We start from the raw sequence: 576,716 nt of genomic DNA on the forward strand, positions 1-576,716 counted from the left end.
TCTGAAGACAAAAAAGTTTGTTACGTGCATTGAACCCCTGGCCTGAAAGGGACTGTGGTAGAAAGAGTTGGTCTGTCCACACAAAAACTTGTTATGTTAGAAGTGTTGGTAATGGTCCTGCTGAGCTATTCATAAGGTGAGGTAGGGCAGGGTGGGGTGGGGATATCTCAGAATAAGGCTAGATTCCAGCCAATGGAATCACACTCTCCCCACGGGCCGTGCCTCTGCTGCCCTTCTGGTTCCTTTGTGCAGAGCTCCCTTTTTGCCGTTGGCCCTCAGCAGCTCTGCTCTGTTCCTGTGCAGATGGTTCACCCCCGCCAGGCTCCACCAGGGAAGCCTTGCATTTGTGAGAGGACAGAAAGGGCAGTAAGTGGGTCTGAGAGATGCAGGCTGTAAAGCTCCGGGACACCGGGACACTGCAGGAGCCCGAGCAAGGCAAAGTTATTATTTTTCCTTTCTCAAACATCCAAACACGAAGCTACCTGTGCTATCTAAATTGCAAAGGCTAACTTAGAGTCTGTGCCGGACCCATTGGCTTTAGGTGATTGGGGAAAGAACAGGGATTATTATAGGTTGAATGCCACCTGCCGGGACCCAGGCCCACGTGAATGCAAGAGGCCTTACACGGAGGCTCATGGGACAGTGCCTATTACCTTCCCACATGATGCAGATTAGAGCACTTTGCTCTTTGCCATGGAGATGGCAAAAGACTAGAAACATTTCATGAACTGTAGCCTGAAAACCAGGGCTCTAATCTAACCGGCAGAGTGGCTGAGGAAGTTCCCGTAGATTGAAGGGAGCATGGGTTCAGACTGCAGGGGGAGAAGCTAGTGTGAGAGTGGCCCATGGTCTTTCCAGAAGCATCCATGTGGTTGACATGCATCCAGTCCCGGGATGTGGCTCTCTGTTTTTATGAGCCAACAGTCCCAGGTCAAGAAATTGGTAGGGAAAGCCGGGTTGGCCTCCTGGAAGGCTCCTGGAAGGCTCCTGGAAGGGGAGACAGCCTGCACTAACTTGGAGAGCACTCCCTTCAGGTCACAGTGCCTGACTGATCCTGACACTCTGGAGAAAACTAGGAAGGGAGAGAAAGGTTTGAATTAAAAATAGAAACCTGACCCACGTCTGACATTCACCTTCATGTGGAAAAGGAGAGGAAGATTTGGGCTTCTGTGTTTTTGTTTTGTTACTGGGAAGGGTGACTTAATCATAGGGAAGGGTGTATGCCTGTGTCTATATTTGGTTTCATTCTACCGCCCCTTCCACCAATCCTTACCAAGTTGTGTAGTGAAGCCTTCAATCCCCTTTCCAAACTCTCTTGAAAAGTTCTCTTCCCAAGCGAGTTGTTGCCTTTGCCTTTCCCCTCCCCTCAACTTTTTTTTGCAATCAGTCCTTTGAATCCTGCTTCTTTGATGGCCACCCTGGAAGGTAGAAGGCATCATGGCTCTGAGCCCACAGATGGGACGGATGGCAGGGCACCAGAGCGATGGGGCTGGGGGACACAGGGACCTTCATCTTCAGATAATGAGGGGCCGGGTGCTTGGCGCCCTTGACAGTATGGCATGAGAGCATCTCAATGGCCAAGGCTGGGTTTGGGGAGGGTGATAGAAATTCCTCCAGTGGCTATGTGGCAGCCTAGAATTTCCCTCATTCATCTGTCTTTCCTGCTAGATAAGAACAGCAGTGCGGAAAGATGTGGGAGACAGGGCATCGTCACCCTACAGACTCTACAGGCTGGGGCGGAAAGAGTGTAGGGTCTTGAAGTACCGGAGGTTACAGCAAGGCAGCGCCTCCGCAAGAACCCACACATCTTCCTGCCTGTAAGGAAGACATCTGTACTTGTTGACTGAGCGGGATGGCGAGGGAGCGACGCGGCAACCGGGGGCTCGGGTGCTGGCTCAGCGTTGTGGGAAATCAGATTGCAGACCAGCAGAAATGGTGCTAAAATGCAGCCCTCACTTTGGAAGTTCCTCAGGTGCATCTGCGCAATGAGATAGCAGCACGGTGACGCCATGGTAGGAAGAAGAGCCAAAGCACGTTCCATGGGTTTGTACAATTCAACTCGTGGTGGTAAATGTTTAGAAAGGACCTGCCAAGTTGTTTCCTTCACGTGAAGGTTTTGTAATAGTGACTAAATCAGAGTCGTAAGGAAGACTGCGCATCTGTCTCTGTATTTGGTTCCATTTTACCTTCCCTTCTGTCACAGTAGTCTCGTCAACTTATGCTACGTTTTTCTTTTCATAATGTTCTGCAATGATACGTGCCAATCATCACGAAAGTAGCATGGTGCCGTGGGGAGAGTGCTGGGCTTGGACAACCTGGGATCCAGTCTTTACTCACTTTGTGACCTTGGACAAGTCACTCCCCCCCCCCCCCCCCCCCCCCGGGCTCTCATGTGTAACAGGACAATACTACTATCAGCCTCCCTACCTGACAGGGGCGGGTGTGAGACTCAAAAAGACAACTGCATGGAAGCACTTTCTTTCCCGAGTCACTTACCTCTTTCTGTCCTCCTCTCCACCCCCCACCCCCAATTCCAGAGTTCTCTACACTCTTACATATGAGTCTATTTCTCATTTCAATTCAGGTACGGTTTCCATACTCTGTTGTGGAGGGATTCTTCAAAATGAGTCCGTCTGGAAGAGAACCCCTTCTCTGAAATTAAGGTATCTTCTGTGTGGGGCCAAATGCAGTGGGCACGAGTAGCATCCTGCCTGGAAGTCAATCCCCAAGTTCGTTGGGGCCATGGATGACTTCTCAAGACTCCACCCAATTAAGTACTAACACGGGAGTTCCTTGAGGGCAGGACCTTTTTTTTTTTTTTAAGATTTTATTTATTTATTTGAGAGAGGGTGAGAAACAGCATGAGAGCGGAGAGGGTCAGAGGGAGAAGCAGGCTCCCCGCTGAGCTGGGAGCCCAATGTGGCTGGGATCATGACCTGAGCTGAATGAAGGCAGTCACTTAACCAACTGAGCCACCCAGGCGCCCCGAGGGCAGGACCTTTTTTTCTGTTTTGCAAGCTTTGGTATCTTTAACTCCTAGAACAATGTCTGCCACATAGTAGACACTCAGTAAATGTTTGGATGAATGAATGAAAATAAGTCGAAGCAGCAGAAGCTCTGCTCTTCCCCTAGCATCTTCACATAGGACTTGCCCAGGGATCCTCTCCACAGCCACCACCCCATTTTTATAATCAGTGTTAACTTGGAGCAGACCAGCTTGACAAAAATTTGCCAGTAAGTTTACCCTAAAAAAAAAAAGAGTCTCAGACAAAATTATTAAGACTTCCTTATCTCTCCCCCTGCACCACCACGATCACCAGAATAAATATAATACATAAAAAGATATAAGCATCTACTTACATAAATTATATTATTATTAAATAAGTTACATAGAAAATTAATTATAAATTATATATTATGTAACTAATCTTATGTAAATATAATAATCTATGTAAGGTTGTCAGGAAATATGTCTCCTAATTATATGCAGTTTGCAAATCAATTAACTTGAATGCTCCTACCATTGTGATATAGCAATGAAAGCAAAGCAAAAGTCCAACATTGACTGTCAGAACAAATATGTCTAGCTCAGGGGGTCTTTTCTGAACTAAAATCATCAATTGAGATGGATCTCCATATTCCTACCACACCCATGAGATCTGTTTCCTGAAACATGACATCTGTTATTTGTATAACGCAGACATGCTTATCCAGGCTTCACGGGGGAGCCTGTGCAAAGCTTTTTTCCATCCCCACTTTGTGATCTGTCAGCTGGGCTATAACAAGGGTGATTGGTGCTGAAAACAAGTTTTTCGGGTAACCCAATGTGGTCATCAGGGTTCAGTAAGGAAACGGAAACCACAGCAATTAACCGAATAGGGAAAATGTCACTTGAAGAATTGTTTGCGGAGTAACTGTTTACTGGAAAGGTGAAAGACAACTCTGCAGAGAAGGTCTTCCACCCTTGTCGCCAGGGAAGAGTGCACAAGGAAGGGACTTCACAGACGAGAGCTATGCAAGGTTGAGAGTCAGCTGCTGTGGTGAGAACATGGCTGTTGCAGGAGCCCAAGCTGGCTGACTGGGAAGTAACTGGCTGAAGTCCTGGAATCCTGGGAACTGGCCACCAGGTGTGGGACAGATTAAGGGGCCAGCTGCAGGAGGAGAGGCTGATCCGCCAGCCTCCCGGTGCCCCTCCGGCGCCCTCTATTGGCAGAGCTTAACATCGAGTGGCTGGCAGAGGAGAACTGAAGCTTGCCGAGATCAACTCTAGTATCAAAGCAGGGCAAGCAAGGGTGCATGGGGAACTCGGGGGCCCGACTTAATAACTGGCACATCCCCAAAGGACATATGGGGCAAAAACCATTTCTGGGTTTTCTATATTCTGGCCACGAATCCTTTTTGCATTCACTGGGCCACAGAAGTTTTGTTCTAGCCTCTCCCTCATCTGATGGCCCTGATTTTATTTTATGGCCTTAAATGAAATCACTTGTTCCTAACCTTGGCTCCATATTAGCATCACCCAATAAGCTTTTACAAAATACTGAGAATTTAACAAGTGTATCTTAAAAGTCTCCTCAGGTAACTCTAATATGCAGCCAGAGTTGAAAACCTCTGGGCTAGGCATGGCAAGAAGGCAGGCTGCCACAAACATAATATGCCTTCGGGCAGTGTAGGCCTTTAAAGGCTCTCCAGTGGAAGGGTAAGAGGTATCTGTTTCACCTGTGCAACTCCAGGTAAGTTAAAGAACCTCACTAAACCCCAATTCCCTTCTCTGTAAAATGAGAGATGGGGAGGGAAATATGATTTGTCCCCAGCATTTCCATGAAGGGCAAATGAGATGATGTATGGGAAATATTTAGCACAGGGCTGGTAATTATTAAGTTTTCAATAGACAATATTTACAGTGGCAGAGGTGATGGCTATTTTCACTTGCAAATATCATTTGTCTGTGACTTTCTCTGATGGCTACCGACTGAGACACTTTGGACAAAGCAGAGTGTTACAGGGTCCAAAGGAACAAGATTTGCCAAGATTGATGCCTAAGAAAGTATAAGTAACTAATTGTTGGGTATCAGAAACAGGCAAGTGAATACCAAGCCATTATTAGACATAATAAGATGATGGTACCTTCATCCAGAGTACTCTATAGTTTCCAGGATCGCTTTTCATTTATTGTTTGCTCCTTTCAGTAGCTCTGTAAGGCTGTTTGACTTCATCGTTAGAGTGGGGTGTCTGGGATCAGCTTTGCTAGTTTTGAACTGCTAATATTTTACTTAATAGTGTTGATATAAATTTCTAAGCCCAAGAGGGAGCCACTCCTGCGTGGGATGCCGCATCAGCAAACTAAAACTCAGATAAAACTTTGCGTCCCTGTAAATGCTCTGCTTGATCAGAAACACAGCATATCCAGTCAGCCAATCCCCAAACACCAAGCCAACTCTGGGCTCTATTCTTACCCTGTTATTCCTTATTCTTTGTCCTGTACAAGCCTCCTGTCTTCTGCCCCATTTTGCATGTCTCTGGACCCTTGGGACTAGAGACTGCCCACTTCATGAAGTGTTAAGTAAAGTTTATATCACTTACATTGTCTTCTTTAATCATTTTAAACAATAGCTGTGTGGTTTTGGGCAAGTTGATTAATTTCCCAATAATATTTGTGAAATGGAGTTATTAAGAGGCTTACATGAGATCACAAATGAATAGGCCTGGAAGATAATACATGCACATCAAATGGTAGGTTATTTTAGGTGTAACTTGAAGGAAAAGTCCCCTCTCCCCTGATGTCTGAAGAGTTTCTTGGATAGGAGAAAACTTGTAATGCTCTGTGCTTTGGGACTAAGAAAGGATCTACCCAAATATTAAATTTAATCTCAGAAAGAAAAAAAAAAGCAAAAGAGAGAGAGAAAAACTTGACATTCAGAGGTTTTGTGGGTGTGTGTTCTTAAATGATATAGGTGGTCTACATATGTGGTGGACCATTTTATTAGTCATTGGTGGGACCTTGGTACATAGACTGAGAGCAGGAAGAAAAATAAAACATTGTCATTGCTTTGCTCTGAAACAAGACATGCTATTTACATGATGGAAATACAACTTTGTTGAGTATACTGCAGCAGTTAGGAGAAAGGATTGGTAAATGCGTGCGTGTCAAGGGGAGGTGGTGGGAAAGGGGGAGAATGCTGCAGACTGAACTAGCTTTTAAGGTATGACAAGTAATGAGAAATGATAGGAATTGTGCTAAACTCAGAAGCTAATACTATCTAGAGACATTCAAGTTTCAATATTCAAAAAACTGTGCCAATAAAAAAAATCGTTTCCTGCTGGAATCAGCTTGCAGGGTTCCAAGTTTTGACCTTTAATTTAGACTCCATTATCTGTGGGATGATACTCGGGGTGCCTACTGGTCAACCTGAAAAAACCTGCCACCTACTCTAGTGGGTGGAACCTTAAAGAAGATTGGATTTGGAGGACTGAAACCCACCTTTGGTTGTCCTGATGAAGCCCCCTGTGATGTCAGACTGGTTGAATTATTCAGATTATGGGCATGTTCTTGGGGGGATTACAATGCCCTAGGAATTGCCTGGCAGATGGGAGGGGGTTAATTCCTAGGCAAAGAACATCAGTTAGGATAAATTTCCCTGAGGGGGATGGAAAATCAGAACTCAAGGTATGAAAGGCTGAAAAAAGAGGTGCATCTTTAGAAGGTCATAGATCATTCTAATTGTGGAGTAAATCCAGGAATTATGGTATATCCATAACCTCTTATGATAGGTGTAAGTTTTTGTTTTTCCTCCTATGGTCATGGGAATAGTCATATTTAATGTCCATTTCAAATTTAAAATTTATATGTAGAATTTCCTTTAGATAGACTAACTTTACAGTATATCTATATTTAGCCATGTATTGTGGTGGTATGCAAAATTAAAGAACTGGATTGTGACAGTAAATTGAACATTTCCTATATTTATTCTGCAACTCAGGAAAGAGGTCCAGGCATTCCAGAGGGTGACCATCTGTGGAGTGGTGGTCTTTAATGAGGTTGAAAATGACCACAGAAAACAGCTGCAGCATTGAACTGAATGAGAAGTAAATACGAAACCTCCTTTCTCCGAAATACACAGATAATGATAGTGGTTCTTATTCTGGCTGCACATTAAAATCACCTGAGGGATCGTTTTAAAATGCCAATGCCCAAGCTGTCCCCCAGAATAATTGAATAGAATCTTAGGGAGGATGAGACCCAGGCATCAACATCTTAAAAGCATCCAGATTACTCCAGTATGCAACCAAAATTGAGAACTACTGTTGTAGTCAACCTCTGTCAGGTGAAAGGCAGGCTGGTTCACATCTGGGTTTAGAGTTAAGAAAACTTAAGTCTATTGAAGTTGAAAAATTTGTTAAAGACCACATACGATTTTTGGCAGGCTCCAAGACTCTGTATCAGAATTACCTTTCTGGTGGTGTTTCCCATTCTCTTGGTCATTCTAGGATTCTGCAAGAAGTTGCTTCCTGAAAATAATTTATATTTTTGAAAGAATTATTTGGGGTTTATATAAGGATGAGAATAGAAATATTTAAACCAAATGGTCAGGGTAAATATTTGAGCAACAAATGCAGAGAAATAGCAATTCTGGAGCAGCCTGGGAAGCCCATCTTTCAGGGACAGTAAGTTGGCTGAGGGGGACATGACTGGGTACCCCCTCAGCCTATCACTCCTCTTGCTGATACAGTTCCACTGTAATGGAACTCAGGGTGACATAGGGATGTGAAGAATACAGGTGCTCCGAGCTAACTAATTTGAGAGCCCCAGGTGGTGGGTGAGGCAGGTAGTATAAAGAACAGACACCTGCCACAGTCTCGAGTATTCCTACAGGGTGACCTGGTCAGTTGAGTCTCTGTTTTTTGTTTTGCTTTGTTTTGTTTTGTTTTGTTTTGTTTTGTTTTGTTTTGTTTTGTTTTGTTGAGATGCTCTGGTCATGATCAAAGCTTGAACTATGTCCTTAATGGGGGTTGCCACCAGAATTCAGATACCTACTCTTAAGCTTCCCTTATTTAAAACCAGAGCCAAGATTTGAGCAGAAGTCCTGTTTCTCCCAACTTTTTAAAAGAACAAGTCTCAGGTTTTTAACTTGAACCTACTGTGCAACTTCCAGATTCTTATTAAAGCAATCCTATGGCCCAAGGACAATTTGGGCTTTAAAGAAATATCTCCATAACTGAAGAGAATTCCTATATCTGAGAACTCTGGCTTTACATTAATGTTTGTCTACTTTCAGGTATGTTCAGAAAGAAAGGGAACTTTTTTTTTTTTTTTTGGTTTTAGTAGAGAGGAAAATACAGGAGGAACCCTCACAGAGAGTCCCTCTGAGACAATAACTCCAAAAAAACTATACATCCTCTTAGAAGATGCTCTGAACCAGGGATTAGAAGTGCTGACTTCCAGCTAGGACTTTGCCACACATATAGTTCATTGAGCCTCTTTAGCCATATGATGGGGTTCTCTATATAGTCCTTCCCAGTACTAGGATTACAGAAGGAGCCCATGACTCTTAATAAAGTGATGTTGGAATGTGCTTTATGATTTCCATTTGAAATGCTACACATATCTATGCTATTTTCTTTTATTATCAGAAATATCATTTAACTTGAATAATTTAGAAATCAAGTTATAGTAAGAGAAATTATCTGGTACCCATAAATACAGAGAATAACAGATTTGAGACTAGAGAAGAAAAGAAGGCAATTCAAGTAAATGTAATAGCTGAAAGAACAGGTTGGGAAGCTAGACCAAGTCTTTGTTTTTGTCTTGGCAGTGGGAAGAGCTGAGTCACCTTGTGACTAGACCCACATTGCTTTGTCCATCTGGAAGATAGTGAATTCTTTTAAACGAACTGCACATTGGCTACAATGAGGTCCAATTTGCTTTCTTGATACTTCTAAGCAATGGAAGAAGAATGCATTAAAGAGTAAGACAATTATCAATTTATAGGGCATACAGAGGACAGAGGAACATGTTAATTATTACCATGGGGATGCCACCACCAAAAACCAACTGTGGAAACCTCTATAGGATAAGACTCCCATTTCTTTAACAAATACATTTCAAGGTAAAAAAAGAGAGTTGAAGGGTGAACCTATAGATTTAAAATAAATTTGAGGAATAGCAACCAATTATTTGCACCTTATTTAGCTTATGATGAAAATAAAAACAGCTATAAAACAGTATTAAATTTGAGACAATTAGAAATTTGAACAGTAACTAATTTTTGCTATCAAGGAATTGTTGCTAAAATTTGATGTCATAATGGTATTGAGGTTACTCTAGAATCCTTAATTTTTAGGGATACACAGTGAAATATTTACAGATTAAATTATATCATTATGGAAATTGCTTCAAATTAATATAGATGGGGAAAGGGATAGGATATGATTGAAACAAGACTGATAACTTGGTAATTGTTGAAACTGGGCAATGGATACAGGGAGTTCATTATACCATTCTGTCTAGTTTTGAATATGTTTAAAATTTTCCATCCTGGGGGCACCTGGGTGGCTCAGTCGTTAAGCGTCTGCCTTCGGCTCAGGTCATGATCCCAGGGTCCTGGGATTGAGCCCCGCATCAGGCTCCTTGCCCAGCGGGAAGCCTGCTTCTCCCTCTCCCACTCCCCCTGCTTGTGTTCCCTCTCTCGCTCTGTCTCTCTCTGTCAAATAAATAAAATCTTTAAAAAAAAAAAAAATTTTCCATCCTGAAAAGACAAAGAAAAGTAGATGACAGTTATTATGGAGTAAAGAATCTTACAGAAACTAAAAAATGGCTTTAAGATCATAATCATTTAATTTCCCTCAACCCCTTACCAAGAGACCACATCATCAGCTAGCAGAAACAGATTCCTAACTCAACCAGAGTCATGAGTCCAGACTACCACTGGCAACCAGAAACAGACTGGGAAAGAGATTTTTCCCAAACAACATCTTGTTATAATACATTTTTCTAAGCCACAGTAAAGAAGGCACAAAGACCCCCCCCCGCCAAAAAAAAACTCTGATTCTGGATTTTTTTTACCCTGATAATTTGTGGTAGGTTTCTTTATTTTTTGAATATAAAGTGACAGAAATAATTTGCCATTAGAAAAGAGAAAGAATCTTTGACTATTTACAGCTTTTATACATCACAAAGTTTTTCTTGTTTTTATGTTGTGTCTTTTTTTAAATTCATTTTAATTTTTGTTCCTGCATCATTTGAACAAGTCCAAACTGGAAATCTATACAGCTCACAAAAAAGCCCTCCACCCAAAAGACCCCCCACCCCCACCCAACCCCAATGAGAAACAAGATAAATCAAAAGAATGAAATCAACTTATTTCTTTTTTTTAAGGTAAGTCATTTGCTTATATATATACTTGTAATTATTTTTTTTCAAGTTCAAACACCAAAATCCAAGAGAGAAAAGGAAAAAATAAAAAGACCCAGTCATCTGCCCCCTCCCCCCACTCCAGAATCTCAATTGATCCCTGCACGTCCAAAATAAGAAATATATATTTACAGAAAACAAAACAAAACAAACAAACAAAAAAAGAACTTGGAGGTGGATGGGCTGGGGATCTGAGAGTCAAGAGGAAGGAGAGCCGGCCCCAGGGAGGGTGGGAGGGATCTGGGCCTCACAGAGTCAAGCAAGCCTGAGTCTTCTGTGTTTTCCCTGGGGAGCCTACTACACTGGGAAAATTTCGAACGTTTCCCCCTCTGCCGTGTGACCTTGGGAGGGGGGCGGCTCTGAGTTTGCAACCCAACCGTACAGTGGATTTGTATTTTGTGGTTTCCATCATCATCACCCCCTCATACTCAAATACATTTGCGCACGCACACACTCACGGGCACACACACGCGCCAGTCATTGTGGCTAAGAGTAATTATGACACTGATGGAACATTGGCTCCTGTCAAGTGGAAGAAAAGAGATTTGCCCTTAGGGACGAGAGCTCATTGCCCTATCCTGTCCCTTCTCTGATCTCCACCGTAACACACTGCTTAGCTCCCTGAAATGTTTCCACAAGCATCAGGGCTACTCTGAAGTATTAACTCTGGAATGGTCATTGGGTAACAAAGCTCCTATGAAGATTTGCCCCTCACTTCCTGCAAATTCCCTTAACAAACAGGCGCGCCCAATTAACCAGGTGTGGCAGGCAACCTGAAATAGGGGAAATCTGAGGCAGAGGCAATGGAAGCCATGCTGTTTTCTGCTTACCTTTGAAAGGCTGCAAGCCCAGAGGTCAGAGAGCAAAGAGAAGACGTGACAAAATGATCCCTGGCTAGCTTGACTTGCTTCCTTCTTCCCTCCTAAATGCGGTCTATTAGTCTTCAATGCATAAAACACAGGATAACCCCTTGAGTTGGTTGCAATATCCTTCCAACACAAGAACCAAGACATGGCATTGGATGAGCCAGGATGAACACAGTTTACTCTTTTGGGGAAAATGCCGGGCAGGAACATGACTAAGTAAGCTAAGGGTCCCTTTCCTGATGGACAGAAAACAAGTAGCAGCCATGACTATAATGAAATTCCTGCCCTGTTCCAGAGTCTGTGGAGGCCTGGAGAACTAGTGCACTCGAAATGGTTGAACAGCTTCGGAATCTTTTCAAACTGTGAGAGGTTTCCCTCCCCCCCACCAAAGGGCACGGGAAATGAAATAGAAACAGCACACCATCTGTGTCAGAAGTATGTGGAATGTTCCTGGGGATAGACTCTAGGTTGCTCTTGTCCATCTCCAAAACCCAACACACTGGATTTTTATTCCTGAAAAAATTTTATTTCATGAAATTTCTGATTTTTTCAGGCCCTCCCTATAAGCCTTGTCCCCTTCATGCAGCCCCACTCAAAGTCCTTTTCCTAATTCTCTCTTGCTCTTCCAAACCTTTCTCCCAAATCTTTTAAAGACTTTTGATTATCTCCTATGCTACTGTCCCCCTGCTCCTGACAAAAGAAAATACTAAATAAAAATGATCAGCCAGAGAACACTTTCATTTAGCAAAACTGAGCAGAAGGAAAGCTGCTTTACAATCCTTTTACTTCTTTGATTTTTTTAAAAAGATAAATGAGGAGAAAGGTGAACAAAGAATTATGATTCCCTTAAGGAAACTAACTTAGTTGGGAGCCTTGAAAATAGAAAAGACAAGATTTACTGTGAAAATGTGCTCTTTCCAGGGCAAATAGTCAAAATGTGGCCTCAACCCACGATCACATTTGCTGACATCTATAAAAATATGCTATGGCCTACTAAAGAGGGCAACAGAGATTTTAGTAGAAGTAAAAAAAAAAAAAAAAAAGCCCAAATATCAGTATTTGAACAAGAGTCACCAGAATTCCATGCTGCCGGCAAGACCCTACCTCCAGCACTTACAACCTTACCATCTCAATCTGACAAAGAGACCCGAGACCCTCAGGATTGATCCAAAATTCCTTTAAGTCTTGCTTGGGATAGTCACCATGAGGAGGTCAGACTATCTCTTATCACTTAGACTTTCACTCCCAGATGCCCAGGCATCTCCCATCTGAGCTCATTTCCCACCTCTGATAAGCTCTCCAAATCCTTCCATGATTCAGTGGCTCATCATTGGCCACAACCCTGACAACTGCTTTCACCTTGTTCTCACAGAAATTTGGCTTTTCCTTGAGGACCTTGTAGCCCTCTCAAGCGGGCAGGCATTTCCTCTCCCACATTCCTCATGCTACTGGGCCTAGAGGTGGAGGTGGCACCTTCTTTATTCCTCATTGCCACGTCTGGACCACCATCCCTCTTTCTTCCTTAAAAATCAAAAGAAAACAAAAGCACAAACCAGCTTTGAGGCACATCAGACTACACTAGTTGCTTCCCTTACTTGAAGCAGCTGTTTAAATATTCTTGGATCACCCTTATTCCAGTCACTGGCTTCAGTACCATTCCTGACCTAATTTGTGTTGCCTTCCACAGCCACATAAACCATTATTCCCACATCCTGGCCTCTCAGTTCCTTGGCCTCTGCTCCTTCAATAACCTTTTCCTCCACCTAACCTCAGCTCAAAACCCCACCCCAGACCCAGACTGTGTCACTACCAATAACCACGACCTCTCTGTAGTGGAAGCCTCAAGCGTCCACTCTGACTTAGCTCCCAATTTTCAGATTAGTCTTTCTGGAACATGATTCAATAATTTGGTGACTCCAGCCTGCATCTCAGTCCCTGCCCTGACGACATGTCATTATTCCTGATTTCCTAAACCTCCTCACTTTTCTCCTCACCTAGCTTAGATTCCATGGCCAATCATAATCACTACTTCACAGTTTCCCTTAACTGTGTCCCTTGCTCACTCCATTGCATTTACCTGATTAAACCCCAGCCCTGTTTAAATCCAACTGTCCACTCTACCTAAGCTGGATGTAGCTGAAGAAAATTTTTTAAATTTCTTTTAAACTCATGATTTTAAGAACCTCAAGTGAGTCCCTTGTGCCACCTAGCATGTCTCCTACATTTTCTTTGTTGCTTTATTCTTCTGCTAGATGGCTATATAAGTAATTCATGCCTTCTCCTCTTCCAAAACCTGCAATACTTGCTTCTGATACTCACTCTTAGCTGATGAACTTCCTTTGTATTTGGCTAAAAAGCTATCAGTCAGAAAAGACGTACTCCCACCATCTCATTTACCAACCTGCTTGCATCTGTGCCCAAATTCAGTATTTCCCTCCTATTACTCTAACAACCTGGTTAGGCTCCTAAAGCCACTCCCTCCACTTGTACCCTTGATCCCCTCCCCTCTAACTTCATCAAAGACATCACTCCAGCAATTATCTTCTCCCTTTAAGCATCAATTTCCCCCCTCTACTGGGTCATTCTGGTCAGCATAAAACAGGCTGTTATTTCTCCCATCTTAAAAAAAAAAAAATCCTTCCTTGGACCTCACACCCTTTAGGACCTACTGCTCTTTCTATGTTCCCTTCACTCCTAAAAGAGTTGTTAATTCATCTTGTCACTACTTCCTTTCCTCCCAGTCTTTCATGAACCCACTGCCCTCAGGCCTGTGTTCCCACCAGTCCACTGATACAGCTCTTTCTCAGCTTATCAATGGAATGACCTCCATGTACCCAGATAATCTTATTCTACTCATTGATTTGACCCTGGCTGGTCCTCCCAGTGCTGCTTCCTCCTCATCTCTGGGGGCTCTGGCCCAGGGACTCTCTTCTGTCTACTCATTCCCTGGATTCAGTTTCAAGGCTTCAAATACTATTCAAATGCCTATGAATTCCAAATTCATATCTGCAGGCTCTACTTCTTCCCTAAACCCCAGACTCATATATCCAATAGCCTAACTAGCATTTCCACTTGGGTATCTGGTAGACATCTTAAACTTACTATAAGGCTCTTTTCCCCAATCTGCTTTATCTATAGGATTTCCATTTTATTGATGGTGACTCCAAACTTCCAGTAGCTGAGACTAAAACTTCTAGGGTCATTCTCGATTCTTTTTCTTACTTAATATCTAACACATCAGCAAACCCTTCAAAATATTTCCAAACCCAACCATTTTTTTACCACCTCTGCTAACACTACGGCCCAAGCCACTGTCATCTTTTACCTGGATTAATGCAATATCTTCTTAACTTGCCTTGCTGCTTCTCCTATTGCCTACACTCTCATTGTATATTCTCAACATAGCAGTCACAATGCTTCTTTTAATGTGGGAGTCGAGTCATATCATTCTCTACTCAGAACCTTCTAGTGATTTCTTATCTTGCTCTGGTAAAAGCCCTTAACATTGGCCTACAAGGCCTGTGGGTCAATGCCACCTCTCTGACCTCATCTTTCACATTCTCCTTACTCATTGGCATCCTGGCTCTTCCTCAAGAATGTCAAGCATGCAGTTTGACCCTCAGGATCTCTGAAATTGCTTTTTCTTTGCTTGAAAAAACGCTTCATATAGAAAGCCCCAAGGCTCACTCCCATTTTAGCCATTGCTCAAATGTTACCTTTTCATAGAAACTTTTCCTGTCTACCCTACAACAAGTAACAACCCACACCCAACCTATCATCCCCTATCCCCCTCAGTCTGCCTTGTTTTTCTCCTTGACACTTTGAAGTATCTGAAATTTATTTATTGTCTATTCCCTTTCATAAATACATAAGCTTCATGAAGGCATGGACTTCATGCTGTTCAATTTTGTATCCCTGGCACGGGCTTTTCATTCAATAGCAGTGCGTGAATAAACCATTTTTCTAAAACATGCTCCTACACTGCAGGCCAAATCTCCCAAAAAGAAGAGTTTCAGTTAAAAAAAAAAATCTGAATATTTACTTTAATCCTTAATCAAATTCCTAAATGACAAAAGTAGAGTTTACATTCTGATTTGAGAATTGTTCTTGGATTTATTCTTTTTTTTTAATAACCAAGAAATGACCTTGAGTCTCGATCAATGGCTCTCTGCCCCTCTCCTTTTGTTGCCTAATTCCTAAATCCAATGTGGACATAGTAGAATTTATAGAGATTCTGAATATTTGGGAAGATTACTTAACATTTTAGCATTTCTGGTTTGCTCAGAGCGTATGATCTACTGCCCTTTAGTAATATTTTATAGCTTAAAAGATCATGTCTGAGTCAGTAAATTCCATGTTAATATGTGTAAGACTCAGGATTAAATCAATCTATAAAATGCCTATTTGTAATCTAATCTACCAATTTCCTTCCTGAAGTAAATAGTAATCAGATTAGAAACCTGGTGTTTTCACTGGGGAAGAGAAGAAATAATTTTATTTAAAAGATTTTCTCTCTCAGAGGTGACCTAACATTGTGATCCAAAATCATTCTAAAATTGAAAAAAAGGTTCAGCTAACTCTATTCCCCTGATATATTTTGTTCTTCACAGTGCCCTTTGGCTTCCCAATTTAAGTAAATGTAATCATAATGGGTCTAAGACTTTTCTACTCAGAATATTCTTGACTGGAGAATAGAAATCGCTTGAGATAAGCTGCCCTAAAGGTCTGCAGACGAATTTTTGAAAAGTTAAGGTGCAATGCTTATCAATGTCTTCCTGAAAAGAAGTCTATGCTTCTGTCTAAAGTCATTCTGTTGCCATTTTTCTGAGCAATCAATAGCAGCAAAGTTTCTCCTTCTGCCAGAGCTCATAGGGAATAGCAAACAAATCTTTTATGGAATAGACCAGAGCACCTGGATGTTGGTGTCATCATCTTTTCACCCCCAAATTATTCTATCTTATTGCTTTTAAATTTTCCCTTCATTGCTTTTAAAATTTTCTCAGCTCAGTGAGGGGCATTTTCCAGAATAAAGCTTTTTGTCTATTTCTCACTGAATCTGTTTCCTATTTCACCTTCTCTCTCTCATTCCAAAGGAGACACAATATTAATGCCTAAAAAAATAATGTACAACAACTCATTGGGGGAGATGCAACTCTGTGGCCTTCGGGTAGTGTTATATCACCAGCACATTCAGACTGAAACTCAAGCATCCCCCATCACACAGGCTTGTGCTTTGAAACAATAAAAAGAGAGAAGACAGTAACAACCACAAAATGCCTCCGTGCACAAGACAGGCACCTTGATCAAAGCCCTGGTGCACATTCACAGAGATTGCTTAATATTCCAGAGCACACCCTTCTCCACTAGTAGAACTGCAGGCTATCACTAGAGGGCCCACACTTTCCCAGCACTTGACCTTGAATTGAAGCACCTGGTAATAAGTCCTTTCTTATTTGCTTATAATTGTCCTTTTTTTACCTTCTCCATCTCCTCAAGTTAAAAAATGAGAAAACCATGAGAAATTACCAAGAATTTCTTTAACAATCTAATAATTTAGATAATAATGCAGCTTAAGGAACACACCCCTCCTCCATAGGAAAGGAGAAGAGGAGGGAAACTAAAATCATGACAAGGAACCAGGAGAGCTGCCAAGAAGACTGAGAGGTGAGGAAGAGTTTCCATGTAAGGAACCTGGAAGGTTCAATGTTAAAACCTACTTTGCAATTGCTAAAAACATAGGTATTTTGGTCTATTTCCTATTACAGCCATCATTCTCTTTTTTCAGTGCCAACCACTAAAATTTGTTTTGGAATCATGGCTGCCAGGAAAGGAAAGAGGAGATAAAGTGCCTCAAAGAAGAGGTGGCTCTGGGGGGAGAGAACAGAACCCCCAAAATGGTCAGGATTAAATGAAATATGCTGATTCTATTTGTTCTTCACGAACTTCCATAGCAAACTTTGCCAGTAGGATATGTGATTGGTGATGACCAAGTCGATTTCTTTCTGATGTGACAAAGAAAATGAAAAAGCAACAAAGGATATCAGAAAACAATGATAACTGCCCCAGAAAATACCAGTTTTGTTCTTGGTCTAATTTATCTTTCTGTCTACCAGGCCTTACCCAAACGAGGTTATGCAGATTATTCTTTCATGTCAGACACAGAAAGCAAGAGGCCAAGGAGAGGTGTGAGCTGCCCAGGTGCCAGTGACCAAATGGACAAGCCTGGCCTGGGAAGAAATCAAAGCCACAATACCAGAGGAATCACATACATCCTTCTCCTCATCTCAGCGAGAAAGAATTTCATGCGGAGGCTGCTGCTCAGCAGGAATTGCTGGGCTCTGAAATCGACTTTACTGTGGTCTGCCTTTCCATAAAACACCTAGCCTCCAGGACCACTAAGATCTACCCCAAATGAGAAAGTATCCTCATTTTATGTATATTGTCATCTTAGCAGCTTCAGTCTTGTGCAGGTATGGATTTTCTTTGTCAAACTTTTCCTTCATAATGCTTCCCTGAGCTACCCTTTCAAGCTATGCTTGAGGTTGTCTTTTTCCTATTATAATCTTAATACTAAGCACAAGAGCTCAATTGAATAATTCCGTTATTTTATGCTTTTAGGGTCCCCATGAATCCTCTTATCTCCCCCCCGACCCACAAAAGGATATAGCTGTAGTATAACAGGGAATGGTCATCTCAGGGGACGAGGAGGCTCCAAATGCTCATTGGCTGTTGGCCCTGTTACTTCTCAGTGACAAGCGCCATGATCCACATATCTGTAACGGCACTCATGTGGAGGATGAAGTCACCATGGAGTCTCTTAACTATGATACCATCATGATTTCATGTGGCTCATTGGGAAGCAAAAAGTAGAGAAAGGATATTTGTAATTGGCTTAATTCTAAACTTTGAGCTTAAGGAGAGTTCTGATACTCTCTTCTACATCATCCCCCTACATTAAAACTTACCTCCTCTCTATGCCCATATTCTTTCCTGAAACCAGGTTCCTGAACCAGCATCTGGGAATGACTACACTGTGTAATTGATGATATGGAGGATTCCCCACTCACCCATTTAAGGACTTTTCCATCTTTCTACTTCCTGTCCTGTCTTCCCTCTAGGGACAGGATGATCTGATGAAATGAAAAAAAAAATTTTTTTTCTACATTAAGCTAAGACACTTAGAGCTCTTTTACTGCTCTTGGTATGAGCAGAATGCTCTCCATACATGAACTAGTATCTGTTCTGTGGAAAGATTAAATTAAAGACACTATCCTCTTTGGAAAGCCTGATGATTACTTCCTGAGCTCGATGCTATTCATCAGTGAACAGGTGGATTGCAGGAGAAGGTGGCTGCAGGATTCCCTGGGCCCTGGGTTCTTAAGTAATTCACCATTATAATCTTGGGGCAAAATCAAAGTTTCGTAAGAATTCTGAGGAGACCTTTATTAGTTTTTGCAATGCTCAAGCCTCCCCTCCTCATGTTTTAGGCAGGCAATAATGATTGTGGGTCAAGGGGATATAAAGCCTTCCTTCTGGATTCATTGTATATGTGAACTTCCTTATACTTCTACGTAAGTTTCCAGAACAAACGCATGCCTTAATATTGGAATCAGGTTTGCTGTGTTTGAACTTGACTAAATTATAGGGGTACCCAGAAGAAGAGTCTGGGGGGCTCTCCCTTGAGGTTCCCTCTTCACTGTGGGCTGACAGAAGTTTCTGATATCTTCAGAGTAGCTTGATTTCCTTGCACACATTCCTGAAAACTCCCTTCCCCATGTTAATACTCTGCAAGAAAGCCTCTGCCTCAGTTTTCCTTAAGCTTTTTATTTATGTGGGTTACATGCTACATAAAATTTTTTAATAAAAAAATTATTCACATTGTCTTACCCCACAAAATTCAAAAACGTTTATATCATTTGGCCTTCAACTCTTCATTACATAAACTTTTCTACCTTTCTCTCATTTTCAAAGAGTTTGCCTTATTCTTACCTCTTCTGACTTGTCTCTGTAGACTCATGAGGACTCTGTGCGTGTGTGTGTGTGTGTGTGTGTGTGTGTGTGTATGGGTCTGTGAATAAGACAAAATTCCATGGGACAGGTTTGGATAAATCAGCTTCCTGGCTTTAGTGATTTTTTTCCACTGTTAGATGCTTAACAAAGGGTGGGGATGGACAATTCAGGTAGCATTACTCAGTGAGCTAGGATGAGGGTTGGAAATTCAGACAAGGTTTGGTCCTGCTGAGAATTTCCTAAATAACCTTAGTTTTGGCTGATCATCAAATTTTGCTGTGCTTCAACTTTTTCATCTGTAAAATTAAAAAGTGGTATTTCCGTGCCAAAGGAGGCCATCTAGAGAAATGGTCATGGTAAATTATCCCATATTCACATACCAATGACTTTGATTTATACAGGCTAAATGTGGTGGGAGCCCAAAGGGGCTGCTGGTGACCCTTGAAACTCTCTCCTCCAAGGAAGGGTAGCAGGCTGGAAACTGCCATAGCTCAGGGCCTTTCTACGTAAGAATTAAGAATGCTCAAGGAACGGCTCCTCAAATTTCTATATGCTCCATTTCTTGTGCCTGCTACCAACCAAGAAATAACCAAGGTAATTGTCCTGATCTGTGGAAGTGCCTATGAGTCTCAGAAGCAGCCTAGTAACAAAGTTGTTCTTTGTTCTGGGATCCAAGGTCCCCAGTATGCGCAGCAGGCTCTGTCCTCAGTCATCAAAATACAGAGGGGCTGATGTTGCTAGGCTTATTGGACTCTGGCTTGGAAACATTAAATACTATGCACATATTCAAGCTCTGTGCGCTCTCAGCTTCTCATCTGAACAGAGTGTGTAGGGTGTGTGTGATTCAGGACATAGAATACCTCCAGATCCCCAGACTGAAAAGGAGCAGTAAGAGAATGCAAGAGATGGTAAGTGGGTGAGGGGAAACAAAGCTGTAAGTGCCCAAGTTGTCTTCCAATTACATTTGCGTCAAATAAAGGGTATTTTTACTGTTTATGTTTTCTCAGTAAGAATTCTACCTGGATGCTACTCTAGTCTCCTTGCTTCCTACTGACATGAAGTCTTGATATTTTCCCTGCTCCTGACCCTGGAAAAGGAAAAATGTTTGAATCTTTCAAGGCATGTATTGCCATCCCTGTCCCCAATGAGGACAGACCTCTCTTCTCCTGTTCATGGTGTTGTCAAGAAGAGATATGGGCACATACGGGTAAGTAATTATCTAAGCAACAGGACTGTCTATCCTTTTTTTGGGGGGGGGGAGGGCTGGCTTCTGCTTCTCCATCTTCTTAGCATCAATGGGACCCATCAAGGACACCAGAGTTCCACACAAATTCCATAGGGTAAAATAGGGACATACAACAAGACAACTAGGTTTTCCATTGTAAATAAAATGCTTCTTTCACATAAAGCCTAGATAGTCTGTCAAATCTTGAGCTGTCAGTGATCCACAGGCTAGGTAGAACAAAAGAGAAAACACTAGCTTGATAAAGTAGAGTTATGTCCATCCAGTTCTAAATGAGCACTTTCATCTACCAAGAATGTATCCCTGTTCCTCCATAAGGTGACTGAAATTGGCAATTTCGAATCCGTTAGGAGTGTGTGTATTGGGGAGGTGTACAAGCATAAAGGAGCTCGTGGCAAAGAGATCAAATTAGAGCCAGTTATGTTGTCCAGGTGAATAAGTGGAAGCAATGCCTAAGCTATTGAGAGCACAACTCAGGCAGAGGCAGCCTTATGGCCCAGACTGTGGTTTTCAAATGGTTCTTGTTGCAGCCAAAGGGAATATTAAATAGCCCTTGATTTCAAAAGAAAACGATCAATTATAATTAAAATGTGACAGTGACATTGGGAGTTAACTACACGGAGTGTTCTTTTGCATATGACTGAGGTTTCAGGTAGGCATGCTTTAGGTTTTTTTTTTTTTAATGTCCCCTTTGGAAATAAGTAATATCCTTATCTGAGGAGAAAAGGCAGCTCAGCACATTTCACATTCCTGTGGCCACATACCCTGAAGCTGAACTCCTGTCAGATCTCAGAGACTGAGTCTCTTAATGCAAGCAGGACAGACAGAATCATGGCCTGGTGGCTTAGATTCTGTGGGGAAGGGTGGTGTGAGGGGGTCACTTCCTCTCTGCCCAGGTGTCTCTGGGTGCTGTAGTCTGAGGGACACTGGCTCAGGGCTGACACATGGCCTGACTCCCTGTGGACACTCAGGACCTCATGGATGTGTTTTGATCCAGATTCCTCACTCATCACGGGTTGGGCACAGTTATAGCTGAGGGCAGGTGTGATGTGCTTCTTGCTTCCTAGCAGTGCTCTGGACAGCTGTTACCTTCCTTGGTATTTTTGGCATTGGAGCAAATAACCTCCAGTCCACACCTGAGCATGAAGGTGGTCCTCAGAAAGTGCTTCTTAATTTTTTTAAAATTATTTCCTTTTCTGCTATATCTCAGGTTACAAGTGAAAATAGAGAACAGTAGGTATACTTCTATCCTCAGTTCAATTATGCCCTGGAAATAAGCTCCAAGCTTGAGTGAGTGAGCTTTCACTCCAAGGAACTAAAGGAACAGACATCTGGAAGGTCATCAGCTTTGGGTCTTGCCCTTTTTCTGAAGCTATCATTAAAACCAGTAACCAAGGGGAATCCAAGAGACTCAGGTGCAGGCTCCTGGCTTTGTGACATGAAGGGAAACTCCACTGCAGACTTCCTATCCTTTTCCTCCCTCTTATCCGGCCTTAATATTTCAGGTATTTATAGGAAAAAAAAGTTGTTGAACACCCCATGAATAAAATTGCTTTTTGGATATATTATGACTTTCTGGATTTGTTTTCATTCCACTGGTCCAACAATGAATTATGAATGTCCTTCATTAGGATGGTGCCTTCTTACCCTTCCACCAGCTTTTATCAGAGTCTTTGTTTCATTGGTGTGTGTATTTCATCTCCCATCTAAAAAAGTTATACACACGCATACAATGAGCTACATTTTGCTCTAAAATATTAACTACCTCATTCCCAGAGTAGGACTATCTATACCTGATAGGACTTTGAAGAAGAAAAATTCTCCCTCTAGACTTATATTTTTTGTTAGGGTGCCTCCCATCTTGCCAATCACATTTCCTCTACCTCCCTCCTGTCTCAATAAAGAATGGACTTTGTTCACTTTTTTGAAGAAGAGACTTGTCACAGCCTATAACTTATTTGAGCTCAGTTCTCTATAGTACACTTTAAATTAGCACACAGTAGCAGAAGATGTCTCCCAACGGAGAATAATTCATGATCAATGACATAATGAGATTTATAGATGAAGCTGGCCAGGAGAATGGAACATTATCAGTTACCAGAGTGGCTTAAGTAAAAGGACAGTACCAGCTCCAAGAGTTTCATCAGGGGGACAAACAGGGACTGACACTGACTAGAAGGAACAGGACAGACTGCTTAGTGGAATACCATGGAGGCAGAGGGAGCTGAGTAGGGCTCCAGGAATAAAGGGACAGGAGAGCCATTAGGTCAGAGGTGATGTTGTCTCCTCTAATGTAATTAATCCCTTCACATTTAGAGAAAAATGTGCTTCAGAGACTAGAATTCTGAGTCAGCTCATTCAAATCCTAACCTACTTTCATTTGCAGTATATAGATCAGAATTGAAGTGCTTGACTATTTCAACTCTTGACTTCCCTTTGGGAGAAGTACTCCTATAGACAAAGCCTTAGATATGGTGAGAATCCAGAGAGACCAGGAAAGAGGAGATATCATCAAAACAAGGTTGTGAGCAGCACAGCTTCCCGAGGCTGGCTGAGCACAGATACAGGTGCAGAAAGTACCAGCGTGCAGCATAATACATCAGTCCTACTGAACCACCATTTGGGGTCCATTTGATTATGTGATTAGTGAGCCTGAACTGTGACAAGGTCCCTCTGGTACTGCAAGTCATTGCCACCCCCCCCCCCAAAAAAGGGGGGGGAAAAAGACTACAGACTGCATCAAAGCCGGATCAATCCCAGCATAGGTCAGGTTGTTAGACACTCAGTCCAGGAGTGAAGTGTCTGGAGACAAGCTCCACTCAAAGCATCTGAAAACTCTGGATACCTAACATTTGATCAATATCCTCCATGATCTTTCCCTCTGCCACTTATTTGGTTTGTGTACATATAGTATCCTAAGTACTACTAACCATAAAACAGTCACAGAATAATTCACAGAACAAAGCTTTGAAGAATGCAAATTCCCACTGGAAATAATAATTAACATGAGAATGTCTACATTCAGCATATTTCTGTGGTTATGGGTAGGCACAGAAATACAGAGATAAATGTGGAGGACTCATCCTTAGGTTTTACTGCAGATTCAAGTATCCTCTGGGCAGAATAAAGTGACTTCTTTTCAATTATAATTTATAATACCAAATATGTATAAGTGCTTTCCATATACAAGATGCATGGGTAGGTGCTACAAGAGATAGAAAAGATGAATAAATGTATGGCCCCAGACCACCACAGGGAGTTTATAATCTAGCAGGTGATACGAGATGTATAATTAAATAACCATAAAATAAGATGGTCTGTGATAGCTATCACTAGAAAGATTGCTATGGACATTCACAAAAGGCATATTTATAATTTTTTTTGGATGAAGGAAGGTGGACATGGTGGCCCATTTGTTCTGTTCTTGAAGATCTGTATAAAGGGAGATGGATATTATGCAAGAATGGAGATGGGAGAGATGGAGGAGAGAAATTTGGGCAAAGGAAGCAGTTGAAGGAAAGACACATGGGAAATCAAGTTGGTATAGGAAAGGTAAGACACAAATGTATGATTCAGCTTGTCCTGCTGCATGGGCTTACACAGGCAAATAACAAGAAGTTATTCTTACTGCTGGACTGTGGCAAATATAGCCCATTGGATTTTTTTTAAGTTGGAGAATAACATTTAATTTATATTTAGGAAGTGAATACTGAGAAGAGTAGAAAAATCTTGGAACAATGTTAAAAGATACTGAAATCATCCAGACTAGAGGGAAGGGCCTGAATGAAAGGGGAAGACTGGGAAACCTTTAGGATAAGAATTTACAGGCTTTCCAGATGATCAGATGCACAGGATGAGGGAAATGGAGGTGGCAAAGTCACTGGAAAGCTTTTGTTTGGTGACAGAAGGAATGGTTTAACCAGGAGGAGGAATTTGGTGATTATGTTGGTTTGCAGGGACTGTCTCAGATATTTGACTCAAAATGAAAATGTCCAGGAGGTGACTGGAAGTAAATGCATTAAGCTGAAGTGAAAAGGAGAGTCTAGGTACAAAGATTTGTAATTTATCCCCAGAGAGTTGTCAAAATGGTGGAAGGCAAAAATATTACTACAGAAGCATGGAGATAAGGAGGACAAGAGGGTCAAGCTCAGAACACCATGGCAAGTCAACGCTGAGAGGACAAGAGGAAGAGCAGGAACCAGCAGGAACCAGCAAGAGAACGCAGAGAGAGAACCAGAGGGCTAGGATTAGAACCAGAACATACTGCTTCCCAATGGTAAATTTAGATTAGCATTCATGAAGCCGAAGAGGAGGGGGGAGAAAGGGTTATTGGATTTTGTAAGAAGAAGTTCATTGGAATGCTGCTGCCCCAGAGTAGTTCAGTAGGGTGGCCGAGTGGCAGCCCACTTTGAAAGGTTAAGCCATGAGCATTAGGTGATGAGGTGAAGATAGGCTACCCTTTGGGGAAATTTGGAAAGTGAGAAGATAAACAGAGGACAGAAATTCAAGAGTCTAACTGGATTAAGAGATCTGCTTTTAGAGACTGTTGTAGGATTTGGTCTTAGAGATGGAGGCAGGACTGGAAGATGTGTTGTTAGAGGTGGCGGTAGGCAGATGTATGGAAGAGATGAAGGATGCGGAAAGGAAGTACTGCTGGCTGGAGTGGACCTCAGGACAGGTCAGAGGGTGGGTATCAGAGCACAGGGATGAGGAACACTGAGCTGGGAGGGAGGATGGAAAAGATGAATGAAGGACAGCAGGAATTTAGAGGTAGAGAGGAGAGGTTATACGAGAACTCAAAAAATCTTTTCTTAGCAAGACAGTAGGAAAGACTGCCTGTTGAAAGAGAGGGGATGAAAATGAAAGGAACATGGAAACCAAGTTTAACAGCCAGTTGGCAAACGTGATGTGGAGTTAACATTGGAGAAATAAAAAAGATGTCCAAGCTGGAAAGGGTTCAGGTGAGACTAAATGGATTGAATCTATGCTCTTAGCATAGGTAGAAGACCTTCTGTTCTTGGAGGTGGAATGGATGATGGCAGGATGAGATGCAGAGTTAGAAAAGCAATTTGGGGGGCGGTGCCTGGGTGGCTCAGTCGGTTAAGCATCTGACTCTTGGTTCTGGCTCAGGTCATGATCTCCAGATCGTGAGATCAAGCCCCATGTCAGGCTCTACACTCAGTGTGGAGTCTGCTTGTCCCTCTCCTTTTGCTCCTACCCTAGCTCATGCACGTGCTCTCTCTGTGTTTCTCTAAAATAAATAAAAATCTAAAAAAAAAAAAAAAAGCAATTAGTTGTGGTGAGAAGGCACGAGGAAGAAGAGAGTGCTGCTGAGAGTATTGCTGATGTGGTTGAACACAGAACTAGACCAAAGAGGCGAGTAACTGCAGTCAGAACAGTTGATGGACCAGAACAGCAGAGAGAGTGTAAAGGAAGGCAGGTAAGATACACAAAATGCAAGGTTGTGGTCAGAGAGGGAATTTCAGAGCTTTAGACCCTAGAGGTGGAATGATTCCAAAAACAAGAGGTCCAGGCCTGGCTGTGATGGGAAGAGCTGAATCTCTCCAGTGTTTTTTTTAAAAACAATGTAAAGGATAATACCTCTTACTCACACGCTGAAACCAGAAAAAATTAAAGCTTGCATGTATAAATATATTAATTTATGCACATCTATTTGTACAAACATAATACATACATTTAAATATTTGAGACTTTTGCATTCATATATTATACGTGACTATAATATGCTCCATTTGAAAATCTTTTATATTCTTCACAGTACCAGCCCGGGGGCATAGTATGTGCTCAATAGATATTGGCTTGATTGAACTAACGTACTTAATTAGAGCTTTTATTTTTGTCTCCCGAATAGTACTGGAATCTGCTTCACCCCCTACATCATAATGCTATTAAAATAATTAAAAATAAAGAGAGTTCAGGTTTGAAGTGTGGAAACCAAATCTTGAAAAATAAGTTTTAAATTGGGCTTAGTGTTGTGCTTTTACCCTTAATCCTGGCACTGAATTCTATTTGTTTCCTTTGCCAAAATACAGATTCTACACACCAGAGTCCCAAGGCTATGGGGAATTCTACTCATCCACTCTGCTTGCCACCCTTAGTTCTCATCAGGAGCCCTCACCCTTGTAATCACACCAGCAATTATGTTTTAAAGCACAGAACGTGCCAGCAACTCACTGTGATGAGCTCTGAAATGGATGCAAATGGACATTCTGGCAGAGAAACAGGGATGATTTCTAACTTTTCCCACTTAATTCCAGTACTGCTGTCCTAACCCATCACTCTTTGGATAAAATTCTTCTTCCTTGCTTCAATATCATAAATCAGAGTCTCCAAACTTCACTAATGTCTCCGAGGCAGGGCAATAGCATTGACTTCCCTTTAAGGTTTTTTTCTGGGGAGAGAGTTCTTTGTATTGAGAATAGATAGGCCTAGATACTTTAAGTGATAGAATCCACAAGGCTTCTCTGTGGTTGAGTCAATGTGGTTGGAATAGGATGGAGGTGGGATGTATTCAGATATCCCATGATTTTATGTAATGTTGGAACCCCCAAATTAGAATGGAATCCTAGATCTAGATTGGCATTAGAAGTTTTCAGACTGATGAATCTACATCTTATTCATGTCCCAAATATTTGGTAGGTGTAAGAAAGAATTGCCCACTGGTTAAGTAGCACCTGATAGTACGGTAGCTCCTTAACAGTTAGTGTGTGTTGAGATCACTGGGTACCCCCTACAGAAGTGGGGACATACAGAACATAGAAAAACAGCTAAATTGGAAGATTAATTGAACTGGGACAGAGAACAGATAAATACATTTTTTCATAACATTGATTCAGTTTGATCTCTCCAGCTCCCTACTCAGTCACCTATAAGGGAAGAGAAGCTCCAGTCTTCTATTTTCTATAGAAAGAGTCCTAATTCTTAACCTGCCCTACAAGGTACTGAATTTAGAAACTCACAAACTACACACTCATGTGACTGCTTATTAAAAGTAATTCCTACCTAGGAGTCCTATCTCTGCATCACATGAGCCTTAAATAAAAGCAGTTAGAGGATGAAATGGTTTAAATGTCTTTATACTCTGGGACCTGCATTTTTACTCCTTTCTGTTATGCTCAGTGTTCTTTGCTCTCTCCCTCTTCTGTATCATGACTATCTTCTCCTGTATTATTATTCCGAGGAAAAGAAATGAGAATCCTAATGTAAACTAGGTGTTTAAATGTATAAATCCCTAATATGGCTTGATATGTCACCTTTCCTGGGATTATTTGCATCTAGATGACAGATGAGCAGCTCAGTGCTAGAGGAATAAATGCGTGTAGGAAGCCAGTAGTTGGAAGTGGGGCAGGAAATGAAAAGGAAAGGTCCTCTCAGGACCTCTGACGTCACACCATGCATGGATCATATACCATTTGTAAGGTCAGACCCATTCCAGTGTAACTGTCCACTTTTAGCTGCTTGTCATCCATAATCAGTTCCTTAGACAGAAAGAAGAGTCTCTGACACTCAGGTGAAGAATGCAAATGCTCTACCACAAAGTGTCTGGCAGTCTACTGAGCACACATTTCTTATATGGCTTTGGGCTCAGAGAGCACAGCAGTTATGGCCACAAGAGCTGGAAATGCCCAATGCATTCATCAATAGCACTGCAGCTGCATTATGTATGCACACATGTGAACACTTCCTAACACACCAGACAGACACAAGCAACGACAGGGCTTTCTTACAAAGATGGGGATTAAAAGAATAAAGTGAGTTCTGGAATAGCATTTTTCCAAAGGCTATTGCCCAAACAATCTGGTTATTCTGTCCCTAAATCTTGAACTAACTAAAAGCCAAACAAAAAAGCAAAAACAAAGAAACCCTAGTTCTTAAGTGAGATGCGCAGGTGACCAGCACGCTGCAATTTTGGTAGTAGTTTCTTCACCTCCCACGTGGAGAATTCCACCTTGGGCAACTCCCCATGGCCACAGAAGACTGGGCAGGTGATAATCACTTAATTGTATAGAAGACTCCTATTTTATCACATTACACATGCGTTTTGGCACTACTGACACCACCAACACTTAATGGAATCATTTGGGATTTTTCCCCCCAGTCACAACATGGCTGTGGCCAGTACGGGAGACTCTACATCAATAATGTTTCCCACGTTCTGGCTGAGGATACACAGTGACATACTTTGAAATTACAAGATCCACTGTACATGCATCACTCTGAAGGGTGTGCACATTCTTGACTCAGGCAAATTTAAGGGGAACATCATCTGAGGTTGGTGGAAATGCTGAGATTTAAGCATTGCCACTGAAAGGATACAGGATCACACCCAGCAACCCACTTCCCGGTGGAAGGGAATGATAGAGGACACCAAAGATAGAAAGCATGGATTCTAAAGAAAATTGGAACAGTTGGTGCTCTCGAGGGTGTCTGTGGAATCTCACAGTTTTGGATAGATCGGGTCTTTGTCCAGACCCATCTGTGGAATAGAAGGGGCTTACTGCTGAATTCATCCTCATGCATTTTACTGGCTTGTTATTTTGGAATGAAGTAACATCTACAACTTGACAATGCTTGGCCGTCCTTTCTTTAAGTTTTCTTGAGCAGGCCATGAATACCTTATTTGGTCCCAATTCAAACATCCAGCTGAAGTGAAATGACCAAGGGGGCCAAAGAAAAGGTTTAGAAAAATGAAATTATCCAGCTAACAGCTTTTGACGAAGGGAAGATAGGACAAAATAGGATGTAACATCTTGCATAAATGGATTTGGACACATCATCCCATGGTAGATAGAGAGAGGCTGCCACCCTTCACAAAACAAATAATCCAGTGAAAGAAATTCTGTTTGTCTGGTTAATCCAAGGTCAGGTTATGAATCCCTGGCTCAAGGCAAATAGCACCTTCCTGAGGGCAGAAATGAGGACAGGGCAAGATAAAGTCACTATTGGCACCGTCCCTCACATACCCACCCTTCTACCTCTAAAACCAATTTCTGCAACCTTTCTAAGAGAATCATCTGGCCACTGAGTTTTGAGCAGATCTGGTAATCTTTTCTAGAAAAGCATGCATATTTGTAAGACATATATCCAGTGCTACCTCCTTGTAACCAGATATCACATGCTTCAAAGAGTAGACTTAGTGCGAATTTTCTGGGTGTGCTTGCAGTGCTGATACCTAGGGAGTGAGGGAGGGAGTCAGGAGGGGGCCAGTACTCAGGTACTAGGAAGAAAAGAGTTGGTTTGAGATGGTTGTTAAACATCACAAGGGGGTATTTGGGAGATTTCTCAGTACTGAGCTTCCTTAAGCCTCCCAGCCACATCAAGACTGAGGGTTGATTTGACCTCAATTCTGATTTAAGCCCTTTTGGGAATCTGTCCTACCCTAGGTGCTGACAGGGAAAATATGGTGCCACCAGCTTGACTTTGCATGGAATGCTGGTAATCTGCGGTCTGCCTAGGAGACAGGAGCGGGACCTGGGTCTTGCTTAGAGCCAAACTGGACCCAGCGCCAAGCCCAGGCGGACGGGCATGAACACGTCTCACGGACCAAGAAGACTGGTGAGGTGGGGAGGCATGGACACAAAGTATTTTTCCCTGGCTTTTTCACCACAGTGGCCTCCATTCGCATACACTTGTCCCCAGACACCCTGAAGCAAAAGCCATACAAAACAATTCCCCCAATGGAAAATGAAAACCCATAACAAAACACTTTTCCCCCTCTTCATTCCCATCCCCACCCCACTCCCTCCAGCCCACCACCCTGAATACTCACAAGAGAACACTTTATCTATACAAAATTAATTAGAAAACAAAATATTTACATATGAAATAAACACCATCTTGATTTCTGTCACCAGTGGAGACCGACAGAGCCCCCTTTGTTCTAGATTGCTGTTCGCTAGGTTTAGTTGGTTTGGTTTTTTTATTTGAAAGGGGTGAGGTAAGAGGAAGAGTGAGGGGAGGAGCCCCTGACATCGGACAGAGTCAGGGTGAAGCAATGTTTATATGGCCCTTCTCCTTCTTCCTCCTGGAGACGCCTCACGCCCTCTGTCCTCTCTCTCAAAGTCTTTCCTTGAATCTAAGGTAAAGCACTCCGCGCTCCTCTCTCCAAATCTGTGAGAGGTTCAGCCCCTTGCCCCCAGGTTCGTTTTAGAAAGAAAACATAGCTTTACAAGGCCTTCAGTTGGCTTTAAAATGGAAGATACTGAGGTAAAAATCAAGGAGGAGGACAGGGGACGACAGTCAAGGGTGGGGAATGAGGAAGGGTAGTGAGTCAGGGCAAACAGGAAGGCAAAGAGCAGCCCTGGAGGGTGTGACTTGAAGAGACATGGCAGCTTCCTTCCAGAGGAGGATGAGCACCTTTCTGGTTTATATGTCCTGTGTGCAACATGGAGATCCTGCAGTCAAGCTTCCAAACAGACCCGGGGCTCTTTGGCTGCCACCCTGGGTAAGGGGAGGAAGGCAGGACAGTGGAGCTGACCCACAGAACACCCCCTCCCCAAGTTTCAGGACCGGCAGTGACAAATATTCATTTCCTTTCGCAAGTGTCCAACTTAGTGAAGGGGGCATCGCATCTGCCAGTACCCTTACCCCTGGAGTTTTATATATATATATATATATATATATATATATATGTATACACATATATATATACATATATATGTGTATATATATATATATATTTTTTTATTCTTGAATGGTACACCTGGGAGGGAAAGAAGGTGTTGCAGGAAGGTGGCAGGGCCTCTAACGAGAGTGTCCACATTGGGCTCAATGTCACATTCTCAGGGAGCCAGACCCAGTGGGGTAGTGAGGGAGTCCCTCCCCTCCTACCCTCTGCACTTCCAAATCTCTTCCTTTCCCTCCATGTCTCCTGAGCTGTACTCATGGAGCAAGCTCATCCCCCTTAGCCGTCTGTTCCCTATCAGTTGTGATCAATTCTATGGCACAAGCTCTCCTAGCTCCAGGTTAAGTAAGAAGGGATCAAAGCATTGAAAACATCCCCCTCTCTCACTTACCCTACGACACACAACTTGTCTATTCTTCCAGTCTGACTTAGCCCCTCCCCAAACCCTGGCCAGCTGAAGGTGTGAAAAGCTCAGTAAAGCTTTAGAGGATCTTTTGCTCTTGAGTGTGTGCAGAAGAATTATGGCTGCTCCTATTTCCCTTTAGCCTTCCTGGAAGGTTCTTGGTCAAAGCGGGTTGAACCACAGAGGAGTTACTTTTGTACCTTGCTCTTGTAGGATTGTTCATCACCTTTTTGTGATAGACCACGTCATCTTCTCTGTCAAGAACTTCCATCCTCCTCATTCAGGAAGGGTGAAGGGGAGAGACAGCCAACATTCAGGTAACATACGACCATCTCTGTTTGTATATAAGCCAAACTGAGCACACCGTTTAGGGACGTTGAAAGAAACGGCATCATGAGTCAAGGTTGCCTTGTCTACACGTACAGGCCCTTGACTGCGTGCCTGTGTAGATGACAGGCACATGCAAGTGTATGCGGACACTCATGCACATGCAGTCCATCCTCTCTTGCCTCGAATGCACCATGGAGCACGGCTCTGACGTGCTCTCCGTCATCCACCCATGACCTCTCTGTCCCAGTTCACCACCAACGGGTCTCATGGAATGGAAACGAACTTTTTTTTTTTGGCTTATATAGAAACACACGTGGCCTCCTGCCCTCTGCGTGGCACACGATCCCTAAATAGACGCCACCAAAGTGACAAGAACTTAGCAAAAGCCTCTTTGCATTCACAGCCAGTATGCTAAATGGTCATATTTGGACGCTTTTGCTTTCTCACCTAAACCTAAAGGTCCATTTGGGAAGAGCTATCCTGTGCTCACGTGGCCTCCTTTTGCTTCTCCCTGCTTCACTCCAAGTGGGTGGCAAACAGTCCTTCGGTGCTGGGAGGAAGCCTGCACGCAGCCACTTCCCTTCTCCACTCTGCCCTCCCGGTGCTGTGCTGAGCGAGCCCACTGTATTCTTTCCCGGGACCAGGAACGCCTGACAGGTGGGGAGGGAGTGGAGAACTAGAAAGGGAGGAGAGACGGTGCTGGTCACCAGGGTTGCCCTCCGAAGGAATCAGAACTCCAGGATTCCGTAAATAAAAGAAAACGACAAGAAAGGAGCAAATGGGAACCAAGTTCACCCCCGTCACCCTCCGTGACATGCGCACCACACGCCCACAGCCCCACCCTCCCGTACCCACCTTAAAACCTCTCTCTTCCCTCACTCAGACATCAGACTCAATACTAGAAAGTTTCTCATAAACATGCCCATTGCTGGAGCCATTGAAAGCCCTGGGGTTTTTGTTGTTAGGCACACAGGGGTTGGACTGGTTCCCTATACAGATGTCTTTCTGGAAACGGCCTGGCACAGCCCCGTGAAGGGCCGAGACCACCGGCTTGTTGGTGACAAGGGCGCGGAAGTCTGGCCTGGCTTTCGGCGCCCCCGCCACCGTGGGCTGCCTGAAGAAGTAGGATTTGCTGCCATGGAGCAAGCACTGGTCGTCCCCAAAAGTGGGGATGAAAGGGTTTTGCGTGACCCGGTCAGGGTAGAGCGACTTGCTGAGCATGTAGCCGCTGCCGGGGTTGTTGTGGTGGTGGTGGCCGGCAGTGGGCACTGAGGACTTGTTGTTGGCAAAGGTGCTCTCGCCAGCTGGCATCTCAAACATGTGGGCGTAGGGACTCCCGTCCAGGAACCGGCCCTTGTCTTTCAGGCTCACGCTGCGCGGGGCCAAGGCGGCTTCTTCTTTCTGCAGGTCCACGAAGGTGTCGTAGGAGTGCTGCCGGCGCAGTTTGTTCCGGGTCTTCTTCTGGGCCTTGGAGTTGGTCGGGCTCTGGGGGTACTTGGCACTGGGGGCGTTTGACGGCACCGCCACGGGAGCAGCTGGCTGGTCCAGCTCCTGCAGGGAGTTGTCCTCGCTGATGTCGTACAGGTTGCCTGCTTTCTTGCAAGCCTCGCACCGGATGCACGCCTGCCTGCCCGAGTTCTGCCCGGTCACTGTCGTGGAGTAATTGTGCAGCTTGGAGGGGCAGCTGCGGCAGAAGTTGCCCCCGGAGCGGTCCTCCCAATCCACGTTGGTCAGGTTCTTCTCCCAGGGCGCCGGGACCCCGCTGACCACGCCGTGCTTGTCGCCTGCCCCGTGTTTGACGTGAGACCTGTTGGTACAGGGCCCGCCTCCGCTGACCGAGTCTCGCTTGAAGTCATCGCTCTGCTCCTTGTAGATATCCGTCAGGTCCACGTGCTCCCAGTGCGGGGAGTTCTCCTTCGGGCGGAACTGGTCCAGGTAGAAGTCCCGGAGCCCTTCCTTGTCCCTGAAGTAGCGCTTGTGGTCAGGTGAGCGGGGCGGCCGGCGGCGGTAGGCCAGCTCGATCTCGTCAAACTCCCGTCGGGACTTGGCCGAGGCCGGCCGCTTCTTCAGGCTGTCCTTGTATTGCTGCTTGCGCCTCTTGGCGGCGTTGCCCTCGATGTTTCCATAGGTGACCGTGTGCGTGGATATGTCGGACACGTCGGAGCGGATCAGGTCATCGTGGCCGCTGTAGCGGTCGCTCTTGAAGGAGAATTTGCCATACAGGTCGCTTAGCTGGCTGTGTTTGGAGGAGGGTAGGCCAATGTCCAGGGGCTTCTTGCTGATGGACCGTGGCTGGGTGGTGAAAGGCGGGTTGTCGCAGTCGTAGAGCCCGTCGATGGAGCTGGCGCTGCCGATGCTGTGGGGCCGGTGGTGGTGGTGATAGTGGTCTTGGTACACGTTGCTGTCCTTCAGCTGCAGGTTACCAAAAGTTCTCTCCACCTCACTGATGTAGTCGCTGAAGAGGTTCTCCTCGCATGGCGGGTTATTGTAGGATTTGCAGTCGGAATGCGTGAAGCTGCGGCGGTGCTCAGAGATGTCGTAGACGGATGACTCCCGTCGGATGAAGTCCAGGGCACTCTGGGGGGAGCCGTTCACACCAGACAGGTTGGCCATGTTCTTGGCCGTGCGGAGCAGGCGCAGGATGTTGGAGTGTGTGTTGTTCATGGTCGCGGTGGGGGAATTCATCACGGACTGGCGCTCCTCGATAGCCACTCCATGGATGCAGCTGTAGATACCCTGGAGCAGGAAGAGGAGGAGACGGGTCAGGTCTCCAGCAAGGCTGGAAATGACCACAGACTACGCTCGCCCTCCACCCGCCCCCCTCCACTACTAACTGTCTTGCTGGAGAAGAAAAGTCAGGGAAAGCCTGAAACAGCCTTAGTATACTCAGAGGATGATGTGGCTAGAAGCTTGCCTGATTTGTCTCTTGAATCAGGCAAGTTTCTTATCATGAGCTAAGCTTAGTGGCCAGGCTCTCTGAGAGGGGACAAGGCCACTCCAAGTGACTTGAGCAAATAGACTGGAATCATAAGACATGACATTCTATGCTGCCACTCCACCATCAACTTGCATTGATTTTCCTTCCTAGGCCTAGGTTTCCGCATCTTAAAAATGAGGCCGTGATATCAATGGATGGCAAAAATTATTGTCAGCTGCCTGGAAATCGACAGCCATGCACCACGGGTGTTGGGGCTGTTCTGCCCTGGACGGCCACCCTTGGCTGGTGGCACAGCACAGGGGAGCTCCGAGCTCACAAGAGCCACTCTTTCCCAGCTCTGACAAATTTTGAGTGGCTTTTAGGATTTTGGTCACCCAAAGAACGGCTGAGCAGTTCTCTTCCTGAGCCAAGCATGAACCAAATTCACAGAGAGAGTCCGAGAGCCCTGGGGTCAAAGAAGGATTTTTCTCCTGCTGTGCCCTACACCGTGGGAGGGCAGAGCTAGGACAGATATCAAGTACTAAATAGGAATAAATAATTCCCTTGTTGAACCTTTCATTTATTCTCCTTAGCTCCTGGTTTCCTTCTTATACTTTCTCACTTGCTTAGTCTTATCATACATAATTAATATCGTGACAAATTAGTATTGATTGAGAACTCCCTGGTGCAGCTCTGTGTACTGGGCCTTGAAGAACACCGTCCAGGAGAGGTAATGGGTTGGGGTCAAGTCCCAAGTTAAGCTAACCTGCTAATGTCTTGCTCCCTGCCTTGAAAAGTGGACACATTTGGAACTTTTCTCTCTGGCAAGGGAAATATGTGAAAGGGAGGTCATTTGAACTGGGTCTTTGAAAGAAAGGGGATTGATTTGGAAGGGAAATTATCCTGACAGATGGGGAAGAGAGCAGAGAAGATTAGAACGGAGAATTGCAGCTAAGTGGGAAAGAAGAGAGGTTTAGGGGAGGTGAGCCTCGCCATCTCAGAAGGCAGTCGGGAGACCCGAGATCTTCAAGGTAAGGTTACTCTCCTTGCTTTCTAACCCTTCTTGATTATGGCCAAGGGAAGGTGCCGAGTGCTTTTCCTCTGCAGAGGCCTTAACTGCACGGCAGTCCTATGAATGGGATTTCTATTACAGGCCACCAGCTCCCACTGTTCCTGCCAGCACCCTATCTGGGACCTTAGAAAGGACCACCAGTGGAGCAATGTGGCTCAGGGACCACACGTTCCTTCCTCCTGCTTACTTACTGAATCGCTTGAATCAGCTCACAGTCAGAGAGGAAACTGTTCTCTATCACTAAAATACTATAGGAAAATGATGAAAAGATAGAACTTAATGAGAAATCCATTTTCTTACATAACTCCATTAGAGCCGAAGTTAGTTATAGCTGAAATCTAGACCTCTATTCTAAAAGGACAACTGAGGTCACTTCTCATGACTGAATCCCATAACCATACTGACAAAATTAAAAGACACCTGCTTTTTTTCCCCCTCTTCCCTGTGATCCTCTGTTCATATTGAAAACTGAGTTCCAAATCCTCACTTTTGACTAGAAACTTAGCAAAGACCTAAATAAAGAACAACTTAAGAGTTATACTCTTGTTCCAATTAAGGAAGTTTCTGGAATGTGAATTTCTTATGGGTCAGTACTTACTTCAGCAGGTTCTGTAAAGCTCTTTAACCCCCCATAACTCACACATGTTTAAAGCAGTGAGGAACAGTGAACTACCAATAATATATCTTTGTATGTCAGAATAAGAGAGATACATTACATTTCACTATTTGAATAGAGATGTGATTTAAAAAAAAAAGATTAAATGATTAATACAGCCCATACAGAATTAACTAATGGTGATGGAAGGCATTTGGAAGAAGGCCAAATTTTTCATTTTGATAGATCTGCCAGTTCTTATTGAGAACCAAATGCCCAAACCCCACACACAAAGCTGTTTCTTGAATGAAAAATAGTATAACCCGTTTTTGTTTCTGAGCCACCTGAAATTATATCCCCCAACCCCCTGGGGAAACATACATGACGTAGTTTCTGGCTTTAGCTGCACAGGGCTGGAGTTAGTGCCCTCCTGGGTCTCTCTGCTTTGCACAGTGCTAGACTAAGCTATCCTTCACAAGCTCCCAGCACCTCAATCAAACCACTTACTCTGCTGATGGAGAAGACCATGCCAGGCTTGCCAGAACAGACACCCATAAAGCAGTGCCGGAACTGCCAATAGAAAAGGTGTTCGCAGATGAAGGTGATGAGACTGAGAGCCATGGCTGCGCCCAACATGTAGAAGACGCCCGCCATGTTGTCAATGTCCAGCTGGCTGCTCATGACCTCATTCTTTTCGTTGTGGCAAATGCCAGTGAGCCAGAGAGCTTCCAACTCCTCCATCTCCCCTGGAGACACGGCAGGAAGGAAAACAGGTAAAGACAGAAGACAGAAGAGCAGAGAAAGGGGACAAGAAGGGGTATTGGGGAAGACAGAGAAAAACATGAGAGACAAAGAGACAAGGAGACGGAAAGAAAATTAATAGGGAACGTTCCCAGTAATTTTATTAATACCACTATATATTAACTCATCAATATACTCAACACGTATTCAGTGACAGCTTAATGGGGATACCGCAGTGACACAAAGATATGAGGCATTACCCCCTACTCGCCATTATCTATCCAGTGCCAATTGGTATATAAATAATCAATATGACTAGCAATATGCAGGTAACAGGGGTTCAAATTCCTAAGAGTAATTTTGTGGATGGGGTGGCCAGTGGGTTTTCATGAGGAAGGTAGGACTTGCAGGTGGACATAGCGAATGGGTGAATTTTAATTTATCTTGCATAAAAAGGCACTCCAGGCAGCAAAAATGGCATGATCAAGGGGGAGAAGGTGGGAAAACACAAGGCTTGTTTGGAAAGACAGGCAGAACAGCTCACCCAGAGTAAAAGGAGGCAAAGGAAGCTGAACAAAAAAGGTGGAAGCAAGATTGCTAAGGGCTTGAGTATCAGACTAAGTAAGCACTTTGTATTTTATTTTGCAGAGAGTAAGAAAGAACATTAATCAAACACGAGATTCAGAAAATTGCTCTTGAAAATATGCAAATCAGATTGGGCTGGGGCAGGAGGGACAGAGAGAGATAAGCAGAGAGATTGATTGACTCCCCACGGACCCTCACACTTACTGATCTCTTATTGCAGAGGGAAATAGAAATATTAAGAGTAAGGGGGAGCGAGCTTGAATCAAACGAGACCACCAAATTCAGACCTGCCTCCTTGTAACACCACTTAGAGAAGCTTTGATTAATTCAATTGATGCTGGGGACAATAACCTTTATCCACTTCACTAGATATGAGGAATTAGCAAGGCAGAAACCTTAGACAAAAGGAAAATGAAGGAATCCACGTGCCCTAGAAGGCATCTAATTCTAGGCAAACAAAATTCTGAGAATCTCATGAAGGAAACTGCCCGTTCTAATTAATTCCAGTTTGGCTAAAACTTTGAACTTTGCATAAACCGACTGGAGCTTTGGCAAATTCTCCCAGTCATCTCTACTGCTGTCCTTCCTCATAGACAGAGGCTCTGTTATTGCCTTTGAGTGAGAGCTACATGAGAATTACAGAAGCCGTCATACCAACACGGCCTGTTAGCACTCCAGCTAGAACTCCCTCGTCTTTCCAATGTTAACCAAATCACTTTTCACTCATTTCTTTGATCAAACTATGATTTTCCTAACTAGTGGAACAGCCAACTTCACCCGGATCTGAAAATCCAGCTGTGTTCTTCTGCCTCTCATCTCATCCCTAACAGCAAAGGTTCTGTAGACATAATTTAGAGAACTGCCCGGCTAATGGCCTGTGGGGCCAAGCAGAGTCAGGCTGCTCATCCATAACTGGATTAGCTTCCTGATTAGCTAACAGGAAGAGTAGGTACTCTAGACACCCAAGTGAAGAGGGATGCAGAAGACATGAGTATAATGAGATTGGAGATGAGATTTTTTTTTCAAAGCAAGCTGGCTGCTCGGTCTCCTACCAGAATGACACTGGGGAGTCCCTTATGAGTGTCTGCCTCAGAGGACCTGGTCCCTGATTCCTACCTCTTCTAGCTGAAAGAGCAAGATGGGAGAGAGGGAAGAATGGATAGGTGGCCACAAGTATACTTCTCTGCCCTTTCTCTGGACCCAGAAAAAGCAGAGATCTTTCCGAAGTTCTACCTGCTGCTCTGGCCACATGTGAGAAGATTGTTTGGAACACCTAATACTAACTTCTCTTACTTTATCCCTGAAAGTTTGATCATACCCTGCAATCCTGAGACATATCTCCTTGACCAACTTCTCTAATCCTCCCTCCCAAATTTCACCCAGTTATGGGTTGAATTGTGTCTCCCCCGCCCCGGCCAAACCTCCTCCTCTCCTGCCAAATTCCTCTGTTGGAAGTCCTAAGCCCCAGTCCCTTGAAATGTGACTTTATTTGGAAATGAGGTAACTGCAGATGGAATTAGTTAAGAGGAGGTCATCCTGGAGTAGGGTGGGCCCCTAATCCACTATAATTGGCATTCTTAAAAATGGCGGAAATCAGACATACACATGTAGAGACAGACAGCAGGCACGTAGGGAAAATGCCATGTGAACATGAAGGCAGAGATGGGGTGATGTGTCTACAAGTGAAGGAATGCTCAAGGTTGCCAGCAAACCACCATGAGCTAGGGGAGAGGCATGGAACAGATTCTCCCTCAAGGCCCTCAGAAGGAACCAATGCTGACACTTTGATCTTAGACTTCTGGCCTCCAGAACTGTGAGCCAAATTTCTATTATTTAAGTCACTCAGCTGTGGTACTTTGTTATGGTAGTCCTAGGACTCTCATACCTACCGCCCAAGTTTCACAATATACTGTGAAATACTTTTCTGGAAAGGCAGGGGTTATAGGAGTGGAGAAGAAAGAAGGGCTGGTGTTTTGGACCGGCCATCAGAAGAGCCACCATCTTTGACTCACCATCTCCGAATAGCTGCAGGATAGCAAGGTCCACCTGGCGCTTCCACCCAGAATCTTTTTGGATGGCAATGCCATAACCAGTGGAAGCGAAGACCTTTCCACTGCCAATGGTCACCAGCTTGCAGCCTTCATCTCTGCCTGCCATGTAGTTCAGCACTGCTGCATCATAGATGAAGGCATCCAGTTTCCTGTGCAAAAAAGAAGCAAACAAACAATCCAGTGGAGGAATTTTAGTACAAAACTACCTATGGGGCCATTAATATGAAGCAGTAGCCTTCTAGCAAACGATGGGGAGAACTGGTTCAAAGTAAGGCTCGAGTTGGAACTCAGCCAGAATCTAAAGCCTAAATAAATCCCAGGCTGTTCTTTATGTGATTTCAGGTTGAAAGGAGGAGTTTTTCCCTCCCACTGGGAAGGATGAGAATGTAAGTCGGGCCTGAAGCCAACTCATAAGCTGTGTCTGAAAGGAGAAGGAGTAAAAAGGAATCAATAAAAATAATAACCAAAATAATGAAAAGTAACCACCATGATGATAACAACAAATAGCATGGGTTAGATTTATATAACATTTTTCATTTCTCAGTTCATTACAGTCCAGAGTGGGGATAAGTGTAGGTGTATATGTTTCAACAGCTGCACAATGCTATTTTTGTGGTCAGAAAGGTTTCAATATTCTGTTTTGCAGCACAAGGAAAGAAATGAGTAGTCGGGGTGGTAGCAGCACAGGCTTGTGTTAAGAGCAAATGTGCGCAACTACAGCAGAACCCGACATATAGAATTCAGGTCTCTCAAGTTCCGAAACTTCTAAGAACCTCATTTTATATATTGTGCTTTCCAAGGAAGGAATATGTAGGGAAGGGAGTAAGACTAGGGGTCAGGGCAGGAAGGCCTGGACCAATATTTCAAACCCACATTTAAACACATCAAAAGTAGAGAAAGAAATCCAGATACAGCCACATAGGTAGGTAATATAGAGAGGTCTGCAAGAAAGAAAGGCATGCATCCCTCTCTTCACTTTTACAAGGTAAGTTAGCTTTATCCCTCCTTGAGAAAAAATAAGCCCTTCCTTGTATAAGCTACAGAACATTTTCCAAAAAGCCCATGAGTACCCGATCGAAAAGTGGCACACCAAAAAACCCCAAACTCTGATATGATTGACAACCATGCTTGTACCAGGGGCCAGACGACCTACCGAGGTGGTCCTATGCCCAAGCTCAAATTCTGTCTCCCGATATCTGCTGTGACTTCATGGTGATAAGATAGACGCTAACAGTATTTAAGTAAACATGTATCTGGGTGGCTTTTCCAGAACTGGGGCCACTGGGAGGTCCAAGTGCTGCTAGTTATCATACAACACAGGAGATCAGTTACAAGACCCCTTCACTCCAAAGTCCCAACAGCTATAATGCTCAATTATCGGTCTTATTCCACAGCTGTGGCTTTGAGAGGCCAAATGAATAAAGGGACCAATGTGGCTGCGATTAGGCAAGCCAACATGTTTGCAGTTCATGGAGCTCCTTTCAACAAACAATACTTTCTAGAGTATAAAGCTGGATCAAAGACCACCAACAAAAGCTGGAACTGGAGATCAGTCAACACATTCTCACTCTTTGTTGTCTAAAAACCATCACCCCTTTCCTCTTTCATTTCTCCCTTGTCCACAAGACACCAGAATCATCATTTTCACCTTCTGGTCAACAGGGCTTCGTTTCATGCGTAATACATGAACCTTAGCCTTGACTCTTCCTTTCTACTTTTATGGCTATTTCATTCCTGTTTCATGGTTACATTAATGCAAGTAGAATATAATTTGTAAAACAAAAATACATAGAAGTATATAATAGCATAGGAATCTTTGTGCACTGGCCTGAATTATATTGTCAAATTCAACTTGGAAATCCATAGGAAGCAAATGCAGTCTTCTTTGCTTTAACTTTGTCTGGCACCCAAGCATGATATATCTGATTCAGTGTACATTTAATAAATGTGAGAAACATATCAAAGACTCTGAGCTTGGAAGCAGTTCTTACCCTGTTTTCAGGGAGAGCAATGCATCATCTACACCCCTCTGGTTGAACTTTCCCATGTAGGCATGCATTTCTGCGTAGTTATTGCGAATGTTCCTCTCTGTGCTGCCATTGGGCACAGTCCCAAAGCGAAAAGGGGGTGAGAAGTCATTAGGTCTCTGGAACTGGAGAGAGAGAAAGAGAGTGAGAGGGAGAGGGAGAGAGAGAGAGAGAGAGAGAGAGAAAGAAAGAAAATGCTTCAGAAAATGTGAAGAGATATTAAGTTAGCATTTGTGGATTTATATGGAAGGGACCCAACTACGGTTCACCAAACAATGGCCCTCACGCAGGAACAGCAGATGCTAACTGAAAGAAGACTTCATCTCGATTTCATACGTATTGTTGAGAGCTTTATGTTAGCCCAATCCTGGATTTAATCTATAACCTTTGCGTGTTCCATTTACACATACTGCACAAGACCAGTGATGATGGGAGTGTGCAGCTTAACTGCAGTGGCTTAGTCACCTTTATGCTTGAAAACTGTTAAAGTATGTTTCCCAGGCCTCTTAATTTAGGGGCCTAAATTCATTGTCATTGCACCATTTGAGGCTATAGGACTTTAGTGGGATGAGCTATAATGTAGTCCTAAACATAATTTATTGGGTATCAAATATATTTTGCTAAGAAATTTTCTCTTGACCTTCCTTGATGCATGGAAAGCCCATATTTATTCTATATGAGTTATAGAATAAATTGTAAAATCAAATACAGTTTTAATTATGTTCCTCCCCTTGCTTAAGAACTGGGAGTGGATCTCTAGTGCCCAGCATAACAAAGTGAAATCTCTTGGATTTTTCACACCTATGACATCAGCTTTATTTCTGGTATTGCCCTGCAATGAGTAAGTCTGTACTTTGCTTCCTGAACAAATAATTTATTCACTTGTATCTTCATGGCCTCGTATAGTCTGTCCCCTCAGCATGAACTCACTTTTCTCTTGAGGCCAATTCATGTCCTTCATCTCAAAATGTAACTCAAACAGTTTCTTCAAGACACCTTCTGTGAGTTCTTTCCTCCACCAAGTCTACCCAAAAGGACTTGATGTTCTTAGTTTCTATCACGCTACAAATGCAATTACACATTAAATGAGCTGGCTAAGTTCTGAGAGCTAGTCCCTGATATAGTCATTAAGAGTTTAAGCTCTAGAATGAGAGAGATATGGGTTGAAGATCAGCTCCGCCACATACTACTGTGCGATCTTGGGCAAATAACATGAACTCTCTGTGCACCATTTCCTCATTTGCAAGAGGGAGACAACAAAGTCTAATTCGCAAGACTGTTATGCGGATTAAAGGATTTAATGTATAAGAAGTGCCTGGCATAGCACCTTGCATGCAGTGAGTCCTCAATAAAGATTCTTTATATTATTTTTAACTCATGTCTACATTCTGCATTCCCCAGTAAACTTCACACTCTTCAACCTTCCCATTCTGTTAGTACAGAAATGATTGGATAGAATATGACCAGAGTAGCTCTGCTGTAGCTTGGCATAGGAAAGACAAGGTAGACATTTAAAGTCCTCTTTCAATACTATGCCATTGACTTTGGAAATATATTTGAAAATCTAACATGCCAACTCAGGAGTACTCTGGACCTCTGGACTTGTGTGGGCTTAGAGACATTCTCCTTTCTCCTTCCCTTGACCTGAAAAGCTCAAGAGCTTCCCAGAATATGGGGATTTCCTAAACCACAAAGTGTCATAGCACCAGGAACCATCATTGCTATCTTCAGTGCTCGGAGTGGGCCATAGTTAAAAGCAGAGTCATGCAGTTAGGCGATCTGGGATGCATCAAAAGACCACTACTCTTCTTGACTCAAAAGGCTCCCAGTCTGACTGACCACAGTGCTTTTTGCCATTAAGAGTTTTTGTTTAATTGGTTTTGAAAGGGCTGTGATTTTTTTTTTTAAAGATTTTATTTATTTATTTGACACAGAGAGAGAGAGAGGAATCACAAGCAGGCAGAGTGGCAGGGAGCGGCAGAGGGAGAAGCAGGCTTCCCGCGGAGCAGGGAGCCCGATGTGGGACTCGATCCCAGGACTCTGGGATCGTGACCTGAGCCGAAGGCAGACGCTTAACGACTGAGCCACCCAGGCGCCCCATAAAGGGCTGTGATTTTTAAGTGAATAAAAGAGTCACAAAGAATTTTAGAGTTGGGTAAGCCACTCAAGGTTAACTAGTCCAAACCTCTCGTTTCACAGATGAAGACTGAGGCAAAGAGGACAAGTAGTAATGGCTAACGTTATCTGGAATCAATGGGCTTAATTAATAGTATTCCTCACTGTCCCCAGCAGATAGCAAGCTTAAGTAAACAGGGATATGCTTTACTGGAAGAGACAGAATGCTATGCATATCACTGTCAATTATAACACTTCACTTGTTTGACAGAAGGTATCCCCAATCAACAGCAGAGTATGTACTATGGCAGGCAGCAATACAAACAAATGGACTCCCTTTAGTCAGTGATTCCCCACTTTGCGAGGACAATGACAACTGATGCTCACAATGACCAAGATATTCTAGGGCCCAAAGTATTTTCTGAAACATCAGTGAAAGTTGAAATCATGTCCATTTAAATTCCAGCATAAATTATTATATTTCTGGTTTGTTTTTTTTTTAATTGGCAATCCACATAAGGTATATGCAACAATTTTGATTAACCAAATGGAATCTGATGCCCCGAGTGCCTCATTTCCCGATGAAGCTAGATTATGGAAAGTTTCTGTACTACTCTTTCATAACCTTAAATTTTAAATTATCTTCAGATTTCCAGATGCTGTTTTATTAACTATGTCCTTGAATAAATAAAAACTAAAGAAACGATCAAGGACCTAAAATAGCCAAGATGACTGCAAAAAAGACAAAAAGTTGAAGGACTTACAAGACCTGACTTTTAGACTTGTCCTAAAGTGATAGTGATCATGACAGTGTGACATTAAGCATAGAGAGAATAAGGAAATCATCAGAAGAAAGTAGAGTGCCCATCCATAGACCAACACATATATGGTGCAAAGGCAGATAAAGTGGAGATAGGAGTGTCTTCAACAAATGGTACTGGAACAATTAGATATCCATATGCAAAAAAAAAAAAAAAAAAAGAACTTCATTCCACACCTCACTAGATACAGAGAAATTAACACACAGTGAATCATACACCTAAATATGAACTATAATATTTCTAGGAGAAAATACAGGAAAAAGTCCCCAAGTTACACACTACAGTTATAATATTTCTAGGAGAAAATACAGGAAAAAGTCCCAGAGTTACACAAAGATTTCTACACATGACACCAAAAGCACAACCCACCAAAAAAGAAAAAAGAAAAAAAAATTTAGACTTCATCAAAATTAAGAACTCTTTGAAAGACAGAGTTAAGATCATGAAGAGACAAGCCACCAATGGAGAGAAAATATTTGAAAATCGATTAAGCTATTAAAAATCTAAAGGAAGTAAATGATGATGACAGAGCAAGGCTCTGATGGAAAGCATCCTCCATAAGAAAACAATCAGAGGACAGCCAGCAGCACCGAAAGAATGGGAAAGCGCAGTCCTTGGGAAGCAGGGTCTTGGAGGCAGATCATTTGCATTTGGCTTCTAGCTCTTTCTCTGACCAGCTGTGTGAATATGGGCAAGTTAGTTAAATTCACAGAGCCCCATTTTTCTGGAAGCATTATTTTTGATCAATAATAAGATAATATATAGGAAACCACTCAACCCAATATCTGGCACGTGGTGGATTCCAAAAATTATTAACTGCTTCGGTGAGGATGAAACCTTAGTATCTAAAATTGTCTTGTGTTAGCCAGTGTTTCCTAAGATGGAAAACTCATTTGTTCCTTAAACTAGGCCAGCTCTGGGGACCAAGAATGTGAGTGCACTGTCCCAGAATTTGCCAAAGCAGAAGCAGAAGTGAGCTTGGCTTTTTCTTTGAAATTTCTTGTCCCAGCTTGTGAGGTTTAAATAAAACAGATTTTTTTTTTTTTTAACTGTCATTGGAACTTGAACTTGACTAAAATTCATGGCCACTGAGAACTGCATGTTCAGTGAGGCCTGTGGGGAAGAAGGAAAGAATAATCTTCCAAATACCTCGACGCTTCCACTAAATGCCCTGTAATAAAACGTTCCCCAAGCTGTGAGGCATTATATGGCACTTGTTTAACCTGAATGGTAATTGATGCTCTCTGGGGTTTGGGGAGGGAGTAACATTTTGTACTGTCAAGAACCAGGAGTCTTAAAATCCACAGAACAGGGAGGACCCCAAGAAACAATTAAAAAAAAAATTAAAAAACCCAAATACACTAAGGAGACCGGCATGGGACTAAAAAGCTCTGTCTGATTTTACAGTAGGGACTTTAACATAGTATTCCTTACTCGTCACCTTTGGCCATTACAGGGCTTCCTTGAACTTGGAATCTTTTTCCAGAGTTACCCGGATTGGAATTTTAACAACAGACTGAGATAGAGAAATAAAAGCGCAGAAAGAAAGGAGCCTTAAGGAGCAGCCCCGCTTCATAGGTGAGGAAATTGAAGCCCCGAAGAGACCAAGTAAGTTGTTCAAGGCCACGTGGGGAAGCAGGAGGACAAGCTGAGGCTTGGCCTCTGGGAGCCGAGCCTTCCCACTGCTGACTTAGACGCGGGCTGGCTAGCCATACGACTGCTCACTGGGAGGGAAGCCACACGCTCTAAGTGGGGCCCCATGGAAGGGTATCCTTCTCTCTCTGGCACATCAAATGCTGACTCACACTCACCCCGTGGAATCAACACATGGCTTCCAGCAATTACTGTAGGCACGTACTTGTGCAAGGGCAAAACCGTGCTGAATGTACCGAGAACTGTTTCTCACTTGATCCTCCTGGACAGCGGCAGGGAAACAGAATTCAGTCCTCTTAGGTATTCAGACCATCGTCTCAGCCCCCATCTTAATAACCTCAAAGTGAATTAGTCTTGGCAGCCTTGGCAGGAGAAAGGTGCTAGAAGGCCGGGAGTAAAGGTCCCTGCCCCACCCAAAGACGACGGGACTGGAGGGTCCTGGGTCTGCCATGGCTGCCACCTTCCCAATAGAGAGCCTCTCATACAGCCTGTTGCAGAGAGAAGGGGAAAGGGAAATGGGGGTCTGGTCTGTTTCGTTTTATTTATTAAATAAATATGTAAACTTATTTTCGTGTGTATAAGGCATTATTAATTCACTCACAGCGGTTACTCATATCCAACACCTATGTATTTGCTGGTAATAACTCACATTTTCTCCTTTAACTGTAATAATTAAAATGCATCAATTCATTTGGTAAATATTTGCCGAGCATCTATGAGTGTAGAGGACTGTATTAAGAACTAAGGATACAAAGATGAAAAAAAACCCAGCTCTGTTTTCAGAAGATTTAACTATTAGAGAGTCAGAGATGTAAACATTCATTCATTCCTTTATTCATCCCTTTATTCTCTCCTTCATACAGATATTCAGCAAGGATTTACTGGCATCCGCCATGTGTACATGCTCTTCTTGGGGCTGGGGACACAGTATGAAGAAGAGTAAGATCCTGCCTTCGGAAAGCTCACATTGTAAAGGGGGGAGGCAAAGACACAACCACACATTCTTTGCTACTCCTCCCCCAAAGGGGTGAGGTCTGTGTTTCCTCCCCTCGATTCTAGCCTGGCCTCGGTGACTTGCTTGGCCAGTAGAATGTGCGGAAGTAACACTCTGGGACTTTGGAGGCTAGGTCATAAGAAGCTTTGCAGTTTCCACCTGGGCCTCTTGGAACTTTGCTTCCGGGGAAGCAGTCCACTCTGCAGAAAGTCCAAGAACCCTGAGGCCATGGTGCTGGAGCCATCTCGGTCCCATGTGCAGTCCCAGCCTAGCCCAGGCTTCCAATCATTCTGGTCAGGGTGTCAGGTAGGAGACGAAAGCCATCGTGGACCCTACTGCAGCCCAGCCCATCTACCAGATGACTACCGTATCACCTCAGCTAATGCCACGAGGTGGATGAATCACCCAGTCGAGCCCTGCCCAAGTATATGACCCCCCAAACAGTCAAATGCCATGAAATGGTTCTTGCTCCAAGCCACTGAGGGTCGGGGTAGTTTGCTGTGCAGCAATAGATACAATAGATAACTGGAACACGGACGATTTCATGGAGTGCAAACGAAGTGCTAGGAAGAGGCTGAATCAGCCATTAGACAGGAAAAAGAGTGATGGGCAGAAGAACGAGTTCCGACCGGCTGTCCTGCCAAGGCCTCTCCGAGAAGGTGGCATCGGAATGAAGACCCACATGACGCGGAGGAGGCAGGCATGCAAGGACCAGGGGCAGGGGGAGTAGGGCCAGGGAACAGCAGACACAAAGGCCTGATGAGGTGTGGTGAGGGGGGCAGTGAACCACGTGCTGCGGGCTACGGCACCACGTGCCTCCACAGCAGTGGGAGCACAGAGCATGGGGCACGGTCCTCATCAGCAGTCTAGAAGCTGCAGCAGGGGGGTCAAGACTAGAAGGGAGAGCCTTCCCACTGGACACAAGGAGCAAAGGGGTTTTCTAGATGGTGAGAAGTGTGCCAAGACACAGGGTGGTGAGAGAGTCTGGGCATGACTGGAGATCAGGGGCAGCTTGTCATTGTCAGAGTCTAACAGATGTGGCCGTGATAACTGGAGGCCGACATGGCTGAAGACGGAGATGGGGCCTGGATCACTAAGGGACTTGAATTCTGTGCAAAAAAGTTTACAGTTCATGCTCTAAGGGATAAGAAACAGCAGAGCCTCTCGAGCCAAACTATCTGCATTCAAATCCCTGCTCTGCTGCTGGAGAGCTGGGTGACCTGGAGCACCTCACTTAACTTCTCTGTGCCCCAGTTTCCACATTTGTACCGTGGGGCTAATAACAGCACCTACCTCATCAGGCTTCTTAGTATTCAAGCAGTTAATCTGCGCAAAATGTTAGCACAGTGCCTGGCACATGATAAATGCACCATATTAGCTATTATTGCTATCATTACTATTATTGTTGGTGTCATCAGCATCATTATCAGAAGCAACTGAAGAACTCTGGCGGTGTGTCAAGAGTGGGTTTTTGTATTAGAAAGAGCCCAGGGGTGTCAGCATGAGCAACAGGTTGGAGGACGAAGATAGAGAGGAGCGGAGCAGGACTTGAGCTCCCACGACGGTCTGGACCCCAGGGGGAGTAAGGAGGAACGGAAGCATCACCAGACGCTGGCCCTCCCATCCAAGAATATGAAAGATGGCAGGTGCACAACGAGGTAAAACACAAGACCGCACAGTTACAGACCACTGCCGCCAGAGTTCCAAAAGAGAAAGGCTACAATCAGCCTGGAGGGCTTCTTGGAGGAGGCTGGATTTAAGCTGGTAGGGAGGATGGGCTGGATTTGGAAGGATGGAGATGGGAAGTTAACATCCGTTTACACTGCGAGAATCCCTCCGCTTTAAGACCCCTCCTCCAACACTGCTTTGTTTCCATGGTAAGTGAGGAAACATATTACCAGAGAAGTCTTTGAGGCCGTGACGCCAGGACAAAGAGCAGGTTCTGAAAACAAAACAAAAACCCTCCTCAATGTTGACTGTGTGCGGGCTTTTGTGCTGAGCACCAGACGAAGCCCAGCGAGGTTAATCAGACTTAGACCTTGTGAATGACAGCAGCTCTACTAACGTGGAGAAGGTGGCAAGAAAATGCCTTCTGGGGTAGTTGGCTGCCCCGAAAATGGTTCTTCTCATTCAGTGGGAGTCTGGTCAGCATGTGCAGATTAGGACAAACCAGCACCATGACCTTGCGGGGACGAATACTGTACGTCCTGTTTGCAGGGTCCATCCACATGGGACAGGGAATCTGGGGGCTTTTGTCTTCAAAGCTTGACAATCCTGCACATAAATATTCATCCCATTCTGCCTGCTTTTACATTTGAATCACAAAAGGAATCAATGCCCAAATGCCACTTCGCCTTCCAAGGCACCAGCAGGAAAAGGTAGGAAGGCTTCAGATACAAGGGTGGCATTTGGCCTGTGCTACTAATTATGAGGCTGTGGCAGAACATCAGAATCCTGAAGGGACCACTTTTTTACCTATCCAGCACCCCTCCCCCACCCCGGTTATCAGTTATCATTCTCATTACCATACATACCCTGTTTCACCACTTATCTTTTTACTGACTTTTACTATTTTTATGAAATTTGTTATTCTATTCATTCATTCATTTTACAGTATAAATAACGTAAAATTTAGTGTTAAATTTCTTTTCATTTTATTTTTTTAAAAGACTCTATTTATTTTAGAGAGAGACAGAGAGAGCATGAGCAGGGGGAGGGGCAAAGGGAGAGGGAGAGAATCTCAAACAGACTCCCCGCTGAGCGCAGAGTCCCACAAGGTGGCTCGATCCTAGGACCCTGAGATCATGACCTGAGCCGAAATCAGGACTCAGTGGCCTAAATGAGCCCCCCCAGGTGCCCCTTTTCATTTTAATTATCTGTAAGTGTACAGGACTGTGGCATGAAGCATGCTCACACTGTTGTGCAACCATCACCACCATCCATCTCCAGGGCTGTTTATCTTTCCCCAACTGGAACTACGTACCTGTGAAACACTAAATCCTCATTAGTCCTACGAATTTTAACCACATACAGAATTTTGCAACCACAAGCACAATCAGGACACAGAACAATTCCATCACCCCCCCAAAACTCCTTCGTGCTACTCCTTTACACGCCCTCCCCGCCCCGCATTTAACCTCTGGCGACCACTGATGTGTTCTCTATCTCCATAAATTTTGTCTTTTCCGAGATGTTATATAAATGGAATCATACAGGACGTAACCTTCTGAGATGGGCTTTTGTACTTCTAATAATGCCTTTGAGATGCATCCATGCGGTTTCATGTATCTGTAGGTCATTCCTTTTTATTGCTGAGTGGAATTGCATTGTATGGATGTGTCAGCTTGTTTATCCATTTACCCATGTAAGGACATTTAGGTTACTTTCAGTTTGGGGTAATTACAAAAAGAGCAGCTGTAACATTCATGTGCAGGTTTCTGTGTGAACATAAATTTTCATTTCTCTAAGGTAAACACCCAGGAGTGGGAGGGCTGGGTCATAGCTCCATCCCCTGCTCAAAGTGCAACTCTTTTTGCATCTTTTCTCTCTTTTGTTATTTTTTAATTAAAAATTTTTTAAATTTAAATTTTATTTTTTTAGAGAGGGAGAGGAGGGGGGCAAGGGCAGAGGGAGAGGGAGACTCTTAAGCAGGCTCCATGACCAGCACGGAGCCCGATGTGGGGCTCGATCTCACAACACTGAGATCATGACCTTAGCCGAAATCAAGAGTCAGACACTTAACCGACTAGGCCACCCAGGAGCCCCATCTCTTCTCTCTTTTGATCTTCCCAATTTCCCCATGAGCTACAAAGTAAGTACAGCAACTATTATTATTATTATTCTGTCTGCTATTCAATCTTCCCATAATAATATCCTACAGCCTAACTAGGATGAAGCATGTATGTGTGGGTGACTTCAGACTCTGAGCAATGTTTGAAGATGGAGGGGGTGGCTGGAGAAAGCAGCCTCCCCACCCTCACCCCCAACATGGTCCCTGTTCGCCCAAAGGGAGAAGAAGGTGAGATGGTTACATATACACTAGGCTTTCTGAAGGCATGATCTTCCTCACTATGCCACGGCCCATAAACGCTTGGGACAGACGGGACAAAGAGGCAGTCTGTGCTTAACGCTGACCGGACAATTTGATGATAAAACAGTGTAAGTGGACATGTGGGCTCTGAAGACCGAAGTTCATATCTGAGCTCCATCACTTATTAACTGAGACACTTAATAAACAAGCCAATTAGTTCTGAAACTGAATTTCAACTATATTCTGGGAAGAGGAATAAGGTATAACATCCCATTACAAATCCTCCATTTCAAAACTCAGGGCCCAGGATCTCCCTGTGGAATAAGCTCGCTGCGGATACAGTGATGGATTAGAACGTCAGATTCTTCACCTTCATGAAAGTTATACTCTGGGATGGATGTGGGAGGAAAAAACAATTATTCTACATTTCATTATAAATTATTCATTGGAGAGAATATTGTTCAAATTCACTCAGAGTAGGTGACTGAATTGCAGTAACAATAACATTACAGAATGTAGTTAGAAAACACAGGTATATAATAGAAGAGCCAAAAGTAATTCAATTCTCTTCCTGGGCCCCTGGAGAACCCAGTATCATTCTGCTACTACCAGAAAGTGAGTTAGCATATAGTAAGCACTCAATACCTTAGTCATTTCTGTTCTTTTTTTCTCTTATCATTAACATTAGCACTGTTAATATTAGGACCGGTTGTCCATAGCGGCAAACGCACGAAAATCTGCATATGAAGAAATCTGCAGTTGGATGGGAGAAGCCTGGTAAGTATGTCTTCCTAACTCTGGATGCTGTGCTGCTGGGGAAGGAGCCCCTTGCCTCTCTGGGCTCAGCATGGAGCTGAGGTGGGAGGAGTGGAGGGAGGGAATAGAATGCCCTCCATGGTCACTACTCTCCTGCGGTGCCCCCAGAAGAGCATCCAGAACATAAAATACACCAGTTCTTCAGATTCCTGGAATTTGGTTATTAGTTTTCCTCCTAGTACCTCTTCGGCATTTTACAAAATTTGGGTATATGAACCTTAATAAGTATTTCCTAAAATATGTCATAAAATCAGATAACAGTGTTAGAGTTTATGTGAGCTATCTGAGGTTTGGCCCTGAGCTAGGAGATCCGAGCAGATGAGTTTACTTCAATATTAGCTTTGCCACGCCATGTCCTCTGAAGTCTTAAGTGTTTGGCAGTCTGGCCATAAAATATCATCAACACACATTAATGGCTATAATCCATGCATAAGTCACTGAGCTCTGAAATGAGTATCTGAAATGAAATGAGGCCACAGATACAATCCCTCCGTTACCATGCATTTGGAAATTAAAATGGTAATATAATGAGAGAAACAGCTAAAACTTCCATGATAACGTACCATACAACTGACATACAGTAATTCATTAATCTTTCCATCAACTCTACAAGGTAGTATTGTTATCCCCATTTAACAGACAAGGAAATTGATGCACAGAGAGCTAAGTAATTTGAATACGGTTACACAGCTAGAAATGAGTGGAACAAGGATTCAAACCCAGGGTCCTCACAGAACCATAAAACACATCACAGAGTTCTATGCACGTAAAACAGATGCTCAGCAAATGCGTGTAGGATAGAAGAACCCAATGACGAGGTGAGTGGGCCAAGTTCCAAATGAGATGTAAGGCAAGTCAGGGCTCTGCAAGTTTAGAGGGAGCGGAGATCATCATGAGGGGATGGGTTAGGAGGCTAACGACAGGAGGCAGAGATGGAGCTCTTCCAGACTGGCCAAGACTTCTACTAGCAGAGGTGTGGGGAGGGCGCTCGGGGCAAGAGGCGTGGCATGAGCCAAGGTGTGGAGGGACCCAAGCACTGTGATTTAACTGAAGTTGGAAAGGATATTTGTACATGGGAACATGGAACACTGAGTTGGCTCGTGGCCAGAAGCTATACCATGGAGCACCCCAAACGGTCAGGCTGCACAAGGATGCTATGGGTACACCACGGCGTGTAGGTATCACTATGCAGCGACAGCAATATGGCCTGAAGAGCAGAGAGGCTGGAGCAGGGACATTTACTGGAAAATGACTAAGGGTCTGGACTATTTTCAGGTGCAATATAACGGGAAGAATACATGAAAAAGACATCAAACGTAAGCCCTGACAGGATCCAAGTCTGTATACTCAGGAGGACGAAGGAGGGAAGGCGGTAGGGTCAACATCATCTCACCCCCCATCTGCCACTATGCTCCTTCGCCCATCCCTCAGCAGTCACACTGGCCTCCTAGCACCGCCAGGAACATACCAGGCAAGCTCCTGCCTTAGCATGCTCTTCTCTCCACTCAGAAAGCCCCAGATATCCATCACTCCCTCACTAGCTTCAGATCAGACCTGATGGTCTTTTCACTGAGCCCTTCTCTGGCCACTCGATTTAAAATCGCAACTCCTTTGCCAACACTCACCATCTCCTTTCTCTGCTCTATGTTAGCAGCTAACACCTAATATTGTCAATAATTGCTCTTTAAATGTATTTTCTTCTCCCTCCTTTTAGAATGCAAGTGATGCGAGGGAAAAGATTTGTCTATGTTGATCACTGCTGTACTACTAGTGCCTAGAACTGTACCTGGCATTTAGGAGGCTCTTGATGTGAATGAACGAATGACTAAAGGAATGAAAGAATTATTTGAATAGCACAAATGGGAATCCACGTGCTATATATGAAAAAATCAATCAATGTATGCTCCTTACCGGTGAGTGCATCATCACGCAACACGAAGTTGAACGTCGGGATTTCTGAGAGCTAGAGCTATCCTGGCTTATCTGGTGAATAAGGAGTTAATTTGTCCTCATGCTAGCTGAGGACATCTTTCCTGGCACCTTCTCTATCTTCCCTTCAAAAAATATGTCAGATCTGAGATCCCACAAGAGCTTGTCAAATTTAGGACTTGACAATGCATATGAGTATTTCTTTGGCACCAAAAATGTGACAGAATTGGAGATGATTATGGTAACATGCAGATGAAGTGGAACAGAGGTGTAAGGACTTTGGCATTTGATTTTTATCCCTAAGTCAGCCCGTGTGTGACAGGTGGCCTCGGGTGTGCTTGCTTGACTACCCGTAGGTGAAACTTCAGAGGGCTGTTAACTGCCATCCACTCCACCTCTCACACCGACCTGGGAGAGTGCACGGAACGTTGCAGATATTTTGTAAGAGCTGTGGGTGCTAGCAAAGAGAAATGGCCTTTAAAGATTTTAAGTAAAGGGTACAAATGGATTCACCATGGAAACTGGGATTCTGGAGCCTCATGAACAGCCCTAGCAGCTCCTACAAAGTTTGGGGGAGAATACTGAAGGTTACTATCAGGATCTCCACATGCATGATACCCCGATAAATTTCGGGGTGCTCCAGTTGTTAAAATGATAACCTGAGGTTCCTATTATGAAGCCGGGGTGGGGGTAGGACTGCCAATGGACTGTGCCAGGCGGGGCCTAGGGCAAGTGAAGATCCAGGGAGAGGCATATCATGGGGGACAGGCACACTTCTGCTTTCCTGGCAAATCAATCAGATCAGTCAATTCCAAACCGAGAAATGGAAATGCCAGCATGAGCACACATGGTCACATTGTGACCCATTTACAGCACAGCAGAACTTCTTGCCTTGGTCAATAAAGCCAACCCTATGCTGAGGCACTCCAGCTTATAGAATGTCAGTGCTGGGAGGGAGCTTTCGTGATCCCACAGTGCATACTGCAGCCGTTCTGGGGTTCACAGTGGACCGTCTCAGGGGAGGGTTCTGACAAGTCCTCTGGTAAAGAAACTTATTTAACCCTGACACAGAATTTTCCCAAACCTATTTTGCCATGGATTTTTTTTTAAAGAAGACCCATTATATTTCCCAGATCACTAGTGGGCCGTGAAATACAGTTTGGGAAATGCCCACTGAGTGATTTCCTCACTGTACATAGCCGGAAGCAGAGCCCTGGGCATTTTATTAACTACCCAAGACCGAACAGCCATTCCCTGCTCCTGTCCCCTCCCCCCCGCTTACCACACATGAACTGAGAGCCCACTGGGCCCCTGTCCTGCACCAGAGCCCAGGCAAGCCCTAGTCCTCTAGGGATAATGGGAGTTCGGTGTGCCTAAGTCATCCTTAATGGGCCTCCAATTACAATGGTAACACAATTATTCTAAGGTGAGGACTACAAAAGTAAAAGATCAATAGCCATATGGGTAGAGGAGTGGAATTTAATTTTGCCAACTGACTGAAGGTTAAGCCAAAAAGCCCTTTTACTTCCAACCCTTTTGTTGAAAATCATTCTGAACTATGTTATAACTCACATTCCTCTTTAGGGTTACCCTCCAGGCAGATATATTCAGTGAGCACCTGCTCTGCGTCATGGTACTGGGATGTGGGTGCTATTCAGGGATTTAGACTCAGACGATCAAAGATGGTTTAAGAGGTTATGTTTAACATGTATTTTTCAGGAAAAACTTAGAAACCGTTTTTACTTTTAATAATTCCTTTATATAAGCTCGTTTTGTTATCATTTATCTCTTTTCCCCTATGAAAGTGGAAAGCAGCCCTGTTGCAGTATTTCAGGGTTGGCCACTTCTTGCTAAAGGAGTCATGGGAGAGCAGAAATGGCCAGCTGGCTGATGGAGAAGGCGAGGTCTCATCGTTCAGAGAACCGCGTAGGCCTGGCACATACACAGACAGACCACCACTCCTCTCACACAGGAGGCTGGGAGTGATCGGGGCTTCAAAGAAGTTAAATATCTAGCCAAATAAGTCCTGAAATCACTTTGTAATTTAAGATCTGACAAACCACAATAGCAGTACAGTGGGAGACCCCATTCATTCACTACTCTTCTTCAGTACTGCTTGTTCAATTTGGATGATTTGAGAGTAGAAACCACAAGATGAGCAAATTCTATCTGCTACTATAAATGTCAAATATTTCTGATCTACATTACCTACCCCCAAACCATTAGTTATGAAGCTACCTTCCACTGCTTCTCAAATCCAAATAGCTAATAAAGAAAGAAAGGTATTGGCTTATACTACGAACTCTATATGAATTAGATAACTATCTTAGTCATTCATTGGCTAAATGATTAATCTGTTCAACAAATATTTGAGCACCTCTATTTGCAAGGCTCTACATAGTTATGGTGGATATATCACTGAAGAGACAAAAATTCTTGTCCTCATGGAGGTTATAGTATAGTAGGGAGAGACAAATACGATAAACATGTTAAATATTATTGTATGTTACACACCATATAACATGTAATTCTATTAATGTAAAAAAAGCAAGCCTGAGACAGAAATAAACTTATTTTAGAGCCTCTTCCAGATTTTAGATCAGAAAATTCTTATCTGGTGGCCTACCTACAGGATATCTTGGGATCTGAGAACTCTAGCTTCCAACAATATACCACCTGTAAGTACCTTCCTCTTTGAATCTAGACTCAATAGCTTGGTCTGATGTGCATATTCAGAGGAACAACTTCAAGCTGGCATCAGATTAACATATTGAAATTTACTTTCCACTTAAAATAAAACCCAAGGTGTATTTCATTCCAGGCTTGGCAAAGAGACTTTTGGTAGAATAAGCAAATGGGTTGAAGGGATAGGATTACTGGCAGGACAGCCTGCCTATGAATTGCAACACCTTATTTGGGAAAATAATCTAGATGAGTCCATTCTACACTTAGATTTTTAAAATCCTGAGTGGACATTGTCAGAGGAAACATGCACTAATGGGGATGCTGCCTCAGCCACCCAGTAGGAAGCTATTCCAACGTTCCCTTACTGAGCTCCATGATGATTCATTTAAGACACCAGGTTTAAAATTATTTTATAAATTCCAAAACAGGAGCCAATTAACACAAAGGGAAAAAGGCTCTAGCCAATGCCAAAATAAGCTGTAAAGAAAGAAGTTTTTCTTTATCAAAAAAGAGGCCCCTGTGACTAGGCAGGTGGGATACTTAGTAAAATGGGAGACGTGATCAGCTTGAGTTGGGAGTGTGCGGTAACTTATTCCACAGGGAAAGGTCTCATTTTCCTTAATAAGTTCAATGATGGGATGGAAAACTTGCTCTTTAAGTCTGCTATGACACTAAATTGGATTGGATGGCTGGCCATTTGGGAAACAGAATTAAACATCAAAACAATAAGTCTGGCATGATGAAAGAGATTATTAAAAGGATGAAGTTCAATTAGGAAGCATACAAAGTAACTCTCACAGGATGTCAAACCAAACGAGTGGAAAGGGACGGGAACTGGCTTTGTCAAAAGCACGGTCAAAAAAGATTGTGGAGCCCTAGTGGACCACAAGCTGCATGAGTTGACAATGCAGTGCTGCTATTTAAATAGGGAGCCTGTAATAGGAAGTATGGTAGGTGGGAAGGAAAACGTCAGGCCCCTCATGTGCCACTGGGAGGGCTCTATGGTCACTGTGGGCTCTTTTCTGCAACTCACAAGAGAAATTTGAGAAGGTTCAGAAAGTGAGTGAAGGACAAGAGAGCAAGTTTTAAGGTAAAAGGCTAAAAGACTGGGTTTATTTAACCTTGAAATGAGCACCCAAGGAAATTCCACTGTACTTACTATCTTCTGTTTTAAGAACTGTTTGAGTGTCTGCCTTCCTCACTGGACTAAGAGACATGGGCTGTCTCAGCATGTTTCCAATACCTCACAGGTAGGGTTTCCATGAAATTTTGGGACATACTTATACTAAAATCACACTTGCCACTTATCAGAGATTCAAAGTTAACTGGTGCCCTGTATTTTTATTTGCTAAATCCGGCAATCCTACCCATAGAGTCACTGATAGCCATCCCATAAATATTTGCTTAATTAATTGCTATCATGTACTAGGTATTATGTTAACTGCAGAGAACAGAAAAACTTAAATAAAAAGCCAGACAGATGGTACAACACAGGCCTTCGTCAATCCAAAGAACTGTGAAAAGGGGCAGGATTCTGGTAGGAGGCAGAATCTGGTTGAACAAGGGGCTTACCACGGGGCAGAGGGGTTTCTGGAGAGACCCTCTGAGATGAAGAAGCACAACTCTTGGTCTTTCTTTCTCCAGGGCCTCTAGGCATTAGCCCTGAGCAGCATGGCACCTGCTAGGACTCCTAAGACCGACTGTGTGGTTGGACTCTGAGCTCAGGGCTGACAAAAAGATTAGCGATAGCATGCCTGCACAGAGCTGTTCAGATCTGCTTTTATTTTCCCTGTTCCAGTAAGACATTTAGGGTCTATCTGTTGAATAAATAAAGGTTAGGTGGTGAGACTGGAAAGCAAAGAAATTGATTAGAGAACACTTACATTATGGTTGCATTGTACACGTACGCAGGATCAGGTGCACTAAATAGCACGTGTTAAGTGTGAACTGGTTGGTAGAGACCTAAAGTAGTTTGGGGGATGGGAAGAGTTGGGAACTGAGAAGAGAAGCTTTAGGGACTGAAACCGTTGGGTCTCAGCTCTCCCAAACCCACATCGAATCTGACATTCTGGGATTTTCCAAATGGCAAAAGGGTCATTAGGGAGCATCAGTTTTTCCTCCCTTAGTGGACAAATGATAACATAGCAACTATTTATGACAGTAAGAACATAATTTCCATTACTAAATAAACTAGTCAATGTGGGTAATGACGGTAAAGTCAGGAATGTTATAAACTTTCTGGTTTCATCAATAATTTACAGAGGAGCTAAGGTTCTTTCCCAAGTCTCCAAGAGAGTTAGGTTTACTTTTCCTGAGAGTCTGAAAGGACAGATGATTCTTTGGCAATACAGACCACACGAGCAGGGAAGGCTTTAAGAGAAACCCAGTTTTATAATCTGTCCACTCCTGTAAGAAACCGTTTGGGGTGGGGGCCAGTAGTCAAATGGAATCCTATTGGAAGTAATTGTTTTCTATCACAGCGATGGGGGACAGATAGAGACTGGAAACATGCATGAGTTCTTAGTCTGCACCTAGGAGGATGCTAAGTGCTTTGTCTCGAAAGACCCAGAAGGCTGGCTGAAAGAGGTACGGGGCACCTCTGGCCCATGGCAGGTACCCTTTCCAGGCAGCCTTGGATCCAGAGCTATTTTCTGGGAATTTAAGCATGGAGGAGTGGCTTCTCCATTCTTCCCTGCACACCTGTCCAGCCTTGACATTACTTGCCCTTCACCGACACCCCCACCCCGAATCTCCCTGAAATAGGCAAGTGCAGGGAGCCAGGAGGCTAGAGGGAGGACCACACAGGGCTCTAGAGTGGATTAGCAGCAGTCTGTCTGTCAAGGCACATGTTAAATCGTCTACTGGAAACAGCATGGGCTTTGAGAGATGGGTTTAGACCCAAACCCTGGGTCTGCCATAGGATTTGAGTCCTAACATTGATTGAGGGATGAGTACGCGTGCGACACTGTTCTGAGCACTTTCCAGGTATAATAAGTCTTTAAGAGAATAACAGCTCTAATGTTGGCAACATTTTTATCCCCATTTTATAACTGGGAATCTGAAGCACCAAAGGGGTTTGGGAGCCCAGCCACATCCCATACTTTGTAGTGGCTGAGTCTTAATTTTTCTCTTCTCTAAAGCAGAGCTAGCATCTGCCTAAAAGGTTTGGGAGGATAAGCAAACGAGACCGAGAATGTAAAGCATCTAGCCCAGGGAACGCTACCCATGGCCACTAATGACCGGTCCATTCTCTGAGGCTGTAACTACAGATGTGGCTTTACAGAGTGATTACCACGGACGAGGCCCATGGTTTCTAATATTGCAAAGGAACACATAATACAAAGGTCAATTTATTTTTGGCTTCGGAAATGCAATTTTTAATAGGCCGGCTCCAACCTATGAACATGTTGTCCTCAACAGTTCATTTATAAATCAGCTGTTCAGAAACAGAAATATTATTTCCCTAGAGAAACAATACTGTAGATGGTTAGCTCATTAAAGACAATTTAATCCATAAGAGAACAGAATTTTAGCATTCATATTACTAGCTTATGTTCTGGGAACATTCACTCACTTAACGCACTTCTTTTTTTTTTTTTTTTTAAAGATTTTATTTATTTATTTGAGAGAGAGAGAATGAGAGAGAGCACATGAGAGGGGGGAGGGTCAGAGGGAGAAACAGACCCCCCGCCGAGCAGGGAGCCTGATGCGGGACTCGATCCTGGGACTCCAGGATCATGACCTGAGCCGAAGGCAGTCGCTTAACCAACTGAGCCACCCAGGCGCCCTCACTTAACACACTTCTAAGATGTAGCAGGCACAGTGCCAGGAGCTGAACAGAGTTATGGACAGTAGTGTCTGTTGCTTCAAGGATCTTCGAGTGCGGTGAAGGAAATAGGCATCTGATCACTGATTCCAGCAGACGGTAACAGACATGGCCTCTGGCTACTGTATGGGGATGGGGTAGGCTATCTGGGGATGTTGGGGGGCAGGAGATGGGTGATGAAGTACTTGAAGAAAGGAGACGGAACTTCCCTTGCTTGAGGCTTAGGGCTGGCCCTTGCACTACACTTTGTACACTCAAACCCCACTTCCTGGGCCTGGCACTTTCCTCAGCTCCCCTCCAGGGCGTCCAAACCTGACAGTCCCTATCTTCCTACCTGATCTGTGTCCACAAAATTAAAGCCCTTGCTTTTTTCAGTCCAAATAGATCACATCTAGGTGTTAAGAGGGAGATGGTCTTAAAAAAAAAAAAAAAAAGAGTCTCACTGATTTGTGATTATACCATCACTCAACGTCCCAAAGGTATTTGCATTTTAAGAAGCAGATAGTTTAGAACTTTTTTGTTTTCGATATAAATGTTGGAACTAGGGGTATAAGCACATGAAACCATCTCAAAAAAAGTGGTGGTCACTCAGACCGATTGGCCCAGCTTATGAACGGCCTTGGGAGCCATTTTTCTTTCAGGGATTCTGACTTCTTCACTGAACCGCACATGCTTAGATGCGCAAGGATGTCATGTTGGCTTGATGTGTACACAGCGGCTCACATGGAGCGCTGGGACCGCCAAAGAAGGGAGGGCTGGTGGCGGAATGGCCACTTGTCTGGGTCATCTGGAACCTGGAGGGCCTTGTCCTGGAACATGGGTGTACCGGATGATGTGTGAGTTCATGAAACTTCAAACCAAAAACTGAAATGGAGTTATGAAGACTATTTCCTGGAGCTTCCCAGCACCAGTCGCCTCCCAGCCCCACTCCACGTCACCGAGACCACAGCTACCAAGCAGAATGCCCCTCACGGCTGTGCGGTGTCTGGCTCTCCCAGCCCTGGCAGAGAGGACCAGAGTGACAATGACGTAATTTTGTTAAAAGCCTCTTTTCCATGACTTGGGGTTGAGGGGCGAGACTGTAATTCCAATTCAAGAGATTCTGAAGTGCAGAGACAAGGCAACCAGGTGAGGCAGCTATTAGAGATGTTCTGCCATTAGCAGGGAAGCAAAGATCTCTTTCTCTGCACACAGGAGTTCCTGAATGAACGACCGGCTGAATGGCATAGGCCTTTTCCCAATAGATTAGTCTCATGATGTGAGATCTCAGTGTTTGCTGATTTCCTCCTCGGTGCGTGGGTGTGGACTGTTTTTGCGTACTTTGCATGGTGGATCACACTTGACCTTGACCACAGGCATTGTGAGTACCGGTACACTGAGGACCACACCTGACCCCATGCTTCCAGACGCCCACCGTGTCCTGGGAAATGTATTTATGGTTATCAGACCACAGGGGTGATTAAGGAATCAAGCTGTTCTGTCTACACTAAGTGGATTCCTAATCACCCCGAACCTTGTGAGACCTAGCGGCGACCCTCCATGTGGGGGCCTGAGCTGCACCAGGGCAACGGGTGCTCTGGGAGCTGGTGCTGACTTTGACTCGGCCCCATCTCCACATGAAGCCTCCTCGGCCTCTCCCATCAGCTTCAGAGGATTAGAACAACTCCCCTGGCAGCAGCTTCTTCTCATTAGCAACCTGGAATCACTGCTGGGTTGAAGGCTGCATTGTTCTTCCACGTTTGAATATCAATTTGCATAATGAAGCAGGTGAGAGCGCCTCTTGCCCGTTCAGGCGGTCCTGATTGGCAGAGAGAGAGGGATTTGTACATAATTGGCCGCAATTAATTTGACGCGCTTTTATAAGGGGAAAAGGAAAAAGCAGAAAATTGCTCAGTGCTCCAAGTCAGAACAGCATCTGCACCCTGTGTGGTGTGTGTGTGTGTGTGTGTGTGTGTGTGTGTGTGTGTGTGTGTGTGTGTGTGTGTGTCTGCAGCAGTGGGTGGGTATGTCACATACAGGCCTGTGAGTGGTAGCCTTGTGTGTTCAAACGCAACTTTTTTTTTTTTTTTTCTGGGAGCAAAAAAAGGCTCACTCCCCAGAGGTTCCCGTGCCCAGGACGGCCGTGGCTGCAGCGTCCTTCATCACGCAATGCTGTCAGCCATCTTGTTCAGTTTGTATTCGAGGCCACTAGGAGACATTGTTAGACACCCTAGCATTCTTTCTTTAGTACCAGGATGACACCCAGCTCAACAGCTCTTTTGTACTCAGTCCAAAAAAGGCTGAGTCCCAGCTGTCTCGGGGTCTGTGGGCAATCAGTTCTTGCAAGAAACTGAACGGGCTTGCACTTCACTCAGAACACACTGTGGTGCTAGTGATAAGCTGAGAGATGTGTGAGCAAGTTTTCAGGAATTAAGCATTTAGCAATTTTAATATCAAGGTGGTTTATGGACTTGAGCTACTCATGGTCTCCTTGCAACGGGTACTTCAGAAACAGCCAATACTGTGCTTGCCTTATTTCTGTCCTAAGATGGAGACGGAGGGATGCAGTGGGGTATGTTTCCCTCCTCTCTAATTCTTTCCTCCCTGCTTTCCTTTCCTTTCCTCTAAAAGGAAGGTTCCCGAGAGTGGGATCTTTTCCTTTCTAGCTGGATTAAGCAAGTACATGGGTTCCTTCCAAGGAGAGAGAAAACTCAGCACCCAATGACATTCTGTGTCTGTTTAACTCATTTATCCAGTCAACCCTCATTAAGTCAGTGGCTTTTAGATGGGCAGGGGGCTGTGATTTCAGAAACAAAGACAACAGAGCCCAGATTTGAGTGAACAAAGTCTCTTCAAAGTTCCTGCGCACTTACAGCGGAGGAGAGAGTGGTCTATCCGCTCTCTGGGGGGGTCCACAAACACCCCCACCTCAAGAATCTGAGGAGCCAGGCCAGACAGGATCCCCATGAGAGGGGGCTAGACTGGATTCTGCTGCCTCAGGCCAACACCTCGAGGAGAACACAGAGAGGGCACACAGCTATGTTGGTGTGGTAAAATGGGGCAGCTCTCCCCAGACCAAATCCTGACACCCTCACTTGCTAGTTGTGTGACTTCAGTGAATCTGCTTGACACTTACAGGACTCTCCTCATCTGGAAAATGGTGTCAATAATCTTTACCTTAGGGTGGGTATGAGGACTAAAAGATGTGAAGAGTCTAAGAGCAGACACATAGCATCTGCCCATTAAATAGTTCAATACGTGTTCGATAAGAAAGGCAGAGAATATCAGGCAGATTTGGCCCCAGGAATCCCAGTGACTATCAGCTGGCCAAGATAAAAGTCAAAGTGAAGGCAGCCATTACGGATCCTGTATTCAAGCTGTTCTCTTCCCACTCGGGGCTGGGGAGAAAGGCAGTGGGGACAGGAAAGGTCCTTGGAGGCAGGAGAGCCCTCACTTGAGAGGCTTGGTGGTGATCTAGCTTTGATGGTCTCTCTGCATGGCCGGTGTTCAAAGCAGACTCTTCCCCGTGTCAGACAAGTTTGTGGGTTCTTCAGAGAGTCTCTCAAAGTGAGAACTCTGGTCTGCCACCCCCTGAAGGCAGCTGGTTGCTTACATCGGTCCCTTCGGCTTCTCCATCAGATGACACCCCTCCTGCCTATTTCTGTTTCGGCTGCCTCATCCTGAGCAGGAAGCCCTCTGAGCAGAGGATCTTTAAAAACACCTGCCTCCACTCCTGGCCCAGCCTGACTCCCTCTTGTCCTCATGGCCTAATCTCGACCGGAGGAACCAAGGCCCTCCCACCAGGTGACTGGCTTGAGCCAAGACCTGTCACCCTCGATCCTCTCAGGTCCAGGCCAAACGCCAGCCCCTTCTCCATTCTAACTGCAGGCGGTGAATACCAAGCTCTCCAAATGATCCCTGCAAAGCGCCTTCAGTAGGTTTGAGGGGACTGGGAGAAAAGGGGGGATGCCAGGGCCCTCTAATGACTTCCCCCAAAGTAGTTTGCTCTCATGATCCTTCTTATACTGTGGTTTCCCAGCCGCCTCCTGGCAGGTCCTGTTAGGTGGGAGCTTTCACACCTATACTTTAATTTCTACCTGCACGGACAGAGTCCTATGTATTTGAAAGGGTTCCCCAAGTGACTCTAATATTCATACTCTGCTCTACGCCACCCCTCCCTAGGCAGCCACTGCTCTTACGTCCCCATAACAAAAAGATCTACTCGAACGGACTGACCATCAAATTGTTAAAGTGAGGACCCGAGACTCTGCTCTTCTTCCTCCTGACTGCCCCCCAAAAGTCCAAGCTGCATGCAGGATCATATTGGCCTGGGGTTAACACCTTTGATAGTCTGAATCAAAGCCCCCCAGACAAGACTGGATAAAAATACCAGAGGAAATACAGGGCGTGGGCGGTCTCTTAATGGCTCTCTGCGAGCCATGCTGGAAATGGAAAACCCAGCATCGAATTGTGAATGACATGGTTGGACTTCCCCAGCCTCCGGCGCTCTCAGGCCCCCACTGGCCCCAGCACATGCCCTGCTGTGCAGAAATCTTCCAAAAATATAACAGGCCTCACACAGCCCACTGGGACCCTTGTCCACTCTTGTCGTCATTATGACAAGGGGGGTGGAGCACTGGAAGGGCAAAAGGCTGAAGCATCCACAAAGCCGGGAGCCTGCACAGGCCACCGTGTTTACTATGGATACAATTGTGACATCTCTAAAACCTGATTCATTTTAGGCCTGATGCCTTTGGCCACATATAAATTTTCACAGCTGCATTAATTTGTCTCCAAGGACTTGAACTTAGTTGCCCATCGTGAAGCACTAATTCTTAATAAATCCTCAACCCACAAGCCAAGATTCAGTGAGCATATAAAAGTTTAGCCCCCTTATACTGAAACACTTATTTCTAGTTTTTGTTTTTAATGAGAGGGGAAAAAAAAGATGTTGAGGACCTCTCTTGTTTGCTGTGTTCTCTTGGGACCAGAGACTCAGCTGTGAATAGATTCCATCCATCCCTGGGGTCCCCAGAGCCCCTGGCTCTTCTCAACCTGGGAGAGACGGCCTGACAGTGAGAGGCCTGAGACAGAAGCCACACAGATAAATTCGTATAATCTGACCAGTTCAAAGAAGTGCTCAAGCTTCTCCCACTCCCAGAGCACCTAAAACTTAAGTACAGCATGCCACGCTGTATGCTTTGATTTCTCTTAACTGAAATCATTTGTTGCCTATTGCTGGTTTTATTTGGGGCCCAGTTCAACTCAATTGAGGTGGGGAAATTATGAATTCACACTCATGCTAGTTTGTTTAGTTGCCTTTTTAAAAAATGTTATGGCTCCGGGAAGGCTTCTATTCTTCTAGTATCTTACTTAGGGACATCTTTCTAAGAAGAGTTACGCAGAGCCAAAGATTGGTTCTGATGCTTTTCTTTCCTTTCCTTTCTTCTTCCTTCCTTTGTTCCTTCCTTCCCTCCCTCCTTTATTTCTATTTCTTTCCTTTCTCCTTCCTTTCTGCCTTCATTTCATTTTCTCTTGTTTTGATTCATTTCACAGAAAGATGGTTCTGCTAATATCAACAGAATGAGACAAAACTTTCTTCTTTTTCCAGATAAGAAAACCTTCCTCAGATCCACATTATAAAGCTTATGTTCTATGCACAGGGGAAGCTCGTGTTCGTAGTGTAGCTTTGTGTCAAGTTCCTAGCTAACCAGTTATCTTGTTGTCTGTGTATACTTTTGGAGGATGGATATACAATTGACCTTTGAACAACACAGGTTTGAACTGCCCAGGTCCACTTAAATGCGGATTTTTTTTTTTTATATAGTACAGTACTATAAATGTATTTTCTCTTCCTTATGGTTTTCTTTTTTCTTTTTTGTTTTAGAGAGAGAGCTTGAGTGGAGGGGATAGGGACATAGAGAGAGGAGAGAAATCCTCAAGCAGACTCCTCACTGAGGGTGGAGTCTGATGCAGGGCTCAATCCCAGGACCCTGAGATTATGACCTAAGCCGAAGTCAACAGCCAGATGCTCAGCCCACTGAGCCACCCAGGTACCCCCATCTTCCTTATGATTTTCTTAATAACATTTTTTTCTCTAGCTTTATTGTAGGAATACAGTATATAATCCATATAAATATACAAAATATGTGTTAATCAACTATTTATGTAATAAGTAAGGCTTCCAGTCAACAGTAGGCTATTAGCAGTTCAGTTTCTGGGGAATCAAAACTTACACTCAGATTTTTTACTGTGCAGGGGATTGGCGCCCCTACCCCCACGCTATTCAAAGGTCAACTGCCTATATATGTACGTATATGTATTATACATATATATACACATATGAACATACATGTACATATATAAGTGTGCACTCCTGTGTAACAAAGAATCTAACAAGGAAGATATGTTCATCCACACGAAGAGAGGACACCTGTTTACCTTTACTGAGAAAGATGTCCCCTGTGCCTCATGATCAAATAAAGTCCCTTCCAGTTCTGTGATTTGAATAATGCAACACAATCCAGAATATGAGAGGGGTGCATTAATAATATTGTCCCTAGAAAAGAGTTGTGGAAATGATACAGCATACAAAAACAAGTCCTCCATCCCCCTTGACAATGATGTTACTATGAAGAGGTCTAGTAGAAGATTTCGTGGGAAGTGCGCACACATCTAACACGCTACATGCTGCGAGAAACTTAACAGTCCTCAGCCTCAAGGACAGAGCAAACGGGAGCCCTCAAGGACACTTGGGTTTTTGACTGTCTCCCTAAAATTCAAGAGCATGGAGAAGACCTCCGTGGTGTGTACAACATGTCTCTGCAAATCTTCAGTGTGATGGAGATCAATTCTTCGAAGCAAAGGAGATTCGTGAGAAGAGGAGCTGAACCGGATGCTGCTGTAAGAAATACCCACTTTGGAAGGGTGGGGCTGGGTGCTGACAGAGGAGATGGAGATGAATAGGAGACACCCCGAAGTCTAATGTCTGAGGGGAGCTCAGAGAGCAGGTCATAGGAGAGTCAGGAAGGCCCTGTATCCGTTTCCTGGGGCTGCCGTAGCAAACTACCATGGACATGGTGGCTTACAGCAACCCTAAGTTATTTTCACACAGTTCTGGAGGCCAGAGGTCCGAAATCAAAGTGCCAGTGCTGTGCTCCCTCCAGAGGCTCTAGGGGAGAGTCTGTTCCTTGCCTCTTCCAGCTTCCAGATGGTTCTTGTGGTTGCAACACTCCAATCTCTGCTTCTGCCTTCTCCTGATCTTCTCTTCTGAGTCAAATCTCTGCCTTTCTCTTATAAGGACACTTGTCATTGGATTTAGCACCAACCCCGATAATCCAGGATGATCTTATCTTGAGATCCTTAATTACATCTGCAAAGATCTTTTTTTTCCAAATAAAGGTAACACTCACAGGATCCAGGGGTTAGGACATGAATGTTATCTTTTGGGAGCGGGGGGGGGGTGAGGGGGGTGTCCATTCAACCCACGATAAGCCCCGACAGTACAGCAGAGGTCAGGGGTGAGGAATGCTGTGTGGGAAGCCATGGAACATCAGGAAGCAGGCGGTCACTCAAGGAGAGGAGGACACAGTGAAGCCTGATGCTGTGAAGGGGTACACAGAAAGGAGAGAAAGGAGACTCTGGACCCCCCTTGAGAGCCCCGTAGCCATCTGCATCCTGGGACTGGGAGGGTGACCACTGCAAAGCCCCACTAGATGCCTCAGTCAAGGCATCCAGGTAAGTCAAAAATGGACTCAGGAATTAGGAGTGGGCAGAAGTAGTCTCATTTTCAAACAACACTAGCAAAGTGGTGAGAGATGACCCTGAGCAAGAGCACTAGGCCTGGGCAAGCTCCAGGCTTTGCTCTGGATGCATCTGGGTGCAGTCCAGCCTGGAAGGAATGAGGGAGGCTCAGTACTTGGGGTAGTGGCCCATGTACAATGTCAGATTGGTTCTGGTAATTGAGAGACAAAGGGGCGGGTGTCCCTTCCCTTCCACATGCGTGCCCTGTGCCCTGTGTCCTCCCAGGCTCGGGGGAGTTTTCTTTTCTTATCACTTCCTCCAGAATTGCTCTTGGCCAGCTACTACAAGAGGACCAGTTGCTTGACAGCTCCACAGGACTCCCACGTAAGAAAGCACACCCTAGTTTGCGCAGCTACCTGAAGGTCCAGTCCAGGCGCCCATTTCTAGCTCCCTGGCTCATTAGTCACGCCTGCCACTTGCCCTAGTAAGCTATTTTTGCCTCAGTAGTCCATGATCTGACCAGGAAGGTCTGCGCCAGGACCAAGGTGTGACAGATCAAGCTTGAGGTCAGCTGTCTCTCACTGGCTTTCAGCCTGAAATGAATAGGGCAAGGAAGACACATCTGAACAGTGGAAAGAACAGGGCCCATTTCCTCACATGCTCAAATACCATCCAATCATTACATATCAGTGTACCGTGGTGTAAATATGCTTATCACCAGGCTGGTTCTCTTCCAGAATGCATACTGACTTGTTTGCATGTTGATTTAAAAGTCCTACATGGTCTCTTTTCCAAAAGGGTGCGAGGTGACTTCAAGATGCTACAGGACTTCACATAGAATAATCATTATCTAGAAAAGCCATGGGTCCTCATTTAGTTGTTAGAAGGCTGTCCTGATTGTACCTTCAGTGTTGCAGGCAAAGGTGGTTGCCCTCGTTAATTAGACAGGCACCTTTTGGACGTTTTAAAGTTAATAAAAATTCCTACAGTTCCTTGAGGGCAAGAACTGCAAACTACACTGTGGGTACATATGACATTGGGGGTAGGAATGTGTGAAGCAGGATGCCGCCAAGCACCCTGGGGAACCCAGTGGTCAGACGGCAACCTCTGCTTCCTTCACCCCACAACCCCATAACTGCCCCTTCTCTCTCCTGCTGCTGCTCCTCTCCCACCCTCCAACAGTGGCTTAAAGCTCAGGGTCACACTAGGCTCAGGCTAAAGTCAATGTGTGAGCCATTAGCCTGTACAAGTACTAGAAATCACCACCCTTCTCTTTTTAAAGGAATGCCTCTGAAAAACTTCTTAAAGAAAGTGCAAATGAGGGGCACCTGGGTTGCTCAGTCTGCCTTCGGCTCAGGTCATGATCCCGGGGTCCCGGGATTGAGCCCCGCGTCAGGTTCCTTGCTCAGCGGGGAGTCTGCTTCTCCCTCTGCCCCTTTACCCCACCCATGTTCTCTCTCAAATAAATAAATAAATAAATAAAATCTTTATTAAAAAGAGAAAGTGAAAATGTTGAAATACTATCTAATTATTGTGGATCAGTTCATCAAACAGCTGCTTTTTGGTAGATGAAAAGGATCTAACTTGTTCTGCTTTGACAAGGTGGATGGGAGGATAGGAAGAAAGATGATGAATGAAAATTAAGCCCTGGGACCTGAACAGGATGGCACACTGTTTAGGGGCTATAGGCAGCAAAGCACATCAGAAGGAAAATGACTTAACCCTTCCCAGGTTCAGCTTCCTCATGGACAAATGAAAACATTAATAGCACCATTACATAAGATCCTCTGTGTAATGCAGCTGGCCTTACGCCTGGCTTGTACGAGCTGAAAAAAAAATGTGAGCAGAGATAGCATTGTTGAAGTTATATTAATAATGATGATGACTGTTATTACCATTATCCGTAGTAACAGTAGTCCTGGTGGAGGCAGCGTATGGTGACCTCAGGGTTAAGTGAAACTGATAGAGAAACTCATTAAATCACAGAATCGAAAATTCAATGAAAAAGTGGGGGCAGGGGTGTCAATACCAATCCTTCAAGACATCCTAACTTTGTCTAAGATGAGCTAGAAGGGAGATACCCTGGAGAAGTGATTTTAGAGCCAAACACACAGGGACACAAACCTTTAGCTCTGTCACTTGAGAATGTGTGACTTTAGGGAAGTCCAGAAACTTCCCAGAGTCTCGGGGTCTTTATTTGTAAAATGGGAATAGTCATACCTATATGCAGAGGACACATATAAAATAGATGTAACATGCATAATGTACGTAGGGACCAGCAAATATGTCCCTTCCTTCACCTGGTGGCCAAGCTCTTTCTATGGCTGGCAGACTGCAAAATGAGAAATCCGTCTGGGGAGGTGAGACACGGGAGAATGAGCATGGGGAGCTCTTTGTTAAGAGCAGAAAGAGGTCACCAGCTTCCTTACATTGTCCTCCCACTGGGGGAACTGATGGAATGTACAGTAGGGCTGCTAAATGTTAGAACTTGCACCCATATTTAGATACAGCATGTAGTGGAATAATTCTGAACCCACTGATGTAATGCGCTACTGCAAGATGGAAGCCATCCAGTGAAAAGGAGCCCCAAAATAGGTTTTCATGGAAATTTAACTCTGAACATTCTGATTTTGTACCTTACCATAAATGAGATCTGGAAAACACTTTTCTGCCATAAAATTGAAGATAATTTCCTAAGGATATATAAATTTAATGGCTATAAATACCTTCCCGTCATCACTCCAAGATATTTATCACTTGATCTGAGTTGTACGGAAGATATGCCATCCGTGACAGTCAAAACAAGTTTAAGAACTCTTTCCTATTTTAAATGTTATTTTCCTTGATGAAAATTTAATTCCATTGAAAAAAGAATCTTCAAAATCACCTCATATCTATTCTCAATGTTCCTGTCTTGACGACTTCATTCTTTACCTTTTCTTTTTCTAAATTCACAGAATACACTTGCTGTTGTGCGAAGACAGGCCCAAGACTTTGTTTTCTTAAGGTGTTGTGAAGGGAAACTAATATCAATTTTGACATTTTAAGTGCACTTTCAGAAAACCCTCTTTCTGATTTATATTAGCATTCCTGACACTGATGTGCGTTGTATGTCATTAGTTACTTAAATGTTTTCTATAATTATGTAAATTATGTTGACACTGTCTGGTAGGATGCTTACGCTTTATGATTTGGTCATCTGCAAAGTTCTAAAATGTACCTGATATCCATTTTCAAGTATTTTCAAATTAGACCGTTGTTAAAGGGTTCTTGCTCTCTTGTTGCCTTCTTTGCCTATAATGCTTAGTCTGCTGCTTTGCATGAGAGGCTCTTACATAAATATGCCCTGTTTCCCTCTCCCCACAGACTTTAAAAAAAAACAAAACAAAACAAAACAGGATAACCAAGTTATGATCATGGTCCAACAGAGCTCATGGTCAGATGGGGGAGATCCAGTCAGGTCCAGGTGTCCAGATTATGACAGGACCATGTGGAAGACAGGTGTTATTAATAAAGGGGTGGAAGACTACCAGGTCAGAGGAGAGAATGGCTCACTGTCCAGATGAGCCAAGGAAAGCTCCACAAACGAAGTGACCTCTAATCTGGGCCATGAGGGTTCCACAGGAGTTTGGTGAGTGAAGAAGTCAGGAGAAGAACATCCCAGGCAGAGGCACAGATAGAGAGGCATGGCCCGAAGGATGAGAAGTCAAGGAAGCCTGGGCTGCAAGAGCCTAAGCCCTGGCTGACCACCCTGGACAGCCAGAGCCCAGTGGGAATCACATGTGAAGGCCCTCAGAGCAAATCAGGGAAAAGGTCTTTATTCTATACACAGTGGAGCCACTGAAGTTCTCTAAGCAAAGAACGGATGGGATCTAACTTTTCAGAACATAACCAACATGGTGTGGAGGACAGACAGGTGCACAACCTCTCTGTTTAAGCAGTCTTGAGCAATATATTCAAAACCACAAAAGGGAAAACAATCTCCTTGCATCTTAATTAGGCTTATCTCAAATAGAAGATCGTACAGTTGTCGCCGGGTGGCTCATGAATGTATGGGAACGATAAATACAGTGTCCTAAGCAATCCTCAGAGATACTTGAAGAAAACAAAATGATAAATGTGGATCCTTCACTTAGTAGCCCAGAGCTCCAAGAAGGACTGTGGTCCACAGTACCTCTGCCATATTACTGATGGCATGGCAGGATGGTCCCGCCATATTGTGTGTGGGGACATGACCTACCAAACCTCTGCAGAGCCTGATGTGAGGACATGGTCTGCCATACCTCTGACAAATCCATGTGTGAGGACATGGTCTACCATGCTGCTGCCACATCCCTGTTTTAGGATGGGCATGGTCTACCTCACCTACGCCACATTCAAGTGTAGAGCCCTAAGGAGGTAGTTGTTCTTAACCCCACTACTGCCCAGGCTGTAGAAACAGGCACAAAAATTGGTGTAACAGGAGGTGAAGGGAGGTATGTAATTCACCTTTTGTGAGCCAGGATCATAATGATGAAAGATGTTGACGAAGGAACAAAGAGAAATATTTAAAATGAATGAAGTATTAAATGCATGAATATATGAATAAATGAATAATAAATCATGCGTTAGAAGCGAGAAGTAAACAAAAACCTAAAAATAAGGGAGAAGGAAATACAAAGAGAGGTATTATTTTTAAAAATAAAGAAGAAAATAAAGGAAGATGAGTCAGAGAAAGAGATAACATGAAAAGGTAAACACAGTGATCCATATATGTACTTAGAGATTTTTTTTTTTCATTTCCTTAGAAGCTTGTTTACCTTCCTCACATGCTTTTGTGTGTTCTTGGTGAGTAGAGATGAATAGATGGAAAAATCAGAACCTGGGCCCTCAAAAAGACTAGCTCTTCCTTCATACTCTTCTCAAACCATCTGTTAAGGGTTTAAGGTTTTATCTGGGGGAAACCTACCCCACGTTAGAAATCACTAGCTCTCTGACCTATCTGTTCTAAACACACATCTGTCCATACCTCATAGCTTCAACCTGGGGAGAGGGGTGGCAAATCACATTTTCTAAATCTTAAGGAAACACAGTGTAGGAAATGTGTTGTGGGTGGAAGTTCCCAGAATTATGTGGGGTATCCATGAGTTCTACCGGACACCTCATGGAGGTAGGTCCTCTCACTCATCTTGGACCATGCTGGTGATCACTGTTTCGGGAGATAGACCGCCCACAGAAACCGTGATGCTTCTGGCAGGCCGAGAGAATATGGTATTTAGGACAGGCTTGGCACATCCTCGTCCAGAAAAGATGCAAACCAGTGGACACTTTCGTTCCTTTCGCAACTGCACAGCTCAGCAGGGAGGCCTCAATTGGTATGGGGGCTACCTATTCATCAGCACCACACAGGGCAGTCATCAGTTAAAGAGCAGTTAGTTCTCTTCGGGAACAATGTGAACTACCCTCCTGGAGGAAAACGGAGGCCACAATGGGCCAGGGCCCTCGGTGTGGGTGCAGGGGGCGGCCCTCTAATAACACACCAAATGGGCAGCCCTGTGCTGGCAGGCCACCCAAGCACATTCGGCAGGAGGTACCACATGCTCAGGAAGCCGCTAACACACCAAGCCCCTTATTTGCAGCCCGGGAGTGCTGGTGCCAACCTTTCGCAAATCAGAAAGTGAATGTGAAGTACTATTATTTCGGTAGGGAAACTGATGTTTGCTCCCAGGTCCCAATTTAAGGAGACATAAGAAAAAACTGCCGATTCTAAAGATGGAGAAAATTAACAGGTACAGGAGAACTTTGAGTATGGGCTCAGAATGGGACTGAGGGGGAGATGGGAGGCTTCCAATGGTCCTCTTACCTTTTTGTCACTCAGGCCAGAAACCTGGTCCACATACTCCTCCTGGATCATGAAGGCGGCTAAGTTGGCAGTGTAGCTGGCCAGGAAGATGACAGCAAAGAAGGCCCACACTGACACCATGATCTTGGAGGTGGTCCCCTTTGGGTTCTGCACAGGTACGGAGTTGTTAAACACGAGACCCCAGAGTAACCAAATAGCTTTGCCGATGGTGAAAGATGGGCCACCTGGCTCTGTGATGATGAAAAGACAAGGACAGAAAGTTAAGACAGAGTCACTGGTCCTATCTAAACAGAGAGACCAGCTCTGTGTAGACAAATACACAGAGCTGGTCAGTTCCTGCTCAAAGCAGGAAACCCTCCGACTAAGAGGCAGACATTTTTAAGTTGAGAGTTTGTGTCTCTCTTCTGGGACCCCCCAGGAAGGCAGAAGAGGGTTCTTTAGAAGAAAATCCAGGGGCGTGGGGTGTGTGTGGGATCCTGCTTCAACTAACGGTCATGACTAAGCTAGGGCACTGGAAAGGCCAGCTTCCTGCCCCCATGTAGACAAGACTCTCAAGACCACATGAAAACTGAATGACAAAGGCCACTACCCCATTACTGTCACACGCACATCCTCATTACTGTTGTTCCTAAAATTTCTATTTGTATCTACCAAGAAAGGATTTCAACTTCAAAAAAGGTCAACAAGAACCGTATGGAATGTTCTTCTACCTTCGGCATGGACCTCCTACAATTTTATTCACACGGATGCTAGATGGCTTTGAATGTCCTTTATCCTAATTTTTCTTTAGCTTCTAGCACTTAGCACCAAATGTTTCCAAGACAACCTCGACCCCACTCCAATGCCAACGCATCCCAACTGGGTTTCCGACCATGGTAGCTTCTTGTACAAGAATATCAGGAAGCCCAGGGAGGAAGCCACAGACCCCTGGCTTGGCCACGCTATCTGAGGGCAGAAAGGCAGACTGTCTCTGACCCTCCTCCACCCAACCTTTATATTCACAGTGCCAAGGCTTCTGCCCAGAGATTTATTGTTGCCTCGCCGCTTTCAACGCTTGGCGATGGCAAAATCTCGCCTGATGTCTGGGTCTGCATGTAGCCCCTCCGCTGCAGAAACGAACATCTGCCCGCACAGTTTCACCACACATTAGCACAGGTCTTACGATGTTATCTGTGATCCTGATAGCATCTGCTCTGACAACTAAATCAGTGACTACACATGTCAAGCCTCGTATCTAACCGTGCGCACACATCTGTGCATGTGGACCTGATTTCATGGAACAGATGTGTAACTCCAAAGTTGTTCATAAATCAAAGCTTTGTACATTGTAAAATGCTCCAAGGAGACTTGATATTTAAAGCAGTCCCATGTGGAATTCCTTCGTGAGGACAGGCGCCCCTTGGTTGGCTAAGTAATTGTAAGCCCTCGCTTTGAATTTTGTGGCTGGATTTTTTGCCTCCTTGATTTTCTTCAAGGTGAAGGGACAACATACACTCACTTCAGCTCTTGACGCTGTCAACATATGTACGTACTCAGGTGTTTCTCAGATGTTTTGCTTGTTACTAATGCCCCTCGGGATGGGGAGCAGGTCATGGCTTCTGGAAGACCCTTTGGCACAGGCACAAAGCCCCCTGATTGCACCATATTGTGGAGACATTCAAACTTCCAGGCTGAAGAAGGTAGGCTGGCCCCTGGAAATGCCTCAGGGCATCAGTGGTTCACAACCTGGACTGTTAGAAGTACCAGGGGAGTTTTCATACAACACTGCTGCCAAGCCCCCAGCCCCAAAGATTCTTATTCAATTGTGGTGGGTGGTTATTCTAACCTGCAACCAAGGTAGAGAACCACTATTTTGAAACATAGTAGTGGTCCAAGACCCACCCTGGAATTAGTGGGTCAGAATATTAGAAAATGAGGTCCAAGCACCTTTGTCTTTTAAGTGCCCCACAGATCATTCTTTGTGTAGCTGGGGTTAAAAAAGACTTCCGTCTTGGAGGCATAATTTCTGAATAAAACTCATTCTGGATGGGAGAAGACTCAGAAAAAAGTGTAGTAGTTCCTAATTCTGGGATTCTCAGAAAGTTTCGGATGAGTTATTTATAGGGGTCCCAAGTCCCCCTTCAAGAATCTAGTAAATGTTTTGTGAAGCCTCATAAATGCCTCAAACACACGGGCAGCCCTCATATCTCTGGACCCACTTAGCCAGAAAACTGGACTGCCCCCAACAGTAGCTATGGGTGCAAATCGCTATCTGCTGGCCATTTTATTTCAACCACCCAATGTCTATACTCCCTGGCAGGGGCAGCTGAGCCAGGGTCGTAGGCTTTGGAGATCTTGTACCTCAGAGGTGGAGAACTCCTTCAGCCACAACTATGCTGCATATATCCCGGGGCAGCCTAATTTTCTTTATTCTTAATATATGGAGTATAGCTGCCTTGTTTGTCCATCTGTTCAAACAGACTGCTCACAGCCTAAGGTTATCAAAATAGTTTCCTCTGACATGTTTATGCTACATGAATCTACGAGCAGCTTCCCTCTCATTTACCCTGGGGTAGAACTGGGCTCGCTGGGTGAGGCTTCTGCCAGCGAGGGACATAGAGATCCAGACTAACCTCTTAATTGGGGTATTTCGAATGAGTTGCCAAGCTGTTGACATAGAAGGCTGAAGGTTCATTTTCAGAAATGGGTAAGTCGGGGAGCGGGCAGACACTAAATGAGGAGTAGAGAGACTCAGAATGGAGAACAAGAGACGACAATGCAGAAATGTAATAGTCGTGGCTGGCCTTACCTCTGCCATCAGCGAGGCACCTGTTATAACCCACAGGGCTGAAGTACTCAAAGACGAAGACAGCCACGGCTGAGACGATGAGCAGCATCACGAACATCATAACCCATACGTCAGCACTGAATGGCTCTGGGGAGGGAAAAAAAAAAAATCAGTGCTCAGAATTAAAACAGAGAACAAACAGATTCTGATTAATTTGCGTATTCATTTGCTCAGGCAACGTGTATTTTGTTGGGGGGAAACAAACCACAGGTGTGTTGCGTCTCTCCCGAGAGCTAGGGCCTGGGTCGGGGAGGAGTGACAGGCTGCATCTGAGTGTCTCCATTGCCCTGATGGGCAGGTCAAGGTCTATTTTCTCTCAAACACATGAGAAGGAGAGCTTCTTGCCTATGAACTTTTTGAGTTAGTTTCTGCTATTGCCAGGAAATGTCCATCTGCAAGAAGTACTAGATTGGGGTAAGTGAATCATAGGGAACAGGTTCTTGGTTTATGTTGTCCCCTATATGGCCACACCGCATGATGGAGGCCTGGAAAAAGCTTTCACCAATGCTTCCTCCGAAGCTTGTGCACAAATTCATTCTCCACAGATGTTAGTTGCTATTTCAGGCTTGACTTGATTTGGTAATAACTACATCCAATCAGTAACTCTTTTGCCCCCTTGCCTCACCTCTCCTAAACTTCCTAGTCTACATTTACTTTACAACCCACTTGGATGTGGTGTATTTTATGGGGCATCATTAGGGCATGAGAATAGAAGTCAATGTCAAAAAAAAAAAAAAAATCCATCCACATTGATAATCGGTATCTGTAACAGTGGGAACGTAGCCCATGACAAGGGAACACGCCTCAGCTATAATTAACAGAACAACTACAAGCTATTCCCTCACGCCAAGTGAAAGCGTTGACAGGATAAGACCAGGCAAGAGAGCAAGAATGTTCTCCACGTGCTTTCTTTAATTTCTTTAATCATTCTTGCTGAATCCCTTACATGGATCTCAAGCTCTCTGGCTTGGAGGTGTCTAGAAATTGAACACTGTATTCCAAGAGCCACCTCTCTGAAGGCCTACAAAAAGGGACAATTGCTATGCATTCCCACGATACAATGTTCCCTCAATTGTGTCTCAAAATAGTTCTGGCCTTTTTAGCTGTCACATCACATTGTAAACTCATAACTAAGTGAATTAACATACTGTTTTTTCCATCTTCCAAATCATTAATAAAGATGAAGTTGAGAAAGGAGAAAAATTGGCTGGAAATTAGAAAACATTTTCTTTACTTGAAACCTACGTTTTACTTTTGCACTTTTGAAGGGAATGATAAAAACCTGGTCACTTGACAATTTAAAAAGGACCCTGATAAGGCACATACCGACCGTGAAATGCAAAACCTTTCAGTGGCAGCCAGAGATGTGAGGGCAGCAGGTTTAATTCAAAGCCACTCTATGGTGGAGCAGGGAAGGCCCCCGCCCCCTCGGTTCTCACTGATTGCAGTCCTACCCTGATTTCATTGCTGACTAAGATTAGGGAATAACTGAGTAAAAGCATCCTCTCCAGGCTTTCTTTTCCCCCATGGAGCCCAGGGCAGCCTTCTGTACACAAAATATCACAGACATTTGTATTGGTTTTTACGATTTAGAAAGTACTTTCACCATATGTTTTATATAATCCTTATAATGGCCCTTTCATTATGATACTACCGTATCTATTTTACAGAAGTCAAGGTCTTTTCCCAAGTTCCTACTCAGAAAGTGGCAGGGCCAGGTTATAATCTGAGGTCTTCTGGGGCAAAGTTTGTACTTTCTCATTGTATTATATCACTTCCTTGTCTCTGCCCATCACATCGGTGCCTGATTTAGGAGCTGCACTCTGAAATGTCCCCATGAGAACTGGAATGCAGGCTCTGAAGGCAGCCACATCTGGGCTTTAATCATAGGTCTGTCAGCTGTGAACTGACAGGTTGTTAGAAAATTGCTTACTGGGTCTAAGACTCAGTTTCCCGAGCCATAAAATGGGTATAATAATAGTATCGATGAGTATCAGTGAGATAATATAACAAAAGGATGTACAGTAATGCTTGGAACACCACCATAACAGGTGTTCAATAAATGTTGGCTTCTTTTACCCCTGCAAATAACTGCTTCTCCTCTGAACACACACACACACACACACACGCACACACGTGCGTGTGCACACACGCACCCTGCCTGGCCCCGCTATGTCATTCTAGGGCTATGCTGATATATCACTGGCTCTTCCAGTTCAGAAATTGAGGTTAGTGCTATACTGATGGGTAAGAATTAGAATGTAGTTTTGTCTGTATCTCTTAATGTTCCAATTATCCTTGCAAAGGAAAAAAGCAAATAAAATACATAAAGCTGCTATGAGGATTAATGCATATAATGTGTGTGCTCTCTAATAACATTTCACATAAAATTGGCAGGGCCAGAACCTGCCTCACTGTAAGAAGGCTAGCTGAGAAACTTGAGTAATTAATGGAAAAATTCTATGGGACCTATAACTCCACTTTATAGTACATTAATTAAAAGCTTTCCCCTCCCCCCTCTTGCCTGCTGGAATAGAGCTTAAAGAAACACTAGTCAAGATCTATTCCAATATCCTCAAGGAAAAAAAAAAAAAAGTTGATGTCCTTCAGAGAGTTTGTGATTCATCCAAGGGTTTCCGGTTTGTTTATGGCCAAGCCAGGCCTCCTGTCTCCTAGCCCAATGTCCTGTTCTCGAGGTGACATTTTATTTTCCCACGCCTTGCTCTCACGGCCCCTGCAAAAAAATATGGGGTATGAGCTCACAAAGGAGCTCATCTAATTGAAATCTTGGCCTTATCTCACCAGGTCTTATATCATATCTAAGGTTTTCGACACAAAAAGTGATGCTGGAGAGTAGGGAAGTACAGAATGGAACAAGGAAGGACGGGGTAGAGTGGGAGGAAGCATCGGATCAGCTGTACCTGACAAAGCTCAGAAAAATGTATGTAAAAACAGAAAACCTCTTTTGGGAGCCTGGAGTTCAATTCTTGAAGATAATTAAAAAAGTTTTTCAATGATAGCAAGAATTAGAGATTCTTAAAGCAGGAAGTAGCCTCAGAGATCAGCTGGTTGAAATGGCTTCTTCTATGGATGAGGGGAACTGAGTCCCAGGATGGAGCACATTTGCTCAGGGTCAAGTGATGAGTAAGTGGCAGGAATGGGACTAGAGTAGGAGCCCTGCCTGCCCAGCCAGCACTGTTTTCTTACAGGGTCATATGCTCTCCTATTGGTTTTGGGTATTTTTCAGTGTTCACATTTGAGAATAATCGATTTTGAAGTCCCCCAAATTAAATAAGCTCCTGCCAAACCAACTCTTGGCTGAGGCAGCCTGGCCACGTGCTCCTTCACTTGATCCTCACACCAAGTACCCATCCTCATGTCCACGTGCTTCCCGCAGGCAAGCGTAGCACTTACCTAAGAAGGCAGAAGGTGAGACAGTCCCGTTGCTACGCGACACCATGACACTGATACCGGTCTCTATGAAGGGCACAGAGAAGTCGACCACCTCAGACCGCTCCTCATTGATGGTGAGCGACCCCACCGCCATGTAGGCCCTCTTCATGACCACCTGGGAGAAAGGTACAGTGCTCCGTTAGGGGGCTCAGGAAGGCAAGGGGCTGCCGCATGGAGAACAGAGCCCAGCAGCGGTTTCCTTAGTAGAGTGGGAACGGGAAGTCTCTTCACTATTTTCTACTTTCTAAAATTTATAGAGGAGCGTTTTTTTTTTTATATTGGCGGGAAACAAAATACATGAAAAATGGAAATGGCCCTGACGTTCTGACACTCACCTCTCCAATCATACCATTCCAGGTTCCATTGATCTTCTTCCCATGCTTGCCATTGGTAACCAGGTAAAGATCATAAGTGAACTTCACAGATTTAGAAATTTTCTTAAGGATGTCAATACAGAACCCCTTGCAGCACTTTTTGATGTAACCTGGCTCCTCATCTGTTTTATTCCTAACCAGTTGAAGAAACAAACAAACAAACAAACAAACAAAAAAAACAAGGCTTTATACAAGAGGCAGGTATTACCCTTTACCAGGAAAACTCCAACCCAAAAGCAGGTCTTCCCCTTCACCGCTCAGCACAGTGTGTATCAGACCTGAGTGAGGAAATAAATGAGACCACGGAATCCTGATTCTTTCATTAGCTCATCATATTGAACCATGTTTTCTCACATTTTTTAGTGCTCCTTTGAAGTATAATGTACATCAGGAAGGTGCGCCTACCCCTAAGGGTTCAATTGGATAAATTTGCACACACTGAATGCACCCATTTAACCAGCACCAAATTGAGATACAGAAAAATTACCCTTTTATTTTCTCTTCCAGGCATTTCCCACCCTTATCAAAGAGGATCATTATCTGACTTGTAATGGGATAGCAGCTTATTTTTACCTATTTCCAAAAATGTTTCTAAATCTCAAAATTTCAGGGCACAACGGCTCAAGAAAACATGGTTCAACACCAATGCAAATTTGAATCTCTATAAATTTGAGGTCCTGGCTGTTGAGAACAGGCAAGGCCAGAGATATGTGAGCATAGTCAGCAGGAAGTCTCCCAGGTCAGGATCTGGACAGAACCACAGGGCTGCTCAGTAATTCCATTGCTCAGTAGCAACTGAAAATTGCACATGGTGCCCAATTCATTCTATGCCTCAGGTCCCCGCCCAGGCAGGTGCTGACAGCTGTAGTAAATCTGCCTATCCCACGCCACCCGGAGCACTGGGGAAGGGGCCATACTCAGAGACTATGCGTTTTTGGCAGGGGACTGTGTTCCTCATGCAGGTTCCACTCAGAGGGTCCACACTTTCCACAATGACAAAGGGGGCCTCCTCCAGGGTTACAATGCTCAGATGGTCATCCTCCTGTTCTTCTGTCTCAGGACACATTCGGGGCCACACGTAGTACTTCATCTGCAGGGACTTGTCTTTCCACTTGCCCACCTGCACAGGGGGTAAACAAAAGACTCAGAAACCACTGGCAAGAGACCTCAGCAGCCTCTCCTGGTATCACCCAGGAAGCTATTAAACAAAGGTAAACAGTCACAGGCATTGAACGTAATAGAGGGGAAATTCTTTTTAACCTGTATGCTCAAAAGGAGTCTACCATGTCCATATCTAAGAAAGGTAATATATTCATTTGCTCACTCACTTACCAAACACTAAAAGAGGATCTACCATGTGCTGGGCACCCTGCAAAACCTTGGGGCTCAACAAAGCATCATTCTGCCCTTCATCAAGCTCACATTGAGTGAAGGAGTCAGAAATGTAAACAAATGTTTACAGTGATAGATGGTAAGTGCTAACACAGAAGCTTGTACAAGTGTTGGGAGGATGCCGGAGCTTCCTGCTTTGAGTGGCTGGTGGTTTTTTTCCTACTTAACTGTAACAAGGAGCATGATAGTGAGAGCAGCAAATAGCTCTGGAAAGGTCAACAGAATGACTGGAGCAAATGAGCCAGAAGGATGTGTTTTGGCTTGTAACAGAGGTCCAGTGGGAAGCCATGTGGAGAACTGGGTAGATCTGAATTGGAATAAAATGGTAAGTCAGGATTAAAGAATACTGATGCAGCTTAGCTGGGGAAGGAAGCATGGCTGGGCTGGTGGTGAATGCCACGGGTCAAGGCAGATATGCACCTGCTGGGTTGGGTGGGAGCCCCGGGATGAATCGCATAGGTCTTTCTGTGTGCACAGGCTATGTACTCCGACTTCAGGGAGCACCATTCAAACATAGTCCGGTGGGATAAGTGGGTGCCCCCTGGAATCATTCACGTGGTGGCCCTGCGGCCAATCATCAGGAGAAATGTGTGGGTTCCATTATCTTTTCGAAGAACCATTCATTCCTATTTTTATAATAGAATCTGTAGGACTTTGTTGGTGGGTTCTTGTTCTCACTCTGCCCTTGAGTTTACTGAAGAGAGAACACCTTTTCATTTTCTATAACCAAACATCTTCAATTACCCCAGGAATTATGGATTGTAAGCTCCTGCATCTTCCCAATCTATAATTTCCTCCATGCAGCAATGCAAATTAGCAGCGTAAGTGTGGCACCAGGACTACAAAACTACTTAATTATTAACTACATAAATCAATAAGGAGCAACAAATGGGCAGCACTTCATAAGTTTTCAAGGAAAGAGGCTTAGATTTCCACATTCATACAAAACCAAAATTCCTTCCTTTGTGTCTGCTTTTGTCTCCAGTTAGGTTTCTACCTGGTAACTCCCCAGGTGTGGTTTGTATCTCCCTCCCACCTGCCTAGTAGGCACCGCCTACTTCTACCCCCATATTAGGTCTGTATAGCCGTGGCCCTTGTCTTACTGTATCACTATAACATGGACAGTGGCTTGGTGTCCTGGACCAACTTGTTGGGCATTAACCTTGGTGCTATTTTTCTTCCAAGTGTATAAGCCATATTTCACTTTTGTATTCAGAATTAGGCACTGAACCAAATGTTTGCTTTCCTTTTTGTGTATTGTCTTCTCTGAACTGAAGGTCCTATTTTGGTGCAAGTCTGTTTTTCTTCATACTGCTAAGAGTACTTATTTCTCAAGTAGAACTATCCAAATAGCTTCCCAGCCATATGTGGATATTTATGTCTTCGGCCAGTGGTTAGAAGAGAGGTAGAGCTTGGGGGAGGGGAGACCCCACCCTGGGGGCCCATGATGTTGGGTCACCTCCAACTCGCCCTATTTATCCCAGTGGCCAAACTGATACCATTTTCTGCATGTTCAGGGATGGGAAAAAGTTGGGAATCCCTCATGCAACTATTTTTACTTATTTATTTTTTTCATTCTTATCATTTTCTCCCAATAGTCTCTTTGGGGTCTTTTCTTTTAAATCCCAATTTCTTCTCTTCTATCCTTACTGCTATTAGCCTAGTCCAGTGGTGCAGCAGCCCATTCTGGGATTGCCGCAGGCAACTTCCAGCTTCACACAGGGTACCCACCCCCCAGAGAGCACTGTGGACACTGCTGCCAGATGGCTCTTCCTAAAACATCACTTGGTTATATAACCGCTATTTAAGAATTCCAACAGCCTCTCACTGCCCTCGGGATGTGTCCAAACTTCTCACCTACATGGTCAAGGTGTGTGCATTCAGCTTCGTCTACCTTGACAGAGTTAACTTCACTATTTTGAAATATGAATCCTTTGTTCATACTGGGAAAGGAAGTTATTGGTATTGAGAGCTAATATAGGTTAATCAGGAACAGGTTTCAACAAGCAAGCAGCCTTTTCTTTTCTAATAGACTTACTGTATCTGTAAGACAAAAATGCTGCAGACACAGCATTTTGGCAAAGTTTCTCATGACGCTCTTGTGAACAACATGGAATATAATATCGATTATTGTATACTTTGACAGATTTGAAAGGAGTATAAAATATTTATTAAACAAAAGATTGTTTAATGAATCAATGCCAACAAGGAAAGAGGTCTTTAGTGATATGTCAGGAGACTCTGTTCTTGCAAGTGGCCTGCATAGTGTTTCATAAAACCAAACAGAAGTAACGCTTACAAAACTGCAGATAACACAAAGCTAAATGGAATAGAAGATATACTGCATTGCAGAATCAAGGTTGGAAGTGATATGAATTAACTGGAATGGGCTAAACCAAATGGAATGAAATTTAATAATATTTATACATGAAGTCGAGCATTTAGATTTTTTAAAAAGCAACTGCATAGTATTTAAAAGGAGGTATTTCAACTAACAGCAGTTTATAAAAGCTATTGCAATAACAAATGGTATCTTTATGGATGTACAGTATCTAGCACATGGGGTGAGGGAAGGGCACAGATGATCCCACTCTGCTCTGTGTTCATCATACCACAGCTGGGAAACTAGCTGTTGATCCTATAATTCTATGAGAAATGATTTTTATTTACTAGATCATTCTCCTTTATCCAACAATAACCTGCATACGGAGTCCCCGCTAGCATACCTTTTCTCAACTTCCCAATAAGCTAGCCGGGTCATTCCTTGCTTCACTTTAGTTCAATTCAACCTACAGCAACTGCATGCTAAGCACTGGGCTATGTGTTACAGGTAACAATACCAGGTAGCATTTAGCAAGGGCTTCGGATACAGTAGGCACTGAACATTCTAAAAATCTCATTAATCATCGCAGCAAGCTTGTGAGATGGGGCTATTATTTAATGTCTCATTTTACAGAGGAGAACAGAGGGGTTTGATGACTTACCCACACCGTCATGGTGCGTGAGTGCAATGTCAGGATTTGAAGCTGAACGATCTGGCTCCCGAGCTTGGGCTGTACCCACTACCCAGCACTGGGGCTCTGCCCTTGACGGAGTAAATCACGATCCCTGTCCTCTGAGGACGGTCAAGAGAGGAAAGACACTATCTACTGATGATAACATCAAATTAGGCTTTGGTAATTACCTAATAAAAGGTATAAATAAAGTACTCTGGGATTCAGAATAGAAGTGATTATTTCTGAAAGTGTCGGGGAAAAGCTTGATGAAGACCCTTGTCTTTGAGCTGGGCCCTGAAATGTGATAGTGCATTAGGTGAAGAGTACTCTATCCACCAAGGCAATAGCAAGAGCAAAGGATCAAAGTCCTACTGTTGCTCAAAAGAGAGATCAAGGATAGTCCTTCACAGCTGAAAGGTATGATGTGTGGGGAGAAATGGTCTAACTCAGTTCTCCTCCTCCTTAAAGACCTGTTCATTCTAGCCGGACAATCTTCATTTTCTAGAGAACCAACTAGATAGCACTCCTCTCTTCACAACTCCTTGTTCAATGGCGTCATGCCGATAGCTTGAAATTAGCTGGGGGCACCCATGAAATTGGCAAACACCGCAATTCTGGGCTTCCCCTGCCCATCCCCCAGTTATTAAATATTTGCCAACCCACAAATGGCCCAGAGTAACCAAATCGTTCATTATTTCATGCTATTCACTACCTTATTTAGTGACTTTAACTTTTCAGGAGTCTTGTCTCCTACCCTAAATTCTGAATGTAACCCTAAGTATTTTTGTGACCATGGACAAATGTTTAAAACTCTGAGTCTCAGTTCCCATATCCATAAAATAAGGGAATGATTTCTAAGGTGCCTTGCATAAAATCTCATGATCCCAGGATCTTTTTAGGACTGAGGCTCTCTACCACACTTCCATCTGATTAGAATCCAGTGAAAAAGTGTTCTACATGGTTATTTCCTCAAGGGAGGGAAGTGTCTGATTTGTTTGCACAAAAAGATTAGCTTGTCTTAAAGTAATGATTCGTTTTGTTTTTTTTTTTTTTTTTTTTTAGTAATGATTCTTTTTTATTGTTTCTTCAAGGACGACTGCCGTGAAGAGGTTAACAAATTCCCGAGGACTGAAAAGAGAAACAATTTTAGGGAAAAAAAAAAAGCCCTCTGCTATGAATATTAGATTCATAGTGCCAATACACAGTGCTCATGTGAAAGAACATGTTTAATTACCTCAAATTAGCTACCTCAAGGCAAGGAGCAAGCACTTAGAAACAAGTGAACAACTAAGTATAATAGGAACTTTTTAGGTAGAAAAATAAGTTATGTTTCAACAATTTGTTTAATGGAAAGGAAGTATGGTGGAGATATGATAGATGGGAGAGTTTGTTTAGAGTCATGAAGAATGGCAAGAAGACAAAGAGAAGCCTGAGACACTAAAAGGGAAACTTCTGAATGCTTTCCTGGAATATCTGGACTGGTGTGAGTTTGTAATACCGGAAATGCAGATATTTCAGAGAAAATACAGTGAGAAAAACTAAATGAAGAATTTATAGCTAAGTTAAAATATGATCCGAAAAAGAAAAACGTTGAGGAAATAATGAAGAAAACATCTATAAAGTGCTCTGAATTCCTCAGAGATAGGCACTGAACAAACATCATTACCAGGCGCACGTTTAACAACATCTGTCTATAAAAAATGCAGTTCTCCGCCATACTAACATTTAAAAAGAGCTCTAGAGGACTGAAATCATCTTTCTCAAGAGAAAAAAAAAAAAATCTCTGATTAGTTTCCTCAGAAAAACACAGAGTCATTTTTAGGGGTTCTGGTTTGGTACTCTCGGTACAAGCCGAACACCTGTTCAGCTGGGGAGTTCTCCTCAAAAGGAAGTCTACACCTCACAAACCTGCCACATGTTATTCCATAAGCCTCTGCTCAGGAAAATTCTAGAGAACCGATCTGTGGTGATTTTAGACTTAGAGTCTTCCTTCTGCTCACGGATTTCCTCCATTACCACTAGTGAGACCGGCACCAATTAGAACCCTGAGAAGGCTACGCATAAAAAAGAAGGCCACAGGGACCACGTTCCTGCTGAAAGCCCCTGAGTTTGTCCCTTTGGTGCTTGTGTCACCACGGAGAAGGGAGAGGGGCCTGGGCAGGGCACGGCTGCTGTGAAGGCTGCTTCAGTCCTGGCACAGACAGCGAAGGACATCAGTCTCCCCGGGCTGCCTCTCTCACGTGCAAGAGAGTCATTTTTTAAGATCCTGGAACAAAAGCACTTATGAGAGCCTCTTAAGGTGTCAAAGGTTATTTTTCAAAAATCAAGGTGTTTTTGTTTCTTGTGTGAGATGGCATCTGGCTCTAACACTCAACACTTGCTGCTCATTGTATGTATTCCACTGACTTTAAAAATGCAAAATTAAAAAAAAATTTAAATACGTTTTTTAAAGATTTTATGTATTTATTTGACAGAGAGAGCGAGAGAGAGAGAGAGCACAAGCAGGGGGAGCAGCAGAGGGAGAGGGAGAAGCAGGCTCCCCGCTGAGCAGGGAGCCCGATGCGGGGCTCGATCCCAGGACCCTGGGATCATGACCTGAGCCGGAGGCAGACGCTTAACCAACTGAGCCACCCAGGTACCCTAAAAATGCAAAATTTAAAACTACGTGTGATTTCTCTGAGTAAGCTAAAAGAATAGGCACAGTGCCTGCAAGGCAGCCCAGACACGCATCCCATTCTGTCCCAAAGCCGCGTCACATCAGGTAGCTGGCCCGGCGTAGGCCTGAGACTCCTAACAGAGCAATAATCTGAGGATAGGAAGGCACTCCCATTTCTCTTCCCTGAAGCTACCCATCCTAGCTCCAAGGACTTTTAAAGGTTGAGTGTCTGCTAGTATTTCATTTTGCTCAATCTTTATTTCTCCATATCCGCCCCTCTTCCCCATCACTGGTAACCAAGTGGACATTCTGGCGTATGGCCATCCAGTCTCTATATTCATACAAAATACATATACATATATATGAAAAAGGGGACACGTGTGTGTATGCACATGTGTGTTTTCCAAAATCATATCATAATACACACATGTTTCTGCAACTTACTTTTTCCACTTCGTTATACATTCTGGGCTTACTCCCAGTTAGAGCTAACTCCTTTTAATAGCTGCAAGGTAGTCCATAATAACGGACATGTCTCCATGTATTTAGGTGTACCCCTATTAATAAATATTTAGGATATTTCCTAAAAAAATTTTTTTTAACCAAAATACACAATACATATCTTGGTATTTCCAAAGCATTCATCCCCAGTAATGTGAATAAGCAAAATAAAAGGATATTTATGTTTTTAAATGTTCTCGATGTTGCTGGAATACTTTCCCAAAGGTGTGTAGTGACTGAACTTCCTATCAGCAAAGCACACGAGCGCCCCTTGCACACGTTCTCACCGGCACTAGGTTTTTATCGCCATTAAAGTTTGCCAATCTAAGGAAAGAAAAACGGTATCTGATTGCTTGCATTTTCATCTCCTTGGCTCGCAGTGAGCGAGAGCACCTCTGCACATCTGTTAGCATTTAGGTTTTCCTCTTTTACCCTCTAGTCTTATCCTTCACCCATTTTCTGTTGAGCTGTTTGTCTTTCTTATTTGTAGGGAGCTCCTTGTGTAGCAGGATAGTAATCCCGTCAGATATGCTTGAAATATTGTTCTCCCTCTGAGATTTCTCTTCTGTTTTTGCTATATTTTTTTATGCATAGAATTTTACCTTCACCTTTCTTTCTTTCGTAGTATCACATCTCTTTATATAGAACATTTGGTTTTCCTACTTTACTTTAAAGAAAAGAAGATCTACCCCCCTCTCAAAGTGTTCCTTGCTCCTCCCTTTTGCACGGAGCTTGTCTGGCGGACAAGCTTTGCCTCTGTGTTGTTCAGTCTTCCCTTCGTCAGTCCTTCCATGCCTCTCAAATGCTCTGCATCCTTCTCAGCCCTTCTCAGGCCTCCTCACTTCCCAGACGCTGTCCCTGGTCACCCCTGCTCCAAGAAAAAGCTCTATTTGATCTTCCGGAATAATTTTGTGGGTCAACCACTCCCTTTTGCTGTTATATGAAAATGCTACCTATGGTTTGATACACAAATCTTTTCTCTGAATATGTCTTTAAGCACTCTAGGGCAGAGACTGTGTTATTTTACTTCTTTTTGTCCCTTGTCCTGGCTTGAACAAGTGTGTTCTTAGTAAATCACTGAGTGATGTCACCAGGGGAAAAAAATATATGGTACCCTCCAAAGGCTACACCAGGTTGAATTCCGGTGTTCTTCCACAAAAAGACCTTAGAAGGCAAGGCTGCCGCACATACTGTTTCCCTTCATTCTGCCTCTCTCCAGCATCCTGATTATAAAGCTGCCCTGGGCAGACTCAGCTCCGTGTGCATTGTTATAAGGATAACAGCGAAATGTGCTGCACTGAGAACCTAACAAGGCCACCGGCACAGCGTGACACTCCTTCTCCTAATCATTTGCATACTCAGTGATGTCTAGGTTCACAACTCCAGCATTTGAAAAATGCATTAGAAAGTAATTTCCATATTCAAATTTGATCCATGACCGCCTGGGCCCATTACGACTTCTGCACTCAGGAAGCTGGGGACTGGCAGCCCGGACACACGGGCCACGGGGAGGTCCAGCCAGCCACTCTTGCCTGGCGCTTGTGTGGGTCTCCCAGCGAAACTGAGCCAGTGGTTGTCATCCCAGGCCTCGCCTGCTCTCCCTGTCTGACGCCCGGGGCTCCCCGGGGACTGTGCATTCCCACCGCTGCTACCAGCCATCGCCCTCGGAGCGGTCCTTGCTCTCCACTCCTTCTGGCCTCCGTGTCTCCTGCTCTGGAGAGCGGAGGGATGGGGAAATGGCGAGCTAGAGTAGAAGCGGGTGCCAGGAGTGGAAGCTGCTAATTCCCCGGGCACCAGAGCACAGTTGTGGGCATTTCAGATAACTCCACAAACAGATGTGATGAGAAAACTGGCCTAGCGAGAGAGAAAGAAGGATGAGGCCAGTGATCACGAATGAAGCTGGCGATAATACTGGAGTCAGTGTAGCTCTTCTGGGCCGGACCGTGAGTGGGCCAGGCACCTCACATGGGGTCATGGCATTCCTCTGTCACAAATTCCCCAGAACAGGGATGTTGTGATGCCCATAATACAGACAAAACACAGACTCACTGAGGGTCCGGGGTTTTATCCCGGACCTCTTTGACTCTAGAAGTCCATGTTTCTTTCACTCTGCCGTGTTGTCAACAGAATATTCCTGACCTCTTTATTCCTCACCTTATTGTGATCTGAGAGGGAAGAGTCTGCTTCAGCCCCATAGCTTCCCGCCCTCAGCCCAGCCTCCCAGAAACGGTGAGCGGTGGTTGTGTCTAAAGGCTTTGCAGCAAGTCTGTGGTGTGGGCCTGGCAGGCAGGACGGTTAACAGGTGGCGGTGGGAGGCACAGTGCTGACGGGCTGTGTGACCTTTGGTGAGTTATTTCATCTCTCCGTGCCTCGTACATCTCAGCCTTGTGCAAGTATTTGCTATTTTCCTCTTCCTTCCCCGCCCTCCTCATTATCACTATTACTCCTACGATTGAAACATGGGTACAACTCTTTAACAGGCCTAACTTCCGCCCAGAAACATAGTTGTTGTTTTTGTTTTGTTTTGTTTTGCTTGCAAGTGGTAAGGGAGAAATACTGAACAAACTCTGACTTTTCAAACTTTAACTCAAGTCATTAAAACACGTCAGGGTAAATTCCACACAATTCTTTTCGTTTTGCGTGCTACTTTCATACAAATAAAAATAGAAATCACAAGGATTAAAAATGCTATGACCCTTCTAGATTTACCAAAGGCCTTGAACCTAAAGAGTCCCAAAGAGCCGGGTGTTCCCTCTTCATAAAACCTGCCCTGGCATGAGATGCAGATTTTAGAAAGGGCATTAATTCTTTTAGGTCAGACAATTTTGTTCATAGCTTGCCACAGAGGTTCAAATAGATTGAAAGGTTCAGCATGTTGTCCTGAAGGGTCTGAAAGTGTTTGAAATCTCCCAAAAAAGGCCCCTCCCCTGAAACTCCAAAACCGAGCCCTGCACCACCCTGTAGGACATGTGGGAGCCAGTCAGGGACATGCATGTCAAATTTCAGCAGCACCCAGGCTAGTCCCGCTTTCCCTGAATCAACGTCTTCCTACATCGCAGGGCTCCGTTTTAGTATATGTGCTGCCGAAGCGAGCACACATCGCAGGGCTCTGGATGTGTGTGCAACATGCCCAGAACATGGGCTTGCCCCAGAACACAGCTCAGCAGGGATGCTGACTGCTGGATGTGGGTGGACTCCAGCGGGGCTGCTATAACCTGCTTTTGGGGCCCGGGCCACAGGCTTCAGTCATGAACACGGCTCATCATCAGGTTAGCTTCTTTTTTTTTTTTTTTTTTTTAAGATTTTTTTTATTTTTTTTTATTTGAGAGAGAGAGTGAGAGAGAGAGAGAGCACAAGAGGGGGGAGTGGGAGAGGGAGAAGCAGACTCCCCGCCGAGCAGGGAGCCCGATGCGGGACTCGATCCCGGGACTCCAGAATCATGACCTGAGCCAAAGGCAGTCGCCTAACCAACTGAGCCACCCAGGCGCCCACATCAGGTTAGCTTCTTATTACTCTCCACCTTTATCTTCAGATGAGAAGCTGTGAGGGAAGAGAGCAGAGGTGCATAATGTCTGACCATTCTGAATGTGACTTCTGGGATTTGAGCACTGGATTGACAAGTATTTGTATATATATTCAATATACGTGCTGCACGCATGCGTGTATGTATTAATTAGTCCATTCATTCATTCACTCCACTACTTCATTCTGTTTCGTCATATTAGTTAAGTGCATAGGCTGTGAAGTCAGAAAGGCCTACTTCGAGTCCTGGCTTGGCTTGTGTGTGACTCTGGACAAGTTGCCTAACCTTTTAAATTCTGCGTTGTGGATGCTTGCAGCTCTACCAGCCTGCCACCTTCCACCTGACTCTTCTCGCTCACTCTCTCCCCCAGCCCCTTTTCTTAGTTCAGTCTCTCCTCCTTTTGTGCACTGGTCCTTCCGACGGCATGGTCCGTGGAAGCTGCCATGTTACTGCACTTCTCAGGCTATACCCTGGCCTGAGGCCCGGGGCACCTGCCTGCTGGGGGAAATCCCTGGGATTTGTAACCTTAGGACCGAAAGGAGTGCCAAGTCATTGTCATCCCAGGAGCATAAGCTGGAATGCATAAAATTCAGAAGCGGTGGGCAGCCATGTTCGGTACCCTATGAAGAAAACGGTTTTTTATGGAGAGAGAGAATGAAGCCAGTGGCCAGAGAAAGGTACATACAAGTGAGCGAGGGCAAGATATCTGAGAGCATCAGAGTCCTGGCTTGTAGCTATTCGAGAGGCCCCGCCACAGTTCTGTTGTGGGTTCTGGTGAGACAGTCTGGTATCCTTGTAATAAATTTGCCTTTTGCTTAGGCTAGTTCAAGTTGGGTGTCTGTTCTTTATAATCAAAGCAAGTCCTCATCATACACTGTTTATCTCACCTATCAAAGGCCATAGAGAGTAACTACAGCTATCTTCATGGGATTTTGATAAAAATAAAATAAAATAATGTACATACAATGCTTTGTGGAATGCCTGGAACACAGTGAGCTCTAAGTAAATACCAGTAGTTCTGGTGGTTGTGGTGGTATTTGTCATCAGCCTTTGGTGAACATCTCGGGAACCAAGAAGTGGGTTGGCTCACCAGTGACAGGCAGATCGCATCACCATTCCTAAGCAAGTGCTCCCCTGCCTGGGGCCAAGGAAAGGAGAAGCGGGAGGCCTACACTCAAGCTCAGAGTTCTGCATTTAGGCAGGGCCAATGAGCTAGAGTTTCTGTTGTTAAGTCTGACAGTGGCTTGTGACTGCATCCCCTACCTGGCCCCCAGGCCTCGAAGGGGTGACCTGGACAGTCACAGGGTCTCAGTGTCAGCCAATCACACTCAGCAGGTCATTTGGCATCTCCTCCCAACTGGCCTACGTGCCAAACCCTGAGGCTAGGCCCACTCATTTCCATGCCTTCTATCTCCCTTTTTATTTTCCATGCACCCCTTCCACAAATCCTTTTCCAGCATTAAGAGCTCATAAGCAGAAGGCTTCTGTAAGATCCCTGTCTCGGGGTTCCCCCATGCCAAGGAAGTGGTAGAAGCAAGACGTGAACCCAGGCAATCTGATGTCAGAACCTTGGCTTTTCCCCACTACTCCATATTGCCTCAAGTATTAGATAAGATGCATAAGAACAGTATCAGGCATGGAGTAATAATGATGCTCAGCAAATGGTACTGACTCAGAAGAGCCCACGCGTCCTGTTCTCCTTAGGCAGCCCCACGTGCCCCAGGCCGCCACAGCATTAGAGGACCTAGGAATGCAGAGTGGCTGGAGGATAAAATGCACAGAGCAGAAGCAGTGCCACCGTCCAGAAGGCACTGAGTTCTCATGGGAGACCCCTGGGAGCCAGCGATGATTATACTGCTCTTCAAACACTGCTTACTGGACTGATCCCAGCTTGTTCGGCCCTTTGCCTCCTGGTAAGTTTCATCACATCCTCCATCATGATCCTCCTCTGAATTACAAATGTGTTCAGGATGTTTAAAGAAAAGGTTATCTGAAACACACAGGAATCTACCATGGATCTTAGACATGCTGGGCTAGCACACCTCTGAAGAGTATCTCGGGATGCTAAGGAACATGACGCAAGTAGTTGCACATTCAGTGAAGCAACCCAACAAGGAAAACTGGGTTCTCATGCAAATATCCAGAGCTAGAAAAGGTGGCTGGACCTGGAGAAGGACCTCATCAGGTGAGACTGAAGAGAGCTGTTTTTAGTTCTGCAGGGTGTTCGTCCAGAAGGGCCAAAAGGAAAGTAACAGGAGGGATTGTGGAAAAGGAACATATTGTGTAAGTATAATGACAATGTTTTCCAGACCACAAATCTGAATGTAAACTCCAATAATTATGAATGTGTTTTCAGGGACAATGAAGCAGCATAGTTGAAAGTGTGATCATCCAGGAAATCCAAGGCATAAGGTTGTGAATATATATGAAAAGAAACAAGGCATGAACATTGAAAAGACACATAAAAATCACCGAGGTAATGAAGGAGCACAAATAGAAGAGGTCAAAGTCATTGAATATACATTATAATTTTAAAAGACTAGACCACAGAGAAAAGAGAAAAAAGTCATGAAAGATAGGCTTCTAAGAAGGTATCCTGTAGAATTCATAGAATGGCTTCCTCATACCTCACTGAGGCCACTGACAAGAGGACTAAATCCCTAGCAATACCGCTCCTTCTAAGATTGTCCCAGCTCTACCCCCCTCCTGAGGCGGAATCGTCCAACTTTGTGGACATACATCCCTGCTAAGTATGTGCAAAACAGTCTTTCTGGAATATTCTGGACTATGCTATCCAAAGTCATTCCTTTTCTCCCTGAGATGCCTTCCCCCAGCTTTGGAGGCTAGAAATGGCAGGATAGGACCTCACACTGGCTTTCATTCTCAGACATTCCACCTCTTACCGGGATTCCTCCGTTACTACCTACTGGTTTCCCCACCTCCAGTCCTATCTCGTCCAGTCCCTCCTCTGCGGGCACCTAGCATGATCTAACTTTCAGATCTGACCCCATCCTTACCCTTTTCAAAGCCTGTCAGTGCCTCCTCCATCTACAGAGTGATATCCACCCTCCTTGGACGAGTACGTAGTTATTCTGACCCTTTCCCTTCCTCTCTCCCCTTCCCTCTTTCTTTCCCTCCCTCCCTCCCTCTCTTCCTCTCTCTCTCCTTTCTGGCCTTTCTGCTTTCTTTTTAACTTATCTCTTCAGGGTTCCTAGCCTTTACCTTGATCTGATAATAACACACTCTGCTGTTTCTTATCGGAATGCCTTTACCCTTACTGGGATTCTCTAGTTTAAATCTCTTCTCTTCTGGATGACACCACTCAACCTTTAGGATTCAACGTGGGTAGTATCTACTCCAAGAAGCCTTTCCCCACTATGCCCCCAGGCGGGGCTGAGGGGTTAGGTAGCCTTCTTTTGTCCTCTCTAAATACCTTGGATGTATCTCAATCACTGAACTTGCTATAGCATACGTATTTGGTTGCTTATGTGTCTGGTCTCCTCTAGCAGACTATAATTTCCTCAATGGCAGCGAATGAATATTATTATTATTATTATATCTGCAATGCCTAGAGTAAGGAACAGTACCACAGTGGGCACTCAGTAAATGTTAGTTGAACAAATGAGTGAGTGGGATTTTAGAAGGAGAAATTGTTCTTGGCAGCTAATAATAAACGATGGTGATTCTGCTAATAATACTAGCTAATATTTATTGAGCATTCACTATATGTTAGGGACCATGCTAAGCAAGGCACATATGTTATTGAATTTAATTCTCAGAATAGTCTTATAAGGTGGATATTACTTTTTACAGCCATTCATGGTAGGTCATTGTATTAGTGGTACCCACAATGAATCATATATCCCAATATCCATACTTGCATAGTCCCCTCTCTCATTGACTCTAGATTTGGCCTGTGACTTGTTTTGACCAGTAGAATTGCAAAATATGTGATACATATAGAGGCTTGACGAGTAACAGTGCAATGGGCCTTGCCTTCTTGGAATGTTGCTAATAACTCTGAAGAAACTTGAGCCGGCCTCCTTGAGGATGGGCAAACATGCAGAATGAGGCACAGGTGATGGCCAGTAGCAACAGCTAGATATGAGAGTGAGGCTATTTTAGATTATCCAGGTTACCCTAGCAGATGAGTGGCGTCATGTGAGATGAAACCAAGAATCACTCCGCTCACCCCCAAATCAAACTGCTGCCCCAAAGAACAGTGAGTAATACAATGGTAGTTGTTTCAAACCACTAAGTTTTGGGGTGGTTGTTACATAGCAGAGATTAACTGAAATATATCCACCTTGGAAAAGGCTACACATATCAGGCAAAACCAAAGAAGAAGTTAGAAACAAGAGATGACAGAGGTAGAATTAAAAGACAAAATAGCACCAAGTTCTTTAGAGTTCTTTAATATAAATAAGTGCCTCGCTGACGTAAGTCCTTCTTAATTGTAGTACTGTTGGAAGAGTGCTGAACACAGAGTCGAGTTTCAGGCCCAGCCCTACCACTGACAAGTCCTGTGAATATGACAAATCATTGAGCCTCTGGGAATCTGAGTTTCTTTATCAGCAAAGTGTGGAGATTCAACAATATACAATGTACATATGTGTATTCTACTAATTTCACAGGGCTGGTAAGAGAATCAAATGTACATCAAACTGTCCAAATGGAAGTATTAATGCTATTGAAATTAGTTAATAACTTTGGATCACAACAATTACTAACAACTCCTCCACAAACCAGAAAAAGCTGGTGGGACAGAAGAGGATGCTAAAGAATGGGAAATTCAGAAACCAATATCCTTCCATGTACCGAATAATGTTTCTCTAGTAGGCATTTCAACACCTTTAGGATCAGTGGTATCTCATCATTTTCCTTACATGGTGCTCTTAAGATACTTTGTGTAACTCTTTTTTTTCCCCCCCTCAGTGCTTAAAATCTAGTGTCATACCATCTCTTAAAGGTCAGGAGAATCCCTGATCTCAAAGCAAAAGCACTGGCCAGGAGTGTGAGGACTTGGTCAGACTCTGCCTCCCACTAGCTATGGGACCTTGTCCCTTAACCTTGCTGAGTCTAATTCTCTGTTAAATATGAGGGTAACAACGTTTACCAAAACTCCCCCAGAGGGTTTTAAGAGCAACAAATGTGATAATATATGTGGAAGTGTCCTGAAATCAGCTACTCCCTGCACAAAGTCAAGGTACTATGAGTGCCCCATTGAGCAGAAAATACCTGATGTTTAGAGGTATTTATTTATTTAGAGGTATTTATACCAATAACATGCCAGACACTGGGCTAAGTGGTAGGTTTGGCAGGAGGAAAATGGGGGAACTGACATTTGAGGTACAAGGTAATTTACCTCTGGTCACATAATTAAGAAATGGCTGAATTGGATAGAAATCCTTATCTGCCTCCCTCCAAAGCGGGCTTCTTCTCTAGTTCTGGGCAGCCTCCAAATGGAACCTCCTCAGTCCGCAGGAGAGCAAAATTATTGGCCAGGTAGTTTACCATTCAATGGGGTCACCAGCTTGTGGCTAAAGAAACAGATGATGAAAAAAGTGCTAGGGGAGAAAATGCCTGTTTACAAACACAGCTTAATTAATTAGTCAACTCAGATGAGGCAGAAGAGGCGGGTTTCCAGATGCCTGACATGGAGAATTAATTAGCAGAAAGGCACCAGGCTTGGACTCCTGTGGATTTAAATTACTAAATTGCCTCAGTGTCCCTCACCTCAACTAAACTGCCCTTCAGCTTAGCTAAAGCCATTTGACTAGGAACGAAAAACAACAACAACAACAACAACAGAGCACCTCACTGAGAATGATAACCGAACCGGAAAGGGGCCACTAACTAAAGCTTCACGTGCAGTTCAGAAAAGAAAAGTAGTCTCTAGTGTTTCCAGTTCATGTCACAAAAGGTCAGAATAAAATTAAAGTGAAGTAACGTTACACCCCACTAGCACCTGGAAATTCCAAATCTGTACCTAAATAAAATGGAAAACTAACCCATAGCCCTCGAACTCCCACCAGGCGATGCCACCACCTTCACGTCTGCCATCTTTGTGGCTGCAAAAGAAGCGCGTCTGGGAAAAGCCAAAGTACCGAGGCCATTGTCTCCGTGTTCTGTGTCATTTTGCTTACTGAAAGGATGAAGGGTTATTTAGGAAAGAGAACTCCTTTCACCTGAGTTACTTGTTGTAAATATAAAGTAGGTGTGAAATCTGTAGAAATCACAACAAAATGGGGTTGGGCCAGCCCAGGAGAATAAATAATGTGGAGCTAATATTAAATGAAATGTGTACTGAACTCTGTGTGACTTTACAAATTGAAGTCGCTTTTTAGGAATGGGTCCCTTCCCTTCTCTGCTTCTATAGTTCACATTTCCTGGGGGTTCTGAAACTGCTCCTAATTTGTTGTTTATATTTTTATCAGTGAATTTCCATGTATTCTTCAGTTGTTTGGGACTTGTCCTCTGCCTAATTAAGCAGAGGAAGTTAATGAGGTATGAAGTGACTTTGTGCCACACAGTAAATAGAATATCATGTGCATAAAGAGAAGGAAGTGACAGGTCGGGGCAAAGAGTCAAGTGAGGCTTGAGGTTTGGGGGCCTGGGCAGAGGGTGGAGGGACAGACAGACATGGTGGGATTCCACAGGAGGGGGGCATAAATGATGCAGACTCTTGGATCTGGAGGTGATCTAGAGAGAATCGATAGTTTTCAACCAGGCTCTATACTAGAATCACCTGTAAAGCTATTAAAATGCTGACTCGTGGGGCTCCTGTGTATCTCAGTGGGCTGAACGTCAGACTCTTGGTTTCAGCTCAGGTCATGATCTCAGGGTTGTGCCCATGTCGAGCTCAGCACTCAGCGTGGAGTCTACTTAAGGATTCTCCCTCTCTGTCCCTCCCCACATTGATGCATGTGCTCTCTCGCTCTCTCATAAATAAATGTTGATTCCTGAGCCCTGTCCCAGGCCAGTTCTATTGGAATCTCTAAGCAGAATAAAATAATAAACTTAAATAAAGGAGACAACAGTATTATTTAAAAACTCCCCAGATGATTCTAATGGACAGCAGGATTGAGAGCCGCTCATCTATGATGACCCCTTCATTTTACTAATGGGGAAGTGAGGGAGCACATTTGGAGAGGCAAAAGAGACAGTGTGGGTCAATGGTGTTAGGTGACAGTTCACAGAGTTGTCCCGACAAGCTTCCCTCTTCACTCACAGCTTCATTTACAGCTTTAGTCTTGTTTTATGGGAAAGGGAGCTCTCCCTGCCAGGCTCCTTCCCCTCATCAGACTGTCACACTTGGGCATGTCTGTGTGAGGCTGAAGGGGGTGAGACTAGCGGTGCTCAAAGTGTGGTCCCCAGACCAGCAGCATCAGCATTACTTGGGAACTCGTTAGAAATGCAAATTCTCAGGCTTCCCTCCAGACCTACTGAATCAGCAGCTGTGGGGGCAGAACACAAAAATCTGGGTTTTAACAAGCCCGATGCATGCTGAAGTTTGAGAACCTCTGGTTTAGACTCCCATTTTTCAACGGATCTTTAGAGGGAGGGAGCAGAGTGGGAGGTAACGGTGGCAGAAAGCTCATGAGGACACTGGTCCCTGCAACTGAGGATGAAGGCTGGCAGGGTTTTCTCTGGATTAATCAAGGACCGCAGGATAAAATTTATCACCATATACAAAGAGGATTTTAATATTTACCATGTGTCACCTGCCTGACTACAGCTAGCTGGTGAAAATAAAATGCCTTTTGTTCCCTTGAACAGATCTGATGCCAAACTGATAAATTCCTGCTTTGAAAAATTTCTGTTTTTGCCTATGATGGGGGTTTATTCAATACCCTACCTGGTTTTAACTTAAATATTCCTATTTTCAACTCTTGATTATGTCTCACAATAGAGAATAAGAGAGAGGAATTTAATAGTAAAAAGATAATCAACATTTTATTTGCTTGAAGAATGTATTCACAACTCATAGCTCCGTCGGTGACATAGGCACCCACTCCCAAACCTACTCCGTCTCGTTTCTCATTCTTTCTTGGCTCAGGGCCCTTCTCAGTGCCTACCACACAGCTGTTGATATGAGGAATGTGCCAAAATGATGGAAGAGCTAGGTCACAGCAGATAATCCACTTATGGATAATAAAAAATGTGTGTCACACTTGGCTGACCATGTCAGTTCTGAGCTGCTCTACATACATACGAGATCCTTCATACCTAAGACAGATTCCAAAGCAAAATGAAAAACCCATATGATTTGGCCATGTTCTGACTCATGTTTTAATTCACCCTAGAATAACAGGTAAAAATAAACTCTCTGACCAATAGCTAGTTATCGATCACGTGTCTTATGCCAGGCTCTTTGTGAGATCTTGCGGGAGGTACAGAAGATAATGACAGATTCTGCTTTCAAGGAGCTCATAATCAAATGGGGAACAAAGAAATACACATATTAAAAAACAACTTATGATGTCCCCTGTATCAGCTATGGTAGGCTAACCAGTATACCGAATAGTTTATGAAATGGATTATAACACAATTTCATTTCATTTCTAGTTCATGTAAGTGTACTGAGGTTGGCAGGGAGGCCTCCTGCATGCAATTATTTGTGGACCCAGGCCAGCGGAGACTCTGGCATCTTCAGTATGAGGCTTTCAGGCCCCCATGGAGGGGTCTCCATCCCAGCTAGCCAGAGACAAAAGGAGCATAATTGAGCTTATGTGGGAGGATCTTATGGGCCAAGCCTGGAATGACACCCATCACTTCTGCTCACATTGCATTGGCTAGGCATCAGTCACATGGCCACACCTAACTAAAAGAAGCTGGGAAATAGAATCCAGCTGTACAGTCAGAAAGAAGAGCAAACAAAATTTATTTGGTAAATAGCTACAGTCTCTGCCATGCTAAGCAAGATTGGGGAGGGTGTGTGAGGCTGGGGGGAGGTTAGTAACAGTTTTCTTTATATACATTTGCCTTATTTCATTGTTTCCCACTATCATGTGTTACTTTTGTAATTTCTGAAGATTCCATACTCATGACACTCCCTTGATTTTTCCTAGAGCTCAATGGAATACTGTGCACTACAGTCCACTCCAAGAATGAGTGTTATTGGGAAGCTATGGAAAAACTCCACAAAAGAGGGGTAGCAAATGATGCTACCTTGACCTCTTTCTGTCCCTCCTTTTAGCCAACAACTCACTGCGTAATGCCAATGCGTGAAAACCACCTGACTATTGGCACTTACAGGAAGTGATGGATTTCATTCAGGTATCTGGGCCAAGAGAGGATCCAATAAGGCAGGACACCAACTGTTTACTCAGCATGAATGTTTGTTCTGGGGTCTGATGGGATGTCAATGCTAAAAGGAAGTCTTAAAATACGGAATGTAGAGGAGTAGGGGGAAAATCTCTTCACATTGAGAAGAACAGGATGGTCAAACAGGACACTAAACAGGGATTGGACATGGAAAGACGGGTATTTGCATTTTTCCCTGATTTCTACAAAGAAGGGAAATCAATAGACCCTCTTTAAGAGCTCCTTCTGGGTGAAGAGGATTACTTATCTCATTTTTCTCCCTCATACCCTGCTAGCCCTTTCCCAGAGAACCTTTAGTCCAAAGTCCTGAGAGGAGCAGTGGAGGATGGAAAAGCAGCACACATCTGGACTTATTCCTCCCCTCCTCTGTCCCACTGTTTTTCTGCAAAGATAATTTTCCAATTGGAATCAACAGACACTCTATGTCTGTTGGTAACAAAACACAGAAGTAGGAATGAAACGGTTGAGTGTGAGCACAGAAGATTTAGCAAATATGTGAACCTGTAACTCAGTGCCCTGAATCTAGCCACTTATTTGCTTTAGGCAAGACCTTCTGCTTCATTTAGGCCAATTAGCAACCATGAGGAAATGAGTATGTGTTTGAGTTTCTCCACATTATGCTGCACATTTTACACCTCTGGCATTTTATGACGGAATCATAAGCTCAGGAAGAACTTTCATGTACTGATACTTACAATGAGAATATACGTTTTTGTTCTTTAATTCATTAATTCCTTCATTCAACAAATATTATTATACACCTATCAGGAGACAGGCACTCATCTGGGTGCCAGAGATTGAGGCAAACATTCCAGTCCCTGCCCTCCAGAAGTTTACATTGTAGGGAGGAAGAAAGACAATAAGCAGATCTATACTAAAATGTCAGCTAGAGAAAACTGCTATTAAGAAAATAAAGCATGAAAAAGAGGATGGTGTGTGATGGGATTTAGGCAATGTGGTCAGGGAAGTCTTCTATAAAGAGGTGACAGGTGAGCAGAGACTTGAATGAAGCCAGTCACTTGACTATGTGAAGGAGGAAGATTTCAGGCAGAGAAAACTCTGTGAGGGCAAAGATCTAGCAATGGGATGTTCCTTGGAGTGTGTTAGAAACAGCAAGTCAGCCAGTTTGGCTGGAGCTGGGAATCCAAGGGAAGGGTGGCAGGAAATGAGTACGGCAGGTTTGGGAGGAGGCTGCCCACATAGGGACGCTTTGGATCATCAGTGTTTGATGATAAACCACTGCAGGGTTTTGAATAAGTAACTGACATGAACTGTTATGTTCTAAAAGGACCCCTTTGGCTGTGACCTAGAGAACTGACTATGGGGAGCAAGAGTAGATGCAGAAGGCGAGTGAGGAGACGAGGGTGACTCTGACCATGGTGGTGGTGGCAACAGAGGAAGTATGAATTGGTTAGTTACAGGTTATTTTAGAAGGCAGAGACAACCAGATTGCTGATGAATTGGATATTAGATGGAGATAAAGAGAGGAATCCAAGATGACTCTGAGCTTTTGGGCCTTAGGAATGGGTGATGCGGTCTACAGGGACCCTATGAGGAACAGTGATTAGGCTAGGGCCAGGATGGACATGGATGCCACATGGCCCGAGATTGACGTGGATCTGCGACTTACGAGCCCTAGGAACCTCAGGCAAGTTCTCTCTGTATCTGTCTCTGTATCTCAGTTTCATCTTCTGTAAAATGGGGATGTTAACAATACCTACCTCGTAGGGTTGTTATGTAGATGAAATAAGTTACTGCCTTCAGGTAAGGCACTTAGAACAGGGTCTGGAGTAGAAGAAGCTCTCAGTAAAATATTGGCTAAAGTGAATATGGAGGGTGGAAATTAGGCATGTAGAGAAAATCAAGAGTTTGATCTGCGACAGGGGGAATCTGAGTCATCCATCAGAGGTCCCAGCAGAAATGCCAGTAAGGTAAGCACAAGAATCTGAGTCCAGGTGAGAGTTCCAGACTGGAGATAAATCTGGGAGACATCCACATGCTCAAGACTTTGCAGGTCAAGGGACTGGTTAGTATAATCTTGCCCTCACCCAACAAACATAGGCAATGGAGAAGCAATGATTATATTCTGGAAGCTAACAGAAAAAGGCAGGGTGGTAGAGTAATGTACAAGAGGAGGAGCTAATTTAGACTTGGGGGACGGGCAAGATTTCCCTGAGCAAGTGAGGTTGATGTTGAACCCGGAGGAAGAACTTCCATTCATAATTATGCTCACTGCTCCTTTTTGTATATTTTTAGTCATAACACTCATGGCCTACACCAAGCAGTTCAAAAAATAAAAGTACAGAAAAGGACAATGAGAAAATTAGCTGTGTACCTATATACATTTCCTTAAGAAAAACATCAATTGGTCTTCTTAAATGAGATGTTCGGTCTTCAGTAAAGTGTTGGCATCTACCAGACAATGGAAATGTCAGAATTTCCATACATTTTGCATTAGCTGCAAGAAATAGTTCATGGCTTAGTCAGCATTTTCTCAAATTGAGAACAAGAATTAAGACACAGGGCTTTACCTAAGCTAACAAATCATTATCCTTCATAACCTATGTGTAAACAGGACCTGGATGAAACAGTTTACTAGTTTTCTTCCCTGTTCAAGACATTAGACAAGACATTAGCTATATATACAAAGAAGCCTGCTCCAGTAGCCCACCAAACATTTCCACGCTCTTTTTCCCTTTCCCTTCTGCCTGGTGTACCAAATAAGCAAAATCCATTCTGCATCAGTAAATTGTTTCACTAACTCCAACAGAGCTCTGTTAAGAGTCTAGGCCAAAGTGATGTCACCAGGCTGTAAATAAGTGTGCAGGTCTGACTGGCAAAGGGGATTTAAAAGACATGAGATTAGATTTCCCACTGAAGTGGAAAGAAAGGTTTCTACTCTTCAGAAAGACCTGCTGTCATCTTTCTACTGTCCCAGATGGTGAAAGTTATGCACTCCTTGACCTGAGCCAAAGCCGATGTACGAGAAAACAGACAAACAAGACCTGCTCAAAGAAACTGAGCAAGAGCCCATCTGCGATGACTTTAAGTACACAAGATACAACAAGGACACCTTCCCTGACCCTGTTTTCTACACTGTGGTTTACAAGGTAACTAAAAAAAGTCTCTTAAGAGACTAGTCCAAGGTGTCCCACAATTCCTGGAAATGGCAATAACAGATTTAAAGGACTCTGAACTCGTTGATTTTTTTTTTTGCAAGGAGTAAACCAAGGCCAAGATAGGTTCATATGCATGCATGAGTACATGCTGAATGAATGTGGATGGACATGGCACTCACAGGCAGAAGGAGGGTATTGGCAGAGTTAATCACAGGGCACTGATCACTGATCATTGAAAATAATATCTGGAAAAAGCCATGCTTTCTAAACAGAGTCGGAGCTAGGGTTTGTGGTTTTCATCCTGCCCCCCCCCACCCCGCCCCATTCCCCATCAAAAGAACGAGAAAGAGTCTTTTTAACTTGCAAGTTAAACATACCTCCAGGGGTGTAGGAGTCCCTCTCCACTTATGGGAGGGCACTTGAGCTCTCATTTCAAAATGGTTTGGCATTAAAAATGCAAGAATCAGAGCACAGATGCCAGCCTTTAAGAGTGAAGAATCACTTGGCAAATGGGGGTGGAGGGAGCTTCTAGTAAGTAATGTTACCCAGAGAACGTGTACTCCTGGTGACTTCAGTACAGCAAGCCCCATCCTGCCCCTATCTATGGAAATGAAATGGATCTGAATTTTCTAGACATAGGACATAACCCCTCCTCTTACCCCAATTACCCTATTTCTGGCTCCTCTATATAGGACAGCCCAGGATGAAGATGAGACCCTCTCTTCGTCTTTGTTGTACCCCATGGGAAGGGAAAAGGAAATGAAAGATAACATTTGTGGACTACGTCCCTTCCAAGCCCTGAGGAAGGTATATATATATATATCTATATATCTATATATATATACCTATATATATATAGATATATAGATAGATAGATAGATAGATAGATAGATAGATAGATATAGTGAGGTTAAGTTATATTTTCTCCATTTTATTGAGAAGGGAACTGATATTCAGGAAAATTGAGTAACTTGCCTAAAGTCATCAGGCCAATACATTTCAGTGCCAAGGATGTAAACCCAGTTGTCTCCCACAAAGCCATATTCATTCCAGAGGTCTGGTTCCAAGCATGCCCATCCTACTAAAGGCCCCAGTAAAATTTCAGGAACAGTGCTGCTTGATCCACACACTGTGACAACCAGTCAGTAGCAGACCCTAGTGCCAGACAGTGCCTTGGACAGATCATAAAAATAAAAAGATTCTGCAGTGGTAAAGGCAATAAAAGCTGTCACAGTGTTCAGAGACACCGAGGTCTGCTCTAAGACCAGATAAATTCTGCAGTTCTCAGCAGTCACAGTGTTAATAGCTTTTCATACCTGAAGACCGGTGATGGGTCACTTATCAACATTCAATGTCCCATTTCCTTTAAAGTTCCCACACGTGTTCCATTTACTGCCCTTTTAATCATTCTCCTGTTTTCCAATAGATTCACTAGGTTCTCTTTTAACTCCCATAAATTTTGCAGTTTTCAACAGGACCCAGTACTCGAGGAAGACTGGAAAATTACGGTGTGTCTTGGAAGAAAGATGTCTCGATCACCCCTCGGAAAGCTCTTTTCAGAAGGATACTGTCCTCTGCTGGACTTTCACACTCCACTTTCCTGCAGACATTCACTTCCTATCTCTTATCTATTTCTCCCTATCACTGCTCCTTTTTTTTTTTCTTCTCCTTTCTCTATTCCTTCTCTCTTCATTTTTTGCTCTCCCTTTCACTGCCTGAATTTTCCATGTTCTTTTCCTTCACATTCTCCACCTCTTATTCTTCACCTTCTCTTCCTCTATTTTTTGAGTCAATTTAGTAAAATTGAAAACCAAAAAACCAAAAACAACAGATGTTGGAGTCACACAAACATGAGTCAAATGCTACTTCTTCCACTTAGCATGTCCTTGGATGAATAACCATCTTGCCCCTTCCCTCCATCTTCCTACCTGTAACATGCAGATAGCAACTGCATGTATGCATAGGTCTGGATCACAAATGATGGGCCATGTGTAAATCCAGCTCAGGCCTTTGAGTGCAAGTAGGACATTTAAAAATTGTGGGCAAAACGTCTATTTCTGTCCTGTCTCCTGTCCCACTGTTGTTAATCTTACCTTCTCTCCCACAATCCCACCTTCTCTCTGTTCCTCCCCATAGCTGTTGCCCCAGGGTAGGGCTCAGCATCCAGCTCATTCCCCTTCACTATGTGACAGGTTCTCTTTGGCTGAATTCTCCTGATGGTCTATGTTCCTCTGGTCTGAGTCCACTTTCAAGTGGAAATAATGTTGCATGAAGACAAAACGTTCAGGCATCTCAGTGACATGCTGCTTTGAAGGAATGAGAGTAACAAAAATATTAAACACTCCTGGACCATTCTTAAGAATAAGGAGCTCAGGGCCAAGGAATGGTCAGGTTGCCTTGTACCTCCAGGAAGGAAATGTATGACTGCGAAGGAGCCTACCCAGTCAGTAGGTTGAATAGCTAATGACCATACTCATTACCTACCTGAGAGCCAGGAGATAACAAAGTTGTTTTTTTAATTGGAAGTTTTTCAAATTTGGGAGCAATATTAACCACTAGGTCTTATACTAGGTTACTTTTCAATGGACATAATTCTATCGCAAGAAGCAGCATTTAGGAGGTAAACCTTCCATCAAAACTTCAGAAACATATTTCTCCTCTCCACAAAATGGGGGACCCCAAACACATACACTTGACATGCATCCTGGTCACCCTGCTACATAACCCGCATATCTTTCGGTAGTTCTCAGCCTGACCTGCCATTTCCATGTCTTAGGCTTTTTTCCCCTTTATTTTGAATTCCCAGCTTCCTTTCGCCCTTGTCTTTACTGAGCCTCATCCTGTTAGTTTCTGATTACTTGTCCAATTTGTTGAGGTCATTTCCAATTCTAATCGCATCCCCCAAGGCTTTAGCCTCCACTTTAAATTCAGTCTCATCTGTGAACTTAATGAGTGTGCTGTTGCAGCATCCAAGTCACTGATGACAATCTTAACTAGAAGTGGATCCAGGACTGAGCCCTGTGCGACACCACATTTATGTGTTTACTTGTCAAAAGAAATGTATGTGCATGGGCTTTAACGAGTTCAGTTTAGAAAACAGAAGCTTCCCTCTTCAGATTCTGGGATCACTCAGGTAGAATTTGTGACATTTCTGGCAATTCAAGGCTACAGCTCCATGCCAGTGAAATTAAATAACCAAAGTCACTGCTCAAAATGTAACTTTCTTCCTTTTCAAAAAAAACTCATTGTTTTGAATATAAAAGTCACTACCTATTTTCACCATTCTTCCCTGCGAATCACTCATATGCATACTCTGCCCTCCTGAGGGGGGAGCTGGGCAGGGAGGGCAAGGCTTTGGCTTTTCATTCCATCTCTGCCATTCAGCATAGGACCCTGGGTGAACCACCCAACCTTGTAGCTTAGACCTTATCTTTATCAGTAAATGAGCGGTTCCAATCAGATGACCGCAAATGCGTGTTCCAGATCTGAGAGGCTGGGACTCTCTCTTGATTAAGGTCCTAATAATTCTCAGTGGCATATTACTATACACATTATTTGCTTTCCCATGACATTTATATATAATATTATAACTTCAAACACATTTAAGAAGGATTAGATGAACTCTTGCAAATAGTCTAGAATTTGCTAAAATACATATTTATTTGTTTATATATTCCTTCTCCATGTATTCTCAAATACCTGCATGCTAGCTGTGTGTGAGAGGCTCTGATGCTTGTCATTTCCTTGTGATAACCAATATTCTAACAACCAATATTCTAGTTCAGATTTCTCACTTGAAAAATGAGGAAACTGAGTTTAGTGACTGTGTGGAGTCACAGAGCTTGCTTGTGGGGTCGCGGAGTTAAGGCTTGAACTTGGGTTTCTGGACATGGAGTTCTATACCTTTTCTATATGTCATGCTCCCCTGGCCACTTAACTTATTGTTCACTCAGTATAATATATGCTATAAAAGAAATACTATCAATTATATCAGCAATCAACTAAAATGCCTCACCACACTGTGAAAGAGCATCTGTTTTTCAATGATGAATGACAATCAACTCAGCTCCTGGAGACAAAAGCCAATTTTCTTACACTGGGGATACGTAAATAATTCTCTTTAAGAAAAATATAAGGCTATTTTCTAAATATATTTGGCTCTAAGTCTGGAAAACAATCATAATTTTTAAAAAGTCAGACTGGAGGGAGAGGTTCTGCCACCGGCCTTGAAGAAGCAAACAGTCATGTTGTCAACTGCCTATGGAGAAGGGCCACATGGCCAGGAGCTCCATGTGGCTTCTAAAAGCTGAACGTAGCCTCTAGCCAATACTCAGTAAGAACTTCAGTTGAAAAGCCACAAGCAAGTGAACTCTGCCAACAAAGCAGAATAAGCTTGGAAGCAGAGTCATCCTCACTCGAGCCTCCAAATAAGAACAAAGCATGGCCAACCCTTTGACTGTAGTGTCCTAAGACCCTGAGTAGAAGACCTAAAGACATGCCTGGCCTTCTAACCCCCAGAAACCGGGATAATAAGTGTGCTGTTAAAGCCACCGGGTTTGTGGGAATTTGTTATACAGCAATAGAAAACCAATACAATTGTTACCTCTACGTCATGCAATAGGAAAACAAGTTTTGGAGAACGTAGGTGTGTGAGCTTTTGAGAACTTCAGTAACTTTGTTCAAGGTTACATAACCAGTAAGCAATAGAACTCATATTTAAACTTAAGTTTTCCTAAAGCTCAGAGGTCAAATACTTCTCAATACATCATGTTGCCTTTCTATGCTTTTCTTTTCATTAAGTGGCATTACTGATGGGATATTAACACATATAGGGTTATAATATGACTTCTGGCAGTTATAAACCAATAATGTATGTGGTCTTGAAGTTACAAATTAAAGAACTGAAATAGTTTATTCCTTTCCCCATGCCCCCCTCCCTGGCCATCATGCTGAGGAATGCTTCCGACTCTTCACTTCTGAGAGAGAGGAGAAGAGGAGACAAAAGAGGTAGAGTAGGATGGAGGGGGCTGCCTTACTAGCACTGGAGAGAGGTTCTCATCCACTCAAAGGGGGAATTAAAGGAATGTCTTCCAAAAAAGACTGTTCCAACTAGGAAAAAGCTCTGAGGGTCACAATAATGAGCCTCCCACCAGGAATACTCCAGAGGCAGGAGTCTAGAGCTGATGAATAAGGTTCCATACTTTGGGTTAATGCTGGGTAACAATGAAACCTGCAGCTTTGCTTCCATACAATTGGTTTGGGTTGGATGAAAGAAAGCTAACAGTGGGCTGACTGAGCTTGACAAGTCAAAGAGCACTGGTTCAGATATCTTAGGGGCTGTTTGTTTGATATAGATTATAAAGGCTGTAATTTCATTGGTTAGGCTTGGCTGGGCCTGTCTGCTGTTGGGCAGAGTTGGACTGTACCTTATACATGCCTTGGTTAAATTACTGGAACAGTAATAAAATAGGTGTATCAAAATTTTGACGTGCCAAATTACACGGGAGCATATAGGAAGTAGGATAAACCTTAGCTCTATCTAGTCCATCATAATGCTCAATTTCTAAAGCACAGCTTCAGAAAGAGCTCAGCAAACAGTTGAAAACCTATGCCAAGCCAGGCCCAGGGCCGAGGGATATGAGAAAAGCAGGGGGGAGAGAGAGATTGTTCTCACTCTCCCAGAATCTATAATCCGGTGAGACAGAGAAGCATGCACATCAATAACTAAACAACTTTCTAGACACTTGGAATTTGCCATCTTTAGAGCAAGCAATGGTGAAAGGCACAGCCCGATTTAATGCAGTCAATTAGATGACATTAAGTCATGGAAGACCAGGTGGCAGGTGTGAAAGGCCTAAGGGGACAGACTGTCATTTGCTATAAGAATTTCTAGAATTTCAAATTCCCTCCCACCCTCACAAAGAAAACAACTTCTCCTTTGATGAAAGAACTTATTGCAGTTACCTCCTATGATAACAGGAAGGATCTAGTTGAAAAGGGGTATGACATCAATGAATACTTCTGGACTTTAACATCTTCACCTTCCAGATAAAAGGCATGCATAGCAGTGTGGAATGAGGACTTTAGAATTTGTATAACAAATCCCTTCCCTGGAGGATCTTGTGATCTAGTTAAGGAAAACTAAATTACATGCTAAATTGAATACCTAAGAAGCATAACAGATATAGAAGCTTTATTGTTGAATCTTCTTGAGAGTCCAGTATCTCCTTTAACTTGTTAGGATATTGGTTTTAACATTTATGTGTGTGTAGTTGACATCAGAAGGGAGAGAAGAAACAAAGAGAGGGATGAGAAGTGACCAGGGAAGAATAGCATGATAGACAAAAATACTAGCTTTAATTAAACACTGGTTTGAATCTGGGCTCTGCCACTAATTTAAATTGCATGATGAGGGGCATATTACCTACTATCTTTGAGCTTGGTTTCCTCATTTGGAGAGGCTATTACTAACTTTGTAAGAGGGTTATTAGGAACAAGCAGGATAATATACGCATAGCTTAGTAGCATGATAGTTTGCAGATAGTAGACACTGAAAGGCAGGAAGATAGGCAGAGAAGACAGAAAACAGAAGGAGGAGCACTGGCTTTTCCTCAATTGTCTACTTTTCCTTGATTATTTTAAGGCTTTCCTCTTCTGGGATTTATATACCTTCCTCTTTTGCTATAGAGGCTAGCAAGATGCCAGCTGGTGCTGAGGACTGATTGCTCATGATTCCTAGGAGAGTTCCACAGGATTATAGGTACTTAGTGAAAAAAAAGCCAGTGAAAAAAATATGTTTGGAGAAATGCTACAGCAAAATTAAACAATATTCTTTATTATAGGAATCTTAAAGCCTATGTTTTTCCCATGTGCATTTTAATTTTTCAAGATGATGATATATAGTGGACAACCTCTCTCAAGTTAACTTAACAGGAACCAGTTTTTCATAGAGGATCGTGTGAGGCTAGGGTTCCATGGACTGTCCATTTGAGGAATACTGATTTAGATCAAGAGAGCATACTGTCTGGATGGGGGAGAGATAGAACTGTCTGTTTGGGGGGAAAAGTCCCCAGAAGAGGTGGTTGGAAAAATAATCCTGAAGAACCCCATTTTCCCCATCAACCAAGCTGAACTAATCATTCAGAGCTCTAGCCCTCTTTTTTCTCATTTGAAAAATGAGGGGCTGGAGAAGCATATTTTAAGTACTCTTTTAGCTCTAACAGTTTAGTATTTCCATGTGGATGTGAACTACATGATTAAGCATTCAAAAAGTATACACGTTATTTATAATGCCCCTTCTTAGATAACCAGCAATTCACTTCAACTAAGCCTTTACTGAGCACCTACCACCACATGCCATGCTCTGTGAGATGCTCTACACTCTTTGGTCCTCTCAGCTGAAGGTTAATGCAAGGACTCTCCTTATGAACAAAGTGAAAATGGAAAGAAATCACTTTGGCCTGGCAGTCAAAGCCCTCCAGAGTCTAGCCATTTGTATTCTTCATCTCTCAATAATCCCAGGGCAACCTCATGCTCTCACTCCTTCCACTGTTTTGTGTGGAAGCTCCCCTCCTATTCCATCGTTCTCCTTGTCTTCTCATTATGCTGTCCCTGTGCTTTTTTTCCTTCTTTCACAGCATTATCTTGCCTGCAAACCCCTTCTTCCTCCTCTGTCAACATAAATTCTGTTCTTCCTTTTGGACACCAGTCAGATCACAAGAAGTCTCCCTTGACCCCATAGGAGGGAATCTCTCTCTCTCTCTCTCTCTCTCTCACTTAAAATTCAACAGACCTTAATGTGTGCAGTCCTATGAAGATGATGGAAAATTCCCTTTACATGTATGTTGACTTGTCTTTCCAACAGAATCTTAAGGGTTGGAGATTCAGGCCTTCCCTCTGGAGTTCTGAACAAGGAAATATATCCCATTACCATCAATGGGCAAACAGGAAAAAAGTCCCCCTTCATTCAGTTCAGTAACTCCCAATCCATCCCCTCCGTACCTCAGGTATGCTTCAGTCCCTTTTCTCAATGAGGTCTTCTTTGGCTATTTACCTAAAATTGTAACACTTTCCCTGCTATATTTAATACTTCCTTCCTTGCTTTATCTCTCTATTGGACATACTGTATAATTTACTTAGTTCCAGCGTTTTCTGTTTCTCCAGTTAGAATGAATCCTCCATAAAAGCAGAGATTTTTGTCTTTTTTCTTACTGAATCTTCGTTCTAGAATACTAGATAAGTGCCTGGTGCACAGTAGATGCTCAATATATATATGAATGCAGGAAATGTCATTTAATGTAACAGGCTTAACATGGCCTCTTACACTCTGGTCTTTTATCTCCCAGATCTTTCCACTAAGAGCCAAGCATATAATGGTAGCTCAGTGAGTATCAGCTGATTGGCGTGGGTTGGTGTTGATTTTACTGGCATTACTAGAAATTCTGGGACTAAACCAGAGGCCAGCATAAAGTTTATCTGTTTCACTGGGCTTCAGAATCTATTGATGATTGTTCTCACTCAGCCTAACTCTGACATTAGATTCTTAGTATGAGCTCTTCCCTCCCCCTCTCCTAACCAAGCTAGAAACATTCTGCATTGAAAGCTGTTTCAGAGTGCTAGTAGACAGAAACCAGTCCATTGACCTATGCAAAATATCTACAAGGTCTGGACAGACTCACACTGCTCCATGACTTGGTATTTGTGTGATCCTGAAAAAGTGACCAACTTCCCGCAGATCTTGGTTTCCTCATCTATAAGCTTGGATAATATTTAGCTGGTGGGAAGTTGTGAGATTGAATGAAAGCATTTAGGATTTTATTTATTCTTTCATTTAACGTGTATTGAGCCTTTACTATGTTTGAGGCTGCATTATGCACTAAGGATATAGAGATTAAAGACTCCGTCTCTGCTCTTCAGAAACTTGCAGTCTGGAGAGAAGAGATATTTAAAAATGAGCAAGTACAATGCAGTGTGGTATGTGTATGGATGAAGGTATATGTCAGCTAATTCAAGAACGCACGTGCTCAGTTTTCTAATCAAGCCTATGGTGAGGTCAGGAAAAGCTCGCCAAGGGAGGCAACAACTGAACTGAGCCTTGAAGCGTCATTAAGAGTTAGTGAAATGGAAAAGGTCCGAGGTGGAAGAGGAAAAGCCCACCTTTCTCGATAAAGGGAAAAGCACGTGGAAGTGCAGGGAGATGAGAGAACGGAGGATTCAAAGAACCACAATCAGTTTCTTATGGATAGAACGTTGGGGGATTAAATTGAGGAATCATAGAAAATGAGAATGAAGCAGCCTGCAGGAGTCTGAAGCCAGCAAATGAAAGTTAAAACTCCCTAGCGTGGCTTTTGAGTTTTTATCTTGATGTCAGCAGAGAGCTGTTGCTAAGTTTTAGTCAGGGAACCGACATGAATAATTTTATGTTTTAGGAGGATCCTTCCAACACAGTGTGAAGGATACATTAGAATAGGACTAGATCACAGTCAGGGAAAGAGGCAACTGCAGTGATTCATGCAATAAGTGACAAAGGCAATAAGAGGAGAAATGAAGAGTAGCAGGTAGATATGAGACAGATAAATGAGAAAGAGGAATCACCTAGAATGACTCCCGGGTTTCTACCTTGGATAATTGGGTAGATTGTGGCACCAAGGTTAATATAAGAAGAGGAGCACATTGGAAAGAGTGAAACAAAATGGGGAATTTAGTTTTGAGTCTGGTGGACCTGGGGTCTCTGTGGGACATAAAAGTAAAGGTTTTAAGAATGTGGTTGAGGGCTCAGGAGAAAAATCTGAGTGTATAGATGTGGAAGTCATCACTTTTAGGTATGGGGTGTCTAGGAAGTCCATGGAGATAGGTCTGTGAGAAGATGAGAGGATCAAAAATGGAGCCCTGGGGTATACCAATAAATAAGGGTAGGCAAGGGAAGATTTAGGAGGAAAGGGGCAGAAGGAAAGCCAGTGAGGGAGGGAGACAAACCAGAGAAGAATTTGTAAGAAGGGAAGGGGGGTCACCAGTGTCAACTACCAAAGACAGGTCAGAAAGGTAGTAGGTCCATTTATTGGACTGAGTGCTAGGAAGCCTCAGTGGCGTGAGGAAGGACAATTACAATAGAAGCACGTAGTACAGTGTTAGCCCAGTAGACAACCTCCATTCTGTTCATCCAGTATATACAGTGCAAGAACACTGTGACTTTATATGAACCATGTGAAATGAATTTGTCTCAAATTTGCTTTAATTTTATTTTTAAACTTCTAACAATTTTATTTTACTGTGGTAAGAACACTTGACACGAGATCTACCCTTTTAATAATTTTTTACATGCACAGTATAGTACTGTTGACCACAGGTAGAAGGTCGTACAGCAGACTTCTAGGGCTTCTTTATCCAGCATAATGGAAATTTTATGCCCCTTGATTAACAACTCCCATTTCCCCCTACCCCCACTCCACTCTGTGATTCTCTGAATTTGACTATTTTATATGCCTCATATAAAAGGAATCAGGTAATGTTTGTCTTTCTGTGACTGGCTCATTTCACTTAGCATATGGCCTCAAGGTTCATCCATATCGTCAAATATTGCCGAATTTCCTTCCTTTTTCAACACTGAATAATATTCCACCATTTCAAATAAGTGTGTTACCATCCACTTTCAGTAGGCATATTTTGCCTATAATCATTAATGGGTCATATTAATGGTTCATCTTTCCTCTCTCCTGCAGTATAGGCCTATGGTTCCGATGTGGTTACACAATACGTCTAACTCTATGTTAAGCCAGACACTGAACTGAATATATGATTTTGTCAAAAACCACCAAAAAGGGGGTTGCACAACTCTGCTCCCACCTTCCTGCACTTCCCCCAACTCTCAAAAAAAAAAAAAAAAAAGCCGTACCTATGCTTCCAGTACTTTCCCTCCGTGACCCAAAAGCAGAGGAATGCCACAGCAGATGTAGGCTGCTGAAAACAGCCCTCGCTGCTAGAGTGGCTCAACGGGAACCCTTGGTTAAAAGGCATGACAGAAAAGGTAGAGGTTATTTCTGGAATTATCATGATAAGAGACGTAATGAGAAGCATCCTGCAGGGCTAGCTACAAGAAAAAGGGAAGAGGTGGCGAGGGAAAAGAAAAGCTTCCCTGGTGTCTTTGCAAAGGAGCTATAGGGAAATATCTGAAGATGTGGGAAAGTTGAGAAGCAGGAAACTGGAGAATGGGAACTCTCAGACGCGGTGAACTAATCCCATTTGCATGTTTGTGTAGGAAAGACCAAAGCGAGAATCCTGACATGAAGCCCATCTCAAGACATCTGCAGCCGATGTGCTGTATCTTGTGGTCTCTGCATAAACTGTCAGGTTAAGAGCCTTGCAGGGCAATGCCACACACAGATGCACCAGGTGCTCTCGGCACCAGCTCTCCTAACTGCTTGCTACCAATGAGTCCACTAGCTCTGTTGCTGACACTTGATTATCATTTTGGCTAAGTTGCTGTGCACAAGGGCTGACTCTGTTCTCTTTTGTAACTGAAAGTGCTGAAAGCTCTGGAGTCCAGTTCTGGCCATTTTGCCAGTGTGTTTTGCTCTTCTGGGCTGGTATTGACCAGATAACGAAGGTCCACGCATCCCTGCCCACCCAGTATAATGCCACTGACAAGGCAGTAAAGCCAGCCTGGCCTCCAGGTCCACAGAGCGCAGTCTGAAGCTTAAGAATAGCAATTAGGGGGCGCCTGGGTGGCTCAGTGGGTTAAGTGTCTGCCTTCGGCTCAGGTCATGATCTCAGGGTCCTGGGATCGAGCCCCGCATTGGGCTCCCTGCTTAGCGGGAAGCCTGCTTCTCCCTCTCCCACGCCCCTGCTTGTATTTCCTCTCTCTCTCTCTCCGTCAAATAAATAAATAAAATCTTTAAAAGAAATAGATCTTAGTTTGAGGATGACATCCTGCCCCAACTTCTGGCTGCCCCTCCACCCCCCAAGGTCTACAAAAAAGAGAAACAGAGGCTCCCAGGTGTCCAAGAGAGGGTAGGAACAAGAAACAACATTTCAATGGAAGAAACGGAACTGAAAATGCCAGGCTTCCACAGCTTTCTCCTTCCGAGTAGAACAACAACAAAAAAAATTAGCAATTACCTGAGTTGGGCCAGTTGTTTTACTTGCGTAGTTGAACTACACTTTTGAGAAACCCAGGGAGGCTAGAAATCAGTGAGGTGTTAGTTGTGTATCATCTTGAGGAAATCACCAAGCAAGAAAAACCATCAAGCACAAGATAAGACAAGACATTCACGGCAGTGAAAAGGCACATAACTTTCACGTCTCTGTGTACCAGCAAACCTGTGGGCCGAAATGTCATGTCTTTTCTCAGGCTTATTCTCCTAACCTGGCTCTGCCCAGAACAGAACCACACTGCCCGACCAGTGGTGATTATACTCAAGCCACGTCTGAGGCTACAGCACAAATGCTGGACACCTTTGGCAACCACTGAGCAAGAGGCTTGGATTTTAGAGCAGGAAGAATTGATGGGGAAGGGACACAGGCATCACGACGCTTAGAAGTTAGCGTGCATTGACCCATACTACACCCCCAACAGAATGCGAATGGGACCATATATTTTCCTTTGCTACATTCAGTGGTATGTGGTATTCGGTATAGTCTCTGGAGTCTAACTGCACAGTCCAAATCCTGGGGCCTCCACCCACTGGCTGTGTGACCTTCAGAAAGCCACTACACCTCTCTGGGCCCTCATGATTTTTTGGTGTTCTTTTCATCTTAAATACTGGCTCCATAGGGATGATGTGAGGATTAATATGAGCTAATAAGTAACCTGCTTAGCACAGTGCCTGGCTTGTAAATACTGATGTACTATAGAAGTGTTAGCTCTTACTGATAGTTTACTGTGTCAGCCAGGGTGCCTGTCACTTTAGAGAATCTTCTTTAGAAGAGATGGCACACACACTAGAATTTTGACTTGCTCAATCTTTTGACTCCTTTCCCTTCATTTCTCTGGCTTCCTGCCCTGGGTGGAGTCTACACTGTTCCTCCTTTTCTAGCTTCTCTTGCAATGCCTTCCCTTTTCCTCACTGTCTCTGGCTTTTCCCACCTACATGTCAATCTTCTCATCTTCCTCACACTCTTTTCTTGGAGGACAGCATTCAGCACATTGCAGGCATGTATTAAAAATCTGTTGAATGAACAGTAAACTCAAAGCATGAACATGCAATTTGGTCCCAGAATAGAATAATAACTTTAAAATATCAAAAGGGGAAAAAAAAGTACGACCCTGTCCTATAAATTATTTCGAATTTTGAAGAAAGGGATCACAGAGAGAGAGAGAGAGAGTCACTTACAAGACAATATCCAGAAACACAGAATAAAAAAAAGAAAAGAAGAAGAGGAAGAGCCTGTTTTCCAGGGGGGTCGAGAACTCTGGTGGTCTGTGTGTGCAACTGGGACACATGACGTGTAGGTGGCCCTGCTTGATTCTTAGCACCAATGTCTCTTTCATGAAGGAGACACGGATGGTTCTGCATAAGGCAAAGATGGTCAAAGGCTATTCAAAAAGCTATTCCCTGAGTGCTTGCTAGCAAGGTTCCAAAGAAAGCTGCTCTAGATTATTACCACTGCAGATTACTACAAAGGCAAGAGAAGCAGGATGATGGAAAAATTCAGCCTCCCTTCTTAGTCCCCTTCCCGGAAGGTAGCTGTTAACAAAGCTCATGAAGCTGAATGACTGGGCTGCCCAATGTAGGAAATGAAGCTTAAAAATTAAACAATTCTTATAACTGATGAACAAATAGCTGTCACTAAAAAATATGGCACAGTCAGAACTCTACAGAAAATCCAAATATGTGCTTGAAACCACGGACTGTATGAACTAGAAGGGACGTTAGGGATTTAACACGACCCTCTTGTTTTGAAGATGTGGAAAGGGAAGCCAGAAGCATCAAGTGACTTGCCCAAGGTCACCCACTAATTGATGGCAGAGCCAAGACTTGATAAGCCGAAGGGAATGGATGCACCTGTTTCTGGGATGCTAGGACCGAGTCAGTAGTAGACACCTGCTTGAGTCATGTAGCAGTGGAGAGAGAGCAGAGAAAGAAATCGGGGATGGGGATTGGGAACTTCCATGCCAAAACACTGCTTACAAAGATTCAGTGCAAGTTGAGTCTAGGATTGAAAAACTAATTCGAAGAACAAATAGAGCAACAAAACCCACCAGGCAAACCACTTGCTGTCCTGGAGCGAGTGGTTATTAAATGGTGTCCTGGGGAATTGGGGAAGTTCCAAGAATCTGCTCTAAAGGGCCAAATAGCTTTTTCATGTTCTAAAAACTGCCTGAGCTCTCCTTTGTGAAGAAGGGCCCAGGTGCTCATCTATTATTGAGCATGTTTAAAAAGGCATTTAGGGAAAAGCATCAAGAGACAGATTTGCAACTCCAACGTCAGTCCCAGGAGGGCTGTGCTTGCTTAGAGAAGGAGCAGGGTTCATGTTCAGCAATAAGGGAAGAGCCAACACAGGCAGGTGTTCTAGCGTTCTCCGAAACACCTGTTGGTGTTCTCTCCTCCAGCAATTCGCCAGGAAGTGAGTGATGCAGGGCAGACACCAACCATGAAGGGATCTCGCTACTGCCAGACCAATGAGCCATGGCCAAGATTTTGCCCCTTGTGTGTGTGTGTGGGGCCACACAGGGGTGCAAGGATTTTGTAACATAGGTCCAGAGTTTCTAAAGAATGGAATAATATACAGCACTAAAAATTACACGATAAATAGATGAACATAAATAGAAAATAGGTAAATGGATACTTAATGATATAGTTTATATCATATTTTTATATTTTAATAATATATATTTGACATACTATTCACAAAACATTCTTAACAATGTAAATTACAAAACAGGATATATATAATATTATCCCAATTTTATAAAAATATGCACTTATATTCTTTTTCTTTTTTTTTTTTAAGAGAAGGAGGGGGGAGGGGCAGAGGGAAAGGGAGAGCAAGAATCTTAAGCAGGCTCCATGCCCAGTGCGGAGTTTGAGGCAGGGCTTGATCTCATGACCCTGAGATCATGACCTGAGCTGAAATCTAGAGCTGGACACTTAACCGACTGAGCCAGTCAGGCGCCCCATGTGCACTTATATCTCTAAAGCACATTTATAATATATAAGAACATAGAAGAAAAAAGACTGAGCTGATCGAAACCAAAATGTAAAGAGAAATTATCTTTGGGTGGTAGAATTCGAGGTGAACTTTACTTTCTTTTCCAGGCTTTTCTCTATTTTTATTAGCTTTTCCTTAATGAACAATTATTATACTTTTGGAATCAGACACAAATTAATACCATTGCATAAAAGAGAGGTTCTCACTCAAGATGGAACAGGATTCCTCCAGTTGTGAAAAAGAAATCCCAGCTTTGTGTACAATAGGTTTATATCCACAGTTGAGGGCATTTTTCTCCTTTAGTCTTTAAGTGGCCAATGATTCATCTGGAGAATAAAAATATGGGTGGGGATCTTTGGGGGTTATCTTCGTGGCTGCCTATGACAATCATATTCTTCCCTGTATTATACCCGTGTAACATTCTTAAGAGTGTACATTTCTGGAGAACAGGGCGTCTTGTTTACCTTTCTCTCCTTTTAGTGTCTAAGCACAGGGTCCTTCATAGAGAAGCCCTGCAGTATGTTTGTTGAATTGAACTGAATCTGCCTGAGAAAAGAAGGGAGAACTCTAAATACAGGGAGGAAAAGCAATACCTTCTTCCAGTGGACTTTGAGATCCTGCTTTCACGTGGAAAGCAGAAATGCCAATGGAGATTAAAGAAGAAAGGTTTATCTGAACTTTTCAGAGTAGAAGAAAATGATCTATACTCACTGTAGCTCTTTGGATATTAGAAAGCTCCATGTGGAGACAGAGTGTTTCTAACTTTGGGGACGAGGTTGGGGGAATCTACAGTGTTTCCAAGACAGAAAGAGACCAAGCACTCCCCTTATATCCATATTCAGCATGTGTACGTAAAGATACATGTGCCATTACTTTCATGATTAACATTCTTTCCCTTCTATTCTGAATGCTCAAAATCTCATCTGAGTGGGGACCTTCTCCTGCCGGGACCATTTCAACCTCTTTTCTTGATTCTGCTTTTTTTTTTTTTTTCCTTTCTGTTCCTCCACTTTAGTTTCATCAGAATAGCATCACAGAAGCCCCCTGCTCTCTCACTACACTCAGACTCTGTCGCTCTCTCTTTCATCTCTATCAGTTTTCTGCTACTACTTTAAGTGTGACATTTGTCCCCCCTTCTAATTTCAGTTTTTCCTATCCCACATTTCTTTCATTTACCCACCCCCTTCCTTCATTCTCCTGGGCTCCTGGCTGAGATTTCCTCTGCCTGAAAACTTCGCTTCTCTGCCAGGAAATGCCCTTGGATCATTCAAATTCCCCTTGAAAGCTCACACCTATGAAGCCTTTCCAGGATATCTGTCCAGTTAGGATTACCTGTTACTTTGCCAAGAAAAAAAAGACAAATTCACAACCTTTCTATGCCTAAAACTTTTTAAGGCATCAACAGTTTGTATTTCTGTATTTCATTGTCTGATAAGTAGAAAGCCCTTTAGACAAGTAATGTCTTTTTCCTTCTACAATCCTAAGGTGAATTTGGAAAATCAGTACAATATAGAACTGTAATTGCCTTGGACACGGATGCATTTTTAAACTGTACTCAGAATTCTCAGCTCCCCCTAGAGACTCCAAGGTGAATTGCAGCAAGCAATCAAAAGATGGTGTCTGCTCCATAAATACCAGTTCTTAAACCCATTCTCAAGGAAGACATTCTAGATCTTAAGCAGGGACTGAATCTTTTCTGAATTCACTTCCGTTCTGTGAGTTTCAAACTTCTATAAGAACCAGGTAGATCATTAATAAAAGCGATAGGACATTGGGGGGTGGGGAAGGGGAGTGGCTGTATTGAACTGGAGAGCATGCGTTCCATCCAAAGGAGGCTACCCCCCTCAGCTCCAGCAGAATGTGAGCCCAGTGTTGCCACTCTCCTGATTTCTTCAGGAAATCCAAAAATCTGGAGTTCTAAGGGGAAATCTTTCAATTCTTAAGTGCCAAAACCAATTTAGTCTTAAATACACCTCTCTTAGGCCACATAGAACATGTCTATGATCCGAAAGCAGTCTGTGGACTGCTAGTTTATCACCTCTTCTAAACATCCTCACTAGGTCCTCCTACAGTATCACCCCATGACTTCCAGGGTCACATGGAAACAATGGAGAAGGTCATTACCACAATAGCCGCAAAATGGTGTCCTGCTCACCTGCAGCAGGTTAGGGCAGGCAACTTACTACACAGTAAGGCCTAATGCATCTCAATTCTTTGGAAAAATCAATCAATACTGGAATGTTTATAGGCTGATGTGTCAAGTTACAAAATTCTCTGAAACCTAGGAAAAAAAGGAAGATCAAATACTACCCATATTCCCCTGTGGCTCAGAAATGGGTCTATAGTCTCAACACAGTATCTATATAAAGTTTAAGCATAGGTCTTATAGGAATAATGTGGAAAGTTTTTACATTAAGTTGTCAGTTCATTTCAAACAATAGCCATTGGACATATTCCTTAGGAATTAAACTGGCAACTTACTTAAAATAATAAAGCCATTTCCAAAAGCCCCTCTGGGGGATGACATCATGCGGCTGAGAACCACTGCACCCTATCTCACCACCCTAATAGCACCTTGGTGCCCTCTGAAATTATCCTATTTATTTACTTGTTGATATGTTCATTGTCTGACCTTCCTTAACAAGACATAAACTCCTTGAGGGCAGGGAACTTATTACTGTTTACTCTACACCCAGAAGAGTGCCTGGCATTTGGTAGGGGTTCTGTAGATATTTGCTGAAGAAACCCAGACTACCAGCCTAATAATCAGGAAGTTTCTGTAGCAGCTACCCCATACGATAGGTAATTCAGAATGTCCTGGAGTCAGTGGGACAGGCCTTAACTCTTTCTTGCCAGGCTTCTGGATCTGTCCTCCACTTTATGGAGGGATAGATGTTCAGTTTTATTTCACAGTTAATGGTTGGAAAATAAAATGAGAACAAAGGACAATGACAGAGTGGCCGTCTTAAATATCCATTAAACAAATACTTCTCTTGTCCTTGTGAGAAGGAAATGTCTGTGATAAACTATCCCTGCATTTTATAGGTCAAAATCCAGATTGTTGGGCCTCACTTTTGGAGCTTCTGGGGTAGGAACTGAGAATATGCATTTCAGATAAGGTACTAGGCATGCTGATGCTATTGGTCCAGGCACCACACTGACGACCAGTGTGGTGCAAATTGTGAAACACTATTCAGGTGTCAATTGTTAACTATCATCCCCTTTATACTCGACCCTGACTAGGACTGTCTTTTGACATAAACCACTTTCCTTTATGGAAGGAATTCCTTTAATGGTTGTGGGCCAATCTACTCACCACACCATAGGGAGGCGAGGAAGGGGAGATTGGCAGTTCTTTATTATCAACCACAAAGTACAGGTTTATTACAATGAAACAAAACCCAAGGAGATCAAATAGCACAAGGACACACTACAAGGTTTCAGAAACTGTCATTATTGTTTAATGTGTTTTGGTTGTTATTCAATGGTTACCGACAACCCACAAATATGATAAATCAAAGCGAAGGAGGATTTTCATTCCCTGATGTCTGGGTAACGGGCCCATCATGGACTGCCATGCTAAGCCATGCACTTTGCCACTATTTTAAGTTTCAATTTCTTAAAAAATCCTTGTGCAAAAAGTTTAACAACAAACGAGGAACGCTTGCTCATTACGAATTTATCCCTGAGCATGTCAAGAATTCTGTTATTTCCTGGTGCCTTCCTTTCAGTGACTAAGCCCAAAATCCAAATTCGTTCTCTGTGTACGCATTGTCGTTTCTCTTCACGTTCTTGTTTTCTAGAACCCAATTTCAATTGTGTTATCATTGGTTTACAATACGTTCAGCAAAGCAACTGAACATTTGCAAAGCACTTGTTACACACCAGATATTGCACTAAGAATCTGACATGAATTAAAACTTATTTGATCCTCACAGCTATTCTTCCCATTTTATAGATGAAATTGAGGAAAAGAAAGGTGGAACAACATTTATGCTTCTGTAAATAAACCACTGTGCTGTGCCGAGGTAAGATATGATGCCTCTTGGCTTTTAAACTACGGCTGAAAGGACACGTTTAATGATCCAAGGTTAAGAGGATAACATAAGCAAAGGCATGTAGGCATAAAACTGCAGGGGGTGTTGAAGAAGGGTTAGTGGCAATTGTGTTGGCGTGGAGACTAAATGCAGGGAGGTAAAAGGCAAAGAAGATGGAAAGGTGGGTCAGGCTTGAGATGTGACTTGGGGGCTGGGATAGGGAGCACATTTTGCCCTGTGGAACTATTTCCCGAAATTTCACTCATTCAAGCACCACTGTAGCAATTTTGTCCACATCTGTGTATCACCTAGGCTATTTTTAATACATGCAATAGCCTTCCTTTTAAAAATGTATTTAAAAATTTCAAATTACTGTAAATGTGAGACAAGTGTCACTTGCCAAAGATAATTACATGATTATTTAAATAAAAAAAAATACTCATCCCTCTTAAATTAACTCATGTACCACAGTGAGACCCACAATCACATTTGGGGAACTATTTAAGCGGCAGTGATGAATCACAGAAGATCGGTGTTCTTATTCATTGAATTTGGCTCTTTGTCCTTCATCTATATATATGAAAAAAAAATATTTAATATAAGATATATGTAATCTTAATGAACATTCATCTCCTTTTACATGAGATTCCCCAAGCTCCTCTCTCTTAGTGAGTTGAGTTCATAAAATATTTGGTTGATTGTGTTTTATGGAAAGCTAAGTTAAAATTTCATTTCACTCTCCTAAGATTTAAGGGCTGTTTTGTAGGTCAGCTATTTTAGATTCCCCTTGGTGTTTTGACATTCCTCTACACCTCCAGCAGCTGTCTGATCAAGGGGGCTGCGTGGCCTCAGCACCACCGCAATGGGGGCCGAGTTTCAGAAGAGCTTGGCATGCGGAAGATAATGGTTTCTTAGAAAATCCCCTCGACGCGATCAGGACCTGGACAGCTGTGTCTGTAGGTGGCCATACCTTTATTAGTGAAAGATACATGTTCATCCTCACCATTTTGAGGAGATAGGTTCTTGCTCTCGACTGAGAAGAGGATATAAGCACGTGTGTGTGTGTGTGTGTGTGTGTGTAATAACAGGGAGGAGGTATAGGGATAGAGAAATTCAGAAAAGCTTTTTTTTTGTTGTTATTGTTCTTTTCTTTCTTGCCTCTGTCCTTCCCTCCCTCTCTTCCTTCTTCATTTTTGTTGATCTCAGGAAAATGTCACTCTGAAATAGCCAGTCACAGTCTGGGCTAACGACTAACTACTCCCCACCCCCTCCAGCATTTCCGTGGTGTGATTTGTTCTCTGGTCTACACAGCTGTTCCTACTGATGCTGCTACACTTTGGTCCTATCCAGTCTAGTTGTAGTCTTCTAGTCTTCTGCGTGTGAAGGCACAACATATACGGGACGTAAGTGGAGCTGGATATCAGTGTCTACACCCAGCTCTGCCACTCATCTGTGTGCCTTTGGGCAAATCATGTGACCTCTCTGAGTCTCAGTTTACTTATCTGTACAAATATTTGCCAAAGGTTTAGTAGGAATCAAAATGAGATCATATATGCTAAAGTTCTTGATAAACCACGCTGTTAATAAAGTGCTGTATCAACGTCAGATGTGTCAATGGCCAAACCTTAACTCTAGGCTAGACTGTTCTAGAATTGCACATCTTTCCCTTCTCCTAGAGGGAAAATAAAGGTCTTGTTTGTTTTACTACTCTATAAAGAGAATGCTGAGGTGGCTTAACTACCCACCAGAAATTCTACTTGCGAGGTACTATTCTGTTCCTTTGCCAGCAAGTTCCTTTCCCTAGGGGATGAATGAAGAAAAATGGTACATATTACAGGAATAGCCAAAGACAATGATTTTAGAAGATATCCTACACCAAACCCTTGAAATAGAAAAATGTGAAAGGATATCTAGAGGAGTTTGGTGTAAACACAGAATGTTGTGTCCGCTGGAATATATGACAAAGGAGAATGGTTTTCTTCCTCTGTATGCCCATCAGTCTCCCCATGACTCATCTACATGTGTTCTTCTCTTTATCTGCCTCTCCAAGCTCACACTTTTCCTCTCACCTATGCCCTAGCGCAGATTTGCTTTAAGTTTAAACCTTTAGAACACTTAACTGACAGAGCTAAGTCCTAGAATACCTGTCGAACCAGCAGTGGGTAGCCTTTATGACAGCAGAGAACACCTGGATTACACCAGGTGAGAGCTTCCAAGCCATCTTAAATCCTCCCTCTCTCCTCCCACTTCTCTGTCTCTGTATAGATATAGAATAGATAGATGTATACATACAGATAGATAGATATGCATACATGTACATATAACCAAATGTTCCACACACAATGAACTAAAATGTTCACTGAATTATGAACAGAGATAATTCTAATAGAGAAAATATTAAAATCATTCCAAATAATTGCAGTTCTACAGCTATTGTGGGAGATTCGTATCCAGGTTTTTTGTTAATAGCTTTCATTCTTAAAGACCATTTATTTTCTTCATTGGCCTATACTTCCTTTCAAAGCTTTGTATTGCAGGCTGATTAGCAGAGTTAACGTGCCAAGGTCAGAGCTCTTCTCCCTGTGTACATGGATTCTGTTTACCCTGTTCCAGGCCAGCTCTCATAAATAAGTATTACAGAGAGAGAGGTTGCGTACGGACTAGTACAAATCCATCATCACTGCAGGAAAGACTCAAAGCAGATGATCTTGTCATGCTAGGTCAATAGAGCTTGTTTGTGTATGAAGGACATCCAGATATTATAGTTTTAATGTCAAACTTCAGATCTCAGCTAAAGTCTACATGCCATGAATGTATGCACAAAGTATCTTCTTTGGTGGAAAATCCATAAAAGTATAAAAAGAATAGCACTCTGTTATAGAGGCCTGGTCCAATCTGAAGGCTCATCAGCCTGTAGATTACATGCGTTAGCCAAGTGCTGCCCCCACTGGTGCAAGAAGGGGACTGCTCTCCCTTCTTCCTTGACTCTTATGCCACAGAGAACAAAAATAGCACGAGAAAGGTTGACACACCAAGCATGAGGCCTATGAGTTCCTTGGGAAATGGGTCTGAATTTTACAAGCCTCCACCTCTCAAGAAAATGATCCCAATGACGAAAACTGCAGACAGACAGACAAACCACATGGCCAACCCCATTCTCTGTATGTTCCACCTATCAAAGATAAGAAATATTCTTATCAGCAAAGTTAGAGGGTAACACACTCACCAGAAGATCAAAAGAAAAAAAAAAACCCTCCAGGAGACCTGGAAGACCAGGAATCACAAAAGAGAGCCTTCCATTCCAACTGTATATATATGTCCATTTGCTGTTAGTGAATTAATATAACCCAAGCAATTCTCAGTTTAAGGGCTCTCATTTTTAGCTTTTAGGGACATTAGATAACAGGAAAAGTGGTCAAACTTGTTACTTTGAAAAGCAGTCTTGTGGCTTCAAAGTTGGACCATCAAAAACTCTGCAATTACTTTCGTGAGTATCAGTCTTTTTTTAATACACAAATGTCTAGTCACGAGGGACCAGTTTAAAGAAGTATGATACATCCTCACGATGGGATATTAGACGGTCATTAAGTTTCATGCTTTGGATAATATCAACAAAATAGAAAAACATCCACAATATCATATTAAGAGAGGAAAGTAGATTATAAACTGTTCATAAGTTGTAGTCTCAATTCTACTGTATTTCCCTGGGTTATATATAACATACACACAACATGCACAGAAAAAAAGCATCAGTAAGAAATAGAAGAAATGTAAATACTAAGTCTTTGTGTGTATATAGGGAAATTTTATCTCATCTCCCTAAAAGTCTTTAATAAGCATCAATGACCTTTACAATAAGAAAATCATAAATGTTTTTAACCTGCATGTAAACACAAGAGTCTTCTAACCTGTACACCACTATTTCTTCTTCAATACCACTACTGGAAGAAGTATTATAACCTGGAAATTAGAAACATAGTTCAGAGGACTCAGGAGCCAACCACTGATAACTGTCATGAAATAAAAATCTCAGTAAAACTTAAACAAGATGGATGACAGCTGTCTTTTAGTTTTGGGGACGCTTTCCTCTTTACTATGTTTTGTTAAGCTTCAGTCTCCAAGTTCAAGTCTGCTTTTCCTCCCCCATCAGCATGTACAGGTTTCAAAAGTAAAGTCAACCAAGGTTATCTTGTTCTTTTATCCCTTTCGTTCAGTGGCTGACGACCAACACGAAGACAACTAGCCTTTCTGAAATGACATTTCTGAAGTCTCTTCTCCCAATACATCCTGTTCTTCTCTTCAAATTATTTTAGAAACATAAATTAGGTTGCAATCTGACATTGTGGACTGAGTTTAATAACAGCAGTGTTGAGACACTGGGGGTTAAGAGTATACTCTCTCTTCCCAGGGCCCCCAGGGGAATCTTTCTGGAACCCCAAGAAAGGGGTTAATGAACAGGGTGCATCATGGCTCTGAGAGCTCAGGGAATAAGAAGGGAACACTTGGATGTGAGAGTCTGTGATAACCACAACTCAGAAAGGCAGCCAAAACCATGCCACTCTGTTTGTAAGCCACGGTCATAAATAAATATCAGCAGAGTCTTTACTAACCAAGCAACATGAAACATCCACCCATTAGACCATATCAAATAGTAAGATTGAAACATCATCTTAAGTTACAGAAATTTCAAGTGTCACAATAAGAACCTTTCCCCTTGCAATACCTTTTTTAAAAAGATTTTTATTTGAGAGAGAGACAGAGAGAGCATGAGGAAGGGGAGGGGGAGAGGGAGAAGCAGGCTCCCCACTGAGCAGGGAGCCCAATGCGGGGCTCGATCCCAGAACCCTGAGATCATGGCCTGAGCCGAAGGCAGATGCTTAACTGACTAAGCCACCCAGGTGCTCCTCTCTTTACAATACCTTTGTAGGAATGTGTACTGGTAAATTTTACCTTATCCCCCCCAAATGTCTTTAGTAAGCAAAATGTCTTTAATGAGTCTTTTAATAAATTATCTTTATAAGAAAATCATAAGTGTTGTTTCTCCTTTTTCCCCTGCCACCAGGAAAGCTACAATACTAATTTCGTGGGGGCAATGCTTGGTTCATGGTCGGTGCTCAAGAATTCTGTGTGGAAGGCAAGGGCAGGAAAGGACGGGGAAGAGGGGGGAAGGGAGGGAGAATGGAAGGAAAACTTAAAGCCATGTGTTTCGTGCATTGTTGTTTGGGCTGGGCTGTACATTGTAGAGAAAGGAGGACATATCCAATTTTTAGGACTTCCAAAGTCATCCCCTGGTGTTGTTAACAGTTCCACTACTCAAAACTTCTCTCTATTATGAAGTCCTCCCTATAGCTAATATAAATCCTCTCTGCTTGATCTTAAGCCCACTTACTCTGGTTCTGTCTCAGAGGAGAAAGGGAACAGCTGATCTCCACACTTGGCACAATAAGTCTTCATACATTTAAAGGGAGTAAGTCATCACTTCATTGCCTTTTCTTCTTCCCCTTAACAAACCCAATTCCCACAGCCTTCCTCCATGGATCCTGTTTTCTAATCCCTTAATCCAATGATGCACATTAGTACTCAGTTCAAAGTCGGTAAAAATAGCATGTTGTCAAATGGCAGTATCAGGGAGATCCAGAGCAAACACCCCCAACACGAGAAGCTTCTGTTTTACCTCCTCAGACAGCCTCTGTGGAGTCTGAGGAGAGCACGGATTCTGCCCTGGCCTCTGCTCCACAGATGGGAGGTGGAGCACAGCTTGTACAGGTATGTTCGGGCTGTCACAGCGTATCTACCGGCCTGCTCAGCAACGTCTCACACTGGGCTGGGCACAGACACACTGCGGATAACCAAACAGATGCGCTTCCTGTGTCGGGAGCAGTCTGTCAGTGTGGATGGCAGTGACTGAGTGAGTGTGTGTGTGTGCGCGTGCGCGAGCGCGCATGCATGCCAGGGAGGAGATGGAGTGGCTGGTTTATTTTGTCAGTCAACAGCTTTCAAGTGGCATCTGCCACAGCAGCAATCAACCTCTGTTGTATCATCACCAAATTGATCATTCTGCAATATGATCACCGTCGTCCTCAGGTGCTCGTATCACACAGCACCCGCCGCCTCCTGGCTACGAGGCTGTCGGAGGCACATAGCATCTCGTAACCTGTCTCATTCATCCCCGGCTCCAGATGCTGGTAGAGCATTTGGTCTTATTATGTTGTTGCTGTTGTCACTCTTGGGGATCTTCCTTCTACCAGTTTAGTGTCCTTCCTCTCTCCCCCTGATCTATCCGTTAATTCATAAATACTATTACGGGCCCAGCAGTGTGTGCTAAGTACTTTTATTTCTAGCCCTTCTTTCAGGACAGGATGTGGCTGTAATATCTCAGCATTGCAAGCCTAAGGTGGTAACTGGGATTTGGGGAGCGAAAACAATGACCCTGACAAACTGAGAATGTTTTAATCTGCATAAAGAAGGGCATTTTCTGATAGGTGGAGGCAGAGAAGAGGGAGTGGGCTTATAAGGTACCCCTCTTATCTTGAGGAAAAGGCAAGCAGAGATGCCACCCATACATACCCTCCTGCGATTCGGACCCAGACAGTCCCTCTAAAGCGTGTTTACATCTTACAGCCTGAAAATGCACCATCATCATTTCTTGAAGTCATTACTCAGAACACACCCCCACTGCATTTCATTTTTATTATCCCCATTTTAGGAACGATTAAATGGAAGCAGAGAGCAGCAGCAATGAAGCAAATCATGAGAGGCTCTGATAAAGACCGAAGCCTGAATGCTCGTTGGAACTGCTTCTCTGTGCCAGCCTATTTTTAATGCAAGTTTATGCAGCTGTCCCCCACTTAGAGAGAAGACTTACAAATGAACCCACTCTGCACACATTTTTCTACCATCCCCTGCCCTTTCCAACTTACCATGCTATCCCCGCACACATGTATGTGTGCATTCCCTGTGAAACATTCTTTTCCGCGTTCCTATATACCAAAGAGATTACTCGGCTTTCTGTGAATATAATTCTGATCCAAAGATCTCTGCTATTCTAGCTCCCACCCCATGCCTCTTTAGTAGCTACTTACATAGGATCCCGTTAAAGTTCACAAGAGCAGGTGCTGTTTATTTTTTTAAAAAAGGAGGTTGAAGTTAGAATGGCAAAAATGGACACGGAAAGAAACAACAAATGTTGGAAAGGTTGTGGAGAAAGGGGAACCCTTTTACACTGCTGGTGGGAATGCAAGTTGGTACAGCCACTTTGGAAAACAGTGTGGAGGTTCCTCAAAAATTTAAAAATAGAGCTACCCTATGACCCAGCAATTGCACTACTGGGTATTTACCCCAAAGACACAGATGTAGGGAAAAGAAGGGCCATATGCACCCCAATGTTCATAGCAACAATGTCCGCAATAGCCAAAGTGTGGAAAGAGCTGAGATGCCCTTCAACAGATGAATGGATAAAGAAGATGTGGTCCATATATACAATGGAATATTACTCAGCCATCAGAAAGGATGAATACCCAACTTTTACATCAACATGGATGGGACTGGAGGAGATTATGCTAAGTGAAATAAGTCAAGCATAGAAAGTCAATTATCATATGGTTTCACTTATTTGTGGAACATAAGAAATAGCATGGAGGATATCAGGAGAAGGAAGGGAAAAATGGGGGGGGGGTGGAATTGGAGGGAGAGATGAACCATGAGAGACTATGGACTCTGAGGAACAAACAGGGTTTTAGAGGGGAGGGGGGAGGGGGGATTGGTTAGCCCAGTGATGGGTATTAAGGAGGGCACGTACTGCATGGAGCACTGGGTGTTATATGAAAACAATGGATCGTGGATCACCACATCAAAAACCAATGATGTATTGTATGGTGACTAACATAACATAATAAAATTAAAAAAAAAAAGGAGGTTGAGCAAATATATAAAATTTTTATATGCTTGAAGTGTTTTCAGAGAAAATACATTAGACCCTGGAAACAATGATTTCTCAGGGGACGGGCCTGGGGGAACCGAGGATCACAGATAAGAGGATGTTCTTTTCACTGGATACCCTCTTGTACCATTTGACTTAGTACCGTGTGCAAATGTTACCTAAGAAAAGGAGGAGGGCACCAACTGACATTTGTTGAATACTGGCTATGTTTCAGTCACTATTAACTGGTGTTTTACTATAAAATCTCCTTTAATCTTTATAACAGCCTTACGTAAAACCCTATTTTTACAAAAGGGAAATAGAGTTGGGTAGTATCATCGCCTGGTTTACGCAGCTGATAAATGGCACTTGGGGCATTCATCTCAGCTCTTTTATCTTCTTATTATTATTTAAATTCAATTAGCCAACATGTAGTACATCATTAGTTTCATTTCAGCTCTTTCTGATTTCCAAAACCATGCTCAGTCCCAGATTATGCTGCCTGGACTTCAAGTCGTTCAAAAGAAACCAGATTTATAAGACAATGGCTGTGAGACTACTTTTTAAAACCTGAAAGGATATAGTGAAGACCCCTCACAATGGTTTACACCAGCATCTGAGTGAGTCTTCCTCAACCTGAGGCTCCTTGTTAGAAACTGTTGAGGCTCGCCAGCACTGGGAAGTTGGGCCTCACTGAAGATGGCCTCTGCCCCGCCCCGCAGAGCATCGCTGCTTGTGGCCTGCTCACACCCACGGTGGAGTATGCCCCTGCTCTCCTGCACTCTTCAGTAAACCAGTCTGTCTACCTGGGAGAGTTTCGGGCAGAAGTGAACTAACACTCCTAAGCATATGGACTCATTCATTTAATGGTTATCTTTTGAGTGGTCATTCTGAGCCAGGCACTCTCCTTAAGCGTTAGGATTACAGAGGTGAACAAGGTCCTTGCTCCCAGGAAGAATCTGCCCTGGTGTGAGGAGACAGGCAGTAAACAATCAGGCAAATAGGCAAAACATCAGGTAGAAAATACACTGAAGAAAATTAAAATCAGCTCTTCTGATAGAGTGGCTGGGTGAGTACTTTAGCTCGAGTCCCCAAGGAAGGCCTTCTGAGGAGATGATATTTATCTAAATGACAAGAATGACAAATATTCGCTGGGAGCTACTGTCCTTAGAAACAAACTCAGGTTCCTTTTGTATGCCTCAGCTCGCACCCCAAATCCATTCCAAGCCCTGACTTATTTACAACGTGAAATTTGCGATTCCAGAAGCTAGAGCCAGAAAGGACCCTAGATGTCTTCTTAATCTCATGCCAGTATTTTAGACACGAGAAGAGAAAGTTCCAGAGAAGTGAAAAGAGCAGGTCACGTAGTTAGTTAGGGGCATGACCAGAAGCTGTGGGTCCTGTCTTTTAGCCCTCATTTCCCCCACAAATCCAGATTCCTTCCCCATTTATCTTCCCAGTATCCATCTCCTCACTGTAGACTCTTTGCCCTGGTGCCTACATCTATGGAGTCCACAGACACTAAATCTTCCCTGGACTACATGGAACCTTCTAGAGTGGTATTAGAAATCCTGAGAACACAGAGGGTCCTGGGGGCCAGGGTAACGGGGAAAAAAAGTGTATAACTTCCCACGGTACAATTTCAGCACATCACAGACATGCTCTAGGTCTGCGCCCAGTTCCTGCCACCCCTCCCTGCCCATAAGTGAGCCCTAACAAGGGGTTCCACACTGGGGAACCTCCTGGCTCTGTGAACTCAATGAACAGTAAAGACCCCTCCCTTCAGCAATGTTCCCTGATTTAACCAAGTCAGTATGAAAATGTTCTATTCTGAGCCCACCACCTCCCAAAAAGCCTTATAAAAAGATAAACCACAGAATTTCTTTAAATAACAAGCTCCCCTAGTACATTTAAAGTATGATCTATGAAAACTCAATCTACGTAAAGATTTTATCTCCCCTCTGCCCCCAAAAAGAGGTATTACATCAAGGGCAATAGCACAAACTTGGATTCTTAATGATAGATTTTAGACTCTTGTATTATGTAATGGTTCTCATTCATTTGACACATACTTATTGAACCGCTCTATGCAATACACTCATCTAGGCTGCTGGGAGGACACAGTGATATAAAGACACAGTGTCTGCCGTCTGGAAGCACACATACACACAACTCTAACACCGACAGATGTGGTAGCGCTACAACAGAGGTAGGAACAAAAGCTGCAGGGGACAAGGGAATGTGAGAGATTATATCTCGGTCAAAGATGAGAGAAGAAGACAATAACATTTTAATTGGGTTTCAAACGATGGTTATGATTTATGTAATTGGACAACCCATTCCAGAAAAAGGAAACGTCACGACATGCTGTACAGGAAGCAAGATGTACCGAGACAGCCCAATGTAGCTTGATGGTGAGACAGGAAACAGCAAGGCAGAGAAGACAGGTCTTGAAAGGTAGACCAGAGCCCTGAATGCAAAAATAAAGTCTGGACCCGATGCATAAACCACAGAAACTCCGAGCAAGTTTTGGGCTGAGAAAGAACGTAATCAGAGTTGTGCCTTTCAATGAGTTGAAATTCATTCTAGCAGCCATGTCCAGGACTGATCTGAATGGATAAAGGTAGGCATCAAGGACACGGAGGCCCATTTTAAAAATTATCACATGGTTCCTGGATCATATTTATCCACAGAACCATTTCTCAGCAAAGCACCTCAAGGAACAAATGACCTGAAGGACATACATGAGAAACACCAGTGCTGACATTACTCTCGGGAACATCCGTATTTAAGTAGGAATCAGGGATAACAATAAAAGCAAATACCTATTAAGGGCTTACTATATGCCAGGCACATTTGTAAGTCTTTATATTAATATATTTAATCCTCATAACAACCCTGTTATCTTGGTACTATTATTTTTAAACCCATTTTATAGATGAGGAAACTTGAGGCACAGAGTAGTTAAGAGATTTGTCCAAGCTCCGACGTAGACAAGTTTGTGAGTAGAGGAGCTAGGAATTGAACCTAGGTAGTCTGGCACCCACAGAAATTAATTTCTGATTGATAGAGTTTCAGACACTGGGATCAGCTGGCAGGGGGCGAGATCCTGAGAGGAGCCTTGCATGGCAAGCCTCTAATCACAGTAAATTCAAACCTGTGTGTTTGTAAATCAGGTTTCATCGACTTCCCCAGTACACTGTGTAGGATACAACTTCTGAATTGTACCACTAATTTGATTTCTTCATGAAATTATGTTATATTATACATGTGTACTCTCTTCCATTAAGACAAAGTCATGATTCAGACAGCACCATAACCAATAAAAATGGTAATGCATTAAGAAACTAATCTCTTGATTAACCAAAGGAGCAAGAAAATGAAGATGCAAGTTTGAGAAATGACTTCTTCTATGTTCTTCAAAGTACTGCACTCTTACTTCCCAGCGCAGAGACCAAAACCAAGGTTTGGTTTGGTTTTCCTTGAACGTGTTGCAAAATTTTATATCCCTACCCCATCTACTTAGCTCAAGAATTGCCAAAAGATATGTCCTACCCTCTCCCACTTCCTCTCCTTGTTCAGAAGGATTATCACCAGTTTCGGGTGCATCTGGTAGCCATCTTCACTGAAGGACAGATTTCTTCCCTCAAAAGTGACATTGATCAGATACCTGTAAAGATAAAATAAAAGAAAGGTTAAAAGTATGAAGAAGGTATGCCAACAACAAGATAGCTGGGAAGACAGAGAGAAAGGTGAATGGAGACAGACACATAGATAGATATATAAATACCACCGTGAAACCTGGTATCCCTCCAGCTCCCATTTGGTTATGCATTGAGTTGTCCAAGTTTTCACATAATAGGAATAATATGAAAAGATAAGAAACCTACTTCATTAGGTTTGTAAGGCTTAAATGAGATAACTTACCATGAGGCCTGGTACATAGTAAACCTTCCTTAAGCGTTAACAATTATTATTCCCAAAAGGATGTCCATTAAAGGGTGAAGGTTGTAGAAGAAAAGAAAGTGGGAGTGTTATGGTAAGAAAGGTGGCATATTGAGCATAGGGTCTCTCTGCCTCCCAGAGATAGGTACATACTTTTGAACTCTTGTTAAGATCTGGCCCAGCCCATACTTCTAAGAGTTGTGAGATGAGTCAGGGATCTGGTTCCACAAGATGCATCTGGAAACCAGGGCTATTGCACTGTGTATAATGAACAGAAAATACCAGGGGGTTGTGGGGAAGGAGGGAGAGGTATTTCAGAAAGTATTCCAGGCACAGGCACATAAATTAGCGGAAACTCTGGAAGTAACTAGAGTCAGACCAATGAATTGTCTTCCTCCTCGACACCTGCACCTCCAGCCGACCCCGTTCCCCTGTTGGTTGCTCTGATCTGATGAAGAGTTCCCTCACCGGGAATTCCCACTGGCATGCTCATTACAACCACATTAGTGCAACTGTGGAGATGGTAATTAATGTCCCTTTACCATAATGGCCCGAGGAGTCAATAATGATTAGCTCAGTGTTCACAAGACATGCTACTCTAGAGCCTTGGGCCTGACGCTGCCGTGAGACATGTCTCTGCTGAGAAGCAAAAGATGTATTTTGTAATTGCCACAAGGTTTCCAAGGGGCTTCGAATTTGTGACCGACAACAGTTTCCCAACACATTGAAGGGAAGAAGAACGCATTAGGAGACAGCTTAAAGTTTCCTCTTTTAAGTCTTCTCATTCAATGAAACTGTGAGACTCTTCATTCTTCCAGGTAACCTTAGGTTAGGCAACAAGGTTGCTAAGATGCATATCCTTCAGGCAATTATAAAGATGACTAGAGATCATGAACCAAACCTTCATGGAACACTTCTTACTTCTAGAGCTGCTTGGGCTTTTTCAGCCTGTCATTCTCTGGTCTTATGGTCTTCACAAATGCAATCAAGACCTGATTCAGTGCACAAATGCACTGAAGACCTCAAAAGAAGAGAGATTCTTAGACTCTCAGAACTGAAAGAGCCCTTCATGATCAACTAGTCCACCACTTCTTACAGTCTATGCTTTCCCTCTACAACATAAGATGGGCTCTCTCAGCTCTTCTTAATATCATGGCACCCTCAACCCTCAAGGTAGTCATCTCACTGTTGGGCAGAGGTTTTTGGTTTTGTTTTTACTTAAAGTTGAAATCTGCTCCCCTGACACCCCTAGATCCTGGTCTCCTCCTTAGATATTATACAGTTTTAGTCTAATCCTTCTTCCACATGAAAGCTCTTCAAGTATTCAAAGACATTTATCACGGCTACCTTATAAATTTTAATCTTTGAAGAAAACTTAAGCTCATTTAGTTCTAGAATTTTAACTTGATAGGTGAAGGAAACCTAAGCACAGAAAAGTCAAATTATTTGCCCAATGTTCCACAGCTAATTGGGAGCAGAGATAACAGGTTAAGCCACACTCCCAGTCCCATGATCTCTTCACCCTCCCATCCTGACTGTCATATGCCACATCAGATTTAACATCTCCAGTTCCTTTACGTAGTTATCACATGCCATGACTTCAAGTCCCCTCCTCTTATCCCCTGGCTGCTATTTCTGGACACCTCCAACTGGTAAATGTGTAGCACTCCTAGTTCAACTCGACGCTCCACATGGCATCCTCCCCATTCCTTGCACTGCCCCTCATCTTTCAGCTCTATGCTGCTTGCTCAAGCCCATCACCAGTTAGAAAATAATATTCAGATCTCCTGTAGTTCACAGTTTCAACACTCCAGCCAAAGCCGTATATAATTCGTTCCAAGGAACAGAATCACAAAGCCACAAAACAAAAATATTTTAAACTAACAAACCAGAATTTAAGCACCCAATGTAATTAACTTGGAAAGTATGTTCTTACTACAATAATATTGCATTGCTTAGAATAATTTCTGGAACTCTTCAGAGAAGGTTAATGAGACATGCAAACAAATTTTAGTTTTCTCTCTTTTTTTGGAAGAAAGGAGGGAGGAGAAAGGAAGGAAGGGGAAGGGAGGAAGGGAAAGAGAGAGAAATAAGTCACCTGGCTTAAGTACCCATCTTTTGCCGGATATGGTTCAGAATAATTCTGACTTCATCTAAATTAAGATATGTTTTCTTTTTTAAGTGTCCATTTCAGAAGGCAATTATAAGAAAAGTTCCAAAAATAATTTAAGTAATAAGCAGCATGAATGGCTTCTCAAGATGACTTCTTTGAAGGAGACAGCATTGAATTGGGCGTACAAGTTTTAAAATTCAAACTTTCAGAAAATAAACCACACTCATGGGTAAGGTAGTTGCTCTACAGTTAAATTTTTCTAGTTACTCCACATCTTTCTGATTTTTCTTTTAAATTCTTTCTGGGATGTTCTCTCTCTTCCAGCTCTACAGGATCATTTTATTCTGCCTAGGCACTTCTCCCACATTTTACACTTACCAAAAATATTGATAAATTTTATGACAATATACAAAATATTCTTTCCCAAAGTATCCTATAATCACTCATATCCTTCAGCAGCATATAGATTAATCATTCACATTGTGTTTTTCTGAGTAATTCCCTCTGATGAGCCAACATTTAGCTATCAGTGAGGAGCTTGCAAATATACACCTGGCCTGAACAATGATGCCCTTTGAATAGCAAAACAAAGCAATCCACTCACTAGTAACAAAAAAGTGAAAAAATAATTGGGACTGTGGTCACTTCTAGGCATGGGACTTTGGCTCCTGAACCTGAGTTTTTCCTCTTTAAAATGGAAACACCACTCTACCTCCAGCTTATCAGGTAAGCCTGATGTGCTGATCAAATGAAATAATGGGTAGGAAGACTATAGAAAAGAGGAGGCAAATATAAGGTTATATATTAGCAAAAATTCAGAAAAAGAATATATTAGCAGGATTTGAATATCTAAAGGCAAGAAACTTGCCTCATTTTGGACCTCACCGAGTGAAGTATGATAACTACATTTTAACGAGACCCAATTATCAATGGAATACATTGGAGGAATGGAGATTGCATTCCTCATAGGAAGGATAAACTAGGTCAAATGGTCATATTAGTCAATTTAACTTTCCATAATGCCTGAAAATATCCAACTACCTCTGGATCTAGCTGCACTTTGCCAATTTTGAACATTAATTAAAACCTCAAAGCTTCCATGTGTAAATCCTTGGTAAAGGATTAAACTATAATTAAGAGATGCCACAGCTATTCTGTTTTTCTCTAAACATGCCATCCTTAAGTATACAGTCAGAAAGCCTGGCTCAAGTGGCAGCCAAATTCAGAAGACTCAAGTCTCCTGGAAGCCCCAGCAAGGCTTGGTATATAAATATATATATTGCTTGATTTGTCTCTAGGATGTAGATGGACCCGTAAGAAACCTTACTGTGTCTCATCAAGTTCTAGTATTACACAGAATCTCAAATTGTTAGAACCAGAAGAACATTTAGAAGCTATCCACATTGAGAACTCTCATTTTAGAAAAGGGAAAACAGGCTCCAAGATGCTACCCTCTTTTCCAAGTTGACCTCCCTATTCAAGACTGCAGTTCAAGTCTTCTGGTTTTCAGTTCAGTGTTCTTTTCATGATATCACCAAGTGAAGTGAAAGCAGTTTTACAAGTCCCAGATGTGCATTTTAGCACATTCTCATGTCACATGTCATGCCCTGGACTATGCAGATCCCTAATACAGACTGCATAAAATAAAAGGCATCTCATTTCCTGCTTGACTCCTCCTTGAGAAAGAGCCTCAGAACCCTGATGGGCTCAGAGCCAATACATTCACTTTATATGGCCAAAGTCATACTCCAGTGGGTTTAATGAGGTCAAGCTGAGGTAAAAAAGCCCTTGTGCCTCTTTGACTTTGACCATGCCACTCAGAGCTCATCCACTGCACCACAATGATACCTAAAGCAATGATTTAGCAGTATGTCCTGTGTGGGAGGCATCCAGAAGAGCTCTGCCAGAATTTTCCCAGCAAACCAAGAGCCTTGGCACTGCAATACTCACTCTGCCCTCCATATTTTTACAAGGCACTGGATTTTTTTTATTAATATCTGTTAATATGGTAGTAAGAAAGATAAGTCTCTTCATTTCATCCGATCCTTTCATTGCTAGATGAAGCAGATGAAGTCCAGAAGGATTTGTGGTTTACCATGATCAGATGACAGGGCTGGAAACAGCATGCAGGTGTCCTCACCCTGGGTCCAGCATCCTTCCTGCTCACCGCCATGCCTCAAAAACAGTGGCTTTTTTCATATTCTCTTTCCATTCTCCAGCTATTAAGAGCAAAGCAATAAAGGAAAAACAATTCCAGAGAGGAGACTGGAATCCTTGACTCCTTGTTTGCAACTTCTAACTCCAAAATTCTGTAACTCTGTAATTGAGTCTTTGGTGTGTCACTCACCTGTTAAGGCCTTCAAGTCCCTCATCTATAAAATGGACTGGTTCATACCATCTGACTCATCTGATGAGGGAAGTACAGGGATGCTCCTCTAACACGCTCTCTAGTTCATCTGCGGTTGTTACATTATTACACTTCATTGGCTGGATGGCAAAACCACACATCCTTCAGTCTTTCTCTTGTCTCTCTTAATCATTTTACTATTTCACTTAGCATTACTTTGTATACACATTTTCTCTTGAAATCATGGAAACAATTTCTCACAGGATTAGAAATAGTGGACTTGAAAACACTTAAAAGCTACCTAAGTAGAGGCCAGTACTGGGGGAAAGAGGGAAAGATATGTAAAAATTAGACAATTGGTGTTATGTTTTGGTAAACTAAATAGAAATTTCTGACTTTGGCCCAACTTAAAAATTCATGTTTATCACAGCGAATCCAAAATGACCCATCCAGTAGAATGCTGTCAATGTGGCAGGCCATGGCCAGGGAGCAATTCTCCACTGGACTTACCAATGGGTCGCTGTAGGATTAAACCCAGAAGAGATATCTCATTGGTAAGATATCCTACGTGCAAATGATGATCTAGACGATGCCCCAACATGCTGGTAGAAAAGACATAAAGAAGAACAGAAAAACAACTGAAGAGCAGAGGACTGCACTATGTATCACACACATACTCCATCACCACCATGACCACTACCCAGGCGGTGTAGCATGGTTTGAGCAAGGATGCTGCAGTCACACAACCTTCGTTCAAATCCTGGACCCATCAGTTCCTAAATTGTGTGGCAATCTTTTTAAGATATGTGAATTATTTTATTCTTGCCAACCATGGTTTTCTTTTCAAGGAAAAGGGATTTAAAGAAGTTTTAAAGGTCTCCTTCAACATATAATGTCATATATAAAAATCTTAAACCATGCTGTTGAACAAAAGAATTAGAAATACCAGTTTCCTAAGCTGTCGAATACAGTTCTTTTCCCTTATTTCTGTATAATGATACTTAATAGAGAACCTCAAGAAAAACTAAAGAGCACATTGTAATATTAATTTTTAATTACTTGAAAAAAGATTAAAAATAGTTTGTCTTCCGGTAAATTAAACATTTGCTCTGAAATGGTGTTTATATCATTAATTTATTTTGCAAACCATTCTTCACAACTCATAAAAGTTTCAAGTTTAGGCTAGTCCATATCCTAGTTATTTAAATTCTAAGTCCATGGTGTTAAATTAATGAGATAGTAAAGTATCTTGAGGACTGACTGATATAAATTTAATATGCTTCCTCTTGCCTGTTGGTGGTGAGGACTGTGCTTGGGGCCCTGAGCAGTCTGGGTTGAGCTGCATTCATGTGAGGGGTAAATGGTGATGTATCAATTTACCATCTATTGCAATGAAAAGACTTCTCAGGCCTCTAGGCCTAATAGAGAAAAAAAATTCTGCTTCATGACTGAATACCATGAATTATTTTCATGCGGAATGAAAGAAAACAGAAGAGCACTGTTGGAAGTTGCCCAACAATCCCTGCTTGAACATAAGAGGGCAGAGAACATTAACTTTCCTCCAGAAAGATGTTAAATCAATGAGCATTGGGAGTGGTTCTGCCACAAGCTGGAATGACCTCATGCCTGCCCACCTGCAGTAGCCTTTCGCCAAGTCGGGTCAATGTGGCAGGAAACAGTTCTCCTCTGGACTGATGGGTCCATCTGGATCAAACCCAGGAGCTGGTCCTCATTCATAAAATAGCCTACACCCAAATAAATGACAAAGCCTGGACAATGCTTAGTAGTGAGGAGTAGAAAGAAAATAAGAGGGAGAAAGAGAAGAGGTTAAGCAAAGAGGAAAGGAATGTGATTATGGACTGAACACACACACACACACACACACACACACACACACACACACACCACCCCCACCAACAGACCATGCAGTGTGGTGTGTAAGAGCAAGGACACTGGAGTCAGATGAGCTCTGCACAAGTCCTTGATCTACCAGTTCTGAAGTTGTATGATCTCACAAATTATTTGACTTCTGTCTCAGTTTCTTTGCCATAAAAAAATGGGCGTAAAAATAGTATCTACCTCATAAGACGGTTGTGAGGACATACAGGACTTAGAACTGCACCTATCACTTAGTGAACCTTACGTGTTAGCTGCTTCTGTTATAACTACCTTTTTTTTTTTTAGGTTCCTTGGATATCAGAGAATGCTAGTTTGCAGAGACTTTTGGATCAGTCTAACTTTTCATAGTTAGAACCAAACACCCTGGAGTTCGGGGAAATGCTGCTACTCTTTGGCATGTTAAATTCAGAGTCTGAGTCTCCCCATTCTTGGATCTCTTCTTTTCCATAGTAACACCAGTCCAGGACATTTCCTCTCATTCCCACAATATCCCAAACTCTGAAGGCTCGGGAACATTTGTCTTCGTACTAGGATTGGTTACCCCTATGAGGTTTTGTGTAGTGGGGAATTACCTAATCATACTTGAATATAAAGTTCACTTCCTAAGAAAGGCAAAAGATGAACTCATATCCCCATAATTTTAGCCTAGAGTAAATGACTCCTCAAAATGACCCCCATCCTGACCTCCCAGAGCCCTGCTTTGAACGCTGTGTAACTCTCTTTAAAGTTCCTTTGTAAGGGGCAAATTCTCGCTTGTGTATTCCTTAGGGAACTAGTGAGGCTGCCTTTAAAAAAAAATTTTTTTTTTATTACTACATCACTTCATTTAATGCTTATATTGGATACTTAGGGAATACAGATATACCTAATCACAACACTGAGGTTTACATAGTATTTTTAAAGTTTTTACTTAAATTCCAGTATAGTTAACATACAGCGTACTGTTAGCTTCAGGTGTACAATATAGTGATTCAATGCAGTGTGCTGAGCAGTCAAGCTGTTTCTCATTTAGGGAACTGTGCATAGAACTCAGTAATGGAGAAGGAATTCTTTCTTGTCGTCATGCCCACGACCTGTAGTCACCTCTGCTAGAGGTGAGACGTGCTAAGGTGCTACAGGAAATCCAGAGTTACTAGAGGCAGTAGGAAAGGTGAAACTCCCCAGTGGCAAGGAATCAAGAACTTCTGGATCATGTTATTGCCACTGGATATTTTTTTCCTTTTGAATTCGTATTTCCATGCTGTACATAAGTTAAACTCACTTTCATTTTAAAAAACACTGAACAAAAAATCCCTTTCCTCTTCCACGGATTAGGTGCTCTATCTGTTGGAATATAGACCTAGAAGCTATCAAAGCCAAGTGGTGGGACCTTCCCAGAGAAAACACCAAGACAGGTCAAAGGCTAGCTGATCCCTGAGCACGCTGATGTTTCTTCTTTATGCTTACTAATAATTTTAAGGTGAAGCTTTGCCTTTCTGACATCCATTTTAGCTCATGAGCTGGCAACACTACTCAGGGGCTATGCCAAGACCAGCCAAACAATGACTGGCAAAGATTTCTCTAGGACATTCCACTTTGACCAGGAGTCTTTTTCTTCTTGTGAACTTTCCGACTTAACTATAAGAATCCTTGGGCATATATACCCAAGAAACCCTTGGTCAAGAATCCAGAGTGACCTGGGAATGATATCAAGGGAGAAGAATAAGGAGGATTTTCTCCTCCTTTTTGATCTTTCTCTATTTCCTCCATTTGTTCTTCTCCGTTCTGGAGTCCTTCTCTATTCTCTCTTACATTTTAGGTGGTCAACAAAATCTACACACTGGCAGTACCTCCATTTACACAGTTCCTACTCCCTCTATAGCTACCATATGCTTACTTTCACAACTCCCTCCAACAGCTCTACTGAAGGGTAGCAAAATGGGTGAACAAATGAATTAGTGAGATGGCTTCAGTTACAGGGATTGGGAGTGGAGGTTATGAGGAGCTGTCACCCATGGACAAAGGAGCTGTAATTTAGTCTCCCAGTAATGATTGGCAGATGTCTTTAAATGGAGATTTCTAGAAGCAATTGTATTGAATGGGAGGGAAAGAGGGTCAAAAGAGTGAGGGTATTCCAGGGTCAGGCAACAGTTTCAAACAGACAGAGGAGTCAAGATGTCTGGGTGACGATTATGTCTTTAGGGGAGATAGGTGCTCCATAATCACATCATGCTACAGATGTGATAGGGAAACAGTAGTGGAGGCTGTTGACACATTCAAAAACACATCTCTGTCTTCAGAAAACCCAATTATGAACCACACCTGTCCCTTTCACATAGAAAATAAAGTGAGTTTTTGAGTCTAGGGTCCAGAGAAAGACCAGGGGGACAAAAGAGATGCAAAGTTCAATATAAAATGGGAGTGGAGAAAGTGAACTGTCAGGAAAGTTGGTTAGCAATTTTGTTAATGTGGCTCCCATAGCACAGTCTGGAAGAATGGCTTTCTGGGACTACAGTTTAGTGGGAAGACCCATCCCCAAAAGTATGGTTGAATTTGAAGGTGCAGGAAATGTATACCAGGCAGTAGTAAAAGGGACTTCATGGACTTGAAAACAGTGAGATGAAATGTATATATAATCAAGGAGAATATACCAAGATGGAAACCCCAATGCAAAGGTGCTGGTCAAAGGTTACTAGCCAAACACACATCCTATGTTTCTGGAGTTTTTTCAAGTGTTGCTCTAAATCACAGTACTTTATGGCACTGTTTCTAGACCAGGTTAGGATAGAGAGGTCAGGGAAAGATCAAAGTTACTTGTTTATTTAGTTTCAGTTAGTTACTTAAAGACACCCGTTGATCTTTTCCAATATTCTAAAATAAGCTTGATCCTTGAGTCACAATTTGAAGCAAGGTGAGGGCAAGGGTTTATTTAAAACAGACTCTATTTCCCTCTTTGCTTGTCCTCAAAAGGACAGCACCATGAACCCCAAATGCATCCTTCACAGGGAAGCTAAAAGAAACATGTAATCATTTCTCCCTGCTGTACTGTGTGGGGGCTAGAACTCTGCTGTTCCTTCTTTGTCAGGGGATCCTAGCTCTTTCTCTCCCTCTGTAGGTTGATGTTTCCATGGAAACATGCTCTTTAATGCTTCTGAAATTACTGTGCATTTATACCATTAACTCTTTGTTGACCAGGTCAGGTCACAAAATGATTTATTTTCCAACCTCTGAAAAGTAATTCCACTTTCTACCTCTTTTTTACTGCCAACTGTTTTAAAAAGTAACCTGATGTCCCTTTTTCCGCACCAGACCTCACTCCTTAACCCTTGCTATCTTGGCTTTTGCCTCTATCATTCTACTGGAACTATTCTTACAAGGTCATCAATAATCCAAGCAAGTTCAGCAAAAATAGAATTAGTAGGATTTGCTTCATCATCATTCTCCTTGACATTATACAGCTTTTAACAGTTGACACTCCCAAATTTTCAGCAACTCTCCTTTCCCTTCTTTATTTGTTGTTTAAAACAGAAAAATTTCTTGACTCTCCTTCTACTTCTCAGGCTAGTTCTCTCTCCTTTTCTATCCATTTTCACTTGAAACTCCCTAACTTGGGGGCACCTCAAGATTGTCTTTCACCTCTGCTCTCTCCCTCTGAGACTCAATTCATAGCCATCGTGTCAGCAAATCACTTCTATACCAAGGCTCCCAAAATCTCCATCAGAGGTCCCATCTCTTTCCTGACCTTCAGTTGATTGGACCATTCTACCTGAACGTTCTGATATCAGGTGAAACTTAACATAGCAAAGTCCAAGCTAAGTTCCTGTGTCTTTTGGCAATGAGACCACTATTCCTATAGTGTTAAAATTCTGGCACAGTTTTGACTTCTCTCTCTCTGTTATAATTTCATCTTTACAACATGAATGAAGAAAAGAATAAGCTGACTGGTCTTATTAACTGCATTCTCAGAACCAGTCAAATCAGTTAAAATGTCAGCTGTAGTTTAGCATTATGTACAAAATAAGCTGACTGATATTTTCCCCTTCTCAGAATTTTGTCTCCCCAAGATGAATGAATCTCATGGCTGTCTAGCCTATAAGTGAAATTGCTTGGAAGTTGTATTTTTGTTCTGGTCATTCAATTAAAAAAAAAAACAAAAACCTCTAACAATGCTACTATTTATTGAGTACATGCCAAGCTCTGTTCTGGATGCTTTGCATTATTTTCAATTCTCACAGCAATGCTATAAAATAAGAGATCACATTATAATGGAGGTCCAAGGTTGGTGGCATTCGCAGTTGATCCTACTTAATTCTGAGTGATTTTAAAACCCATATTCCTTCCACTGCCTCATACTAAGAATAATGTCAACAAAAGAAGCAATTGCCAGGAGAATGTAAACAAAGAAGTCCTAAACTTCTAACATGGTAGAACTAAAATCCCAACCCAGATATGAATGGCTCCACAGCCTGGGTCCTTAATCATTATTTATACCACCACCAAATCTCAGTTGCCTTTAATTCTCCCTTGTGCCAACCTTATAAGGGAGGTTCTACAGGGAAGAGAGTGAAACACGCTCTCTACAGCCCTAAGAAAGACTGGAGGCACGATTCTGGTCAGGACATACATTCATAGAATAACAAGAGAACTCCAGACTCCAGGGGCTGTCAATCTGTCATATTTCACAAGCACTAACCCCCCAAAAAGTGAAGAAATGGAATTAATTTGCCTTATAGGAAAACAGGAGACAAACCACAGAGCAGTGAGCTTGACTGGACTTCCAGAGGAATTAATTCTCAGATCACACTCTGGGAAGAAGTCAGTTATGAAAGTTTAGGACCATATTCTTGGAGTTCTTGTTAGAGACATACAACAAGAGTTAGAATATTTATTTGGCTTGGTTAAGACTGGAAAAAGTTTATTCTGGTTTGGCACAGAATATACAACCTCTCTCTGGACTTACAATATGAAAATACTTCTTTGGAGCTATAATCAACTCTCAATTATCTTCAGTAAGGGAGGCAGAACCATACTTATGATCTGAACAATCAAATACACAGAGTATTCTCATACTTTGTTCACTTGCTCCTTCTTTACCTTCTTTCCAGTATGTTTTTGTTTACCTTTTTCCTTATCGGAGGTTTTTTGGGAAATTCAGGAAGGGTCTCTGTTCATTTCAGCCATTCTCAGGACATGAACTCTTCCTCTAAGTGGATGAGTCCCGATTCTATGCCTGTGGTCCTGACCTCTTTCACATCTCCCACTTCTATCTCTTGTTGGCCATTTCCACTTAATTCTTCCTGTTACAAATTCTTAGTGCTAGAGATTGACTTGTTTTCTCTTTCCCCTCAGAACAGGGGACTTTCAAATTCCCTTCTCTCATTGGTATTTACCAAGCACTTGGAATGGTGCCTGACACATAGTAGGCACTCAGTAAATATTAACTATTAATATATAAATATTCCTTCAGTCTTGAAACCTCCCAGGTGTTCTTGATAGCTTCCTTTTCTTAGTTTCCCATGCCTGATTAGTACCTCAAAACATTCCTGTTTTTACAAAAATAATTCTTGCATTTGTCCCTTCCTTTCTATCCCCACAATTTTCATCCTAGACCAGGCCTTTGTCATATCACACCCAGTCCCCTTCTGGGCCCTCTGCCTTATATCAATCCCCCACCCCAAATACAACTTGAACTTAATCTTGCTAGACTTTTTAATTCTATGTCGCTACCTACTCAAAACTCTCCAATGGTTCCCCATTACCCAAAGCAAAAATCCACCTTCAGTCAAGGGTCTCTATGTCCTGGCCCCATCTATCTGTTCGGAGCTCTCTCATTCTCTATATGAATGCTTGCTGAAGCCAAGCAGCTCCTTCACTGTCCCCTGAACATTACATGCATTTTCCTACCCCTCTTATGTTTTCACTCAATTGAGTAATCCAAATCTTGCTCATGATTATGGACTCAGGTCAAATCTTACCCTCTCTCTAACACCTTCCTGACATTCAAGGTGCCTCTTTCCTCTTCTCTCCTCCTGCCCTTTCTAGCTGCCAGTTTACATTTCAGTATTTCATTCATTACCAAACTGACCTGTTTCATTCCTTTTTGTTATTTAACTTTTTATGTGTCTGTATCTTCTTTCCCATGATAGACAATACACTATTAGAAGGTAAGAATCAAATCTTGTCCTCTTAGTATCCTTTGCAGAATCCAAATTAGTGCCTTGCTTGTGTTAAGTATTCGATAAGTACTTATTGATTTGTTTTGAACTTCCAGAAGACTAGTTTTGGAAGTTTCCCCTGCTACGTTCTCACTTCCCAGCCGCCCAACATCTACACACACACACACACACACACACACACACACACACACACACACACACACAACATTTAGTACAAATTCATGTGGAAGAAAGTGACTCTCCAATTATTGATTTAAAAAAAAGGTTCTAAAGAAGGTATACCTATAATCTTTCTTTTCTGAAAACAATGAGACAAAAAGCAGAGTTGACCTCATTCTTGCATGGGCCCTTTAAAAATTTTCCCCCTTTGAATGTTCTCCCCATTATATTGTCCATGAAAACATCTGTCTGCCCATGAGAATCATATAACCCACCCAAATCTTATTCCATAAGAAAGAAAAAGAAATAATTTTTTTTTATTATTGTGGCTGTTGGCAATGATTTCTTTTAGTTTGGAAACTAAAACCATTAGGGAAACCTGAAACATATGTAAAAAATAATATTTGCAAGTTCTTTACTAATGTAAATTCATTTTGTTAGTTTAGGGACAGAGAAAAAATAAAACTCAGGCTCCTAGGTGGCTTAGTCGGTTAAGCATCTGACTCTTGATTTCGGCTCAGGTCATGATCTCGGGGTTGTGAGATCAAGCCCCGTGCTGTGCTTACACGCTGGGCATGGGGCCCACTTAAAATTCTCTCTCTCTCTCTCTCCCTCTGTCCCTCCCCCCCCAAAAAACAACTCATTTTGCTTATAACATTGAGAAGAGAAGTTCTTTAAAAAAGAAACCAGAAAAACAAAAGGGAAATGTGTTACTGTTTTCTAGTATTTTTCAATTTTTTTGAGAAAAATTATAATCTCCTCAGTGAGGGAAGGAGACTAAGTTTTTTCTCAATGTTCACATAACTACAAAATTCCTCCCTCACCTTTCCTTCCTCCCCCAATTAATCCATCACATCACATAAGAGCAGAAGAGAGGGGCAACTGGGTGGCAGTTGGTTAAGCTTCTGACTCTTGGTTTCAGCTCAGGTCATGATCTTGGGGTTGTGGGATCAAGCCCCATGCCAGGCTCTGCGCTCAGTGCAGAGTCTGCTGGAGATTATCTCCCTCTCCCCCTGCTCACTCTCTCTCTAAATAAATAAAATCTTTTTTAAAAAGTAGAAGAGAAAGTGAGGGTGAATATTCAAATATTCACACTAATACCTTCTCTATATTTGACTCAACTCTTGATAACCCAGGATGTCAGTATCTGCAGAGAGGTCTATGGGTCAGTGCAGATAATACACAAAGTGAATGTTTCACAGATGGGAAATTAAGAGCTGAGCATAGTTCAGACTTTCTCCTTTGTAGATAACACCAGGACACGAAGTAGTAGTCCAGGTGGAAATCAGAAAGTTGTTATTAATAAGTCTCTCTGAACCTCAGCAAAGGTTTAATCCCTGTGAAAGCAGAGGGAAGTTAATTTGATTAACACTTGCCTGAATTCCCTCATATTTGGGCATCCTAGCATAACCTAGAGGAATTTAGCATTTGAGTCAATTTCCTTCCATCTCTTCCAATCACTACCAGGTTGTTTTGATTATATAAAATTAAAACACATTCAGCGTGATTGGGGGAGAGGAGCAAAATAGCCTAAAGAATTGCAGTGTTTGATGTGTTCAATTACAAAGGGGGTTAGGGGTGGGTGTACAAGAGGGAGAGAATGTGAGGGCGCAAGCACACACTGGAGAGGAATGAAGAGATGGAGAGAAGATGAAGCAGCGTGCAGCATGCTGGATAACATTTCCATGGCAACCACATCACATCCACAGAGAACTGCCAAAATAAGTCAAGATCCAAGTAAGTAGGTGTTGGTGGAAAGAGGAGATTAGAACTCAGCAATGGACAAAAACCACTAGAGGAGATGAATGATCTTTGTGAGTTTAACCCTTCTTCCCATTTCTTTTTCTAACCATACCCAAAGCTCCAGTTTAAGTGAGAAGGCAACTGAAGTGTGGCTGTTGCCCAATCAAAATTTCATCCAGGAAGGCCTCAGGATGGTAGAAAAGAGGCTTAAGAATCTTCAATAAAGCCAAAAGTGAGGTAAATCATTTCCCTATAGCCATTAGCTTTCTTTCACAACTTTTTTTTCAGCCATTTGCACAGGAAAAGTAGATTTGTTTTCATTTTTCAGGTGGCTTAAGGAAGGCAAACAACATTAATGAAAATATTATTGGGCATGTAAAGATAGGTGCAAAGTTCCTACATCAGTGATCTAGGCTGCTTGCCCATTGGTGAAATCTACCCTATAACATAGGGAGAAGCCGTTCAAAAAATATAGTCAAGACAACCCTGTGGAAATTAGGTGCTTGGAAAGATTTTTTCCTGAGACATTTACAATTACCCAGCAAATAATGTATAGCCCTTCCTTTCTAACTTTAGGCCATCAGATATAAGAACCATCAAGGCTGCCAGGATTTTTGTGCTTTCCCACAGCATTCATGGAGAACCCCAAGATAGCATGCTACATAGTCCTCCTCTACACAGCTTTGTACTCAGAGGCCAAGCTGGGTCTCTGATGCTCACCTGGGGAGCCTGTTAAATATATGGATTTGGGGGGCAACCCCAGGGACAGGGATTCAATATGGCTGGAATAGAGCCCAAGAAAATGCATTTTAAAGCTCCCTGGTGGTTCTCTTGTGTAGCCAGGTATGGAAACCATTCAATGAAGCACACTTTCTTCCTCCCACTCCCTTGGGAACTGCCTTACTCTTTGCAAAGAGTACGGAAGCAAACCTTTCCTCACCCCCAGGAGTGGTAGATTCATCAAACCTAGCAGAATTGCCCCTCATGTACTCACCAGGCCAGAAAAACACCATTCTGCATTAAAAAATAAATCTGAGACTAGCACGAGATCTCCAACTACTCCTGTCTAGGACAGTTTGCTTTTGGAATCACTCTTGTATAAATGTTGGTGGGAGATGGGGAAGGGGTGAACCAGAGAGAAATAGAACATAGATAACACCAAAGGGCTTAGACAGTAAGCAATAGTTAGGTCTTAAAGTAAAATAAATAGCTAAATTTTGAATGAGAAATAAAAGCACTCTTTATTCTCCTATCAATCCACAGAAGTACTTACCTGCATCATATAGCCTTGCCATAAAAATCCCAAGAAATTCAAAGGCTCCCTTGATATCACTTATCTCAAAACTTAGTTCTTTTACCTCTTAATGACACCATCCTTCTGATTCAGATTTACACAACCCAACATTTAAGGAACCTCTTCCCAAGCTAAAGCCTACAAAAAAGGTGAAATTTACTAGGTGAAGCATCTGACAAGAGCAAAGTCAAGTTTATGCAACGAATGATCACTGAGCCCTAATATATGTCAGGCACTGTGAATACAGAGAAAAGTAAAAGACGTTAATTGCATCTCCCAAGCACTTACTCTGTTACAGGTATTTTGCATATGTTACTCATGTAATCCCACATCACAGATGAGGAAACTAAGGCTCAGAAATGTGACTTATTTTGTCAAAGTTATATAGCTATTTAATGACAAGAGGGAATTAAAATTGACATTTGTCTGATGCCCAAATTATACTTTTTTTAACCTACCACACTAGCTCTTTCCTACCATTGAGGGTACAAACAGAAATGCATATATAAAAATTAATATTGCTGACCACATGTCCACTTTCCCCCTCTATTTCCATCCCCAAACTGGTGCCAAGGACACATGGATTCATCATGGGAAAAAAAGAATGCCCTTTTCTGGGCACCTGGGTGGCTCAGTCAGTTAAGCATCTGACTCTTGGTTTTAGCTCAGGTCACAATCTCAGGGTCATGGGATCAAGCCCCGAGTCAGGCTCTGCACTCAGTGGGGAGTCTCCTAGAGATTCTCTCTCTCTCCCTCTCCCTCTGCCCCTCCCCCTGCACACACACTCTCTCTCTCAAATAAATAAATCTTAAAAAGAAAAAAAAGAATGCCGTCTTCTGAGAAAAGATGAGAAATTTTTTTTGTCCCTTTGTCCAGGGCTAGGGAAAGTGAAGATACCCTTTCCATGAGTGAGGTAAAGGATTTTATATATATATATATATATGTCTCTCTTTGCCTTTCTTCATTTTTCCCCTTTGATCAGGCTTGAGACTTTGCATTCCTTCTACTTGAGAGGTGATGGACTCTGAAGAATAATGAGGATTTGATGGGATGTCAAAGACAAGGAACAAGGAGCTTGGTGTTTTATGAAAAACTGCAATTAGATTCCTAAGGGATGCCCCAATCAATTCTCCAAAGAGAAAACAGACAAGAAGCATTTATCAAAGAAATAAAATAATTTGTATTTTGGGTGTGTCCAACACACACACACACACACATATATATTTCAGGATGGGAACCCATTGCATGAAATGTGCATCATCACCTCCACTCACCTGTCCTTTCCCTCCTCTCTGCCTTTCCAAATACTGGCCTGCCACTGTCCCCTCTCTCATGAACAGAGCATAGAAGTAAGTGACTTCTGGGTGTTATGCGCAACTAATGAATCATTGAACACTACATCTAAAACTGATGATGTACTATATGTTGGCTAACTGAACATAATAATAAAAACATTTTTTTAAATAAAAATTAAAACACATGAAATTAAAAAAAAAGAAATAAGTGACACTACAAGTACAACATGCCAAGTACAGTAACACCAGGAAGTGAGAGCATAGGGGAGGATACACGGAAGCTGTGTGGGGAAGGAGCTTATGGCTTCACAAGGAGGAGCTAGTTTAGCTGGGTCTTAAAGAATGAGTTCACCTGGAAGAGAAGAGAGGGATGGAAGCCTAGAGAATGTAGCATGTACAAAGGCAAATGTTTGCAGAAATGATGACTCTATGGCTTCAGGATAGGATGGAGGAAAGGGAATAAGGTCACTGTAGTCAGGAAAAGCAGTGGCAAGATTTAAGCCTAAAAAGAGAGACTGAGGTCATCTATGAAGGTCTTGAACATGATGCTGTATCTGTATAAATAAATATCCAAGAAAAGTTTTCAAACAAGGCAGATAAGTGGATCCAATTAGTTTTTCTAATTAAATTTTTTGTTAAGAAAAATAATGCTTGGCATGAAGACAAGTTAGGGGGCTCAGAGTCTAGATAAGAGAAACAATGCGAATTTGAAACATAGTAGTGGAAACGGTGATTGAATACCGAAAGACAATCTAAGAGACTATTGTGAACAGAGTAGATGGATGTGGAATGTGAAATGTAATGGATTTAACTGCATCCATTGTTCCTTCTCATTACAGGGAGAAAAAGCACAGCTCCGAGCTCTGCTGGCGACTCTTAAGGTACGACACCTTACATTTATGACCTTTCTTATTATAACTATCACCTCCTTAGGACTTCAAAGTCAGTGATGAACTGACTGGTTCTTACTCAAATTGGAAGAGGAAGGAGAAGGAAGGCTGGGAGAGTCAAGAAGGAAACGGAGCTTGGGGTATTAAATAAAGACCTAGGAGGGGGCAGCATAAGCATTTTCAGGTTGGAAGATCATGATGGTAGAAGTATGGAGAATGACCTGAGGGGCCAGCATCCCCCAAGGAAACTTTGATATGTCTGATAAAAGTTATTTAACTACTTTGGAAGTCCTCCTTTCCTCAGATTTGAAAATTCTGCTTTCTTTCACCTTTTTGGAGACCCTTTAACTATTAGCATTATTCTTGCTCAGGCCCTCTCAAAATCACCGGCATCTCTTTTACATGGTGAGACATAAGATTGTATGACCACCTCAGTAATTTTTCCAAAGTCTACACCCTGACCTCCTCTCAAATGTTAGCATGCAGAGACACCAGTGCAAACAATTTGAAAAAGTTGCCCTGGGTGATTCTAGAATCTGCCTCCACCACACAGCCTCATCCCCAACTGAAAACTTCTACTTTAATGTGTGCCTGACCTATGCTGAGTGAGAAGAAAGACTGCACACCAATTTGATACTTCAATGAACTCATATGGACTCAGGCTCCCTCTCATTACAGCATCATATTACAGGACCATGTTTAAGTCATGGCTCACTGCGATTCTGGCTGTATTTTGCAGTCCCCTTCCATTCTGTTTTTCTGCAAGTCAACTCTTCATTATCAGCACTAAAGGGAGGACAGGGAGGGCGTACGTAACCAAAATCAACAGATAACTCCAAACCTTATTGTAGGCAAAGGTTCAAAATTCTCTCCCACTGAGTCTTTTGCAGAGCTCCTATCATGAAGCAAAACTTAATAATACTTTAGCTGTTCTCTTTGCTCTTCCACACCTGCTGGTGGATGTCCTAACAAGCAGCAAAATGACCGAATCCCAGCAGGAGGGGTAAGGGTGAAAAGCAAAAAATCTAGAAACTTCACAAAGTTGATAGTAAGTGCCTGAATGATAGGCTCTTGGAAAATCAGGCCCTGGTTGATGAGGCTTATTTTTTCCCCTACATGCAATGAAGACAAATCATCAAGCAAGTTTGCTCCAAGATGTAAATTCTGAGTTGCCATGAATTACTCCCACAACTCAGGAGAGAGGCAAAGAATGGGAAAAGCCTCAATTTTCACTTTTTAAATGTGTAACCATAACCTTAAAATTCATCCAATTCAGGAAGCAGCTTGTCTCTGAATGTGATGAAAAAAAAAAAGTCTATTGAGTCTATCAGGGCTTCTGACACACTCACAGATGGTGCAATTAACATCTAGCTCTGCCTGCATCCTATCCTACCCCTTTCCCCCTTGTCACTGTACTAGATTTGAGCAACACCTGATTTCATCTTCCCTTTTGTTCTATCCCTTGTTTTCTCCTCTGTGGGTGCTGTTGTCACTGGGGGTGGGGAACTTCATTTCTTTTGGCAGTGACATTCTGAGAGCAGGGACTAGAGCGGAAAGGCTGGAATGATGGCCCGGCCTGCATGCTCCTCATCCCCGAAGGTTTTTTTGTTCTCCGAGGATTGTGCCTACGGAAGAAATACCCACCGATGAAGCATCATCGCCTTGTAAAGAGATCTGAAGCAAATATGGCCATGTGAACATTAAGTCTGTGCAGTGAAAGCAGGTATCTGAGATAGTATTTTCTGTACTTCCCTGTGCCTTTAAAGAATTTCATATTTTAAAAATGTTTCCTTGTATGGAACAAAGACAGCAAACCTGCACCGATTCTATTGTTCCACAGTTCATTAAAGCAGAGACTGTTGATCCTAAGAAATGCATTTTGCTGTTATATATGGTATTTACTCCTGCTGGAAACTAGGCTTCTGTACCCAATTCAACATGTGCCTCTGAAACACACACCAAAGTAACAGATAAGGTTCACTTTTCCATCTAACAAGTAGGATGATAAATAGATCACTCCCAACTAGGTAGGTAGCATTCCTAAGTGAGAGGCTGGGACCTTATTCAGATGTAACCACTGGTGCACAGAATAGGAAGGTGTCTTCCAGCTTCAGCATTTAGCCAGAGGTCACCTCTCCACATCATTATCAGCCTTGCTCCATGGTTTATGAGGCAATGAATGCATAACACACACTGCTAATGGAGGCACGTACATGCTGTCCTGTCCGGACGCAGGCTGATGCGGAAGGACATGATTTTACATTTAGGTATGTCTCCAATTCCCAACAAATCCCTGCCTGGTGAAAACAATGCAATCCCCTAAAGGAGAGTCCCTATAGAAAAAGCATCAGGAAAATAAATTCTTTTTGTGGAGGCATGCAAACAGTAACTGAAGTTGTTTTGATAGCATAATATCACTTTTGTATACAATAAAATGACATGTGTGTCTGGATAAACAAAATATATTTATAACATTTTTAAAGCCTGGAAGAAAACACCCCAAATATAACCACATTAGCTCTTTTGTGATTAAAAAATCTTCATATTCTCATACTTCTGTAAATTTTCAAGTGTGTGTGTGTGTGTGTGTGTGTGTGTGTATAAATTGTATTTTATAAACCAAAACAAGGATCTACTTCGGTCATCTGCACAGCATATTACATAGCAAATGAAAATTATTACTGTAATATGTAGAAACTTGGGAAAAAGTCCATCCATCACAACATCGTCTGAAAAGCATAGTGAAAAACTGGATGTACATTGTGATGGCAATTGTATAAAAATAGCTATTCATGAGGTGGTCAAAGGCTAGAATAAAATTAAAATACTTGTGTTACAGTGGTGGGAGTATAAGTGATTTTCTTTTGCCTCCAATTTCCCTATTGCTTCTAAAAAACTTTCAATCTATGCATCATCTTAAAAATATGCAATCATTGTCCATTAACAGATGAATGGATAAAGAAGACGTGGATTATATATATATATAATGGAATATTACTCAGCCATCAAAAAGAATGAAATCTTGCCATTTGCAACAATGTGGATGGAATTAGAGGGTATTATGCTAAATGAAATAAGTCAGAGAAAGACAAATACTGCATGATTTCACTCGTATGTAGAATTTAAGAAATAAAACAGATGAACATAGCAGAAGGGAGGGAAAAATAAGATGAAAATAGGGAGGCAAACCACAAGACAGCTCTAGGACACAAACTGAGGGTTGCTGGAGGGGAGGTGGGTGGGAGGATGGGGTAACTGGGAGATAGGCTTATTAAGGAGGGCATGTGATGTAATGAGCACTGGGTATTATATGCAACTGATGATTCACTAAATTTTACTCCTGAAACTAACAATAGAGTACATGTTTACTAAACATGTTTACTAAACTGAATTTAAATAAAGAATTTTAAAAATGCAATCACTACCATAGCTTAAGTCAGTTTATTATGGGTTAGGACCAAGTACCTCAAGAAATGGAGATAAGTTGGCTCTGAGAGTAAACTAATAAAATTCAACCTATCATGGCTGATATGGGTTTGCATACAACGTCACGAAGGTTGTGGAGTTAGGAAGACTTGAGCTCATGGCCCACCTGTGATGGCACTTACTATGCAGACCTTGGGTGAGTTGGTCTCTTGGAGGCCCCCTCTCCCCAAATACCCATGATGTGATCATGTTTACTTGGGGGTGAGGGTGGGGGGACACAGAGTAACACATCTATACTGCCGAGCACTAATAGGTAATTAACAAATTATTGCTGCTTGGGCGTCCTAAGTCAAAGTAGACCAAGCAGAGCCTGGAGCTCTTACCAAGGTCATTCTAAGGGTATAAGAAATCTGCAAAAGAAATAAATGAATTAACATATGCAACTTGTTTAACAGGAATCTCTAAAGAAAGATTGAATTAACAAAAGAAACTTGCCTGTTTGAAACCTATAAAAGAACCAGTCTTTTCTAGCACTGTAGAGGACTGCACCTGGAAAAACATAAAAATGTTTTTTTCTTGTCCAAATACATTTGGCAGGTAAGACTGGGATTGAAATAGGTACATGATAACTTTAGTGACACCAGCCCCTCAGACCAGGTAATTTGCTTCCCCTGTGGTCTAGACCAGGGAATCTGGTCTACCAGAGAATATTCTTATAACTCAGCAATGGCAACTCCAGTATTTCAATAGAAGAGGAGTTCTTTGAAGAGCAGCAGTATGCAGTCTGTGTATGGGGAGGATGGGGAGGGAGATGTTAGCACACTGGGACTTTTAAAACATCATCTGCATCATAAACATACAATCTAAGTAAAACCAGTGGATTTATTTGTCAGAGTTTAGGAGGGGGAATTGACAGGAATTTTAAGGAGGCCAAGTACTATCCCCCTCCTCTTGGCCTATGTAATTTAGCTAACTGTGGAAATTTCCTACAAGGAAAAGAGTATAATGAGCAATCAACCAGTAGAAAATCTTTCTAATAGATATTTTTAGTGAATATTGGAAGTTCATTAAAAATGGCTACAAATTCTTCATCACTTCCTCTTTCAAGAGGCAGTCTATTTCTCCTCTCCTCCCCCAAACTGGGTGGGGCCTGCTTTGACCAAGACAGTACAGAAGTAACACTGTGCCAGGTGGAACTAGCCACCATGCCTTGAGGAAGCCCAAGTAGCCAAATGGAGAGGCCTATGTGGAGGAGAACTGAGTCCCATCTGACAGCCATCAGTGGTTTGCTCACTATCGGAATGTGCCATCTTGAAATTAGATCCTCTGGCTCTGGTCACTCAATAACTAATGCCACTTGGAGCTAAAATAAGCTCTCCCTGTTATTCCTTCTCAGATTGCCAAATCATTAGCCAAATGATTTTTGTTATTTTAAACTAGTGAGTTTGAAGGTGATTGGTTATGGAACAATTGATAATGGAAACTATTACTAACTGGCATCTGGTTAATACCTCAGTCTGTTATGAGTTTGGTTAGGATGGATTATTGCCCTGATACTGACCAACTCAGAGAATAAAATTAAGATTGGGAGACTAAAAATTCAGTCAGTATAATTCTATCGAAGTAAAAACTTCTCTTTAGCTTCTGCTCAAGTACCCCACTAGCCTCCCTCTGCAATACTTTTTTATTAATTTATTATTCACTTAACTAATATTCATTTAACTAATATCAAACAACTATTACATGTTAGGCTCTGGGGATTCAGTGGCAAACAAAACAGCCACAGTCCCTGCCTTCACATGGTTCTTGTTCTACTAGACATCGAAGTTTATCTCACCAACTGCAGCAACAGTATCTGCTCTAAGTGAATTTACTACCACTGCATGAGGCCAGATCACAGTGGAGGGTGTGTTCTGCTGGTGAAGGCTGGCCTATACCACAGGAAGCCCAGAACGGCTCAGTCGAAATCTGCATGTTGAACTGCTGTTACCAGTTCCTATGGCTTCTCCTCCAGGTCAACACTCAAAGATCCAGGGGGAGAACTGTACCCGTCCTCCTGAACATAACCTCAGTTCAGGGTTCTCTGGATGAAAGACAAATGCAAAGTAAGGCAGAGGTTTAGATTTGCCATGAGAAGAATCCTTGAAGGCCTCTTGAGAATCAATATGCAACTCCTCTACCAAAGAAGGGTAGTGTCTTTGCTATACAAATCAATATTGGTCAATTCAAACTCTGAGAAGGATTTTTTTTTTTTTGAATAATTTCAGCAATACAGAACCTTAGCAATTTGCCAACTAATAATCACTTTAATTAAGATTTGTATAATGAATGTCTAATGACTCATGGATTTCTTTCATGTACCTCACAGTTCTTCCATTATCATTACCAGGAACTGTTTTCCATGGGGCCTTAGACAAACCCTCCTCAGCTTCTACCATCATTCCCACAGTCACAGAATTAGAATTGTTAAAAATGTCTAATTTAGGGGGCCTGGGTGGCTCAGTGGTTAAGTGTCTGCCTTTGGCTTAGGTCATGATCTCAGGGTCCTGGGATTGAGTCCCACATCAGGCTCCCTGCTCTGTGGGGAGCCTGCTTTTCCCTCTTATTCTGCCCGCCACTCCCCCTTCTTGTGCTCTCTCTACTCTATCAAGTAAATAAATTTTAAAAAATCTAAAAATAAATAAATAAATAACACAAAAATGTCTAATTTGACTAGTTCAAAAATATGCTTGCCAGGATCTTTCCCTTGAAGAGGGAATCTCAAGTATTTACTTTTTAGTTGATTAATTTATGTACCAATCAATCAAAACTGCTTAGATCCAAGGAGCACTTCATCATATGACAACACAACCAGAGCACCCACATGGCATCTGTTTGCTCAGAGATCTATTGGTTTCTTGGTCTGCTCTCGGGCTCCTGACTTCAGTGGATCAGGGACAGATGAAAACACCTAGAATGAAAATTGTCATAAGAGGCTATGCACTAAACCAAGAAGCACTGCTGTTAAATGAGCCTTAGGATTTGAACACAGGAATAGATCCCGTTAATCTGCCCTCCATGGAGGTCCACACACCGACAGCACAAGTCTCTCCATCCCTGGGAGGAAATTCTGGCAACAAACCAGGGATTCAGCTCACTTCCAAGGCCCCAAGAGGAGAGGCTCTGTGAGAATGAACAGATCACTTCCCATGCGCTCATGAACACAGGAGAGCACAGACCAGCACTAAGAAGCTGAAGTACAGTTTTAGATTCAATCTCTTTCCTTTCTTTTCTCTCAGGCCCTGGCCTTCCAGGTCCCTCTTCTTCCTTAGTTTGATGCCCCATGTTGTTTCAGGCTGTCCCAAGTTTCCAGATTCAGAGCTCTCTCAGGCATCTTTTGCAAGGTGCTCCACATTCACTGCTCCTCCATGTGTTCAACCCCCATTCCTTAGAGCTAGGGTGTCAGCCAGACTAGGAGGAAAGCAAACTACACATTACACTCACACTGCGGGGAAGGAATGCTGCTTACAAGTGGGCAGCAAAGTCCTGGCACAGACGCAGGAGGGCCATCAGGACATGAACACGGTCAATTCGGGTTTTCATCATGATGGTTTCCCAGCACATGGCAGGAAAGTGTTTTGAGGAATGAATACCTTTTCCTAATTTGCACCAATGTGACTTGTGGGCTAAACTGTTCTGTAAATCCCTGAAAAATGCTTGCCTTCCCAGGGGTACTGATGTACTCAAATAAATTTCTAATTGGGCAGAAGCATTAGGAAGAGATTTTGTGCAGTGGGTGGGCTTTGCTTGTGATTCCACTCATATCAGGTGAGCTGGAGGAGGGAAAGGAAGGCTAACGGGCCTTATTTGGCTTTAACAGTGGACCTCTTCCTGTGCACCCACTCTTCATGTTTCTGTTGCTCCTAAAATATTGCTGTTGTCTCGCAAGCTTATATTTTTTTATTTTTTCACTGTGACAAATCAGAAAATGCAGTTAAGAGAAATAATGTCACCTTCCAGAGGTAACCGCATTATTGTTAGCAATTTTCTCAAGACATTTTCCAAGAATATGTAAATGCAATAGAAATATATATCATATTATACACAACTGCTCTAACCTTGTGTTTTCACTTAATACTTTCATCTCTTCCCCTACACACACACATAAATACACGTAATATTTTTTAAAACTCGTATTTCGTTGAATGATTAACCAAAATTTGATCAATTTCATAATGGAAATTTAACATGTTTTCAATTTATAAAAACTAGATAATCACCCTCCTCTGTATACCTTTGTGCAGTTAACCTTTTCTTTAAGTAAGGTTGACCACAACCTCAATCAATTTACTCCCAGCTGCCTCTTGCCACCCAAAGAACACATATACACGTATAGGAAGGTACGCAAATACACCCTTAATTGTGTACATACCTCTGCACAGTCACTCCCATTCACAATCATATTCAGATTCAGATCTAAACTCACACAGAAACCCACCCAGGGTACACATTCAGGCATTTACTTGCCTCTGTCATCCAAAGTGAGGGAGAGGCTGCGGCAGGACTAGGAGTGAGCAAGAATGGAGACAGGGCGGGACAGGAGTTCTGAAGGTGTGGAAGAAATGAAGTCACGCAGGGACTTGTCAGAGACATAAGAAATAATGGGGTCACGCAGGTGGCATCTCCAGTTATGTGAAGAGAAGAAGGCATCGTGGATCCCAGCTAGGAAAGGTGTGATGGTGGACACTGGGAGGCCAACAGTGAGGTCTATGCTCCAAGGGCATGATGGAGTGAGGAAGGCCTCACCAGATAGGCAGCCACTGCACAGCCAAGCAGGGCGAGGGGAAAATGGCCCCTGAGGGGTCTCAGAGGAGAACAGAGAGCCATAGGTGAGAAAAGAGAAAGAATGGAGAAGGGCACGGGCTGACGAAGAGAGGAAGGATGTCATCCCTGTGAAACATACTGCTCAACTGCCAATCTCTCCACGCGCCGTTACCCAGCATCTCTCGACGACTCAAACCAAATCCTGACACAACCTACAGATATCCTCGTATTCTGCTTTTGTCTGTGTTCAGAAATATGCTGAAGTAACGCCTGCAGCATTACAGTCCTTCTTGGTCACCACACCATCCCTCGGTGCCATCCCGACCGGAGAAGCATCCACATAGCCACCTAATCTGGAGCCCCCCATCGCTAAATCCTATTGGCACCATCTCCAAGTAAACTCCTTACCTCACACTCAGACCCCTCAACTCCTTCTATTCCCATGAGATTTCTTCTCCCTATTCATTTCCTTGTCTGTCTCTATCAAATGGAGATAAAATAGTATGTGCGTCATAGCACCGCTTTGAGGGTTAAATGAATTATTACGTGTAGAGAGACTGAGAACTTTGCCTGGGATGTTGTAAAAGCTCAAAGAATTTAACTATTATTACTATCATATTATGTATTATTACTATTACATATATAGTAATAGTATATTATATATACTATTATATAATTATGTATTATATAAGGAATATATATTATATAACTAATATGTATATAAATAATATATATAATATGTAACTATATATTATATAAGTAAAATATATAATAAAATACATAAGTAATTCTCTATTATTACAATTATTTCCTTGTTTATAAATAAAATGCATGTCACTGATACTTGCCATTCCTCATCTTTTACTTAGCACCAAATTTCGAGGAGCCAGTTTCCTCTTATCTGACAAATCAGTGCCAAATACCTGAGTTCAGTGGAACATTCCCACAACCGATACTTCCTTAGATTCCCCTTCTCCAATGCCCAGGTGTCATCACACCAACATACCTGGACTGGACCATCCTATCCATTCTTTGCCTTTTCTTCTGATGGTAATATGCCATCTCTACCCATCTTTGATATCCACAGCACCTCACACAGTGCTTTATACGTAGGAAGTATCTAATGAATGTTGAATTTTATCCCCCTGCTCTCCCACATTGTCTAATCCCCATTGCCCACTATCTCCTTAGCTTTTCCATAAACCACAAAGCCATTTCATGAGCAAATAAATATCATACATTCCTACAGTTATTTGTAGTAATCATTACGTCTATTATTTCAGGTTCTTTGGACAAGGTACTCTAGAATACATGAGAGGAAACAGTCCCCAAACTGATCAGACAAAAAGGGAGTGGACAATATAAGGCACAGTGCCTTGTCTCCTCTAGGTTTATAATTTAGAAGTAATTTCATGACAGCAAGACACATGACCAGGTCCACAAGGATTCCAAAGAAACGTAGGTATACCACAGTGAGATTAAGTCTGTTAAAACAATAAAAAATAAATAAAAATGCATTGTGTTACCAATATCCCTACCTAAAACCTGGTCCTAGCACCAGTCATTTTTACTTCCACTGTAAATGGCCTGTGAACTTCTTCACATTGTAAGTCACAATGAGATCTCCCAAATAGTTATTTTGTGCTGAGTCTAAATTTCTGTTCACTGTAGGAATTATTTTCAAATAATGTAGAAAAACTCAATAGTTCAGAGAACTTCAGTAAAGATAGCTAAAGACATGGAAGTAAACCCTTTGATGAACAGTGTAAGAAACCGGAGTTGTTTAATATAGAAAGGAGGGGTAGAAAGGTGATGAGATTTTGTCTTCAATTTCATGAAGGGTTGTTACTAGCACTGTAGTAATCATTTGCTATCTATGCCCAGAGTGGACAAAACAGGAGAAAATAAATTAAGTTACATCAGGAAAGATTTCAATTAGACATAAGGAAGAAACTTCCAGCTGATTAATTACTAGAATGAACCCCTGGAGGAGGCTGTCAGTCTCCATCTCCAGAGTGCTCCAAAGACACAATAAAAAAATCTCCATCTTGGGAGGCTTTGGAAATCATCTACCTATAGGCACAATGACCTCTAGAGGTCCTCTCCAATTATTTGATTTGATGACTCTCACAGTGTTTACTGATCACAGAAATATACTGGAACTGGCAAAGGGCTGAGGATCAATAAGGCTGAGGAAAAGCGGGGATTAGCGGTAGAATTAAGTACTGATTAGACATCAGAAGTGCCATCCTCCAATACGATTATATTCTAGCCCTGTCAAGATCAAAAGAAAAACGCATAAACCCATACTTTCCCAGTGGGAGACTAAATGGTTACAAATGAAATAAAGTTTCTTCCAGTGACCTAAGCAGAACTCAATCAGTAGAGAGAATAAAAAAGCCAAGGTAAACTCATTATTTAACCATATTTTCCAGTATATCAACATGCCTCCTACAGATCTAAAGTCCATCAATGGACAGCAGGATTCCCCAAGTAAGTCTCACAGGTTTCCTCCTCTACCCTGATATTATAAATCCACCCCACCTCCCTCCAGCCATGTCTGACCAAAGTCCTAACGACCTTTAAAATCCCAACTCAGATGCCACCTTCTCTATAAAGATATTTACCAAGTCCTCCAAGCTGGAGTACACATCTCCTTCACCGTATCACTGCTTTTGGACCTGTGTCCTTGTACCCATCAGAGCTCTGTGATCCCTGGAGCAGACAACTGGCAGTCAACTACATCAGGAGTAATGTTGGCCTGCCTCATCCCAGGCCCAGACAGCTCCCACGGCTGTCTTCCCTCCCTTTGATATGGGCTCTAGGGACAGTCTCCTTTCCCCTCCACTCAGGAACTTGCACCACATTCATTATGCCTTGCCAAACCTCTTGTCGAGACTGGCTATGGAATAGAAATCAGTCTCTCCAACTCTTTGCTTCTTGCTGCCCATAAAGGCATCCATAAGTCCCTTCCTGTTCAAAAATATTTTTCTTAATCACAATGGGCTTGTAGATAAGTGGGAATGAATTTTTAAAACACAGATTATAATAAAAATGAAAATGTTCCTATGATTTTGGTTTGGCTCCTTAGCTGGTTTTCTGCCTGAGATGGTAAATGGAAGTCTCATTTTGCTTTCATTCCTGAAGAAACTACTAAGTATCAAGCTGGTCACCTCTCACCCTATTAATGAAGGCCTTAAAGTTCCTTTTACATCCTAAAGAGATTTATTCAAAGGAGAACAGCAGCTTTACCCTAGCATCAGGTGGCATCTTGGAAAATCTCCATACTGAATAATAGCCAGTTAAGCAGGCTTCCTCACACTCTGTGAAAGACATATTTTAAATGATGGTCTGTGACGCTGGAGAAGCTTCTGACCCCCTTTCCATATTCAATCCCTATATCTCCCTGAATTCAACAGCTATGACACCAAAGAATAATAAACAGAACTGAAGATACTCCAAGATGTCCACTGGCAATATATTTATATAGTTCCAAGACATTAACAGCATCTTCCCACAGTCTTTAGAATGTTGCAGTTATCTAAAAAAAAGTTAAATAGTGTTCTATCAGTGAATAATTAAATCAAGGCTTTTTTTTTGAACACTTACTAGATCTCTTGCATGAGTGTGTGGCAGTCTTAAAGTCTGAAATTTTCATTTAGCACCTATTTGGTGCAGGGCATGGGCTAGGTGGAGAATGTGAAAATACATAAAATATGGATGCTTGGTGGACAGTAGAGTGAAAAAATTTGACTGATTTAGGTTTTTGGAAATTTGTGTGTGTGTGTTTGGGGGGGTATTTCTATTCAATGCCTGAAAGAAAAGAAGGAATGAAAAGAATAAAACTCTTTGGTTGAGAAATGATGCACCGAGAATTAGTAACAAGTAAAATACTGAGCAAGGTTATTGGGTGAGAGGAACAGGCTTCTAGGTCTCCCACAGAGCTCTGGTAGAGAGTTTCTCTGGTGTGGATCCAAGCTGAGTTCCCAAGCAAAGCTGGAAGACCAATGGATGTGGTGTTTTGGTCTGCAGGCACCAAGGAAGACCCAGGCTTTCTACAGTAGAAGTAAGGTAGGGTAGGTGGAGATTCAGCAGGCAGAGAGTCATGTCAAACTTAGCCCAGCCATACTAGACCCAAAGGTCAACAGCAACAAAATGAATAAGGTTGCCAGTTTACCACTGCCCATCAGAATTGGTTTTGGAACTGAGCTGGCAATTATAAGATTCTCTTTGACAGGTTGGGGAATGAGGAAAATCCCCCATGATTTTTATCCTGCCACACTTAAAACAGCTCTGTGGGAGTCGTATTACTCCCACTTTACAGAGAGAACTGGGCTTAACCTGAGGGAACTTAAGAAAAGTCATCTGTGAAGCCCATCTAACTTCAAAGTCTATGATATTATCCTTTTCCATTTGAAGATCATTTTCCTTAATAGGGAAGATGGAAGGAAAATAGGAATGGAGTATTTCTGCTTTCATTTGTCATCCACTTAACACAAAAGCAACAGCCCTGTGAAATGATCCCATCTTTTGGTTATTCTTTTGTCTCCAAATCTTAAGTTATTTTTATAGTCTCTGCATCTGAAGAGGAGTGGAGAGAAAATATGGAATCTATGTTTTTGAGCACCTACAATGTGCTGAACACTTTCTACATTTTCCCCTATAAAATAAATATTATTTTCCCATTATATAAAAGAAGACACTGATACACAACAGAGGGTTAATCAACTTACATAAGATCACAAGTATTGGTCATTCAAATGATCTTCTTGCAATACTGCTATTATTCCTTGTTTATCAGCTTATTTTTCATTCATTCCAAAATATTTATTGAATGCCTTTGATACGTATTTGGTTCCAGACACTGTTCTGAGTACTTGGCATACACTGGTAACAAAGATCCTTGCTCTTGTGAAACTTAAATTCTAATGGTGGTAACCAGACAATAAATAATAAACCTAGATACATGAATGAATAAGTGGGTTTTCTTTTATCTTATGCATGTGTACTTTTGAAAATCAAGTTTACTGGTTCTGGTTCCAGGTAAAACAGAATAAATGCCAACTTTTCTCTCTCACTGAACACAACTATAAAACCTAGACAGAAGGCATGAAACAGCTACTTGAGGTTTCTGAAAATCAAATAGCAACATGCACATTGGGAAGAACACCGGGATTCAAAGTAACACCACACTTAATGGCTTTAAACAAGGCTCAGAATCTTATGATATTCCAAATACTTAAAATACAATCTAAAGTTACTCATAACACAAAAAACCATGAAGACCTCAACTTGTAAGGGAAAAGACAATCAACAGGCACCAACAACGTGACGACACAGATGTTGAAAGATTTTAGAGCAGCTGTTATAAAAATTCTCAAACAGGCAATCACAAACACTCTTGAAACAAAAGTTTAAAATGGAAGTCAAAGGGAAATTTTAGAACTGAACTGCCAAAAGAAAACACCCCCACCAACTGGAAGCAGTGACCAGAATATCAGTAGCAGAAGAAAGAGTCAGTGACTCAAAGGTAACAAGAACAGTTGAGCAGTACTTTCTCCTTGGAGCTCTAAGCACCATCTCAGACTTAGGTGGCACCATGAATATGTATATATATATCTTCCTCTAAGCTTCTAAGTTCTGATAACCACAATCCTTGCTCCAGGAATAAGAGCTGTTTCTAAAGGTATTACTTCCCACTATTCTCTTTCTGTTCCTTCAGCCCTCCAATATCCTGCATCATATTCCCTCTGTTGACTGAAATGCTCGTACGTTTATGGTGGGAATGTAAAATTATATAACCACCTTGAAAAACGGCTTGGCGATATCTTACAAAAGTTAAACATATACCTATCCTATGACCCAAAAATTCTACCCCTGGGTATTTACCCAAGAGAAATGAAAACCTATGCCCACAAAAGGATCGGAACAAAAATGTTGACAGCATTTTTATTCATGATAGCCAAAACTAGAAACAACTCAAATGTTCATCCACAGAAAACAACATACTCTAATATACTTATATAATGGAATATTAGCCTAAAAACAGAACTATTGATAAATGCAACAACATGGCTGAATCTCAAAACATTATGTTGAAAGGATGTCAGACACAAAATAATACGTATCGCATGACTGAATTTATATGAAGTTCTGAAATAGGCTAAATTAATTTATAGTGCAAGAAATCAGATAATGGTTGGTTACCTTTGATGTTGGGGGTGGGGGTGGTAGTGGTAGGTAGGAAAGTGACTAGGAAGGGGCACGAGGCCAATCTGACAATGAAAATACTCTATATTTTGACAGAGGTCACACCTATGAAAGCATTTGTCAAAAGTCACCGAATACACATCTAAAATATATGTTGAAGTATCTAGTGAGCTTTATTTTCATTAGAATCTTATCTTTAGATGATATTTTAGTCTCTGAACATCAAGTCAAGCAAGCCCTTTCTATCGGCTTTAGAAATATCTTTCCATAAAGTATAGGGCATATGTTTTCTAACTTCAAAAAAATTTTTTTATTTATTTAAATTCAACTAGCCAACTAGTCAACTAGTATATCTTTGGTTTTTGATATAATGTTCAATGATTCATCTTCAAAATTTTAAACCCTAAGTTAATATGATCATTATCTCCCAAGGTTCTAGCCACCTTTACATCTTCAAACAGTTCTTGGACATAACTTCTCTTGGTCTTAATTTATATTCAGGATATGTTATACTATAAATATTTCTTCATTTCAATTTATTTCACTTCAATAAGTATTCATTGACCATATCTGTATGCAAGGCAAGGTTTTAAAAATGTAAGAAATCCAAAATAGCATACAGTCCTCTCTTCAAGATGCTGACCACCTAGAGTAAAGTAGAATATAATTTTTAAAAGTATAACAGGGAATCAACAAGATAGAAAACATTCACAATAAATATGAGAAATGTTAGGTACTTCTTTTTTTTTAAAGATTTTATTTATTTATTTGAGACAGAGAATGAGAGAGAGAGAGAGAGCACATGAGAGGGGGGAGGGTCAGAGGGAGAAGCAGGCTTCCTGCCGAGCAGGGAGCCCGATGCGGGACTCAATCCAGGGACTCCAGGATCATGACCTGAGCCGAAGGCAGTCGCTTAACCAACTGAGCCACCCAGGCGCCCATGTTAGGTACTTCTTTTAACATCCTTGGTTGAAAGGCATTCTACATTCATAACATGACTTTTTCACTCCCACTCCCAGTCCATTTGATGTGCCACTTTTATGCTTGTAGCAAACATAATTAGCAGACATTGATGATTTCATTCCACCAAATCACCATTCTTATTAGTCCTAATAATTTTAGCAAGTGATCTTCAAAGAACATTGACCTTAATGGTTTAGATCTCACATATTTAAGAGATCCCCAGCTTACACAAGACAACCAGTATGATTTCCCCCACTAAAGTGGCACCAGCTTCTTTCCAAAAGAATCACAGAATCTAATTATCCTGAAAATTAACTAAGCAGAATTCAATATTCATATTCTTCCAATGAAAAGGCAGCCAAGAATTACTTCTTTCCTAGGAATGAGCCATCAGTGTTTGTAACATACTCTTAATAGAACAAGAAGTCACATGTATCCATCTCTCATTCCACGTGTAAAACGAAAATTCTGTAAGTGAACAACTCAGAATCTGGCTGTAGTTTTCGCTTTTTCTTTTGAAAAAAATCAGTGTCACCAATGTTTAAGAAAGCAAAATCTGAAGAGGATGGGACAAAAGTTGGCACTATAAAGCTTACATGTTTGGAAATCTAAGTTTACAAGACTTTTCCTCCTTTTGAACAAAAGCTTGACATCATTACCAATCACACAGAGCTGTTAGGCTGCCTGGCTAAAGAACAATGCAGTGTTTAAGATGCTCTGTCACTGGAGTTTTGTAAGGATTTTTTCCTTCCTCCAAAGGACTCATCTTACCGCTCCTTTGTGACCTAAGGGGTATGTAATTTTCAGCTTCTGTTCAGCATTGACAAGGTGGGTATTGTTTCTAGCCCTATATTCCATAAACAAAATCTCTAAAACTCCAACTCAGAAATTAAATAGATTTCTAAAAATGGACCCTACATCACTCAACCAAAGTCTGTCTCTCAGAAAGTAGGTGGGAATAAGAGTCTCTCCTTCCTGTTGCCCCTCCCCCACCCATCACTGTTGATGGATAAGAGATGTCAGCTTGTCAAGTCTTATTGGGTGCTACCTGATGTAAGTCCACACTCAGGCAGTAAAAATCTGTTTGCAGTCAGCTCTTTTAATGACTCCCAGCAAACAGGAGGAAAGCAGATCTATTCAGTAAGATGCTTCCTCTGATATGGTGGGAAAAAAATAGTCCATGACTGAGGCTTGATATGGAGAAGATTTTTAAACAAAGAACAGTTCTTTCTTTAGAGAAACGAGAGAAATCATTTCTCTAGGGATTTGGGAATTCTAAGAAATATTATGTTTCTATGCTTATGATTTAAGGTCACCTAGACTTGAAGCTCTTTGAAAAGGAGGTCATATCTTCTCCATAAAATATCCCCATTCCACAGAGTCCTGCTGAGTCCTAAGCATTGTGTGGGTTTTGAATTCTGATGAATAATATTGACGTTCCCCCTTAATCTCAAGCCTAAGGGGAAATTCTGGTAAGGTGCCCAGCCTTCCATCTACCCCAAAATGGATACGAAAGACTAGAAGATCAAATGTTCTGGGAATATATTTTATGACATAAAGCACCTAATTCTTTGGAAAACCAAATTAAGGAGTTTTCTCTAAGAGATTTCAAAATTCTAAGAAATATGTTTCTATGCACTATAGCCACATTATTAAGGCTAAATTAGGTGCCGAGCTCCTGAAGATAGTGGTCTAATCATTCTGATAAATATTCTCATTCATAGTGCCTGGAGCATTGCTGGTGTACCACGGGTCTTACAGTGCTAAATACTGGATGGCGGTGGAGCTTATGATGGTGATAGTAATGAAGACAAATCATGCTCACTAAAAAGACTAAGTCAAAAATTTTTTTAAATGACCAGACAGAGTGAACTGAGAGTTATTCTGAGAATAATACTATGTATGTATTCATTCATCCACTTTTCTGAAGCCTCTCAGCTATCATCCTCCAGGTAATACTCACTTCTCCTAGAATAATATAGATGTGGCAGAAAGTGAATTCCAAAAAGTCTAGCTAACAGCATTCAAGTTAAACTTACTAGATTATTTCACTGAGAAATATTTTTCTTTCTGGTTAGAATTAATAAAATGACTACCAAAGTTCTTAATAATATCGGACTGTTCAGAAATAGTCATGCATAGAAGGTTAAAGAATTGTCTTTGTTCTTCATCCTCTAAGACAAGAAACACGCAATCAACACTTAGGTAAAGGTTTTGAACAAATGCATGCATGACTGTAGAATAAATATATGAATAAGTGAGCAAATGAATGAAAGGCTTCTTGAACTGGATTTCTCTGCTTATTAGAATACTTATTATACAGGTAAAGTCACATTTTAAGAAGTCTAGTGCTTATGCTCTAAAAGAATGGTCTCAGAAAAAAACTGAATGCTGATCTTTCAAGTGAGCAATACAAGACTATATGAGCTCCAGAAGCATATTGCAAAAATGACCCCTTGATGACAAAGCAATAACAAATTGGTCATAATGATGTCATAAGAGCAAGTTTTTTTTAAGTCATTATAATTTTTCATGTCTATTTTAGCCAGAAGATTTGTGGAAGCAGAAGAATTTGATCCCTATGCAAAGTGGTGATGGAGGTGTGTTTCTTCCAGTGTTCACTTATTCCCCCTACAATATCTGTTCCCAAATCATTAACTTGTCCATAATGATCTGAGTCCAAACTGATGTAGCTAATAGCCACAAAATCCTCTCTGTAGGGCTTAAAAAAACAAAAACTACAACTAAACTATCAAAGGACAACTGGTAGCCTAAGCCACTGCTAGGATGAAAACTCCCGGGAATATGAATATTTAATTTACCACTTTATCTACAGCAAACCTAATATAAAGTTTTGAATGGAACAACCTCTTAATAAAAATCACTTGATGAAATGAAGACATGGGACTAGGGTGATGCAACAGGCAATAAATACTGTGTAAGTTTAGAAACAGAGCACAGTGTGGGGAGGTGAAGTCAGAGTAGACTTCATGGAGGACATGGGACTTAAATAATATGATTTAACTCATATGTGGAATTAAAGAAATAAAACAAATGAATAAAGGGGGGGAAAAGGGACAAACCGAAAAAAAAAAAAAAGACTTAACTATAGAGAACAAACTGATGGTTACCAGAGGGGGCGGCAGGGCGGGAGGATGGGTAATATAGGTGGATGGGGATTATGAGTACACTTATCTTGATGCGCACTGATATATGGAATTGTTGAATCACTATATTGTACACCTGAAACTAATATAGCACTGTACGTTAACTAACTGGAATTAAAAAAATAATAATATGTTGAAAGAAATGGTCACGCTATGAGCCAATACTAATCTAAGTGCTTAATATGAAAATGTCCTAAGCTCTCAGGATCCACAGCAATCACACAGCAGCATCTTACCCAAGGTTTTTCTAACATTCAATATCTTACTCTTTCAGAGGGACCATGGCTGAACAGGCCACACACTTTACTGTCACAGAGGAAGAAGGCAGATGAAACAGGACACGCTTTGGAAGACAATGCAGTGAGAAGAAACACTGCATAAGAGATCAATGCTGAAATTTCAAGGATGAAAGACAAGGGTATGGAATGAGGGTGGAAAAGGAAGGTAGAAAGAAAGAAATGCTTTCAATGAAAGAAACTGTTCTCACAGTTTCAGGTGAAGGATTAATCTGTCCCGTGGGAATGAATGCTGTATGATATTCTTCAAGACAACACAAAGTAGAGGGGGATTTAGTGCGGTGGAGTATCTCTATCATTCTATTCCTGTTCTGTATACACCCAGTGGTGTTAGTTTTTCCATCTTTGGTCTTTATGACTGAGACAGTCCTTCCTATCCATCACCTTGGAATACCGTGCCTACCCTAATGGGACTAAATAGGCAAGGGCTTGGTTCTTTGATCACAAGAATAAGAAACTACAGAAAACTACTAAATTTTGTGCAACCACAGAAAAGGAGAGTAAATTCTCATCAGAAGGGGGAATGGGGGAAAGAGAACTAGCATTTCTTATCTAAGAAGTGTATTATGCATTATATTAGGCTATATATAATATATATACACATAAAGATAATAGATATATCCGTATATATGTGTATATGTGAATAATAACTCAAACATCATAGAAGTCCTCAACATAAGGAATTAAAATCTCTTTTTTACAACTGCTAAAGCTGAGGTGTAGATAGTTTTATACAAGTTAAATAGGTAGTAGGTAGATGTGGGATTCATAACAAGGTCTGGCTGACTCTAAAACATACTGCAGCTCAGAAAACAGGCAGAGCATGGCAATTCTGATTTAAAACAAATGCAAAGCAGAAAGGATCCCTAGAATTAAACTCAGAAAGCCCCGCTTGGGATGTTATTGCCATCGCAGCCCTTGGGCAAGTTACTCTGAGTCAGCCTCAGTTTTCTCATCTGGAAAATGGTAGAACAACTGCCCGACGACATAGCATCACAAACTAAATCTGGTATTTTTATAAATGTTCCCGATACTGTAGCTGGTACAGTAGTGCTCCTGGCACATTGTCCGAACCCAGTAGGCATTCCATAAATATGTGCTGGATGATAATGAAGTGGAAGTGAGAAAACCCACAAGAACCACTCCTTTTTTTCCAAAACCATGACAGATGGTCAACTTCTTCTTCAGGATTTCCGATCTCTCAGAAACCACTCTACCTATGCCTTCGCTGTCCTAAATCAAAAGTGAAAAATACAAAAAAGCACAGGAGGTGAGGTGAAAGCACAGCCTGGCAGTGGGTGGGAGTCCAAAGTGGAAAACAAACCTGTCCCTTTTCTACAAATCACAATCTCTTTGTCCCTGGAGGTAGCTTCCCTGATGGCCACAGTTTTCCCTCACAATAAAAGCACAGGTCGGTCAATCCCAGAGGGAGCACAGGGACAAACACTGAGGCATAGTCCTTAACCAGGAAGGACACTCTTTGGGGCCCTTCCTTCGCATGTTTTGTCACATCTTTCCTCTTTTCTCTCCTCCATGACCTGCTTTCTCTCTTGAATCTATAATGGTGATTTCCTGCTTCTCTTTATGGAAAGAAGTCTTTTGGCTCTCATAGGCAACCATTTTCTTTATGCTTGACATGGTCCACTCCACCCCCCCCTCCCCCCCACTGCATCTACCACACACACACACTTCTGTCTCCCTCCAGGTGGGGATTCAGCTGTGGCTGCTCCTGTGTACTTCTCTGTAGAAGGGGGGAGGGGGGACTTCAGGTCCCAGAACAATACCTCTGTCACCTGCAGGCCACACAGGCTGCTTTTCCTCCTACTTTTCACTCTTTTTTTTTTTTTTTAAAGATTTTATTTATTTATCTGACAGAGAGAGACACAGTGAGAGAGGGAACACAAGCAGGGGGAGTGGGAGAGGGAGAAGCAGATTCCCTGCTGAGCAGGGAGCCTGATGCAGGGCTCCATCCCAGGACCCTGGGATCATGACCTGAGCTGAAGGCAGATACATAACGACTAAGCCACCCAGGCACCCCACTACTTTTCACTCTTCAGGTGAGGAGACAAAGCCTCTCATGCTAATCATTCAAGAAACTCAACGAAGAGTATTTTTTTATTTGTCAGAGAGAGGGAGAGAGCACAAGCAGGGGGAGAAGTAGGGAGAGAAGTAGGCAGAGGGAGAAACAGGCTCCCCACTGTGCAGGGAGCCCGATGTGGGGCTCCATCCCAGGACCCCGGGATCATGACCTGAGCGGAAGGCAGACGCTTAACCGACTAAGCCACCCAGGCACCCCTCAACGAAGAGTATTTTAAGGAGAGAACCACAGCTGTGAAAGTCCACACAAGCCTTCAAGTGCTGAGCAGGAAATACCCAGGAAAAAGGGCAAACACCTGGACCAAGGCAGTTTCACAGATGAATGGTGAGGTGAGGGGGGAGAAGCAGGAGCTGTTGTTGGCTTATACCCAAGTATAAATTGCTTGCTTTGCCCTACAGCATTTTATGGTGTTGGGAAGCTTCTCTAGGCATCTCCTGTGGGACTAGAGATGGTAAAAAATGTAAAAAATGTAAAGAAGAGAAACTATAATGCTGCCTTGCACAGCAGCTTCTAAAGAGAATCCGGAAGCCCCTTTAGTCAACCACGTGACACCCCTGGTAGTCAAACTCTGTCACATGAGGTTAAGTGTAGTAGAGAGGAGAAAGTTAATGCAACACAGGGCTATAACTGATCATGCGGTTTTGGTGTATTTAATTTTAAAAGGGGGTACACTCACTGGTTCCCTTCATGTTATAAGTGGAAAAAGAGGAGAAAACAGGCTTCAGTGACCTCTCTCCAACTCAGACACATGCATAATGACTAAAGAAGCCCTTATCTACCAAGCCTCCCACTCTAAAATATGCAAGAGTACTGCCCTGCCTACTTGGCTCAGACACATGCTCAGGCTCAACTACTCACGGTGTTAGAGGCCACCATCCACCCACACATCTGCTCTCATATGCACGAATCCTCCCCAAATAGTCCCTCACACACAGAAGTCCTTTCCAGATGCACTATGGCCCATCATCACTCACCTTCTTCCACTTCCAGAGCCAGAAGCTGACCTACCCCCACCATCCAACAGAGGAGACTATCACTCCCGCGTACAACCCGCCACTCCTCTCTCTCCTCCGCACACTGATCTACTCGCTTCCTGAATCAATCCCCTGTACAAATACGTGCACAAGGCATCCTGTCACTCATACATGTTATTCATGTTTGCTTTTTCCCATTTGAATGAAGACTCAGGTGTAGACCTACTCCTTCATTCACTTGTCCATACTAATCAGACAAGCATCAATAAATCACCTTGGTACTTTGCTGTAAGTTCCAAAGCTTGGATGTAGCTCCCTTTCAGGAAAGTATCTAAATTTTCCAATAAATTTGAACAAATATTTGTTTTCATATGGCACATCAGCCAAGGGAAACCCTTCCTAATAACCAAATGACAGTTAACACTCTGGCTTACCGTCATATTACTATAAGAAGAGACCCAGAGCAAGACAAATACCATATGATCTCAGTCATCTGTGGAATTTAAGAAACAAAACAAGTGAGCAAAGGAAAAAAAAGAGAGACACACCAAGAAACAGACTCTTAACTATGGAGAACAAACTCGTGGTTATCAGAGAGGAGACGTGTGGGGGAAACTGGGAATGGGGATTAAAGAGTACACTTATCACGATGAAAAAAATAAAATAGTGGAAAAAGAAAAGGGACACAGTGGCACTTGAATAGGAGACCATCACACTACCAAGTTCAGGGTTTCTGGCAAAGCCAAAGCCACACCGGCCTTTCTGGTCATTATCTGAAGGCTACTGATGCAGGTAGGCTGGTAGATTTGGTAGTATAAAAATGAAGACGTTCCTGGGAAAAATAATTCCATTTTCTCAATGAATTAGAAGGCACATTTACCAGCAGAGAGTGCTAGTTAGAGGAGAGGAAGAACCTTAGGTCTGAAGTGAGAAGAGAGAGTGTGAAGTTATTTTGGAGCAGGAGAAAGTGAACATAGTAGGAAATGTAGCAGGGCTGGGCGGGACCAAGTCACAACTCGAGATCCACGGCTTTGTCCTCACGGTTGTGCTCCCGCCTGGCTGGAGAGAAAGCTGAGCTGCGGGACTGCTTCGCGGTACACATGAAGGAGGCGGCCGGTCTCACGGAGGCCGAGCATCGGCACCACTGGGTGCCCCCCTTCAGGCATAGACGAGGGGACCGTGTGTGCTCAGGCTTCAGCCAGCTTCACGTGGCGCCTCCTTTCAGGCACATCCTGTCCAGCTCTGGCTTCCTACCCTGGGGCTTCCCCGCTGCCATGATGCCATAGTACATCAGAACTAGACGCAACCTGGAAGCGTGGGAGAGTAAATGGGAGCAGAAAAGCAAACACTTGCCCCTGTTGTCTTTCAGGACACGGTTCTCAGGCACATCTTTAAAGACTCCTTAGAGGATTCTGGCAGGATGAAGGATCACTTGCCCTCAGCAGTGCTCAACCCAATAACAAACATATCCTTGTATCAATTTTCTCTCCTTCCCTGTCACATTCTTCTGGTCCCCAACTCCGGTTTCCTTTTGAATCGTTTTCAAAAAAAAAAACCAAACCATAACAACAACAACAAAAAAACCCTACCTACCTAAGGGCTCTGCCTTCAGGGTAAGATCATTCCTTACAGGAGTAGCTAGAGCTGGGATTGTGGTGTTCAACAAAGACCCCACTGCTGGGGGTGAGCGGGGTGGTGGTAACTCCTGGCATGTACCAGCACCACAAATACTAAGACTCTCCCCTGTGGTGGCCTGGGGTGACGTGGAGGCAGAGGGTGACGGATCAGTTGTATGGTAGCTCAGTCAAATATCTGCAAGTCTTGAAAAAAAGGAACTGGAAGGACAGCCAGCTATCAACTCGAGGTATTCTGTGACATCCAGAAAGTCTCCCAGGCCAATGTTTAAGGAGACTTGCATTGCCTGTGGCCACAGGGCCGACTGTGGAAAACCAGACCTAGGAGCTAACTGGAACAGTGACAATACTACAAAAGAGACTGAAGGCACAACGCTGGAACGTCTCCTACGTGAAAATCCTAATGGGAAAAGAATGGGACCCTGAGACCCACAGAGGGACGTGTGGGTGCCTAGCAAGGGAAGATTTTTCCTAAAACCTCCAAGGTGGCAAGAGAAGCTCCACCCCGATGGTCAGAGGAAACAAACCTGACCTTAGAGAGTGTCCAAAGACCTTATCTGAAGCAGGTGCCTTTCAATAGGACTCCTGTCCTTCCAGATATACACCCCTGTCTCCCTTCATTCCCTCTGGGTCGATACCTAGAGTCAGGTCATGCACAAGTACAGCCGGAGAACACAGCTCCTAGCAGGAGGCAAATAGCTAGGAGGAAAGAGCTTACATACTGAAGGAATTGCAAGGGAAAGACCTGGCCTATAGAAATCTGCAGAAAGCAGGGAGCACGCATGGAAGTGGATTTTGAGGGAGAGCGGGATATAGAATTTATTGGCAGGGGAGCACTTTCTTGTGAATTAAGGGTCAAAGGTCTGGCAAAGACTCCTAGAGGCACGCCTAACATACTAATGGATTGGTGGCCTAGTGAATGATGCAGTGGACGATGGAACGACTTTGGCAAAATATTGCGAAAGGGGCCCAAAGATTAGGGAGGTGGCAATGTTAGACCGGAAGGACTACGTGAGGCTGAGAACTGGTTACCTGACTGATCTGCTCTCCTAGAAAGGCCTGGTGGGATCAAGCACCAGCCACCCACAGGGCTACCAGCTCAATAAAGCGCCTTGCCTTGGCCTTTCCTCTTCCCCTGCCTCCGTCCCCTCATCCCTAATTTCTGCTCCCAAAGGTTGTGTCCCACAGAAACTTCTTGCGCCAAGGCTAAGACAAGCTATTTCTGAGGAAGAGAAATTACAAGCAAGCTAAAGAATCCTGAGACTGCTCCTGGCCCTACCACGGACTCCAAAAATCACTGTCTAAATTAATGCATTCTAGTATAGTGTCTAAGTCGGTTCTCAAGAGATGATAAGTTCCTCCTTTCGTCTTCTCCCTTCACCTGAATCAGTAAATTAAGATGGCGGTTAAGGGCAAACAACTCCCTGAGGCCGAACACTAATGCAAATACAGCCACTGCAATCTCTTTGGCTCTGTGCCTACCAGAAGCCCCTCTGAGCACACCCTTCCCTGGGCATGACTCTGCTTCTCATTTCCCAGTACACTGTTTTCCTCCACTGTCACTGTCTAGCCTCAGGACAACAGTGTCCCCTGGAGGGATCAGATCCCCTTCTGGGGAAATCAAAGAGCAGATCAGGAATTAGTCACCAAACTGTGTCACTTTAAATACAAAGAAGAAAGGAAGGAGGAGAGGAAAGGAGCTGGCAGGGGAGGGGAGAGGAGGGTGGGCAGGTGACAGGGAAGGGGAGGAGGGAGACAGGAGGGGGGCAGTGCTGTAGTTGAGGCTTCTGACTTTTCATCTCATTTAATCATCGCACTACATTTGCAAGTGATCTGCTGTCACACAGATGAGGAAGCCAAGGCTCAAGGTCCCCGTTTTAAACAACCGTTTCTTAAGCTGAACAGACAGCGAGGAGCTACACGTTGTGCCCCAGCATGAGCAAGAGACAGGACTCGATCAGGAATGAGGGAAGCCGATCAGACCAGATACACAGACGCCTGCAGGCTTCTGCCTTCTTAGAGCTGGGATTTATTTCGGTAGACCAGTCTATGGGGAGACGTCATAGAACTGGAATGCAGGCAACTAGGATATTTTCATTTTCCCTCTATTTAACAAGTAATGGTGCTAAGCAATTGTATGTGAAGCAATGTCCAGGGAAGAGGCCCCAAAGGCTCGAGGAGAAACTCCAACTTCACTGGACCCTGAGTTCTGACAGCGCCAGGATGAGGGAGCCCCGAACCGGGGTGGCCTTCAAGAATGGGAGTGGGTAGATAAGCAAGCCAGCTGTCATTAACTACAAAATGAACTTAATAATGACACCCCAGACCACTGGACCAGGCCGGAGTTTCCTGCAGATCTTCAATTGTTCTGCTTTGTGTCTGGAAGGCCCAAAGCCTGACACCACCTCCCTCTGCTTCCCTAAGACCTTTGGCATGAATATCCACCTATGCCAATGAAATAGCGAATTTTTTTTTTATACTCTATCCCTTTCTTGAGTTTCCTGCTGAAGTCATCATAACGCTTTGCCATCTCAGCATTCCCCTTCTCAATGCGTCCTTTGTAAACTGTACTTCCAGTGATAACTAAGCTTCAAAGACCTATAATATTGTGGAGCTGAAGGGACCAATTTTTTAATTCAAGAAACAATTATATAGCATTTACCCTAAACCACACACTGTTTAATCACTTAAAATTATGAACTTCTTTATTACTCCTAACAATCCTATAAGTTAAGAGTTATAAGTTACAGTTATTATCCCCATTTTCTGGGAAGAGAAAACTGAGGCTCAGAAAGATGAAATAACTAGCTTCAGGTCACACAACTAGAAAGTGGCAGAGGCTGGCTCCAAAGTCTGTGTTCTTAACCTTGGGGATCATTTAACTCATTCTCTACATTTTATGGAAGAGGTAACTAAGACACAAAGCAGCTAAGTGACTTGTGCTAGGAGAAGGCAGAGTGTAGGCTGGGATGTAGTCTTCTGATTTCCAGCTCAATGCTTTTGTTTGCTATATCCCATGGTCATGGTTCCAGCAGTATTCACCTCTAGCCTACGTTTCACTGGTGGTTCCCCATGAGTTCTTCAACTGATCTGTAGATTTACAATATCACGGTAGAGCTTCATTTTACCAAGGCCGTGTATAAAAACCTTTGGAATTGTGAGGATTTGCACCTAGTCCTTTGGGGCTTTAGAATTGGGTGATCCAGGTTCTAGAGCTTCCTTGTTAGCTGTGAGACCACAGCATATTCCTTCACCATTCTGGAAAGTCTAGCTGGTATATGGGAGGGTATGCTAAAAGCTGTAAGAAGCAAATAAATGCTGTTATTGCAATAATAACGGTGATTAGTCCTGTTAAAGGCATAATGTTTTACCCATTATTTCTGCAGTGTGTGAAATGGTTACAAAGATACAGAAGCAGATGGTCATTGTCTCTCAAGGAGGGAGGATCTGGTGCTGAGATTACTGCTGGGGATAGGGGAAGCTGTGGGTAAAAACGAGGAAAGGCAAACCATGTTCCTGTTAACAGCTCTGAATAACAGTATTGTGGGGTAAAATGGAAAGCTGCTCGTAAGGGAGAAACTGGGGGTCCATAGAAACACACGTCTGCATGTTCCCTTTCCCCTGGGCATGGGGTGGCACGCCTCTACCTGCTCTTATGTGTCAGTCCTGACTGTCACATCACAGGCAAACATCCTGTAAAACTGACTGCATTTGGCATTTCAGCTCTTTTCTCAGCCACGTCTGTCACTGGAGATTGTGAGCCCTACAAGGACAGAAACCCTTGTCTTTTATCTCTATCTACAAAGCTAGTAGCAAGTCTGGCACTCAGTAAACGGTGGCCGAACAGTGAATGAATGAATGACTTTTCAACCTGATTTAAATGCAATCATTTTGCTTCCATTCAACAGCCCAGGACTCGGGTTGTTCTCTAAGTAGCGCCTCCCCTTCACACCCCCCCTCCCGCCCTGCCCCAGGATTGTGTGTCGGGCAGGACTAATATTGGAGCTAGAGAGGTCAGTGCACTTTTCAGGAAGGGTGGGAAGACATACTGAGGGCTGGGAACTTTCTGAGATCCAGTTTTTGAGAACCACTGTCGGATAGTTCTCCAGTATTTCATCAGCCAACCACCAAAGGGTGCCCGTAACTCCCCATGCATCAGAATATTTCCTATACACGTTAAAAAAAAAAAATCAACTTTTTAAAAACATCTCAAGCCAGCATTTTGTCTTGTTAGCACTTTAATTCCTAAAGAGACACTCAGAGTATCTCTTTTTGGGTTCAGAGATAATTTTAAGAAAGGAAATGTGCAGAAAAGGCCCAGAGAGGGAGGATGCCCATTCATACATTCTTTGGGTGGGTGCTTCAATACTGAGAATATAGAGAATTCCTTAATGGCAGGAATCAAGTGTAAATTTGGTAGATCTCCCACAGCACCTAGGGCTGGCTGTGCACACAGCCAACGCTCAATAAAAATTGAACGGATAGATGGACAGAATATAATTTTCTATTGCTACTTCTATTACCTACAGTCACCTGTAAACTAGCATAATTCTGGTCAGTATGTCCAAATAACCTACCACTTTCTTACCTATCAATTCTTTTTCTGGATTTTTCTTTGCATAGAACTGATACTATTTTCAGTTTTTTATTCAAGCCTTCAGAAAAAAAAAAAAACCTGTCTCTCTCATCATCCAACAGTAAAACCTCTACACACATAAGTGTCTTCTCACACAAATCAAACAACATAATATAATGGTATTTTCATTGGGGTACCGTGTCTCCGTCTGAGTAAGAGGTGAAGTCAGCGATGTGATTAAAGTCTAAGACTGATGTTTTGCTTTTTTCTGTGATTTATTTGGCACTAGCTACCCTGTGCTTCAAAACAAGAAACTAAAACATGCTAACAATAACCTAACATTCACTCCCTACATGGGAGTGAGGGGTAACGTAAACTAGTCCCAGTGAGTCATGTCATCTATCAAAACTCTCCGTCCAAAATAATTCACTGCCATCCCTGCAGCTGCATCTGGCTGCTCAGGTCACCTTTACCCATGCCCAAACTCATTCTCAGAAACCTTCAGTCCTTCTGTCCCTCCCATTTCTGTGGGGTTCTCTGTCTGCCCTCACTTTTGAATGACGAAGATTTCCAAGGCCAGATCATTCTTGCGCTGGGACTAGCCAATTCATGGGAAGACAGTCTTGGAGGAGGAGGAAAGGAAGAGCTATTAGGGAAGACACTTGGGGAAGTCAGGGAGAGAGAACAATGCCAAATGAATTATCGGAGGAAAAAGAAACATGGGAGAAGTACAACAGAATATGTAGAAAGGACTATTTTCACCAGATCTCTTGCCCATTCCAGAACTTTCAGAAAAGAAATAGCTGAAGATGGGGAGAATGGGTTTAGGGAAAGTAGTCCTATCTTCTATGACAGGATTCACTTTGTTACTAAAGGGAAATAACCTATGAGAAGAGAGAGACAGAAAGAAACCAGGAGTAGGGTGGGCGAGACAAAGAGGAAGACATATGGGTAGGGGGGTGGGAGGAGGAGAGAACATGGTATGCAGTGGGAACACTGTTGGAAACATAAGAACCGCCCCCAGAAAGAAAATGCCAGCATCTCTGGGCAAAAATCTAAATTGTCAGCACATGCATCTTTGCTCTCAGAAATATACACTTTTTTTTTCTTTCATGATGATTCCCCATTCCGACATCAGCAGAACACTTCACACCGAGAGACTAAGATCACCTCATTCCTCCCATCATGTAGCACTTCCAGGCCTGTTCCTCAGCATTCCTCACAAATGTGCTCTCTCCATGCTTTAGACTAATCAATGCTGGGAGCCCATGGCGAGGAAGATTCAGGAGCAAGTAGCTGTCTAGATTTCATAGAGATTTTGGTCTTACAAAACTTGACTGGAAGAAATCTGTCCCTCTTGGGAAAAAATGAGGAAGGAAAATAAAATCTTCAATGTGTACACTTAATAAATATAGTATCCCATTTAATTCTCTGCAGGGATAGTCCAAAAAAAAAAAAAAAGATAATTAACAATGAGGGCGCCTGGGTGGCTCAGTCGTTAAGCGTCTGCCTTCGTCTCAGGTCATGATCCCAGAGTCCTGGGATCGAGCCCCACATCAGGCTCCCTGCTCCGCGGGAAGCCTGCTTCTCTTTCTCCCACTCCCCCTGCTTGTGTTCCCTCTCTGGCTGTCTTTCTCTCTGTCAAATAAATAAAACCTTTAAAAAAAAAAAAAACTTTAAAAAAAAATTAAAAAAAAGATAATTAACAATGAGCATTTTCTTTGTATCAGGCCTCTGCTAAAAACCTTGCATTCGTTCTCATTTGACCAGCATGAAAATAACACGTAGCCTTTAGTGTTACCTCTGCTTTTACAGCTGAAGATGCTCAGAGGGCTTAGGTAACCTGGCCAAAGCCACCAACCGAACAGATATAGGGGCCAGGATACCAAGAGATCCACCTGGCTTCTGATACCGTGCAAATGGCCCCAATTTTATTTTACCAATAGTGAGTATTAAGCACCTTCCCCACCAACCTTTTCCTATACCTTGTAATAGAGTAGAATGCTTAAATCCTTCCCTTCCCTTTAATTCTTTCCCTACGCTGTTTAAAAAATTATAAAATGATTAAAAAATTAGGCAATGGACCTGAATAATAATAATAAAAGAAGAATCAACTGACAATTAATGGTAGTTGATGGTATAAAAGAGGAAATAAAAGATTATGTATAGTCCACAAATGTCTGTCCTCTCTACCACATTTGACACTACTGACCCCTTTTTTCTTAAAAGTCATTTCTTTGGACTTCAATAACCTGCCCCTTACCGAGCTGACCACAGTCTTCCCTCCACCTCCACCAGGCCTGTGACCTTTGCTGAATTTTCTGCCTCCTCCTTCCCTCCAACTGTTCTGGGTGGCCCAGCAGGAATCTCACTTTACTTTCTCTAGAAACTGCTCTCCTGAGAGAACTGATCTTTTCTCAGCTGGTCACTGACACCTGTACCAACACTATGCTGATGAATTTCGAATCTGTAACTTCACATTCCAGACTGCTGTAGGCACTTCAAGATATCCTCACGAACATGTCCAGCCCTCAGCTCGGAATTTAACACATCTTCTGTGAAAAACAGGTTCCCACTGCAACTGCTCAATTTCCACTGATCCCTCACCATCCTTTCAATCTCAAGACTGAAAAGCCAGCTTTGATATTTTATCTCCTGTATTATCTCTACATGGGATACTACCAGATCCTAAAGAAGTAAACTTCAAAATTCTTTTGCAATCCCTGAGACCACGAACATTCTGGCCCTTTCACTGCATTTGGAGCAGGTCTGACTTGTCTCCCCACCTTTGGGTCACTTTTCCCATTGCCTCATATAGTCATACAAGATTAATCTTAAAATAACCACATAATCAAGTCTTTCCTATGGTTACCTCCCAGGATAAGGTTAAATGACATTAATCTAACCTTCTGGGTTTTCATGACTTACCAGTTAGTAGTGACATTCATTCAGCCCAAGCCAGGGATTCAAGAACTAAATAGGTTGTTTCATAGAAGATTCTAAAGCAGACAGATATGCCAGTGGTGTCTAATTCAAATCCTTTACAAAAATATAACACAGAATAACTAAAAGTTGATATAATCCTACCTTTTACTGATATGTGCTATTTACCATACTATTTTTTTTTTTTTTTTTTTGGAGGAGATGCAGACAGAGTAAATGACTTGATTAAGGTCACATAATGAGATGCCAACTCCCAATATGGTACTTTTTCCTACTATAGCATGCTGTCTTTCAAAAACCCAACTCTGTCCCACTCTTAACCCCACACTTGTTTCCTATTACTTGTCTATAATTCCATTCAGGTTAAGTTGATCCCAACATAACCCTCACATGAATATTCAGTGTCAAGTGTCAAGTCCAAATCTCTGTTCATGCTATCATTCCCAACTAGAGAAACGTCACCTTGCTTAGACCTCTAGGTTCCACATTTCTCAAAGGCTAGGTCAAGTTCCACTGCCTCCAAATCCTCCACAATGTTTCAAGGCTGCAACTTCAGCCTACATAGACAACATTTCTTGACTAGAGCATATTAACTGTACTATCTATTTGAGGCATTTTGTCATATTCTGTCTTGTACTTCTACTCAACATTTTTGTGTGTGCAGGCTTTGCTTCAACTAAATTTAAAATCTGAAAAGAATCAGAACATGTCTTTTCTGTTGTGTTGTCCTTCACACTGAGCACAGCTCTGTGCACAGAGTAGGTGCTGCATTATTTGTTGACAATATAAAGAATCTAAGAATAGAACCTGAAATAAAGTCTTAAATAGATAATCCAAAGGCCCAGAGGAAATCAAGTCTATAGATAATCAAGCTTAATTTTACAATTAGCTTAAGTGAATTTGCTCATTCAACGAATATTTAATGAGTGCCTGCTCTGAGCCAATTAAAGTGCTAAGCATTAAAATGCAATGGTGTGGGAGACTGATACATTGCTGCCAACATGGAGCTAATAGTCTAGTCTGAGGAAGACACGAACACTAAAAAACCGTGTGTGTGTGTGTGTGTGTGTGTGTGTGTGTGTGTGTGAGATTTAACTAGGACTTTAGGGGAAATGGGGGGGGAAAGTGGAGATATTTGAAATATATTTTACCGTAGAACCAGTAAGATTAGAAAACTGATTAGATTAAGGGCTGAGGGAGAGGAAAGAAGCAAAGATGACTTGCAAATTTCTAACACATGCAAATGGAAGGATGCACATGCCATTCCCCTGAGATGGAGAAAAGTGGTGGAGGGCAAACTTTATGTGGTTATACCACAAAAATTCAACTGTGGCATGGGAACAATTCCATGAGTAGAACCTATCAAATAAGAAAAGCTGACAAGAAGTAGTTTGAGGCCCATATCCTGACCTTGACCTCATTCATCCTCACGTGGGTTTCTTAAAAAGCAAATGCTCTATCAAAAATTAGGCCTGAGAAGAGGAAGAGGCAGATTCAAGAAACTCAGCCCGGAATTGGGTAACTAGACTGTGAATACCTGCAGGTTAGTGTTTGCTGAGGCAGGAAGAATAGAAAATAAATCTTTTCAATCAAAGAAAATCAAATCTGGCCCATTTATTTTTCTTTATCAAGTGAATCAAAAGCTTGGCTGAACCAAAAAACGAAAACCAATCTGAAAAAGGACTGCTCCCAGTATTCTGTGGATCCATGCAAAAGGCAGGCTAACACAGAGGCCCTTACTCTCCATTCCTGTTCTGGTGCTAAGTCAGCTAGTGGAGAATAGTGTGTTGGAGATGAAGCCAAGATTCTGGATTCAAAACCTATTCAAGCTACTTCATTGATCATAAGGTTGGAAGGAAACACAGAAATTTAATACCTCATAAAATCAAAAAACGAAAGGACTTGAGAATCACAAGGAACATAGATAGGGCTCAACTCTTCTGAATTCCTTCCAAGCAAGCACCTCTCCTAAGACCTTATTTTACAAATGAGAAAACCATAGTCTGGAAAGGTAAAATGACTTGTAACATAGCTAATTAGTAGCAAAGCTGGGAACAGAACCATGTTCTTCTGCCTCCCAGCAGATTATCCCCTCCACTATATGGACCACATTGGTCTGGATGGAAAAGAGAAGGGTTTGCCTAGAAAAGTCATCCCTTTTGGAAAGTGAATACGAGATCAGGTTTTGAGATCAATAATTTGATATCCAGGGAGGAGGCTGCCATGCTAAATTTCAATTTGGCCAAAAGAAGTCCCCACAGGTCCTTAATCACATGAGTAAAATGATCCAAATGATATTTGAAAATTATAAATCTGATAGTGGGTAAAATTCTTTGTGTGGTATTAAAAGGACATGGTTCTAGGAATCCAGGCACAAGCTAATGAGGACAGTGATTACGGAAGCAGAGAGGAAAGACTGACGTAACTTAGAGGCCACGCAGGAGTTACTGGGGTTTGACTGATGGCATATAGAAAAGGAACAAAGGGCAGAGAGGAATAATTTCCAAGGATGTCACAGATTATAGGGCAAAAGACCACATGACCCCTCCCTGCACATAAAACAAACGTAGAAAACTAGTTCAGAGCCCATGTTTTACTGCCAATGAATCAGAAAACTCACCTTCACACATGAAGGATAGCATACTTAATTTTTAAAACGAATAACCACTTTTTCACTCCCCATGCACAAGCCCTGCCTCCCATCTTTATTGATTCATTCACATTTTCATTCAATAAAACATGCATGAGTCTTCTGTACAAGGAGTCCCGGGGTAGCTACAAAAGACTTTCCCAGACTTAAACACTCCCAGATATACTTTTAAATTGGAACTGCTTTGCACATCTAAGTGTTATAATAGAAGTATGAACACAGGGCTACTGGAGCCCAAAGAAAGGAATGACTAATTCTGCCTCGAATTGTTAGAGAAGGCTTCATGATGAGGAGATGACACTTGAGTCAGATCTTAAAGGACATTCATGTATTCACCAGGGGAACTCAAAGAGGAGCATTAGTGAGAACAAACCATGCAGATATATGAAGTAGTAAAAAAACTGGTCACAGAGAATAGCCAGTCAGGTAGCCCAGTCATTGGCTGTTGCTTGGATCCCAAGCAGTGTATGCTGGGGCACAGTGGGGAGATGGAAGAGGGATGCAGATAAGCCCAATCATGAAAGTTGGGCCCAGATATTCAAGAGTATTATGGGCTTGCTAAGGAATATATAGCTCATCCAATGTATAAAAAGAGACTATCAGAGATTTATGGAAAAGTGAGCTTTCTGCTCTAGATATCCAATTCTTCATTATTTACAGCATACTAAAATCTATGTAATTCAGTAAGTCAGGGCTACAACTTCTTCCTCATCCCCATCTTGATTTGAGAGAGACTATGCTAGCCACTTTCAGGTCTTCAATGATAATGTCTCCATCCAAAAAAATACAGATGCCCAGGTGATGGTCTTTTCATCATCCAATGCAACTATTAGACATCCCCTTCCTGGAAGATGCTTGGTGGGGATTTTGTCATGTTTTTGGAATTGATGTCTGATCAGGCCCTGGTTCTTCCTCCTTGGTAAAGGAAAGCACAATATATTGGAGAAATTTTGAGCATGCACCCCTCCTTAGCCCTGAATTAAATTCACAAAAGCAGGGTTTTCATTTTCTTATCAAGGCACGACGCTGCTATGTTGGGGCGGACTGTTCTCCTATTGTAACACTACTCCTCCTTCCACAGTATCTTTCCTCCATCAGGATGGACCCTCCCTCCTCCGAATGTTCTAGGGCTCTGACCAGGGGCCCAGCACCTAGGCATTCCAGGATCATGCCTGCTCTTATTCATTTCTGAAGTGTCTCCTTCCCCTCAGACAGGTCCTGGTCCTTCTTTCTGTCTCCTGTCAATTTCTTTTTTTATAGACACATTTCCCTGCTGCTTGCTAATAACCAGAGTGACTGATTCGACAGCTGGTACAACCAAGTGTGGAGAAGCAGGATCCTTTCCCAGTGCTCAGAAGGAATGGAAGGAACAGGCAATTTTTTTTGGAAAAAAAAAAATAAGCTCACAATCTGAAGCACGTGTCATTGGCAGGGCTGACAGACTTAGCATGTGTGTCCTTTACACGGGACCCAAAAGATTTCAAAGGCTGAATCAAATGCTGTGCTTGCTTTCTCTTTTCCCACTTTACAATTTTACCTTTGCAATAGAAAAAGAAATATATCTCAGTCTTCCTGACAACACTGAGATATATGAACTATCATCTCCCACAGAAAAGGGGGGGGGACCCCCACCAGGCGACCACTCTCGGCTGTCCCCTCGGCTCCTCCAGGAGACACATGGATTTTCTAGGTCACCCCTTCGACTTAACACAGAAGCATGGTGGGCAGCACAGTGAGGTGCTCTGGGGAGATTAACTGTCATGCCCCTTCTCCTCGCTGCCGGGTTCTTAAGACAACACCAAATAGCCAGGATGAAATGAAGTTGACGTCACTTGAGGTAAGATGAAAACAATGCCAAGAAGGGAAAGGAAATCCCTGTAAAGAGAAGCGACACTAAATAGCCATGGCTCTCAGGCACTAAGAGTCACAGCTCCAGAACTGTCTGAGGACTGCAGTGGAGTAGCGCTAACTCCTTTTGTCCACCCTTCTCCTCCAATGCAAAACCCAGTATGGTCTCATGTGCCCCTGATAGGAAATCTGGAAAAACCTCTATATGCTTAGAAACAAACAGCTAAACACATAATCCTACTTATGGCACCAGTCTTTGGGCATATGCAAAATAAAGATTTGACTGCCTGCATGAGACATTTTCAATTCAACCTTGAGGAGCCAGCTCAATATTAGAACATGCCTGGTTGAGTCCCAAGGAGGGAAAATGCACTCTGGAGCAATTAATGAATGTTTCTTAATAGTCCTTAGTTCCTCCCTCATGTTACGCTATTGGTGAAGAGATGACAGAAAGCTGCACACAATAGCTCAGATCTGGAATCTTGAGCTTGGAGAAGAACAAGTATTTGCGACTCAGTATTCCCTCCAGCTCATTCAAGGAAGCCCAAGTCTGGTGGCCTGAAGGACAGGATGCAAAATGCCATCTGTTCATCCAGGCACCTTCATGATAAATGTGGGAGAGACGGCTGGCTGGGTGGAAGCCAGGGGTTAAAGGCAATGAGAACAGTCATCTAATCATCACCTACTTGGTAAGTGTGTCTGGGGACTCTGTCATGGTTCTCTCTCTCTCTTACAAATCACAAAGGGCTTTAACAACAATAGGCAGTGTTTCTCTTCTTTTTCTTATTTCTTTGGACAAACGTAAAGTCTCCTATGCCGTGTAAAGTCTTTTGTCAGACAGATGGCATTGCACAAAATTACGTCCTTCCTTAATACAATTCCAAAGCGATGCTGTGGCCTCCCTCTCTTGCTTGTTCACAGCAGTCAGGAACCCCAATAATGCCACACATTATGAAACCCCCTGCAACCCCCTGCCAGACCATAATCAAGCCCAATTCAACTGGTCCCCCTGAAGGAGGGCTCTCCCAGGCTCCAGGGAAGGGTGGGGAGACTGGGGCGGCCCACCATTTCCTTTCTCACCTTGGCCCTCATCCTGTGTCTTCCTTATTCTAAACTGTTTTCCCTTTGATTTCATTCTGTGGCACTTTAGGGAGCAATTCCATTAAATGTAATAACAGCGTAGTAATACAAAGAACATCATTTTCTAGTGCTAATAACTTTCATTTTAAACCACTTGTACAGTCCAAAATTTAGCAAAGCATAAATTTCTCAAGACCAGCAGACATCAAATTCGAAGCTTTGAAGTTCTGTTTCTTTGGGGTTTGTAATCAATCTATGTACAGAAGAACTGGAACGCCATTTAAAGTCAGATTTGTTTTGATGCTCATGCTGCTAGCTTTACTGATGGGAACTCACCTCTTTGCACAAAACAGACACATGGAGCATCAGCAAAAGGACCAAAAACCATACCAGGAAATCATGACCATCTGCAAGAGGATCATCACTGATGAAATGTCCATATCCTCTACCCTTTCCAGAAATTGAATTTCACAGCCCTAATAGGGAATCCCAATTTTTAGACTGATCATTAGGAAAGAATCAAAGAAAGGATGCTTTCATTAGCACCAAGTTCAAATTTCTGCAAAACTATCACTGCCTTTCACCCCATTCTGTTCGCTGGGGCCACAAAAAGGACCTTGAAGTTGAGAACAGCCATTTCCACCCCGGGCTGCCCTTTAAAATCAACTTAGGAGCTTTTAATAGATGTTCATTCCAGGGCCCCTACTTCCTTCCCATCCAACTAAATCAGAATTTTGCAGGGTCGGGCCTTGAGATCTGTATGGTTTCTTAAAGCTCCCCAGGAAAATCTAACCCCACACGGTGAGGACTGAGATGTACTGACACAGGGAACTCAAAACACAGGGAACGGAAGATAACATGGGAGCAAGTCAGCATATTAACACTTCCCTGAGCTTATTGAATCAGTGATACATTTTAGAAGGCTCCTTTATCTGAAAAAGGAAAATGTTAACTTCTGATGATAAGAGCAAACATACTTTATTTGAATTACCTCCTTTGTCATCACTACCTCTCCCACCCCAGCTCTCCTGATGCTGCTAAGTGTGTGTGGGATGCGGATCTTGGGTCCCCTACAAGACAGTGAACTACTGGACCGTTCCCCACAGTTCTGAGCACCCAGTAGGTGCCAACTGGTTTGTTATGCATTGCCGATGAGAACGATTCTGCAAAGAGCTGACCACAGGGAGGATGTTTCAGAACACACAAGTGTTCAACTTGTCTAGTGTGGGTTAATTTGGGAATTGGGCTGAATGATCCAGGAAGGAAGCACGTCCCTGAGGATCGAACCGCTAGAGGCCGCTCTGAGCCAGATCCTTGCTAACCCGTATTGTGAAGTGCAAGCACATCTGAGGGAGAGGAAGGCTGCTCAGTAGCACTGGGAGTCATGGCAACACCGGGGTTCCTATTTTTAAACTTGTAGGTGAGCGAGCACGCAAGGTGCGTGTGTGTACCTGTGGGGAAGGGGACTCTCGTATATTTCAAAAGACTCTTCTTTGGAGGTTTTAAGTTTGCAGGTGGCTAATCATCTGTGACAATAAGATCAGAGAATTAAACTAGAATCCACTCTATTAAAATGGTTCTTTTCCCCTCCTTAACTCCATTATCTTATTCTCTATCAGAAGGGATCCTTGATTGCTCGTGTCCAGAAATACTGGGAAAATTCTGATACTTTTAATCATGATGTTCTGAAATTCTGATCTTCGTATCTTAGGCTTGTTCTGCTAGCCTCTTAGGCACGTCAGGTTGTGTTACAAGAAAAATAGGTCCCGGTCAGCTAATTAAAAGAACTTTCTCTGGACGCCCCATTCCTCCTGGGGCCAATGAAATGGAGGATGTATATTGTCTGTATACCCACCATCTAGCACAGGATTCAGTACATAATAGGGATTGAACATACCTAGTGAATGTGTCTCTAAGTCAACTATCAGTGGACGTAATAGTGTGAGGCACAGAGGAGTGGCCCCCATGCATCACATTTCTTTCACTCTTGATAGCATCATTTGTACTTTTCTCCAATCGCTGGCCAAGTTTCAGCCTTAAACAAATCTGAACTTATCCCACCTGTCAAAAATGAATAGTGGCCCTGGAGGACATTTGTAAATCATGACAGAGGCCAAGGTCTTGTTTTGTTTTATTACACGTCCTTGACAGGATTTTCAATGGGTCTGTCACCTCCAGGAGTTTTGGCAGGTTTTAGAACAGAAAGCCTGCTCCCGCTTCCATTCCAAGGACTCTCGGGCCCACAAAGACTCAAGTTCTTGTTGTCCCAGATGTGGCCTAAAAGACTTTGGAATATACAGGAATAAGAAAAAAATCATCATCCTTTCCAAACAGAAAAGGCAGGCATGAGCAAGATCACAGCAAGGCTGGTAAACAGAGCTGCGTGCGACACGCTTCGGGACAGGGAGAGAAATAAGACTCAGACTGGGACATCCCTAGCATGTGTGCACTGGATGCTGTTCCCAGACTGACTGTGGATTTATCATGGCGTCAGGACAGGAATTTAGCAGAGGCCAAGAAAGGAAACGTGTTAGTACAAAACCACCCTGAGCCTCAGGCTAACGATGTGCTCACGAACGTCCCAGTCCTGTCTAACTGACTCTGCTCAGCAGTGAGACAGCCCTCAGAATGGACCCTCAGATGCGCAATGTGGGGCAAAGTACACCTGGAATCCATAAAGACTTGGGTTTGAAACCCAAGCAAAGTAGGCAAGTGACTTAACCTTTTGGGATCTCAATTTCTATGAAAAATGGAAGTAGTAATGCCTCCATAGAGTACTTTTAAGATTAAATGTGGCCTAATAAAGCACTTGGCACATAGTATTCACTCAATAACCTTTTTTAAAGTAAATTTTCCAAATTGCTGAAGCTTAGTATTTTTAAGTACCAAGCTCTTTCTTGATTATAGGAAGCCTTTTAAATGGAAAATTTTAGAAAGGTATTATAGAGTTCTCTGACTTCTTAAACCAAAGATAATCAATATATTTTAAGCTCTTAATAATGACCTAACAATGACTACGCTATTCTTTATACAGGGATGTTTTAAAGGGGGCATATGCTTCCTGGGGAGTATAGGGCAGTTTGCCCCAGATGGTCTTAGACAAGTGCTCCTTTCAAGGTCTTCTGCTGGGTTTTTCTAATATTTTAGGCACCTTACCATTCTGTTGGTTATTTCTTAATGCTGTCAGCTGGCCTGCCTGATTCCCATCATGTTCATCATTTCTAAGCTGTTGTCATCTGGGAAATAGAGAAGCAAGTATCTCTGATACTACTACTTTGGTTGCCTACCAAAGATAGGTCCTTGACCATCTCTCTAGTTAACAGAACTTTGATTTTTGAATGGGCATCTTACTGCCCAGGTCAAAAACTAAACTTGTCCGCCTCCCTTGCAGCTAGCTGTGACCACTGACTGATTCCTGACCATGGGCTGTAAGCAAAGTAGGGGACTTCTGGGTAACCTCCTTAGATGAGCCCGGCCTCCCTCCTAACTTTAATCTGCTGCTCGAAACTGGAGTTTGGCAGCCATATGGGTATGGGGATGAAGGCCACAGCCTATAAATGAGAAAATAGAAAGCTAGCAGGAACCTGGGTCCTGACAATCATGCAGCTACCATACCAGCTCTGGACAGACCGCCTAATTATGTCGATGTATCCTTTTTTTTTTTTTTTTTATGTTCAGTTAGCCAACATATAACACATCATCAGTTTTTGATGTAGTGTTCAACGATTCATTAGTTGCGTATATATGTTTATGTATCCTGTTTAAACTTGGGTACTGACCCTCCAGGCCATATCTAACACAATTGCTCCACAAGCTTCTTAGGGGTATATATAAAGTTAGAGTAAATGAACTCTAAGTTAAAATAAAGCACATTTACTTTAAGACAAGGATTTGTACCAGTGATTTTAGTCCAAAGCCCTTTTCTGCTTTATTCGTGGTTCTGGGTTATGCTCTAGCTACATCAGGTATATCACCTCTCCTCTCCCAGGTAACAGAGGTAAGTATGTATGAACACACGTGCAGTGTGGTAACAGAACAATGAGAATAATGACCCTGGGTAGGCTGTGGCATCACTATTTTAAGCCATAGTCTATAACACACACACGCACACACACATACTTGGTTTTTTCTCTAGTCAATAATGAGAGGGATTTGACACATTAAGATCTATGTAATGATAAACTACATTATAATGACATTCTATTGTGCTATTTTTTGCCTCAAGTAAAGTCACCGGTGCTTCATGTAAAGAACCAGTTGTTCAAGGAGGGAGAAAAAAAAGGGTGGGTGAGAATGTCTGGAAATGCCACTGGGAAAATGAAAAGTAAGTATCTGAGTTTTCTCTGTTGATATCCACAGGTAATCTATGCAGCAGATCCAAGAAGCCCTCATGTGTTTGTAGTGATGATTCAGTGAGATTACATACATGAAGATTCTCTGTATGAAAATGGTCATTTTTATTATTCGCATAATTAGCAGGATTATGAACTTGAGGTTTGTGATCATCAGCCCTGATGTCAAACACTATTATTTTGACACATGTCCTCATCTGGACTCCTTTTGTGATCTCTTCCAGGCAACTGTGAAAAGGATGGTTTTGCATGAATATAATATTGTCACAGTGTGGCTTCCATGGCTTTTTCTGTTGCTTTGTCAGGAAAAATCTGTCCTTTGAAAAAGACGACATTTACGGGTTTCTTAAACGTATTTAGAACCACTTGACTCCTGAGTCTACCTCGTTTGCCCAAACAATGGATGTGCTAGGGATACTTGGCAATGATCCTTACACTCATCGTGACATTAAAAATGGAATTAAGACTGGAAGGAAATAGCTAGTTGATATTCACCGAACTAACTCCAGGCAAGCCATGTGAAAGGCTTCCTCCCAACGTCTAGCTCACAAGACAACCCTTCTCAGGTGATCAACTAAACAGTCTCGGTGGTAAGAAGAATGAGGGAATTTACTATGCAAAAGTGTTTCTATCTAGCTCTTTTAACACACGACTCCATTGGACAGATGAAAATGTACACACATAAATATGTGTTCTGTGAATGTGAAACACACACACGTGTGAATATATGTATATACACATGCATGCAAGAATTCTACATACGGTCATCTGCGAACACTGGAAGCTAAAGGCAAGAAAGACCTGAAGGCTTTTAAATAAAAGCGGGTGAGAAGAGAGGGACAGCCAAAGATCAGTGAACAGAACAATCCCATCAAGAAAAGAGATGGAAACGGCGAAAGAAAGAAAGGTGGAGGGTGGAGCGGGGCAGTGATGAATGAGGAAAAGAGAACTCCCGAGCAGCGAGGGAGGCAGCGGCTGCCCCCGTCCGGCTGTTGCTGCTGGAAGCCGGACAAGGGGGAACAGATTTCAGCAGCGGGGAGCTCTAATCTGTCAGCAGCAGCTCCTTCATGTGTGACCAGCCGGCCCAGCTTGGGGACTGGTGCCAGTCTGGGCACGCTAACCCCGCCAGGCCCTCCCGGAAGAGAAGGAGCCACTGATAAAACCCCGAAAAAGTCGAGGGAAGGTTCCTCTGCCCCACTGCCTGCTGAACACCCCGATCCTTCCAAATCCTCATCAGCCACATCAGGTCCCGGAGAGCTCCTTCCAGGAGAAGACTGCCTATGTATCCCGGACATCTTAGGAGAGGAAACAAGAGAAAGGCTCAAACCGTTATTTGTTTGAGATGTGTGAGGTCCTATCTAGATGCAAAAGCCACAAAACTGTCTCTGTTCTCAAGATGCTCATGTGAGGCTGACCTTGGCCGGCTACGGTCCAGCCTTCACTCAGGCTTCCAGCCCATGTCTGTAACCATAAATGACAGCACTCTAGCTTTCTGGCAACTCGCCTCCATCCTTACCTCCACCCAGCCAGCCTTTATTCTCTGGTGGGAAGAGAGAGCAGATGGAGAAATGACTCCCCCTCAATCTCTAAATAACGCCAGCTTCAATTCCCATTAACCGTGAATTTGCACCCTTGTCTGGGTAAGAACCAAGGGAACAAGAATCATGGGGCTATGGCCATACCAGGGCAAAGGTTAACAGGACAGGTCTGACTGCCGGCCAGCCCTTCAGAGGACATGGTCAAGCAGGGAGCATGCTCTCTGAAGAGCGCCGCTCCTGCCATCAGGACACCAGGGCGCTGCCCATCCCCACCACCCACCCCCGCCTCTAACAGGTCAGTGACCACCCTGAGACTCTGATCCCACATTTGTAAAATCACTCATCTTCCTCCCATCTCTTCCGTGAGAATACATGTATTGAAAGGGTTGGATTAGACCATTAGCCAAGGACTCTTCCAATTTTGATTTTCAGGGACAGGAGGGTCCTTTAAGCTTGGTTAATGCACAGCAGAGTGAGGGGCTGAAACCAGATGCCTGGGGCAGAGCCAGGCCAGACCCTGACATCACACTGGCTAAACTGGGGGGCCCTGCACCTCAAGTCTCTTAAAAACATGAAATGGGAGCAGTGATTCCTGTCTTCATTTGTGCTTTTATCTGCCAAATATTTATCAAGTGCCTATAACGTATCGGGCACTGTGCTGGGAACACAGAGGTTAAAAAAAAAACCCTGATCTCATGAAGTCTGAATTCAACTAAGAGGAGTAAGACAACAGAAATACTTAAGAATCAAATGTATACAGTAGGTCAGGTGAGGGCTACCAAGAGTAATGAAGCAAGAGATGGGGGTAGTGAGCTCTTGGGAGGGAGGGGGTGGGCATGCAACTTGTCCTGCTCACAGAGCAATCAAGAGTGTCTGCCAGAGATCTGTGCATGGGTCAGGATTTTTGCAAGGGTCATCTTCAGTAACCGCACGATGCCTGGTGTGCAGTAAGTACTCAGAAAGACAACCAACTCTGGACTTCCTAACCTCCACAGCCCGGCTGCTTCTCAGCATAGACTTTATGACTCTCTTCTTAACCTTTACCATTGCCACCGACCCATGTCCTTCCTGAGGCAGAATCTGCTGTCCTCCACTGAGAGCCACTGCTGTAGTCTGCTCTGCTTCTGTCCTCTTCGAGACCATCCTGTTCCTTCCCACGGACAACGGACCACCTGTGTCTTTGCTCCCAGCACAGATGTGCATCGTCTCCCACCTCAAACTTGTCCCCCATGAAATGGAAGTCTTTTCCCAGTCACTCCTTCTTTATCTCCTGCCCTCTCCTCCAACAGCAAATAGTTGGGATTTTTTGTTTTTGTTTTTGTTTTTAAGAAGGAGGAAGAAGAAGTAGAAGAGCAGGGAGGAAGAGGAAGAGGAAGAAAACAGGGGCGCCTGGGTGGCTCAGTCGTTAAGCGTCTGCCTTCGGCTCAGGTCACGATCCCAGGGTCCTGGGATCGAGTCCCACATCGGGCTCCCTGCTCGGCGGGAAGCCTGCTTCTCCCTCTCCCACTCCCCCTGCTTGTGTTCCTGCTCTCACGATCTCTTCCTCTGTCAAATAAATAAATAAAATCTTTAAAAAAAAAAAAAAAAGAGGAAGAAAACAGAAGAGAAGAAGGAGGAAAGAAACACCAATGATGTCACGGGTGTGTTTTAAATTTTACAAGTCAGCCACAGAATTAGGTAGTGATTATGGAAGGAATCACGTAGGGGTCTCAGGGCTAAACATTTGTGAATGCTCTTCACAGGTTTGAATTTAAGGGAAGGAAGCTCAGATCACTTACTGAAACAACTATACGTCCGATAGGAGAATGTGGAAGATGACAAGAAAACAGGAGAGTCTGAATAACCCTCAATTGAGTCATTTTTCCATGGGCAGTGAAAGCTCACTGAACAGATCTTTTAGGACAGTTAGTAAATTCCTGAGTTATTTTTTTCTCCCAATTTGTATCTCCTACACCACTGAGCAGATAACATCTCACTCTATACACACAGGTGTGTCTTGCTGTACTACGGATTTCATATGAAAATGTAGCTTTCCTTAGACTCCAGTGGCTTTCTTTAATCAGGTGAAGGGTCACTATGCCCGATAGCCCACTTACAACTATGCTTCCACGGAAGCTTTTGGCTATTCACATGTAAATTATGTTAAGTAAACCTATAATACATATCTGCTTTCCCAGAAATCTGCCCATGCGTGGCACTCCATGAACATTTATTAACGAAAAGATGGGTAATGACCAAGCAGCTCTTGCCCATGGGGTCTAAAAATCAATGGACTCAAATCCTCGTTTATTTCTTAACCTCTCAGCACTCTTCAGGCCAAGAGAGTCAAGTGGGCCTCCCCTGGGAACAATCCAGCTACTACAATGGGTCTGAGGCTAGGGAGTCTGCCTCAAGGTTAGAGGAGGATGGAGCTCAATGCAGCTCTCCTAGGAGGAGCCTAACAGAGCGCCTTTCTTCACATCAGCTATCCTCACCTCTCAAACAGCCGGCCAAGAGGAGGATTCTGGCCTTTTAGACGGCAGCTTTTATGAGGAAGGAGGCTGCAATAAAAATGTTGAGTAGGAACACTGAGGACACCAGGGGGAAATAATTAGGCACGATTCATAAGAGGTGTGCTCTCTTGAGATCCAGCCATCTCAAAGAGCACCTGTTTTTTTCCAAAAGTTGGAGCACTGGGTGGGTGCTCAGGACAGACATTGAGCCTGGAGGTCAATGGCCAGTGTGCCATCACCTGAGTGACAGAAACAGGCTAGCAGAGTACTGGAGCGCACACTGAAAAGGAAAATAACCATTAACTACTCCCCCCGGGGAAGTGATAAAGGAAAAATATAGACATGTGCCTACTAATAGCTAACAATTCTTCTCAAGCTCAGGGGAATAAAGACAGGTTTAGACGACTGGCCTAATCACTTTCTAAACACTTTCAGATCGTCTGGTACCAAAATGTTAAGACTTTTCTCAGGAACTAAGAAGATCCTTCACTTAGAGAACACATGACAGAAGAAATTATTCAACTCTTTCAATCAAATAAAGTTCGCAGTTGGAATAAAACTCTATCTCAGCATGCCTTGGGCAATAGTATGGGGCACTGGGCTACATTTACTAATAAGGCATAAATGAATGCTACAAAGTTCCAACAGAAAATTAATTCTTATTAGTGTACAAAATAGGGTTGTCACATTTAACAAAAACAAAACAAAATGGGAGCCCTGTTAAATCTGAATTTCAGATAAACAAGTCTTCTTTTCGTATCATACACCCCATGCAATATTTGGGACAGATTTATGCTAAGAGAATTAGTTATTGTTTATCTAAAATTCCAATTTAACTGGGTTTTTATATATTTCTTGCAACCTTGCCAGTCTTGTCCAGCAACCTAGGGCCTATTTAGAGATAGTCACCAAAACCATATCTGGCTGGCCAAGCTTCAAGGAGCTAAGAAGTTATCAGTAGGGAATTTGGATTGATACCTGATAAATAATGTTTATTTTAAGGATCCTCTCTGAGAATGCTTATGTGTCATTTAAAAAAAAAAAAATCTTCCTTTGGTAACTAACAAGTGAATCACTTCAAATGTGTGTCTGTCTATGGGATTCAGCGATAACATAGAGTCTCCAATCCCTGTTCCCTAAGTCTAGACTTAAACAGAAAGAAAGGCACAGTTTGGTCAGGTATAAATGGGAACTTTACTTCCCCCTTACAATGCTTCCGGAGAGGACAGGGCCTGTTAACGTTCCTGGGTTTTCAGACGGGAAGAGGAAAAACCATTTCCTGACTGTATTTCTAGTGTCACCTGGGGCTGGGTCAGTCCCAAATACCTCCTGAGGAGGCTGTTGCAGAGAGCAGCGGGCCAAAGAAAAAATCATCCTCATAAAACAACCAACCATTTGCAACAATTTTATTTGCAAAGATCTCCCGCTGTGGCTAAATGTTGTGGCTGCTTGGTTTGTTATTTAAAAGAGTGACCCTAGTGAGACCAGAGCTCTTGAACGGGGGCGGGGTGGGGGGGCGGGGGGGGGGGGAAGAGGAGGAAGAGGCCGATTTCAGACCAGGGTAAGTAAGAGGAGCTGAGATGGAGTTGAGCCTAATTGAATTCCACTGATGATTCAGAGTGCTGTGCCACATGGTCATAGCTAAGACTCTGAGGCTAGCTCCTTACAGTCCCTGTTAGTCAACCCCAATCCTTTCTGGGCCTTGATAGAAAAGGATATTAAAATATTCTCCAGAGAGGCTAGAGACTGGATTCAAGAGCCCCAAGGAGCTGCACTTGAGAGGAGGGAAGGAAAAGATGGGGGCGCATGAGGGGCGCAGGTGTGCAAAGAGCCAAGAGAGGAGGTCTCAAGGCAGTTAGATACAGAATCTCCCTCCCAAAAAAATAGTATCAGGGAACTGGGGCAGAACAGAAAGTTCAGCGAGGAAAGCCCTTCGTGAAAAAGTGCTTTGGTAAGTCTGAAGACACTTTTTATGCAGCATACATGGGAATCAAGGTGGACTTTCTGCTCTACCCTGGTAGACTCAAGGAATTTATGAATCATCTGGACTGGGTAATCCCTGTTCTTTTTAGGACTGCTACACTGGCTAAGATGGCCGTGGGTATTTGTGGCCATCGTGACAATAACATCTGAGGAGGGCTCCCTTTCTGAACGGCCACAAGACAGGGTCCCAAAAGTTAGAACCAAGCATGGTTTTAAAGGTATAGTGGTCAGAGACCAGGCTTCAGAGAGAAGAACACTTGCATTCTAATGGAAAGTAAGCCAAGTGGCAAATGAGAATATCTACTATAGATGACGGTTTACCTGGACAAAGTTTTAAGGATAAAAACAGGCATTCCTGGACCAAAACTGATGGACTTGAAGTTAACACTCATTTGATTTCCTCGCATTGTTTGGCAGCCATTTTGGTTAGTATTGGTTTTAATGAACCAATATTTGGTAGAGTAATCTGAATCAGATTTTAATTTAACACTAATGACCATAGGAGAAAACCTGAATGTACAGAACCAAATAAACAGTTTTTCAAGGAAATCTCTATTACGTTGCAAAGAGGAGCAGAACAAGAAAGCTCCTGCAGCGGAGGTAAATGCACTGGGCAGCTCAGTATCTTGGAGGAGGTCATTCATTCACTCTAGGTGTCTTTCTTCCCTTTGCCACACAGAGCACTGGGAGGGGGGGGGGAGGCAGGGGGAGACATGGAAATAAGTAGGACAGAGAGGTCACTGCTTTCCCAGAACTTACAGGGATAAGCAATAACAAAGTGCAGAATTACAACTGTCTCAAGAGTGGCTTTACTGGGAAAGCATAAGATGCAGTGAAAGCACGTAACAGAGTTGCGTTAGTCCAGGGTCCAGGAAAGCTTCCTCCGTGGAAGTGAGGCCAGGGCGGAAGCCTGAGGAATGGAAAGGAGGCAGGTGAAGGAGCATCTGCATTTACTTACTGGTGGGAAGGGGCTGCTGGAGGAATATATTCAAGGCAAAGAAAAGAGCTAGAAGCGAGAAAGAACACGGTATTTTCAAAGAACTAAAGCAGGTTCAGTATTGCAAGAATACAGTGTTCGAGGGAGAGTGTGTCAGGAGACAGTCTTGGAAAGACAGGCGGGCCTAGGTAGGGAAGACTTTAGAAACCACATCAAGGAGATGGGACTTCATTATAGGAGCAATGAAAAGCCACTGAAAGGCATTAAGCAGGAGAGTGATGAAATCACATTTTCATTTTAGATCACTCTGGCTACAGTGTAGATTGGAAGGAAGCAGTACAGGGAGCCAGAAGATATTTACGAGGCCCTGCAGCAATGCAGGTAGGAAGAGCGGACCAGGGACACGGCACAGGGATGCAACCGGTAAGCACAGTCCAAAGGAAATCCGTGGGAAACGGCACTAGGAGATGGTCAGCGAGGAGATGGCAGGGGGTGTGAAAGCAAGGACAGCTGGGCAATTTTTACTTGAGGCAAGTGGGTAATAGGATATAGTCTTTATAGGTGGTACTGATTTGTCCAGAAGAGGGTAGGAGGGGAATGGGAGAGATATGGTGTGTTCTAAGCTTCAGATATGGTGTGTTCTAAGGCCCGGTGGACTAGAGGAACCTATCTAGTCACAGCTGGTGATACAGACTGGGGCTCACCGGAGAGGTTAAAACCAGAGGTCAATTTGGGGGAACTTACAGACGTCAGCTGTAGCCCTGGCAATGGAGGGCAAAAGGGGGGGTCTAGGACAAAACCCTGAGTAATGCCAATATTTAAGAGAGGTCTAAAGGAAGAAGACACACCAAGGACTTTGAGATAGAATGACTAGAGAGGGAGGAAGAAAACCAAGACTGTACCAAACAAGCAGGGATAACTAGGCTCTGCCGAAAGCAGAGTTCAAGGTGGGATAATATTAGGATTGGATCACAGAGCTACATTAAAAGGAACTTTAGGGGGCTCCTAGGTGGCATCCGACTCTTGATTTTGGCTCAGGTAATGATCTCAGGGTCCTGGGATCGAACCCCAAGTTGGGCTCTGCGCTTGGCGGGGAGTCTGCTTGAGGATTCTCACTCTCCCTCTGTCCTCCCCCACTCGCGCTCACTCGTTCTAAAATAAATAAACCTTTAAAAAAAAAAAAGTAGCTTTAGCTGCAACTCTAAACTAAGAGCTTAGTCAAAAGGCTTTAGTCCAACTCCCTTCCAGAGGTTAAACAAGTATAAGTAGGTACACCTTCAACCTCCACTAATTGTATTTCAACCTCCCCAGAGTGCACTTTGTTATTTTATTTAAGCTGGATGGTACTGGAGTATGTGCTTTCTGCATAGCTTTCTATTTGTCAGATATAATTCATAATGAATTTAAAATGGAGGCCCAAAACATACTGTCGAGTCAAAGAAAGTCAGGTTATTGAACAGCAGGTACAGTTATGTTTCCATTTACGTAAAATTGTAGACTTACACGCATATAGGTATACATACATCGGGAAATAGCTAGAAAGATGTTCACTAATTATTTCCACAATGACTATCGCTGGTTCCCTGGCTTTAAGGCCATTTTTCTCTTTTCCTTCTTCTTTGTGGTCTTCTGCGTGGTCTGAATTTTTACAGTGTTCATGTGCAGTGGTTTTCTACAAATCACAGAACCTCGTAGAGGATCTTCTGCCCTACACAGTGACGTAACACCCGCAAGAGGATACGCTGGAGTCACGGCCGGATTATGAGGTGAGGCCAGGGGAGCAGAACTCCACCCATGTCTCCTTCCTACTGAAGAAATCAGACTGAGAGCAACTATAGAAGTTGCTTCTCTGGCAGCACTCTCACACTTAAAAGGCAGAGAGAAGGGAAGGAGACAAAAACCAAGGGAAGGACCCTCTTCATGTGCCTCCAGACCCATGTGACCTATTGTCCATTCCCCCCCAGTACAGCAGTAGTCCTAAGTAAAGGGACTGGTAGGTCCTCTCTCATGTCAATGCCCATTGTGTCTTTAATGGCGGTCAAGTATGTAGGGGCCCCCAGAGGCCTGGCCACAATTCCAGACTGAACCTCTTCCCTGGAGACTGACTGTGGACAGTTTACACCTACAAACCTTATTCACTTGGATCATAAAATAGAAGCAACTCTTTAACAGCTGCCTAATAAGAGTACTGCTTTGCAGGTTAAATGAGGTCAAACCTGCAAGACCCTTGAGTAACACCTAGCGCTTAGCAAGTGATCAATAAGCAGGAGATGTTGTGTATTTCTTAGAACAGGAACCCAGCACAGCAAGCTTTGGACTTGAAACACTCCCGCCATCACCAACAACTGCCATCCCCGTGGCTGGCCTTCAACCTCTGACATCTTGAACTCCTTTTCCCAGCGCTTCCGAACCTCCAGCCCCAGTCCTGAAGGCCCTCCCCTGACCTCTGCCATCAGGGCGCCCTCTGTCCCACACTCACCTATTTAGCATGTTGGATTGGTAGATTCTCTTCTCATGGGTGTTGTAACAACTGCTCTTGGGCTCTGGGATGAAGCTGTGTTCAGACAGCATGTCAGAAGCAGCGGTGGTGATTATGGCAATCCCATCCCTCACCCTGGCAGGGAGGCCATAGTCCCATTCATCATAGGACACAGAGATGAGCCCGGTGGGGAACTCCGAGGGCACCGTGTCTGTATCCCCTGCCACCAGACTAGGCACAATCCATGTGTAGCCGTAGCCAGTCAGCCCTACGGAGTTAGCAACTTCAAAGATGTAGGTGGCTTCTTCCTTAGTACAATAAAGAAGAATGATGGGGCTTTGAAGCTTCTTAAGCTGGTTCTGGATCTTAGAATCTCCATCATCCAGGGACATGTCCAGCAGGAGGACTTCCTCTAACTCCCAGCCCACGAAGCTGTTCTCGATGGTGCTGCGAATCTTGTTTACAAAGTCCTGGTAGCCAGGGAAGTAGGTGGTGACAATAGAAAAGATGTACCAGTCGTACTCTTCCATGATATTGAGCATTACAGAAGCTTGCTGTTCAATTGATGGGCCAAACTGGAAGAACATGGAGGATTCATCCTAGAATAGTAAAAAGGTAAAAAAAAAAGAAAAGAAAAGAAAGAAACCAAAGATTTAGTAAGGGAGAGCTTGAATCAATTGGATACAAAGGTTTGTGTTCATTGTTTACTTTTTCACATGCCTTTTAAAATGGGGTGTTTGAATTGCAAGCATTTCTAATACCTTTCTTCCTAAAACTACCTCCTAGACTTGAGGGGGAAAATCAACATAGGTCTATATTTGCATTGTCTGAAATCCTCGGAGCACAGGGAAGCTTCCCACAATCAAATATGTGAATATTTCTATTGGGACACACATAAAGAGTCGCCTTAAGGGGGATAAAGACTCTAAATGGCCTCACATCAGTTTGGGTCAGGTTTCACTGCCAAATGAGTTCTAGGGATACACACACTTTTCATTTTTTGAGCCTTTTGAACTCATCACAACTGTGGATGTGTATCACTCAGAGTGAATAAATGGGAATGCCATCCATCTATGCTTAAACCTATGGGCAGAGGCGCTATAACCGTGGCCTAGCAGGTCGGTGGTAAGCACATGGGACTATAAGATTGGGTCAGTGTATTTTCTATAAAGAGATAACTGTTGAATTAACAGCACATTGAGTTTTCCGTTTTCCACTGTGATAATGAGATATGCAAGTTAGAGTAAGACGCAAACAGTATATCTAAGCTGCAAGTTAGAAGGTCTTGGATTCAAGCTCATGTATGATTAGGGTTTATTTTAGAGCTGCACATAGAAGATTATTCTTCCTCTTACCTGTCTAATGCCACGGGTCTCAGTCTCACCTGTGTATTATACACATAACCTTCTGTCAATTCTGAGAATCTTATGTTTTCTCCCTCCTTTTGAGGGAAAAGCCATTTTAAATTTCTTCCATTTTAAGCTGTATTTCACCTGCTGTTTTGACATGTCAAGTCCTGCATTTTATCTCTGCCTTCCAGCTAGAAGAATCTGAAACAACAAGATGAAGACCCTCTCGGCCTTGTTCTTCTTTCTCAATCCATTTTCCCCTGACTTCCTCCTGGGTAATGGCATCTCTTTTCTTGTCAGTGCCCCAATCTTTTATCCGATGGTTCATCTCCATTTTATAACAATCCAGGTGAACAAAATTGTGTCTTTCTAAAAGGGGCAGTTCTTTTCTATCCCCCAGACTAGAGCTTCAAAGTACAGTCACAAGAGACCAGGCTTTTAAACAAAATTATACAGCGATTTCTTAGTTCAGGAACATATTCCTGTACAGCCGAGAAATTGCTGAGTATTTGGGGGGCACCCACTATTGAAAAAAATACAGGTTGGGAAATAGCCAGCTGGTATCCAGAGACCCTGATCCGGCAATGAAAGCCACCCGCCCCTTGGCTCTGCCAGAGCTATGATTGCTTCATGTGGCTTGAACTTTTCACATTTCCCACAGGTAATCCAGAAGGAAACAGTAGACGGTTAGTCATTTGAGGGCAATTCTTTCTGCTAGGGGTAAAATGGTGCTTATCATAGCTCCCTCCTCTGGCTTAAACATACGGTCAGAGAGGAGTCTCATAGGACCAGGGAATTCAGAGAGGTAGAGCGTGTAGGGCAGGAAGAACGGGTGGGGAGGAGTGGGAATTCATTCAGAATAAAATAAGGACTTCATGTGTGCTTATTCCAAACTGCAGCCAGCCCCTGCCCCCTGACCCACCTGCCCCTGGTCTCCTACTACAACACAAGTACTATTCTTCAGGTAATGCTGGCTTTGTCCTTAGGTTATAGGATTATAGGGGGATTCCAGGACAACAAAGTTTAATTATTCCAAGACTTGTCAGGAGTCTACAGAGAACCACAACAGGAAAGGAAGGGCAGCGACAGAACCACCCACCCTGAAAGACTTTAGAGGAAAAGCTATTTGTTTTCCTGTTACTTCCAAACAATGTTTCATTGGAGGATTCCCAAAATTCCCTTTTTCCACTTGAGTTTTCGCAAAACCTAGTGGATGTAACAAAGTGACAAAAGCTTCTGAATATACCTTAAAATGTACAGGCTAAGGGTGAAAGGAATCCCAACTGTAAACAAAGGAATTTAACCCGTTTTATGATAAGGGAACATACCTTATCACAAGGAGGTTCTTGAATACCCACAACTCTCCATCTATTGTGAGACCACAGCTGGTTCAAATACACAGGGAGAGATGGCCCTGAGAAATAATCCATGAGGGTCCATAGTAAATGAGCCCATGGTAATGAAAATAAATTTAAAAGAAAACCAATCTAGTATATACCAACCCCACCCTCTTCTCTCTTAGTCTTCCCTTAAAACCCTCTCACAGTTATGAATGAGCTCCTAAAGAAACCGCTGGCTACTATGTAAAGAAACCCAATAATATAAGGTTAAAGTAAGAAGAGAGAAAAACTAATGTGGCTCCAGCTCACCCCCACCATACCCTCCTCTTACCTAATTCTACCATCCTCCACAATCATCCTTTCTGACTCCTCTCTCCCATCGATGCCCCGTTCAACTTTTTATCTTACCAATCCTTCATTAAAAAGAGGATGCCTTACATGACCATTTTATCTGTGGCATCAAGAAGAGGTTAATGAAGCCAAACAGAAATCAGGAGACAGAGTTATAGCTTGGGCAAATGTGTTCGGTATAATGAGCGCTCCAGTGTTATTAATTTAGTTGACATATCAATCTGGTATACAGAAGTCGGGAATGGGACAGCTCTTTTTCAACAAAGCTTTGGGCTAACTGTAAGTTGCAGGCAGTGACAGGCTTTGCAAATTATGGCCAAAGCCACAAATCAAAGAGCAATCTTCATGTGTGCATGGAGTGGAAAGGACTGGTGGCCACGCATCCATCTTCGCAGGCACCCAGCCTGCACTGCGATCACCACAAGAAGTGTCATCTTCTAAGATGAAGGACAGGGATATAATTCAGTTTGCAGCTCACTATGCTTCCCCACTTACATTTTTATCTCCTAATGAAGATTCCCAGTCACATTTATTGCATGAATGTACTTCTTCACCTTGCCTTTTGAGCATCTGTAAAGCATTTGTGTATAAAGGGCCACCATGACTGAGATAATTAACACAGGGAAGATAGAATTGTACAGTAGACCCCATCTGTCTAGAACCATTATTTTGAACCCCCCATCACTTTGATGTTCGTGGTATTTATTTGCTAATAAGAAACAAAAACAAGTCCTTTTTCATTCTATTATCGGTCCCCAAAACAGAGTTATCAGTATGGGAGATTCCTCTTTTGCATCCCCCAGATCCCCTACAGACCCACTTCTGAAATGAAGGATTAACTACTGAAGCTGCTGCTAATGCCCCTGGCAATAGATTTTAGCTGTCAGACCACTTTGGGAATTTTATCAGCTGGAGAGAACCACCTTGCCCAAATTCATGCCCCCTTTCCAGGATAAACTGCCCTGAATGACTGCTGGTCATGGAGTAGAAAGACCTTGTCCTCTTGCCCTGACTCTAGACACCTCTGAAGGATCAGTCAATTTTCAGAACTTCCCACAGGGTTGGCTGGAGCTTCCATTAGAACGGCATCATATCTTTCCTTCTCCGTCTGCCCACTCCTGCCCGATCTTCTCTTTGCATGGCGATGAGCTCAAGAACACTCCCTAATACCTCCTGTATGTTCACCTTGGTCTCAGGGTCCACTTCTCAGGGAACCCAACCTGAGACTATTCAGTTCCCTTTTTCAAAATGGAAGAGAGATGGTCTTAAAAGAAAACATGATATCTATTTTCAAACACTGAAATGGCCTATATGTTAGAAAGACAAGTCTCTGCCCATTAGTTCCAGAGGAGAAAGCTGGGACTAATGAGTAGAAATATTAAACATCATTATTTGATTCAATAGAAGAAACAGGTGTGCGACAATTATAGCTATTTAGAATGGAATGAAACTCATCAGGCAGTGAGCTCTCTGTTGCTATAAGCATTTGAACAGGAGCCGGATTATTATTTGATAAAGAGATTCTCCCCAGCACTCTGCCTGGAAAACATCACGCTCACCTTTAAGGTCTAGTTCAAGTGTCAGGTTTTCATGCATATCCTCTTTCCTAACTTCCCCAGGTAAGTTAGTTCTCTTTGCCCTGTACTTTCACAAAAGTTGGTAGGTGCCTCTATCTTAATATTTATCACACAGGAAGCATACATGCCTCTCTCCTCCCACTAAAAAACATGTTTCTCAAGAGCAGGAGCTGTGCTTTATTCATCTCTGGATCCCCAGGTGGCATAGGAAAAAAAAATGGTTTTGTATTAATATTAAAAAAGAAGGTTCCTTTATTGGGTGAGAGATTACTGAAATAACCGATGGTCTCATCTGGTTTCAAATTTCTACGCTGATGGCACATATTGACCTCATAGAAATCAGCTATGCCTGAATAGTTATATATATATAAACCACTCTTTTATAAAAGGTGAGGGATCCCGCTTGGAGCCAGGCAGACAGGCAGAAAATACTAATGGCCGTTTCCTTACTCCTCTGCCACAGATTTCTTGAAAACATCATCTATACTCACTTCCTCCAATTCCTCTTCTCCCATTCTGTATTACACTAACTCCAACCAAACTTTCAACTTCACTAGAACTCCTCTTGTGAAAGGCAGAGGTGACCTTGATATTGCCAACTCCAATGTCCATCTGCAATCACTGTTAGAGTCACTAATGTACCCTCCAGATTGAGAAGACACTTTAATGCCAAAAAACATAGCAAGCCATTCCATACCATTTACAGAGTTCTGTTCAGAGTAATTTATGGAGAGGAATGTGCAGACAGATGATGCACAACACTACATAGCTCTTCTCCATCCTTATCCAGACCTCAGTCCCCAGCTTTTGTGGAGTGAGGAGCATGATGATGAGGTCACAGCGTAGTTATCTAAAGTGGGGCTATCTGTGCACCAGAGGGGACCTCTACTAGTTATCTCAAGGGGTGCCTGCCACCTGGGCACCAGAGAGGGGCACAAGGCGTGGGGCCAAAGATGGAGTCAGTGTTGTCAACACTCCTGCACTCATCCTTACCTATGAGGAGCATTTGACATGGCTGATCACTTGGCTCCTAGCTAGGCTTTCTTTCCTTGGTTTCCAGAGCTTCACATTCTCTTGACCTTCCTCCTAGCTTACTGGCTGCTATTCCTCTTTCTCCTTTGCCGGTTCCTCATCTTCCTTCTGACTTTTTAAAGCTGAGTCCCCCAGGGTGAAGCCTTGGTCCTCATGTTGTTTCTATCAACATTCACCTCCTCAGAGATCTCATCCAATCTCCTGATTTAAACCCTATTTATATGCCAATCCCTCTTACACTTCTCCAAATCTTCAAATTTATGTATCAAACTACCTATTCTACATGTCCACTTGGGTATCTTAGAAATATGGCCAACATTTCCAAAACTGGACTCAGTCTTTCCCATTTCAGTTAAAGGCAAGTCAATCCAGTTCCAGCTCCTCTCTTTCTCTGGAACCCTATATCCAATCAACCAACCTTGAATGCTGACCTTCAAAATGCATCTAGAACACCACCTGTTTTCACCAGCTCTGTCTGAGCCACCCAGCATCCTTCAGTCAGTCATTGTAAGAGCCTACTCAGTGGTCTCCCTGCCTCTGCCCTCCAGCCCCCTATAGACCATGCTCAACAAAGGAGCAGGACAATCCTTTTAAAACTTAAATCATAAGATGTTATTCTCTGCCCCAAACCCTCAATGACTTCCCAATCCACTAAAAAGAAAAAGCCAACAGCCTTGATTTGGACCGCCACTGCCCCACGGATCCCATCCCCCCACCCTTCCTCTCACTCTGCCCAGGCACTCTGACCTCTCTTGAACATACACACTCCTGCTCCAGACCTTTATTCTAGGTATTTTCTCTGCCTGGAACCCTCTTTTTCCAGCTATCCATGTGTCCACACGCACCTGTTTCAAGTCTTTGCTAAAACCTCAACTTCTCAACAAAGCCCAATTCTGGTCCTACCAAGGAATACCAACACCTGCCTGATCCCCTTATCCTGCTCCATTTTTTTCTTGTTGCCTTAGCATTTATAACCATCTGACAGACTACATGAGTAGTTTGATATGTTTACTATGAACTTACTGCCTCTTCCCAACTACAGTGTAAACACCAGGAGGGCAGGGATCACTGTTTGTTCGCTGCCACAATTCAGTACCTGAAACGGGGCCCCAGTAGATGTTTGTTGAATTTAAAAATGTAGTAACTGATGTTGCAACCAGATAATTCTCAAATCTAGTTTATCTTTGTTGGCTTCCCATTGAGATTATGTTTTTTTAGTATCACAAAATCTTTCACATTATTCAGATCGGAGGACTTCCTAACATCATAGGGATTAGGATCCTGCTAGAACATTAACAGAATCAGATTAAATAAATCTGATTTTCCTTCTAGTCCCTCCTCCTAGTATATGAGTGAAGAAAATCCTGTTCTCCTTCTAAATTCAGTTCTTTAGGAGGATCTGTGTTTGATAAAAGGCTAGAACTGCTAGACTATCTGGAAACTTTCTCCACTACCACCAGATTTAGGAAACAAGTATGGAATGTTACCCATCTGCCCTAAGATGGGATGAGAGGTGAGGGTTGTCCACCTGCCTACCTGCTCCTGGCTATTTCTTCTTTCCTTCTTCCACACCAAGCAGAGTAGAAGCAGAATATGGAGGACAAATCTCTTTTCTTCCAAAATAAGGGAAGGATGTTCTCTCCCCACCTAACTCCAAGAAACCCCATCCTTTGGGGACTAGAAATTCTGATTCCACACTATCATTTTTTCAGGTGACTAAGGCTGCAGGTGTTAGCTACTGTGGGTGGCTTTGAATAGTGTCAGAGTTTTGTGAGCAATGCCTTGCAAGATAGGGAAAATGCCTGATGTTCTCCAGCCTTGCCATTACTCAGAAATATCATGACTGAAACACATGACGGAAGCTCACTGGTGGAGAATGAGGATCTTTCCTGCCTGCTAAATGCCAGATCCATTCTTTTTTAAACCTTTGGACACAAAGGAGAACACTCTGGGTTTTCAAAAGCCCAGGAACAAAAATTCAAGCAGATTGGGCTAGTTTAAGACCCATTTTGGACAACTAAACAACTCCTGCAGAAGCCAGCATTCTTTTTCTTATTTGCTTTTTCTGAAGATAATTTGGTTTTCTCCTTGAATTTTGCCCCATTTTGTTCCCTGACTGAGTCTCCTTCTTGGATGTGCTTCAATTGCTAAGTGTAAGTCACAGTTGAGAAGCAAACTAAAGGTACTCACTTTGAGAATGCCTACAAGTTTCTTCTTATTCCAGAACTCAGAGACAACATAATAGCAAGAAGAAAGCTTATTAGAAGGCAGACAGAGGGGGCAATAAGAGGGGAAGAATAAAAAGGCAGAGTTCCTCTCACTAGCATACCCAAATGAATTACAGAATTAAGTAAGGGAGCAAAGGGCTTGGCTAGTACTAAGAGAACTTCTAGAATGTGTTCGTGTTCGCCTGTAAGGTATCAGGACTGCCAAAATCTTAACAAGGCTATTTCATTTCATCTTAAATTAAAATTCCTCTCTATGGCCTACTCCATTATGCACATCAAAACAACTCTCAGACGGATTGGCTTGTATTTTTATTAAGAGGTTCTTTTCTATAAAAGAGCAAGCTGACAAGTTCAGCAACAATCAAGTTCGGTGGTTGAATAAAAGTACTTTTAAATAAATGCAAGGGAAGAAGGTGGGGGAAAGGAAAAGCTGGAAAAGAAAATGAAATGGAGAGAGAAAAAAATAGTGTAAATATTAAACTAGCATATTCGTTACGCAGTAGGATTATCAATATCAGACTATGTTTATTTAGGTGAATTTATAAAATCAAGTGTGGGGGCGCCTGGCTGGCTCAGTCAGTAGCACATGTGACTCTTGATCTCAGGGCCGTGAGTTCAAGCCCCAGACTGGATGTGGAGCCTTCTTAAAAAAAAAAAAAAAAAAAAGTGTGTTTAACACTAATATCGATCTGGACATTTAACAGGATAAAAAGAAAGGCAACGTAAAACTAAACAATATAACCAAAGGAAAACAAAAAAAAAAGTATTAGGTATGAAATACCACCTCCCAAACTGTCTATGCCTTCAAAGTCTTTCCACTTAACTTGAGCCAAAGGGGTAGAGTTTACAGAAGAATTGTGATTATTAATGAAAGGACAGGGTTAAATACAAGCTGTTGATGGTACTTGACGTACTAGCAGCATTTTTCAGAATAAAGATGTTGACATTTGTTTCAAATAAATTAACATTCCCATCTCTTCATACATATTTGATCAGAACATCACATTCACATACCAATAGGAGTACAGAAGTGGGAAGGTGCTCACAGGAGGGGAAGGATAGAAAATGCATTTTGTATTTGATCAAGCGATGAGTGTTAGCACCTAATTTGTTACTGAAAATAACAAAAGCACTGGTTCTAGACATAGTGATTATGTCCATACACATGGGGTTTTTCAAGAGATCTCTGGAAAACAGGGAGTTCTCATGCTTCTGTCCCTTCTCCATATAGAAAGACAAAGCATCCCTGAATTTAGAACTTGGACCAATCATGCTCATTTGGCACAGGTTAACAAGCCATTGTCTCCAATGGTAGAAAGAAGTTTTCTGAGAAGGTGTTTTTTGCACTAAACATCCACTGATCAGTTTTCCTAAGTCCCTGGATTGGAAAACTGATCACTGCTCTGCTTCCTCACATCAGCAAAGTACGGCTGTTCACAATCAACGCGGCTTTGAATTTATTCACATCTCCCAAACCAATTTGGTCCTCCCTCTAAAAGAGGCAACGCATTTTGAAGGGCTCCAGAAATGAAAATAAAATTGCATACAGGCATTTTAAAAATATATATACATATCTTCAACAGCTCGTCAGCACCTGCCTATCTTGGCCTCTCTTAATTGTAGGACTTAGAACTTGAACCACCAGGCATGCCTTCCAATCATTAAACTGGGACTGGCCAAGGACTCTTCTCACTTACAACATCTTCTAGAGCTGATGGGGCTCCTCTAAGCCCAGGATTTGGTGCACCTAATGTGAGCCTGGCTGAGTACAGACATGTCCAATCAGAAGAAGCCTTCCTTCCTAACAGCCTCACCATGGGTCCAATCCAAAGTACGAAGTGTCTTCTTCATGGTCTTGAGTTTTATTCCATCACTTTTGGATGAGGCTCCCTACTCAGAACTTCCAACTCTTCTATACAGTCCCTGACAAAGTGCCAACTTCCCTGATGCTGGCCCCTGTTCCCTATTTCTGCAGATGCCAGCCGAGGTCTGACACCCCTTTCCTGACTTTAACAGTGAGATGATTAGCACATTAGTAGTGCCAACAGTTTGCTGCTTTGCACATTATTATATCAAATGCCTGTATAGCCACACCAATCTGAATCACACCAGGTTTCTCAGAGCTTGCTGGCCCCAACGCTGTGGCAGGCAGCCCCCTGGCAGGGTTCAGTCCAGTCTTCCCAGCTTTCTGACCTTCCCTAGACTTACTGTTCAGATTCCAGTATGCATAGCCTCAATAGAGTGAAACTGGTGTCCAGGATTTGGCTGCATCCAAGTTGACTTGAGATTTTCTTCATTTAATACTGAAAATTACATTTGCTATTCCTCATTTATGCCTGCTGGTTATTAGCACTAAAAATGGATCCTTAAGAGTTCAGAGTTCCTAACTGCTTACTCTTCATTTTCTTTTCCTCATGCCCTGGATTGGCATGGGGATATAAGTCTCACTGAGAGTATGACACAATCTATTAGAACCCAATACCCAGCTCCTCAACTGCTACAGAGAGAAACAAACTGAAACTATTTTTCTAACCACACAATCTTGTCCATGATTCCTTGGAAACAACATATGCATTTTTTTTTACCCACACAAAGAAGGAATATTTGGTTTAGAAGGTACAGAATACTGCAGATCCAGGTTCTAACTCACTCAAGGGTCACTCCCTCTGGCCCAGCCTGTGCCCTCTGACTCAGTGGTACCAACTCTGCCAACATTTCCAGAAACCACCTTGTCACTACTACAGTCAACACTGCAGTCCCATCTGAGTATCTTTCTTTCTTTGCCTTCTTTTCCCACAGTCCTATAGTTCAATGGATAAAGACCTCACTGGAATGTCCCAAATTCCATTCTTCTCTGGGGTCTTGGGGAGGTGAAATGCTGTCAATATCTCGACTTGATCTGGAAGATTGGCCAAGTTAGGACAAGCAGCAGCCTTCACTCAAGAGAGATATCGAAGTTGGCGAGATCCTTCTTGCAAATAAGAACTTGGCAAGTAAACAAATGGCCCACTTACTCATTCTAATTTTGAAGTTTGATTATTTGTTTTTAAACCACATTTAGTGGTCTCAAACATTTCTATAATGCATAGCATTTCACCTGAATACTTTTCCTCTGATGGGAGCTCAAAGCTCTCTGGAGAAGAGTCATTGTTACAATCAGATGTAGCATTTATTAATCTCTAATCTGGATCCTTCACAGTGGGGCTTCTGCCTATGGATGAATCATCCCAGACAAGAATGAGTCTTACATACACAGTCTCATTATCTTTAGAACTGGCAGTAGAGAAATTCACCTGAAGCTATCAGGTTCACATTAGCTGGCTGTTGAATCCTGATCCATGCTAACAAAACAAGACGGGGGCATCCTTATGGCTCAGCAATGACATTTTGATGTTAATACAGTATTGCTAAAAGGTGCCAATATGTTAATCTTTTATAAGCACGGCTTATTTAACTCTCTGTTAAATAATGCCAGCCCGAGATCTCAAAGAACAGATATTAACCAGAGTGGCTTGAGAAGACACTAGTCCAGCTTAGAACAGGTCTGCGATTAAACCAGTTTGGGAGAATATGAAGTAGAACTAGATTATTTTCCAAGTCTTCAAAGAAAATTCTGCGATATTCCTCGGTTACTTAGGCCAGTGGTAATCTTGATTTTCAGAAATTCTTCCCTATGTCTATCTTGATTCCATCATGCTGCAGATTGGCTCTCATGCTTTCCTTGATGAAAGGCATGTAATAGGCTTTCAAAATTTTTATGGAATGAAATCAGACTGATTTCAAGATAGATGATGGCTTGCTTAAAAGAAGGATACTGTTCCCATTACAATATTTACTGAGTTGCTTATAGTGTACTAGATGTGCTATACATGTATTATGTCAATTAATTCTCACATCCCTGTGAAGTAAGCTCTATTACCCTCCATTTCACCAATAGAAAAAGTGAGCTTTGGAGACATTAAGTAACTCACCCAAGGTTACCGTTAGTTTGAGAATCTGGCTAGGTCTGACTTCAGAATGCACACATTCAACCACTGCACCATACATCTTCAGGTTTCTTTAATCATCTCTGTAGCTCCATCTGAACCATCTACACCTCCTATTTTGTGAATCACAGAATGATCACAGTCATCTAGTTCAATTCTACCTCTCCCTAGTGATACAGATTATTTTCATGATTTCCTTAAGCTTCACTCCTCCTATGCATCCATTCACTAGCACATGGGTACTGCTAACGAGTGATAGATTTGGTGCATGTTATTACCCTACAGTATTCTTCTACTGAACATCATACAACCTGTTCTTTATGATCTTATTGTTTGTTAATCAATCAAACATTTATTAAATACCTATCGGGTGCTATGGGAGGTAGAGATGAAGTATAAGTCATCATCCTCATCCTTAGGGTGAGTTGATTGGAAGACAAGATCAAAATATACCAAATAATTGATGACATTCCTAAGTTAAGTGACAACATGAGTTTTAGAATATGTCATAGGAATGATAAGAACAGAGGGCAGTATGGTGGGACAATTGTATTTCCTAAGCTTCTTTGTACTTATCTCTCTCCTGCCAATTCTCCCACTAGCTCTGTGCAGTCAGCAAATTAAACACCCATGCATTTCAATCCAAATACGACTGTGGATAGAAATATAAGTAACACTGGCCTTAAAGTCAGCCTTAAATTTGTCCTTAGGTGGATGATGAGCGTCTGATGTCCACTATCTCACGCAGCAATGTAGGGGTTGATGGACATACCATACAGTATCATATCCACAGCACTCTACAGTCTAAATGAATTATATATAAATCTATCCAGCTTTTCATTTTCATCTCAGAAGATCGGGTTAGTATGACAGGACTTGTCCTTTATGAAGTCAGGCTATCCAGTTAAAAAACTTTCTTCTCTCCAAATAATTGCAAAGTGATTTTGTTAAGATTTCTGTTCAGTGTTCCTTCAGAAAAGCTAGGGGAATGACAATTCCTAGTCTTTCCTTTCTCTCAGTGTATTTGATTTCTTGACACTGATTTTTTTCCCCTTTGGCTCTCTAATAGCTTTCGGTAATTGTGCACACTGGTCAAGAGGTCAATCATTTTAACGTTCCTTACATAGAGATGACCTAGGATTGCAAATTTAAATCCAAGCAACTCACAAAAGTAGCCTGATACCAAATTTCCTCGAGTTCACCTTAGTCCCTGTGCCCCATTCACTTAAAAATACACAGATGACTACTAAATGCTATCAGTTCTCAAAACTGCCTCCAAGTCTATTAAGAAAACATGATACTCTTTTTTTTCTTACTTTCTTACTGACAAAGCAAGTGTATATTCTAAGATCTTTATTCTTGGCCTCATGAAATTGAATGGCTATATAGTAGCAATGGCATCCCTGAGTAGTAACATAGTAACACAGTTTCTCACCATTTTTCCAAAAAAAAAAAAAAAAAAGAGGACACAATCTGAACCAGAGGTGCTTCCAGGTGTAAATGGGGTGGGACACAATCTCCTCAGGAGCTCAGTAAGTGTAGGAGTTCAGTAAGGAAGTTTGGTGATGAAGGGTAAATTCATCTCTCCTTAATTCTCTCAACTTCCTAATCCTGAGAGTAACTTCCAGGTTCCCCTCTCTTTTCCTTCACATAAAGGCAAAGAGCTCCTGCATTGGTCATAGCAAAACATTTCAGATACCTCCTTGGCTTTATTTATTAAATATATTCTAGAAGAGGGTTTTCCTGTTGCTCAGTAACTTCTAGAGGCACAATCAGTTAAGCCTCCTTCTTTGATATGTCAAGGAGTATATCAATTATGCCTCATTTTTCTTTCAGATGAACCTCCCTTGCCCACAGGCTCAGCTTCTCTGCACAGCACAAGTACTATTCACTAGAAGTGGATGCCTGGCTGAAGCAGCCTCTCTGTCCTTAAGCAGTCTGGGCCTGATCTGAAAAGAAGAGCCCAGCTCATCAGACTCTTTGTCTCTCTCAGGAATCTGAACCAAAACCCAGGAAAGAATGGGCGGGTCTTTTATCTATAACATGAACTAGATGAGGGCCCATGACAAAGCAAGGTCATGAGCACTGTGAAACAATGAGAAAACAGAAGCTATGGCAGAGGAGGCCTGAAGTAGAAGTCTTCAGATCCATGTGAGAATCAGAAAGACTTTAAAATACAGACCACGATGTCCTCGAGAGAGACCCAGCAGGTAGCCAGCCTGGAGTGGTCTTAGTTCCTCACAGCTTTCCAGCTCTTTCCATAAATGGCTCACAATAAATTACCTGGTATTTTGTTTTCGTTTTTGTTTGTTTTTTTTGTGTGGTTTTTTTCTTTTCTTCTGAAATAACTTAGTTGGTCTTTGCTCCTGCCAATCAAGAGCCTAACTAAAAATAAAAAGGCTACCATGAGTTAGTATGTTCTTGCTTTGTATCTTTCCTGCTTGAAATTTATTCTACAGTTTCCCACTTTCATGGGGAAAATATCTTCCTAGATGACCTTCACCTTGGTGAGAATCAATTCTGAGCCTGAGAACTGCTGGAGCAGAAAGGGTGGCTGGACAGAGTCCCCTCTAGTAATCCAAGGTCATTCACCTAAGACCCTGCCCCCAAGGCCCTTCTTGTTGGTGTTTGTTCAGTATGTAACACACGGCTAACAGAACTGGGCACAGCAAGTCGATACAACTCACTTGGAGATAAAGACAAATGATTTACCTAATGGTTTGGAGTATCCTTGGAGATAAGACTGTTTGCTTTAGCAAGCTATGTAAGATGCTACCCAAACTACATCCCTTTCACACACACTGAAAGGGTTAAAAAGTTGCTTGCAAATGTGCCCCCAAAATAAAGGAAAAAAAGCTGGCAGATGATGTCAGGTACCACAGATTATATGCAGATTGCACATGTACATTGAAAATAAGGAGCAGGGCTACATAACACACAGTGATGAGACAGCGGTCTCCTTGTGCTCCAAGGCCACCAGGCCCCACAAGCAGCTCCACTAGGCTTTGGGGAAGGCTGCTGCTGCAACATCAGGCCAACTCATAACAGTTCAGAGAAGGAGCTATTTATTTTACCTGATCTTCTATTTTGTTTGAATTTCTGATAATCTGCATATGGCTCCTGCTTTCTACAATATTAACTACATCTCATTCCCCACAGTTGAAAGAAATGAAATCTCCCCCACCTTGCCCTTCTTTCTTCAGTACCGTTTTCAATAACACCCTGAACAAAACTAAATTCATCCCAATCTTCAACTTTTTCCTCATTGTACCTACAGCTGCTCTGCGCTCTGTTCAAATCATTTCCCACTTCCTTTTGAGTTTAGGATGGAAGACCTGGCTCTAGCCATTAAACTTAGAGTCCTGTCTTCTGAACTCCCAGGTATCTCATACGGATCTCTCTGTGCATGATCACTTCGAAAGAACTGAATGTTCATTGACTTTGACCAAATTTGGCTCATGCTGAGGGCATCAGGAAATAACAAGGTAAAATATTAAGTTTACCCTCTGTAAAATGGTGGTTGAGTAATTGACAGAAAGACTCGTTTCTGAAATATTTAATAGGTTTCACTGAAATTTGTTGTGTAGAAGGAGGTTACATTGTTTTTTAGCCCTGAGATTAAAGGTCAAATAAATTTTAATTTAGCCCTTAGGATTACCATTTCAGCACAAAGCTTGCAACCAGAGCTTTGTGCAAAGCTCCCAATTTCTCAGGCACATGCCTAAAAGGGCAAGAGTACACATTACAGCATTCTCCTTTCTTCCTTTCATCTCTCCAGCCACTGGTGTTTGTTCAGTATGTAACACAATGGCTAACATAGAACTTGGCACAGCAAGTTGGTACAATTCACTTGGAGGGAAAGTCAAATAATGTACTTGATGGCTTAGAGTCTACTTGGAGATTAAAAACTATTTGCTTTAGCAAGTTATGTAATAGATGCAAACAAAAACACATCCCCTTCTTAGGCATAAACTTGCATGGTTTTAAAAGGAAGAATTACTGGGGCGCCTGGGTGGCTCAGTCGGTTAAACATGTACTTTTGGCTCAGGTCATGATCTTGGGGTCCTGGGATCGAGTCCTCACAGTGGGTTCCCTACTCAGTGGGGAGCCTGCTTCTCCCTCTCCCTCTGCCCCTCCCCCACTGCTTGTGTTCTCATTCTCTCTCAAATAAATAAATCAAATCTTTTAAAAAATAAATAAATAAAAAGATTTACTAAGAAGCCAAGGTTAAAAAAAAAAAAACAGTAAGAGAAGAAGCATAACTTGGGCTATGGAAAAAGAACTGGATCTGGAATAAAAAAATTCATATTCAAATCTGGATACTTTTTAGGTGTGTGAATTTAGACAATCATTTCATTTATTCAACCATTATTTCCTTCTAGAAAATAAAAGTGCTAATTCTTAATTTATACAGCTGTAAAGAGGATCAAATGAGGCAGCACACAAGAAGCTGCCTAGCACAGTGCCTGACACACAGTCAGTTTTCAGACACGTGAAGCGTGACTCTGCTCCCCACATATGATGGCCAGAAATATAAGCAAGGAAAAGCTTTATTTTGTATCTATTTACAAACTGGTTGACAAATTCATCATCATTTTTAGGGTCCTCATTGTCTAAGCATCCGTTCTTTTGATTAAATATAGCTTCCGAGTTTGGACCTTCGGTACAACCCAGAACAGCATGGGCTCTTAAGTTGTCACTTTCCAAATATGTGAGAACACTCTACACGCAGAATAATTGAACTCAAAGTAAGAGGAGACAGGCAGAAATAATAAATTTAAATTCTAAATATCCAGCTCCCTTAAGACAGTACATATCTATCCCAGGCACACAGCAGCCTTGCAACAGATTTGTTTTTTCTTTTACAAATCAACTCATTTCTAAATATCTTCACAGGTCTACAAAAATAATCACACTCACCAACACTGTTCCTCCTCATCAAACCCACCCCCAGCTCTGTACCTAATGTATTCTCATTTAGCAAAATCTCAACCTCTATTCTTACCAACCCTCAATGGTAAAATAAATAATCTGAGGCCCATTCTCCGGAAGGGCCCTGTGATGTCACTGATTACAGTTGTGAGGAAATCTCACACTCAAAGACTAGAATAGTAGGAACCCTTGAACAGCTGGAGTCCAGTGGGGGTGTTGGGTTGGAACTGGATAGTTAGAACTGCAGAAGTGACCAGTGTTCCCATATACCCATCCTCAGGCACAGACTCTCAGGCACAAACTTCCCATCTAGTCATTTACAAACCACAAGGCTCTATGAAAGAGACAAAATTTTCTCTATTCAGAGGCCTGAATTTTCCTTGTTTTTCCCAAATTCAATTGTTACATTATCTGAAATAGCTAATGCTCTCAGTTGTGAGTTTGTGCATGCATACACCTGCACTCTGCGTACATGTGCAAAAAAAGGCAGAATGGAGTCAACACAGAAATGTCTGTACATAGAGAATACACATCTGTTAAATACATGAGGCAGGCCATGGTGAGATAGAACGTGACATTAGGAAAAGTTGTTGGCTGCTTCTTCATCAAGGTGGACACAGAGAATCGCTTTGGAAAAGAAGTCTACATCTTCCCAGAAGCACCCAAAGACTAACAAACACATCCTCTCTTTGGGAAGAAGTAAAAGATTTTTAGAGCATAGCAAAAGGAGCATTCTTGGTATGGACAACACTGATCTCTGGAGAAGAGGTGGGGGGAGTAATAAGGGGTCAAATATCCTATTGGGAGAAAAGAGATTGATATCTTCAATTTTCTTCAAAATTACTGGAAACTCTTCTGTAGACTGATATAGTCCAGACTGAGACCACTGACAGGAAAGGAAAATGAGGGAATCCTCCATGACATAATGGGCCATCTGCAATATGAACCCAGCTCTACGTAAAGAATTGGAAGTTCACAAAAGAGGACCAGATTCAACACAGTATAGGGCTGATTCTGGAAGTCCTTCCAGACATAAACATCCCAGAAGAATGGACCAATCTTGGGATCAGTGAAGGGGAAAATTAATACAACTTGAAATATTGCAAGCCAAAGACAAACTAGGAGGGGAAAAAAAAAAAGGTCAAGGTCTACCAGTAGATTGCTCTACTGCAGTTCTCTTTCCATCTGAGGTCTAGAGTCAGGCTGAACCATGGCCTGAGTAAACTCTTAGTGTTCTTCAGAAATCTGGCATGGATATTAGGGAGACCTTCAAAGGGTGAAATTGCTTTTCCTGTTATTTTAGGAGAGAGTTTTAACAGGAAATCAAAAACCAAAAGATGTGACCCTCCTTTTTACCCAAGCTGATGACTGGTACAAATGAGTACCAAACCAGTTACACACATTAGATGAAGATAGAACCACTTTGGGACCAATTTAGTTAATTTTGCAAGTGAGTTTTTATCAAAAAGTGAAAAAACAGAAGTATAATAAGATGAAAGGTAAACATCCAGGTGGGTTTTTTATGGCTCATTAGCTCAATGTGGGTTCAAGCCACACACATCCCTGGGATAGGAAGTAGGAGTAATATGGATGGGAATAATGAAATTGTTGAGTCTAGAACAGGCATTTAGTATGATCTTATAGGCCTTAATTGGGGGACAAGGGCCTAGCAGAAGGGATTAACACCCACTGGGTTACTAATCTTGCAAGGTCAAATGTACAAAGTAAGAGTACATATAATTTAGAAATTATAAATTTATACAATGGTGCCAACAAAGCAATGCTTTGCTGAAGTCTTTTTATCAAGAGCTCTAGTTGGGGAATGTGTTTTATGATTAATCTAACCTTATATACTTACTTCTAAAGACATAACATGCATTTAATTATTCCTGAACAAATACTACTTGGAAGACCCTTTCCTAAGCACTAAGGAGGATGCAAGATGCATGGGAAGCTATCCCTTATGGAAAAGAGTTTGCAATTCTGACACCTAGAACATGCAAACAACAATAATGCAAAGTGTAACGTCATTATCACAAAGTGAATGAAAATAAAAGTCACGGGGCTTAGAAAATAAAAGGATCACACATAAGCAGGAATCAGGAACATTTTCATGGATGACAGGTAAGATGATGATGGTGGTGGTGGTGGTGGTAGTGGTGGTGGTGGTGACTACCAGTTATTCACAGGTTGAGAAGGCAATTCTTGTAAGTGGGAACAATTTAAGTGTAAGTGAGGAGTTGGCCCTGAGGACAATAAAGGTTCTGTTAGGTTGTTCTTCCAGCAGGTATTTATCAAGGACCTCATAAACACCAGACACTAGATTAGAGCCTGGAGACAGAGATAGGAGCTTCTTGCCTAAGCTTTCATGGTCTGGCAGAGGAGCAAAAAGTAAATGGTAAAATAATATAATAGGTAAGCACTTGACTGCATTATAGCTTAGGGGTTAAGAGCAGGAGCTCTGTGGTAAATTGTCTAGGTTGGAACAGAACTCTACCAACTACAGGCTAGTTGTTACCTTACACAAGTTACTTAGCCTCTCTTGCCATGGCTTCCTTACCTGTAAAATGGGTCAGCAATGCACCTGACTCACAGGGTAAATCAGATGATACCTGTGAAGTACTTAGTGTAGTGACAGACACAGTAAGTGCTTAGTAAACCGTACTGCAAGGGATATATTTGTTTCTGCCTCTCTGTCTAAATATCGATGTCACAAAGACAGTCTCTTAGAAGTAGAATTAGGAAAGAATCAGTCAGGGATATTAACTTTTTAAAAGTCATTAATACATTTTTACACACTGTTTTCCAGAAATGTCCTATTGTTTCACACTCTTGTAAGCACTGTATGAAAGTGCTGATCTCACTACACTCCATAGTTCATACAGTCTTTAAAATTTTTGCCAATTTGGTCGGTGAAAAATGATATGTCATTGTTGTTTTAACTTCCATATTTTTCATTAGAGTGAGGCTAAACATTTTTCACATTTATTGGCCACATATATTTTTTTTCACATAAGTGGTATTCCCATTTTATAAGCAAAACTGGGAATTCTGCTTGCAGAGTCTGGACTTAGAGGTGGGAAATGTGGAGTCCTTGAAAATTAAACAGGAGAAGGTGCCACATCGTTTGGTGCCTTTCCATCACTGGCACCTGGGGAAATTTCTCCAAAGTCTTGTTCGCCTTTCTCCTTTGTCACCCTTCCTCAAAGAACACTGATATTCAGAATACAGAATATATGCCACAGATATTTAAGGAGCTAAGTACGTGCTTGTAGCCCACATGTCAGGTGGTGCCTCCTACTCTCGGGCAGTCTTACTGACTTTGGTCCAAATATCAATTCTTAGGCCAGGAGAGTCGAAAAATCTTTCCTAACTTCTTATATCCAACTCCGCTGGCTTACCTTCTCTCAGTCTCTCTCCAAGTTGCCATGTCTGTCCTGATTATCTGCTACTGTTCCACCCAGCCAGTTGAAATATCAAGTCTAGACTTAACTGGTTTCTATATAAAGGGAAAAAAATCTATTTCTTTCATCCATCCTGTGAGCTTAGCACTTTCATGTAAGATTTGGACAGAGCTAGAGACGGGCCACATTGATTGCCAAAGTGGACTTCCATACTCTTGCTCTCCCGCCTCTTCCTCTATCATCCTCCTATTCTTGGAGATTTTGTATATATGTTTTTATTTCTACCTTGCTCATGAATCTCTTACTCTATCAAGCAGAACCCTTTCTTTCACTCTGAAATCCCTGAAACTCAACTTCCACCCCAGGTGGATTTTTCACTTTGTTTCTTCTGAAGAATATATTATTCTCTCTGAAAAATGTTCGGGAGAATACAACTTCCTCTGATCATATTACATGATGGTGCAAAGTATATGAAATTAGAGAAGTTACAGGTTACAGTTTTCCTTAAGCATAGATAATATTCAAAATATTTAACAATCGGTACCTTCACCAGCCAATCAGAACTCAAGGTGGCCTTAGGGACAGAGCAGGGTCATGGGCCCCTGGTCTGTCAGGCATTAGCCCTTTATGCTGATATGGGAAAGCCTGGAGGAAGGACTGGTATACTCACAGGCTTCAGAGCAACTATACTATTATCATATATCATCTATTACCAAATAGTATAAAAGTAGGTCCATAGTTTAATGACTGTTCAACCACACTGGGGCTCACCAGCTGAACTTTAGTCCGGCAGCTCATAAGAATCATCTTACTTGATCCCATTTTATTTAACTGAAAATGCTGCTCCATCTCTCCCCAGTCTTCCTTGTTGTAAAATCACCCCAAACCCATTATTTTAGGTCATCCTGCCCTTGACTTTCTCATTTGCACTGGTTTCATATACTTTGATCCAAGACCAGTGCTCTGAGATTTTTCCTGTTTCTAGGAAACCAATTCATTCTTGACCAAATAGTTTCTTTTAATTTCAGGGAGAAATAAACCCCATCACAGTTATCCCAAATTGACTCTGTGTCCTTTTCAGTTTCCAGGTATAATATATCCTCCCATCCTTACAGGACCCAATACAACTTACAAACTGCTCTGCTCTGTAACTTTCTTCATTCCTTGTTAACTTCATGGATATTACAAAACTCAAGTTTGTTTGTTTATCTGTTTGTTGCTAAATAGCAGTCCTTGAGAGTTAAGTTCTAGAATGGCGCTATCCAACAGAAATATAACTTGAGCCACATACATAGTTTTAAACTGCTGAATAAACACAGTAAAATAAGTAACAAGAAGCAGGTAAACTTAGTTTTCATATTTTATTTAACTCAACATAGTCAAAACAGTATTTTAATGTATAATCAAGAGAACTGGTGTCACCACATCTAGAAACTTCTCTAAGAACTTGTTGCCCAGCCACTGCCTTTTTCCAGTTGGAGAAATAATGACTTAGAATGGTCCCCTATCTTTAACTGATTAAATGATGCCTATCCTGACCTAGACATACCAAAGGTAACACAAAAGTGAACTTAGCCCAGTGCGGCCCAAGCACAGAAACAGTCAAAGGTACAATTTTTATTTATCTGGCGTCTGAATCCTTATTCACCACAGAGCTACTTTTTAAACCAGTCTCCTCATTTATGTAAGCAGCTTCAATCTCTATGCCTGAATTCCAGCCAGTATTCCATGGCGGTTTAGCCAAAGAAAAGCACTTACCATGATTTACCCTCCCAAATATTACAGAATGTTATTTATGTGGCCTAATGCAGGTGCTGTATCCATCCCCAGTCATGGCTTCATTTCAACAATAAATGGCAGATGCACCATGTTTCCCAAAACTCCTTAAAAAGACAACCCTGTAGATGCAGGAGAAATGGGAATATTAATGACAGGAAAGTTGGGATTTAAGGGATGTACATAGAATGGAGGGAAGGGAAGCTAAAGAACTCAGTTTTATTAAGGGTGAAAGTGTTAACAGAGAGCAAGAGTTTATAAAATTACAGGGCAGGAAAATTTATAGAGGAGAAAGTCAAAAGCCAAGAGTCAGAAACATCTAAGAGCAAGAATATTTGCAGATCTAAGTTGTATGATATTATTTGTAGAGAAAATGGATTTTTTTTTTTTGAGGCTCAGAAAAGGTGTTGTAAGAGCAACTTTGCCAAGAAATATAAAAGATGTTTGCATAGGTAAGTGGAATGGTTTATGAAACTTGCAAAAGGAGGAAAAACCATGGAAGCCATTTTCTACACATGGTATGCAGCACCTATATTTTATTTTTCTCAAGAAGAAATATTTCCTGATCACAGATGTGGCCAAATATTTCAGCACAACACTCAACAAAGACCCTTATGAAATCCTGGTGAAAAGATGGAGAAATAGCTTCAAGGGGTATCTCTAGTGGATAACCAAAGGATCCTTACTGAGTCTGGTGTGAGTTAGCATGCTGGGAGAAGAATGCTTCAACAAATTTATAAAATATGCACATGACAACAAGACGGAGGTGTCAGAGGAAGAATGAAGGGGGGGGAAATCAGAGGGGGAGACGAACCATGAGAGACTATGGACTCTGAAAAACAAACTGAGGGTTCTAGAGGGGAGGGGGCTGGGGGAATGGGTTAGCCTGGTGATGGGTATTAAAGAGGGCACGTACTGCATGGAGCACTGGATGTTATACGCAAACAATGAATCATGGAACACTACATCAAAAACTAATGATGTAATATATGGTGATTAACATAACATAATAAAAAAATTTTTAAAAAAACAGAGGAAAGAATCAAACTTCAAAAATAGATGGAAGGCTAAAAAGATGAGATCAACTTCAGCAAATGGTACTGAACTGGGTTAAATTTAAAACCAACTGCACAATCAGAGGGGGAGATGAACCATGAGAGACGATGGACTCTGAAAAACAAACTGAGGGTTCTAGAGGGGAGGGGGTGGGGGGATGGGTTAGCCTGGTGATGGGTATTAAAGAGGGCACATTCTGCATGGAGCACTGGGTGTTATACGCAAATAATGAATCATGGAACACTACATCAAAAACTAATGATGTAATGTATGGTGATTAACATAACATAATAAAAAATAAATAAATAAATAATAAAAAAAATAAAACCAACTGCACAAAGAGAGCATGGGGAAGGCTTGGCTTACTTTGGATCTCAGGTAATTGTGAACTTGGGAAACCAGGCTGTCGAAGCAATTAATACAATCTTAAGTTACTTTAATAGAAGAACAGCATACCAAACAAGGGAGATGATCATTCTATTGGACTGAATGGTAAACACAACTGATCACTGGCACTTTGATCCAATGTCCAGCATGAATTTGAGAACTAGGGAAAAAAATTTAGACTTTTTAGTTTGAAGGAGAAAAAACACAGGGACTGCCTGAGAGTTATCATAATGTACCTGAAGGCAGTCACATGGATAAAATGGTGAAAAGTAACTCCAGAGGGGAGAATAGGACCCTCAAAATGGCAGTTACAGCACAGGAGATTTTGTCTCAATATAAAGAAAATCTTTCACAATCTGAATGAAGTGGATTCTCTTGGTCATCCAGATAAGTTCCCTGCCACCAAAAATGTTCCAACGTTTTCCAAACAAAAAGAGCTCAGGGCCACCTGTCAGGGATTCCTGCATTCAATGAGATGTTGAACTAAGTGACCTTTAAGGTTCCTTCAGAGACTCTATTAATATGGTATCTATGTAGTAGAATGTGAACAAAGTCAGTCAGTTCTGTCTGACACTATAACATAAATGTGAGATAACGACACACGCATACCCCCATCACAGAGTATGTGCTATTACTGGAGTCACACCTTCACTCCTCAGCGTCTGTGGATCAATTATGTCAACAGAGTTACGTGCTGGACTTTGAGCTAGTGAGGCTAAACATAAAACAGAGTCGGGATTTATTTGAGTTGATGAAATAGGCTTCACTTTTCCATAATTAGAAAGCATAGGCCGGTCAGCAGGTCTGTTGAGGGAAAGAAACAGGCTACAGAGAAAAATGAATTGTTTTTAGTTTTCTGACGTATGTTGGTGACACAGGGGGAAGGAAGAGAAAGGGGAGCTTGACGTACACACACACACACTCACTCTCACTCACTCTCCTGGTAGTGACCAGAGACTAGGCTTCTGTGACTGTCAACATTTCTAAGCAGTTTGTGAGAAAATGCTCCTCTTCTATATTCAGATGATCTTTGCCACTGAGGTTATGAACAGAATTATGCTTTTCCTCCTCTCAAGGGATAAATTTGTCAGATTGTAAGATATCATTTTTGTCTTTGAGATGAGGCTATAATAAAATACAAAAAGAATTCTAGATTATCTCTCAGCTTTTCCAGTTTTAAAATAGGTGATTCAATGTGGCTCCCTTTCTGACAATAATGTAATGAGACTCATTTCTTACAGATTTGAGGAAAAAAATACCCTCACTACTTTATAGTTCCACTTTGTACATCATTCTTGAGCTATCTTTCACTCTGGTGAATCCAACCTCGGAGGCCCTTTGCTCTAGACCTGAGTCACCCACATATTTTTATTCTCCCATCACATCCTAGCCTCATCATATCTCCCCACTAAAGGTCAAAGCTGCAGTACTTCAGCAAGCCAGAAACTCTGAAGGTAGAGACAGGGAAGGTGTCCATCCTCTAGTCTAGGGAGATGGAGAAAATGGATCTGTCCAGTACTCACAGGAAGGGATATATATACTGTGTGAGCACTCAGAGGTTTCCCACATTTAGAGAGTACCAATGACTTCACCCAAGGATACTGTGGTTCCCAAAAGAAACCAAATTTTTCCAAGGACCAGGTGGGAAATTTTAAAAATACGATTAATATAAAAAACTATTATTTGTCTAATCGATGTCTAACTTAAATAATATAGAAATCAAACAAGTTTATAATATGTCACCAAAAAACTGGAAGAGCTTCACTTTACTCAATGCCTTTACTGAAAATTCATTCAGATCCCCCAGGTCAGCTCAGCCTTCTCCCACTCTAGTAATCAAAGGGGCAGGACACGATAAAATGGAAGGGCTCATGCACCAGGGATAAAGAAGAGAATAAGTTAGTGATACCATGTACAATACCTACTTTCTGCTGATAGGCAACAGGATTCCCTATGTAATGAATTGCAGACATTCTATTGATCTCTAAAATACAGAACATGAGAAATACCAACAGGAATGGATTTTTAGAGAAACCCAGATAGACAGTAGGTGAAATGCAACACCTTGCTCCAAGCCAACAGGCAGAGTTAGGTAGGTGTTAACATAGAAATATTTCAAAAGCTAAAACACCATGGTAATAAAGACGCCATGATCTAGGCACACAACCCTGGGGCACATGGACAAAGGTGATTGACTGAGGTCTGTGAATACCTGGAGAGACTGGTGAAGGTCTTTGGGCTCTTCCATGAAACAAAATCTATTCCACTGTAATGAAGCAAATGATAAAAAAATAAATAAATAAAATTACTTTAAATAAACAAAGAAGTCCCCTCCAGGCAGCACAACTCTAGAACCTGCTGGTCAGACTTGATGTAGATTAGCTCATGAACCAGGAAAGACTGAGCCTGAGGGTTCAATACCCTCAGAATTTGCACCTTAGCAGGTCAGGGGAAGGAAAACTGAATGTATAACTAACAGAGAACATATATATCCCTTTGTGTCCTAACTAGGAATGTAGATGTCTGTCTCCCTGCTCAATAGGAAGCTTCCTGAAGGCAGGAAAGATCTGGAAGTAGTGACTAGAATATAGTAAATGTTCAACAAATATTTGTGATGTGAACAAAATAGTTCAATTTGAGCTGTCCCCATGTGATAGACTGAAATGTGCCAACGGCTTTGATTGGTGGCCTCCCTGGGTATCCACTCCTTCATAGGACTGTCCAGTTCCTCCCATCAAGGGGCAGAATCTATTTCATTACCCCTTGAAATGAACTTGCCTCATGACTCAGGTTGGTCAGTATGAAGTGGGAGAAGTGCCCCTGGGCTAGTTCTCAGCTTTGACCTCAAGAGGCTTGGCACGTTTTTACTTTCTTTCTTGGAAGCCCGCCGTGATTTGAGACTCAGCCTGGGCCAGCCTGATGGAGGATGAGAAAGTACATGGTGAAGAGCGCACCCGTCCCAGCTGGGGTCATCTTAGACCAGCCTGTATCCAGCTAACACTCAGACGTGAGAGAACTCAGCCCAACCCAAAGCCTACAGGAGTGAGCGGAGCTGAGACCAGGGCAACTGTCCAGTTGACTCCCAGGCTCTTGAGAAATAGTAAAGGGTTTGCTGTTTGAAGCCACTAAGTTTTGGATAGTGTATTATACAACAATAGCAAACTGACACACTTCACTAAATGCTGCTTTTATGTTCCTTATGACTGATGCTATTTTTAAATGTTTGTGCTCTATTTTAGTTTCTAATAATTTAATTCAAAAGAAAAAGCGAAAAGATTCCTTGTCATCAATTCAATAATAACTTATGTCTAAATGTGTCCTGGGGCGCCTGGGTAGCTCAGTTGGTTAAGCGTCTGCCTTGGGCTCAGGTCTTGATCTCAGGGTCCTGGGATCGAGCCCCACAGAGGGCTCCCTGCTCAGCAGGGAGTCTGCTTCTCCCTCTCCCTCTCCTGCTCCCCCTGCTTGTGCTCTCTCTCTGTCAAATAAATAAATAAAATCTTTAAAAAAATGATAAAAAAAAAATAAATGTGTCCTTCTTCTTTTCCCACTACCTTCTTGAAGTCCTCATTTATTTCTCAATTTATCTACTAAAATCAGTCCCTAGATGACCCCCTAGCACCCATCCTTATTCTAAGCCCTTCTGTGTAATATGTACGGGGTATCACCATAAGCCAAAAGTGTGATCATGTCACTCCCCTTCTCACAAAGTTTAAACCTGTCACATCATGCACAGAACAGAATAAAGTGTGAACTACCCTGATGGCCAATCGCATCCCTCCCATTTTCACCCCGACACCCTTTTCCGGTCTGGTCTCACAACGCAACCCCGACATGCCTTCTGTCCCAGCTACACCAGTCTGCCTCCACCATTCACTGGCATGTCTTCTACATTCCCACCTTCACATTTCTGGCCAACTTGCTTCATACTCTTGCCCTTTCCCACTAATCAAAATCCCACTCAAAGCCACCCACTCTGAAAAGTGACCCTAATCCTCCACTGTATCTTTATATAATAAAAATGTTATGATAATAGCAGAACCACCACCAATAATAATATTTATTAAGTATGCAGTGTGAGCTAGCACTGTGTTAGGCATTCTACATGCCTTCTCTCAATCATCACATCAATCCTATGGCAAAGTTATTGTTACTACTATTCACACGTGCTAGCTGAGCGAACTGAGATTCAAAGGGTGAACCTGACCAGTCCAGTGTCAAATATGTACTAAGCAACAGAGGTAAAATGTGGATCTAGGACTCCGGGAGTAGATAGACTATGCTACATCATGTTTCCATTTCAACTTCCCATATTTATTGTAATAAATTAAGCAAAAGCACAAAGTAATTAAATGACTTGCCCAAAGCCACAGACCCATCAGCAGCGTTGGATCATGTATCAGATATTTTGGATCCCTCAATTTTATGCTAATTTTCCACCACCCAGGAAAATATAATTGCTGACTGGCCTCCCCAGCAGAGCTTGAGAGTTCTGCCTTTGCCCATTTTTTTCAGTTCAAGTGCCTAAACGAAACTCAGCAGGTAAATTTCACTTTCTCCCGCTACTGTAATCATCCATGGCTCCTCAGCCAGGATTCCAAAGCTCGAGGAAGAAATTAAGTCTAAAACCAAATTAAGAGACCTTCTGGCTTCCTCTGATCCAAGTGTCCGGAAAAGTCCACCCAGTAACCCTGCTAATATACAATCGAACTGAATCTCCCATATTCCCAACATGCTAATCTCATTCTTTCCTACTTTATATCCTGGCCTCCCAAAGAGCAGCATATAGCTGAACTCACTTGCTTTTCAAAACCGCACTCCCTTTTAATTACATAAAATGTCAACCAGGGTACTTCCCAGCCCGGGGGGCCGCACTTACACAATGAGGAAAACAGGCTTGCCACTGCCTAGGTGTCTTAAGCTCCAGAGGCTAGGGGCAATGAAAAGCCTCGGGAACCAGGAATGGGCCTGATTTTGCCCCAAAGTATCAGGGTTGGGCGGAAAGAAAAAAAAAAAAGAGACCTGGTTGAATGCAAACCCAGGTGAACCATGTAAGCTTGGAAATAGCTCTTTCAGTAACGCCAAGGGGAAGAAAGGGAAAGTGGCCCAGCTTGTTTTTGCTGCTGTGCCTGTTGTCCGGTCCCTTTCTTCATCAATGCCGCGGGCACAGCGGGCTGGGGCAGCCACTGAGATCAGCAGGGGCTGCGGAGGAAGCGGAGAAAGGGTCTATTCAAGAATGCTTAGTCCCCCCTGTTTGAGACTCTCCACAAAAGAGAGGCAACAAATGCAGACTTCAAAGGAGAAAGAAAAAATGTTCCAGTCATCGGCCTCCTCCAAGGAAACTTTGATGGACAGCTCTTCCCTGCTGCTTTATGTTCATCCTCTACTTCCCCAAATTCCGATTCATCTAAGAGGGGTGTGTGTGTGTATCTGTGTGTTTCTTAAGACCTAGATAAACAGGCATAACAAGTGACTGGATGAAACACATGGTCAGGCCTAACTGAGGCCGGCTAAGTATCCACTGATTATTATTTGAAAAACTTTCTTAAGTTTATGAGCAGCAACCCCCCCCCAAAAAAAAGTTTATGAGTGGCCCCCATATAAAAGAAGATGAACTAGAGTGGTGCTCCTCATCTCTTCGGCCATTGATTGCTTCGCTCACGTGTATCATCAGAAAAGGCGAAGATTTTATTTTATATGATCTAGGATTGAGAGAGATAATGGCAGGTAAGATGGTCTGCTTCCAGGAATGCCCTGACATAGAAAAGAAGTCTTCAAAGTCTAGGGTTGTGTATCTACCTTGTTAGAAACATCTGCTCTATCTCGAATGTTCTTTCCTCAAAGGCGAACTTAACAGGGCCTTTGCTTCTTCCCCAGCCCCCGCCCCCTGCGCGATGTTAGAGCTCACTTAGATAAGCACCTCTGCTGAAGGGCGGCAATACCAGCGAGATGAAGCACAAGCAACAGCCAATGCAGCTAGAAAAAGGTCTCATGGGGAAGAGAGCAAAAAATATGAGCTTTCATAAGGTTTGCAAATTATCTAAAGATTTCCTATATCCTATTACTCTCCGAAGGCCTGTAAACTAAGACTACTAGCTCATGTAACAGACTCATCAACATGTTTGGAGATACAATTTAGGCTGAGCCACTTCTGTAAATAAGTTGTCAGACCTCCTCCTATTCACTCAATATGGAAGAGAGAAGGAGAAGGTAGACAGTTGGCGTAAACATGGAACCCACATGTCTAAGAATAAAGATCTCACCAACTAGACTGGTCAGCACCCAATCTACAAATGCATCACATTCCATATCGTGGATGCCCATGAAGTCCCCTGGAATCTTAAATCCCTTTGGGACTAATATCCTGACATCTAAGAGCTAAGGGAGGTGGAAGAAAGGAAAAAATACCAGGTTCCATCTGGGCTATAACTATGGCAGTGTGGGAGCTAGAGAGAGGCTCAGGTGGGAGAGGTGGAAAGATATAAGTTCACTCCCAAAGTCAGGAGACATCAGAGGAAGGGAGACGGTGTGTGATGAAGCTTTCTACTTTGTTCCTAAGAAGAGATGCTGAGTTTAGGGGACAGAGCTGGGCTCCTGGAACATCAGAGAGGCCACCACAGCATTCAACAGAATGTTAACTGCAAATATACTATTTTCAGCAAAAGTAACCATTAAAATTATAACACTTCTGTTATTTCTACTGATTATAACCATTATATACTAATTATAGAAAGATACAATTTAAAAATCTCATACAAAGGGCACCTGGGTGGCTCTGTTGGTTAAGCGTCTGCCTTCGGCTCAAATCATGATCTTGGGGTACTGGGATCGAGCCCCGCATCAGGCTCTCTGCTCAGCGGGAAGCCTGCTTCTCCCTCTCCCTTTCCCCCTACTTGTGCTCTCTCTCTCTGTCAAATAAACAAATAAAATCTTTTTTAAAAATCTCATATAAAGACCTTTTTTTTTATTATGTTATGTTAAGTCACCATACAGTACATCATTAGACCTTATCAATACACTCAACTCTTGCCGAGAATTTGCTAGAACCACAGAATTTTTGCACTTAAGGGAGGCTTGGAGGTCCTCTACCCCAATGCCTTCATTTTAAAAATGAGGTCACCAAGGGATGGAAAAATTGAGTGATTTCCAAAAAGTCCTCCAGTTATTTAGACACAGAAATTACCTGGTGCCCACTGGGAACACTATGTATGTGCCTCTTATATAAACTTTGGTTTCCCTTCTTTGAGGAGCCTTTAATTTCTCTGTATTGATGCCTCCCATGGGAGTTAAACCCTGCTCCCAGCCAGGAAGGCTGTTTATCTGAGGGAAGGTATGAATAGCTGCAGCCCAGGCATCTCCCTTTGAACTCAGAGGACTCTGTTGGAACTATCTTAGCTGCCAGGAGAAACCATTTCTTTTTTTCTCCAAGGAAGGCCATCCTCACCCTGACCATCAGCTTCCCGCCTAAGTTGCCTCCAAGCAACTGGAAGACAAAACTAGTGATAGAGCAATAAACCTCCTGCAAATGTCGCACTCACTTAATTTGCTGACCATCTGATTAATAGCTCATCTCCACATTTCAAGTTGGCCCCAGCTAAACCTCTGGAGCTTCTTGCCAAAGGCTTCTTAAAGAGTCTTGGTTTTCTTTTCCTATATACACTTAAAAACCTCATTAAACAAGAGAGAATGTTTTTAAAGCAGTCAAGTAGGGTTTTATCCATAGCCCTTGCATGCCGGAGGTTATAAACTCTTATATTCAACAACAGCTTCTATAGGACCCACGCCAGGGTAGCCGAATGATAAACCACTGACAACAGTGAATAAGGATATCCTGTCACCAACTGAGATCTTAAGTGGCAATAACTGCAAAGGGATGTTGCTATTCAGCTAAATGTGCATGCCCTCCACATTCCAGCAGAAAGATTTTGGAAGATAGCTTAAGCTTACAGTCGTAGAATGGGAATAAAGGGTGCTACAGCTCGGGGTGGCCCATTTCTCTGCATCCTCTGGGCCAGTCCTTCTCACACCTCAAGAGACCCTACAATGAAGACTATTTGGGCGGTAAATACCTTGGCGTTACACCTGAGTGTCAGCCCCAGATGAGCTCACTAATGGCTCTGAATATTCAGAGAAATCGTTGGACCTCGACTGTAAATGGGCGAATAATGGCGCCCATGTACAAGGATCACTGGAAGGATTCAATGATTCAGAACTATGCCTTAGAATTTGGCAAGGCACTGACTACAACAAATAAATGCACCATAAATGTTAGCTATTGCTTTATCTGATTAAATAGGATGTCTTTCAGCATTTCCCATCACCACTCGTATCAGCTGAAATCCACCTGCTATTACCATCGCCGAGGAGAAAAACTAGGGGGAAGGATCAGGGTGGAGGTTGGAGAAGCTGTAGGTGCAAGGAGCAACTTTCCCTTCTCCAACAGTACCCCCCACCCCCGCTCTCTTCAGGCCATAGAGCTTCTGATGCAATCATTTATGGGCAGGACTAGTTTTTACTAAAATACAGAAGGGCACCAGAACATACGTGATCATAGAGGTAAAGCAAATCAGAAGTAGAGTTTCATGTTAGCTAAGCTCGGCATGAATCTAAAGCAGGAACACACCACTATCACTATCTGCACGCAGCACCTGAGATACCTGATACTTGAGGTTATTAGCTGGGAATGGCTCCTCTCCTGCGATGTCTGCCCAGCTTTCAAACTTCTGAGCTCCTATGGAACTAGGGGATGCAAAGTACTCTCTAGTCCAGGTGCAAATCTATCCTCAGCTTTCCTGGCCTCTACCTGCCTGTCTATCATGGACATGGTCCCTCTGAGTCAATCTCTCCAATCTTCAGCCTACAGGGCCTTTGGTCCCTCATACAATAACCCTGCAGGGGCCTGGCTCCTTAGAAGCACCCCATCTTTCTGTACTAACCTTTGCCCCTCCTGTGCCCTCCTGCCTCCTCTTGTCCTGGCCCCTCAGGCCTCCCTGCCTCCCTCATCCTCAAGCCGTTCTGATCTGAATCATCTTTCTCTGAGCTCATTATCTCTGTTTTCCTTAAATACATAGATTCAGTTTTAAAACCAAAAATAAAAGACCTTAATTTTTTTCACTGTTCCCTAAATCCTAAGTCCACCTGACCCAGATGAAATGTCTTTATTTCTCCTTTCGGGAGATCCAAATAGCTAAAGACAGCACCAACAAGCCCACAGAGGCCTCTCGTTATGTTTTCCATAACTTGTGGGGTAATTACATTTCATAGTAGTTATCTCCCATGAGCCCTCTGTAGAAAATCATTTCTTTTCTATTTTGGGGGGGTACAAGGGAGTTTGGTGGAGTGGTGGTGGTATGCTGGGCAGTGGGCAGCACCAATGGGCAGTGATTTTATAAAATATGTAATAGGGACCTCAAACATGGCAACCATACTAGCTCCTATTGCTGAAGCTGTTACTGTGAAATTAGGACCATTCTTAGGGCCCAATCCAGTGCTGAAAGCAGGACCTAAGGTGGGCAGGTTGGTCTGGGCAAGACTAGGGCTGAAATAAGACCCGAGAGAGTGCGGCCAGGAACGTAAGGCAGAGCAAGGCCAGGGGCTGACGTTGGCATGGTAGTGACAAGGCTGGAGCGCTGCCCCAGAGACACAGCAGGATGTCCAAAAGGACATGGGGCTTAGAGCCAGGGTCCCCCATCAAGGAAAGAAGATGGCTCAGGGGAGCCCTCTGCATGGTGCTTCCTCATTTTAGCACAGGTCACCATATGATAGCTATAATATAATATAATGGCGGCTCAGACAGAATTGAAGGACTTAACCAGAATCTGTTCATGACAACAGAGCTAACATTCTACCTCTTGTGAAAAAGAGTCACAAAACCTGAAATGACAAAAAGAACCAAAAGATGGTACCGTGGACAATATACTATGCTCTAGTTCATATTAGGGTGCACATTTTTTTTTTTTTTTTTACAATTTCTGAGTTAACCATAAGAATACCATTTCATTAGCTCTGCTGCTTTCTCAGCAGCCTTGTGAGGTAGGGATTTTTAACTCAAATGTACAGATGAGGAAACTGAAGGTCAGAGATACTAAGGACTTGCCCAAGGTTATAGAGCTGGTAATTGTCAGAACTATGATTAGAACATGCATTCTGACTCCACATCCAGGGCTCTTGTCAATAAGCCTCGGGTGCCTACCACAACTGAAGGCAGGGCCTCTCACTTCCTAAAGGGAAGCCATTGGTCCAGGACCAATGAAGAAGGTCATGTCCCAGATGAGCCACCATGATCTTTTTCAGTGTTTGGGCATGCGTAGAAACTGGAGGGGTGGGCTCTGCAGATGTCTATTTTCATGACAAATGAAAGGGCAGCCTGGGGAAGCCTAAAGAAAGAAGGAATCAAAGATGTTCAATCTATTAACAAAGCAGTAGTCACGGAATGGGAGGAATGGCTTAGAAGTCACCTTGATAGCTATCACTTGACCCTCTCTCCCAGCTTGACCTGTGTGTGCCCTCAGGGCATAAGGAAGGAGGAGACGTAAGTAAAAACTGAAATTTCATTAAAATATGTCACGAGCATCCAGCTTTGGTAACGGGATGCAACATAATGGGGGAAAGAACCTTTCTCCCAGATACTTCGCCACAGACCCGTGGAAGCTTTGGCATTATGAAGGCTCCGGGGCACGTGAGGCTTAGTGGGAAACCGGACTATCTGCAGAGAGACTGTGGTCTCAATGGGAGAAGACAGCAGGGTCTGGGAGAAGCCAGGGTGCCAGGCAGAGGTTATGGAACTCGACAGAAGCAGAAGCCATGCAAATAAAACAAGAGGAAATGGCAGCAGTACCAAGGGGGAAAAAAAGGAAAAGAAACGCACCGAAAATGGCCATTCCCAGCAAAGAGAGCACCAGAACTGTTTGGGAAACCTGTGCCATACATTCCTGAGCCCTCCCCAGAGCACACCTGCAGATGATAGCTTTGTGGGGGACCATGGTCTCGAATGAGGAAGAGGAAGCAAGAACCAATGCAATTTGGACAGTTAACCGATATTATGCATGCACAAAGTGGTGAGACCAGGGGAAATTCGTGTTACATGTAATATTCCTAACTGCATTTGTTGTGTCTATAATTCAAAGTCATCCCAAAGTGGGCCTGAATATTTCAGATAAAGTTATACAACTCGCAAATCTTTGGTCCCCCCAAAATTTCAGGCCACATTTAGCCTCTGGCCAAACATGTGTTCCAGACCTTCCCTCCTTTGCAAACAGAATGAACTGAGCACTAAGGACCTTGCCAAATGTGGTTCTCTGTTTTTCTCCCACCCTTCTTTGGCCTACTTTGCCTTGTTTGAATCCACTCCCTGCCGATTCCCAAAGGGCTCCAAGAACAGAGCCACAGCGTAGCTCCTCACTGACAACCACAGGTTGGAGAAGCCCTCGCTGGTCTGGCTTTCTCCATGGTTTGGACCCTTATTTGAATGGTGGGTTCCAGTGGGGCTCTTCAATACCTGCCTCAGCATCCGGACATAATCAGTAAGTTACTGTCACAAGCAGACTGTTTAGGAGTTAAAAATGGAGGAGGGCAGGTTTTTAATTCCTTGGAAATCTATGTCTTCCACTCCTTAATGAAAGTGGGAAAAAGTTAAAGCAAAGGAAAGGAGACTATCTTACATACTTCGATGTTCCTAAGGAAGGACCTCCCCCCTTGTTTCTATGGCAATGGGCCGCTAGATGCTTCTCTAGGAGCAGGTCCTTTTCAGTGCATCTGCAAAGACCCCTCTTTACTAAATTAGACACTCAACTAGGATGAGTAATCACCAGTACAAACTATCACACCTCAGCTAATTCCATTATTATGACACCGCCCCCTCCCCAACCCAAGAGGTCACAAAGATTCAGAGACATCCAAGAAAATAAAATATTTTCACACCAGCACATCTCCAGCAGGAAATTCCTCTACAATAGTCTGACAGAGATATCACAAAGTTGTTCTAGATACTTCAGTCACCAGAAGAAATGAGGCTACAAATAAACAATGTTAGCCATAGAGTGAAAAGATAAAACTCCACCAAATACTGGCAAGTGTTTCTCTCCTCGCCAAGCCTCAGAATATACAAATGCCCTTTTCTGTTCAGCCATGACAATCTAATTCAGGTTTTGGCCTCCCAGAAGGTGATCACTGAGTCCAGATGGACACCACGCCACCTCGTCTTCCTGGGCACAGAAGCCAGACTGCACTGCAGGTATGTGCTGAAATTCTCCACTGCCAGGTAGCCTGGCCAAGAGAGGAGCTGCTCCATGCCTAGAGCCAGCTCCTGGGATGACCGCGGAAGGCCACAGAACCGTCGGATTTCTTGGGCCACTCTGATGTTTCAGGACTTAAAGGAGCAATCAGAACACGGTTCTGCTCATCCAACAGAATTCCAAATGACTGGAGGACATCATTCAGACAGGAGCAGAACCAAGCAAGTAAAATTAACAGGAACAAGTGCGGTTTCATACAGAGAAGCTGAGCCAATCTGTATTGAGTAGAGGGGGAAAAAAATCTAGGAATATTTAGCAGACGATAAGCTAACTTAATTAGTAATGTAACAAGATAAGAAAAAGTTTCATCAGGGTATCTAAAGTTAAGAGTGCAAGGTAGCATAAGAAGGGAATTATCACCATTAAAATATGGGTTAGACCTTTTCTAGAGGAAAACATCAGGTTGGTGCAGTGGCAAAAATAAATAAATAAATAAATAAATAAATAATAATAATAATAATAATAATAATAAAGTAGGTTTCACACTTGGAGGAACTGGATTTGACCTTGCCATGCACTTCACTATGCTAACTAGCATAAACTTTCTGAGCCTCGCTTTTCTCACCTGTAAAATGGACATAACAACAACATATAATTCACTACATTGTACAAATTCAATGAGATAATATATACAAAGTGCTTTACAGTTCATGACAAGGAGTAAAAGTCCAATAAATGTTAGCTATTAATGGAACATCTATTTCTGATATTGCCAAAGAAAGATGAGTGAAAATGTAGAAGGTTCTTGGGGAACAATATATATTTTAAATATGGTAAAATATGTCCTTGCCTGAAAACCTGACCGACTACAGACTCATAAAACGAAGGCCTAGACCCTCAGGCTTTGAGCCCGTACCGTATTCTGTAAGGCTGAGCCTGGGGAATCATCCAGACTCCGTGGCTATCATCTTTCCCCTCAATCTCACTTGGTTAGTGGAAGAAAGGGGACAAAAGGGGAGCATAACGGTGACTACAGGGCACAGGCAAGGATCAACAGCAGCTGGGCTTGCAAATGCCCAGACAAGCCCTTCCCTAATTCCGAAAAGCTTTTAGAACCATTTGAAATGGAAATGTCCATTAACCTTGAAAGCAGGCAATTAGTAATGCAAATAGTAAGTCACCTTATAAAGAAAAAAGAAAAGATCAACTCATTTAAAAAACCTTTGTGAGATAAACAGACTTTCTGCAGCACATCTAGTCTCTTCCATCTGGTCAGGCAAACCTCATCCATCAGTCCACCTCTTGATTTGCCATTCCAGTGCAGGCTTGGGAGCACGAACAGGAAAAGACCTTAGAGTCCACCCAGCCCCGACTTCCCATTTTAACAGAGGAACTGAAACCTGAAGGAATTAAGGTGTTTTCCAAGAACACAAATTTAGTGGCAAAACCGGTACAAGATACCAGTTTTCCTAATTACCTGTCATACCTGCCTTGCTCATTCTCACCTCAAAGATCTTATTATGACAAGAAATATGAGGCCGCCACTTCTCTGTATTTAGACAGCAAGCTCCTTAAAGGAAGATAAAGCATCCAGCTTTTGTATTTCTCACTCACGGCCATAAATAGATGATTAAAAATATGTATCAATCGTACCTTTACAATGACAGTGGAAAGTTAGAGAAACCAGTTCCCATTTGGGCCAGGGACTGGTTCATTCTGCTTGACTCACTTCGGGACATGACTGTGCTAATAATTTTGAAAAATCCCTAACGTGGTTCTCAGAATATGACTAGGACCTGTCTCACCATTTTCAAGTAAGCCTAGCTTCACGCAAGTGGAGAGAAAACTATAGATTTTGAGTAAAATAACAACTGGTTTCCATTTCGATAGGGTATTAAAAGCTATTAAATAAAACGGCAACAGAGTTTCATGATACATGAGACCCACGTAATGTCCTTATTTAGTGGCTATAAAACTTAAAAAAAGGTGACTTGGCATTATCTTTATTCCTAGAAATCTTATAAAACAGTACTGGTCAACTTGAAAGGTTCAGCTGTTCTCCCACAGGAAGATTCAAGCTGGCTAGCTACCCTCCTGTGATCCTTTCTGTCCTCTCTGCTATTTCATTACAGTGATATTCTAGCACCGCTTAATTCCTCACCAGCATTTTCTCTCCTACCTCCAATAACTTCCAAATGCCAGTTTGTAAAAAGCCTCCCTCCCTGCTCAGTCATGTCCAGCCCATCTTTTAAGTCACAGCTGTGATTCAGAAGGTCTGAGGTGAAGCCCAAGACTCTGCATTTCTAACAAGGTCCCTGAAAATATTGATGCCGCTGGTCCTCAGACTGTATTTTGAATAGCAAAACTCCAGAATGCACTCTGCAGTCAATTACACCCAACCTTGTCCTGGGATAGCTCCCTAATTTCTCAGGTGGGTCTACCCTGACCTGAATGTCACCCTAAAACTCCAAGAAGGTCTACCCTGACCAGGGCTGTCTCCCTGATTCCTCAGGTGTGACTACTGTGACATGGAATGGCCCTCTAATTACCAAGGTATGTCTACTGTGACCTGGGATGTCTCCTTAACCACACACAGGTATGACCATAACCTGCTATGGCCTGCCTAATAACCTAGGTTATTCCTGACCCGTCCCCTTTCCTCAGTAACCTTTTTACTAAAATGTTTAAAATGGTTTTTATGGGCTTATTGTGAAATGAATATATGATTGCAGTGTTACAAAAAAGAGCAAATAGGGTTGTCATTCATTCACTCAATTAAAAAAAAAGTGTCCATTTTGCCATCTCGTATGCATCATACTAGCCCCTACAGGGATAAAAAGACGAATACCGCACAATCTTATACAGAGAGAGATGTCCTGGTCCCATAGCTTCCTAGCTGGCTGAACTTGGGGAAATTAATCTTTTGTATTCATTTTTTTTTCTACGTAAAATGAAGATAACAATGTTCACCTCACAGTATAAAATAGAACTGCATATATAAACTCTCCACATACTCAAAAATATACCATAGAAAAGTTTGATGTGCTTATTATCATATGCTCAGGCTCCCCTCTTATGCTGTAAACTGCCTTAAGATGAGAAATATTGCCCTACTGCTTCCACCAAAACTAAGAGTTTAGCATAGTTCTTTACACTTTATGGAATTGAAACTCTTTTTTTTTTCCATGAAATTTCTTCATTCTTTTATTCCTATCCTTGGATAAGCAGCACATCCTAGAACATTTCTACATGAAACAACAGAACCAGATGGATAGCAGGACACATCCTCCAGAAAATCTCTGTTCTGAACAGTTTATTACTCCAACATCAAGATCTTCCTTGAATTTAACAAGGTACTTCATTTCCTTGTGGCCCCTTTCTTCCACTGATCTCAGAACAGTCCCCATAATCACCGGTCTCAATAAATATGCGTTGAACGACTGAATTAATATTAGGGTTTAACATCTGTTAAGTCTAAGAAAACACTGACAGGTTTGGGAACTGGGGCCAGCATCTGCAGCCTTTCTTCTCCTCCTGAACAACTTCATGGCCCTGGGTCAGGGCAGTGTGGAAGCCATCGGAGGCCCTTAGGCTGTGCTTTTGAAAGCGCTTATGATTTATACACCTGTTCCTTAAGAATCCTGGCCACTCATGTCATTGACACTAATCCACCCTTCCCACTCCAGGCCCCCATATGGGGCCAAAGGCTCAATAAGACCACATTCTGCCTCTGGGTGGTAGAGGGTGAGTGACACTTTGGCAGAAGGTAGAGAGGAGTTTCAGGCTTTTGCCCTTGTTCGACATGTCTCTTTTGCATCGTGCTTACATTTCTAGGGACTATCAATCTAACATCAAATCCACTTAAGCTGAGGCACAGCCACCACCATGAGGCTGGGTCCAAATGCTGTCAGATCCTAGGACACCTGAGAGATTGCTAAACCACGATCGCAGGGTAGAACCCCAGGGCATCTCTTGCCCATCACCTCCTTCTCCAGGTGCTGTTCCTGCTGCCTCCACAGACAAGATTAACAAGAAGGTTATATTTAAACTTCCAAGAGGCGCTGCTGTGCCATTATGGGGCTATTTAAAATCCTCCGGGCAGCTGCAGTACATAATAACAAATCAGCAGGAGGGAGGGAGGAAAGGGAGGAAAAGGAAAGGAGGAGGGGAGGTGGTCAGGAGCATCACAGATTGTTTCTGTGAAAAAACTGACTGTCAGAGATGGCAGGGGGTGCAGGCAAGTTAAAGACATCCCCCATGGTGAGAGAGGGAGGCAGAATGCATCAGGAGAGGGTGCTAAGCAGGGATGGGGAGGGCACTTAGGATCCTACTATGAAAATCTACCAGACCTGAAAACTTGCAGCCTTCCTGGAAGAGATCAGAGCTCCAGAATACTCTATTTCTCCCAGGGGACCCTACTGAACAACACAAGCCATCCATTCGGTGCTGATGAAAGATCAGCCCCAGAATATAAACAGCTCTGGTAACAGGAATACAAAGCAGCTCCCTCAAATCCAACTAAAGCATGCCATTTTTGCTCCTCGATTCGGCATCCAATACATCACCCAGTGGGAGGTCCAACTCATGTTCCCTTAAAGAAGATCTCCTACTGCACCAGCCTTAGAACCAAATGACTTACCTACAGCTGGGCTCAAAGTTGACCCTGAAGCCCCACCCCTTTGCTATATTTGGGCATAAGTCTTTTTTTTTTTTAGCCTCTACTTGCCTTCTCCCATCGAAGTCTTGAGGGTACGGTGGAATATTCGCAGTGTTCACTGATCCGTAGAGCATCATCATATTCACTTTCCTCTCCCACCCTCCCTTCATCGATGGTACCTGTCATCCTTAGTTTGACTCCCATTATCCAAACTCCTGACCATTTTTTATCACTCTTTGCTAAAGCTGCTGCAAAGTTATTAATATTTTCTTGGTTTTTCTTCATGTACAAATTTACTTAAATCTCCACTAGTTGTCTAAACTATCACTCTTTGCCCACCCCTGGGGTTTCCATATGGCATTAACATCTCTAGTCTCAAAAGCACAGAAATTACAAGAGGAAACCAACATGCATTCCTGGGCAGCATATTCTTAAAATTAAAAAAAAAAAAAGTTACAGACTGATTCATTTTACTTCTATGAATGGCCAAATTGGATGTCACATGTTCAAAAACCATTTATCATGAAATTAAGATATAAGGCTTAGAAATCTACAATGATCCAATAAACCAAGTAAATGTCAAAAATTCATTTTTACTGCATATATGTATCTTAAATGTCATGTAATATTCTGATATAAATATATAAGCAAATGATGTAAGATGCAAGGCCTAGATATGTTATTTATCTCAAAGAGAATATTCTAGTAGATCAACAAATGTTAACAGTTTATACAAATTAAAAATGCATTCCTCAAGGAGCTTTACCTTCTTTTTCTTTTTTATGTATGGTTGAAAGCCTAATAAGTGGGCGATTTATTAAGCAACTGTCCCTACTAAAGTAACAATTAACAAACAATACATATTTTGTAATTCTGTAACCAATACATAATTTGTCATAAAACAAAACTTGCCATACCAATATATACTTATTGATAGTGGACACAGATTTAGAATTGAGTCTATATAAGTAGTAAATATTTGTTAAGCACATTATATGAAATACTTTGTGCAAATATTACCACCATGCTTAGACTATATAAGATACTCTGTACTCTATCATGACACGTTTAGATCACAATCTGTGACTCATAGATAGCAAAACCCTGTAAGATTCTGTAAATGACTTATCATCTAGTATCAATGTCCTTCCTTTTGTTTTTTTTCATTTCTGTATCTTACCCTATAAATATGGGGTGTTCAAAAGACAAGACTTCCAGAGAGAAAGAGCAAGAAGGCAAGAGAGTACCACCAGGATATGCCACACCACCAGCTCTAGCCTCTAAATGACTGAGAGGACAGACAACCTGTGACAACATCCCAGTCAGCCTGCAGAAGTGGCCCCACCATCCAACATGAAAACAATTGGTCTTAGCTGAGTGAAAATGACCTTCTCAAAAAATAAATACAGCAAGAATCCCTTATACTCCAAAGAGCTCCTTCTGGGTGAGATGATCGATGAGGAAATCAGATAGAACAATTCCAAGGTGTCAGACAGGAAAAAAAATTGACAAATCAAAAGAAATGTAGCCCTGTCACAGAACTGTCCCCCATTTGGCCTCCACCAGGTCCTGTACTGGCCACTCAGCTCAGTACCACAGTTCCTGGCCTCTTTATGCACTGTCTTACAGTCCTCCCCTTTTTGTTGGACTAAGCCTTCTTCTGGTCGGGCCCCTAAGAACAGCGCTGAGCTCGGCTCATGAGCATGGCTTAGATGAGCCAGGCCACCCACAGTCACTGACGGCGTGGAGTCTGGGTGAGCAGAAAAGGGGCGCTCACCCTGGCTCAGCTTCATGCACTGACCCCCACCCATTCACACACCCACCGGATGCTTACTGAGTCCTTACATGTCCTGGCTGCTCAGGATACAGAAAAGACTAGGATGATGCTTTCCTGAAGGAGGTGGAAGTCACACCAAAGTAACAAACTTGTGAACAAAAAGTAATAATTTATTAAGTCAAATTATGAGGACAGACACAGAGGAAAGAACAGCCACCATTTTAAGGTACCTACCAGAATCACAGAAAATTCACAAGGGCAAACTAAAAATCAAGTGGCTAATAAGTACATTTTAAAAGTTCAACCTCACTATAATTAACTTTAAATAGAAATTTAAATAATGACATTTTACCTTCTTAAATATGCAAGACACTTTTTTCTTTATGGCAAAGGTGGGGAAACAGGTACTCTCATATACTATTGATAAGCACGAAAAGTAGTTTAAAATTTCTGGAGATCAATTTGATAAGATAGATCCAAAGCCTCAATGTTGATACTATTTGACCAGGCAAATCCAGTTCTGCAAATTTATCCTGAAGAAATAATTAAAGATAGACAAAAAAAAAAAAAAATTCCTCTTCAAGGATGTCCCATCATTGTATTATTTGTAAAACCCCTCTATTTGGAAATTTGGTTAAATCGCATAGTTTTACGCAGTCGTTAAAAATGATGCAGAAGGATGTTTCTGACAGGAAAGAATGACCATTGTATATTGACAAATAGAAAAGGGCTGGATACGAAAAAATATGCATGGTATGACCTCATTTTGATTTTACATAACACACACCGAGAGATGTTTAGAGTGCTAACTACTATCTGGTGAGGTGGTGTCTGCTTTAATTTTTCCCTTCTCTTCCAATTTTTCCCCGATATGCATGTACTGCTTTTGTAATAAGAAAAATAATCAAGTTACACTTAATTTTAGAAGAAAATAAAGCACATGTCCTGTGCCGGGCACTGGGCTGGTATGCACATACCATCACACATTTTCACGGCCTCACAGAGGATGGCCAATATTAAGTGACTTGTCTAGTTCAGAAAACTAGTAACCATCAGAGTTGAGATTAGACATCATGTTCCAAAATCCCCCGTTTCCCTCCCAATTGGATAGTCCTCAATACCTGTTCCCTGGAATTAGGTTATTTTTCATTGATATTACCATGATGTTTTTAAAAAGTTTTCCATACAAATTGAACCAAAACATTTTTTAAAAATGTAAAAATGGGGGCACCTGGGTGGCTTAATTGGTTCAGCGTCTGACTTCGGCTCAGGTCATGATCAGGGTCCTGGGACCAAACCCCTAGTGGACTCCATGCTCAGTGGGGAGTCTGCTTGGGATTCTCTCCCTCTCCCGTAGCTGTTCTCCCTCTCTCTCAGAAAAAAAAAAAAAAATTCAAAAACTTCTTTCACTTTGTATCTGGGCATATAGCAAAGCACCCTAAAGCCTGCAGCGAGAAAGGAAGGGGCAGGACCAGTGGGGAACCAAAAAGGAAGACACACTCCTGCAGGAACAGCAATTCACACAGGATTACCCACAGCCAAATCTCCACTGACGGAGAATCAACCCCAAATGAGCATCTATGTTTGTTCCAACCAGTCATTTTATGCCCCTCTGGTCTGGGTAAAGTACACTACATGGAATTAGATTGTGCTCAACATAAGTTGGCACCTCACCAAGTGCTTTATTCATTACCTACCCATTTTTATCTTTCCCTGAACCTGCCAAATTATATCTTTTCACTGGAATGTGCATTCAAGGTAGTCAAGTACGCATCTGTCAAACTTTTTTTTTTGCCTCTTCTTTCTGGTATCACTGTGTCCTGTGGTTTCCACAGATTCTTTTTGTTAGTGAGCTATTATATTTAGATAAGAAATCTTGTGAATGTTACTTTAATCCTCTATGGCTTGTTTTGTCCATCCTATACTGTGCATTACTTGGGTTTTATTAAATTGATTTTCACTCTCTGCTCTTCTCACATCCCAGAAAGATCAGTGCTTTGTCTGTGTTTTAAGTTGCTATTACTACGATTTGTAATTTCCTACATTCTTATGCCTTTCAGGCTCTCCACAGTTAGTTAGGGCTCTCCACAATCTCTCCCCACCTAGGTTTTAGTCCTAACTCTTCAACAGAAATACAAGAGCAAGATATCTAAACTCCTCATTCTTGAAAATTAATACATTTTCATATTTGGCCATGCTGGTCCTAGACACTACCTGAGGTGCCCTCCTCTTTGCCCTTGTCCTTACCCATGGCAATCCATGGAATTCAAATCCTCTTAAGAGTGCTTTCTCTGCAATGTCCACAATAGCCAAACTGTGGAAAGAGCCAAGATGTCCATCAACAGATGAATGGATAAAGAAGATGTGGTGTATATACATACAATGGAATATTATGCAGCCATCAAAAGGAATGAAATCTTGCCATTTGCAATGACGTGGATAGAACTGGAGGGTGTTATGCTGAGTGAAATAAGTCAATCAGAGAAAGACATGTATCATATGACCTCACTGATATGAGGAATTCTTAATCTCAGGAAACAAACCGAGGGTTGCTGGAGTGGTGGGGGGTGGGAGGGATGGGGTGGCTGGGTGATAGACATTGGGGAGGGTATGTGCTATGGTGAGCGCCATGAACTGTGTAAGACTGTTGAATCACAGACCTGTACCTCTGAAACAAATAATACATTATATGTTAAAAAAAAAAAAAAGAAGATAGCAGGAAGGGAAGAATGAAGGGGGGGGAATCGGAGGGGGAGACGAACCATGAGAGACGATGGACTCTGAAAAACAAACTGAGGGTTCTAGAGGGGAGGGGGCTGGGGGGATGGGTTAGCCTGGTGATGGGTATTAAAGAGGGCATGTTCTGCATGGAGCATTGGGTGCTATACGCAAACAATGAATCATGGAACACGACATCAAAAACTAATGATGTAATGTATGGTGATTAACATAACATAATAAAAATAAATAAATAAATAAATAAAATAACCCAAAACAAAAGCAAAAAAAAAAAAAGAGTGCTTTCTCTGATCACACTAATTAAAACTCCCTTCTGCATTCATATATAACCTTAGTTTTACAGGTCCTGCAGGGATTCTCAGGGAGATTTATATTATATACTCTTGGTTATGTTTTATCTCCTCCAATAAATTCTAAACTCCATGTGGTCAGGAAGACTGTCTTGAAGCAATAACGCCTTGCCCCTAATGGGTACTCACTAAATATCTTTTAAATGAATGAACAGATTGGCCCAGCCATATTTCTCTAAGATCCTGGTCATGAAGCCTAGGGCTAATGGGCACAGTGGTCAGTGGTGTTCAGTCCACATACACCTCCCTGTGCTAACCTAGATTTCACATGGATTTACTGAGCATTAAGTTGCCCCCTCTCTTATACCAACACAACACACAGCCTGGCTGCTTGGCTATTAATTTCAGTCGGGTTTGGCCGTGATTGAATTTTCCCTAAATACATTTTATTTAGGAGTCCATTTGTTTCATCTTTTTTTTATTATTATTATTTGAGAGAGACTGAGTGAGAGAGAGCAGGAGCAAGGGGAAGGGTAGAGGCAGAGGGAGAAGCAGGCCCCCCGCTGAGCAGGGAGCCCAATGAGGGGCTCCATCCCAGGACTCCAGGATCATGACCTCAACTGGAGGCAAACGCTTAACTGACTGAGCCACCCAGGCACCCTATTTCATCTTTTCGTATTTATTTAGTTACCTTACATTTGGGAAGAGCTTTGAAACAATTTATTAGTTATTCTTCTGTGAGGCAGATCAATATTAGCATCCCTATTTTACAATTAAGAAACTGAAGCCCAGAAAGGTCCAATGACTTGTGGAGGATCAAAGACAATATCAGTGTTAAACCCTATAGCTTTTCAGGGCTTCTTGCCCACAGATGCACCCACCTCACCACTTCTCCCACCAGGGCTCACAGATCAGCATAAAATAACCTCATAAGCTAAACAAGGTTGGATCTAGGAAAACCCGAAGGTCAAAATTCCAAAGAGTTATTCTAAACTACAAGATTGGTAAGACTTGGTGTTCTCTTGAAAGTAATATTCTTCGATGCTAAGTACAGCACAAGAAAAAAGGAAGATGCTTCCATCCCCATTGCGAGGTGTTTGCTTTTGTAAGACACAATAACCATGCAGGTTGTTATCATTTGTATTATTAAAGATCCAAAAATATTCAGTTCAAACTCTAATTTGAGCAACATGCCCTGCCACTTAAATATACTGAAAGTGCCTTGTAAATTATAATACTTTATACAAACATAAGGTCTATCACCATGTTGCTGTTTCTTTTCTGGCAAATCCCATGAGATTGCTTAGGCGTCTTGACTTTCTGGCCTGAAATTGTGCCTGATGTTAATGAACAGGACACGGGTTCCTTAACATTTCTAGGGCTGCTTTATGAAAAGAGGCAGGTGGATGAGAAGATCTCTCTGGGATTCTTCAGCCCAAGCACGCTACGGCTATATGAATCACTATGATGACTATGCTGTTATTTCTGATGGAAACATTCCAGGTCGGTGAGTGGTCAACTGCGGGGACAACCGCACAAATGACTTTACACCACTCCTAATAAAAGGCCCTAGAAAAATCCCAGTCACTTCCTTGCATTCGTTCACATTTCACTTCATGTGAGGCCCTTCCCCTCACTCTTCCCTCCCCTCATCTTCTCTGACCACGTCACCTTGCCTCCCCTCTTCCAGTCCCAGTAAGTAAGCTTTAGTAGGCCAGGACAGAATCTCACCACTGCGAAATTTGCCTCAATTTCAATCAGCAACAGAGAGGGGGAAAATGTCCAAATTAAGCTGCTTGATTACGGAAATTAATCTTGTCATCTAGCGTCCCTGTTCTGCAGAACAGGGCCTTTGATTAGCCTCCTTGTTTCAGAATATTACAAGCAGACGTTTATTAAGCAGAAGGCTTTTTTTTTTTTTTTCTTTTGCCATCAGGCAAGTCAGAGGGAAAGTAAAGGTGCCAAGAGGCTTCTTAAAGCAGGGCGCCACATCGAGGACCCTCAGCCTGCTTCCATATCACGCTCTTTCAGAGAGAAACGCTCATGGAACTGGGGCCTCACCCAGGGCACCCAGCTGTGGACGAGTCCTCTGATGGGAAGTCTAAAAAGCAGAAAGATAACACATCATCTTTTATCCTTTAAGTAACGGAGTGAGTCTCTTGACTAGAGAAACAAATGATGACCAGGGATGACCTTATATGTTGTAAAGTTAATACAAATGTATGGAGAACTTGCTACCTTTACAGGGCCATACACAGTAGCAGCTCTGAATTACAGTAATGTCTAGATTAAGAAAGCCATAAAGATTATATTGTACACTATCTTTATTTATTTATTTATTTATTTTGGCAGAGAGACAGGGGTCATTCTGTCTCTCCCATCAGTGTGCATCAGCATTTTAAACCTTGAAGGGGTGCTATCTGGTAGAGGGCAATTTGCTTACTAGACCATGTTCCAAATTTTAGAGCTTCTGGGGTCACTTTGAGTTTGGTAGTGGGAGGGAGTTAGGGTTGACCTGCTCCCAATTCACACAATTTCCTGGTAGAAAGGCTATTTCCAGTGCTGACAGCTTGACCTAAACCACCCCAGAGAAGCCCAGCATGAAGTAATAGGAAAGTTCAGTGCAGAAACCCTAGGACTTCGAGTACTAGAATGATTCGGAACGCCTGAGGGGCTCCTGAGCCCTAGAATCAGAACCCAGGCTACCATCAGTGATAGAAAAAACCGTGCTGGGAGACAACCACTTATTGACAAAAAACAAAACAAAACTAAATACAGCTGGGCAACAGAGTCTCCCTTCTCTAGTTGAACCTTAACTTCTCCTTAGAACAAGAGCAAAGAAATATAACCAGGGTGATAACTGATGATATATACTAATTAAAATTATAAACAGGTCAGGAATGCAGAAAAATAACTCTGAAATAGGATTTCTGAACCTTGGCACTATGGACATTTTGGGGTCATCTTATACCTTGTAGGATGTTTAGCAATATCCTTGGCCTCTACCCACAAGATACCAGTAGCACTCTCTACCTCAACTTGTGACAACCAAAAATATCACCAGATACTGCCAAATGTCTCCTGGGGACAAAGTCACCTTCCGTTGAGAACCATTGGCTCTAGAATACCAGTCTCAGAAAAACCAATTTTCTAACTTCCCAAATCAGCTCACCATGCTCTTCAACTCCGAGACAGAGTGGTGTGGTAGAAAGGCCATGTGGTTTGGAAGCCAAGAGGCCTACGATCAAGTCCTAGCTACCCCGTACTAGCGTGTGGCCATGACATCATCCCTCTGAGGTTTCACGTCCTCCTCTGTCAAATGAGAATAACAATAATTTCATTGCAGAGTTTTTGCAAGGATTAAAAGAGATGATAATATATGCCTGGCATCTGTGACACTGGAAATAAAAAACAGTGGCAATTATTATTACTCAAAATCTGAAAATCCTAATCTAAGACAGGGAGCCGCATGCCAAAGATAGAGAACTCACAAAGTGAAGTCTCAGCCACTTCAGCTGGTCATCTTGAGGGTTTATTTCAAAAGAGTTCACCGAGGGAAAGGAAGAGATATCAGCATGGTGCACTACAAGATGAGCTCCTCAAAGGCAGGGATAAGTTAGGATGAAGTAGAACTCTAGAAAATACTGAATGAATGAGTCAGTCTATCTAAATTCGCCTCCCATTCCACTGGTGTGCCCCTACTCCACCACCTAATCTTCATCCAGCACTCAGTACTCTTCTGTAAACATACAACCCTCCGACTCCTTCTCTGCACATGCAGAACGAGGTCCAGACATCTTCGCTGGGTCTGTGGGGCCCAGCCTGTCTCCCTGACCTCATCTCCTGCCTCCTCCCCTGTCCGCTCTGCTCCAGCCAGGAGGCCTCCTTCTTTCTCCAACTGCCAAACTCATTCCTTCTTCAGGGCTTCTCTGCTTGCTGCTCTCTTAACCTGGAAAGCTCCTCATTCTTTCCCACCTTCATGTCTTTGCTTAAATGCCGCCTCTTCAGAGAGACCTTCCTTACCCATCTTCTCTGAATAAACTCCTCCCCATCCTCCATTTTTCTTTATCCCCTTACCTTGCTTTACTTTCTTCCTAGTGCTTAATTCTGTCTCAAGTTATATTTTTGTGTTATCTATTTTCTGTCTGTCTCCCTCATGAAAATGAAAGTTTCATCAAAGCAGGGACTATCTTGTCCATTCAGTATTCCCAAGGTCTAGACTACAATGGGCACTCAGTACATGTTTGTTGAATAAATGTAGTTGAATAAACACATGATCATTCTAAAAGATTTTCTCACTGGTGAGTGAGCCTCTGTACTTTGTCAGCAGCCTGCCTTCCTTACTACAGGCCCCAGAAAAGGAGAACAATTCCTGTTACTACTGAATGAACAGTTTGTATGTCTATATCCCACTCTGGACTATAACAACCATAAAGGCAGATTTTGTGTCCTTCTTTACAGTTTTTGCATCCAAATGCTCAGTATGGGGTCTGGCACACAGTAGGTTTTCAAAAATGTTGATTGCTCCTGTCAAATGAATCAGAGAATAAGAAATAATACTCCTTCTCTGCTTCTGTCCATATATCCAAATCCTGGGCTGGTTGCCCACACTGTATGACAAGAGGATCACAGAAAGTGTGCCTTCTCCTCCTTTCCAATACCTCTAAAATATCTCCACAAACAATGGTTTACCATCGTGTAGGGAAGTCTGACTGTATGAATTGGATTAAGGTACCAGTGGGCAATAAAACATTAGCTCCTTGTCACATTGAGTAGGATGAATTTATTGAATCCAGCAGCAAGATTCATTTGTCTAATCATTAACCATTGACATCTATGGTAATTGGCCAAGACCAGGGGCCTAAATTCCATAAATGGGCACTGGACATGTATAACTGTGGAAGGAGATAATGAGGGAGATGCCAAAATAAAACAGAGCTGTCAAGATAAAAACCAAACTCTCCACGTTGCCCCATTCTCATTCTGTAAGGTAGAGAGAGGCCCTATTTACAAACGACCCAGTGTTGTAAAAAGTATGGCCATTTTTGTCAGAAAGAGGCATCCTTCCTATGCCTGCGAAATGACATTTAGGACAATATGACATATGCAAGTGCTACAAAAGACATTTTCTTTCATTAAATAGAATCATTTCATTTAATATATGAAGCTGTAGGACCTGGCAACTAACACAAGTAGCCTGATTGGAGGGCAGAAAGTGGAGGATGACACTAAGACTTCTGGTTCGGAACTGGGCACAGGGGTCATCTTTTAATGGAGATAAGGAATGAGGAAGATGTCAGGGGAAATCTGAATATGGAGCAGGGATGCTAAGCCTGGGCTTCATGAATGGCCTCAAGGGATCTATGAATCCCCTGAAACCATATGCAGAATTTGGCATGTGGATACTTTTTTCTGAAAAAGGGGTCTCTAGCTTTCTCTAGATCCTTAAAAGGCTCCATGATCCATGGTCACTGTTTTACAGAAGTCTCAAAAGAAAAAAGGAAAAAAAAAAAAAAAAAGGAAGTATGTCCAATGATTTTAAGATATAGTGGTGTTCATAGGTAGGGTTAAATTTTTCAGTTAATCAGTCTACCCGACCATAAAAAATCAATTCAACAAATATTTGCTAAGCCCCAATCTATGCTCAAGACACTGTGTAACACCACTCCTAGGGGTATGCCCCACAGAAGAAACTACAAGAAAATGTAAGCACTTCTTTTCTTCTATATGGGAATAAAATTCTTAGCAAAATGTTGACTGAAACCACTTTGGGGATCAGGCATTTGGACAGAATTTTATTCCCCTCTTATATGTGCATTTCCCACTATTTAAGCACTGCCCAACCCTCTATTTTCATCTGTACATATTTTTCCTCCAGTTTTCCTCTTATCTGCTACTAAATCTATTTCAACTTTGAACATTGTCTATTAGCAAGATTCCGTTCCAGTGCTTGGCATTCAATAGAGGAAGAAGAGTACAAAATCTGACAAATAAGAAGTGCAAATGAAATAAAGAATTCAGTGTTTTAGTCTATTAAATCTGAAGTATCTGCAAGAGATTAAATCACAACAGAAAGAAATGGAAGTGGAAGAGAAAATTAACAGTAAGACAGATATGTGGATCAGGGTGTCCATCACACAGACATGATATTTAAAACCATGAAATCATTTGCATTGGGAATGGAAAGATAATGGACCTGCCCTCAAAGTGACCGCTGTAGAGATCAGCAAAGGCATTACATGAAGCATGGTAAACTGGGATCCAGACTACAATGAGGTAAGCAATTGAGAAGTTCGGGGAAATTTTATGTAAAACTGTAAATCAAGCAAAGTAAAGACCAACCCATAAAGCTATTTAAAGAGCCATCCATTTGAATACTGAATATCAGAATTATGATATAAGGAAAGAATAAGAGTGGGCAAAAATGAGAACCAGATGGCAAAGCAAGCATGTGAGAATGCTGTAGATCCCAAACATTACTCCACTCTGGGACTCTGGGTACCGGGAGTTGGAAACAGGGTGAGGATTAAAAATTTTGCTGGCAGCAGTTAACAGCCGCAGCAGCAAAATAAGGGTTATCATAACAGCTAAAATTCACGAGCACCTACTATGCACCGGGGCTTTATACATATTCTCATTTCATCCTGATGCGCACTCTACGCTGTTCTGTGGCAAACAAGGAAACCAGAGGTCAGAAAGATTAAGGCACCTGCCAGAGGTCACGGATGCAGGACCTAGACCCAAGCCTGCTTAACCCCAAAGTGCTAATTCATTCACTAAGGTGTAGAGTAAACGTAGTGGCAAATTTAGACTGCGTTCCCTTTTTGAAGCGAGTACATCCAAAGCAGGAAAGGTATGTCCAATCTAACAACGCAGGTGACAAAATTACCCTTCTCAGAGGTCTTCAGTTTCCTCTCAGCCTTGCTTTAATTAAGCTGTGTGGCTTCACCTTTGGGGAAATTTCAAAAGCACTAGGCTGACAGTATTTATGTTTCTGTGTACACGTGTTCTCATGTGCCACCGGTGGAGTCTTCAGATCAATGTGGGCAATGACTCAGAGGCAAAAATGATGAAATATGTCACCCCTTCAGGATTCCCCAAAATGGATCCTTTTGGATAAAACAAGAAAGTTGCCATAGATAAAAAGTCACCCAAATCTATTTCAGACAGCAGAGATTTACAGCTGGGATCAAACATCTGGGTTTCCAGGTAACCTGGAAAGTGTTTGGATTTAGGAACTTAATGCCTAAAGGACAAAACCCTTTCGAAAGAGGTGAAGGCAGGCAAATGATAGCCTTCCCCTTCCCCAAATAGAAATGTATTCCTCCGTGTGTAGTAACTCTCAGCTAGAGAACAGTAAAGAGAAAGAAGAGCCAGGTCAGACTTCAAATGTGACTTTCAGCCATGAGGGTTGGCTGAGATGGCCAGCAAAGGAGAGAAACCTCATGCTGCAAGTGTTTTCTTAACGTGATGCTGATTTTATCTGTTAGGATTTGTGACCAGTTTCACTGGGGCCACTAACTGTTAGGAAACAGCTACCAGGCTTAAGAAGAGAACTAATAAATTTCAGATGAATAACCAGAGCCTCATCCAAGTCACCAAACATTTTTTCTACCATTACAGATATTCACAAGGAAGTTTCAGTTCTGTTGACCTATTCTGTTCTTCAGTGATCAGAGTTTTCTATGGCAGCAATGTTCAACAGAACTTGCCGTGGTGACAGAAATGTCTTTATCTGTGCTGTCCAATCTGAATACCACCCGCCCCACGTGACTACTGAGCCCTTGAAATGGGGCTCAAACTACTAAGGAAGGGAATTTTTAATTTAACTAATTTAAATTGAAACTGAAATGGCCACATGTGGCTAGTGACTACGGTGTGGTCTCCACAGAAACCCGTATGTACTGAGAGGGCTTGGATTCTCATCTTCTAGTTCCTCCTGTCGCTCAACACTATGTTCAGCTCCTCCCTGAACTTTCATCTCTTTGGTTTTTAAAACTATCTTTCAATGTCATCCTTGTTTTTCTAGGTCTTTTTATTCTGTACCTTTATCTTAGGTTAAAGCAGATAAAATTGTCCCTTAATAGGTCAAAAGCAGCAGAGTGTCAGCAATCCCATATGGTTCAACTGTGTATCTTGGGCTTCTCTGATGTGACGGACACATGGCACAATGCTACACAACTGGGATCCATCTGTGGTTGAATGAATGGAAGGATGAATGAATGAACAAACAAATGAATATTGGTTGAATCAATGAATGAAAAAGTTAGGTGGGCAGCAAATATATATGCATTACTTAAGGTACGTTTTCTCAGACTAGTGGGCAAATATATCGGTACTGAGGTTAAACCACGAAAACCTCTCAAATAAAAAACACATGACAGGACTATGTTTCAGGACTTAATCTAGTATTAGGCACCACTGAGAACAGACAATAAAAAAGATATATATACAGGAACTTCTGACACCATCAGAATAAAGCAATCACTGAGTATCCAGGGATTCACAAATTCCTTGAGCAGAAAATGATTAAAAATAATTAAGGGTGAGTTGTTTATTGAGGAGGGAAACGGAGTCACTAGAGAAGGGAGATCTGGGGACATGTGCTAGAGACATTTGAAGAGACGGTAGGAAAGATGTGTTCACAGTCTAATAATGGGCTTTGGGGAATGTTTCTGTGTAATATGAGAACCAGAGAAGTAAGAAGTAAGAAGAAAGAAGAAGAAAGAAGAAAGAAGAAAGAAGAAGAAAGAAGAAAGAAGAAGGAGAAGGAGAAGAAGAAAAAGATGGCCAGTTTTTAAAGTCAAAGAAAATAAGCTCTCCCTACAAACAATACTGCCTGGCGCTATTCATTCAAGCCCACTATGCCTATCTCTGCAGTGGAAAGGTGGGCTAAAATACTCGTGTGTTTTCTATCTCCCTTCTAAAAATGTGCTATAGACTTTTGCCTTTTTTCTTCTAGAACTGTATTCATGGGCTTCCTCTGACGTCATTCCCTACACAGTAATCTTCCCATTAAAAGACCACAAGTAGGTGATTATTGCAAGTGTAAATCAACACCCTATGTCAGGAGACCCAACACACACACACACAAATGCAGTTCTCCATGTATGAAATGATGCCACAAACTCTGCCAAGTGCATACACTTGAGAGACGTTTGCAAAGTGAAGAGCAATCATCCACGGTCCTTCATCTGGTCCCCCTTTGTGAAAATCAGCACACATGTACAGGTCATATGAAGGATAAGATCACCACATGTGGCTAGACAGGAGATGAGAGATCTCTGAAGAAATAGATCCTGTACACTTAGTTCAACAAATTATATTTTTAAAAAAAGGTATAAGGAGCTGACATCTATAATACTATGGGATTTGACAATGCCAGAAAATGGAACCCAGAAAAGTGGATGCATATGGAAATGACAACCGATATACAGTAAAACTAATTTTTCTCTCCAGCCTACTGGAAAATGCACAGAAGATTTAAGGCTTAGAGTTTCTACCAGTGATTTGGACTAGGTTCCTTTATTTTTTTTTTTTTCCATTTACCCCTATTTAAAGAAGTCAGAATGTAGGTTACAATGAGGTCATAATGATAAAGTCACAGTTGGGATGAGATGCCAGCAGGGTTTTTTGGAGCCCATGCTATGTGAAGCATGGAAATTCTACTCTGGGAAGGAGTGAGCGGCAGAACCTGGTTTCCATAGCACTGCTATGGAAACAGCTCTCAGGGACTCTGCCTCCAGGCCCTCTGAAACTGAAGCATCTCTCCCTTTTTTGCTCCAACACCCACCTCCATATCACATGCCCCCAACCCCTCCAAATGGTTAAAGGGTATGCTGAGAAAGTGGGGCCCTAACTAGGCTTCCGCCTAGTTATATTAATACACGTTACTATCCCTGAAAGAAGAGAAAAAAAAAATCTGATGATTCTGTCTTTCCCTTTTATTGAGGGCTGGAGGGAGGTGATGGATGAAGAGAGAAAAATAAAAACCTAAAGGCCAAAACCCCGAAAGCTAAAATTGCAAAAATAAAAGTCTTGCCAAGTAGTATATTAAAGAGATGGGCCTACTAAACCCAGGCATCGGGTTATTCTATCCTCTTTTGTCTGCCTGGGAGGCCAGCATACAAACACGAAAGACTTAATTAACTATTAGAATGTACAAAGAGGCTCTCCCCTAATCTTTATCATTGGTGGTCAACTGGAGAGTTGGTAGGATTTTTTTTTTTTTTCTGTTTCCATCCCTTTGGTTATGACTTTGAAAGTAGAATGAAAGTTTAAAAATGGTCTTCTAGAAGCAGGTAGAAAATTCCAACAGAAGGAAGCATGGATTATTTAGCAAGCAAGGACCCTAGGCATCCCATTCCTGTTTTCAGTTCCTGCTCCACCTGATGCAATGCACTTGGGACAATGACCCAACCACATGTATAATGCACAAATGCACAAAAGCTTCACATCTGAGAACCTGAAGCTACCGTGGCTAGTAAAACTGTTGAGAGGGAATACAAAAGGGCTTCAAACGTTACTGACTCAGCAAAGGTGGTAATGTTTTAACCGCTTCAGAATAACCTGACAGTGAGTAGAGGGTAAGGAGAGCCCACACATGTGAGCCCAGAAGATTAAAGTCGGGCCATCACTTGCTAGCAGCTCAGGAATGGTTCTTCAGGAGAAACAATTAAAATGCTCTATGTCTTTATTTCCAAACCTGAAAATGCTCCTCCACCTGCCTCGCTGAGTACCACGCAATGGAAAGCAGAGCCGGCATCCGTCAGAGTTCGACAACGGGGAGTAGAAGAAGACAGGAGTTCTGAATTATTCATTTTTATTTATGTATTGTAGCGGCAATTGTTACAGTTTTTTTGTTTCTTCTGGATGTTGAAATTGTAAAAAGAGGACTGAATAATTCAGCATGACTCAAGAAAACATAAACGGAGTACAGTCTGGGCAGGGCATGCCCATGAAATAGATTCACTTCGTTGTCATTCTTAACATTTGTAGGATGCACTGGTTGATAATTTAATTAACAACTTACGATGGCTCTAATGAATGTGAGAGTATCTGTAAAGCATTTCAGGGTTCCAAACGTGCAAGGGACCAAAGGGCAGGCAGAGCAAGGGACCCAGTGGGAAAGAAAAGGGACATGCTGGAAGCAAAGGCCATTCTAGGAGGACGTCAGGGCCCATACCTGCCAGAGATACATTTCTGGGTCCTAATTCATGCCCTGGCCATTTGAGCACTTGTGCTAAGTGCTGCATGCAATTTTATTTCATACCACGGTAAGCCTAAAGGCAAGGGAGGATTTATTTTTAAAAAGGGTTGTTATTTCAATCTAAGAGTCATGAGTGAGTTGAGGAAACATAAAAAGTATAAATTCCTCATTATTCCTAGAGACTGAGGGGTCAACTCCGATCTCAACTCCATAGAGTGAAATCCATTTGTGCTTTATTTCTCCTTCACAAAGTCCAGGAATGATGCTTAATGGAACCAACTAAAAAGTAAATAAAGAGGGAACGGTGGAAATTAGTTTTAAGATGAGGACATTCATTACTTTAAGATCACCAGGCCTCAACTTTCCATCAAAGGCAGAACCATCATGACGGACCACATCCCAGGGACTGATCCACACCTTTCTTTCGATCCTCCCTGAGTGTTTCATACCAGAGGAGTTACTGACCTTTTGGACAGACAGTTCATAGAGCAGGGCTCTCTCTTACACCACAGGCTGTTAAGCAGCCCTGGCCCCTCCCCATTAAGTGAGAATAACACTCGACCGTCATTGTAATCTCCAAAAAAATACATTCACACATTTTCAAACTCCCCATGGGAATACGATAGGCTGAACTGTTGTCCCTCTAAAATGTATATGCTGAAGCCCCAGTCCTCGGCACTTCAGAACCTGACTGTATTTGGAAATAGGGTCTTTAAAGAGGCGATAAAGTTAAAGTGAGGCCATCAGAGCGGGCCCTAATCCAATCTGACCAGGGTCTTTATAAGGAGAGGATTTGACACACAGACATCAGCGACAGGCACACACAGAGGAAAAAGCATAGGAGGACACAGGAAGAAGGTGGCCATCCGCAAGGCAAGGAGAGACCAAACCCGCTGACGCCTTGATCTTGGGGACCTCCAACCTCCAGAACTTTGATAAAATAAAGTTCTGTTGTTTAAGCTGCCCAGTCTGTGACATTTGTCATAGCAGCCCTAGCAAACCAATGTAGGGGATAATACTACCTTCCGTTGAGAAGCAAAACAAGGTTTCTGTGCATCTTCAAAATTCAGCTCCGGGATGTACAGAACAGGTGAAGGGGATGAAGAGGTACAATCTTCTAGTTATGAAATAAATAAAGACATGGAGATATAATGTACAGCATAGGAAATATAGTGAATAATACTGTAAAAACTCTGTATGGTGATAGAGGGTAATTAGACTTATTGTGGTGACCATTTCATCATGTATATAAATATCGAATCACTATGAACATCTGAAACCAACACAACATTGTATGTCAATTATTCTTTGATTAAAAAAACCCTCAACTCACACTCATCTAGTCCAAAAGCCTTTACTAATCTCTGAGAGGAAATATAAATCCACAATCCTTTATCTAAAACACTAGGAGCAGGATATAGCTTGATAACTTTTAAATTTTCAGATTTTAAAAAGCAATATGGTGGCCCATTTTATTGAATATCATCCAACATCACCCTATAGAAATTGAGGGCAAGGCCCTATAATCAAACACATAAATGTTTCTCCCATAAAACATAAAAACATAGACACTTTTAAGATTCACTTAAGCTATAAATAGCTTCATATCCCTTTAGATCATATTTTGCTGCAAAATGAATTCATATTAGGTCAGTTTTTAACAATAAATGAATTACAGAAATGCTTTGTTTTTCAGAATTTGTTGGATTTCTTAGTTGCCACTAAGAGATCATTGACTCAACCCATCTTCATTAATAAAATGAAATACAGAACTTGCAGAGTTGAGAATTAAATGGAGATTCTTCTGGTGAACGGGAGCACCCAACAAGCAATGTAAACTTCCTATCTTGGGGTTTCACATTCCTCACAGGAGTCTCCTACTCTGGTTCCTGGCCCTGAGTGGTTATTTCTCTCCTTAAATCTCTGGCCCGAGTTTGCACAAAGCCTCTCCCTTAGTTTCCCTTATCTCTGATGGAATAAGCTAGGACTTTCCAAAAGACCTTACTAAATCCCAAAGGATAATAACAAAGGGTAAACCAACAGCTATTCTGACCCTACTAGCCAGCTCTCAGAGGCTTTAGGCCCCAAAATAATCTACATGAGCCCTAAGAGAAAAGAGGAGACAAGGTCTAGAACCAAGTATCTAGTGCCATCCTAAGGCCCACCACCAAGGGGCACAGTCTGATACATTTTCCATTTTCAAAACCAAAAGAAAGATGTCTTCTCCAGCCTACAATAGAGAGGAAAAGGAGTTGTCATTCTTCTGCCCATATACATCCTCATCCAAACTCAAATATTTATTCAATATATTTATTAAGCACCTAGTCGGTTCCCTAGCACTCAAACCAAGTGCTAGGGATGCAACAGTGGGTAAAATACCGAATTTACCCTCATGAGCTTCTTAGAAACCTTTTTGCTCTGTATTCCTACAGCACACATATTGCTTACCTCTTTTACAGTACTCACTGCATTGCATTTTAATTGTTAAATGTCAACCTTACTTACTGAACTTTGAGCTTATTAGGGGAAGGAGCCATGTCCTATTTACTTCTCAAGTATTTTGCACAGTGTTTGGCCTACATTAGGGGGCCAGATAAATGTTGATGGAATTAATGAATAAATGAACTGGGATAAGGGAGAACTTGGTCACTAAATGCTATCAATTCTATCTTCTAATTATATAAAGGGCAATCCTTCTTTCTCTTCTTCCCCACTGCTGCACCTTTACTATGTCTTTACTGATGACTGCAACTGCCTGATAACTGGTCTCCCTGCCCACAAAAATTCACCCTCCACCTTGTTACCAGGAGAGCTTGTTAAAATAGAAATTTGATCATTCCACTGTCCACAGGTCAGACTCCTTTGAATCATATACATGGCCCTTTACAATCCAACTCAATCTGTTTTTTTTTTGTTTTGCTTTCTTTGCTTTTCTGTTTTTTCCAATCTCCTTCCACTTCCTAATATGCAACATTTGCCCCATTTACCCAAGACTACTCCATGTTCCTAAAATATACCCTGCTCTTTCATCTCTGTACCTCTGCCCAGGTTGTTGTTCTACTTTTCTCTAATGTTTTATTACTGGTCCTCTTTCCCATCTCCGTCCCTTACCCCAAATCACCTCCCCACTGGAAAAAATTCACCGTTCATTGTTCAGGGTCCAGCTCAAATATCATTTCTTACATGGAGCTTCTCAAGCTCCTCAGGCAAAGTCATTCTCTTCCTCTGAAACCAAGGAGTACAGTAAAGAAGGGTCCCAGGATGGAGGGCTCTGTTTATTCCTTACACCTACCACATACCTGGCAGAGGTCATTCCTGATCCCAAACTTAGACTGTGAGATGCATCGCTCTGCCTTTGAGAAGATGTTATAAAATGCTAAGGCTATTGTGGACATTGCTGCTATAAACATTGGGGTGCATGTGCTCCTTCTTTTCACTATGTCTGTATCTTTGGGGTAAATACCTAGTAGTGCAATTGCTAGGTGGTAAGGTAGCTCTATTTTTAACTCCTTGAGGAATCTCCATACTGTTTTCCAGAGTGGTTGTACCAGCTTGCATTCCCACCAACAGTGTAAGAGGGTTCCCCTTTCTCCACATCCTCGCCAATACTTGTTTTTTTTGTCTTGTTAATTTTTGCCATTCTAACTGGTGTGAGATAGTATCTCATTGTGGTTTTGATTTGTATTTCCCTGATGGCTAGTGATGTTGAACATTTTTTCATGTGTCTGTTGGCCATTTGTATGTCTTTGGAGAAGTGTCTGTTCATGTCTTCTGCCCATTTATTGACTGGATTATTTGTTTTTTGGGTACTGAGTTCGAGAAGTTCTTTACAGATCTTGGATACCAGCCCTACACTACGTCAAAAATTAATGATGTACTATATGTTGGCTAATTGAACATAATAAAAAAGAAACCTTCAAAAAATAAAAAAAAAAAATTTTTTTTAAATAAAGTGACCAGGTGACCCATAAAAAAAATGCTAAGGCTAATCAATGATCAGTTCATTGTTACAGGGATTAGTTAATGGCCAACTGAGTAATAGACAGGAACTGGTGTCAGGGAAGAAGGCAGAAGTCAGAAAGGTTAAAAAAAGAAGAAAGGTTAAAAAGAAAAAGGAAAGGAAAAGTAGAAGAGAAGAGAAGAGAAGAAGAAAGAAAAAACAAAAAGAAAAGAAAAAAGGAGCTACATAAAAAGAGGTAGGAAGGAGCATAAAACAAATTTTCCCTATGTTACCAGTTGCCTAGGATCAATCCTGGCCCATGTAGTAACCACAGACCCTTGATCATTTCATCATTTATTTATTTATTTATTATTTATTTTATTTATTTATTTATTTATTTATTTTTTTAAAGATTTTATTTATTTGACAGAGAGAGACACAGCAGGAGAGGGAACACAAGCAGGGAGAGTGGGAGAGGGAGAGGGAGAGGCAGGCTTCCCGCAGAGCAGGGAGCCCGATGCGGGGCTCGATCCCAGGACCCAGGGATCATGACCTGAGCTAAAGGCAGACGCTTAACCATCTGAGCCACCCAGGCACCCCTCATTTCATCATTTAGAAAAAAATTTAACACCAGCCACTGTGAAAAGTTACTTTGGAGCCATATAGGATTAAGTAAGATATGGCCATTATCTTCAAGCAGCTTACAATCAAGTGAACTACTGAATTCACAAGAATTGCAAGCCTGCTATCCTATCAGGAGCCAGATTTGTTTCTAACAACCAAACTGAAAATGAAGGAAATCCATTCCTTGGAGTTTCTAAGGCTTTAAAACATTACTAACTTTCTCCATTATAAGAATAAATATGGGAGGTAATGAAGCAATAAGGAACTGCCCATAAATATTCTAAATCCTAGCCATGAAATATGTCCTAACTCTAACATATATAACAAGTCAAATGAAAATCAGGGAATGAGATTAAAGCAATTTACTTTGCTGCATCTCTCTATTCTTCTTTCTGTACTGTATTTCCTAAAGGGCTGGGCCTGAAGGCTTATGAATTAGTAACAAAGGAGCTTCAAAAAGGAATTTGGATGTGCAAAAAGAGAGAGAGAATTCTGTGAAAAAATTGTGGAACCACACTTATACTCAGTTAAAAATAATGGTACCACCCTTCCAATAATTCAGTCAAAAGGAACCAAACAATCTACCAGATTTTGAAAGGCATCTGTGGGGTGGTTCCATACTGTCAGTCAGTTAAGCAGTAGCCGAAGACCTAAATGTATCAGGCACTGGAGGATGGTCATAGGGGCTACAAAGAAGTACACAGTTCATGCGCTTACAACCTATTTGGTATAACAAAGTGTGCTCATGAGAAAAGTAACTAAAACATAACAGAATCAGATAAAGGTTAATGAGATAAATGGCTAAGAAATAAAAGTATGTGGTAATTTTTAAAACCTTATGACACACCTATTAAATCTCATGACAACTACACAAGGTCACTATGGTAGAAGTCCTCTTGTGTGACAAGATCAGGATCAGACAGAAAACTGTGGTTAAAGCAAGGGGTATTTATTCCTTATACATCTTACTTTAATCTAAAATATATAAATGTGCATCCATTTGCTAATCTTTTGATATAGAGAAAGAGCCTTTTCTTTGATTGTTGATTTGATTACTACAGTTCCAATCCTTCTTACATAAATGACACCCAAAGAACATAATCTATGATTTCAAGTTTCAGTTCCTTAGAGATACCTGGAAAGGATGAGGATCATTTCTTTTTCCAAATGAATAACAATTGTTTCAACCTTTTTCTGAAAAGTCTTTTTCTCCATAGAATTACCCTAGAATCTTTAATGAAAATCAACTTATATGAAGTATTGGTCCATTTATAAACCCCATGCTGTTCCACTGCTCTATATATCTATCCTTATGCTAATAGTACACTATCTTTATTACTGTAGCTTTATAGTAAGTTTTGAAATCAAATAGTCTAAGTCCTCCAACTGCATTCTTTTTCTAAATTTTATTGGCTATTCTAGGTCCTTTGTATTCCCATAAACTCTTTATAATTAACTGTCAATTTATATAAAAATTTCCCTATTACATTTTGATTGAGATTTAGATGATTCTAAAGACTATAGTAAAAAGAACTGAATCTTAAAATATTGAATCTTTTGAACCATGAGCACAATATATCCTTCCATTTACTTAGTCTTCAATTGTTCTGAGCAATGCTTCTTAGTTACATTTTCTACATTTTACATTTTTAATGCCATTGTAAATAGCATTTTACTTATATTTCTTAAATTTCCAATTGTTCTCTGATAGTACATAAAAATACAATTGATTCTTATATATCAATTTTAAATCCTGTGGCCTGGCTAAATTCATTTGTTTGTTCTAATGATTTTATGTAGCTTCCCTAGAATTTTCTACAAAAAAAGATCATGTCATATGTGAAGAATAATACTTTTACTTCTTCTTTCTTCATGACTTATTGAGTATGCTACAACCCTCAGTATAATGCTAAGTAGAAACAGAGCTGACATCCTTGCCTTATTTCTACCATATCGCATGATGTTAACTGTAGGTTTTTCATAGATAAGTTCATTAGGTTGAGGAAGTTTCCTTCTATTCTCAGTTTGTTGAGAGTTTTTATCATGAATGAGTGTTGAGTTTTGTCAAAATGATTTTCTGCATCTACTGAGATGATCATATGGTTTTTCTCTCTCTTTTTTTCCTGTCAGTATGGTGAATTACATTGATTGATTTTCAAATGTTGATCCAATCCAGCATTCCTGGAACAAACACCTTTTGGACATGATGTATTATCTTTTTATACCTTGCTAGATTTATATTTGCTCACATTTTGCTGAAAATGTTTGCTTCTGTTCATGAGAAACATTAGTTTATAGTATCCATATAATATCTTGTCTCATTTTGGTACCAAGGTAACACTGGTTATGAGTTTTAAAATGTTCCTTCTTCTTTTTCCTAGAAGAATTTGTGTAGAATTTATATTACTCTTTCCTTAAATATTTGGTGGAATTCAACAGTGAAGTCACCTGGACTTAGTTATCTTTGTAAGAAGGATTTTACCTAGGAATTCCATTTCTTTAAAAGATATAAAATTATTCAGGTTGTCTTTTCTTCTTAAATGAGCTTTGATAGTTTGAAAGACAAATGAGATAAATGGCTAAGAAAGGAATTTGTCCTTTCTTAGCCATTTAGACCAATTAGTCTTTCAAGGAATTTGTCCATTTACCTAAGTTGTCAAATTTATTGGCATAAAGTTAGTTATAATACTACTTTTTGTCTTTTCATTTCTGTAGGATCCATAATGATGTCCCTCTTTCATGCCTGATATTGGCAACTGATGTTTAATCTCTTTAATATGTAGTCAGTCTTGCTAGAGGTTTATCAATTTTACTGATCTTTTCAAAGATGTAGTTTTGGGTTTCATTGCTTATTTTTCTTTCATTTGTCCATTTTCCATTTCATTGATTCCTCTCTTTATAACTTCCTTTCTTCTATTTATTATGGATTAATATGGTTTTTCTTTTCCTTGATTCTTAACATAGAAGCTTAGATCATTGATTGCAGACCTTTTCTAATTGCTGACCTGCTTCTTTTCTAATTTAAGCTTTTAATTCTATAAATTACTCTCTAAGCACTGCATTAGTTATTGCTGCACAAGTCTTACTATGTTTTTTATTGTAATTCACTTTAAAATATTTCCTAATTACCTTTGTGATTTCTTTTTTGACTCATGTATTATTTAGAAGTATATTGTTTAATTTCCAAATTTTGAGTATTTTCCAGATACAGTTCTGTTAATTCTGATGTAGTCACAGAACACAATTCATAAGATTTCAGTCAGTTTAAGATTATTGAGACTTGTGTCATGGCCCAGAATATTGCCTATCTTGGTAAATATTACACATGTACTAGAAAAGAACATATATTCTCCTGTTGTTGAATGAAGTATTCTACAAAAGTCAACTAGGTCAAGATAGTAGATAATGTTCTTCAACTCATCTATATCCTTAATATGTTTTGGCATACTTGTTTTGTAAATGGATGAAAGAAGTGCTGAAATCTCAAACGAAAAATGTAGTTTTGTTTATTTTTCTTTTCCAACAGTGACCCATCAGTGTCTGCTCCATGTATTTTGAAGTGGACGGCTGTACACACATTTAGTATTGTTACATCTTCTTGAAAAAAAATGGGCCCTTTTTCATTATGAAATGTTCTTCTTCATACCTGTGAATATTCCCTGTCAACAAGTCTATTTTTATCTGATATCAATATTACATATTCAGATTTCTTTTGATTAGCACTTATATAATATATCTTGTTTTATCTCTTAACTTTTAACTTATCTGTGTCTATATTTAATGTCAGTTTCTTGGTTTTCATCAAATCTGACAATCTATACCTTACAATGGAGTATTTAGGACATTTACATTAGTATAATTATTAATATGTTTGGCTCTAAATCTACCATTTTGCTGCTCATTTGTTTTCTATTTTTACATCTATCCTTTGTATCTTTTTTTTTTTTTCTGTTTTTTGCCTTTTGTTAGATTGACTGGTTTTTATAATACTTTGTTATTTCCACCACTGGCTTATTAGCTATATACCTTTTGTCATTGCTTTGATGATATCTTTAGGATTTGCAATATACATCTTTAAATTATTATACTCTTTCCTCAAATAATGCTATGTTTCTACACAGACAGTATAAGAAACTTACAACAGGAAATTTCACCCCTCCCCCCATTATTAGGACTATTATTATCATATATTTTACTTTAATATATATTCTAAAATCCATAATACATTTTTATTTTTGCTTTAGACAATTAATTATCTTTCAAAGATATTTTAAAATGTTTATAAATTCCCACATATTTACTATTTAGGATGATCTTCATTCCTTTGTCTAGATCCAAATTTCCATCTGGTACCATTTTTCTTTGGCTAAAAAACTTTCTTTAATATCTCTTAAGTACAAATGTATCACTGATTAATTCATTTTGTTCCCATTAAAGTCATTATTTTACTTTCATATTTAAGATCTTTTTGCTGAGTAGAGAATGCTTGGTTGAAGTCTTTTCCTCCAGTATTTTAAAGACATTGGTCTATTTCTCCTGCCTTGCATACTTTCTGATGAGAAGTATACTACTATTCTTATCTTTGTTCCTCTAAATGTAATGTGCCTTTTTTCTCTGGCTGTTTTCAAGATATTTCTCTCTATCAATTGTCTTTAGCAATTTCATTATCATGTGCCTTAATTGTAATTTTCTTCATTTTTTTTTTATGCTTGGGATTTTCTGAAATTCTTGAATCTGCAGATTTATAACTTTCATAAATTGTATTTATCAAATAATTTCATAGAGTTTTCATCAAATGTGGAATTCTATTTTAGGCATTAATTCAGTATTTTTTTCTTTGCCCCTCCCATTTGGCCTCCAATCATATACAAGTTAGACTGAGTGATATTATCCTACTAGTCACTGAAACTGTTCATATTTTACTGTCTTTTTTCTCTCTGTGCTTCATTTTGAATAGTTTCTTTTGCTATGTCTTCTAGTTCCTTTATATTTTATTACAATGTCTAATCTGTTAATACCATCCAGTTTACTTTTTAAATTCAAATATCGAGGGTTTTATTTTCCCTTTGTTTAAATTCCACTGGGTTTTTAAAAAATACATTCCATTTTTCTTCCCAATCACGTTCATGTCTTCCTTTACATCCTTGAACATATTTACAATAGCTCTTTTAGTATCTTGTACGCATATTTTAACATCTTATTTCTGCATCTGTTTCTATGTTTTGCTGGGGTTCTTTTTCCTGTTTACAGGTCATATTTCCTGGTTTGTGTATGTACGTAAATGTAAGTGTGTTTGCAGCAATTTTCTAAATTACTACTAATTTTCTGGCAGTTACTTCCAGGTTAGTTTGTTCCTTTTTATAGCATTCTTGAATAGCTTTTATTTTAGCACAAATTCATCCTCATTTCTAGGGCTAGGCCCTTCTGAGATCTCTACTGAATGCCCACATTTTCAGTGCATTCTTTTTTCTCTGGCTTTAGGGAACTAGAATGGTCCCTGGCCCTGTGGGGGCGCTTCGAATTGTTCTTCTTATGGCTCCTTGATAATTGTTATTTCCTCAGAAATTGTCCTTGTCCAGTTTGATAGAATTTCACCAAAAATATGCACAAATTGATATCTGGACAAAGACTCAGAGGAATTCTATACATATTTCTGGACCTCTTTCTCATTTTGGGTATTCTGTCTCACAAAAATATTGCCCAGCCTCCCAAAAGTCTAATCTCTGTTTCTTAAGCTCAGTGAGATTGCTGAACTCTGCTTGGGTTACCACTCCTGTGCCTCAGTCCTCGAATTACCTCTAGGTAAACAGCCTCGGATAACCTTGATTCCCTTTCCTCAGGAATAATATTCCTATGATGCTTTTTTCCAATGTCAAAAATCAGCTGTTTTCTTTGTTTTCCTCTACTTTTCTAGTTATTTATGGTGGAAGGGTAATTGCAGATTGCTTTACTCCTTCACGGCTGGAAGTGAAAGTCTCATACATTTTTTTTAATATTATCAGATCATATTGTCTGTGCTTATAAACCTCCAATGGCTTCATATAACATGTGGAATTAAATTCAAAGTCTTTATCGTGGTCTGTAAGAATATAGATGATCTGCTGCCTGTCTTTTTTTTAACTCAAGTCCTATCAATCATCCTTTGCTCACTATATTCCAGTCACATTTGCTTTCTTTCTTTTCCACGATTCCACATCAGAGTCCCTACCCTCGCTGTTAACTCTTCCTAGGGTGTGTCTATCATAGATTTTCACATAGGCGCCTCTTATAATTTAATCTCAGTTAAAACTTTACCTCCTCAGTAGTATCTTCACTGAATATACAATATAAACTAGCTACTCTCCTAGTCACTCTGCATTAAGATTCCATTTTATTTTCTTTTCAGAACTTAATCACTATCTGAAATTGTTGTCTTTATTATCGGACCATCCCTAAGAGCAGAGGATGCAAATTCCACTAGACCTGAGCCATGTCTATTTACCCCTGAAGAGCCACCTAGAAGAGTAGCTGCATATACTAGATGCTCAATAACTATTTGTTGAATTAAATAAAGCCGTTCATTTTTAATAAGATTCTGAAAACATGGAGAGAAGATTGTGGTCTAGAATGATGAGAAAAGACGGTGAAGTAACTAAGTTCTAAAGGATGCTGACACCCTTCCTTTCCAATTGTTCATTCAACACTCCCACTCCTGGTTCATTACCTGCAGTCCGGGCCTAACAGATAAATCTGAGAAGACCTAATGATAATGTGGATTTTCCTGAGACTTGGTAGAATATTTGAGATTTATCTTTGTTGAAATTAAAACTGGAATCGTTGGTGATGGTAATCTCTAAGAGGGAGATGTGGGAGGTAAAAGAACACCAGCCCTGGTGGGTCAACCTGTCCAGATTTCAGAAGACCTCTCTCTTTGTTTCTCAGATGAGGATATCCCTGAATTCAGGGGCAAGAATAGGAGGATTCTCTTTACAAAAGCAGTTGTTCCATGCTTATACTATGGAACCTCTGTGACACAGCTCTGTCTTAAAGAAAGGAGCCACCTTGAAGAAAATGTCCTCTCCTGCTTCTTCCCAATATGAGACAAGAATATGTGTGGCAGTTCTAATCCACTCTGCAAAGCACCTGAGACCCATTATCTGGCAGTCAGAGATGGTGAATCTGTCACTGTGTCATCAGAAAATGTTTGAGGAAGTGCTGCCTTGTCTTTGCCCCCTGCTCAAAATAAAGCTGTTACCTTTCTAGCCCTGTCCGCCATGGTGCTTAGCAGCCAGGGATGCATGGTCTCAGACACGTTTACCAAGTAAAACACTGACTTGAGGGACGCCTGGGTGGCTCAGTCGTTAAGCGTCTGCCTTCGGCTCAGGTCATGATCCCAGGGTCCTGGGATCGAGCCCCGCATCAGGCTCCCTGCTCAGTGGGAAGCCTGCTTCTCCCTCTCCCACCCCCCCTGCTTGTGTTCCCTCTCTCGCTGTGTCTCTCTGTTAAATAAATAAATAAAATCTTAAAAAAAAAATTTTTTTTTAAATAAAAAGAAAATGTTTGAGGTCTGCCGGGGTGCCTGGGTGGCCTACTTTGGTTAAGCATCTGCCTTTGGCTCAGGTCATGATCCTGGGGTTCTAGGATCAAGCCCTGCATTGGGCTCCTTGCTCAGTGGGGAACCTGCTTCTCCCTCTGCCTGCCGCTCCCCCGGCTCGTGCTCTCTCTCTACCTCTCTCTCTCTCAAATAAATACATAAAATCTTAAAAAAAAAAAGGAAGAAAATGTTTGAGGTTTGTCAACAAGCCAGAGTCCCTTTAAACTCCCACATTTTTAAAAGATACTCGACAAACGCAAGGGCTCTTATAGAGGGAAGTATCTAAGGTAAGGGATTATAACTCAGGGAGAGGTCCAAAACCAAAGCAAGACACAGTCAGTAAACTCATTTTTATATCTTGTGTTGTGACTGACTTGCATTATTTTTCTGACTTATTCACACATAGACTCATTTAACTCATTAACATATAGACGTTTTCAGATAAGAAAACCATCAGTATTGCAAAAAATGAAACAAATAAGGTTAACTTATTCATGCTTCTACCTTAAGGAATACATTTGTTGTTCTGTTTTGTTTTGACATATGACTTCTAGCTTTATGAGGCTGTAACAAACATGCAGAGATAACATTTCTTTCATTTCTTAAATGAAAATGAGAGTTGTCAAAAAACTACAGAGAATATAATTGGAGAAAAAAACCCAATGCCCTCATCTTCTCTGGAACCAACACAAGCATTAGCTTATCTTTCGAATACCTTATAACAGCTATGTAGTGAAAAATGCAGATAAGTTGATTTTCTGGTTTCCTATCAAACCAGTGCAGGTAAATTCTAAATTGCCCCCAATGACAGTATCAGCAGTGGGAGAAGTCTCTGTGTTTACTAATCGCTGGTGATCCTCTCTTTTAGATGGGGAGCTACCAGCCTTTCTGGCCACTGGAAATGCCAGCTCAGGCCCTAACAGGCATGAAGGCCCAGGACTGGTGAGTAAAGCCAAGGACAGAAAGAGTGAGACTAACATAATGCCCGCTGCTTCACAGCAACACTCCATAAACGTGATGGATTGAAAGGCATTGAAATTGAGTAGGAGAAAGGCAACAAACTAGGCAAGGACAGGAGAAAGGAGAAAAAAAGGCTCATGTGGGGGAACCTGGTGACTGCCCCATAATTTTATCCTCCAGACCCAGTCAGCAGACCAGTGTTATAGGCCCCATCTCTGCGCCAGGTCAGGCCAGGCCAGCCGCCCTCCTTGGTTATGTATTTTTAGTCTCTTTTCTTACTCAACCTTGTAAAGACTGTGCTGACTTACCCAGAAACAAAAAGTAATCTGACTGGCTTAAGAGAAGCAAGTCGGCAGGCCCAAAATAAATCCAATAAGCAGCACTCTGCTTTTCATTAGTTTTCTATAAGGTTTTCAGGGCAATTTGCCTTTATAAGAGAAGTCTTTCATGCATCTGCTACAAAATACATCCATGCTTCTATAGGTAGAGGTGTTTTGGTTTTTTTTTTCCCCTGGTGAGGGGACATGTTTTGTGAGTTTATTTATTGGTGCTGGCCAGTAGAAGCAGGGGAACAAACTTAAAGAAACGTAGTGTTAGCAAATGAAAATGGAATCCATAAAAATTTAGCAAGTTTCCTAAGACCTCCCTTTTTATAAACATTCCTTTTTTATAAATATTTATCCTTACCATAAGAATACTAGAATATCTAGTACTTGTGGGATATGGGGGAATTACAAAGAACACACAGACCATTTACATCATCGATACTACCTCCATTCAGAGATAAGAACTTATTCCTCTGGTGTCTGTAGATCAACCTTTTATAAATGCCCATATGGTCACAGTATATTCATTTTCACATACATGTGCTCCTCCCGAGCTCATTCTCCACCCCCAGAAAAACACACACTACACTGGAGATAGTCTTCCACAGGACCCCAGTGTACTCCGGTGTACGCCTCACCAAACTACTACTGGATAAAACCTTCAGAGTGTATACCTCTGCCATCCCACTGGCTCTGACCTTCTAGAGTTTAGGCTTTAATTTACACCCCATCCCCAGGGTCTAATACAGTATCCTGAACCTAGAAGGGACTCAGTAAATATTTGTTGGCTATTATAACCTGGTTTTTTCATGTACTTATAGAATACAATATTTTCCCATTTCATTAAATAGTCTTTTCTCCTATAATGTGGTTTTTAATGACTGTTTATCCTTCATACCATGACTTAATTTAAGCAGTCCATCACGGAACATGTAAAATGTTTCAAATTACTCACAGTGATAAATAATGCTAATGACCATATTTCAGATAAATATTTTTGATAGGACTTTTGTCATAGGATCAGTTTCTAGGAGTTAAACAACCATAATGGGTGTAGATATTTTTGAGAAATTTATTGCCAAACTGTCTTCCACAAAGGTCACTTCAATTTATATTTTTACCTTGAATTTATGAGAGTGTCTATTTCCCCCACATTGTCACCAATACGAAGTATTTTAATTAAAAGATAATTGTCACCCTGATGGATAAAATATAGTTTCTCATTATTGTCTGAATTTGAATTTTTTGATGTCAGTGAAATGGAGTTTTCTGTATTCTTCTGCAAGGGTTCAAAAATGTGCTGCTTCCTAAAGAAGAAAGTCAGTTCTCCACCTTATCATCCTCATTTTCTGTTACTCCCCTGATATCTACCTTTCAAAAAAGCCAAAATGGGTATTTGCTGTCCCTCCCAGGCATGCCAGTCTTCGTAGACCCTCCTCCTCCTCCTTCTGCCTCACTTCCCACCACTCCATCTCCACCTCCAGGGAGCTGGCCCATCCCTCAAGACCCCTCTTCAAAAACAACACTTCCTTCGAGTAGCATTCGTGAAGAGGTTCTTTGCTGTTCCCTATCCGATGTAGTCTCTCCATCACGAAACTCTGAAAGCAAACTGTGTATAGTGATGGTCTCCCATCTTGTGTTTTCCTTACTTGTCTCCCTGATTTCCTGGCTCTAGGCCCACGAGTCTTCTTCAGACTCTCATAACTGACCACACACCCTCTCCCGACGTGACCACTGCACATGCTCTTTCCCAGCTGGCATTCCTGATCGCTGCGGCTAGGTAAAGTCTGCTCACACCCTGTATGTCACATTCCTAGTACTTATTAAGGTTGGAATTTTAGGTTCACTTGTGATTTTTTCATGACCCGCTCCGCTGCAGACCACATGAAGAAAGTGACTGTGTTCACGATTGTATCCCCAGTGCCTAAAACATACACAGTAGGTGCTCAGTAGATACTTACTGAATAAACGAATGAATGAGTAAATGCCTTGAGGAACAAATGGGATCATGTGAAAATGACTTGTATTCCATATACTATACAAATGGTCATTGTTAAAGTTGCAGTTGTTGCTGTGGTTGTAAAGCTTCTTGCAAACAGGATCTAAAACAATACTTGGCATGTGGTATGGTATAAAAAACTACTATCTCTTGAATTGGAAGTAGATAGTGGAGGTGGATCTGCCCTGAATTTGCAAGATGGCTGACCACTAAGACATCGCACAGTTTGAATTAATCCATCCAGAGAGTTGCAGGCGCTCAAATCTAAGAATTGTTAGGACATTTGTCCTCACAAGAGGTTAAACAGAACCTGCCTTTGGACAGTCATGATTGGGCCTCAGAACCTTCTTCCTCTCTGCCTCCCCAGAATCTTGGCCTTATTCTAATTTTACTCCATAGCTTTTCCCTGATTCCTAAGTCCAGTTCTTTAAGTAACTAAAGACGTGTTCTGTTATAAATTCAGTTGTTTCCTCATTGATTTTCCTGAATGACACCTGAGCCCAAGTTACTCAAAATTTGGAACTCCTCTCATCTGGCTTATCTGTCATCCTGGTCTAAGATGGGGCTGTCACCATGTTGCCACCCAACAGGTAAGTTTTAGCAAATGGCAGGTGCCAACATGAGACTGATGGGAACAACATCCTTACAACCGAAGAGACCCTGACAGCCCCCGTCACTCTCATTCCCACTCCATGTCCAAGAGGAGGAAATGAGATCCCAGGAGGATAAGAGATTTCTCCACAGGATAAGGGATTTCTCCGCAGGATCCCCGGAGGGATTCCTTACAGGATCACCTGACAGAGCAGGTATCAGGCCCTTCCTACAACCCAAGGGTCCCTCCCTAATGAAAATCATAGAGGAAACAACAAAACAAACCTGATGGTCATTCTAGTGATACTTCCTGTGATCAAAATTCTGTCATTTGAAGACTCACTACATTTTGCTATACTTAACGCCCACTGCCCGCGGGCAAAGGCAAGAAAAAGGGGAGAGCACAGCTTTTCTATTTGATAATATCTAGAACTGGAATATACCCTCCACAGGAAGTTCCATCAGCAGCTTTCAGTCAAGCTCCAGAAGTAAATCAAAATGCCAAGTCATGTTTGTCTCAGGCTTATCGCTAAGGGCATCATCTTTTGACCCACGAGTGACCACAACAGCACATTATGTCCCTCTCCTTGCCCTCCCATTAGCAAGCCATGACACTGCCTGGGTTCCCTTCTTGTCCCCCCACCCCCATCTGCCGGGAACCCTTGGCCCTGGGACAGCTCCCGCCTGCTTACCTAGCTAATTGCATTGGTGTTCTCCCTGAACCCCTCTAACAGGTCAAAGAGTGGTCATGTTCCATGAGGACCTTACATTTTCTAAAAGTGATATGTAGGGTGGAGAGTGGGGGCTGAACTAACTAAACCTGAGAATGATGTGCCTTTTTCTCCTGGAAAAAGGATTTCAGAGATGGCTACTGTGTAGCCAAGTTTTTGGAAGCCATGATTTCCATCTTCCAAAGACAATCACCATCTCAGCCAGTAGATCTCAACTTCTGTTATACATTAGAATCACCTGGAGGGTTCTTCTTTAAAAATTACATTTGGGTGCATCCCAAAACAATTACATCAGACTCCCTGTGGGAGGGACCCGGACATCTGTATATTTTTGACCTCCCCAGATGATTCCAAAGGGCAGCTGACTTTGTGCGCCTCTGCTCTAGGGACCAAAGGAACCTTTTCTAACTCACCTTTAGGTGACAAGGACAGAGCACCAGGAAGGAAAGTGAGAGAAAGGAGAGTTAAATCTGTCTCACTTTTCTTCCTGGTTTTCTTCCCCCATTTTCACCACAGACAGTAACTCAAGTAGCTCAAAGAACTATCTATAATCTACGAAGCAGAAATAATCCTCAAGGAATGGAACACTTCCATCCACTGCCTCCTCCCGTTTTAAAGCATTGACCAATTTCCGTCCTTACTCTCAGATTATAGAGCATGCTTGATTTGAAGTTCATATTTTCCTGTGATCCCAAAATGACGTATAAGGGGAAAGTCAAGGTGTATGCACCCTCGTTTACCCAGAGCCCCATTTCTCATGGGAACACTCCCTAAAATGATCATGTGCTTAAGAAGATATTTCTGTGGAATAATATTTAACATTCAAGCTGTTGCTGTCTTTTCCTTACCTCTTTCCATTCACAACTGGTTTTTATAGAAAACAGAAACGTATTCACTATCAGACCAGCCCAGAGTGAACAGGAGTTGGGATCAAAGCTAGCAGGCAGGACTTTCAGAGGGCCACTGAAATGGCATCTCCACAACCACAGCCCCACATGGAGTGGGACGACAGGAGGTGGGAGAACCTGAGGGAGGCGCCTCCTTAGGCTGAGGACCTATCCAGTCCTGGGGACAGGTACTTAAATTAGCATTCTGGGGGAGAAGGAGAGGGAAGGATTTAATGTGGCAAAGGAGTTGTGTGAGAGAGCAAACATACCATATTTAAAAAAAAAAAAAAAAAGACAGCAGGAATATGTCCTAATTTGGAAAAACAGGCCACATTGCCATGGCAACTCTGCATCTCCACAAGGCAGCCAAGCATGCCTTTAAACATCGTGTTAAAGAGTTCAACTATGAAGAAGAAGAAAGGGAAGAGTGTAGAGGGTTTGCAAGAGAAAGAAGCGGCCCGAAGCCTGCCTGGGGCCAGAGGGATATGCTGCCCAAGCCCAGCCTTTCTTCAAGGGAGATTTCAGACAGGGAAGCTGCACCTTCGGGACTGGAGCCTTCCTCGCTGATTTGGGCAGGCTGGGACTGTATTTGCATATAGTTAACCTGGATCTTAAGAAAGATTCTCCCAAAGGCATACAGATGCTAACCCAGGACTTTTCAACCTTCTTCCTGAGAACCGCGGGCCCAGCATCAATCCTGCTGTGCTGTGCCCAGGCCGCCTCCCAGGACCCCCAAGGAGACTGCGGTCTTGTGCCACAGGGCAAGGGGATTCGACAGCCCCTCGGGGCGGAGCAGACGAATAATTTGGCCGCACCTGTAACCCATTCATGGCACCGTGGTTGTGGCCATTGTGAATTCTGGCCTCAGGACACACACAAAAAAGGGGATTTCATGTATGGAGAAATTAAAAAGCCACCTGGAAGCCATGCCTAAGTGTAGTTCTGCCATGTGTGGTACTTCGGGATCAAGCCAGCTATGACAGGAATTCAGGAAACAGTTTACTGGGTGGCTCTGAACCTTTAGAAAATATGAATAAGAATATAAAACTGTTCTCCCATCTGGAACATTAATTACTCAAATTATGTACTTTATGTTCAGCATTTATTTTACCTTGCAACTAATTCTCAACCATATTGCCTTCCACATTCATTTGCAGGTTTTCCTTTTAAAAAAAGATCCTTTCTGGCCTTCTGGCCTGGCTTGCCTTTCTCATTTTCTCCTGTTAGGGCCACAGGCTTTCTCAAGACAGCAGAGTGAACAGAGCGGTTCCAGCAGGTGAGGGTCAAGCCAGAAACCAAGAAGAGAAGGCCCACAGCCCATGGCCCTCCCAGATGCCCAAAGGGTAGAAGGTGTGTCACAGGTCAACCTGTGGAGGAGATGGCATTCTCCTCTTAGTTTGACAACAGCAATAACGAAAACAGGTGTATGTTGTAATTCCACGCTTCCTTCTCTCCATTTTATGTTCACTGGGTTATAGCAAATCATTCTCTGTATAGATTTAGTCTTAGCATAGGAAGCTGAAATTTCCACTAGATGCTCTGCTGCACCCTCCCAGAAAGCTTCCTGCTCCGTACACATTCCAGCCCAGAATGGGCCTTTTCTGGTCTGGTAGGGCCAAGCCTCACGGCAGAGGCCTCACTAGGTCCCAGACTCTAGGAAACCACACCTCTCCCACCATAAACACCCTCTGCGCCCCTTGCCCCCCACCCCTGGCCAGCCCCTCCAACCTACCATGTATCTCTCCCTGGGAAATCTCCTCCTGCGTCACGTCACAAATGCGTGGCCCAGCTCAAATCACAATCCCCGAAGTCCTCAATTTCCTCACTTGTACAGTACCTCACGGGATGGCTGGGAGGACTGAAGGAGGCGTCTGTGGAGGAGGCGTAGCGCCCGGCCCATGTGCAGCCTCCAAATAAAGAGGGTTCCCATCAGGCCAAGCACTGTAAGGCCTTTCTTTGACTGTCGACCCCACAAGCTTGGTATTATCACCCTGATTTAAAATGAGGAACCTGAGGTTCTAAGTGGTTAATGCAATTGCCTCAATTCAAGCAGCTGGAAGTGGACAGAACATGACTTGACTTTCATAGGCACTGCTCTTAACCACCATCCTATTCTCAGCGGTGGCTGAGGATTTCCACACAGAGGGCCTTGGGCTTGGCAGTCTGATTCAGGAGTTGTGCGGAGGGTGGCCTTCATAGTGAACCGTGTCTGCATTCATTATGTATGTTTATTTGGGTAAGTCATGTTGTGGGAGGGATGTGGTGTGGCTGATGAACATCTGTGAAGGGGCTAAAGGCTGCCTCCCCTAGCCTCCCTTGGTGCTGCCATGAATGCACTGCCTTTCCTACGAGTAAGAATAAATATCTGTGTGATAGAAAACATAGTATGTTCCTTGATTGCAATTCTTCTTTTCCTCTAGCTGGATCTCCATAAATTACCAAAGAACTTAAAAATTTAGGAGGGAGATGGGGCACCTGGGTGGCACAGTCGGTTAAGCGTCTGACTCTTGGTTTCAGCTCAGGTCATGATCTCAGGGTCCTGGGATTGAGCCCAGCATCAGGCTCCACAGTCAGCTTGCAGTCTGCTTGAGATTCTCTCTCTCCCTCTGCCTCTGCCCCTCACACTCATGCTGTCTCTCTCTCTCAAATAAATAAATAAATAAATAAAATCTTCAAAAAAATTTAGGAGGGAGATACAAGCAGAAAAGTGAAACCAATCATTGTTACAAAAAATAAAGGAGCAAAGGCTGCATGTAAGAGGGGTGAGAATGGAAAAGAATGAGCCAAATGGGGAAAAGGAGAGGAAAATCAAGTGTTTAACAAATTCACTTCTTAAAATCCTGCTATGACCAGGCCTGGAATAGAGCCAGCCATGGCCCAAAGCACCCGTGTGGCCCATTTTCCACCCCTGAAGCCCTTGAAATTCCCTCAGATGCCTCATTCTCTGAGGAAAAAAACTCCTAGTCTAAATTCATCTGGTTCAGAGAAACTTCCATTATCTGGAGCACCCCCAACCCTCAAAACCCAGACTCTGGCACTGTTTTTCTTGTCAAACTCTTATCCTCTCATCTTACCTTCCTAGTTCGCTCTCCATCCATCACTTGAAATAACCTGCATTTTCACATGTCTGAACAGTACGTGCTTGTTCCGTCACATTACTGAAATGGCCTCTTGTGATTGCAGTGCCCACCCCTGGGCCTCCACCTCCCGCAAGGTCAGGGTCTGTCTCTTCTCCCCCCCGCCCCACCACCTATTCCCTCGCCTGTCCCCTCCTGAAGGATTAATAGGGTCAAAACACTCATTCAACCAGTTGTCACACGATCAGGCATAACACAGGAGGATCTCCAACATGGCCTCCAAGCCACAGGGAGGAAAATGGTTGGAGAAGCCAGATGTTTTGCTCAGGAGGCCAGTGTATTTCAGGGGAGACGTAGAGAGGGAATTGCTAGCTTATTCCAAGTGTCTTGCTGAGGCAAGGTGGCATAAAACCCATCTCCTCCCCCCTCTTCAATGTCATGCCAGGCACTCCAGCCCTCACACGCTCCCCTTCGTTGACAGGCTGACTTGTTCAGAAGCATTCCTCTGGGGAGGTCACAGGATCTGCATTCCCTGAGTGGGGCCCTCAGTGCCTGCACCATTTTTGGTCAGCCCTTTCACCCGCTTGCTCTGCCAACACGTGGCAAAAAAGGTGCCATCAAGGACTCTGTTTATAACATCGACCGTTCACACTCAGGTGAAGTCGGCTCTGGCATGTGGAGCATGCATGTGCAAAAAGGTGAATGAATCTTGTAAGAGAAACAGCAAAGAATCTGGTGGTTTTGACAGCAGCCTGGCAGGCTGATTTTCCATCATTTAAAATTAATTACATGGCATAATGTGCACAGACGTCCACAAAGCAAGGGAGACAGGTGGGATAACAGCTACGAAGTCACTGAATGACAGCGATGGAGCCCAGGAGCAGCTTTTACCATGATTTATTTACACAGAAGGAAGGTTTGGGCCAGAACCTTTTCCAGATGATGGCAGTCTGAAAGTGGTTCAACCAGATGAAATGTAACCCCATATACAGTCATCGTGGTGAAAATCCCTGAGTTCTTTTCAATTCTTCTAACCCGAGTAATAACAACACCTAATGCTTGCATAGTGTTTACAGCTTAACAAAGCACTCTCACGTATATTATCTCATTTTAATCATTACGTCATCCATTAGCATTTTATGGATAAAGAAACTTTGGCTCAGAGAGGTTCAGCCATCTGCCCAAGGTCATGCAGCCTCCAAGAAGCAGAGCCAACTGGAAGACCCACATGTCAGACAAAGGTCTTGCAGATTTATGCCACTGTTGTCCACAGTCCTCAGAGAAACAAGGACAGGCACAAGAAAAGCCCAGAACCAAGAATAATGTGCATAAGAAAAGCCACCCAACAGCATCAACTGGCTCTTGAAAATTCACCTTTAGTGAGTAAGAACTAGGTCAAAAGCTCTGACTTGATGGAATAGACAAAAACAGCTCATTCAATGAACGTCAAACATCGCCATAATGGAAAATCTGCATACATGTGTGTGTTTATATTATATGGAAATCATGGAATATCTTTATACTTGAATACTTCAGAATACAATGTAATGTTTCTCCCCACCTAGCCAGAGGAAAGAGTATATCCTGGAATGAAGGACCAAACTACCTGTAATTCAAATGGTGAGGCATGTTTCATGTCATCTCTAAGAGGACGTGATGCATGCTACCATGGTGCATGACGCACTGCTCTATTTCATTCTGGAGCCTCAGTTCTGCCCCACTGCATCCCTCCATATCACTGGGGCCAGCTTTGCTCTCTCTGGAACCTGTTCATTTGGTAAGAATTCCAAGCATTCTAGAAACATATGGCTGGAAAGGAATTCAAGGTCATCTCATTGGAAAGGAAAAAAGGAAACACAGCAGAATAAGACAGGAAACAAGATTCCAGGGCTGAAAAAAGCTCCTTGGACCCTTACTCTGCATTAGAAGGTGACAATGAATGAATGTATCAGTGCAGGGGGAGTCTCATGATTTGGAGCCAAAGATGACTGGTTTAAATCCTGGTTGTAGCTCTCACCTGCTGTGCAACCTTGACAACCATTTAGTACCTCTTGGCCCCAGTTTTCTCCTGTGTAAAATGGGACTAATAACATCTACCTCATAGGATTATAGTAACATCAAAATAATATCATTAACATAATACGTTCAATAATACAGTTAAATGCTATAACCAGATGTAATAAAACATAAAGCACTCAGCAAAGTACCTATTCAGTTCAAGTTAAATCACTTTCCACCTTTTGTATGTCCAAAAATCAATGGGTATTTCTTTGTTGATTTAATTTAAAAATAATATTACATGGCTGACTTTTATATTTGATATACTAAATCTTCTTTTTCCCTTCTACTCTGAGCTTTGAATCATTTGTCCTATCATTTTTTTATACGTTTCTAAAAAGTAAATGTATGAACAGCTCCTTCAGCTTGATTCTCCTGGAGGCAGAAGAAGTAAAGGAAAATCAGTCCTCATTACGGGCAGGACATAATGCCCCGTGCATTTAAGTGCCCATGGTATTGCAGCAGCGTGAGATAACTATACATCAATGACCTGATATAGTGTTAACTCAAAGCAAAGAAACATACCATCGTCTTAGCCTAAGCAGCCTAGCTGTAGGTAAATATGAAGTTACTACTGGGTTTTTGGAACACTGAAAGTAACTTGGTGAGCCCCAGGGGACAAGATTCTCCTCTTCTGGACAAGGAAACTGAGACCCAGTGAATGGCGCACCTTGTCCAGCATCACACGTCTAGTCACGACAGAGGCAGAACTCTCAGCCAGGATAGGTCCTTTCTCCTCCACACCACAATTCTGAAATAACCTTCCAACCAGAAGATACAAAAGTTGTGTCTGTATTTTATTTTCTCAGATTATTGATGAAGATGTCCCACAAGACAGAAATAAAGGCTTGCTAAAGTGAAGACAGAGTACATCGCTCACTCCCCCTCAACCCCTGAGCCTCATCAGTCAGCCACTGAGCATGATGACATGCCAGAGAAGCTCAGTGCCACATTCTTCGCTGAGCTGCAATTTCTGTCAGAGACGCAGGATATGAGCAGAGCCCCCAACCTGTCAGGCTCCAGACCAACCGTTCAGGGGACACATCTGGATCCACAGCTCTTAGAAGTAATTTCCTTGCTAACGTTGCCTCTAGCAATAATATCTACACCAGTGCTTCCAGAACACCGGTCCATGGATCAATGACAATCCATGATAAAGTTATCACTGGCCCACAGAGAAATGAGAAAAATAAGAACAATGCAGTGGTTGTTGATACAACTGAAGGTGTTCAATTTGAAAGGACTGTCCCTTATATTGAGATTATGCACCTCCTAGTTTTGTTTTGTTTTGTTTTTAATACCCACCCCCCCTTTTTTTAATGTGGTAGAGAGTTTTTTTAAACAAATACCTTTAATTGGGAAAATAAAGACATCCTGCTAGATCATTCCACCAAGGCCATCTTCATTACAAAATAACTAGAATCAAGAAACCAGGAAACCTCTCCTCTAAGGAATGGACAGCAGAGGCTGTGTGCCAGAAGCACTAAAGTCTCCCCTGAGACTGGAGCACTCCCAGCAGAAGGGGCACCTTGGGGAAGGAACTGTCCCTGCAATGGTCAAGGGACTTCTGGGAGCTTACTAAAACCATACTCTTAACACCACACTCACCACTCCGTATCTTCTGCATTCGGTCACTCGGGCGTTTCGCTGTGCTGTACTTAGGACTTTTGTTTTAACTTACTTACTTCCATTTTCCACACTCAGTGAACACTAATGAGTGCTCATTACTAGGTGCCTACTAAGCGCCAGTATCTACATCTGCAGTTTTTACATGCATTGGTTTGCCAAGCCCTACGGCAAGTCTTTAAAGTGTTAAAGGTGACCTCACCTGGTTTTTGTAGCTGACTGCTGCAAACTTTTTGTGATGGCCTCCTTGATCTTGGTTTCTCAAATTTGGTCTTTCTCATCTGGCCTCGGTGCCTACTGATGCATTCTGCATGTTAGCACTGATTAAAATCCTACTTATGTCCGTCTATTTCTCCAACTTCACTGTGTAGTCTCCGTGATTTGCTCCGTGTCAATACATACTGGATGCTCACTCCCATTGACTGAGTGACTAAACTAATCGTAGATCGCTTTTCAAGGAGCTAATCATACGGTAACTCAATGCCATTATTTAAATGTTGACTTTTTTGTGAAAATGTCCGTGAAAAGAAAGCTAACTTCTATAGTTCATTATGGAAATCAGGTGAAAGTTAGGACTGGGGGAAGTGATGGCTTCTCACCAGCAAAAATAATTAAGAGAATGATAATGAGATAATACACATCAAGCTCTTATACAGAGCCAGTATTCCATAAATGTTCACCCTCTCCCCTTCCCAACTCATCTCTGATAAGCTGCTCTTTAGAATACTGGAGTGGTTTTTCCTTTTTTAAGGAAATCCACCTTATCATGGTCACAACGCTGCTTTAAAAACAAAAAACAAAACAAAAAAACTACAGTATCAACACTGGGCCAAGGAAAAATACCTTGAAAACACATTACACCATTTGTTATGTTCTCCAGAATATACAGACATGTGCGCATGTGCACACACTACCCCCCCACCAAAATTTTGGTTGACATTAGATTGTTGATTATTCTGAGTATTATCTATCTGTGTCCACATCAAATATTTCTGGGGCCATTCATGTTTGATCCAGTTTTAAATTTTTTCCAATTTTTTGTGGATGATCAAATCAGAAGCTTCTTCCAAGTAAAGATTACACATACTTTTTTTCCTCTTAAAATGTCTGCACCTTCAGACTTTCACAGTGTATTAAATCAGTGAGACAGGATTTTTAGGAACACTAGAAAAGCTACTGGAAAGCAAGCACTATTTAATCATAAAACCCCTGGTAAATGATAAATATTAAGTAGCCAGAATACATCGATTAGGGCTAGAAGCAACAACATTTCAAGAGTCATGCAAACATTATGATGTCTAATTTTGAAAGAGACATTTTTAAAAACAGAATAGATACAAGTTGTAAATCTATCAAGATCCTATCAGTTGCTAAATCCAAAAGAACTCAGATTTTTATAATTTGCTTGCAACAAATCACCAGATCACTGAAATGTATCATGTTATGTTGGTGTGCATTTCTCTTTCTGTTTGTGCCTATGTATTCTATTTACACTGCCCAGTGTAAAATGGTGTTTAATATCCATCTTAAAGCCAATGTTATCTAAATATATTTCAGTCTACATTCAACAACTCCAGAGTAGGCCAAGAACCTAGTACATTTTCTCCTCATTATCACCTCGGTAAGAGTCCCTTGCCAGGATCTGGCTAGGAAGCTTATATCTGACAAAGCTTAATGAAGTGTTAATGAAGGGAAAATGTCCCAGCCCATTCTGGGTTTTGTTCAGAACAGGTTTAAGTGTATCCTGGTGGAAAGCCTTAATAGTGGCTCTTTCTTCCCCCAAGAGAGGATAGAGAAGGTGAGACGTTGTACACTTGGGTTTGCCATCTTTTGCTTGAATGCTATTGTCTTTTGTTCATGAATGCTGAAGTTTAATCTTTGCCCTTATCTTTAGATTCCTGTGCATGGGCCTTCACCCATGAATCCCTATCCTAGATACCTGCCCAACCTTTCTAATAGTCTAGGTTCTTCGGCATGGAGACTTACTATAGCCACAGCTTCTTTTGCTTCCCTGTAAGGAACTTCATGATCTTTTCCAGCCCCATCTGAGCTCTTTATTCAACTTATATCTCCTCAGCCAAGGTCCACAAAGACTTCCCAGGCCAAACCCTCTGCGTCCTGTTTGACTCCCCTGTCCTGATCAGACACCATAGATTGCTCGTCACCACTAAATACACTGTAGTGTCGTTTACGTGGTTCTCTTCTCCTGTAGGCATTAAATTGGGGGCCAGAAGACAGATTCTAGTCCCAGACCTACCACTTATAATTTCTCAGTCTTTAATATATCATTTACTTTGTTGGAGTCTTAGTTTTCTTCTCTGGAGAATGGGGGTGGTGACAGTAGCTATCTTTGTTTCTCAGAGAAACAATCTAAGGCTCTATTTCCCATCTTATACAATTACTGTATCGAATTAAGAGAAAGCACATAAACTCACTGTGAAAACTCTTAAAATACAAGATTGGGCTATATTTTTTAATCTCCAGCCACACATACTGTGGAGTTTTTTTCTGATCTCTCTCCTGTTTTCTCTCTTCCTTCCTCCTGGAAGCCTTCTTGCTCTTCCAGTATGTATCCCCCAGTTCCATGCATTCTTGAGTCCCTCTTTCCTAAGAATCTTAATTAGAGGGATGCTTCAAGATGAGAAGGTGAAGGGGTCGTCTCAGGGCTCCATTTTTGAAAGAAAGGGAAGACCTGTCTATAGCCTGTAGGTAGTTACTTTGATCACTGAGGAGTCCCAAGCAGATAGAATTGACTTTATCCAAATCTGCTTGCTAGAGTTATCATAAATTCATGCAATCCCCAACATATAGGTCTTCCATCATAGAGAATCCAAAAGTTATTTCAATGATATTCAGTTTTATCAATATCTGACTGCTCATTAATATACTTTTAATCAATCATCTCAGACCACATTTAGTGCAGACACAAGAGAACCAGGTTAAAAAAAAAAATGTCATTCGCTCCCTCCCCACCCTAATTTCAGTTTAATTTGTCCCTCAACTCTAGTCAGGAGAGGGGAGGGACAGCAATTCATTATGTCATATTATCTGCTAGACTGTGTACTACTAGACAGGATAGACAGGATTGGTACTTTGCTGAGGTAAAAGTCCTACCAGAGGCTGACCTGGTAATCTGGGAAATGAGGCCACCTCCAGGAGAGAATCGAGGTGTGGCCTCAGGCAAGTCACTTAATCTTTCTTGGCCTCAGTGTCCTCTACCATGAAATAAGAGGACCACACTAGTCCCCCTAAGATCCCCTCCAGGCTGAATGGTGTGTGACAAAGTACAGCACGATGACACATTCACCTGGACTTCTGTGAAGGGATAAGGACCAGGGTGGGGTGAGGATAAGGATACCGCACTCCTCCTCAGGAAGCCTGTCTCCCTTCTTTCCTGCATGCAAAGAGCTGTAGCCTTCTCTTTGCAGCCCTCTGTATGCCAAATGTCAGCAACTCTCAGAAAGGACACAGTTCAAAAACTCATAACGTGACAACACAGTTCATATTTTGTCACTGTTCCTCATTTCCTTTGTTTACCTTTAACCTACCTATGCTGACTATTTTTTTGAGTCTTCCCCCTATTTAACTCCCCTCTCCTTCATTCAACATCTTTTCTCCTAGACATCATATCAGAAACTTCTAGAATGGATTTTCTGCCTGGCTTTTATAGCTGACTACTGCAAACTTCTCATGATGGCCACCCAGATCTCAGTTTATCAAAATCAGTCTTCCTCATCTAATTTCTCTGCCATTTTCTCCTTTAGTGAAGCATTCTACATGTTATAAATCTCAATCCGTTCATTTTACAGAAGAAAAAAATAAGACTAAGAGAGATTAAGGGACTTGATGGATCAAACAGCTATCGCTGATTATGAGCAAGGATGAGAACCAGGCCTCCTGACTGCAGTTCAGTCTAGGCTCTTTCCACTGTAGCCCCAATGCCACTAAATGAATATCCCCATTCAACCCCACAGAGGAGCCAGAAGGAGCTCCTCGCACCCACCTGAAATGAGCAGTAGTATTCTACCCCCTATACTACCTACCTGATCCAAAGTGAATTTTTAAAACAATAGCCCCAGTCCCTCTCCCCTTAATTAAGATACTGGTGACATGTACCTCCCATTTTATATAATCCTAGCTGTGCATAATTGCCTATTGTGGGATTCTTTTTTCAGTTCTTTGACATATGCGATTAAATCTTTCTATAAACTCTTTATAGCTGCACCCCCACCTCAAACCCACTTAAACAAATGCTTTTCCTCCTATCAAGTGTGCCTGCTGATATGCTCCAACTCCACCATCACCTAGCCCAGCAGCTGCTATTAGGATCTATGTGAAAAAGTAATTAAATCATTTCTGTAATTATTCTCTCATGCTTATAAATAATTAAGGGTTACATATTCTCCCGGAAGCCATGAAGGGCCCAGGAACAGTGAATGACAGAGGAAATGGATCCAGAAACGTGCCTTGGGAAGGAAGTGAAATTCAATGAGGGGTGATGATGGAGGAAGCAAGAAATGGAGGATGAAAAATGGGCCAAGAGTCAGGAAAACAGAAAGAGAAGCACAAAACAGGGAGAAGAGAAGAGTGGGGGGGGAGGGGGGGAGTGTTCTAGAGACATTGGTAAAATGAAAGAACAAGAAAGAAGAAAAACAGTGTACCAGAATAGATTTAGTCACAAAAGCGGAAGAGGAAGAAGTGCAGGCAGAGGGAGACTGAAAGAGGCCAGTTCTTTTTTATTACTATTTCACAGCTAAGGAAAGTGAGTCAGAGAAAAGTTAAGTAACCCGGCTAAGGTCACAGAACTAATGCGGAAGAGAGCCGGAATCTGAGTCCAGGTCCGCCTGGGCCTGAATACTTTAGCTAACCCGGGGATGATATCTGTAGGCCTTAAAAAATATAAAATGTGAATCTACAACGACCTCAAAATAAACACATTAATTAAAAATATATAATGTTATAACTGATGTTCGTTATCAATAAATGAGGCACTGACCCAGCCACAACCCCTCAGCCACACCCCCTCTGGGACCGAGGGCGTGAAAATGAAAGCTGATGGCTGGACGTCGTCTCTGCCGTGAGGGAGAGAGCTCATAGTGCTCTACAGAGACAGGGCACACATCCTTGCTTGGCCTCGTTACGTGCCAAGTTCTGACCAACTGAGCCAACTTGCCACAGACTGTAAAACTAATGTTTGTCAGCTCCAAAAGTCAAGACCAGACCACCGGGGAACTTCTAACTATGCCAGGTCCTGAGGTAGGTCATTGAGGGACCTCGGTGCTGACAGGATGAAGCATGAAGACAGCTGCGCGCACCACATAAAGTCCAAGTCCCGTGCAAGAGCGGCGCACAAGAGACAGGGGAGAGGACGAGGGGAGAGAAGGACAGAGAGACACGAACCAGAAACGAGATGATGGGGGGACGGGGAGCAGCGAGGGGAGGGAAAGGAGGACAGAGAGGAGAAATCAAAGAATCTAAGAGCGGGAGAAACAAAGAAGGACCCGGGGTTAGAAGGTGAGTCTCAGGGGACAGTAAAAGGCAGCAAAGAATTGTTAGTGCCAAGTAAGATCTGAGCCCTCTCTGTAGAGTTTGCAAAGTTAAAATGGTCTAGGGGAGCCTGGATGGCTCAGCCAGTGAAGCATCTGCCTTTGGCTCAGGTCATGATCACAGGGTCCTGGGATCAAGCCCCACATTGGGCTCCCTGCTCAGTGTGGGGTCTACTTCTCCCCCTCCCTCCGCCCCTCCTCCTGCTCATGCTCTCTCTCTCTCTTTCTCGCTCTCTCAAATAAATAAATAAAAATCTTAAAAAAAATTAAAACAGTCTAGAAATCCACAGAGTTCACTGATTAATCTGGGCTTCCTACTTCTACTTGATTCTATTCTACTTCCCAAAACGCTAACAGGACAACGCTCTCCAAGGTGCCCGATCAGGTTCTGTGCTGTCCCCTGCTTGGCCAGGGATAACCTACGCCCTTCTCAAGGGGCTGCCCTTCAGCATTTCTGTTTGCAGCAAGGTGTCCCAGCAGAGCCTGGCCTCAGGACCATCAGCAAAATATCTTCTGTTTTAAATATATATGTCCCTTATGGCCAAACATGATATCTGAATATCTGAAATTCCACTCGTACAAATTTCTTCCTCTGAGTTAAAACGTAAATGCTCATGGGGGGCGGGGGGGCGCGGGTGGTCACACGTTAGTTGCTCTTCTCTATTCAGACCCTGGCAAGGACTTGATTGTTTAGACTGTCTTCCAGTTTGAAATGAGATGGGGACCTATAAGGAGGAGATACTGGGGGGCTACATGGAGTACAGACCCAAGACTAAATTACAGAGTGTTTCTTGGGAAAGCCCCACCAGGGGACAATGTGAGGAGCAGAGTCGGCCTCTAAGCAGCCAGGAGGCAGAAAAATGCCACTGGACAACTAACTGAGGTAGCAGTTGTCAAGGGGAGAAAGGAGCAGGGGGAAGGGGAATTTTTAAATAATTGAAAATACATTCTTTTTCCAATTGTGTGACTTTTCCCAGGGCTCAGCACTGAGATCAGGATGACAGAGGCAGCCATGCCTAGGTCCTTGGAAGTCCCCAAAACACAGAAATGACCCCTAGTCAAGCTCTACTGACTGCCACCATCCATCGGACAAGAAACCAGCTCTAGATACGTGCAACTCACGGAAGCGTCGGAAGCCCCTACTGTAATGACGGGGGAGCGTCGCAAATGGATCAAAGGGAGCACAAGGAATGCACCGAAGGAGGAGGAAGTGCCCTTCCGCCAGAGCATGTAGAGAGTTAGACCAGTGTCCAAATTCCCTTCTTTGCTTCCCAGACTAGTTTCCATAATAACTGCTGAATTAGTCTCCAAGAAGAACTAAAACGACACCAGTCACTACTCAAGGTAGTGTACTTCCCCTTGGGCTCAGAAACTGAAGAGCCCAAACATAGAACTTCCAGAACCCAAAGGCCACACTGTTTTCTTTGGTGACATTTGTCACCAGTCTAGTCTCAGATAACAACAGTGATCAGAGACCAGATCATTCACAACAGAAGTATTCCTATCTCTTGGGGCACCTGGGTGGCTCAGTCGATTGAGTGTCTGACTCTTGGTTTCGGCTGGGGTCATGATCTCAGGGGTATAGGTTCGAGCCCATGTCCTGTTCCATGCTCAGAGCAGTCTGCTTGTCCCTCTCCCTCACCCTGTGCCCCCCTCCACCCCCCCCCCCGCACAGGTGAGCTCTCTCTCTCTCTCTCTTTCAAATGAATAAATAAATATTAAAAAAAAAAAAGTCGTCTTATCTCTTAGCTTCTTCTCATACAGACGGGCTAGCTCTCCTTGGGGAAATGGTATGGCAGGCAGGCAGTATGAGAACTGGGACCCTGGGTGCCATCCTTGCTCTCTACCCTGCAGAGCCCTGTCTTGGGTCCTGCTTCTCAGCCTGAGAAAAGCTTCCATGGGCAACATGTGTGTAGCCAGAGCTGCTACTGTTGACAAGTTCAGCTGAAGATCCCCACTCCTCTCCTGCCTGGTTCTAGGAAATGGGCACTCACACTTCCTGTCCAAACTTCTCTATCCCTGGGCTCTGACCCTGGGATACAAACCTTCTTTCCTACTTTCAGTATCAACTTCAGCTTCTGGAACCATCCATCCAGAGTGGGAGACCCTCTGTGATCTCTATTCAGAGGGGTGGCTGGGGAGGGCTCTGGCAGAGATCCCAGGCAAGCAGCCAGCAGGGGCCAAGGGGAAGAGAATTATTCACAGGATCACAGATGTTAGAGATGAAAAGAACTTGCAAAAACACATCTCACTCATCCATCCCACCTTGCAATGTAGGCCCTTTTCCAAGAGCATATGGCCTGTTCCCATCTGATTTCAAAGGATCTATCATTACCAACAAATACGTACCGAGTACGCTGTGTGTGCTCTGTGTTGTCCCAATCATAAGAGGAGGAGACAAATGGGCTCTCCCCCTTTGGAACGGACTGCCATACTGAGAGATAAATCTGCCTCTCATGAGTGTTGCCTGAGCCCACCTAGATATCTGTCCCTCCACCCTGACCTTTCAGATACCTTTCAGACACCTGACTATCACTCTTGCACATAAATAGGCCTTTGATCATTGGGGAAACTAAAAGGGAGAGTACATGCTGAAGGCCCAGCAAAAAGAGAGGTCCAGGAGGAAGGGGATGATGAGGGGTCAGTTGAAGCAGCCTTTGGCTACCCCCTCTAGGAACTGGTAAGGATTTTGGTCCAAGGTAACAGTATTTACAGCTGATTCTTTAAGACTATTCAGGAAATAGGAAATTTAGTTTGCTCTGAGACCTACAGCCATCCAGGATGTGAGACAGAGATATTATTACTTCTTTGTCAAGTTCTCATCTGCTGAGATGAGTCTTAGACTGATGTACATCTGATTTCACTTTCTCCTGACACACAGCAAAAGCTAGGAAAAAAAATCCACCCCCGCCACCCCAGAAACATCAGTGAAGAGTCTGATCTGACCCCGAAGTCAAATCCTGGGGCAACCACTTGGCAGTGTCCTGGGCTTCAGGGCCCAAGCCCACCCTTGAGAGTTCAGAGTTTGGAAAGAACCAGGGCTCCCATGCAGCGTCAGTCCCAGGCCCCATCAGACTGGTACTGACCTGGCAGTTTTGCTCAGCCTCATGTCCTTTTCTCATCCAATGTTCTTTCCCTTTCTCCCCCCGCTTTTTTTTTTAAGATTTTTTTTATTTATTTGACAGAGGGAGACACAGCGAGAGAGGGAACACAAGCACGGGGAGTGAGAGAGGGAGAAGCAGGCTTCTCACTGAGCAGGGAGCCCGATGCGGGGCTCAATCCCAGGACCCTGGGATCATGACCTGAGCCAAAGGCAGATGCTTAACGACTGAGCCACCCAGGTGCCCTGTTCTTTCCCTTTCTACTTCTTGTCTCTCATCCTACCCTCTTCCCGCCTTCAGAGCTGTCCTCTTGTTCTGTATGTTTGGGTTCTAATCGAGATGGACTGGGCAAGGGAAGGAATCACCTTTGCCTCAGCTCAAGTTGACCACTGTCTGGACAGTTGGGATAGTCTCCTCCCGGGTTAAGCTAGATGTCCCAAGAAGACCAAGTAAAGGAAAGTGTTCAAGAGGAAGTGCGACACACTGCTGATGTCCATGGGCTTTACTAGCACTCAGGCCAGGGGTCCCGTTTCCACATTGCCGTGGCCAGTTTGTCACCATGGGCCACTTACCTTCCTTTCTCACCCTCGGTTTCTTCAATCTGTAAAAGAAGAATAATCCTACTGCTGAAATCCTAGGGCTTCTTCGAAGGTTAAATCTGCTCGATGTAGGTAAAGCACTATCTCCTATAAAGTGCAGCACTAACACGTAGTAGACACTTGGTTTTTTTAAAGGAGGGAACAAAAAGAAGCTGACTTCTTCTGAAACCCTAGATCTAGCCCCCACCCAGGTCTCTCACTAATCAGGGAAAATCCAGGAGTCCCAACACACCCCAAAGAGCATGAGAAGTGAACGGAGACCAAGACACTTCACGGCCTGCATTCCAGCTGAAAGTCAGAGACAAGAGAGCCCTTGAACCTGACATCTGATGGTTGATTTTCCCCATTTCCAATTCCATGGCCTCTCCTTATCATTTCCAATTGCTCCCTCCCTTCCGTTCTCCTTTGCTCTTCTCCTCTTCTCCATTAGCTTCTTCTCATCTTTCTCCGCTCTTCCTGCTTTTTAATCATTATTAAGCAACCACATGAATGCACTGCACTGGGGACCATAAACAGAAAAGCTTGACAAGGTAGATACTGATTATCACAAAACTTTATCATCGGAACAATATGCCGTGTTCTACTCACCAATGGTCCCCAAACCTGGCTGTATCTCAGAATCCCTTAAGGGAAATTTGTGAAAACAGCAATTAGTGGGGCTTTACTCCAAAAGAATACTTGGGTATGGAACCAGAAAATTCATATTAAAAAAATAATAATAATAATAAAATAAAATCCTCTGTTAATTCTCAGGTCCAGTCAACGTAAGAACCACTTCCACACATTGTACAATTGGACTAAAGAAACTCTATCAAGCTCTTTTCTCCCCTTTCTGGATGTTTTTTAACTCCTTCATTCCCACCATTTCCTCAGCTTCTTAAGTCATGCAGCTTTATTCTTTGAGAATTGACAATATTTGCTTTTGTGTAAGTAGTGGGAACACTACAGTGAGTGGTAAGTGGATAAAGGCCGAGGGGCCAGAGGGAGCTGGAATGACCGTGCAAACAGTGGATCTGTGAAGGCAGAAGACTTGAGAGTACAGATGAAAGGCAGTGGACAGACAGGCAGGCAGAAGGAGGAGGAGGGCGGGGTGGGTAGCAGGAGCACACAGGAACTCCAGTGGAGACTGGCTTCCCATGAAATCTGTTGTCTTAGCAACACGATGATGCTCAAAGGTTGAAGGCTGCCGTGCCTTACAACTCTGGATGACATGCTGTCAAGGTAACAGAATACATCCAAAACACATGGTGGCAGGCCAGGAGGACTTGGTCGGGGGTGGGGGGGGGTGCCAGAAGTCCTCAGGGCAATGCAGGCTGCACTGATTGGAGGGACCATTACACTACCTCCCATTCTCAATGCCCACACCTCTCACCCCAACATCTTACCCCAGTTGAGCCATTCTCAATGCCACTCTTCTCAGTGCCATCACCCACATTTGGAAAAAGGGGAAAATATATCAGACTGCAAGTATGTAGACACAAGTCCAGGAACTGGCCACAGGACACTGGTGCATGGGAACTCCAACAACTCAAAACAACAGGCAGCTAATTCAGAGGAAAGCCAATCATAGTGTTTCTGACTGCCTACGATACTTTGCTAATTTGTTTGCAGGTTTGTAAGCAAATGCTGTAAAAACAATGAAACAAAACAGAAAGCTGTGTAATCCATAGATATATTAAAAGAAAATCATTGCTGAGTCACGAGGAATTTGTATTTCAATGTTACTAAAAATGACACTACCAGCCATTTATTCAAAACCAGGTGTGCACCTGGCAAAGTAATGAGTCCTTTAAAGGTTATTTCATTTCATCTCATAATAACTCTTTGAAGTTGATGAATATTACCTCCTCCCTCATAGCGATGAAAAAAAAAAAAACAAAAACTAGATCACAGAAGTCACACAACATAGCAAAAGGTCACTGAGCTTCTGAAAGGTGGAGACATGACTTTAAATGGCTCCAAGGTATATACTCGATCCACTATACTATTTGTCAGCATCCAAAAATTTGCTAAGTCAAGTTACATCACTCCCTTCTTACACCTTCTGGAATGAACTGAAAAATAACCAACTCCACACCAAGACTCTCAGGCCCTACATGATCTGACCCCACGATACCTTTCAGCCTCATTTTCTACCATTGTCCCCACTGCCCACCACCCTTCAATTTTATTGACCATCCTGATACTCACCAAAAAAACAAACAACAAAAACATGCCCCTTTCAAGGCCTTCACACCTGCTCTTCTCTCTGCCAAAATGCTGCTCCTGACATCTTCGTGCATCTTGATCCTTCTCATCATACATATCTCACATACATATCATACCTCCTATGAGACCTACCCTGACAACCCTAAAATAGCCCTACACAATACCCCTTTCCTATTATTTTCATAAAAAACCACTTACCTCTCGCTATAATAATATTGTTTAATTTATATCTTTGTTTATTTTCAGTCAATGCACCATGAGGATGTGTCTCTCTTGTGGGCTATCGCTCCAGGACTTTGGACAGTTCCTGATGTCCGGTAGATGCCTAATAAACATATTTTTTATTTTTTTAAAAGATTTATTTATTTATTAATTTTTCTGAGAGAGAGAAAAATGGAGAGAACACAAACAGGATGGGCAGAGGGAGAGGGAGAAGCAGACCCCCCACTGAGCAGGGAGCAGGATGCAGGGCTCCATCCCAGGACCCTGGGATCATGACCTGAGCTTTGCAAAGGCAGATGCTTAACCGACTAAGCTACCCAGGCGCCCCCGAATAAATATTTTTTGAATGAATGAATAAATAAAGGAGAAAAGATGTTGTTTGCTAAAAGAAGTTTCAAAACCTCTTGCTACTACCTTTGGAAACCTAATTGCATTGATTAAATTTAGTTGGTGATATTTTGCTGATTAGTATGTCATGTGAATCAAATATGTTTATCTTCCAGAACTTAAAAAAAAATGCTTATTTTTTTCTGCTTCCTCCTTTGAAAGTAGGCTAATAATCAAGATTATCACAGGCACACAACTGCTTTGCATGAAAGTTTTGTTCTGCTACCACAGAATGCACCCCTAACTTGAGGCAACACTTTTGCCACGTCTGGGTGCTAGAAATAACGTGGACATGAGTGTTAAAATTCTAGATGTGAGTGCCGAGTTGTTGACTGCTGGTATCTGGCAGATGTAAGGAAGGGGGGGATGGGCATAACAGCCTAGAGAGAGACAGAAATGTATTTTCCAGCAACCAGAGATTAATTCTCTCATCCATTTTCATTTGGGTTTAAAATACTTTTCTCTTAATTGCAACTGACATCAGCTGCACTGAAATAATTAATTCATTCATACATTTAATAAGTATGTATTAAAGGCTTACTATGTGCCAAGCTATATGTTAGGTTCTGGGGATATAAAAATGAAAAAGCCATAGTTCCTGCCCTTATGAAGCATGTAGTCTAGCAGGGCAGGCAGCTAATAAAAAAACTACTATGATTAATTACAGTTGTGATAAGGACTATGAAAATTACAGAATGAAAGAGAATAAAAAGAAAAGAAGCAGGAGTTTTGACCTGAAGGTAGGGAAGAAGAAAAATCTAAAAGCATGAAGGCTTTGGATTGGGAGGGCAGCCCTAGGTGAGATGCACCATCCAGGGAACTGGAAAGAATAAAGAGAGCAGCAACCACATTTGCAAACACACAAACGTGCGCACGCACACACACGAGCACATGCATGCACGTACACACAAAACAAAGAAGCGAGAACAAAAACGAGGAAAAGAGTGTGTAAAGGGAAGTCCTAGGGCTAAAACACAGACCACACTGCCCCAAAGTTCCACCAAAGGCCCCAGCAGTGAAGCAGCTACCCAGAATGCTGACACTTCACCCTTTCAGCATTGGCCCAGGCCCCGAGGGGTTCAGAATGTCAGAGCACCACCTTTGGATAGAGCTCCCAAAGTGCACGTCCATTCAGCACAGACCTAGGTGAGTTCAGATCACTCTGATGGCTTGGGTTTCTATTTACATCACCCTCCTCACTCATTCATTTACTCAATGGAGACTTAACTGAGAACCTCTCATAGACCCACACTCACTGTCCTACTATTTGCCAGGTCTTTTCAAAGCACTTTCAATAACCATACTTAATAACCTTAAGAAATAGGATCTATTTATATCACCATTTTACAGGGAGGACTCTAAGGCTCAGAGAAGTTAAGTACTGTGCCAGAGATCACACAGTAAATGACTAACCCAGGAAACAACCTCGGCAGTGAGATCCCAGAGATCCCCCTCATAACTATGGTGTGGATATTACTTTCCTAGGGCTGCCATCACAAATTACCACACACTTGGCAGCTTAAAGCAACAAAAATTTATTTTCTCACAGTTCTGAAGCCTGAAATCAAGGGTGTTGTCAGAGTCATGCTCCCTCTGAAGGCTCTAGGGAAAAAAATGCCCTTTGCCTCTTCCAGCTTCTAGTGGCTTCCTTGGCATGTGGCTAACCAACTTCAAGCTCTGCCTCTCTTTCAAAGCCCTCACCTTTGAGTCTATGTCTTCTCCTCTTCTACCTCTCATAGGGACATCTGTCACTGGATTTAGGGCTACCTGGCTAATCCAAAATGAGCTCATCATGAGATCCTTAACTTCATGACATCTGCAAAGACCCTTTTTCCAAATCAGGTCATATTCCCAGGTTATGAGAGTTAGGACACAGACATATCTTTTGGGGGGGGTCACCACTCAACCCATTACAGTATAGTATATAGAGCACACAGTTTAATCATTGTTAATTGTTTAATCAATGTTAGCTATTACTATGCATCAGCCACGATGGCATGTGTTAGGAATACAAAAATTGGTAAAGTATAGCCCTGGTCTACAATGAGCTCATTGTATAGCAAGTGGGACAGATTGGGGAAATAAAACAGGTTAAGATAAAAGCATAAATAGGGTGCAGGTGGAATGGAAAAAAAAAAAATAAAAGCAAATCCTGCAAAGATGAGAGTCAGAAGAGGGTTCACAGAAGTGCCACAACCTCTCTTGAAAAGTGAGTTGGTGTTTCTGGATGGACAAGGGAGAGAATATTCTAAGGCGAGGAGGTAGCACAAATAAAGGCACAGAGATGCAAAACAGCCAGGACCAGTCAGGGAGCGATAAATAATTTAGTGTGGCTTAACATTACTCTTCAAGGGCGGGGAGGTTAAGAGAAAATCCTGGAGAGGTAGCCTGGGACCAGATCAAAGAGGATGTCTTATTCCAAGCTGTGGGGAAGCAGTGCAGAGTTTTAAGCAAAAGTGTCTAACAATCAGATTTGAGTTTCTAAAGGATCACACAGCTACCCTACCATGTGGCAGTGCAGACAAGAGAGGAGTGCCAGCTTGACGTCATCACAGAGCCTGGAGGGAAGAGGACCATCACAGGGCTCCTTATTGTTTGCACAACCATCCTGAGGGGGAAGGGAGTGTCCTGGGTTGATTCCCAGACTGGGTAACTACCCCCCTTAGAATTCTCTCTTGGTTTCTATAATGCTTCTCTTTCCTCATTTTTCTTGTTCTTGTCTTATCTCTGATAATTATCTTGGCTCCTTTATCATCTCCACCCCCTCTGGCTATCCCTCAAACAGTGGTGCACCCTAAGGTGGTTCTGTCCTTGACCCACCTCTCTCCTCATTCCACTTGTTCATTCTGAGCCATCTCCACCACCCTCCTGGTTTCCACTACCCTCTGCTCACTAATGAGGTTCATATCTATATTTACAGCCCAAATCACTCCCTTTACTTCCAAGTCCAAATCCAACGGCTTACTAGACATTTCCACTTCTATGACCTACCCATGTTCTAAATTCTAGTCATTCTCCTTCCCACTGTCACCAAATGTATGACAAACCTAATTACTCTTGTCATCATAATTTTTGGAATAGCTCTAAAAGGGTCAACAGTGTTCAATGCTGCAGAAGGTCAAGAACGACAAAAAGTCCATTGGATTTGGCATTTTGTACAAAGTGAGAGACAAGTGAAAACAGCAATGTAACTACTTTTTAAGGAGCTGAACTGTCAAAAGAAAAGAAAGAGGGAGGGAGAACTAGGGTCAAGGAAAGCTTTTATGTTTGTTTATTAATATGAGAGTGATCTGAATATGTTCAGCGAGGGAAAGAACTGGATTTTGGGTAGAACTATTCTGGACTGTTGGATACTATCACACATACTGCAGGACACTCAATGTGCCTGGTCTCCTGGTTCTAAGGGCCAAAAGCACACAGACACATGCACACACACACTTTACAAAAGCAGTCATTATGACATCAAAAACCTCCCCCCCCCAAAACATTTCCAAATATCTCCTGAGGACCACTAAGCTAGAAAAAAAATGCCAGCAGAAAGGAATAAATTGATATTTAAGGGAAAAAAAGAAATAACAGATGAGCCAAGGTCCCAGTTCTGGAGAAAATGTGAGGAGATTAGACAAAGAGCACAAAAGCAGGGTTTAGTGTGAACCAAGAGAAATGACACATGAGAGATGTTCAAGCTTTGAAAGCACATAGACACTGGTTGAATGCCCAGACTGTCACTTACTTCCTTTGAGAGATGCTGTGGACTGACCCCAAAAGCCATTCCCAACCCTTGCCCCTTTGTCACCTCCACCAGAAAGCCTCACGATCCCCACAGCGTTGGCCACGTGACCTTGTTTGAGCTCATGAGATTAGGGGCGTAGAGAAGACTCCTCCTGATCTAATACCCACACCCCGCCTTTTCCTTCTTTGAGTATGGGCACGACACCTAGAGCTGGGGAAGCATCCTCGTAACCATGAAAAAAATACCAAAGGAATCCCAGAGGTCAGCCCTGACATCACTACCTCACTGAATCACCCCCAGCAGTCCCTGTCTCCAGGTGCCTTGTTCTGAGACACCAATAAGCACCTATTTGTTTAAGCCACTATGAGCAAATCACTAGCTAAAGGTCCTGGGCAAAACAGTTAACCTCTCTGATCTACGATTTCCTTATCTGTGTAAAAGGACAAAATACACGCCTCATAAATGCAATGAGGGAATTAAACAGAATAACTAGCTCAGAGCTTGACAAAAAGTCAATGACCAATCAGTGTTAGTTCTTTTCTCATTGCAACCGCCTAACAACACATGATAATCTGGGTGTTCTTTGTCACTGTAAAAGAGAATTGTAGCAATAATTTTTTTGTCCTTAGAAAAATGGAATCAAACTGGTCTTTAACATGATTCTCATGCATGCTGGACCCTTAAACCACAGAATCAAAATATTATTTTGAATAAAACGTACATCTAATGTCTAAGAACAAGGCAAAAAGAATCACAGAAGTCTCAGAAAGGGGAATAAAAATATATTCTTCAAGTAGAAATCATAATCCAAGGGGCTTTTCAGGGGTATCAGGATGATCAATTAAAAGCTGACCGGTGATAGTTAGTGAATTAACTGCCCCCCCCCATATAGGTAACAAACATATCACTACCCTCCTACAGAATACCTTTAATATGTCCCTCATCTAACAACTCACTTTTTTTTGTATATCAACACTTCCAAATCTATGAGTGACCCTAAATTCAAATACTGTTTTATTCTGCTAGGCTTTCTTTTTTAATGTTCTTGACTTATCTTCATTGCTTATATCCTGTGTGTATCAGTTTATTGAAATCACTGTATGTCCCGGCTTTGAAAATCTTGATAAGGCCTGATCATGTCACAATCAATAACTGCATCACCGTAGAGGCAGAACCCACTGAGCCGCTGCTTATCCACCAGGCCTCAAATGAAGGGTATTAACATCCCAAGAGTTTCTCTTTCAGTTAACAGGAAAACGTTAGGATCCCACTTTCTTCAAAAGATTAAGAATTGTCTGGTATATGAAAATACAAGAAAGGGCCTACTGTTTATCAAGCATTGGCTACAGAGCTTCATAAAGCTCACTACCCACTGAGAACTAGGTGTTATTTTGTTCCCATCTTGCAAAAGGAAATTTTGAGGCTCAGAGAGCTTAAACAGCACACAACTAAGCTCACATATCTGGTGAATGCACAGCGCTCAAGCCTAACGGCTCCAAAGCCTGCCTTCTCTCCATACCGTACCCCGCCTTCCTGTAGACACGCCACCACTTTCCTGGAGGATGCATGAGAAACACAGGATGGCTCATGCGTTACTTTCTAGCACCAGATGCTTTCATGTCTATAAATGCCTAAAGTAATTTCCACGGCCTCAGTTTCTCCAAACATTAAAACTGCACCTGGACTTCAACTGGCCAGTCTCTTGAAAGCAAATCCTAGCTCCAGTTCTAAAAGGGAGGGTGTACTGGCCAACAAGACACCCATTCCACCGACACAGGTGGGAAGTCCTGGAATTCACACAGACATGAGCGCTGCACCACTGCAAAGTGTACAGGGTCTTAGAGACAGCTGCCCACCCATCTTTCCCCAAAGTATAATTCAAGGAAGAAGGGAAGATGGGAGAGGAATAACGGACTTGCAGGCAGGGAATACTACCCCAGCTTTCTTCTGACTCCTCAGTGTGTGGACTGCAAGTTTCAAAATCAGCCAAAAAAACTTTTAAAGTCAAACATACTTGGATTTGGATCCCAATCCCACTATTCTTCCAGCTGTGTCACTTTGGCTGTGGTACATACTCGAATTTGGTTTCCACATCAACTAAAAACAAATACTACTACTATTTGTCTCACAGGATCACATAAGAATTAAAATGCTCATTAGCATCACGCCTGGCACAAAATTGGCATGCTCTATTAGCTTTTTTGCCCTCTTGCCTTCTCCACTATGTCTTAACTCTCCTCATCCATACTGTAAAACCATAGTTCGCTCTTGAAGTATTCAATCCCCAGGAAGACCATAGGACAGACAACTACAAGCAAGGTAAACTGAAAGACACCAAAATTAAGGAAGAAGAACAGAGTAAAATATGAGTAGTATGGCCATCTTGGTTTCCAGATTATGCTGGATACGGAAACCCATACGAGTAACTGGAAGGCAATAGTCTATTTACAGTGTCACACATTACTGCTGGCTCAACCACTCTCTCCAAACACTGCCGTGAGATGAGTGTTGGGGGAGCCACAGACAGTATGGGAGAGAGCAAGAAAAGACAGGGCCAATGAAGAGTAGAGGCCATCTTCCTAGCCCCACTTGGATTCAAAATGTAGCGCTCTGTACAAAAAATCAAAGTGCTGTTCAAAGCATCATTTCTCAACCAAACAATTTAGAAAGAATCCTAACAACAGACACCAGAGTGAGAATATTTTCACGTGCCCTTGATTAGGAACAAGATATGGAGTATGGTGCGCCTGTTTTAGCTACCTTACACTTCACTCGGATCAACCCATCTGCTTCCAGACCCTGACCCTCTGCTTGGCATACCCTTTTCTCTTCCATTCTTGCAGCATTAAAGACCAGATCTTGTGTCCTCTTGCCTGATCCTACTGTAACTCCCACTTTCTGTTTTCCTTGCTACTTCCTGCCCAAACCATTGTCACTGGTCCTAATGCTAATGTCAGTAGGTAGGTCTGTCATTCCCTATCACAGTGCTCCTTGTTCTCTCGCCTAAAGCAACTGTTTGTACAGTACTTTTCCAGAGGTTCCCACATATTTCATTTCATTTTACCTTCAAAGTGTTGTAAAGTGGGTAGGGCAGAAAACAAAATTGAAATCTTATAAACTGTGAACTGAGTATCACGTAGTTTATGTGATTTGTTTGTTCAAATTTCCAAAGCTCATGAGAATGGAGACTAAAACTCAGGACTTATAATTCTTACTTAGGGTTCTGTGAGGCAGAATTATATCAATAGGAAGCATGAGCTTCAAGATAGGTACTTTTGGGATTTGAATCCCATTCCCACTGCTCACAAGCTGTGGTATCCTGGATGGGTTATTTAACCTCTCTGAGCTAAAATCTGAAAACCCAAGAAAGATTCCAGCAAATCAGCAGAGAAACCTCCCGAAAAGAAATGGAAGTACATCTAGCTTTGGTTCATTATTTAGATTGAGATGGGCATACTAAATCCAGGATCTCAGGGAGAATAAAAGCAATTACAACAAGGCAAAATAAAGTAGGCTCTTTATACTCAGGTGGGGAACCGCCAAAAATCACCTCATACATTTTTAAATGGTCTCTGTTACTATTCTAAACAGTCTTGTGTTATAGACACCTAGCAGTACTTTCCTTATAAGAGCTCTTCCACAGCTGAACGTTCCTATGTTGGCTACGGCATGACTATACCCCCAATGAGCTTTGGCTTCACGGTGGGGAAGGACCAAGGGTCCTACCTCACACATCAGAGCCTTTCCCCAGATTTTCACCGGACCTCTTTTCTTCGTCAGCATCCAGTTCAGAAGTGTCTCTACAATTGGCCATGACTCTATCCAATTCCCATTCTTTTCTTGTATCATGAAACTTCCCTTTCTTCAAATTGTTCCAAATAACCTTCAGCTTAGCCTGCAGAATGCTGTGCTGGACACTTAGTGAAGCACCTGCTATGTATTTTCTCATTTAACCTTCAACCACCCTATAATATATATTACGGTCCCCACTATACAGGCAAGGAGATCAATATTTAGAGTAAGTCTAGATTATCGGTGAGTAGTCCAGATTCCCACATCTAGAGGTGATGGTTAACACCAGCTCTGACTCCAAATTCAGAGCTTCTAATAGTTCTACTCTTCTAGCTCTCATGCTTTTTTCCACCATGGTATAAGGTACATTTCCTCATTGGGAAAGTAAAACACTCATTAATGTTTGTACTCATTAATTAGCATATGCAAAAAAAAAAGTGAGCACAAGCTATTTGACCAGATGCCGACCTTGTGTCTCTCTCCACTTTGGTCAAAAATCTTTATATCCGTGTTTTCTTCCATTACGAACTCCTTCAATCAGGGATTTTATTCCTATAATACAACCTTTCACAAGAACACTTAATAAGTGGGCTTTATTTGAAGCAAACTAACAACAACAAAACTAAGATAAAATGGCATGGTGATTACCTACCTCCTAGAAGGGGGAAGCAAAATGGAAGGCTTATTTATCATCCTTCAGATGGTACCCGTACCTCAAAGACTAGGCCTTAAGCGTGGCAAAGCTGTATTTCTTGGATTTTCTGCATCAGTTTCATTTTCAAATGTTTTGTCCTGTGGCCGCACAGTTGATTCACAGTTGTCAAACTCTGTGTCCTCATTCTATGTTTGTAAAATATGTTCATGGTACTTAAAAATAAACTTCTATTTAAAAAAAAAAAAAAAACTGGCCTTAGAACTTGAGATGTTTTATTTTTGAAACTTGCCCCAAAAGCTTATTTCTCTGAGATCTGGGGACTCTCTTTATTTGCCTTCATGCAAATCCCTTAACCCTGCGAATGTCCCTCTGCGCAGCTCCCGGGAATCTTGGCGCCGCTGCCCACTCAGCCCGGGTGGTCCCTGCTCACCCTCCTCTGCAGCTTCCAGCCCATTCAGGTGTCTGACCCCTCAGGGCTGAGCTTTCCACTCTCCAGCTTCTGTGGTATCAGGACCTCTTTCCTTCTTCCTTTTCTTTTTTCTACCTACCTTTTGGAAATCTTTTCAGGTTAGAAGTCAGATATTTTTTAGGCTATTTTAGGAAATTGCCTAAAAACCACTGTTTGCCTTTTTTTTTTTTTTTTATACTGGAAAGAGAAAAAGAGAAGATGGAATATTTGGGTGTGGTTGCCATGGTGGCGAGGTGAAAGGGGAGAGAGACCAGAGACGAATCTCATTGCCATCACCTCACTGCTTTCAATCCTCCCTTTTACCCCTAGAAGTAGGAACCAGGGGGCCCACTGTGGACTCAGGCTGCACCTAAGAGCTATGCCATCTCAACTCTTCATTACTTCTCTCCTTAGTCAGATCCCAGGATTGCCATTATGAATCAAGTGATGGATTACTTTTAGTTAGGTAATATCTACCACAGTGCTACACAAGGGAGGATAAAAAGAATAGGAAGGTATGTGAGACCTTGACTAGTGTCGCCATTTTCTTGAGAGGCAAGAGAGCATGTGGCCTTTGGGGCCAGCAACCAATGCTGACATCCTGGCTGCACTTACTAGCTACATCATTTGGGCTCTGTTTTTTTTCAATCTCTCTGAGCCTCAGTTTCCCCATCTGTCAAATGGAGATAAATAATATCACTTAGTTCACTGAGTTGTTAAGAGTGTTAAATAAGACAATGTATACAAAGTGCTACGTGCTCGAGCACACGGGAAACACTAAAGCTCCTAGAACAAATCAATGAACAAAAGAGCCCAGTCTCTCAACATGGGCTGCGTCTTACCTCATATGATTGATTATATTGTTATTACGCATTTGTAAGAGGTACAACAGAGAAACAACTAACCAGTGTAACCAATAACCTTTTCTACAAGGGCGGGAGGGCAGAAGTGCTGAAATATTGCACGATAGCCTGCATAACCAAAAAAAAAAAAATTATTTTCACCTGTCATGCTCTCAAGTACGCACTTATTTATGATTCAAAAATTTGGCTCATCCATCTTGGCCTTCTTTCAGCACAACATTGTGCTCTCAAAATACCACTGCTAAAATATAACATAATCAGCTAAGGACAATGATGTTAAAAAAAAAAAAAAAAATCTACCTGAAGCAAAAGCTCAAGGGGTTTGTCACAGTTGGTCTATATTTTCCATTCTGCTTCAGTTTATCCCACCTCTCTCAGCATGGGCTTCTAGTGCCATAATTTGTTTTCTAATGTCTTTACCTGTGCCCAGGTCAATGGAAGAATACCCTTCTCATATGCAACCAGCGGTCCCTCCATTGAGTACTTCAACTTGACCTTTCCTAGACTGAATAAAGGAAGCTCCCAAACAGAAGAGAGTCATCTCTGCCTGCTGCCGACAGATGGCGGTAGTGATCGCACACGATTACTTAAGCCTGCTAAACTCTGCACTGTAGTGGTTCTCAACTGGCCCAGGAGCATGCTTGTGCTGTCAGTGCTAGCTTTTGAGGTGTTTACAAACATCAGTGACCCCATTGCACATCCTTTAAGTACAGAACTACAGACAGTTTTGAAAGTGATGGTAAGAAGCAGAAGATGACAAAGCAAAGATAGAGACCATTTAAAAAACCCAAAGTGATGAGAGCCAATAAATCCTGCACTTGTGGTGAAATGAATCATTCTAAGGTATGAATAACCGCAAAGGACAACGCCTATGTGAGAAGCGCTGTACCTAAGCAATGAGCAATAATCAATAAAGCAAGGAGAAATCTCTGAATAAGTAAAAAATGGAAAAACAAAACAAAACCACAAACAAAACACCTTCTGCGCAACTAGAGAATAAACATCACTGTCAGATCCTAATTAGCTTGTCAGAGAAAGTTAACCTCACGTTAACGTAGAAGTCTACGATTTCTTTGAGGCCGTAAAGCTGCGGTGCGCAACCTTAATCACATACTAGAATCATGTGGGAAGCTTTCAGGAAGCCAGCCGTCCAGGCTGCACTGCAGGCCAGCAATCAGAATCTCTGGGCGTGGGACCCAGGCATCAGAAGTGTTGAAAGCTCCTCAAGTGATCCAATGTGAAACCAAGGTTAAGAACCAATGCCTTCAAATCTAAGCGTGGAGAAAATGCAGCTGCTACTGGTTCCATGGATTAAAATCCATTCCAATGTGTAGATCCCCGTGTGACACGCACAGACACCTTAGCAGTAAGTACTTCCCTATGACATTTGTATCTGCAAGGAGACAAATAATCTGCCTCAAGAGATTTTTTCTTTTTATAGTCTTGAAGCTGGCATGGGGCGGGGGGAGTAGAATATGTGTTTCCAAAAAAGAACAGAGCATGCCTTACTTTAAAGGTTTAAAGGAGCTATGCACACACATATTTGAAGAAAATGTATCACAGAACTATAAGCTTCAACATCTCTTAGTCATTTCAGTGAATCCATTTACAAACAAATGGACACACACACCTGTTCAAGACTATAGGCGCTCTGAATACCTGCACCTTTTCCTCACCTTCATCTCCAAAGGAAGGGACTGATCCCTGATCTATCTACTTACTCAGAGCATTCTGGTTACTTTCCATCTTTCATCATCAAGTTTTACATTACAACACATGTGTCATTCAGTTCTCAATACAAACCACCCCTGCCCCCAGGTTCTCCTCCCTGTAGCCCCTCTTTTACCTTATCTGCCATTATCATTGAGGAGCCTCCGTGGATGCCCAGGATGGGGGTGAGAGTCTGGGCTGAAATGAAGTCAAGGATCTGGGCAATGGCCTCCTGATCTGTGTCGTCAGCAAACACCACGCCCTGGATCTTCCGGTCAGACATGAGATCACAGATGCGGGTGATGATGCTCTTTGGGTCAGTCTCATTCATGGCTACCAACTCCACACGGGGTACCACGGAGAGATGGTGGAAATCATCTTTCTCGTGGGCATCCTTGATGGCCACCTCGTCGGAAGTGCCCACGAGGATGACAGCAATGCCGATGCTGGGGGGGCTCTTCTGAGAACGAGCTCTGCTGCCTGACACAGCCAGGACAGCCAACACCAACCAGAACTTGGGAGAACAGCACTCTGCTCTGGGCTTCATCTTCAACTCGTCGACTCCCTGAAAACACAAAGAGAGTGGTTAAATTATGACTCTACTCCATGACCTATCTTTGAAGGGGCTGGATACTGCAAGCCAAGGGCCTTATCTCCTTTCACTGATCATCAACCCAATGTCTATCTTCAAGCCCAGTCCCTGATCTCTCGTGTCTGCTCAGCAGAATGGGAGAAAGAAAATGAAACTTTCAAAAACATCAGGAATCCTTAAGCAAGACAATAAAAGCTATTGCTATGGCCATCAGCAGCAAACAGGCAAAAGAGGGAAAGAGGACGCAAGTGGTCCAGGCAGTCATGCCAAGGCGGGGGTCCCTCTGGTGCTGTGTGATCCCTGGCACTTCTGCCACAACCCATCCTTGAATTGCTCTTGGGCCAAGGGAATGGCAGAGACCAGGCAAATGAACTGCAAAATGGACTCAGCAGAGGCTAAGAACAAAACATGGTCTAGATAAGCTGGCTATCGGGAGCTAAAGAAACATAAGCCCCTTTACTTTGTGCTCACCTCAAAGAGGACAAGAGCCTGAAAAATTCTTCAGCAACTCTTTTAGTAACTGACTTTTACTACTACGGGACAACAACAACAAAACACCATAAACCAATACGTGGACAGTACTTTAAAAAACATCTCGGGGCGCCTGGGTGGCTCGGTCGTTAAGCGTCTGCCTTCGGCTCAGGTCATGATCCCGGTGGCCTGGGATCGAGCCCCGCATCGGGCTCCCTGCTCGGCGGGAAGCCTGCTTCTCCCTCTCCCCTCCCCCTGCTTGTGTTCCCTCTCTCACTCTGTCTCTCTCCGTGTCAAATAAATAAATAAAATCTTAAAAAAAAAAAAAAAAAAAAACCTCAATTGATCCTGACAATAACCCAAGAGGGGAAAAAATAAGAAAGATATTATTATTCCCCTTTTATAGATATTAAAGCTAAGGCTCAAAGAAGCTAAGAAGTCCAACACTGTGAACCAATTAAGTGAAACAGACACGAATCCAGATCTTCTGGTTTTTACGTCAATTTACATTTCATTGCATTACACCACACTGCCTCTCACATTGTCAATTATTACAAGGAATAAGATTTTTGTTTTTTGTTTTTAACTAGGCTCAAATTCATGACCGTGAGATCAAGACCTGAGCTGAGAACAAGTTAGACGCCCAACCAACTCGGCCACCCAGGGACCCCTATAAGGAATAGTTTTATTGTGATTTGTTATACATCAAAGTATGGTGATGTGGACAAATACTATTGATATCTGTAATAATGTTAGAGCCACGTTAGAAAAATTTTCCATGGCATCCTATAGCAACGACTTCCTTGAGATGACTGACTCCGTGTTTGTACATAATTCACCACCTTTTACCTATAACACACTCCTGCATTTTGCTTCCCCATATGCCCCTAAATCTTACACTATGCACCAGACTGAGGACACAGCTCCCTATGGAGCTTGGTCATTTCTCTTTACATTTCTCACCATTCTCTAAAGGCTCTTCTTATTTAAATAGAACTGATCCCGCTTATGTTGTTTTGACTTGTTTTAAATAATCATTTATGGCACACCTGTTATACTCTGTGCACTGTGTTAGGCATTTCCTTATATGCGATCTCTTCAGTCCTCATAGAAATCCTATAAATTAGTCATCTTTATCCCCATTTCTCAAATGGAGAAACTGAAGCTCAAAAGAGTTATGTAATTTTCCCAAGGTCAGTGATACTATAATACCAGCGTGCCAATATGTAAACATAGCATTTTTGTTCTCCAAGGAAATATTCTACAAACTGTACCCAAAATCAGAAGCAGGGATTTTCATTCTTCTACAAAGATCAAGGATGAAAGTGCTACTTAGTATCTCCTACTTGCATGAAAGAAAAGGTAAGATACCAGGGATCTAAAAACTTTGAGAGTTTGAGAGTTCAACTAACAAAAAGAAAACAATGAGGATATTGAAAAGAAAGATAAGGAAGCATTCAGTCTGAGCAGACTGACTGCAAAGGGCATTAAGGATTCAGGAGTGAGAGGCTGGGGACATTTTGTGGCTGAAGAAGCACAAAATCCAATCCGGTTCTTGGCAGAAAACATTTTGGAACTCTCGCTGTGGTGCTCATCCTTCCACACTGCCAAGAAGGAGAGCTATATTGATCGTCTTGTCTATTGCTTATGAATAAGACGAGTAGCTCAGTGGTTCAACCCTGAGCACAGTTCACTCCTGACAGTCTTCTGGTCTCCGTGAACCCTGGAAACCCAGGTCAATGAATTGTATCCAACCTAGCAAGAGGCCCAGGGCCTGCATTCCTCGTCCCGGAGCTTAAAGCAAAGTAGTGCTATATGGGGGTGAGCGGCACTGAATATTCAGGGGAAGACAGATAGGTTGAGCACCTCAAAGAGCTGTTGGCAAAATAATAATTATAAGAATAATCTGTTCAATTTCAGAGATTGCTTCTCAGGAAGAACCAAAAGATTTCAAATTTGGCAAAACCAGCGGCTTGCTTCATTCCAATGAGATTCTGATCCTACACTGACAAGTCCCTAAATCAGATTCCTTCACATTGAAAAGTGGTCCACCCTGCCATGACAGTTTATTAACTTTAATGCACTCTACACTCTCCCACTTTGATGTTTTATTTGCTCTTTTTAAACTATCTCTTGTGTTCCTCTATTTCTTCTCACACAATATATTAGACTTTGTTATGCAATGGCTAGTTGTGACACCCAAAGAATAGAATCTGGTTTTACAGAGCGTCTCTTTTATACCCAGGATAGAGCAGAGCACTTTACAAAGCAATACATTAAGGCAGATACCAGCAACAAAGGGGCGGTGAGACAAACAGAGAAGCTGCTTTGAATACAAACTCAATTTCACACATTAGGAGGGGGTCAGTTGAGAGAAAGCATGCTGTCCAAGGTAAGCAAATTGCTTTTGCTCCCTTCCACAGACAGAGCACAGTTAGTCTCGATGCAGCTCTGCCCCCAGCCCGCCCCTGGACTTCACTCTCCCTTGGTAGAACTGAGCGCTATTGCCTTGGGCTCTCACGATAGCTTGCAGGTATCGACCTAAATATCTGCTTATTATAATCATATGATTATGTGACTGCCTCTCTTAAGTAGTTGGTATTCTCCTTGCAGGCAGGGGCTCTTAGGCTCAGTCACCATTTACGGAGCCCCTACTACCTGGGCAAACATTGTTCTTGGTGTGGGGGATTCAAGAGGCACAGGCTCTACCCTCCACAGTCTAAGAGAAGATATATACGAAGAAGACCTCTTCTCATTTTTATTTGCATGCTTGGGATCTAGCAGGGCCTCACATACCATAGGCAAGGACTCAATAAATATAAGCCACTGAGTTTCTACCATTATAAAATTGTCAATATCTGACCATTTTTACCTATAATAGTAGCCTATTTTACATATTATGTACTTATAATAACATTTTACCTGTAATTTACCATAAAGCCAGACTCTATTATTGCCAGGTAATTTTCCTGTATTATTAAATCACATATAAACATTTTAAGTCATAATTCTTCCCTATATTATAAAGAAGGAACCTGATCTTCTGAGAGGTTATAAGTAAATGACAAAGTTCACACAACTAATAAGGGATGGTATTAAAATTTGTCTATCCCCAAACCCTTGCTCTTTCCTTTCTCCTACCTCTCAATATAATAAGACTATATGAATAAATGAATACATGAATGAATGAATGAATGAACAAAATCACCAACCAAAACCCAATTGCATTTTGATACCAGGTCTGCATTAACTAAGTCCCTGAGGATGAACAAGTCACCCAATCACTGTCACCATTTCCTCGGCAGGGAAATCAGGATATATGCCCAACCTAAATACCTGAAAGAGTTCTTGTGAGGATCAAATGACAGAATGTATATGGAAGTGCTTTGAAGAATATAAAGTACTCTATAGATGCAAAGGATGTTACCTTTAAGCTTCTACAGAAGTTGTTCAAGGAGACTAGCTATTTGTGAAAGCAAAAAGTCAGCAGGTGGGAGATGGTAAGAGAAAGGCAGACCGAGGCTGAGAGGAATATTAAGAGGAATGTCATGGGGGGCAAGACATATTAGCTCCCTGACCGATATAACTCCCTGAACAACATGCTTCAGGTTAGCAGCAAGCTTGGCTTGCTTACTTGGCTGCACTTGGCTTGTCAGTCAAGCGCAGCAGAATTCAAGAGTCATTCAGGCCAAGGTCAGTAATGGCAATCAGGGGAGCTCGGCACCCCCAGACCATGCCACCCAGAATTCGGGCACCGGGGTGCACAAGCAGAACCAACAGCAAAGGGGCAGGATTGGAGATGTGACTGCCCACTGCTTGGCCCTCTGCCTCCTTGAAGCACAAGCTGAGTGGTCATCAGATGTCCGGCAAGCAGAAGACCACAGCAGCTGAGGTTCACGCTTCCGGCTGGTACAACATAACTACAACAGGAACCAGTCCACACTTGGCCCACACTGGCTCCAGGGGAAGACACATCTGAGTGAGGATCTGAGCCAATCCTGTCCTCAGAGAAAACTGAGTCCTGGGGCAACACCAATGGGAAGGATAAAATGTGATTTAATAGATGATTAACTCAAATTTTCCAAGCACCATCTTGTAATGCAGTCAGGACCATGCTGTTTGGAGTGAACCAGTTAAGAAGACTGTGATTAGAATATGACATGCAGTGAGAGAAATGAAGATTAGAAGTGCCAGAACTAGGACACCTGGGTGGCTCAGTCGGCTGGGCATCTGCCTTCGACTCAGGCCGTGATCCCAGGGTCCTGGATCAAGTCCCACATCCGGCTCCCTGCTCGGTGGGGAGTCTGCTTCTCCTTCTTCCTCTGCTGCTCTCACTGCTTGTGCTCTCTCTCTGTCTCTTTGTCAAATGAATAAATAAAATCTTTAAGAAAAAAAAAAAAGAAGTGCCAGAACTATACATCAGGTCCAGTTTCCCAAGCTACCGATAAAAACAGGCCTTAAAATTCCTAACATTAGAGAGTGTGGGGAAACAAGGAGTCTCATACAGTGTAAGTCAAGTGAAGTATAAATGAATATAACCTTCTTGGAGGTTGGAATATCTATCAAAATTTTAATATCAAGATAAAATAAAGTCCATATGTGGAAACATTAGAAGTGACAATGAGAGATGTCACATACTGGTACCAAGAAGTTACAATAATCATAAACATACCTGAATCTTAACATCTAGGCTTAACATGCGTGAAGTATGAACTAAAATACCTGGGGAGAAACAGATAAATCCAACAGACGAAATATAAGCAATGACATAAATGATCAAAAAAAACAGGGGCGCCTGGGTGGCTCAGTCGTTAAGCGTCTGCCTTCGGCTCAGGTCATGATCCCATAGTCCTGGGATCGAGCCCCGCATCGGGCTCCCTGCTTCGGTGGGGAGCCTGCTTCTCCCTCTCCCACTCCCCCTGCTTGTGTTCCCTCTCTTGCTGTGTCTCTCTCTGTCCAATAAATAAAATCTTTAAAAAAAAAAAAAAAAAAGCCTGAGGGGTGCCTGGGTGGCTCAGTCGGTTAAGTATCCGACTCTTGATTTTGGCTCAGGTCATGATCTTGGGGTCATGAGATCAAACCCTGAATCAGCACCCCCCTCCTTGGCACGGAGTCTGCTTAAGATTCTCTCTCTCCCTCTTCTTCTGCCCCTCTCCCAGCCCCTCCCCCACCTCTCTCTCTCAAAAAGAAAAAACAAAAACAAAGCCTGAGTCATAAGCTTGTACTAGTTCAGAGATCCAGATATACATGTACAATAGAGAGTACATATTCTTTCGAAGTACATGGAAAATATTAAATTTACAAAACTGCCTCAATAAATTCCAAAGAATCAATATGAAACAATTGCCATTTTTCTATAATGTGACTAAATTACAAGTGAACTTTTAAAGGTAGCTAAAAAAAATCACATATCCAAACACTTTTTTTTTAAAACTGATTACCAAGTAACTCTAAAGTGAAGGGAAAGATTAAAAGAAACTAAAAAACTCTTTGAACAGAATAACAATGGAAACATTAAATATCAAAATTTCTAGAGCACAACTAAAACAGTTTACAGAGAAGTTTATATCTTTAAGAACATTTATAATAAAACAGAAAATGAAAAATAATTAATAATTACCTGAGTCAACCTTAGGGAGAAATTAAATAAAGATAAAAGCATAAATTAATGATCGGGGCGCCTGGGTGGCTCAGTCGTTAAGCGTCTACCTTCGGCTCAGGTCATGATCCCAGCGTCCTGGGATCGAGCCCTGCATCGGGCTCCCTGCTCGGAGGGAAGCCTGCTTCTCCCTCTCCCACTCCCCTGCTTATGTTCCCTCTCTCGCTGTGTCTCTCTCTGTCAAATAAATAAATAAAATCTTTAAAAAAAAAAAAAGCATAAATTAATGAAACACAAGCTAAATAAAAGAAAAAACAAAACCAAAAGCGGATTCTTTAAAAGACTACCATAGACAAAGTTCTGACAAGACCAATCACGGAAAATAGAAGAAAATGTAAATTAAATTGACAATGGAAAAGGGAATAATAACGTGTGTGTATATATATATATATATTATATATATGATGGAAATTTTAAAATAATAAAAGTATATTATGAAAATGAATTGCTTTTAAACGTAATGTATAAATATCTAATAAAAAAAGCAAAACAAGGTTCAAGAAAATATAGAAAATTTAAATATAGTAATAACCATTAAAAAAATGAAACGGTTATCAAAGTCCCCCAGTTCTAATTCACCAAAACCAGTCCACCACCTGTGCACCCCACCTTTGCCAAAATAAGAGCAAAACAGGCATGAATGGTTTTATAGATGAGGCCTACCAAATTTTTTTTTTTACAATTTTATTTATTTGAGAGAGAGAGAGTGAGCGAGCAAGGAAAGGAGCCAGGGGAGAAGGAGAGAGAGAATCCCAAATACACCACACGCTGAGCATGGAGCCTTACAGGGGGCTTGACCTCACGACCCTGAGATCATGACCTGAGCCCAAATCAAAAGTTGGAAGCTTAACTGACTGAGCCATCCAGATGCCCAGAGGCGTACCAAACTTTTAAGTAAGAAGTGAAGAGTTGAGCAAAATAGAAAAACAAGGGAAGTTTAGTTCTAAATCTAGATAATTAAGGTAGAAGAAAAGATTATTATAGGTCCCTTTCATTTATGAACATAAAGACAAAAAAAATCCTAAAGAAAATATTAGCTAAACAAAAAAATAGTATATTTTAAAAATAATAATAATCATAATCAAGTGTGGTTTATACCAGGAATGTAAGGACGGCTTAACTTCAGAACATAAATCAAAATAATTTACCACCTTAATGGATTAAGGGAGATACTTACATGAATATCTCAAAAAAACTGATGGAAACACATTTGATTAAGGGAAACATTTATTTATGATATAAATGTTAGCGTATGTTTTTTAAAAATTCTTTGATAATAGGAAATGAAGAAGATCATCAATCTTTACCCGGTACAAGAATATACTGAAGACTTTTGATCACATCCATTTTGGCAATCAGAAAAAGGCAAGGTTAGTGGCTAGCTATCACTACTACTGGAAATTTTGGTAATAAAAGAAGTCACGAAAACAAAAGGTGTTTTTTTTTTTAAGATTTATTGATTTTAGAGAGAGGGAGAGAGAGAGAGTGGGGGGGAGGGGCAGAAGGAGAAGGAGAGAGAGAATCTCAAGCAGATTCCCCATTGCGTGCGGAGCCCAACCTGGGGCTCGATATCATGACTTCAAGATCATGACCCCAGCCGAAACCAACTGAGCCATCCGGGCACCCTGAAAACAAAAGTTTTGAAGAATGGGAAGGAAAGGAAAAATAAACTAGCATTATATGAAGCTATGATGATTATTTACATAGGAAATCCAATAGAATTTAAAAACTATTATTTTTAACATGGGTACGGTGTGATTGCTAGATAAACAATACTCTTAGAAAACATCAGTAGCTCTCTTTTAACCAACTAGAAAATACGATAGTCATAACAGCAAAAGCAACTCTAAATTATTTAGGAATTAACAAAGAATACATAAGACCTCTGCAGAGAATATTTGAAACTCTATTAAAGGGCATGAAAAAAGGCTTGAACAATGTAATCATATACCTCATTCATGGATGTGATCACAATATTACAGAGTTCTATTTTCTCCCGAATTAATCTATAACTTCAAGTCAATCCCATCAAAATAACAGTAGGATTTTTTAAGGAATTTTATTAACTTATTCTAAAATGTATATGGAAGATAAAAGTACGGAAAGAACTAATTAATTAAACAGGACGTCCTTATCTGAGCCAATAATAAAAGTGTGCCATGAACTGAGAAGTGTGATTAACTCAACTCTGCAGAACAGAGCCAAAATAAAATTTTTAATTAACATAAATTAAATTTAAGTTCCAAGTCAATTTTGAGTTTTATTTTCTAAATTCAAATTTAGAGGAGCAGAGAAAATGCTGAACCAAAAAGGTACTTTTGACTCAGAATGCTTAGCTTAGGCAATAAATGCGTTCACCAATCATCTGATGCAGAAAGTGTGCGTATCACAGATGTCAAACATGTACTATCTAATGCCATTCTGAAATACAAAACTAATATCTATTTCTAGCAAATGAATTACAATGCCATCTATATATTCAGGGCACTTGGAAACCCAATTTCAATCCTCCAAATGCATTTAGCGTCTGCTAAATATCAACTAAACATCATCTAAACATCCTCTAAATCTGTAGAAATAACATATAAAAGGCACGAATCTTTGATTTCAGTTGACTTAGAACCTAAAACTTCTCTCTGCATTGTTATTCCCTCTGCATTGTTGTTCCCCTCAGTCTCACACTATTACCATCAGCCATTACACTCTTTGAGCTTCTGAACTCTGTTGCCCCTGCTCTTTCTTCAGAAAGGAACACGGTAAGAAATCCCTGGTAGTTTGGGAGGTGGGGGCAGGTGCTGAGACTCTGTGCTCATGAAACCAGTGATGAAAGAAAATTCTACCTAGACATCCTATGAGCAAAATGACTCCATTTCTAATGTAGTGACTGGCATGGCAACAAACAGTGCTCCCTGGTCCTGTCAGGGTATTTACTTATCTAAAGACACTCTTGTGCGGAACCAACCCCAAATCCATTTCAACATACCGTAGCCGCAACAAATACAGAAAATCAAAGAAAACAGGGACTTAGTTAAATTGCTGCTGGGAAAGTGTTTAATCAGAGAAGAGCAAGACAGACGAGAAGGAAAAGATACAGGTAAACCCTTGACCCACCAGATGAACCATTAAGTCCTCCTACACAATGCAGGCAAGAAGGCCCTTCTAAAGACCACCAGTCCCTTCAACCCCTACAAGACGACGTCCTCATCACTGCAAAGGGCTAATGTGGCACTGAATTCCTTGGCAGAAAAATTTTCTTTCTTAGGACTTCTGCTGAATAAGAGCCTTCTTGTTCTTATTTGGTCCAAGCTGACCTACCATCTGAGCGCCTTCCTTGTCCTACAACACTTCCAGTGGCTAAATCCAGGCTTTCTGATCTGAGCTGTTCTTTCCTGCTTTCTGCACAAAGTAGAAGGATCGTTTCTACTGTCACCCAAGTTCTTAACACAAGGGTTGTACAGATAACTAATAAAGGATTATAAAACATTTTCTGTGTGTGCATTTTAAGAGAAATGCATAATACAAACGTAGATGATTATCTGTACTCTTACCAGCAACAGTTCATTCGTGGGCTTTTTTTTTCCCCTTTAATATTCTGCAAGAGCAGACACCAAAATTGTTCAAAGTTTCTCTTCTAACATCTGCACATGGTTCTTAATTATAATTAATTTATATGCCTCCAAGGACAGTGTGGGCAGCCCTGATGAAATCCAAACCTTTTGAAACCTGATTCTGATTACTACCATTTGGCAGCCGATTAGGGCAATTGCATGTATTGGTTTAACAGCAAAATAGCATTTTCAAGTGTTAATAAAAATTATTGGCTTGTCACTGACTATTAAAGGGGTGCGGGATGAGCAGCGCAAATGGGTGACGGATGATAAAAAGCAGCACAGGAACAGCGCAACAGGAAAATCTCAACTGGGAAGGACATCCAAGGAAGAGATCGGGAGGGCAATCATGAGCCAGGGATGGGGCCGGGGCGACTAGACCTATAGACACTTACCGAGAAAACACTGGTGTTCTCAGATGCAGATAAACAACTGTGCTAACATATATCTAAAATTTGGGTGTTGAAAAAGGCCATGTCCAAGTCCCCCAGGATGACCTGCTCTGCTGCCTCAGTATATTCCAAGCCACTGTAACCCTCAACAAAGCCTCTACTGTAAACCCCAGCCCCGCCCAACAATAAGAATCATGCTGTGTCGTGCCGGGCAGAAGAAAGCTGCGGAGTTGAGAACACGTGCTTTACGTTTACTCCTAACTTACTGTGCAATCTTGGATCGGTTTTCTTTACCTCTCTGACCCTCAGCTCCCTCATCTGCAAAACGTGAGACTCGTCACTGCTGCCACAGGATTCCGGTGAAGGCTGATTGGACAAATGTTTATTGAATGTTTTCTATGTGCCAGATAACGTGCTACACAATGAGATGCAACACTGCATGTGATACAATCTATAAGGAGCCTTCAGTATCGTGGCCAAAACAGACAAAAAGACAGGAAATTACAAGTACGATGTGACAAGAGCTGTAACAGAGCACTCCCAGTGCACCACAGAAGGCCACCTAATTCTGCCTGGGAGATCAGAAAGAAACAATACACTGAAATTGCAAAAATAACAAAATATATGGGACACCTGGGTGGCGCAGTTGGTTGAACATCCAGCTCTTGACTTCAGCTCAGGTCATGATCTCAGGGTTGTGGGATCCAGCCCCACCGTCTTGCTCTGCACTCGGGAGGTGGCAGAGTCTGCTGGAGATTCTCTCTCCCTCTCCCTTTGCCCTTCCCTGCCGCTCACACACTCGTGCTCGCTCTCTCTCTCTCTCTCTCAAATAAATAAATCTTTAAAAAATATATAACAAAATATTAGTTAGAAGGTATCATGATACAGTGAAGAAAGCAAGCCGATATTTGCCGCTGAAATTTACATCCACAGAAGTGTGTTAGAATCCCATGGAACTTTGTTTTAAGTGACACTATGCATATAGAGTTCATATCTAGTGCTTCATAGAACTGCAGTTAATTCTTGGTATTATTTTTGACTTTTTAAGGGCTGTGCTAAAATGAGAGAATGTCCTATCTTCCTGTTAAAATCGAATTACATATGCTTTAGAATTTTCTAAGACAGCCATCCCCTGGATCCCGTAAATGTGAATTTTGCTATAATAACTGCTAATAAAATGATACTGACACAGTGCAGGAAAAAAGATCTAGAAGTCAAAGAGATCTAGAACTGAAATTTGGATGTGACACCTTGTGGGGAGGGGAGGCAATAACTTAAATTATCCAGACATCATTTTCTTCATTATAAAATGGGGATGATTGTCCTCACCTCACAGAGTTGTTGTGAATATTAAATGATTTACTTGAAAGCATCCAGCGAAGAGCAGGTACCTGACATTTATTCATTGAATGTGAATATACTCTGTTCAGAAGGAGATAAGGAGTTTCTTTTGCCTCAGATTACTTAGAAAGGAGTCTCTCTCTCCCACCACCCTCTCTAGCTTTCATACAATTTCCACTGACCTTAGAAATGGGTTGTTTTAAAAGGTTAGTCTAACCTCACACTTATGAGAATGTCAGAGAGATATCTCAAGCATCAATATCAAGTGCTAGCAAGTTTCAGAATGTATGTGGGACTCTCATACATTGCTGGTGGTTATGAAAATGGTGTACTCACTCTAGAAGACTGTTTTTATGATTCGCATAATGTTGAACAAGTTTACCATATAGACTGCACTCCAAGGTATTTATCTAACTAACTTGAAAACTTTTACTCTACAAAACACTGCATGCAACTGTATATAGAACACCTTTCCACAGTTGCCAAAAACTAGAAACCATCTAAATATCTTTCAATGGATTAGTACATCAAATATGGTACAAATAACAGGACATTACCCAATGATGAAGAGAGCTACTGAGGCCCACAACAACATGGGTGGATCTCAAGGGCAAAATGGTGACTAAATAGAGTCAGTTTTAAAATGTTGTATCTGGCATAATTCCATGTATATAACATTCTCAAAAAGATAAAAACTACATCAATGGAGAACATATCAGTGGTTGTCATATGTCAAAACATATTAGGGTTTGGGGAGGGTGAGGCTAAAAAAGGGCAGCAAGAAGGAGTTCTAGAATCCTAATTGTGCTGATGAATCCAAACAAGTGTTTTAAAAATCACAGGCCTGTATATCCAAAAAAAGTCAGTTTTACTGTATATTCATTTAGAAAGTCAAATGATATTACTAAAATTGTTTCTTTAAAAAACTAGTCTATAAGCAATAACCTGATATCCAATACAAACAATATTTAAGGTAGGTTTTAAATCCTCGAGCCAGGCAGCACTTACTTCCCCCTTCTCCCCCTCCAGCCACCAAACTGCCACCAAATTTTGTGCAAAGTAATATGACAACTTCAATTACATCAAAACACTAATTTCTTATCCTTAGAATCCACATCTTCACTCATCAACAGTGATTCTCCCTGCATGGAGTATAGGAAAGGCAAACCCAATTCTGGGTTTACTCTAGTTAGTAAGGTACCTTTCTAGCAAAGCCTAATGAAGTGAGAACAAGGATTACATCTGTGTTCCTTGTCTATCTCTTGTACTTAGCAGAGTGCCAGGCATATGGCAGGTGCTCAATAAACATTTATTGATGACTATTCATGAATGAACCAATGAAGAGTACCTAAGAATACCAATAACGAATTGTCTGTCTCCATCAATACTGACGTAGAAATGAAGGCACTGTTTTAGTTCTTTCATTTAGTTCTTTCATTCCCCAAGGGTTATAACATGAAGGAAAATACTACAAACATCAATACCATTTCCAATTTCTAGATATCATATAGGAATCCTAGGTCAATATTGTTAGCTGATAATTGCTTATATACCTGAGTGTTTATTTGCATATGTACATATCTATGTGAATCAATGCCTATATGAGTGATTTATGCATATGTACATAATTAGTCCTCTTGCCCTTGGCCTCTGAGTTCTAAGATGATTCTGCTGATGAAAGATGGCAGCCATACATGATCCAGCCTTCACTCCAAGCTTAGATTTAAAACAAGATGCCAAGGCCATAAAAGACTTCACAAAGAGCACAGTAGCAGGGCCAGAATCAATAAGGAACAAAAGCTACACAATTTGAGTGGGCTGGCTATTAGGCCAACTCCAGATGCACTCATATATTATATATGAAATGCCAGTTTTATTACCGCCTTCCACACACATATTTGTTAAGCACACAACCAATTATAACTGAGCTCTGACCTCGTTTAAATCCCTCTAACAACACATGTGGAATTGAGCATCTACTCAGAGAATTAATTATAAGTTGAAACATGACTCTAATTTCCCTTGCCCTTCCTTCCTCTCTTCCCCTTCCTCTCAAATTACTCTGTAAGTATGGTGAGTAGAAGGGACACAGAACTGAGGATCACAAAATCTCAGGCTTGATAACAATTCTGCCACCCACCAGTCACATAACTGAGAAAGAATTACTCAACCACTCTGTGGCTCTATTTCTTTGTCAAGGAAGATGGACTGGTTGTTCTCAAAGTCTCTTCTAGCTTTAAAAATCTGTAAATCCCCCAATCTTCCATTTTCCCCTCAAGCTCAGTGGTCTTCTCTGCTCTGAGCCCTGGGAGACAGACCTATTTGAAGCACATCAATGGGCTTCCTCGTCCTCTGGCTTCTAGTTTGGTTTGGTTTTACCAATAGAGAGCACACACAGGAACCCTGGGGGGACAAGATGACCAAGTCTAGGGCATTTACGGTTCATGCTTCCCTCCACGAGGGTCCATTGTGGGTTGGCTGTATCACTTGACTAAAGGTCACAGCTTCCATAAAATGACCCTCTCCACGTGGCTCTCTTCACACAGCACCCCCTCCAGATTCCGGAAATTGCTCCCATTTTCCTCCTCTGGGACTAACAGGTGGTGGGAACTACACCAAGTTGCATCTAGCTCCGGGATACTGTACTACTTCTTGTAGTTTCTGTGCACTGTCCACACCTTGGTAAACAGTCCTTTTTCCAAACTCGCTTCAAACTAAACCGATTCAAGGTGTCGTTTCCTGCTCTAATCATAAATAATACAGATTCCTCCTGCATTCCACAAGAACGCCTAGGTGCCTCTCTTAGTTTCAAAATAGCAAAAGCAGGACCTGAATTCGACCACCACCCACCCCTAGAATAAAGTACACCCTCTCTTGATCAAGCTTCCCGCTTATCCTCAGGTTCTGGTTAGCAGCATCAGAAGCAGCAATGCTGTGGAAGTGCCTAGCCCTCGGCAAAGAATGGATAAACATCTGTCGACTATTTCAAGAAAACAGCCTTCTGAAGTGAACATTTTGAAAATGAGGAATGTAAAAAAAAAAAAAATCAGGAATCAGAAAAACACACCAAACAATTATCAGAATGACTACAAAGCACAGTCCAGAGAAAGGCAGAGCATTTTCATGAAGGAAAAGGTGGTCATTAAATGGGACTTCACACTGCTGAAGAAACAGACTGGTTAATGAAACCCTAACTTCCTTTTTCTTTTTCTCTTTGATTTGGTTGGAATCTGCAGCAAGAAAAAATTGGATTTTAGAATCAATTTTCCCTGACAAATTATGAGCCGAAGTATAAACCAAGAAATACGGCAACACAAGAAAACACAAAGGTGATACTTCAAGTCAATATGTGACAGTTCTTGGCATTTTTTTCTTAATATGCAGAAATTAAAGTGGAAGAAGAATGAGAAAATGTCTGTGAATCGTTGCTGTAACCATAATAATATAGTCACAATTTGGTCACCCTTCAAATTTTATATTGTTTTTAAAAAGCACATAGCCACTGTCTCTGAACCTTGCATTTTTATACTGTTGGAACAGCATGTACATCAGGCCTGAATTACGGTGTCCGCCATCACCATGGAAATGGCAGGGCAGGGACAACTGGCATGGCCTGCACTCCTTCCCATGCCCCACCGAGGCCAAAGCTCCTCCCTGACTCAACTCCATTACGAGCCATGCCGGAATCCATGGGCAGAGACCTGTACATCCAGATATAAGGAGCGCACTCAGGGTATCTCTGACTTTCCAATTTTAAATTAGATTGTGATATATGAGATGACAGAGGCTTCTGTGGTGTACATGTAAGTTGAATCGTTCAGCTATCTCCCGTTACATCTCAATAAAACTGGAGCAAATTAGAATTTGAGAGCAAAATCTTGACCTACAACCTCACACCAGAGCTCCTATCCCTTTCTCCTCAAAAATCCAATGAATCAACAAATCCTTGTTGAGGCCCGTCGTGTGAATCACAGTGTCGTGTTCCAGGGAGTCTAGCCCTGGCGTCTGCCCACAAAGACACGCACTCGGGCACAGAGACAAGACACACCCGGCCCCCCAACCGTGGCCTGACCCATGGCAGGAAGGTGAGCAGAGAGAGACTGCTCTGGGCTTGAGTCCTGAGGATGACTTCATCCAGAAGCAGCTCTGAGGGGATGTAAGGTGAGGAGGACACACGCTTGAGTGAAGGCACCCAAGTGAGGGGACACTAATGTGGAAAAGCAGGGAGGCACCAGCTTATCAGGGCTGAGCAACAGTGTGGCCTGGCCAGCAGCTATGGAGTCCACGGAAAGGGCAGGCTGGGGATAAAGCTGAAGAGATACGCAGAGGAATGTGGGTGGTCAGCAAAGGCACTTTGGACACTCGCTGCCAGAGTGGCAACAAAAGGAGATACAAGGGCCGCCTGGGTGGCTCAGCAGTTAAGGTCTGCCTTCAGCTCAGGTCATGATCCCAGGGTCCTGGGATCGAGCCCCATATCGGGCTCCCTGCTCATCAGGGAACGTATTTCTCCCTCTGCCCCTCTCCCTGCTTGTGCTCTCTCTCTCGCTGTCTCTCAAATAAATTAAAAAAAAAAAAAGCAAGATACAAGAACAGGAGGGGAAGGAACAGACCTCCATCACTACATCCAGTTCATTCTCAGCTTCCAAGGCGAAGGAAACTGCAGCTGCCTTGGAGAGCTGTTTGGGAAATCAACTGGGCTGGCTGACTACAGCACCGAAAGTCCTCGTCGGCCTCCCCATAATAGTGCCACGGTTAGCAGTTAAGACCCCAGTTTCATAATGATTAAGAAACCGAAGCACTTATGAAATACCATACACTGAAGTGTTTCTGATTGAAAGAATATTCGTGGAAACAGTCCTCTGCGGTGACGTGAAGCTAAATATGGCGACCCAGGGCTACTGCCCGCACCCATCCTTGGACTCCAGACTCCTCTTTCCCCTCATCTCCATCCTGAGGCTACTTCCTCAGCTCTTCTGTGTGTTCCTGTCACTTGCTCCTTCAGCCTCACTGAAACTCTCACGGAAACCCACAGCCTCACTGAAACCCTTCATCCTCAGGCCGCCTTTGTGTAGTTTTCAACTTCTCTCTGGCCTCACTATGGCTGATGAATGAGTGTGCGTGTGAGAAAGAATATCTCAGCTTCACTCCTTCTGTCTTTCCTACTCCAACCTCTTCATCTCATTCCTCACCTTGCTTCTCAAATATCTTCTCTTTTTCTTCACATTTTCTTTTCTGCAGTTCTTTGAGGGCCTTCACCCTTTTATCCATGTCGTTTGATTAAAACTACCTTGACACAAGTCACTAGTCACGTGTATGTGAACAATTCTAGTCGCCTCCTTTTTTCTGCTCTTCTAGTTGTCCCTGGCTGTGTTGACAAGATTTATCATTAGCTTCTTCCCCATTTCGCCATCCCTCCTGCCGCCTGCCCTTTCTGCATCTCCTTGGTTGGCTCACACCTGGCGGCCTCTTGCTCTACTCTTACTTTCTCTGGCCCACTCTTTCTTTCCTCACCTTGTCTCTCTAGAGGGCTTCATTTCCACCCAGAATTTAACCACGACCCTCCGCTTTCCCCTTCCCTAACCCAGCCTCTGACTCAAATCTTACTCATTCCTAAACTACAAAGAAAGGCCTAGTTTTACACGTGTATCCATCTGTTTAGTTAACAGGCCTCACTTCAAGGTTAACACGTCTGAAATGTTTTCACAGCTCTTCATGTGCCCTTGTCCTTTTCCTTTGTCTAATTTATATTTGGGTCTAAGTCAAGCCCTCAGTTTTAGCACCAAATTCTTCCTTCATCACCTAATGCAATGTCCTGATGTTTTCATACAACCATCTTTTCCTCTGGCTTCTTCTCACACTCCACATCAAAATATCCCCACTGGAATCACTTTCTTCTACTTGCAAAACTACCTTTTTTAACCTTTAAACCCTGACATCTTCTTTCCTATTCTCCTCTTCCCTTCAGAATCTACTTAGATACAACAATATAGCCTGAAGGAACATAACTGATCCAGTCGGGGCTCCACAGAGTTTAATGAAAGGAGCCACGAAGCCTTTATCCTTGCACCTAATTAATCATTCATGCCTTGAAATTCACTCATTCTTCCACGAGTCATGTGATTGTTCATTCCCACACCAATTCTCCAAATTTCCATCTGTCTCCTCATCGAGTCAACATGGCTCTCTCTTACACAAATTTCTCTAGGAGATAGATGAAGAAATAATGCAGAGCTCGACTAGTTATATATGACACAAAGAGTATGTGTCACATTTGCCAAGAGGAAGGGGACAGAGTGGGTGCCACAGGGTGACTCTGGGCTTATCAAGAGCATTTTCCCAGGAGATCTGTACTTCAGAGGAAATGGACAAGCTCTGGTGGGGGATGTGTGAGAGCAGGGAGGGGGCTGAGCAAAACATCAGGAAGCTCCCTGGGATTGGAATGGACCAGAGAATAAGTATAAGGCACCAAAGCAGGAAATCCTAGCTAATCCAGGAGAAGAAAGAACAGCCAAGTAAATCATAATGACAAACAATTTTTTTTTCAAAATTGGCAAATATGATCTATTTTTTTTTTTTAAGAGGCAATGAGAAATAGTGGGAAAAGCCCTGGATTTGAATATGACTTACTATGTGACCTTAAGCACATCACTTGGCCTCACTGAACCTCAGAGAAGTAGCTCATCTCCAAAACATGAACAACAATGCCTACTTCGCAGGGTTGTGAGACTTACACGAGAAAACAAGTATGGATGTAGCTTACAAACTGGAAAGGTACTATGCGAATGTGTAGGTTTGGTATTACTAAATGGTACTGACAAATAAATTATTCATTCATACATACACCAGCATATAAATTTTAACTAATAATAAAACTTTTTTTTGGTCAATTATACTGAGATATAAGTTGCACACATTAAAATTTGCCCTTTCAAGGGGTGCCTGACTGGGCTCTCATAAATAAATAAATAAATCTTAAAATTGAAAAAAAGAGATTTATTTATTGGAGAGCGAGAATCTCAAGCAGACTCCTTGCTGAGCTTGGAGCCCCACGAGGGGCTTGATCTCACTACCCTGAGCCAAAATCAGGAGTCAGATGCTTAACTGACTGAGCTACCCAGGCATTATGAAATAATGGCTTTTGAGATTCCTCAATATTGTTGCAAGGATCAGCACTTTGTCCTTTTAATTGGCAAGTGATATTCTTTTGTATGGATGTACCGCAATATGTTTATCCATTCGTTGTTGATGGGCATTTAGGGTGTTTCCACTTTTGATGATTATGAATAAAGCTGCTGTAGCATTCACACGTAGTTCTCCTTGTAAACACATGTTTTCATTTCTCTTAAGGGGGTACCTAGGGATGGGAATGTGGGCTATATGGTAAGAGTAATTTTAACTTTTAAATTGCCAGATTTTTCCAAAGTGGCTATACCATTTTGCATTCCCACCAGCAGTTCCTCCATATTTTTACCAACACTTGGTCTTATGGCTTCCTTCCTTCCTTCCTTTTCCTTTCCTTTCCTTTTCTTTCCTTTCCTTTCCCTCTTTCTTCCTTTCTTCCTTCCTTTTTTTCAAACTTCATCCATCTTACTGGATGGTTAGTGTGTCTCATTGTGGTTTTGATACGAATTTCCCGCCAGCTAATGACATTAGGATCTTTTCAAGTGCTTATTTGCCATCGGTATCTCTATGTTGGTAAAGTGTCTTTTGCCCATTTTTTAATTGGGTTGTTTGTCTTACTGTTGAGTTGTAAGGTTTCTTTATATATTCTAGACACACGATCTTTATATATGTATTTTGTACATATTTTATTCCACTCTGTGGCTTATTTTATCATTTCTTAACAATGCCTTTCAAAGAACAGAAGTTTTTATTGTTAATTAGCCTAATTTATCAATTTTTTCTTTTATGAAAAGAAAATGCTCTTTGTATACCTAGGTAATCTTTCCCTAAACCAAAGACACAAAAATTTTTCTCCCAAAGACACAAATATTTTTAAAGATTTTATTTAGAGAGAGCGAGAGACAGAGCACAGTGGACGGGAAGGGGCAGAGACAGAGGGAGAAGTGGACTCCCTGCTGAGTGGGACTCAATCCCAGGACCCTGGGATCATGACCTGAGCCAAAGGCAGATGCCTAACCCACTAAGCCACAGAGGTGCCCCAGTTTCATATTTTATAGTGATAGTTATATGATACATTCTAAGTTAATTTTTCACATAGCATATGGTTCTCTTTTTTTGTCAAAAATAAACAGGCCTGTACCTCGGAAACAAATAATACATTATATGTTTAAAAAAATAAAAAAGAAGAGGGTAAAGAAGGGAAAAATGAAGGGGGGAAATCGGAGGGGGAGAAGAACCATGAGAGACTGTGGACTCTGAGAAACAAACTGAGGGTTCTAGAGTGGAGGGGGTTGGGGGGATGGGTTAGCCTGGTGCTGGGTATTAAAAAGGGCACATATTGAATGGCGTACTGGGTGTTATATGCAAACAATGAATCATGGAACACTACATCAAAAACTAATGATGTAATGTATGGTGATTAACATAACATAATAAAATAAAATTTAAAAAAATAAAAATAAATTGACTATATATGTGTGGGTCCACCTCTGAGCTCTCTTTAGCCTGGCTGATCTTTATGTCTATTCTTATGACAATACCACATTATCTTGATTACTGTTGCTTTGTAGCAAGCCTTATAATCAAACAATATATGTCCTCCAACGTTATCCTTTTATTCAAATTGTTCTGCCTTCTTTTGCTTTTCAGTATAAATATTAGAATTAGCTGTCAATTTCTACAAAAAGCTTGCTGGGATTTCTATTGAGCTTGTGTTGGGTCTATACAAAAATTTGAGAACTGACATCTCACTATTGAGTCAGATATTTTACAAAATTTAGCCCTAAAAATATCTCTCTTTTTTTGGATTGAAAGAGGCTTATTATAGGAAGAGTAACCAAAAGAAATTAGGGATTTCTTTTCCTTTTTTTGAGGTATAATTGACATATAACATTAGTTTTAGGTATACAACATAGTGATTCAGTATTTGTGTACGAATATGTTTTTGATGTCATAAATTTATTTTTATATTTCAATTCCTAATTGTTTATTGATAGCATATGTAAGTACAATTAATTTTTGTATATTGACATTGTACCCTGTGACCTCACTAAACTTCCTTATTCATTTTAGTAGGGTTTTTTTTTTTTTTGTATATTCTTTGCTACCATCTACATAAATGATCACAAACAGAGAGTTTTATTTTTTTCTTTTCACCTTTTTTTCTACTTTCATTACACTGGCTAGGACCTCCAATACAATTTTTCACAGGAGAAGTACAGGGAACATCTTGTTTTGTTCCTAATCTTAGAGGTAGAGCATTCAGTCTTTCAGCATTAAGTAGGATATTACCTGTAGGGCTTTTGTGGATGTCTTTTTTCAGGTTAAGGAAGTTCCCTTCTATTTCTAGTTTGATGAAATCTTTTAGTTGTGAATATGTATATATAATCAGGTTTTATATTTTTGTTGTTGTTGTTGGTTTCCTTTACTGAAAATATTTTTTCCACCTTTGCTTCAAGATTCCTTCTATGAGCTTGGTTGCTCATAGAGACTTGAGAGAAAGGAGAAGTGCATTTAAATTAGCACCTGTGGCAGGTTACTTTGGTCAGAGTCTGTGAGACTGACTAAAGGATAATAGAAAGTAAGTAGCCACCCAAGGAGGTTATAGCTATTCATGTAGGAGATAATTGGGCCATAAAAATAATTGCTGGAGAGGAGGTAATAGATCTGAAATTGGTGAAGAGTAAAATGCCATAAAATGTGGAGAAGGTGGGAGTCTACAACTGTATTAAAATTTTCCTCTACACCAACATTTGGGGAAGAAGTCAGCGATGGGGGACAATTTTGGAAGTAAGTTCTGTGTGTTTTATACCAATTTCCAAGGGTCAGCATTGCGAGTTGTAGAAAATCTGGTAGACAATGAAAGATAAATACCAAACCACAGAAAAAGAGTAATCAGGGCCAAAAAAAAAAAAAAAAAATGACTTAAGTGTCAACTAAATGAAGATGAAATCTCTAAATTCTGCTGCCGCCTAAGGAGTCTGGGAAGCGCTGGTAACAAAATCTAAAGGAAGGCTTAACTAGACTTTTTATATTCTCACAGGAATCCACCAAACTTCCTAAAGTTTAAGCAAGAGTCTCAGAAACTGATTTTCAAAATACAATTTGTTCGTAAGACAGAGTATTCATGCACAGAGGGAAAAAAGTGGGAGCAAAGTAGATAGCTTGTATTAGAGAACTCATATCGAATGCAGTGTTCCTCCAAACACGATCTGCAGGCAACCTGCCTCAGAAACAAGGTGAGCACTTGGCAACATCTGCAGACATGCAGGCTTAACCCCAGAAAAAGTGATGCAGAATCTCTGGAGATAAAACTCCGAAGATCGGCATTTTTCACAAGTGCCCCAAGTAATACTGGGGCACTGCAGGTAGAGACGTGAACAGAGGAGTGCAGAAAAAAACAGTGGCTCCCCAATCCAATCCACCAGTACACACAAGCCTCAGAGCAGTGTTTCTCGAACTATGGCCACAATCGGCATTTTTTAGTGGAACAGAACAGAATGGGGCAGTAATGGGCCCTTAACCAAGACAGTAGAGAGTGAATTAGACTGGAAGGAAGAAAGAGTGAAAATTCTCACATGAATGGGGAGAAAAAGTTAGTTTTGGAGTTTCTTCCCACATCCTGGGTCAGTTCATCTTGTGCAGAACTCTTACAATATCAGCTCATCCCATGATGAACTTTACTTCGAAAAGCCATGGAGAACTGCAATTTGCATTCAGAAAAGCTGAAAAATTAGCTGCGGGCAATGGACTTGTGAGGCTGAACAGCCCGGCAGGCTGAGGTATGACTTGGAATGAGTGATTCCGAGCTGAGGAACACTGACAAGCACGCAGGAAGGGCCAGGTGGCAAGGAGAAACAGCAGACTGGCATAGACAGAGAAGCAGAGACAAGATAACAATGGTTCTTTCAGCCAGCAGGGGAAGGAGACATGCCCAGTAGCTGCCCTGGTTCCAGCAGGGGGTCTGATACTCACCCCCAACCCCACCCAGGGTCCTCTTGAGGCCCATCATCCTCGCCCAGTAATAAACCCTCCTCAACCCAAGCCAGTCCCAGGGCCTTCAGTGCTTCTCAACCCATTAATTTCGGGAATGATGGTAGATCACTGAATGATGATGGCACCATGATAGAGTCGCACAGAATCAATCCTCATTCCTAAACACTTACGTAATACTTATTGTGAGATAACCATGCTCCAAACGCTTTATATGTCATAATTCACTTCATCTTCACACAACCCTGAGGCAGATGCAATTTTTAGCCCATTTAAGAGATGAATAAACTGAGGGGTGCAAAAGTTAAGTATAACTTTTAAGCTACACTTTTTTAGTTATACTTCTGGTGATACGTTTTAAAACTAAGTAACCCCAGGTTACACTGCTCCTAAGTGGAGAAGCTGGGATATGAAGTTAGGCAGTTATTTCTGGCATCCCTGCTATTAATCACCACCCTATACATCCTCTCAAAATGCCAGTGCAGAAAAACATTCCAAGCTGGAAAATAATTACAAAAACAAGCTGAAATGCTTTTGAAGAAATGTTCAATGTTACAGATGAAACAAAAACATGGATAAAGAAGAAAATAGATTATAAGAATTTTAATAACAAAAGTAACTTCGTAAAAACTTTTGAGAATTTTTTTTAAGATTTTATTTATTTATTTGAGAGAGAGAAAGAGAGACAGAGAAAGAGCATGAGAGGGGGGAGGGTCAGAGGGAGAAGCAGACTCCCTGCCATGCAGGGAGCCCGATGAAAGGACTCAATCCTGGGACTCCGGGATCATGACCTGAGCCGAAGGCGGTCGCTTAACGAACTGAGCCACCCAGGTGCCCTAAAAACTTTTTGTTAACAAGTAACATTTACACAGACAAAAACATACATTTTAAGTGTATATGCAATTCAATGAATTTTTATAAAATAAACCATCACTGAGGTTTCGAAATGTTTTCATAAGTAAGTATAGAGAAATAGTCATGGAGGAGAAAAGGAATGCTTACTCTCTTTATCCCTGAAACTAAATTTAAAAAAACTAGTACAAAAACTAATATATAAAACTACACATAAGGCGGGGGAGGGGGGATAAGGCACAGAATTCAATAGAACTCTTACAAAAAGATCGGCAAGAGATAGCATGAACGGAAGCAGAAAAAAATAAAAGAAAATGAAATCAAAACTCCTAAAAGACTAACTCAATTCTTAGTCAAAGTGACCTGCTTTCAGAACACTTTGGGGATTTATTGCAGTCTTACACTTACCCACTCATCCAGGACAAGTAATAATTACGCAAAGTGAGTAACAGAGACTGGGGGTTTGTGAATCCCATATGGTTTATTTCTTTGGAGCAGTCGTGAAGAGGTGAGAGTGCCAATAAACGCTTCTTTGGGCCAATAAGCCCCCAGGTGTTTACCTCTGAAGCCTCTTCTGTGGCCAGGGATTACATCTATGTAGCACCTTCTCTCTGAAATGGAAAGGAAAACCACGTCGCATCCTCAAATGTATGGTGACAGTGGCTCTGTGTGAGTGGCTGTGGACTTGGCCCCAGGAGTGGTGAAGTCCACATCCACCTTCATCCACCTCTACAAGCCCATTAGCTCCTTTGTCCCAATTCCAAGTCAGTTGGGCAAACAATGAAATAGCTCAACTGGCGTTAGAAAGAGAAGGCAAAGAAATGAAAGAGGAAGAGGGAATAAGTGGCATGAGTATGAAAGGAGACAAAGACAGGGGCACCTGGGTGGCTTAGTCCGTTGAGCATCCCATTCTTGATTTCAGCTCAGGTCATGATCTCGGGTGGTGAGACAGAGCCCTGTGTCAGGCTCTGTGCTGGGCGTGGAGCCTGCTTAAGATTCTCTCTCTCTCTCTCCCTCTGCCCCTCCCCACTCATGCTCACTGGCTCTCTTAAAAAGAAAAAAAAAGAGGGGACAAACACTTACATTTAACCCCAAAAATCAATATATATAACATCTCTTAGGCAAAGAAAACAATTTTGCCACCTATTAGCTTGGCGTAGGGCATAAAGAAGCTTTATCTGAGTCTGCTAATGGAATTTTAGGTAAGCACAGTATAATTACCTAACTTAATAATATCAGAGCTCCATCTTCTAACTACTTTCTAACCTTTACCTAATTAATTTTCACAAAACCTTTGCAAGGTAGGCATGTATTAAACACCCAGTTTGTAAATGGACAAACCAAGAGCAAGAGGTTAAGTGACTTACCTAAAACTAAAGAGAGAGGCTGGTATGTGAAATCAGAATGTGAACAGCAGTAAAGTATTTCTGTTCCCCAAGACCATGCCAAACTCGTATTTTTCCAAATTGCTTGCGTTCTCAATCTCCTAGTGCTTACAGAATATGGCACCAAGGATGGATTTTTGCACTGGTAAAATGGGCATACACCTGGCTGTCATTCAAGTGACAAAAAGAAGTGCATTTCCCGCAAGTAGATAGGAGCCCAGAAAGCTAAAATACCCAGTGATAACAGGTACAATGATGTATAATCAGGCGAACAAAGCTCTCCATCAGTCAGTCATTCTTCAGCCTTCCCCATCAGCAGACTTTATCTTTTCTAGACTTCTAAGCGAAGTCTGATCAAGGCAATAGTCTAAGACTCTCCAGTTAGCGGAGACTGAAGTGGTCTATCTTAACTCTGTCCTCACCATGTCTGGGAGGAATTGAGACCCTGCCGCCCACCAGCAGCCCCTGCCACGCCGACCCTGACTACATAACTAGCTTTCTCGATTGCTCTACAATCCCCTACTATAACTGGAGGCTTGCCTTGAAATCCAGCTCACCAACCAGAGCCTTGACCTTCTGCTTGACTCTTGCATTTCCTCCTTCTAGGTGAACACAAAGCTCTCCAGAGTCCCAGGAAGGCCCTGCATTCCTCGTGTCTCTTTGGACACTATCATGTGGTGCATCCTCCACCTATGTCTCTTTGAAGCTATCTTGACTGCTGGATCAGTCCTACTTTCCCTGATCTCACCCGCCATTTCATGCATCCCCTGCTTCCCCCAGTGCCGACTGCTAAGATCCCATGACATCTTAAAGTCAAATCTTCATGGACTATGGACTTTAAACATTAAGGATATTATTTCAACACTGATGAGGAATGGGTGTTTTCTCCCTCTTTCCTGGACATTCTGCCACTCCTTATTATCTGCATTATCACTACCCCCCTCTAGTAATCTCCTCTTGCCCTATCTGTCTGTTCTCCCAGATCTTCTTGGTCTCTCAGATCTTCTTGATCCTGTGAAGTTTGTCCATCTACCTATCATCTCTGGAAAGCAAAGTACTTTAGGACCGCTGTCCTTAGAATCTCCTACGGATTATTCTATAGCTTCTGAAAGCCATACTGGGGATTTGTAAACTGCAGAGCCTAAACTGCATCTTGAAATCTGTCTGCTGGTGACTCGTGGGTCGGTACTGCCACCACACCATGGGCACAATGGCAGCACTAGACAGTCTATTTAGGAGATGCTTAGGGACAGCAATCCGGTCAGAAAAAGAAGTTAGGGGACTATCACAATGTAGCATTTACACAGCCGACACTATTTTTACAGGGTGTATCTGTTTGTTGAGAAGAGGGGGTGCCCCAGGAAGGCTTGTCAATATTATGGAATTACGCTTCCCCCACACCACTTTTTATGTCATTGCTGTCTCCTAAACCAGCTCAAGTATTTAGGTTTCTAAAACCAAACTGTAAGAGCCAGGGAAATGGAGTGGATGGTGGCTGTCAAGTCCAGAGCCCTGCTCACCAATACCCTGGACCCAGTGTGACTTCTGCCCAGCCCAGTGAGGATTTAAAAGGAGACCATGCAGGGCACCTGGGTGGCTCAGTTGGTTAGGCGACTGCCTTCGGCGCAGGTCATGATCCTGGAGTCCAGGGATCGAGTCCCACATCAGGCTCCCTGCTCAGCAGGGAGTCTGCTTCTCCCTCTGACCCTCCCCCCTCTCGTGCTCTCTCTCTCTCTATCTCATTCTCACTCTCAAATAAATAAATAAAATCTTTAAAAAAAAAGGAGGGACGCCTGGGTGGCTCAGTTGGTTAAGCGACTGCCTTCGGCTCAGGTCATGATCCTGGAGTCCCGGGATCGAGTCCCACATCGGGCTCCCTGCTCGGCAGGGAGTCTGCTTCTCCCTCTGACCCTCCCCCCTCTCATGCTCTCTCTCTCTATCTCATTCTCTCTCTCAAATAAATAAAAAAAAAAAAAAAAGAAAAAAGTAAAAAACAAAAAGAGACCATGCATTTTGGGCACCATGCAGACTTTAATTGTCTGGGAGAGAAGCAGAACCCTGGGATCCACAGTCTGGGAAGCCACAAACTCCAGGGGGTCCAGCACCCATACAAGCAGGTTTCCTCTGCAGGTGAGGACACCTGAGGGCAACGGCGTCTTCAATCTTGTATCCTAGCCAAGCCCCATTACCTCTGCTCCCTGTCAGGATCACTGATGTGCAGCCACCTTTAGTTGATTTCCATCTTTCATCTTCTGGAATGTTATTTTTAAATGTGTTAGTATTTCATTTGTACAATGCCCTGGATACTGGACTGGAGCACAACTGCAGCAGATTACACTATTTATTTTACATACTTGAAGATAGAGCCTCTTGAACTCAATAAGCAAATGCAAGTGAATAATATGCAAATCTATGTTTTCTGCCAAGACTCTGGCATTTTTCTTTTAATGGGACCGTGATTCCTATTCAAGAAGGAAGAGCATCTTCCTCGCATCCCCCTGCATCAGTGCTCTCCTCCTCTTCCCTTCAAGGTCCTGACCAGCTTGTAACTTCACTAAGCTTCAAAGCCTTGAGAAAATTACAGGCTCCACTGAATTACATTTAAACCTATAATGGTCATTCCAAGACATTATTTAGTGCCTTTTGATAGCTGTGCTACAAATGCAATGGGGGTCACACTACTTCACTGCCAAATTGGAATTTTATTCTTAACTTCATGAAATCTGACAGTCTCCTTTAGTAATTCTAAATTTAAATGTTCTCACCTACCATACAGATGCAGCCACATCACCTTTCTTAAAAAAAAAAAAAAAAAAGGAATGCAGTTTACAAAGCTTTTAGAAGTGAAATTTACAATGGCGCTGGTAAAGGTGTCAGACTGGCACCTGCAAAGTTCAATCCTCTATTTAGCCCCAGAAGAGTAAATTACATGTATCTTACACTCCCCCAAAACACCACCACCATCATTACCATAACCACCACCAAAGCTACCAGGAGAGAAAGATGTGCTCAGACCCAAGAGAAGCTACTGAAGACACTAATCAAATTCAACAGTTATTTGCCTACAACCTACAAGACACTCATATTAAGTTGTCAAAAATATAAAGGTAAAACAAGCCTTGTGCTTTAGAAGTGTACAATCTAATAAAAATAATGACAGTAATATTCACTTATACTTATTTTCACCAGGCACCATGCTCAGCACTTAACATGGCCACGTCATTGGTTCCTCATGACAACCATACCTGCCCAGTTAAAAAAATGACAGAGACCAGATTTCAACCCAAAGAAGCCATCCTGGTGATTCACATACAAATAATCATTGAAAGGAATTGAATTAAAATTACATAAGCTAAACACAACTGTCCCAAAGAACCAAAGCGAGATCCTTAAATTAACTCTGAGAAAAGGTTTTCATTCAGGGCTATAACAACATAAGGGAAGAAAGAAATCAGAAGCTCCATCTCCCAATGGCCCAGTTCTAATTTGTATTTTATGCTTATCTGTCAAATTCAATAAAATGTCCTCATGGTTCTCTAGTCCTAGTCCCTTTATAAAGAATATTATTTTTAAAAAACTATTTCAGATTCTCATAATGAAATGTCACACAGGCTAGACTTATCCCCTCCCTATGTTGGGAATGGAACAAATGAGATCCCCTAAGTGACCCAGGGGCCTGTGAGGCCCCAAGATTCCCAGGCACTATAAGCCAAAAAAGTACACAGGCCAAAATGAAACTGTATTCTCTACTCTACTCCCATTCTCCCTATTCACCCACAACTTGCTTATCCTTTTTGGTTCTGCAGAAGTGCTAGAAGGCAAGGCATGTCACCTTGTATAAAAACGCTTCTGCCTGTAAATACAAGACACTCTCAAAAACCTAGCGGTACATGAGAATATGGTGAAACACCAGAGCTTCAAACAAGAGTCCCAAGGGCTAGCTGTGGCCCACCTTAATCATACAGTTCTCTCGAAGACTTTGGGCATATGGAGGTTATCTAATTAGTTCCCCAGGAAGACAAAATGTTACTGAGGTTTTAGAAGTGAATCCTCCAGCTTGCTCCAAACTGATTCAACAGACATCTTGAAAGTACATTCTCTTTTATGAAACTAGTGTATTCAAAGCTCAGAGGAACAGTCATCAGGGATGAGCAGCCATATTTTAAAATAGCTAATGCACTCTGTTTCACCACTGTTATCAATAAAATATTCATGGGCCTGTACACACATTGATTTCTAATCATATGACCAACTACTGAAGAAGTGTGTGTGTCTCTGTTTCTCTTGTACTGGTGAAGAGTATAATGTAGAAGACAGATGCTGGAAGTGAGGGATGGGCAGCAGGAGCCATTAAAAATTCTATTTCCAAAGGAGTTCTCAGTAACACAGAATAGTCCTTAAGTTGTGATGTCAACTGAAAAGAGCAACGTGAAAAAAATTTTGATTTTTGATTTTGATAATCCACAGAAATAAAGGAAGAAATATACTGAAACAGTAGATAAAAAACATTCATTAAATTCTTTGTTCAATCATTATTGACTAATGCCAAAGTTTACAGACTGTACACATCAGCTGGAAACTCTATAAAAAGATATACATGAACATACCTCACTTTACTTAATGGAGGTGTGCCTGAAAATCTATACATAAAACTCAGATATTTGAAAGCCATCTACCCAGAGACTCATCATGACAGCTTGCTATTTAAAACTATGATTTTGAGGGGCGCGTGGGTGGCTTAGTTGTTAAGCGTTTGCCTTCAGCTCAGGTCATGATCCCAGGGTCCTGGGATCGAGCCCCACATCGGGCTCCCTGCTCAGCGGGGAGCCTGCTTCTCCCTCTCCCACTCCCCCTGCTGACGTTCCCTCTCTCGCTATGTCTCTGTCAAATAAATAAATAAAATATTTAAAATATAAATGAATGAATGAATGAATAAATAAATAAAACTATGATTCTGAGAAACTAATGGCCGAGAGGAAAAAAATCAACCAAGAACAACCAAACAAGCAATTTAACACATTTTTAAAGGAAAAGACAGGTTTGCATTCATCTGATTTATATACTGATGACACAAAATTATGTTCATATATATAATCAGGAATTTAAAATATACTGCAGATATAAGCAGAAAATTCGCAAAAGAGAAATTACAAATGACTAACAAATATAGAAAATTGTTCAATATCACTGGTAATTATAGAAATCAAATTAACTTAGCAGTAGAGCATAATTTCTACCTACCAAATCATAAATATTATTTATTTAGTTTTTAGAGGGGAGTAGACAGGATATGGTGGAAAAAGGCACTCTCACATATTACTATAGAGAGTATAAATTGATAAAAAAAAAAAACATTTTGGAAAAGCCATTTGGCATTATAGATCAAGAGCCTTAAAAATGTTCCTACCTTTGACCCTGTAAATTCAATTTCTGGGAATCTATCCTAAGGAAATAATGTAAAATATAGACAGAAAAGCTTTATACACCAAAATGTTCACTGCAGCTTCATTTATAATAGTGAAAAATTGAAAGTAATTAAATGGCCGACAGTAAGAAGGTGGTTAAGTAAATTATGCTATAGATATATGACAGAATGCTAAATAACCTAAAAAATTATGTTTACTAAGAATTTTTAATACCATAGAAAACCCTTATGCTGTGGCATTAAATTAAAAAGCAGCACAAAAAATGGTATGATACAATCTATACAAAAATGAGTAGAAAAATGCTGGTAGGAAATACACAAAAATGTTAACAACTATTATCTTTGTTAGAATTTGAGTGATTTTTTTTCTTCTTTCTGCCAATGTTTCTATTTTTTCCAAATATTACACAATGAGCGTATGTTACTTTCAATCAGAAAAAAAGTTATTAAAGTTATATTTTACTTACATTTCAAGTATCTGTACCAGTCATTTAATAGGAAAAGACAAAGAAGGAAAGAAGAATAAAACTGAAATAAGGCAGAGAAACAAATTAATGGAGTATCAGCCTCTTCCCATCCCTTTTTAGGTACTGCCACTAAATTTTTTAAAGACATGTTGGGACTTAGCAATTACAAGCATATGAAATATTTACCCCATTAGCTGAATAAAAATAAGTGCATAAATCTGTCTAGGGTCAGATATGTCCTACTTCTGACTTAAAGGAATCACATAATGAATCATTCTGGAAAGAATCATTTCTATAAAGTGAGCGTCATGATCTAATTCTGAGTTACCAAGTTTATTTAAAGTGCTGCACCTCTTTGGTGTGCATATAAAGGCCCGTGTGCACTGTGTAAATATTGTGAATGTGTGTGCATTGTGTAGACACATAATAAAGACTATAACAGCAACTAAGAGTTGCATGGGTTGGTTTAGATGAAACATCTCTCTTGCCAGAGGAAGAAACTGAGGCCCAAAGAAATTATGAGGTTAAGAAATTTTCTCAGGGTTATGTGGGCAGCCCGTAACAAAGCCAGTATGGTTGGACCACCAGTCTCTAATTTATTAATTTACAAACTAATTTACATCACCAAGTTTATATCCCAGTGCTAGGAGTATAAGAAAGGAAAGCTGAAATAAAGTTGCAGTAACTCCTAGCTCTTACCCTACCCAGGAAATGAACACCTTCACTTGAACCATTTTGTATAAGGAAGGGACTTCAAAAGCTGTTGGGAGTGGGTGGCTGAGCTCTTTGATCTATGAATGACTGTCCTGGGTGGTCACTAATCGCTCAATTAGCAGAATAAACGGAAAGTAGAGGCTAAAACAGTATTTTTGTTGGTGTGCTACGATCAAAACAGCTCTTTCCAAAATTTCAAAGGCCAAGAATCTCAGAAATTCTTAAGAAATGACAGAAAAGTGAATTCATAATGTAAACTGAACTCTGCAGACTATAAATATTTTACAGTTCTTGTTACAACATTAGGCTAGGTATCCCTGCTTTGTGATTCGTGGTGGCTGTGATTAGCCTGTGTAAAGTATTTCAAGGTGACCGATTAAACTTATTATCTGAGGGCTTCAGAAAAAGTTTTTAAATGTAGATCTTCAGATCCTTTTCATACTATGTCAGTTCCTCTAACTTTGCGATCTAAAGAAGTATATTTTGGCTTAAGATCCTTGTGCCTATTAATTAGAATAATAGTGTATGTAGCACAGATTGATTAAATCAAGACTTAAATCACTTGGGCAGAACAACTTAACTCCCTTTTATTTTGCCAAATGTATGTGTATATATTAGAATATATATGTTTTATATTTCATTGATACTATTTAGGCAAATTCCATATGCAAGTATTTTCTACATATAGAAACTTAATGGTGAAAATAAAGTAGAAAATAACGTATGCAAACGGGATTACAGTGTGGTTTCCAGAGGAGAGATAGATTGTTAACAGAGGACTCTACCGATGCAGAATCTCCTTTAACTGACAATAAACTCAGAGCTGAGAACAGCAGGATCGTGCCAAGGGAAATGAGTAATAGTGAGAAAGAGCGGGACAGGAGTGCAGAGCTGACGAAGCTAAGGTGCAGGATGAGCTTGGCTATGACAAGTCCATGGAGGATTGTAATTAAAGATCAAGGCAGACATTTGGAAAAGAACCAAGCAGTAGATAGGGTGTCCGATAAAAAGAGCAAAGCAATGGGGTTAGTCCTTCAGAAGGCCTGTGGCATCACCACTGGCCAGCAAGGGCATGCAAAGAATCCAATAAAGTTACGAGAACGGGAATCATTTAAGAAAACTATCGGTAAGGCCATAATGGTGTTTGTAAAATTTGAAATACATCTCCAAAATGAACGTAAGTTACAACTACATGGCAATAATTTCCCTAAGTCGTATTTAAAAAGTCCACTCCATTTTTTAAATTATCCTCCCATGGTGATCTCATGGCTTTGTGGACAAGTGAAGTCCTTGAAAAAGTCCAGAATATAAAATGTGTTTGAGGGGGCCTTCAGGACGCCATACATAAAGACTATTATCACTTTATGGGCAAAGTAGGTTATATATTACAAATTTCACCATCTAGCAAGGACTGCAGACAGAACAAGCCTGGCTTGGACATACAGTAACTGAGTGACCTTGAATAAGCTGTTTAAACTTTCTTATCCACAGGTCTCTGATCTGTAAACTGGAGATAATACCTACCTTGCAGAACTTTTGTGAAAATTAAATGAGATAATGTATGTAAAGTACCCAGAGAAATGCCTGGCACCTCTGCCCTCATAACAGATGCTATTTGTTTTTGTTTTTGTTTTTTTTTATTTTTTTATTGTTATGTTAATCCCCATACATTACATCATTAGTTTTAGATATAGTGTTCCATGATTCATTGTTTGTGCATAACACCCAGTGCTCCATGCAGAACGTGCCCTCCTCAATACCCATCACCAGGCTAACCCATCCTCCCACCCCCCTCCCCTCTAGAACCCTCAGTTTGTTTTTCAGAGTCCATCGTCTCAACAGATGCTATTTGTAATAATGATTATGATGAGGAGGAGGATGCTTATTTAAAATATTGCAAACATTTAAATTTCTCCATCCCTTGCTCTTTTCGATTGCCCTAAAAAGCGTCATCATCCCTCTGCCTCCCACCTCCCCGCAACTCTCTGAAAAACGGACAAGAATTAGGAAAAAGCCTGAGGTATCAGAGAAGTTTCTCATCGACAGAACATATTTCAGAGTTTCTCAGGTTAGTCAGCCTCACTCATGCCTCTTTCATGCAGGGGAATCAGAGCCCCAGACCAGCCAGAGCCTTGCTGCAGAAACTTTCCAAATCGCTCCACCGCCTTCTCTGTTAGCATACTCTAAATAAAAGATTTCCTAGGGGAGCCTGGGTGGCTCAGTTGGTTAAGCGTCCAACTCTTGATCTCGGCACAGGTCTTAATCTTAGGGTGTGAATTTAAGTGCTATGTTGGGCTCCACGCTGGGCATGGATGGAGCCTACTTAAAAAAAAAAAAAAAAGATTCCCTACCCCCTCCACCATGCACTGATAAAGCCCAAAGTTACAAACAAGCAGGCACAGAGGAGAGAAACACCACAGTTTAATGAAGAGTACAGAAAATGATCAGCTAAGAGACTCCCAAATCTTTAATATTTGACAAGAGAACAAATTAAAATATTAACCTCCTTACTTATCATTTCCCAAGTAAGGTCTCCTGAAGCCTGCTGAGTTCTAACTCTGTTTTCAGTTTATAGCAAGTATAGGCTCTCCCACTGAGTCGGGAGCCCTTAGACATTTGAAAGTAAGTGGCTAGGAGATCTCAGGCAAGACACTTATCTCTCTGGGCCTATGTCTCCCTTCTGGAAAATAAGGATGTCATATTGGGTAATCTTGAAAGTCCATTCCAGAGACAGATAGATAGATGATTGACAGATGATAGATATATAATGAGAGCACATTTTTATTGGGAAAATAACAATAATTAAGTATGGCTTAATCATTTAGTTCTACTGAAAAATTATGTCCTAGGCCCAGGTTATTTTAATAACTTTGTCCTTATTGAAAATAAAAACACAACATGCCAAAACTTATGAGATGCATTAAAGTCGTATTAAGATGGAAGTTTACTGTGCTACACACTTATGTTAAAAACGAAGAAAAGATCTCAAATCATCAACCTAACTTTATGCTTCAAGGAACTAGGGGGAAAAAAGCAAGCTAAACCCAAAATTAGCAGATGAAAGGATATAATAAAGACTAGAACAGAAATAAACAAAATAGAGAAAATAAAAATAGGAAAAAATCAATGAAATTTAGTTTTTTTGAAAAGATCAAAAAAACTCCAATAACAAAAACTAGAAATAAAAGAGGAGACATTATAATTGATGTCACAGAAATAAAAGTTATCATTAGAGACTACTATGAATAACTATACACTAACAAACTGGGAAATCTAGGAGAAATGGATAAATTCTTAGAAATATACAATCCATCAAGCCTTAATCATGAAGACATAAAAAATCTGAACAGACCTGTAACTAGTAAGGAGACCAAATCAATAGTCAAAAACTTCTAAACACAGAAAAGCCAGATGGCTTCACTGGGGAATTCTACCATACATTTAAAGAAGAATTAACACAAATCCTTCTTAAACTTTCAAAAAAACTGAAGAGGAAATACTTCCAAACTCATTTAGTAAGGCCAGCATTATCTTGATACCAAGACCAGACAAAAACTACAAGAAAGCTACAGACCGATATTCCTGATGAATACTGATGTAAAAATCCTTAACAAAATACTAACATACCAAATTAGCATATTAACAGAATTATATGCCATGACCAAGTGGGATTTATTCCTGTAATGCAAAGATGGTTCAACATATGAAAATTAATCTCTATAATAAACCACATTAATATAATGAAAGGCAAAAATCACATGATCATTTCAATTAAAGCAAAAAACATTTGACAAAATTCAACACTCTTTCATGATAAAAACACAAAACTAGAGGTGGAAAAAAAAAAAAAACTACCTCAACATAAATACCAAACCCTCAGCTAACATCATACACAATGGTAAAAAACTGAGTTTTTTGGACATCTAGGTGTCTCAGTCAGTTAAGTGTCTGACTTCTGGTTTTGGCTCAGGTCATGATCTCAGGGTCATGAGATCAAGCTCCATGTCGGGCTCTGCGCTCAGCACAGAGTCTGCTTTGGATTCTCTACCTTTCTCTCCCCCTGCCCCTCCCCCCACATGCACACACACACTTTCTCTCTCTCTCTTCCTCTCTAAAATAAATAAATAAATCTTAAAAAAAAAAAAAAAAACTGAGAGTTTTTCCTCTAAGATCAGAAGCAAGGCAACAATGCCTACTCTCACCACTTTTATTCAATATAGTTGAAGTTGTAGCCAGAGTAATTAGGCAAGAAAAATAAAAGGCATCCAAATTGGAAAAGAAGTAAAAATATCTGTGTTCACAGACAGCATGATTTTACATACAGAAAACCCTAAAGATTCCATAGAAAAACTTATAACTAATAAGTGAATTCAGCAAAGTTGCAGGACACAACATCAATCCACAAAAATCAGCTGTGTTTCTATACACCAAAAGTGAATAATCTGAAAAGAAAATTAGGAAAATGATCCCATTTACAATAGCATCAAAAATAATAAAATACTTAGGAATAAACTTAACAAAGGAGGCAAAAGACTTGTACACTGAAAACTACAAAATATTCCTGAAGGAAATTAAAGAAAACACAAATAAATGGAAAGATATGTCATATTCATGGTTTAGAAGACTTAATATGGTTAAAATATCCATACTATACAAAGTGATCTATAGACTCAATGCAATCCCTATCAAAATCCCAGTGGCATAGTTTTGCAGAAATAGAAAACCATCCTAAAATTGATATGGAATCTCAAAGAATTCCAAAGAGCCAAATAATCATGAGAAAGAAAAAACAAAGCTAGAGGCCTCATACTTCCTGATTTTCAAATATATTTCAAATACATTACAAAGCTACAATAAACAAAACAGTATGATACTGGCATAAAGACAGATATATGGGGCAGAATAGAGAGTCTAGAAGTAAATCCTCATGTGTAAGGCCAAATGGTCTTTGATAAGGGTGCCAAGACTACATAATGGGGAAAGGACACTCTCTTCAACAAATGGTGCTGGAAAAACTGGATATCCACATTCAAAAAAAAGATGATGAACTTTTACCTTACACAATATACAAAAATTAACTCAAAGTGGATTAAAGACCTAAATGCTACACCTGAAACCACAAAACTCCTAGAAAAAAAAAAAAATAGGGTAAATGCTTCATGACATTAGATTTAGAAATGATTCCTTGGATATTACACCAAAAGCACAGGCAACAAAAGCAAAAATAGACAAATGGGACTACATCAAACTGAAAAACTTCTATGCAGCAAAGGAAACAATCAACAGAGTTAAAGGCAACCTATGGAATAGGAGCATATATTTACAAATATATATCTGCTAGAGAGATAATATCCACAATATATAAAGAACCTCTGGAACTCAACAACAAAAATAACCCAATTAAAAAATGGACAAAGGACTTGAGTAGACATTTCTCCAAAGAAGATCTACAAATGACCTACAAAGATATGAAAAGACATTCAACATCACTAATCATCAGGTAAATATAAATCAAAACCACAATGAGTTATCACCTTATACCCATTATGATGGCCATTATAAAATAATAATAATAATAATAACAAGTAGTGTTGGCAAGGATGTGGAGAAATTGGGACTCATGTCTGTTATTTTGCACTGTTGGTGAGAATGTAAAATGGTGCAGCCCTATGGAAAACAGCACAGTAGTTCCTTAAAAAAAATTGCAAATAGACTTACCAAACAAAGGAAATCCTATTATATACTACAATATGGATACACCTTGAGGACATTATGCTACATGAAATAAACCAGTTTCAAAAAGACAAAGACTGCATGATTCCACTTATAAGAGATATTTAAAGTAGCCAAACTCTTAGAATGGAAGTTGCCGGAGGCTGGGGGCAGCCAAGAAAGGTGAGCTGTCATTCAATGAGTATAGAGTTTCGGTTTCACAAGATGAAAAAGTTCTAGAGATCTTTTGCATAACTGTGTGGTTACAGTTAATACTATCGTACTGCATACCTTAAAATAATTAAGAGGATAAATTTTATGTTATCTGCTTTTTTACCACAATAAAAATCAATAAATATATGGTCCTTATTCATCTTCCTACCTCCCACGGCCATCCACTTCATAATAAAGAAAGAGCTATCTTAGCCAATGGCTTTGCCAATAAGGCTTGTTTTTAACGAGGAGAAGGGAGATGAGAAAGAAACAATGACAATAAATACACACAAGAGTTGCCTGTGTTACTCTCTGTCTCCTTTCCCAGCTAACCAAATCTGCAGGCTGCAAATGGGACCCAACAGGGTCAGACACTGAGATAAAGGGATTTTTCCCGTTCATTATTTCTAGCTCCTTATAGTCTTGATTACTAGAACTATACCTAGGGAAACAATAAAAAATAATGATTTATTGAATAATTATGTGCCAGCCACTATGCTGAGCCATTTATACATATAATTGTATTTAATATTCAAAGGTTTTTAGAGATAGGTTAAGTTACTAGCCAAAAGTCACACAGTAATAAATGGCAGAGCAAGGATTTGCACCCAGGCCTGCCTGATTCCTGGGCTGGTGCTTTTAACCACAGGGGAGAGAACTCTTTGTTGCCACAATATGGCTACTACGTGGCTAGATCATCCTGCTTGCTGGATATGGGGAGAATTCAAGAGGCAGAGCACAAATGTAGTCCTTCCTTACCTGCCTATTGCATTTCCTGGTACCCCTACTGCAAATACGAACTACTATTATCACTACTACTTACTAGTGCTACCACTAGTTACTGAGCATTAGGTTTTATTAGATACCGTGCTAGGCTTCCGTAAGAATTATCGTCCCATTTTATAGGTGAGGAAAGTTAAAATTCAGAGAAGCCAATCATTTGCCTCAGGTCACATTAGCTTATAAGGTGAAGACAAAGTTAGAGCCCAACACTGTCTGACTCAATGCAAAATATGTTATTAAAGATTTGGATGTTAGAATTAAGAACACATTAATTAAATTGACATATGACACTAACTTGTGCGTGGCCCCTAACTCATTCAAAGTGGAAAAAAAAAAAAAAGAGTGGATAATGTTCAGTAGAAATAAGACAAGACACTATGATATGACCTGGCAAAAGTGAGTGGGTCAGTGCCAAGTTCAAGAGTGTTTCGTCTCAGGGCAATTGGGGAGGTGCCTTACGTAAGCCAATGTTCAATCCAAATTAAAATGAAAATGAAAATAGGCAGGAACATCCAGAGGGGTGTCTCCTTTTGCCCCAAGAAGCTCTTCTAGGCAACATAGCATAGTTGCTAAAAGTGCCAAACATACATTAAAAAATCTATAAATATTAGATATGATTATTTCCTACGTCAAAATAGTAAGTTAAACCAAATGATTCATCTGTAATTAAATAAATCAAATGGGGAAACTGCCAACTATCCACATCCTGTTAGGTGATATAAACAAAAAATAGCATGTTAAGATGTTGAAGATTTTTCTTATTCAGTTTGATGCTCATGGGGACATAAGTGGGGTTATGCTCTCTTTCAAGAAATCCACAGATGTGCTTTGTAGAAGGTGATGTATCTACAAAGAGTTTTTTCTTTTTTAACTGAAGAATAATTTCACAACAGTTTCCAGTCTAGGAAAATCTCATCTACCTAACCTGTAACAACCTTATTTCCCATATATTTCCCACCTCCCCCTAAAGGATACAGGTACTATTGGTAGGACTCAAACAGGCTCTTGTCTTCCCAGTTCCATACTGTTTTCATAATGTTCCAATCCTAGAATGATCTTTCCCTGTCTCTATTTGTTGAATGTATTAATATAACTCTTAAATATCCCTCTTCTATAACTCCTTTTCAAATATACTCAAGAAAATATAAGCAGGTCAGGGCTTCCATTTTTTAATAATTGTGGAATATTCATATAAGAAGTTCATAAAATATTTATGTATTCACTCTTCCAAATATTCCTTCTTCCAAATAATTCTAGAGCAAACACTCCTATAACTACCACCCAGAATAAAAAATAACCTATTACAACTATCCCAAAAGACCCATGTGCCCTTCCTTTGTTACAACCCTCTCTCTTACCAACAGAAGAAACCACCAGCCCTACCGAGTATTATAATCATTTTCTTCTTTTATTTTATAATTTTCACCTAATGACATATCCTTAAGTAGTATGGTGTAGTTTTATAACATTACATAAATAGAATCATACCACATGTATTATTTCACATTTTGCTTCTTTTACTCTGTATCAGACGTGTGAGATTTAGCCATGATGTTGGGTACAGCTGTGATTCATTTACCTCAATTGCTCTATACTGTTCCATTCTGTGAATGTACCTCAATTTATTTATCTACATTGGAATATAGATAAGACTTTTGGGTCAATTTCAGTTTGGAGCTATTTTGCCACGTCAACTGTTGCCCAAGACCTGGAAAAATAACGCATGTTTTCTGTAAGATTTTTAACCTCTATGTGGTATTCACAGGGGATATATGTATGTATGTGTATATATAAACATATATATCCTGCCTATGAATTTCAAACTTATCCTCTATATATTTCAAACTTAATACATAAAGTCAAACTACTTTTCCAAATTGGGCCAATTTCACTCTCACAAGCAGTAGAGTTCCTCTTAATCTATGTTCTCACAAACACTTGGTATTAATTTGTACAAATATTTCAGCCAATCAGTGGAATATACCATGGCAACTGTTAATGGTTTTAATTTGTATTCCTCTGCTTCCTAATGAGGTTGACATCTTTTCGTATGTTTATCGGCCATTTAGATATCCCCTTCTGGAAGGGCCTTTTAAAGCCTTTTTACTAACCCATTTTACTAGAGAGTTGTCAACTTTATTCTTATTAATTTATACAAGAATATTCATTTCTTTATAAATTATGAACACTTTATATAGATACAGAGATACTATATTTTGTATATTCTGGATATATATTTCTTTTCTTAATCTTTTCTTCTCTTAAAAAGATTTATTTATTTATTTATTGAGAGAGCAAGCACACGAGTGGGAGGCGCAGAGGGAGAGGGAGAGAGAATCTCAAGCAGACTTCACGCTAAGCACAGAGCCTGACAAGAGGCTCGGTCCCAGGACCCTGAGATCAGGACCTGAGCCGAAACCAAGAGTTGGATGCTTAACTGACTGCACCACCAGGCACCCCTGGATATATATTTCTTTAAAAAATCTAAATCAGTAGGGCATGTGATGTGATGAACACTGGGTGTTAATACGCAACTGATGAGTCACTGAACACCACACCTGAAACTCATGGTGTACTATATGTTGGCTAATTGAATTTAAATTTTTTTTAAAAGTCTAAATCAGTGCTGTACAGTATGGTAGCCAGTAGGCACATGTGGCTATTGAGCACTTGAAATACAGCTAATGAAGGTAAAGAATTGCTTGGTAAATTTAATTTAATCTAACCTAATTTAATTTAATTTAAGTAGCCACATGTGGCTACTGGCTACCATATTGAACAGCACAATCAATCCTGAATATGAGTCTTTTGTCAGCTATATATCTTATAAATGTATCTACCCACTCTGTCTTTTTGTTATCTTTATGATATAACGATATAAAAACTGCAAATGTAATGTAGTTAAACGTATCAAACTTGCTTTTTATTATTAGAAATATTTTGCTTTATATAAAAAAAATTTTTCCTACTCCAAGTTCAGGAGATATTCTTCTAGCTGCTATAAGGTCTATAGTTTTACCTCTCACATTTACATCTCAAATCCACATAGAATTGGTTTTTGTATGTGCTAAGAAGTGAGGAACCTTTTACATTTTTTTTATACAGATGCCCAGTATGCCCAGCATTAATAATTAAAAAGTCCATCTTTTCTCCATCAATCTGCCATGCTGAGTTTTGGTACTGAGAATATGTAAGCCTCATTTTAAAAACCTTAACAAAACACCAAACCAAAACAAACAAACAAACAAAACTAGGGACTGTCATCTCTTTTTATATTCTCTGGAAGAGTTTATGTAAGAGTAAAAGTTTTCTTCCTTTAATGGTTGACAAACTTGCCAATGAAGTTCTCTGAGCCTGGCATTTTCCTTTTAGGAAGATTTCTTTTACTACCAATTAAATGTATTAAAGATTATCGTAATTCTTAGATTGTCTACTCACTTGTGAATCAGTATTGGTGAGTTCTATTTTCTAATAATTTTTCTATTCAACTACATTTTCAAAACCATCAGCATACAGTTTTTATAATAATTTATCTTTTTATTTTATGTAGTCTTTCTAATGTTATCCTCTTTTTCATTCCATAGAGTGATTACATGTGCCTTTTATCATTCTTTCGTGACCAGTCTTGCAGGACATTTTAAGCGTGTAAGATTTTTTTTTTCCAAAAAGACTTCAGATTTTGTGAATATGTTTATTATCAATTTCTTTCATTTATACTGTTATCTTGAGTCCTTCCTTCTGTCCACAGTCTTCTAGGTTATCTTATTTCCCTTTACCTAACTTCATGAGACAAATGTCTATTAATTTTCAGCCTTTTGAAAAATATAAGCTCTAAAGACCATAAATTTTTCTCTAAAGACTGTTTTATCTGCATCCTACATATACTAATTTGTTATTGTTCAAATCAAAATAGTTTCTGAACTTCTAGATGATTTCTCCTTTAACACGTAAGTTATTTATCCCAAATATATCAGATTTTCTGGTTATCCTTTTGCTACTTACTTCTAGCTTAATATTTACACAGCGATCAGAAAGAATAAGGTCTTCTGACCTCGATTTCACTCCTTTGAAATTCAATGAGATGTGATTTAAGTTCTAGTAAATGATCAATTTCTTAAATGTTTCATATATGCTTAAAAAACGGTTTGTATTCTGCACCCTTTTACTGCACATATCTGTTATGTCAAGTTTGTTGATCATATTGGTCAAATCTTGTATATCTATATTGGTAACTGTTGGCTTGTTTTATCTGTGACTGAGGGAAGTATTTTTTTAAATCTATCATAATTATGAATGTTTTTATTTTTCCTTCAGCAACTTAATTGTTAATTATATCATATATTTTGAGGTCATGTTACTAGGTTCATATAATCTAAAAATTTTAGATCTTCCTAGTACACTAAAATTTTTATCACTGAAGTGACTCGTCTATTAATATCTTATATTAATACAGCCAAATCAGCATTCTTTTGGTTAATATTGCATGGCATATATTTTTCCAACCTTTTATATTTAGTTTTTCAGTGTCCTTATGTTTTAGATATGTTGCTTGTAACATATCATTAACAGCATATCATTAGATTTTTTAAAATCCAATCTGAGAATTATTTATTTAAGTAGAGCATTTTTAGTTTCTGTAATTAATGGGCTTAAATTGGTTATCTTGTGTTTTCTATTTGCACTGCCTGTCATGTTTTTTTTTTTCATTCTCTCTTTCTTTTCCTTCTTTTGGATGATTGAATATTTTTCTCCCTTCTATTTCCCACCTACTAATTGTAAGTTATACTCAGTTGCTACTGTTTTAATGTTTATAGTTGAAACTAAAACATGTCTATTTAATTTACCAAACTTTAAAGTTAAAATTTGTACCCTTTTCTCAGAAAATAGAAGAAATGTCTTAAGACAGTTTAGTCCCATTAACCTCCACACCTAATTTATACATTTTTGTAATGTACTTTTCCCATTTTTAATTTTATCGGTATTATTCATTTATTTTTGTTATAAGTGGTTAATACTCATTTAGATTCAATATTTGTTCATCGTGCATCTCAGACCTTTCATCTTAAGCTCGTGTTCCTTCTGCTTAAAATATAACCTTCAGAATGTCCTTGAAGTGTTGAGACTAAAATTCAAGCTTTTATTTTCCTTAATTTTTGAACTTTTACCTCATTCTTTTTTTTCTTTTACTTCATTCTTAAAGGATATTTTTACTGATATGAAATTCTAAAGTACTAGTTACTTTCTTTCAGCACATAAAGTTTCTACTATCTTCTGGATTCTGCAGTTGCTCTTGAGAAGTCAGGAGTTAGCCTGCTGATCATTTCTTTATACTAATCTGTCATTTTTATGACTTCTTTTAAAATATTTTTTATGTAGTTGATTTTTTGCTGTAATATTATGATATATTTTAAGGCAGAAATCATCTGGAAATCTAAAGTAAAAATACATTTATTTGTGTTTCTTAGTATTCATTATAACTCTTGAATCTGGACATTTGATCTTTTCTTCTTCTAAATCTAATTTATAATGTAGATAAATATAAATATAGATAAATATAGCTACTTTAAGGTCATGTTTTCAGGTATATTCAAATTTAAAAAACTGTTACATAACTCTGGTAAAATAAAAATTTTACCCTTATGATATGATCATGGGATCTAGGTGTGTGATCTATGATCAACGGCATTATTTCTTCAAATATATTGCTTCTACCTATTTTCTCTCACTACTCCTAGAACTCTGATCATATGCAGAGAAGGTCTTTACCTTCTCACTTCTCACTCTACTCTCCATGTATTTTAACCTCTTTTCTACATTTTCTTTTTTCAAGGAGGACTCGCTGGGGAGGGTCTCTCCCTGGCTGCCTTCTGGATAATTCTTCTGATTTATCTTCTATTCCACTAATTCTCTCTTCAGTTGTATATAAATCTGCTGCTAAATCAATCATATGGTTCTTACTTCCAGTTATTTTATTTTTTGCTCCTAGAAGTTCTAGTTGGTGCTTTTTTCCCCCCCAAGTAAAAATGGTCTCTACTTTTAAAAAGTGAGTGGTTGAGCTCACAAGTCAATCACACAAGTGCTTTTCTGCAAGATAAACATGTTACTTCAGACAGCTTTATGCATACGACCCACTTCATCACAGAAAATAGTTTAAAAGCACACATATTCAGGGGTAGAGAGCTAACATCAATAACAGTTTAATACTTCATCAAGGAAACTGAGTATGACTACAGTATTTTTTTATTGTGAGTACACAGTGGTGACTAATATAAAACTACTAGTACAGCTGGTACCACTGTCTTGATTCATACTGAGCCACCAGCACTTTACCCACCACTGCTTTTGCATCCTCAGTGCAAATACCAACACGGTGAAAAAGGCAAATAGTATCTTTGTATTATTATGACAGTCTCCCAAACCCACAAGAGAGTCTCGGGGGAACCCCAGAAGATTGAAGACTACACTTTGAAAACCGCTGCCCTAAGGCAATGCTTCAATTTTTAAAAAAATATACACTGATACATAACATCTATGTATTTATTTGCATACACACATAAACTGTGAGTCAGTCTGTACTGAAATCCCAGATCTACCACTTGCTAGCTGTGTGACCTTCGGTGAATTACTGAAGCTCTGTGAGCCTCTGTTTCCTCAACTATCAAATAAGAGTAACAGGGTGCCTGGGTGGCTCAATCAATTGAGCATCCAACTGTTGGTTTCGGCTCAGGTCATGATCTCAGGGTCATGCAATCAAGCCCCACATGGGACTCCACTCTCAGCATGGAGTCTGCTTGAGATTCTCTCTCTCCCTCTCCCTGTGCCCCTCCCCCCCCCACCCACATGCAAGCACGTTCTCTCTCTCAAATAAAAAAATACATAAATCTTTTTAAATATTTTAAAAAGAAAATAAAACAATAATAATAATAGTGCTTGTTTCACAGACATTAAAAGATTTATGTAGTGCATTTAGCACAAAGCCTTACAAATATTAATAGCTCAATAAAAACTGTTAACATGAACAGTTACTTTTTAAGTTTTTTAAACTAATTAAACTATGAAGGTATGTTTTCAGAATAAAACGTTACAATAGCCTCTCAACAATTTTCTAAATTTAGAACCAAGAATACCTGGCCCAGTTTATAATCTTAAGTAGCTTGCCATTGTGCAATTTTCATTACTGATTATACTTTCATTCATGTTTTGATAGCACAGTTTTCAATACTGTACCTATTTAATGTAAGCATATTGCCTGATTTATGAACAGGTTAGGTAGTTAGTTCCTGGTTGACATTGTCTAATGTCACTTAGGCTTTCTGAACCAATTATATTGGATGACTACCCATGATAGCCCAGAAATTGTAGATATTGATAAATAATATCCAATGTATCCCTGAGATGACTATGTACTTTCAGAAACACAGGTCTAGACAAAGTCTGAACAGTAACAGAACTATCTAAAGATCTAGTTTCAGGGGGAAAATCTACTGGTGAGGCAGCCCCTGGATCTGATGTTGGGTTCACTAGTACTGACTTGTGCGCTGGGATGCAGCAGTAATACCTGAGTGCACCATTCTTTAGTCCCCTCAAATATGAGCTGAGGTCTACCCTGTTCAAAATATTTGCAGTTGCTGGTTTTGAACCTGATATCTCTCCAACAAAGATCAGCTCGTGGTCATCCTCACCCTCATCCTCAACCTCTTAGTTTCTTCTGCTATGGTTCCAGCTCTTCTTCACATTCCATACACAGTTCTGCCATTTTTGAGTAAGTTTTTGGCTGGAAAGGGTTGTGGCCCATCAATTTGCAGACCTGGGTTTCTGCAAACTGTCACCTAAGTACGTGTGACTCCAGGCAAGGCATTAAGTTATACCTGTTTTCCTTCCTTTTCTCCCCTTAATCTGTCTTGTATTGGTTTAATTTGCAGGTACTAAGAGCTGAACCCGGAGCAGAGCTGATCCCTGAGGAGGAGAAGAAGGTGGAGGAGGAGAAAGACGTGCAGGAAAACCCGCTGAAAATCGGCGAGGACAGTGGCAGGTCGCTGAGCGGTAGGTAAGGCGGGGTTCCTGTGGAACCTCCTGCGGAGGCTGGGGGTCAGCCTCCCTGGCTCGGGGCTCCCTTCCTTCCCCGCAATGTGGGAGGCACACGCAGGTCTGCACTGTGAGGCACACCCTGGATGGCTGCAAGGCCGACTCCCGCCAGCAGCGGGGTCCCCGCCCAGCTGGGCGTGCCTGCCTGGGGGTGCCCACCTGCTCCCCTCCAGCCCCGGGCAGTAGCCCCTAAATCTCTGGTGGGTTTTTTTTTGTTTTTTTTTAACAAATCTTCTAGAATATAGTCTATACTTTTCTAGTTCCCAGAGATATTTTTAAGCTTACCTTTTATTTCTTTAAATACCATAAAGATAGTTATCTGTAATATATGCCTGATGATTCCAAAGTCTGGAGTGTTTGCCGATCTGTCTCTGCACTCTGGTGTTTCTTCTGCTTCGTGTTGGTTTTGTTGTGTGCTAGTTATCTCTGAGGGTACTGCTCACTACCCTTGAAAATGGAAAGGGGAGGTAGGTCCCATAGTCTAGGATGAAGGTGTCTTCCTCCAAAGAAGTTTGCATTTGCTTCTGCCGGGTGCCTAAGACTACCAGGAACCCAGAACAACCTCAAACTAAATTCCCTGCTAGAGGGTTCTGGATCATCCATTTATGCAAATACAGGCTGTAAGTACTCTGATGGTCTGAGCCTGCTGTCCTTAACAACTTCTCAGAGACAGGTTTTCTTTCACTTCCCCACCTCCAGCCCCCTTCTGCTCAGTCTTGAGGAGACCGCTCTCTCTGTGCGCTTGCTTGGGGATGTGATGCGGGCATTTGTAGCTCAGAGATCCCAGCACAATATGGGAGGGTTTCCCTAGGCTCCCCATTTGGACCACATTCCAAGTTTTGTTTTCTGCCCTTTCCTCCCAGGCCATCAAAACTGCTTCTCAGTTTTGAGGATCAGCAAATTGCAGGGGATAAACAGAGCTCCCAGTGCTTTTCCCGGCCTTGGACTTCAGCCTCCCAATTCTTTATTCTCTTTTAGCAATTCAGTGCTTTTAAGACATCCTTTTTATCCAGTATTTTAATTTGTTTTTAGCCAGAGGGTCAGACTAATTAGCCGGATTGCCATATTCCTGGAGAAGAAATGGCATTTCTCTGTCCTTTAAACATTCCAGCTTGTGCCTGGCCTCCTAACTACAAACAACTCCACAGGCACTCCAGGCCTTACCTCCTGTCCTTCAGTATCGAAATTTAAAGTCCAAGCCCACTGAAGGGCAAAGCTTTACCACCCTTCCATCTACTCCCACTTCTTTATTATACAGCTTTGCTACAGTCAATCAATTTCAAGAACAACATTTTGAGTTTCAGGAGCAACAGGTTGTGAAGAGAGACAATCACCCATTTGATGATATAGAGATGAGTGGTCATATTCTACAAAATGTGCGGTCTTTTCGCATGGTCTGTTGTAGGTGGTGTATGTGTGCTTGTGAGTGTGTGTGTGAGTGTGCACGTGCCTACACGTGCACAAGAGGAGGAAATGGGTGTATTCAGGATTTATTCTAGTAGAAGCAATTCCAGTTTTGCTGTCTATAGGGCTTTATGACTTCTGTGAATAGGCATGATGACAATGACTTCCTTGTCTGGAAAATCACAATAAACTGTTCTAAAAATGTCATCGTCGCAATGTGTATACAACCCAAAAGCCAGTCCCATGGTGAATAGGATTAATTTATATCATAATAATTTGTAATTTTAAATAATTCACATCTTCTATGTATAATTTAGACACTATGTGCATGACTCTTACTGAGAATAATGTTTGCAATAGATCTATCTCTGTGAAGATACAGCATACCCTGTTTCTTGGCCATTCGTTATCTATGTAAATTACTTAATATCTTTAGTTCAGAGGCTTCATTTGTAAATCAAAGGACACAGACGTGAAGTTGTGTAAGACTCCTTCCAGCCTCACATTTCTTCCAAAGGTTTATTTGTAATACGGAAAGCCATTTAGAAATAAGCTTTTTGCATTAACTAGTTACATGCAACCATACGAAAGAATCTCACAGATAAGATAGGAAGCAAAAGCCACCAGACACAAGAGTACATACATACTGCTGGATTGCCTTTATATGAAGTTCAAGAACAAGCAAAACTTACTTAAGGCTGACAGAAGTCTGAGTAGACTTGGAAAGGGCATGAGGGAACTCTCTGGCTTGTTGGAAATGGTTTCTATCTTTATCTGGAGGGTGGCTGCCCAGATGTATACATATGTAAAAATTCACCCAACTGTGAACTTGATACGGTTCACTTTATTGTGTGTACGTTACGCCTCGATTTTTTTAAAGTGCATAAACAAGAACTCAAGAAATATTTAAAAATGATCCTTTATCATCTCATTATCTCAATGTTTCTTAAAATTCAGGATAAAGTAATTCACCTTTTTAAAAAAAAAAGTAAATGGCAGGGGCGCGTGGGTGGCTCAGTAGGTTAAGGGTCTGCCTTTGGCTCAGGTCATGATCCCAGGGTCCTGGGATCGAGCCCCACATCAGGCTCCCTGTTCAGCGGAGAGCCTGCTTCTCCCTCTCCCTCTCCCTCTGCCTGCCACTCGGCCTACCTGTGCTCTCTCTCTACCTCTCTGTCAAATAAATAAGTTAAAATCTTAAAAAAAAAAAAAAAAGTAAATGGCATTTTACTTATTACTGCCCATGAATGCCTTACTTGGAAATGCATACAGTATATTTTAAAATCTTTTTTTTTGTTATTTTATATTCTATTTAACGTTAGAGGTCATAATTCTTTTACTTCAGAGTAAAAATAAACAGAAAAAAATGAACGAGGTTTTCTCTTCATTAGGCATAATCTTAAAACTTCACTTCTTTATTTTAAAAAAAATCTTAATTCAACTTTCACCAAGTCAAAATGGCATCCTCATCCATTCTACCCATTCTCCAGTTCTTTAGAATTCATAACACTGTATACTTTACTTTTCCTAAACCTCACAGCAATATCTATGCCATTTAAATTACTCTGGAAGGTATGTAGTTCTCTATCAATTTCCCTCAGCCAAGGAAAACAAAAGAAAACCACACATAAATATGCCAAAGAATTCCAAATTTGAAAAAAAAGAAAGTTATGATGTTCAGTGGTCATAGGAAACGCTGGAAACTGTTGTTAGACCCAGGTACTATTTTGAGATAGCCCAGCCCGTTCATAATTGCCAGTACTATAAGCACTCACTGTGCATCATGATAAAGAGCATTTAACTGACATTATGTCCTCAGATAACCATAACAATTCATAAGATGGATACTAATATATCCCCATTTTATGGATGAAACTAAAGATTAGAAGGGTTTAAAAATTAACCCAATTTTATATGGCTAGTAACCGGCAGATGGTGGATTTCAACTCAAGAAGCTTGATTCTGCCACAAAAATTCTTAAATATCACACTCTAAAGTCCTTCCCTATGATGAACTGAACGTCTCCTTTTACCTTGCACCTAGTTCTGCTCCTTAGGGAGAGAGACGCAGAACAACTAATCCCCTGCCAGATGACAACATTTCATATACTTGAAGAAAACTCACGCCCTGCCCTGCCCTTCTCTCCTACAAATTAAAAACACCTCTTACTTCTACCATTTTTTATATGACTTACTTCAAGTCATGTCCCCTTGCTTGAGACGTCTCACAAAATGTACCCCAGTGTATTCACTGATTGCCTGGAACTGAAGAAAGGACCTTCAAACTGGTCTGATAAGAGCACGACACCAAGCACACTGCTGGACTTCTCCAAGAAAAAGACCACTTTAATGGAATCTAGCAATGCTCGGTTAGTAGCGAAAGTGATAGGAGAAGGAGCCCCAGGATTATGTGTACACGCGGTACATAGTATAAACGAGGACTGGCTCACACTTTGTAACGTGGGCAGGCTCCAGGAAAGCAGCATAAAGATACTTCCTTCTCTCCTTCTACCCTCCTTAAGCTAGGTCAAAGCCATTGATCCTTGGGCAGCACAAAGGGCGAATTTTGGAGCTCCAGATTTGGAGCCATGTTACACAGATCTGCACTGAAGTTGAGTTACTACTCTTTGTATGTGTAGAAGTCCACATGAAAACCCAAGACCGACTGTGAAACTGCCCAAGTAGATAAAGATGAACACCACCCATTCCTGAGAACTCATCTTTGATAAGGACTACCTGAGTTCAACAAAGGGAGCTCAAAAGTCTAACGTTCATATTTTAAGGGTTAGTACTAATAGTACCCTCAGGTTAATTCCACTGGGTATGTGCTGTGTCTCCTGGTGATCTACAGCCTAGATGGAGGAGGAGGGCCAGAAACAGTGACTCTTGTTCTTAAATCCACCAAAACTTTCTGATCAGGCTTATGGAAGTCTCGGGGAAAAATATGAACTGAATGTCTTATAACCAACAGGGGCATGGCGCAGTCTGGCGCCCAGCTCTGATGCACCGTAAAAATACATCGTATCCGGCGGCCTGATGGCTGACGGCTTCCTGGTCATTAAATTTCGACAGAGACTAGAAAGACTCAGGAAGAAAGAGAAAAGGCAGAGGGTCTTAAGGTAGGGAGGAACATCCCAGAGTAATAAAGATAAATGTGATAAGGAAGTGAACACAAGAGAAAAAGGAGTGTTGCAAACAAGACAAACTAATAGTAGCTGTTCTAATTTATATAAATATTAGGAAAGAGAACAGGACCTGAATTAGAAAATATCAACCATCCTGGTAAAAAAAGAAAAAAAACTCTGTTTTTAAAGACAGGTTGATTGTCAGAGATTAGTAAACAACAAAGAAATACCACCTCCTATGTTTTAGGAAACAATCACCCAATTAAGCCAACTAAAATATTTACCTAAGAAAACCAAGAGCAGAAGCCATTCAGAATATGTTTCAGGAATGGGTTTTAAGATGTTCCAAAGTTCAAATAATTGAGGTTTTTCTTATAAAACTAAACTTAGCCAAACTGCTTCCAAACCTACTTATTCCTTCACTGACAAATATAATAATGCTCCCGGGGCTCAGATCTTATTATTATTAAAGACTTATTAAGTATCCCTGGCGTGCTGAATGCCGCCCATAATAGATGGATAAATACACTGTGTGCCCTCCCTTGAAGAGCTTAGTCTTACAAAATTGATAGGACACACAAATAAACACCCCCAAATTTGTTCCAGAGAGAAGAGTAGATGCCTTTATAATGCTTTGGTGTTAGGTGCAATGATGAAAAATGAACTGGACTTGTTTGATGAAATGGGACAAATACATGGACACAATTATTCTAGCAACACACAGCCTTCTCTCCAGCCCCAGAGAAGGTACAGCCCATCCTATAGCGAATCCCTTTACCCCGGTCCTCCCTCCGCCTCATCTTCCTGCCCCCACTCCGGCTCAGACCTTCACCATTTCTGGCCTGGGTCCCCAGGAAGGCCTCTCCTCCACGAGCTCTGCCACCAGATCACCCCACTCTGAGCAATCTGGTACACTATTTCCCAAGGAATTTTTTTTAATAAAATGTAAATTTCACTGTGTCACTCCTCTGTTTAAAGATTCTTCAGTAGATTCCCACAGCTCTCAGGATAGAGTTCAAAGTAATCCCTTACCGTGACATAAGATGATCTTTGCAGTTTGCATTTCCATAAATTTTCATTCTCCTCTAATGGCATGACTCCTCAGGAGCCCATCTACTCCAAACCTACTGCCCTTTACTTGAAGATTTCCAAATCTGTCATGCTTTCTCGCATTTCCATGCCTTAACTCCTGCTGAAGGGGGCCTGGGACAGCTTGTCCTTCCCTCCTTAACTAGCTAGCCCAAGCATCACCTTCACTTAAAAGGCATTTCCAAACCCCCTGCATGTCCCTGGGCTGGCCCTCCTCCTCCAGGCCCCGATCTGCCCTCATATGAGACCCTACAGTACCTCTACTGGGACACTGTGCTGAGTCTTATCTGTCTCGTCAAGGAGACCAGGAACTCTTCTAGAAAACAACAACACCCCATACATTTTTGTATCTCTAGCAGTTTGCACAGAATTTATAAGAAAAAAAGTGAGAGATAATGAGCCTAAAACAGAATAAAATGATATTTTCAAATAAAGGAATGAATGATCACATAGTTGGTTCAGACTCTAGGGAAAGGATTGGACTCCGAGCCTCAACACCAATGTTGGTAGAAGTTGGAGGTGGGAGTGGGGGAGGGGAGAAGCCCCAGAGGTGAGCTTGAAAGGGGGCCTTGGGCGACCAGTAAAGCAAATTAGTCTCAGAAGTCTGCTCTGACCTCACAGCCCGGGAGCCAGGAACCAACGCACAACCTTTGTACAGTTTGTGTCAATATTTATTACTTTTTACACAATTCTTCTTGGCTACCTGCTCACCTCAGGCAATAAATCAAAATCCTATCTTCTGGCTTTCTGGAAGGTCCCTTCCCTTCCATGGCTTGGAGGGAGGATGATCTCTTCTCCCTCCCTTTGTCAGGACTCCTAATCTAGGCCTGAGGCTCCTCCTCCGCCCCGGGGCACACCCAGGCACCCCCACATTGACAGAAGGAGGGCAAAGACGTCGCACAGGCCGCTGGGGGTCAGTGGCGGGGTGCCTCCCTTGCCAGAGGTGGAGGGGTTTGTGGACCCGCAGAGGAAGGTATTCGAGTACCTGTTTCCTTCGGGCTCTTTGATTCTCCTTCTTGTCGGTTTTTTTCCACCTCCTCAGGAAGAAAGCTTTTAGCTGGGAAAGGGCAGGCTTGACTGCCCATGCCGTCAGCACGGTGAAGCTCTGCCACATCGTGCGGGGCCGCAGCCAGAGAAGAAACCGGCGCCCGACACGCGGGGCCGGGGCGGGGGTGTCCAGGGGGCAGGGACTCACCGAGCCCCACGTGACCCGCCGCCCACCTCTCCCTTGGGGGACTGCACCTGACGCAGGGAGGGGGCTTGCCGCGGATGGCCCCTCGGCAAGGGGGGGGGTCATTAAGATGGAGCTGATGCCGCAGCCCTTACATCACTGGCTGACATTCACTCGGGGTGCAATTCAGCAACCTTATGCAGTGAATAATAGCCAATCGGGGTCTCTTGCCACTCACAGAGAAACAGGAGAAAGAGAAAAGCAAGAGAGAAGGGAGACCATCAGGTTGGAGAAGAAAGAAGGAGGAGAGGGGTGATACATTAAGTGCGAGGGGAGAGTGAATGACTTTTCACATGTTTAGTGATTAAAGGAAACGAAGTGTGAATGACACTGTGAAGAACTAAAAGCTACAGATTTAATATGATTGGCAGGAAGCCACCTTTAAGGTGTCAGAGAGCATTATCAGGTCTGTGAGAACAACAGGCTCACCTGAGCCTCCGGCTCCGTGCTGCGTGCTTGAGGGCACAGGGTCAGGACATGTGTGATCTTGGACAATATTCTCTCTCTCTCTCCAAGCCTCAGTTTCTTCATCCACAAAATCGGGATAATAGCAGTATCTACCTCATAGGATATATGGATTAAACGAGTTACTTATGCAAAAACACTTCAGAACAGTATCTGGCACACTGAACAGTACCTGCTACATAATTAATACTAAGTTTTCATCTTTGACTCTAGATTCAGCAGATCCTCATTCCATTCATTACGCTTCCCATGGAAGAAAAATCCTCCTTAGCAACAACCCTTGACAAGAGACCCTGAGCAGGTGGTCAAGCACTAACCAGGCTCCAAGGCATGACTGGATGAAGCAAACAGGGTGATTTCTTCAAATTAATGTCTCCCCTTTTAACTAATGATCCTTTGCCCATCTGCTCCTTCCTCTCTCTCCCCACCCCTAAAGCCAGAAAAGCACTGAACTTAAGAGTAAGAAGCAGTAGGTTCCAACTCGGACCCCACTACCCCTGACTTGATCCTCTGGGTCTCAGTTTTCTCAGCTGTAAAAAGCAGACAAGTAGCCACTATCTTAGGGGCTAAAGTAAGGTAACAAAAGTGAAAGCAACCAGTGTAACTCCTGGCATGCGTTAGTCACACGATAACTTAGATTTCAGCTTGAGTCTCAACCACTCCACCTCCTCGCTCTCCACTAGCTATGTTTCAGACCTGAGAGTTGTACCCAAAGGCATCACCCAACCCCTGGCCACAGGCAAACAAACACTATTCACTGACCTCCCTCTCTATTTTAAGCTGCACCTCCCAGGACTGCTCCTGGCCATTCTGGAAAAGTCAGGCATCTTGCAGATGTAACATTATAGGCTTCCAGCTCCTTGGAGCAGCAGTGCCCAATAGCACTTTCTGCAATGATGACAATTTATATCTGCAGTGGTCAGTGAACACTTGAGATGCAGCTCAGCAATGGAGAAACTGAGTTTTTATTTCATTTCATTTTAATGAATTTAAATGTAAGTAGCCACATATGACCAGCAGCTACTATATTCTGCATTGGACAACACAGCCTTAGAACCACCACCAGTTGTTGCCAAAGTGCTAACTCCAGCCACTCTTCCGAGGAGCAAGACATTTAAACCTTCCAACCACTTGACTGGTTATCTCTATTTGGCCGCTGTTGCCTCCATCAAGGGCAGTTTGGTAGAGCAGGAGAACGAGGTCGCTCAAAGGCTATTTCCAATGCCCTTCAATCACAAGGCAACTAGAAGACTTGTTTTTAGAATGCAGGTAAATCAGCATTTCCCCTGGTTCACTGCATTTGGGAGAATCATGAGAGACTATGGACTCTGAGAAACAAACTGAGGGTTTTAGAGGGGAGGGGGGTGGGGGGATGGGTTAGCCTGGTGATGAATATTAAAGAGGGCACGCACTGCATAGAGCAGTGGGTGTTATAATACGCAAACAATGAATCATGGAACACTACATCAAAAACTAATGATGTACTGTATGGTGACTAACATAACATAATAAAATTAAATTAAAAAAAAAAAAAAGAATGTATGTAAATTGCAAATATCCTTTTAACAGTCCCTAAGGGTTTCCCTTGCCACCAAGGGATTACTCTGTGGGATATCTCACCAAAGGGCAGAGCTTTCAGGCCGGCAAGGAAAAGCCCGTGCACTGACTGAAGATGGGGGGCAAAACTCTGGGGACCTTTTTGAAAATGAGATCCCTGGCATTTCCATTTCACAGAGTCAAAATTCCACAAAAATTACTTCACAGTATTTTTTTACATGAATCTTGCCAAGATCAGATTCCAAGAAGCAATAAAGAATATTAAGTTAGCTTTTACTTTCAATCGGAAAGTTTGTTAGGTTTGAAATCATCCACAAATTATCATCTTTGCCAAACTGAGATTGGCCCTAAGGGATTGAAAGAGGGAAGACTCATCCTCTTGTTTGGAATGCGTGAGCCTCACACCGTTTCATGACCTTCATTCCAAGGTGCTAAATGTGTTGTGTGGATTGTTCTCAGCCACTTGCCCTAGACAAAAACAAAACAAAACAAAACAAAACAAAACAAAAAAACACCCTGGCCCAAGTAAGAGGAGTGAGGATGGGAGGGAAAGCACATCTGCTCACTTGATAAATATCTATCTAGTCTTTACTACATGCCAGGAGGGCACAAATGACAATGGGGCTCCAAGCTCAGTTACAGACAAATCCATAAGTAATTACCACACACAAGGTGCAGTCCACACAAGCTGTTCGGAAACACAGAAAATAGAGCAGGACGTGTCACAAGAAAGTCAAGGAAGCTCTACCAAGAGGTAGCCTTTGAGCTGGGACTGAAGAATGGATAGAAATATGCCAGGTAAGGTTGGGAATGGGGCAGCTACATTTAAGGAAAAGGATGTGGGAGAAAGTCAAAAGCACAGAGGGTGAAATGAGCCTTCTAAACTGGGGGCAAGCCCCAAAACTGGCCCCATTTCATTTTGGAGCCTCTTAGTCTTCCCAGTCTTTCCCAGCCCACTTGGCCCTCTTCCAAATTCATGCAGCCAGTCCAAGAACATCATGTTCCCTTGGGTCACACCCCATTATAAAAAGTCTCCTGCCTGTGTGGGGCCTGCAAACAAAATCCCATGATCCTACTAATTGTAGGGGCCAAGAGCAGGCCGCCCCCAAAATGTGCCACTTAACCACACAGATTATTTCAAGCTAAAATCAAAGCCCAAAAGGCTCAGGAAGAATTCCACCTAACTGCTTAAAAGGAATTTAGATAAGAGAACCTGCTCCAGGAAGAGAGCTATCACCATAGATAACTACAACATAGTATGAATTAGGGGTGATAGACGGGAAGGAATTTAATAAAGTCAGCTTGTTAAAATTCCTTTGTATGTCCCATTGTTTCTGAGGCCCCGCAAATGTTTACCAGACACTTACTCTTTTTCATCTTCCTGTGAATTGCTTCCCTTCCCTTCAAAGTCCCAAACCTCTACCCCCTTTCTCCTTTAGTTCAGGATGACAAACATATCTCATTTTGCCTGTCTTTGAAGTCTCATATCTGTGTGGATTCCCCATATGTACAATATTAAATTTGATTTTCTCCTGTTAATCTCATTGTCTCGTGTCAATTTAATTCTTAGCCCAGCTAGAAGAATCTTGAAGGGTAGAGAAAAATTTCTCCTCCCCAACATAATCAAGGCTCCTACGGCTTTTACAAAGCCCTAGCAATCCACCATATTGGTGAATGGTGGTTGCTGTTTCTTGGAAGAGACACCCTAAAACCACTGCTACAGGTAGCCAGCTCACCATAGGATGCTGATCCAAGATTTTAGAGAGAGCTGGTGACCATTAGAGTGGACTGATTATGTTGGGAAGTGTTGCAGTACTTTAAAAAGAGAACACGCCACATGACAGTGAATTTAACGAGAGGAATGTCAGGAGGCTAAAAGCGGCTGTAAAGCACAGTACAACAGAATGATGCAGGGTAAGAGGAAGGAGACAGCAATGACCAGGGTAAATGTGGGCTCGTTGGAAATTTTTCTGACATGCCATTAGAGTCTTAAAATTGATCTTCTAAGCCACATTTAGGAGGCCAAGTTTTAAGAAGGTAAATTTACCCCCCAAGTTCAGAAGGAAGCTAGATATTCTCAGGAAACTATGTAATATTACAGCTGAATATATATTCAAAACTTGCCTATAGTGGTTAGATGAAAAACATATGTCCCATTCTGTGGGAATATCTCATTTTAAGTGACAATTCCAGAATATACAAAAATGCTTCTTTTTGCTTTCTTATTATTCTATATGCTAGAAAACATCAGATTTTTTTTTGCAGGGTTTTTTGTATCCTCTTATAAATTAGGTCACCTCACCAGGCTTTTTGGACCTGCTGGGTAGATTTTCCCAAATAAAGACATCACAGTGGTCAGCTGGCAATATCAATGATAGAATTCAGGTCCCCAGAAACTGGAACCAAGTAGGCCACTGGACTGGCCATCAGATATCCATTAGATTAACTTTTGAGACCAGGTCCCCCCTTTTCTCCTTGTGTGCATTTAAACAGACATGTCTCTTAACTCCTCTGGACCTTACTTTTTTAATCTGTAAAAGGGAAATAGTAATAAACTTCATGTGATTGCTGAAGAGATTAAATACAACGATATAAGGTAAAGCATATGAAAAACAGAAGTCAGTAAATCTTAGTTCAATTGATTCTAATAAATGCCATTCATTTATCCATTAATAGGAGTTTGAGTGTGTGAAATCTGAACATGTTGAGTGAAATGTCCACAAAACTCCTGGCTTCTGATCCCTCGCCTAATTATCAATCACAAACAGGGTTGACCAACCCAGTTCCTTTTCATTTTCTATTCATTTCACATTCTGCAGTGAGACACTGATTAAGGGAAAAGAAAGTGTATGAAAGGGATTATTACTTGCTCCCTCCCCTAAAAGCCTGTGGAAATTGATTTATAGACCACCCACTATGAAGTTGGGATCTTTTCCTATAGGATTTGTAGTTCCAAAATGAATGACTTTATCAAAATAAAGCTGGAAAAGGATTCCTTAGTCCCTCCCAACTGTGATGTCTTTTAGAACAACTGACTTGAAAGTCAGCTTTCTTTCTCCAGAATCCTTCTCAATCTTTCCACACACTCAAAACTACTGGCAGTCCAACCAACTTACTTTTATTTATTTTACTTATTTTTTTAAAGATTTTATTTGTTTATTTGACAGACGCGTAGAGAGAGAGCACAGACAGGCAGAGTGACAGGCAGAGGGAGAAGCAGGCTCTCCGCTGAGCAGGGAGCCCGATGTGGGGCTCGATCCCAGGACCCTGGGATCACGACCTGAGCCGAAGGCAGCCGCTTAACTGACTGAGCCACCCAGGTGCCCCTTATTTTACTTATTTAATACCTCAGTTGTTCTCAAACAGAATAAAGACTTCTAATTCCACCTAATAATAGAGATTCACCTGCTTCCAAATCCCCCTTCTGGGGAATTCCCACAATGAGCCAAGTTCCTTTTCTTCCATATGCAGAACCCAAAAGCTCTATATTTACCTGCTCGATTTCAATGTATTAACATGCACATAACCAAACCTTCCCATAAATAGGCACGTAGACCTGGCCATCCTTATCTCCAATCTTATGAGTCACAGTGTCTAAGTTTGGTACTTGGTGACCTTCTGAATGTACCTTACAGTTTAGAGTTCTAGGAGTCCCAATATGCAACCCATATGGAAAGGAAACAAAACCAAGTTTAAGATTATAAACTCCTTTTCTTCACAGATTTTATTCCAACTATCCCAATAAATCATTTGTTTCTCTCAAAACTTTTCTAAAATTAAAACTTCTTTCTAAACTAACATTCCCTAATACCACTTATGGAATGGTCCCAACACTTTGGAAATAATGTCCTTGTCTGACATGAAAGATGCCAGGTAGAGGCCATATGACATTTTTTTTCTTACAGATTTAATGACAACTATAAAAATAACAACAACAAAAACCCACGTGATACCATCTTTCAAGATGACCTTAAACTAACTCATTTGATCAAAAAAATGGTGATATCCATTTGCAAATAGGAAGGGAAGCCTCAAAATGAGCCAAAGAAAACTTCTGACCAAGATCTTGCTTGAAAGTTGGGAGGCGAAAAAGAGAAGTCTCTTGAAAGGAATGGAAAGCCCCCTCCCCCCCAATTCTGAAGGCCAATGGGATCTCAGGGACTGAGAAAAAACAAACCTTCTTCTTTGGGTCCATATCAGAAGCATCTTGAAAATGAGATCAGTGATGTTGCAGATGAACTGGCTGGAGCATTTAACTCCCTTCACCACAGGAGAAAGATCACATTCCCACAGAGGAATACACTACAAATCCTTTCAATCAATTCAGCTTTTCACCCTGTGTCTCCCCTTAAGAGCTTATCTCTGGAGAGGCCTCGGATGATAAAAAGCCCCCAGAGGAATTCAAACACAATCCTGTGACTAACAGCCCTTCTCCTCCCTTAAAGAAGGGAGTGGGAGAACCAAGAAAGTAAAGAGCAGGAAGGTGAAATAAAAAAGGAGAATCAATAAAACTAAATTTCCCCAACTCTGGTATGCCTATCATTCAAACATCATTCCTTACCACAGTATCTTCTCAAGGAGAAAGGTTAAGGGGATAGGGCTGCAGCAGGGAAAACAGGGAAGGAGATGATATTGCTTTATCTTAGGCCAAAATGTCATATTTTAATTGCACAGCATTTGTTTGTTGGTCCCCAGCACCATTCTCATCCCTAAGCTCCCTCTTGCACCAGGACTCTAAAGCCTAGAAGCTACCTTTTCTAAATGCCCTCACTGCCAAGTTTCTGATTAGACTCCACCAGAAAGGGGCATTAGCATAAGATGGGGAAGGCAGAAGAGAAGGAGAAGCTACTACACTCTGGGGACAAGTTGAGGCAAGTACCTGGGCATTGGCACATGCCTGTGACATCAGGCATCTCCCGAGAATCACCCCCTTGGTTCACTGCAGTCCCCACACCTACATTTTTCCTGAATGGGGCTTCCCCGGCCTCCCCTCCCCCAATCTTCCAAAGGTTTTGTGAGCCTCAAATTCCCAGTGTTCAACTACTTCCTATTCAAAATATCCATGGTGGCCTCTGTGAATCCTGACTGATACATTGGTCTATCCCATGCTTCACAAATTGGAGTACCCATACCAACCCTAAGGGCACCAGAGATATATAAAAGCATGGGGAAATATGGCACATGTTCTTGAGTCTTACTTCCATAGTGTCTACTTTTAGGAACTGGTTTTTATACTAAAATAATCCCTGAAATACTATGAAAGAAAGGGCACTTTAAAATAAAATTTTAGGATAAAATACAAAGCTTAAAAGAAAATAACTCTTACAAAAGGCTACTTTGTACTCTCAGTACCTGAAGAACATATTTCCACCCTCTGCAATGATGAATATCTTGGTGCAAGACTTAGAGACACAATGTGCATCTATCTATCCTTCCTACTACCTACCTACCTACCTACCTGAGCTTCTCCTGAGTTCTGTTCCAGAAAAGATTCTAGATGGTACAACATCATCAGGCAGGTTGAGTCTATACACGCTCCATGAACTGTACATCAGAGCATGTAGCATTCAATTAACTGAATTACTATAAATATCTTAGCTTACCCACCAGAATGTAAGCTCCCTCACGATAGGGAAGGCACCATGTTTAAGCTGTGCGTTCTGTATTGTGTGCCTCCAACAGGGCCTGGCCAAGTCAATGTATATCTCACTCAGTGCACTAAGGAATCAGTGAATAGATGGAAAGGTAGCTAAATACTTAACGTGCACAAGCGGCAACACACCATAGAGGTGAAAGTTGGTAAAATATATATTATTAAATGTGTAACCTCAGACAAGTTATTTTGCCTCCAAGTCTTAGGTTCGGCATCAGGAAAATGAGGATAATAATTATACCTATTTCATAGGGTTGCTAGGATTGGGGTGAAGGCTCAAGAGAGATGATACAGGCAAAGCGCAAGGTGTCTGGCACAGAGTAAGCTCCCCCATACATATTGGCAATGATCATTACCTATTTTCCCTGGATTTGAATATCCTAAAGTAAGCTTAGATTATACAACTATACTGAGTCCAATTCAATCTTTCCTCAATGGTTCAGAGAGCACTGAAGTGCTTCAGCAGGTCATTTGAAATAGAAATTGTGTCTTCAGTTCATTAGCCAGAATGGTAGATCGCAGGGTGCCCCTGGTTGTCCCAGCTCAGGCCCTCACTCACACAACCTAAGCTGGCTAGGAAAAGCTGATGTTTTGGCCACATGGCAGTCTTCCAAATTGAACTGTTATTTGGGGTAGGATTACGAAATTAGTAGAGAGGAGCACACAGTCAATGAAATAATACATTTTGACTCTAAAAACGAAACTGATATAGCAGCTCATGAAAGTTTGTTCCTTACATGAAATTCGAATTGGCAGCTGTGTGAAGCTCATCACAGAGGCTAAAACCTGACTAAAGGCAAATGAACAATTATCAGTGATAATGTACATAGTTAGAGGAATGCCTGGTGGGGAGCCTGTGGTACCCGTGGTAAGTCTAGTTTTATTTAACATCTTAGTTAATGATCTGGAAGAGAGATAAACAGAAAACTAAAGAGAGATGCTGAAGTGGACATCTGTTGGCTTTGCCTGCCGGGCACCCACTCTCCTGCCGGTGCTAACACCCAAGTTGTGTGCTAAGAAATCCCCTCCCACAGTGAGTAAAATCTCCATGGGACTGTCAAACGAGATGGCCCATGCTGGGCCAAAAAGATGCCCTCTCCCTGGACTTGAATCTTAAGCATAGTATCAGAAAAACATCAGACACCATAGAACCACCAAGAATCATTTATTCCAATGGTTTATCTCTGGGAGAAAAGAAATTTATGCATTCCTGCTAACTTGATCCTTGGACTCTGTGGCTTTTTTCCCCTTGCCTTTCCCTTCAAGTCTAATATATGTCTTCCCCGACCTTATATTAGTCAGTATCATTTTCTGTGGACAACAACCACAAAGCCCAACAACTAGAGATGCAGCTTCTACTAAATGTAGATAGAGTACACATTCTGTTTATGTGGCCCTTCAGCAATTCTCAAGATCCTTTTTGGGCACTAGCATAAGAAATACCACTACAGACAAAGCAAACGATTTAAAAATTACAGTGTTTTGATTCAACTTGAAAAAAAAATTCACATTGACATTTTTTCTGGGAAAAAGAAATGATTCTAACATTCGCACAACAGAACAAATCACCTAACCTTAGAACTAAGGTGAAAGCAGAGAATCAGACAGGAGATTTCAATGAGACGAGGCACTTTTAAATGCTGTTAAAGTTCTATATTGCATAAAGTACAAAACATCAGACATTAGCAAAGTACAATCATGGTAAGTGACCTCTATAGTACATTGTCTGAATTATTCGGTACATGCCTTCTTATAAAGAGAGAGAGTAGGGACAGAATAAACCCAATGGAGTTTAGAGAAGTGTAATAAAAACGAATCAGGCTATCCAGGGTAAAGGGATGGATGCTAAGATAATACTAGCTTTGTTTTCCAGGAGCCCTGCTCTCCTGGGTGGAGAGCATGTAAGGAGGCCACCATCTTTGCTTGAGGCTAAGAGCTGCTCCATGATTAAGCGCCATACTTGCTGATTACCAAAAACATTCAGCCACCCAGGCTCAAAAGGGGAGATGAAGACCAAGGGGAGATGAAGACCAAGGGTGAGGCCAGCCTAACTGCAGCCCAACTGGATGTTTTATGTCACCCAAAAAACCCTACACTGCCTCCACAACAATTCACCTACACTGCTTTTGGGCCAGGGGAAGAAGCTGCCCCATCAACAACTAAAAAGTGTACTTACTTACAAGGAGAATTTGGAAGGAAAGAGAAATTTTCTTCTCATTACTGGAGAGAATCAAGACCATTTTTTAGTCTACAAGGAACAGGGATTCCTACCCCAGTTGTTCTTTCCTCCCAGAATCAATGAGCAGTGCTTCTGAGGGAACCAGACAGCTCAACATCCTGGCTGGTTCTGAGAAAGACCTAAGGTACACACTGCATACAGCATATAAAAGGAGTACATGGTAGTAAGTATATTATATAGATATAAGATAATCTAATATTGTATCAGTAGGGTCCCAAAGGAAACAGATGGCAATCCCAAATAGGGAGACTGATGCAAATTTAACAAAGAGACTATTTATAAAGGTGTGAGCAGAGTCAAGGGAAAACAACAAGGTGGCTGATTGAAACACCCTGGGTCTGGCAAGAGTGGGAGCTGTTACAACCCCTGGATGCCTACAGAAGCAAGGTAAAGGAGCTAATAAAGGAACCCTGCAAGAGCTGGCCCTGTGAGAGGGGTCACCCTCTAAGGCATCTGTGGCCTTTGGGAGAAAGAGGAAGCCATTAGCACCCCACAGCATGGTAGAAATGAAGTAAAAGGGACAAAACTGGGGAAGTGGCCCTCGAGCCTCATTGTGCTGATGCTCTGTTCCCAGGCATCCCATTGGCCAACCCTAATCTGATTTGGGTGGTCCAGTGATCAGGTAAACCAGGTTCAGCCTCACAGTGGTTAAAGCAGAGTGAAAGGATAGAAAGTAGATCCGGAGTATGTATCCATACTGACATCTGTATCTTCATCTTTCATGTCATAATGATTTGCACACATTTCTCAAAGTACACGATGCTCATACGTCAACTCTTCTATTTCTATGTAAGATTTTCTTACTCTCTTGAAGTAATCTATAGTTTCTATAGTTTCTTTAATTTCCTCAGTTATAAAATTAGGGATTAGTGTACAAAGGTGGTATTCTCTTCTTCTCCCCCATACAGACCCAGGCATAGACATGGACAAAACCTTCCCTAAGACTATAGTCATAAAGGAAAAATTAAGATAATGATAAAAATGCTAACTTCCCCCTAATAGCTCAAAGGAAAAAGGAAATCTTTGCTTTAACAACATATATAAGGCAGAATCCACATATCCCATAATGTATGTCTGAAGCAAAAACCACCCCTACACTAAGAGGGACAAGAAGTGGCTGAAAGAGCAGGCTTGCCTTTGTCTCGCATTAGAGCTCTCAGCACCTCCCAGGTCCTGACCGTAGACTAAAGTTCAAGGCGTCGTGTGTGACATGACCCATCCAGGACCCCGGTTTCTGCAAGATCCTCTTACACAGCGCGTGACGGAGCAGGAATCACAGGAAGAAATGAAGGGGTAATTCAGGACTACGGTGTTAGAAAAGGCTCGAACAAAGTGAGATCTGTTATGTCATGAAAGGACTGTAAAAGAAAGTAGGACAGCTGTCATTTTTGAGATATTTGCTGACAGCATCTTCAAAGCACGGCTTCCTTTTCTGAGTGCCACCATTTTGAAAAGGAACGTGGGCCTGGCTCGGCAGACCAGTATGTCATCCACTTTACCTCTGTCCCGACGGTGGCACCAGCAGATGTTTTATGAGAGAACTCAATTACCTGCCCTCCACAACAACCTCACATTTTGGGAAAGGACCCCAAACACCTTGCATTTCCCTTGGGGCCTTAAAACTCAAGGAGCCCAACAGTCATCTTGCTCTACTTTTAATTCCTGCCTGTTAAAATTCAAGCTTTCTGAAACAGTTTCCAAAGCTATTAAGGCTATTAATAGTGAGATTTTGATGAGCTAGTTCAAAGTCAGCACTAATGACCTGTTGATGATTTTAATGGTTCTTGCAATAAGTACTATGAGTGACCTATTGTTAGAATACAGAGTGGCTGGCTTTTCCATTAATCCATTAACTCTTCTTTTCTCATAATTCTTTCCCAACTAAAATATTTTCTTCTTTTTAATTTGAAAAAAAAAAAAAACCAAAAACCTGAGAGAATACACAAAGAATAAACTTCAGTGACTGAGAATCAGGGGAGGCAAACAAAAAGAGGCAAGAAGAAGCAAGATTCTGAATTCCTGTTTGTATGAAGCTGTGCTTTAGAGAGGAAATAAATCCAGCAGGGGCCCACCCAGACCAGGGGAGAGGGCAGGGTAGGACTGCAAATTCAGAAGGCAGATGCTTCGAAGGTGATGGGGTCAGAGAATGGCTAGAATCCAGCATTTTAAAGGAGCTGCACCTGCACACACCCAACTGCAAAAAGCAACATCCAACCCCAGTTTGTACGCATAACTTCCAGTTCATCTCTCTTGTTCTGGACCTTGCTTAATGCCCGGGCTACTGAACCTTGCCTGCTGATATACTCTCAAGCCACCATCCACACCTAAGCACTGTACCCATCCTTTCTTCCCAGGCAGCTGCTCTCCTGGCTAGTTTTTTCTCTAATTGACAGCATACACTCAGAGACCACTTGGACAATGACCCTCTTGCCCCACCTCCTCCCCAGTACCGTCCTGCCGGTTGGTTAGGTAGAACCTGGATGAGAGCAGGGAAGGATGTCCAACAACTGAACCGTAAGGAGCAGAGCAAGTCTGCAGCAAATGAACAAAGTCAAGGTCTTTATCTCCTATCTGGCTCTGCCTATATGTTTAAGAAGACAAACTGAGGGGCGCCTGGGTGGTTCAGTTGGTTAAGCGTCTGCCTTCAGCTCAGGACATGATCCCAGGGTCCCGGGATCGGGTCCCGCATCAGGCTCCCCACTCACCGGGGAGTCTGCTTCTCCCTCTGCCCCTCTCCTTGCTTGTACCCTCTCTCTCTCTCTCACCCTGCCCCCCTCTCTCAAATAAGTAAGTAAAATCTCTAGGGAAAAAAGAAGACAAACTTGTATAGAAAGCATTTAAAGAGGAATAGACTTGTGTGAAAATTCACAAAGCAGGATACATGGCTGAGAGTATTTGGATGAAAGATAAACAAGACAGAAAATAATATCACAGTTAAGAGTAGACCACCAAGCAGCGTAGCCTGACAGAGGATATTGAAAATATTTCCTGAAAGAGATCACAAAACTGGCAGAAAGGCAAGATATGTTAGCGATATGAGATTTCAATTGTTTAGACATGCTAGAAGCTTAATTCTTTTAAAAAAAACAGGGCATCTTCTTTTTCCTTCTGACAGTAGTATTTCTCAGAAGGTTAAGAAATCTTTTGAGGACAGCTGCTACAGGGGGTTTATAATCGTCCTCCTCAAGAAAGCCCTAAGAAGGAGCCAGCCAATGTTTTTCTATGAAATGACAGTAAATATTTTACACTTCGTGCGCTGCGTGGTCTCTGTCTGTCACAGCTATTCAATTTTGCCCCTGGAGTGCAAACATACCATAGATAATGTGTAAACAAATGGGTGTGGCTGTGTTCCAATAAAACTTTATCTGCAAAAACAAATAACAGACCAGATATGGCCTGTAGGTGGTAAGTTTGTCTATCCTTATCCTAGATGGTTATGCAGAAGTAATAATATTCCTGTGAGCAAATAATCACATCCTACTGGAATTTGTGCTAGCTCAGAAAGGGATACTGTGGAAACTAAGATGTGTAATTTAGTAAGATGATTTATGAAGGAAAATTAAAATTTGGAAATAATGAATTTGAGCCTATGGACATTTCTAAGAAGGCAACGTAATTTAAAAGAGATGCAATGCTTTAAATGATTTTATTCTGGCTGTATAACAGCTAATAATCCCAATGCAAAAGATACTTACGAGAGACAATATGGATACCCAGAAAGTTCTGAGATTAAATCAGAATATATAACAAAATGTATTAAAGATATACTCATAATATATAAAAACAGGACAGTTATGAAAACATAAGGATAAACTTGTAAGAAAAGTGGCTAAAGCTTAGAAAAAATGGTAAAAAACTAATAGTTAAAGCTGTGTTCAAAAGAAAATGATCCAGGAAGTGACAGAAACAGCTTTGTGAGATGGTGGGAAGTTAAAAGATGACAGAAAGAAGGCAGCGGCACTCAACTTTTATCTTGCTTTTCATCTCTTCTACCAAGGACAATGATCTTCAAACTGAAAAGGGCAGGGCAAACATGGTTAAGATAAAACTGAAAACTTATCCGGGAAAAAGAAATAGTGAAAAAGCAATCAGTCATTAAATACATCAGGTACTGACCAGAACAATGGCAAAGCAATAATAGCTAGTGTTTATTGATTTCTTAGGAATCATAAGACTTCATATGCATTAACTAATTTAGTCCCCAAGATAATACTATATATAGTATGTACTATAATTTTTTTCCATTTTATGGATGAGTAAATAAGAGGTTAAAAACTTGTCCAAGTTTCCATTTAGTTAGTATAGAGCTAAGTATGGAACTAAGTCTAGTTCAACTGAACTAGGTCTGACTAGTACCAAAGTCTTGTTTTTAAGGACATTTATATAACTGAAGATTTATTCAGGAATCACTATCACTAATCCTTCAGAGGAGTGGACTTCTAAACTAGAGAGTGGCATATGTATGACCAGTTCTACCTTGCACAGATTCATAGAAAAGCTCTATTTAAAGAAAACCGCAGGCCCAAAATGGAGTCACTTATGCTAAGCAATAACCGCAGGCCCAAAATGGAGTCACTTTGCTAAGGTGAGCAAACCAGGGCTTAATATTTAACCTAATTGCAGCTTAAACTTCCTCCAGAAATATCATCTTAACCAGTAAGTCAGGAATTTTCTGGTCAGCACCAATAAGGTATTAGTCACATGGGCTCTCTCCATCCCCCAAAGGAAGATGAGACAATCTACCTAATAAGACCCTCTGCCTTACCCCCTAAGAGAAACCTTGCCTGAAACACTCCTTTTCCTTCTCTTTTGCTAATAACTTCCTTGTACCACCTCCTTCCTATAAAAACCTTCCATATTGTACAACTCCTTGGAGCTCTCTACTTGCTAGATGGGATACAGACTGATTCATGAATTGCTTAGTAAAGCCAATTAGATCTTCAAATTTACCCAGTTGAATTTTGTTTTTTAACAGCTCTAAAACAGAGCTGTTAAACAAGTGGATGTTTAAAAAAAAAAAAAGAAAAAAGAAAAAAGAAAGAAAAGAAAAAGAAAGATGTGACCATCAAGAATCAGCACAAGTTCACCATTGGTCCATTTCTGCCCTGGCCATCTGCCAGTAATCATAAAGTCGTAACAACATAGTCTCTGCTTACCTCCACCGTTGCATCTGGGAAAGCCAGGCCCCATGATATGCCAAAAAAGAGCTACCCCACTAGTGATGGATATCTGAAAACAGTCTCCTGTCACATACCTGAGCAAAGCCCTGAGTGTCCACAGGAGCATTAAGCTTCAGCTTTCCTCTGTCTCCTATCTCCTGAAAACACCAGACTGCCTCAGTAACCTGCCCAGAGCCCCATTTTCAGGCTCCCATGTCAATGGTTTGAATCCTGGTTCCGCCATTTATAAGCAGTCGTGAAACCTACATAAGCTACTTAACTTCTTCGATGATCAGTTTCTTCACTTGCAAAATGGAGCCTCCTAGGTAACAAAGGTTATTGTGATGGTTAAGTGAGAAAACATATATTAAAGCACTCTGAACACCACAGTACAGTAAACAAATATTAATTATTACAAGTTATTATTAACCTTATCTTTAAATAAAAGCTTATTATAAACTTTGTTGATAAGATTACCAGACTGGTGACGTAGAGAAATGTAAATATAAGGAATCTTGACTTCAGTGGGGCATCTGTCCAAGGTTCCCATAAGATCTTTGAGGCCATGAGAGAAGATGGCGGACAGAATAATGGTGCAGTCAGCAAGGTTCACAACTGGATGAGATGAATGGACCAACCCTGCTTGGAAAGAGCTTTGGGGAACTGGTCCAGACACACCCAGGTGACAACAGCAGCTACCAAATTGGCTCTGATCTACAGCAAGTAAGAAACAGACCCTCTGACTTTGTGTGGCTTCCCTCATGGCTGAATTATGTTTTCGAAAAGTCTTTGGCCTGTCTACATTCATATTTATGTATCAATAATTTATAATTTATACCCACTGACCTCCACAAAATATGTGAAGGCAAGTAACATGTTTATTAATGACCTGAAGGCATAGGAACCGCTTATAAAAACATGAGATCAATCGCTGACTGACAGAATTTGGACCCAAAATAGACCTTGGCAAGCCAAATCAAACAAGATCAAGTACAACAGTGACAACCAACAGGTCTAGCACTTAGATCCCTAAAAAAAAAAAAAGAAAAAGACTATAAAATAACAGGAAGGAGTAGTTTTGAAAGAGTATGTGTGTTAAAGATTTAGAGTTCTTAGATAAGTTGATATCAGTCAAAAGTTCAATGGGGTTGTCAAAAAGAAAAAGAAATGCAATCTATCTTAGGCTGTAATAATAGACTGTAGAATACTTAGAATGAAGGAAATCATTTTTCTGATATATTCTACATGGGACAGATCACACATGGAGTACTATATTCAGTTCTGGACTAGATGTGACTAGAAACATTTGAGCTCATTTAGAAGTGGTCTGACCAGGAAGGATTGAAAAAAATAAAAAAATCTAAAAAGTAGATCATGTTAGGAACAGCAGAAAAAACCAATATGTATAATGTGTACAAAAGAAGACAAGGACTGTGGTATTCATCTCCTAATACTCACAGAACACTATTCACTCATGTTCCATTCTCCTTTTAACCCTCTCCTGAAACTGCTTATATAAAGGTCACTCATAAACCCCCTCATACCACCAAACCCAATGGCCAATTTACCATCTTATCTTCCTCTCAAACCTACAATCAACAACGTTGACAACCCCTTATTTGTGAAATACTTTCATTGCTGGCTTCAACAACATTGCAGTATCCTGGTTTCATCCTACTTTGGTGGTCAGTCTTTGCTGTCTCCTTCCGGCCTCTCCCCCTTTTCATAACTTCCAAAAGTAGAATGCCATAGGACTCTCTCTCTGTTTTTCCCCTCAGCTACAGAGGCTCACTCCCTAAGTGATCACATCCAAATTCATAGCTCTTAATACCATCTCTATGCTGGTGGCTCCCAAATTTATAACTCCAGTCCTGACCTCTTCCAACCTGAAGGCTCATATAGATGTCTAAATCAGAAATACTTCAAAATAATTCAGACAAAAAAGTACTACATTTTTTCTGCACCAAAATCACTGCCACTGAAGTCTTCCATATCTCAGTTAATAGCAACACCATTTACCCAACTGCATAGTCACCCAAGATTCCTCTCTTTCCTCCAATCCCTTCCTTTTGCAATCCATCTGCAAGTTAAGTCAGCACTACACTATAATAAACATATATCTAGAATCCCACACCACCCACCACCTCCACAGCCTTAATCCCCATCATTTCCCACCTGGACTACACAAACCAGCCACCTGAATGTCTCTTTCCCCTTATATACTGTTCACTCTGTTGCTAGATTAAAATATAAATCAAAGCACGTCTTCCAACAACTTTCTATCACACAAAATAAAAATCCAAGCCTCTTACAATAACCTAAAAGGCTCTACATGATTTGGTCTCTATCTACCTTTCCAATCTCATTTTTTAATATTCTTATGTTCACTATACTCCAATCATATTGACCTTCTTGCTACTATCCAGACATGCCAAGCTTGTTCCTGTCTTTGGGCATTTGCCCTTGCTGTTGGTTCCCTCATGGACTACTCCCTTTGATTTAGCAGGTATCTACACCAATGCCACCTCCTCCAAGGTCTTCCATGACTACATTATCCAGAAGAGCCCTGAACCTCCTTTATTTTACTTGAGGAATTTAACATTATTTAAAATCATATCATGCTTATCATACTTTTTAAAAAAGATTTTATTTATTTATTTGGGGGGAGAGAGAGAGCACACAAGCAGGAGGAAGAGCAGAGGGAGAGGAACAAGCAGACTCCATGCTGAGCACAGAGCCTGATGCGGGGCTCCATCTCACCACCCTGGGATCATGACCTAAGCCAAAATCAAACGTTGGATGTTTAACCAACTGAGCCACCCAGGCACCCCTAAAATTATATAATGCTTTTACACGATTAATATCTGTGCCCTCCACTAGCAAAATCGGTTGTATAGAGCAGAGCTTTTGTCTGTTTTCTTTATCACTGTATCTCCAGTACCTAAAACAATACCTACCACTTAGCAGGCAATAATAAATGTCTGTTTAATGAATGATTGCCCTATAAATGGGAAATCAGACTAGCTCATAAACTCAAGAGCCAAATTCATTCATCTGCTAACATTTTATCATCTTACCCAAACTCTGAACCAATTCCTTCCTTATTTGCCTTAGTTTTGGAAAAATTTTAAAAGTCCTTTTTGGAATCTTACTGTTTATGCTTATCGAGTACATAGCACATTATATAGAATAAGCACTCAGGTAATGTTTGTTAAAGTGAACTGAACTGATTTGAATAATTCAATTAATAATAATAATAACTCTCAGAAAGAGAGGGAATAAAGAGAATTAAGGAATAGTGAAAGTTGGAAGGAGGTGTGTTTATGCTCCATATAAGAATGTTCAGGGGTACCTGGGTGGCTCAGTCTGTTAAGCGTTCAACTCTTGATTTCAGCTCAGGTCACAATCTCAGGGTTGTGAGATAGAGCCCAGCATCGGGCTCTGTGCTGAGTGTGGAGCTTACTTAGGATTCTCTCTCTCCCTTTCCCTCTGCCCCTCCCCCCCGGACTTATGCACATGCTCTCTCTCTCTCTAAAAAAAAAAAAAGAACGTTCAAACAGTTACTATTACCTCATCAAGCAATGGTCATCCTTAGAAGCCTTCGAATGGAGGCTGAATGGCTATCCATGAAAGGTATATACAAATGGCTCCTGTATCAGGAGAAAGAGGAGAGGAGATAATGTCTAACATCTAAGTTGACCACTGCTTAATTCTCTGTAGGATGGAGAGGGAGGGAAGAAAAGAAGAACTAACAAAGTGTCAATAAGATCTGGAGAAGAAGACAACAATGACAGAGATTTCAGTTTCAATAAACTGATAGCAACAGTAGTTGGGTTGTAAGTGATTAACAGATGAGTAGATACTGAGGAAATAATTCAAGCCAAATGATGATTGTTGATGTAAGTGAAGATGATGATGGCTCAAAAGGCAAGGTCAGGTTTTGGAGACGTTTTTAAAAGGAGATTGAAACATGTTCAGAAACAGCAGGATAGAAGAAACTGGTGAAAAAACCGTAAGATAGCCAGGAATAAACCTAACCAAAGAGGTAAAAGATCTGTACTCTGAAAACTACAGAACACTTATGAAAGTAATCAAGGATGACAAAAAGAAATGGAAAAGCATTCCATGCTCATGGATTAGAAGAACAAATATTGTTAAAATGTCTATGCTACCCAAAACAATCTACACATTCAATGCAATCCCTAACAAAATTCCACCAGCATTTTTCACAGAGCTGAAACAAAACAATCCTAAAATTTATGGAACCAGAAAAGACCCAAACAGCTAAAGTAACGGTGAAAAAGAAAACCAAAGCTGGAAGCATCACAATTCTGGACTTCAAGCTGTATTGCAAAGCTGTAATCATCAAGACAGTATAGTGCTTGCACAAAAACAGACACATAGATCAATGGAACAGAACAGAGACCCCAGAAATGGACCCTCAACTCTATGGTCAACTAATCTTCAACAAAGGATAGGGAAAGACTATCCAATGGGAAAAAGACAGTCACTTCAACAAATGGTGTTGAGAAAACTGGACGGCCACATGCAGAAGAATGAAACTGGACCACTTTCTTACACCATACACAAAAATAAATTCAAAATGGATGAAAGACCTAAATGTGAGACAGGAATCCATCAAAATCCTAGAGGAGAACACAGGCAGCAACCTCTTTGACCTTGGCCGCCGCAACTTCTTGCTGGACACATCTCCAAAGGCAAGAGAAACAAAAGCAAAAATGAACTATTGGGACTTCATCAGGATAAAAAGTTTTGCACAGCAGAGGAAACAATCAACAAAACTAAAAGGTAAGGGAGAAAATATTCGCAAATGACATATCAGATAAAGGGCTAGTCTCCAAAATCTATAAAGGACTTACCAAACTCAACACCCAAAAAAACAAAATCCAGTCAAGAAATGGGCAGAAGACATTAGCAGACATTTCTCCAAAGAAGACATACAAATGGCCAACAGACATGGAAAAATGTTCAACATCACTCAGCATCAGGGAAATAAATACAAATCAAAACCATGATGAGATACCACCTCACACTGGTCAGAATGGCTAAAATTAACAAGTCAGGAAACAACAGATGTTGGCAAGGATGCAGAGAAAGGGGAACCCTCTTACCCTATTGGTGGGAATGCAAACTGGTGCAGACACTCTGAAAAACAGTATGGAAGTTCCTCAAAAAGGTAAAAATAGAGTTACCACTAAGACCAGCAATTGCACTACTACATATTTATCCAAAGGATACAAACATAGTGATTTGAAGGGGCACATGCACCCAATGTTTACAGCAGCCATGTCCACAACAGCCAAACTACAGAAAGAACCCAGATGTACATTGACAAATGAATGGATAAAGAAGATGTGGTATACACACACACACACACACACACACACACACACACACACAGTAATATTACTCAGCCATCAAAAAGAATATGTAATCTTGCCATTTGCAAGGACGTGGATGGAACCAGAGGGTATCATGCTAAGTGAAACAGTCAGAGAAAGACAAATGCCATATGATTTCACTCACATGTGGAATTTAAGAAACAAAACAGATGAACACAGGGGAAGGGAAGGAAACATACAATAAGATAAAATCAGGGAGGCAAAGCATGAGAGACTCTTAACTACAGGGAACAAACTGAGGGTTGCTGGAGGGGAGGTGGGTAGGGGGATGAGGTAACTGGGTGATGGGCATTAAGGAGGGCACTTGATGTAATGAGCACTGGGTGTTGTATGCAAATGATGAATCACTAACTTCTACCCCTGAAACTAATACTACACTATATGTTACCTAAATTGATTGTAAATGAAAAAATTTTTTAAAAGGAAGGAGCTGGTGTAAAGAGATAGCCTGAAGGTACAAGGATGGAGCATGGGCTCGGGAGTCCCTGCCAGCAACAGGATTAGCCCAGAGGAGCCTGGACTCTGAGGCTAGGATTTCCAGAGAAAGGATGTGTTGAACTGAAAGGGAAAGAGAAAGCCCCAGTCATGAATCTGTGCAAAGGTTTTGTTTGCATTTCTTTCATTCATTCATTCAGTCAGTCAGTCTTTCAGTCATTCAGGTTTATTTGTTTTAATGCAAAGCCCTATTTCAGAGGTATCATGCATTCAAAAACAGGATTGTATCATGGAAGAGAAGTCCTGATGCAGGGTAGGCAGAAAAGTCTTTCTTGGATGCCTATCCTAAGCTTCCACCAGAAAGGGTAAGACTAGTTAAGGGCAATTTCCAGAACTGAGAAAGATTCAGAGAAATGCTGAGTCAAGAACAAAAGGGTTGGGGGGAACTTTGGTGTTAGACTTAGCGGTCAAAATCAGGACAAAGTAGGAAATAGTCTGGCCTTAGATTATGAAAGCCTAATTTCTGTGCTATCCTGATCCAGGTTAAAGTGAGTAAAAAGATTGCATTTAAAACTAATGACATGTGTGTGTTGGTACTCCAAGAAGATAGTAAAGTGTTGTTTGAACTCAAAGGGGCTGTGTGTGTGTGTGTGTGTGTGTGAGAGAGAGAGAGAGAGACCACAGCTCCAGCTGGGCAGCCCTTCTCCCATAGCTACAGTTCTTCTACCAGTTTCCCTCCCCTTCTTCCTTCAGCCAGGGGTGATAACGGCTTCCTGCTATTCCTAGCCCCTGGACTGTTACTCATCAGTGCAGGCTGAGTCCCTTATTTCTTCCCATACCTCTGTACATAGTCCCTTTATCAAACTCTCTTCAACGAAACCTTCTGAGTTCACCACGGTCTTCCTGCCAGGACCCTAACTGAAACACGGAGGCCTGGAAGATGGCTCCCTTCCCTGGGGCAGCACCTTCTATCCAACCAATTTCATGTGACAGCCATTTATCTCCTTTATTGGTCACTACTTGAACTCCAAGGGCAGCAGATTAATTTAACATCGATCTGTTTTTGTTTCGCTAATTACCCACTGAATCACCATTTCCCCAGGCATCTACCTGATAGAGCCCCACCCACATATCCTCGCATTTGTAATTCTAGCCTAATTTCACCCTCTACCAACCCTGGCTTCCCCAAGGCAACCATATCCATGGCATAGCTCAGGTATTGCTGCTACCTCTTCAGAGAGGGCATCACCCTACCCAAATAGCTAAGGCTCAGAGGTGGGCTCCTGTCCTGTGGAGGAACTAGAAGGTAAACCAAGAAAGCAAAGCGGAAGCCCCATGGTGGAAAGGGACAGTAAACGCTGAAGGAAAGGCTGTAGGTGCGTGACCCGAATCTACTCAGTCTGCCAGACCCCAAGCTTGGGTCGGCCTAATCTGTGCCAGATCCTTTCAGCTAAAGGGTTTAGAAGTACCTGCCCTGGAAAAGCCCAACTTGGGAGAGGAACTGATGCAAGTTGACAGAATGAGGTTCACCCTGCCTGAAGGTGAAGAGGACTGGTAAAAGTAACAGTGGGTATTTACCTCCTCCTCAAACTTCCTCCTACCCCTCAGTATCTCCTGGTCACCAACCTACTCAAATTGCTGACTTTTCTAAAGCATCTGTTACCATCATCCTGTTTTACCTTTTGAGGAGACTACATGCCCAGAGAGGATATGAACCCTTGCCTCCTAGCTCTGCTATGTTCTCCACAGCATCTGGCACAGTGCTGAGCACCAGGACTTTAGAAAATGTCTATTAACTCACCGCCTCATCACAGCAGCCCATTTCAGTTATTCTCACAGACTCAAACCCTAATACTCCTTGACAACCCATGCCTGCCTGTGTTCCTCCTCTGTGGACGTCCAAATCTCCCAGCCAAACGGTTCCACTTATATTTCCTCCAAAAATCAGAATATGCACAATAGCCAAATTGCCAGAAGTTGCATACCACTGACTCTCTTGCTCTCAGAAAATTAGGTTAGATAATATAGTTTTTATACATATTATTTCATTCTCTCACAATAGTCCTTAAGGTTGGATACAACAGGTATTAGGACTCCCATTTCAGAATCAATGAAACCAAAGCTCAGAACAGTTACCGAATTTACCCAAGATTACGATACTTGTGATTTTAAAATCAGATCAGAACCCAGGTCTCTTATCTGCCACCCTACACTGCTTCTCTGTTAGCATATCTCTTCCCCTAGGTTAACCCCCTGTCCTCCAGAGGCTATTAAATGATTATAACATGATGAGGAGACATAAGGGGGCATCTGGCCAAAATTCATAACTGTATCACTGGTGAGGAGCCAAGACCCCAATACACATGGCTGAGTCCTAAATCTTGGCTTCCCCTTGCTCAAGGGGCACACACCTGAGAGTAAGGCTTACCAGCATTTTATATGGAAAGCATGGCTCTCAGTTCAGATATACGCAAAGCCCTGTGTGCTCACACATCCCTATCCCTGGTCATCCGTCAAGGCAGCTGTGAACAGCCGCCAGAAAGCAGTGTCTGCTTTGGTATTCTCCTTAATCTCCAGCTAAAAACCCCAACCGCAGGGCAATAGCTTGACATCTTATTTCTCATGTTCTGGCCTCACCTGAATAGATGAAATGCTTACTCCCATTTACCCTCTAAAGAAAACCCAAAGCATCTAAGAATGGACAGCCGAGAACGCCTGTGATGAAGGTGACAGAAGGAACAGGTGGTCCAAAGATGAATAAAGCATATGAAAACACAAGATAAAGTTTGGGATTTTCAAGAGCCACGGCTGAGTGAGTTTGGCTCTACCTCAGCTATTCAAAAGACTAGTGTGTGTGACCTGTAAGAAATTTTAAGCCCTCTGTACCATACGAATCTTGAATATAAGCAATGGTTAGTAACTGTTATACTGACAGGACTTACAAAACTACTTGACTATATACCAACTCCAGAATATAACATGGCCACACCTTCTCTTGGGGGTTCCCATGTGAATGATCATATTTGCATTTATGAAGTACTTCATCTCATCCTTAGAGGAGAGAAAATATATCTTATGTGATAAAAACAGACACTGTGATATTCCCAGAGCACTGGCTATTGTCAAGTCAGGGAGCATGTGGTTATGTGGATTAAAAGCATGAACTCTCAAGTCAGATTGCCCAGTTTGAATCCAGACTCTTGGACACTTGCTAGCTGGATTTCTTGCCACAAGTTACTTAACCCTCTGCACATCAGTTTCCTCAGTTATAAAACTGTGGTAACAATACTACCAATGTCATGGCACTATAGTGAGAATTAAAAGAGATAATATACATAAAATAAATAGAAGAGTATCTGCTACAAGGTACATATTCAATAAGTGCTAGCCATTATTAAAGATAAAAGTAAGTAGAGGGCTTCTGCTTCTTGCAATGATGAAATACCTGGTATCAGACTAGCCCTCCTCCTGGAAACGAGTATGAATCCGGACAAAATATATGAGGCAACTGTTTCCAGGCAAGCGACAGAAAGCAGCATAGGATTTCAATTCCTGCAAAGAGGGAAACTCATGAGATCAGCCTGTGATCACTCTGGCTTTTTGCCTAGAAACAATTTTCTGCTTGGAGTACAGAGAGCTAAACTCCCAGCACAGCACAGTGGTCATACTATGCTAAGGAGGCAGAGGTGAGAGTTGCTAGCAGCTAAATCTGGAATCTGCAGGGTGGAGTAGCAGAGAGAAATGTACAGGGAGAGTCCCCATAAGCTCAAGATGAGATCCCCTATGAGTCCATGGCTGAGGACTGGGGATATATCTCAGGTCAAGACACCCACGATTTTTCTAGATAGCAGCTAAAATAGGGTTGAAAGTAAAACACAGATACTAGAGGTGGAGCACCAGTGGGAAAGGGAAGTGCTGGAGTCTCTTGGAGTTCCAGCCCTGCCAGAGTAGAGATTCTAGAAAGGCCACTCCTTAGGATAAGCACCACACCCTAAAATAAGACTTACTCTAATTTCACCCTAATAAAGACTAAATCCAAACCCCAACAAGATTCACAAAAAGGCAAAATTTAGATTGAGTTCCACCAAGTTAGAGGGGTTTAGGAAATGCCCTAGGCTTTCTACAGGTACACAATAACAAAGCATAAAACCAAGCTTGCACATGTTCAAGGTGATCAGCCAGCATTCATACTGCAAGATAAGAATTAATACTTTTCCAAAGAAAAGAACAGAATCCAGAGTCTCTATAACAAATTATCCACAATGTCCAGCATTTGTTAATAAAATTATGCACATGAACAAAGAAGATGGAAAATGTGATCCAGATTATAGACTTGGCAAGCAAAAATCTTAAAGTAGCTATTAGCAGCTATTATAAATGTGTTAAAACAAGGGAAAATATGTTCAAATAATTAAAGGAAAGAAAATGTGGTCTTAATGAGTGAACAAATAGAAAATCTCAGTAGAAAAACAGAAACCATCAAAAGATGCAAATGAAACTTAAAATGAAAATTAAAAAGTACAATAACTAAAATAAGAACAAAAATCACTGCACCGGCTTAACAGAAGACTGGAGGTGGCCGAGAGTTGGTGAACTTGAAGACAGATTAATAATATCGTTGATTTATTCTTTCCTTTTTTTCACCCTGGCTCTCTGCCTAAAGACAATTTCCTGACTGCAGTAAGGAGAACTAGAGTCCAAGCACATCACAAAAATAAAGAAGTGGGGGGGGGGGTACTCAATAAAAATGAAAGAGCTGCATATTGATATTTGGCACAATATCAAATGATCTAGCACACATATAATTGGAGTCTCAAAAGATAAAAAGCACGAGATTGAAGCAGAAAAAAATATTTGAAGAAATGACAATCAAAATCTTCCCAAATATAATGAAAAACACTGACTTATAGTTCCAAGAAGCTCAGCAAACCCCACACAGGATTAATATAAACGTGAAGCAGAATCACATGTAGGTACACCATAACCAAACTTTCAAAACTAAAGAAAGTGTTTGTTAACCAGAGACAATGGAACAATATTTCTAAAGAGCTAAAAGGAAGAGGGAGGGGCACCTGGGTGGTTCAGTTGGTTAAACGACTGCCTTCGGCTCAGGTCATGATCCTGGAGTCCTGGGATCGAGTCCTGAATCAGGCTCCCTGCTCAGCAGGGAGTCTGCTTCTCCCTCTGACCCTCCCCCCTCTCATGTGCGCCCCCTCTCATGTGCTCTCTCTCTCTCTCTCTCTCTCTCTCTCTCTCTCTCAATCTCTCTCCTTTATATAAATAAATAAAATCTTTAAAAAAAAAAAAAGGAAGAGGGAAAAACTGTCAACTCAGAATTCTATTACTAGAACAAATATCCCTCAAGAATACGGTAAGATAAAGATATTTTCAATAAATAAAAGCTAAGTGAAAGGATATAAGGGAATTAATACCAGATTTAAAAAACTTAGGTCTAGGGGCACCTATGTGGCTCAGTCGTTAAGCATCTGCCTTCAGCTCAGGTTGTGATCTCAGGGTCCTGGGATTGAGCCCTGCATCGGGCTCCCTGCTCAGCAGGAAGCCTGCTTCTCCCTCTCCCACTCCCCCTGCTTGTGTTCCCTCTCTCGCTGTCTCTCTCTCTGTTGAAAAATAAATAAAATCTTTAAAAAAAACAAAAACAAAAACTTAGATCTATGGGAAGAAGTGAAGAGCACTGAGAGTCGAAAATAAATGAGTAAATATAAATGACTGGGTGGTCATTCTTCTCATAATCTACATAAAATAACATTGTTTATTAAAGCAAAAATGATTATGATATACGGCAAGGTTTACAACATGTGTAGATGTAAAAAACAGGACAAGAGTCTTACAATGAGCAAAGTGGACAGTTAAATGAAATTTTGCCACTGTGAGAGTACATTTGTGAAGTGGGAAGCAAGAATCAGAAAACAGGAAGTGAGAGCTGGAAAGTCACTGGTGTGAGGTAGGAAGTGGGAAGAGAGAAACAGGAAATGTGCAATGTCATATGTAAAGTATGAAGAGATACAATATTGATTCTAAATAAACTAGAAAGCATTCTGTTAGTCCTAGAGCAACTACTGAAAATATAATAAACAGAGATATAAATAAGAAGTCAGTAGAAGAAATAAAATGGAAAACATTAAACAATATTTTATTAACCTTAAAGAAGGCAGCAAAGAAGCAACACAGAAAGGAAAGCGGAAGAAACAAATGAAATCCAAATTGTATGACAGTAGACAAACCCAACCACATCAATAATTACATTAAATATATATATTAAAGGGCAATTAAAGGGCAGAGATTGTCAGGCTAGATAGAAAAGCAAGACCCAACTACATGTTGTTTATAAGGAATACATTTTAAACATAAAGGCATATTCAGCTTGAAAGTAAAAGAACAAACCAAAAAAAACCTGTATCATGTAACAATATGACCCAGCATTTCTACTCCTAGACATATGTCCATAAAAAGATTTGGACATGAATATTCTTCACAGATTTATTCATGGTAACCCAAACTGGAAACAAATCCATATGTCTATAAACATGTGAATAAACAAATTATGGTATATTCATAAACAAAATAAAATACCACCCATTAAAAAGGAAGGAACTATTCATATGTGCAATAACGTGGACAAATATCACAGACATTTTGCTGAGCAAACGAAGCTGGATTCAAAAGATGACATAATGTCTAATTCCATTTATGTGAAATTCTAGAACAGGAAGAACTAATCTGTAGGGATTACGAATTAGACTGATGGTGGCCTTGGGTACGGAGTTGTGAGTAAAATGGGGTAAGAGGGAACTTTCCGAGAAGACTGAAATGTTCTTTCTTGATTAGAGTAGTGGTTATGTGGTTGTGTATATCTGTCAAATGTCACTGACCTGTACATTTTAAATATGTTAATTTTATTTATGTAAATTTTAACTCAATAAGATTTACATTTTCTTTTTAAAAAAGGTAATTAAATGTTTCTCTCCTTTTCTTGCCATCAACACCAAACATGACCAACTAATATCCATTCAGGAAAGAGAGAAGAAATTTCAAAGTAGAGAATTAGAATAAAATAAAAACCATCTCGAAACAATTGGACTATTCCTCACCCCCTGTCTATTCTGCATATAGTCTTTGTGGGGTTTTTTTTAAGTTTATTTATTTAAGTAATCTCTACACCCAATGTGGGGCTTAAAACTCACAACCCCGAGATCAAGAGTTGCATGCTTTTCCTACTGAGCCAGCCAAGCGCCCCGATTCCGTGTGTAGTCTTTGAAATGCCACCTATTAATATGATCATTACTGATCGACTTTATTGATCTGTAGTGGAGTAGTGGCCTAAAATCTAGTTTCTAAAATTTTCTGGTGCATCCAGAAAATTTTCTGGTGCAAGTTCAAAAACACAAAATGTGTTCTCAATCCCAGAAATATTTCCACCCCACAGAATATAAAATGAGAAGTGGGTGTTTCCGGATGAGCTGCAGCCTCAAGGTAGCAGCTCAAGGTCTCTGGGAAGCAGCCACCGTGACCTGAGCACCCAGGAACACAGGCTCCTGATCCACCTGCCGAACGTGCATTGCAAGCTTACGAACCTGTGCAGAGAAAGAGTTTAAAACCCACAGATTATATGACTAAATTTCACCAGTCCCCTGAGATATTTACAGTTTCGCTGTGAGAAATGACACCAAGATTTAAATCATTTGCAACAGGGCCTGCCCTTCCCAGCTGTTCCACTCTGCTCACCTCTCCTCACCCCGTGCCATTCACACCCACTGCATCGGCTGCGAGAGTGACACCGTCACTTAGGCCCACTGTGACGAGGTTTACCTTGGACTGCTTTAAGATTTATGGAAGAGCAGGATAAGGAAACCTCCTCACCTTTAAAGGACTCCATCTAGCACTGCCCGAAGGCATTTTCCCCCAGTGGTTTTATTTTTTTCTCACCTTCTCATTGGCCCTCCCATCCACCTCTCTCACCCACCACACACACACACACACACACACACACACACACGAAGAGATCAGGCTCCAAACTACCAAAATGATGAAGTGGCAAAAGAGATTGATTTATGAGGATGGTACAGGGGTATAACTAGGAGATAATGGGGTGAAATTGAGCAAAGGGGAAGTGTAGGCTGAGTATCAAGAAACATTTGAAACTCAACAGAGTGTGAAGCAAGCTCCCAGGAGAAGCCAGGGAAGCCCTATGGCTGGAAATCATTAAACACTCAACAATGGGAAAGAATGGGTTGTGGCCTGGCAAGGTGGACAGAAGGGAGTGGAGGTGAAATTCACATCTCACTAATATCCGAAAACTGCTCTGCTAAGTAAGTCATTCTGTGATGAGTGAATGTTCCCTTTCTGTATTCACATTCCCTCTCTCTCTTTCTCCCTCTCTCTCTCTCTCACACCCAAGTGCATCTTACTAATACCCATCCTCTACACACACCTTCCAACATGGTACCTGCAACGAGGTGACTCACTATGTACCTTGCTCCACCTGCAAGGTTCAAGTACACACTCATCCTTCCTCTCCTCACCTCCCACCACTCAACCCATGCACTCTCTCTCACAGATTCCCTTGGCTCCTCACAGCTGCCTTCATTAACCTCTGTACTTATGCTGGTGTCCCCTGTGGGAACCCTGCGGTGGCCCCGGAGAAGGCAGCCACACCCACAAGTAGGTGGGTGAGAGAGAGTTGAGTTAGGGGGAGAGTCACACTCTTCTGCGGCTTTCAGATAAAGCTAAGCCAAATGCCAACGAGGATCAGAACAGTTTTGCTAGCTATTGAGGATGATTTTATATTCCAATGCCTCCTCCTTGTTTTTAGTATTTTGAGACTCTGTTATGCACCCATATTGAGCCTGATTAAAAGCTAAAAATGCCCACAACTAGCACACAACTTCCCCACGACCCTGGGGTCAAAAAGTTCTCCAAGAGAAAAGCCAACAGTCCTAGCCATATGCATGACAAGGCTGAGGCAGGCCACCAAATCTTCCTGCTGTGAAGACAGACAAAGGGGAGAAAAATAATAATACTGCTCTCCTTTCAAACCCTATGTAAGGCACAGGATATGGGTGTATTTGTTTGGCTCTGTTTTGTTTCTTTTGTTTCTAAGGTATAGAGCTCTATAGTAGGATGGAGAATGTAAACTCTGGGCAGCATGATTTGCTAGCCTAAAAAAGTCGGGGATACGACAGCCACCTCAATGGCTGAGACAGAGCGGCAAAATCTGCCCTGAAACTTGATCCACCAAGAAGTAGTGACCCAGGCCTGCAGCACTCACAGCATTAGACATAAGAAAGCATCACTGCAGATTTCCCGCCTGTTCGTATCCGATGAACAGGTGGAAAATGTCACTTCCAGGTCTGTATGTGCGCAGACCATGGGAGCGAAAGGTTGCAACAACTCAATGTAAAATTGAATGTTGATGAGGGGAGAACGAAAATGAGGCTCAGCCGTGACTAATTCCGTACAGGCTCTCGCAGTGTCTATTAAGGACAACTGGAAAAGCTTCAATGTTAGCATGTTACTGCCCTCTCCTGGGCAAAAGGTCAAAGACGGTACATGTGTGAGTCACAATTGGTTCAAGTTTGTGTGCCCCAAGGCAGGCAATCTTTAATCCTCCAGTCTACAACCTTTGAAAGAGAACTGCCTTTGACCATCTTCCACCTGCGAATCCAAACCCGTCTCCCCAACTGCCGCCATTTTACCTTTCCCACTGGAACCAAAGGATTCTGAGACCACAGACTTCATTAGTCTGTTATAGGTGGCTGGGGGAAAGAACCAGAATTGTCCACTGGAAGAGTGATGTGATTGCAGGTGGGGAGGGCAGCCCTGAACTTCAGGACATCCTACTGATCCACTTTGTAAGCAGCAACCCCTATCACTGTTTAGTGCCCTGGAAGTTGCTTAACAGGGCCTGAGAAACATTCTTCTTCCAGTCCTCACCACCCCCAGCACACCCTGTCAGCTCTTCAGCCATATGCCGGAGCACTTACTGTTTTGAACCTAAACTCATACCACTGAAAAATGTAATTAAATCTAAATCACTTGTAATTTTTAAGGGCTAGAATATCTTATCAAAATTAATGAAAACTCCAATCTCTTGGAAATAATTCTTTTATGACTTTTAATGGCTGTACAAATAATATTTTAAATGAAGACACATCTGAATAATAAGTAAAATAAAATGAGGCAAATTAATTAAGACTGTCCTGATAGGCCTAAATTAAGTAATCATCTTTTTTTTATATATATATATATAAAGTCTCAAGGTAAGTCACTTATCTCTTCATTTCATACAAAGTATAAAGATCAGGTCCGAATTCATACACTGTAAAGGAATCCAAATTAATGGGATACAATACAGTATCCTTCAACAGAGACGATAATCACTTTAAAGGATTCTCATCTCAACAAATATTTATCCAGGGCCTGCTGCGCACACAGCACTGTACTTGGGGATAGAGCACAATCTCATTACCATGTGTCCCCGTGAGGATAAACCACAGAGCATCCTGAGAGTTGCTGCCATTGTCACCTTGCTTGGCTGGCACTTTGATCATGTCCCTGACCCCTCTCGTCCCCACAGAGGCCTGCCCCATCTCCATTCATGGGAAAAGCCCTTCCTCAGCGGCAGGCAGTATGGGCTGGGGCTGGAGCAAGGACTACCCCGGGGAGTGAGGGGGGCCTGGCTATTCCTCTGGGAGGAGAAGGGCAGTGGCCACCGTGCATTGAACACTGCTCCGGGGCTGTGCCCGGCCCTGTGCCATCACGTCAGGGGTATTATTTCATGCCATCCTCAAAACAGCCCAGTTGGTAGCTCTTATTACGATTCCATCATTTTAAGGATGAGAACAGAGAAACGTACCACATTTAAGCACTGTGCCCAAAGTTATAAAACCACAAGAAGCAGGGTCAAGATTCAAGTGTGAGTCTGTCTGAGCCTACAGTCCAAGCCAGTAACTGCGAGACTATCCGACTTCCTTTATATCTGAAATGGAAGGAACCCAACAGGCTCGCTGTGCAAATCAAATGGTAATTTATAAGACTGGTTTCTGGATGATCATTTGCTTACCTAAAGGACCCTGGAGTCAGATGATGTTACGTCCCTACTCAAGATGCTCAACAGGGTCCCCACTGAATTTGGAATAAAATCCCAAGTTCTTGCCACCGCCCGCAAAGCCCTGTGTGAGCTGGCCCTTGACTCCCTCGTGACCTGCCTGCCCTGTTTCCACCCCACTCACTGTCCTCCCAGCACAGCCTCCTTGCTTCCTCTTAAACCAAGATGTATATTCCTGCCTCAGGGTCTTTGCCTGCGTGCTCCCTCTGCTTGAGATACTCTCAGCCCGAGTAGCTACATGACCCACCTCATTTGGTTCCTGACTCCGCTCCGTGTCACCTTACCCAAAAGGCCTGTCCTGCCCCATCTAACTAAAATAGAACCTTGTCTCCTCATCTGTCTTTGGTTTTATCGACAGCACTCATCAGTCTCTGACATCATTATATTCACATCTGTTTATTATCTCTCTCATTGCAGCAAAGGCTTCGCCCGGGCAGGGACCCGGCCTTGCCAGCTCACCGCGGTGTTGCTAGCAATTTAACAGTTCATGGCACATAGTAGACGCTCAATAAATATCTACCAAATCAATGAGTCAGTGAACGAACATAAAAGCTTTATCAATATATATGCAGATTTGCCTGCTTGAATTTGCATTCGTAAAACGAATCTAGAAAGGACAACCCCCATTTTACGCAGCGATGCCTATTCATGACCCACCTTAGCTAATTTTATTCATTCCCTCTATCTTTCCTCAAGTCCAGAACATCCTCTGAACCACCACACGCCCCCTTCCCATAAATGCCTTCAGTCATCTCCTAAAACCCTTCTCTAACCCCATGCTGCTGAGGAGAGGTGACAACAGCAAGGCCAGTCTCACGGTCACACCACCCACCGTAACACAGGTACAAAGCTTGCCCCTGGGCCCAGTCTGGCTTCCCAACAGCGGGCAAGTTGTGCCCGTCAGCGTGCCCTTCTGATAGCTGGGCGCGCCACTGCGCCCTCTTATAGGCCAGGTTCTAGCACGGCCCCCTCTGCAGGGGGTACGACCATGTCTCGGGGGAACTTGCTGAAAACTGCCCCGCCCCTACTGTGCATTTCACACTCACGTAGAGAGAACTATGAAGGCCTTTACCCAATGATTCAAGTATTTTTCATGTGGATGCTATGTGTCTCAGACGGAGAGAGAGCTGTGGGCCGGGTCATAGAACTGCTTCACTCACCTATTTTCTTATAAGCTCAGAGCTTTAATTTTTCCAAGATCTGGACTATTGAGCGCATTAATCTATGTGGTTCTTCTAACACAGGAGCTGTTTATGATACAGCACTTCACTCCTCAGAGGGCTAGGGCTAGAAAAATAAACTGTGTTTCCAGTATTATGTACTTTTCAAGAGTAGAGGGATTCGATACAAATTCCTAACCTGGCACTAATAATGAGGGGCTTAGAGGTCTACAGCCTGAAACAAATCGGGACAGGGCAAAAAAAAAAAAAAAAAAAAAAAAATCTACAAGCCCACCAAACAAAATGCAGCTAAGCACCTGCTACTCTTCTTGTTCCCGCAGCATAATCCATTGAATGCATCATTGTTATGACATCAGAAAGAGTGAGAAGTGGCAAGGCAAGCATTTTTATGAGGTGTTACAAGTTTGTAACTAACCTGCACTTCCTTTCTAAAGGCTGTGTTTTCTGCATCACTAGATTCTTGTTGCCTTCCTGGGTGTTACTGCTTCCGTCTGGCTCTGCCTGTGTGATCCGGGAGAAAGATACTGCAGGAACTGGCTACAGTTGCAAACCCCTGAGCCTCTGTCTCACCTGTTAAAACAGCGCTAAGTTCCTGGGAACACAATGACAGCAGATCTGTCACCCCCTCCTCTTCTCCCTCTCCAGAGCTCACCTTTGCACTGAGCATAGTAGACAGCACCTGTCCCTACAGGTATGACCAGCACCTACAGGTGCCTACAGGCGTAGCAAAGCTACAGAGAGGCAGGTGGTCCGAGAGTCAGCAAGGGTGAGGGCTCAGACTCCCAGGAGTGCCACCATAGCCTACTCTGCCAAAGGAACGGAATCGACAACATAACGCAGTGGGAAAACAGGTCAGTCCAACCCCAACTGAAGTCTATGAGATCAGGTCACACAAGTAACTGGTGCTTCACCTGACTTTGATTTCAGAAGCATAGTACGAAGCGTTCGTACTTGGAGGGAAACCATCTATCTGACTTAATTCCAAGGAACGGCTGTGCAGAACGATGGACTCCAGAGTACTGCCCATATTATAAAAATGCAGGATTGCAAGGAAGTGGATGAACGAGCCTAATTTAGGAACGGCGCTAGGCAGCTCTGTGGAACATTCCAGAGGATGAGGCAGACCACTCCGTGGAGATACTGAGTAAAGATACTGGTGGGTCAAAGCAGGAAACAAGGAAGGTCAGGTTTTGAAGTTAGTATAATATATAAAAAGATAGTATAAATTGAATATAATATATAAAACATAGTATATAAAATATATAAAAAGTTAACATAAAATGAAGTTAGTATAAATAAATAAAAACTCAGGGTGGAGGAATATGAATAGTATCTTCAAACTTTTTTGCTCAGTTACCCACTAAAAGGATTCTTAAAATTATGTACCCCTGTGCCCATTTTTAAATGGACATTAAAATTTTTTTCTTGGTAATCTAAATGGCTGCAAAGGATACAATTTCTGGCATATAGTAAATACTAACACTTTTAAATAAACTGTTACGTCGCTGTTTTTAATGTATTTAATGGAATATAAATACCATAGTAACTTGTTATCTACCACCATCCACTTTTAAAATATAAGATTAAGCCTTCTTGAGGTGTCATAAATTTCATATCATTCCTATTTTTCCCTAACATTGTAATTCTCTCATCATCTCCCCCACAAGATTTCATGGTAATGTGATATATATACCTTGCTTGAAAGTACTTTAATGACGACTCTCTATCATACCCCTTTGCAACCAAAATATGTATAAAAATTGAAGTTTATGATTATTTTGTATTACCTGTAATCATAGGCTCTATGTGTTTAACTGTTTTTTCTCTGGACTGAGATATTATTACAACTATTAATTGTAAGCCTTTGGTGAAAATAACATACATAGGTTATAAATTTTGGCAGATGAGTATTAAATAGTAAAATCTTATTAAATTTTATTTTATGTATATTTTACCACAATTTTTAAAATAAATGTAAAAGCTTTTATTAGAAATCTCTCTCAATAAGCTGGTTACAAGGGTAGTTTATGGTATCTTGAATAAAGGAAGTGCCCCCTAAACGAATATTTCAAATTACCCCTTTTATGCAGCCCCACTAGAAGTTCTTTCACCTTAGGGCAAAGTATATAGTAAAATTCTGAGAAAATGAGAGATAGGCTTTTCTTTTGAAAAAGTGAGAAAAGAATGATCATGAACGGCCGGGGGGTGGGAGGGTGGCACTTTCTCAAGCAGATTGGTTTTAGGAAAGAATACGCTAGAAAACTGAAGATCTGGAAATTAAGTCCCTTAAAATTCTCCATGCCTTCATACTCCCTGAAAGTCTTTACGTACTCACAAAAGTATGTGCTCTCCAGTGTGAAGGCTGCCGTGTCCGAGAACTTCTGGAATACTGCAGGCCGTTGTTTTTCCCACTGACCGTGGTCTGGTCAGTGTAGCTAATAAATCATGAACTTGAGGGCACGTGCCCCCTCGCTGTCTGTATCTCCACAGAGTAGGCAAGGGCTGAGGCTCACTACGTGAACTGTCCTAGGATTATGCCAATCTTGGCTGCTTATTGCTTTCTTTTCTTCATTATCTCCCCGCAGGGGAGAGTCAACAGCTTGGCCCAAGAAGCAGCTAAGCCCGTGAACCAGCTTTGGCCAGGGCAGTTGTAACATAGATCAAAAATCATGCATGCCCCTCGCCGAAGGGCTGTGGTCAGTGATGGGAGCAGAGACAGCCACAAGCCCACACACGTCTTCCCTGCACACCCAACAGCAATCCTATCCCCCTTCCTGCAACATAGTATCTCCACGGGGATTCTCCATCCTGTATCTTATATTTTTCAATAACCCATTTATCCTCTCCTTTTCAACTTGAAACCCTAACATAAAAAGTGATCCTACAGGACTCCACCTGTGGCTGTGGCTCATTTCCCAGATGCAGCCCAAAGCCTCTGCTGATGACACCAAAAACATCACCATGGCAACCATCACTGACATACAGTGCAAAGCTGAGGATGAAGCATGAATTCTTCTCTAAATCGCTTCCACAATGTTAAACTCATGTCATCTATCACCCTCTAGGCTTACTGGCCTGTCTTGGAACCAAGGAAGTGGCAGATTTTTTTTTTTATTCAGTGATGCTTTTTAATAACAGCTATTTTCATTAAAAAGTAAAATTAAACACATTTTAAGCCTTTAGGAAAGACGAAAGAAAAAGGTTACCTATAATCCCACTACACTGGAACATTTACTCTTAGCAATGTGGTCTTTGAAGTATCCCATTTTAAACTGAAATTGTTTTTATTCACTCTCCTTAGGACACCTCTACGAGAAAACTGTGACAAAAGTTACCACAGTTCCACCCAGACCCTTGAAAGTATGGGATCTGTTCATTCGAAAGCCAATGATCTTTCAGCTAAATGTAGACCCAGGGCTGGGAGGAAGGAGATGATACCCAGAACCAGCGCATGGGCAAATACAATACAAAATGCCAAGTGCACTTGAACAGAGACAAAAAAGAAGGTTCTGGGGCAAATACAGCCACATTGCCTCATAGCAAGAGCCTAAAGAAAGTCCCTGCCAGGGGGGATCCTTCAGGTAAACGCTTTCTTCTCATAAGGATCAATCCAACCCTGCCCCATGCGCTTAAACACTAAATTCAAAAATGTACCACGATGAAAGAACAGCAAACCTTTGTTAGCCCTCTGGGGCCACTAAAGATGCGGAAGTGTGTGCCTTGCTGAGACAGCACTGTGGATAGCAAAGAAGGCCTATTTTTTCTTTGTTCGCAGACAAAGCACAGCCCCACCGATCTGGGTCTTAGATTATGTATATATATACACACCTCGTCTCAAATTCATTTTTGCCGGAGTCACCCGGCTCTGCTCTGACGCCAAAGCCCGGAACACAGCTGGGGGTGGTGGCGCAGCCAACCTGGTGATTTAACAAAGACTGTTCATTCAAAAGCCTTGTTTCTGAAGCAAAGAGGAGCTCAGACTTAAGAGACCTGGATTCTGCAAGAAGCAACTGTACCTCTAGCTATAAAATTTGAAATCCCTCTGAATGTAGGTTACATCAATCCCGTCCGCATACCAAAGACAGTGCACCTTGATTCACGGTATAGATCAGGGCCTGTGGTCCTCAGAGAAGCAGACTGAATGTCCAAAAGGCAATCGGTGAATAATAGGAAGTCCGTGGACACGTGGACCATTTGGAGTCACCAGCCATTTGATTCCTCTAAACTGATGGGCAGCTACTCAGGAAACCCAGGAACCACAAACTCACCATCCTACTACTCTTTCTTTGAAAGAACTAAGTGTTTGGGAAAAGAGAGTTTGGCTAAATCGGCCTTTAATGGGTGCTCCCAGAGGTCGTCCTGCTTTCCCCATATCTCAGGTCCCCAGGAGGGCAGGCCATTAGTCCTTGCAGCAGGTGACAGCAGAAATATGTGTGGTTGCTGGACATTGGGGGATCCTTGCTTCAACCCCAAGAGCACTTGGGGATACAGATCAGGGTTGAGTCCACTGGTCAAAGAACACAGAACTCTTGGAGAGAAGTCAGGGGGGAGGTAGATGCTGATCTGCATGTCAGCCCGTACAGCATGCAAACCTCAGCTAGGTGAAAGAGTTGTCAGAGACTTCTCAAAAGCTCCTGGCTGCTCCGGAGAAATCCCAAAAAGAGAGTTCCCAATGGCTCTAACTCCAAAGCTCTCCCACATCCTCCAGGGCCTCTGAGATCAATGGCAGGAAATGTCCTCACCCTTTTTCCTGATTTTCTCCCGGGGCTGCCACAGATTTCCAAGACCCTCAATCTGAACACTCAGCCAGAGGGACAACAGGACCTCCTGAAATCTTCTAAGGACTGAAGCATGAAAGCTGCAGGGGCACACTGCAATCAGCTCAAAGCCGCTAACGTGGGGGCCCTCCAGCTGTGAGGAGCTCTACGGTCTCGTGATCACACCACATGTGACATCTATCCTGCCACCGGCCTCTATACTAGGGTACCAGACATTCCCTAGTGGACACAGGATTATTAGCAAACCCTTTAATTTGTGTACATGTTCAGGGATTGTTGAATAAGATCACAGACCACCATATGAAGAAGAATGTAGTACATATTGGTGAGCAAGGAAACAAGAGAGGGGTACAGCTCAAAGGAAATCCTCAGAACACTACACACCTGTCGCTATGCACCAGGCTACGCTGCAGCTGCAGCTGAGAAGGCTGCAAGATCCAAGCCAATCAAATTCATGTTTACTATGCACTTACTACAGGTAATGGAGAAGAAATTCAAGAGAGAGCCACAAAGAGTACTAAACTTTAGGAAACAGGCCCTTGAATGGTCTTTGATCGTGATGGTGATTACAGAACTTAAAAGACTGAGAGATGGTTGAAGGAAAAAGACAAGTTATCACTTTATATAGAAGATACTGATCAGTTTGCTATTTCCACTAAAACTAAGGAATGGTTTTATACTGCAAAAGAAGAACATTATATTAAAATATGGAAGAATAGCCTGTCAAAATGGGGCATCGCACAGTGGGAGAACTTATTAAAGAGGTTGTAAGGGACTCCTTCTTGTTAGAAATCATTAAAAAAGAACAGACAGATCAATCTGCAAGTGTTTACTGAGACCCCCCAGGCCAGCCTATCCCCATGCAGTGTTAGGGTTATAGTTCAAAGTGGGAGCTCTATCACCAAACTAACCTGAGTTCAAATCCCAGCGTGGCCACTGACTATGTGACCTTGGGCAAGTTATTTAACCACTTTAAGCCTGGTTCCTCACTTGGAAGATAAGGGTGGTAAGAGTACTGAGGTCCATTCAACTGTTGTGAAGATTCAAGGTGAACACGCATGGAAAGCATTTAGCATGGTGTCTAGGGTGAACAAAAGCATGCTCACTCAATTATTGTCATTGCCTTTGTTTGAGTCCTGGCCTATCTAGAAGTTACTTGCCTGGAGTTTTAGTTTACCAGATCACAGTCAACAATGAAGAAATAAACAAAAAGGATTTCTGATCTATCAGATTACATGTCTCAGATCCCTGACCAACAGTGAATGATGCCCTTTGCTTCCTGAGCCTACACTCCTGCCTCTGACTCATGCTTTGGACACCATTCCTTACAAAGAGTTTCCACTCCAAGTTTACAGAGCAAAATAAGTTGTAGGTACAGTATCACTTTGGTAGAAGCAGTTCAGTAAAAGGCCAGATTTTTAAGATCACCAGAGTCCATATCAGAAGTAAGTTAAGCACAGTTGCTCTGACAGGCCTAGCCACATACCACATAAAAAAAAAAAAAAGAAAGAAAGAGCTAAGCTTGATGAAGAAAAAGGAAAACAAAGGACAAAATCTGCACCCCAGGAGTGGTGCCTCTAGAGATAAAAGTTGCAAACACTTCCCACTCCCTTGTGAACCCTCCAAGAAGAGTGAAGCCAGGGACGGTGGTGATATGACTTTCCAGATAATATACAGGGCATGCAGTTAAATGTGAATCTCAATGATTTAAAAAAAACATATTTTTAGTGTAGGTATGCAAATATTGCAATACCTGGAACATACTTTACTAAAAAATTATTGTTGTTCATCTGAAATTCCAATTCAACTGAGTGTCCTCTGTTTTCGTTTGTTAAATCTGCCAACTCCAGACATGGTCAAAGAACCTCCCGTTATACAGAGTGCCAAGGCCAGAAATGAAGCAGAAATACTGAAAAACCAGAGTCATCCCCAAACGGTCTCTCTACTTGGTAGACAGGCTAGAGAAAAGGTATTCCAGCAGTAGACAGGAACCCGGAATACGAAAATCCAATGTGAAAAGCATTTAGCCTAAATGTAAGGGGTGAAGAGGTCCCCTTGGGGAAATTAGCTTGTCTCGTTAACAGGATATTCAAGTCAAACAATCCAGTCTGATTGTAGAGAGCACACTGATTCCAAAAGCCAAGCACATGCAATTCGTGGTTGGTAAAGCTGTATAATTGCCCCCATTTGTCGAGACTCTAGGAGACTTCATGGAAACTGAGTGTCCATCCCACCTGCTCCCACACACACTATAACTACTTCCATCACAGCACTCACCACAGGATTTAATTTTCCACTCATCTGTCTGTCTCTCCCTCCAGACTGTGAGCTCCTCCAGGGCAAGGACAGAGTCTACTTTATCTGTGAAACCACAACCCTAACTGTGGCTGGCCACCACGCAATGCAGCTGGTTGACCTGCATGATTCCTATAAGGGAATTCAGAGTGAGAAGGGGCTAAACAGATTCTATTGGGAATACATCAGAAAAGAGAGGAAAAAGAAATCCATTTTTCTAAATCTCCTCAATACTCTAAATAAATTATATATGTTATTTGTATGGGTTTTACATACGAGCACACTCTATATTAACAGTAATCTGTGTATGTATAGCAACAAGAAAGAAGAACTCCAAAGATATTTTAGTTTTTTTGAAGCAGAAGAGCAGTGAAGAAAGAGGTCTACATGTACATAATGATATAAAAATTTAAATGTACGTAAAGACCTTAAGTACGTGTCTGTATGTGCATACTGTGTGCACAGACAAAATACACCAGAGGTTCCAGGAAAAAAGGTTCAACCCAATCTTTTCCTACAAATATTCAGACCTCTGAGGCACTCAACTCTAGGATCAGCTCTCCATAATAGTTCTAGTTGTGTTAATGAAACTGTAACACATCCCTATCCACCAACCACTATATAGTATCCGCAGGAACCCACATTGGGATATGATGATGGTCCTCATGAAGAGCATCACAGAAATGAAACTAAATGTTCTAAAGCCTAATACTGCTTCAGAACAAATCTCCGCCCTATCTAGGAGCCCTGTTTTCCATCTCACAGAATCTCTCTGTCACCTATGTTTACCTCTCTTCTTTACCACATACCTTCACTGGATACCTCCCCAATATGTCCTTCCTCTCTCTATCACTGCCCCCACCAATCTCTCTTCCTCACAGATTGGAGAGGTAGTCATTGGCTATTTAGAAGACCAGAAATATCAGATATTTCTGGCCATGTACGTAATGTACAGAACCATGTGTGGCCTCCAACACCCCAAGAACTGGACAAGACCATTCAATAATATGGGAAGAAAATGTAAGAACTTCTATTTATATTTAATTTTATCTCACCCATTGTTTTTAAGATTTTATTTATTTATTTGAGAGAGAAAGAGAGAGCAAGAGAGCACAAGCAGGGGGAGCAGTAGAGGGAGAAGGAGAAGCGGGCTTCCCATTGAGCAGAGAGCCCCACGTGGGGCTCAATCCCAGGACCCCGGGATCATGACCTGAGCTGAAGGCAAACACTTAACTGACTGAGCCACCCAGGTGCCCCAATCTCACCCATTTTTAATTTCTGGTTTTGTGTGTGCTTTATAACGGATATAACATATTAATATACACATAACTATGTACTAAATAAACATCCTGGTCACTAGTGTTCCAGTTATATATGGCTATATAACAAATCTCTCCAAAATCTAGTGGTATTAAAAAAAAAAATGGGGCGCCTGGGTGGCTCAGTCATTAAGCATCTGCCTTCGGCTCGGGTCATGATCCTAGGGTCCTGGGATGGAGCCCCACATCAGGCTCCCTGCTCGGTGGGAAGCCTGCTTCTCCCTCTCCCACTCCCCCTGCTTATGTTCCCTCTCTCGCTGTGTCTCTCTCTGTCAAATAAATGAATAAAACCCTTAAAAAAAAATTTTTATTACACTCACAAATTTTGAGGGTTAGAAGTTTGGATAGAGTACAGCAGGACTGTTTGTCTCAACTCCAAGCCTTTTGGGGCCTCCGCTGGGAAGACTCAAGCAGCTGGGAGGTGACTCCAAGGGCTGAGTGCTAGAATCATCTGGAACTTCTTAATTTACATGGCTGGCACTGGGCTGAGCTGGGACTGTCAATGTGAGCACCTACATATGGCCTCTGCATGTGGCCTCTCACAGAATGGCAGCTGGGAGCTCTAAGAGTACTGAGAGAACAAAGGGGAAGCTCCCTGGCCTTTTCTGACTAGCCTCAGAAGTCACCCAGCGTCACTTTCCGCATACTCGATTGGTAGAAGCAGTCGCAGGCTGCCCAGACACGAGGGGAGGGGCCTGGGCTCCATCCGTGAAGGAGAGCGGCCAGGTCTCCCGCAGAAGAGCATAGCTACCTTTGGCAAACAATCTGCCTCAGTTTTCCTCTGTGCTCTGAGATCTGCTCCCCCATCCCCTTCCTCTGCACTGCTCTGTGTTGCAGGGGCAAAACCTGCAGGCCACATTTCTCAGGTTCTGTTGCCAAAAAGACTCTGGGCAGGTTTGTTTTGTTTCGTTTTGACGAGTCTAGTTAGGCTTAAACAATGAAGGCCCTGCCAGGAGACTGAGGGGGTCCCAAAGAGAGGAGAAGCCAGGATGTTCCGCTCTAATCAGCATCTCCCAGGGGCTGTATCTCCTCCACGGATTCCATTCTCTGCTAAGCCGCCACCACTCACTTGTCCCAGCTCCCAATGGACAACTTCCATCTTGTTCCCTGCGACCCAAAGACGGATACTGACTTTCCGCTTTGTGGATTTGAGGCTGCGTCTGGGGTTGGTCAGGCCCTGCTTAGCTTTTCAGCTCTTCCAATCCCTTTGTAACTACTGTCCAACATTAAGCTCTCCCCTTCAAACTACCTGATGTGGACTCTGTCTTCCTATGTAATAAATATACACGCACTGGGGATAAATATTCCAAAATGTCTCCCTAATCGAGATGTAAGTTCACAAAAGTATGTAGATCACTGATGTCATTTTAAAAGCCCTGCAAGGGGAGTCAGGTGGCCTGAGGTCTGGCCCTGGATGAGGCACTAGCTATAGACCTTGACATCGGCTTAGTGCATGGGCCTCAGTGTCCTCACCCACACAAAGTGGTGCCCCTTTCAGGACTAACATTCCGTGACTCCGTCTCTCAGGTACAATCTGCCCACTAGGTCCAGGCCTAACCCACACTGACTTTGATCCCGGAAGTCTCGCCTCAGCACAAGCAAACCAACACGACTGTGCTTCACAATTCAACCAAGGGAACCGGCCAAGCTAGACAGCAGCGGAGCCACGTCCCTGCAGGGACCAGACCCCGAGGGAGTACTGACGGTGAGGCAGGCAGTATGGAGCTGGGCCTCGGGTGAGTGTGAGCACTCCAGCCCCACACTCAGGGCAGCTCTGGCTCCTCTAGGTAGAAGCACGACAGTGTCTGTAATCGGGACCCCTGCAAGTAAGCCTGACCATCTGCAGACTGAGCCCCGTCCAAGGTCAGTGGAACCATTTGGGGACATTCAAAACCACATGAAAAAAAAATAACTTTTTCTTCTGTGAAGGGGAAAAAAAAAATCTTAGGGCATAAAAAAAGCACAGTTTGTTTCAAAAGTGAAGAAAAACTACAACCGAGCCCACCAATTACCCCATCACAGGGGAAAGTGTCCACTTTAGAGAAATGCCTTCATGATAGAGCTTGATAAAGGGACAAAGTCAGCTGGTGTCCTTTTTTTCCTCTCAGGGTACATATAAATGATTCTTCTTCTCAGCTCACCCATCCTGGTCTCTTTTCCATCCCGGGAGAAGAGGATTTAACAAAATTGATTATAGATTTAACAATATATCGTCAAGATATTTGAAGGAAATGAAATACTGCAATGAACTATAAGTAATTTGACCATAAGTTTTGAATCCCCAAATCCTATTCAATGGAATGTTAGTGAAACAAATGAGTCACATGTTTTAAACCTGGCATTCTTTGGTTTAGAGAGACTTTCATTTTCAAGCTACTTCCTGTAGCAGGATTTGACCCGTAAATACCATTCGGGAAACACACATTCAAAACCATGCCCTGAAAGAACGTTCAAGATGTGGGAAGGCTAGCAACAAGGACTGAGGTGTCACCACACGTCTGCAGCGGGCCTAGCGTCTGGCCTAAATTGCTACCCTGGTTCTGTCCAACAGAGTAGAACCTGTGAGGCATTCAAATCTGCAACCTTACTTTGAAGTTCTGAAAGAGTGAGAAACAAGCTGAACCAGTTCTAACTGAAGCAAACTGCATTTATCCTACTTTGCTAAAACCCGTTCTGCATCCAAATGACTTTGAGATGAACTGAGGAGAATTCATCTTGTACACTGAGGGGGGGAGGGAGGAGCAAGTGTCTTCCTTACCTCAATTTCACAAGTGGGCCCGAATGTATTGTCCAACATATATACCAGGTATATAAAAAGCAAATGAAGAGAGAAAGCTAAGCAGCCAGCAGTTTCCAGTGAGCAACCAAGAACACTTCGGTTTCACATGCCTACGGTATGCAGTGCACTTTTCTAGATTCCATGCTGAACGTGAAGATGCACAAGACACAGCCTGGCCTTCCAGGGGCCTACCATCAAGTGGTGGAGTCAGACACAGATATTAATAAACAAAATAAGACTTGGCGGTGACAAGCGCCATTGAGAATAGAGAGAGATACAGAGAAATGTCTGCCCGTTGGAAGGATGTGGGAAGACTTCTCAGAGGAAGTGGGCTTCCAGTAGGACCTTGAGGAACAGCTAGAATTCTGACAAGGCTGGAGTGGAAGGCAGGGATGCTGGACCTCCCTGAAGGGACAAGGGAATGGCTTGAGCAAAGCCAAGTCTGTCTGTCAAGGGCACATGCTGAACACACAGATGACGAGAGCGGAGGAGCGAGGACAAAGCCGTGCGGTGGGCAGGAGGCCCCACAGGCCCGTGAGAGCCAGACCTGTGAACGCCGGCAGGGGACAGCGAGGACTTCATTCTGCACGCAATAATGAGCCATTAAAGGTTTCAGAGAAGGCAGATGAGATCAGAGCCCTGATTTAAAAGGCAACTCATGGCAATTTGAGTTATGCTTTGAAATCCATATTCCTCAGAGAAAATTTTTACAAAACTCTTATCAGGGCAATAACTCTTCCCCTCTGTCACCGCTCCCCTGAATGCTCATACCCTCACTCTGTTTTAAAAGCCTCAGTCTGAAAACAAGCGGTTGTTCTCCAAGTCACTGCCCCCAAATGTTCATTCCGTATGGACTCCGGAGGCCCTGTGTGGTGTCACATCTGTCTGCCCAGCAACGAGCTGCGAAATCATGAGCAAAACCCGGAGTGTCCCCTGAGGGTTCCCCAGTAAGCCCATGATTTGCAGAGGATTCCACTTCTACTTTCCTATAAACATACATGGCAATGAAGAGCAAAGGATAAAGTTTTACATGTATAAGTAGCATCTATGTCCCTTAATTAATGTCAAGGTCATGTTATTCCACAATTTCTCTGGACTTGGGAGAATCAGAGCTCAGAACCCTCCCTCTAGTACTGTAATTAAAGGCTGAACTTCTCTTTTTTTTTTTTTTTGAGATTTTATTTATTTATTTCAGAGAGACAGAGAGACACGCAAGCATGAGCCAGGTGGAGTGGGAGAGGGAGAAGCAGGCTCCCTGCCAAGCAGGGAGCCCGATATGAGGCTCGATCCCAGGACCCTGGGATCATGACCTGAGCCGAAGGCAGACACTTAATAGATTGAGCCACCCAGGTACCCCTAAAGGCTGAATTTCTAAGGAAAGTTCTTTCTTCCTCTATCCTTCATTTCCATGTGTCAACAGACCCAATTTACCTAGGGTGAGTGCCCCAATACCTATGTCCCCTGGGTTAAAAAGAGTTCAGTATTTTTTTTTCCTTGTAGACATAAATAATGAATTAGATTAAAATCAAAGTTGAGCAGAGTATGTGAACAAGAATGGGGATAGAAATAGGCAAAGGGAGGCTCAGGTCCTCCCATGCCATACTATCAACCTATCACTTCTATTAACTATTCTCTTGGGGGTTTCTCATTTTTGGGTGCTTCCACTGGACTCGGCAGTAACAAGTGTGCCACTGGGAGCCTCTTCTGGGGGTCCAGCCTCAGTAACTAGGACCTCTTCAGCAATGCAAGATATGGGAAAGAAAGATGTGTGTATATGTACGCTGACACACACAAACACACAAGAGACAGAGAAGGAGAGCTGTGAAGAGAGGCTTCAACCACTAGGCACTTCTGAGGTGTTTCTCAGTGGAACCTAAAGACAGAAGCACCAAATGAACTCATTTACATCTATCTCCTTAATACCCTTTCACCGGACCACATAGAGAAGGCTGGCTAGCTGCCACCTCACCACGTCAGAGCCCCCTCCACCAACCTCTGAGAAACAGCTCAGCTGCCTTCCTCGACCTGTCTCCCCCAAGAGGTCCAAGGTTCCACAGGTTTGAGTCCTGAGCTCGCAGGCAGGGGGCCGCTAGGAGAGAAAAAGACCCTAGAACTGGCGATATCTCTTTCACAAACACTTCCCACCCAAGGACAAAAAGTCAGCTTTCTCAGACAAGAAACTCTCTTCTCTCCCTTGCAGATCACCCAGGCTCCCACATTCCAGTTCTTCATGGTTTAAGGTGATCTCCCAAGCAGGTGAAAGGAGAAGGGAGAGGAGGTGAAAACCCAGATTAGGCAAACTGCTAATTCTGACAAATGTAAGAAAATAATGAGTCCAGAGCTGTGGTGTCCAAGGTGGAAACCAACAGCCTGCTGTGACTACTCAGATTTCTGTTCTCCAGTCTTACCTGCCACACATGGCTAGAGGCCATCACATGGGAACGCAAAGATACAGAACACTTCCATCATGGCAGAAAGTTCTGTTGGACAATGTCGGCCTCGAGGTTGTCATGAAGAGATCTATTTGTACCTTGGATTAAGAATAAAATGTAGCGTTGACGATAAAGTGAAAAGAGCAGTAACGAGGAGTTAATCCAAGGTCCAGCTTTACTTGTCCAGAGTTCTGATGCCATCAGGGAATCACTTTTCACAGCCCAATCTGTACTATCAGAAAACTGAACTGGACAGGTGACCCTAAAGCCTTACCTCGCAGGAGATAATGGGGTACAATGGGAAGTACCCAGAATTCACAACAGTCACAAATCCCAGGGGCAAGTCACCTAATCTTTCCTGCCCTTAGTTTCCTCAGCTGCAGAATGGAATATCATCATCTCCCTCATAAATCCAATGGGAGAATATATTTAAGATTGACCCATTTGCTGGAAAACACTCCGCAGCTAGGTGTTCCCTCGTAAGTGACGACAACCAGAGTGCACGGTGTTTGAAGATTCCTACCTCTCTCCTTTATCCCTAGGAAGGCTCTCCATTAGCAAGTGCCCAGGCGGTGGCCCTAGTGTGTTTTTCTCACACCACATCCTTGCTCCCACTGGCAGCCCCTTTAGCAGAGCCATTTCATTGTGTGTGTTTGACAAACCCAGATTTTCCTCCTCCTCATCCTCCTCCCACCCACCACCAACACAACCAGCAAGGGAAGAGCCGGTTATTTTTAAAGACACCCATAAAATATGCCCTTGGAGTTCCTCCTGAGCTTTGAAGAAGAAAAAAAAATGACAGTTATAGAGACATCATTTATTGAAGCCCTACTATATCCAGTACACTTTATTTGGGCTGTGGGAATTCGCTTTAAAAAAAAAAAAAAGAAAGAAAGAAATAGTAGCAAAAAAAAAAAAAAACGGTGGGGGAATGAAACATACACATTTGGAAAAGCTTTAAAAATACTTAGGGATTCTTTATACACACCAGCAGGTGTAAATTAATGTAGGCTGAGTTTAATAAGTACTTAAGACCAAAATGAGATACTGAATAATAGGACAAGGAGAATCTGGTGGGTAATTCGGGAAGGTTTCCTAGGGGATTTCCAAATTGAGCCAGTTTTTGAAAGACATGACAGACAGGGTTTGGCAAAAAGGAGAGAAGAAGGCATTCCAGGGAGGGAAATTATAATACACCAAGGCACACAGACAAGGACAAGGGGAGCTCGGACAGGTGAGCACCCAGCAACCTGGAGGGAGTAACCCAAAGGCTGCTGGGGCGGTGGGAGGGAGCGAGTGTAGAGGGAGGTCAGGCCATAAAGGGCTTCGTGGGGAATTTCCTTTTGCTAATAAGTGGTAATGGAGAGCCACTGTGGATTCTTGAGCAGAGGAAAACAGTGTTTAATGAAGACAATTCCAGCAGCTGTGTGGAGGATGGCAGAGAGGAGGGGAGGCAGGGAAGCCAGCCAGAGTCCTGCAGTAAGCAGTAGCCATGGAAATGGAAATGAGGGTCAGAGGAAACAATGCAGAGAAAGAACTGGCAGAAATTGGTGTAGATGAGGAGAAGCAGGCGCTTTTGGAGACGCAGCCAGTGGGAACCAATGTGGGGACTGTGTGCCATTGGCATTGGTGGAAATATTGGGGAAGGACGGCCATTTGAATGGAGAAGGGAGAGGAACACGGGGTCTTTTTTCCACCTTTAACATCTTCCACTATGGAGAGAATGTGATCGGGGAGATTGTTCTAGAAAACTGCTGGAGACATACTCAGGATGCTGGAAATGTAGATTTCAGAACCATTGAAATCACTTTGTAACTGAAACCATACGATGAAGTGAGCCTTCCAAAGAGTTGAGGACCGAGGTAAAAATAAACAGAAATGGGCACTAGCTTACACCTTAAGAAGATGGTGGCAGCTTCTGGGGCCAAGATGTAGAGCACTGCTTCCCAGCCTCTACACTCCTGAGATTCGGGCTGGACGACTGTTTAGCAGGGGCCGTCCTGGGCACTGTAGGACACTTAGCGGCATCACCGGCCTCTACCCACTAAACGACAGCAGCCTCCAAGTCCCCTGGTCATGAAACTCAAAGAGGTCTCCAGACATTGCCAAATGTCCTCTGAGAGACAAAACAATCCCCAGAGAACCCCTCACGTTTAGGTAATAATAATATCCAACATTTATTTGTTGAATACTCACAATGTGCCAGGCACTGTTCTAAGTACTTCATAGCAATTAATTTATTTAAACCTCAAAACAATATTGTGAAACAGCGGTGCTATTATTATCTCCATTATATAAATGAGGAAACCAAGATTCAGAGAGGTATGTGATTTTTCAAAGGTCCCACCACTAGGAACGGACATCAGGCAGTTTGGCTCCAAGGTCCATGATTCTTCCCACAAGGCTCTGCTGCTTTTATGTGGAAAGGAGTCATATGCAAAGCACTCTGAAGACAGAGTTCATAGCATCCATCAGGGGCTGGGGAGAAGGTCTTAGGGAGACCTACAAGATCCCTGCAGGGCCAGGCCTGAGGCTCTGGGAGAACGCTAGCACTTAGCCAAGAAATAGGGACCTCAGAAAGATGGGTTAGGTTGGGGGAAAGAATGAATTTTGTTTTGAATAAATAAAGGTGTTAAGGCAACCACACTGAAAGCAGCAGTAAAGAATCAGTGGGAAGACAGAGTTTCATGATGTCAGGAAAGGTGGGGGCCCTGAGTGTGACAAGAGATCTCCAAATGATAGGATGAACTGCGTCAGAAACAAAGGCTGTCCAAGTTGCCAAAGACGCAGCAAAGGGCCCCTCCGAAGTTTCCAGCACACAAAAGGTAAGCATGAATGTTTACGTCAAAAAGAGAATGATCATGGATATTTATACCAGAGAGTACAGATTTCCTCAGCCAAGAGCCTATCCACTGTGAGCAGGAGCGTGGAAGAGAAGATGTTCAGGGAGGTGATGTTGTTTAAGATCCGGGTGAGCATGTGATTCTGGGGCTCATAAGAAAAGGCTAGGCACCCCATCTTTCGGTGATGATGGAGTTCTGGAAGGAAGGACTCTGAAGCAGGCCAGGTGAGCTCACCTCTGGGACTGTCTTCAATTGCCCACAATAGCACGAGCGACAGGACAGCAAAAGCAGATATGACTGCAGGTTGATGGCTCGGTAATGGAGAAATTAGAGTGTGATGAAACACAAAGTGGCAGAATGGGGAGGGAAGGAAGCGACAAGGGATTCTACATGGACAAGTCAAGGGTCAGTGATTCAAATGAAATAGAGGAAGCAAAGCCTGAAGGTCACGAGGAGGGTGAACCCAGGTCTTCAGGGTACAGGGTAAGAAAGACACACCGCAAGTTAGGGTAGGAACATTTTGTTTTTTTTTTAAAGATTTTATTTATTTATTTGACAGAGAGAGATAGCGAGAGCAGGAACACAAGCAGGGGGAGTGGGAGAGGGAGAAGCAGGCTTCCCGCCGAACAGGGAGCCCATGTGGGACTCAATCCCAGGACCCTGGGATCATGACCTGAGCCGAAGGCAGACGCTTAGCGACTGAGCCACCCAGGCGCCCTAGGGTAGGAACGTTCTTGAGATCTGAATGAGGTGCTGTGGAGATGACAGGGAGGATCCATCTTAGCCGGTAAGTGGCTGAGGTTCAGCGGAAAAGGGCAAGAATGCACGAATCCGACCTACACATTCTTTAGTGCCTATTTTGAAATATAGCAGAAAATAGAATAAAGAGTGAAAACGTTGACTATTTTAACTGAGTAGCTAAATAAACACTTGTTTTATTAAAATTAGAGAAAGTTCTTTCCCTCTGGGCAATCTCAACAATCCACTTACAATGAAAAATCTAAGAACAGTGATTTCCACAGCATGAGGAGCTGTGTGCATAAAATTACAAGGTTAAGAACACTTATTTAATCAATCTACTGTGTCTTCTAGAAACGTGGGTCCATTGGACTGGCAGACAAGAATAGCCAGGAATTTCAGGGAATTGGGACCGCCTTGCTCCCTTGGAGTGGACGTTGTAGGCAGCACCGCTGGAGGTGAAGCCTAACTATGCACAAATGAGACAAAGGAGCAGGTGTGGGAGAACTGGGGCAGAAGGTCTGGAATAGCAATTCTCAAGCCTGGCTGTACATTAGAACCACCTGGGCATCATTTCAAATATACTGGTGCCCGGCTAGAAAATCAGAATCGGTGCCCTTGTGAACATTCTCTAAAGTTTCTCGTACCCCGAGAAGAAATAATTGCTCATTCATATTCTCACATTCTCTGTCCCTCTCTGTCTCTTACACGCACGCACGCATGCACATGCACTAAGCCAGCTCTTCCACACCGCAAGCTGCGGGGAGCACGGCTTGACTTGGCAACACCTCCATCCTCCAGCTGCATCTGGGCTGGAGCCCATCAGCGCCGAGGAACCAGGCAGTAGCAAAGGGAGGCTCTTCTTGCCTCCACACCCCGCCTCATTCCCACCCAATTCCGATACCAAAGGGAGACCAGGACCCGAAGCTTTTAATATATACCATCCCTCCTCCGATGGAAACAAAGGGTTTCACATAAACCAACATCCCACCAGCCTGCAGCTAACTCCGATTTCCGCAACCCGCGTTCGTTTTGTGTGGAAGTGTCCCTGAACTGCCGACGCTCCTGGTTTCTCAAACCGAGAAACATTCAAAATGGGTTTCTATCTCCCATTTGAACGCTCGGCGTTCTGTAAACTCCAAAGGCTTAACTCCTTCCCAAAATGTCTGTGTGCCACCCTTTAGAGGCAGGAGGAAGACAAAGAAGTGTACACAGAGCAAGTTACACACAGCACGTGTGGGCTGCGCAGCGTGCTGGGTTATCCTAGTGCCTGTAATACCCCAGGCAAGCCCGGGGAGGGGCTGGCTGACCTCCACAAAGAGATCGCGAACACTCCCCGGAGTCCAGACAGAACTTCCTGGGGCGGCAGGGCAGCTGTCGCTTTCTGACTCTCCTCCTCAAGCGTGCCAAAGCTGCTGCCAACTCCATCTTCCGCCAGGCTGGGAAGGTGGCCGCAGGGGCGGCGGGGACCGCGTCTCTCTGGGGACTACAGTGAGACAGGCACTCTGCACCGGACCCGTCTCTGCTGGCGGCCAAGTGGAAACCTCCTTCTGGCCCCCTCGTCCTCTACCCCCCTTGCTTGCCACCTTTCCTCTTCCATTTCTCCTCTCCCAGTCTTTTTCCTCCCCCCCCCAAAAGTGGAGGAAAAGCTAAATAACTTGATTGAAGTTCATGTCCTGTATATGATGCTTTCCTCTCTTTCCTTTCGTCAAGCTCTCTTTTTTCTCTCTCTCTCTTTCCTCGTGACTGCCATTGGCTCTAAAAACTCAAGGATCTCAGCCCCCAGGTCTCCCCAAATTGCACCCCCTAGACATACCTAATTTTCAAGACTTATTTCAAAACACTCCCCATTCCCTGGGCCACTGGATTCTGTACACTTCACTCTGTCCCCCTCATAAGCAGAAAGGAACACATCTGGCTTCTGTATTTCTTCTTCTCTTTGCACTAGAGCTACAGAGGAGGATTGCTGAGAAATTAGGGTAGACATTTATGTGGGAGAAACTGAAGATGGGAAAGGCCAGCAAGGACCAATCACTCTTTCCTTCTCCTGCCCTACTGAGAACTCCCAGCCCTGCTCACTTGGGAGATGGATGGGAGAGGTAAAGGAGCTAAGTTCCAGGCACTTTATATACCTTGCCTCATCCAACCTTTACATAACCTGCATTTTACAGAAGAGGGAAGCCGAGGGCCAAAAAATGAAGTGCCTCATCCAAGATCACCTGGTGGCAAGTGGCAAATTTGGGATTCTGAACCGAAGTCCCTTTAACACCAAAGACCTGGCTCTGGAGTCCCATGGGCTGCTTCTCTGAGCGGTGGTCATGGGGCTTCAGTCTACCTCTGGACTTACACTATTCAAAATCTAGGTTTGCCTTGGTTTAAAAGCCACAGCAGTACCAGCTTAGAGATGCTGAGGACACTGGTACCCAAGGCGTCCTGAAAAGGAACTACCAGGCATCCAGTAGAAAACAAGAAACAAGGCTCCAATCGTGAGAAGGGTAAGAAGGAAATCTAAAAAGGTTATCTCCACTGAATATCAACTCCATTGGGAGGTGAGGGGGATCCTATCAGAAATCAAGAAGTCATCACTCTGGGGTCCCAAAGGAGAATTCGTCTCTGGCTAGAATTTGTTCTCAGGACCTTCGACAAGAGTCGAGGAGGCAGTTGGGGTAGATGAGGAGAGGACTATCGCAGTAGGGAGAGTCATAAAGCTACTATTCCTTTATGCCAGTTTCATCTGAATTACACTCATCCCTTCCAAAGCACTGCAACCCAACTCCCAAGTGGCCCCGCTGGCTCGCTCAAGTCTAAGCCAGATGGCCAGTATGGACCACCTTAAAGACACTTCAGTTCTGCCTCCTTCTCCAGCTACATCTGCCCAAATTTCAGTTCCTGGTCTGTCAGCTCTTAGAGGACAGGCATTATGCCTGATTCCACAGCAGAAAAGAGCCCAGAGCCCTGCACTTAGCGCAAGCCCTCATAAACATTCTGGAAATAAATCCACGAGGCTGGTTAATCCAGGAAGAACAAAGGAGTTGGGCTGCCAAGGACAATTCTTCCCCCCAAGGTCCCCACCCACCGGAGACAAATAACTGGAGGAACACCTGCTGGGGTGGGCCCTGGACACAAGATCTAGAGCAAGGGTTCTTAGTCTGGCATCCATGGATGGGCCTCAGGGATCCTCAACGCCGGAATACTTTGTGTGGAATGTTGGGAGTGTTTCCAGAAAGGTGGGTTTTTCTGAGAAGAGGATCCAGAGCGGACATTTTAGGCATCGCTGATCACAAGCAGCGTGTGGACGGGCAGCGGGAGGGGAGGCAGAGACAAAGCAGGGAAACTGGCCTGGCAGCCTGGCGCACGGAGGCTGTTTAAGTGGGGCTGTTCTTGTAGGACAGCTGCAAAGCCAACCCTGACTTAAGACCTCCTCACCCCTCAGCCAGGAGCACAGTCCCTCCTCCGTTCGGACGTGAAAGGCCAGCACAGCACTTCACGGTCCCCACCTCAATCCAAGTGCCCCCCAGCTGTGAACAAAGCCACATGGCCAGGGCATCACCTCTGCAGGCAGCCCCTGCCCATGGGGCTCCGTTCTGAGCACCAACTATTTAGCCTACCCCATTCTCTCTATTTAAAAGATAGACTCTCAGGGGAAGTCAGATCTAAAACTTTCATTACTTTTTCTTTCTCTTAATTACATATGTCAGTTTCCTACAGTAGCCTTCCAAGCCTGTCCTTCTCATAACACCACAGGCCTAATAGGGTTTGTTCTTTACAAAACCATTTGGATAGTTACTGTGCCCTGGTCTCTTCAAGGTTTTGGTTACTGACTATTACGTTTGATATTTTTTCCAATCTAACACTTAGGTTTATGAATTTCTAATGTCCAGCCATCATCTCTTTTTTTAAAAAGGTTATACGCTGGCCCTCAGGTATCTTTCCAGTCCTCTGTGATTTTCTCAAATGGCAGCCTTTGGCCCTGCAGGGGCCATTTGTTAGAGGCATTTTAGAATGTGCCATTAAGACCTGAGGTTATTTATTACACTCTTAATTCGTGTTTTAAAATCCTCTCCAACTTTACAAAAAGACATACAAATGACTAACAGACACATGAAAAAATGCTCCACATCACTTGGCATCAGGGAAATACAAATCAAAACCACAATGAAATACCACCCCACACCAGTCAGAATGGCTAAAATTAACACGTCAGGAAACAAGAAATGTTGGCGAGGATGCAGAGAAAGGGGAACCCTCTTGCCCTGTTGGTGGGAATGCAAGCTGGTGCAGCCACTGTGGAAAACAGTATGGAGGTTCCTCAAAAAGTTAAAAATAACTTGGATCTTATAAAGATAAAAATAACCTATGATCCAGCAATTGCACTACTGGGTATTTATCCAAAGGATAAAAGGATACAAAGGATACAAAAGTGCTGATTTGAAGGGGCACCTGCACTTACAGCAGCAATGTCCACAATAGCCAAACTATAAAAAAAGCCCAGATGTCCATCGACATCTGAATGGATAAAGAAGAGGTGGCATATATGTACAATGGAATATTACTCAGCCATCAAAAGGAATGAAATCTTGCCATTTGCAAGGACACGGATGGAACTACGGGGTATCATGCTAAGTGAAATAAGTCGGTCAGAGAAAGACAAATACCATATGATTTCACTCATATGGAATTTAAGAAACAAAACAGATGAACATAGGGGAGGGGAAGGAAATACAAAATAAGGTTAAAAAAAAAAGAAGAGAGGGAGGCAAAGCATAAGAGACTCTTAACTATAGAGAACAATCTGAGGGCTGCTGGAATGGGGTGGGTGGGGGGGATGGGGTAATGGGTGATGGGTATGAAGGAGGGCCTTTGTTGTGATGAGCACTGGGTGTTGTATGTAAGTGATCAATCACTAAATTCTACTGAAACCAATACTACACTATATGTTAACTAACTTGAATTTAAATGACAAAATAAAATAAAGGGGCGCCTGGGTGGCTCAGTCAGTTAGGTGTCTGACTTTGGATTTTGACTCAGGTCCTGATCTCAAGGGGTGGAGCCAGCTTAAGATTCTCTCCCTCTCCCTCTGCCCCTCCCCCCTGCTTGTGTGTGTGCATGCACTTTCTCTCTCAAAAAAACAATAAATAAAATAAATAAAAATTAAAAATTAAAAAAATAAGTAAAGTAAAATCCTCTCCAACTTTAACTGGGTTTTGTGTTCCCTAACCCATGCTAGAATCCAGATTATACACACACACCCACAAACACACAGATGTGTGACTATATTAGTAACCAGTTCCCTGTTCTATTTCTAAGAATGTAAGAATATATTTCCTGCCCTTATGCAGATGACTTTTACCCATTTCCTTTTATCTAATTCCTGATATAATTAAAGTTCTTGCTTTTGTCTCCTAGCTCATCTTTTCTGAATATGAAAATAATGTGCTGTATTGTAGAAATTCTGGAACATAAAGAAAAATATAAAGAAGTGAAATAATAATTCTCATGCTCCAAACCCTTGTATCTTTTGCATAATATGTGACCTTGCCTTTTCAGGGTTCACAACTTTTACTATTTCTGAACATCTTCACCTGCCCGTGAAAGTCATTTATTTTCTTCTTAGAATCAACTCTTTGTTTATCTAATTAGACTTCCTTCAAGCTTCTCAACCATGGTAACAAGCTGCTCTCCCCAGCTCTCTCAAGGCAGAGGCAGAGAAGGAAGGGCCCTGGATCTGGGATTCAGAAAAGTTGAAACTGAGTTCCACCTCTTTTTCTTCCTGACTGTGCAATTTTGGACAATCGCTAGAGTACCTCAGACCTCAATTTCCTCATCTGTAAAATGGAGATAATATTCCTGCCCAGAATTCCTCCTAGTGGGTTATTGGGAAGACCAAAAGACATATGAGAAAGCCCTTAGTAAACTATAAAGCACTCCAGAAATGCACACGATTCTCATTATTACATCCAAGTTGGTTTGTCTTTGCCTCTGTTACCTTCCTTCATCGAAAGCATTCCTTTCTTTCTCAAAATTTACACTTATTTGTTTGCATACTTCCTTACAGCTTTTCATTTTATCCTATGTTTGATCAGTTCATGGTCACTTTGCCCAGAGCTCACTTCAATCCTCAAATCCTTGAGTAACTGGTTCCCATCCATGGGTATCTTCTGCACTTTTTTGCACTAAGAAGTCATGTCCTCTGAACATTCTAGGAACATGTCAGCTCCTGGCCGTACTTTCTTCTCTTGCCAGTTATGATTTGATGAGATACTCAAAGAAGTCAATGCCAGTCTTGATCTGGAAGCCTCTAATTCAGACCCAACTGCCACCTACATTACACCCTTGCCACTCAAGCTGGCTCTGACTTGGTTGGGACCAGGGGCCATCAAAGTAGTTAATACTTACTGAAAACTTACTCCATAACAAGTACTGTTCAAAATGAAATAACTCACTAAACTCTCCCAGTGACTCAAAAGCCAGAATTATTAACACCTCATCTTATGATAAGAATCTGGGAGTAGAGAGAACTGAAGACATTTGCCCACTAAACTAATAGGGGCACAACAGAAACCTTGACTGTCTGACTCCTGAGTTCTGGGTCTCAGTCATTGTCTCCTGCGTCTATCACCATATTGGACTGCAGTAAGAATGGATGGAGGAGTATGCAGACCAACAGCACCACCACCACCCCAGCACCCCTAAATTGCCCCTGGAGGAGACAGTGGCCAGGAAAATGGAAGAAACCAAAAGGAAACAGCAAGCAGGTCAGAAGCACAAGCTCTGGAAATACAACCCCCTTCACTCAAAACTCAACAATAATTATACTAATCACATTCCCATGCATTTCTGGAAGTCCCAGGTATCTTTTAATTTATATATTAATATTTTATATTATTATATTTAATTAGCACATCAGGAGACTGAGGTCCACAAACATTCATACAGATCCAAGTCCTAACCACTCTTCAAATCCCACTGTGCACTGTCTTCTCTTCCTTCCACGGTCCTCATTATGTAAAACCAGACACACAGTATGTTTCTTCTAAGTCTCTGATCATTCAGGTCAACCATAAAAACTTACTACAAAGCTTCAGAGCATAAAGTCAAAGAATGTGAGCTCAAGCCAGAGAGCTGGGTTCAAATCCTGGCTCTTCCAATTGAGCTGAGCAAGTTTTAACTTCTCCGTGCCTTAGAATCCTCATGCATAAAATGTAAGTAATAATTATACCTACCTTCAAGGGTAGTTGGAACTGCTAAATTCATAAATGCATGGAAAGCCTGTCGGCCCTCACGCCTTGTTAGCAGCTGTTTATTACGTGTCCCCCATGGGCCAGCACTCTGCTAGGCACGCACAGGGTAGAGAGGAGAGGCGGTCTCTACCCTTGAGAAATTCACAGTAGAGGTGCGTGAGACAGAGACACGGCGGCGTCATCTCAAGCTGGGGGACTATGGGAGCATGAAGAGAACGGTGCCTCCAGCCTTGGGGGACAGGAAGACCTGGAGCAGAAGATCCCGAGCTGACTCCTGAAGGCAGAACAGGACTGAAACCAGGGAGGGAAGCTGGGGGAGGGACTGCAGACAGAATGAGGGGCAGGGGCAGAGGCCTGAGTGTACAACGGCCTTTTGTGGCTAAGGTTCTCCTTAGCTTGTGTCACCAGCTCCGTCTCTACTCTTCCTGGGTCATGTAAAGATAAAAAGTAAGCCTGGAAAAAGTAGTTCTATACATAAAGCTAGGAAGAGTCTCCTTGCTCTCCTTTTTGACAAGTTTTTATCTAGTTTTCTAGATAAATACTGTGACAGAGAACCTGAGGAGACATGGACCAAAGATTAAAAACCACAGGTCACAACAGGCCTGGAGCTGCTCAGCACTGGGAATACTGGTGACTTTGCCCCCACCTGCCTATCTTCTCCAACAAATATTTTCTCTTCTCTCGCCCAGCGAGAGTGGATACACTGCACTAAAGGCCACTGGAAGGCTGTTATGCTGAACAGGATGGAGTTATGAGTAATAATATTGTAGGTATGTATATTAAACTTGTAGTTTGAGGGGATTCTTTATGTTTCCTCATTTGATCCACGAGGCAATAACTGCCACCCCCCAAAGACCTCATTTTGCAGGTGAGGAAGTAAGCTCAGCAAGGTTATGTAATCTGCCTGAATCACACGGAGCTGAGGTGAGGTTGAGAAGGGGCCTGGTTTCCTGGCCCGTTGGCCAGTGTTCCCTCCTCAATACCACCGTACTCTGAGTCACTGGAAAGCAGTGTAAAAACATGCACATGGTAGGGCTAAGGTACCAGAACTCTCTGTGGCACCAACAGAGGCTGTCTTGCCTTAGATAGAAAAATAAAGACATGGAATTTAACCTTTGTATTATATGTTTATATATAAACTGCCCTCTGAATCAAAAGTTAATGCAGAGCTTTGAAACAAAACTAGCTCCCTTATATTCGTCTTAGAAGCAGGGAGGTCTAACTCACAGAGCGATAATAATGATTCCTGTTAACAATTAAAACCCAACAACAAAGCAGCATTTTTGGCTGCCATTCTCTTACTCTAACCATTTGTTTCCACCCAAAGTAGTAGTAAAATGGGTTTGAGAAAGAAACGGGCACCAGAAAATGAGCATTCTTCATAATGTCCAAATTCAAATGAGTAGGAAAGGACTGTTTCCTCTTAAAGGGAGAAGAGTTCAAGTTCGGAGGTGGAGTGTGTGTAAAGAATGGTAGAACTAGGCTGAGAAGATGGTGCCCCAGCCTCAACCATCATGTGAAATGAAAGAGATGCTGATTGCCAGTTCCATGAATCGCTCACCTGGCCCTCACCAAATTAAAGTAAGGTCCAGAGCTTGGCTATTTTGTAGGGATCCATTTTTTTCATTTGAAAACAACTTTGCTTTTTGCCAAAAGCAAAACGCAAAGAGACATGATCGAGAAGAAGTCACTTCGGCTGAGGTTTCAATGTATGTGCTACTTACAGGTTCCTCTACATACAACATAAACCCTTACGTTTTTTTGCATGGAAGCAGCTCCTTATAATTTAAAGAGCAGGGGTGGGGCGCCTGGGTGGCTCAGTCGGTTAAGTGTCTGTCTTCGGCTCAGGTCATGATCCTGGGGTCCTGGGATCGAGCCCCGCATTGGGCTCCCTGCTCAGCAGGGAGCCTGCTTCTCCATCTGCCTCTGTCCCCACCCCACCCCCCGCCGCTTATGTGCTCTCTTTCTCAAATAAATGAATAAAAATCTTTAAAAAAAATAAATAAACAAAATAAAGAGCGAGGAGTTACAATCAAGGGTGTAGTTGGAAGCCTGGCTGCTCACAGCTGTGTGACCTTGAATTCTTTAATCCTTACTCTGTTCACCTAAGAAACAAAATAACGTCAGCCTTATGGTAAGGATTAAATGTGATAACATATGTTAACATACCCCAGGCTCTCATGGGCACACTACAAATATCTATTGCTAATTCCAGGCCCAATTTCAAGAGAAGATTGTCTTCAGCAAAGGCAAGCCAATTCCGTTTGGATGACGATTATGTTTGGACCGACAGCAATAACTCTTAACATTTTCATTCCACTGTTTATCTCTAAAATGGTCTACAAATTCTGGCTATCCCATCCCAGGACCTTCTGGCTCCTTTCCCCCACCTCTGTCATAGTCACACAAATGCAGATTTATCAATAAACTAGATTCCCCACCACAGCAACTGAGAGATCACTCATACATTTCAGAGACAACCTTGAATTTTATGCTGAAATCAAAGCATCTTTGTAAATAGTGCAGAAGAGACAGGAGAGGTTGAGAAGGTGAATAACCATGGTCTTATTCGTTCTGGAAAGCCCAGTGCAGTAAAGGTGTTTGGGGGAACAGAGACGAAAAAGCCCTCAAGGGACTTGCCCCAAAAGCCAGCATAAGAAAAGGGCTACAAACAAAGGGAAAATAAAAATAGTATGTGAACCAACAACTTGGGAGAGCTTATTTCTAGTTGGGAAGATCAAGCAAGACCTCGTGGGTGAGAAAGCCTTTGAGATGGGCCGGAGGAATGGACAGTATTGACACAGAATTTGAAGGAGAGGGGAAAAGTATAATTAGTGAGGAGGAAGGGCTTTTTGAAGAAATACCCTCATTGAACACAATGTAAAATAAAGATCAAAGAGGGGAGACACGAAGAAATGGGTATATTTTCATTTTGTCGGCCTCTAGCTAGCATAAAAGATACTCTCATCCATTCAACTCTAGTAAAATTCACCCAAAGCATCAAGACGTGCTTGGATGGCAAGGAAATGGAAATATAAAAGGTATAAATATGTCAACTTTATCCTCAATGCACATTCATTTTCATCATCATCTTTATTGACAACCAGCATTCTCTGAGCACTGCCCAAGTGCGGAGAGCGTTCTGCTAAGCACTGAGGACATAAAGTGACATAAAGCATGAATCTTGTTCTCATAGAAAAATGACAAATTAATCAACAAACAAAAGTGATTTCTCTTCTATATGCAGGCTCCAAGAAAACCCATTCAGTATTTTTTCTTCAAAAATCCAAGGGACCAACATTCTCCTACCCAAGAAAGACCTTCCGTATCTGAGCACCCATATTTGGCCGGGATAGGATTTCTTCTGTAGTCCCTTCTTCCTACGGGAGTTGAAGGAAAAACCAGGAAACAGACACAGAAAGAAGCAGATAAGGGCTGAAATTTTTCCCTTTCCCCCTTTAAGCCCAGAAACAATCCTGGAATTTCTAAGGAGGTGATAAAAAAGAGAGCCGTGAACCCTGAAGATATCAGTTCTGGCCCCCAGCAGAACTCACTGATAAAGCTGATCTGCATAACAAATACAAAGGGGAAAGGCTACAGTATCTCAATGATTTGGATGTTTTGCTTACACAGGGCTAACTAATATTTATTTAAAAATTCAGATCAGTGAGTACACTTCTTGGGTTTCTCCTAAATATTTAATGCCTCCCACTTCTGCATATCCCACCGAACACCAATGAGAGTCCAAACCACACTCATGACCTTTCTCTCGCATTTCCAACCACTATTTGTAGATGTCCAAAAAAGAACTAGTGTTTTTACTCTCCTCAGGTCTGTCTTTTTTAAAGGAACACAGATCCATAAATCTGCTCTTTTCTTACCTCTACATTTAGGCTCACATTTATTTTAAAATGGGCAGGGAGGGAGCCAAAAAGGAAGGATGTGAGAAAACTATTAACCCAGCTAAGCCTAATAAGCAGTGATTAAAGTTACAGTCAAAGAAGAACGAAGCTCAGTGCCTCCTACCCTCTTCCTCCTCTTTGTGCCTTTAATATTCTACTTCAGGCGCTGAGAGGGAGGGTGACATGGCTAGCGAATTCCAACCAGCACTAAGATAATTGTACCATTCACACCCCTCACCAGTCAATCAGGGTCTGCTTATCCAGCCCCATTTATTAATAGTTTTCCTACATTGACAGTGTTATAAAGGAGTGCAATGAGGCTTTCTCCCTGAAACAAGAAATGGGGCGCCCTCAATAAGGACTAAGTGGAACAGCGGAGGTTTGCAGAACCCAGGGCCACTCGCCCTAATTTACAGCCACACCTGTTTCACGAGTGTCAGGGAAAGCAGCTCCCTAACTTTTCTAACTTTCCGCACCAGGCCTCCGTCGATGTTGAAAGAGCTCAGGAATAAATACAGCCCTGCTCTTACTTAATTCCACGCCAGGCTGCACCCCTTGTGTGCCCTCTGCACGCTAAACCCCCTCATGTTCCGGCCACCTCTTCTGCCTCTGGCTCAGGGAACCTCTGCCAGTCACGTGACAGTCTGACCGTGATGGGGTCCCCCTCTGCAGGTTAAAGTGCTAGGACAACATGATCTTTAGAGAGAGCAGGCGCCCCGCGTCAATCATCTTGCCTGGTGATTCTCAAAGATGACTGCACAGGAGAATCCCCTGGGGAATATTTTTAAATGATCCCTGCCTGGATCCCTTGCTGACAGATTTTAATTTCACGGTGTGGGGTCTGGCCTGGGCATGGACATCATTGTTTTGCTTTTGTTGTTGTTGTTTAGCCTCTTCTGTTTCTTTTTGTGGGAGCTCTCTGGGTGATTTTGTTATTGAGCTGGGATTGAGGAGGACTGCCTAGCCTGTCCCACTGATTCAGAAATGAGAAAATCGAGGCCCCGAGGCAATGGCTTGCACACAAGTGAAATAACACACACAGAAACAAAAAGAAGCTTTCGGACTCTCAAGGCCACCACCACCTCCGTTATTCATTTAGGCAGCCACCAGACACCTTGGAAAAACCTAACATCTCTGAATACACCTCAAGGAGTACCCTGGGCTCCGAAGGTATGTGGATGAGCAAATGCCCACCACCAGCTAACGGAAGAGACATGCATTCCAAAGGGACTTGAGAGGCAGGGCAGTGAACGGGAAAGCACTGGAAAGAGAGTCAGTGGATGCGGCTCTGCACCATGTGTATGTCTTCTTTACACCTTGGAGCTATTTGCACAGCTTTAAAATGGTGGTTGTGGAGGACAGATCATCTGCAAGGTGCCTATCAGCATTAATATTCTTGTTATCCCACGTCACACACACACACACACACGCGCGCGCGCGCGCACGCATTACCGCACCTAAACTCCACAGACATATTTAATGAATTTAAGATTATTTTTTACTGTTGCTATTTGGTAGGTAAATCACTATACAAATACACGCACATGCTCGCAAGCCTAGCGTGTATGGGTGCATGGGGTGTGTGCATGCTGGGACACACACAGAACACAGCTGACTTCTAACCCAAAGACACCAGTGACCGTGGCAGCTCAGTGATCAGACTGAGGTCCCTAGAAGGTGGGGGGATTGCTTCGGAACGTCTATGCATTTGCACGGAGTCCAATTAGCTTTGAGTAAAGGATAAAAGACATCACCTCATCAGCTTCAAGTTTCTTCGAAGCCTCTCTTCTCCCCTCCCTGAACAATGCAGTGCTTTTATCCACCGTTGTTTTGAAGTCCCACCTCTCAAAAAGAAACAAGATCTGATTTCCTCGGAAATTCTAGCCAGCTGAAGGCCTGATAGACTCTATATAAAGATTAATGAGAAATGGAAACTTGACATTTCTTTCTAAAGAAGGAACTTCACCGTCCTCGCAAGGCAGGGAACAAAGACATGGAGGATGGCGTGTGTGGAACACAGTCTGGTTTTTATGAGTCGAGTGAGTTAATTAGTCAAAACCTTAAATTATCCTAATCTAGGAAGCTCTCTACTCCAGACATTCCCGTCCCCGTAAAGCTGGACTCCAAGCAGGGTCAAAGCCTGTACTTCTCTTTCCTTCCACGTCTGCCGATCCCTCGGGGCCAGCCTGGAGTCTCCTCCTCTCCCCTCTCCCCGCCCCCCTCCTCACGCAGCCTTGTCACTGTGCCTCCACGGCCCTGCCCCTCAAGGTACCTTGGAATGAATGTCCCTCAAGTCAGCCAGTGCTGACACTGGCTGATCCACAAACCTCAGGCTCAGAATACTCTCTTTATATGCAGTGGATCTTTAAAAAGTCCTCAAGGGGAGCTTAGGATCCTTTTGCTAATGAAATGAATACAAATCACAATACAGAGAAAACGGGTGGAAGTTGGGTGGGGTGAAAGGGAGAGGGATGGGCAGCAGAAAAAGTGCAAATAAAATTTAGAGGAACATGCATGTCAAATCCATCTTCCCTGAGGCACCCAAGCTACTGTTCAATCAAGTGCTAAAGGTGTCTTTCCATCCCCTCTATGCCTAGGCATCTCCATGAAGAAAGCTTCTAAAACCCCAGGCCAGCTAAAAAGGCTACCAAAAAGCATTCTGTAAATTCCCTGGGAATAACTGAGCCCCTCTTCTTCCATCGCTCCCTTCTGCCATTAAAGAAAGTAGCCAGTGTCTGAATAGCATGGCAACTCTCTACCTCACTACTTTGGAAACACATGGGGCTAGGCTGGTCCTTCATTTCGAGTACCTTGGCCTGGGCTAGGATCCAGCTCTCTCCTTGGCTACAAACCAACTAACAGCTGTCCCTTTCTTTATAATGGCCATCAACAATGTTAGTTGCAATCCAGTGGTCTAAGATGAAAATTGAATCATTTGCTCATTCTAAAGGTGAGTCTAATAAACAGGAGTGGGATTCATTAACTGTAGAATAACTAAAGCAGAAATAAGAGCCTCTCCTTTTTTCCTTTTCAGAAGACCCTGACTTTATTCTCTAGCCTCATCGTTTGGAATCAGAAATTCCTAATCAAAGAACCAGCACATTTCTGTGTTGCTCTTCTCCCCAGGTTAAGGGATGTGAGGAAGAGGAGAAGGCTTGCCCTTTTATACCAGTTTGCCTCTCCATCTGCTCTCCATCCTCCTAAACTGACCATTCTCTCCTTCTACAAAACTCCTAATTACTCTTAAAGACACAGTTTAAATGTCAACCCCTCCGTGAAGCCCACCTCATTTTCCCAGACTTCCCTCCTCATAGATCTTACCTAAGTATATAATAATCTCTTTACACATGTCTCCCCCATTCAATTATGAGCTACCGGAAGGTACAAACCAGAGCTAATTCTTTCTCATGACACAATGTTCGACAAATACTGGTACTTAACAAACATTTGTTGAATAATGTGGAGCAAAAGACACAAAAATAAAGTTAAAGGAATAGAGTGTCAAAGAAAAGAGACTAAGAGACACTAATAAATACATAAACTCTATCTAGAGAAGAACACCAAGAGAAAAAGAAGACTCAGTGATGAAAAGGGCCAGAATAAGAATGCACAGAGGACGAAAGAAGAGGAGGCAAAAAAGTCACACATGGTGGGAGAGTGACAGAAGAGGGGACATGGGTGACCTTAGATACACAGGCTCCTCTTGGATCTTTTCTAAAAAAGAATCAGAAATTCTGAAAGTTCCAAAACTAGAACATATATGTGGAGCTGCCAACGTTAACCATGACACAGAATTTGGTTCAGGAAGGATGTAGACCCAGAATGCATGGGCGTGCAACTTTGGCATCACTGGAGAGTGTCGGGAATGCAGAATCTTGAGCCCTACCCCAGACCTAGGGAATCAGTGTGTCCATTTTTAACAAGACCCCCAGGTGATTCCTATAGACAAAAAAGTTTGACAAACGCCAATGTAGCCATTTGACACCCGCAGATAACCTCCGCATCTCGTTCAGTGGTGTGGCGCACAGAGCATCGCCACCAAGCTGCTGCACAACCTAAGCCAGTCACCTAGTGTCCCTGGATTTGTTTCTTCACCTGTGAAATGAGAAGGTCAGAGTAAATGTGTTCTCAACTGTCACGGAGCTCTGACCTTCTTGATCCCATCTAACATCTTACCTTCAAATCCTTCCTACAACACCCGCCAGAACAAACAACAAATAGCCTTATTTGTTAATTAATATTTCCCTTCCTCTCTCCACTTACCTAGTATTTTTTGTTTCAAGTATCTGTTATGTGCCAGGCACTGTGTTAAGGACAAATGATTCCAGGATGAATAAATATCCCTCCCTGTCCTCAAGGAGCTCACAAACTTAGGGAAACAGAGCATAAAAACACAATTAGGATAAAAGTATGGTAATGATCATGAACCAGCCCTCGTGATGGACAGAAGGCAGAGTGGCCATTCTGCTCGGGGCAGTCACGCAGGATTTCAACAAAGGGCCAACATATGCACTCTGCCAACCTTCTCTGCCAACCTCAGCTTCACGCACTAAAAGTGAAAAGACAAAAATAAGGTAGTTGGAGATCATCCACGAACCAACCAAAGGTTCCCAAACACACCTCTCTGGGTTCACAAAACTCCAAAAGCACATCCACACAATGGATTTGGTGTAAGGGCCACAGATAGACCATTAACAGCCACAGGCGCACCCCCAGAAACCCACCTCCTCTGAGTTAATGCCCACTCCCCCTCATCCCAACTGCATTCGGTTCTTCTAGCTTCGGCATCCTTCTGAAAGATAATATCAATTCAACCACTAATCTACTCTCCCTAGAGACTTCTTCTGTGGTTTCAAAGAGGGGATGCACTTTAATAAATGTGAACAATTCATTAGACCAGTAACTCTTTTTGATCTATATTTATTTATAGAGACGACACTCATATCCGATTGCATGCACGCTACCAGAGACTGAAAATGTAATTTACTGAAAGGAAGAAATTTCTAGAATTTCTAAGGAGGCTGGAGAATGACAGCGGGGAAAGAGGACCTAACTTTCCAGCGTATCCACTCCTGACCTCAACAAGTTACACGAGATGAGTGGTTTTGTCAGCCCCAGCCTTCCTTATTAAGGAGAAAAGGCTATCGCTCAGAACAACGGTTTGCCAACCTTTAGAATGGTGAGTTCCACCCTGGCTTCTTTCCTGCCCCTGGCTTTTATAGGCTGATTTTTCTGCTACGGTTTCTTCACATACAACCTGTCCTTTCCCCTGCCTGCTATATTTCCTACTCCATAAACATTCATGACATTTTGCTTTAACTTGTTAGCAGTCGTGAACATGTCACCTTCACCTTCGTATTGTTGAACACGAAAATAGGGGGGCAAACCCCTGCATCCGGGGCTCAACACATTCATGGAGGAGATGGGAGAATGTTTTTTACAAGGCAATGATGATATGGTCGAGGGCTGAATCAGCTCAGTCTCGTTTCTCCCTGTCCGGCTTCACTCATCCCCCCAACCGATTTCAGTCCATGTGTCCGCCGCCCAGGTGCCCACTTCCCCTCCTCACACAAGGCTGGTGCATGCACATGAAGGTCAAAGAAGATGGTCAAGGTTCTGAAGCCATCCTTCTGGAGGTGAAGAGGAATACAAAATCAACCTGCCGTTCACCCCTTCACCAGAGGGAGTCGCTCTTTGCACTCAACCTACAAGAAAGGCATTTGGTGTGCAAAGTAGTGACTAGAGAAATGTGTTGGTCCTCCTCCTTTCCCTTAATTTTGCCTCGTTACTTCTTTGCTTTCTCTGCATCCATCCCTGCCCGAAACAACACACATGCAGTGGCAAAGCAAGACTCTTCAGACAGACAGGCTTCCTAGGAATGGAACCAATGCTGAGAAGAAATGAGACGATTGAGGGGCACACCCTGCTCCTCTCTTTGCACGTGAACAGGTATCTCTGGGTGGCCACATGGCTCTGTGGTCCCAGACCCGTCATGCTTGGCTACACCTGAACACACAGGGATAGAAGGCAACCATGTTGTTCTGCTTCCCTTCAAATCACCAATCTAAACTCCTTGGCCGGGCTTGCCTGAGAAGTCTTTATTTCCCGTTAGTGTTTTTTTACTATTTTTTTTTCTTAATTGTACATCACGGAGGCTCCTCAACTGAAATTAAATTTGCTCTTCCTCCCACCAGCAGACACATTTCTTCCTCAGGTAACCCACACTGTACGGGGGGTGGCAGAAGGAGAGAAGACAAAATAGAACCCAGTCAGCTCTTTGTGCCATGAGGGGGGAAAACAGAGAGAGAGAGAACAGTGGCCCAGAGACAGCCTAGAACACCACTGAGTCACGGCCTCGACAAGACTGCTCACGGGGATAGGACACACCTGCCTCATCAGGGATCCAAAACGGCTTTGGATGTGGTAAAGGTGCAGACCAGCTATGGTGATTCCACCTTGAATCCTAATAAGCGCCTCCCCTTCTCCTTGTAGCTTTCCCACCACCCAGTCCCCACCACCCTCCCCTTTTAACCTCTTGTCCTTTGTCTAGCTTTAGGGCCAACTAAGGATGGCCTAGAACCTGGCTTAATCCCATGAGCATTCTAGGAGAATGTGGCTGAAACTCTGTCCAAAGGCCTGCTGTCAACCTGGTCACCAACCAATACGACGAAGGACCTCGTCCCTGTAGGGCACTCTCGCAGGCACCAGGAATGAGAAAAGGGGCATAGGCTCTAAGGACACCCACCTCACCTTGCTCATCTGTACGTAGGAAACCAGTGCACATGGAGCTGCTGTTCTCACCCATACCTCTGTTCTATTTTGAAGTAAAATTAAGAATACCTCCTCCCACTTGAAGGAGTAGAAGCAGATGGGAGAACCAGCTCAGGTGTCTGTAAGGTGAACACACACCAGATAACCTCAGCTATTTGTAGACATGGTGAGAACATGGTTCCAAGTGGGATCCCATTCTCCCATTCTGCCGCCAGTACAGACGGGTACAGATTACCAGTTAAATGCTCAAAAGAACGAAACCGGGGGGGGGGGGGCGGTGAGTGTGGATGATATCCATCCTTTCTGGACAATGAAGAACTATCTTCTGGTGTGATGTTGAGGGACAAAGATCTTCTCCTACTTCCCCCACATCCCCTTGGTATTTTTGGATTGCTTCAAAGTACAGTCATTAAAAATGCCAGAAAAAAAGATTTGGGGGGAGAATACTTTCAGAGAGACTATCGATACCCATGATTCTGCTACAGGATTTTGAAGATCTTTATCTCAACCCGTTTCCTGCATTTGGGCACCCTTAGAGTTTGGGGGTGTACGGTCAGTGGACCAAGGAGAAGAGCACACCAGCTCGCCATCATGGCCCTCCAGCCTGTGGATGATCTGATTGCCTCAGGAGTTGTCTTGCATTGCATGAGTGCCTAGCTGAAGAGTCATTAGCTAAGTCTTTTCCGTTTCTCCTGCTATTTCTCTTTTCAAGTACATAAAAAAAATACTGCCTAGCCACATTTCATATACTGTAAAAACTGATGAGAGGAGGAAAAAAAATAAAGTCTTCATTCTCTTTTGAAGATACAAGATGAACACATGCAAACGGCACATCTCTTTGTTTAACACAAAGACTCACGTGTCGAATTCTGCACCCCTTCCTCATGCACAGCATTTTAGAACTCTGCAAGATAGCCATTTTGCAAGAGTGTGGAAGTAACAGTTTGCTTGGAGGATGTGTGGGTATAAATAGATGTGTAGACAGAAGGAGAAATTTACAGCTCAAAAATAATAGCACAGGAAAAAAATATCAATTAAAAGGAGAATATTGACAGAATTCGTTCTTTGCAAGCATAAGACTGAAGTCCTTTTAACCTGCAGCATCCTTCAATTCCAGGTGTTCCTAGACCAGCCAGATTCCCCACCTAGACCTGTCCCTCTGCAGTAGGCCTCCTGGGATCTCTGGGCCCGGTGTCAATGCTTTAGACAGCAAGTGGACTTCAGGGCAACAACCACAGTAATCATTATTTTCATTTTTTAAAAGGGCATTAAAAAAAAAATTCCTAGGAAGGTAGAGAATAGGAGACAGACAGGCATGGAAGTGGCAACGGGGGAAAAGGCTAGCCAGAAAAAAAAAAAAAAATTTTTTTTTTCTAGATTCCCATAAAAATCAGAGCTGTAGCCCTGGGTGAATAAAATGCTATTTAACTCAAAAATCACACAAGTCTCCCATGCATGTCTACATACATAGACCCTTATGCCACCCAACATCTTCCGTCCCTACATACATCCACCCCCACTGCCTCCCAAAAACCCGAAACCTGTTTGATGAGGAAGGGAAAGATATAACATGGGAGATTTCCCCCTTTGTAATAAGCCTTTTTTCCCCAAACAGCATTATTTTCTTATCTTGTCACCTTTTCTTCCAAAAATTCCACTTGAGGGATTTGAGAGAGTGATAAACAAGGAATCCCTACCCCAGGTGAGACGAAATAAAACAGAATTTGCCCTACCTTGGTTTGTAGAAGCCAAACCTCTAGACGGACAGATTAAGGGAGTGAGCATGTTGGGAATGTCCAGTCTCCTCTTCTCGCTGGCATATCCACATAAGAAAGACGAAGGATAAATGAAAGAAAGATAATTTAAAATCCAATTTATCGTGAATTTTGTTTTAATCTTGTATCTTGAAGAGATGCAAATTCAAAGAAAAAAAGACTGAATTCAAAGGTAATTCAGGATATGGAGAGCAGCTCACAATGCAGAATCCAGAGTAATTATTCCATTTGCATGTGAGGTTAGTGGCTGGGCTATTTTTTTAATGATTCTTCTGGCAATCACGGTTTTTGATTTTTGGAGCTTTAGTGGAGGAGGATCTGTGTAGAGAGGCTGGGGGCCGGCTCTGTCCCTCCGTGGAGCATGGTCATTCCCAAAGCGTCCCCTTCCTAAGGGGGAAAAAGAGGCGGTCAGGGTTTGATTCGAGTGTCCCCCGGAGGGTGAGAAAAATGCATTCCGAAAAAGATATCAATTCGTTTTAAGGAAAAGGGGCAGGAAACCCCGCATTTCCCACAGAGTGCACACGAGAGGGATGGAAAACTGCCGGCACCGGTCTATAAATAATTCAGAAAAGGTCTGGCTATACCATTCCTGGGACAGGCATGGATGAGAGGTGGGAATGCCAACCTGAATGGAAGAGGGGAGAGGGAGGGAGCGAGCGAAGGAGGGCAGCGGGCAGGAAGGAGGAAGGGGGGGGGAGAAGCGGCACCATAGAGCAACACACACTCCACACACTCGCACACACGCAGAAGCACAATCCCCACTTAACTCGCCAGCAAGTGCGGCCCCCAGCCCCATCTGCATTGCTGCCGACATGTCTGTCTCGCTCTCCCCATCGCCTCCAGCGGTAGCGCCTCCTCCCACCCCGGGCTTGTGCTGAATGGGTTCTGATTGTGCACTGGGTGCACACTGGGCATTTCTTGGAAGGGGCACACTGACACGCGCGCGCACACACACACACGCCCCCGACGCGCACGCGCCCCCGCGCGCGCACTCACACTCACCCCCGCGCACACTCACCCCCGCGCACACTCACGCCGCCGCCGCGCTGATGTGCAGCGCACGGGGCTTCACCTGCAACGTGTCGATTGGACGGATGGTCGCGGCGCGTGGCTCCGGCCCGGGGCACCGATGCCCAACCTCTCTGTTCGGTAAGGGTATTAACACCCCCCCCCAAAAAGACCAGAGGGAGCCCTCCCCTTTCACCGTAAAAAAATAATATATTTTTTAAAAAGCCACGTCCAAATTAGCAAGTGCCGGGTTCTGCTGGATTCAAGAGCTTCACCCAACAGCAGGTTAGTTAACGGTTCCACTGCTTCGACCCTTTATCTCCCTGACACCCCCAAACCTCAACACTGAGACAGGAGACTCCAAAGCGAACATTTACGTACCGACTCCGAGCGCCTGGGCGACTGCAGAAGCTCTGGAGAGGGGTGGCGGGTGGCCAGGGATTGAGGGTTTTCCCTTCCTGCAAAGCAGGATTGATAATCCGTGTCGGGGGTTTTGAAGTTCACGACTCTTCTTGGCAAAGCCAAAGAAAATGCATTCGGACGCCAGCACTTCTGGACTGTGGTCATCAAAAATCACCCTGACGAACACTTTCGATAAGAGCAAAGCCCCGAGATTTCCTAGAGGTGAAGAAGCCGAAGGAAGTGGTTTTTGAAAAGGGGTTGGGGGGGAACCTTCCTTTCTCAAAAAAAAAAAGGGGGGGGTGGAGAGGCAGGAGCCCAGATTCCAGTTGGTGATGATCGGAGCCGGGGGAGGGGAAGCGGGCGGGGGCACGCTGTGCAAGTCAACCGCGCGGCAGCGGGAGAGGAAGACGAGGAGGGGGAGGAGGGGGAGAGTAAGAAAAATGGGTATTAATCACCGGGGACGGGGGTTGGGCGGGAGATCACAGGTTGCCTGGTCTGGATTTGGGTCTCACACCCAAAAACGTGCGCCCCCCCCCACCCGCACACACACCTACCTCTCACACACTGGCTCTGGTGGGAGGAGAAACCCACGAAGCTAGGGAGGATGTTTCTGCTCCCAGCATGTGTGTGTGTGCGTGCGTGTCCTCTTTCTCCACACCCCCCACCCCACCCCACCCCCAAACCCCGTCACCCCCTCACTCCTATTGCTAAGACTCCGGCGGAGGCAGCTTCCCACGTCACGTGCTGGGGGAAGTGGGGTAGGAAAGGGGGGAAAAGGCTTAACCCGAGTCCGTGGCGCCTCCTGCTGGCCGCAGAGAGGCACAGCAATGAGGAAGGGCAGTTAAGGGGTGTGGGGAGCGAGACAGTGCCCCCGGTGGGCGGCCGCACTCGGCTGCGGAAAGCGTCTCAAAGGCGGAGCTGCAGTTTGAAATTTAAGACCCTTGCTCTCTTTTCCACAAACCAGCCTCTGCTTCGTACGTGCAGCGCATGTGCCGGACGAGTTTAAAGCCGGGTTCTTGCCTTCAAGAAGCTTAAGGTCTATTTTGAGCCCACGAGGCTGACGGGAAAACAATGGGAAACAAAGAAAGGCAAACTCAATTAAGGGCTAAATTGTATAGTACAGATTATATGTGTGCTTTGCTGACGACTAGTGAAGGTTCCAGGAGTTTGGCATTTTTTATTAAAGTAGATCCTGTTATCTAAAGACCTTGATGAGAGAGAATGATGAGATAGGTGAATAATCCTTATATGAAACTACATCTCACGGCATTTACAAACCCACCTTCTTGTAAAACGCAAACATCCACTCGTTTCTCTCCCCCTTAAACTGTTTTCTGTTTTAATAGCACTTATCACCACCTGTATTATTATTTTTAATATTAATATCATCGTGTAAGCACCTTTTTTATTCTGATCCGTTGTCTCTTCAAAGATCCAGCATATTATAGTGGTGGACCATTTTCATACTGGTTACATCATGAACTTCTCACCAACGTTCCTGAGAAGCAGCCATATAAACACACCGGTAATACTCCTGTGTGAAGTAGTGACACCTAGTAATTTGGAGCTTTGATCTATGTAAAATACATCAGACGTGTATTAGGTCCTATAGACCAGACAGTAGTCATAATATATCTGAACCTAATTCTTTTCATGTTTCCTAGTTTTTGTTAGGTTTAATGGTTGCATCTAAGATTTTTAAAGGCACACACAAACGCATGAGCATTATATGGAAACACAAACACAAAATTATTCGTTCTCAGTAATGGTATTACTGTTTTTCTAAGACAGGATAGGGCTGAACTTCCACCTCTTTGGAGAACTATAGAACCACTCCAGAGTTGCTGTGCCCCTTGATACACAACAGCCAACCCAAACCACTCTATGTGCAGATTTCCAGTTGTTAGAACATGGATTCCAGGAGAGCAAGGACCCCATGGAGCTTTCCTGAAACACTTCCTTAAGTCTCCCAGGAATGCCATTACCTTCAGAATAAGACCCAAACTCACTGAAGGGTTGACCTTTAACCTACTTTAAAAAGCAACAACAACAAAAACAAAAACAAACAAAAAACCCTCAGGGCCCACCTTCCCCTTCCTGTCCCAATTCTCTTCACCAAAATTGGGCCATTCTTCTCTATTTTCTTTTCTTCCCTTTCTGGACCCAGGAATTCCATTCCAGCCCATTCACTTTTGCAAGTATAGAGGAAAGAATGAATTCTCAGTCTCCCTCTCCCTAATAAAGTCTACCCTCTCCTTCAATTTCTAGCTCAAGTCCCACCTCATCTGAGGATATTTTCAGTCAACCAAGCCTGAATTGATTTCTGTAACAACTGCAAGGGTTTTTAAATGAGGTATGGCCCTCACCACCATCCACCTGACTCCCACCCCCTGCTTTTGGAAATGTGTAGAGGAATTTGTATGATCAGTTATCAGATGACAAGGTGATGGTACTGACATGCGTGATGCGGGCACCAGAGATAACGACACACACCAAATTGGTCATTTGGTCTTGCATTAGGAAGAACTGGCCCAAAAGGAAAATAATAAAGCCATAAGCTCTTTATGTTGGACCATATGAAACTGCTGGTATTCAATCATATGAAACTGCCAATCACACGAAATAACCAGTATTGACCTATAATAAAAAGGCAATTTCATAAGGCTAGACTTAAAATTGTAAACGTATGTATATCTCCTAACTTTCCAATTACTTGTTTAACTACTTAAGGAGCTAGACCAGCATCTACATGATCCATCTATTCCCAGCACCTGACTGTTGGTTAGCAACCTCAGGAGTTCCCCTGGTGAAATTCTAAATTGGTCCCTGTACACGAGAGCAAGGAAAGACTGAAGAAAGAGACAGATCACTCCGGATTGGTGGGTGGCAGTTTTAATAAGCAAGACAACTTACCTATGAGGCTTCTCTTGGGCAGCCGCAAGATAAATGGATCTCAACACCTGCCCACCAGAATCTTAAGAGTTTTATAGAGGCCTTCATGGGGTTCAGTCATGTATATAGTCCAGATGGTCTCAACCCATTAGTCTCTCAAAGCTGTATCCTTGAAGTGGCTCCTAGGGTGAGAACAATGGGTAAAACGCACATTCCAAGAACAGAGCAGGGGGTAAGGAGCTTCCAGTTGCCCAGATCCAGCTTGTGGGTCAACTGGCTGGCACCTCCTCTCAATCACCTCCTCTAACAGTGGCACAATTCCAGACATGTGCTTGGGCCTCAATAAATATTAAGGTTTTGGTTTGTTTGGGGTTTTATTAATGACTATTAGAAACTGCTTTCCCAAGCAGTCTTGCTGACTCTGGCTCTGGAAGATCTAATTCGAGGAACCATGCAGCCTGTGAGTGGAAGGTGGCATCTCTTCTCCATGGTATTCATTGCCCATTGTCCATTCAATGGGAGAAGACCTCTCTCCTTATTTCTCAGACTCCCTGTCATTCCCTGGCACTTCTCATGAATGACCTGTGCCTCTAAGGACCACAAGCCTTTCAATAAAACTGTTGTCAAGGATCATCCGGATTCATGAAATTTGGAACGCTATTTCTCAACATTGCAAATATGCATTTCTTAACTCCTAGTCAGGAAGCACAAAAAGCAATGTTCTAAAAAGACAAGATGTTGGATTATATTTCACAGCGTCATTTATTGAAGGAAAAGCTCTTGCCTGAGGCTGCTAATGAAATGTGGAGGTATTCTGCCAGCTCTCTTGACCAAAAGAGAGGATCCCAAGAGATGCAAACACTCTTGTCCATGGCCCAGTCAGCAGATGCAAAGCCCATGCCTTGCCCAGCAATAAATAAATACATAAATACATAAATATAAGCAGGAGGTAAGGGGGGTATATTTATCTCACAACATCTTTCATATCAAACAACGATACCACAGGGTAAGGCCTGAAGTTTACAATTTGGGGTTCCTCTTTAAGGAAAAGAGTAGAAATTTTGATGTGAAAGTGAGTATTTACTTAAAACGAGAAAATAAATCACGAGAAATAAAAAATTATTTGATATTAATGCCACAAAAAATTTGTCATTATTAGAATTTTATTAGTTATAGCCTGAATGTTCTGTAATATTTGCTTTTCTATATTTTTTATTTATATTCTTCACATTATGATTTATAATATCATTTATATGAAAATAACAGAAAGAATCAAGTCTATCCTTTACTATGGTTCCTCAAAAATTGTTTTTCATTATGAACCATTTAGAAAAATTTCTTATTGGTAGTAGTGCAATATGTGTTTTTCAGAATCACTGTCAAATTAGGGAAAACCTTTATCAAATTTCTTTTATATAGAAGTTGCACGATTTCAAGGATTTCAAGTTTTCATGTAGAGTGGTTAATATTAAATATCCCTTGAATTGATGCTACTCATTAACCAGTTTACAGTGTATTACAAGTTTTGTATTATTTTCATCAATGTTAGTGTTTCGTCTCAAACCAGCCAGAAATTTAAATCTTTTTCCAGTGTGTTCATTTGGTTCACTCCTCTTCTATAACTGGATTATCAAACAATCCAGGAGCCTATTCATTACTCAAAATTTCTCTTTTCTTCTTACAGTTGTGGTATGATTTGAAAAAAAAAAATGTTGCAGTTTGCTTTTTAATGTCAGGTTGATTTCTATTGATGTCAATGCTAATCTTATTGTCATTTTTTATTTCATATGCATTATTATATGAATTTTCTCTTAGTTCTTCAATAAATAAGTGTATATAAAATAAAGAACTCTTCAGCTATGGCCTAAACAACAGTCTGTAATTTCTCACTTGTTTTATTAAAATGTCCCAAGGTGTCTTTCCAAACTGCAGACAAAGTGGCAACAAACTCAAGCTTTATCAACTCTTAAAGAAACTTTTTAAAATCTATGTTCAGGTTTCCCTTCCCAGCCTATGAAAAATTCTAGAACCTTAATGTTGATGTACTCTACTTACAAAGCAGGAGCAGCTTTCTAGTGGGAAGCATTACACTTTGATTCTTTAAAGAAAATTCTAAGTTGTCAAATATTCTATTTGTGAGACAAATCTGAAGGGGGGGGAAAAAAGCGTTACAGAATACAAAAGCGGGCTACAGCTTCAGGTAAGGGGGTGAGGCACTGAGCACATGTTCTCTGAGACTTCAAGTCACAGTGCGGGGTGAGAAGGCACAAGGGGCTGATGGAGTTTTCCTGGAAGCTTTTCCTTCATTGAGAAAGCTGGCAATAACTTAACTCTATAGGAAACTGATGGCAAGCCGTATAAATATATCTCACTGAACCCAAATTAAATTATTGCCAACTCAGTCTCTACTTAGCTTCATCTCAAAAATGCTCACTGCCACTCCAATGACACCCAGTATAAGAGGAAATCAGAGACAGTTGGAGTGGAAAGAGACAGCAATCTTAAATGATTGCAATTAAAATATACTACTTTTGCAAATTTTACTAAAACATTTGGACACATTATTAGGGCCTCTCCCACAGCCTTAGAAGAAAGGGCCCCAAGTGAGAGGCTGGGAATCGGAAGTTGCATTAGCTTCAAAGTCAGTCTGCCTCTGCTCGTTACCTAATGTAAAACAGTCTTCTTAGTTTCTAGAGAAAATATTCGAATTTTATCTTTGAAAAAATAATTCGTTAAAGGCTCAGTTGACAACATGCATATTAATACCTTCCGCTGAATCCAATCCATCTTCTTTTGCTTGCAACTCCTGGAGTGTACAGGAAACACAGAGCATTCAATTTTAATAACTCTCACAAGCATACTAAGATCCTGATACCACCATCATTACTTTTTTTCCCCCCATCATTACTCTTTTAAAAGAATCTCTATTTTGTTCTTATCATAATGATATTAATTATTCAACCCAGGCAGTCTTTTTTCAAAGGGATAGTTAAACAACCTTCATCCCCTCCCCCCCCCACCTGAAGACCTGCTTGTCAGCCCCAACAATTAAAAAAGTCTTCATTACCCACTGCATTTTCTTGAGCCTGTTGTGTACATTGTAACAATATACTTCTACACATTCACATTGTATATGCAGAGAAACATTTCTTTAATCCTTCCCTACCTGGTCCCTTTTCTTTTCCAAAATATACAATGGGGGCGGAAGGGAGGAGAGAAAGAAGAGAAGAATAAATAAGACTTGCAGAGAAAAGAATGATTGAATCTAGAAAGTGGATGGAAGTTGTGATAGTAAGTTCTTTGTGATAAAGAGAAGAATTTGCATGGTGGTGTTTCTAGCATCACTCAACTCCTGCAAGAACACACCCTGAGTGGAAATAACCCCCAATTAAGCACAGTTAGAGTTGGCACTGACTTACTGGGTTTTTCTCCTCCTTCAATATAGCAAGGATATGACAACACTTTTTCTGACCTACCTAGCTGTTGTTTTTTGGTTTTTTGGTTTGTTTGTTTGTTTGTTTGAAGAAATCCTTTAGAATCTTGATTTTATCTAGCTGAATAGGTTTTGTGTGGTTTTTTTCTTCTTTTTTTCCATCTAAATACTTTAAGGGGGGAAAAATGGCCTCTAGTCTCACCATTATGACGTACAGAAGAGCACTCCCGCTGTTTCATTATCAGATTGATGAAGCTTCTTGAGAAATATGCCCTAATTTCTTTTACTACAGACAATATGGATGAGAGATCCCATCCCTATCTGGAGGCATTTTCAAACATCTTATTACAGGCAGTCAGATAATGATGCAAAGGATAAAACAAAATGGAGATAAATTCTGTATCTCTCCTCTCACAGGTTCCCTTCTCTCTCATCACTTCATGTCCTTCTCTGAAATTTTCTAACAGTTTTCTTTGTGAGCCAGGTATCCATTCCCCCAATATTGCCTTTCCATTTTAGAACCTGCCGCCTTCTGTGTGGGCCTTTATTCCTGGAGCAGTCATGCCATCATCCTCTAGGGAGGTACCTCCTCTTCTTCATACCCCCTTCAGAGTCCTTTTATCTTCCAGAGTAGCTTTTATTGATGCTGACTTCTGCCCACTTCTGATGGTCCCTCTGCTCCCATCAGCCTTCCCATTCACAGCCAAGGGATCTTATGCAGAGCCCAGTTAAAGGACATCAGGACAAAGCATAGGGATCTCCTGCCTTAAGTACAAGAAAGAAGAGCCAGCAGGGAGAGACGGGCAGGCTGTTGAGAGAACACGGAGTCACAGAAGTGTCTGACGATCACTTATGGGGACATTGGTCCTGCAAAATGAATATGAAATTGTGTGAATTAAGCTGGATTCCACTGGAGAGCATGTGCACGCATGCGCACACACACACACACATACACAGTAGCATTTTGAAAGAATTCTGAGGTGCCAATCCGAGGCAAGGGGTGATTATTCCTCACATGTCCCAAATCTACACATCAGCCTGAGCAGTACATAAAGTAAGCACCACCAGGGCAGGGGGCTGGTCCATTTTGTTCACTGCAACCCTTCCGACATCCAGCACGGTGCCTGAATGAATAAATGAATGAATAACTTCTAAGCAGACCCTAAGGATGAAATCAGTAGGTATTCGAAGAAGAATTTTCTCGATCTTTATAGGAGCTGCATCACCGTGACCCTGCTTGAACACTCAACAGCCTCCCCACTAGTGGAGTTTAGTTCAAACTCCCTTTTTACGCCCAGGTTCCTTCACAGTCTGGCCCCAACCTCCCTCACCCCCGTAGCTCTTCATCACGTGCACTCATTTTTTCATTATGTCTTTAAATTGAGATTTATTTTCTTTTTAAATTTAGATTTTAGTTTTATCAAAGTTGTGTGAGCAAAGTTTAAAATAATCAAGTTGTACAATAGCAGTGTCCTCTGACCTCCCACCACCTCTCCCCCCTCCCTAAAGGCCACCACTATCAGCTTTTTTTTTTTTTTTTTAAAGCAGGCTTCTTGCCCAGCGTGGAGCCCAACACAGCACTTGAACTCAGGACCCTGAGACCATGACCTGAGATGAGATCAAGGGTCCGACCCTTAACCCACTGAGCCACACTGGTACCCCTCAGTGATCTTCATTCAAACTGTCAGCACTCACCCTCACAGTTCAAAATGACACACTTACATTGCTACTCTTCATTGTCTATTGACATCCTACTATGGAAGATAAAAGTTTGTCTCTCTTTCATAAATAAAAACAGAAACTAATGTATCACATATATGCACATTCCCTTCCTTCATATCCTCCAATACGCATTGATCATACTTACACTTAAATCAGTATTCAGAGTCTACAGTTGTCCCATAAATGTCCCTTATTAGGTTTAGTTATCCTGCCTCTTAAGTCTCCTTTAATCTAGAATAGTTCCTCCATCTTATTTTGTCTTTCGTGACACTGACATTTTTGGAGAGATTGGGCCAAAATTATCTTATAGAAATCTTCACAATCTAGAATTGTTTGATTCTTTTCCTCATGAATAAATTAAGGATAAACATTTCTGGCAAGGTAATATTGTGAATTTCTCCAATGCATTAAATTATCAGGAGATACATAATGCCAGTGTGTCCCATTATTGATAATGGCAAATTTGATCATTGATTTGGGGGTATCCACCAGATCTCTCAATTGTAAAGGTATATTTCCTCTTTGTAATTACTAAGTAATCCGCTGGGTGATAATTTGACACCGTGCTCCCACGTTCCTGTTTCCTAATAACAGAGAGTATTAAAAAGAAATCTTAAACTCTGAATAGGTTATTTGTTGTTGGTAATGGTATTAGCGCAACAATTATGGACAGAAATAAAAAATTTATATATAAGTTCTGTCCACTAAAAGGACCTAAAAGCAATGACTTCACAGTAATAATGAGCACACCCGAACATCCAGATCCTGGTTTCTAAACACTATTCTCCAGGGAAAGGAACCAGGAATCCTTGATTCTGGGTGGAGTCAGGGAAAATACAAGGTGAGCCCAGAACATCTTGTTTAGCCTGAAAGCAAGGAAGTGTTCTAAAACTAATGGGGACATGTCAAAAGAACATATGATCCAGCTTAAAGGATCTCCCACTGGCCAAATTTGGGGCTATTTTAGCTTGAAAAAGAATAATGACCATATTGATTATGAGACGTTGAATAAAAAAGACTCCATTAGTCCACAGGGACACTTGAAGGAAATGGTGGTGGGGAGAGGGAAGAAAAGCTCTTCTTTACAAATATTCTAGTTAATAAATGCTTAAGGAATAAGAGAATTAGAGGATCACCATTTTACCATCTCCAATGTAACAACCGATCATCATTGAATACTAATAAATGTTTTTTTGATGATTATTTTTGGCAAGGCACAGTTATACAATGTCCTTATTCTTAACCTGTAAAAATTATTATGCCCATTTTTAAAACTTCAAAATGTATATTCTCGGGGAAGATGGCAGACATTCAGACTGAGCGCGCCTACCAAAAGCAGCCAACCATCTTTCAAAATAAGAAGAGGGTCCTGCTTGGAGAAACTGGCAAGGAGAAGCTCCCGTGATACTACAAAAATATCGGTCTGGGCTTCAAGACGCCCAAGGAGGCCACTGAGGGCACCTACATTGACAAGAAATGCCCCTTTACTGGTAATGTCTCCATCCGAGGGCGGATTCTTTCTGGTGTGGTGACCAAGATGAAGATGCAGAGGACCATTGTCATCCGCCGAGACTACCTCCACTACATCCGAAAGTACAACCGCTTTGAGAAGTGCCACAAGAACATGTCCGTGCACCTGTCCCCCTGCTTCAGGGATGTCCAGATCGGCGACATCGTCACAGTGGGCGAGTGCCGGCCCTTGAGCAAGACTGTGCGTTTCAACGTGCTCAAAGTCACAAAGGCCGCTGGCACCAAGAAGCAGTTCCAGAAGTTCTGAGACGAGACATCTGTCCACACCCCTGAAGAAAATAAAGTTATTTTCCCAGTCAAAAAAAAAAAAAAAGTATATTCTCTCACATCTTACAAACACCTCTTCCTCTGCATCCATGTTTACTAACACATTTCATAAACCCTTCCAAATTTCCTTCTTTGCAAAATTTTTTCTTTTATCCATTGGTAGATTGCTGTGAGCACCGATTCATATATAATTAATGACTCTGTAGAGAAGAAAATCCTTTAGCCTACATTTAGGAGCAATATCTGAATTTCTTCCTTTTTGAACAAAACCGCTTCATAAATTTCTTTTTACAAAATGCTAAAGAACATCTCTAAGTTAGTTAGCTAGTTTAGTCCAAATTTTAAAATACTAATTTGAAAAACATTAACCAAACACTGATTATGTGTAAAGCAGGATGCTAAGTACTGTTGGAAAAACTAGAATAAGTCAAACACATCCCTGCTTCCCAGAAGTTTAAAGCAAGGAAAACAGTATGTAAACAAAGAAACAATCAATGCAGAACTATTTAACCCCTATAATAAAGACAGAAGTAAAGATGCTAAGACCCCAGAAGTAAGACCCATTCATTCTAATAGAGTGTGGAAGATTGCTTTAGTGGCCCCAATTCTTCATCTCTTCCCACAACCACACCCTTTGCCAGGTAACCCTGCAGTGCCCTTTCATTGTGAGAGAGGCACCTTGACTTTGGATTTGGCAATGTGACTTCCTTTAGCCAACAGAATGAGGCAAAATTGATGGAGTGTCAGCTCCATATGCAGGTCTCAAGACGCCTACATATTTTTGCTTGAGCTCTCAAACCTCTACCATTGCCATGAGAAGAACATGTCTAGGCTAACATGCTTGTCCTAATAGGAAAGAAGAGATAGGCAGAACAAAACTAGACACCCTAACTGAGCCCAGCCTACTTCCATCTTCAGCCAACCCTTAGATCTGTGGGAATGAGTGCTTGATGTTCTAAGTCACCAAGTTTTAGTGTGGCACATGGTGCAGCAATCTTATGGCAACAACTAACTGATATACAGAGGGATGAAGGGAATCTTACACCTCAGAGGATGTGGCATTAGTTCTGAACTTAGAAGGAGTAGGCTGTTTTTTAGATGTAATTGACATATAATAGGATATTAATTTCAAGTGTATAACCGGACTTGATATTTGTGTAAATTGCAAAATGTTCACCACAGTAAGTCTAGTTGACACCCATCCCCACACATAGTTATGATCTTTTTCTAGTGATGAGAACTTTAAAGATCTACTCTCTTAGCAACTTTCAAGGATACAATACAGTATTACTAACTATAATCACCAAGGAGCTAGACCATTCTAAGCTGAAGGGAAAGCACAGGCAGAATCTCAGAGTCATGTTCAAGTAATAGCAAGTGATGGAACGCAGAACCAAAGAGGAATGTACTAAAAGTATGGAGGCAGCTTCTGGAGGCTCTTGAATTCCATATTAAGGAGTCTGTATTTTATTTTACACTCTACGGTTCTGAGAAAGAGAGGAATTTGATCTGGCCTAGACTTTTGGAAAATAATATTGGCAACAATTCGGGCTAAATGCAATGGAGAAAAAGGAATCAAATTAAGAATGATTGATCCCTTATTATGTACTGAGTGCTTTACCTTAATTATCTCATATAATGTCTCAACAATCCTATGAAGTAATTATAGGTATCCCTTTGTATAGATGAAGAAAAAGACATAATGACATTAAGTAACTTTCCCCAAATCCCACAGCTGGCAAGAGATAGAACTGGGGTTCAAGGTCAGGTTGTATGACAAGAAGATCAGGTTGTATCCTCTCTCTACTATGATCATTCTGCTTCCCAAATATTGGATGCAGGCAGACAAATTAGGAGGCTATTGCTATACTCTAGGCAGTGCTAATGAATTATGGTGGTGGCAATGAGAAAAGAGGATATATTTTAAGATTTTTAAGATATTTTAAGATTATACAGTTGTATTTATTTATTTATATTGCCAAAATAAAACTGCCAGCAACTGGCTGAATATGGCCGGTGATAGAGCATGATAAGAAGATTCCACACTTTTGAGCATGACTAACTGAAGTGTTGTGATGCCCCTATGATAGGAGACAGAGGAAAAGCAGATTCCGTGGTAAGAAACCAGACACGAGAGTTGAACGATCATCTTAGGAAGTTTTCTGGCTAGTGATAATATTAATAATAACTCTCACTGAGTACTGTTCTTAGTGCTTTGCCTTAAGCAATTCACTCATCCATACAACAGCCCTATGAACTAGGTGCTGTTATTATCCCATATTATCGCTAAGAAACCTGAGGAACTGAGAAGTTCAAGAACTAGCAATGATGCTTGGATAGAAACACAGGCAATCGGGCTCTGGGGCCACACTCTTGACAACCACACTCTGGAATCGGTCAGTAACAGCTCCTCCAACATGCCCGACCCCAGTCCCAAGAACCATTCATCAGGATAGTCAAGGTTACGCTGCAGTGAAGAGCCCCAAAACAACAGATCCTTAATACAAGAAAAGATTACTTCTCACACTCTCCAAATCCTGCAGATTCTAGCCAACCTCCAAGGCATAGTTCTCCCTGTGTCAAGAGAACATTCTCTGTTGCCTCAGTCCTAGGTCACGTCCACAGCAACATGGGCTACCAGGATAGCAGCCATAAGGAAGGAGAGGGATTGCATTTCTTGAACTGGCAGTCAAATGTTTTGTCCTAAGGAAAGAGATGCATCTCATTCCTGCCCACAACCCACCAATCAGAACTAGTCCCATGGCCAAGCCCAACTGTGTGGGGCAGGGACAATTCTGTCTAGTGCAATTCTTTCTAGAGAGAGTGGAGCCATAAATATCGTACAGCAGCGATAGCTACTTCCTCAACTATACAACTTCTTATAGCATAGCAGTAATTAGACATTTGGGTCTTAAAACTCAAACTTGGGGTGAAAGCACTAGTTTGAAATGTATTTGGATAAGCATATGTACAGATCCTAATTTCTACCTCCCTTCTCAGAATCCAGGGTGTTCATGCCCTGTTCCCTGTCACCACTCCCATTCCCGTCCAAGGAGATTGGAAAGATCAAATGACATAATCCATATGCTTTGCAAGCTTTAAAGGACAACATAATAGTATCATTCTATCTGATGTGAGGCTCTTTTTTTACCCTCAATTATCTCTCAGCCAGTCGTTCAATAGCCACAGAGCACCTAGACTAAAGGCATTCTCCTAGGCACTGTGAAGATACAGAATTATTTAATACTTATCCCTGCCCTCAAGCAATTACAGTTGAATGAAGAACCCAGGCTGTGTCCATGAAATGTTAATAAACATAAGCAAAGCAGCAGAAAATACGTGGCAATGAGCACTTCTGATAGGAAATACTCTTCTAGAGAACAGTGAAGCAAGAAATGTGGAATGTTTTGAGTTGGTTTTCTGAGAGTATCTTCACAGCTAAAGTGGTGAACTCAAATGCATGAAGTAGCCAGGTGTAGGGATGGTGGGAGCTACAGTGAACTGGAAAGTGTATGTTCTATCAAAAGGCTTTCAAATTCTGAGGGGAAACACAAACACTGTTATGGATCGAACAAAACACAACTTCTTGGCAGTATCTAGACTGTGACCTCTGGTTTAGAGCATTTCCCCCAGGGATATTTTTGTGTTGGTTGATAGCAAATCCTTAGGTAAAACAGGTAAATTTCAGACAGGGACAGCTCATGTGGACACACAAGAGACAAGGAAGATTGGAGAAGAGTGGCTTCCAGAGTCTCCCTGTTGTCCTGAGGAATCCTGCCACAGGAGAGTTGGCCTGATCTAGTAAACTAGTCAGTATGATGCTAATACATAGAGAACTAAAACACATCTTGCCTAAATTATCACAAATTTCAACTTAGGTCAAAATTAATAAGGTTTTCCTCTACACTGAAATCATTTTGATGGCACGATAAATGTTAGAACTAAAACCTTAACAGCTGTCCAATGATGTCACAACTAAAAGAAGAACAGGGAAGAACAATTAACTAGCATGATTGCATACAGAACAATGGTTGGCTTAATTAAGACCTTCCAAAGACGCATGCTACCCACTATAGATTTTCTGAGTTTTTTTAAGAGTGTACATTTACCCCTTACAATAAGACCTCAGAATTTGGTTAAATATGACATTCATTTTTATGTCTTATCTTGCTCTCTGTCCCCTAAAAATGATTGACCATCCCATTTAATTTGAAAGGAACTTAAATTTAAAACAACTAATAAAGATTCAAAAATCTTTTCTTCTGTATTAGTATTTTTAGTTAATTTTGTATTTAAAGAACTCTACCCTATAACTTAATTTTAAAACACTAGCTATGTCATTTTTTCCAATCTTTTACAGGTACATACATCTATATTTAAATTTTATGTAGTTGTAAATATGTGATGGTACTTGTGTATTTTATTTACTTAAATCTACTTTTTATATAATTTCCTAAGTATCCACATAGGTCACACATTTATCAAGATAAAGGTTATAATTTGCTAATCCATCCCTTAAATTTTGTTTCCAATTTTTTAATATGATGAATAATTTGCCATAAACATCTGGAAAAAAATACTTTTTTTTCCTCTTAGAAATATTTACTTGGGCTGCATTCCTGAAAGTGGAATTATTGATCATTGAGTACTATCATATTTACTGTTTTCATTTCCAATTTTTCCTAGGAAGGTTTTACAAGTTTGTAAAATCTTACTTGTACTTCTTTCTCTACTGCCCCAAATACTTGGTTTTTATTATTTTATTCATATTTTTTATATAACATATAAGAAGGATCATCTCCTATGGTCTTGAATGTATTTTTGTATAGCTATGATCAAGCTTATTGATTTATTGTTCATTCTTTCTTGTGTGCAAATGGTTTGTTCTTCTTCTTTGGCCAATTATTCTGTGGAAAAGAAATATTAGCTTTATTCATCTATAATTTTTCTCTTTACATTTGTATATTCATCACACTTATTTTGTATATTTCCCCAGCATAATATCTTAATTTTGAAGATTTTGCTGTTAAAAATATTTTAAAATATTTATTACAGAGCACTTACAGAAATTCCTAACTATCAAACTCTAAACTCCCAAGAAACTGATTTACATTGGCCTAAGTTAGTCTTGATTCAGAGACGAAATTTTGACCAATTCCAACTTTCCTTCCAATGTGGCTTTAGCATTTTGACTTTGTGAGTTACCCAGGCAGACCAGTATTATAGATGTTGAGTAAGGTTGGGCCTGATACACAGCCAGGGTTTATGCTTTTATGAAGTTGGCAAATATAACATAGAAAAGGCATGTCTCTGGTAGCTGTTCATAAAGCAGATCATATGATTTATAGTACCCCATAGCAACCTAAATCCACACTATTATTCCAAGAATACATTAGTGGGCAATACTTTTAGAAGCCATCCCAGGAGGATGGAGGCCAAGATCTCAGCAGAAATAGAGATAAACATTCACAATAACTGATCACTGATGAGGAAAGGGCCACCTGTTCCTTTTTGCAACAATGTTAACTATCTTTCTTTTTACTGGCAACAGTAGTCATCAACCACTCCGAAGTTAAAGGGCCAAAAGCCTCATCTTCAGAAATTCCCTGTGCTTTCTGAAGCTTCATTTTTATTATGGAAAAAACACTGCATTAGGAAGTTCACTGAAGCAATACCATCACCTTTGCAATAATTTATTTCCCACTGAGCTCATCTACTCCCAAGATTCCAAACACCAACTGTATGATTTCCAAATCTATATGCCAGACCAAATCTTTCTTCTGGACTTGAGATCCACATTTCCAAATGTGCTGGAGACTGCTGCTAGATGGCACTTATGCCCTTTCAGGCATTGAACACTCAACATATCCCACACTTACCCATATTCTTTCTTCTCTTGCCAAACCTGCTTCCTCTACTATATTCCCTGTAGTGTGGGTAATATCAACAGTTGTCCAAGCCAAAATTTTGAGGAAGAATCTGACTTGTCCCTCTCACACCTCTCAGACTAATTCAGTCTTCCTTGTAATTGCCTCTTGAATCCATCTCATCTTTTGCTTCCTTACCCTCATTATTGCATTCCAAGCTTTCGGTAGCTTTTGCAATAGACTCTTGCATGTTCTTCCAACTTCCAGACTCAACTCCCTCTCATCCATCTAGCACACTATAACAGACGGCTCTTTTAAAAAAATCTACATTGATCAAGGTACCTCCCACTTTAAAATTCTTTAATATCTCTCATCCCTTACAGTATAAAATCTAAACCACTTAGTATGGCATCAACTTTATCGGATGTTTGTTACTTGCAAAATCCTAGCAGAGAGCAGATAAAGACTTGGATTGTTGATTCTAGAATAGTAATGAAATATACTATATCACTCACATCCTCACATGTTCACAGCCCTGTAGTTAATAACACAGACCTTACATGGCTAAGTGGAAATAGGAATGCAGTTGAGGACTACATCTGAAGTGTCTTTGTGCTCTCACCTTAGGAATAGAGAGTTATCATCTCTAATCCAATCTCTATGTTTTGGAGTAGAAGCTTATAAAATGTTATATATAATAATTTTTATTAACTCAATAGTGGATATGTTTATTAAAGATACTAATAAATGCATTGACTATGCCATGGTGATATATGGATTATATCCAAATCACACAACACAAAAATTACACTAACTGCAATGACAAAGCTAAATCAGTGGGTCTTTAGATGACAGTTTAAGCCCAGAAAGAATACGAAAAAAATCTTTAAAAATTGGTATCTACCATTTGCATCGACATGGATGGAACTGGAGGGTATTACGCTAAGTGAAATAAGTCAATCAGAGAAAGACAATTATCATATAGTTTCACTCATATGTGGAATATAAGGAATAGCGTGGAGAACAATAGGGGAAGGGAGGGAAAACTGAATGGGAAGAAATCAGAGAGGGAGACAAACCATGAGAGACTCTTGACTCCAGGAAACAAACTCAAGGTTGTGGAAAGGGAGGTGGGGGGGGGACGGGGTAACTGGGTGATGGTATTAAGGAGGGCATGTGTTGTGATGAGCACTGGGTGTTATACGCAACTAACGAATCATTGAACACTACATCAAAAACTAATGCTGTACTACTATGTGTTGGCTAATTGAACTTAAATTAAAAAATTTTTTTGAAAAATTAGTTGAGTGTTTTGTCAACTTCTTTGGACTTAAATATCAGTCCTCCAAAATGTATTGCCACTTACACATACACAGTTTTTCTTTTAAGATATTGTTAACTTCTGAAAATCAAAGCTGCCTTTACGTAACCTCATCAAATTTTATTCTAAGATCATTTCCAAGACTTAACTTCTGCCCCACTTAAATAATTTTCCATTTTCGTATTTATTTTCTTAAATAAAACATAGGCAAAGAGCTATCCCATTCCAGGACCAGAATATGATAAAGTTCTCCTTGTGCTTAAAATAAAAATTTGTGTTTTGGATATTCAGAGGCATCTTTCAGATGATTTGCCTCTGAATACGCCACAGAAAGACACGTAATGGAGGCTTATTCTATATTTTCTAGGGTTTTCTTTATTCTTGCCATTTTGTCTTACTTTCTTGGGCTCACTTTAACAAGGCGGGTGGCACACAGGAAGGATCTGAAAGAGATAAAAATTCAGGAAAAGCTGGCTGATCCTACCAGTGATGTTTCCCCAGCTCACTCACCCTCTGGATTCTCCTGTCCCTGTTATCTTTGAGGATGGTTTCCCTGTTTACGTTGCAGAAGGAGCCCTCTTCATTCTATCACAGAGACTTGCTCTCCCCCTTCAAGGAGTCATGTGTCCTGAGGATTCTAAGAATTTGCAGCAAACTCTTTCCACAATATTTTCTCTGAATTTCAACTCTTCTTTTACTCTCCAATTGATGACTTGAGGCTCAATTTTTTATAAAGATGTAATTTTAAATTGTATCCAGAGCTGAAGCTATCTTTGAGGCTCAAGGTCATATTTTCATTAAAAAGGATGTAAATGTGCACTTAGAGTGTTAGAACTATCCCTTGATCCTGAACATTACTCTCTGTTATTGAGAGAGTTTTCAAAGTTTTTGTCTCAGGTCTGAGGATATTATCTTTATTATTTTCCTGGTAATTCTTACTCACTACATACATGTGATGTGAAGAATAACTAATAAAGGATGTTATAAAGTCTTCTATAAACATTGCACATTCTACATACACTTAATAATTTTAGTGTCAATAATTCCTGAATGAAATTTTATAGGGAGAAATGGAACCCACACGCTTTAGCGGCATCACACAAATTTTGAAAGCCAATGGTAACTTCATTATAACCAAGCCCAACAGAAATATTAATTCACACAATAAATTTTATAAATCTACTCATCATAACATTCCTTTTTTTAAATTTCTACATTTAATAAGTAAATGTTGATCTGATATTAATTTTAAAAAGACAGAATGAAAAAACATAAGTGACAAAACTAAAACAGCAAAAAGGAAAGCTCTGGGGTTGTAAATGAAATTACAAGATTTCAACAGGGCCACAATTTAGGAGCCTTCCTTATGTTCCATTATTAAGGTCATGTTTAAAAAACAAACAAAAAATCATTTTTAATCATGGAACAGCATATGCAACTTTTCTAAACCAGTTGATAGAAAATCTGCTTCTGGCACTATCTTGGTTCATGGCTTGGGGAAAGCCATTTGGCCTACTTGTACTTTCAGGATGTTTTCAAAAGAAGAATGAGAGCCACTGGATCTTTTTCGTTCTAGAAAAATGGGGTGCCAGCAAAATTTTTTCTTTCACTCTCGTGTGCTATCTTCTGAGCCCCAAAGTTATTCAGAATTCAGAGAAGGAAAAGAAGACAAAGAGGAGACTTTTTTCACATCAGCTCAAAGGTCTTCCTCCCTTTGTGAACTAACTTCATTTTCATTCACACTTCTAAGTCCTCTCATACACTTTTCTCTTTTCCTTCTACCTTCAAAAAAGTTCCGGATGTAAGAATACCATACAGTGACCAAGAGAGACAGCTGAAAGACAGGAGCCAACAAACCCATGTTTGTGTTCATTGTTTTATCTAGCTCACTAGAAACAATAGGTACTGCTGTGTTTCTTGCTCCTCTGAGAGAAGCCTGACAACAGTTACCAAACAGTTCCAACGTGGAGCTGGGAGTTTCAGATTCCCTCCCAATGGCTAGACATGCCTCACTAGCCCATTATCTCTGTTGGCATTCCTAACTGGAGACCTAAGTAGATTGAACTGGCTCGGTCAGTTCCAGATAAGAGATGAGTTGCTTTCAACCAAATGAATGGCTCCCCAATTCTTTTTTTTTTTTAAGATTTTATTTATTTATTTGACAGAGAGAAAGTGAGAGAGCACAAGCAGGGGGAGCTGCAGAGGGAGAAGCAGGTTCCCCGCTGAGTAGGGAGCCTGATGTAGGGCTCGATCCCAGGACCCCAGGATCATGACCTGAGCGGAAGGCAGATGCTTAACCAACTGAGCTACCCAGGTGCCCCTAGTTCCCCAATTCTTGTGTTTCAGGCTAACGCTCCCAGGCATTCATCCTACCTAGAAAACATGCCTCTGGATTGCTTCCTCTCTATTCCTTAGAGAAATGGAATTAATAACAATTTTTAGAAGAATGCAGGTTAAAAATACATAAAACTCCGTATGAGCTTGTCTAAAGTAGTTTTTCCTAATATCTTATGTCTCCTTTTAGCAGAAGAAATAAAGATTTTTGTTATATTTAATCCAGAAAACTGTAAGGCAGGCTAGATTTTGTTTCTCTCTGATTTATTTCTCTATGTCTTGCTTATATTGGACAGGTCACATTAGGTTTTGGGAAGACAAAGGAAACATAGAAAAGGGTAAATCAGGCAAATTCCTTGAAATAATTGATTGTTCTAAGTAATATGTTTACCCACCCCCTCCAAAAAAACCCCACACCTATTCATTATGATTGAATATAAATAAAATTCTGACCTATAAATAAACATTTTACAATGTTTATTGGACCTTTTTCTTTTAGCTGAAAAAGCACCACTCTTGCTCAGTAGCATGCGTTTAAAAATGTTATGATTTAAGAAATTGGGGCATTCAATGGGTTGTTATCATGCCCCAGTATGTGTAAGTTACTCCTGAGCCATTAAATAGATGCTCACGGAGAGGAGTCCCATCAGCAATGGCAGCAATCACAGCAAGCTACTAGTTTAGAGTGGAAAGTACAAAAGTGGGGGCAGCAGAGAGGTTGTTTTCATTGTAATATCATTTCATAAGAGTAGAAGGGAAGCTTTAGTAGCCTTATGGTACCAAATATGTTTTAATGATCTTCTTGAACCAAGAAAAAGCTTGAAGAATATTCAAATGAGATGGGAAGGCTAAGATTATTTTAATCATAAGGAGTTTGAGAATAAGGTATTTGGTGGTCACAGGAAGTAGATTTGAACATGGAGTTCCCCATGCCTAACGTATATATCAACTTCTCATCCTCTTTTTAGGGAGATGAGTGAATGCATTGGTGCTCTTACAGCTGTTTGTTAAACACGTGTTCTTACATCACCTCTTAGATATGCATCCCTTCTTTTTCACAAGGTCTCTATTCAGGCCATATGAGGACAATGTACCGTGGTCAGCAGAATCTGGGTTGGTCCAGAAGTGTGAAAACACACAATTGTTCCTCCTTCTCTTGCTCTTCCTCCACTCCTCAGTCCTGCAGAGACATCTCAGTCTTCTGGCAGGCATGAGTAAAGGAAGGGCAATGTCTTTCCCTCCTTCCCAATTGGGACCTGGGATCCAGGATATGTGGCCAATGTGATATTAAGTTATTTCTCTTCGGGCCACTCTGCCCTTATTACATATGCACAGAGAAAAATTCATATGTATAAGTCACAGACTAATTCTTGGCAATTCCCACCAGTATAGCTGATCCTTCTTTCCACTTTCTGGTATGCAGTAATTGTGCAGAGCTGGAATTGCAGCCTGTTCATTTCAACACACATTTGAGGGGACCTTATCATTTGGCATATACCCCCATTTTTGAGTAAATACTACTGTAACTAAAATCTTTCCGGAGAGTAAAGTATTCCTAATGTTAAAACTACTCAAAGATATAAAATCACAGAAGTACATTTGTATAATGAAAAATGTACTTACACAATAACTGGAATGTAATCTCACAGGCTAATAGGTGCTTCACTCTGGCTCACTTATCAGTGAGTGCCACAGCCTGTTAACACTGTTGAAGCCAGGGCTGACTTTCCATTTCAGAAAAAACGCCAAGATTTTAAGAACTTTTACGTTTGCAGTTTTCTGAAGTGCAAAGCAACCAGATCCCCTTGTTCTGTTCAAAAAATTGTTAAGTGTTTTTAAAGTCTTCAAATGACACCTGGCACACGAAATGGTGTTACTATTGCTGTGATCATTTGAATATTTGGACAAATAAGAGTATCTCCTAAAAAACCCTGGGGAAGAATAATCTTCCTACCCTATTGAAACTTCCAGTGCTATTTCTTGAAGTAAGGAACCCCATTTTTGTACCCCTAAAGCCTGCCATGAATTTGAATTTCTAAATGGAATTATTTCACCATTTGGGAAATAGAGGGAAGACAAATGAAAAGGACTAGATAACTTTTGAACAGTGAATAGGCTAAGAGATGGCTTACTAACAATATTCAAGGGCATAAAAGTTTAAGAAAGATGAAGACAAGCTTAACTTCATTCCACTCAGGACAGGGTGGGAGAAAACGGACTTAAAACTGCACCAGAAGAATGTGTTGTGTATGCATAAATATTTACATGTACACACAAATATTGGACATGCACATATATACACATAAATACAAGCAGAGTCTTCATAAAGCCCTTGTGTATACTCTTTTTTCTTTCTCTTGTGCATCGTAAAGTCTAATAACTTACTTTGGGGTTATAATATAAATATCCTATGCAGAAGTTCAGAAGTGAATTTATTAAACTGTAGGACAACCATATTATGCAGTTATTACAATATATGCTAATTGCAGGTCCTATGACACTTAACACAAATGGCTGCCCTAAACAAAAAGATAATGGATAACCTTGGCTATAGAACTAAAGTCCACATCACTCTTTAGAGGAAAATTTCTTTTGACTTTATATGATACATAGACATTGCTCCTGTCATACCTACAAGGCAAGTTATTAAACTTTAAAAAGCTGTATGAAGACATTGTGAAGTAACTTTGCATATAAAAAAATTCTCATACAAAGGTTGAATATAAAAACAAGTAAAAGTTTGTCAACTTCTTAGAGTCCCAAGTAAATATTTTGATGTTTTATAATTTCAATCTTTTTTGAGTAACCATATTATTTCCTAAAATTATTCATGGCATGATACGTTCTCTTATATCTTCTCATGTATAATTCTTCCTCAACTTTCTTTGAAGACTCTTCCTTTCCACCATGTCCTTTAGATATTGAGTCTTAAAAGATAAGTAGGTGCCCTCCTATATGCGTGAAGGTGGAGAAACACAGTAGGAAGAAAAGAGCATTTGAAAGAGATGGAAGAACCCCATCAAAAGTACACGGATAGGAAGACTCCACCAAAGAATTGCTGAAACTGATACAGGAATTTATCAATGTCACAGGACATAAAATCAACACACAGAAATCTGTTGCATTTCGGTACACTAACAATGAAGCAGCAGAAAGAGAAATCAAGGAATCGATCCCATTTACAATTGCACCAATAACCGTAAGATACCTAGGAATAAACCTAACCAAAGAGGTAAAAGATCTGTACTCTGAAAACCATAGAACACCTATAAAAGAAATTGAGGAAGACACAAAGAAATGGAAAAATATTCCATGCTCATGGATTGGATGAACAAGTATTGTTAAAATGTCCATGCTACCCAAAGCAATCTACACATTCAATGCAATCCTTATCAAAATACCATCAACATTTTTCAGAGAGCTGAAACAAACAATCCTAAAATTTATGGAACCAGAAAAGACCCAAGTAGCCAAAGTAATGTTGAAAAAGAAAAGCAAAGCTGGTAGCATCACAATTCCGGACTTCAAGCTCTTAATAGAAAGTTGTAATCATCAAGACAGTATGGTACTGGCACAAAAACAGACACATAGATCAATGGAACAGAATAGAGAGAAATGGACCCTCAACTCTATGGTCAACTAATTTTTGACAAAGCAGGAAAGAATAACCACTGGAAAAAAGACAGTCTCTTCAACAAATTGTGTTGGGAAAATTGGATGACCACATGCAGAATAACACTGGACCATGTGCTTTCACCATACACAAAGATAAACTCAAAATGGATGAAAGACCTAAAAGTGAGACAGGAATCCATCAAAATCCTAGAGGAGAACACAGGCAACAATCTCTCTGACCTCGGTCACAGCAACTTCTTACTGGACACGTCTCCAAGGGCAAGGGAAACAAAAGCAAAAATGAACTATTGGGACTTCATCAGGATAAAAAGCTTTTGCACAGTAAAGGAAACAATCAACAAAACTAAAAGGCAAGGAAGAAGATATTTGCAAATGACTTATCAAATAAAGAGCTAGTATCCAAAATCCATAAAGAACTTATCAAACTCAACACCCCAAAATCAAAAAGCCAGTCAAGAAATGGGCAGAAGACATGAACAGACATTTCTCCAAAGAAGACATACAAATGGCTGACCTGAAAAAATGCTCAACATCACTCGGCATCAGGGAAACACAAATCAAAACCACAATGAGATCCACCTCATACTTGTCAGAATGGCTAAAATTAACAAGTCAGGAAACAACAGATGTTGGCAAGCATGCGGAGAAAGGGGAGCCCTCTTACACTGTTGGTGGGAATGCAAACTGGTGCAGCCACTCTGGAAAACAGTATGGAGGTTCCTCAAAAAGTTAAAAATAGAACTACCCTATCACCCAGCAAATGCACTACTAGGCATTTATCCAAAGGATACAAAACTAGTGATTCAAAGGGGCACATGCACCCAATGTTTATAGCAACAATGTTGACAATAGCCAAAATATGGAAAGAGCCCAGATGTCCATCAACAGATGAATGAATAAAGAAAATGTGGTGTATATATATATATATATATATATATATATATATATATAATGGAATATTACTCAGTCATCAAAAAGAATGAACTCTTGCCATTTGCAATGACATGGATGGAACTAGAGGGCATTATGCTAAGTGAAATAGAGAAAGAAAATACCATTATGATTTCATTCATGTGGAATTTTAAAAAAAACGGATGAACATAGAGGAAGGGAAGAAAAAATACAATAAGATAAAAACAGAGAGGGAGGCAAAGCATAAGAGACTCTTAACTATAGGGAACAAACTGAGGGTTGCTGGAGGGGAGGTAGATGGGGAGATGAGGTTATTGGGTGATGGGCATTAATGCGGGCACTTGATGTAATGAACATCAGGTGTTATATGCAACTGATAAATCACTAAATTCTACCCCTGAAACTAATAATACACTATATGTTAACTAAATTGAATTTAAATTTTAAAAAAGTACAGAGGTAGAGAGCAGCATAACACATTTAAGAAAATGCAAGTACTTGGGTGTAGCTGGAGTTTTGATGCTTGTTTGGTGGGGGTCAGATAGTAAAGATGAGGACATGCTATGGAGGCCTTATTTACCACACTCTGAGGTTTAGAGTTTTTTTCTCTCAGCAATGGGTTTTAAGCAGAGCATTTGGGTCATCAGATTTGGGATTTAGAAAAATCATTCTTGTAATGGTGTGGAGGATTCACTGAAGGGTAAACATGACGCTAGGCAGAAAGGACCATTTGGGACTGACTTACAGCAGTAGTGGAGGGAATGGAAAAGGAGGTTGTCTGAAAGAAACTGAGAGGAAAGAATTTATAGGATTTTAGTATTAATTGAGAAGTTAAGTGAGAGAGTAGAAACTAGGATGACTCTGAGGGTTTTGAATTCAGAGATCATGTATTTGATGATACCACACATTGAGGCGGGGACTAGAACAGAAGCAAAAATAGAGGAGGTAAAGAAAGCATGGGAGGGAGAAATTAGTTCTGTTTTGATATTTTAGATTTGAGGTGTTTGTGGGATGCTTATCAAGTCGAAGCTCAAAGAAAAGATAGATTTTAGGAAACCACCTAGAAAATCCGATGTTAGTGAAACCAAAACAGTAATGCTGCACTTCAAAGCTGAAGTCCTTGACAACACTCTTGTGAGAAAGGGAGTGCTTCTTTTTTAATCCTCTTAGGGCTCGACACCAAAGGGCTCTAAAGCATTATGGACTTTACCATTATACCTCTTTTATATCACATACATAGCCATTTTCTCTCAGAATACACCTACCTTTTAAAGAACCTGGATGTCACAGTTAATGTGTCAATCTGGCTAGGCTATACTACCCAGTTATTCAATTAAACACTAATCTAGGTATTGCTGTCCAGTTATTTTATACATGTAGTTAACATCTACAATTAGTTGACTTTAAGTAAAGGAGATTATCCCCAGTAATCTGGGCGTGGGGTGGTTATTCAATCAGTTGAAAGACCTTGAGAGCAAAGCTAAACCCCCAACTTAATGGTGGAAAACAAGATGCTTCCCCTTAATATAAACAACAAGACAGGATTTCTGATCTCCTTGTGCATATTCAACATATTAGTTCAAATTCTAGCTATCGTAATTAGGCAAGAAAAAGAAATAAATGGTATCCAAATTGGAAAGGAAGAAATAAAACTATGTCTATCTGCAGGTGACATGTATTACATGTAGAAAAATCCTAAAGAATCCACTAAAAAATTATTAGAACTAATCAATGAGTTCAGGAAGGTTGTAGGATTCAAGGTCAATATACAAAAATAAATTTTATTTCTGTACACTTGCAATGAGCAATACAACATAAAATTAAGAAAATAATTCCACTCATAATGGCATCAAAAAGAATAAAATACTAGAAATAACCTTAACAAAAGAATTCTAAAACATCTGAAAACTACAACACATTGTGAAGAAAAATTAAAGATCTAAATAAATGGAAAAACATCCCACGTTTGTGGATTGGAAGATTTAACATTGTTAAAATGGGAGTACTCCCCAAATTGAAATGCAGATTCAATGCAATCTTTATCAAAATCCCAGCTGATTCTAAAACTGATATGTAATTGCAAGGGATTCTAATTAGCAAAACCGATCTTTTTTTTTTTTATGTTATGTTAGTGACCATACAATACATCATTAGTTTTTGATGTGGTGATCCACGATCCATTGTTTAGAAAAACCAATCTTAAAAAAGAAGAATAAAAGAGAACTCACATGTCCCAATTTCAAAATGTATTTACAAAGCAGGGGTATTCAAGATTATATGGACAAAAATAAACATACATATAAATGGAAGAGAAATGGAATAGGAGTGAGAGTTCAGCAATAAACTCATATAGCTGTGATCAACTGATTTTTGACAAGGATGCCAAAACCATTCAATAGAAAAGGATAGTTTTCTCAACAAATGGTGGTGGATCAACTGGATAGTCACATGCAAAAGAACATAAGCTGGTGCCTCATCTCACACAATATACAAAAATTAACTCAAAATGAATCAAAGACCTAAATATAAGGACAAAAACATTTTCTTAGAAGAAAATGTAGGGGGAAATTTTCATGACCTTGCATTTACCAGAGAATTCTTAGATATGACACCCAAAGCACAGGCAACAAAAGAAAAAATAAATTAGACTTCATCAAAATTAAAAACTTTTGTGTTTCAAAGAACACTATCAACAAAGAGAAAAGATTGCCCACATAATGGGAGAAAATATTTGCAAATTATATATCTTATAAGATACCTTATATAATATATAAAGAGCCCTTACAACTCAATAATAAGACAAATAACCCAATAAAAAAATCAGCAAAGTATCCAAATAGTTATTCCTCCAAAGAAGATATATTGTAGCCACTAAGTACATGGAAAGATACGAAACATCATTAGTAAATTCAAATCATTATGAGATACCATTTCACACCCACTAAAATGTCTAGGAAAAAAAAGTCAGATAACCAACAAATGGTGAAAGTGCGGGAAAATGGAACAATCAAAAATGCTGGTGAGAATGTAAAATGGTCCAGCCATTTTGGAATACGGTCTTGCAGTTCTTCAAATGATTAAACACGAGTTTTTATATGATCCAGCAATTCTGCTCCTAGGTGTATACCCAAGAGAAATAAAAACATATATCCACGCAGAAAATTATACAGAAATGTTTATAGCAATATGATTCATAATAGCCAAAAGGTGGAAACAACCCAAATATCCATCAATGGATGACTGGATAATTCATTTTATAATCCATTCAGTAGAATATTACTCAGCTATGAAAAGGAGTGAACTATTTATACATGCTACAACAAAGATGAACCTTAAAAATATTGTGCTAAGTGAAAGAACCCAGCTACAAGACCACATACTATCTGATTCCAATTATATAAAAGTCCAAAATAGATAAATTTGTAGAGATAGAAAGCAGATTAGTGGGTCTTTAGGGCTGTGGGGGTGGAGGGAGTAGATGTAGGGAAGGAGGTATAGGAAAGAATATGGAGTCTCTTTCTGAGGTGATAAAAATATTCTAAAATTAACTGGTGATAATTGCATATATCTGTGAATACACTAAAAACCATTGAATTATACACTTTAAGTGGGTGAATTATATCTCAATAAAGCTGTTTCTTTAAAAAAGAGCAAAACTGATATTTCCCTGAGAAAGAAGAAAATCTGCCTGTGGACAGCAACTTCAGCTCCTGACATGTCAGAGAGTTTCCAGCCTGCTGACATGTCCTACAGATTTTGGACTAGCCAGCCCGCACAATCACATAAGCCAATTCATTGAGAGAGATGGATAAATAGATAGAAAGAATGAGATTTCTATATTTCCTTCATTTCTGTTTCCCTAGTAGAACACTGATTAATACAGATTTTGACATTCAGAAATGGGGTGCTGCTGTAAAAAAATACCTAAAAATGTGGCAGTGGCTTTGGAATTGGGTTATAGGTAGAGGCTGAAATCATTTTGAGGTGCTTGACAGAAAAATCCTAGATTGCTTTGCAGAGCTGACTGGTGGAAATATGGACGTTAAAGGTACTTCTGGTGAGATCTCAGAAGGAAATGAGGAATGTGTTATTGGACACAGGAGGAAAGGCAAACCTTGTTAAAAAGCAGCAGAACTTGGATGAACTGTGTTCTACTTTGGAAAAGCAGAACTTGTAAGAGATGAACTTGAATATTTAGCTGAGGACATTTCCAAAGTATTGAAGGTGCTGCCTGATTTTTCCTTGCTGCTTAAAGTAAAATGCAAAAGGAAGGAGATAAATTAAGGAAGTACTGTTAAGCAAAAAGGAACCAGCACTTCATGATTTGAGAGGTTCTCAGTCTATCCATATTGCAAAGGATGCTAAAATTAGGAAATTCACTGTTGAGAAAACCTGCTCTGTAGAAAAAGCCAAGAGTGTAGCTGGACAACATTTTGCTAAAGCGATTAGGTGTGTGACTCATTTTCCAATCAACCATCTCAACAGAAGCCAAGAATAGAGATGAGGTCATTTAGGAAGTATCTGCGGAGAACCCTCTTGTCCAGTGATATGGATCCCCCTTGGGATACACAGGAGGCCCATAAGGTTTTGATGATATTGTATCAGCACAAACATTGCCAGTGTGGACTGAGAGGGACAGAGACTGGACAACATGAAAGGAGGTTGTCACTCCTAGAATTCTATAGGCAGGAAGTGGGTTTCTAGAGCTACCCAGCTGCAAATATGTGCTAACCTTCAAGAAAAAGTTAGAATGACTCAGGGTGGGATTGCCATGGACCCAGAGGCCAAGGACAATGGAGCCGCCACTGAGGACTCAGGGGATAATGGAGCCACAGGCACAAAGGAAGGAACCTCAAGCCACAGAGGATTATTCTCAAGCCTTGAAACCTAATGGAATCTGCCCTGTCAGATTCCAAGCTTGCTTAGTACCAGTGACCCCTTCATTTCTTTTAATTTCCCCTTTTGTAATGCAGATGCCTATACTGTACCTGTCCCACTATTGTATTTTGGAAGCAAATAACTTGTGCTCTATGTTCACAGGTTCACAGATGGAGGGGAATTCTGTCCCAAGATAGGTGATACCCAGAGTCTCATCCATACCTGATTTAGATGATCAGATTTGGGGCTGTTGAGCTGGTGATATTTACATGAGATTTTAGACTAAGTGTTGGTGCTGTAATGGACTGAGACTTGGGGCAACGTTGGGATGGGCTGAATGTATTTTGCATGTGCAATGGGCATAAATTTTGGGGAGCTGGAGGGTGGACTCCAGAGGGATGAATAGCGGCCCCCCAAGAGGTATGACCACCCAGAACCTATATATGTGACCTTATTTGGAAAAAGGGTCTTTGTGATGTACTGAAGTAAAGATCTTGAGACAATCATCCTGGATTAGAATGGGCCTTAAATCCAATGACTAGTTCTTACAAGAGAAGAGAAAGGGACACAGACACAGAGAGGTGAAAACAAAGGCATAGATTGGAGTGTACTGCCATGGAATTCCAGGAGCCACCAAAGCCAGGGGGAGCAAGAGAGGATTCTTTCCTGGGGCCTTCAGACAGAGGATGGCCCTGCCAACACACTGTTCAGAATCTTGGCCTCCAGAGCTTCATGAGGATAAATTTCTGTTGTTTTGTTACCAAGTTTGTGGTATTTTGTTACAGCAGCCCCAGGAAATAAATACACTGGGCAAGGGTGAATTCTGTTGCCAGTCCATGCTTGCAAAACCATCATTCCTCTCTTATAACTTATGTCTAGAGACTGAGCCCAATTCTCTGCCACAGGCTTACCTCTACATTGCGGAAACTGTATTCTCAAGTGTCCCATTGTCCTGTCCTGCCACCAGCTTTAGCTAAAGCCACATCCATTCAACAGGCCTTAGTTGGAAAGTGGAGCAGTCAGGGGACCAGCCAATTTTCTCCTAAGAGAATCCTCCACTCCATAAATTTGTGAATATAAAAGAGAGCTATTGGGTAGAAGGTACCAGTTTCAGATGCCAGAGTACCCAAATCTAAATAAATGGATGCTACTCAACCCATTACAGCATCTGAATCCCAAAATGTCCTGTGAAATGATTATGAGGGTTTTTCATTTTAATTGTATTTTATCTTTGACATATGATTATGAAAATTATTATCATCATAATAGTTTTTAATAAATAAATAGACTAAAATATACTAAGCACTGAGGTAAGCACAAAAAAATTCTTTGAATAAGGTCTGAGGATCTAATGTATAACATGGTGACTATAGATAAAAATGTATACTTAAAATTTCTAAGACAGTAAAACTTAAATGTTCTCACTAAAAAAAAAAAAAGTAACCGTGAGGTGATGAATGTGTTAACTCATTGGGAGGAGTCCTTTCACAATGGATACATATATCAAGTCATCACATTGTTCACTTTAAATATCTTACAATTTTGTCAATGATACCTCAATAAAGTGGAGAAAAATTCTTAGTTAAGATCTATAGAACAGAAAGATGGAGGTTTTAGTAGTTTATTATTATTATTTTTTTAAGATTTTATTTATTTATCTGACAAAAAGAGACACAGCGAGAGAGGGAACACAAGCAGGGGGAGTGGGAGAGGGAGAAGCAGGCTTCCCGCAGAGCAGGGAGCCCGATGCGGGGCTCCATCCCAGGACCCTGGGATCATGACCTGAGCTGAAGGCAGACACTTAACGATTGAGCCACCCAGGCGCCCCAGAGGTTTTAGTAGTTTAAAAGATACCTTCTATTCTATTGTACTGTTTGAATTTCTTATTATATGGAAGCATTACTTTTTAACAAATAAATAGTCCTCCCTTAGAGGCAGAAGAATTAGAACAATTGACATATGGCAATGTGGGATCCATCTTGTGGCTCAGAAGCGGGATTTATTTAGCATTGTTTTTAACAAAATCCCCAGGGGACACAGCATGGGAAACAGAATTGTCCTCTCTGACTTCAATTTCAGAAGTTTAGTATTTAGACCAGCTTCCCTTCAGAGCCGTTTATGACTCTGCGATTCATAAGCATAAACATTTATCTCTAACTAATATTGGAAGTGCATCAGATAAAGTGGATTCTATAAGAGCTGCCCTATTGAGATGTTGTTTCATAATGGCAACCATTCCTGAATCAGGTGCTTTATTCTTCTGATATCAGGGACATTTCATCTTTCTCTTGTGCTTAGCAGATGGATACTTTAGGAATCACACTCCACTGTGTATTCCAGAAAAAACAAAGAGAGTCTTAATACAGAAATGAATTGTTTCTCCCTTAAATCTAAAAGAAGGTGTATATAGGCAGACCAGAGCCACCATGGTGACTTTTCAAAGTCTTTAGAGGCCCAGGTTCACTGTATCTTTCTTCCAACCCTCCCATCGCATAGCTTCCATTCTCAAGACTTACTCACAATCTGGCTGATAAATTCTAGCTATCAGATGCCCATGAAGAAAGGAGTAAAGAAAGAATGCTCATCCCCTCACTCCTAAGGAGTGTTCCTAAAAGTCTTCCTCCATTATATCTCATTAGCCACATCGATGGTGCAATGGAGGCTAGGATATAAAGCTTTCAGCTGGGCCCATTGCAAGGATTTGGTTACTAAGGAATAAGAGGATAATCCACTTGCAGAAGCAATTACTAGCCTGTGATACAGCAGAGTTTTATATTTGAGCCTTAGTTGGAAAGTGGAGCGGAGTTTCAGCATACACCATACGTCAATTTCTGAAACTCAGACTTAGGAGTTACAGTGATCGTGCAAAATATACCTCTCACTATGACACTTACCACTTCTGTGCTATTCATTATCTTGCTTCTGCTGCCACAATCCAGAAAAAGAGAAGAAATTCTTCCACTATCAAAATTGTAAACAATACAAGTGTTTTTATCTTTCCATGTGCTTATTAGACATTTGCATGTCATTAGTGAAATGCCTATTCAAATCTTCTGTCCATTACAAATTAATTTTATATTTTAAACTTGGTTTTTAAATAAAGATAAATTTAATAAAGTAAAAAGAAATTGTAGGTCCAGTTAAAAAAAAAGAAAAAGTCCATTGTCCCAGGTGCTGTATTTTTTATTTAAATTAATTTATCTTTGACATATGATTATGAAAATTATCATCATAATAATTTTTAATAAATAGACTAAAAACCAAAAAATTATATATTAATTAGTTTTAATTTACCATTTTTCTAAACATTTTTTATATTTATATTTTATTAGTTTCAGAGGTACAGGCCTATGATCCATCATATTTATATAATACCCAGTGCTCATTACATCACATGCCCTCCTTAATGTCCATCACCCAATTACCCCATCCCTCCACTCTTCTCCCCTCCAGCAATCCTATTTGTTTCCTATGATTGAGTCTCCTATGGTTTGTCTCCCTCTCTGGTTTCATCTTGTTTTATTTTTCCTCTTTTCCCCTATGATCCTCTGTTTTGTTTCTTATATTCCACATATTAGTGAGATCATATGATAATTGCCTTTCTCTGATTGACTTAGTTTGCTTAGTTCTTCTGTCCATTTTTTAATCGGGTTGTTTGTCTTTTTATTATTGAGTTGTAAGAGCTATATGTTCTGAATATGTCTTTTATCAGATATATGATTTACAAATATTTTCTCCTAGTCTGTGGTTTGTCTTTTCATTTTCTTGATGGTGTCTTTTGAAGAGTAAAATATTTTAATTTTGATAAAGTCCAATTTATCTGTTTTGTCATTTACAGATTGTTTTCACATCAGATCTAAAAGTGTTGCCTCGGGTGCCTGGGTGGCTCAGTGGTTGAGCGTCTGTCTTCGGCTCAGGTCCTGATCCCGGAGTCCCGGGATCGAGCCCCGCGTCGGGCTCCCTGCTCGGCGGGAAGCCTGCTTCTCCCCCTCCCTCTGCTGCTCCCCGCCGCTGGTGCACTTGTGCTGTCTCAAGTAAATAAATAAAAATCTTTAAAAATAAATAAATAAATAAAATAAAATGTGTTCCCTAACCTAAGGTCACAAAAATTTTCTCTTATTTTCTTCCAGAAGTATTGTAGTTCTCACTCTTATTCTAGGTCTTTGATCCATTTTGAATTAAGTTTTTTGTACGCAGTATAAAGTAAGGATCTAAGTTCATTTAAAAATTTTTTGCATACGGATATCCAATTGTCTCAGTACAACTTGTTAAAAGAGTATTATTTCCCTGATTGAAGTGTGTTTGCATCTTTTTTGAAAATCAATTCCCCATAAATCTTAGAAATTATTTATAAACTATATTCTGTTCCATTGACCTATATGTTTATTCTAATACCACACTGATGACTATAACCTTAGTAAGTTTGAAATCAGACAGTGTCAATCCCCCAACTTTATTTTATTTTTCAAAATTATTTTGCTAATCAGGTTCTTTGCATTTCTATATAAACTGTAGGATCAACTTGTCAAATTCTATTAGAAAAAAGCCTGCTGGAATTTTGATAGGGCTTATATTAAGTCTATAGATAATTTGGGGGAGAATTGCCATCTTAAGAAGTCTTATAATCCATGAACACAATTTATCTCTCCATGAATTTAGATTTTCTGTAATTTCTCTCAGCAATGTTTTATTCTATTTTAGTATATAGCTCCTGCACTTCTTTTGTTATGTCTATTCCTAAGAATTTTTTTCTTTTTAACATTTTTTGACTTGAATTCCTTTCTTAAATTTATTCTTAGATGGCTCATTGCTAACGTAAAGAAATAAAATTGATTTTGATTTTTTTTTTTTAAGATTTTATTTATTTGAGAGAGAGAGAGTGCAAGGGAGAGAGCATGAGCAGGGGGAGAAGCAGACTCCGGGCTGAGCAGAGAGCCTGATGTGGGGCTCAAACCTAGGACCCTGGGATTATGACCTGAGTCGAAGGCAGATGCTTAACGGACTAAGCCACCCAGGTGCCCCTAAAATTGATTTTTATATATCGATTTTGTATCTTGCAGCCTTCTTAAACTCATTTATTAGTGCTAACATATACATACATATAATTTTAGGCTGTTGTACATACAAAAGCATAAGGCCTTTAATTTATTTTCTTTGCTTTTTCACACTGGCTAAAACATTCAGTAAAACATTGCATAGAGTTGTGAAAATGGGTATTCTTGCCCTATTCCCAATCTCAGTGGGAAAGACTGTAGTTATTCACAATTAAGTATAATGTTAGCTGTAGATTTTTCATACATGCCCTTTATCAGGTAGAGGAAGTTCCTTTCTATTCATAATTTATTGAGGATTTTTATCTTAAATGGGTATTGATTTTATCAAAAGCTTTATCTGTGACTATTTAAAAAATTATGCAACTTTTGTCCTTCATTCTATTAATATGGTATATTATATTCATTGATTTTCAGATGTAAAATCATTCTTGCATTCCAGGGATGAATCTTATTTGATTGTGGTATATAATCTTTATATATATTGCTGATTTCAATTTGCTAATATTTTGTTAAGGATTTTTGCATTTATGTCATTAGAAATAATTGCTTTATAGTTTTCTTGTGCTATCTTTATCTGGCTTTGGTTTTACACTAATACTGGCCTTATAGGACAAATTGGGAGGTTTTCCCTCCTCCTTTTTCTCCTAAAAACATTTGTAAAGGATTGGTATTGTGCCTTCCCTAAATACTTAATAAAATCTAATGGTGATGTCACCTGGGCGTAGGAAGATTCTTAGTAATTCAATGTCTTATGCATTTCAGGTCTATTCAGATTTCATTTTTTCTTGAGATGGTTTTGGTAATTCATATCTTTCCAAGATATTAACCATCTCATCTTATGTTGTCCAATTTGTTTGCATAAAGTGGTTCATAATATTCCCTTTTAATACTTTTAATTTCTGTAAAGTTTGTGGTGATATTCTCACTTCCATTCCTAATTTTGTTAATTTGTCTTTTCTCATTTTTTCTCTTTGTTACTCTAGCTAAAGTTTTATTAATTTTTGTTGGTCATTTACGTGAACCAACTTTTGTTTTCACAGATTTTTCTCTATTGTTTTTCTAATTTTTATTTCACTTGTTTCTTCTCTGGTCTTTATTATTTCTTTCTTTTACTTAAGGTTTGATATGCTCATTTTTATGTAGCTTCTTGCAATGGCAGCTTAAGTTGTTGGTATGAGATCTTTTTCTTTTCTAATATAATAACTTAAAGTTTTAAGTACCCCTCTCTGCAATCTGTTAGCTATATCTCATAAATTTTTATATGTTAGGTTTTCATTTTCATCCAATTCAGCATATTCTCTAATGTACCTTGTGATTTCACCTTTCACTCATTGTTTTTCTTAAAGTATACTGTGAAATTCAAAATATTTAGGAAATCCAAAATTGCTTCCTGTTGTTGATTTCTTATTTAATTTTGTGGTAGTCAGAAAACATATTTTAAGTCTCGTTTTATGCCCTGTAGTATGGTTTATTATGAGAGTTCTATGTGTACTTGAAAAGAGTATATATTCTAAAAGGTGTTAGATGGAGTCTACTATGTTATTTATGTCAAGTTGGTTGCTACTGTTGCTCAAGTCTTGAATATCCTGACTGATATTCTATCTCATTCTTTTATCAATTACTAAGAGAGGAATACTGAAATTTTAAGCACTACAATATTGAATTGAATTATCTATTTTCCTTTAATTCTGTCAGTCTTTGCTAAGTGTATTTTGGGGTGCTGGTGTTAGGTATTCATATGTTTATAATTGCTATTTCTTCCTGATGTATCAAATATTTTATCATTATGAAATGTTTTCTTTTGTCTCTAGTAATACTTCTTGTCTTAAAGTCTATTTTTATATATTAATAAAGCCACTCCAGTTCTTCAATGGTTACTATTTGCTTTTCCAGCCTTTGACTTGGCAACTACTTATGTCTCTGAATACAAAGTAGGTCTTTATAGACAGCATATAGTTGGATCTTGCTCTTTCCTCTGTTGGCTATATTTTAAAAATTATTTTCTTAATAGTCCATCTAAGGACTATGATATATATTTTCAATTTATCACATTCTGCTTCAGGATAATAATAATTAACAATAATAATAATGGTAATAGTAATAATACTAATATACAGCCACCTTGCTTTGACATATTTCCTCTCATTTTAGTGCTAGTCATACATATTACATCTATACCTATAACCCCCCAAAATAGCATTATAATTGTTGCTTCAAATGGTCCTTGTTTTTGAAGAAATTAAGGGGGAAAAAAATAAAATAATAAATAGTCTTTTATGTTAGCTCACATATTTAACATTTTCAGAGTTCCTCATTCTTTCCTCTGGAGTTTAGTCACCATCTGCTGCCTTGTCCTTTCAGCCTGAAAGACAGTCATTAGAATTTCTTCTAAGGCAGGTCTGTTTTTATTTATCTGGGAAGGTCTTTATTCTGCCTTCATTTTTGAAAAATGGTTTTGTTGGATAGAAAAATTCTTGGTCAGTGACTTTATTTTCCTTATAAATACTTTGGATATGTTCTTCCACTGCTTTCTAGATCCCCTATTTTTATGAGAAGTCAGCCATTAGTTGTACTGTTATTCTCCAGACATGGCGAATCATTTTTCTCTTGCTGCTTCAAGACTTTGTCTTTGCCTTGATTTGTTGTAGCTTTTATTATCATGGGTCTAGGTGTAGGTCTCTTCATATTTATTGTACTTGGTAGTCATTGAGCTTCTTGGACTATAAATTAAGTTTTTTCATCAAACTTAGAAGTTCATGGTTATTATTTTTTCAAAAAAACAGTTCCTCCTTTCTTTCCACTCCTCCTGGACTACCATTACAAGTATGTTGATAGGCTTAACATTGTTCTACAGGTCTTTGAGTCTCTGTTCACTGTTCTTCAATCTTATTTTCTTCTTGTCCTTTAGATTGATTAATTTCTATTGATCTATCTTCAAATACACTAATTGTTTCTCTTATCTTCTCAAATCTTCTGTTGACCCATCTAGTAAACCTTCCATTTCAGTTATTGTATTTTTCAAATCTAGAATTTCTCTTTGTTTTTATAGATTATATCTCTATTTAGGTTTCCTATTTTTGAGTCATTTTCACCATATTTTCCTTTACTTCTTTGTACCTGGCTTTTTTAAAATTCTTCAAACACACTTCTAATACCTGCTTTGATGTCTTTATCTGTTAAATTCAAACTTTTGGCCCATTCAGATTCAGTTTCTATTCACCACTTGTCCTGTATATGAATTTCACTTTCTTATTTCCTTGAATTTCTCATATTTTTTTTGTTGAAAACTGGACATTTTAGATAAGTTAATGTAGCAATTCTGAAATTGCTTTATCTATTAGTGATTTTTCTGAAGGAATTTTTAAAGTAACTTGAATGAACTTAAACTGCAGAATCTGTCTCCCACAATGTGTATAGTTCCTAATGTTTCTACTTAGGTTTTGAAATTGTGTTTTTAACATTATTTTTCAGCTTGCCTTATTAGAGCTCACCCCTGTGTTACTAATAGCTTAGTGATCAGCTAATGATTTTTGTTGAAGTTTGCTTAAAGACTTCAAGTCCAAAAGCACTTCCAATCTCTGCCAATCAATCTGTGTGTAGACTGGGGAACATATTCATAGCTCAGAGAGTTCTTAAGTATGCCTGGGCTTTTACTTTCCACTAAATTCTTTTTGGTCTCCTTTGGCCATGTGCATAGTTCACAGTCCCAGATCAGCCAGGAATGTGTGGAAAGTGTATTAAGCCTTTTTATGGCTCTCTCACTTCTAAAATCTCCCCATTAAATTATTAGCTGATCTGCTACTTGCCCCAAATAGAATCAGAGCCTCAGGCCAGCAAAGCTATAGAGTTTACCATTTGTTTCCTACAGAGCTTGCCACTTTTAAATGACAGAGCCATGGGTTTTTGTCTCCAGTCCCAAGTTGAGTCTGTCCACTCAGGAACAAAACTTCTGGTGTTCATGACCAGCACCACCCTCATAAAACTACAGCTTTGAACAACCAGCCTGGGCTAGGGGAGGCATGGAAGCAGCTCCAACCCAAAAAAAGCTGCATATTCCCACAGTTTCTTACACAAAATTCTTCAGTTATTTTTTCAATCAATACTTCTCAACTATTATCTGCCTTTGTTCAATTTCCATAGTCCTGAAGTGATTGTTATTGAAATTTTTATACAGTTATATATTTGATTTTGTTTTGCAGAGAGGTTTCATCGACCTCTTCACTCAACAAGAGCTGTAAATATCTGTACTGTGTGGCTCTGTAGTAGCTCTCCCTAGTAGCAAAACTGTATTTCTTTGCCCCATCAATGTTGGCGTTGGCCATGTGACTTACTTCATCCAGTGACATATTAGCAGGGGCTTTACAGGTACTCTCATGATTTGACTTGGGGTTCTTCCCCTCCTGATATCCATCATCAGCAGAGCATACCTTGGATAGTCACTGGTCCTAAAATAAAGAAGCATGAAGGGGATCTGTATCCAACCTTGAGCCTTAAGCCAAGCCCAGCTGAGCTCAGTCAAGTTCAGGAAAACCCCAGCTTAAACCCTGTTAACCTTCAAATGCATAAATGAGAAAATAAATATTTATTATTATAGGCAACTGAGATTTTTGGCATTGTTTGTTATGCTGCAATGGTGACTTATGTAGTCACCTAATAATAGATGGTATCCTATCTAACCTGTTCCACATCGACCATAAAAGAAAGTAGTCTCAAGCTCTGCTTTGTACATCCTTTTAAATGGATCCAGGCTGAAGGGTAATGTCTAGGTTACAAGCATTATCAAATGCCATGAAGAGATAATGAAACAAGTGGCATGGATTTATCATGAAACTCTCTACAGAGTCAAGAGAGAGCAATGGGCCAGGTGTTAGCCTGAAAGAGCCATTTGCTTCTAGGAGTTATTGACAAAGAAGTAGAGAAGTACATGAAAAATGTCACTGTGCCCTTTTTTTAATTTTATTTTATTATGTTATTTTAGTCACCATACAATACATCATTAGTTTTTGATGTGGTGATCCACGATCCATTGTTTTCGTCTAACACCCAGTGCTCCATGCAGTACGTGCCCTCCTTAATACCCATCACCGGGCTAACCCATCTCCCCGAGTCACTGTGCCTTTTATGAGCCTGACAGACCAAGCTCAGCGCTAACTCAGCATTACTCTCTTACTCTGCATTACAAACTGAGGATCCATAGAATGCATAGAATGCAAGAAAGCATTCTAAACTTCCGTTTTGCTGGAAGCTCTGTATCTTTTGCACACAGCACAGGGAGCTTCTTGAGCAGATTCATCAGTTCAGTTTAATTCACCAATATCTGCAACAGAATACCTACAACATTATAGGGCCAGCACAAGGCATCCTGCTATCCCTCACTTGAATGATAGAGCTCACCAATAAATAGATGCTATAACGTAATGTGATACGGGTCATAATAGGCATCTGTATGTTAGGGAACAACGCCACTTCCCAGATCTAAGAATGTTAACTTAAAAATCAGATCTCACACCTGCATCATAAAAAATATTGTCAGTCTTGGCATTGAAATAGTCCTCATATTGATGTACCCTTGGAATGTGTGTATGCAGAGAATAGAAGACAGCAGGACACTCCAAGAGCTATTGTATAAGAGAGCTGATGTCGGAAAAATCACAAGAAAGGAGAGCAGGATAAATGCTATCAGAACATATCAAAGCACAGCATCAAGCCATGCAACAGAGCTGTGGACTGCTGGGAAATAGCAGCAGTACACAAAACAGCCTGAGCTACAACTATAAGGAATGTGAAGAAAGCCTTCAGGTGAATAGCTAACCAACATTAAGCTAAACTGCTAAGCCAGGTTCAAATTTCACATGTGTATAGCTCATTCTCCATTAGCCTGTGTAGCCCCACTTGAACATAGCAATTGTGGCTTGGACCCCCAGCAATCTTTTAAAAAACAAAAGTCCTCAGAATAATTCTAGATACTCCCTACCAATCCCTTATATATTTTATGTATTCTTTCCAAAAATTGTATACATAAACTTTAATGTCATTTGAAAAGGCCTCACTGTAGGTAATAGATTAGTAGGAAGACTTCCAGCAGCCACAAATATCTCATTCATAACCACTAATCCAGAGGCCCAAAAAATCTCTGCCTTCCAAGAAAACAAGCTATAATAAAACCTATGATCTTCATCTACAGAAGAAGCAGAACCTACCATGGACCTAAGACCTACAATTCTGTCAAAGCTACAGACCTTATAAGCTACTTGTCTACTTTCTCTAGAAAACTGTTAGGTTTCCTTAAATGATCAGGGACATACAGGTTGGCATTGGAAAGGGCAAAAGGGTATGCCTACGAAGCAAATACAAGCATAAAGAAAAACACAGCCCAATTCCCAACTATAATCACACATCAACCAGCAGCCGTTTTATACACGACAGCAATAGCCCTATAAGCTTCACTTCCTAACTAACTCATGAAGGCATTAATAAAACACAATATTAAAAAATGTTAAGCTTCATAATGATGACATTGACTTATCAAGAAAATGCTATATTAAGTTGCTTCTCTGATTAAGAAGATGCAGAAGTATAGTTCATTTAGGAAGACTTTCACAAAAATAACTGATACGGTGAACATTTTAATATTTAAATATATCTGGAAAATATAAACATGCAAAATGTTTTATTGCACAATGGCTCTAGATCACCATTGTTCAGTAGAAATATAAATGTGAGCCGTAAATGGAAGCCACATATGTAATTTTAGGTTTTCTAGCAGACAGATTTTTAAAGTTTTTAAAAGAGTAAAATTAATTCCCCAGGCACCTAGGTGGCTCAGTCGGTTAAGCATCTGCCTTCAGCACAGGTCATGATCCCAGGGTCTGGGATCGAGTACTGCGTCAGGCTCCCCGCTCGGTGGGGAGTCTGCTTCTCCCTCTACCCCTCCCCCCAACTCATGCACTCGTTCTCTCTCTCTCACAAAAATAAATAAATAAAATATTTTTTTTAATTGAAAAAAGAGTAATTCAAGTAATAAATGTAATTTAACCCAACATAGTCACAATATTATCATTTCAATATGTAATCAACATAAAAATCATTAATGAAATTTTTGCAGATTTTATTCATACTAAGTCTATGAAATCTAGTATGCATTTACACTATGGCACATCTCAGTTCATCCTAGCCACATCAATTGCTTAATAGACACATTTGGCTGATGACTACCATATTGGAAAATATAGCTGTCAATAAATGAAGCTTTACTGAAGAACTGAAAGTAAGGCAAATGTAACCATGCTATTCCAATCCCATATGCAGGACTACTAGAAGAAATGCAGGTATCAAGACACATGTATTTCTTGAGTTTCCCCAAAAGCTCTGTAAAATTTTCTTGAGTGCTCAGAAATTAAGTACAGCCTTCTGGTGGGCATAGCCTAATGTATAGAGCTGTTGCATCACTACGTTGTACACCTGAACTAATGTAACATTGTGTGTCAACTGTACTCAGTAAAAAATTAAAATAAAATAAAATAACTTTTTAAAAAAGAAATTAAGTGTAGCCTTTGATGCCATAGTCATTTTCTAATTTGGAGAGGAGAAAGGAGAATTGTAGGCACTAAAACCATTTATATAGTCATTTCTGAGATTAATAAGAAAAGTTCAATTTTCAAAGCTGTACCTCTAAAATAACTGAATTTTCAAAGGTTAAATTTCAATCTATGTCTAGATCATGGTAAAAAACACTCTAATAAATAAATCTAATAAAAAATATTTTAAAGCACAGCATGTTTTGCACCAAATGTGTATTGATTTAGAATCATTTGACTGTACAATTTTGAAATTTTGTGAAAACTTGATATTAATATTTAATACTTACATTATAATTTGGGACTATTAAAATCACACGTAGAATTCTTTGTGTTTAATCGTACTCTTTCTAAAATAAAAATGAAAAAATCTTATTAATATAACATTAAAATTGAACTTTTTTATGCACAATAGATAGGAAATGTTAACAAAATGTTTCTTAGGGAAATATGCTTTCTCATTGATCTAATTAGATCTTGTGTCATTCCATCTTTTTCCTATAAGTCCTGGTCTTACTGAGGACTGTGCCCTGTGGAATTTCCTGTTCAACCTCCTCTTTCACCAAAAGAAAGGGAGGAGGTAGAAACTCCTTCTTTCTCATTGGATGAGAGCTAGGACAAAATTTAGCAAAGAATTAGACAAAGAGGAGCTGTAAGTGTAGGCCAGGACAGACTGGTAAGAAGGAAAATTCTCAAATGTCAGGTCCTAAGAAGCAGATGAAGAACGAATCTGCAGACTTACCCTCATAAGGTGGTAACTGGAAGATGGAGAGGTTTGGGGAGGCAGAATCTGGACGCACAGTACTGTGAAGAGGGAAATACTCTGCTTGAGTAAATTCAGGACTCAAAGGAGGAATGATAGCAAGAATGGAAACTGCAAGGCTATTCCAAGGTTTTATTTACCATGAACAAAACATCTCAGGTTTTGGGGGCTCTTGGGTGGCTCAGTCAGTTGGGCATCCAGCTCTTGATTTCAGCTCAGGTCATGATCTCAGGGTCGTGAGATCAATCGAGCCCTGTGTGGGGGCTCCATGCTCAGCAGGGAGTCTGCTTGGGATTCTATCTCTCCCTCTTCCTCTCCCTTGCTCTCTCTCTCTAAAAAAAAAAAAAAAAAAAAAAAAGATTTTAAATGTCTTAGTTTTTAATGAATTATGTATGTGTTATTTATTTCTATGATGATAATTATCTTATTTTCTAAAAAGGCTAAATTACTCTGGATCTTTCATCTTTCTCCAGGATTTTTGTAATCTAATACTTGATTACTCCTATCTGAACTTTCTCGAAGCTTTCTTTCTTTTCTGAGTTGTTCAGGATTTTAGTACAAATCACAGTATCTATTAGAGTCTAGCTACAGCTGAGTGCATTAACAGGAAAGCCTAATGGTTCTAACATTAACTCGCTCTTATAAAAGATCTTTGTGTCACAGGCTGAGTTTTAAAATTAAACTACCTGTTATTTTTGATCTACTTTTGGCCCTCCCTAACCCTGTATTCTCTCCAAGCTTTGAAGGATCATTTTATGAGAAGTAGTATGAATACACTTTATAGTAACCATATATAATAGATTAATGCTATTATCCTATTAGTTATTAGGAAGAAAAAAAAATAAACTGATTGCCTGAGGACAGAAATATGTGGTAATCTTAGGCCTTCGTTTTGATGTTTGGCTTTGAGATCCACTCATCTCCCTAAGCAGTCCAGGCAATTCCCATGAAGTCAGGCCACCAGGAAAAGTATTTGTGGAGTCCAGAACTCATTATTATTTCCCACCCTTCATTCTAGTAGTAGATAAAGTCCTGGCTACCATTCCTCTTTAGATATTGGTGAGTAGACAGGCATTTGAAAGTAAATGGAAGTTTGGATGTAAAAGCCAACGACTCACGCTAACTAACTAAAAGGCACATGAGACAAAAGTAAACATGAAATGCTGGTGTGTTGATTTACAGTGAGGAAGACACCACCACACGCACAATAAATATCACGTTGGCCTGATAAAAGCATTTTTTTTTCTAGTGGTCCAACCACACAGAAATCAAAAGGTGGTTTTGTGAGCACAGACTCAAAATGATAGGAAGTAGATAAATCAAATCTTTAATGCATCTTTTCCCAAAAGGTGTTATGTGCTGTGAGACACTTAGACAGATCTTTCAACAACAAAAGGTTCAGTAATCAAGTGAAGTTGAGAAACTCTAAATTAAACCAAGTAAAGCAGCTTTCATAACTTTACGTTTCCTTTGGTCTGCAGATGTGAATTATGACTCTACAAGGGTTCATATAGGCAAATTTTCTAGAATAAATTTGACTCTTGTTTTTATAGAATAATTATCAGTATCTCATGAAACAATATTACCCTACAGATACAGTTTAGGATTCACTGACCAAAGTCCTTAGCCTGATATACAATCTTACCATAGGGATGGACTTGCCAATGAGCCTTGTGTTCTTGAAATATAAAAACTGAAACCCTGGCTCATTCTCCCTTTAAGGACTTACTTACCACAGACTGAAACAATCAAAGTCCAGTATCTGAGTGTCTTTCCTTTTGTTTGTTTAGTTAGTACTGCCAATATGTACCTAAGTTATTTTCCTGTTTCTTTAATTTGATTTAATTCTACATTTAATTCTCACATTAAGGAGGTTACAGTGAAGGCTTGTTTGCCTACAAGTAACCCCATCCATTTCAGTTGATTTTCCGTACCTTTATTGTAAGTTATGTATTGATTTTAAATGTAACTCAAAATGACTCTATTTTCTTTATTTTCAATTTTTAGGGTCCAGCCACACTAAATGCTTATTAAAAATATGTAACCAGAAAATGATGTAACTGGCAGACAGAATAATGCCTGCACCCAAAAGTCTACATTCTAATCTCAAGAACCTGCTAATATATTATCTTATATACAAAAGGAACCTTGCAAATGTGACAAAGTTAAGGATCCTGAGATGGAGAGATTATTCTGGATAGGCCAATGTAATCACCAAGGTCCTTATAGGTGAAAGAGAGAGGCTGGAGAGCCAGAATTAGAGAAGTAAATGTGACAATGGAAGTGTAGGTCTTAGTGATGCAATTGCTAGCTAGAAAGAGGCCTGAGCCGAGGAACATGGGCAGCTTACAGAAGCTGGAAAAGGCAAGGCAAGGGATTCTCCTCTAGAGCCTCTAGAAAGAATGAAGCCCTGCTGACACCTTGATTTTAGACCCACGAGACCCATTTCAGACTTCTGACCTTCAGAACTGTAAGATAATAAATTTGTGTTATTCTAAGCCACTAACTCTGTGGTTATTTGTTAAAGCAACAAGAGGAAAGGGTTAGAATAACCAAAATTTTAGAGACATCAGTCCCCTGTCCACCTGGTGTTTTGCCACCCATTTCCAACATATAATAACCTTCTGGGTTCAAACTTGACTAATACTTGGAGCCATGATGTCCATCAGTCCCTTAAAATCTATTTGGGGAGTGTGAATCTCACTTTACAATGCTATGGAAACTTAAATCTAAGAATCTCAAGCAATTTCAATAAGCGTTAAATAAATCACTGAATGTCTCAAAAAGAGATGAATTTAGTTAGAGAGCAAGAAGATGAAAGCTTTTAACCAAAGATGACAACTGCTTGATAAATGTGAGTTTTTAGAGCCCCTAAAGTAGAATGAACTTAAGAAAACTGACCCATGCTAAATAAACTCACAAGAGACTTGACATAAGCTGCATTAATAAGAGTTCTCCAGAGAAACAGAATCAAGAGGATGTGTATCTAAACAGATTTATTTTAAGGAATTGGCTTATGTGATTATGGAAACAATCTGCAGAGTGGGTTGTCAGTCTGGAGACCCAGGGAAGAGCCAATATTGCAGTTCAAGTCCAAAGGCTGTGTGCTTGTAGAACTCCTTGCTTGGGGAAAGGTCAGTCTTTTGGTCTAGTGAGGACTTCATCTGATTAGATGAGGCCCACCCACATTATGAGGGCAATCCACTTCACTCAAAGTCCACCAATTTAAATGTAAATCTCATCCAAAACACCACTGTAGAAACATCCAGAACAATATTTGATCAAGTATCTGGGCACCAAAGCCCAGCCAAGTTGACACATAAAAATAACCATCACATACACCAAAAACTCAATTCATTAATTTAGATTTGGGACCCTTCTGGGATGCCTGGGTGGCTCAGTGGGGTAAGTGTTCAACTCCCGATTTTGGCTCAGGTCATGATCTCAGGGTCATGAGATTGAGCCCCACATCAGACTCCATGCTAGGTGTGGTACCTGCTTAAGATTCTCTCTTTCCCTCTCTCTCTGCCCTTCCCCCTGTGCTCACTTGCTCATTGACTCTCTATCTCTCTCTCTCTTTCTCTCTGTCTCTCTCAAATCAATAAATAAATAAATTTGGAACACTTCTTTTTAGCAATTAAAGTATGTATGTCCACTAGCTAGAAAACCTTAGTGACAGAGCGTCTAGTAGATTAAATTAATAAACCTTAGGCTACTTGATGAATGTGAATCAGAACAAAGATAGTAGGACAGGTGTGTGGAACAATCACTGTACTGACCAGATTCTACTAGGTGCCTGCCAATTTTATTACCCTTCAAAAAAGCCTCTGAGGTCTTACTTTTTGAAATTTTCCCTATCAATATATTTCTATTCTTTGTTACACTTGAGACTACAGAGATGGACCATCATCTAGAAGTCTAGGAGGTGTCCCTGTATTAGATGGCAACTAAGATCCTTTTCCTTTGAGATTTTAAATATAACATATATGGAGAGAGAGAAAAAATAAGGAGAAGTCTTAGGACATAAGAAACAATGTTTTTCTAGAAGCTATGATGTAGGGAAAAAATGGAAATTTTGTTAGTTTGCAAGTATATAATATGTGCAGGTAGAGAATGAAACAAAGCCAGAAGAACCAAGCTAACCACCTGGAAAACTAATGGAGTGAGAGGCCTCCAGCCATTGAAAGTCATTTCGGAGTCCTGAGTATAAACCACCTACCAGTTCTCCCAAAATCTTATAACAAATCCCATTGGTTGAAGTAAACCATGACTGTCTCCTCTTTGCCTTGTGGCCAAAAAGTCAAACACATCACCTAGGCTCTAGGAAAGCCAGATAAAATTTTACTATTCATCCAGAGAGTCCACCTCTCCCAATGACTAAAATGTTTCTATGCCCTAGAGATCCAGTGTCTAGATTCTAGATTCTTTGGACAGTGTTGGAGACTTAAAATCCCTCTGTAGGTTTTTGTCCCCCTCCCAACATACAAAATATATACCCAAACAGGGCAACCATTGGTCAGTTTAGATCTCTGACTTGTCACTACTGTAAAATATAATTCAGTTGTTCATCTGTTTCCTGGAATGATTTGGGTTGTACTTTTGAACATTGCGGTAACACCAAGACTGAACCAGGAAGAAATAAAAATAAACCAATTTTTAGTAAGGAGATTGAATCAGTAATAAAAAATCTCCCAACAAAGAAAAGCCCAAGACCAGATGACTTCACTATAAATTTTACCAAATATTTATTTGTTTGTTGTTTGTTTTTAAAGATTTTATTTCTTTATCTATTTATTTATTTATCTGAGACAGAATGCATGCAAGTGCGGGGAGGGGCACTGGGAGAGGGAGAGAATTTCAAACAGACTCTGTACTGACCGTGGAGCCTGACACAGGGCTCAATCTCATGACCCGACCTGAGCTGAAACCAAGAGTTGGACGCTTAAGCCACTGAGCCATCCAGGCACCCCAGTTTTACCAAATATTTAAAGAAGAATTAACACCAATTCTTCACATACTCTTCCAAAAAGTCAAACAGGAGGGAACACTCCCAAACTTATTTTATGAAATGTGTATTATCCTGATACCAAAAGCAGAAAAGAATGCTACTAGAAAAGAAACCTACAGGCAAATATCCCCAATGAATATAGATGCAAAAATTCTCAATAAAATACTAGCAAACTGAATTTGGCAGCACATTAAAAGGATCATTCATCATGATCAAGTGGGATTTATCCCTGGGATGCAAGATGGTTCAACATACACAAATCAATCAATGCGACACATCACATTAGTAGAATAAAAGAAAATAACCATATGACCATCTCAATAGATGCAGAAAAAGTATCTGACAAAATCCAACATCCATTCATAATTAAAACTCTTAACGTATTAGGTAACAAAGGAATATATCTCAACATAATAAAAGCCATATATGAGAAGCCCACAACTAACATTATACTCAGTGGTAAAAGACTGAAACCTTTTCTTCTAAGATTAGTAACAAGACAAGGGTGCCCACTCTCCCCACTCATATTCAACAGAGTACTAGAAATCCTGGCTAGAGCAATTAGGCAAGAAAAATAAATAGAAGGTATCAGAATTGGAAAGGAAGAAGTAAAATTGTCTCTATTTGCATGTGACATGATTTTATGTATAGAAAACCTCAACAACAACAAAAAAATGGTAGATCTAGTCAATGAATTTATAAAGTTATAGAATACAAAATTAACATACAAAAATCAATAACACTTCTATACACTAACAATGAATTTTCTGAAAAAGAAATATAAAAATCTATCCCATTCACAACAGCATCAAAAGCAATAAAATATTTAGGAATAAATTTACATAAAAAGATCCAAGATCTCTACTCTGAAAATGGTAAAATGTTGACTAAAAAAAAAAAAAAAATCAAAAAAGGCACAGATAAATGGAAAGGTATCCTATATTCATGAATTGGAAGAATAAATATTGTTAAAATGTCAATAATACCAAGAGCCATTTATAGATTTAATGAAATCTCTATCAAAATCCCAATGGCATTTTTGACAAAAACAAAACAAAAAAACCTTCTAAAATTTATACAGAACCATAAAAGACCCCCAAATAGCCAAAGAAATTCTGAAAAAGAAGAACAAAGCAGGAGGCATCACACTTCCAGATTTCAAGCTTTACTATAAAACTACAGTCATCAAAACAGTATAGTACTGGCAAATAAAAACATACAAATAGACCAATGGAACAGAATCAAGAAATCAGAAATAAACCCAAACATAAACAGTCAACTAATATTTGACAAGAGAGCCAGGAATACTCAGTGAAGAAAAGACAGTCTTCTCAATAAATAGTGCTGGGATGTTTGAGTATTCACATGTAAAAGAATGCAACTGGACCCATATCTTCTGCCACTCACAAAAATTAACTCAAAATGGATTAAAGACTTAAATAAAAGATCTGAAACCATAAAACTCCTAGAAGAAAACATAGGAACAAAGCTCCTTGACATGGGCCTTGGTAATGCCTTTTTGGATATGACTAACTAAAGCACAAGCAACAAAAGAAAAAATAAACAAGTGGGACTACGTCAAACTAAAAAGTTTCTACACAGCAAAAGAGACCATCAACAGGGTGAAAAGACAGTCTACAGAATGGGAAAAAATATTTGCAAATCCTAAATCTGATAAGGCCATACCCATATATGAGATGGCTTAATATCTTAAAATCTTAATATCTAAAAAATGTAAAGAATTCATATAACTCAAGAGCAAAAAAGCAACCCAGTTAAAAATGGGCAAAGACCTGAATAGACATTTCTCTAAAGAAGATATACAAAAAGACCAACAGAGATGTGAAAAGATGCTCAACATCACCAGTCATCAGGGAAATGCAAATTAAAGCCACAGTGAGATATCACCACATGCCTGTTAGAATGGCCATCATCAAAAAGACAAGAGATAACAAATGTTGGCATGGATGTGCACTGTCGGTGAGAATATAAACTGATATAGCCACCATGGAAAATAGTAAGGAAGAACCTCAAGAAATTAAAGATAGAAATACCATACGATACAGCAATCCCGCTTCTGGGAATACATGCAAAGGAAATGAAAACACTGCATCCCCCATGTTCATAGTAGCATTATTTACAATAGACAGGACATGGATATAATCTAAGTGTTCATTGATGAATAAATGGATAAAGAAGTTCTAGTCTGTATAGACAAACAATGAATTATTACTCAGCCATTAAAAAACAAGAAAATTCTACCAGTTGTGACAACATGGATGGACCTTGAGGGCATTACGCTGAGTGAAATAAGTCAGACAGAAAAAGACAAATACAGCATAATCTCACTTATATGTGGAATCAAAAAAGAAAAAAGAAAAAAAAACACAGAAAGAGTGGTCAGACTTGTGGATACCAGCGGCAGAGGGTGGGGGGAGGGTGATTTGGAGGAAGGTGACCAAAAGCTACAAATGTCCAGTTATAAGATTTAAAAAGTACTGGAAATGTAGTGTACAGCATGATGACTAGAGCTAACACTGCTGTGTGGTACATAGAATAAGTTGTGAAGAGAGGAAATCCTAAGAGTTTGCATCACGAAGAGAATTTTTTTTCCTTTTTTCTTTCTTTTTTCTTTTTACTGTTTTATCTGTATGAGAAGATGGATGTCAGCTGAACCATACTGTGGTAATCATTTCATAATATGTGCATATCAAACCATCATGCTGTATGCTTCAAAGTTATCCAGTATTACAGGTCAATTATTTCTCAATAAAACTGAAAGAAAGGTTGTGGTACCATTTCATCTTGCTGAAACCTTGCCTTCATCATCTTGCTCTCTATACCACAGTATTACCACACTGGTATGGCCCTCTAAGCCCCGATCTCTTGATTATTCCTCAAGATGTATCAATTTTAAAAATGCTGATCTCATCCACTACTGTTGGATTTTTTTTTTTTTTACTTTTACTCTCACAAGTTAACCTTATTTTCCAGTTCCCACACGACACACCTCATTTTCCCTTTTTTGTGCTGACTACAGCATCATGCTTATTCAGATCTATCAATGAAAAAATTAAGAGCTTTCAGATTAATTATAGCGTAAATGTTAGGCGGGGACAGAATTGTAATGTAAAAATCCAGGCTTAGTCAATCCGTTTTAGTGTATTTACATTCAAGGGAGGGACAAGGAATCCAAAAGCTGCAGTCAGGGAATTCTCCAACCTTCTTGAAAGTTCCTGGCTTTGCAACTCCGTGAGCGACAACAGAACCCAGCACGCAAGATGAGGCCCGGATTGGTGGTCACTGAGGTGAAGCTGGTAGCTTAGGACCAGTGTCAAGTCACAGAGGGAGGATGTGGCAGGTGCTGTGGGCTCCGGTGTGGAGGAGGACTCCTGCCTGAGAAGAGAATGAGAGCCAAGTGGCAGAGTGAGACAATAGGGCAGCTCTGTCAAAGGACAGGCTCTCTGGTCCCAAGGCAGGGGTCCTCTGTCCCCGGTCCTGCCTGAGGGCTGGCTCCATAGGGTACAGGAGACTCTGAACTTCTAGGGGGTGTTTGTAACTAGAAAGAAAGTGTTGGTCTACAGATGAATCCTGTTCCTGGATGATGCCTGGGCAGAGAGTTCAGCTTGCCCCACTTTCTTGTCACAGGAAGCAAGCTGCCACAAAAATCCTTTAGAACAGTGATTTTTTTCTAATCGTTAGCAAAAGAACCTTTTTCAAGCGAAATTTTTTTTTGTGGAATGTCAAAAATATAAAAATAGTTGAAAGCATATCAGCCCTGAGCAGCCTAGAGCCCAAACCCAAGGCCTCCCCACTGAGCCCCACCCCCATGGCAGCCTCTGCAGTCCCTCCATGAAACTACTGGAATTGGGGGGACACAGTGTGAAAGTCATGGCTTCAGAACGCCAGGCAGTCTCTCTATGAAAGCCTGAAAGCATGGATTCGGGCAAATGTGAACAATAAAAACCATGCCTCATGCCAACAACCTAAAAAACCTATCAAAGTCGAATCAACTGGTCCCTGGGAAACCCTAAGTGTCAAAGGCTCCTTGAATCTTACCACATCAGCAATATGCTGCTGGAAATACGCTTATTAAAAAGGCACGAAGAGGCCATGCAATGGAACAGAACATGTCATTTAGAGTCGTAAACCCTGAATTTGTGTCACAATTCTGCCACTTGCTAGCTGGGCGATCCTGAGTAAATGTCTTAAACTCTCTGAGCCCTGGGGCGCTTGGGTGGCTCAGTCGATTAAGCATCTGGCTCTTGATCTCAGTTCAGGGCTCAATCTCAGGGTTGTTGGGTTCAAGCCCCATGTTGGGCTCCATTCTGGGTGTGGAGCCTACTTAAAAACAAAAACAAAAACAAAAAAACCTCTCTGAGCCCTGACTCTTTCTCATCAGCAAAAGAAAGAGAATAGGTTTCTTACTCACTTTAAATGGATATAAGGATCAAATGAAAAACTGCATTGAAGAGGTATATAAACTGTAAATCTCTGTATGCATGAAAGTTGTTGATATTATAAAAATCTGCTCTCTGTTATGTCATTTATTCACTCTGCAAATTGTTTATTGAACAATACTCCAACCACTGTAAACCAATAAATTGAGCTAATTTGGATGTGACTTCTCTGTATCCCACTGAACAAGGCAACAGGAAAGAATAGCAACTTGCTCCCGGTGAGCAGTGATGGGATCCACACAGCCTGCGATAGCTCCTCCCCACTACCTGTCTAGCTCCCTGACATGCTATTGCGGCTTTCTTGAGAGAGAATCTATTCCTCTCTGTCACTGCTACACTCACTGCCTTCCCCCCACAGCTGGGGCCCTGAGGTTCCCTGATTCCTGGCTCTATGCTGAAAATTCAGAGCCCGCTGACCTAGTCATTTCATGAGATAGGCTGCCAAAGCTAGATGGACTAACTTTCACCACCACCAAGATTCTGGCCACATGCCCAACAGAACTTTCTACACTGATGGCAATGCTCCATATGTTCACTGTTCAGTAACTAGCCACCAGCCACAGATGGCTACTGACCTCTTGAAATGTGTATATCAAAGGAACTGATTTAAGTACTTTAAATAGCCACATGTCCCTAGTAGACAGTGTGGCTTCAGAAGAACGGAATGGAATAGAATGGAATGGGGGTCAAGCCCGATCTTTTCAATGAAATCTAGGAGCGCATGTAGTAATTGTACCCATATCATTTTGAAATACAGCAACATTGTTAAATCAATAAATAATGGTTTTACCATATCCACATGATCTGTCCTAATCCAATCTCCAATAGTGCTTCTCCTAATTATTGAAACTTGTGAGCAAAAGCCAATGTCACGCACAGAGACTGAGTATGCATGTGAGGGATTTAGCACTGTGATCAAATAAAACTTAAAATTAGTCTGACACCTATTAATGATGTGCATAATAGTTACAGTAACGCAGTAATTAGTTATAAAGGGTAAGTCATTCTCATAAATTACTAAAATTAGCATAACTTCTAGCCTGTTTGTTCTCTGGAATTAACAAAATACACCAATATTCTTAGCTTTCCTGAATTCTTTGTCAATGCCTACCCCCAGCATCATTGAAAGACCAGAATCCTGGCTCCAAAGCTATTGCTACATGTTGTTCTGTCTCAGTATTCTTTTTTTTTTTTTTTAAGATTTTATTTATTTATTTGACAGAGAGAGAGAAAGCACAAGTAGGCAGAGTGGCAGGCAGAGGGAGAGGGAGAAGCTGGCTCCTCGTTGAGCAGGGAGCCCGATGTGGAGCTCGATCCCAGGATCCCAGGAGCCGAAGGCAGCTGCTTAACCGACTGAGTCACCCAGGCGCCCCTCAGTATTCTTTCCCTACCTAATACAACCCATAGTTGAGGTCTTTGGTGCCCCTGGTCATACTGTCAAGTTCTGCTCCTCTCTGTCCCACCCTTGAGATGTCACTGTGCAGAGCAACTATACTGCTCCCCTCATGAAGTTCCTGCTCTGGAGGAGGCAAATTGTGGACAGACAGCTCTCCCTGATCACCATGCATCCAGGAAAAGGGAAGAGAGAAGAGAGGGGCAAGCAAGAAGGCCAGGAAGGAAGCTGGATGCTAGGCAAAGGCAGCCCGAGGGGATACTGAATATGGACTCAGGATGGCAGTTTGGAGGCAGAGGGAACCAGCATGGAGTAAAAGACAGCGCCGCAGTCCGAAGGCCTGCACGCTTGCGCAACGGGATCCTGGTCCTGAAGCCACACCTGACCGGAGCCGCAGGGCACATGTAGGAAGGTAACCTCCGGGCACACGTACTGTGCTGAGTAGTCCTTGATAATACGCTTCTAGTGGCTCCAGATCGGACACAGCTTTCACGGTGAAGAACAAAAATAACTAACATTGCGGTCTGGATCTCCTGGGAGACCAGAGGAAGCAGAGGGGGGCAGTAAGTACCGGAAGTAAGCAGAGAGGATAGGGCGAGGGGAAGCCTTCGAAAGCACAGGAAGAAAGTTCATGGCACCTCTTGGCTGGGAACACTGCAGAAATCGGCCATATTTGCAGAAAATAGTCATTTCCGTGGCAAGTGCTGCACCATAAATACCTCCACTTGAACTTGAGCAGGCCCTGCAGGCAGATTTCATGCTTTCCAGGTTAAGAAGGTCAGGGCTCACAGGGTAACTAAATGTGCAGCTTCCTTACAAAATTTTCTACACAAGGGCTCCAGACACCATACAGCTCTCCTGCTCAAGCTGTTGTTTTTCTATGGTGGAAACTGCCAAGTTCTGGTTTCTTCTTCCAAGGTCCAAACAATGAAGAGGAAGAGTTGGGCAACGTTTGTACTAACCACAATCCTTTTCCCTTCAAGCACCCCCTCTATCTTCACAGTTTCAGTGTGACTCTGAAACAAAATACCAGTGACTGGAACAACAAACTTCATTCACTGAGGGATCTGTATAAATGGCACTAAATGTTCCCACCTCTCTTCAGCCTCTCTCTTTCTCTGTCAGTCTGTCTGTTTGTCTCTGTCTCCCCCAACCACTTGCATGGCTACTAGACAATGCTTGACTTGGTATCTTCTCCATTCACAGAGCCAGCTCAGCTAGAAACTAGCATTTCTTGGTCTCAAACTCATGGGGAGGGAGAATTACCTAGCTCAGCTCAAGTTAGAAATCCGCCTTAATTGAATCAACAGATACCAGAAGCTCAGGTACTTACAGAACTCAGGTGAGTGGTGGGGCCCCACGTAAGGGAGAGAGAGAGTGACAGTCCTCAAAGCAGAGAGATGTGAGCTGAACAAGCACTTAGAAACATGTTTACTGCAGTGCAGTCCTTTAGTGGTGTCCGTATAAAATCTTTCTTTGACGTTGGAGAAGAGTAGTCATCACTGGAGGTGGGGAAAATGCTAAAATAGGGGCTAGGGTAGATTCTAGCTTCTGCATGGCTTTACCTAAGACTCAGTTACCTCCAACTAATTAAGACAAATAAAAGCTGTATACAAAGGAATTTGACTCTGCCTGATGACAGGTACACAGGAAGGTAGAGTCACAATCTCTTTTAGGTAAGAGGTTCCTTTTAATTCCTCTGAAGCCAAGAGACTCCTTGGAAGGGAGATGCTACTGACATTAAAGTCCTTGAGCTAACAGATTATTGTGCATCCTTCCTTTCAAGGAATCTGAGAAAACCTGGTGGGAGAAAGTGGCTCAGAAGGCAGTATGTGGGGCAACTGTTTTAGAAATTATATGGAGGGGGGATGAGCTTGTGATCTACCAGCAGATTTAATGTGAAAGGTTCCTGTCCTAGTGATCAAGTAACTCAAGTGTCCATTGCAATTGTATTATTAGTTGCCTTTATTAGTCTCCTGTAGAGAAAGGAAGGACCAAGAAGGTTAAGCTCACCTTTGGCAGCTGCTGATTGAAAGCAATTCTGAGCTGCATCTCTGATGGTGAACTCCTTATGACTAAGGAGAAGACACCAGTACAGAAATCGTTCTGTAGAAAGACTTCAAATAAAGAAAATCCTTATCTCCTAGGAAACCAATTCACTCCTCCTCATTCCCTGTTCAGAAAGATGGCCAGCTTTCCCTTTGCCCATCCCCAACCCCATAATCATTTCCTTCTTCAAAAGCTCACAGTCTAACAAAGCAAGAAGGCATTCTAGATGAGTATATGTATTTTTAAAGCTGAATTCTATCCAGCCAAGGTCCAACACCATTTCCAGATTCAGAATCCATTTGAAAAGATACTTGGGACATAGAAATACAGACAGCTGCCAAATAATCACTTAGATATGACAAGGAATACAGGCTGTGAATTGGAACACAGTTGGAACCTACCTATATAACCATTTTCCACAGGGTAGAATTTAACAAATGATATCTCTATTACAAGGGGTCTGGTTCCTCATATCTCTTGTAAGCAATTTCACAAATGCTATGGCCTTCAGGCACAGTGCCTTATAGAAGCTTTCATCTATTCAGTTGTTCAATGGGAGTTGAGCACCTATTATTAGCCAAACACTAGGCAGAGCACTTGGGGGGGGAGGGTGGGGGGAGGGAAAAAAAAAGAATTAAGGAGTTCAAAGTGTAGCAGAGAAGACAGACACATAGATGAATATTGTAGCTACTAAATTAAAAAGTGAGTTCAAAGCACAGGGCTGGTGCAAGAGGGTCAACTCTACTGGGGATAATCAAAAAAACTTCACAGAGGAAGAAATCTTTCCATTGGGGTCTTTTTTTTTTAAAGATTTTGTTTATTTGACAGAGAGAGACACAGCGAGAGAGGGAACACAAGCAGGGGGAGTGGGAGAGGGAGAAGCAGGCTTCCCGCGGAGCAGGGAGCCCGACGTGGGGCTCGATCCCAGGACTCTGGGACCATGACCTGAGCCGAAGGCAGATGCTCAACGACTGAGCCACCCAGGCACCCCTCCATTGGGGTCTTAAGAATAAAAAGAAGTTTGTCAAGAAGACCACTGTGGGAAGACCACTTCCAGACCTGGGAAACAGCATATGCAAAGGTATGAAACTGTAAAGTTCAGTCATGGAACTGCAAGTCAGTAATTCAGTAAGGACAGCACCGAGGAAGAAACAGGAGTGGAGAGAGATGAATGGAGAAGTAGGAAGACACCGGCTCATTAAGGATGTGGTTTGTCATGGCTGAGCAGTTTAGATTTTATCCTACCAGTGATGGAGAGTATACTGGATTACCTGTGGTCCTCAGAGCCATTCCGACTCCTTCTATGCTTTCTCCTGTATCACAGAAGTTGGAAGTCTGGGAAAACATTTCCCAGATCTCTTGTCAGTGGTATATCAATTTAAAGTTCACCAATTCAGTGTCCTCATAGGCTTTCAGAAGGTAGAAGGAAATCAAAGGCCACCATGACTCCTCCGATAGTGGTAGGCAAATGTGTGACTTCAAGAGACATTAGGTTGTTGTCAGTGTTCTGCTGTGTGTGAAGTACCCACTGTGGTGTTACAGGCAGCTATGAACATTCACAGTTTTCTGAAGTTCTTTACCAGGGCAACAATAGCTGCTTCCTCTTCCCCAGAAAGTTTGCCACCACATTGTAGGCCTGCTGGCAAGCCACAGAGCCACCGATAACCTTCTCTGACCTACAGTCCTACAACTTTTCCAATATTTTATAAGCATCATTTAGCAATACTAAATCTATCCCTGCTCAAAATACTTCATGTGGTTTCTGTTTCCCTGATCCAAACCCTGACTGGGGCATTTTAGAAGATGACGCTTGGGGCTTTGTGAAGAAAGAATTGAATGGGGAGAGACTAGAGGCAGGGATATCAAGAGATGGATTATTTCAATAATACAAAGGAGAGCTGATGCTCAAAACTAGGAAAATAAGAGAAATAGAGGAGGACAACAACTTTAAAAATATTTAGGACATATGACCATTTGGTTAGAGGAGAAAAATGAAAGGAGTTTAGGCAGGTTCTAGACTTCTGGTCTAGGTAATTGTACCAATGGTGGAAAAGACAGAATACAAGACAGGGAAGATGGGAAGAAGATTTGGTAGGCATTACAAATGAGAGTTTAATTTGGAATGTATTAAATTTGGTGTAGACACTAAGTAGGCAGTTGGGTAAATAAATCTGGGGGTGAGGGGATTTAGGCCAAAGGTATTTATTTTGTAGACCAGGAGCACAGAAATGGTCATTAAACGACAAGAGTGGGTGAAATTGATTAAGGAAAGTATGCAGCATGTAAAAAATACCCAGAAAGTTGAAAAAGGAACCCTGGAAAACATCAACAGTTAAGAGCAAATACTAGAAGAGAATCCAACAAAAGAGATCAAGAAGGAGTAATCAGAGAGGTAGGAAGAATCCACACAGTATGGTATTAAGCAGGAGGAAGTCATCTGGAATCATGGGTAAAGACATAAAGATGACATAAATTGTAACTAATGGAAAACATCAATTTTTAAATATAGGAAGGATTCAACTGATTACTTATGTTCACTCAAATGTTATTATTTGTTGCTTTTATGCACGGGTACAATTTCATGCAACGTGAAAATGAAAGGATGATTTGTAGTTCATGGCAGCTTTACATTTCCACTGGGTTTTATCTCTTCCTTGGTCTTCCTCCTTCATCCTAAGGGCATTTTTCCTGTTCCTCACTGCTTCATCCCCTCAAGCCTCTCCCCGTGTTCTTCTTAGGATGGAGCCAATGCATTTCTGCCCTTATCGGTGGAAATCTCCCAGATTTCTCCCAGATACCAAATCTGCATTTCTTTAGCCAGGCAATCTGAATTGAAGCTTTATGGACCCTATGTCAATGCAAGTTTGGCCTGTGACCACTCACTGACATATTGGTTCAAAAACTGGTAAATGGACCACTAGGCTGTGTTGAAATCAATTTAATGACCAGAATATTTTTTAAATGAAATATAAGAGAGTAACATGGAATGGAAAATATAAGTATATGTTTGTGATAAGAAAGATAAGTATTATTTAATAAATCATTTTTTGGAAATAGGTTATATGTGTGTGTTTCAATTATATGTATGTTATGTGTGATGAGTCACAAAGTAAAATATTAGAGCAAAGTCTCATAAGTGTAACATGGGAAAGAATTACCAAGGAGGATTGAGTTCTGTCTTAATTTATATTTACAAAGGGATAAGGTCTCAGGTGCAAATAGTTTACTTGGAAAGTGATCCTAGAAAACAAAAGTGAAGGAAAAGGGAAAGAGAGATAAGAAAGGGCAAAAAGCCAATAATGTGTGTATTAGTGCTGGTTACTGCTATGGGTGACTGGGTCTCCGTCTTGTTGGGGACACACTGAGAACCCATGTATAATGTGCCTCAGCATTGTCCCACTAGAGCAGAGGTTGGCTAATATTTTCTGTAAAGGGTCAGATTTTAAACATTTTTCTCTTTGTAGGCCATGCAGTACCTGTCATAACTACTCATCTCTGCCACTGCAGCATAAACGTAGCCATAGACAATATGTAAATGAATGGGCATAGCTATGTTCCAATAAAGCTTTATTTATAAAAAACAGATGGGCTGGATTTGGTCAAAGTTTGTCAATGCTGCACTAGAATGCAGGAAGGCTGAAGCATTCCTTTTCCACCAATTCCTATGCCCAATGATTGAAGATTGCCCTAGACAGTGATAACCCCGCCCCCCCCCCATTTCTGGGTGTGCATAGACACTGAGAAAACAGCACAAATGGATGGCCAGTGTGTTTTATGCAAAACACTGGCTGCCAAGGATACATGAAAGTGTGCTGGGGCCAGGTGGAAAAGGGGGTGTGGTGAAGTGCATCACAGATGCAATAAGGGACAAATGGAGGTTATGAAACACTGGAGAATATATTCACATTCTCCCATACTTGATGAAATGACCTCGCAAGGCTCTTCCAAGTGCTCACTGATCTTTCCCGTACCACCCTTTTCTCTAGAAACACTAAAACCTGGTGTTTTTATATTCATCATGACCCATTCCCTAAGGAAATTAGTTGTTGCATTGTAGAGAAGTTTTTTCTTTTACTTCTTCAAAGTTAACTGTGTTTTCAGCTCTCATACCTAGCTTGGCACACATACTACCATTTCAAATCATTTTCTCTTAAAACTGTCCACACAGAAGAATCTCACCTAATTATTCTTACACAGTCTAAAAGACACTGTCTCTCTTATGCTTTTAAGCTCATTTTCTTTACCACACAACTTCCTTTTTCCCCAAATGGATACGTCCAATTATTCTCTTCTTGGGTGTTTTAATTTCACACATTTTTGTGCACTTAGAAAGACCATAGATTGCACTACATTCACTGGCAAATCATCAAAAATCATTTAAATGAAAGAAAATTTTTGTAAAAACATATCTTTTGTAGCAACATAAGCCTGACATCATTCCTTGTTTTAAACCACATATCTAGAGGAGAGGAGAAAGACAAGATTTCATGATTTGATGTCTTTTTAATGACTTTTCACTTATATAGCATTTTTACAGCTCACAGAGCTCTTTCTCATGAAATTTGTGTGGCTTATACATTTTCTTATTCGAACCATGGGGAAACTGAGGCTTGGGGGTTAAGAGTTTTGTAAAATTCACAGAGGAAGTTGGTAACAAGACTGGATCTATAATCTAATCTCCCTTTGTCTCAATCCAGTATGCTTTTGGATATGTATTATTCACAACTACCATGTGAATTACAGATTTTAAGGGTTATTTTTTTTAGCTACTAATTTCTCACAGGAACTTTATAATACCATGTCATTCAACTTTACCCACGCCTGGATATTGGTTATAAATGCTTGGATGTTTTTTGGTTTTGTTTTAATGCAGGTAGGTCCCAAGCATGGTAGATTATTTTCAAAGATGGCTACAATAACCTCTCATCCCTGTATGCTCATGACTTTGCCATTCTTCCTATAGAAAGAAATACAGTCTATTTCCCCTGCCCTTGAGTCTCAGCCAACCTTGTGACTTGCTTTCAACAGGAGAATGCAGTGATGCGACATAGTGAAAGAGGCTTCTTGGAACACATTGATGCCATGTGAGGAAGCCTGGCTCTCCTGTTTGAGGATAAAGGGCCATGGGGAAAGGGGCCCAGCTGAAAGCCAACACCAAATGGCAGGTAAGTGAGTGAAGCCACTTTGGGCTATCCAGCCCCATTCGAACCTCTAGATAACCAAGCCACATGAGTGACTCTAGATGATACCAGTAGAAGAACTGCCCAGCTAAGCGCCTCCCAAATTACTGACCCACAAAATGATGAGCAAATAAAAATAGATATTGTTTTAAGCCACTAAGTTTTAGTGTGATTTGTTATGCAGCAATACATAACTGATACACTAGTAGTGAGGGATTTGATGGTCCATTATTTTGTGGAAATAGTGGAGATTCTCTAAAGATCTGAAGCCAACTTTAATGCCTCAGAAAATGATTAGTTTTTTTTCCATTTTTAAGGACTGCTATCTTGATTCCCCAGGTTTGTTACAGAGTAATGATGTCAATAGATAAATAGCATAAGCTTATTTCTTAACTTCTCACAGAACTGCTTGAGCTCTCCGCAGGAGTGATTTCTGGCAGCCATCTTTTTGTTACTTGACTCTGTCCCAGTGGCCGTAATTGGTCAACAATGGATACCTAGCACAGGTTGGGCAATTAGTCTCTCCGTGGTGAATATGAAATATGGAAGAGAGACCCAGAGACTGGAAATCTTTGAGAACTGAGTCTGCTTAACAGTGGGTCTCTGGATGGAAGGCTATCACTACTCTGAGACCCCCGGAACCACACTGGTCCCCACCCTTCCTGAAAAGGGGTTGTTCAACTCTTCATTAGACTCTGTGACATATTCTAATACCCATTCAATAAGTCGTCTTTCCACATAAACCACTTTAGTTGATTTTGGTTCCTTGCTGCTACAGAAATCTCAATTAACGCAGGTCCCATTCCCACCTTTGGCTGGAGAGAAGTCCAAGGTTGGCTCCTATGGGTTCCTCGGAGGGTTACTGGCCCCTGTCTGCTCCTTTACAGTTTTGGGGCCAGAAGGAAGCTGCTGCCCAGGAAGATAATCTTATTTTACAGTGGGATCAGGAAAGCTGGTCTCTTGAATTTCTTCACAGTTCCTTCACAGGAACTGCACAGATCAGTGCTAACATCAGATATAAGCAAGTCTCTGTCGATAATATTTTCACTGATGAAAGCTCTCCCTGTTCCTACTGCCCCATACTCGTATCACATGGACACCAACTCCATACTGCCAGGACCAGCCTTGGTGGTGGTGGTAGGAGGAAGAAAGTGATGATATCTATAATTGATTACTCAGGAAACTGGGTATTTGGTGGTCAGTGGCACCAAGTACAAGTTCTTATCCCCACTGCCTGCCAGGGCATCTTTGGCCATTATATAACCTTGTTCCCTGTAATACCAAAAATCTATACTCCTCTACAAATTACTATAATATCCTAATTTCAAGTTGAAGTTTGTCAGAAGAGCTGGAATCTTACATAATTACCATAATTCAGGACCCCAAAAAAAGACTGCGGGTAACAACATCATTTTCTATTATATTTGTACAGGGAAAGGTGAATGTGCCGAACGGCTCCTGAGGGTATCTTGTTTTCAGTAAGAGCTCACACAGTCACATGGCTAAATTCCACCTATTTCATTCAGGACTTGATTCAGTTTTGTTACTGAGAAGGGAAAATGATCTTAGTAAATGTCCATCAAATGAGGGTTCTAGAACTCTACAATGTCATGATAATTTTTGCAAAGGATGAATCAAAAAGTTAAGTGTCCCCACTGCCAGATGTCATTGTGCCTGGGTCACTTCTTGGTTCTCTAAAAAATATGAACGAGGCATTTGAGTGACTTTAAGTCTAAGGAAACTGGTGTCTTTTAGTAGACAATTTCAGGTTGTGGCCTACAGATTGATAGTGAATATTCCCCTTTGGATAAGATCAAAACCTCTGGTTTGGATTATACTAGAATCTCTTTCTCCATTTTCAGAGACCAAAGAGTTGAGTTTTCCACAAAAGTTATTGGTCTAAAGAAACAAAGCAATTTATTCCAATTTCTTGTGAAACAGAAAAAGAAGAGGGGCAGAATTATAAAAATGTAAAAATGGAAATGGCCTCTTAATCTCACTTCATACTTAAAGTTTACAAGAAATTTCTTTTTTTTTAACACGAAATTTCTTGAAACTGAATAAAAGCTTGTATAGGTTTTAGTTTTAGTAATCCAATCCAAGAGGCTTCTGGGTGGCTCAGTTGGCTGTTTGACTCTTGGTCTCGGCTGAGTTCTCAGTCTCAGGGTTGTGAGTTCAGGCCCCATGTTGGGCTCCACTTATACTTAAAATAATAAATAAATAAATAAATAAATAAATAAATAAATAAAATCCTAAAGAGAACACACTATAGATGTAAAATATTTATTCAAGTTAAAAAGCAAAATCAAACTAAAATCTCCAAACTAAAACTCTCCCTTTCACCACACTCATCAAAATTAGAACCATTTCCTTGAAAGGAAGCAATTGCTTGGTTTCATTGAGTTGGCTTTTTTTTTTTAAGATTTTATTTATTTATTTGACACAGAGAGAGACAGTGAGAGAGGGAACACAAGCAGGGGGAGTGGGAGAAGGAGAAGCAGGCTTCCCGCAGAGCAGGGAGCCCAATGCGGGACTCGATCCCAGGACCCTGGGATCATGACCTGAGCCAAAGGCAGACGCTTAATGACTGAGCCACCCAGGTGCCCCTAAATAAAAATCTTTAAAAAAAAAATAAAAATAAATAAAACAATGAAGAAAGTCCGTCATTAACTTTTGAATGATTATGATGCACATTCCATTCTCTTACCATGATTGGTGAAGAAAGATCATGTCGAAAGTGCTATATTGGGCGCCTGGGTGGCTCAGATGGTTAAGCGTCTGCCTTCGGCTCAGGTCATGATCCCAGGGTCCTGGGATCGAGTCCCGTATCGGGCTCTCTGCTCCTTGGGAGCCTGCTTCTCCCTCTGCCTCTCTCTCTCTGTCTCTCATGAATAAATAAATAAAATCTTAAAAAAAAAAAAAAAAAGAAAGTGCTATATTTCTCTGTCCAGCATGCCATGAAGAACAGAAACCCCCAGGGAGTTACAGGGGTTCCAAAAATCTTCCTAAGTAATCAGACCAGGGAACATTATGAAAATCCCTGCTCAGATCCTCAGTTCAAATAAGATTTATGTGGAACTTTAGCCCAGAGCCTTATCATGCTCCAGGGTGAAAATGGTGGATTTCCCAAACATCTGGCAGCAACATAGGCTAAAACTGGGTGGAATGGACACTGACAATTCCCACCTTCTCCTCAAACTGCAAGAGATGGTTTTAATTACTGCTCCAATCTAAACCACGCGGAGGCCTCTAGGGGCCACAGAGCTCCACAGCACATTGGCCGTGTCCTTCTACCACTGACTCCCATCCCCACCCAATAACATGGCAGGAAGTGATGACCACCTTACATGTCCCACCTGGAGAGACTGCCAACTGGATGGTAATCTCTAGCGGAAAAGCCTGGCTGGGGGCAAGAGGTGACCAACTGCCCTATACAGTTTTCATCTCTGCAAATTGGTGGCAGAGCAGAGTCCCTGCCTTCACTTCTTTGCTAAGAATAAAATGGCATGTGACTTGACAATGAAAAGATTCTGAGCACAGCCTCAGATGCCTTAAAGTAAGCATATGTTTTCTGAGGAATGAAAGAAACAGAGAGGCTCGAGGCATGTTGGATACACGCTCTGAAAAGGAACTGATAATATGTTACATTTGCTAGTAGCCTTTTCCATTTTTAAAGTGGTTTTATACGTTTTCATGTGACTGCAACCTCTCATCAGCCCTTGTCGACGGCTCGGGCGGCTGCAAGCATCCTCCATTTTACACATGTGGTAAGAACAGCCCGCAGCCTGGCTAGAGATCCCCCAGCTAGTGACCGGCAGCACCCGGGCTAGAACCTCTCTCTGCCTCTCGCACTTCCTCTAGAAGCAAGGCCCCTTTCTGCACACGGTTCTCTCCCCAGAGTGAAGGAACTGGAATATAAAATTGCTTGGTTTGATTGAGTTGGCTTTTTTTTTTTTTTTTTTTTGCTTCCATTCCTGTTTTGAATTCGTTCACTTTCTATCCCTTCCTTCCCACCTTCATATATTCCCTCTCCCTCCGCCTCCCACACTCTCTCTGAGCATGTTTCAGATGCTGCTTCACTCACTGCTTCGGCGGCAAACCGCCCTGCGTCACAGCCAATATTTGGAGCTCACAGATTACACAGCTGTGTCCTCAGACTGCCTGTTGCTTCTTCTTAGGGTTGGATGAATTATTATTATTATTATTATTATTATTACTATTATTTAGTGGAGGAAGGGTGTTAGGGAAAGAACTGAAAAATTACAGAATTAACAGCAGTTGGTGCTCACCTAATGACCCCCTTAGTGGGCCTGCAAATCCAAGTTAGGGACATTCCGGGGGTGGTAAATACCCCAGGGTGAAAGGCTTCCAGGGTTACAGTAGTTTTCATTTACCTGACGGGTCAATATCTTGACGTGCAATAATCAAAAAGATGATCAACGGAGTTCTCAAGTCACTCCCCTCACTTACGGCCGAGTTGTGAATGGGGGACGTTGGAGGGGGGCCCGGTGTGCTGGGGGCTGTCGGCCTGGCCTCCCCACCTCGCACTGAGTTCACACGGACACACAAGGCGCAGAGGGCCACAGAAAGGGAATAAGGGAAAATCTGAAGGCTACTTTGTCATCCTGCCCAGAGGGAAAAGAACTCGGAAACTGTCAAAGGTAAGGTTCTACTCTGGTCCTCTCTTCTTTTTTTTCCACAGCAAAATTGCTCAGTCCACTCTTGCCATGACAAACACGTGCACTGAGCTCCTCAAGGGGACACAGGGATGTGGGCCTCACGGGCTTCACCAGTAATAAAGATTTTACCAGCTACACTGGGCGTTGGTGTGGCATCCAACTATTGCTGTCAGGCTAATAAGAAAAAAGATTCACTGTGGCGAATCAAGTAAATAAACATGCCTGGGAAACACTATGGCAGCAGATAACACTGAGAGAAAAAATGAGAATTGGTACTATTTTTAGTGCTAGCTCTCTGATTATAATTGTACTTGAAGAGCAACTAGCATGAACAATATAAAGGCAAAGTTAATTTCAGATCCTGAGCTTGCTACACAGTTCTTAGATGATTCAAAATGCAATGTGATCTACAGTCATTTTTCCACTGTGTGACAAGGAAACTTGGAGCTCTCTAAGTAGCTGCTGGGAGGCTCGTGGGCAAATGGAAGTTAAGGGAAGTTGTTTATGGAAAGATTTTTTTTATTTAAAAAAAATCTTATATATATATGTATATATATATATATATATACATATATATATATATTTTTAAAAAATCTTATATGGTGTATCCCAGTCTCCCTCTCAAGCTAGCATTTACTGAAGACTTACAATGTGCCAGGTACTGTATTAAATTATCTCAATTAATTATCATATCAACCTGTGAAGTAGGTTCCGTTACTGTTTTCATCTTACGAAAGCCATATAGCTTGTAAAGATGGAGCTCGAATTTGAACCTAGTCTCTCTGATTCTAGATCCAAATTGTTGTGCTGTTGTAGATGAAGACAGGACATAACTCACGCTTCCACCTTCTGTGCTTTGATGAAAAAAGGAATCGTGCCCCTCTACCTGCACTGAGTACATACACATCCATCCCCAAGAACAGGGCCCCAAGGTTGCTGATGGGAGCAGAGCAGCCCTAGTGAGGCAGAAAACAAAACAAAACAGAAACAGTGGCTACAGCCTTCCCAACACACCTCACGTACCTTCCCCTATGGAACTGTAGAGCTGAGGACCTTCTCCCATGCTCAGTCCAGGCCTGGAAACTCTGCTGAGCCGCACGTCTCATCCCTCTTCCCAGATCAGAATACTGAGAAGCAGACGTTCAGGTCCAACATTTAACCACTACTCTTGCCATTGTCTAAGGAAGCCGAATGGCTCTGAGACTTACTCTCACAGCTTTACTCTTCTTCCTTCTCCTGCTTTTGAGCTACAAAGTAGCCAAGTTCCATCTCACTAAATGTGGGTATGAAAACAAACAACTTGCATTCATATAAACTATACCAGAGGCTGAGCATGCAGGATCAATGAGGTGAGGAACAAATCTGCTCTACATTATGTGATGCTCCAGGTGCTAATGTACTCGGTGCATATGTGCATGGCAGGATCTATGAACAGAGCTCCACTGTTAATCACTGTAAGTTTTCAGACTAAAAAAAAAAAAGAGAGAGAATCAAATCAAACTGCAAGCATAGAACTAAGGGGAAAACACACCATGCTTGCTGACTGACTATAAGGTCCTGTGATATGGTGTTGCTGATCTCATTCCCAACAGTCTGGAAACACTTTTTTTTAGACAGAACTTTCTAACTTCGTAATGGAAGTTAGTGGGACTATAGTTTTGCCTTTAAGGAAAAGTCTTATACAGATAATTAGACTGGAATACATTTGTATCCATTTAAGAGCTTTTCACTTCCAAGTGACAGAGGCTCTAACTCAAACCAGCTTAAGTACAAAGGGAATTATTAGCTTATGTAACAGGCATAGGGCTGGCTTCTGGCGCAGATTAATCCAAGGGCTCAAACTCTGTCACCGGAGTCTGTTCTGTCTCCACACCTGAGTTCTGCTCTCCTTCACGTTGCTTTCATTGTCAGTGTCCACTTGGTGGCAGAAATGATTGTCAGCCACTCCTGTCCTTCACTCTCCAGAGTTCAAGGGGAGTTTGAAGAAAAAGTGTTCTGGGTTCTACTCTGACTGGCTTACCTGGTTTCAGGGGCTCATCCTGGATCACATCCCTGTGGTCAGGGATTGAGTGGATTCTTTGGCAAAACCAAATCACATGTCCACCCCTCCACAAGGGCTAAGAGAAGAAGGGTGAGTCCTCACTGAAAATTCAAGGAATTATTTTCAAACAAAGGGGGAAAAGAGGCCTAAAATCAACAGATGTCCTCTAATGCATCTCTTCATAAAACAGAAGTACTTGTATTCACTTATTAAAATTATTCAGTGCCAAGATCTGAAACATCTAAGTGTGAGTATGCACAAGCTTTTCCCCCTAATGTAGCATCCTTAGACGAACCTAAAATATTGCCACATACGTTAAAGCTTTGGGTACCTGCTGGCATGGATATGCTTGCAAAACTTACACAGATTAAAAAAAAAATTTTTTTTTAATCACACAGATCGAAAGTTAAAAAATTTAAATCAATGACCAAGACCAAAGAATCTTATATTTTTATCTCAGATTGGCTCTTAACTCATAAAATGTTATCCTGATAAATTTATGTAACCCTTCTGCGCTCATTTTCCGTATTTCCAGATTGCTTTCCTTTCACGAAGGATGTGCCTGTGTGTCCCATCTCTTCCATGTGTCCCTCCAGATCACCTCTCCACCCTTCTCCAAACTCATCTCTGCCCTGAGAAACTAATTTCTTCGGATTGCATTCGCAGTTTCCTTTATCCTCCGCATTCTGGTTGGGTTCAGCCAGTGGGGAGACCTGGTGGGAGATCAGGAGAGAAAAGGAGAGTGGGGAGCAAGCTGTATCTCTCAGCCAAAGGTCACTAAGGTCCCAATGCCTATCAGAGGTGTCCTCTCTTCATGACACTCTCTCAAATTTCCCACATGGCCTGGGGCTGGTAAGGGAGGCCGCAGTTCCTGCACATCCATGTGGTTCACCTAGTCCCTCCCACACCTTTGTAAATAGTCCTTTTACTAAACCCTCCACCAGTGTTCCAACTTTGAGGGTATCATCTGTTTTCTCCTGGGACCCTGATTAAGACAGTCTATAAAATTTTGATGGAGAGGGGAGCAAAGAGAAATGGAAAGGGTAACCAGGGACTACAGATCAAGAAGTAGACCTAATTATCTGATAAGCAACAAAATACTACAAATGGCGCCAACCAATTTGATGTTTGGGTTAATTTACTTTTTCATTTCAATAGATCCTTTAAAACCCCCACATTAGATATGGAAACTACAAGATTAATATCAATACTCACTGAAAGTTTTCCACTTCAGAGGGAGTTTTAGCACATGCCTTAGCTATGATTTTGGTGAACTAGAGAGGTGAAAGGAATGAGAGCAGTCCAGGAAAAACTGAAGACAATCCTTTTGAACTCTTCCCTTCTAGGTGCTTCTTTCATAACAAGTATCATTCACAATTCCTCACACTCATTCCTGGCTCAGAGGAACCAGCTATTTCTATCAGAATCATTGATGTTTTTCAGAGCATTTGTTCCCTTTGCCAAAGTTCAGATGATTACGATGGCAAGAAGAGGAGCAGTGAGGGAAAGAGAAAGTCCTAGAGGGATGATAGGAGGGTGAACTGAAGTGACAGAATGAGAAGATGGGGAGTGAGACCATGCATGAGAGGTGAGCACTGAGAGAACCTGACTGCCGAGGAGAGTGAGGCACTAAAAAGATGGAACAGACAAGAGAGAGGAACAGGGGGACCAGATGGTTGGATCACTGGATATTATGCAGGGAGATTAATTTGTGGGGGAGGGGACCAGCAACTACATGGTTGCTCAGTAACCACAGAACAATAACCTGGAAGCATTTAGCCTACATTCTACGGGGAAAAAAGGGCCACTGTCCTGTATGGTTCTGCAAACACACTCTAAGGTGGGCTGACTTATCCATACTTGCCTGTTCTTTGCCAGATCAAAAGACATTTTTCTGCTTATAAATAGAGGGAGTTGGGCTGTCACCTTAGATGATCTAGTGAACAACAAAAATGGGGTGAGGGGAAAAAAATGAGATTGGCATTAAAACTCCCATGCCCTTAATTTGCATCACTTTTGCTATCAGTAGCTCACTCTCTCTTTGCTTAGGAAGAAGGAAACTGCTTAGAAAGTGGAATAGGTTATACTTTCTCTGGTCTGTAAATCCCTGCTGTTGCTGCTGTTTGTTTGTTTGCTTTTAATTACTTTTTAAAGACACTGGCAAGAGAACCAAGGAGTGAGAACATAGTCGCTTCTTCCTGGCTATTGGCCTTTCTCAAGTCTAGGATTTTTTTTTTTTTTTTTTTTTTGGTCTGCCCCCATCTGTGGCAGCTGCTTTCAGTTGCCCAATTGATTCTGCATTTTAAGGAAAAGTGTTATCCTCTTCCTATTCAGTTTAAGATAATTGTTGCCCAGGCAAAGCATTTCAATTAAATTCAATTTAAAAGTGAGAACCCACCTGCAACCATATGTTAAACCTGCCTTTGGATAAGGAAGTTAGTATTTTCACTTTGTATTAAAGCAAAAGTGTGTAATGGTAAGAGATTTTCAATGGAGATTGTTAGAGATTTGTTTCTTTTTTTAAATGATTAATTACAACTCACCTGTCTCTGAAAGGAAATTACTTGACTCTTAGAAAAACATTTTCATTAAACAGAACCACCATTGAGTAGGCTTCTATCAAGCAGGTCTGGTACTGATGCAGAGAAATAAAGTAATCAAGATAAGAAAAAAATAAGGTGCTTCCAGTAGATATGAAATGGAACTGAAACATACATAGATGTTTCCTATAGAAAATATTTGGCATTGTTTGGCTCTCCAGCATCCTTTCCATTTCCTAAAAGTGTTCTGAATTTTCTCCAAAAAATCATTTTCTCATTCTCACCCAGAGTTTGCAAGAATTAGACCCTCTCAAACCAAGGGCTGATGTGACTAAAAGCCAATCAGACTTAAGCTAATCAGCATGTCCTATGCCCCTGGCCATAGTGATCTGATTAGGAATCAGAGCCAATAAGATATGCTGGAACTTCTGAGATGAAGAAATTTCCTCTCTCTCCTTCAAAAGCCACTTAAAGAGAATTTTTTCTGGGTATTGAGGAGGGCACGTTCTGCATGGAGCACTGGGTGTTATGCACAAACAATGAATCATGGAACACTATATCTAAAACTAATGATGTAATGTATGGGGATTAACATAACAATAAAAATTTAAATTAAAAAAAAAAAAAAAGGAGAATTTTTTCTCCTAGAAAGAATACATAGTTTGAAGATGAAATATCTAGAACTGCTGCAGCCATTTTATAATCTGGAAAGAAAAGTGTCAGGGGGACCCCAAGGCATGAGGCTTTTATCTAGGAGCGCAGAGCAATGTGACATCATTTGAGCCATCAGATCAAGATTTTTTAGCCATGTGTATCCACTTTCACAGCTTAAAGTAATTTGAGTTTTCTGTCACTTGCAACCACAAGAATCCTGGAGGAGTGAATTCCATACCTGGGTTGATGCAAGGTTAGATGACCTTCTAATCTGTGGTAAAAAACGTGGTAAAAAAAAAAAAAAGCCAAAGCTTACATGATTGGGACAGTGTATTAGATTGGGGTTGCTGGGCCTACTGATCATCTAAGTCATCAGGAAACTTGGCAAAAATACATGTAAAAACTTGACAATCAATGACTTTAGGAAATTACTTTTAAAAAACAGGTGAATTGAGAAAGAGAACTAAGATAAACATAATTAATGAGCTACATCTAAAAGAGGAGGGAAAGAATGTTAAAAGATATAGGCAAATTCCATTCTCTTAATCCAAGTATTATTTATTTAGTCATTTAAGAACAAAGAACTGTGCTAGAACTTGATAGAGGTGATTACAAAGCACTGTAAGACAAAATCTATCCACTCAAGGTAATTTTTTAATCAGATAAGGAAGCTAAACATGTATGCTTATAGTCAATTGCAACTCAGTACAAGGCAAGTGCTGAGAAATTATTTCCATAATCTTTAACAGCTTACTAAGCATATTCATACTCATTATATCATTTGATTCTCACAACAGCCCTTTGAGATAGGCAGTTGCACTTCCCTATTTGGCATAGATAAAGAAACTGAGACTCAAAGTATGTAAAAATAAATATCAATAAATGTCACTGTGGCATTATTTAAAAGAAAAGAAAACTAAAAACTGCCTAAATATCCATCTATGGTGGAGTAGCTAAATACATTATGTTCCTCCATTCAAGAGAATGGTAAGAAGCTGTTAAAAAATAAGGAGGTGAAGTCCCTTTTTGGGTAGAATGGAGTAAGCCCAGTCCACCCTATCTCCTACTGAGTTAGGACTGCCAGATTTAAGAATCAAAATATAGAATATTCATTTACATTTGATTTTCAGATAAACAAATTTTTAGTATAATATTTGATAAACTTATACTAAAAAGTTATGCAGGATGTCTTGTATTTTATCTGGCGAGCCTAGACTGAATGCAACTAAAAATCTAGACAAAATGCATAGAGAAGTTATCTGAAGACTCTGAACAGTGAATGGTAGCAGGAAGATTGAGAAACAAGAACTTGAATTATGAACAATCTGTGGTGAATTTCCGGGGTTTGTTTGTTTTCTTCCTCATCTCCCAGCCTGGACTGAAAAGCAACCCAAATCCCGGAGCTGTGGATCCAGCACAGAGAGCAAGAACTCCAAGAGAATCTCTTTCTGGTCTCAGGAGTGAGAAATGGGGCCCTCTATAGTACAGAAAAAATGGGGAGGATCCTGTGGTTTCCTTCCTTCCTTCCCTCCCTCCCTCCCTTCCTCCCTCCCTTCCTCCTTCCTCCCTCCCTCCCTTCCTTCCTCCCTTCTTCCCATCTTTCTTTCTCATCCTATTGAAGATCTCAAGAAATCCACAGTCTCAAACCAGCTGGGTGGTGGCTAGACAGAGACAGCAGCAGTGGCCAGTCAGGCACCTAAAACTCAAGAGAATTCTTTCTCTCTGACAAGAAGAATGGCAATCTGTAGCATGTAGGAGAAAACCCCACTGTTTTTTCCTCTATTTATATCTTCCTACTTCTTAGATATAATGGTGGACCAAACTGCAGGAAGTGTGTCATTGGGTGGAGAGATCAAATACTCTGCTTTCTAGCCAAAGGACCAGAAAGAGGTATCTTTGGGTGCCAGAGAGTGTTGGGAGATTGAGAAGAGGAGGCTCAAAAAAGGATCCCACATAATGATGATGAAATCCTGGGCTCGCCCTTGATATATGAAATGATCCAAAATAGTACACCAAAGCTTGAGAACTGAACTATCAGGTAGACTACCACCCAGGATCCAGTTTGCCCATTGAGTGGTGAACATATGTGGACAGACTTGTATAGCATTGCAAAAAATGAGCTTAATTAGAAACACAGTCCCCAGAAAGCAAGTAGGAACCTGCAACCTAAACATAATTGGATTGAATGCCTAATGAACGTGGTAGCCAGCTTCCAAGATGACCCCAATGACCCCACATCCTGGTATTCACACCCTTGTGTTGCTCAATCCCATGCTATACAAAATTAGTCTGTGTGACCAACAGAATATGGCAGAAGTGATTATTTGCCTCTTTTGAGGTTATAAACACTTGTTTTTAATCTTGGGTTCACTCTGTCTTGGATCCTTCTATCTGAGGGAAGCTATGTCATGAGCAACCCTATGGAGTGACAAAGAACTGAAATTTCCTGTCAACATCTACATAAATGATCTTGGAAGTGGATCCTCAAGACCCAATCAAGCCTCCAATGACTATGGACCAGGCTAACACTTTGTTTGAAGCATCATGACAGCCCCTAAACCAGATCTACTCAACTAAGTCACTCCCAGATCTCTGACACCCAGAAATTGTGTAATAATAAATGTTGTCCTGTTTTAAGCTACTGGGTTTGGGGTAGTTTGTTATGTAGCAGTATATAATATGCCTACCAAAACAAACAGGTAAAGGGGCGTCTGGGTGGCTCAGTCTGTTAGGCATCCAACTCTTGATTTCAACTCAGATCATGATCTCAGGGTCATGAGATCAAGTCCTACGTCAGGCTCTGTGCTGGGCATGAAATCTGCTTAAGATTCTCTCTCTCCCTCTCCCTCTACCCCTCCCCACCTCTATAAAAACAAACAAACAAAAAACAAGCAAAAATGCTACATTCTCCATAGTATTCAAACAAGATATAGATTCTCATAACATAACACTCATATGATGCAATGTCAGTGATACAATCCAAATCACTTGACATATGAAAAACTGAGAAAAATCTCAACAATTTGCAAAGAAAAAGACAATCAACAACAAGAAATAAAAAACCCAAGTTTAAAGTGTTGGCAAGGATCTTAGATTTATACCTAAGTACTTCATTTTTTTAATAAAACTATTATAAATTGTATTTTTATTTCATTTTCCAATTGTCTGTTGCTAGTATATAAAACATAATTTTTACATCGAACTTGTATCCTGTAATTTTGCTAAATTCACATGTTAGTTCTAGAAGCTGTTTAGTAGATTCCTTAAGATTTCCTATGTGGACACAATCATGCTGAGTAAAAGAATCCAGTCTCAAAATGTCTGCATGATTCCACTTATAAGACAGTCTGGGAAAGGCAAAATTATAGGGATAGTTACAAGGTGGGGAGGAGGATTTACCTACAAATGGGCAAAGGGAGGGAATTTTTGGAGTGATGTAAATGTTCTCTATTCTAAATATGATGTTGGTTCTACAAATTAACATATGTGTTAAGACTCATAAAACTAGGGGTGCCTGGTGGCTCAGTCATTGGGTGGCTCAGTCATTAAGTGTCTGCCTTCAGCTCAGGTCATAACCCCAGAGTCCTGGAATAGAGCCCCACATCGCATTGGGCTCCCTGCTCCATGGGAAACCTGTTCTCCCTCTGCCCCTGCTTGTGTTCCCTCTCTTGCTATCTCTCTCTGTCTGTCAAATAAATAAATAAAGTCTTTAAAAAAAAAGAGAGACTTATAGAACCATACACCAAAAAATTAAGTGCATGAATTATTTAAAATTCAAAGTATAATTTGAATATAATTGAATAATTGAATATAAATAAAAACTATTTAAAATGAGGGAAGATGTATATAAATATATTACTTATAAAAAGTCACAGAAGTTGTTATATAGTAAGAATTCATTATTCTAGGGGAAATGTGTGAATGCATATGCATGCATATAACATGTGTTTGCATGTATGTATTACATGAATATAGAAATATGTTTTCTATTCTTAATAAAAATGGATATAGAAATATCTTTAAGGGTCTGAAGCAAACTCTTAAGCAGAATTGGGAAAGAGTCGGAAATTTTACTTATATAGAGTAAATTTTTAAATGATATTTGCTACAACAAACTTGTATAAGTTTGTAACATTGCTTAAATTAACATTTGTGTGATGAGAGAAACTGAGGCTCAGATAAATTAAATGTCTTGTTCAAGGTCATACAGTGACAGAATCAAAAGGATTCTAACATATGCCTAATATTATTCTCAATAAGTGACAAAAAATTAAATTCTAAAGAAAGTCAGAAAGGGGAGAGAGACTGTGAAAGACTCTATGGAGGAAGAGGCATTTGGGGTCACTCCTTAAAGGATAAAAATAATTTCGAAGGTGGAGATAATGGAAAATCATTTTTGATAAAAAGAAGATCTTGAGTATAAGAGCAGGGGCGAAAAAAGTATAGCTTGTTTAGAATGTTCCTGGTTAATTAGATCAATTATATAGGTATACATATGGTATTAGTATAAAATGATGCAGAAATGTTACAGGACACAGAACTTTGAAAGACTGTGTGGGTTTGGTAATTAGGATACATTTATAGCCTTTAGTGAAATTTCAGGGGAAAGAAGCCAGAACGCAAGACATTAAAGATGAGTGAATAATATGTAAGTAAGATACAGGAATATGTTTGGAATAAGAAAAGGACAGGAGAGTAAGTAAAGAGAAAATGCATCAATGAAAGAATCTGGGGCAGATTGAGGTTTATGATAAAGGACAAAAGGCATTTATAAGACAATCTGGAAAAGGCAAAATTATAGGGACAGTTACAAGGTGGGGAGAGGGTTTAACTACAAATTGGCAAAGGGAGGGAATTTTTGGAGTGATGTAAATGTTCTTTATTTCTCTCATTGAAATGTGGGGTCTATGGTCCTTCTCCCTTTGAGTACAGGGGAGATTTATGACTGTTTCAACTAATAGAGTGTAACATATACAAATGCTAAGATAGAGGTTAAGATAAAAGGAAATGTAGCTTCCATCTTGCTCACCAGAATACTCACACTCAGAGTTTCAAATCACCTCTTGAACAGAGGGCAGTTTTGAGTCCACCATGCTATGAGAAAGCCAGGCCAAATGGAGATGCCATGTGTAAGTGCACCAGTTGGCAGTATTTGCGTTTGATCCTCCTACACCATACATCAAACATGTAAGTAAATGAGTCTTCCAATGACCCCAGTCTCCATCCTCTCAGTCTTCTCAGGTAAGACCCCCAGCTATCATGGAGCAGTGATAAATCACATTGACTGTGATTGTGACCAAATTCCTGACTCACAGGTAATAAGATTTTTCACAAATATTGTGGTGTTTTGTTATGCCACAATAACTAGAAGAGATGACTTCCAATTAGTGGAAAACCACTGTCATATGTTTAATGGGCTATGATGCAGGTTGAGGGAGGAAGTAGTAAAAGATGAATCCCGGTCTCAAGAAATTTATAATCAGGAGGCAAAATAAGATATGTACATAATCACCCAACCACATATAACCATACATAACCACCCAAGAAGGTAGAAAGTTGGTAATGCTGCTAGTGACAATTTTTTTCAAAAGGTTTGCAGCAAAAAATCAGGGTAGGACTAGAGTTTTGAGGAGTTAAAGTGCTTGGAATTACTAAAGTCAATGTTTTAGGAGGGCAACAAGACATGCCTAAAAAGATTGTTCAACAGCAATGAGGACCCAGCCAGATTTAATAGCGTGGATTTGAAAAGGTCATATTAGCCTAGTTGGATCATGTCTTCTAGCTATATTTAACAGTTTGGAGGAAAAAGTTGAAACTTCAACAGTGGGAAAGATCTGGTTTTGATCTAGCATGACAACTACTTGCACATTCCTTAATTCATTTAGCAAACATGTATGGAACACCAACTATATGCCAGACCCAATGTACAAAAAGAATAAAAATTATGTGTGGTATAACTGAGTTTAGAAGTATACTAAAATATGGAGGCTTTGACGAAACTTAAGAATTTTTTTCCAGTGGAAATGAGATAGACCTGCCTTTTAGTATTTGTATTAAAATGAGCACAAATATCACGATTAAGAGAAAGTAAGCTTCAGATAAATTAAGGTCCCCTGAATTCTTGAGATTATATAATTAAGTAGGACCTGAAATGAGATCTGAGGGGTGGTAAGGATTGCAAGGAGTCATCACTAACAATACCTGAAGTTTGTTCAATTAAGTTTTAACTTCTCTTGGTCTGACTTAATCTCTTAGAATGGACGATGGCTAGCTGTGATTTCAAGAATAGGTAGTTATTTCCCCAAAAATGTATTTCAAAGTTTGGTTGGATTTATTTGCAGGGAAGCTTATGTTTAGCCCGATTTTTTTAAATTTTTTTTTTACATTTTTTAAATTTTATTATGTTATGTTAATCACCATACATTACATCATTAGTTTTTGATGTAGTGTTCCATGATTCATTGTTTGCGTATAACACCCAGTGCTCCATTCAGTACGTGCCCTCTTTAATACCCATCACCGGGCTAACCCATCCCCCACCCCCTCCCCTCTAGAACCCTCAGTTTGTTTCTCAGAGTCCATCGTCTCTCATGGTTCATCTCCCCCTCCGATTTTCCCCCTTCATTTTTCCCTTCCTACTATCTTCTTTTTTTTTAACATATAATATAATATTTGTTTCAGAGGTACAGGTCTGTGATTCAACATATCAGATAAAGGGCTAGTTTCCAAAATCTATAAAGAACATATCAAACTCAACACCCAAAGAACAAATAATCCAGTCAAGAGATGGGCAGAAGACATGAACAGACATTTTTCCAAAGAAGACATCCAAATGGCCAACAGACACATGAAAAAGTGCTCAACATTGCTTGGCATCAGGGAAATCCAAATCAAAACCTCAATGAGATACCACCTCACACCAGTCAGAATGGCTAAAATTAACCAGTCAGGAAATGATAGATGTTGGCGGGGACGCGGAGAAAGGGGAACCCTCCTACACTGTTGGTGGGAATGCAAGCTGGGTGCTGCCACTCTGGAAAACAGTATGGAAGTTCCTCAAAAAGTTGAACATAGAGCTGCCCTAGGACCCAGCAATTGCACTACTGGCTATTTACCCCAAAGATACAAATGTAGTGATCCGAAGGGGTATGTGCACCCCGATGTTTATAGCAGCAATGTCCACAATAGCCAAACTATGGAAAGAGTGCAAGACGTCCATCGACAGATGAATGGATAAAGAAGATGTGGTATATATATACAATGGAATATTATGCAGCCATCAAAAGGAATGAAATCTTGCCATTTGCAATGACGTGGATGGAACTGGAGGGTATTATGCTGAGTGAAATAAGTCAATCAGAGAAAGACATGTATCATAGGATCTCACTGATATGAGGAATTCTTAATCTCAGGAAACAAACTGAGGGTTGCTGGAGTGGTGGGGGGTGGGAGGGATGGGGTGGCTGGGTGATAGACACTGGAGAGGGTATGTGCTATGGTGAGCACTGTGAATTGTGTAAGACTGTTGAATCACAGATCTGTACCTCTGAAACAAATATGTTTAGCCCTATTAAAGACCAATGTTTCCCATGTTTAGGGTTTAAAAGAATCTTCAGTGCTCTGAAAACTGAGAAGTGTCCTGACATTATCCTTCTCAACAGTTATTGAACAATAATTTCAGCTGTTTTGGGATGCTTATTTTCAGAACTTTCTAATACATAATAGTAATCTTTGGTCCATATTTTTTAATATATTAACTAAAGATAAATGATGTTCTGTAGCCATGGGTCTATGAGTTGTTTCAGGGCAGGATGCACCAGCCTATCAGCATTGTTTACTAATTATAATTGGATTTATTATTCATACTTGGTGTTTGTTAGTGGAACCAGGTAGCTTTGTCAGTTAAGTCTGATCACATAATGTTATGGTCCTATGTGATCAGCTCACTGCAAGAGACCTGGATTAAGAGCAGTCTTTGGGCTTCCTGGTAATAATGTTCTTTGCACACACCATGGTGGTGGTTTGAGACCTAGAGACAAAGCATGCCTAATTCCACCCAGCAATGGGTAAACAAAGAAACCTAGACATCAAATCTCCAGACACTTTAAGTATGTATCTTTTTTTATATATTGTTGTACTGAATTCTTTGCCTGTAATAAAACAGCTCTTTGAGTATAAATGATTTGAGTCCTGTGAGCCTTTTCAGCAATCAGTATTGAAACTCATAAGGTGATTAGTGAACAGAGCAAGGTGGATAGGAAGGCATGAAGAAGATCTCTAAGGGGAAAACTCATCTATTTATTCAGCCTTTATTGAATGTTTACGGTTCCAAAAATCTCACTAGGCAACTGGCAGACAAAAATGACTCAAGCATGACCTTTGATCATAAGACGTTCACATTGTGAAGAAAAATATGGACACTCAAGCAAAATATCACAACCAATCGTAATAACTGCTGAAATAGGAGTGTACAAAAGCAACAAGGGAAAGAGTAAATCTTTTTGAGAGTTGTTAGGGCTTTGTATTTAAGCGTAATCATAAAGAATGGTCATGAGTTATCAAAAAGTAAAAAGAGGGCGCCTGGGTGGCTCAGTCGTTAAGCGTCTGCCTTCGGCTCAGGTCATGATCCCAGGGTCCTGGGATCGAGCCCCACATCGGGCTCCCTGCTCTGCGGGAAGCCTGCTTCTCCCTCTCCCACTCCCCCTGCTTGTGTTCCTGCTCTCGCTATGTCTCTCTCTGTAAAATAAATAAATAAAATCTTTAAAAAAAAAAAAAAGTAAAAAGAAAGAGAGAGAGAGAGAAAAAGGCAAAGAATACATTCAAAGAAATAGAGGTATGATATTGTTTATAAATTTTCATCAATAGAGATCTATTTAAGTAAATTGTAGTAATGTTTATGCAAGTGAATACTGTATAGTCATTAAAAATAATAGGAAAATTCTCTATATGCTAATTAAGAAATATATCCACAACAATGTAGAATACATCTTTATACTTTTAATTCTAGAAGAAGACTATGGCCAAGACATAAGTCTTCGTTTTTATAATCAAAACAATGAGGCAGAGAAATATTTGAAGAAACATTAGTGGTAATCTTCCAAAACAAATTAAAGACATTAAGCCACAAATTAAGAAGTCTTATGAATAGCAAGCAGAATAAATATAAAGAAAACCACACTCAGAGGTATAACAATAAAATTGATAAAAGCAAAACAAACAAAAAAATAAGGAAAAATCTAAAAAGCAGTCTTAGAAATAAGACTACCTTCAAAAGACTAACAATTTGACTTTTGCATAATATCCCAACAGAGATAATAAGAGCCAGAAGATAATGGAGTTACATTTTCAAAGTGTTGAAAGAAATAACATCTTCAAAATGTTGAAAGAAATAACATCCAAAAATTATATAGCCAGAAAAATTATCAAAAATTTAGATGCAACAAACTCATTAATAATGACTCAGAAATAGTAAAATGTAACCAAGCTAATAGAGGGAAGGAGGCAGAATAGTAAAAAGTATTCAGTACAAAATAAGTCAAGAAAGGAAAGAAAAAGGAATACAGGATAGGTGAAATAAATAGAAAAGAAATAGTAAAATGGAATATTAAAACATAACATATACCCATAATTAAATGTAAATGGCTTAATGTTTTAATTTTTCCAAAAGTACATTTTTTAGGATGGGTTTAAAAATAGTGACTGTATACTACTTATAATTACACTACTTATAACTGTATACTACTTATGATGTAAAATACAAGGTCATGTTAGCTAGCCACAAAATATATCCCCCCCCCACAATGATTCCCAACCCCCAGTATTCATGCCCGTTTGTAGTCCCCTCCCCTCGAATCTGGGGTAGATTTGTGGCTTGCTTTGGACCAAGAAAATGTAATGTAAATGATGCTTTGTGACTTTCAAGGGTAGGTCAAAAGAAGCCTGTATCATTCACCTTAATTTCTTGGAAAATGTGCTCTGAGGAAAGATAGTCACCATGTAAGAAGTACAAATACTCTAAAATTACCATGCCTTCATAGGGCAAAAGAAAAAAAGAGAAAGAGCAAGAGAGACAAACCAAGAAACAGACTCTAAACTCTAGAGAACAAACGGATGATTACCAGAGGGGAGGTGTGGGGTGCCGGGAGGGGGGGGGTTTAAATAGGTGAAGGGAATTAAGAGTAAGTATACTTATCATGATGAGCACTGAGGAATATGTGGAATTGTTGAATTACTATATTGTACAGCTGAAATTAATGTAACACTGTATGTGAACTATAAGAGAATTAAAATTAAAAACTTAATAAAAAATCACCATGCTTTCAGAAATACAGATTGAAAGGAACTGTACCCAAGTAATGTACCCAACAAACCTAATCTATACCTGGACATAATTTAGACAATGAGATCCTGGATTTTAAGATGGAGCCTAATGCCACAGTGGAATGAAACGTTGGGCGCCCTGGTGGAGGAGTACATGTGGGAGGGATGGGAACCATTGCAAGCCAGGGAGCAAGTGGTAACTAGGTCTTCAAAAATAGCCTTCTAGTGAATCACACCTCTCAGTATTTACACTCCTGTGTAGCCCCTTCCTCCCTGAATCTGAGCCAGACCTCTAATTCACTTTGGACTAATAGAATATGGCAGAGTGGCGTCATGTGACCTCCACAGCCATATCACAAGAAGCCTGTGGCTTTTGCCTTACTCTCTTCAAAGATGCATCCTGGGGGAAGCCAGTCACAGCCGTCCAAATCAAGCCCTTGCAAATTCCAGCTACCATATGACTATGACTGCAACTGCATGATGGAACCCCTTCCCAAATGAGAGCTGCTGAGCTATGCCAAACCAACCCCCAGAGCCATGAGAGATAATAACACATTGTTACTTTAAGCCACTACATTTTGGAGGGGCGCCTGGGTGGCTCAGATGGTTAAGCGTCTGCCTTCCGCCCGCGTCATGATCCCAGGATCCTGGGATCGAGCCCCACATTGGGCTCCCTGCTGAGCAGGGAGCCTGCCCCTCCCTCTCCCTCTGCCTGCTGCTTCCCCTGCTTGTACTCTCTCTCTCTCTCTCTCAAAAATAAATAAAATCTTTAAAAAAAAAAAGCCACAACATTTTTTTCCCACTTTCCTGAACTTTATTAAAGAAAAAGCAATGATGATAAATCTTGAGAACATAGTCAATTTTCTAGGATTCTTCCCTTGAAAATGTGACATTTGATTTCCAAACACATGCCAGAGCATACGTGGTTCCCAATTGTACTAAGTAGGTGAGAAGCTGAAATCCTAAGATGTTCATCTTCCAACTTTCCCCAGTCTGTGGTCTGTCTTTGGATCAGCAATAATTGCCTGAACAGCTACTATGGCTTCATTAATTTTTGTCTGTAGCTCTCTGAGCTCTTCTATATGCAGCAATCGCAGAATTTGAGCAGCTTCATTAAGAACTGCATCTCCTGTGTCAAAACCAAGAATATGTTTGTCTAAAGCAACAGGCAAGCCCTCTTCCGTTTGATCTGCTTTAGCACCTGCATCCTGGGTCAGGCGCCCCCGGACCAAAATGCGAATTGCCTTAAGCATTACCAGGTAATCGTCATGACGCTGAATCTGAAGAAGGTCCGCCAAAGCCATTACACCAGCCTTAAAATCAGGATTATTTACATCCAAGTTGATCAATGGCTCTGCATTTTTAGCTGCATTTTCAGCATTTTTTGTATTATCAGGTACCAAGTCCTTGTATTTTTCAGCATTATCTCCATATTCAAGTCTAACAGCTAAACCAAGAAGCCAGTCAATTGCTTCTTGTCGATCTTGAATCTTGAAAAGACAGTTAACATCTTTGAGATACTTTTCAAAGAACTTGGGCCAGTCACTGCTGTGGATGTTTCTTAAATTACCTCTGTCTTCAGTCTTGTAGTGTCTGATTTTCTGGTCTTCCAGCCAAACAATAAAGTTTCTAAATTCTGTTTCATCTTTGCAGTTGAAGCCAGTCGGTTGTGGTAGTGGAGGGCCATCAGCTTGCGTCGGAACATGGTCCCCGCGTCTTGCTCTGGTCCCCCAGGGCTTCGGCCGGGAGAGGACAGGCCAAAAGCCACTACATTTTGGAATGTTCTGTCATGCATTGATAGATAACTGAAACAGGATTAAAAGGCTTAAAATAAAGAGATAAAAAATAAACATACTAGACAAACCCTAAAAGAAAGTTGTAACTATAGTAATAACAAAGTAGACAAAATGTAAACAGCATTATTATAGATTAAGGCAAATTTCACAATGATAAAAGATTTAATTCTCTAGGAAGATAAAAATTTTAAATGTGTATAAACCTGATAACAAATTCTCAAAATATATAAAGCTAACAAAGTGATAAAACTCTAAGGAAGGCTCCCTGCTCAGTAGGGAGTCTGCTTCTCCCTCTGACCCTCCTCCCTCTCATGCTCTCTCTCTCAAATAAATAAAATCTTAAAAAAAAAAAAAAAAAAAAAAAAACTCTAAGGAAGACTAGACAAATCCACGATCACACTGGGCAATTTTAACAATCTCTTTCATTTACTGGTAGATTAAGCAGAGGAAAGAAATCATTAAGGACAGAAAATTTGAACAATAAAACTAACAAATATGAATACTAGATATATATAGAACACTGCACTCAACAGCTATAGAATACATATACCTTTTAACTGTCCATAAAACATTTGCAAAAAAATAGATTATAAACTGGTCCAGAAAAGAAATAACAAATTTCAAAAGAATGATATAGTACAGAGAAAAACAATTATCATATGGTTTCACTCATATGTGGAATATAAGAAATAGTACAGAGGATCATAGGGGAAGGGAGGGAAAACTGAATGGGAAGAAATCTGAGAGGGAGACAAACCACGAGAGACTCTTGACCCTGGGAAACAAACTGAGGGTTGTGGAAGGGGGAGGTGGGTGGGGTAACTGGGTGGTGGGCATTAAGGAGGGCACAGGATGTGATGAGCACTGGGTGTTATATGCAACTGATGAATTATTGAACACTACATCTGAAACTAATGATGTACTATATGTTTGCTAATTGAATTTAAATTTTAAAAAAAGAATGATATGGTATAAAATATGTCCAGTACCACAAGGCAATTAAGCTAAAAATTAACAAGAGAAAGATAACTAAAGATCATATCTTTGGAAATTAAGAAATACACTATAAATAAGATATATTTTTTTAAAAATACCATGATAGAAAATATTTGAACTAAATAACAATTAAAATATTTCACTTTGAAACTTGTAAGATGCAGTTAAACATTAAGAGATAGTCATAGCTTTAAATGTATATAAAAAAGGAAAAATACTGAAAATCAAATAAACATTTTGAGAATTAGCATTCTGAGGTTACATCACCAAAATGGCAAGATAGTAGACCCTAACTTCCATCTCCCAACAAAGATCAGCAATTAGACAGCTATCCATGAACAAAAATAGCTCTGGGAGAGCTCTAGAGTCCATTTAAGAAATTTTAACAACATAATGGAACAAAAAACCTGAGATTAACTGCAAAAAAAGAGAAGGGCAGCTTCATTTTGTCCGAATCATCCCCTCCCCCCAGCAGGCATTGCTCAGTGCCAAGAGGGAACTTCCCAGTGAGAAAGACTACCCTTCACCAGGAAGGAGAGAGTGGGTGACCAGCTTCTCCTAACGTTCAGAGTACCACACAAACGTCCCACTTTTTTACCCCATCTAGACCACCAAGGTGGAGATGTTGAGAGACAGCTAGAAATGAAGAAGAAAAGCAGCAACTATCAATAGCAACCATGCAGTAGGAGCAATTGTGGTTCATAGCAGCCTGCGTTACAGACAAGCCTAACAGCTTTCACCATCGAAGAAGGAACCAAAGGCCAGCGTAACTGCCACCTACCTACCCAATGTAGATTTCATCAGCTTTTGCTCCGCAGGTATTCGCATTCACTGAAGCCAACCACCTGAGTCCCTCCCACTCCTTACACCACTGTCCCCAGGAGAGCCCATGAACCACACTGGCAGCCAGCTCAGGCCTCTCTGGCTGTATGAGTGCACGGTGCCAGCCTACAGCCCTGTGGCTGACCCCCACCACTATGCATGCACTCAGGGCTAACCCCTCCAGCTGTGCAACTGCATGCCGCAAGCCCACCACCCATCACCAGCCTCCATGCCGTGTGCATGCCTGGGAGGAGACTGGGTAGCCACAGGAAAGCATGCCAACAGCCACAGCTGCTTGGGGGCCTGAAACAGGCCTGGTCTTCTTTGTCACTTGCCTGCACTATCATGCTCACCTGTAGCAGGCCCCTCCAGTTGTGCATCTGCATGCTGCTAGCCTGACTCCCATCACCAGCCTCCACTGCAGTGGGAAATGGGAATGGGAAACAAGAGAGCACACCCATAACCAGGGCCCCCACAGATACCAGAGCCAATAGTGGCCCTTGCTACCTGCCCTGGCCCTGGCCCTGGCCCTGGCCATTATGTGTTTGTCTGTCACTAATTAGGCACCGGCAGCTGGCCCCCACAGTTACATGTGTGTACACCACCAGCTCCAGTCCCCACCACTGCCTACACTGGTCCCTAGCTACATGGAGGCATTGCTGAGAACCCCAACAGCCCTTACAGCCACTGAAGACCTCTCACAGTGCTTGCCAAGGACCACACATGATATTGTGGACCCCAGCAGTCTGAATTGAAAGACATCGTGCCCTCCAAAGACAGTGCTACTAAATGCCCCACACTTGGTGCCCTGCACAACTAAACCCAGGATCACAATATGCTCCAACGTGCCTCCACCCACAGTGAAAGTCTTCCCTTACCAAAGCCAGTCTATAAAGTCTAGAGGAGGTGACTGTTGCTTCAAATGCACTTACACAAGGCTACAAAATCACAAAGAATCAGGGAAATGACTGCACCATAGGAATGCAGTAACCTCCAGTAACTAGCCCCAAAGAAACTGAGATCCAGGAATTGCCCAACAAATAATTAAAATAATTGTTCTGAAAATCACAGAGCTACAGGATAACACAGATAAACAATTTAATGAAATCAGGAGAGCAATAAAAGAACAAAATGAGAAATTAAACAAGAGACAGAAAACTAGAAAAGAACAAAATAGAAATTTTGGAGCTGAAGGATACAATGACTGAAATGAAGAATTTATTTTTTGTGTGTGCATTTTTTTTTAATTTAAATTCAATTAGCCACCATATAGAACATCATTAGTTTCAGATGTAGAGTTCAGTGATTTGTCAGGTGCATATAACACCCAGGGCTCATCACATCACGTGCCCTCCTTAATGCCCATGTTACCCAGTTAATACCCAGTTACCCCCTACCCCCACCCACCTCCTCTCTAGCAACCCTGTTTCTTTCCCATAGTTAAGAATCTCTCATGGTTTATCTCTCACTCTCTGATTTCTTCCCATTCCATTTTTCCCTCCCTTCCGTTATGATCCTCTGTGCTGTTTCTTATATTCCACATATGAGTGAAACCATATGATAATTGTCTTTCTGTGATTGACTTATTTATGCTCAGCATAATACCCTCCAGTTCCATCCACGTCGATGTAAATGGTAAGACGAAATGAAGAATTTAATATGGAACATCAACTGAAGATTCCTCAAGCAGAAGAAAGAATCAGTGAGCTAGAAGACAGAAAAATTGAAATCATCTAATCAGAGAAGGGAGAAAAAAGAGGGGGGAAAATGAAGAAAGCCTCCAAGATTTATGGGACACCACCAATAAAAATAATGTATGTATCATTGGATTCCCAGAAGGAAAAGAAAGGGAGAAAGGGATAGAAAGCTTATTTAAAGAAATAATGACTGACAACTTCCCAATTCTAGGGAGAGATTTAGATATTCAAGTTCATAAAGCTAATAAGTAACCCCAAAATTTCAATCCATAAAGATCTTCTCCAAGACAAATTATAATATGTCTAAAATAAAAAAAAAAAAAGCAAAGAAATTTTTTTTTTTTTTTTTTAAGATTTTATTTATTTGCGAGAGAGAGAATGAGAGACAGAGAGCATGAGAGGGAGGAGGGTCAGAGGGAGAAGCAGACTCCCTGCCGAGCAGGGAGCCCAATGTGGGACTCGATCCCGGGACTCCAGGATCATGACCTGAGCCGAAGGCAGTCGCTTAACCAACTGAGCCACCCAGGCGCCCAAAAGCAAAGAAATTTTTAAGCAGCAAGAGAAAAAGGATTTCTCACACACAAGGGAACCCTCTGATAAATTCAGAATGCTGAAAGGAAAAACTGCCAACTAATGCTTTACCCAGCAAAGCTGTCCCTCAGGAATGAAGGCAAGATAAAGACTTTCTCTAATAAACAAAAACTGAAGATATTCATCACCACTAAACCTGCCTTTTAAGAAATGCTGAAAGGAGTTCCTCAAGCTGAAACAATGAAACAAAAGGATGCTAACTAGTTAAAGAGAGAGGGAGAGAATCAAATAAACAAAATCCAAAGCTAAAGAAAAGACATTACTTCTGACAACACAGTAATACAAAGGATTACAAAAGACTACTAAGAATAATTATATGACAACAAATTGGATAATCTAGAAGAAAATCAACAAATTTCTAGAAACATACAAACTACCAAGACTGAATTATGAAGAAATAGAAAGTCCTTACAGACCAATGCAAAAATGTCCAATACTAGATGATTTCTCTGGTAAATTCCACCAAACATTTAAAGAATAATTAATGCCAAACTTCAAACTCTTCCAAAAAACTGAAAAGGAGGGAACACTCCCAAATTCATTTTACAAGGCTGGCATTAACCTGATATCAAAGCCAGATGACACTATGAGAAAAGAAAACTACAGACCAATATCCCTGATGAATATAGATGCAAAAATTCTCAACAAAATATTAGCAAACCAAATTAACAACACATTAATAGAATCATGCACAATGATCAAATGGAATTTATCCCTGGGATGCAAGGATGGTTGAACATATGGAAGTCAATTAATCTGATACACCATATTAATTAAGTGAAAGATAATAATCATACAGTTATCTTAGATGCAAAAAAAGGCATTTGACAAAAAACATTCTTTCGTGATAAAAATGCCCAACAAATTGGGTAGAGAAGAAAGTAACCTCAACACAATAAAGGCCATATATGACAAGCCCATAGCCAACATCATACAAAATAATGAAAGACTGAAAGCTTTTCCTCTAAGATCAGGAACAAAACAAGGGTGCCCACTCTCACCATTCCCATTCAACATAGTACTAGAAGTCCTAGCCAGAGCAATATACAAGAAAAATAAATAAAAGACAACCCAAATTAGAAAGAAAGAAGTAAAATTTTCTTTGTTTGCAGATGATATTATCTTACATATAAAAAAATCCTAATCAACCAAAAACTTGTTAGAATAAACTAATTCAGTATGGTTGCAGGATACAAAATGAATATACAGAAATCAGTTGTGTTTCTATAAACTAACAACACCTAAAAAAGAAATAAAACAATCCCATTCACAGTAGCATCAAAACAATAAAACACTGTGGTGCCTGGGTGGCTCAGTTGATTAAGTGTCTGCCTTTGGCTCAGGTCATGACCTCAGGGTCTTGGGATCAAGCCCCACGTCAGGCTCCCTGCTCAGCAGGGAGTCTGCTTCTCCCTTGTCCTCTGCCCCTCTCCCCACTCATGTGCTCACTCTCAATCTCTCTTTCTCTCTCTTGCTCTCAAATAAATAAAATCTTTAAACAAACAAACAAACAAACAAACAAAAACAATAGAATACTTAGGGAAGAATTTGACCAAGGAGGTAAAAGATCTGTACACTGAAAACTATAAGACTTTCATTAAGGAAATTGAAGAAGACACAAACAAATAGAAAGATATCCCATGTTCATGGATCAGAAGAATTAATATTGTTAAAATATGCATTCTAGCCATTTACAGATTCAATGCATTGCCTACCAAAATTCCAATGTGTTTTTCACAGAAATAGAAAAATAACCCTAAAATTTGTGTGGAATTATCAAAGATTCTGAACAGCCAAAGCAATCCTAAGAAAGAATAAACCTGGACACATCATACTTCCTGATTTTAAACTATATTACAAAGCTATAATAATCAAAATAGTATGGTACTGGTATAAAAAGTTAACTTAAAATGGATTAAAGACTTAAACATAAGAACGAAAACAGAAAACTCCTAGAAGAAAACACAGGAGTAAAGCTCCTTGGCACTGGTCTTGGCAGTGACTTTCTAGATCTGACACCAAAAGCACAAGCAACAAAGGCAAAAATAAATAACTGAAGCTATATCAAACTGAAAAGCTTCTGTACAGCAAAATAAACAATTAAGAAAATGAAAAGGCAACCTATGGAATGACAGAAAATATGCAAATCATATCTGATAAGGACTAAATATCCAAAATATATAAAGAACTCATACAACTCAAGAGCAAAAAACCCCCAAAATCCAATTTGAAAATGAGCAGAGGAGGGGCGTCTGGGTGGCTCAGTTGGTTAAGCATCTGACTTTGGCTCAGGTCATGATCTTGGGGTCCTGGGACCAAGCCCCAAGTGGGGCTTCCCGCTCTTATAGCTTCTAGTTATAAGATGAATAAGTTCTGGGGATCTAATGTGTAGCATGATGATTACAGTTAATAATACAGTTGTTGAACTGTATTGAACAACATGGGTTTGAACTGCATGGATCCACTTATATGTGGAGTTTTTTTGATAAGTACAGTACAGTACTGTAAATGTATTTTCCTTATAATTTTCTTTTTTTAAAAAGATTTTATTTATTTATTTGACAGAGAGAGAGAGCACAAGTAGGCAGAGTGGCAGGCAGAGGGAGAGGGAGAAGCAGGCTCCTCGCTGAGCAGAGAGCCCGATGTGGGGTTTGATCCCAGGACCCTGGGATCATGACCTGAGCTGAAGGCAGACTGACTCAGAAGACCGACTGAGCCACCCAGGTGCCCCATTTTCCTTATAATTTTCTTAATAATATTTTCTTTTCTCTAGCTTACTTTATCATAAGAATACAGTATATAATATATATAGCATACAAAAATGTGTTAATCAACTATGTAATCAATAAGGCTTCTGTTCAACAATTGGATATTAGTAGTTAAATTTTGGGGAGCCAAAAGTTGTACGTGGATTTTCTATTGCACAAGGGGCCAGCACCCTAATCCCCCATTGTTCGAGTCAACTGAACTATATTATAGACTTGTAATTTGTTATGAGAATAGATCCTAAATGTTCTCACCACAAAAACAAAATGGTAATTATGTGACATTAGGGAGGTTAGCCAATGCTATGCTAGTAATCATTTTGCAACATGTAAGTGTATCAAGTCAATACATTGTACATCTTAAACTTACACAATTTTATATGTCAGTTATATCTCAATAAAAATAGAAAAAATAAAACTAAAGCATTTCTAGAAGATATTTTTAAAAGTCTAAATAAATGGAACAATATTCCATGTTCATAGACTTGAAGATACAAAATTATGAAGATATCAACTCTCCCCAAATTGATTTACAGATTCAAAGAAATACCAATAGGGCATCTGGGTGGCTCAGTTGGTTAAGCGGCCAACTCTTGGTTTCAGCTCAGGTCATGATCTCAGGGTCATGAGATCAAGTCCCAGGTCAGGCTCTGTGCTCAGTGGGGAGTCTGCTTCTCTCCCTCTCCTGAGCCCTCTGCCCCTCCCCCCCAAAGAAATAAATAAATCTTAAAAAAAAAAAAAAAAAGAAATACCAATAAAAACCCTAACTGGTATTGTGTGTGTGTGTGTGTGTGTGTGTGTGTGTGTGTGTTAATGGGGGAGGGCGAGTTGGCAAGCCAATTTTAAGACTTCTATGGAAATGCAAATTGCTAAGAATAACCAAGATGCTCTTCAAGAAGAATCAGGTTGTAGAACTTGCTCTGTTAGATATCAAGACTTTACAAATCTGCTATGATTAGTAGTGTAAATATTAGGGCAGGGATAGAAAAAAAAAAGACCAATAGAAAAAAATGCAGAAAACAGAAATGCATCCATACTTACATGGACACTTGTTTTAAGACAAAGGTAGTATTGCTGAGCAATGAGGACAGGACTGTTTTCAAAAATTGCAGTAGAAAAAAAAAATTGCAGTAGAAAAACTGGATATCTATCCAGAAAACAATTAAATCTGATCTTGACCCACATAAAAAATAAATAAATGGGGGTGTTCATAACTAATAAGTTTTGGAGTGGTTTGTAATGGAACCATACCTAACCGCTACAATTCCCTTTCTCAGTACCACTACCTAATCTCGAGTCTCTCTGAAAAGCTATACTGATGGTGGGTACAGATTTCAGCACCATATTGTTCTGATTTGTAAAACTGCTTTGGACCAGACTAGGAGGAGGTAAGTGAAGCATCTGCCAGGGGTGCAAAATTTGAGGGGATGTCTCAAGTTCAGTAATCATGATAAATAATATTTTAAGGTAACTTTTTTTAAAAAAATCAAAGTGAAAATAATCCATAATAAAAAAAAATCAAAATTTAAAATGAAGATGAGACAATACCACAACTGCAATTTCTATTTAACATCTGAGAGAAATATAGGAGCTGGGGTGGGGGGAGGGGGCAGGATTCAAGAAATTTTAAAATGGAATTACAGGAACAATGAAAAGAACTGATCCTTTATTTCTTAGACTATTTAACGTGAAACACTTGATTTTAAACTGACTTGCTCTATAACACTAAACATGTTTCACTTAGAAATATGATTTACAGTAATAATACATAACCCTCTACACCATATGATTGATGGTGGGGGAAGGGTGGGGGAAGGGGCCAGTTAATCAGCATGCAAAGGACTTCAGAACACAAAATGAATCTCCAACCATAAGAGTACATCAGTAAAGGAACAGAAAACCCAGCTGTTGAGACTCCTCATAGATGTAGTTGGCAATGCTAGTAAAAACCAACTTAAATTTAGACAGTGCTTTCTGCTTCAAAATTACCCAGATAAGATTACATTAAAGAACCTGTTATAAGGGGCTGATAAAATATGTCTGTCATTAAGTTCTATAATCAAATATTTTTAATGGTCTCACTATACTTTTGCTAACATTAAAATAAAACCTCAAAAAACTATCCCTGATTATTTTTCCTAAATGGATTTCAAGCAAACTATTAGGGAAAATGTATTTACTTATTATATGACACATTTTTTCTTAATATAGCTTCTTATATATTTGGGCAATTGATGCAGTTTAAATTTCTACAATTATTAGTTTTGAGCCCTGCCTATAACCATGAAGGAAAAAGATTTTAACATCTGTGTCCTTAATGAGTACTTTAAATAATGAATAAGAATCTCCACACCTCAACTGAGCTGGAGTGAACTATACCATGATAGCGCAAATAAAGAAAGGAATTTTAAATATATTAAATTGGAAAAAAAAACTTTAACTTATACATACTGTGTTTTTGCAGGGAGCTGAAATAACTATAATATTAGATGCTCTACGATATGAAATTCTTACTGTTCCTCAGTCATCCTTCACCCATGTTGTAAATATGGCGTATGCCCCAATATTACAATGACTATGCCACCCATTTGATTAAAACGAGGAATATTTTCCTCTTACTAGTAAAATGCAAAAGCAAAAGACAAGTTCTACTACCTGTATATGTGAGAGAATAGCCCATCTTTGGCATAAGAAAAACGCTTACTGAGCTGACACTACACCAAACACTATACGTAACCTATTCATCAAACTTGGTCTTCACAATGCTGTGGGACAGGTAATATTAACCCCCTTTTACAGATGGGGTTTATGGAGGTTAAACCAGTTGACCCAAATTACAAAGACATGGATGAGTCTGGATTCCAACCCAATCTTCTGGTTTCAGTTCCATCATCTTCCCACCCCATGGCATAGGATCTCTAAGAGGACAAAGGAGAATTATTCCCATTTCTCTACAGTCGGATCCAACCAAGGTTCTGATCCTCTTTTTTTTTATACAGCGTGAGGGATGTGATAGTGACTGAGAGTGTTCAGTAGATTAATTGCATCAATGGTCCCGATTCTTTACCTACGTTGTATCTATGCCACTTTGCTGGGTGGCTGCATTTCTCAAGGTTTAGCCATGTGACTTGCTTAGGCTAATGGGATGTTAGCAGATGGGACATACACAGAACCATGAAAAAGTGCTTCTGCTCTCGTGCTTCTGCTGTTGCCACAAGAACATGCCGAGGCTAGCCCAGCCTGCGGGAGCACTGGATCCTGACAGTCTAGTGGCTCAGGTGCTTCCCCAGTCCCCAGTCAGCTGATTATTCTACAGGTAAGGGAACCAGCTGAAATCAGAATTGTCCAGACATGCAGACTCATGAGTTAAAAATGAATGATCGTTTTTTTTTTAAGTCCTTGAGTTTGGGGGTAGTTTGTTATTGTGACAATAGTTAACTAACACAGAAAGGCTCTCACATGGAGAAGGAATAAACACTAACTCTGGGGGAAGGAGCCAGTTAATCAGCATGCAAAGGACTTCAGAACACAAAATGAATCTCCAACCACATTTGGAAACAATCAGAAAATGTCAACCTCTACACTTAAAGCAAATTAGAACAATAAGAAACACATGAAAAATGCCTATAATTTATATCACTTCCCCACTCCCTAACACTCTCTTGAGTAACAAGGATGGCATAAGGACCAGTCTCCACTCTTGCCACCAAAACTGAGCCCCGTGATTTAGATTCCCACCCCCTCTTAAAATATTGAAAAGAAATTATCCCTTGCACAAAATTTTATGTAATTGTTTTACCACAGTTATATACGGAATTATCAGTAGCTTCTCAAAGAAAAGACGTGGGAGCATTTATCTATTTTGGTGACAACTGCTACTTTTGATAACAGCCAGAGTGCACACAGAACATACTTTTCTTCCTTCACAGTAATAATGACAAGAATCGCAAAGTGTTCAAAAGGTGTCTTAAGGAAAAGAAAACTTAGTCCACATGTTTCAATTAATGGTGAGTGAAAGTCTGCTATGGGTCAAGCATGAGGAAGACAGTATGTGGAATGAAGGGGCATAATGATTAGTGAGCTATTATTCTAAAGCACAGAGACGTGCATCTATGGGAGAAGACAGACATGTAAACCACCAACCGTAGTACAAAAGCACATATTTTATCAGGTTTCAAGCTGTGGAAGATACAGAACATTTAAGCAAATTTATACAGATATTAGAAGGAGAAAAGAAGAGAACTATTTTAAACCTTTTAAATAAAAAAGTTAAATTTTTATTAAATGACACCTGATTCTTCATGGCATTGTGTATATCCTGATTTTTATAAAAGACATAAAACATTAAGTGAATGAATTTACAAAAAGGTCTGAGTAAGGAGAAAATTCTTTTTAATTGTTCAGGAGGAGCATGACCAATCTAAGCCCTACTCTCCCCTAGATCATACACTCCTTAAGGGAGGAAATGTGCCTTTTATTTTGTATTTCCCAATTACCAAAAATGTCTAGCACACGAACAATTCTTGAGCTCCTAATGAGAGATTAATAACATATAAACAGGCCCTAACTTATAAATTAGCTGTTTTAAAGGTCCTATGTAGAGTCTATGGTTAAACTCAGAATGCATTTTCTCACAGAAGCACAACTATAATTAATAAGCTTCCTAGGTTAGAGTCCCTCAACCCCACAAAAATCCGTTAATGTAGCTGTAGCATAGGCTTGTATTAGACCAGTGGTACCATGAAAACTATCCACTTGCGTACCAATACCTTTCTCTGCTAGGATTTGGATCAGATGCCTCCCTAACCACTTTCCCACCACCAGTTTCACCTACTGAGTAGTACAAATATAAGACTTTGCTAAATCCAAGCCACTCTTAATGGGTCGAGGGGTACAGGACAAGGAGATGACATGAGAGCTAGGCATCCTCTATTTGTTCATTTATTCACTGAACAAATGTTCTTGAGCACATTTTATGTGTGATTCATTCTCATGGTTGGGGATAAAATAGTTAAGAGTTAAAATAGATAAAATAGTTCTATTGACATGGTTCTTGCTTCACAGAGCTTGCATTCTAGTAGAAACTTTTTTTAAGTAAATAAAAAATTGCAAGTCATGGTAAGAGTTATAAAGGATCCTACTAAAGGACTAGGTCTGAGGCTAAAAGTGGGGATTAGCTTGAGCCCCAGTACCCAAGAAAGGCCCTCCTGAGGAGGTGATATTTAAGGTGAGTCTTGCAAATTATCTACCAAATAAGTGTCACCTGTATGGTGAACAGATGAGACTAAAGGGTGCACTGTAAAATAAGTTCCCACTCTGCTCAAATTAGTAGACCCTGGTTCTTCCTGCCCCTTGGAGAAGTCTAGGACACACCCCCACTACTTTTCCAATCTCTCCCAAATAATTAAAATTTTTTCAGTCTCTTAAATCATTTCAAGTTATACTATACACCCATCTCAGTAATTAAAATTACTATTGCTACATTTATTGCATACTTATTTTGTGCCAAGCCCTAGGAAGGATGCTAGAAGTACTTAAATGAATAAGGAATGATCCCTTCACCCAAAAAGCTCCTATTCTGATCAACCAACACCTAACAAGCAATTGCAGTTAATGTGAGATATTTACAGATCTACATTCTTGGCTAAGTTATTTCATCTTTCTGTGCTTAATTTGTCCTCATCTGTAAAATGGGGATACTAATAGTGTCTACACTTCACAAGCTTGTGAAGATTTAAAAAAGAAAATATTTCTAAAGCCATGTAATGTAGAAAACGCTCAGAAAACAATTTTTAAAAAACTAGTCCTGTGTGATATCAAAATTCTATGTTTCTCACTCGGCATCAGGGAAATACAAATCAAAACCACAATGAGATACCACTTCCTACCAGTCAGAATGGCTAAAATTAACAAGTCAGGAAATGACAGATATTGGCAAGGATGCTGAGAAAGGGGAATCCTCTTATACTGTTGTTCGGAATGCAAGCTGGTACAGCCACTCTGAAAAACAGGATGGAGGTTCCTCAAAGGTTGAAAATAGAGCCCTATGACCCAGCAATTGCACTACTGGGTATTTACCCCAAAGATACAAATGTAGTGATCTGAAGGGGCACCTGTACCACCTAGGACTGACTTATTTTGCTTAGCATAATATCCTCTAGTTCTGCAAATGGCAAGATTTCTTTCTCTTTTTTTTTTGATGACTGAGTAATAGTCCATTGTGTGTGTGTATATCTACTTTATCCATTCATTCAGTCGATGACATCTCTGCTCTTTCCAGAGTTTAGCTATTGTGGACATTGCTGCTATAAACATTGGGGTGCAGGTGCCCCTTTGGGTCAATACATTTGTATCTTTGGGGTAAATACTTAGTATTGCAATTGCTGGGTCATAGGGTAGCCCTATTTTTAACTTCTTGAGGCATCTCCATACTGTTTTACAGAGTGGCTGCACCAGCTTGCATTCCCACCAACAGTGTAGGAGGGTTCCCCTTTCTCTGCACCCTCGCAACACTTGTTGTTTCCTGTCTTGTTAATTTTAGCCACTCGGACTGGTGTGAGGTGGTATCTCATTGTGGTTTTGATTTGTATTTCCCTGATGCCAAGTGATGTAGAGCATTTTTTATGTGTCTCTTGGCCATTTGTATGTCTTCTTTGGAGAAATGTCTGCTAATGTCTTCTGCCCATTTCTTGACTTTATTACTTGTTTTTTGGGTGTTGAGTTTGAGAAGTTCTTTATAGATCTTGGATACTAGCCCTTTATCTGATATGTCACTTGCAAATATCTTCTCCCATTCCATATGTTGCTTTTTAGTTTTGTTGAATATTTCCTTTGTTGTGCAAAAGCTTTTGATCTTGATGAAGTCCCAATAGTTCATTTTTGCTTTTGTTTCCCTTGCCTTTGGAGACATGTCTAGCAAGAAGTTCCTGTGACCCAGGTTGAAGAGGTTGCTGCCTGGGTTCTACCCTAGGATTTTTATGAATTCCTGTCTCACATTTAGGTCTTTCATCCATTTTGAGTTTATCTTTGTGTATAGTGAAAGAGCATGGTCCAGTTTCATTCTTCTAGATATGGCTGTCCAATTTTCCCATCACTATTTATTGAAGAGACTGTCCTTTTTCCATTGGATATTCTTTCCTGCTTTGTTGAAGATTAGTTGACCACAGAGTTGAGGGTCGATTTCTGGCTTCTCTGTTCTGTTCCATTGATCTATGTGTCTGTTTTTGTGCCAGTACCATACTGTCTTGATGATGACAGCTTTGTAATAGAGCTTGAAGTCCGGAATTGTGATGCCACCAGCTTTGCTTTTCTTTTTCAACATTCCTCTGGCTATTCGGGGTCTTTTCTGGTTCCATAAATTTTAGGATTATTGTTCCAGTTCTATGAAAAAAGTTGATGGTATTTTGATAGGGATTGCATTGAATGTGTAGATTGCTCCGGGTAGCATAGACATTTTAACAATATTTATTCTTCAAATCCATGAGCATTCCGGAATGTTTTTCCATTCTTTGTGTCTTCCTCAATTTCTTTCATAAGTGTTCTATAGTTTTTAGAATACATATCCTTTACCTCTTTGGTTAGGTTTATTCCTAGGTATCTTATGGTTTTTGGTGCAATTGGAAATGGGGTTAATTCCTTAATTTCCCTTTCTTCTGTCTCATTATTAGTGTATAGAAATGCAACTGATTTCTGTGCATTGATTTTATATCCTGCCACGTTGCTGAATTCCTGTATGAGTTCTAGAAATTTTGGGGTAGAGTCTTTTGGGTTTTCCACATAAAGTATCTTGTCATCTGTGAATAGTGAGAGTTTGGCTTCTTCTTTGCCAATTTGAATGCCTTTTATTTCTTTTTGTTGTCTGATTGCCGAGGCTAGGACTTCTAGTACTATGTTGAACAACAGTGGTGAGAGTGGGCATCCCTGTCATGTTCCTGACTTTGGGGGAAAATTTCTCAGTTTTTCCCCATTGAGAATGATATTCGCTGTGGGTTTTTCATAGATGGATTTTATGATACTAAGGTATGTTTCCTCTATCCCTACACTGTGGAGAGTTTTCATCGAGAAAGGATGCTGTACTTTGTCAAATGCTTTTTCTGCATCTATTGAGAGGATCATATCGTTCTTGTTCTTTCTTTTATTAATGTATTGTATCACATTGATTGATTTGCGGATGTTGAACCAGCTTTTCAGTCCAAGGATAAATCCCACTTGGTCGTGGTGAATAATCCTTTTAATGTACTGTTGGATTCTACTGGCTAGTATTTTGGTGAGAATTTTGGCATCCATGCTCATCAGGCCTATTGGTCTGTAATTCTCCTTTTTGGTGGGGTCTTTGGTTTTGGGATCAAGGTAATGCTGGCCTCATAGAACGAGTTTGGAAGTTTTCCTTCCCTTTCTATTTTTTTGAAACAGCTTCAGAAGAAAAGGTATTAGTTCTTTATGTATGGTAGAATTCATACATAAAGATTCATTCCCATGGATGGGAAGCCATCCAGCCCTGGACTCTTGTTTATTGGGAGATTTTTGATTACTGCTTCAATTCCCTTGCTGGTTATGGGTCTGTTCAGGTCTTCTATTTCTTCCTGTTTCAGTTTTGGTAGTTTATAAGCTTCTAGGAATGTATCCATTTCTTCCAGATTGCCTAATTTGTTGGCATATAGTTGCTCATGTTCTTAAAATTGTTTGCATTTCCTTGGTGTTGGTCGTGATCTCTCTTTCATTCATGATTTTAATAATTTGGGTCCTTTCTATTTTCTTTTTGATAAGTCTGGGTAAGGGTTTATCGAAATTATTAATTCTTTCAAAGAACCAGCTTCTAGTTTCATTGATCTGTTCTATTGTTCTTTTGGTTTCTATTTAATTGATTTTTGCTCTAATCTTTATTATTTCTCTTCTCCTGTTTGGTTTAGGCTTTATTTGCTCTTCTTCCTCCAGCTCCTTTGGGTGTAAGGGTCGCTTGTGTATTTAAGAATTTTCTAATTTTTTGAGAAAGGTTGTAGTGCTATGTACTTCCCTCTTAGGACCACCTTTGCTGTATCCCAAAAGTTTTGAACAGTTCTGTTTTCATTTTCATTTGTTTCCATGAATTTTTTTTTTAGTTCTTCTTTAATTTCCTGGTTGACTCATTCATTCTTTAGTAGGATGCTCTTTAACCTCCAAGTGTCTGAGTTCCTTCCAAAGTTCCTCTTGTGATTGAGTTCAAGTTTCAAAGCATTGTGGTCTGAAAATATCCCAGGAATAAGCCCAATCTTTTGGTACCAGTTGAAACCTGATTTGTGACCCAGTATGTGATCTAGTCTGGAGAATGTTCCATGTGCACTTGAGAAGAATTTGTATTCTGTTGCTTTAGGAAGGAATGCTCTGTATATATCTGTGAAGTCCAGCTTGTCCAGTTTGACATTCAAAGCCCTTGTTTCTTTGTTGATCTTCTGCTTAGATGATCTGTCCATTGCTGTGAGTGGGGTGTTGAAGTCCCCTACTATTATTGTATTATTATCAATGTGTTTCTTTAATTTGGTTATTAATTGGTTTATATAATAGGCTTCTCCCAAGTTAGGAGCATAAATATTTATAATTGTTAGATCTTCTTGTTGGATAGACCCTTTAAGTATGATATAGTGTCCCTCTTCATCTCTTACTACAGTTTTGGTTTTTAAAATCTAACCTGCCTGATATGAGGATTACTACCCCCAGCTTGCTTTTGATGTCCATTAGCATGATAAATGGTTCTCCACCCCCTCACTTTCAATCTGGAGATGTCTTTAGGTCTAAAATGAGTCTCTTGTAGACAGCATATGAATGGGTCTTGCTTTTTTATCCAATCTGATATTCTGTGTCTTTTGATTGGAGCATTTAGCCCATTTACATTTAGAGGAACTATTGAAAGATATGAATTTAGTGCCATTGTATTACCTGTAAAGTCCCTGTTTCTGTAGATTGTCTCTGTTTCTGGTCTATGTTACTTTTGAGCTCCCTCTTCACTTACAGGATCCCCTTAATATTTCTTGCAGGGCTGGTTTAGTGATCACAAATTCTTTTAGTTTCTGTTTGCCCTGGAAGCTCTTTATTTCTCCTTCCATTCTAACTGACAGCCTTGCTGGATAAAGTATTCTTGGCGGCATGTTTTTCTCATGCAGTACCCTGAATATATCATGCCATCCCTTTCTGGCCTTCCAGGTCTCTGTGGATAGGTCTCTGCCAGTCTAATGTTCCTACACCTATAGGTTAAGGAGTTCTTTTCTTGAGCTGTTTTCAGAATTTTCTCTTTATCTCTGAAATTTGCAAGCTTCATTATTATATGTCGGGGTGTTGATCTATTTTTGTTGATTTTGAGGGGGATTCTCTCTACCTCTTGGACTTGAATGCCTGTTTCCTTCCCCAGATTAGGGGAGTTCTCAGCTATGATTTGCTTAAATATACCTTCTGTCCCTCTCTCTCACTTTTTTCCTTGGGGACTCCAATAAATCTAATATTTGCTTTATGGTATCACTGATTTCTTGAAGCCTCCCCTCATGGTCCATTAATTGTTTTTCTCTTTTCCTCAGCTTCCTCCTTTTCCACCATCTTGTCTTCTATGTCACTGACTCTCTCTTCAGCTTCATTTACCCTAGCTGTTAGAGCATCCATTTTAGACTGCATTAAAGCATTTTTAATTTCAGCCTGATTAGATTTTATTTCTGCACTAAGAGATTCTCTAGTGTCTTTTACACTTTTTTCAAGCCTAGCTAGTAATTTTATAATCATTATCCTGAATTCTAGCTCTGACATTTTACTTATATCCATATTGATGAGATCTGAGGCAGAGAGTATTACCTCTTGTTCTTTTGTTGTGAATTCCTCCTTCTAGTCTTTTTGCTCAGAGAAGAACGGATGAAGAGAACAAAATCGTAAATATCAACTATGACCCAAACAAAATACCCACTAGACAAACCCAAAGAGGTCAGAAACCAAAAAGAGAAAAGAAAAAGAAAAAAAAGGGGAAAAAAAGAATATAATCTCCCAGGTTGACAAAACAGGGTGATCCACTTGGTCCTGGGTGTATTTTGGTCTGTTTGTTAGAAGACATTAAATCCCAAAATTGTAAAGAAAGCAAAACTTATATATATACAAAAATAAAATTGAATACAGTGAAAAAGAAGCCAAAAATGTAGAATATATCTATAAAATGTAAATGCAAAAATGAAAGTTAAAAAAAGGCTTAAAAACAAAGAGTTGATAAAATAAGAAACTAGTTGAAAAGGAAAAAAAGAGAAGGAAAATTTTAAACTGAAAAATTAAAGAATCACGAGAAAAAAAACCTTGAATTCCATATAATATTTTCCCCTAGTGCTGGAGTTTTGCAGTTCTGTGTGCTCTGGAAACTTGGTATTCTCCTGATATTCTAGCTGGTCTTCTGGGGGAGGGGCCTACTGCACTGATTTTCAGATGTCTTTGCCTGGGCAGTGTGGTACCACCCCTTGCCAGGGGTCCAGGCTCAGTGTAAGCTGCTTCAGGTTGCTCTATGTGGCTTTCTTTCCCTGAAGGTTTTCTGCACTGCTTTAGAGGATGAAAATTATAATGGTGGTGCCCCAATCTCCAGCCCCGGAGCTGAAAGATTGCAGTCCCTTCTCTTCAGTAAACCCTCAGGGATAAGCGGTCTTCACTTTTGTGTGCACTAAACTCTACAGACTCTTGCAGTCCACACATGCACCAATCCTCCCAGGGGAAGGAGGAGGGTCACCATATTTCTGCCCTTTGCAGGGTCCCTGAACAGAGAGCAGTCTCCAGATCCTGCTGCAGTTCATGGTTTATGGAAAACTGAGCTGAGAGCCTGCTCCCGGGTCGGCTCACTGACCGTAGCCGGTTTCCCTGCTCCAATGGTTGAGAACTCTGCCGGCTCAGGCACCCCCAGTATCTCTGTGACCCAGGGGATCCTGAGACCACACTGCCCCACCTAGGATTCTGCCCTGCTTTGCCACCTGAGCACCTTTCAGACAGGGACGTCTCTCACTGAAGCAGACTTCTAAAAGTTCCAATTTTGCGCTCCAAGGCTATATCACTTACCAGTAGCCAGCTTACAGAGGCTCCCTCCCCCCACTGTTTATCTTCTGATATATCCTCTCAGATTCACATCTCCACACTTCCTACTTTGCAAAATGTGGTCACTTTTCTTTTTGTAGAATTCCAGCGATTCTTTTCTTACATCTCAGGTTGAATACATAGGTGTTCAGAATGATTTGATAGATATCTAGCTAAATTCAAGGGACCAGATGAAATGAAGTCCCCTACTCTTCTGCCATCTTGCCTCCATAAGAGACTCTTAATCATAGGAAGCAAACTGAGGGCTGCTGGAGGGGAGCTGGTGGGGAAGGGGTAACTGGGTGATAGACATTAAGGAGGGCACATGATGTAATGAGCACTGGGTATTACATAAGACTGATGAATCACTGAACTCTATCTCTGAAACTAATAATACACTATATGTAATTAATTGGATTTTAATAAATTTTTAAAAAATAAAATTTAATTTGAAAATTCTATGTTTAAAGCATATATAAGAGTAGAAAAAAATAATATAATGACCACTTTATATCCATCACCTAGATTTTAAAGAATTTAAAAAACAATATGGCTACACTGTTGCATTTCAGCTGAATAATTGGTTCTACATCCAGATTGAAGGGTGAGGAATGGGAGGAAAGGGGGAGGAGGACAGTGGGGCAAAGGTTGTGGTCATCAAGCATTCCATGTCCTCCCTTCCTTCATTTCCAGCCTCCCTTACAGTTATGTTTGGGTCCTGAGACTTATTCTAGCCAGTGAACTATCAGTGGAAGTGACATATTACTTCTGGATCAAGGCAGTTAAGAGACTATGTGACTCCTCCATCCCTGTGTTCCCAAGTAAACCATTACTGTATTAAGCTATTGAGGTTTAGGGATAAACCTGTTGCCATGGCTAGCCTCGCTGCACCATAGACAGATAGGGAAGGTGTGATCTGACTGGCAGGGCTGTAAGCCAGTGTTGATGTTCTCTGGGACTGGCAGGTGTTTAAGATAGTACCTCTCATGGCATTTTCATGAGCACTTCAGAGATGCTGCCACACACCACTGGAAATGGCCTATCCCCAGTTCCCTTGAAACAAGAAATGCATCTCTTCAGATAAGCCACTAATGTTTCCTCCTTCGGCATTTGGACACCTGATGTCACACTTTCTGCTGTGGTTTCCTGACCCTTGCAGGCAGCCCTCAGGTGGTATAAAAGAAATACCTCAGCCAGCCTTCTCTCTCAGTGAGTCCCATATTTGGTACAGATAGGATCCATAAAAAACACTCTCTCATCCTTTTACTCTAACAAACTCTGTTTCCCTCTTCTACCAGCCAGCCCCTCAGGAGCCACCTCTCCCTGTTCTACCAACCCAGCAAGCAACTCCAGCCATAGCCCTTTCCTTTATGTTTCCCAAACAGAAGGCAGTTAGTGTCCATAGTGTTTCCACTGAAGTTCCCTAAGGAAGCTTGAATGAAGAGGGAGCCCCCTCGCTCCTCCCCACTGGCCAGCTGGGTGGTCTGCAAACTTCTTAAACCCCTTGGGTGGCTGAACACTTCATATTAAACTGTAGAGATACTTCAGGCCTATCAGACTACTTTTTTAGGCCTTAGGTAACATGGGCATTAAAAGAGTCCCATTTTTACATCTTGTTAAACTAGGACAAACAAGAATATACCTCTGTGGGTTGGTACTGGGTAAGGTAGGAAAAAGAGACCAGACCTTGTAGGGAAGAAGGCAAAGCAGCATTCATCTATTCTCAAACAATATAACCCAAAGAAACCCATACCAAGATACATCATGGTCAAACTTGTGAAAACTAAAGGGAAAAAGTCTTGAGGGTAGCTAAAGAAAACTAACATCTTACATATAGGGGAAAAACAATTTGATAGACACCAGATTTCTCACTGAAACCAGAGTCCAGAAGAAAATGACACAACATTTCGAAGTGCTAAAAGAAAAATCTGTAAATCTAGAATCCTATATCCAGCAAAAATACCTTTCAAGAATAAGGTGAAATGAAGATATTCCCAGATGAAGGAAAACTAAGAGAATTTGTTGCCAGCAAAGCTATCCTGAAGTTAGTTAGATAGTTAGTTGGTTAGTTGTTGTTGTTACAAAGGTGTTTAGTTCATTCTCCTCATCAGTGTCAGTGACATTCTCATGGTTCACATTTCCCATGGGGCTCTTCTCTTTACAGTAGTTAATGTGCAATCTCACTTACAGGCCCAGAAATAGGGGGGGCCAGGCCAGGGTGGGGAGGGCATTGGCATTTCACATGGACAGGGCAGGGGTCTGTCTGGAGGGCCTTGGCCTAGAGGCTGGTCTCTCCTGAAGGAAGTTATTTAAACCAAATGGAAATTATTAAAAATATAAACCTGGAACATCAGGAAGAATGAAAAAACACAATAAGAAAAAAAAATGAGTAAATGCAATAGACTTTCTCCTTTCGAGTTCTGTAAATTATGTTTGATGGTTAAAGCAAAAAATATGACATGGCCTGATATAGTTCTGAATATGTACAAGAAATATTTAAGAAAATTATATTATAAATGGGAAAGGATAAAAAAAAGAGAGATTAGGCTTCCATGATAGCAGTAGATTGTGATAAGTATGTATGTACAATATAATACTTAGAGTGACCACTTAAAAACTATGCAAAGATATCACTCAAAAACATTATGAATATATCAGGGTACATGGGTGGCTTAGTCAGTTAAGTGTCTGCCTTTGGCTCAGGTCATGGTCCCAGGGTCTTGGGATCGAGTCCCACATCAGGCTTCGTGCTCAGTGGGGAGTCTGTTTCTCCCTCTCCCTTTGCCCCTCCCCCTGCTTGTGTGTGAGTGCTTGTTCTCTCTCTCTGTCAAATAAATAAATAAAAAATCTTAAAAAAAAAACATTATGTATAAATCAAGCTGAAATTCTAAAAGATATTCAACTAACTCATGGGAAAGCAGAAAAAAGAAAACAGAGAAACCAAAAATAACAGAGGGAACAAACAGAAAACAAAACAAAAACATTAAATGACAAACTTATGGCCCAATTTATCAGTAATTAGTCTAAATTTATATAGTCTAAATACACCAATAAAAAGCTAGAGATGAGCAGAGTGGATTTAAAAAATGACTTAACTCTATGCTGGCTAAAAGAAACTAGCTTCAAATAAAGTTATACAGGCAGGTAGAAAGTAAAAGGACAGAAAAAGATGTATCATGCAAACATTAATCAAAGAAAAGCTGGAATACCTCTATGAAAATCAAGTAAAATATACTTTATTTTATTTTATTTTTTTTTAAAGATTTTATTTATTTATTTGACAGAGAGAGACACAGCGAGAGAGGGAACACAAGCAGGGGGAGAGGGAGAGGGAGAAGCAGGCTTCCCGCTGAGCAGAGAGCCTGATGTGGGGCTCGATCCCAGGACCCTGGGATCATGACCTGAGCCGAAGGCAGACGCTTAACGACTGAGCCACCCAGGCGCCCCTAAAATATACTTTATTTTAGCAAAGAAAATTAAAAGGGACAGAGAGAGATATTGCTTAATGATAGGAGGGTCAATCTACCAAGAAGACCTAGTAATCCTAAGTATAATATACACGCACAGAACAACAGAACTGAAAAATGTGTGAAGCAAAAACTAATAGAACTGAAAAGATAAATGGACAGTCCACAGTTATCACTGGAGACTTCAACACTCCTCTCTCAACAATTGATAGAACAATTACATAGAAACACAGCAAGGATGCAGAAGAACTCAATAACACCATCAACTAACAGGATCAATAAACATTTATAGAACACTCCACCCAACAAAAGCAGAATATATATTCCTTTCAAGAGCTCACGGAAGAAATACAAAGATAGAACAAATCCTGGGCCATAAAACAAATCTCAACAAATTTAAAAGAACTGAAATCAGAGTGTTCTTTGACCACAATGGAATTAAACTAGAAATCAATAACAGAAAAATAAAAAGAAAATTTCCAAACACTTAGGACACAAACAACACACTTCTAAATAATATATGGATCAAAGAAAAAATCTAAAGGAAATTTTATTTAAAAATACCTTGGACTGAAAGAAAATGAATATAGAAAATTCCAAAATTTGTAGGACACAGCTAAAGCCGGGCCAAAAGAGAAATTTATAGCATTAAATGCACATGTTAGAAAAGAGGGAAGTCTCAAATCAATAACCCAAGCTCTTGCCTTAAGAACTTAGAAGATGAAGAGCAAAATAAATTCAAGGCAAGTAGAAGGAGATAATAAAGATAAAAGCGAAATCAATGAAACTGAAAACAGAAAGACAATAGAGAAAATCGATGAAGAAAGAATTCTTTTTTTCTTTCAAAAATCAATAAAACTGACAAACCTCTAACAAGATTGACAAAGAAAAAAAAGAGGAAGACATAAATTACCAGAATCAGGAATGAAACTGGAGACGTTACTACAGACTACAGACAAAAGGATAATAAGGGAATACTACAAACAACTCTAGATGCATAAGTTTGACAACTTAGATGAAATGGACCAATTCCTCAAAAAAAAAAAAAAAAGGCACAGACTACCACAACTCATCCAAAGTAATAAATAATGTGAATAGTCATACAACCATTGAGAAATTTGAAATCATAATTTGAAAAATTCCCAAAATATGAATCTCCAGACCCAATGGTTTCAGTTGAGAATTCTACCAAACATTTAAAAGAGAATTAACACCAATTTCACACAATCTTTTCTAGAAAATACAAGAGAAGGAAACACTTCCCAATGCATTAACAAGCATTGCCAAAGGATGTGGAGAAAAAGGAACCCTCATGCACTGTTGGTGTGAATGTAAATTGGCATAGATATTGTTGAAAACAATATGGAGGTTCCTCAAAAAAATTAAAAATAGAAATACCATATGATCCAATAATTCCAATACTGGGTATTTACCCAAAGAAAATAAAAATACTAAGTCAAAAAGATATAGGCACCCCTATGTTTATTGCAGCATATTTACAATAGCCAAGATATGGAAGCAACCTAAGTGTCCACTGATAGACAAATGGATAAAAATGATGTGGTATATACATACAATGCAACATTATTACTCAGTCATAAAAAGAATGAGATCTTTTCACTGTGACAACATGGGTGGATATAGAGGGCATTATGCTAAATGAAATAAGTCAAACAGAGAAAGACAAATACCATATGATTTCACTTATATGTGTAATCTAAAAACAAAACAAACAAAGAAACAAACAAAAAAATAGACTCTTAAATATAGAGAAGAAACTTATGGTTGCCAGCAGGGAAGTTGGTGGGGGGATGGGTGAAATAGATAAAGGGGATTAAGGGGCACAAATTTCCAGTTATAAAATAAATAAGTTATGGAGAAGAAAAATACAACATAGGGAATATAGTCAATAATATTGTAATAACATTGTTTGGTGACAGATGGTGACACTTATTATGGTGAGCACAGAGTAATGTACAGTATTGTTGGATCAATATGTTGTACACCTGAAACTAATGTAGCATTGTACATTAATTATATTTCAATGTAATAAGTAAAAAAATAAGATAAATAAATAAATAAGAAAAATACAATTAAAAAAGAAAACCAAAAACCAATATCCCTCATGAATACAGACACAAAAATGTTTAACAAAATATTATCAAATAGAATCCAGCAATATATAAAAAGAATTATACACCATAACCAAGTGGGGTTTATTCCAGAGATGCAAGATTGGTTCAATATTTGAAAATCACTAAATATATTTCAATAAATTAAGCTAGAGAAGAAAACTCACATGACATATCGACCAATGTAGAAAAAGCATCTGACAAAATTCAACTCCCATTCATGATAAAAACTCTCAGAAATATGGAATGTAGGCTATCTTTCTCAATTGGATAAAGAACATCTCAAAAATAAACTTCAAAATTACAGCTAATGGTGAAAAACTGAATGTTTTATCCGAAGATTGAGAATAAGGCAAGGATGCCCACTCACACTGCTCTTATTCAACACAGTGTTTGAAGTCCTAGCCAGTATAATAAGACAAGAAGAAATAAAAGCCACACAAATTAGAAATAAATAAGTAAAACTGTTCTATTTGCCGATGACATGATTGTGTACATAGAAAATCCCAAGGAATTTACAAAAAATCCACCTAGAACTAATAAGTGAATACAGCAAGGTCATGGGATAAAGATAAACATACAAAATTCAATTGTATTTATATATACTAACGATGAATACATAGAAAGCAAAATTAAAATACAATATCATTTATAATTGCTTAAAAAATAAATACTTAGGTATAGATCTAACAAAACATGTACAGGGTTTGTATGCTGAAACTAAAAAACACTGATGAAAGAAATCAAAGACCCTAAATAAATGGAGAGACATATTATGTTCCTGGATGGAAAGACTCAACAAAGTAAAGATCTTCCCTAAATTAATATAAAAGCTTAACAAAATTCCTATCAAAATCTCAGCAAGATTTTTTTTAAGTATGCATGAGATTATTCTAAAATGTATATGGAAAAGCAAAAGAACTAGAATAGTTAAAAATTTTTGAAAAGGAAAATTAGGGCACCTGGGTGGCTCAATTGGTTAAGCATCTGCATTCGGCTCAGGTCATGATCCCAGGGTCCTGGGATCTAGTCCCACATCAGCTTTCTGCTCAGTGGGGAGTCTGCTTCTCCCTCTACCCCTCCCCCTGGCTCATGATCTCTCTCTCTCTCTCTCTCTCAAATAAATAAAGAAAAGGAAAAGAAAAGAAAAGAAAAGAAAAGAAAAGGAAGATTAAAGTGGACATATGAGTCTACTAAGCTCCCCATAACAAAATAGTACAGACTGGGTGGCTTAAACAACAGAAATTTATGTTCTCACCATTCTAGAGGCCTAAGAGTCCAAGATCAAGATTCTGGCAGGGTTGATGGAGGAAGATGGTGGGGGATGGGCTAAATGGATGATGGGTATTAAGGAGTGTACTTGTTATGATGAGCACTTATATGTAAGTGATGAATCACTAAATTCTACTCCTTTTTCAAAAATATTTTATTTATTTATTAGACAGAGATCACAAGCGGGGGTGGTGGGGGGGCTGCAGTAAAGGGAGAAGCAGACTCCCCGCTGAGCAGGGACCCTGATGCGGGACTTGATCCCAGGACCCCATCCCAGGACCCTGGGACCATGACCTGAGCCAAAGGCAGACATTTAACCGACTGAGCCATCCAGGCTCCCCCTAAATTTTACTCCTGAAACCAGTATTTTACTATATGTTAACTAACTAAAATTTAAATTAAAATTTGGAAAAAAAAAAAAATAAAGGATTCTGGGAGGGTTCAGTTTCCGGTGAGAGCTCTCTTCCTGGCTTGCAGATAGCCACCTTCTAGCTGTATCTTCACGTCACATAGCCCTTCCTCTGAGTGTGCATGTGGCAGGAGGGTGGGGAGAGAAACTCTAGGGTCTCTTCTTTTAAGGACACTAATCCTATTGGATCAGAGCCCCACCCTAATAACTGCATTTAACTTGAATTACCTCCTTAAAGGCCCTATCTCCAAATCCAGCCACACTGGGGATTAGGGCTTCAACATATAAATTTGGGGAGTGGGGGGACAAAAGCATTCAGTCCCAAATAGTGGGCGAAATCAGTTTACTTGGTTTTAATATTTATTACATAGTGACAGTAATCAAGACTGCGTGGTATTGGCAGAGACACACAGATCAGTGGAACAGAAAAGCGAACACAGAAATAGATCCACATAAAAATTCTCAACAAATTTTTGACAAAAGTGCAAAAGCAATGCAATGAGGAAAGACACCTTCTCCCCAAATGGTGCTGGAACAACTGGACATCCATAGGCAAAAAATCATCACAATAAAACTCAACCTCAGTCTCAGTCCTTATACAAAACTTAACTCAAATGGATCACAAACTAAAGTGTAAAACATAAAACTATAAAACTTTTATAGATGCTCGTAAGTGGTCTGTTGTTAAGGGGCTTGGTTCTATGATCACGGAAGTGTGGAGTGAGCATTAGCATAATAAAGAAAACAAAAAAATTTAAAAGCCTAATTAACTCTGAGCCATAATTTTCAAACATGGCCATGGAGTCCTTTTCCTCCCCTTTCTTTTCCACTCCCTTTCTTTTTCTTTCTTCTCTTTTCCTTTTTCTTTTTTCTTAGGGGCACCTAGCAGCACCTACTGGAATACTGGGTTCCAGAGAACCCAGTGTGAGAGAGAATGTTATTTATAAGCAATCGGTTCCTTTAACATAGGGTCCAATTTTGAGTTTTCATTTGCACTCCTCTCCCAGTTCCTCTCTGGCTGGGTATGTGCATTTTGGCCAGTCCCTGCGACTCCACCTTTCTCCGTGTGTTCTTAGTTGTTTTTCTGGCACTGAATTCAGAGCTCCCTGAGGGCAAGAACACTGTCTTCTTTCTCAGAGCCAATCAAGCATGTGCTTTGTACCTACCCCTGCCCCTCCCCAGGTACTCTTCTGAGTAACAGGCAACAGCATTCTTGTTTATTCTTCTCAAGTGAACCTCTGTTGTTTCTGCCTTCCACCAGCATTCTGCTCTCCTTTAGGGAACTCATCACCCCCCCAACACTTGAATCATGTCATTCTGGTGGCTACCCATCATAGACAGTCACCTCCCTGATGTGAGACCTGACATGGTCAATGATAGTACCCCATTCTCCCAGCCAAAGTGATTGGTTCAGGGGTGCATAAGACCCAAAGCAAGCTAGGGGCACCTGGGTAGCTCAGTCGGTAGGCATCCGACTCTTGATCTCAGCTCAGGTCTTGATCTCAGGGTCATGAGTTTGAGCCCCACATTGGGCTCCACACTGGGTGTGGATCCTATTAAAAAAAAAAAAAAAAGACCCACATCAAGCTAACCAAAGCCTTTCCCTGCAATTATCCAATTTGCAATTGAGAAAGGAGTCTTGCCTCTTAAGTCATAGAAGGTGAGAAGATATAAATCTGAGGCCATGTTACTAGTTTTGAGAAAGACTGTCTGTGGTAAGCAGAGGATAAAGCAACTCAGAGACAAGCGGAATTAGGAACAGAAAGATTTCTGATGCTAGTCGTTGAATCTCTGGAGATACCTGTGGATGACTCCACTCCTAGACTCCCCACTTACTTCAGCTAACACATCCTTTTTTGCTTAGGTGAGTTCAGTCTGGTGTTTCCATCACTGCAACTAAAAAAATAATTTCTAACTATGACACTCCCATTCAGCTTCTCATTCATTCCTGATCACCCTAATAAGCAGTAAAGATTGGAGCTTTTCATGTGCCATTTTAACACATTTGGATACATTGAACACAGTTTCACATTTTGATTTAACCTTGATTAGCTATCCAGGTACCTACTGGGCTCTTCATGAATGGGATAGAGAACAGATGTGTTTTGATGAAAAGGCGTCAGGAAAGGTCTAAAGCATGAAAGGAGGTCAGGTAAGGATATGAGGCAGCCAGGGAAGAGAACAAGGACTGTGGAAAGTTGGGTAGAAAGGGGTCTTCTAAAAGAGATACAGGAAAGAGTGACCCCTCAAATATATGTTAACTCTTCCCAAACACTACACAGGAGGGAGCCTACAATGGTCAACCAGGGCCCTACAAGAGCAGGAAGGGCAGAAGGAGGCATGGGTGGACAGGGAAATTGAGGAAGGAGTAAAAGAGATTAACATTCATTCAGTGCCAAGTACTCGCCAGCCACTGTGCTGGTGTATTACCTCTTACAACCACAAAAGGCTCAAAAATGTCAAATAGTTACTAGTCCAAGGTGGCGGGTCTAGGATTCAAACACAGATCTGTTTGCTTCCAAAGCCAGTCTCTCTATACTCTGATGTGGATCTATATCCGGATTCCAGGATCTGCTCATTGGGAGAAGGTGGAGCTTGCCATTCAGGGCGGAAGAAGCAGGTCAGCTCCAGAGTGACTTCACTGACTCAACCCACACACAGGGCTGCCTCTCTCTGCTGCAGAGCAAAAGAAAGCCCCAGTATTCTCCTGGTGGATTACTGGAGCTTGGGGCATCTGAGGACCCAATAGGATACGGGGTGGGAGATGGGGGGAGGGGAGGGATATTTCTATGGCGTCAGGTTGTCAAAAACTGGGGAAGTGTTCCAAAATGGCACTACTGGGCATGGAGATGGGTGTGATCATAATCTTTTCTCTTGGTCCCCACAAAGCCAATGGGCCGTAGGCTATTTGCAATGAGGGGAAAAGTAAAAGGGAATATGGCACTTTCATGAAGAGTGGTTGACTCCGGAAGTAAGGAATCTGGATCCTATTATATAATCTAAAAATGCCCCCACCACCTACCCCCACCCCCACGCACAGGAGAAGGAAAGGGGAAAAAACCTCCCAGAAATCACACAGTCAAGGCAAATGCAGCGAAATGGCTCATTGGTTACTGTGGCAACCGACTCTTCCCTGCTCCGGCTGCTTATCCCACGATCCCTCTGTCACCCTATTTTTAGACTGAAGACAACGAATGAAAACGGCTTTAAAATATTTTTTTTTCTTTTCTGTATGTTTAAGACATGCATAACCTTTTAAAAAAGACTCAGAAGCCCAAGCTCCAGTGTAGGAGCAAGTTCCGCTAGTGCTGATATGAGGTGACCCTCATTTCTCTGAGACTCAGACCACTGAGTGTGGAGGGTGCTAGCTTTCTTAGGAGGCAAGGGGCAACAAATAAGGGAGGAGAAACCCGAAAAGACTGGACCAGACATGAAGAGTGTAGCCACACATGCAAAGTAACATGGAGAACCAAGGTCATGGAAAATAATAATAAAATAACAAATTTTTTTAAGATTTTTATTTATTTATTTGACAGAGAGAGACACAGCAAGAGAGGGAACACAAGCAGGGGGGTGGGAGAGGGAGAAGCAGGCTTCCCGCCGAGCAGGGAGCCCAATGCGGGGCTCGATCCCAGGACCCTGGGATCATGACCTGAGCCAAAGGCAGATGCTTAACGACTGAGCCACCCAGGCACCCCAATAAAATAACAATTTTTGAGGAGTAAGAGGAGTTTTGAATTATCTGGCTAAGAGTGATTATGTAAGTCACCTCACCTCCACATTAATCTTCCTCATCTGTAAAATAAAGAGCATGATGGTCTCGCAGAATTTTGATGACCTCCAAGACTCTTGAAAGTTCCAAAATCTATGATCATATCATTTTGAATGTTGGTCTTGTCAACCTTGCAAAGCAGCCAAATTGTAAGAATCTACTAGAGTTTTCCTGAGAAACAGCCCCAAATCTTGTTACAATTTTTGTTTTGTTTCAGTTGTGATATTTGGGAAATGTTATTGTGGGCTATCTCTCTCTTTTATTCTGAAGGAAAGATACTTTTTTAAAAAAGCTTCTTGTGCTGATGAAGATGAGAAATGAAAAGATGTAAATGCCTTTTCTTCCTATAAAATACTGAATGAGCACAACATACACTTAAGATGTTTTCAAGAGAAAAGTGGCCTTCTACAATTCAATGGCGAATAAATTATCAACTAAAATGCAAAGCAATAGGCTTGCTATGTGGCAGAAAATAGAGCAGGGCTGGAGGAAGGGAAAAGTTGGAGAATGCTCACTGAAGGAGGAGAAAAATCTAAACTAGATAAAAATCACATGTTTTATTTAGTTGAATTTTGCACAGGGGTAGGAAGGTGGCTCACGTGCCTGGATGGGCAGGGAGGTTCAGTAATAAGGGGCCTCCCCACCATTTCCCAGTTCAGGGCTGAGTGGGAAAGCAGCGAGAGTCTTCCCCACAGGTGGCTGATGGGGGATATACATTTCGGGTTAGCTGAGGCCCCACAGCAGGGGTTCTCAAAGTCCATGATGCATGAGCATTACTGAAATGCTAGTTCTATGGGCAAATTCTCATACATAGCACCTTGTAGTAACCTAGCCTTTACACTGCTTACCTGGCTAATACCTATTTGCTCTTTGGGTTCAGCTTAGATGTCCCTGCTACAAGGAGGCCTTTTTAATCATCCCCACCCCATTTCATACCGTTTAGGTGCCTTCTCATTGATATCATCGCACACGGTATTTTTCCTTTTGTAATTTTTATTATACTTGCAGCCATTTGTTTAATGTCTGTCTTCTACCCTAGACTGTAAGGGCTGTAAGCTTCTCATAGGACATGTGCCATATCTGTCTTATTCATCACTTCAGCCCTAATAACTAACACATACCTAGCACGTAGTGGGCACTCAATGAGTATTTGTTGAATGAATAAACACTATAAAGCATAGTGGTGCTATGTTGAATAGTGTTTTCCTAAAATTCACGTCTATCTGGACCCTCAGAATGTGACCTTACTAAATCCAGTGACTGGAGGACATCCTTATAAGAAGGCCATATGATGACAGAGGCAGAGATTGGAGGGATGCATCTACAAGCTAAGGAACACCAAGGATTGCTGGCAACCACCAGCAGCTAGGAGGGAGGCATGGAACAGATTCTCTCTCAGACTTTCCAGAAGGGACCAACGTGGCTGACATCTTGATTTTGGACTTCTGGCTTCCAGAACTGTGAAAGTATAAATTTCTGTTATTTTAAGTCATCCAGTTTGTGGCAGCTTGTGATGGGAGCCCTGGGAAACCAATACAAGAGTCTTTCCACTCACTTACTACTCCTTGTGTCTATACTCGTACTCCCTCATACCACCAAAATTCTCATATTTCCTACCCCAGTCAGGCAGTTAGAAGTAACAGAAATCCAAATTGGCTTTAACAACAAAATATTGTTCATGACCTGCACAGTACAGAGTGAGATGAGCTTCAGTGATGACAATGAAGAATCAATTTCTTTCCAGCCCTTCTGTCTTGCCTTCCAAAATGTAAGCTTCACCTCAAGTTGGTTCCCTCCCATGATCATAAGATGCCTACTTCGACTCTCTGGAATGCAGTTTTTTTCATCTAGCATATTCATTATTTATTTCTGTGCAACAAATTACATCAAGCCTAGCTCTTTAAAACAACACTAATCACTTATCTCTCAAAGTTAACATAGATGTAGAATTCGGAAGTTATTTGTGGGATCCCGTATAGGTGTCTCTCATGAAGTCAGATGTGAGCTGAAGTTACAGACATTATAAGACCTGTCCCAGGGCGCCTGGGTGGCTCAGTTGTTAAGCATCTGCCTTCGGTTCAGGTCATGATCCCAGGGTCCTGGGATCAAGCCCCTCATCCGGCTCCCTGCTCTGCGAGAAGCCTGCTTCTCTCTCTCCCACTCCCCCCACTTGTATTCCTAGTCTCGTTATCTCTCTCTGTCAAATAAATAAATAAAATCTTTAAAAAATAATAATAAATAAATAAATAAATAAAGACCTGTCTGGAGCTGGAGGATCCACATCCTAGGTAGTTTGTTCACATGGCTGATAGACTGATATTGGCTGGCAAGTTGGTTCCTCTCTGTGTGGCCTTCTCCATGGGACTTCAAGGGTCTTCATGACATAGAGGCTGGATTTCCGCAGAGCAAGCAGTCAAAGGGAGCAGGAAGGAACTTGCAATCTTTTTAGCCTCAAAAGTCACATACCATCACTTCCACAGTATTCTGTTGTTCACACAGGTCAGCCATAATTCAATGTAAGAGGAGACTACATAAGGTCATGGATACCTCTGAGGGACTAAACGCCACATGAATGTCCTGGAGAAGCAAGTTTGATTTGCTTCTTGGAGTTTGCTCAGAACAAGTAAACTTCTTTCGCAGAAAACTTCTTCCTGCCTAATTGACCCCTCATCAAACTAGAAAGTATAGCTAGGAGTATAGCTAGGACTTGATATTGAGCTAAATTAAGCCTGAGCTACATGCCCCATTATTTGGGACTACGCAGGGTAGAGAGGCATGAACACTCAGTTGACATGAGGAGAAGGGGGGATGTGTTGGGGAAACACCATAATGTTCACTAAATCCAGTGGCTTGACCCCAGAAACTTCTATTTGAATAAATACTATGTATGTCTGAAGAAATAAGGACTTTCTAAAAAACATAACTATAATATCATTATTATAACTTTAAAAATTAACATTAATTCCTTATCAACATCAAATGCCCAGCCAGCATTAAATGTCCCTAAATATCTGATTGTTTTATATAATGCTTATGTTGTCTTGTTTGGTTTTTTAAATTTTGTTTTAATCAGGATCCAAAGTCCAAACACTGCATTTGGTTGATGTTTTCAATCTCATTTAACCTATACATTGCTCCTTTCTCTCTTCTTTCAGTGCACTTTCTTTGGTGAAGAAATCAGGTCATTAATCCTGTGGAATTTCTCACAATTTGGATTTTACTGAATGCATTCTTATGGCTTCTTCTAACATGTTCTTCTGTCCCCCATTTTCCCTGTAAACTAGTAGTTAGAGCTAGAGGCTCATCAGAATCTGGCTCTGGTTTTTTTGCCGAAAACACTTTATAGATGGCACCATGTATGAAAACCTGCATTTAACAAATTCATATTTAACACATATGCCTTTTTAAAGGAAGTTATTTCTCATTATCAATATTAATGGAATTGATATTAGATACTTCTATGGAAAAGGAAAAGCTTTACGGTGTGACTATAGAACTAGCATACATCAGAATCAACTGGGAAGACTTATTTAAAACAGATTGCCGGGCCCCATTCATAGAGTTCTTTATTCAGTAGATATGAAATAAGGCCTAAGAATCTGCATTAATAACAAGCTCCCAGATGATGCTGATGCTACTGTTCTGGGAAGCACACTTCACGAACCTTTAGAACATGATGGTTTAGAGAGAGGCTCTAACATCTGAGCGTCTAAGATGGAATTCTAGTTCTGCCACAAGCCAGCTGAACAGTCTTGAAAAACCACGTCAGGGCACCTGGGGGGCTCAGTCCATTAAGCGTCTGCCTTCAGTTCAGGTCATGATCTCCGTCCAGGTCTTGGGGTGGAGCCCCGCATCGTGCTCCCTGCTTGGTGGGGAGTCTGTCCTTCTCCCTCTGCCCCTCCTCCCACTTGTGCACTCTCTCTCTCAAATAAATAAATAATCTTTAAAAAAAAAAAAAGAAAAACTACTTCACCTCTGTAAGCCTCAATTTCCTCATCTGTAATATGGGGTTTATAATATTACCTACCTTTGGTATAGTGCTAAAAGGGTTTAAATGAGATAATACAATGTAAACCTTAGCACTGAGCCTTGTGATTGAATCATCACTATTCAATAAATGGTGGTGGTGGTGGTAGTATAAAATTATAACTATTATGATCAATATTATTGTTCCTTTGTTGGTTTTATAACCGGCAATCAGGGCATAAGAAATTATTGCAACTTAACGGTAATGAGGAATCTACCTGGGAGACCTGTGACCCTAGAGACAGGAGTCTTTGGTCAAGTATGGCCGTGAATTATTTCAAAGTGGTAAATAGGAAAGAGAATATTCCTATTTAGAGTCAGAAGGTCAGAAGTGTTCCTCCAAATGAAGCAGTGAGAAACCAGTCCTTCCTGCCACAAATGCCAGGTCTGCCTCATAGCTGGCTCAGTAAGAACCCTGTATACACACACACATATGTATACGCATTTGAAACTGAACCAGAAATGACTGTTGGGAATATAGAATAATGGCTAACAGTCAGCAGGCCCAGGGTTTCATTATGTTTCTGCTGCTTATGGGCTGTGTGGCCTTGGAAAGTCTGCACAGTCTCTCTGAGCCTCAATTTCTTCATATATAATGATGAAAATAATGTTAATTGTTGTTATTATTACTATTATCATTTTGACAGGAATAATTATGGATTGTATGTCCAACCCAGGGGCTCTTATACTGTTACAGTTTTCATTCAAACTGAAGAATATGACTCCCAATCACTGTGGTTGTAAATAAAGTAAAGGGAAAACAAGCTTGCCAGTTGCAGGAAACACTCTTAGAAGTAATGATGATAATGAATCTGCCTTAAAGAGGCAATCGAAAGCGGCAGGATGATTAAGGCATGATGACTTACAGAAGGGTTGTCAAAAGCTGTAAAGAGTCTGAGATTTCCCCCTCTGTGCAAGCAAACTAGGGAGTCCACCAGTTTCATGGACAGAAGACAAAAGATTTCTGGCTCGGAGACAAAGACTATTGCTTACAGCACATGGGCAACCTGAGCACCAGCGTATTCCCATCAGTTCCTCTTGCTCTCAAACCCAACAGGGGATGACATGATGGGACTAGATGATCCTTGCATGCACAGTGGGTCGCTTTACAGGGGGTAACCCATGGTCAAAAGCCCAGAACTTTCTGATCAAGCTGCAAACATTGCAGCAGGCATAAAATAAAGATATTTAAAAGTAATGTAAAATAAAAGGAGCCATGAGTGTTTTGAAATAAGTTAGTTAGTCCCCTTCTGCCAGGGGAGTAAGTACTTACAAGGTAGTCATACTTTGGTCACCTAGACCTACCTAGTTGTTAGTATCAGGAGATGGATAAGCCTTGCAATCTGGGACAATCGGCAAGAATGTATAGAAAGGCGCAAGGCCCATGGCAGACTGCCTTTACCAACTGAGCACTCACACTTACTGAGTGCCTCCTAAGTCCCAACCAGTCTGCTAGATGTTTTGTTAATATTTTTGCAGGTATTTTTTCATTCATGCAGAATTGGAGTGGTCCATCATCAGGATAGGAAGACAAGTCAGAGTCTTCAAAATGTATAATAAAACATCAACTTGCCACATAGCTAAAGAATATGAATACTGTTTCAAACAACACAGGATACCCTTCAATTAAGGTTCAATTAAGTAACTTCAATTAAGGTTCCCCCCTCCAGTAACCTCAATTCTGAAGTGTCTTTTATAAGTTCTTAACAAAAACCTAGTGAAGATCACTGATGCTTAAGAAAGATAGACAGAAAGATGGCTAATCTTTTCATTCTCCTTGTGTTTCTTTTCATTCTCCTTTTATTTCTTTTAGAATTTCTAAGCTCTATCACAACATCTTAACAGAAAGTTGTATACCTGAATACTGCTCGAGCTCTTTATAGGAATGGTTTCACAACTATGACTTAATACCAAGCTCTCGTTTATAAATCGAAACTTTGTATAGATAATACTAAATGAAGAACATCTTATTTAGTTAAAGACATGCCAACTATCTTGATCAACATCCCCAAAGATTCACGACATAATTTTTTTTTTTAGGATTTAGCTCCAGGAAGACATTTGTCCAATATGCTTATTCATATTAGAGAGGAGAGATATGTAACACAATGTGCTTTTCTTTTTGCCTTGGCTATGGGAAAACCTGGAATTAAGGCTTGGACTTCAAAGTAGACATTTCCCTCTGTCCAAGTTTTCTGGAATAATTATTCAATGCCCTTCATTGTTTTGTCTTCATCATTGTATTTTTATTTCAGTGGTTTTAATAAATTATGGTACATTGTCTCAAATTATTTTTTTGAAAGTAGGCAAAGTCATGAATGAATGAACAAAACTACCCAAGTTTTTTAATTTTAAAAAATTTATTATTGTTAATATTTTGCCAAAGTACCCATGAAGATTTTTCAGCTTAAGGCATAATCCTTAAATTAGTTTAAGACTTACAAAATGTAAATTGAGCTTTCAAGAGTTAATTAGCATGCCTTATATTATGAATTTCCCTGACTGTGCTTTTATTGCAGTTTAATCAGAGACCATTGTAAGAAATTCTAATCTGGGTTCTAAGCATTTGACATTATTAAACAGCTGAATGAAAGAGAACATAGGAGTTGCAAAGTAGAAAATACATTTATTTTTAAATTGAATAACATTATAAATGTAACAACACTGAAACGTTAAGAAGCATTAGGCAATTCCATCAGTTCCTGCTCCATAAGGTCTAAAGGAAACTGGAGAGCAATTTCTGAGATGCCAAGGGGTTAAGGAGCTGGTGTCCATCCGGGGCAACTCCCAGGAATAACAGCGCAGAAGTTCCAAGGTATAAGAGAAAAAGTATCCGAAGTCTATGCTACTGGCTGCCAGGTTTGCCCACGGCTCATCTATGATAATAGGTTAGCCGTGGGCCAGTCACAGCACAGACACTCTCCTCACCACGGCAAGGCCAAGAATGTGCCTGGAACTACAGAGGTGGGCCATGGAGTCCCCTGGGGAGACCACATCCAGGCCAGCACTTCTCACCTAGACTCTACCTTGAGCTAGGCTCTTCCCGAAGACCAGAGGAATGGACTATCAGGAGTATGCTCAGCCAGAGAAGACCCACATCCTCAAAGACAATACAACCTGTGTGAGAGCCCCGATCTACCCCTGCTCTGTGGGTGGCCTACATGAGAGTGAAGACTCAGCCATCAGTCTAAAGGGCAGCAAACACACCTACCTGAGACAGAAGGAGGACGGTCAACATCCAATCTTGTTTCCTGACATCACCTGAGTCGTTAACTCCATCTGAGCCACCTTGAGCAGGGAAAAATTAAATTCTTAAAAATAATTTTAATGATTTTAACCTTTAAAAAGTAAACATTTGTCATCCAGTAAACCGGTTACATTGTGTGGCGAACCAGAAAAAAAAACAAAACAAAATTTTAAAACTAGCAGCTAACTAGAATGGTTGAGAAAGAACCATTCTTTACAGTGAGGGAGGCTGTCAGCACAGCACCCTCTGCTGAGCAAAGGGGTCCCTACAAACTTTCTAGCGCTGCTAGAGCTGCAGGCAATAGAGTGACCCTCCCGGCTGATTGGGAGAGCCAAAGCAGGGTAACTGGTGACAGCCTCATGGCTAGAAAATTCTCCAGTTTGGGGTATGACTTCAAGAAATATACATGAGATAATAAAAGAAAAGAGATAAACACGAGAAAAAGAGAAGACCGTGAAGCCAGAGCAAGTGCAAGAGGACAAAAGGCATGCTTCTGCTTCCTTCCCCTCTATGCACCAGCTGCAGGCTTACAGAGCTACATTAGCGAGGAGGGCAGCCCTGCAGTTTGCATGTGCCTTCTGGCCTCCCCTCTCGTCAGCCCCTCCCCACCGGCCCTCCACACGGAGGGCTTCATTCCAAAAGGAATCTGCTGGCTCTTCTAGTTCTTTCTACTGAAACATGAATCCTGCTAGGGTGCCAGCAGGTGAGAGACAAGTTATGAAACATGTGGATTTCAAAAGGAGGCTCTTGCAAACGAAGTCTTCAATCTCCAATGAGAGAGGGTTCGCATTTATCTGGAAAAGGACTGTCCCTGTGGGGGAGAGGTTTGCCAGGCCACACCTCGAAGTTACATTGCCTTGGGTAGGCGGGCTTTGTGCAGGTAAGATTTGGGGCTCCAGAATACTCCAGGGAGATTGCTTGATGAGCTGAGGCAATAATAATGCCTGTCTCTCACTCAGAGCAGGACTAAAAGGTCTCAGGTAAGAGCAATCACTACTGGAAGGAGAATACTTTTATCTAATATTCAAAAAGACATGAAGAATTGCTTGGTTCAACTTGACAAGTAAGTATGGAGATCCTCTTAGGAGCTGTACTGTGAGATACTAGAGCATACAGAGAATTAGTAAGACAAAATGCCTACTCTCAAGGTGCCCAGTCTCACAGGAGACATGGGCATGTCAATAGCGCAATGTGGTGCATGCTACACTAGCTTTATGTACAAAGGGAAAGAGTTAAGGAGTAAGTAAAGCCATCATCAAAAGGGAAAGAGTAAAGGAGTCAGCATCCAATATCTTAAGTGTGAAAAAGACATCTTCACTCTGGAAATGCTGAGATCTCAAATAAAAAAAAATTAATGAGGCTAGTACCAGATAAGGGTGGGGGGGGATGGAAAAATGAAGCAAAAATGAGGACTGTGATTTAAATAGGACCTATTGCAACAGGATTTTTGCTTTTGCCTTTTAAACTAGAAGCCATTTCAGGCACATAATTATGAACTGTATTACAAGAATAAAAAATAAACAGAGCATGGAAGATGATAGTGCAAGTTAATATTAGAACTTAATATCCATGAAACCTTGGCCATTCAGTACATTTAGGGTTAGGGCCAGGAAAGCAGAAGGTGAACAGAAAGAGAAGATTACAAAATCAGATGAAAGCATTACTGAATATTTCAACACAAGTGGAACGAAGGCAATGGCCCAAAAGGCAGGGCTGCAGAGGTAGATGATTTATTAACAGAGCTACTAAATTCTGTGTCAAGGATAATTCCAAGTCACAAAGACTGAAGTTAAGAGAGAGTGAAGTGGAAAGTACAGAGAATGGGGAGTGTAAAGACCAGATTCTCACGTCAGCTCCACTGCTAACAAATAAGGAGACCTTTACGGACTTTGGTTTCCACATCTGTAAAGAGATGAGGTATATTAGAGACTCTCTGTTTCCTTCCATCTTATTTTTTAAAAAATGGTAGGGCTGAAACACGGATAAAGTATCGTACTCACTCATTCATTTCATTCCAGCAAATGTGGAGCACAAATAGCATGCACCAGGCACATGGAGAAATAGTGGAAAATAAGATTCGACTCTGGCAGGGAAGACAGTCAAATACGATGAGAAATGGTAGGAATAGTACTTGAAAACAGTGTTTGTCCTACTACTGAGCACTGTGGTAGCCAGCCTCTGAAATGGCCCCCAATTATCCCAGTTTTTCATATTCACACCCTTATGGAATTTGCCCCCACATTGTAGCAGGGTGGGTCTAGGTGACCAACCGTATAGAGCAGAAGTGATGGTGGGTCACTTCCAAGATTACTAGGTTATAAAAGACTGCAGCCTCAGTCTTGGGTACTGCCCTTCCTCCTCATCTGTCTGTAACTTTAGCTCCAGCTCTGACTTTCTTACATCTCTTGCTCTGGGGGAACCCAGGTGCCATGATGTGAGCAACCCTGTGGTGAAGAACTGAAGCCTCCAGGCTTCAGCCACTAGGGAACTGAAGCCTGCTGATAACCACATGAATGGGCACAGAAGTTCTCGTGTTTCCTTCCCCAATGGAACCTCGAGATGACTCTAGCCCCGGCTCAGTAGCTTGACTGCAGCCTTGTGAGAGACTCAGTCAGAACCTCCCAGAAACTGAGGACTGAGATCATAAACTTTTGCTTTTGAGCTGCTAAATTTGGGGTAATTTGTTATACAGCAATAGATAACTAAGTATCCCCCACACACACATATTTACACACTCACACATACATACATGCTTGGTTATAGTTTGAGTTATTTAAGAGTTAATATACACAGAACTGAGGCTTAAGGAGGTGAAGATGATACCACTAACAATAGACCAGGGACTAGAACCAATGTCTTTTGATTTATGCTCGATGTTCCTTTCACTGTACCATGCTGACTCTCCATAATAGATTCATTTCATAGATAAAGAAATAAGGTCCCAGTGGATTAAGTAATTTGCTCAAGATTCTACAACAAGCAAGTAGCTGAGCCTCTGCACTAACCTATTGAACATGATTCCATTCTTCATAATAATCTTTTTCCCACTCTCAAGCTTCACTGACCTTGAGATAATTAGTTGAATGAAGATTAAAAGAAACCAGAGCTCTCCTTAAAGAGTAAGCTGAGGTGCTTGCCTCAGGCCTTTTGATAGAGGTGAGCTCTATCTTGGTGTTTTGTATTTAGCAATATATTCATCCATGTAGTCAACAAGTAATTTTTTTGACACCTGCTTTAAGCATAGTATAATCTACGGGGTGTACGGAATATAAAACACTTGGACTTAAAAGTCTAACTAGGGAGAAAAGCCAAATATAATGAAAAATTACAATAAAATCAGTATATGTTTGCCTCCTGAATGAACAATGGGATACAATATGTACCATAAGCATTTGAAAAGACTTGCAGACTAAAAAAAAAAAAAAAAAAGAAAGAAAGAAAGAATAAAGGAAATCCATTGGTTCCTGGTTAAATCACACCCCAACCTCTGGCAATAGAATCTTGACCAAGAAATCCCCCTTTATTCCCTAAAAGTCTCTTTCTCCCCTGGGGAGATTCCATTAGTTACCATTACAAATACCACCAGGCCTCTGAAGAATCTGCTTCCTCCTTCATTGCTTTGGGTGTGACTTGATTGTCAGAACTAAAGAATTTGAACTCCATTTCTATAATGGTTGAAAGTTTTTGAGCTAAAATTGCATTAGGATTGAGAATTGAGGGGGTGTCAGAAGCAGGAACAGTAATGTCAACACCCCACCCACAGGTTCACACCAGGTCGGCTGGGCAGGAGTGCCACCTTGTGACAGGCATGGGCAGGGAGCCCTACGAAGTGGAGGCTGGAGACTAGAAGGAGTGGGGGGAGCCTAGCAGTGCTTGACTGGTGGGGAGCCCAAAGCTTTTTCGTGCCTGGCTTAAAGGGACTTTGTTTTAACTTGAGAGAGACAGAGCATAGAGACAAATGTGGGCCTTTTCAGAAGATCAATATGGCCCTAGGTTCTCAATATTTTTAGCTATCTGTCTCTCTTGCTACAAAGTCACAATAAAGAAACCAGAAACTACGTATTTCCTCATCCAAGCGTATGTTTATTTTCAAAGAGGATTGTCAGAAAAAGACTGGCAAAAGTAAATAGGGCAAATTCCGAGCAGCAGTGAAAAAAATATTTGAGGTATGCATGTTCTTCAAGTCAGTAGATGAGAAGGAGCCCCTCTCCACTCCTAAGAGCCCCACGGATGCCTTGAATTTATGTCCCAAAGTATACTATTTATAGTCTCCTTAATACTTGCCCATCCTTCTGTATTCTGTGATTTGGTAGATGACATGACTCAACTCAGTCCAAAGCCATCCATGAAGCCATCCTAGACTCTTCCCCATCTTCCTCCCTACCTCCCGGGCCCTTGGCACTGTCAATTCTCCTTCCTGAGTACCTCTCCAGCTCTCCAATCTGCGTCCTTCTCTTCATATTTACTATGTCAGTCTTGGTTCAAACTCCCATTCTCCCAGCCCCACATCAAGCATGTTTCTTGAAAAGGACAGGCGTTTCTCAAGGTCAGTGTTCCAAGACTGCACTAGTCAGGGTCCCACAGGAAACTGGATCACACTCCAAAGTGGCAAGTGAAGATATATGAATGAAGGACCATTTACAAAGTTGAGGGCAAACTCCAGGAAATATCAAGGGGTGCTGATGATCCTCCCCTAGGCAAGTAATAGCAGGACGTTACTGCCACTGCTGGGTTTCAAGGGACAAGAGGAACCATAGCTCTAGAACCCAGAACAAGCTGTTCCAGAAAAGGGATCTCCCAACTAGAACTGTGACCTCAGGTAGGGCCACTGGCAAGCTGAGGCTCACTGGAGGGGCTTATAAATTTCCTGTCCTGTCTCTCTGTCCACCCTCTAATCTCCTGCTGGTGCCCCCATTGATGAACCCAACAAGAAGCCAAAAGGCAAGGGACATTTTCAGAGGTCACCGTACTTGAGTCAGGGTAGAGAAAGCATGGAGAATAGATCTGGAAGGGCAAAGGGAGAATAGCCACACAAAGCCATATCACAGTATTCATTTGCACATTAAAAAAATTTTTTTTTTTTAAAGATTTTATTTATTTATTTGACAGAGAGAGACACAGTGAGAGAGGGAACACAAGCAGGGGGAGTGGGAGAGGGAGAAGCAGGCTTCCCGCCGAGCAGGGAGCCCGATGTGGGACTCGATCCCAGGACCCTGGGATCATGACCTGAGCCAAAGGCAGACGCTTAACGACTGAGCCACCCAGGCGCCCCGCACATTAAAAATTTTTTAAAAGGGCGCCTGGGTGTCTCAGTCATTAAGCGTCTGCCTTCGGCTCAGGTCATGAACCCTGGGTGCTGGGATCGAGTCCCACATCGGGCTCCCTCCTTGGAGGGAAGCCCGCTCTCCCTCTCCCACTCCCGCTGCTTGTGTTCCTGCTCTCGCTATCTCTGTCTCTGTCAAATAAATAAATAAAATCTTCAAAAAAAAGAATTTTTTTTTAAAGAACTCTGACAGAGAAATTTCTTTAAATTTATTTACTCAGTGTTCCCCTGATCTTTCTGCATCTAATCTTGCCCAGCTATATCTACTTCCTAATTGCCACCAGATATTACTCCCCTGCTTATAAATCTGTCAATGGTTCCCATCATCCATAGAATGAATGCCCCTCCCTAACCTTATACCGTATCTCCATCCACAGCATACACAGAGACCCCAGCACCACTGACTCCTACCTATTCTCTAAGGTCATCTCCCTCCCAACAACTTATACTCCAGGCTTCCTGGACTGCTTGTGGTTTCATGATCCCATGTTGTCCTTCCACCTAGAATGCCCCAGAGATCCTAAGACCTGCATTAACATGATTAAGTGGATCCTCTTCCAACAAAAACCTTTTCGGATGCACCAGACTAGATGACACCTATTTTTGGGCCCCTGCTAGGTTTTAAGCCTAATTTGTTATAATATTCATCTCTCACACAGTATTAACCTTTGTATAGTATTTGTCTCTTCAATTAGGTTGAAGAATTTCTTGAGGTCAAGGATCATGATAATACAGTATCCCGTTACTCAGCACAATGACCAGCACACAATAGGTGCCCAGAAACATTTGTTGCAGAAATTCCTCCTCTGTATAAGAACCAAAGGAGTGGTCAGCAATCAGAGGTGGGATCTTTCCATGACACACCCCCAAGTCATAAGCAGAAGGGGTTTCAAAAATGTCTGTAGCTTGGGTTCCTTGCATTTGTCATTCTTGCTTATAGACACCATTATTCTTGCTTATAGATACTGAAGCAATTACTAAGAAAAGACAGAAGATTAAAGTAAATATCTCAATTCATAGGGAACTTACTTCTTGAACAACTCCTAAATACCTGCCTGCAAATGCCAATACCAGGAATTGTGGTCGGGAGTCCCCTCAAACAGGTCAGAACACAAGGGCCCTGAAGAGAGATGAGTTTCTTCCATAGACTGATGATAAACTCAGATTTTCTCAGGTAAATCTGTATATGAAACAGCACAGGGTCAGCCATGGTTCCAAATTTTTCCAGACGTTCTTCTGAAAATATTACTAGCCTGTTATAGCCACAATCCCAGATACCTTCTGAAGGGTTGGTTCCTGCCACAACCAGCCACAGACCTCACTGTAGCATAGGGTGATGGGAAAAGCACTGGATTACGAGTTAGGCAGGAAAAGGATGGGGGGTACGTTTCAAATCCTAACTCTGCGTCTTATTGGCTGTTATGACCTTGGCCAAGTTACCCCATGTCCTGTTTCCCCATCTGCAGAATGGGAGTAAGACCTGCCTCACGTGGTTATTGTCAGGATTAAATGAGATAAAAAAAAAATGATTAGTAAGGACCCAATAAATTTTTGTTTCCCTTTTTACTATCTTAATTATCTCCCCCCCCTTTGAGAGGCTGCCTTTCTAATTTTGGAAGGGAGCAGGTGACTTGGATGGGTGCGGTGAGGTATGCTACCTTGTTTGTTTAAATTTCTAAAAAATACTTAATTTCAAAGCTTCCTTATGGCAATTCTGTGACAGAAATAAAACCAGGCAGTTGTTGCTATGCAACATCAGTGGTTTGCCGAGGGACTGGATAGATCTTTGCTGTTACTTATCTTTAGTTGAATTTTGAGCAACATTCTCCTGACTACCCAGCGTTATCCTCTTCTTATTACGTAAGGGGAAGCTGCTGGGATGGAGATGGGGGGAGCAAGGGCTGCACTGAGCTCACTGAATAATGGCTGGTCCCTGGCCACCTCGGCACTGGACGTTTTGTGTCCTCTTTTCATTTTTTGTTACTTTTTCTTAATCTTGCCTTCCATTTTCCTCCCTTTAATAAAAGAAGATAATGTTTCTTTTAGCCCTTTTCTTGACAGCAGCTCAGTTTGGGTTTGGTGCTGGACTTTGTCCCTTTTGCAGCAATAAATATTAGGATTTATTTAAAAATTTATTCAGAGCCAGTCCATCCAATAAGGGTCTCTACTTTTCAGTTAATAAAAGACATATCAGGGGCGCCTGGGTGGCTCGGTCAGTTAAGCGTCTGCCTTCGGCTCACGTCATGATCTCAGGGTCCTGGGATCGAGCCCCACATCGGGCTCCCTGCTCAGCATGGAGTTTGCTTCTCCTCCTCCCTCTCCCTCTGTTCTCTCTCTTTCTCAAATAACTAAATAAAATCTTAAAAAAAAAAAAAGACATATCAAAATTTGGGGCACCTGGATGGCTCAGTTGGTTAAGTGTCTTACTCTTGATTTTGGCTCAGATCATGATCTCATGGTCATGAGATAGAGCCCCACATCAGACTCCAGGCTCAGTGTGGAAGAGATTCTCTCTCTTCCTCTCCCTCTGCCCCTCCCCACCACCGTCTGCATTCTCGAAACAAAACAATTAATATAAGGACTTTGGTAAAATATTTAACTTTATGTTCTTGAATCACTCTTATCCTCACCCTATGCGCTGATGTACAATCCTCATGCTTTTTATTTTCTTTCAGAATTCTCATTCCTAAAATCAAAACAAACAAAAACAGGAAAAAAACTGCAGCACAACAGATCCGCAGTAAAACTTCTAAACGTGTCTTATTCCTAAGCCCTCCCTTCCATCACTGACTCTTCCTCTTTTTCCACATCCGCTTTTCAATCCAGAGTCTCACTGACCCTTGTGTTCCTATTCCTCTTTGCTGGCTCCTCTGCTCTCGTTCAAGTATATGCTTGGATTTGCCTGACGCGTCTGCTATTTCCCATTCTGATCTCACCGGCCGTAACTTGTTGAAATTCTGGGGAGGTGCAGAAAAAGAGTGCACAAGAATTCGAAGGGGGTATATTCTAAAGGATTCTGTGACCAGCTTTGAGGAAAAATGTCTAGGGTTAGGGAGCATCATGAGGAAGGGGTAAGCATGCTGAAGATGTGTTTCAAGCTGGAAGGACTTACTCTTTGCTGGGAGAAATGAGGAAGCAACAACAGAACACTCTAATTTTGAATGAACGTCAGGATTTCAGGCTGATTCCTGGCCTACCCCTCTCCCACCCCCTCTCCTCCCAGTGTGTCTAAGGGCTGTCTTTCTGCCCCAGCTGAAATATAGTTGCCTCATTCAGCTTTTCTAGGATGTACTATGTAGAAGATAAACGGTCAGGGTTGAGAGAAACCTCTGAGAATATATAGGCTAACTCCCTGATTCCAAACCTAAAGCCCAGAGACCAGGAGAGATTGGATAAAGTCACACAGCTTATTAGTGATACAAGGAGAGAGGGGCCTGGTGTCCCAAGACCCGGCTCTCCAACTAATAGACTGACTGGCCAAAAGAGAGGCCTGGAGGGTGGAACTTTAAAGCAAGCTCTTGTTTTATTGTCTAGTTCATGTCGAATTAGAGAATGTTGAAATCTTTTTAGTCTTGGACAGAGGAAATGGGAGACTCAAAGTAAAATGGGCATCATTCTGGGCCATAGAGATGTTGGTGGGTTTTAAGTCACACAGTACGAACGGGTTCCTGTTTTTCTTACTGGTGTATCTTGCCCTATGGGTTTCAACAAACATTCATGTAGCAAACATGTATTAAGTACCTGCTGTTCCCAGGTACAGCACTGAGCACTGGGATACAGAGATGCAAAGAACATGATTCTGGCCTCCCAGCCCTCAAAATGCCTGTGGACTAATGGCTAGGCAAAATCTCAAATGAAATGACAAAACAAAAGAATCATGTGGGAAATTCTTCTCCCCCCGCCCCCTCCCCACACACAAAAGGAATGATTAATCCTCCCTGGGAGGAAGAGCAGGTCAGAGATGGCTTCACAGAGGAGGTGGCTTTTGAGCAGGGTCTTCAAGGATAAATATGAAAGTGGCAAAGAGGCAGAGAGGGAGAAAGGCACTCCATGCGGCTGAGGTGGCTCATCGGACAAAGAGGCCGTGACAAAGAGAGAGACAGCAGTTCTGGGCGAGAGGGCAGCAGCACAAAGGGCGTGTGCAAAGGGAGGTAGGAGATGAGGCGGAAAGCACACAGGGGCGGGACCAGCGTGCGCCTTGTACACCCACGACAGGGGTTTGAGAAATAAATTCATTTACATATTTATAGTCCACTCGGGTAGAAAAAAAGATTTGCCATTATGGCATTTGGACTTTATCCTGTGAGCCACAGGGAGTTAAAAGGTTTTAATAATAGGAGCGTCGTGACTGGATTTCTGTGTTGGAAAGATTTTCAGATTTTCACAACTGACCTTTCAAATGCTAGGTGAAATGAGCAAACGTTGCATCTTTCTGCTGGTAAGAGAACTGTAAAAGCAAAGCTGTATTTACAAAGTGGGGGATATTTCAAGAAAACTTAGCTTGTTATGTCTGTTGAATTCTAAATAACAATGGTTATGGGTTATGATAAGACCTGAGGATGAAGGGAACATCCTCTTGTACGCGGCAGGAGCCGTCTGAAGCTTCCAATGCCATTCAACCTTACAAAGTCTTATTTCTAATACACGAAGTGACCCTCTACCCAGATGGCCAGATAATAGCAATCTCTAATATCTGTACGGTTCTCTATATTCACAAAAGACTTTTGTTCCATTTTCTGTGTTGATTCCCACAACAATTGGATGGATATGTGTTATTTTTGTCTCTGTTTACACAGGAGGAGACCGAGAATCAGAAAGGTAAAGTGATTACCTAAGGTCACAGTCGGTGAGGGACAGGGCTGGGTTCTCGAACCCCACATTCTGATGTTCTTTCCACTTCAGCTTGCTGGTAATCAGTAGGCTGGCAGCTAGATCACTTTCATAGAGATGAGGGACCGTGATCTGCTCCAAACCCTGCCACCAGTTTACTGATGGTCTTGGTCATGTCCTCACCCATCTAATAGTAGTAACACCTGCTCACTGACAGAATGTTCTAAGAATAAGATACCACTTTGCAGAGTGTAGAGTGCTAGACAAGTGCTCTGCTCATCTATATTCACTTAGAATAATGGTCTGATCCCAAGAAGCCTAGCAACCATTCATATATTAGAGTTGATGGCAAAATATTTTCACCTTGCATTCTTCTTCTTTCACTTGGCAAAGGGAAAACAAAAATAGGTCGTCTCTCGAATGTGTCCTCTTCCAGTGAAAAAACACTTTTTCAGCCAATCGTAGTGACACATAAACCAGGCATTTAAAAAATCAGTTTTAAACTAGCAAAATAATGGAGAAAGTTATCTCACCTTTCAGGACCTGGACCTTATCTATAAAATAATGGAGTTGGACCCAATGAACTCTAAGGTCTCTTCCTATTCTAAGAATGAATTATTTTATGCATAAATGAAACAGGTTCATGTAAGATCTGATTAAGATCTTTTTGATCCTCCAGAGGTGATCCCTGGGAACACAGTTTTTAAACTGTGAGCCTCCCATTACCCACCCCCTTTCTCCACTACAGGGACAAGAAAGCCTGAACTGATTCACCAACAAACTGCCATAAGAAGAAGACTTCTTGGCAAATGTAGCATCATGAAAAGTTCTCCTCTTTCTTCTCCCCTGAGGCAGCTAAGAGAAGGGAGGAAGCCCCAAACAAAAAGACAAACAACCCAGTTTAAAACAATGCGTTAAGGGACTTGAATAAGCATTTCTCCAAGAAGAAATACAAATGGCCCATAAGCATGGGAAAAAATGCTTTACATCCTTAGTCATCAGAGAAATGTAAATGAAAACCACAATGAAGGGGATAGAAGGATGGGCAAAATGGGTGAAGGGGAGTGGGAGGTACAGGCTTCCAGTTATGGAATGAATAAGTCACGGGGATGAAAGGTACAACATAGGGAATACAGTCAGTGGTATCGTAATAACGTTGTATGGTGACAGAGGGTGGCTCTGCTGTGGTGAGCGCAGCATAATGTATAGACTTGTCCAATCACTGTGCTGTACACCTGAAACTAATGTCACAGTGTGCACCAACTATATTTAAATTAAAGAAAAACCCACAATGAACTATGACTTCAAATCTATTAGGATGACTATATCAAAAAAAGATATGCACAAGTGTTGGTGAGATATAGAGAAAGTGGGAAATTGGTACGCTGCTGGTGCAGATGTTGTGGAAAATGGTTTGGTGATTCCTCAGAAAGATAAACATTGATGACGAGGATGCAGAGAAAGAGGAGCCCTCTTACACTGTTCTGGGGATGCAAACTAGTGTAGCCACTCTGGAAAACGGTATGGAGATTCCTCAAAAAGTGAGAAATAGAACTACACTATGACCCAGTAATTGGTCATAAATACTAGGTATTTACCCAAAGGATACAAAATGCTGATTCAAAGGGGCACCTGCACCCGAATGTTTATAGCAGCAATGTCCACAACAGCCAGACTATGGAAAGAGCCCAGATGTCCATCGACAGATGAATGGATAAAGAAGATGTGGTATATATATATACAATGGAATATTACTCAGCCATCAAAATGGATGAAACCTTGCCACTTGCAATGACATGGATGGAACTAGAGGGTATTATGCTAAGTGAAATAAGTCAGTCAGAGAAAGATAGGTACCATATGATTTCACTCATATGTGGAATTTAAGAAACAAAACAGATGAACACAGGGGAAGAGTGGGAAAAATAAAATAAGATGAAACCAGAGAGGGAGGCAAACCATAAGAGACTCTTAACTACAGGAAACACATTGAGGGTTGCTGGAGGGGAGGTAGGTGGGGGAATGGGGTAACTGGGTGCCGGGCATTAAGGAGGACACTTGATGTAATGAGCACTGGGTGTTATATGCAAGTGATGAATCACTAGATTTACCTCTGAAACTAATAACACACTATATGTTAACTAAATTGAACTTAAATTTAAAAAATTTTTAAATAAAAATAAAATAGCTCAGGTCATGATGCTGGAGTCCCTGGATCGAGTCCCACATCGGGCTCCCTGCTCGGCAGGGAGTCTGCTTCTCCCTCTGACCCTCCCGACTCTCCCCCCTCTCATGTGCTCTCTCTCTCAGTCTCTCTCTCTCATATAAATAAATAAAATCTTTAAAAAATAAATAAATAAAAATAAAATAAATAAAATAAAAAATAAAAATAAAAATAAAATAAAATAAATGTTAAAAACAAATAAACATCGAATTACCTTATGACCCAGCACCGCCACTCCTAAATATACACTCAAAAGAACTGAAAACAAGAACTCAGAGAGATGCCAATGTTCTTTGCAGCATTATTTACAATAGCCACAAAGTGTGGATGAGCAAAATGGGGCATATACACATAATGGAATATTAGCCATAAAAAAAGAAAGGACTTCAGATATGTGCTACAACATGGGTGAACCATGAAAACATTATGCTAACTGAAAAAGCCAAACAGAAAGGACAAATACTGTATTGTTTCACTTATTTGAAATACCAGTAATAGGCAAATTCATGGAGATGCAAAGTGGTTTGAGGTTTACCAGGGCCTGGGAGGAGGAGAAATGGGGAGGTTTTTTTTAATGTATACAGAATTCCTGTTTGGGTGATGAAAACATTTTGGAAATAGTGATGATTACATAACATTGTAAATGTAATTCAGGCCACTCAGAAAGGGTTAAAATGGCAAGTTTATATATATATATATATATAAACATAATCAGAACAAGGAAAAAAGAAGGGCAGGGGTCAGAGCTTGCCCCAGTTGAATGTCTAAGCAGCCGAAGGCCCCTGGGCTTGTTGACCTGCCCCCAGAGCAGGAAGAAAGAGCCTCACAGAAAGGGCACAGGGATACAGCCAGGCAAGGAGGGACAGACGGTCCCCTTGGGTTCTTGTTTCCTGAAGCATGCAGAAAATAAATTCCACAACCAGCTGCAGATCCTGAGTAGGGGGCCGTGGAGGGCAGGTGGCTTTGGGAAACTCACAAAGGACTACTAATGTCAATGGAGCACATGGGGCAGAGCTTCATCTGCAGAGCCTAAAGCAATGTCCACTGCTACCACTGGACCTTCAAGCACACAGCCAAGCAGAGAATGGCCAAATGAAAGGTAGGAAGATGCCACCAGCCGTGTCCCTCCGTCTGTCCCTGACTCACTCTGAGAGAGATAAGCAGGAAGAAGAAGGAGGGAGATGAAAAAGAGCACGTGATGCCCCTTCCCTCTAGAACCCTGGAACTAGTAGTCTAATCGGAATACGAGGGAGGAAGGGGAAAGCTTTTAATCAAATATCAGATACATGGGGGCTTTAAATTTTATTTTAATTTTTTTATTTTAGTATACTTGGCACACAATGTTACATTACTTCCAGGTGTACAACTCAGTGATTCAGCATCTCTATACATATGCTATATTCACAAGTGAAGCTACCATCTGTCACCATATGCTATTAGAGTATCATTGACTATATTCCCTATGCTGTGCCTTTTATTCCCATGACTTATTCCATAACCAGGAGCCTGTATCTCTTGCTCCCATTCACCCACTTTGCCCGTCCTCCTATCCCCCTTTCCTCTGGCAACCATCCGTTTGTCCTATATTTATAGGTCTGATCAGACAGATGTTTTTAAATGAAGAGACTGGGGCTCACAAATTGAAACAAGACTGTTCTGCATGGCCTAAAGTGGCCAAAGTACAAGGACCCAGACTGAAATATCATTAGGGGAGCTGGTTCCCAGGAGGAAATGGTGATTTGGCAAAGTTGGTAGAATTTATTTATACCACTTGGGTTTAGTGAGTCAGTTTTGACAAATTCACGAGTTGATTTAATACACAAGTTACATGTTGTGGGAGATATGTGCCCGTGTCCCAGTATCCATGCTCCCCATTTCTTCATAGTAAGAGGACTTCCAATTCTAAGCCAAGCAAAGAGAATACATTTTCTAATCTTCCATTGTATCTAGGTTTGAACATGTGCCTACATTATGGACAACAGAATAAACATGGAAATATGTGGCAGCTTTTGGAGACCTCCCTTGAAAGGCCACTACTTTGTGCCCTTTGCTGCCCTCGGCCACTTTCTTTTTCAAGCATTGTCCCACTCTGGTTCTCAAGCTGGAGACTGGGGCTATAGCTAGCATTCTGTATCATGAGGATAATGGCCACAGCCTCAAGATGACAAAGGGGTAAACTCTAAGGATTCTGGATTCCAGGGAACTTTTTGGAAGAGAACTACTACACCAGCCCTGGACAGCCTAACTTTTATATGAAAAGGGGCACGGGGGGATTCTATTTTTTAAGCTGCTGTCACTTTAGGCCTCTCTAACTCACAGCTGAACCTAATTTTACATGAAATACATGCAAAATACACTATTACAAAAATAATCTATAAATTCAAATATAGAAAAAATAAGACTATGTGATACCTCTTCACCTCAACTTAGTCAAAATAACATAGATACTGGGGCACCTGGGTGGCTCAGTCATTAAGCGTCTGCCTTCAGCTCAGGTCATGATCCCAGGGTCCTGGGATCGAACCCCGCATTGGGCTCCCTGCTCAGCGAGAAGCCTGCTTCTCCCTCTCCCACTCCCCCTGTTTGTGTTCTTGTTCTCATTATCTCTCTCTGTCAAATAAATAAATAAAATCTTAAAAAAAAAAACATAGATACTAAAAACCAACATTTATGGAGACCTTATGCAAGTAATAGTACCAAAAGCTTCATAAGCATTGGTTCTCTAGTAACAACTCCATAAATAGGTATTATTGTTCACATCGTAGAGACAGAGAAGCTGACATTTAAAGAAGTTAAATAACTTGTCCAAGGTCACACAGCTAGTATCTGTAGAGCCATTATAAAAACCTAGTCTGTCTTATCCAGAGTCATGCTCTTAACCACTATATAGCACACCAGCCTAAAAGTTCTTCTGGCAAAGATGTATTTGTGTAGAGATCTAGCACATACTGAGCTGCAATAAAATGTCTTTAAATTTTTATAATGTATAAAGAAGGGATTTGTTTGGTGTTAGGTGTAGATAATATTTGGTAATTAATAAAATAACAAAAAATTGTTTTAAGATTTTCCATCTTAGCTACCATAACTCACACCACAGGTCTACAGTACTGTTGTTTAAATAAAATATAAATAATTATTTCTCAATTCACTTATAAACTGAGTAATGTCGTACTATAATGTGAACCCCAAAATAGGTTGGAAAACAGCCACTGAAAGATGTACAACATTGAAAAGATGCTGTGATAACAAACCCACAATTCCAGCCAAATAGAGTACATAGTTGTTATTTGTGGTAAATCTAATAAAGCAGATTATTTGAGCATATTTGTATTGTTATAGTAGAAACAGAATTTCTTTGAAAATGTATTCAAGGGGTGCCTGGGTGGCTCAGATGGTTAAGCGTCTGCCTTCGGCTCAGGTCATGATCCCAGAGTCCTGGGATCGAGCCCCACATCAGGCTCCCTGCTCAGAAGGGAGCCCACTTCTCCCTCTCCCTCTGCCTGCTGCTTCCCCTTCCCCTAAGGGGAAGCACTCTGCACTCTCTACGTTGTCTCTCTCTCTGTCAAAAATAAATAAAATTTTAAGAAAAAGAAAATGTATTCAAGAAAAGGTTTTTAAATATCACTACCTTTGATAAAGAAGCCAAAATAAACATTAAATTTGAACATAAAAATTGAAAATAGGGGCACCTGGGTGGCTCAGTTGTTAAGCGTCTGCCTTCTGCTCAGGTCATGATCCCAGGGTCCTGGGATCAAGCCCCGCATCAGGCTCCCTGCTCGGCCGGAAGCCTGCTTCTCCCCCTCCCACTGCCCCTGCTTGTGTTCCCTCTCTCGCTGTCTCTCTCTCTGTCAAATAAATAAAAAATCTTTAAAAAAAAAAAATTGAAAATAAAAGTTACCTTTGGTGACCAATTAGTTTACATATACCAGTTAAATATTTTTGCTAAAGTGGTGGTTCTAATTCACTGGCATTGCTTCAGGAAATGGTATTTAGGACTATTCATCAGAGAACTAATAATTGCTTACCCTGTGTCTATGCCATAGTACAGGAATGGTATATTGTAGATGTTTAATAAATATTTAATAAATGAAAGAATGGATGGATCAAGGTGGATTGATAGTGGTTGGGTGGATGAATGGATAGATAGTTGAATAAATGAATATGAATGTGCCTTACCAGTTTCCAATAGTTTGACCATCAGAAGCATCCTATGAACAAGATGGCTGAAAAAGACATCCCTCACTTGTATCTTCCCTGTCCAATGATTTTGTACTTTGTATACAATGGACAAAAATGCCTTTGTGGATCAGCAGCATATGCCGAGGGACTCGAGAGGAGTCTCACCCACCCATGTGTCAGGTCATAGGCATACAGACCTTGTCCTGGCTGTGGACCTTCCAATGGCCCATGAACTGGTTCCAGCCCTGCTCAGCCATGGTCCAGGAGATTCTGGAGAACACTATCTTAGACAATCACCCACAGATGAGAGAGCCTTTGTGGAAGTCCAGAGAGTCTTTGTGGAAGCAAAGAAGTTCCAGCATACTGTTGGAGCAAAAAGATAGTTTAGATGCAGTGGAGAGTGTAAGAGGACAATGTAACTTGACCCACATTGCCTCTCTCCCAAGGTGGCACAGGCTCAGTGCCAAGAGAGGCCTTCTCCTCCTACTGTGGGGAGAAAAAGAGAGTGTGAGTGAGCACATAGGTTCCCCAGATATGCAAGACTCTTCCAAAGAGGCCCATTTCTCTCTCACCCCATCCAGAGTACTCAGTCATGAAATCTGCATGACTGAGAGGGCAGGAGAGACTGGGAGACTGAGGAAGGACTCTGGGAGGGCATTAAAGGAATGCAGATCCTACTAACAGCATCATGGACTCCATGAAGAAACCTGCCCATGAGCTGCTGGGATGCCTTGCCTTTGAATTCCCTCCCAACTGGCCCATGGGTACCGCCAAGGCTCCACATAATTCACCCCCACACATACCACCACCCTGTGGCCAGTTCAACCTGTGCAGACCCCTCATGGCAGCAAGAGCAAGCTTTGGTAGACAACTAGTCAGCACATGCAGAAAGTCAACCTGAATCTGTGGGCCAGGGACAGACCACAAACTTCAGCTTTAACATCACTTTTGGTAAGCCAAAAGGGATACTGTCAGTACCCAGCCTGCAGCATGGCAGGATCAAGAGAAGGTATACAAGCTTAAGAATTCTGCCACAAGAGGGAGTAAGAAGTATGGAGCAGACATGTCCACAGAAGATCTGAGAAAAACTCGAAGTTCCTAGCAGGGCTGACAGAAGGTATTTCTCTCCTGAAGATAGTCAGTAAAGACTGGAGGAGGTGACCTACCTGATGTGAAGACAGCCACGCAGGACCTCAAGAAACATGAAAAGCCAGGAAACATGACACCACAAAAGGATCACAATATCTTCTAATAATCCACCTCCAAAGACTGGGAGAATTGCAACTTACCTGATAAAAAATTCTAAATAGCTCTTTTAAAGGAGCTCAGTGAGCTACGAGGAAACATAGGGAGACAATTGGACAAATCAGGAAAACAATACATGAACAAATTAAGAAGTTTAACAGAGAGAATCATTTTTTAAAAAAAAGAGTTTTGGAGCAGAAGGATACAATAAATGAAATGAAAAATGCAGGGCACCTGGGTGGCTCAGTTGGTTAAGTGTCTGCCTTCAGCTCAGGTCATGATCCCAGGATCCTGGGATGGAGCGCTGCACTGGGCTCCCTGCTCAGCAGGGAGCCTGCTTCTCCCTCTCTCTCTGATGCTCCCCCTTGCTTGTGCTCTCTCCCCCTCTCTCTCTCTCTCTCTGTCAAATAAATAAATAAAATCTTAAAAAAAAGAAAGAAAGAAAAAGAAAAATGCAACAAAGAACATAATGGCAGGAGAGAGGAACTTTGAGATTCTCCAGTCAGAGGAGAACAAAGCAAAAATAATGAAAACGAGTAAAGAAAGCCTACATGATCTATGGGATACATCAAAAGAAACCATCTACAAATTATTGAAGTCTTAGAAGAAGAAAAAAAAAAGGAGAAGAAGCAAAAAAATTATTTCAAGAGATAATGACTGAAAACTTCCCAAATCTTGGGAGAGATTTGGAAATCCAAGTTCATGAAGCTCATAGGTCCACAACAAACTCAACATAAAGAAATCTCCAAGAAACATTATAATAAAACTGTCAAAAATAAAAGACAAAGAGAGTCTTAAAAGCAGCAAGAGAAAAGACACTTGTAACTTACAAGGGAACTCCAATGAGGCTAATAGTGAATTTCTCAGCAGAAACCTTACAGGCCAGGAGAGAGAGGATGTATTAAAGTGCTGAAAGAAAAAACTGCCAACCAAAAATATCCTATCTGAAAAAGCCATTCTTCAGAAATAAGGGAGAGATCAAGACTTTCCCACACAAAAGCTAAGGGAGTTCATCACCACTAGACCTGCCTTACAGGAAATGCTGAAGGCTTCTTTAAGCTGAAATGAAAAAACACCAATTAGTAATATGAAAATATATAGCACACTGGTAAAAGTATATAGTCAAACTCAGAATATACTAATACTATAACATAGTGTGGTGTGTGTTAACCACTTAACTCTAGTATACTAGTATATAAGGTATTAAAATATCTATAACTATGGGCGCCTGGGTGGCTCAGTTGGTTAAGCATCTGCCTTTGACTCAGGTCATGATCCCAGGGTCCTGGGATTGAGCCCCATATTGGGCTACCTACTCCGCGGGGGTCCTGCTTCTCCCTCTCCCTCTGCCTGCCACTCCCCCTGCTTGTTCTCTCTCTCTCTCTGTCAAATAAATTTTTTTTAAAAATCTTTTAAAAAATAAAAATATATCTATAACTACAATAATTTGTTAGTGAATACACAATACAAAAAGAGGTAAATTATGACATCAAAAACACAAAAGGGGGAGGAGCAAAAGAATAGAGTTTTTGTATATATTTGAAGTTAAGTCATCATCAGAATAAACTAGAGTGTTGGCGGAGCAAGATGGCAGAGGAGTAGGAGACCTGGATTTTGTCTCTGGTCCCAGGAATTCAGCTGAATAGGGATCAAACCATTCTGAACACCTACAAACTCAACAGGAGATCGAAGAAGAGAATAGCAGCAACTCTCTGAACAGAAACGTGACCACTTTATGGAAGGTAGGATGTGTGGAGAAGTGAATCCGAGGTGATATTCGGGAGGATAGACGGCGGGGGAGGGGGCCTCCATTGGCCACTTCTGGCAAGTGATAGAGCCACGGAGCACAAAATCAGAACTTTTAGAAGTCGGCTCCGCTGAGGGACGTCGCTCCAGTGGCTAAGCGGGGGGTGGAACTCTCGGTGGGACAGTGTGGTCTCAGGATCCTCGGGGTCACAGAAAGACCGGGGGTGCCTGAGTGTGGCAGAGCTCCCAGGTATCGGAGCGGGGAAGCCGGCTGCAGAGACGGAGCCGAGGAGTGAGCTCTCAGCTCCGGGTCGCCATAAACCGTGATCCGCAGCACAGTCAGGCCACTGCTCTTCCAGCAGGGACCCAACAAGTGGCAGATCCGGGGAGACTCCCCTTCCTCCCCCAGGAGGAGCGGCACAGGAGTGCACCGCAGGAATCTGCTGGGTTTGGAGACTCCACACGGGGTCGTGCGCCAGAGATAGAAACGCTCAGTCACAGGCCGGGTGAGCACGGAGTTCGGCCAGTGACCGGGGAGACGGGAGTGATTGACTGCTTTTCTCTGGGGGCTCACTGAGAAGTGGGGCCTCGAGTTCTCAGCTCCCCTGGGTCGGAGACTGGGAGGCCGCCATTTTCACTCTCGTCCTCCAAAGCTGTACAGAAAGCTTGCAGGGAACAAAAGCTCCCAAGAGCAAACCCAGCTGGGAACCACAGCAACAGGTCCCTCCCCCAGAAGATCAGCAAGAACAGCTAGCCAAGACCAAGTTTACCAATCAATGAGAACGGCAGAACTCCAGCACTAGGGGAATACTCCACACAGAATTCATGGCTTTTTTTGCCATGATTCTTTAGTCTTTCAAAGTTAACTTTTTTTTTAACTGACTTTTTTTTTTTAATTTTTCTTTTTCCCTTTTTCAACCAACGTCTTATCAATCCCTTTTTTAAAGAATATTTTTTATTTTTCATTTTTAGAGTCATATTCTATCCCTTCATTGTAGTTACCCTTATTTTTGGTATATATATATATAAGTTGTTCTCTCTTTAAAATTTTAAGATACAGTTTCTTCTAACAGATCAAAATATACCCTAAATCTCTAGTGTATGGCTTTGTTCTAGTCTCCTGCCTGATCACATTCTCTCCCTTTTTTTTTTTTAAATCGTCTTCTTTCTTTTTTCAACCAACTTCTTATCTTAGCAATTCCTTTTATAAAATCTTTTACAATTTTCATCTTTACAGTCATATACCATCCCTTCATTGTATTAACCCTTATTTTTGTACATATATAAGTTTTTCTTTCTTTAAAATTTTGGGAGGCACTTTCTTCTAACTGACCAAAATATGCCCAAAATCTAGTGTGTGGCACTGATCTATGCACCAGCCTGATCATATTTGATCATATTCTGGTTTTTTTTGTTTTGTTTTGTTTTTGTTTGTTTTTATCTTTTTCTTTTTCTTTTTTTTTTCTTTTTTCTTTCTTTCCCTTTCTTTACCCCAGTTTCAGGTCCTTTCTGATTTGTTTAGTGTATATTTTCTGGGGACGTTGTTACCCTGTTAGCATTTTGTTCTCTCATTCATCTATTCTCCTCTGGACAAAATGACAAGATGGAAAAAATCACCTCAACAAAAAGAACAAGAGGCAGTACCGACTGCCAGGGACCTAATCAATACTGACATTAGTAAGATGTCTTTTTTTTTTTTTAAAGATTTTATTTATTTATTTGACAGAGAGAGACACAGCGAGAGAGGGAACACCAGCAGGGGGAGTGGGAGAGGGAGAAGCAGGCTTCCCGCCGAGCAGGAAGCCCGATGCGGGGCTCGATCCCAGGATTCTGGGATCATGACCTGAGCCGAAGGCAGACGCTTAAGGACTGAGCCACCCAGGCACCCCGACAGTAGTAAGATGTCTTAACTAGATTTCAGAATGATGATTTTAAAGACACTAGCTGGGCTTGAAAAAAGCATGGACGTTATTAGAGAAACCCTTTCTGGAGAAAAAAAAGAACTAAAATCTAACCAAGTCGAAATCAAAAAGGCTATTAATGAGGTGCAATCAAAAATGGAGGCTCTAACTGCTAGGATAAATGAGGCAGAAGAAAGAATCAGTGAGATAGAAGACCAAATAATGGAAAATAAAGAAGCTGAGAAAAAGAGAGATAAACAACTACTGGATCATGAGGGCAGAATTCGAGAGATAAGCGATACCATAAGATGAAACAATATTAGAATAATTGGGATCCCAGAGAAGAAGAAAGAGAGAGACGGGGCAGAAAGTATATTGGAGCAAATTATAGCAGAGAACTTCCCTAATTTGGGGAAGGAAACAGGCATCAAAATCCAGGAGGCACAGAGAACCCTTCTCAAAATCAATAAAAATAGGTCAACACCCCGACATCTAATAGTAAAACTTATGAGTCTCAGAGACAAAGAGAAAATCCTGAAAGCAGCTCAGGAGAAGAGATTTGTAACCTACAATGGTAGAAACATTAGATTGGCAACAGACCTATCCACAGAGACCTGGCAGGCCAGGAAGGACTGGCAGGACATATTCAGAGCACTAAATGAGAAAAATATGCAGCCAAGAATACTATATCCAGCTAGGCTGTCATTGAAAATAGAAGGAGAGATGAAAAGCTTCCAGGACAAACAAAAACTAAAGGAATTTGCAAACACGAAACCAGCCCTACAACAAATATTGAAAGGGGTCCTCTAAGCAAAGAGAGAGACTAAAAGTAACATAGACCAGAAAGGAACACAGACAATACACAGTAACAGTCACTTTACAGGCAATACAAAGGCACTAAATACGTATCTTTCAAGAGTTAACCTGAATGTAAATGGGCTAAATGCCCCAATCAAAAGACACAGGGTATTGGATTGGATAAAAAAACAAGACCCATCAATATGCTGTCTGCAAGAGACTCATTTTAGACCCAAAGACACCCCCAGATTGAAAGTGAGGGGGTGGAAAACCATTTACCATGCTAATGGACACCAAAAGAAAGCTGGGTGGCAATCCTTATATCAGACAAATTAGATTTTAAACCAAAGACTATAATAAGAGATGAGGAAGGACACTATATCCTACTTAAAGGGTCTATCCAACAAGATCTAACAATTGTAAATATCTATGCCCCTAACATGGGAGCAGCCAATTATATAAGGCAATTAATAACAAAAGCAAAGAAACACATCAACAACAATACAATAATAGTGGGGGACTTTCACACTCCCCCTCACTTAACCAACTGAGCCACCCAGGCGCCCACACACTCCCCCTCACTGAAATGGACAGATCATCTAAACAAAAGATCAACAAGGAAGTAAAGACTTTAAATGACACACTGGACCAAATGGAGTTCACAGATATATTCAAAACATTCCACCCAAAGCATCAGAATACACATTCTTCTCTAGTGCCCATGGAACATTCTCCAGAATAGATCACATCCTGGGTCACAAATCAGGTGTCAACCAGTACCAAAAGACTGGGATCATTCCCTGCATATTTTCAGACCACAATGCCTTGAAACTAGAACTCAATCACGAGAGGAAAGTTGGAAAGAACTCAAATACATGGAGGCTAAAAAGCATCCTACTAAAGAATGAATGGGTCAACCAGGAAATTAAAGAAGACATTAAAAAATTCATGGAAACAAATGAAAATGAAAACACAACTGTTCAAAATCTTTGGGATACAGCAAAGGCAGTCCTAAGAGGAAAGTATATAGCAATACAAGCCTTTCTCAAGAAACAGGAAAGGTCTCAAATACACAACTTAACCCTACACCTAAAGGAGCTGGAGAAAGAACAGCAAAGAAAGCCTAACCCCAGCAGGAGAAGAGAAATAATAAAGATCAGAGCAGAAATCAATGAAATAGAAACCAAAAGAACAGTAGAACAGATCAATGAAACTAGGAGCTGGTTCTTTGAAAGAATTAATAAGATGGATAAACCCCTGGCCAGGCTTATCAAAAAGAAAAGAGAAATGACCCAAATAAATAAAATGAATGAAAGAGGAGACATCACAACCAACACCAAAGAAATACAAACAATTATAAGAACATATTATGAGCAACTATATGCCAGCAAATTAGATAATCTGGAAGAAATGGATGCATTCCTAGAGACGTATAAACTACCAAAACTGAGCCAGGAAGAAATAGAAAACCCAAACAGACTCATAATCAGTAAGGAAATTGAAGCAGTAATCAAAAATCTCCCAACAAACAAGAGCCCAGGGCCAGATGGCTTCCCATGGGTATTCTACCAAACATTTAAAGAAGAATTAATACCTATTCTTCTGAAACTGTTCCAAAAAAATAGAAATGGAAGGAAAACTTCCAAACTCGTTTTATGAGGCCACCATTACCTTGATCCCCAAACCAGACAAAGACCCCATCAAAATGGAGAATTACCAACCAATATCCTTGATGAACATGGATGCCAAAATTCTCACCAAAATACTAGCCAATAGGATCCAACAGTATATTAAAAGGATTATTCACCACAACCAAGTGGGATTTATCCCTGGGCTGCAAGGTTGGTTCAACATCCACAAATCAATCA

General features: G+C 41.5%; 1 protein-coding gene, 1 long non-coding RNA gene and 3 pseudogenes across 5 annotated transcripts; 1 reads left to right on the top strand and 4 right to left on the bottom strand.

Moving 5' to 3' along the window:
* Positions 1–30,315: 30,315 nt before the first annotated feature.
* Positions 30,316–433,714, bottom strand: GRIN2B (glutamate ionotropic receptor NMDA type subunit 2B). Of its 4 annotated transcripts, XM_036074447.2 has the most exons (15): positions 433,598–433,714; positions 433,023–433,259; positions 431,592–432,020; positions 308,001–308,429; positions 203,889–204,487; positions 135,155–135,269; positions 81,901–82,103; positions 80,945–81,116; positions 80,571–80,724; positions 77,118–77,243; positions 74,330–74,559; positions 41,861–42,021; positions 39,831–40,018; positions 37,000–37,238; positions 30,316–34,644 (listed from the first exon to the last, which is right to left on the bottom strand). In XM_036074447.2, the coding sequence occupies exons 4-15, from the start codon at positions 308,409–308,411 to the stop codon at positions 32,788–32,790; spliced, it is 4,455 nt and encodes a 1,484-aa protein (XP_035930340.1). In that variant the 5' UTR covers positions 308,412–308,429; positions 431,592–432,020; positions 433,023–433,259; positions 433,598–433,714; the 3' UTR covers positions 30,316–32,787. The 4 variants fall into 4 exon arrangements, with proteins under 4 accessions (XP_035930340.1, XP_035930341.1, XP_077931759.1 ...); XM_036074448.2 differs by lacking the exon at positions 433,598–433,714 and having other exon boundaries at positions 433,023–433,364; XM_078075633.1 differs by lacking the exons at positions 433,023–433,259; positions 433,598–433,714 and adding an exon at positions 432,396–432,565 and having other exon boundaries at positions 431,592–432,016.
* LOC118524317 (zinc finger protein 280D pseudogene) lies at positions 353,894–354,388 on the bottom strand (annotated as a pseudogene).
* Positions 433,715–442,387: 8,673 nt separating the features above from the next.
* On the top strand, positions 442,388–442,933 carry LOC118524320 (small ribosomal subunit protein uS17 pseudogene; annotated as a pseudogene).
* Positions 442,934–471,876: 28,943 nt separating this feature from the next.
* LOC118524321 (uncharacterized) lies at positions 471,877–487,554 on the bottom strand. Its single transcript, XR_013448531.1, has 5 exons — positions 487,424–487,554; positions 483,460–483,633; positions 475,209–475,561; positions 474,757–474,816; positions 471,877–472,206 (listed from the first exon to the last, which is right to left on the bottom strand). It is a non-coding gene; the product is annotated as an uncharacterized LOC118524321 (long non-coding RNA).
* A 26,840-nt stretch (positions 487,555–514,394) lies between these two features.
* Positions 514,395–515,258, bottom strand: LOC118524319 (RNA transcription, translation and transport factor protein pseudogene; annotated as a pseudogene).
* Positions 515,259–576,716: the final 61,458 nt, after the last annotated feature.

This window comes from Halichoerus grypus, chromosome 6 (genome assembly GCF_964656455.1).
Source record: "Halichoerus grypus chromosome 6, mHalGry1.hap1.1, whole genome shotgun sequence".
Lineage (NCBI taxonomy): Eukaryota > Metazoa > Chordata > Mammalia > Carnivora > Phocidae > Halichoerus > Halichoerus grypus.

What these genes read in the sequence shown, in the direction of transcription:
- GRIN2B (XM_036074447.2), bottom strand. Translation starts at nt 308,411, where the DNA reads ATGAAGCCCAGAGCAGAGTGCTGTTCTCCCAAGTTCTGGTTGGTGTTG. An exon ending in AGGAGAGGAAGTGGGAGAGG is followed by an intron (nt 82,104 to 135,154) that starts GTAGGACATATC and finishes CCCCCTGTGCAG; the next exon opens with GTGGGCAAGTGGAAAGACAA. An exon ending in TGGTCTTCTCCATCAGCAGA is followed by an intron (nt 34,645 to 36,999) that starts GTAAGTGGTTTG and finishes TTCCTGCTCCAG; the next exon opens with GGTATCTACAGCTGCATCCA.